The sequence below is a fragment of the Prionailurus bengalensis genome, chromosome B4 (assembly GCF_016509475.1).
Source record: "Prionailurus bengalensis isolate Pbe53 chromosome B4, Fcat_Pben_1.1_paternal_pri, whole genome shotgun sequence".
In the NCBI taxonomy this organism is placed as follows: domain Eukaryota; kingdom Metazoa; phylum Chordata; class Mammalia; order Carnivora; family Felidae; genus Prionailurus; species Prionailurus bengalensis.
In genome coordinates this window covers 126,010,244-126,557,552 of record NC_057358.1, presented here as the reverse complement: position 1 = coordinate 126,557,552, position 547,309 = coordinate 126,010,244, and the positions used below count along the sequence as shown (strand labels likewise).

The 547,309-nt window shown below is 42.2% G+C and overlaps 4 protein-coding genes and 1 long non-coding RNA gene across 12 annotated transcripts; 1 reads left to right on the top strand and 4 right to left on the bottom strand.

Annotated features, from left to right (window-relative positions):
* Window positions 1-61,587: 61,587 nt before the first annotated feature.
* Window positions 61,588-168,895, bottom strand: RIC8B (RIC8 guanine nucleotide exchange factor B). Of its 6 annotated transcripts, XR_006294494.1 has the most exons (13): window positions 168,337-168,894; window positions 159,532-159,579; window positions 125,438-126,046; window positions 114,634-114,728; window positions 103,607-103,835; window positions 102,764-102,859; window positions 97,376-97,520; window positions 86,488-86,632; window positions 79,307-79,426; window positions 76,023-76,106; window positions 71,747-71,885; window positions 70,916-71,092; window positions 64,935-65,045 (listed from the first exon to the last, which is right to left on the bottom strand). XR_006294494.1 is itself a non-coding variant. In XM_043562418.1 (10 exons), exons 1-10 carry the CDS (start codon window positions 168,418-168,420, stop codon window positions 64,934-64,936), a joined length of 1,683 nt encoding a protein of 560 aa, XP_043418353.1. In that variant the 5' UTR covers window positions 168,421-168,893; the 3' UTR covers window positions 61,588-64,933. The 6 variants fall into 6 exon arrangements, 3 of the variants coding, with proteins under 3 accessions (XP_043418353.1, XP_043418355.1, XP_043418354.1); XR_006294495.1 differs by lacking the exon at window positions 76,023-76,106; XR_006294493.1 differs by lacking the exons at window positions 64,935-65,045; window positions 70,916-71,092 and adding an exon at window positions 77,421-77,576 and having other exon boundaries at window positions 71,285-76,106; window positions 168,337-168,895.
* A 10,747-nt stretch (window positions 168,896-179,642) lies between these two features.
* RFX4 (regulatory factor X4) lies at window positions 179,643-344,264 on the bottom strand. 3 transcript variants are annotated; one of them, XM_043562415.1, is made up of 18 exons: window positions 343,817-344,264; window positions 316,916-317,002; window positions 295,477-295,537; window positions 281,922-282,045; window positions 263,204-263,265; window positions 258,274-258,487; window positions 256,860-256,937; window positions 250,433-250,596; window positions 227,659-227,759; window positions 225,469-225,527; window positions 221,442-221,586; window positions 217,172-217,266; window positions 216,626-216,743; window positions 205,108-205,227; window positions 204,605-204,766; window positions 191,700-191,862; window positions 189,620-189,758; window positions 179,643-181,232 (listed from the first exon to the last, which is right to left on the bottom strand). In XM_043562415.1, exons 1-18 carry the CDS (start codon window positions 343,857-343,859, stop codon window positions 180,960-180,962), a joined length of 2,208 nt encoding a protein of 735 aa, XP_043418350.1. In that variant the 5' UTR covers window positions 343,860-344,264; the 3' UTR covers window positions 179,643-180,959. The 3 variants fall into 3 exon arrangements, with proteins under 3 accessions (XP_043418350.1, XP_043418351.1, XP_043418352.1); XM_043562416.1 differs by having other exon boundaries at window positions 204,605-204,763; XM_043562417.1 differs by lacking the exons at window positions 263,204-263,265; window positions 281,922-282,045; window positions 295,477-295,537; window positions 316,916-317,002; window positions 343,817-344,264 and adding an exon at window positions 260,607-260,783.
* A 45,018-nt stretch (window positions 344,265-389,282) lies between these two features.
* On the bottom strand, window positions 389,283-493,383 carry POLR3B (RNA polymerase III subunit B). The gene is made up of 28 exons (XM_043562413.1): window positions 493,094-493,383; window positions 490,256-490,288; window positions 487,629-487,685; window positions 487,373-487,437; window positions 484,545-484,620; window positions 481,576-481,676; window positions 479,125-479,216; window positions 477,874-477,991; window positions 475,685-475,793; window positions 467,540-467,662; window positions 462,701-462,820; window positions 459,991-460,125; window positions 450,747-450,908; window positions 447,858-448,058; window positions 445,912-446,074; window positions 444,605-444,758; window positions 440,979-441,053; window positions 440,313-440,411; window positions 435,793-435,920; window positions 427,376-427,585; window positions 424,899-425,057; window positions 423,128-423,245; window positions 421,109-421,251; window positions 402,863-402,966; window positions 402,113-402,279; window positions 398,486-398,599; window positions 395,401-395,574; window positions 389,283-390,048 (listed from the first exon to the last, which is right to left on the bottom strand). The coding sequence occupies exons 1-28, from the start codon at window positions 493,163-493,165 to the stop codon at window positions 389,919-389,921; spliced, it is 3,402 nt and encodes a 1,133-aa protein (XP_043418348.1). The 5' UTR covers window positions 493,166-493,383; the 3' UTR covers window positions 389,283-389,918.
* Window positions 493,135-497,910, top strand: LOC122472654. Its single transcript, XR_006294492.1, has 2 exons — window positions 493,135-493,247; window positions 496,393-497,910. It is a non-coding gene; the product is annotated as an uncharacterized LOC122472654 (long non-coding RNA).
* A 3,050-nt stretch (window positions 497,911-500,960) lies between these two features.
* On the bottom strand, window positions 500,961-542,422 carry TCP11L2 (t-complex 11 like 2). Its single transcript, XM_043562412.1, has 10 exons — window positions 542,205-542,422; window positions 533,594-533,778; window positions 530,853-530,988; window positions 526,858-526,978; window positions 525,353-525,573; window positions 523,075-523,211; window positions 512,101-512,285; window positions 511,724-511,905; window positions 509,129-509,301; window positions 500,961-503,422 (listed from the first exon to the last, which is right to left on the bottom strand). Exons 2-10 carry the CDS (start codon window positions 533,748-533,750, stop codon window positions 503,181-503,183), a joined length of 1,554 nt encoding a protein of 517 aa, XP_043418347.1. The 5' UTR covers window positions 533,751-533,778; window positions 542,205-542,422; the 3' UTR covers window positions 500,961-503,180.
* Between the last annotated feature and the right edge of the window lie 4,887 nt (window positions 542,423-547,309).

The window sequence follows — 547,309 nt, the reverse complement described above, 5'->3', positions numbered from 1 at the left end:
CTATACAAGTGTGAGATCCTCCCTGAGTCTAGTCAGCGAGACAAAACACACGCGAAGCAACCAGCAAATAACCTCACCCAGTGTTTGTGTTGGCTTTTCCCTCCCCGCCCCGCCCCGAATGCAAAGCAATCCGAGTGATGCAACTGAATGGTAACCGTTGACCAGGCTCAGAAAAAGGACACTCGAACCAAGGAAAGAATCCTGGAAGAAGATGACTTTGATCCAGATCATAAATGTAGCAGACTACATATAGTTTGTGGTTTCAGCCTACCCATTGATTTATCAAAGCATAGAATCACATCCACTTAGACCATTGTTCTGAGACTGTCAAGATATTTTAGTTTTCCAGAACTTAAAAGGGGAAATTAAATAATTTCACTTTAAAATACGATTTGGACGATTAGCAAGCTCTGTGGATTGTGGTGTTTACCCAACATGCGAAGAGTTGGATACCTACTCTATTTTCTTACTGTCACAGAAACCTCAGTCCTTAACACCTGACTTTTCCAGAGTGAAAGCTAGGCAGAATTACGAATTGCACACTTACACTGTTCTTCCCTTGACTTCTTTCTCTCTGCAAGAGAATTTAATCATTATTAAAGTATAAATGATTAATAAAACCGATTAATAAAAACAATCTCCTGGGAGATGGTACATTTTTAGAGTTATTAAAGCCATAAGCCACATCAGTGGTTTAAAACCATCTCATAAGCCAACCAAGATGTAGGGGAGCTCTTTGGGAGGTTGTGAGATGACAGAACCTTATAAAACGGCCCGTATAGGTAGTTGTGTATTTCTTGTAAGGCTGACACTAATCATTTCTTATTTCCTCAGTTTTCAAACCTGTAAAAATGAATAGCACCACTCAGTGCCCACCCACCCCTAGCTCTAAAATGAAAATAAAGATTATCTTGTTAGAATGGCTTTTATAGAAGGATGCTATCTTGGTTTGGGGTGCCTTGGTGCAGCAGAAAGGAGCCTCAAGAAAGTCCGGCCCTCTTCATTTTATAGACTGAATCCATTCAGATCTTGATTCCCATTCTATGAAATCCCACTCTCAGATTATTAAAATGAAACTATTTCCAGATGTTATTTTGAAAGATTGTATGTCTTAAGATGATGAATCCTTAGAGCCTTCAGGCAATAACTTTTAATGAAACAAATTCTTAATGCAGCCTATATCAATTATCCAGTCTCTTAAATGGTTAAGTTTTCCTCTAGTTGGTTACATACAGAGAGCCTTCTGCATTACTGAAAAACTACAAATTAGATGTGACATTGCATGCTTACCAAGATGTGGTGTTCAAAAAGTAAGTGCCAGTAAGGAGCAAGCTGTACATCAGAAATATGAAAGGAAGAAGTAAATTATTTATAAGCATTGAAGTTGAAAGGGATCCCAATCCAACTTTCTATCCATCACATGAATCTATCTCCTACTATATGCACATAATAGGTTTCATTGTTATCAACCACTCAGTGTTTCTATATGAACTCATTTAAATGGCAAATCATTTGGTATAAGATCTACATATTTTCCTATCTTCCATGTTTTTATGAATGTTTTTGTTTTTTTAATGCTTTTATGAATGTTTTTATTAATGTATTATCCTGGCATTTTGAAATGAGCTGGACAGTTTATAGCTTTTTATAGATTGTCATCCAGTGTAAATTATTTTGCTTTTCTAGTCTCACTTTCTTACTGCTCTTTGGCTTTCTGGCACAATTACCTGGACTATTCTTGGTTTTCCTTTTTATGTTCCAGTAGCCTTCTTAACCTTTTCTGTGATACAATAATAATAACCAAGATTTGTTTGACAAGTTTTTCTTGTCATATCTCATCTTTCCTAACAGTCCAATAAGGCAATCAAGCACTGTGATTATTCTTATATTCATATGAGGAAACGGAGCCATAAAGGAGTTAGCTAATTTACCCAAGGGCCCACAGCCAATAAAGAGCAGATCAAACGTGGGTTTTTGTTTTGTTTTGTTTTGTTTTGTTTGTTTGTTTTCTGAATCTATGGCCTAAGTTCTCAACAACTTTGACCAGTCTTTGATATTAAGTGGCTGACCTGGTGCTATCAGCCAGGTCTTAGTGTTGCTGGGAGCTGGCCTGCCATAGGTAAGCCTTCCTTGATATATCCTGTGGAACAGTTTCAGAGAATATCAACATCAGAAAAGGCTACTCCCATGATCATGATGGATCAGGACAAAAATAAGACTACTCCATAACCATGTCTGAACATAGACAAAAACATGAACTTTATCCACACCACCAAATGGAATACAAAAACTGAAGATATCAAACTAATGTGAGTGGCTGTTAACTTCTTTACCAGTGACAGCTTTAGCCTTGTGCTAATCTTCCCTCTTTCTACATAAGATTTATTAAGATACCCTATCATAGAATTACCCCTGCTTCCTCACAGCATCCAATTTAAAGCAAAGTCCCCCAAATCACCTAACACAAACCCAAACCTTAATGTAAGTCCTTTCTATTACCCTCTTACTGAGATGCCTCACTGTTCCCCATTTTGTGCTTTCCCTTGCTGGGATGAATAATAAGCTCAACTGATTCAACCACTGGTGTGTTTCTGATGATCTCTGGCTACAGAGTATTGACAGTTCTTTATGGACTGTCCTATACTATGCATATCTATTGAGCAGGAAGCTCATTACTTATGCATTTCATGCCAAAGAAAGTGGAAACTGTCCTCCCATCTCCCACCATAGGATTGTCACACCAAAGCTAGAGGATTTCCTTCCTTTCTGTAGATTATATATAGAGAGAGTTGTCTGCTAAATGGAAACTTAGCAAAAGATAGTGAAAAGAACAAAATGCTGGAATAATTGGACATTATTTTTCAAGAAAAAAAGAGAACTTCAAACTGTCAACTTATACCTTGCACCATATACAAAATAACTCAAAATAGATCATAAATCTAAATGTAAAATTATAAAACTTTTAGAAGAAGACAAAATCTTTGTGGTCCTGGGTTAGGCAAAAAATTTCTTAGCTACAACACTCAAAGCATAATCCATTAAAAATTTAATTTATAAAAACTCTGATCTTTGTACTATGATGTTTAGAAAGTGAAAAGTAACAGACTGAAAATGTTTGCAAAACACATATCTTATAAGTGACTGTATCCAGAATATATGAAGAACTCCTAGAACTCAATAAAAAGTAAACCAGTTTTTAAAACATTGGCATAGTTGAACAATCACTGTTGGACATATATGGATGACACAAGAAATGATACTCAACATCATTAGTCATTAGGGAAATGCAAATCAAAACCACAATGAAATGTCACTACTTGGTCAAAATAAAAATAATTCCAAATGCTGTTGAAGATGTGGAACAATTAGAACTCCCAGACATTGTTGGTGGCACTGCAGAATAATAGACACTTGAATAAATAGTTTGGCATTTTCTTGTAAAGTTAAACATAAGATTACCATATGACCTAGCAATCCCATTCCTAGATATTTACCCAAGAGAAATGGAAAACATGCTTACACAAAAACCTGGACACACATTTTATAATAGACAAAGACTAGAAACTACCTTTTAATTGGTAAATGGGTGAACAAATAGTGATACACACACACACATATACATACATATATATACATACATATACATACGTACATACACATACCATGGAATCTGCTTATCAATGAAGGAACAAACCACTGATACAACAACATAAATTAATCTCAAATGTATTATTCTAAGTGATAGATGCAAACTCAAAAATCTACATACTGATCTTACATTTATATGACATTCCATAAAAGCCAAAACTATAATAGATCAGTGGTTGCTTGGGAGTTGGGAAGTATTGACTACAAAGAGGCTCAAGGGGCTTTTGGGATGATGGAACTGTTCTTTATCTTGAGTGTTGTGTGGGTGTCATGTTGCATCTTTCTTTTTTTTTTTTTTTTTAATTTTTTTTTTCAACATTTATTTATTTTTGGGACAGAGAGAGACAGAGCATGAACAGGGGAGGGGCAGAGAGAGAGGGAGACACAGAATCGGAAACAGGCTCCAGGCTCTGAGCCATCAGCCCAGAGCCCGACGCGGGGCTCGAACTCACAGACCGCGAGATCATGACCTGGCTGAAGTCGGACGCTTAACCGACTGCGCCACCCAGGCGCCCCATGTTGCATCTTTCAAAATTCATAGAGCTGTACACTAATAATAGCAATTTTATTGTGTGTAAATTATATCTCAATAAGCGTGATTTTCAAAAGATGTCTTTTGAAATGGGAAAAAAAAGTTGAGATGAGGTAGGGCCAAAGGGCACCATGAATATGAAGACAGTAACTGTAGGTTGCCTGATAATTAAATTCTAAATCTTAAAAAAATGATAACTCATTAGTGTGTAATCCACATTTTGAAAGAACTTGTACTTTCTTTCTTGTAGAGTAAGTTCAGAGTACATTGTAATGTTTTCGTACAAATGAGGAACTACTTGGTTTATAGTGGATAACTTAAAACTGGAAAGTTATTGCCAACTAATGATCAATCACTAAGATAAAACATCTCTGAAACTAAGAACTTTGGGAAAATATAATTGTATTTCAAAACCTTTGATTTATAGCTTTGCAGGAACATATTTATTGCACAAATGAGGTTCCTAATGCTGTACTGTAGAGGTAAAGGCTTTTGAGAGCAGAAAGTAGCCAACACTGGTCAAGTGTTGTGAGCAAGTAGGCAAAAAACACAGAAGCAAATTGAGCATCTTTGAACCTAGGTTGTGTTACTAAAGGGCTGCCCATGAAGTGGGAATGCCATGAAGTACTACCCTTTAGGATCATAAGTGACTGCTCTCCTCTGGACCTAGGGAAGGGGAGTGAAGTTGAGAATATTTGCTTACCTATTCACCAGTTAAAAGGCACTTCGATTGTTTCCAGTTTTTGGATATTATAAAATGTATGTCTAGGTTTTTGTGTAAACATGTTTTCATTTCTCTCAGGTAGATATCTAGTTTAAGAATGATTTAAAATGTGCTAAGACTTTTGTAAACTCTATTATATGATGTAAAGATCTAGCAGAGATACAGGTGGATTAATTTGAGATTAATTTCATAGTTTATGCTAATGGCCCATCCTGGACCTCACCCAATTGAGCTCAGAAGGCCTCTTTTTGATGAGCTTTCTCATTTTCCATTTCTACAGTGACAGTAGTGGCCAGAATCTTCATTCTGCTTTAAGTGCTCCAGACTCCTTTTAAGAGGCACTTGCAGAAGACTGCACAGTACCTGGAAACCTTCCAGTTTCACTTGTAGAATTCAGCCTCACTTATAATTCCCTGGGTGAATATGAAACTTTATCAGACTGCCATAGAGCTGTCTGTTTAAAGGGTCTTAGTGAGCCAGGTTAGTTTATCTACCAACTCTTCCAATATCAGTAGCAACTGTTGTCTTTGTTTTCCTGAAGTTTCTAGACAAGAATTCTTTGGCAGAATCCATAAGTCAAGAAACTTTTTCCTGAAGGAGAAAAATTTGGGAGTCAAGCATTTCATATCTGGTAGGTCCTTGGAGTCAACCAGTTGTACTTTCATATCTTTCATAAAGTCATCTTTAATTTATGTATTCCTAGTTAGGAACTCCACATCATCAAATTTCCCCTAGCATCTCTTCTTCCTGCTCAGCTATAATGAACTGTAAAGAAGAATCTCCATCCCATTTTTTAGCCCTGAATTCAAGTTCCTTCTTGACATTTGCCAGTTCTGTTTTCAGTTCTGCAATTCTCTCCAAGTCTGCTACCCTAGACCTGGGACAGAGAGTCTATATTGTTTATAGATTCTCTCTTATTTCTTTTGTCAGTTGCCAAATTTGATCTTTTCCTCTTCCAGCCACTGAAGGTTTGTCTCTCTATGACTTAGAATTTTCCCAAACCCAGTGTAGTCTGCATTTTTTGCAATCTCTCCCCTAATCCCTCCATGGTCAGAAGAGACAGCACAGGCTACAATTTGTACATGTAAATTATGTTCTCTCTTCCCAATAGTTCCAAAAAGGAGTGACATCAATTATTGAAAAGTAAACAACCAACGTTAATAAAATTTGTGGTAAGGTTTAAATAATGTGGGTGCTTTAATAGATTATTGCTGTATTGTAATCTTAGTGAGGAACCACATCATCTTAGGAAATTGGTTTCTGGAAAGGGATCATTTTGTTATGAGAAAGAGAAACCCACTTAAGCTAGAGTCCAAAAAAAAAAAAAAAAAAGGATGTAGAATTGGGAAGATAACTGTATAGACAGCTCATGGAAGGCAAGGCCAGTAAGAGTAACCAGACCTCATGAGGGTCTGTAACCATGAACTGGTAGGCTCTCTATGGTTGAGGAAGCTATTCACTGTTTTTTTCACTCTCATTTCTAGCCTTTTTTTTTTTTTAGAATTCTCTCTCATTCCCACTCTCATTATCTTTCCATACCCCTTACCAGATTAGCTTCAAACTAGCTTACCTACTAGAATTATTGGAACTTAAGTCTATATACCCATGAAAAATAACCTAAGTATTTCAGTTTGAATCTGGTTTCTACTCCTGGTTCTACCCTGTAAAGTGGTAGAATGCTAAGTATCCAAAGCCTGATTCTGCTTCAGGCCCTGCTCTTCCTATGGGCTGTTTGGCTTTGGTTTCTCTTTTGATAGTCTCTCTGATTACTTGGAACTGTACCCTTTGTCTCTTGTAGCCAGAATCTACCAAAACATTGGGCATTTCTTACATACCATCATGTGTCTAACACTAGAGGACAGGTGACATAAATCTTATCCCTATGTAGTTTACACTCTTAAGGCAAGACATAGTAGGAACATTAAGCATTTATGAAACATTAAAAAATAATACAAATAAATGCCAAAATGAGGGTCAGAAAATGAGGACTAAACAAATGCAGAAAAGATAGGTATGGATATGGCCTGCAGAAAGTTTCTAGGATAGGAAGGGGGAGGAAGCTATCTTTAATAAGATTTTATTTATATTTATATTTATATTTAATATAAATATATTTATATTTAATAAGATATTAAGTGCCTACTTTTATAAGGGCTTGAGCTGGATACTTATAAATAGGCAGAGTGGAATGATTACTATTTTCCACCCACATCCAGTATGGATGTTAGACCCATGAAGTGAACTAGTATTGAAATACTTCACCTTGGAGCAAGCACCCAAAATGTTAGCAGAATTCACCTGGCAAAAGTTTTTTCAATGATAAAGAGTTAAGTGGCAATTGGTGAAGATGGGCAAGGTGGAGCTTAAAAACAAACAAACAAACAAACAAACAAAAAACACAGTAAAGCAATCCAAAGTTGAACCATGGGTCTTTGTTGTCATCTGCAGTAGTCAGGTTGAAAGAGCATGTATGTTTGCCATGAGATGGGAGATTTACGGAGTTAACATTTTACATGTGACCCCAGAACACAGTATGGTTTGTCTGGGATTTGTGTGAACTACAGTAAGAGAGCCTCTCAGTTTGGCCTGTGTTTGGGAACAACTTTCCACCTATGATTTAGGCAATACTGTATGCATTATAAAGGGTATGGTCCCTCTTTTGTAGGTGAGGAAAAATCTGAGGATATCTAGCATCTTAAATCAAGTCCTCTGTAACCAGGGAAGATGGGTTTCTCCTAACATGAAATAGTAATATCAAACAATATGCAAAGGCAAATGAGTGCCAGGAGGGGGAAACCCTGTTTTAGGGCAGCTTTTGAAATCTGTCATGTATATGCACATAGAATTTGAGGGAAGTAACCACAAATCCTTCACCAAAGTGTGAAGGAGCCAACATTAATCTCTCCCTAGATCTAAAACTGCCAAGCTAAAATTTGTTATCTGACTCCTTGACCTACTTTCTTTCCTTGCTTTGAGGGCACATCCTTACATGGGGTCTAGTCATTTATTTGCCAAGAGATTAATTAGCTTTTCAGAGCCTCTGTGCTAGTTAATAGTCCCAAAATAGACCACTAGTCCCACAGCCCATTGCTTCTTAGGAAGATGGATTATAGAAGTGACAAAATTTGAGGAAGATATATCTGTCAGTGCCTCTACGCTTATAAAAGATATGACTCCCAACCCCCTTGGCTCAGTTGGTCTCTGTTAGGTTGCCTTAATTATGCCCCACCCCACTTCCCTCAAGATTCCTGGAGCCTTGAGTAGATTAAACATAAGTTTCAAGGTGATGTGACTAGGCAGTATGATACGGTGAATCAAAGTCCAGGTACTGTAATTAGACTTGGATTTTAATCATGATTCTACCACTTTGGTCAGGTTACTTGCCTGGGCTTCTTTTCCCTAATCTCTAAAATGTAGACTGATAGTCCTCATCTCCTAATATTATAATGATCAAGTAGCAATGTATTAAACTGCTCACCTACAAAGTACTCAGTATATAGTAGCCATTTGTATTGTGGTGGACAGTTGAAGGCACAACATCTTCTCCCTTCAGGCTATTGAGGCCTGGGAGTAAATTGGATCTACTGGGGCTGTCAGAACTTTTGAGGGGCTGAGGAACATAGATGTCTTTGGTTGAATTGTTAGTCAATATAGCAGAATTTAAAATTTTCATACTATAGCCAAATATGTAAAACATATAGCACTCCATCCCTATAACTTGCCTTGATGCTTTGATACCCTTTAATGGCAGGCAAAAAAATCACAAATTGCCAGTTATTATATGTAAATCAGTCTCTTTCCATAGAAAGGGTTGATTTAGCTTCTTTAGTGATAAATGCTTAGTCTTTCAGGGTGATCTTCCCCACCATTCTGCTTCCCAAGAGGCTGTTTGTTGTACATGACCTCATGGCAATGTAGAAGAGTTGGCTGATCTGTGAGTGGGTTCTTAGGCTCGCTACTAGGTCTTCACTGGTGTTTCGGGCTCCAGATGAATCTTGTGTTTTAGTGCCTTCTCATTCTGACTTCTAAACATTGAGTCCCAGGGCTCAAGCTTCAGATATCTTAATCAAAAGTGACCCCCTAGATTGAGTCACTTCAATTACTCATCTAGTTCTAGTATTATGGCTTTAAATATTATATAAATGCTGATTACTCCTAAATTAATATCTCTAGTCCATACTTCTTCCTTGAACTCCAGGCTTGTATGTACAAGCAATTGTCTGCTAGAAGTCCCCAGTGAAGATGTATAACAGGAATTTCAAAGTTAATGTCCAAACCCTAATTCCTGAACTTGCCTCTCAAACCCCATCTTCCATCAGTCTTTTCCAACTTCGTTGATGACAACTGCATCCTTCTAGTTGTTCAGTTCAAAAACCTTGGAGTCATCTTGAGTGCTCACTTTTGTTCATAGCTCATATCCAGTCTTTGGGGAAATTGTTATCTCTACCTTCAAAATGTATTCTGAGTCCCATCATTTCTCACCATTTCCATTGCTACCACTGTGGTCCAGATCTCCATCATTTGTCTCCTGAATTATTGCAGTAGCCTCCTAACTAGTCTCCTTATTCTCACCCTTGCACCCATATAGTCATTTCTTAACAAAGTATTCAGAGTTACCCTTTTCAGATTTCAATCAGATCATGTCAGCTCCTCACTCAAAATCTTCCAATGACTTCCCTTCTTATTCAGAGTAAATGCCAAAATCCTTTCAGTTCCTTCAAAGGCCTTGTGGGAACTGTATGTACCCTTTCCCCCTATCCTGCACCTTGACTTTATCTTCTATTCTTGCCTCCTCAAACACTCTACTCCAGCCAGATTGGCATCCCCTATTTTCTAAACATGTTAAGTATTATTCTCCCTCAGGGACTTCATACTTGCTATTCTCTCTCTTAGAATGCTTGGGATTTCTGGCTTCCACCTCACTTCCTTCAGGTCTGCTCTAATGTTACTTTAAGAGGAAGGTGTTTTTTTTGTGACAAACCTATTTTGTAGTGAAAAACCTAGAAGTTACCCTCCTCTAACCTCCTTAGGAGTATATAACTAATAATTCAAATACAATTTAAAAAAAGACATTCTTACAATGATACTATAAGAAAATGATGAAAAAGAGCAGCAAAATTCCCTTGAAGACAAACTTAACAGAAAAATGTTGATCCAAAGCAAAAGAAAATGATTACCCAACATCTCCACATGAATATTCAGAAACTCAATGCTTTAAGTGAATATAAGAAGGGAAAACACACAGCAAAAGTAGAAGAGCTCAGGAAAGAAACGGCCAGATAACAGGAGGTGATAGCTAGATGATAGGAGGGGGTGAAGCATTAAGTGATAGGTATCAGGGGTGCCTGGGTGGGTCAGTTGATTAAGCATCTGACTCTTGAATTTTGGCTCAGGTCATGATCTCACAGTTCTTGGGTTCCAGCCCCATGTTGGACTCTGCACTAACAGTATGGAGCCTACTTAGGATTCTGCCTCTCCCTTTCTCTCTGCCCGACCCACTAAATAAGTAGGTAGATAGATAGATAGATAATCAAAGAAGAAACAAGAGAAAAAAAATTACAAAAAATAAAGACTAAATTATAAGAAGCACAAGGAAGACTAAGCATGACTGAAAGCCGAAGTAAGGGGTACAGAGATTAGAAGTGAAAAAAGAACAGATGAAACAGAATAAAAGAAAGATATACAAAAGACTATGGAGCAAATGGCAGATAATAGAAGACAGGCAACATACTTAATTAGCCCCTAAGAAGAAAAGCAAAACATTGGAACATACAAATATTTATAAGCAAAATTTTAAAATATATTTTTTTCTGAAAAAAATTAAAATCTCCATTTTGACTGATACATAATTATTTAGAGAAAATTTGCTCAATAAAGTCATTGGAGTTTAAAAGATAAAAAATGTAATTTCTAGAAGAAAACATAAGATCCTTACGATCTTGGGTTAGATAAAGTACAATACCAAAATCACTTAGATATAACACCAAAATCATTTCCAGAAAAGATAAAATTGATAAACTAGACTTAATCAAAAGTTAAAACTTTTGCACTTCATGAAACACCACTGAAATAAAAAGACAAACCAGAGAAAATATTTGCAAATCATATATCTGATATAGGACTTGTAACCAAAATATAGAAATATCTTAATAACTTTAATAACAAAAATAAAAATGCCCCAATTTAAAAATAAGCAAAATATTTTAATCAGCATTTCACCACAAAATATATATGAATGACTAATAAGTACATGAAAAGATGCACAAAATCATTGGTCATTAGGGAAATGTAAATCAAACCTATAATGAGATACCACTTCACACACGCTAAAATGTCTATAATCGAAAGATAAGCTATCACCTATGGCTATTTTGCTATAGCCATAAAGAAACTGGAACCCTCAGACATTGCTGGTGGGGGTATAAAATGGTGCAACCACTTTGGAAAACAGTTTGGCAGTCTCTTAAAAAAGGTAAACAAATGTACCATATGACCTAGCAATTCAACTTCTAGGTATTCGTCCAAGAGAAATAAAAGCAAATATTTTCACAAAGACTTGTGCGCAAATGTTCATAGCAACATTATTCATAATAGCCTAAATGTAGAAATAATCAACTGTTCATCAACTGGTGAATAGATCAACAAAATATAGTGGTCAATTCTTATTATTCATGGATTCTTCATTTGCAAATTTGGTACTTGCTAAAACTTCTTTGTAACCCCAAAATCAACAGGAATTTCCCAGCCGTTCTTGGATATGCACATGTGCAGAGCTGCAGAAAATTTGAGTCACCCAACAAATGCGTTCCCAGCTGAGATCAGGAAAGGGAACCTCTGCCTCCTTGTTTCAACTCTCTTCCTGTACACAATTGTTCTTTTACAGTCTATTTAGTGCCCCATTTTTCACATTTTTTTGTGCTTTTTGTTGATGATTCCCAAGCACAAAAAGATTGTGATGTACCTTGTGGAAAAAATACATTTGTTAGATAAGCTTCATTCAGGCATGAGTTACAGTGCTTGTTTGCCATGAGTTCAATGTTAATGAATCAACAATATATATTAAATATGGTGTCTTTAAACAGAAACGCAAACCAAGGTTATATATTATTAGTTGATGAAATGACATGTTGCAGGAACCTAACCCTGCATTTCCCCTAGGGTCAATAATTCTGTATTCACTAAATTTAGTGTTTGAAGCTATTTTATAGAAAATAACTATGAGGGATAATAAGACTAGACTGCATATTCATACAATGGAGTACTGTTCAGCAGTAAAAAGGAGCAAACTACCGATAGCTGCCGCAACACACATGAACCTCAAAAACATGCCATGGATGTAGGAGAAATGAGAAATTGAGACCTAAAGGAACATGCCAGTTCATAAATGTACAATTAGATAATTGTATTATGGAGCAAAAAAATGCCAGAATGCATACAAGTTACACACAAATGACTACAAAGCTATAGTGGGTTTCGAGTTCTATTTATCTAGAATTAAAGCTACAGTTGTTATACATCATCACTTTTAATAAACAAAAACAGTTTTTCAATTTCCGTTAGGTTAATTGAGCTTTCTCTGACATCATCTTTTTCATAATTCTTTATCAGGCTTACTGTGAAGTCCAGATTTTCATAATTTATCAGGCTTACTTTCATATTCTATTTTTCATAATTTTTATCACTACCTCCTATGGTTGCCTCTGCCAGTGAATCTAACACATATGATTAGTTACATGCTTCAACATTCCTCAGTAATGTTTTCCACTTGTAAAAGAATCCAGATACAAAAGACCGCATATTGTATGATCTCATTGATGTAAAATTTCCAGAAAAGGCAAATCCCTATTTAAAACTGAGATATAACTGACATGTAATGTTGTATTCATTTTAGGTATACAACATAATATTCAATATACATATATATGGTAAAATGATTACCACAGTAAGTTTAGTAAACATCCATCACCACACATACTTTTTTTTTCTTGTGAGGAGAACTTTTTAAGATCTACGTTTTCAGCAACTTTTGAGTATGCAATACAGTATTGTTAGCTATAGTCACTATGCCATACATTACATCCCAGGACTTACTTATCTTATAACTGGAAGTTTGTACCTTTTGACCACCTTTACCCATTTGTCTGCCCCTCACCTCCCACCCCCACCTCTGGCAACCGCCAATCTGTTCTCTATGAGTTGCTTTTTGTTTGTTTTATGTTTGTTTCTTCAGATTCCACATGTGAAATCATGATACTTGTCTTTTTCTTTGTGACTTATTTCCCTTATCATAATGCCCTCAAGTTCCATATGACAGAATTTCCTTTTTTATGGGTGAATAGTATTCCATTGTACATATATACCACATTTTCTTTATCCATTGATGGACACAAAGATTGTTTCCTTGTCTTGGCTATTGTAAATAATGCTGTACTGAATATGGAGGTGCAGATATCTTTTTGAGATGGTGATTTTATTTTCTTTAATAAATATCCATAGTGGAATTGCTGAATCACATGGTAGTTCTATTAATTTTTTGAGGAAGCTCTATACTGTTTTCCATAGTGACTGCACCAATTTATATTCCCACCAGCAGTGTCCAGGGGTTCCTATTTTCCATATCTCTGGCAACACTTGTTAGTTCTTGTCTTTTTGGTAATAGCCATTCTAATAGGTGTGAGGTCATTATCTCATTGTAGTTTTGATTTGCATTTCCCTGATAATTAGTGACGTTGAGCATTTTTCATGTACCTGTTGGCCATCTACATGCCTTTTTTGGAAAAATGTCTCTTCAGATTCTCTGCCCATTTAAAAAATCAGATTGTTTGTTTTTCTATTGAGTTGTATGAATTCTTTATATTTTTATTATTAATTCCTTATCAGACATATGATTTGTAAATATTTTCTCCCAATCCATAGGTTGCCTTTACATTTTGTTGATGGTTTCCTTTGCTATACAGAAGATTTTTAGTTTTTTGTAGTCCCACTTGTTTATTTTTGCTTTTATTGCCCTACTTCTGGTGTCAAATCTAATAAATCATTGCTAAGACCAATGTCTAGGAGCTTACTTCCTGTGTTTTCTTCTATAAATTTTATGCTTTCAGGTCTTATATATTCGAGTCTTTGATCCATTTTGAGTTAATTTTTGTGTATGGTATAAGATAGTGATCCAATTTCATTTTTTTGCATGTGGCTGTCTAGTTTTCCCAGCACCATGCATTAGAGAGACCATCCTTTCCTCATTATATATTTTTGGCTCATTTGTTGTAAATTAATTGAACATATATGCATGAATTTATATCTGGGCTCTATTCTGTTCCACTGATCCATGTGTCTGTTTTTATGCCAATACCATATTATTTTCATTACTATTGCTTTGTAAAATAATTTAAAATCAGGAAATGTAATACCTCCAGCTTTTTTTCTTTTTTCTCAAGATTGCTTTGGCTATTCAGGGTCGTTTGTGGTTCCATACAAATTTTAGGGTTGTTTGTTCTATTTCTGTGAAAAATACCATGGGAATTTTGATAAGGACTGCACTGAATCTGCATATTGTTTTGGGTGGTATGGACATTTTAATATTATTAATTCTTCCCCCAAGAAACAATCTTAATTCTTATAATTCATGAGTGTGGAATATCTTTCCACTTATTTGCATCTTTTTCAATTTCTTTCACCAGTGTCTTATAGTTTCCAGTGTATAGGTCTTTCACCTCTTTGATTAATTTTATTCCTAGGTATTTTATTTTATTTTATTTTATTTTATTTTATTTTATTTAAAAATTTTTAAAAATTAAAAAAAAAATTCTTAGTAATCTCTACACCCAACGTGGGGCTCTAACTCATGACCCTGAGATCAAGATGTATGTATGCTCTCCCAACTGAGCCAGCCAGGCACCCCTTTTCCTAGGCATTTTAGTCATTGTGATTCAACTGTAAATGGGATTGTTTTCTTAATTTCTCTTTGTGATAGTTCATTATTCAGTTATAGAAACACAACTGATTTTTGTGTATTGATATTATATTCTTCAACTTTACTGTATTTATTAGTTCTAATAGCTTTTTGGTGAAGTTTTTAGAATTTTCTATATATAATATGTTATCTGAAAATAGAAATAGTTTTACTTCTTCCTTTCTGATTTGAATGCCTTTTATTATTATTTTTCTTTTCTAATTCATCTGGCTAGGACCTCCAACACTATGTTGAATAAGAGAAAAGGAAAATCTTATAAAAATAGAAAGCAAATCTGTGGTTGCCAGGGACTGGGGATTGTGAATAGGGATTGATTGCAAATGGGCACAAGGGATCTTTTTGGGATGATGAAAATGTTCTAATACTGGATTGTGGAAATGGTTGCAGAACTATGTAAATTTACTAAAATTTATTATATTATACACTTTAAATGGGAAATTTTTATGGTATGTAAATTATTCCAGAGAAAGAAATAAAGAATTATTTCAGCAGCCAGGTAAAAACATCAAGTCACTTTTTTTTTCCAAGTCACTTTTAAGGGAAAGAAAGTAGGTTCTCTTCAGAAACATGCAATGACTTCTCATAGAAATATCCAACACCAGAAGACAATGAGGCAATGCCTACAAAACATACAAGGAAAGAAAGTGTAGGCAAAATTATTGTACTGAGCCAGTCTTTCTCCCATCTCCCATGATCTTCTGCAATATGACTTTGCCACACTCCCATTAAGAAGTGGGGTCTAATTTTTCTCCCTTTGAACTTGGGTGGGCCATAAGGACTTTCTTATAACTAATAGAATACAGTGAAGTGATGCTAGTGACTTCCAAGTCTAGGTTAAAAGAAATCTTGCAGCTTCTGTGTAAGTCCCTGCAATACTCACTCCCTACAATCTCAGAATGCTCAAGAACCCAGGTACCAGGCTGTGAAAGCCAAACCACATGGAGAGCCACATGGAGATGCTCTGGTTGACAGCCCCAGCTGAGCCCAGATTTCAAATCATCCCAGCCCAGGTGCCAAACTGAATAAAGAAAACTCCAGATGATTCCAGCCCCCAGCTGTTTCAGGCAATCCCAGAAGTCATAGTATTGTCCCCAGCTGAGGCCCCAAACATCAAAGAACAGAGACAATTCATCTATGTTGCACCTCATGCAAATCCTGACCCATAGAATCTGTGAACATGTAATATGGTTTTGTTTCCCACCACTGAGCTTGGGATGCTTTGTTAACTCACAAGAGATAACCAGAACAGCAGGAGTATGGTAGAAGTGAGACTGTGTTCTTCTCATTTCCAATAATCATTTGGCTCATGATTTTGATCTGTCTCATTATTCATGATGTTCATTTTGATCACTTGCTTAAGGAGGTATCTACTCATGTTCATTTTGATCACTTGTTCAATGTGGTAACATTACTCTTCCCTTTGTAATTAATAAACATTTTAATGTGCAGGAATATTGTAAATATTGTAAATAAGTATTGTGCCCCATACTTGTCACCCTTTTGATGCTCAAATTGGCCTAGATTTGGCTAGCGGGACCCCCTTTTAAGTTCCCTTCCATGTCCTTTTGACATGTCCCCATAACTCTTGAGCAATTTCTAATTTTTCTGCTACAAATTGTTCCAACTTTATCAATGGTATGTGGAAAACAAGATCTGGCACTAGGTAGGCTCATTGCTGTTAGTTTTTACAAATACACACTTACTGATATATTAATAAAATCTATATTTCTATATGTCCGTATACTGATAGCCATAAGTTTACACCAGTACCTCTGATTTGAAATTAATGCCACAGGGTTCATTTTTTGCCTTCTCCCTTTCCATATTTATTTGTCCTTGCTCTGACAATGAGACACCTGGTTCCCATTATCTTTAATGTATTTACTTATTTGGTTAATCCCACTCTATGTAATCAATCTCTCATCAACAGTATGGCCCCATCTTCCATGTTGGGGCCCTCTTCTTCCACTTAAGCTCCTGCACCACAGGGGCAGCCACCCTCCTACACTAACATCTTCTCAAGACCACATGGGCTGTAAAATTCCATACCACTCCTACCCATATGGACATCTTCCCCCAACCCTGCGTCCTCACCTTGCTATGGAAGTCCACCTTGCCAGTTCCTTCTAATAACCTCGGACTGAATTGTCATAAATGGAAGGAAAAGAAAAAGAATAGGGAGAAGGGGAAGAGAAAGAGATAAAGAAAGGGGGAGCTTACTTAACTTTTTTTTAAGTTATTAAAATACATTTTTAAAAAGTTTTTAAGAGGAAATAAGAATATCTTTAAAAATCAAGTACCACATGTTCAATTATAATTACATCTTAGAGCAACATTTGTCTTTGTTTACAAATACAACAGCAGGTGATAAAACCTAACATCTCAAACAGATTGCTTACTGTTTATAATACAAACAAATAGATATGTCTCAATTCATATTTTAGGCATTTTAATTTAAAATGTATAGAGAATCAAGGCCCCTACGTGGCTCAGTTAGTTAAGCATCCAACTTCAGCTCAGGTCATGATCTCACAGTTCGGTTTGTGAGTTTGAGCCCCTGTCGGGCTCTGTGCTGACAGCTCAGAGCCTAAAGTATGCTTCAGATTCTGTGTCTCCCTCTCTCTCTGGCCCTCCCTTACTCACACTCTGTCTCTCTTTCTCAAAAATAAATAAACATTAAAAAAAAATTTAATGTATAGAAAATCACAAACATTAAATTTGTCATTTTAATTAAATTCACAATTTTAAGAGAAATCAGAGACTTTATAGATTCATTAGAAGTCAAGTTCCACTTGTAAGAAATTGATTTTTTTCAGAAGTATCTTTATCACTGAAACTATATTAGTATAAAAACTAATGAGATGTTTTCCTTTCGTTTTTTTCCTGGATGAAGCTACTGTCACTGCCTGTCACTGAAGAGCAGATAATGATTTGTTTCCAGTAAGTAAACTTGATACAACAACATTACATATTGCATCAAGGCAGAGTTGACAACTTATCCCAATGTAGGACAACCATGATTTACATATGTATTGGCCTGGATTTTTTTTAAATGTAGTTTCCATAAATAGTAGGCTTTAGAGCTGTGTGACCCATTTGGCTAAAAACAAAACAAATCAGGGAGAACTCAAAAAAGTCTACTAACTCATAAAAAGTTTACTAATAAAAGCTCAAGAATAAAAATAAACACTGGCTAATGAACTCAATACCTGACAACAGTTACTGACAATTTCAAATAGTTACTGATAAATACTCCAAGACATAGCCTCAAGAGGACCACATTTATTTTTCTATACATAGAGCAATCATTTATTTAAATTATGTAATGTGATTGTTATCAAAAGTGTATTTAGGGAAATAGTGATTATAGAAAAATGCTTGAATTAATTTGCCAATGAAGTTGCGCATTCTTTTTTTTAAATTTTTTAATGTTTATTTTTTAGAGAGAGAGTGCAATTGAGGAAGGGGCAGAGAAAGAGGGAGACAAAATCTGAAGCAGGCTCTAGGCTCTGAGCTGTTAGCACAAAGCTGTGGGTTGTGGGGCTTGAACCCACAAACTGCGAGATCAGGGCTGAAGTCAGATGCTTAACCGACTGACCCACCCAGGCACCACTGAAGTTGCACATTCTAACAATAATCCACATCATCTTAGATTTTAAGTATGTGGTTTCATAAAGTAGACAAATTCGATCAAAGAGCAATTCAATATAATTAATTAAAATAATTTATTTAAGTTTCCATTAAAATCAAATAAATACCACATTTGAATGATTTATATTTACATTTTTTAAATCTGGCCAGTGTTGAAGAGGTTGACCCGGTTTTATATTGCTCACAGCAGAGGTAATGGGCAGTGGAACGTTCAGGTAGAGCATTTGCCACCGAAAATTCATCAGACATTTTCTTAGCAAGAGCTTAACTCCTCTTCATACTTGAGTGTGTGCTTGGCTTCCAAAGAGTAGGGTATGTAAGGGGGAGGAAAAATGTAAGTTTACTGCAGAGAAACCTTGCAAACTCTACTTCAGCCAGATAATCAAGGTTAACATCATCAATGATAAATCATGTTGATATCCTATACTCTTAATATGATGTGATGAGAATGACACTCTACTTCTGTGGTCTTCCAGTAGCTCCAAACTCCAATCTACAATGAGAAAAACACCAGATAAGCCCCAATGGAGGGATATTCTATACAATACCTGAGCAGTACTTCTGTAATCAAGGTCATCAAAAACAAGGAAAGTCTGAGAAACTGTCACAATCTGGAAGTACCTAAAGAGGCACAACAAGTAAGTGGTGTGTTATCCTGCATGAGATCCTGGAACAGAAGAGGAAACATTAGAAGGAATCTAATGAAATCCAAATAGAGTGTGAAGTTGAGTTAATAGCACTGTATCAACATTGGTTCCTTAGTTTTGTCAAATATATTATGGTAATATAAGATGGTAACAGCAGGGTAAACTGGATGAGGGGTATACAAGAATGCTTTCTGCTATCTTTAACTTTTCTGTACACCTAAAACTTCTAAAATGAAATCGTTATGGGGGAAATGAAATGATGCAAATATTAGGGAAAAAGTGAGGGTGAATTTCTCTGTTGGGAGTGGGAGACATTTGCTAACTATGCCTCAAAACTTAGACACAGTAAAGAAAAAGACATACATCTGGCAAGGTTTTTAAAAACTTTGGTGTATTAATTTGCTAGGGCTGCCATAACAAAGTTCAACTTGGTGGTTTAAACAACAGAAACTTATTTTCTCACAATTCTGCAGGTTAGAGGTATGAGATCCAGATGTCTGCAGGGTTGGTTTCTTCTGAGATCTTCCTCCTTAGTTTGTAGATTGCCATCTTCTCTTTGTCTTCGGATATTCCTCCCTGGTGTCTGTATAAAGACATCCCTCTTTATAAAGACATCAGTCATATTGAATTAGGGCCCATCAATATGATCTCATTTTACCTTAATAACCTCTTTTTAAAATGTCCTATCTCTAAAAACAGTCACATTCTGGGGGTACTGGGGGTTAGGACCTAACATTAGAATTTGGGGGAAAAAATTAAGCCCATAATAAATTGCATGACAAAAAACACTGTAAGTAAAAATACAAATGGCACACTGAGAAAAAAATTTGCAGCTTACATCACAAAGGGCTAATGTCCTGGGGTGCCTGGATGGCACAGCTGGTTAAGTGTCCGACTCTTGATCTTGGCTAGAGTCATGATCTCATAGTTTGTGTGTTCCAGCCCCAAGTTGAGTTCTGTGCAGATGGCATGGAGCCTGCTTGGGATTCTGTCCTTCTCTGCCCCTACCCTGCTTGTATGCACTCTCTCTCTCTCTCAAAGTAAATAAATAAACAAAAAAAAATTTTTTTAATTAAAAAAACACACACAAAAAAACAAAGGGCTACTGTCCTTAATATATAAATAATTTCTACAAGTAAAAAAGATAAAGATTAAGAATCATACAGAAAAATGAACAAGAGATATTGAATAGATCGTTTACAGAAAAAAATACAAAGGCATTGGAAAATATATCACCCTGACTAATAATAAAATCTCATTTTCCTATCAGATTGGCAAAACTCCAATTTTTAGATAGTGTTGTGACAACTGGGTAATCATTTGCGGGAAGAATGGATCCTTTCTTCACAGAAGTACTAAAGGGAAACATGAGTGAAAATTTTTTTTATCATCTTGGATTTAAGGAGGTCTTTCTAACATCTAAATTCAGATGCCATTTAAAATTTTATAAGTATGGCTATATAAAAATCTAAAACCTCTTCAAGTAAAAAAGTCATAATCAAGGATAAATAGTAAATGGAAAAATATTTGCAGTCTATATTATAGACAAATGGGGTTAATCGCTCTATTTATAAACCTACTATGTAAAGAGCTGCTGGAAATTATGATGAAATGAAACATCAACACAATACGAATGGGAAAAAATGGGTAAAATGTAAGAAAAGAGTTCGAAAGAAAGACACAAGAAAGGAAGAAGATGTGAAGTTTTAAGAGTGTGGGAGAAGGAAACCAATAACAGTTTTAAATGTTATTGAAATACCTAAACTGACACAGCTGTCAGCTTACTTTGCATACTGATAGCTTAAAACAAAACAAAACAAACAAACAAACAAACAAAAATCCCAGAGACCCAGGCACTGGCCCTGGACCACTTAAATCAGTCTCTGGGGCTGAGGACCAAAACTCAGGTGATTTTAATGTGTGGTTAGGATTGAGAGTCAGTGGTGCAATTGTTAAGTTGGCCTTTTCCTGTCACCTAGGAAGTGACACTAGGACCTCAGCTGAAAACTGTAAACTCTAGCTCTCTCCCAAGCGAGGCACTAACAATTGGGGCTAGATCCTAGATTCCTTCAGTGGTGAAAGTGGAAATGCGGTGTTTGTGGGGAGAAGCTTTCCTCTCTCTGAAGCCAAGAGAGAGGAGGCCCCCAAAAATGACTTGTAAATATCGGGGTGCCTAGAGTAAGAGAATAATATCTTATTCCCACTCTTTCATCTGCCTAGAGAAGAGCTTATCCATTGTCTGTCCCTGAGCCTACTTGAGCAGTAAGAAGAGAATGGACAGGGAAAGTTTCCCCCTCTGTGAAGCCAAGAATTGCTTGGAAAGTTGGTTGTGGGACTATGTGTGTATATGGGGAGAAGAGGGGAGTATCAAGAAGTACATGAATTGCACATATCTTTTTTATATTGTTTATTTATTTATTTTGAGAGAGAGAGCATGAGCAGCGTAGGGAAAGAGAATCCCAATCATGCGCCACACAGAGCAGAGCCCAATGCAGGGCTCGAACCCCCGAAACTGTGAGATCATGATCTGACCTGAAATAAAGTCAGACAGTTATCTGACTGAGCCACCCAGGTGCCCCTGTCCAGATCTTTCAGAACATCACCTCCTCAAGAAAGCTTTCTGTAGTCTCCCAGTGTAGACTAGCTTTCCTTATCACCTGTTGTCCTGGAATAATTTCAGAACAGAATACTTTGGAGTATTTATTTTATTGTGATTATTTGTCCCCTTCTTCAAGACTGTCAGCTTTACAAGTGTGGTGATCATATTTTTGTTTTTGTTTTTTTAATTTTTTTTCAACGTTTTTATTTATTTGTGGGACAGAGAGAGACAGAGCATGAACGGGGGAGGGGCAGAGAGAGAGGGAGACACAGAATCGGAAACAGGCTCCAGGCTCCGAGCCATCAGCCCAGAGCCTGACGTGGGGCTCGAACTCACGGACCGCGAGATCGTGACCTGGCTGAAGTCGGACGCTTAACCGACTGTGCCACCCAGGCACCCCTTGTTTTTGTTTTTAAATCTCCTCCATTGTATCTCTCCCTGGCACAAAGTAACCATTTGCTAAATTTAATTGGATAAAGGAATGAATTTTTAAAAGTAAAAGGAGATCTTTTGACAAAAATTATATATTAAAGTACAACTATATATGCAAGAGAAGCATTAAAACTACTAGATAGATGCACCTGGCTGGTTCAGTCAGGAGAGCATGTGACTCTTAATCTTGGAGTCATGAGTTCTAGCTGCACACTGGGTGTAGAGATTACTTTAAAATAAATAAATAACCTTTAAAAATTACTGGATAGATATACACAAAATGTTAACATTGATCTCATTTTACTCATAGGATTTCAAGTTATTTTCATTTTCTTTGTGATTTATAAAATGTCTACAAAGATGTTAAGTACTTTTTTAATCAGAAGCAAGGAAGTCAATACTATAAAATACACCTGCTAGGGGCATATGTTAATGTTGGGCCCTGGGCTCAGTCAGGAAGGACGGGGCTTGAGCTCTGTCTCTGCTATTTACCACCCTTGTAACCTGGGGCAAGTTATTAGCCATTGACTGTCTCTTTCATCATCTGTAAAGCGGGGATAATCAAAGAATCTCTGCATAAAGGTGGCTATGAGGATTTAAGTGGGCGAATACATGTAGCATTTGGTACTGGATGGTTTTTAAGAGTTGACTATTATTATTATTACTTGGGGAGTGATGTCTCTTTCCCTTGGCACTGTAATGAGTTTATACTGTAGATATGTGTGTGAATTCATTAGGTTGTAGTTAATAATATTTAAATACTAAACTTCATCTTTGGCAAAAAATTAAAAGAAATTTAATGCATCACCAACAGGTGGCAGCATATCACAGTTTTCCCACAACATTGGGCCTGCTGTGGTGTTCTTGGGGGACAACTGTTGTCTGTTACAATCTGTTTTAAAAGGAAGAGACTTTAGAACTTACCTAATTCATCTCCTTCAATTTGTATATATGGAAATCTGGAAATGAAGTAAAAATAAAGAGCACAACCTATTCATTTGCTAGGAAATAGATTGAGAGAAGAGGTGGGAAGAACTGTATTCCACTTTGAGTTTGGGATGTTTCCACAATATCCTTTAAGCTAATCAGTAAAATTTAGAATACACAGCAGAAAAAAATTTCTAGTTCTCAAATAGAAATATCACTTTGGGGAGTAAATATATTTCTTAGTTATGCAAAGTAAATTATTAGTGAGCCTTAAAATATAGAGAGATTTCCATAGCCCACCTCCTTTTTTTTTTTTTTTTTTTTTTTTTTTTTTTAGTGTTTTCCAGTTGACAGAGGCATCACCCTTTGTTATATCAATAGATCCTCATAATCAGGGGTAAGGATTATCAGTTCTATTTTACAGATTACGAATTATGAAAAAGAGGTTCAGAAAAGAAAATACCCTCTTAAGCTGGGAACCATGAATTCAAATCCAGGCCATTCATTCATTTTCTTTGTTCAGTCACTGAAAGCAAGAATTTATGAAGTTCCTGGTATGTGCCCGTTCAATGCTACCTGTTGGAGATGCATAGGCTAACCAGGAATATAATTCCAAAAGATCTTCATCCTATTAGGGCTATGGTGTCTAAACTGCATAAAACCAAATTCCTGCCTTTTCCCACCACATTTTCACAGTGGTCTACACACATAGCAGGTACTCAACGAATATCTGTTACATTGAACAGCGGGGAACATCCCCAAAGGCCCTTGAGGCCCCTGAATTGCAATGGGGTTTTATTGTTGCCAAAAATTAACAGGCTCAGAATTATTTTTAAAAAGTTTTATTCAGTTTATTTAGACCTAAAAAACAACAGTTCACCCATTTCTCCCATCTCCTACCTTCCACCTCTGGTAACCACCAATCTGTATCTATGAGCTTGGTGTTTTGTTTTGTTTTGTAGATTCTACATGTAAGAGAAATCATACAGTATTTGTTCTTTCTCTGACTTACTTCACTTAGCATAATGCCCTCAAGGTCTATCCATGTTGTCACAAATGGCAAGATTTCGTTCCTTTTTATGGCCGAATAATATTCCTTTGTATACATATCACAATTTCCTTATCCATTCATCCATCTGTGGAGTTGGGTTGTTGTAACACATATCTTGGTTATTGTAAATAATGCTGCAGTGAATGTAAGGGTGCATATATCTTTTCAAATTAGTGTTTTCATTTTCTTTGGATAAATACCCAGAAGCTGAATCATATGGTAGTTCTGGTTCTAATTTTTGAGTTACCTCTATACTGTTTCACATAGTGAGTGCACCAATCTATATTCCCACCATCAGTGCATGAGGGTTCTCTTTTCTTCATATCCTTGCCAACACTTGTTACTTCTTGTCTTCCTGATTACAGCCATACTAACAGATGAGAGGTGGTATCTTATTGTGGTTTTGATTTGCATTTCCCTGATGATTAATGATGTTGAGTATCTTTTCATGTTGGCCATCTCTATGTCTTCTTTGGATGAATGTCTGTTCAGATCTTCTGTCCATTTTTTAATCAGATTGGGGTTTTTTGCTGTGAGTTGTATGAATTCTTTATATATTTTGGATATTAGCCCCTTATCAGCATATGATTAGCAATTATTTTCTCCCATTTAGTAGGTTGCCTTTTCATTTTGTTGATAGTTTCCTTGGCTACACGGTAGTTTTTTAGTTTTATGTAGTCCCACTTGTTTATTCTTGCTTTTGTTGCCTTTGCTTTTGGAGTCAAATTTTATTTTTAAAATTTTTTTTTAAAAAGTTTTTGTTTCTTTTGAGAAAGAGAGTGTGAGCAGGGGAGGGGCAAAGACGTGGGTGGGGAGAGAATCCCAAACAGGTTCCGTGTTTGTTAGCAGCATGCTAATAGCACAGAGCCCACTGTGGGGCTTCATCTCACGAACAATGAGATAATGACCTGAGCCAAAATCAAGAGTCAGACCCTTAACGGACTAAGCCAACCGGATTCCCCTGGAGTCAAATTTTAAAAGTCATCATCAAGACCTAGGTCAAGGAGCTTACCACCTGTGTTTTCTTCTAGGGATTTTATGGTTTCAGATCTTATATTCAAGTCTTTAACCCAATTTGAGTTAATTTTTGTGTATGGTGTGAGATAGTGATCCAATTTCATTTTTTTGCATGTGTCCAATTTTCCCCAACACCATCTATTGAAGATACTATCCTTTCCCCATTGTATATTCTTGGCTCTTTTGTAGTAAATTAACTGACTGTATATGCATGGATTTATTTCTGGACTCTATTCTGTTCCACTGATCTATGTGGCTGCTTTTATGCCAATACCATACTGTTTTATTTACTATAGCTTTGTAGTATAGTTTAAAAACAAGGAGTATGAGGCCTCCGGTTTTGTTCTTTTTTCTCAAGATTGTTTTGGCTATTTGGGTCTTTTGTGGTTCCATCCAAATTTTAAGATTGTTGGGGCACCTAGGTGGCTCAGTCGGTTAAGTGCCTGACTTCGGCTCAGGTCATGATCTTGCGATTTGTGGGTTCAACCCCTGCATTGGGCTTTGTGCTGACAGCTCAGAGCCTGGAGCCTACTTCAGATTCTGTTTCTCCCTCTCTCTCAGCCCCTCCCTCACTCATGCTATCTCTCTCTCTCTCTCTCTCTCTCCCCCCCTTCTCTCTCTCAAAGATAAATAAACATTAAAAATAATTTTCTTTAAGAAATTTTAGGATTATTTGTTCTATTTCTGTGAAAAACACCATTGGAGTTTTGATAAGAATTGCACTGAATCTGTAGATTGCTTTGTGTAGTATGGACATTTTTAACAATATTAGTTTTTCCAGTTCATGAGCATGGAATAGCTTTTCATTTATTTACATCTTTTTCAATTTCTTTCACCAGTGTCTTATAGTTTTTAGTGTACAGGTCTTTCACCTCCTTGGTTAAATATATTCCTAGGTATTTTATTCTTTTTGATTCACAAATAAATGAGATTGTTTTCTAATTTATTTTTCTGATAGTTTGTTATTAGTGTACAGAAACACAACAGATTTTTGTGTACTATCTTACAATTTTACTGAATTCATTTATTAGTTCTAATAGTTTTTTTTTTGATGGAGAACTATTTCTTAAATGTGTAAGGATTTGTTTATATATTTATACTCTCTCATGCTCCAGAAAGCACTTAGGGGCTGCAAGATGTCTGCATATCCAATGAAGTCTTTGTGTTTTGAATAATAGCCCACAGACCTCTTTTTAAATGCTGAAGAAAAGCTGGACCCACATGGTCCCAGTTGGATTGCTAGATGGCAGTAGCAGCACACACTGTTTTTAGATTCTGGTTAATAAATCTCACAAGAGAGAAAGAGGCCTTCGGGAGTAGCTGGTCCATTTTCTTCCATTGTATAAATAGGAGAGCTGAGGCCCCAAAGAGAAAGATACCTACAAGGCTAGGTAGGTAGTTAACCAAATAATCAAAATTGTATTGAGATTGCTGACTTCTGTGTATTTGCAGGGAAAATGTCCTTCTAGATTCATTGGAAAACTATTTTAAATGTTTGGTATAAAAATGTTTTGGGGGGAAAAAGCAGTAGTACATAAGAATAGGAATGAGGTGGGGCGCCTGAGTGGCTTAGTCCGTTAAGTGTCTGACATCAGGTTAGGTCATGATCTCGAGGTTTGTGGGTTTGAGTCCCGCACAGGGCTCTGTGCTGACAGCTCAGAGCCTGGAGCCTGCTTCGGATTCTGTGTCTCCCTCTCTCTCTGCCCCTCCCCCAATCACACTCTGTCTCTCTCTCCTTCAAAAATAAATAAACATTAAAAAAAAAAAAAAGAATAGGAATGCGGTTAAAAGTAAGTATACCTGTTACTCCAACCCCCTATTCCTCCCCCCCAGGTGTCCTCCCTGGAAGCCCCACTGCTGCCAAGTTCTTGAATAACTATCCAGAGATATATTTAATTAAACACATCTACACATGCACACACACATGCATACACGCTTGCATGTACCGCACACGGCTGTCATGTATTTATAACATCTAAATTTCTGTGTGTGTGTGTGTGTGTGTGTGTGTGTTCAGATGAATATAAGGTGTGCATGGAGTATAAAATAATGTGAACAAAAGTGGGAAAGCTGTGGACTTCAGGAAAATGTCTCCTTCACCCTCCCAACCTCCCCTAAAAAAAAGGCAGGGGAGGTGGGAGTCCATGAAGTGGTTTCCAAACTCTGGAGTGGCTTTATTTTTACCATTTCTCTGTTGATTTAACAGATTAAAACTCTGCCGGGGACACCTATGGTACAGATCTTGGTAAACCCTGTCTTCTGAAGCTCTCCCTGCTGTAATTAAATTATTGTAAATACAATTAGAAGGCCCCTCTAGGTGGTCTGCATGACACCAGCCCAGAAGGAATTGTCTTGAGATATTTGAACCAAGAGTAAAGAGCAAAGTGGCGGAATCCCCTTAATCTTTAGGGGCCCATCCTTTGAGGATTTGTGGCCATGATGTAACAGGCAGTCGGTTTTATTGCAAGCGGCACTTTTAGCAGTTGTTTTCCTCAACCATCACTGGCCTTCAGGGTCAGTGTGGGGGCTCCAGCCTCTGCTGCCAACTTCCTCCCCCCCTTCCCAAAACCCTCCCCCAGTCTCCACCGTGATTTGAAAATTTGCTTCAATCTAGAAGTGGAGAGTCTGGGTAGTTAGTACTTTGCATCCTACACCTTTTTGCATAGGGTTGGGAGCTGTTGCTATGTGGTCCACGTGTGTCTCCCAACAAGCTTAAACTTTGCATAGCCCGTGCTAAACTAATTTGCGTCAATTTGTCTACATCATGCCAACAATCGTTCTGAGAGTCTTGAATAGAACATACAAGGCTGCTGATAAAGGCGCTAGGAGCAGATGCCACTGGCCATTCTGTGGGGCCTCGCTGTCGCTAGTTCTTCACCATGGTTTCTTCATATCCTAGTGACAATGTTAGTTTTTCCACCCTGGGGTTAAAACTTTTTTTTTTTTTTTTTGAACAATGGACAGCCCTATACAACTGGCACTCCAACTGACTTTTTTTTTTTTTTTTTAAGAAAGACATGGCTGTGACTGAATTCTGGCCCCAGTGTTTCCTAACCGTTTTTCCTCCCTCCCAAGTTTCAGAGAAAACAAGTGGAGTTAAGTTTTTTGGAAAGGGTTTGTGCAACTGTGACACAGTGTTTTTCTAATCTGTCATTGTGTTGGGCTAAAATTTTAAGCCTGAAATCCAATCATTTTTTATGGAAAGATATATTTCTGGTAAATAAGAAATTAACATTCAGACTAAGGACTGTAGAAACAAATACAAGACAACCAAAGTATTTGTGCCATATGAACACTAGGAAATAATTTCACATTTAGGAGAAACTTTTGTTTTTTGTTTTTTGTTTTTCAAAGCCAGACCTGGAAATATATTGATTTGGTCAGTTTGGGGAAGGCACCAGAGACCCTGGGAGCTAATTGAATCTCTATAGGAAATCCACTCTGTTCATGGTTTATTCGCCTATTTGTGGATTTTGTCATTCTATAATGGCTCTTCCTACATTAACCCATTAAATATGATCTAAAAACTACCCTGAGAAAACTGATAAATGTACAAATGTTTCCACTTAAATATCATATCGGGAGGACATAGTGTAGAAGCAAGTAGTAAGAATTTATTCAATTCAGTAAGTGATCACCTAGTGCCTACTAACCTGGGATATAGCAGTGACATGGTCTTTACTACTGAGGCACCTAGGAAACAGATACTATATAAACAGACCAGTAAATATGTACCATAACAGGCAATCGGAATGCCAGGTGGTGGAATGCCAGGAAGGTGGAAGAAAACTTGAGTGGCGGGGGGCGGAGTGAGGGGCGTGCCTGGTTGGTCCAGTTGGAAGAGCACAGGACTCTTGATCTGAGAGTCTTGAGTTCAAGTCCCACGTTGGGTGTAGAGATTACTTAAAATAAATGAACTTTAAAAAAAAAAAAAAAAAGAAAAACAACTTCGGGGGAGTAAAGTATTCAAAGAGCTACTTTAGATACAAAGAACAGAGAAGATGTCATCGATGAGCTGACATTTGAACAGAAACTCACAGGAGGGAGGGGAACAAGCCTTGAGAATGTCAGTGATCCAGGCAGAGGAAACAGTGGGAGCAAAAGTCCCTTATATGGGAATGGCTTTGCATGTTCATGGTCAGTGAAGCTGGAGACCAGGGAGCCAGGAGAGCAGGAAAGTAGATGAAGTCCCCAAGAGTTGAAAATAAACAGGAATGGCAAATGCTATAGCATCATGGGCATATCTATTATTTAGTGTCTCAGTGAATCTGGACATCAGCAGACTGATTTCTGACCTCTCAAACTATTTTTGCAGAGAATGATAGAGAAAGGTGGCTGGCTGATAGGTCAGTGGGAGAATTTGGAGCTGATTGAAGCTAATAGGCACATGATGAGCTGCTCAAAATCATTAGTAATTGTTATGGACTGAAATATGTCCCTTCAAAATTCCTATGTTAAAATCCTAATTTCCAATGTGATGATATTCAAAGAGGCGGGGCCTTTGGGAGGTAATTCGATCATGAGGGTAAAGCCTTCATGAATTGGATTAGTGCCCTTATAAAATGGACCCTAGAGAGCTTTTTTGCTATCTCTGCCATGTGAGGACACAATGAGAAAATGGCCACTTGCAATCTAGAAGGGGGGCCTCACAAGAACCCCACCATGCTGGCACCCTGATCTCAGACTTGCAATCTCCAAAATTGTGAGAAATTCCTGTTGTTTATAAGCACCCAGTCTATGGTATTCTGTTATGGCAGCCCAAACAGAACAAGACAAAAATGTTTTTAATTTGTAGATTAGAGCAACAGTGAGATATTACTTTTCTCCCAATGATCTGGCAAAACCTAGAAAGCTGAATAATGCCAAGTTGGCAGAGACACAGAGACAGTAGAACCCTCATGTACAGCTGGCTGATAGTAGCAGGTTCAGCCATTCTAAGAACAGTCTGGAAATGCTTAAGCAAATTAAATATCTGAGATATCTTATAACCTAGCAGCCCTCTTCCTACTATTCACATGCTCCATGGAAATTCTATTGTGAGAAAAACACCACTACCTAGGAATTTAGAGACAGGACTTTGTGAGAACTGTACTACAGGAAGAAAGGGAGGAAGTGCTCACCAAACAAGGCCAGGGGACACCACATTCCAGATCACTTCCACAGCCTGTAATCCCTCCAAGAATTGCCAGTGCAGATCTTATACCTACTGAAGGTCTGGGGCACTTACCTTCTAACAGCAAAGTTGACCACTACTCCTTCAGGAATCAGCTCTGTTCCCCAACATGTACAGGGACAACACAAGGGTACAAATGGAGGCCTACATACCATGTAAATATTTAAAATTTATAAATCAAACCATTTAATATGTTCTATCCTTCTACCTTGACATATATACCTTTGAGACAATCTAGAAGGCAATATTTGAAATTCAAATTCTTAGATTCCCCAGAGCACAGAGGAGCCAGGTTCTGGCCTAGAACCTATTCCTCTGCTCTTCCCACTCTGGACTCCAGCCTGTACAAGGAGGAGACTTGAATGTACATGTGTGGATGCTCAACCTGCATTTCCAAGCCTTAATGGGCAGCTGCTGTGGGGCCATCTCTGAGACCAGCAACACTTTTTTTTTTTCCCCAGAAAGACCTAAAGAACTTGGGCTATCTGAGGTCCAGAGAACCCAGGTGATCATGTCTCCTTGACTCCATGGACTCTGTTCCATGATGTGTGACACAGTCAGAAAAAAAGCTGGAGTGGAGCCCTCTAAAGTGAGGGGACCAGGACATAGGCCCCTCTTGGTTGGGTATGAAGGTAGTACTTTTAGAGAGGTGAGCAGGGCCAAGTTGTGATGGGGCCTTGAATTACATGCTATGGAAAACAGACTTTATTTCTTGAGCAGTAGGAAACAAAAATAAGTTTAAAGCAGAGTTTGTGATAATAAAACTAGACATGATACAAGTAGAACCATTCTGACACAATTAAAAGTTAAGCCACCCATGGTACTAAAATACCACTTACTTGCTGTGGAGCCTTCGTGGTTCTGTTCAACCTTTCGTGAGCCTCAGTTTCCCCATCGTAAAACTGGTGGATTAGACAAGATTAACAATCTCAAAAAATCCCACTGTCAGGGCCTCAGTTTTTCTTATGTGTATAACAAGTGGGTTGAGCCAGATCAGGATTCTCAACATTCTCAGGGCTCCACTGAGGGGACCTCTCCCTACCCCCACCGCAAACCATCTAAGTCAGGATCTCATTTTTTTAAAGTTCCCCAGGCGATTCTAACTGCAGACAGGGTTGAGAATGCTTGGACTTGATGATACTCTCCAAGGTCCTTCTCCTGCCTCAATTTGAATTGCTCCATCTGGAAAAGAGCACTTTGGGCAATGTTATCCATCTCCCAGCCTCTCTTATTTCCTGCTGGGACTTGAGACCTTGGTGAGACCCAGTGATTCAAACAAACAGGGCTTCATCAGAGGAGGAACCACTGCTCTGAGGGAGGCCTTGGTTATGGAGTCACCTGTGTTTGTGTGAAGCAGCAAGCAGGAGCTGGAGTTTGAGGCCTAGGCAGACAGGTGCTGCTCATGAGAACAGGCCCTGCAGACAGGGCTGCCAAGGTTGGAACTTGGCAGAGAGGAGGCCACTTCTCAACCAGCATGAATGGCCTGATGCCTCCTGGCAGCTCCTCAGTCCCACCAGGCACCTGCAGGCCAGGGCTTCTTGGCAGGTGAGGAAGAGCGAGGAGAATAGGGCTTTTCTCAAGCTGTTCCCCAGAACAACATCTCTTGACATCTGGGGAGATGAGGAGTGGAAAAGACAAGCCACTGCGTGTTCCTCTTGGCCTGTGAAAGCCTTGCGGGTGGGGAGGCAGGAAAGGGCATTTGTGCTGAAGTGCCACTTTCCAGCCCTACGTCCGGAGCTTAGCATGTTCCAGGCACCATGAATGAGACCGGCTGACGCTTTGTATCAAATGTAAAGTGGCTTCTTTTCACACGGCTGGCACTGGAGGCCGATGACCACTCGGGTAGGATCCAGCGCTCTCCGGGAGCTTGGCAGGGCTAAGTGTGGGGCCTGAATTGCTGCTCTGTGGGGCAGCAAGGACAATGCCGTCACTGTTGACCAGGATTCCCAAGCTTCGAAGGAATAACGTTCTTCTGTTAGGGACCAGCAAGTTGCCTCTGCCACTGTCTACGCCTCCTGGAGCCCAGGTCTCAAGTGCAAAGACCACAAATTCCATCTGAGGTGGGAGGTCTCAGATCTGGAGATTGGCTACCAAAATATCAGAATGTCCACGATAATCCAACAGTTTACGTGAACAACAGGAGAGAATCTTGTAATAAGGATTATCTCTGAAAATTTGAGGTTCAAGTTAAAGTAAGACTTACCACTTTTAAAAAAACAAATTAAGCAGAAATTTTACTTCCAAGCTCTTCAAAAATTGTTACAGGGACGTCTGGGTGGCCCAGTCAGATAAGCCTCCCACTTCAGCTCAGGTCGTGATCTCATGGTTCGTAAGTTCGAGCCCCATGTCAGGCTCTGTGCGGACAGCTCAGAGCCTGGAGCCTGCTTCAGGATTCTGTGTCTCCCTCCTTCTGCCCCTCCCCTGCTCGTGCTCTGTCTCTGTTTCTCTCTCAAAAATAAACATTTAAAAAAATGGTTACAAACACAAAGTATCCTTTTCAGAATGACCCAAATTAAATCAAAGACACATCATCAAAGTAAAATATTGTGACATTAAGAATTCTTTTAGGTTGGGACACCTGGGTAGCTCAGTTGGTTAAGCATTTGCCTTTGGCTCAGGTCATGATCTCACGGCTCACAGGGCTTGTGAGTTCAAGCCCCACGTCAGGCTCTGTGCTGACAGTTCAGAGCTTGGAGCCTGCTTCAGATTGTAACACCTTCTCTCTCTTCCCCTCCCCCACTCACGCACTGTCTCTCTCTCTCAAATATAAATAAACATTTAAAAAGTTATATAAAAAAAGAATTCTTTTAGATTGTAATATTTTCACATTATTCTGTTTTTAGCCATTTGCAATGTTCTGTAGGTCGTATTTTAAGTATGTTTTATTATTTATTTATTTTTTTAAGTTTATTTTGAAAGAGGCAGAGATGGCAGAGAGAGAGAGAGAGAGAGAGAGAGAATTCCAATCAGGTTCTGCATCATCAGCTCAGAGCCCAATGCAGGACTCGAACTCATGAAACCATGAGATCAAGACCTGAGTCAAAACCAACTGAGCTACCCAGGCACCCCTAAGCATTTTTTAAAGACATGAAATGATTATTATTTTTTTTAAAGTACAACCACAGCTATAAAAGAGAGGAACTTAAGACAAAGATCACATCTGTTTCATATACTGTATGAGGTAATCTAATACACATCACAGCATTAATCTTCCCAAACAAGTTTGCTAAGAAACAGCTCCCATGTTTAGTGTTTAAAAATAAAATAATCTCATTTAGAAAAACCAAGATATAATTTGATTAGTAAAGCATATTCTTCCTCCAATTTTATACTAGTCTCCACTTATAAATCCATGAGAAAAGAACAAATTTTGTTATAGTATAAAAATCTTAGGAACAGCAAATTGCAAATATTCAATTAAAAAAAATAAAAATGTTTTCCTTCCTAAAATGTAAACGTCCAGTAAATAAAACATACATATATTCCAGGCGTAGAAACACCACTAATTGACTTATAAAAGAAATATATTTTCATATGTTTAATGATAAGGCTTTTATTTGTTGAGTATAAAGCACTTCACTGGGGGTGCCTGGGTGGCTCAGTTGGTTAATCATCTGACTTCAGCTCGGGTCATGATCTCACAGTTTGAGAGTTTGAGCCCCGCATCAGGCTCTGTGCTAATAGCTCAGAGCCTGGAGCCTGCTTCAGATTCTCTCTCTCTCTCTCTCTCTCTCTCTCTCTTTCTCTTTCTCTCTCTCTGCTCCTCCCCCACTCACTCTCTCTCTCTCAAAAATAAACAATTAAAAAAAAAAAGATTTAAAGCACTTCACTAAAAGAACCAGACCATTTTTATTTAAAAGTTTACTCCTGGGACCCCTGGGTGGCTCAGTCGGTTAAGCATCCAACTTCAGCTTCAGGTCATAATCTCACAGTTTGTGGGTTTGAGCCCCACATCAGGCTCTGTGCTGACAGCTCAGAACCTGCTTTGGATTCTGTATCTCCCTCTCTCTCTACTCCTCCCCTGCTCATGCTTTGTCTCTGTCTCTCAAAAATAAATAAATGTTAAAAAAAAATTTTTTTTTAAAGTTTACTCCTTTGCCCAGTTTCCATCTTTGAATGACTCACCAATTTCTGTAGAATTTTGGCTATCATACCAGACCATGGGAAACGTCTGAAATATCTTAAAGTCATTTGGCAAGAGAAAAGTGTTTTCTTGAGTCATGGAGGCAGTCATTCATCACTTTGTGCTAGAGTATTTCTTAGTGAACTTCTTCACTGACCTCAAAACAAAGCCCAAGACCTAAGCTCCTAGAAGGTGTTGCTTCTGGGTGGAGCTCTGACCAACAGGGCACCCTTCACGGCAATCTGCATGCAGTACTGTTGTGGCTCTGCAGCAGCTGAGACCTTGAACCTATCCACACTGGTCTCCAGTTTGAGCTGCTCCACCAGGTGGTTGCTGGTCTCCCAAGGTGGGTGAGCAAGGCTGGACTGAGCCTTGAAGGCTTCACCCTTTATACCTTTTCTGTGCTGGTTCATCTTCTAAGATCCTTAAAAAAAATAGCCTGCAACAGTGTTACGGGTTGAATTGTGTGCGCTCTCAATTTTTAACCCCAACACCTCAGGATGTGACTATATTTGGAAATAGGGCCTTTCAAGAGGTAATGAAGTAAAAATGAGGTCATTAGAGTGGGCCCTAATCCAATACAACTGGTGTCCTTGTAAGAAGACAAGATTAGGACACGGACAATACAGACAGAGAGAGAACCGTGTGGAGACACAGGGAGAAGATGACCATCTCTACAAGCCAAGGAGAGAGGCCTCAGGAGAAATCAACTCTGCCAACACCTTGCTCTTGGACTTCTAGCCTCCAGAACTATGAGAAAATAAATTTCTGTTGTGAAAGCTGCACAGTCTGTGGTGTTTATTACAACAGCCCTAACAAATTAAGATATTATTTCCATTTGGTAGTGGAGGAAATGCTGAGGTTTGGGTATGTGAAGCTGCCTGCTCAAGTGTAGAGAGCCATGATTCAAACTCTGCTCTAACACTAAAACCCAAGATTCCCCCACTAAGCTGTGCCTCCTGTAAATTCCAGCTATAAATGTGGGAGAAGGTGTGGTGTGTGCACAGAGAGCTTGTTACTAGAGGAAGACAAGGGTAGGAGAACTTGTTTTGGCTTCTCAAATTGACCAGCTATGGTGACATTTTTGGTGTCTGAGACTTTGTAAATATTGCCGAGGCTTACCGGAAAGTTTTGGAAAAGTAAGAGAAATTGATTTATTTCTGTCTTAATCAGGATGCATGTGATTGCCAGAAACAAAAACTTATTCTCCCAGTTTCATCAAAAAAGGTCAATGTGGGGCGCCTGGGTGGCGCAGTCGGTTAAGCGTCCGACTTCAGCCAGGTCGCGATCTCGCGGTCCGTGAGTTCGAGCCCCGCATCAGGCTCTGGGCTGATGGCTCGGAGCCTGGAGCCTGTTTCCAATTCTGTGTCTCCCTCTCTCTCTGCCCCTCCCCCGTTCATGCTCTGTCTCTCTCTGTCCCAAAAATAAATAAAAAACGTTGAAAAAAAAAATTAAAAAAAAAAAAAAAGGTCAATGTATGGGAAGGAGGTTGGTGCATCTCGTGGTTTCTAAGGGCAAGAAATGTAGTCTAGCCTCAGAAAGAACCAGAACTAGAAACTGTGTAAGCCCCTCCCCTTCCCTGCATTGGATAGATGCATAGGGCTTTCATGGGAAGATTCTCCAATTCACCATTGACTGAGGACTTTGTGAACTTTCCTTTGTAGAGACTCCTGGTCTGGCAGGACAGAATCAAGAAAGTGTAGTTCCAACACACAGCTAGAGAGGAAGGCCTATGGCTTTTGGAGCCAGACCAGACTTAGGTTTGCCAGCAGACTCTGCAGCCTACTTACTGGCTAAGTTATCTTGGGAAAACTTTGTTGCTCTGAGACTCACTCTGAGACTCACTTTCCCCCATTGGAAAATAAGGATAATAAAGCTTGTTTCAAAGGTGCCAAAGAGGCACAGTGCCCAGCTTAGTATTGAGTGTGCTTTGCTTCCTCCCCCTATCACTTAACCAAGATAGAGGTGGTATCTGCTAGAGAACTCCTGTGGGGTCATCATCACATAGGAGTGTGGCACTGCAGGGGTGACACTGCAGGGATGACCCACCAGCTGAAACTAGGGAATGCAAACTGTTAGGTGGAATTGGTGATGTGAACCACTTTTCTTTGGGTATCAACACTTGCTCAGGGTAGGAATCTACATTATCTTCTCTTCACCAAAATGGCTTTCTTGCTATGCTTGAAGCCCTAGAGTCTCTGGCTGGACTCTTGGGAGAACTACAAAGTAAAACACCCATCATACAATTTTTAGACATAGGAGGAAAAAAGGAGAAGAGGTGGTTTTGTATATTACTCTAATCAGCAAAATCAAGAAGTAATGAAAACCGTAATCTTTTCTAGTGGCCTTCTTCTCTATCATTTTGTGATGCCCAGAAGTGTCCTTATCTGAGCCAAGTGTTACTGGGGTTTTTTTCCCCAGAGGAAGAAATGGGTGCACGGAGAGGCTAACAGGTATGCCCCAAAATAGAGCTAATCAACGGCCATGCAGAGAGAGGGTACATAGGTCCTAAATGCTGCTCCAGTTTCCTGAGTCTACCAATTCTACTTTCTGCTGCCCTCACTCCCTGTACAAGTGGGTTAGCCCGAGCTCTCCAGACTGCTCCCTTCACTCTCAGTCTTCAGGAAGGGGCTGATGCTAGTCAGGAAGCAGGGTTACAGAGCTCACAGCCCTGTGAGCACTAAAGGAGCTATCAGGAGCTCAGGGATTTGGTCCAAGAGCTGCCACCCAGGACTTTGCTTTCTGCATCATCTGAAATGAAGTCCGGGTACCTCAATGACCAAAACTGGAAGCTCTGGAAAACAGATGAAGGAGAGGGAATGTGAACAACAAGAACTTGCAAACACTGCTATAAAGAGTATAAGTTGATAGATCCACTTTGGAAAACCATTTGCTGTTATGTACACTGTTGAAAATATTCATATGCTATGGTTCAGCATTTCCACTCACAGGTATATAGCCTACAAAAGTGAGCCCCAAAGTATCAGGAGACCAGTACAAGTATGTTCATAGGAGCATTATTTGTAATACTCCCAATCTGGAAAGAATCTAAATGTCCATCAACTGTGGAAAGGATAAGTTGTTGTAGTCTTGGACTGGAATACTACATGGTGATGAAAATGAACACCCCACAGATACATGCAACACCAAGGATAAATCACACACACACAACATTAAAGGAAAGAAGCAAGACCCAAAAGAATTCCTACTTATATAAAGTTCAAAAATAAGCAAAAGTAAATCAGTCTGCTTAGGGATGTACACTGGGATAGCAAAATTATAAAGAAAAGGCTGGAGATGATTATGGTCAAAGTCAGTGATTACCCTTAGGTAAGGGGTGAAAGGTTTACAATTGGAAAAGGTATGAAGGAGGTGTCTGGAGTGTGGGTAATATTCTCACCTTTTGATTTGCAGTTTCACAGGCATGCACTTAATGATAATTCATTGAGCTGTACCTTTGGGTTTTATGACTGTATGCTGTTATGCCTCCATCCCTGCCTTGCTGCCCCCACTCTCGCCTCCCCAGCACACAGATTCTTGTACATGACTATTACCAGGACTGGAATTTGAATTTGATTCTTCCACCACACCAGATCTGTTTCTTCCATGGTCCTGGAACCCTCTGTCCAGCCTTCTTGGCCTAAATTTCCTGGCCCCTAGTCTAGGGGTTCTTAACCTGAGGTTCATGATCCATTTCAGGAGTCTGCAACTCCCCTGAGGCTGTTTGTCAAATTGTGTGTACATGCGCCTTTTCCTGGGGAGTGGTTCTTTTTTTTTTTTTTTTTTTTTAACATTTCTTTATTTATTTGAGAGAGACAAAGCACGAGTTGGGGAGGGGCAAAGAGAGAGGAAGACACAGAATCCAAAGCAGGCTCCAGGTGCTGAGCTGTCAGCAGAAAGCCCAGTGCAGGGTTTGAACTCATGAACAGTGAGATCATGACCTGAGCCGAAGTCTGACACTCAACCGAGACACCCAGGTGCCTGTCTGGGGAGTGGTTCTAATGTCTTCTTTGGATTCCTAGAGTGATCTGTGACCCACAAAAGGTTAAAAACCATTGCTAGAGCCTACTCATTGGGCTTAAACAAACAAATGGATAGAAGTACACCAGGCCTTGAACAAAGTCCTGAAAAGTCCAGGGTTTTGCAGTGGCTCCCTGGGACACTCCAGAGCCACGGGATCTTTGCTCTCCATCCCATACTGTGTCTGTGCTTCCTCTCTGTGCCACCTGGTGGGGACCAGGGCTGGCAGGCACAGGTGTAAGAGGAAAGGCTCTGAGGTGGGGGGGCGGGGGGGGGGAGCAGCAGCTCCCCAAGAAGCCAGCATGGGCTAGGCAGGTGCCCGAAAAGTGTCAGCTGCAGCTGCAAGTGGGAGGAAGAATGAAGAGCCCCAAAAGCCTGGGATTTAAGGAGATTGTCCTTTGACCTGGGGTTTTCCCAGCCAATCCCGAGGTTTCCGTCTCAGCTCAATTCCAGTTTTGTAATGAGTCAAATGAGGATCCAGAAGCCCAGGGTGACCAGTGTAGACCTCGAAAGCTTGAACCTTGAACTCTCAGGCCATTCCCACGTGCTCGCTCTCCTTTGGCTTGGCACTCATTTGCATATGGTTTTGGCAGCAACTTTCCTTTGTTCCACCTCACTGAGGGCTGGAGAGCTGCTTTCCCAACACACAGAGCCCACGCTTCCACTGCACTCTCCCCAGTCCTTCAACTTAAAAATGGCTTTCTGGTTTGTTTACACTCACTCTCCTGAGACCCTCATAATTAGGAGAGCCTGAACTAGAGATTCAGAAATGGAGTTTTTACTAGCTAGTTTCCCAACATGAGCTCATCAGGTAGAACCAGAGCTGTGGCACAGGTCGCTGGGCATTGATTGCATCATGTTTGATGATTTTTTCCTAACTGGCTATGTGCAGATCACTTCTCTGTCACAGGTTCAGTTTGATTCTGTTTTTAATGTTTTGCTGGAACTCAGTACATTGTAGTTTGGCTATGTTATGTACTATTCCCTCAGAGAATATCCTCAGCCCAGGATTTTATAGGTTCACAGTAACTGTGGGAAACCAGTCCAGCTGGACGTCAGAACCACGCAGAACCATGGACCTCTGCTCATCAACACACTTTCTCCATCCCTGCCTCTCTTTGTTGGTCTCATTTTCTCAGATCAGCTTTCTCTACCAGACTGGAAATATGGCTGTTAGCAATTTGCGTGGCTCCCATCTTTTCTGCCAGAGAAAGATTGAGTCTCTCTTCTTCTCACGTCCACTCAAGAAGTTTTAGGAGTGTATCAGTAGGGCCAAACTAGGATATGCTACAAAAACAAACATCCTCCACAATTTCAGTGCCTTAAAACAACAAGGTTTATCGCCACACATATCGCGTGTTCCATGTCTTTTGTGATACTTATGGTCACGTGGCAGAGTTGGATCAGTGAGCCTGCTCTTACACTGCAGCCTGCCTGGGGCTGATCCGATGGAGATAAGCACAAGATACACTATGGGGAAAAAGACACCTGCCTTGAAGAGTGAGAAGAGAGTGACAAGGATGCTTTCTTAGGGGAGCTGATGCTTGTTTTGAGCTTTATAAGACAGAAGGAATGAGCAAGGTGGAGGTGGGAGGGTGGGTTCTGGCTCAGGTAAATGAAAAGGCACCTGGAAAGGTTTGTATGCATGACAGATATAGAACATCTTGGAGAGAGAAAATTCATTCAGGCTTCCCCAGGCCCTCTGCTGAGGAGATGTGTTATTTTGGACAAGCCTCAGTTTCCCATTCTAGAAATTAGGGACAGTAATAGTACCTATCTCCCCAGGTTGTTATGAGATTTAATAGTAATGTCTGTATGTCTCTAGCACTATTACTCATAAGCTCTTGAGATATGGTACAGATATGACCAATATTGAGAGGCAGTCAAGTGCCATGGTTAGGACCATGGATGTTGGAACCTGTTCTTAGTTCCTCGGGGTAGTAGTTCCTCGGAGTACAGATAGTACCCAGCTGAAAGGGTTTGTGTGGAGATTCCTTGAGATAACCTATGTGCACCACTGGGTTTGTCTGTGTGGTTGGAGAACAAGTGAGTGATGGATAGAAGATGTCAGCAGGGGCCAATCATGTCATTCATGGAGACAGATCCAAGTCTGTGAGCCCTTATGCTTAGACAGTTCTTGTTACTCACTCTAAGAAAAGGATGTAAAATTATGAATACAAAGTTAGACATGAAAAGAAATGCTTGGTCAGAAGGATGAAAGGAATCACAACAAATATAAAATTTTAGCAGCTGTCCAGTACTGCAAATATCACAAAATTCAGAAAAATACACTATTTTTTGTATTAGTTACTTGCTATCCTCTATTTATAATCATTTTCCTACATTGGCTGCATGCTCTTTAATCACCTCTTCATATTCACAATGCTTTTGTTATATTTTCTATAGACAGAATAGGCAGAGAGATAATCTAGCCCTCTTGTAGTGTGGTTGATCAAAATTTGTTGTTTTTTTTTATATGGATAGTATGGAAATATTTATTTCAACCCCACAACAAATGTCGTATACCAGCAATGTTATATAAGTTTTTTAGGATTGTTGTCACATTTGAGGAAATATCAAATTCCTGTCATGAAGGAAATATAAGATTTCAGGGCACTTATTCCTGTGGGAGTGTACATCATTTTATCTTCATGGTTGTCTGTATTTCTTGACAAATTAGTAAGAAATTCAGATCTATTTCCAGTAGATCTCTGTGATTCACTTTTCTTCATTAATTACATCAGTAATCTAAAAGCCTAATTGTTATTTCTACTTGAAATGTGTCTCTTCTTCTCATTAAACAAGGGTATTTCAGATTTTATCTGAAATTGATTTTTTTATTCTTCTCGGTGTCAGAATAATTTCCTTTGATTTCATTGCTCATCTTTATTTTTGTTTCACATATCATTTTTATATGACTTTTCTCTAGAGGATTTCATAAATATATTTAAATACATTTAAGGATGCATGCGCCTGGGTGGCTCAGTCAGTTAAGCGTCCGACTTCGGTTCAGGTCATGATCTCGCGGTTGGTGAGTTCAAGCCCCGCGTCGGGTTCTGTGCTGACGGCTCAGAGCCTGGAGCCTGTTTCGGATTCTGTGTCTCCCTCTCTCTGACCCTCCCCTGTTCATGCTCTGTCTCTCTCTGTCTCAAAAATAAATAAACGTTAAAAAAAATTAAAAAAATAAAGATGCATCTACCTCGGGAGTCTGGAAATTTCTCATTTTTTTTTTAAGTTCTCAAAGCATCTTTCCAAATTGTGGTTAGACAGAGTATTCCCAAATCAATCTCCTCTTAGGAAGACCCCAGAATGCCCTCAGCCAGGACAATGCCACCCGATAGAAGAGAAGTATGATGAAAGATGGAGTGAAAAGAAACAGTGATCTTAACAAATGGCCATTAAAAATATCTTAATTTTTAAATTTGTTAAAAATATATGATCATGTGACCCGTTGCTAGGGTTTTTCCCAGGGCCTTAAAGGGGCTCACAAGCTTAATCTTGATTGAGTTCAAAGTAAGCCGGCCTCTCTCGGGTATCTGCTACATCTCCACTTCCTCCAAGAAGCCCTCTCTGAATGGTCTGGTGAACTCACTGTCATAAATATAGGAGTTGCTTTTATGTTAATGTTTAAATATTTTTAGAAAATACTACAAGGCAATAATAAGTTGATTTGAAATAACACTGAATAAAGGTGCTTCTAATCTTGCATTTATGATTCGGATTTTACTCTGAAGGCAAGAAAGAGCCACTACAACGGTTAGAATGTACATTTTTGAACGCTCTGCGTCCCTATGGTGGAAGATGGCCCAGTTAAGGACCTGTCGCATGGACTGTTCGCCACCCGCCACCCGCAGTGTCTTAGCCCCTCATTGAATCTCTGGGCGGAGTACTGGGAGGAGACACCTGCCCACACCTGCACCTCACTAGGCCCCGCCTGCTTTCCATGGCCCCGCCCTCTTGCCATCAGGCCCCGCCCAGTCCTCTGCTGGGCCAGGCGCTCCTCTGTTCCTCTGTTAATCTGGGCCCACCAGATTTGGCGGATTTGTGGAAAGCACCAAGACCTGGTAGTTAAGAAAGCCGTGAGCTCTGTCGTCTCCGCTCCTTAATCTCTGTCGGCAACTCTGGAGGGCGGTCATCAAACAGAAGGCTGCCTTCCCGCCCTTGCTGTCTGACGGACCCTTTTGCTTGGAAGCTGCTTAGGTGGTGGCTGTTGCCTCGTTTTGGCCGGGATTGGGTTTCTTTCTCTTCGCTGAAAGGGGATGAGCCCAGGGGAGCCACCTGGGGCCAGAAGAGGTTTGCAGAGTTGACCAAGATCCCCGGGCGGCCATAGCGGACCTCCAGTTCTTCCCAGACCGCAGGCGCCAAGACTGGCCCCTCCATGGCCAGCAGGTGGCAGAAGGGGGCCGGCCTGGGACAGGTACGGCGACGGCGAGAGGTCTGGGGCAGCCTGGCCCAGGTGGCTGGGCCTTGTGCGCTCTGGGTTCCCGCACCTGCAGTTCCACTAAGGCAAGCTGGGGGCGGGCCTGGTGGGGCGGGGCGGGGCCTTCCGGTGGGTGGGCGGGGCTCACGTGCAGGACTCTGGAAACTGAACAGTAAACCTTTGCTGAACCCTTCCTGAGAGCCAAGTCCTAAGAATACAGTGGTGAGTAAAAACGCTGACAGCCAGGGAGACAGACAGTAAACATACTCACAAGCATATAATCATGTAATTACAAGCTGTGAGAAGAGTTGTGAAAGGAAAAAACAGGGAGCTTTGTCTCTTGGGGGCTTGGGTAGACTTCCTTCCAGAAGCTTCTTGGATATAGACCCAAATTCTGGCTTTTCCACTTAAAAGCTGGGTGGGCCAGCTGGGCCATGGACTCTTGGGTCAGAAATGAGGCTTGACTCTAAAGCCTTGTGTAAACTGCTCTCAAAGAGTAGTCCAGAAAGCCTGGGAACCTTGGCAATTTCTGGGAATATGTGTTTATTTATATCGCTCCATTCTGTGCCCCCTATGCTATGGTCTGAATGTGTCCCCCACCAAATTCATAGATTGAAATCCCAGTGTACAGTGTGATGGTCTCGGGAGGTGGGGCCTTTGGGAAGTGATTAGGTCACGAGGATAGAACTCTCATGAATGAGGTTAGTGCCCTTATAAAGGAGGCCTGAGGGAGCTCCCTTGCCCCTTCTACCAGGTGAGGATACAAGGAGAAGTCTGCAACCCAGAAGCGGGCCCTCCCCTGCGCATGCTGCCATCCTGACTTTAGACACTCAGCCTCCACAACTGTGAGAAATAAATGGCTGTTGTTTATAAGCCGCCCAGTGTGTGGCATTTTGTTATAGCAGCCTGAACAGACTAAGACTTCCTCCTTGGAGGTGTTTTTTAACCTCTCTTAGAAGCTGAACTGGATTGGTATGCTGTCTCGGTGACTGCACAGTGCTGTGCATTAGTACAAAGTATTTGTTGCACTGTCTCATAACTTCTTGTGGGCCTTTCTCAGAAACTCTAGGCTTCTTGAGTCATGGATTGCGGTGTCATCATCTCTGACATCCAGCAGCAGTGGCGTCTTTTCCATCATCATTGTCATCATCACAGGGAACACTGGGACAGTGCTTTCAGTGTGCTCTGCTCCGTTCTAACCTCTTTACGTACAGTCATTCATTTCTGGCCCATTGTAACCACTGTATAAACAAGTATCAAGTGAATAAATAAGCACAATGGAAGGAGAAAAATCACTGATTTTTTTCCCTAAGAGTTCTTGGAAAGCTTCACAGAGGAGGTGACTTTGGGGTGGATTTTGAAAGCCGAGTTCACCAAGCAGAGAAGTGGGGAGTCATCATTCTAGGGTGGCTTGGGCAAGTATGAAGGCACACATCAGGCATTCAAGGAATGGTAATTAGGTAAGTGTGGCTGGATGTTGAGCATAGGGGGTGAGGACGAGGATAGAGCAATATTAGGATTGGAACACTTACTTGGATATAAGACGTACTTGTTAAGAAGGCAGTTTTTGGCTTTGTTTTTTGCTTTTGCCTTTTTAATCCACTATATACATCAGACATCTAGAGCAGTAATTTCTAATGAAGGGGGTGGTTTGCATGACTCCCAGGGATGTGCTAGGTGATCTCAGGAGGTGTGGGAAGAAAAATATTGGAATTTCTATTTTAGTTTTTTATCTTACCCTTTAAACATTTCTATTTTGGTATAAAGTTTAGAACAGCACTATCCAGTAGAACTTTTTGTGATGATGGAAATATTTTATATCAGCACTTGAAATGTAGTTAATACAATTGAGGAACTGAATTTTTAATTTTTTTCATCTAAATTAATTTAAGTGTAAATAGCCACATGTGGCTAATGACTTCTCTATTGAATAGCACAGCTTTATAGTGTGCATTAATACTATAGTTTATGTGCACAAATTAATACATAAATGAGAAAACACATATGTGCAGCTCAGGTTGTTACTGATGGCATATGCAATCCAAAATGTTTACAGACCACTGGTCCAGAGACCAAAATTAAAGTATGGAGCTGGAGCAGAAGTACTGAAAAATTGCAAAGATGGGATAGCCCTAAGGGATTAGTCAGAGATGTCTTAGAATTTAAACATCTGAAAATTGAAAGGGACCTTACAGCTCCTTAGTTTTCCTGAAGACAGTAAGCCTTGGGCCAAGAGGGGAGGGACTCAAACTCACAGTTTCAATCCTACTTCTGCCTGTGACAGGCCGTCTCATAAAACCTTTCTAGGTCCACTGCTACCCCTTCGCCCGATTCTTCTCTCTCTCTAGCACTTTTCTAATTTGTGACAACACAATTGTTAACTTATCATTTGTTTATCGTCTATCTCCTTCCAACAACTAGACTGTAAGTTCCATGGAGACAGTGCCGCGTCTCCTGTTTCCCACTGTATGCCCAGGACCTGTCATACGATAAGCGCTCAAAATGCATTTGCTCAATAAATGGTTGGGGAGGTGGGTGGAGGGAGACCCACCCTGGGAATGAGAGATCAGGCTAAACAGATATTGGGAGATGGGGACAGAGATTGATGAAGGGCCTTGAAGCCTCTCTGAGCAGTTAGTGCCACTGGCCCAGCCTGGCAGCCCCCACATGTGGCTGGTAACTGTTGCCTAGTGGTGGAAAGTCAATTTGCTTTGAATCCAAGGGACCTGGGTTTGAATTCCAGTTCTATCATGGTAGTATGACATTAGATGATTTACTCTACTTCTCTAAATATTTAGTTTCTTCAGCTATAAAATGAGGAAAATGGCAATACTATTTCTTAGCAGTTATTAGTTGGATTAAAGGATGTAATGTGCATATATATATTATATGTATGTTATATATATATATATATATATATATATAAGCAATAGTACATAGACTGTATGTACATAGACTATCTACTGCATACTACAGATACTATAGAGAGCTTTGTCCAATGTTTTTTTTAATTTTTTTTAATGTTTATTCATTTTTGAGAGACAGAAAGAGACAGAGCATGAGCAGGGAAGGGGCAGAGAGAGAGGGAGACACCGAATCTGAAGCAGGCTCCAGGCTCTAAGCTGTCAGCATTGAGCCCAATGCAGGGCTCGAACTCACAAACTGCGAGATCATGACCTGAGCCAAAGTTGGATGCTCAACTGATTGAGCCACCCAGGCGCCCCAGCTTTTGTTGAATGTTAACTGAATGAATGAATGACCTAAATGATACCGTGTATAGACACAGAGTGGGAAAACAGACATGGAATCAAAGGATTGCTATTCTTTGATGAAACAAATTGTCAGAGCCTCAAATGTAACTAGTCACAGAGAAATGTGATGCACTGCACTGTCCCTTGAAAATATAGGGTTCCTTACTGGAAAGCAGTTGGCTGGATGTAACAAAAGCCTTAAGAATGTTTATTCCTTGTTTAGAGTAACTCCATCTCTAGGAATCTACACTAAGCAAGTAATAAGAGATACAAAGATTTTCTTACAGAGCCATTCACTGATGCCATTCCAGGAAGGCCCAAATAATAAAAACTTAAATAGTAAGCAACCTAATCAGCCAGTAATGGAAGAATGCTTATGGACAGTATAGCCCTGTGAAGCAATACCATGTAAGTGACTAAAAACCAAGTGTTTTCGGAATACAATGTTACTGGGAAGATGTTCATGCTATTTTTTTTTTTAACATTTATTCCTTTTTTAAGAGAGAAAATGTGAGCGGGGAAAGGACAGAGAGAAAGGGAGACACAGAATCCGAAGCAGGCTCCAGTCTCCGAGCTGTCAGCACAGAGCCCGATGCGGGGCTCAAGCTCACAAACCATGAAATCATGACCTGAGTGTCGGACGCCTAACCGACTGAGCCACCAGGTGCCCCAGATGTTCATGTTATGAATAATAAGTGAAAAGGAGTATATAAAATTCTATACAATATGATCACAATTGTAAAATATGTTAAAAAAAAAAAAGATGAGAAAGACACAGTAAACTCTTAGCTGTGATTATCTCTCGTTGCTAGGTTAGTGGCACTCAGGTCAGCCCACTGATGTTCCCATCACTGGTCTTGGCTCCTTGGTGGGGTTCAGTCACCAACGGCTTCAAAGGTCACTTCCTCCATGAGCTCCATGAGGATATCCCGAGTGTCAGCTCTTGGATGCACTCTTGAGACTAGAAGGGACTTCTGCCAAACCTCAGTGTGATTCTTTGAGAAGGCTCATGCTGAGGATGGTAGCCTGGGGGAGAAGGCACAGCACTTGGCAGTTAGAGAATCTAAGTTTAACTCCTGGCTTGGCCACAAAATAGCAGTGGACTTTGGGCAACTTCCTGTGGCTCTCTGCACCTTGGTTTCATCATCTGTAAAATAAGGGAAGTGGACTGAGGTGATCTCCGAGGTACCTCTGGGCTTCAGTAGTCTGCTCTCCTTTCACTTACCAAGTATTTGTTGAACACTTTCTCTGTGCCAAAAACTATTCCATATACTGGGGATAAATAGGGAACAAGGCGAAGGTCTGTCCTCTTTCTAGTAAACTGTGTAGACCATAATAGAGTTTTAGCAGTATTTTCTGACTCATCATTTCCTAAAATGAGTTTTTAAGTGCCCCTGCCTTCCTGTTAGCTCTTTTCTCCTGGCTTCCACTTTTCAAACTTTTATTTTTATATTGTCGAGACTGGTACATGTACATTATGCTGGGGGGTGATACTTATGTCTTCTGTACTTTATTTGTTGATTCTAAAAATTTTTAATCACTAACTGTTCTTCACCAAAGTCAAGTCATTGCCTGTGATTACATTTCCTTTTGTGCACAGCTTAAAAAAAAATGTTCATTTATTTTTGAGAGAGAGAGAGAGAGAGACAGCATGAGCAGGGGAGGGGCAGAGAGAGAGAGGGAGACACAGAATCCGAAGCAGGCTCCAGGCTCTGAGCTGTCAGCACAGAGCCTGAGGCAGGGTTCGAACTCATAAGCCATGAGATCATGACCTGAGTCAAAGTCAGACGCCTGAGACACCACGGCTCCCCTTTTGTGCATACCTTTTCATTTCCTGAAGTTTCTAATTGCCTTTCTTTTTTTCCTTATACAATTTGCCTGTCTCGTGTATTCAATTTCAAAAGAAAGGGAAAACAAAAGCAAAACACTTCCTCATGGCAGGTATGGCAGTTAGGGTTGAATGAGGGAGCAGAAGCACTGGGTGTGTCATGTGAGATAGGATTTATCATGTAAGCTGCACCACACTAGATCTCCAGATCTCTCCCCACCACATGTGGGAAAACTACCTGCCTCACACACCCCCCCAACTTCTCTCAAATTCCTTCAACTCCTGCATTCTCCAAGACCGAGAGCCTTGCTACTCAAAGTGTGTGCAGACGAGCATTGTCGGCTTCACCGGGGACTTTGTTAGAAATGCAGAATAGTAGCCCACCCAGTCCCACTAAATCAGAATCTGCATTTTAGCCAGATTCCCAAGGCATTTGTGTGTCTGGTAAAGTTTGAGAAGCACTGGTCTGGGTGACTTTGTGGAGCCTGCCATTTTCCTCTCAGTCTGCTCCAGTTCCTTGCAATGAAGTCTCCTGTCATCAATGGCCTTACAGCTGTTAACCTTACTGCTGAGGCCTGTCAGAGCTAATATCCTCAGTGCCTGAGAAGACCCTGCCATTGTGGTTATCGATGATGATAATAATACTAGATGCTATCTATTGATTACTATGTGCCTGGTATTGAGCTATGTATTATACATGCAGTGTCTCTTTTCATGCTCAAAAAGCTACTATTGCATCAGTATTATAATTATCCCCATATACTAGATGGAAAAATGAAGTTTAAGAGGTGAAGTCACTTGCCCAAAGTCACACTGCAAATAACTGATGCACCAAGGACTCGATTCAAAGCTTATATGACTCTAGAGTCTGTATTTCTTTAAACATTTTTTCTTTTTCTTTCTTTCCTTTCTTTTTTTATTTAGAGAGAGAACATGAGAATGCGTGAACACGTGTGAGCAGAGGTGGGGCAGAGGGAGAGAGAGAATCTCAAGCAGACTCACACTTAGTGTGGAGCTCCATGTGGGGCTTGATCCCACAGCCCTGGGAACATGACCAGAGCTGAAATCAAGAGTCAGATGTTCAGCTGACTGAAACACCCAGCACCCCTAGGGTCTGTATTTTTTTTTTTAACATTTATTCATTTTTGAGAGACAGAGACAAAGTGTGAGTAGGGGAGGGGCAGAGAGAGAGAGGGAGACGCAGAATCTGAAGCAGGCTCCAGGCTCTGAGCTGTCAGCACAGAGCTGGATGTGGGGCTCAAATCCTTGGACCACAAGATCACGACCTGAGCTGAAGTCAAATGCTTAACCGACTGAGCCACCCGGGTGCCCCTTGGGTCTGTATTTTTAAACCATCAGGATACAACGTACACACAGGCAAGTGCACATCTCACAAACATACAGCTGCCCCTCCAGCCCTTTTCATGCTCCCTTCCAGGCACTCGCCTTTCAAGGGTAATTTATACCCTGACTTCAACATGTCTACATGCCTAGGTTAGTTGCCTGGTTTTGTACTTTATATAAATGGAACAACACAGGATATTCTCTTTTGTCATACTGGAACTGCTGAATCAAGCCCCTTGGACTTCCAATTTTTGTGAGATGCTGCATTCCCTGGCTTCTTTTGTTCCATGTTATGTTTGTGAGACTCATACATATTGTTGCATGTGGTGTAGATTGTCTGTTCTCACTGCTGGGTGAATATACCACAGTTACTTACCGGAACTACTGTTTATGGGCATTTGGGTGCCTTCCCGGTTTCGGGCGCTTATGAATACACAAACATTCCAGTGCATGTGTTACGGTGAACATATGGGTGTAGTCCTAGGAGCAGAACTGGTTATACACACCTGGTATACAGAACATGTATATTGTAGTAAATACTGGAGCGAATGTACCACTTAAACTCACATCAACTGTGTATGAGAGAGCTGGTTCATTCACTCCTTTGCCAACTTACTTGGTTTTTTGGCACATTTTTTCTTTTTCATATTAGCCATCCTGGTGGCTGTGTAGTCAAAGCCCATGTATTTCTTAACACCTCTTTCGTGGATGCATTTGCTTAGTGGTCGCTCCTGGTTGCCTACCCAGAATTCATTTTCATCCCCTTCTTTCCCGCAGAATCCGATCTTTTCCTCATGTCTGCACTCCTTACCATGGAGTCAGAGGAAGCTGATCTTAGCCCTGGTTCCATGTCATGGCTTTATTTAACGAAAGGTAATTCCTCTCCCCTTAATAATAGTCAACTCCGGAAGGGGCAGGTGATCCAATTCTGTCCAAAGAATCTTCAGGAGGTTTACTGGGAGGATTTGGGAAAAGTCTCCTTACTCTTAAGAGGAGGCACAGGGAAAGATGAGCTTAGATGTTGTCATGTCTGGGTGTGATGTCTGGGACTTCTGCCATCTTGCTCCTAACTTTGAGGTGAAGCGATGTTCTATTTAGCATCATGGAGCTGCGGAATCAAACACTTTGGACTTGCAGTTTGGGTGCGATAATACACCCCATTTGTGAAAATAAAGGAAACCTCATTTACAATTGAGTCAGAGCCCTGAAGGGGGCACTCTAGGGCAGGTACTCTCCACGCAGCCTGAGTTACCAGCTGGAAGAAGGGCTATCAGAATTATTTTGACAAGGGAGGACATTTTTCTCATAGGTAGCTCATCTTCTGCTTTTAAGAAAAAGAAGGATGATTCCTCCCCACCCTACAACAACACACTACCCACCTCTGGCAGCCAGTGAGAAACCACCACAACCTCCAACTCTTCCCCAACAGACTTTTATTCAAAATACCCACCCAAGTTTCCTCCTACAACCTAATAAAAGCTGACCTTCTCTTCATCTCTCCAGAATAGCCTATGGTTCACCATAGCTTGCTTGTCCCAAATGCAATTCCTCTGCTATTCTTGAATAAACTCATTTGCTAGAAAAATAACCAATTTATTTTTAAGGTTGGTACCTTCTTAAGCCAGAATGAATACAAGTTTCTGTACCTTGAATCCTAATTGATACGACTCATTTTAAAGTTAGTGCCCACCAACATCACCCTGCAGAGCTCTGAAAACTCAGCTCCTTCCTCCCAGAAGCTTTCCCTATGGGCTTCCGGGGAGGGAAATCTCTCTCCAGTCACTGGGGCAAACTGCTTCCCAGGAGTGATAGGAAATAAGAGGAAGAACATGAGCTCCAGAGGCAGGCGCTCCTGGAGGTGAATCCTGCCTCTCCCACCTGTTAGAGCAGGACCCTGGGCACGTGCTTCACCTTAGTTTTCTTGTCTGTAAATTGGGGGCTAAGAATCCCAGCGTGCCTCAGGGGGTGTCTGTGAGGCTCCAAGGAGACAATAGAAGGGAAGGTTGTCCTCAGCAATCAAGGGCTGCAGACTGCAGGCCGCAGGACCTGACCCCTCACTAAATTTAGCCAGCTGTGCCAGAGCTGGGAGAAGGTCTTCTGACCCCCCAGTGCAATGTTTTCTTTATCCTAACATGACTCAGCATCTCCTTTTTTTCTGCCTCTTCCCCAAATGCAAGGCCTAAATGGGCCCTGAAGGAGGATTGGGGCAGAATGTCAGAGTTTCCTGGGGCATTTCTCTCAACTAGACCCCTGCCCCGGCGGGGGTGGGCTCCCTTGAGCCCAGCTCTGCCAGACCAGGACTAGTGCCGCGGGGGCCGCATGGGCCTTTGTTGTCTCTGGCGGCACAGCCTCCTCCTCTGGCCACTTTTGCTCATTTCTCTGGGAGCTGCCTAGCTGCAGAGAAAGGCTTTTGGAACCCTTCTCTTTTCAGCCAGGCTTTATTGAATTTCACCTCCATTTTGTTTCCTTTCCAAACAGGAACATCATTTATCTTGGACTTCACGTTGGAATGGTCTCCAAGAGCTTTCTCTTTCCCAGCGGCGATTGTTGACACACAGTCAATCTGTTTCTCGCTTCCCCTCCCCTCCCCCCAAGGCCGCCATAAAGTGTCCACAGCTGTGCCCTTGATTACCCCGCCCTCTCTGTGCCCACAAGGGGGTGGGGGTGGGGGTGGGGACGAGCTGAAATGCAGCGCGGCCGTTACCGCCGACAAAAAGGGACAATTTTCAAACATTTTTGCTTTTCATCAGGGAAGCTGATGGCACAGAGAAAGTGCATCATTTTATTCTAAATGCTTTTTAAGTATGGGTCCCTTGGCCAGAATCAGCCCCGAAGGATGGGAGAAGTTCAAAAACCTGAAACAATCACACAGATTTGCAGGTTTCTTTCCCGGTGCGTTTTAAGTTATGTGACCTGACACTCGGGAAAACGGGGCGGGAGGGAGGGTGTCTCTCACCGACCGACGCCCCCACCTGCATCGCCCTCCTCTCCTCACAGTGAGTGGGGAGCGTGGAAATGTTTGCCGGGCAGGAATGGCGGCCTGCGGGCCACGAGCGCCTTTTCACTTATCGCTCTTGTTTCAGGCAGTATCACGATCAGGGGGCCCGTGGGCCGGTGCCTCGGGATGCGGCGACTTCCCCAGCCCCGGCGGAGAGGAACTCCTCGCTGTGTTCGCCGAGGACCCGCAAAGGCGTGAGCCCGCAGGGTTGCGTCCGGCCAGGGAGGCGCGTGCAGGGGCGCGGCCGGGCGGCGCAGGTGTCCCTCGGAGGCGCGCCCCTGCTGGCCGGGCGGCTGGGGCCGCGGCGGCGCAGGACGAGACGGAGGACCGCCGGCGGCCGTGCCCGCGCGCACCCGGCGCAGGGAGGAGGGCTGGGCGAGAGGGCCGGGCCCCGAGCCGTGGCGGGGACCCCAGGGCGCCGGGCGCAGCGAGGACGGGGCTGTGCAGCGGCGCGAACCACCCCGACCGGGCGTGGGGCAAAACCCGCCACCCGGCGGCGTCGCGGGGTGGGGGCGTGGGAGGCGGCGAGGGAGCTCCCAGGCCGGGGCTCACCGCCAGGGAGCGGTTCCCGGAACTGACCCCGAACCAGGAGGCGGGCCCCGGGAGGGTATCTGGGCCACTTGACGACTGGACAAAAGTTTCCCAAGACATTCAGACTCCAAACTAGAGATGGTGTCAAGCGATGCTCAGAAAGCCTCCCTGGGTGAGATAAATGAAGAAGAGGCCGCTCCCTTTGATGGGTTGGGGGGCATGCTGCCCGTATGCCTTTGAGCCAGCTAGCTCCGCTGCCAGCTAGCTCAGTAACTAATTTTTGGCCCCCATTCCCTGTCTGTAAGTTGGGAATAATAACAGTGACTATGGCTTAAGGTTGTGAGGACCGCAATGAGATTGATTGAAGCCATCTTGTCAATTCGGATGAAGGAATGGACACACTGGACCTCGTATCTGCCGCAGACCCGCTGGACCAACCGAGGAACCTGTAAGGAATGCAACCCCACTAGTTTGCAAGGAAAGATCTGTTTCAGATTCCAACTCTCTTGAGATGGAAAAGACTTCTGGAGGGACCAGACCAAGGGTCACCAGAGCACCTGCTAGCATAACCTCATGTTCGTCCAATCAACTGCAAACACCTTCTCAGGAGACCCCTGCCCCCAATTTTGCCCTTAAAAACCCTCACTTGCAAGCCATTGGGGCAGTGGGGACTTGTGAGCATTAGCTCCCGGTTCTCCTGGGTGGTGCCAAACCAATAAATAGCTCATCTTTGCTGCAAAAGCTACGTGTCAGTTTTTATTGGCTTGTTGCACAAAGGGTGGACAAATTCTCCTTTGGTTGGTTTACATAATCCTACAAAGCCCTTAGTGTCATGGAGTGAGTACTTAACCATACTTAGTCTAATGACTCTTGAGAATTTAGAGGCAGGAAATGGAGGCTGGTAAATGATGGCTTGCCTTCCCTCTCTTTCCTTCCTTCCTGGACTCCCAGATACAGGGAAGAGAGCCAATGTTGAAGGCAGGTTTAGGAATCAACTGTAAATCAGTTCGTTAGTGTGGTATACTAATGTAAAACACTATTTGGGGGTCATACAGATAGACTCCGATTCCCTGCTCTGCCAATTCCAGCTTGGTGACACTGGGCACATTATCTTTCTGAGCCTCTGGTTTTCTCATCAGTTAAAAGGTGTACAGATCCTTACCTGATGTATTGAGTGTGGTAATGTGTGTAATACTTCTATCTTCCTTCCTGGGAGTCTTCCTACCTTGAGTTTCATACTGGAGAAAGTAACAGTGTACAATATAATAGGATACCAACATGGTTGCGGGGGTAGTAAAAGAGAAGTGTGGAATGAAATAAAATACAGATGAGGACCTCGGTTTAACTGTGGGAGAATTTCCAGGGGAGCGAGTTATTGCTAAAGACCTTGTAACGCTGTGCAAGTTTGACCTTTACCGTCGTTCTCACAATCTGGCTCCTACTGTTATCACTTTGCTTGATGATGAGGATGATGATAAGAGCAAGCTGTGATATTATAATTTATAATAAACATATATTTGGTCTTTCTCCACTGCCTGGCTCACAGCTCCTAAAACCCTTGGAATTTCCTTACAAATCAAAACCACAATGAGATACCACCTCACACCTGTCAGAATGGCTAAATTGAACAGTTCAGGAAACAACAGATGTGGCGAGGATGCGGAGAAAGGGGAACACTTCTGCATTGTTGGTGGGAATGCAAGCTGGTGCAGCCACTCTGGAAAACAGTATGGAGGTTCCTCAAGAAATTAAAAATAGAACTACCCTATGACTCAGCAATAGCACTGCTAGGAATTTATCCAAAAGATACAAAACTGCTGATTCGAAGGGGCACATGCACCCCAATGTTTATAGCCACACTATCAACAATAACCAAGTTATGGAAAGAGCCCAAATATCCATTGACTGATGAATGGATAAAGAAGATGTGGTATGTATATACAATGGAATATTACTTGGTGATTAAAAAGAATGAAATCTTACCATTTGCAACAATGTGGATGAAACTAGAGTGTATTATGCTAAGTGAAATAATTCAGAGAAAGACAAATATATGATTTCACTCATGTGGAATTTAAGAAAAATAACAGATGAACATAGGGGAAGGGAAAGAAAAATAAGATAAAAACAGAGGCAAACCATAAGAGACTTTTAACTTTCTTTTTTTTTTTTTTTTGAGAGAGGGAGAGAGCAAGCACAAGCAAGGGAGGGGCAGAGGGAGGAAGAGGAGGAGAGAGGATCTGAATTAGGCTCTGTGCTGACAGCAGAGAGCCAGATGAAGGGCTTGAACTCACGAACCTGCAAGATCATGAGCCGGGCTGAAGTTGGATGCTTAACCAATTGAGCTACCCGGGTGCCCCAAGAGACTCTTAAATACAGAGAACAAACTGAGGCTTGCTAGAGGAGAGGTGAGTGGGAGGATGTGCTAGATGGGTATGGGCACTAAGGAGGGCACCTGTTGGGATGAGCACTGTGTGTTATATGTAAGTGATGAATCACTGAATTCTCCTGAAACCATTATTACATTATATATTAACTAACTTAGATTTAATTAAAATAAAACTTAAAAAAAAGAAAAACCCTTGGAATTTCCCAAGTGATGAGAGCTAGGGGTGTCTTTTGTTATGTTAATGAGGTGACTAGGGGGCCACACCTAAGGGTGGGGGCTGGTTGCGGGAATCCGGCAGGTGATTAGAAGGTGGGAACTTTCAGACCCACCTCCCTGACCTCCAGGGAGGAGGCTCAGGTTGAATCAATCCCTAACTGGCGATGATTTTAATCAATTGAGCCTGTGTCCTGAAGCCTCCATTAAACCCCACAAGGAGAGCTTCCAGATGGTGAGTGTGTCTCAGTTCAGGGAGAGTGGTGCCCTCGGGAGCTCCACTCCCGTTCCTGGCTGTTGGTGACTTATATCCTCTTCCAGCAGGGCCGGTGGACTAACAGGTAAAATGTTTCTCTCGGTTCCGTGAGCTGCTACAGGAACTTTGTGGCACCCAAGGAGGGGGTGGTGATCTTTGGAAAGTCTCACGCATAGCAGATTGGTAGGTCAGAGGCACAGGTGACAGACAGCCCAGCGTGGTGACGGAAGTCGGGGAGGGGCAGTCTGCGGACCGAGCCCTTCTCCTGTGGGGCCTGCCAGCTGTCTCCACCGCCGGTAGATGGTGGCTGAGTTGAGCCTTAGGGCACCCCGCTGGTTGCAGAGAATTACTTGCTGTGGGGAAAGGGCCGCAGGAGTACTGTGGGTGTGTGGCAGTGCTGTGAGTAAAGGGGATTCGCAGGAGGAGAGCTAGGTTTGCACAAGCTTCAGACACCCCCACCCCCTTCCTTAGTTCTCCTAAGTACAGTTAAGCCTGGTGAGAACTTACCACCTATGGAAAAACCAGGGAAACAATGTGGAAACAAACACAGGAAGCTGAGAAGCCTGAAACGCGAAGGCTTCAGTTTTCCAACCCTCTGCAGCTGGCTTGCTCCCAGCTCTATTTCCTGCAATATTTGCAATCTTTATACCCCGGGCTGAGGACCAGCATGTCATCGGTTTTGAGTAACTGAAGTACATATACTTCAAAACAAAGCATCACCCTACCGAGCTTACTGCTTATCAGATTCTACCTTATTGTTCAGCTCTAGACTTACTTATTTCTGGTTCTTGCTACTCTCTTCTGCTGTTGGAGTTGAAGCCTGTAATTATAATTCATAGTTTTGTAGGAATTTTCTTTGGCTCCCTGCTTTTCTGTTTGTTTTGGTCAGTGTTTTTTATGTGAGGGTTTCCTCAAATGTCTGTTGACCCTTGATTATCCCTTCATATCGAGGGAGTCCATGACCACCCACCTGTAAGCCCTGTGTGCACTTATCACGTATCCTGTAAGGCCGACCTCCCACCCGCTACTCCCTCCAGCCACACTGAACTTCAGTTCGCAGGCAGATCAGGTTTATTGTTGCCTCAGGGCCTTTGCCCTTGCCATTCCCACAGCCTGAGAGCATAGCCCCTGGATGTTCTCTTGGCTTATTTCACCTTTTTCAGGTTTCTGCTCAAATAACTCTTTACCACCAAGGCCTCCCCCTGATGCCCTTTATAAAACTTCTACCTGGGCCTGCCTCTGCTTTAGTTTCCATAGGCCTTAGGGTCATGTGACATGGCATCACGTGTGGCATGCTATGTTAGGTTTACCATTATGCCGTATTTGTTTGTTGTCTGTTTTTATCCAGAAGAGTCACAGTGCCATGAGGTCTGTCAGGATCTTTATTTTGTTCATTAATGTGCTTAAATGTGTGCTTGAGGAAGGAGTGAGCGAGTGGTGGCCTCACTGAGCGTGAAAGAGCCAGGATTGGGCCATTTCGTTGGAAGATCCTTAAACTCCAGTCTCTTTAGATCCTTCTTTTGGGTTAGTTTTCTCAACCCCAGGAGTCCAAACTGCCAGTGTTCTTGGAGTTGATTGGGAGAAGGTCTCTTATCTGATCCCCCTGTTTATAGCAAAGTACCCCTGTCTTCTGTGCCTGAGCCCTTTGAATTAACCTCTTCTGAGCCAGATCCCTGGCTTCTCCTGGGAAGCGGAATAGGAATCGCTTGCTCATATACAGTAGGAGCAGGTGGGGGAGAGGAGATGGGCAGCAGGTTTCAAACTCACCCACACCTTTATTCTCAGAAGTGCCCTAAGCCACTCTGGGGTGCTGCAAGATTTATCCCAGTGATGTGCTGGTAAAGTTTAATTGGCTGGCCAGGGAGAAAAGCCCTGATGTGGTGTTGGCGGCTCACTCCCATGGTGTAAATCCTCCCGCCATAGCTGAACTCCGCTGTCTCTGTCGTCACGATGTCGCCGAACACAGACTTGAGAAGAAATGCTCTAGTAGGACCCCCAGTTTTCCACCTTCCAGACACAACAGACGTGAATGACTCTAAGAGCATAGGTAACAGTAAAACCTAGAAACATAATTAGGAAGTGAAGAATTTTGAACAGTTATTACCTTTGTTTTATTAAATATGATTGAAATTTACATAATTTAATTTTTCATAATGGTTTTTTACCAGCTTGTAAATTTCCTAAACATTTGACAACCGGCTCTCATGAGCTGCTGTAAGCTGGTTCTAGCACATGTCCTTTTGCTTTTGGATTCCCTTGCCGGCTTTAATTTTTTTGATACCTGGTATCTTTTTTCTATGTCAGTTTTCCCTGGTTCATCTAATTTCCAGTCTCCAAAATTTTGTCAATAGCGCTTTTCTGCTTATCGTCTTCTTGACTTCATTCTCATGGTCCTATTGTGCATAAATAAGCCTTCCTGAAAACGGCCACGTACTGCCATTTTAATCTGTTTCCCTAAGCCGGTCAAGGGAAATGCATGCGTTCAATGTGCTTTTTTAACCAGAATTGTTTGCAGTTAGAATCACTTTTCACTTATTGCACATACATGGTTAAAAATATACTTTTAAAAAATACTTTTTTATTCTTTGGCTTACATGGATTATCTTTTTTGTTAACTGTTGATCAGTTGGTAACCTTGTATGGGTCACATAAATGTTTAGTATGAAATTTACTTCATTAATTTCCGTTGCCTAATGTGCTTTTGGTGTGCAAATGGTTTTAACACTATGGAAGTAACTCTTTTAACCACCTAGAAATCAGACATTAACCATGGTCAGTTTTTAGTTTCAAGTTTTTGGGTAACATGAGGTAGTGGTGTTTAAGTAGGTTCCACGCCCAGCATGAAGCCCAACGTGGGGCCTGAACTCAGGACCTTGAGACCAAGACCTGAGCCGAGGTAGAGAGTCAGATGCTTAACTGACTGAACCACTCAGAGGTAGTGGTTTTTAAAATCTATCAATATGTACAGAATTTTTCTTTCCGGAGTTTGACTTTATTCCCAGTGAGCTTCTCTATGGTGAGGTAGAGGGTAGAGGAGAAGGGAATTAGAATTGTTACAGCAGGAAAGAAAAAAATTCGTGTTTAGGTTTTTTTTTTTTTTCACTTTGAAGACAAAATAATAGGCTTAAAAGTCACTTACCGTGAAAAAAGGATTTTATAAATTCCTTTCTCCTCCTGCACTGTAACAGGACTCGGATTTCAGTTGTAACTGAGACCCCACGACACCTCTGTTCTTTCCACAGTTTGGTTGTTCACGTCCTCCCTCCTTTGCGGAAAAATACCCCCGTGTTCTTTCACTACTAAGCTAGTTTATTTTGAGTTTCTGTTACTTGTCACTAAGAGGCCTAAGTCTTTCCAGTTTTGAGAATTTTTTTTTTTTTAAAGCTTGAATTTTGTGGATCTCCATTCCACATGATAGCTGTTCATTATTAGCATTATTTTGATTGAGAAAATATAGCCAAGACAGATGGGTGCAAGGATACAATGAATTCAGTAATGTTTACGAGTGAACTTTTATTCGTCACATCAACATGTGTACGTACAGTGTCTGCAAAATAGGAGTCCCTGTCTGTCCAAGACCTTGCTTACTCCGCGTGGAGATGATGCCTGGGGGGACCATACAAATTGGCAGATTCCTTGATAAATAACTGGCAGCTCCACCCGCCTATTCCCAGACCCAAAGATACTTCGTTCACTTGCTGGCAGCCACTGCCTTAGCGACCTTCTCCCCAAAGTCCTTCTCATTGGAGTTGAAATGAGCTCTTCTCTCTTGTCTTTCTCAGGTACCAGAGTGTATTTATTCCAGCTCCTAAGTGCCTCCTGACTTCACCCGTCTTCTGTACCTACGGCCACTGCTCTGGTCCAGGCCCCGCTTGCCCTCACAGGCACTGATGTGACACCTGTCTGTCTGGTCTCTTTTCCTACTGTCTGTTCCTCTTCACTCTGCTCTCTGTACTGTAGACTTTTCTCACTGTGTCCTTTCCTTGCCTGAAATGTCACTACTCCTGTGTCCTGTCATGAGAGCTAGGATACCTTTGTTTCAGTCCTACTTAACTGCTAGTGTTCTGCAAACAGATCCTGGGCCTTTTTCTATGAGCTTTTGTTTGAACCAGTTCTTTTGGCTAGAACAGTCTTTCTCCTATGCATGGCAAGCTCAAACTCCACTCGGACGTCGCCTATGAGATTTTGTTAACCCCCACAATCCTCCTGGCCAGTGACAGCCACACTTTACCTGGCGTCCTATAAGCACTGGGGTGCAGGCTTTGGTGATGGACTTCTCACACGGTGGGGAGAGGAACAGTTAGTAACGTTTGTATATCCAAGTACCTGAGACAGTGCCTGGTACATAGTAGGTTCCCAGTAAATATTTACTGAACAAGTTGATGTGGATTGGTATGCTTATGAGTACAGGTCCCTTGGAGACTAGCTCCTGAATGGGATCCAATGTATTTTATTGTAGAGCTATGGAAGTGGAATGAGAAAAACATGTTAAAATTATTTTCCCAATTCTGTTTTTTTCATTTAATTCTCCTTTGACACTTTTTCTCCCAAATAATACTTTATTTCATCTATGATTGTAAAAGCAACACATAACCTAGCATTTACATGGACATCAGACAGGCTTGAGTTCAAATTTTGCTACTTAATGACTGTGTGTTTGTACACAAGTAATCGATCTCTCTATGCCTTGGTTTTCTCATCTGAATGGTTATTATAATAGTTTTTTCATAAGATTGTTATGGCGGTGAAATTAGAAAGTGTATGTAAAGTGCTTAGCACGGTATCTGGCACAGTGATTGCTCAGTACGTAAATATACACAGCTGAAATCATGTTCAATGTAGAAAAGATAAAAGTCTGTGAGACCAGGATATGCTGGAGTCTTTTGTCCCGGATCTTCACGGCGTTGCATTAAAAGAAAACCTACATCTGACTCCAGAAGCTTGGATAATCTTTTCTTTCGGATAGCCTTTCTCAACCATGGTTCACGTGAACCACAGAGCGCACAAAATGACCAGAATCTCTTTTTTCTCCCCTGAGGATGCTACCTAACTAGGCCCATTCTAGACGCGCGGGAGAGCTCACGGTGCAGTAATTGCTTCAGGGCACCGAGGCTTGGTCCTCTCCCCACACCCTTCCCCTTTAAGGAAACCTGCTCTGGTGCTTCTAGAAGACCTGGTGCAGGGCTCAGCATAGTGCTGCCGATCCCCCCTGGAGACGTTCTCATTTTCTCCAGCCTTCTATTGACAGCTGAAATCTTTCCCCCCCTCGCCCATGTGATTTGTTCCCAGAACACCATTCATTTGTTCCTACTCCATATTGTGCTCGACACATACCCCGTGGTTCTGACAGGTATCCTCTTTTCTTGAAAGAACAGTCGCGTGTCCGGTCCTTGTGCGCTCCCTCTCCTCTTGGATTGCTATGAAGCACATCACCAAGAAAACGCATGCCCGTATCTGGACTATACAGCAGTAAACGCTGACACTTCACATGCAGACTTCTAAGAGCCATCTGGATACCTTGCTGCTGCTAAATGCCTCTCCTTGACTAAAGCTGTAGAATGATCTGGGCATTAATCTAAGTGGGCCGTGATTTGTGCTGCTAAGGCTTTTGCGGGACTGGTGCTGTATGGTGGAGTACATTTCCTCTTCCTGGAGCCGTTTCTATTTCCAGTTGCTCTTCAGCGCTGGCAAGGCTCATGCTGCCTCCCAGTATGGGAGAAGGCACCAGTACCTTTTTTGGGGGACAGAGCCATGACGTCTTCTGTGTTAGTAAGGAAGAATAATATTAGGTAGGCAGTTAGCAGTGTCTACCACAACTCATAGAATCGAGTATCATCTAGTCATTACTTTTTGAAGAATATTTATTGACGTAGGAAAATGCTCACAATATGTTAAAGAAAGCAGGGCACACATCTGCAAATACAGTATGATCCCAATCTTGTAATAAAATGAATTATATACGCATAGAAAAAATACAGGACAGACATACACTAAAACATTAACAGGTGATTATCTCGGTGGTGGGATTTGGGTGGATTAACTTTAATTTTCTGCATTTTCCAAACTTTAACCAATGAACCTCTATATTGCCTTTACAATGGTGGGGTAGGGTGGGGAGAAGCCCATACAAGGGACACCTGACACCTAGTACTGGGAGGCGGCCAGACTGATGTGATAAAGGGATACTCAGTACTTGCACTGCCTCAGGCAGTGTCTCCATTTATAAAGGAGGGAGAAGAACCCCTGTCTGTCCACCTCCCAGGACCACTGGGTGAGTGAAAGGGCCCTACGCGCCGATGGGTTGCTACTCCAAAGCAATGGCTCGAGTGCCTTACTTCAGGACACACACTTCCTTACCATGTCGAAAGTCAGGAGGGCTGTGGGCACTCAGACCATAGAGTGCGGGTGGCCAGCGTGCTCTCACCATCCCCACTGCGGGCCACCGTGGCGAGCATCTGTCTGGGGAAAGCTGGCAGCCCACGTCTCTAACCCAAAAGATTCCAGGCCCTTGTTTGAAATCCAGTCCTAAGCAAGTTTCCCTGCTCACAGTTCAACTCCAGGTCCCCTCCCTGCTTAGAAAGTTCCTTAAACTGTTCTGCTGAAATGGTTATTGCTTAAAGTGGCCTGAGAATGCCCTCTGTCCAGCATTCCAGAGCCCTAGGAGGCAGAGCGAGGACCTGGGTGGTCAGGGTGGGGAGGCGCAGGAGGTGCCGGGAGTCGGGCCCGCCAGACTCAGACTCCTATTGCTGTGACACTGGGAAACTGAGGCCTTCCAGAGATGGTCTCCCACATGAGATGCGATGAGGTTACATGTGAGAAGAGACACAAAAAACCCAGCCCATAGTAAGCACTCTGCAGATGTTCGTTCTCTTTCCGTGAGCAAAATGAGGTCCCTCGTCTCCCCCTGCAAACACTCTCTTCAAAAACAGAGCTTAGTGCCTGGCGTGGGGAACCTCAGAGAGAACCCAAACTCCTTGAAAGAACAGGAGCACAGCTACTTACACAGGACCATTCGGACTCTCTGCATAAGCTGGCAAGATGCTAGTTCAGGAGACACGTCTTCAGGCCAAAGCTATTTGATTGTAGAAATTATAAAAATACTCTAAAAATGCATTTGTAGAATGAAGTAACAAAAGTACTTTTTTCTAAACCTTTCCCACATAATCTTAACTTATGAATTACCGAGTTTCATTTCATTTGCTGTTAAAACGTGGGTTACCCACCACTTCTCTAACCATCGGGATGAAAATCGTGAAGTGGGTTGTATTCTTCCTAGCCTTTTATTCTGGAGTATTCTGGATTTACTCAGTTTTTAAAAATAAACTCTGGGTCATCTCTATGCGAACTTGTCTATGGGCTGTACTGTTTGTACAGATCTTTCTGGGTCAACCAGACTGTCCTTTGGGAAACAGACTGTCCCAGACTGGTGATGCCTGGAGTGTGTTCCTCCTTCTCTCCGCCTTCCTGTCCAGTTTTCTGTTGACCTTCGGTGGCTTTCGGTAGACCTGTCTTCCATCTGTCGGCCTCCTTTGCCACTTTTTATGGGCTTGAAAGCCAGAGAACTAAACCTGTTATAAATGTATGCAGATTTTAGTAAATAAAGATTCTTGAGGATCTCTCCTATGAGTAAATTGCAAGAAACTCTAGTGACCTCTTTTGGTAGCTCAAAGGCCTTTTAAAATTCCATTCTTGAACTGTTGTTTTGCCAGAGAAGAGACTTCTGGCTAAATGACATCTTTCACTAATACTCCGTGTACTTTACCTATCCTTAAAAAGGCTCTTGTGGTAGGTGAGATAAGGGATGTGAAAGCACTTCAGAGAAGCACAAATTCTGGGATATTGTTTACCCCAGGTAATCTATAAAGAAACACACAGAGATGGCTACATTGAATCAACCCCAATGTTTTATTTAATTTAAAGTTTTAAAAGGCAGTGGTTAAGCACATCATCTATGTGTATATATGTATGTATGTGTGTGCTATCTACATACATACACATATAAAAGGAAACCGACCCCTTTAGGCTTTAGCCACTGACTGACTAGGCCCGCTGTCTACTGCAGGATCCATTTTCTACTTCCTTCTATGACCAATTCTAGAAGTAAAAATAAACAGCTTTAATCAGTTTAACAGTAACTACTTGTGTTTCTTTCTCTTTTTTTAAATAAATAAAGTTACCATTAAACTGATCACCTAGGGTAGAAAGGCTGAACACACACACAGGCACACACACAGTCCCCAATTTAAAACCTGTGACATATGAATGACCTGTATGTACAGATGGGTGCCGCTGACTCCCTCTACCCCCGGCAGAGGCCACACAAGAACCCCCAGGACTCGGGGAGTCCCCATCCCCTCTGCTGGATCGGAGGATGTGTGTTCCTGGCACCCTGGGTCAGAGCTCAGAATGCACGCTCCCATGCAGTGATACAGACGGGGCAGGGGCGGGGGGGTTCAGTTCTATGGGTCTAGTGTTAAGGTACATAAGGGAATAAATAGGCATTTGTAGCTGCCTCAGAATTAAACCATCATTTATAACCCTTTATGGGGAGAAATGTATTCTGAAGTTCTAGATAAGCGACATACAAACTTTCAGAATGTAATCAGTTTGCAAGTCTGGGGCTGTGTGTGTGCGTGTTTGTGTGTGCACTTCCACATCTTTATACAAAATTGAAATGAAGAGTGGGGCTAGGTTTATGGAGCAGCTGCTCGGCTTCCACGTGGTCAGTCCTGATCTAAGAAGTCGCTTGCCTCAGCCCTTGTTTATTAGCAGCTCGTTCTGCTTCTCACGTGCCGCTGTCTGCTGGAGAGATTCAGGAGGGCAGCTTTCACCGGTGAGAGGAAGGACGCGACTCTATCTTCTAAGAACCTTGGCAAACAGAATGGCCAGATTCAACCAGGGCTGCTTTGCAGAACGAAGTCCTTTCAGTTCCATCCTGATGAAATGGAATTACTCTTTCTCTGTGTCTTTAGCCCCTGCAACTCCATCTAACTGCAGCTCTGTACGAATGCCTCGGTATCGCAAAAACACAGGATCACCTCTTAAATATGCTGGATTCTCAATGAGTAAACCAGTTAATGTGTTTCTAGCCAAAGCAAGGGCATAAATGTTTTAGAGAAAAGACTCCCCTGGAGCTACAGAGAAAAGATGCTGATAAAAGCAATATTGAGAGTTGGGCAGGTGACGCTTTTAGTCTGTGTCAGAGCTGGTCTCTTCGATGACAGAGTACTGGTTGAGTGCTTCCTCCAAAGGCGTTATTGTCCCATCAGGTTTTAGTCCCATTGGTTTAAGCAACTCCTCTCTGGAAAAAGAGATAAAAGAGAGAAAAAAAAAGTATTCACCAGCATCACACACACACCCCTCCCCCCGCCCAAATCCACATCCTTTTAGAAAGAAAAGTCTTTAAAAACCAAAGTATTTTTCCTCAAGCTCTCTGTGTGTTTGTAACAGGAAAGATGAAAGGGGCATGGAAAGAAAAAGAGGGAGATCAAAGACTTCATTCACACAGGCCAAACCTACTAAGCCAATTAAAAGTATGAAAAGTCAAGGTCTAAATGGGCTCAGGACAAGGAGCAGGTCTCTTCTGTTTTTAATAATTAACTTTTTTTTTTTTTTTCCTTTTGTGGATTCGTTGTTTTAGTGAAGTTGAAGCTGCCAAAATTTCACGGGTCCCAGTGGGCCAGGCATACGATCAAGTGGCTGACTTGATATGTATGGATTTCATTCAGTGGAATAAATCGGTCAGATTTGATTCTGCCTCTCCAATCTACAGCAATACATAAGTACTTCTCAATCCAATCCAAGTCAGCTGGCCTTCCCCACCCTTCTCCCTTCTCCCTCCCCCTTATTTTCTTCTCTCTCTCTTTCCTCCTCCTCCTTTTTTTTTTTTTTTTAAACACCATTGCTTTTGTTTGTGGCAGTTTAATTATGGGATTGACAGCCATTTTAATCTCTTCAAAGCTCCCCAACTGCCTCTTTTCAGCTAATCCAATTATATCTACTCCACGAGTTACAGCCTCATCTAAAGATGATTAATTATTGATTAAGTCAATCAAAAAGCATTAGGAAAGATTTATTTAATCTCTTCATAGGCTCTTATTTATTACATGGAGATTATGGCAAATGTACCTGTTGAGTTGCTAACTCTAGGCCTCCTCCTGCCCCCAAAATGTCAGACTTTACAAGTAGCCTTGAAGAGGCACATGAGCTGCTTCAAATTTATTTCTCAAGGAAATGGGCATCACCCCCTGAAAACATATATATAACCAAGAACCCACATGGCAGCAGCTTAATGTTGGTGGGATCTGGAGTAAAGGGAAACAGTAAAACCTGCCTTCCCTCTGCCTCCTTGCTGTTGGCCCTTAGGCTGGCACAGAGAAGGGTTCCTGCCTGGGGAGGGTCAGCCACACAACAGTGTGAAGTGTTGGAGGTGCAGTGACACTCCCGGAGAGGGGGGAGAACAGCCCAGTGGTCCCTGGATAAGCCAACAGGAGCCTGAGCAAGCAGCTCTGGCTAGTACCACAGACTACTTCTGAGAGTCTGAAAATCCACTTGAGTAATGGGGACGGCTGCCTGGCTATGTTGAGGCTCCTGAGTTAAAAGGGAGGAAATGCAGTTCCTGGTTCAAGAAATGGGGTCAAAATCATAGAACTTAAAGTTGAAGGGGCCTCAGAGATCATTTAGTCCAACACCCTTGTTTGCTAAATGAGACTGAGTGACTTACCCAAGGTCACACACCTAGGGCCAAGTTGGACCTGGGACCTAGGGCTCCTGTGCTCTTTGCAGGGCATCACATCTGGATTAACTGCTCTAACTGCATTACAGGAGCACACTGAGTTCAGCTGCTCAATGTCCGTTCAATACCTACAGGCCAGGAGCTAGGTCATACACCAGGCAGGGAAAGGAAGACTGGGCACAACTGTCCTTGAGGAGTGGGTGAAACATGTATGAAAAATAACTTAGAACGTAATGGGGTAAATGCTGTCAGAGGATCACGAACAAAGAACTGGCAGCTCCTGAGATGAAGCGTAGACCACACTGCCCGGGAAAGGGAGGGACAGCAGTACAAATCAGGTACAGGTATCCAATGCTGGGCAAAGAAGTCACAGGGCCTTAGAGGCAAAGGAGACGGTGTTCAGGGCTCGGTAGGGTCCCGTCTACTGGTGTGTTTTGTGTACTTTTTTGGATTGTGTCAATTTCTTCTCTATGTGCTCTCATGAAGCTGCAGAAGGGCCCAGTGTTTGGAAAGTGGTGAGGTTTGATGAAGAGGTGGCCGGAGGCAAGGCTGCAAGGGCAGTCTGGGGTCTAGTGGTTAAGTGTCTTCAATGCCAAGAGGCTCAGGTTTGTCTGTAAGGGATGTCACCTCTGTTTTATAGGGCAGTGTCTCTGGCAGCAGTGTGAAAGGCACACCGGACCAGGGGGAATCTGGTGGCAGAGAGACCAGTCATTAGGATGTCACTGTACAGTGTATGTGACAGGACACAGGACACTGGACTCGGGCTGTGACCCACTGGAAGGGCTGAAGGCTGGTGAAGAAAGACTAGGAAGTGGAGTATCCCTGTGGCTTCCAGCTCAGGGATGGAGGATACAATCCACTGGAGCAAGAACACTACAGATGAAGTAGATTTTGGTGGGGAGATGCTGACCTCTTCTAGGACGTGAAGAGCTTGAGGCCCTTGCGTGACAACCAGGTAGAAATGTTTACTGGAAAGCTAGAAAAACAATCTGTTTCCATGAAAACTTCTCTCTGGCACTAATATACACCACACACATATCTACATTTTTACAACATAGCTCCCTAGTTCTAAGTGATTGTGCTAAAGGATTTTGTGATATTGGACACTACTAATGACGTAAAAGGACAAGGGGACAGCCTGCTGGGAATATAACACTGAGAGATAAAGTTCAAAGGTCTAAAGGGGCTTGTGGAAGAGGGTACAGTAAGGGGTAGGGAGTGAAGGGCTGGGGTAGGCGGAAGCAGGACCCTGGATGGGCCTAGAGGAATTCTGGAGAGATCGCAATGGGACGCTGGGTGGATACACCCCCGCCCCCAAACCACTACCAACACGACTCCACTTCTGTGACAGCAGGATGATGCTGGGCTAGCTACCAGCTTGTCCAAACCTAGGAGGAATATTTTCATCTGTTTCATCCCTACTCCAATTTTACGATGGAAGTAATTAAGAACAATCCAAATGTCTCATGGCCAAATTATAGGAACTTGTCTGTGGGATAAAGGGCCTCATATTTTAATTCTCACTTATGAACTATTCTTCTCAAGCATTTGTTTTTTGGGTCCTTTGTATCACCCCTCCAATAACATGAAAACTCCTCTGAGGGTTCCGTTTGATGCTTGACTTCTAGACACCTCTGTAGGAGAGGTGTCTGTGATTAACTGGCCACACAGTCATGCATTTGTGCAAATGAATTAAGGCAGCAATGTGATATAGTGTGAAAAAACAAAAACATCTGGGGTCTGGAAGTCTGTTTGAAGGCCTGGCTCTTCCACTTACCAGTTGTGTGATCTTGGGTAAGTCTGAGTCTCAGTTTCCCCATCTGTGAAATGGGGATAATGATAATACTAGTTCTACCTCCTTGCCAGCAATGATGTAAGAAGTAACCGTAACAGAACTAGTAGGGCTAGCAATAACAAGGGTGTAGATCGAAGAGTTCTGTGAGCTGCAAAGATGTCCTACATATTAGTTGTTATGATTGTGGTAGAGTGAAAGGTACATACAGGTTTTGACGGTGGACAGACCTAGGTTCTAATCCTGAGTCCACCAGTCACTAGCAATAAGACCTTGAACTCTCTTCAATTTCCTTATCTGTAGAACTGGGATAGAAATACCCACCTCACTGAGTTGCTCTGAAGGCAAAAGGTCACTATATGTGTAAACTGTAGTGTAATGGCTTGGAATGTGGTTGGAACCGCCAGTTGATTTTCCTGTCTTTCTGTGCTTATTGGAGATTTCCCCAAGCTTGTTAGGGGGCTCTGGGAATAAGTGGGGGCTGAATATGCAGAAGCAAATAAAAGACATGGTCCCTGTCCTCAAGAAGCTTTTAGTCAGTTCAGAAGATAAAACACACACACATTAAACAATATTAAAAGAATTACAGAACAGCAGATCAACAAGCTTGAGATGATTAACAGGCAGAGCCCTGCTTTCCCTAGCTTGACAGTTCATCAATTCCCCCCCTATTGTAACTGAAATGTGTTTAAAGGAAATTTCTTGTCCTACCTGGGAGTGAAAGGAGAGAGGATCTCTCACAGATATGGGACTTTTTTTTCTGCTGGACTCCAGGCTTACTTATCAAACTCCCATCTCAACGTTTCTGATCTTCTTCTCTGTCCTACAACTAACAGCCCACAAATACCCAAATGAAATCTTTGATATAGAGACTCACTCCTAAAAGGTCTGATGAATGATCTGGTTATATACTAGACTGTTTCATTTTGTAAGATGTTATATCTAGATCAGCAAGATGTGGATGGAGAATGGGAAGCATTAATGAATGCCACAGAAATGTTGTTCCACCATCAACCGGGCTATGTATGTGTGGGAAGGACACAGAAGGAGATGGGGCCTGATCACAGGCTCCTCGCAGGAGATGGACTCAGGGCCAGACTGTGATGGCAGCGATGGACATAGATTGATGGGGATAAAGCCATCCTAGGAGCAGAAGAATTAGTCAAGCAAAGGCACAGAAGCAAGAGTTAGTTGTGTGCAGAGATTGGCAAGCAGGCTGGTTTGGCTGAGGTAAAGGAAAAAGAAAGCTCAAAACAGATATGGGATACAAAGGAGGATCTGAATGGAGACTGGAATCCTAGGCTGACAAGTCTGGATGATGGTACAAAGGTATTTTTGTCTTCGATTTCAAGGGCCCTACATCTAAGAATATTAAAAAAAAATAATCCTCATTACAAAGTTTGAAAGCTATTAAACGGTATTGCCCTGACATTTAAAAGGAAAATGTTCTATGCTCTAATTATTCAATTTTCATATCCCTATGTGTCTAGCACAGTGCCTTGCCAACAGCAGGTCCTCAGTAAGTGTTTATGCACTAAATTTAGTTGTAATTGATATTATCTTGCACTTTCACAGAAAGAAAAGGTATAGTGTCTTATGGGACTCCTAATAAAAGAACCATGATCAAGAGAAAAGCTAGATCTCTGCACAGAAGACTCATTTTCATCATCATTTACAGAGTTAGGAAAGGCATTAGAATTCTACAGGAAATTCTGCAAAATGCTTTCCAGGGATTTCTTGTTTTCTGCTAGACGGTGAGCAACTTGAGGGCAGGGTCCATGTCTTATCTAGCTGCAATTTGTAGTATCTAGTATAGGCTGGGGGCACACAGTAAGTGCTCAGTAAATGCTTATTAAAAGGATATAATGCATGGGTCATGTTATAAATGAAGAACAGTAGAGAACCATTTATTAAGAATCCTTCTCATTATTTTAACTATTTTTATTATTTTCTTGCATCAATGTCACTAGGCATTCTGACTGTGCAAAAGTCAGGCCCCCTTTGTATCATATAGCCTGGAAACTGAACTACTGATTGGTGTAGACGCAGCTTCTTATATATGGGGCAGCGAGAGGTCTAGATTCTAGTCTCAGATATTCCTCTAACTTGCTGGGTGTCCTTGGGCAAGTCATTTCCTTCTCTGGGCTTGAGTCTCCCCATCTATAAAATGAAGGGGTTGGACAAGATGATCCCCAAGATTCTATTCTAAGAGTCTCAATATTAGGCTACTAAATAATCTTGATCTATTTAAAAAGCTGCAAGGTTTTTAAGACACTAAAACTCAATGCTGTTAAACCTTTGTTTCTAATCAAGATATTCTAAGCCTAAGAGTCAAACACGGCATCCTACCTATAATTGACCTACATCAAGAACAGAAATCCTTCCTGCGAAACCACTGGCAGATGATTAGAATGATTACAAAAGTAAATCACAGCAATGGCAAATGTTAACAAGGGAGGATCTAAATTCAGTCATGGCCCTCAAACAGGCCATGAAGAGTTACTGGCACTAAAAATGAAGGTCACATCTAAAAGGAATGGCTAGGTGTCAGATATATGTACATTATGGTTAAACGGAGATACTGTATATTGAAATGTGCATCAGGATTAAGATATTCACATAGCAACAACTCCTTCATACTTACCTTCAATGCTATACACAGGCCTTAACATAAGTTAAGACTGCCCTCGTTATCATCAAAAAGTACAGTGATGTCTACTGGATAAAGAGCCCATTCTAGGCACTGTGACAGTATCATGGCGGGCTTCTCATCTGATCAGGCATCTGGCCAGGGAAGAGATAAGCCTCCAAGAATGTTCAACTGGAACGAAACATCATTTAGAAATTTGATCTTACTAAACGATAAGGAACCATAATCTATAAGGGCTTGGCCAGGCACAAGGACATAGATAAAGCAGGTCCAAGAAAGGAAACCCTACTTTGCCCCAGCCTAACCCTTGGAACTGCTAATGGAAACCAAAAAATACTTTCTTAAAGATTTAGGGGTGGGAGATTATGGGATTTATACCATATTTAAAAATTTCTGGTCTGTTTTTTTTTTTTTTCCCCCAGATATATTTTAACATTTTCCTGAGCCACCATTTCCCTGTAAGGATGGTCCTCTGGGATGCCTGGGTTTCTGTAACTTCTCAGAACCTTAGACAAGGTTCTACTTTTTAGGGCTTCTGGTTCCTATGTAAGACTTTCCCCCAGAAATGACAGTGCAAAATTGGGGCTCAGACACTAACATACCCAATCGCACATTACAGAATAGGCCAGATGTATATGTGTATAAAACACCTTCCTTGACCTGGAAGCAAGAGAATACTCTTGCCCACAGCACATGTTTTTGTGCAATACAAACAAAGCATTCAATTCAAGTGTACTTGTTGAAAAACAGGACATAATTAAGCAGTTGGTAAAATGCATTCTTGTTTCCCACTTGCAGATCTCCCAAGAGTCCCTTCGAATTTACCTATACGAGTTTCAGCTTCCCGCTTGCCACTTAGCTTGATAACGACTCAAAAATCATTCCCTTGTTTTCAAGGGCTCTTCTTTCTTGTCTGCTCTGTGTACTACAGGGCAGTATTGACACATGGAATTAATGACAGGGTCTGTAATGAAACAACAGTCATGCAAACACCAGTCTGCTCTTTTGATAAAACAGCATGTTAGAGACCTATTCACCTCCCTCTAATTGAGTACTGCATAATAGTTCCGATCCTTTTATGTCATATATTTTGTTCTATGATTAGAAAAGAAGAAAAGGGGGAAACCTGTGAGGCACTGCTTCCTTCAATCGCCCTCTGATTAATTCCCTGTTTCTAATGAGGGTGGCTGCTATTTAGGCAGGTTCTGTTACATACTCGTTTTGTTGACTTCTGTACAATGTATAACAAAACCCAAGATGGGATAATTGGGAACCATTTCTTTGGCACAGGGATTCCTGCTCTTAATGTAAGGTTTGCTTGGAAAAAAAGAACCCTGACTTTTTAAATTAGCCATTTCATATTTAATTCCTTTTCACATTTGAAAGGGTGAGAAACTGATAAATACATAAAACATTTTTAATGAACACAGAGCTTTTCAAGAGATGCCTGCTAGTGTGGAGCCTGTGCTAGCTGGGAGAAAGCAGCTCTGTGATCTGTGCTCTAATCCCAAGTCTGAGAGTGCATCTTATTTCAAGATTTCAGCATCACTGCAATGGTCCATGGTCCACCAAAGTTCAACGGACTGCCTAGTAACTTGTTGATATGCTTACAAGTGTTTATAACCCCTTTTTCTCATAGGAATAATATTATAACCTTGGCCATTGCTTAACATGTTCAGTTACATACTGGGAAAAAGTGTCCTTTGGGCTTGGACCCTGATCCTTCATCTTTCATGGTCTTTCATCTAATGACTTCCTAGTCCTGACTGGGTACACTGATTTTTCACTAAGCTGCTACCCCAGGATTTTTGGAGGGGTATGGTGGCTTTTCCACAGCAAATTCAAAGTCTTCAGGCTGTATCTTTTAAAACAATTCTGGGATCTTCCCTGAGACCTCACCATTGTGCTTTGGGACTGGGTACAATTAGGAAGGTGAATATGTAGCATAAAAAATATCATTTCCATGACAAATGGACACAGCATATCATCTATTTTGGATTTCTTTCTGTTTGTAAAGGTAATTGGGAGTTGCCTAAACTGTCCCATTGGGAAGCCTTTCAAAAGTTAGATTTTCTTAATGTGGTTGCATTAAATATAAGAATTTGTTAGAATACCTATAATCATTCTCTTTTTAAAATAAAAAACTTCTATTAACAAAGAGTCATAGCAGTTTCACTGGTTTCCTTCTTATAAAGGTGTGTGTGTGTGTGTGTGTGTTTGATATAAACTATTTACTTTAGCACCTCACTTGATCTTCGAGAAGATCTCATCTACAGAATGAAAGAGCAGGAATGTGGGTCTTCCAAATCTTAATTCTCAGGTAAATATGCTTACAATCTTTGCACTTTGCATTTTTTTAAAATTTAGGACATCTTATTTAAAATCAGATGGACACATTTTTGAGAGCTGTTGGTCATTTTTCAAAATGACATAAGATCTGGAGTGTTAAGACTGAGAATCGAGTCCTGGCCATGTCATCAACCAGATGCCTGATCTTGGGTCAGTCTCCTAATCATTGGTTCTGTTTGTTCTTCAGTCAAACACCACTTGCCCTAATAATTCACAGGGATGCTTTAATGATCAGTGGAGATAATATAAATGGAAACACTCTTTAAACTTTAAAGCACTATATAAATATTAGTCTTTTACTATTCTCATTTCTGTTAGAAAATCACATGCAAAGCTTCTAAAAATTTGTTACCTACCTCACATTAAACAGCATGGTTAAAAAAATATGGAGAAAGAGGTTAGGGACAGTGCTAAAGAATCAAATTCAGTTTTATCCTTAAGTGAAGGCATTCTTATTTCTTGGTAATTTCTCCACAGGAGTTTTCTATCCTGTTGTCCAAATTAGTAAAATAAATAAGAGGTCAGCGTGCCAACTGACACTGTTGAATATAGCAGCAGAAGTTGAAATTCTTACATGCTGTCCCCAATCAGAAAGACTTAAAAGTTGAAGGAGGGTAGCTAACAGCACAAACAGCCAGGGGACATTATTCTTATTTGAGGTTTCTCTATTAGAAGCCATTTCAGCTAGTGCTTAAACTAAGAGCTCAAAGTAGTCATTCCTTCTACAGAGCTTAAAGGACAGTGACTACCAACAAGCAATACAAAGGGAGCATGACATCCTACTCAGAGGTGTCTAGCCAGTGAAGGCCCTCTATAACCTAAAGATACACAATACTAACTTTCTCAAATTAATCCTCCCTTGCCACTTTAAGGGCATATTAACTTAACTGGATCCAAGTTCCCTTAATTGAACTTCCAGGCAACCTTACAGTGTATTTTAATGATATCAGAATAGTGTTGCCATATGTAAATATAACATAAGCCATATATGGAATCTTAAAATATTCTAGTAACCACACTGAAAAAGATAAGTAAAACTGACTTTGACTTTAATATATTTTGTTAACCCAGTATATAAAAAATATTTCAACATAAAATCCATATTAAACAATTGAGATATTTTACATTTCTCTTTTTATACTGAGTTTTTGAAAGTCTGAGTATTTAACCCTTATAGGACATCCCAATTCAGATTAACCACACTTCAAGCTCTCAGTAGTATATGGCTGGTGGTTACCGTATTGGACAGCACAGATCTAAAAGATTTTCCGATATAAACAATTACAATCTTTACACTTTTGAACCTACAGTAGATCTCAAAACACTTTAAAAACTGCAACATGTTTCTGAACCATACCTGAAAAGCACGTCCTTGACTAACTTATCATAAAGGTGGATGTGATCACAGGCTTTTTTTTTTTATATGAGTAGAGTAACTTATTCATAAGGAATAAAGTTATGTATTGCTTTTCAGTCATTGATTGCTCGTCCCAGCTTTAGTAAGTCTAAACAGAATCCCATATTTGGAACCTGCATTAATTAAGAAAGCCATGTCCCAAATACTACACAATGGCTGTAAAAAATATATATATGATATGGAATAGGTAAGAAATGGGAAAATTATTTAAATGTACATTTTAGATTTGGATAAAATATATAAGCAAAAAAGCAATCAATGTACATTGTTAAATGTTGTTAAATGTGACCGGGTAAGGGTGGGGTAGAAGACTATCAGTGCCTGATTCCAATTAAGGAACTAAAGGGGATTAGAAAATCAAAACAAAACTGAAACTTGAAATATTATTTCCTTTGGTTCGTTTACGCTTAAGCCAATCAATCCTCTCTCCCTTCTTCTGGAGGAGGCGTTATTATTACACACGAGCTGTGTGCTGTAGCTAAGGTGGACGCAATTGTATTAGCCACACTGGACTTGCGTATACACACACAGTTCCCATTCTAATCCCCCACTTAAGTTGTGGGGGCTTATTTTTTTTTTCCAATTCAAAGAAGGAAAGAGCAGGTGGAGAGGAAGGCAAATTTCATTCCCTTTTTCAGCTCTGCTCTCACATTATAGACAGCTTCATTTGACATTTTTAATCTCCTGCCTCAGGCCTTAATGCTTATGTTTGTTTGCTACATATTACAATGATTATTTTAGAGAAATTATGTACCCCAAGATTCAAATTAGTCATTATATCTGGCCAAGAAATGGAACTGACAAAGGTAAAGTTTAAAGTCTTAAACCACATAGGGTATTTTATAGAGCCAAAAGCTGCCCAACAGATTTGGGGATCAGCTGTGTTCATTATTTCCTCATCACACACTAGGGAAACCACAGGGTACAAGGCACTGTACTAGCTAGACATGATGGGATTTACAGGGTTCAGATTATTTTCAAACTCTTAAGACCTCCAGGTCTACTGCCAATCCCCTTACCTACATCTGTCACAAATACAATCCACACACACACACACACACACACACACACACACAAAATCACTAGGAATATTACTAAGTCAGCTGGTATTCAACGGGAAGAAAATGTTGGAACACGAATCTCTCCAGTGTCCTTGGAAATGTAGCTGTGATAAAGCTGCCAAGGTGGTAAGCTCCTTGTGGCAGTCACTATGTCCAGCATGGAGGCAAAATGGAAATGTGACTTTAATTTTTGAATCGGTGGTTTTACAGTTTTGGTAGTAGATGACATCTACACCCTACACCAGGCTCAGTAACAGTACTTGGCATAACCAACCTTAATCATCACTTTGGTAAGTGCTTTGGCACGGGCCACTGTTGCTAACCACCATCCTGGTGCGGGTCCTTCACATCTGCTCTCCTATGGACGGAAAAAAGGAAGTGTCTAGTGTCCATTCCTTGGCCACGTCACCTCCAACCCTATCCTTTACTCACATGCCTTTTACTTCAGGCCCAGGAGAAAATGATTCATTTTGGAGAAGGAAAGTTAATTAGACAAAGCTACAGTACACTCTTAGCACAATGAAGACTTGGTGGGATGCAGAACATCCTCAGAGTGACGGTTGAGGGAACTGACCAGCAGCGCAATGCTGAAGAGGATGATTAGGAAGTGTTCGGGCAAACACCAACTCTAACAGACAGACACAGTAGCACAGTGGACAGAGCAAAGGTCTTGAGTTCTGGAAAACGAAGTTCCTAATCTCACTTTGTTATGAAGCTACAAAGAGAAGGTATGTGAAAGTGTTTTGTAAACTGTTAAAGGAAATGTATCATCCTGTCATTAGCTTAGATATATTCAGGGGTAATTTCTTTGAGCCTCACTTCCTCCCCAATTATAAATCTGATAATAGATTTCTGATAATTAAATAATGATAAAACACCCTGAGTCTTTTGGAAGAAAGATGTAGTATGTGAATACCAAAGGTTTATCTTATTGACAAGAGTAAATGTCCCTCTACCTGGAATGAATGGTCATTTCTCCACTTATCTATTAAATAAATACCTTTTAAACCTCAAGAATCAGCAAAAATGCTATATCTTCCCTGTGAAACAGTCCCTGATTCATCCAAACAGAATGAACTGCTCCTTTTCCTGGGTATTTACAGTTCAATATAGACCTTATTTTATCATTATTTCCATCTACCTTGTATTTTAGAATATCATAGCCATTTCCTTCACTAGAAGTGTGCGTTTTCCAGAGTCTGTCATGTTCTCTGAATCTCCCTCATCTTCCTAGCACAGTGCCTTGCACAGAGTAGCTGCTTAATAAATGTTCCCTGAATTGTACTGAACTTAGTCTACTTTGGCTTTATGCCATCTCTTCTACCTCAAAAAAACCAAAACCCCAAAATCAACAGTGAAAAGAGAGCAGAAACTTAAGACAAACATGTAAGATGCATAAAGAATGGCTTCATTCTTTGCATTCCTGCTTTGGAATGCCCACTGCTGATCTCCATACAATTTTCTCACTGATCATTAGTAAGAGCAAATGTTAGGAAGCACACACACAAAGGCAGACAATGTAAAAAACCCACCACACGTCATGCAAAAAGTCTGTGGTTTAGAACTGTTTTTAAAGTTGCCTTTAACTTCAATTTTAATGGCAGAATCGGTACCATCAAAACCAACACAAGACATATTTGCTTTGCTTTATACATGCAAAAAGGAGTATCACCTTCAGATTGAGTTGGGTATCTGCTGGGTGATTCTGGGTGAGTATGCATCTTCTTTGAGGCATAGTTTAAATCAAGTGGAAGAAGCTTGGCAATTTCAGACTTGACATAGCTTCAGGCTATTTATTTGTTGGCAGCTTCTAGAAATGTGGATTCCCCTGGGATTAAAAGGAGAAGGACCTAGCACCGTTTTCTGTCCCTTGCATAGGGATGCCTTATGGAATGGTCTTATCTCTTTCAGTAAGTCAAATACCTGGAATATACTGGAGTATTTTAGGCAGTCCTTTCCCCATCTCCCACTTTCCTAGCTTGGAGTTTACTCATCTAGGGTATATAGGCCAGTTGAACAGCATCTGTGTTATATTTTAAGAATTCATATTCAGCAAAATTTATGAAATTTGTTTATTGCTCTAACACACGGATATGCTCCACATAGGTCCTTATTAACATTTTCCTCTCCAGCTTCTACTAGATGGACTCTGTTAGTTCTCATCCTAACTTCTATACTTAAACCACAGTTTCATTAGCTACGTTCGATCCTTTTGGAAGTAGCCAAGCACAAATCTTATGTTTCTGATTTCATTCACACCTTGTTATTCTGTTTCCTATAGGTTTGCCTATAAGTGTCTTCTCTTTGCTTATAATTCTTTCAGTAAAGGAACATGTCAATTCTATATAAAGGTATGGAGAATGTCATTTGCAAACAAAGGTCACTTGAAGATTGTGTGCATAGTTAGTTAGCTGTAGATTCTACCCTCTTTAGGAAAGGATGAAAACTTAAAAGGACTATCTGGAAGTCACTAAGTTCTAGTCCTATTAGCTTTGCAGATGATGAAGCTATTTTTATATAGCTTCTACCACATCACCAGCATCATTTGCAAAAAGCTCAGACTCTGCAGTGTCTACCCATACTTGTCACACTCCCTAAGTCTGAAGTCCGTCAGCCTCCTGCTATGCTTTTAGCCTCTACTTGTTTCTCTGTTACACCTTTTCCTATAGTGGCTGGCTTTCTGGCTTTCCCATTCCAGTTGCTACTTCTCCTGACTGAGGGATACTAGCCTTTACATAGTTGCTGTGAAAACGAAAATGATCAGAAGAAATACACCTTTAAGTGGTAGCTGCCACCAACACACAGAAGCACTCATTCAAGATGGCTTAAAGGAGACAGTGACTCAATGTATGACTAGAAAATAGAGCAATTCAGGCAAGTGTGAAAGGAATTAATATTTTCTAATAACTCCTCCAAGATGACTCGTTGCCGATTAGTACATATTTGACTTAATTATTTTCAAAACTGGCTATTTTTGGAAGGGAAGGTGGTATGAAGCAAGAAGGGAAGGGGAGATTGTCTTTAGAACCCCTAATTAATACAAGCACTTGCTTTCAGAAAACCCTTAATTTGAGCTATTCCTTTTCACTTTTTCCTGTTGGGTGCATGGCAGTTTAGAATTCTTGGTTTCAGGAGCAACCCAAAAAGACAGAAATTGCCAGCTTGCACATCAAAAATGGAAAAAAAAAAAAAAAAGCATAATGATTTGGAACAAGAACCAAAACAGACTAAAACAAAAATACAAGAAGCAGCAAAATCATTGAACCTAACTCACAGCATCTTTTTGAAGACAGGGAGGTTAGTTGGTTAAATACCACAGTGATCTAGTAGTTCCTACCCTAGCTTTGAGAGTTTAAATGTTTAGAATGCACATCCAGAAGCGGCACACGTAGAAAAACCATGGTAGCCGAGAGAGGTCTGAACTACTGCTGCCCGGGCCACCCTGTTCCAATTCACATGGATTTCCAGAGTTGCTGTTCCATGGTAACTCTCAGTAAGAGAGACAAAGAAATAGAACATTTTTAGAAACCAAGCAGAAAATGGATGGGAATACAATACCTGGAGAGTTTATCAAGCATGTTGACAAGTTTCATGGCTTCATATTCTTTTTGTTCTTCTGTCATTTCATCTATGGGGTTTGGCATTGGTTCCTCTAAATGACCAGTGATAAGATTAATGCTACAAAAAGAAAAAGAAGTTATGCTGTATGTTTTAAAATTATGCTCTTTCTATACTCTCTGGTCCAAGTTGTAAGTTATAATAAGAAAGAGTATAATAGCCAAAAATGGGCAATAATAGCAATTTTATAGTATGGAACTGCTATAGGAATTTAAAAAAAATTACTTTTTCTACTAATTTGCTTTGGGAAATGGGTGAGAGTTTTACTCTTTTAAAAAAACAATAGCTAACTTGCCAACTTTGTTTTTTTTAACGCCTGGCTGCTTTTTAAAAATATGAAATTTGATTGGTGCCGTTAGGATAAATATCCTTGGATGCATAGTTTATTAATTTAAAGAAAAAATGATTTCTGAGTAGGAGAATCCATTTTGTGATACAGCATAAAACAAATGTATGTCAAAAAAACTGGAAAAATGATGACAGAGAGGCTGAAATCTGAAAATGAAAGCATGCCGATTTATAATCTCAGGAAATTAGTCCATTAGTGAGACCACAGAAGGCAATGAGTGTTTAAATAATAAAAGATAAAGCAGAAGAACAATTGAAATTAGATTTGATCTGACCTGGATTAAAAAAAAATCTAGCCTACCAAGAGACAGGTATACCATCTGGCTTTCTGGAAATAATTTAATAAAGTACTTAAAATGAATATGTTCCATAAAGTTTGTACAAAGTTGTAATACCACACAAGCTATCCTCTTAACTGAAAGCTACACTATTTTTTTTTTTTTTTGAGATGAAAGAAAATTCTTTCAATGGCTGCTAAATATCTATAACCTAAACATGTTTCTGGAAAAGCAGACAAGAGGTTATGGCATTTTGTTTGAGCCAAGTATATAGACAGTTTGCAGCGATATTTCATTTGATCATTAAAAACATAGCAAGCTGTTAATTGTTTTCTAGGGTCTATAAACACAAATACTTTCAGTGGCCAGGCCTTCAGGATAAGCAAATGAGTGAACTGGTCAAGTATAAATAATGTGGAGTGTTGAGGACTGGGGTAAACTTGAGAACAGTGCCTGTCTAAAGGTGGCAGGAGGTAGAATCCTATGGGCCAAAACGAAGACTGTGATCAACTGGGTCCTCTGGGGGCTAGCTTGCAAGCTGTGCTTTAGACTTTGACTTGGGCAGTTTAACTTTCTTTACCAATCAGGGATTTCTCATTTGGAGAAATTCATTACTATTCATTACTACTACTACTATTCATTACTAAAAGATCTTCTCTTTTTCTACATTCCTTGGAGGCTACATGATATTCAGATTCTTGTGGAAGGACTCAGTGCTCAGCATTCTCAACAAACATATCTAAAACCTCTGTTTGTCATTCTTGCATAAGACCGAAGGCTGTAGCCATGATTAAAAAACTTTTTTTCATTCAAAGCGGTGGACGGACCACCAACCTCCCCCTGCCTTTTTTTAAACAAATGAAATCTACACAGAAAGCCCACATATAAAACAGACAAAGTGGAACCTCTCTGGCAGAAGAGGGGATGGGTGACCAAGCAGAGTGGAGGCCTAAAGCCCCTTCTGTTGGTCTGTACTTACTTGCTTCCTCTTAAGGTAGCCCCTGAGGCACTTTTAGGAACTCTAAGGAAACAGTCTGAAAACTCATAGGCTTGTCAGTGATTCTTAGCTTTGGCTGCACATTAGAATCACTTGGTAAACTTTAAAGAAAAGGCTTAGGCCTCACCTGAGACCAAGTAAATCTATATATTTTATTTTCCTGGTGGTTCTGATACACAATGAGGTTAAAGAACCACAGGGCTAGAGCACCTACTTCAGACACTCATTGTGTGCTACTATTCCCTCCCCCCCTTTTTTTTTTTATTCCCCCAGGTGCTATAATAGGAGAGAAAAAGGCCTCTAGTTAGTGGCCATTAACAAAAACATTGAATGCGGTCAACATACTTCCCAAAAGGCAAGAACAAGGGGAGCCCAGACAAGGCTTCTAAGAACTATAGCATTTTAAAGATGAATCCAGATGCATACTAAAAATGTAATTCTACCATCCATCAATTATTTCCCTGGGCATATAGCAACAGCACATGTTTTCACAGTTCCTTTTCTGCCACCTGCTAAATTAGAAAAACAACTAGTCTTATAAATAAATTAGTAAAGGTACTTATTAGAGGTGTATACCACTTCCCAAGCAAAGGAAATCAGGCCTTAGAAAAAAGTACAAGGAAAGGTAGATGTACTAACTATGTAGAATATGTTCGATTTGTCTCTTGAAAGAAGGCTCTTCTCCTCAAGTTCAATGGAGGGGTGATTTAAGAAATGACATCCACAGACTGTTTTGGAATATAATGACATTAGGACAAGCCATCACGTGCCTCAGGGGAAAATGTGTCAAGAGGATACACTGGTAAGCTCTGTGGTATCCACACTATAAGGCCAGAACATGAATTCCTGAATCAGGGTACATTTGATTCTTTTCTTGGTTAAGGTTTTAGTACAAGTGATGTCCGCTTTTAATAAGCTGACCTCAAGCCCTTTGCTGCTAAAATGATTTAATAGCTTGCTCTGAAATTAGCTACTAACGTCACAAAATCTTTGCTCACTGAGTATAAAAGCAGTAGCCAGAGATTCACTTACAGAGTAAGGATTTATCATCTTTTACTCATGTAATACCCCACCCCCAATATGTAGAAGAATGTACCCAGTGCCACAGCAAACACAAGTTGGGGCACTGAACTGTGCCACTGTTTTACGGGAAAAATGCCAATGTGCTGGGGACACTGCCGCCCCTCCTGCTCCCCACATCAAACCAGCCTCCTGTGGTTTCCTTACCAAGAGAGGAAAACAGTCACCATAACAACAATGATGTGAAATTTCATAAAATGGATTATTTTCAGTTGAACAATCACTACAACCTCAAATAGTATAGTCTAAGACTTAACTTTCTAGGTTTTCGGATCTTAACACTGAAATTCTGAGGGTAGTTTTCTCTTGTTCTAAGACTGAATCTTAAGATGCTTTAAGTACACTAATTGTGGTAGATATTGTATTGGGTAATTTTATGGTACGATGTTGTCCTACCTTGCCTTCGTTCCCCTTCCCCATCTTCCCAGCCCTCCAATTCTATGATTGTATATGTCTTTCAGTTAGGTGACAAGAATTATTTAAATACCTATGTAAAGCATCATCGAGCATTTTGTATTATATAAGGCTACTATCTATGAACTGACTGCAATTATGGGCTTGGAGATGAAGGGATTAAGACATAAAAAGGTATGAGCAAATGAATATATACATAAAAGCTGAAATATATTTCAAAACTTTTGCTTTTCGAGTTGTTGCTACATTTGGTCAACATCAACAGTACTAGGTCACTTTACAAAAAAGAGCCATTAAAATTTCCATGAGCTATATGAAAATTAACTTCAATCTCCTAAGAAGTGTAGATTAAATTTCACTCAAAGCATTTTGGTTAAAGAAGGGGCTATAAAGGCAAATTCCTACAGGGGCTAGGCAGGTAAGGTAAATGACAAGGATATATTGTTAAACCAGAGGAGCTCATGCCTGGTATGGTGGGCACCACAGACCCTCCACTCCATCAGCCAGTTGCCACGTGAAAATGCAGGCTTAATGTTATTAGAACTTATTTAAAAAAAGTTCAAAATCCAAATTTCCATCTGAAATATCTGAATTCTAAATGTCGGCAAAATATTATGTAAAACAGAAAATGAAAACACAAAACTAAACCAATGAATGCAACATCAGGTAAGCCAAGCAGAACTTACTTGTGGGCTGAATCTAGTCTATGAGTGGACAATTTGCAACCTCCAGGAAAGGGATCAGGGTTAATAGGAAAAGACTTTTGTGAGCTCAGAGCAGGAAAGAAGAGGTTAAGTGCAAATAAGGCTAGAAATATCTTTCCAGGAAAAACTCCCCAGAGTACGTGCCCCCGCAAAACAATAAAGAGTCTTCTGTATAGTCTCAATATATGGTGACAATTACAATGGGACTTAAAGCAACAAAACAAAATCTTGACAAAGAATAAAAGTCTCTTGTCTCATTCTGAAGAAATTACACAGCTGCTGCCACAGCTACTGCTGACAGAAATATAGTCAAGAAGGAAACACCCCTGAGTTGCTTAGTACAATGATTTTAAGCTTCTGGGTGTGAGTATGAACTAGTGTAGGGTATTAAGAGTATAAGGAGTTATCCTAGAGTTCTGCCCACTTTGGTCACCCCCTCCTTTTGCCCTCCATCTAGCAGCCCTTTAAAGATACCTCTTTGGACCCCTAGGCTCCTATATACCCATCTTGAAGGCCACTGGTCTAAAATGAGCCAAATGTCATCAGGTACACATCTTTCAATTGATGTCTGGAATGATGTACAAACCACATTAGTCACTTATACCACCTGTATGGTCAAGGGGCCTCCATGCTCTGAGGCATAAAAGAAACAGGTAGGTATATAAGTTAGAATTTGGAAATTTTTCTCTTTGATTCAAGACCAAAGTTTATCTGAAAACTTTTAACAAACATGGCTAGACTTACAACACAGTGTGTGTGGCATGTAACTTGATTCTTTGACTATATTTCTGCTAATTGCAGAAAGCCATTTCCAGTCCATTAAATACACTTATTTTGACACAAAAAAGATTGTTGTGAAATTAACTGTCTCCTATAGCCTAAATGTAAGCTCCACACAATTATTGGTTTCAGATTCCACTAAAGGATTACAGGTTACCTTGGTGCATCAATCAGAATCCACTTACATTTTTGACAACGGGACTAGGGCCAAGTGGATAAAGGGTAATTTCTCTGCTTCTGCCCAAACTAGCAACTGTTGTGAATAAATGCATCATAAGAAAAGCATACTGTGATCTTGGTGAAGGGTAATCAGATGGTAGCAGGGAAAGCAATCCTTTCAGGTGCTGACTTCATAAGCCTGACTAGATTGGTAAAAAGTTTTCATGATTTTTGGGGAAAAAGTTCTTTCAGTTCTGTAGATCACTCCCCAGAGCACAAGGAGTTGTCTTGCTTGCAAAGTATTTTGTTCACCACCACTGCCACAAGGACCATTTGAATAAATATTTTAAATTAACAAACATCCCACTACAGTGTTTTATCGGAAAGAGGGAAGATGTAAGAAAAAAACAGATGCAAATCTATCTGAAGGGGAAAGATGTAATGCTTGCTAGAAATATATACTTGTAATGACCAATGTTTAAGAAACACAACAAGATTTCACAATGGTGACTATTCTGACCACACTAACACACCATTCCTATGAACCCTACAGGCCAGGTCCAAAGGCTGAAGAAGATTCTAACAAAGTATGCAGGCCTAAGTATGGACTCTTCCAAGCCAAAACAGTAACAATACCAAACATCATGGTCTTTGATTTAAACAAAAGGTGCTCTCCTGAAATCTAACATCACTTTCACAATCTAACACATTTCTATTTCCCATGCTATTAGAAGAGACCCAGTGTTCTTGTATTTCCTCCAATTTCTTGTTATAGTAGTGTTCTGGTGCTTGTGAGATATGTGATCATTACTATAATAGAGTCATTCACCAAACAAAATCAACAATACACATTGATATAATGACATCATTCATCCATGAGTATTCCAAGAGTTTCTATCTTAGTTGACTTGTCTGCATAACTTGGGACACAATGAATGCCTAATGTAATTTCTACCTTTGTTTAAAAATATGAGACTTAAGTGGTATATTTAATGTCTCAAATGAAGAGAGAGAAAAAAACTGATATGGAAGTATAGTTTATGGAATGGAAAAATCAAGAGCTAGCTAGCAAGACTAATTTAGAATGATGACTTCTATGATTAGGAAAAGATTAAAGTATAATTCCTCTATCTAAGCTTCAGTTACTTGATAGAGATGCCCAATTTATAGCATCTAAATGGTAGCAGTCTTAAGAATGTATTGGTTAGAGTCACTGCTAGTTTTATTTTCCCTGAAGCCTTTTCTTTCTAGGATATACTCTACAAGATCCTGCCGCTGAGACTGAAAGCACTAGAAATATTAAAAGTAATAATGCTACCTACTCAGGCCTGATTTGCCAAGGAATATAGGCCATATATGTCTTGTCTGATTAGGAAATGATCTTTGCTGTTACCTTCTGATAACCTACTACTTTCATGTTAACAGGGCACAGTCTATCCTTTAAAAAAAAAAAAGCCTAATTTTGCAGATAATGATTTTCTATCCTTTATCAACTACCACATGATCCCCATTACACTCTAGAAACCATCAGCAGGAAACCTAACATGTCAACATCATCGATAATGCCAAAAGGGATGGATACACCCTTTTAATATTCATTAATGGAAACCAGAAAATTGAGCTCAAGTAACTCCTAATAAGTGGAACTAAGAAATTTACCTGGGATGGGGCTAAATGGGGGAAAAAAAGGATGCGGAGGAAACAGAAGGAAGTAGAGGTGGTTTGTTTTGGGATAAGAGAATTAGTGTCTTTGATTTCTAAGCACTGATTCAGGAAAGACATGATAGTCTCTGGTTTGCCTATTCAAAGCAATAATACATCTGTTAAAAGATGATTAAGTGTTTGATAAAACTTTACTGTGGAGCTACACTTCCTTCCTTTTGTTAGTGATGTACCATTTTATTGATTCATAATGGCTTTTTTGCAAGAGGGAAGATCAGAATTTATGAAACCTATGTTTAGATTTCTGAGAAAGACTGAACCATCAAATAACCAGCTTAAATCCTTGGTCTTGGTTGTACCTTATACAATCCCAACCTACGGAAAGGAAAGCAAAAAGTAGCCAATAATACTTTTTAAGTATATGATGGTAAATGTCTAAAAATACCATCTCTCCAAATTCTTAGGAGAGGATAATGAGCATGCAGCAGAACATTTCTTGCAATATTATCTTTCCTTAATCATTTGAAGTCACTCTCTAAGCTACTAGCTATGAAATTGTCTCTAAAAACACTATTAAATGGAAAGCTTCCAAATCCACAAAAGAAAGGAAACACTTGCAAAATGAAAGACAAAGGAAGTGAAAGGTAAATAACCAAATCAAAGGCACAGGCATAGGTGAAAAGAAACTTGATACTATACTTTGGTTTTGCATTTTTGTATTCTTCAGTGTCTGTGTCCTCGTCCTCTGAGTACCAATTATCTCCTCTTCCTCCAGCCAAGAGGCCCCTGGCCGCCAACAGTCCTGCAGCATTCCCATAGCCAGTGTATTTCAGCAGGCTATCCACTGCAAAAACAGAACAGGTTTTTAGACAGGAATCCTTGGGTCTTGGGTGCTCACTGTCATTACTGACTATTTACCAGTACAAGGAAGTTGGAGATCTATACGGCAGTAAATCTTAAAATTGAGAGATTTTCAAAGTGTGTTAGTGGTTATACTAAACTACCCATAAATTCTCTTGCATGCTCTGAGGACCAAAAGTCTTTTTTCAGGTATCAGAAATTCAAGTGGAGCTGTTTGGAATATACTTTGTGGCAGGAGTGGGGCTTCTGTGACGACAGGGCCATTAGCAAGAGTGGTGTTTTAATTTTCTGGTCACAAATCTTACGTCTTTATCCGGTTTTGGAGAAACGATGACTAGAAACTGGAGTTAATGAAACCCAGATTGGAATTTTACCAATTCAGTCATTATCTAAAATCTTTCTTACACCCTTTATAGGAATTGTCAGCAATAACGAAACTTAGGGATATTTGCAAATAGGATAGGCTAAGTTACTACTTTTTCAAAAAAGTCAGCAATAATACATAAGCACATGAGACCCACCAAGAAGGTAGGCCCAGGAGTTAGACTGGCTGGATTTTAGTAATGGCTCTACCACTTACTAGTTGGTTGACTTGGGTAAGTTATTTTACAGCTCTGTATCCCACTTCTTCTAATCTCAAGAATTGGAATAATATCTACTTCACAGGTTAATACATGCAAAGTGCTTAGAAAAGTATCTGGCACAAAGTAAATGCTCTTTTTTTTTCCCTGGGAATATTAGGTAAAATGAGAATTTTAGACTTATCTTAGTCAACAACAACAACAGCAGCAACAGCTCAGTGAACCATCTGATGCAGGGCAGTATTACCCTGTTATCAGTGCAAGGTGATATCTCTAAGACAAGCAGACACATAAAACTTTTGCAGGGGAACCCTGAACTGTAGGATTTTTTTTTTTCTTGGAAACTAAGCAATCATTAGCAGCTTTATTGAAGAGTACTTTCCTTTCATCAGGTACAGTTTCAAGGTGAGCACCAAAATATTTAATCTATCAGTCTAAAAATAAAAATTTTATTTAAGGCTTTCAATAAAATGTCATTCTAAAGACAACTGTAGGAAACAAACCAAACACTATCTTATTCATGTATAAGGCTTTAGTGAAACCTACATCTGAAATACTATTATAATTCAGACCAGTTACTCAAAAAAGACAAAATAAAGCTGAGAAGATTCAGAGGGCAATTAAAATGACTTTGGGACCTGAAAGGGGCAGTAGATAGGCAAAAAGGTGGGTAAGGAAAGGGGACATATATGATCAGAGATGAAATCATTAAAGGCATGGATAGGATGAATAATCCAGGGTAGAGTGGTTCATTAACTTTTCAAATACTTGAACTAGAGGGTACCTTTCTTGACACTGAAAATAGGCAGTCTGGGGACAAATAAAAGGAAGTCCTACATTCAAAGGATATAGCAAACTGGTGAAATTTGTGTGAAAGGAGACATGGATTAATAATATAAGTAGATTAAAGTTTGCATGATTCTCTTTCAACCATTTTCTACCTTAAAACCTATTGGTAACTATTGTCTCCTTGGTAATAATTCTCAATGGGTGCTAGATAGAATCATATTGGAATTCAGTGAGGGATCACGGTGGTTTAATTTGAAAGCCCTTGGAATAAATCTGAATATGCTCCCTTTGCTGACAGGGCCTCTGCAAGACTGGAATGGTTTGGATAAATTAATGAATTCTTAATGGACTTTTAGAGATGTATACAGGTGTTCTTAATATTCACAGAGGTCAGACATTAATGACAGGGTCAGACACAAAGTCAGAGAGGCGAAGAATCATATATCTGAATCCACATGGCACTGATACTCTCATTGTGTTTTTGATAAGCCTTACTTTTTAACCAATAAAGGTGTTTGGTAGTTCCAGAAAAAATACTGACTGAAATTGTGGAAGTCTAAATTGAGAAATGAATATAATTAAAAAATTAACAATAAAAAAGACATAAAATGTAAGTAACCACCTACAATGGCTAAACATTAAAATAGTTTAAGAATGCAGAGTTTATGAAAAGCCAAAATAGGTTAAAAAGTAACCTGAACACTAAATAATCTGCTATCTTAAGCAGAAAATCTTCCTGGAAGTTAGTTAATAGCAAGAAATCCCTAGCACTTTTATGAAAATAATGCTTACTGTTCATTCACTGGAACAAACATGTATCAACTCTGTGACAGTTTGGGTTACAAAGGCTATTTAAAGACTTGCTTTGCCTTTAAAACAGATGAGGCTAGGGGCGCCTGGGTGGCGCAGTCGGTTAAGCGTCCGACTTCAGCCAGGTCATGATCTCGCGGTCCGGGAGTTCGAGCCCCGCGTCGGGCTCTGGGCTGATGGCTCAGAGCCTGGAGCCTGTTTCCGATTCTGTGTCTCCCTCTCTCTCTGCCCCTCCCCCGTTCATGCTCTGTCTCTCTCTGTCCCAAAAATAACGTTGAAAAAAAAAATTTTTAAATAAAAAAAAAATAAAACAGATAAGGCTATAGCCAATAGTTTCAGAATCAAATGAACTTTTGTTAATAGGATAAAATATTTTAAAAATAGGGGTTGGGGAAGGGAGATGACAAATGGCCTACAAAATTTTCACAGTGAGAAATATTTTCTTTGTGAAGTTCTGATTGACATCATTTCATGGAATGTTTTATAACTACTTTTTAGCTATTTTCAAATAACACTGTAAAATATCCTATTCAATACTGGGAAAGTAGTAAAAAGAAAACAGACTGAACTTGGATGTTAAAGTGAGCTGTGGAGCACCTGGGTGGCTCAGTTGGTTAAGCAACTGGTTCTTGACTTTGGCTCAGGTCAATCTGATTTCACAGTTCAGTTCATGAGTTCGAGCCCTGCATTGGACTCTCTGCTATCAGAGCAGAGCCAGCTTCACGTCCTATGTCTCCCCCTCCTTTTGTCCCTTCCCTGCTTGCACTCTGGCTCTCAAAAATAAACATTTTAAAAAATAAAGTGAGCTGCTAAGGCAAAGAAAAGGTTTTCTGGGTGGCCCTTAAATAAAAAAAAAAAAAAAAGAAAGAAACAACATAAAAATTTATTTAGGGGTACCTGGGTGGCTTTGTCAGTTGAGCGTCTGACTCTTGATTTCAGCTCAGGTCATGATCTCATGGTTCATAAATTTAATCCCTGAGTTGGACTCTGTGCTGACAGTGTGGAGCCTGCTTGGGATTCTCTCTCGGCCTCTCTCTCTGCCCCTGCCCCACTCGTACCTTGTCTGTCTGTCTCTCTCTCTCTCAAAATAAACAAACGGTGCACCTGGGTGGCTCAGTCGGTTGAGCGTCTGACTTCGGCTTAGGTCATGATCTCACAGTTCGTGAGTTCAAGCCCTGCGTTGGGCTCTGTGCTGACAGCTCAGAGCCTGGAGCCTGCTTTGGATTCTGTGTCTCCCTCTCTCTACCCCTTCTCTGCTCATGCTCTGTCTCTCTCTCTGTCTCTCAAAGATGAATAAATGTTAAAAAAAAAAATTATAAAACTGCTGCAGAAATGGGACAAATCAACAGTCAGAAAGTTGTAAAAAATATTTCACCACTATTTTATCAAGATGCTAGAGGTACTATGAACAGAGGAAAGCAACCATAGTAGCATACTGCAGTCAGAACTGCACTGGTGGTAATGGTATTGCAGCTTACGCAAACGTGGGTTTTATCACACTCTGTCATGAAAACAAAAAGAGGTTTTGCTCTTTACCAAGGAGAAAGAATGGCAGAGCCAGATTCTACCTAGAGACAATCCCCTTTCTCTGTTATATAGAGAAGGCTTTATAATCCTTTTCCTTCCAAATACTGCAACTTTTAGAAATCTTATACTAATAGCTTCCTCTAACTAGTCTCCCTATTTTCAATCTCATGTCCCTCTAATTCCTTGTTCCATACAGCTGCCTCATAGATCTGTGTAAAGCAAAAATTTGTTATCACCTTCCTGTATAAAACCTCTAAGATCTGCTTCATTTTCTGGCCCCTGCCTTCTTTTCCCAAATTCATCTCCTATTATTCCTGCACATCATGGATTCTTCACATCTTGAACTAGTCTCTTTCCTATACATACCAAGGCTGTTTCCCATTTCTCTGCAAAGACTTTCTCTGACCATCTCCACATAACCAATCATTCCCTTTTTCAGGCTGCCACAGTACCGGGCACATTCCTCTCTTATAGTATACTGAAATTATTCCTTTACATGAAGAAATCCATAAGATTGTATATTCACTACACTACATTCAGAGAGCAGAAATGTTTGCTCTTTTATTATTATCTCTAAGGTACTTTGTTAAAACTGGAGATCCAAAAATGAAGACAACATGATCTCTGACCTAAGGAAACTCAATGGCTAGAATGCAAGTTCAACAAATTAAGAGTTAGAATATAGCAGATGTCAAAAGTACTAAAAATGGGTGTAAGTAAAAATGGTACAAGGAGGACAATGATTAACTCTGCCTCCATGATCAGACAAGTCTTCACAGAGATGATACTTAAGCTGATCTTCAAGGATAAATAAAGCTTGCCATGCAAATGAAGACATTGCATGTAAAAGGAAAAGCATTTGCCAAGTCATGGAGATAATGCCAAGAAATGGTACAGTATGATCAGGCGAGAACAAAAAATACAGCATGAGTAAGCAAAAAGTATAAAGTAGTAGTAAATTTATAATTAGTAGTAAATTTAGAACTTAGAAGCACAAAAGGCAGGCCATGGAGGCATCTAAGAAAATTTGGATTTTACCAGGTGACAGGGAGTCACTGAAAGTTTTACAAGGTGGTAGTGATGAGATTATATTTGTATTTTAGAAGAATCTTTTTGCTAACCACATGGAAGACAGACTGAAGAAAACCTGACCAGAAAGGAGGGATATGACTTATTAATAGTTTATATTAAGAGATACACTGAATTGGGAATCCCCAGCAAACTGGCTGAAGCAGAAGCCAAGTAGAGGATAAGATCACTCAGGGGACAATGTAAAATGAGAACAGGGGTCAGGAGAGAAGTCTAGGGAACACTGGCAGTTCAATGTGGGCAAAGACAGTTGTTAACTATGATTGAAAATAAAGGTCAGAGGAAATCTAGGAATGTATGGTAGCACAGAGATAGAGTGGCCAATAGTGTCAATTACAATGATAGATGCAGTAAAATGAAGGCTAAAAAATATCCACTACTTTTGAAAATTAGTTACCTGGTGAGCTTACTAAGAGCACTTTCAGAGCAATCTGGGAGGTAGGGAAAGGCAGTGGAAAGCCTAATTTGCAGCAAGTTGAAGCCTGAGTGGTAGTTTGGATACTAAGAGGAAAAACAGATTAGTCACTCAAGAGGCTAAGATATAAAGGACTGTGATGTCGAGATGTGTACAGGTTGAGGAAAATACATAGAGACAGTTAAAAACAACAACAACAACAGCAACAACAACAGCAACAACAAGACAGGAAGAGAAAAGATCAGAAAAGGGAGACTTCAGCTACCAGCTAAACAGACACCTACCTATTCCTCAGAGACTCAAATAAAGGAGATGAAAGTTTCCAGTTGTGAGGCTATGTGCTGAGGGTGTTTAAGCCTTATTTATCTTTGTAATTCAGCCCCTACCACAGTGCCTAGCACACACTGGTAATTAATGAATGTGTTAACAGGGGGAGGATTGTATTACAAATTGTTTTCTTTAATTAAAACGCATAAGGCCTCTCTTTAGGCCCCCTGGACAAAGTACACAATTGCCAGAGCTGGTAACGTAAGTTTAGATTTGGCTCAACAAGTTGGTGGGCACGAGCACAAGTTAACCTGTGGGCCACTGTCAGTTGGGGATATAGTTTAGCCTGGCACAGATGGGTATTGATGACCCTTGGATGACTCTTTCTGTGCCAAGGCTGCCATGAAATTTTGCCCTTTGTATCTTGTCCCATTTCAATCTTCCTTCTTAATTTAGTTTCTGTGTTCCTAACCCAATTTGCTGCCTGCTGTTTCCACTTAGTGGTCTGACTTTTAAGACTTCATCATGATACCTTCACTTCAAACTTAGCTGAATGTCCTTAAGAGGAAAGTTCAACACTGATGAATTATCTGAAATTTATCTCATTTTAGTATAGTTTGCATCCAAACCCAATCCAAATTCCAAAATCTGATGACTTACAAGTTGGATGTGGACTACAAACTTTTTCTTTTGGCTAGATAGTTTAAAAAAAAATTTTTTTTTAACATTTATAGTAATTATTTTTGAGATAGAGACAGAGCATGAGTGGGGGAAGGGCAGAGAGAGAGGGAGACACAGAATCCAAAGCAGGGTCCAGGCTCCGAGCTGTCAGCATAGAGCCTGATGTGGGGCTCAAACTCATGAACTGTGAGGTCATGACCTGAGCCGAAGTCAGACGCTTAACCGACTGAGCCACCCAGGAGCCCCTAGATGGTTTTAAATTATAATTAGTTGATAGCATTTAAAAACTGGGAGATTTTATCTAAAAATCCAGAATCCTGGCTTCTCCTGAAAAATCTAGAAGACTGGGTAACATTGCCATATGTTCCTTCATGATAACAACCAGTTGGAGCTAAGTAGCAGCAATATCTTCTCTCCAATCTTGCACAATCTTCTTGTTCCCCTACTCCCAACCCACCATCTTCCCACCAATGAGTTAAGTGTCAGTTTTCATTCACCTTCTTATGTCCAGTCCATTTTTATTACCAGCCTGGCACTTGAAGGCATGTGAGTTTGTAACCCTTGATAAGAAAGTAAGTGATATGAGAACAGAAACCTTGTTTATCTTTATACTTCTGCATTCCCTGGCTATAGCTCAAAAATTATGAGTAAATGGTTAAATGGGTAAAGTTTTATTCCAAAAGAATGTATCTACTAAACTTAAAATCAGATTGGAAGGAAAAGCAGATGAACATACATAGAATTGCTAAAGGTCAAGTGAAACTGATACAATACTTTTGCTACTATGGGTTGGCTTTGGGCTCAAAGTTAGGACTATAAAACCTCAAATGTAGGGTTCAAGAGGGAACAAAGCTAATACTTTCAAATGAAAAACACTGAACAAATTCATATATAAATGCATATGCCATATTTGCTATGACACTAACTCTTAGTAAGGTGATTATATTTAGATATGTAATATAATTTATGAAGAGCTGTAATTATAGAAGAAATAAGCTTTAGTTTTCCTCTTTAAAATTAAAAAAATTTTTTTTAAGGTTTATTCATTTTTCAGAGAGTGAGAGAGAGAGAGAGAGAGAGAGAGAGAGAGAGAGAGAGAGACAGAGCATGAGCTGGGGAGGGGCAGAGAGAGAGGGAGACACAAAATCTGAAATAGGCTCCAGGCTCCAAGCTGTCAGCACAGAGCCTGACGTGGGGCCCGAACTCATGGACGGCGAGATCATGACCTGAGCTGAAGTTGGAGGCCTAACTGACTGAGCCACCCAGGCACCCTAAATTTTTTTAAAAAATACAAGAAATGCATGCTCACTGTAGAAAAATTACAAAATACACAGAACTAAAAAAAGTCACCAGCCATCCTACTACTCAAAGGTAACAATGGATAAGATGTTAGTATGTATTTTGATAAACCTCTTTTGATGGATAGGTACATAGGTATGATTTAGACTTATGTATACATACATAATTATACTTTACAAAAACAGCTCATTTCTTATCTTGGAAAAATTGATTCAATTCAGCTTACATGTGCAAGGCACTATACAAGTCACTTAATCCTAAAATGCTTTATCAATCTTTTCTCAAAGTCATGAAAGAACTGAATTATTTAAAAGAGCATTTGTGATAACAGCTGAAGATAATTACTCTAAGTAAAGAAATGTGGCAGAATGGAAAGAAAGGACTCAAATTTGGGCTTTAGCCCTTAGCAACTGTACAACCTTGAGTAAATTACTGAAACACTCTCAAGTTTCAGGTTAATTCATTTATGATACTGGAATAATAATATTTAAATTATAGGGTCCTTATGAGAATTAAATGAGATTATGGCCTAGGATGTTTGGAACATGATACCCCAACATATAATAGCTGTTTATTATTATTGTTATATTGATAAAATTATGTTGCTAATATGCCATCTTAACAGGAACTGAAGTGGCTGAATCAGTTAGAAATAAAGTTTAAGAATTCAGTGGGTACAACTCAGTAGCAAAATCTCTAAATAATTTTATTTTAAAAATGGGCAAAGGGGCCCTGGGTGGCTCAGTCAGTTAAGCATCTGATTCTTGGTTTTGGCTCAGGTCATGATCTCATGGTCTGTGGGATCAAGCCCTGTATTGGGCTCTGTGCCAACAGCATGGAGCCTGCTTGGCATTCTCTCTCTCCCTTGCTCTGTCCTTCTCCCACTTGCACCCTGTCTCTATCTCTTTCATAATAAAAATAAACCTAAAAATAAATCCTGCTTAAACAAAAATGGGCAAAAAACCTGAAAAATGTCATATGAATGGCCAACAGGTCTTTTTGTGAAAAGATGCTCAACTTAACTAATCATTAGGAAAATGCAAATCAAAACCACGAGAGATCACTGCACACCTATTAGGATGACTTTTATCAAAAGAATAAGAGATGAAAAAAAAAAGAGATGATAAATGTTGGCAAGGATGTGGCAAAAAGGGAACCCTTGCACACCATTGGTGGGAATATAAATTGGTGCAGCTACTAAGGAAAACAGTAGGGAGTTTACTCAAAAAATTAAAAACAGCAGTTTTTATGATCCAGCAGTCCAACTCTTTGGTATATATCAGAAGCAAACAAAATTACTATCCCCAAGAGCTGTCTACACTCCCATGTTCACTGCAGCATTATTCACAACAGCCAAGATACAAAAACAAGCCAAATGTCCAATGACAGATGAATGGATAAGGGAGAGGTGGTACACACACACACACACACACACACACACACACACACGTAAATATATATATTTCAGCCATGACAAAGAATAAAATCCTGCTATATGTGACAACAAGGATGAACCTAGAGAGCATTATGCTAAGTGAATAAGCCAGAGAAAGACAAATACCATATGATTTCGCTTACACGTAGAATCTTAAAAAAAGAAAAAAAAAATAAAACTCCTAGAAGGAAAGAGTAGAATGGTGGTTAGGGACAGGAGAAATGAAATTAACTATAGTTAATAGTATTGTGTTGTACACTTGAAATTTGCTAAAAGAATAAGTCTTAAACATTCTCACCACACACACACAAAGGAACCATGCAGGCAGCAGACATACATAAGTAATTAATTGTGTTAATCACATCACAACACACACACACACACACACACACACACACACACACACCCCAAATCATGGTGTATAATATACTTTAAATATATACAATTTCACTTGTCAATTATACCTCAATATAGCTGGGTAAAAAAACAAAAGAGAATTGAACTTAATATTTTGGGAGAAGTGAGTGAAGTTTTCTACCTTCAAATTATGTTTCACAAAACTGAGGTACTTTAAAAAAGTGGAATATAAAATCTGCTTAGATAGAATTTTTATACTACTACATTTTTAAATCTTAATTAAAAAAAATTTTTTTAAATTCTTATTTTAAGTAGGCTCCACACCCAATGTGGGGCTTGAACTCATGATCTTAAGAACAAGAGTCTCATGTTATACCTACTGAGCCAGCCAGGTGCCCCAATATACATATAAAACTAGGAGCTGAAGAAAGAAATAGGTAAAAATATCTGGATAACTTAAAGTTCCTTGTTTGAAGAACTTGATTTTGCAGGGCAAATAACCCATATAATTTTAGGAAATACTTAAAATTGTTAGATGTATCTCAGAAGACAATCACTTTATATATGCTTATAAAATGGTGTTTATTACATTGTAGTATAGTTACTTTCAAGTTTCTCTCTACTGGGGCACCTGGCTGGCTCAGTCCATTGAGTGACTCTTGATTTTGGCTCAGGTCATGATCCCTGTGTCGTGGGATCAAGCCCTGCGTTGGGCTACGTGCTAAGCTTGGAGCCTGCTTGGGATTTTCTCCATTCCTCTCCCCCTTCCTCCTGCTCGCTCGCTTAAAAAATAAAAAAATTAAAATTAAAAAAATTAAAATTTCTCTCTATCTCTATCTTATCCTTATCTCAAGTGTAAGGGGTATATCTTAGGCATTTTTGTACTTTCTATCTTCCATTTTATAATTCCATAGTATATGTAGCTCACATTGAATAATTATTTATTAAATAACCTAGGGAAGAAACCAAGACTCCAACAGTTTTAATTCCAAGAGGAATTACAAAAGGGAACTAACCCAGGGCTTTGCCTGGTTATCCAAACAGTAGCACCCTGGCTCAGTTGGTAGAGCATGCAACTCTTGGTCTCTCAGGGTTGTGAGTTCAAGCCCCATGTTGGGTGAGGAGATTACTTAAAAAAATAAAATCTAAAAAAAAACCCCAAAATAGTAGCACCTGAATTACTTAAGCAGATTTTCCATAATGGCTCCAGGTCCTCACTCATCAAGATTAAGAAGTCTGGGTTAAGAATACAGAAGGCAAAGTTTAATGTGAGTGTGTTTGTACATCTTAATGACTTCAGAAGCATACAGAAAATTTTTTAAATTATTAATTTTTAATATCTCCTCAGGCCCTCTAATAGAACAGATAGGAGTAAGCTCTGAAAAGAGTGGAATGAGACGGCCACTACTAACAGAAAGATTTCTTAAGTTCCCTCGGAAAAATAAAAATGTAGAGAGCAAAGAGAGTTTAACCTACCTCTCTCTTTGCAAAGGACAAAAAGGAATTCAGCAGCAATCTGCTTGACTCCAAGGTCAACATGTGTCATGAGGCGCACCAGCTTATTTCTCACAGTTGAGCCAACTTCAGGACGATTTGTCACATCCCTCAATGGTGGTAAAACCTAATGGCAGAAATGCAAAACCATCATCAGTTGTGGGTACTAGAGTAAGTGAGGATGGCACCATGCAACTGGTCAGTCTTATAATGTCTATGAGCTCAGTTCTCTATGAGTGGAAAAAGCTTTTTAAAAATACATAGGTTTGCTTTCAAATAAAACTAAACAACAACAACAAAAATCCCACCTCAAATGATTTCAAGTTTGTAATTAAATTTCATTTGAAGAGAAACACCTCTTCACTGTACCACCATGATATACTCAAATTCATTGCTGGGTTTTTATTTATTTTAGCGTCTGGAATGCCTTTGCCTGCTTCCATCAAAATCCATTTTAAAGTGAGGGTCAATCTATCTTCTCTATCGTCCACGGGGCCTTTCTTAATACTCTCATTCCTATTGATTTTTCCCTTTTTGTAATTCCTGCAGCATTTTCAGTATTTGCTAAAAAAATCTGTATTTATGTTTTCTTGTTGTTTTATAATAAAAATGGCTACTAATTATTGAATACTTTAAAGGTGCTAGTTCCTATAAGAGAGGATATACATATATATTCTCTATACTTGATCTCTACAGTAACCTTGCAAAGGAGGCAGTAACATCACCATCACCCTATTTTATCAATTGACCTGCAGATGGCTTGCTTGGTTTGTTTGCTTGCTCACTCACTTCACCCATCCATCCACCCAGCCCCCTCCCTCTTCAGGTTCTCCTATCTCACTGGCTGCTTCATCTCAGCCTCTTCTGCCAATTCTCTTTTCTCCTCTTGTTTTCTAAGTGTTGGAAAATTCAAGGGTTGTGCTCTTGGGTGACATTCTTCACTTAATCTATTGGTGATCTCAACCAGTTTTTATGGCTTTATACAGTCTCTATATAGTGATAACTCCCTGAATTATATTTCTATCTTAATTTCTTTACTGACTTCCAGACTTTTAAAGCTTTCTCAAATTTAGCATGTCCTAAACAGAAGTCTTGATGCTCCCACCAAAGCTGTTCCTTAGTTTTCCATCTCATTAAATGGTAAATCTATTCTTCCAACTGTTTAGTACAAACACCTTAGAAACAGCCTCTTCTCATCCAAGCCACCAGCAAATTATATTGTTTCTACCTCTGAAATATATCCATAATTCAACCAATTCTCACTACTCCCTCTAGTATTACCAAATCCAAGTTACTGATATGTCTCGCCTGAACTGGTTATTACCACAACCTCCTAGTGGTCTCTGCTTCAAACCTTGCCCTTCTGTGATTTATTCTCTACAAAGCAGCTAGGGATCCTTTGAAAGTCAGATCATGTCATTCCTGGTCTCAGTTCTCCAGCTTCCAGGGCTTCTCATCTTACTCCTAGTGAAAACAATGTCCTTACAACTCCCTTAGGTTTCACATAATCCAGCTTCCTGCTATTTTTCTAACTCCAATTTGACTACACTTCTGACCTATGCTGCTACAGCTGCACAGGCCTCCATGGAACTTCTTAAAACACACCATGGTCTTTGCATTTGCTGCTCCCTCTGCCCAGAAACACTTTCTCTAGAAAATTGTGTGGCTCATTCCCTTCACTTTAGGTCTATGTTAAAATGTTGCTTACAGGAAGGCATTTCCTGACCACCCTATATGACTAACCTTGAGCATTCTTTTCTGTGCACCCCCACCCCCAACCGCCACTTTAATCTTCCTCACAGCACTCATCACCACCTGATACAGTGTATATTTTTCTTTACTGTTGGCCTTCTTCCACAAGAGTCAGTGCCATGGGGGCAGGGACTTCTTTCTGTTTTGTTTACTGCTCTCAGTGCATGGCATATTACAATGTTCCATAAGTATTTGCTGATTGAAGGAAGAATGAATGAATTCAAAGGTCTTCTTTTTAAAGATTTTATTTTTAAATAATCTCTACACCCAACATGGGGCTCGAATTTACAAAAGAGTTGCATGTTCTACTGACTGAGCCAGACACTCCTCAAATACCTTTTTAAAAGTGCCTTCCATAAGCTAGGCACTAAGGTAGTAAATGACAATAAAAACAAAGTCAAATAATAATTTACTGTGCTGGACCCTTAATGTGTATATTATTTTATTTAATCCATTCAACTGACCTTCTTCTTTTCTCTCCTTCTACACTGAATGCCTATCCTGAATCAGGAGGTATTGGAGACACTGGAGATACAGCTGTGAACACAAACAGAAACTAAATCCCAGAAAATTGAATAAGCTACCAAAGTGTTTACAGAACCCATATTCAGTTATTTCTCATAGGGTAGAGCACCATGATTTCTGTGCTCTATAGGCACAAAGTCACTGCACAATAAATCCTTATTTGATTCAGCTAACCATATTGAGTTCTATATGGTCTCTATACACTGAATGTAGAGAAGAATGAGACATCTAACAAGTGATTTCATGTAGTATGCGCCTACTGTTCCAGAGTAAAGAATCTATTAACAAAGGTTATCACCCCAAAATTTTGTTACCAATGTTTTGGGTTTCTTAAAACAAAAATTTTTTAAACATAAGTTTGTTGCTTTCATTGTTACATACCACTCCCAAACTGCATTTGTATAGACTCATTCTATTTCCTCCCAAATACTACCCTCCAACAAATTTTTTATTTTGACAAATCTTGCCCATCTCTTCTCTCAAATCCACAGATTCCTCATCTCTTCTGTAAACCTCTCCACAGACTAACCCAACCTGGGTTGGTACTTTCTACCATCTGTTCTCTTTCTACCTGCCTCAATACTTAAGACCAATTTCCTTTGGGTAGGCATGTGTTGGGTTCAATCAGGTAATAATGAAATAGGGTGTAATAATTAACTAGCCGTCATTCCATTTACACTATAACCAAAACTAACCACCTGTTACTTTATGTTCTGCCTTTCTTAATCATCATAGTTGAGAGTGCATCTTTCTCAGGAAGAAAGTGCATTTTTGTGTGTGTCTTGTATCTTTAGTTATCTTTACTTGTCATGTCTTATCTCTTTATACAGTAGTGCCTCTTTAAGGACAAAAAGAGGGTCTCATAATCTTTGTTTCTACATAATATGTGGCTCAAGAGCTTCACATAGAGAAGTTGTTTAACAAACAGGTTTTTTTTTTTTTTTTTTTTTTTGGCTCTTCTGGCCAGAGATCTAAACTCTAAACAGTTCAGTTGAACCTGGATCTCCTATGTGAAAAAGCTAAAATATAGAAAACTTAAAATAATTTTCATTTATTATTCACCAACTCCTCCTAGTCACAGAATATCTTAAAATAATCAACTTGGAAAATGACTTCAATTCATTAATCAACTAGTTTACTTGGCTTAAATGATTATTCATGCTTTCAGGGTACTACTCTCTTCTTCCAATAGACTGTAAATTCCTCAAAGATAGAGTCTCTACTTTCTAATTTCTCCTTAGCAGCAGTATCTATTAATGTACTTCACGTATGGTAAGGTGCTTACTAAATCTTGATCATAAACATAAAGGGGGGGAAATGAAGCTGGTTCATTTAACAAGGGAAATTCTGTATGGCAAAAAATGAGCAGTGGAGTGAATGGTTGTACCATGCACCGAAATGTGGAAAGAAGGAAAGAAACAGGGTGAAGGGATGGGAATCAAGAGCTTAGTCGGGTATGTGTTAAAACTTAAGATACCTACTATACATCTAAGGGGAGGAGATGAGTAGGCAGCCTGTTATATCAGTCTGGAGCAGAGGGGACAAGTCAGGGCCAGAGACATAAATTTGGGAGTCATCAGCATACAGATGATTTTCAAAACCATGACTGCTGAATGAGATCACCAAGGGAGTGGAAATGGAGACCAAGGCAATATTGCCTCGGGGCACTCAAACATTGTAAAAAGGTTCCCTATTGTGTCCTAGAAACCAAGTGAAGAAAGCATTTCAAGAAGGAGAGAATACCGCATTACATTAAAATGCACTGGGGAATTAAAGAAAAAAGGTTTGAGAACTATTAGATTTGGCATTACTGGGTTGATGATTTTTGATGAGTGCCTCTGCAGTGGGGTGGAAAGCCTAATTACAGCAGGTGCAGGAGAGAATTAAAGAGTAAAAAGAATAGAGGTGAGTACAGAAAAGTGTTTTGAGGAAAACTGCATTAAGAAGAACAGAGTAATGGGGAGGCAGCTTGAGAAGTGGAATTAAGAGAAGGTTTTTTTATTTTTAAGATGAAAGATGTGTTTGGATGAAGACAGAAATGACCCAGTACATAAAAAAAAAAAAAAAGGATTAACATAAGAGAGGAAATAAATGCAAAAGCAAAGTTCTTGAGAAGGTGAGAAGGAAAGGGATCTAGGACACAAGCGAAGAGGCTGGCCACAGAAGAAAGCAGGGACAATTCACTCATGATAGAAGGGAGACAAAGGTTATATGACACAAGCAGATGAACAGAAAACACAGTGGTAGAAAGAATCCTTATCATCAACTCTACTATCACCCTACTCCAAACATTCACCATCAGCTCTCTTTCCAGCTGGCCTCCTTGCATCTACTCACATTCCCCTAGTCTATCCTACATATAGTAGCCAGAGTATTTCAAAATATAAACAAGTACCCTTCATTCAACTCCCCTTCTCAAAATGGTCCAATGCTTGCCCATCTCACTTAAAAGAGAACCAAAAGTCCTATACAACCTCAGGCTATTTGGTTCTTGCTTACCTTTTTTTACTTCATCTACCACTCTCCTTGTCAACTTGGTCTAACCTCCTTGCTCTTCCATAAGCACACCAAGGCATCCTCTCACCTGAGGAACTCTGAAGATGTTCTCTCTATAGTCCTCTTCCAGATATTCTCAGAGATCCTTTTCTTATTTATCCAAGTTTCCACTCAAATGTTATTTTCTCAGAGAGGCCCTGCTGATTCTCCTAAATCTCCCCTTCCCCTGCTGTCTTTCTTCAGAACACATCACAACTTGCCATTATAACATATTCATTTACTTTTTGTTCTCCGACTATAAGGTAAACTCCACAAGGCAAAGACTTCATCTGTCTTTCAGTGGTTAGAACAATGCTTAGAACACAGCACAAAGTAGATCTCCACTATTAGTTGAATAAATGAATCAATGACTCAGAAAAATACACACGATCACTTTTTTCCCGGATTAGGAAGATTTCAAAGATTAAAACTAACTTTTCTGAGTTTCTGATTTTATGAAAGTAAACCATTATGAAAGAATGCAACTCATTAATTCTATTTTTAGAAACTGCATATAAGAAGATTAACCATGAGATGTAATATGCATTAAGCAGTTACCTGATCTTTGAGAAATTTTCTGATGTTTCGATGGGCTCGGGAACATTCTGTTAATAAGCTGAGAACCGGAGTTAGACCTTCTCTATAGCTGCTTCCCTATAAAGAAAACCAGACATACTATATTAGTTCTAACAGTATTACTTTCCTCTATATAACTGAGTATATTAATACTCCTTTTTTGGTGGGGGAGACATTTTATGTTACCAAAGCTTTACAAACTATTTAAGAAATTATTTTCCTAACCATGTCTTCATTCTACCAGTTATCTTCATTTTTATTAATGCCCATTTTTATCCTCCCTGGATTTTCCTACATTTTGTGGGGTCCTCACTGGCTCAACCAATGGGCTTAAATAAGGCAAAGGTTTTGACAACCTACCCATACTACCCTGCTGCCTTTTAGTATAGCTACCAGACAAAGCAAATGACAGACAAGAGAAAATAAGCAGCTCACAACTAATGAAAACTCGATTTTTTTTAAAGATAGCTTTTAGGTATTATGGAAAGTATTTATCTTCAGGTTTTGTGGGCAGATAATTTTTACTTCTAGGTCTTAAAAAATACCTACATGGAAAAGTCATTAATTTTTCCTTCACTTGCAGGCACTAGTCACAGTTTTGGTGTTGCATTAACAAATTTTTTGTCTTTAAACAAGTAAATTGACTTGTTTTAGCAATTAATCGTATATTGTAATAAAATGATTTCCAGGGCATAATTATGCAGTATGTCAGCTATAAAAAAAAAAAGATTAAATTTAAAAATCATGTCCTGTGATGTCTGTATATATGGCACATTTGCATTCTTTAGAAACATCTTCCCAAGGCCTCCATTTTATCAGCCTTACCTTGTCTATTCTCTTCTCCATAAAATTGAGTAAAACATGAATGGCTTCCATATTCATACCATTGTATACCATGGTATTGTTTTTCAAAACAGTTTCTTTCTCAGCTGTTTTATCATTGGGCAGTTCATCTAGAGTCGTTGCCTCTTGGGCTGTTTCTTCATGGGTTAATGGACAAATGAGAACATCCAAACAAGAGACCGGAACATTGCTTAAAAGGTTGACTGCATTGCTGAAAAGCAATTTAAAAATACAATATTTTAATTTCATTGAATAGTCCTTTAAGATGCAAACATAATAAGAAGTTCAGAAATGACTTTTAGGAGTCAATTAAAATTTTTCTATTTCAAAACAAGCCTTTAATATTACTTGGCATTTACTGACTAAGAGACAGAAAATAAAGAGAACAGTTTTAAATACACATATGAGAAATTAGAAAGAACAGATGTTAAATGGACACACACAATCACATGATGTCCTGTCACTTTCTGAAATGCTAAAATAGGAATTAGTGAGCTTTAACACCATCTCTTTAATTTTATTATGACACAATGCTAGCTTTTTTTTTTTCCTTGGGGTTTTAAATCCTTTTGTGGAGCCACTGGTGTTTTATTATTCCTTAGATTACAACATAAAGCATTTGAGAAGCTGTATATAAGCAGCTTATCACAGAGGCAACAACATTAAAAAACCAAATATTATGGGATTAAGTTTTATTCTTTCTAGATGTAAAAAATACAATTTTTGGATCATCTAATTTTTAAAATAGTTTTAGAGGTTTTCATTATTTATTTATTTTTTATTTGTAATTTTTTTCAGTTTATTTTATTTTTTTTAATTTACATCCAACTTAGTTAGCATATATATCATCTAATTTTTTTAAAAGACATTATCAGAAAATAGGTAACGGTGTTTTTTTTCTCCTTTTCTCATCACCAGATCTCTTTAAAAGAGGTCCACGTAGCCATTTCAAATCTCTAATCCCCTAGGCCTTTTCACTAAGGAACACATGCACCTGGGATGCATACCAGTAGGGGGAACCCAAACCTTGTGTTTTTGATGTTCCCTAAAAATCTTGTTCTGTTGCTCAGCGTGTAAGAGATTAAAGTGACACTAATAATTTAAAAAAATTAGACATGTTCTCAATTAACAGATTTTCCTTCAAGGATTATTTCATATTCTTTCATCTAAAAGGAGAGGCAGTGTTCTCTGCTAACTGGATATAATAAGCCTGTGCCTTAGAACTTCCTGATAAACAACAATGGAAAGACAGGCATTACATTTCCTAGTGACAGAGAAGCAGATCTAAAAATAACCACATCCTGACTAAAAATAAACTCTTGCAAATGCAATTGAAAAGTCTAACCACTTGGAAACCAAACTCAGGGCTGATTCTATCTGATGCTGCCTTAATTTAGACCACAGTAGTTCATTTTAATTTAGATTATAGTGACACCCTCAAAAATAAACAAACTAAACACCAACAAAACAGAAATAAAATATAAAATTTTTTCTTTCCTTACTCTGAAGTGTGGCTCTCACTTCCCCAAGAATGAGTATTTCCTTCCTTTTTTTTTTTTTTTATATTACGGAAAAAATATTAAAAAAATCAAAGTTTAAAAATTAGACAATGTAGAACAATGAGTAGTGATGTAAATGGTATCAAAAAAATCTGAACCAAGAACAAAAATAACAAGTCCTACCAATGAATGGTTCTTCGTAAAATACAAGTTACTTGGAAGTCCCCATTAAAAATCTGTCACTGCTTCTGTGATTACTACTGCTACTGTTAAATAAAGGCCCTCGTTTTGATTATTTGTAAATGATCACAATTGGTTGAAATACAATGCTTTTCCCACAAACTTTCATTTAAAAATTTTTGCAAACATCTGTAGTTCCTTATCTTGAGTTAAAAATGTTTCCCTTCTGACTTAAGCATTTGGAAACTGTTACTAAATATCACAGATTCACTGGGGATGAAAACAAACAAAAGAACTCTACCATAGAATTACTTTCTTAAAACCATATAAGTATTGTGAAATGTTAGGATTTTTTTTCGACACATAGGGCAACAGGCACAGGAGTCCACTGATAGGATGATTTTCTAAATCTACCATAGAGAACACACTGAAAAGTTTAAGACAGTGCATTTCATTACAAAGGAATGTTATCCTTTAAATTCATTTAAAATAAGTAGTTTCCAGGAATCCAGTAAATTTAAGAAACCAAATGCTGAGTTTGATTCAACAAATATTTGGAGCTTTTAGGCTTTTCAAGAAAAGTTCTCATTTTCTCATTTCTTATTAAACAACTGGGTTTCCAAACAACTACAAAATTAATTTTCTGGCTCACTGTGTTTGAGCTATTCTTTTTAAGTAAGGAAGGCCAGCTTTTTGAGCTCTGTCACTTCTCTGACAGTTTTATTTGTGGTAGAAGAGTGTATGAAATTCTCCAGCTACCAGGAAGTCAGTGACTATGCACAGATCTGCACAATGGTGTTTGCATTCCTACTCCAGGGGGTAGAAATACTGTGTATATTACTCTCCCCTTTTCAGCTTCCTAGAGATCATTAATCACTGGGACATGACATCCTCCCACTCATGCTCCCAGCCCCCTCCTGATATGCAGATTCAAAAGCAAAGCCTATTTAGAGCTCCTTAATGCCCTGATTAAAGCCTTGTTAGTTGTGAGAGTGGGAAGGCAATCTAAAATCCAGTCCTGTATCAATCACTGGACTAAACATAATTTAATACCAAATGACAACAAGAAGCATGATAACGGTACATGCAGACCTACAACCATTAACAAATCTTTCCTGGTTCAAACGTATCTTCTTTATACTTGGGGCTCACATATCTTTTCTTCATGGCTACAGAATTTACTTAAATGAAACTTAAGATCTCCAAAAGACTTTCAGATGTAAATTCCTACCTTTACTCTAGCTCAATTCAGTAATTATTAATTACTTGTGTCAGGCATTGTTTTATGAAGAAAAAGACAAATCCATGTCTTAATGGAGCTTATTTTCCAGCATGGAGAAAACTGTCAGTAAAAAGTAAACAAAACAAATAAGATGAATGAATAGAAGGCACATAGAAGCTCATAAGTGGCCTGGGGTGGGTGTGTGTGTGTGGGGGGGGGGGACCAGGAGGGTAAGATAGACAAATGTAGGTTATAATTTTGAATAGAGTGGTTAGGGTAGTCCTCACTAAAATGGTGTCATTTAAGCAAAGACTTAAAGGAAGTGAGGAAGTGAGCCATGTAACTATGTGGGGAAAGAGCATTTCAGAAAGAAAAGCAAGAGCAAAGGCCCCAAGTCATGCAGCAGCATGACTGAAGAACTGTAAGAAGGATGGTTTCGCTGAACTACGATATAAAGGAAAAGGAGTAGGACAGGAGATCAGATAGGTATAGGAGGCCAGATAGGTCTTGCAGGCTATTATAACTTAATTTTATTCTGGAGTGAAAAAGGAACCACTATAGGGTTTTGCATGGTGATATACTCTAATTTATCTTAAAAGGGTCACTCTGACTATTGCATTGAGAACAGATGGTAGGACATCAAAGGTGAGAAGAATCAGGATGTTACTATAATAATTTAGATGACTGAACATGATGATAACAATGAAGTGGCTACATCTGGATACATTTTAAAGGGCATTTCTTGTGAATTGTGAACTGTAAGAATTCAAGGTTCTAGCCTTAGCAAGTGGAAAGCTAGAGTTGCCATAAACTGAAATGGGAAGTGCTGCAGGAGAAGCAGCTTTTTAGGGGAACATTAAGAGTTTAATTTTGGATATGTTAAGTTTGGGTTATCTATTCGACTTCCAAGTGGAGATGTTGATAGGAAGTTAGCTATAGGAGTCTGGAGTCCATGGAGGGAGATCTGGATTAGAGATAGAAAGTGAGGAGTTTTAGCATGTGGATGATGTTTAAAGATAAAAGATGGGATCAGATCAGTGCGGGAATGAGTGTGGACTGAAAGACTGTGAGGGCTGAACCTGGGCCACTCTGTTGTCTGAGGCTGAGTTGAGGAAATTACAATTAGTGAGGTAGGAGGAAAACCAAGATAGTTTGGTGTCCTGGAAGAAAGTATATAAGCAAGAATGGAGCAACCACCCTGTCAAATGATGTGGACAAACAAGCAAGATGACAAATGACAAATGTCCATTGGATTAGCACCACAGAAGTCACTAAGAGCCATTCCAGTTGAGCAGTGGAACTAAAGCATAAGTTGACCAAATTCAAGAAAGAACAGTAGAGGAACCAGAGAGTCCACGACTGGAGGAGTTTTGCTGTAAAGAGCAAGAGAAGACTGGAGTAGCAGCGGGTGAGAAGTGTCAAGAAAACATTGAATAAGATATGGATGGAAAGACCCCTGTGTGCTGCTCTCCGCAAAGCGTATCTTTTTAACACACAGCAACCTAGTCACTGTTCTCTAAATGTGCCATAGAGACATACTCATTTCTGTATTTGACCATGTTTTCTCTTGCCTAGAATGTTCTCATTCTTTAAGACTAGCTCAAACTTCCCTTCATTCTCAACAAATATTTACTATGCCTACTATGCTAGGTGCTAAGTATCAGTATAAAGCAAAGGATAATGCCTCTAAAGGAGGGGCCTTAATAGGCAATGAAACCAGAAAAGTACATGTATGTGTGCATGGAGTGGGGTAGGAGTGTCATAAAGGGGATTGCCATGAGATGCATGTTATGGCCAGATGGGTTACTGGTGACCTTAAACCGGAGTTATTCTGGCAAAGAGGAAGGTGCAGAAGCCAGGGAAACAGATTTCCCTGATAAGGCTACAGATCATTAATAAATGCAAAATAACAATAGAAGTTTGCTCTGAAACATAAAGACAGAGGGGAACCCTGAGGGGATTCTAAACAGAGATTTGCTTTTCAAGAAACAACTCTTGCATGCAGTAGACAGGACGGACCAATCTGTTGGGTTAGTAAAACTGTCCCACAAGACTGAGCAGCCTGAGTTTAGAAGTGGAGAAGGTGGGTGGTCTGACAGATCTGGGGTTGGGTGCTTCAAGACTGGCAGGACATGAAAATGAAGGTGTACAGACAGGTTGAAATGATGAACCAATGCTTCAGAATAGAGAGAGAAGAAAGTAAGCCTCTGGGGGCTTATAGGTAGAAGAAAAAGGAATAACCAGGAGACCAGAGGTCTGGATGAGGATGGAGAATAGGTACAGTATAAGTAAGAAAGACTTTCTTCATCATGCTAGACCACAGTGAGCTTGTCTTTAAACTCTATTAGCAGTTATTATTTGGATAATTAATTCACTGGAATACTACTCAAAATCTTGTGATAGCTCTTCTATTATGGTCTTGAATTGTTATTTAAATTTTCCTAATATTTATGTCTTGTCACCTCATTTAGACTCTATGTTCCTCCAGAGTATGCACTGTGGAGATCTTCAAGCACCTAGCATGGTGCTCGGTGATAGTTCAGAAAATATCTGTTCACCTACATAAGTGTTATTCACAGTAAGAAGTTAAAGAGCTAGGAGGTTTAATAACAAAAAATAAAATAAAATAAGACCCCCTTTCCCTGATCTCTCCAAAGTAAACTCTCTTGTTTTCTGCATTCCTACATAAGCTTGCTCGTGTCTGATGCAGCACTCATCAAAATAACTGCACTTATTTACTTACATGTCTGTTTTACCCCTAGTTGGTGAAGCCCTGGAGAACACAGATTGTACTGTATTCATCTTTGCTGTCCAGGAGTTCAACATAGTGCCTATCATATAGTAAGGGCTCAGTTAAAAAATATAAGCCAAAATGAAATCCAATTTTCAAACTTCTAAAAACAATCTTTATTGAAGTATAATTGAAATACAATGTTACATTAGTTTCAGGTATACAACAGTGATTCAACAATTCTGTTACTCAGTGCTCACCAGGATAAGTGTAGTTAGCACCTGTCACTAAACAACATTATTACAGTATTATTGACTATATTCCCTATGTTGTACTTTTCATCACTGTGACTTATTTATTTTATAACCGGAAGTCTGTACCTCTTAATCTCCTTCACCTATTTTACCCATTCCCCCATCTTCTCTCCCCTCAGTTTTCAAACATTTATTGAAAGTCAGCCACGGGTAAGGCATTATGCCTAGCTAATGCTGTGGTGGTAATCATTTTGTAATATAAGTGTATCAAAGCAACACCACTGTGCACCTTCAACAATGTTATATGTCAAATATAGTTCAATAAAGCTGGAAAAAAAGGCATATGCTTAGCATTGTAATAAGATATCATTAGGTACTTCAATATGTGAGATAAAATAAATTGGTCTAAACAAAGAAACAACAACATGGGGCACCTGGGTGGCTCAGTCAGTTAAGCGTCTGACTTGATTTCAACTCAGGTCATCATCTCATTGTTCATGAGATCAAGTCCCACATTGGGCTCTGTGCTGACAGTGTGCAGCCTGCTTGAGATTCTCCCTCTCCCTCTCTCCGCCCCTCCCTCACTCAGCTCATTCTCTCTCATAATAAATAAATAAACTTTAAAATAAAGAAACAAAAAAGGCAGGGAGGTAATCACTACTTTTAAAAGACACACCATGGAATACTACATGGCAATGAGAAAGAATGAAATATGGCCTTTTGTAGCAACGTGGATGGAACTGGAGAGTGTTATGCTAAGTGAAATAAGTCATACAGAGAAAGACAGATACCATATGTTTTCACTCTTATGTGGATCCTGAGAAACTTAACAGAAGTTCATGGGGGAGGGGAAGAAAAAAAAAAGAGATTAGAGAGGGAGGGAGCCAAAGTATAAGAGACTCTTAAAAACTGATAACAAACTGAGGGTTGATGGGGGGGTGGGAGGGAGGGGTGGGTGGGTGATGGGTATTGAGGAGGGCACCTTTTGGGATGAGCACTGGGTGTTGTATGGAAACCAATTTGACAATAAATTTAATATTATAAAAAAACAAAACAAATAACAGATCAAAGTTTAATTGCTTGTTTGAAATGTACAAGTAGAACTGATAGTATATTTCACACCAATAAAATAACATAACAATAAATTGAAAAAAAAAATAAAAAACACACCAGCTCTTTGGGTTCAAAAAAAAAAGAGAGAGAGAAAGCATTTTGTAGATGCCAGCGTGCTAACTGAAAGAAATTAGACGGAGAGGTTAAAAGAAATTAAATCAGATCTGGTCCTTCCCTCCCCTCTCCTCAACTATCCAGCATTTAGGCCAGCCCCATCTTCCCCCTTCTAAAATAAAATGAAACCACAACCACATCCACATGCAACTGTTTTTGGCTGTTTATGTATAAGCTTGCTGATTATGGACAAGAGGGCTGAAAATACGTTCAGGAAGATAGCAGAGAAGAACAGAATTAGGATGTGTTCTTTAAAGTAGCAAAAAAGATGGCTCAAACCAACAATTTACTTGTTACTTTAAGTATAGACAAGAGGAAATGAAATAGAATAAATAGATTTTTAAAGCTATCTCACACGCTGATTAGTGGAAATAAAGGTTAAGGTCAGCTGTCCGTGTGAGCTAACTCATTTTATCTCAATGTCCCTGTCCTCTTCATTGCTCTGGGGGTGGGGAAAAAAAGGGCACTGTGTTACAGAGACAGCACATCAGAAAAAGCTGTTGCCAAGGTATTTTTTTACTCACTCGTTTCCTGGAGGAGCCTAGTAGGCTCATGACACGTATGTATGATAGACAGAAAAGCTTAGATGATTGGAAAATAGATTTCTCTACATGATCACAGGATATACACAGAAATAAGTTCCTAAACAAAATATCAAAATCAAAAACCAACTTTTAAAAGTTGGAAGAGATCTGGAACTAAATATTGGTTCTAAAAGCCAGTATGCTTATTACAATAATAGTTACAGAAGTGGCAGTGGCAGCCTTCCCACCTGCCAAGTGCTTCCTCAGTGCCAGGGACAATAGCTCTTTATTAATTTCTTATTGAATCATTACTACAACTCTTTGAGTTTGATGATAATGCATAATCACATACTATTCAGGTTTACCTATTTCATCATATTTGTCCTTAAATCGAAGTGTCAAAAAGAAAAAAACAAACTTAGAAAATAACTTAAAAACTGAAACAAAATATTACTTTGAAAAGCATTCTGATTTTTTTGTTTTAACTTTGCCTTAAACACACACACGATTTTCATGGCCACTACAAATAAGCAGAATTTAGTAGGTATTACAATTCTAGTCAGTTTCCTAAAATAGCTCTTTGAGGTTAAAGCAATTTTCTCTGTATTTAAATGGCTTAGCCTAGAGTCATTATTCTCCAACGATACTAATCACTTTAATTCTGATTAAAGGGACATGCAGGGCCTTTCCAGATAAACTGTCAAGTCAGCCACAACCTCAATCTCCTAGGAAAGCCTCTGAGAAACTCCTATATCCTGTTTGTGGCTCTAGGGATATCCCTTCTTATTTACAGTGTACCTAATAGAAATTTATCAAAGCAACTTTTAAGATAAAATCAAATTTAAAGAAAAGTATCTTCAAAATTTATTTAAGAATAAATTTTTAAAGCAAATACTATCATTAGGAAAATAAAGAAATCTAATTACTTTTTAAAAAATCTGATTTTTAAAACTTCTCTTCTTGCTCTCTTTTGACAAATACTGGGGTGCTGTGTTAAAATATTAAATTTATCAGGGGAAGAGGGGTGGCTCAGTCAGTTAAACGTCTAACTCTTGATCACATGGTCATGGGATAGAGCCCCGAGTTAGTCTCTGTGTCGCCAGCGTGGAGCCTGCTTGGGATTCTCTCTCTCCTCCTCTTTCTCTGCCCCTCCCCCACTTATGCACATGTGTGCTCTCACATCTAAAAACAAATAAATAAACATTTAAAAAAATATATTAAATTTATCAGAGAAATCTTTGGCAATGTTTTTGTAACTAGTGTAACAATTCCCCACTTTCTCCTCACATTCTTTTCCCTTTAAGTTTATTTATTTTGAGAGTGAGACAGAGAGGAAGGGGCAGAGAGAGAGAGGGAGAGAGAGAATCCTAAGCAGGCCCATTGCTGTCACCACAGAGCCCTATGCAGGGCTCATTCTTATGAAATGTGAGATCATGACCTCAGCTGAAATCAGAGTTAGCCACTAAACTGACTGTGCCACCCAGGCACCCCTCTCTTCACATTCTTGTATGAATACCATTTAACTTATAATATGTGATTTCAAAAAAAAAAAGCCACCAATTTACTCCTGGGCTTTCTATAAATCCATTTTTTTTAAGTTTTAGTATCTACAGTGTCTCTTGATTATGAAAAAAATTATAGTAAGTCAAAAACGCTTAATAAAATCTTTTTAGTGGTTATGATTTTTGCACTTAATCTCATTATTTTTTTAATGTTTTTATTTTATTTTTGAGAGAGAGAGAGAGAGAGAGAGAGAGAGAGACAGAGTGTGAGTGGGGGAGGGGCAGAAAGAGAGGGAGACACAGAATCCAAAGCAGGCTCCAGGCTCCGAGCTGTCAGCACACAGCCTGATGCGGGACTTGAACCCACAAACCGTGAGATCATGACCTAAGCCGAAGTTGGACGCTCAACTGACTGAGCCACCCAGGTGCCCTAATCTGATTATTTTTTAAAGGCACTGACTCAAAAAAATTAAAGGAACTTTTGATCTCTAGGTGAAGGAAAAAAATCACACTTTTTAACTGTGAAGAAAATAATCTTTTGAGGTTTGCAGGGTGGGGTACATAAAGATAACCTACCAACAAACTCAGCATAATATCAAACAATAAATTGCTGATCATAACTAAAATAATATGAATTTGATTAAAAAATAACAAGGTTACGTTTCATTTTTACACTCTGGTTGTGTTTCTATTAAGTTTTACTTAAGCCATATTTTGGAAAAAAGAATACTGTAAATGCTCAAAAGCTATGAAGAACCCCATTTTAAGTTTATTTGTAAAAGAGAGTTAACGCCAAAGTTATTTGTTTGCAGATTTGAATTTATTCGAGTTGTTTAAAATGCCATTTATATTCTTAAAGAATAAAGCACCCTAAGCAGTCTTATGTTAAAATTGTAAGTGTTGTTAATACAAATCTGATCTAGAATAGAAAGTAAAAGAAGGAGAAAAATGTATTAACTCAGTTCTCAGAGAATGATACATTTTAGTAGCTGTTCATTAATAGTTCCAACAGGCAAGACACAAAACTTGAACTATTTTTTATATATTAATACTTGAGACTATGACCCAATTCTTATAATAGGTTTTTAAAATTTAATTAATCCATACTGCTTAAGATACACTTTTTGGTAAATACTCTTACAATGAAATTAGTGGAAACATTAGTTTGAGTGTAGTAATTAAAAGCAGGGTTCAAATACAAGCTCTGTCACTTAATAGAGCTGTGTGATCGCAGAGAAATTGCTTAATCTTTCTATGCCCCAATTTCATCATCTATTGAAAGGGAAAAATAGTACCCACTTGATAAGGCTGGTGTGCTGATTAAAAGAAGTTAATCTTTATAAAGCACTTAGCATAATGTCACATATAGTATTCAATAACTTAAAAAATTTTTTTTTAATGTTTATTTTTTTTTGAGAGAGAGAGAGAGAGAAAGAGAGAGCGTGAACAAGGAAGGGGCAGAGGTAGGAGGGAGACACAGAATCTGAAGCAGGCTCCAGGCTCCAAGCTGTCAGCACAGAGCCCGACATGGGGCTTGAACTCATGAACCGTGAGATCATGAGCTGAGCTGAGGCGGGCACTTAACTGACTGAGCCACACAGGAGCCCCATTATTCAATAACTATTGAACTGTGCTATTATTACTGTTGTTTTGGGTTTTATTGTTGAATGCAACAAATGCCAAACTGTCTCCAAAGGGGACAGAATGAAAATTTGTCATCAGGGCATGGTAGTGATTTCTGACTTACCGGTTACTTGATTCACTAGAATATTTTCACTTTCCTGTGCTCATAACAACTAAAATTAGAAGCATAAAAACATCGAGAATTGATGATGTCCTTTACTGAGATATCAACACAGAAGTTACCTACCTGTGCAGCTCTTCTGTTTTGTCTTCAGTTGGACCTACGATTAGTAAACAATGGCGAAGGACAGCTGCCATGACACGGAACTGATGAGAATCACTCTACAGCAAATCAAAAAGACAAGAGGAAAAATTGGGGATTGAATGCTTTAGTGAAGGAGTCTGGTGTATTCCTGCATCCCTGGGAGCCATCTTATGGACCATTTGTCCCCCTAAACAGTCATTCTTATACCATAAATAATAGAAGTCAGGACACTGTAGACAAAATTCTCAATACTAAGTTAATAGTTACTGTCTTATATGAACAGCCACCTCCAGAAGTGGCTGAAAACCAGAAGATGCTGACCTAGCCACTCCCTTTATGGCATGTCAGGCAAAGAGAGACAAGATCAACAGCCATGCATTTCCTATTCTCTTTTACCTTAAGACTCAATTCACCTGAGGATCTTTTCCATTTTCAGAAAGTCTATAGATTCTTTTGATAGTATACTGTTAGAGTTTACTAGTGGTTATAAAAGTTCAAACAGATGTAATGCTATCAGATATTTTAACAGTGGGCTGTACATACTTAACTGCCTAATTTCTTATTTCAAAAGCAATAAATTAAAAGGTATAATCTGTCAACTTCATTAATGAGTCTTCTTAATCTCCTAGTTCCCCCAAATCTTGCTAGTTCCCCCAGAATTACCAGCAAGTGATGAAAAACAAGTGATCTGAGTTTAATCTCCTATTTTTCCAACGTTTACTCATTGTTATTAAAGACACAGAAAGAGTCAGAGGGAAGAAGGCAAGCAGTAGGAAATAAGCTAAGTTTTGAATAATCACTTAGTTTACCTCCTCTTCTTTTAGAGATTTTGGGCCTCTTCTTGAGATTTGGGGCCATTATAATTTCTTTAATTACCTGCATCAAGGTCATATCTCTCTGCTTCCAGATTTTTAGTAACTAAGAAGACATGTAAAATAAATGATAATTATAATAGAGATCCTGCATATGCTATACTTCAGGAAGTCTCCGATTACTTCAAAAACTATTTAAAATTTTAAAAACTTTATTAAAAATGTTTTAAATCTAAAAACTTCAGTTTTACATATAATCTCAAGTCTATATAAAGTGAAATATACTCAAATATTATACATATATTCATATATATAACTCAGCCCTCTGAGATGATGTCTCCTATAAGATCTAACAAACAATAGAGCACAAACTCATAATGCAGATGACAGTATTTTAAGCCAAACACCATCATATGTTCATTTGGAAGAGATGAAGGCCTCAGTAGCATAATGGTAAAAAAGCACTTCACTTGGAGTCTGGAGTCTAGGCTGTGACCTTAGACAAGTCATACAGATTCTCTGAGCCAAAGTTTCCCCACACATATCTCCACAAATATGAGACTGGTAGGGTTATAAAAGGATTAAAGAGGATGATACACATGGAAGTGCTTAGTACTTGGAATGAAACATTTGAAGGTGAGTGGAAAGGATGAGGGAAGAAGGAAACAAAAGGTAAGTAAGACTGATAGAGCTGAAATGAGTGAGAGTAAAAATAATCATGTGTTGGGGAAGCAATAGAGAAAAGGGGAGGGGGGTTGGTAGAATGTCAGAGACACTAGGACTGGTAGGGTTGAAACGAACGCTGTCCCATTCACTGTCCGTTTTCAAATGCCTGGATCAAAATTCTCTAATATGTAAATACACTTTTGCTTACCCCAAATTACATGAAGCACAGGAAACACATGTAAAATTCTTCCATTTCTTAATTCTTAATAAGATCATATTTTCCTCGGTTTTGAAAATTAACTAGGAATGCACTTCCTTTCAAACAAGATTTTCCTTTATTCTAGATATCACAATCATTTCTTCTCATGCTGATGTTGACAAGCCTCTTGCAAAACTATCCATTGTGGTCTATTTGCAACTGTAAACCAAAATCCTACTTCTTTCCATCCCATTTCCTCCTGTCCCAACTTTTATAACGCCAATTCCTAAGTTGTACCTATATCCTCAATGTCCTCTTTTACTATAAATCCACTAAATTCCCTTTCTCTACTCAAAACAACTATCAAATCCCTGGATTCTTGTTTCCAATCTCAGCATCACTGATTCCTTTTCATATTCCAGGTCTCAGCTAAAATATTTCATTAGAAAAGACCATTAGAAAGACCATTTCATTAGAAAAGACCTACTTAGACCATATCTAAGTAGGTTTCTTCTTTCATTATTTTCTATCACTGTATCTTATGATTCCTTTCATAAAATCATTAATTTGTAATGCCACATTTATTTACATACTGGCACTATCCATTGTTTTCTCCAGTACTCTATTACCTTTACAAGTTTAGAGTACATGTGTTTAGTAGATGTTCAGTAATTTTTAATGTAAATGGTAAGTAAAACAAAAAAAAGTCCCAGTCATAAGTGGGCAGCCAGATAAATTTTCATAAAATGAGCACATCCATATAACCAGCACAAAAATGATCCAACACTAAGATTAAGAACTCCAGAATTGGCCTCTTCAAATGACAATCTCCTGATCCTCAAGGGTAATCTGAATGTCTAACATTGCAGGTTAGTGATTTTTTGTTTTCACTGAATTTTACTTGAATGATATCATAAAATATAGACCCTTTGTGTACGGTTGTGAGATTCTTTCAGGTTGTCATGTGTATTTAGGCGCAGTGTGTTCATTTTCATCACTTGAGAGCAGTAATATTTGAGATGTAGTCTGTGGATCACTGCTGGTCCGCACCCTGTTTGCCACTGATCTGCAGTGTCATGAGTGCAGAAGGTGTGAGCATTTAGGAACTTTTCCAGTTTGACATTGTGTGTAATATTGCACTATACAAGAATTTCATTCTGAAAGCAAGGGCAAAAAATCTGATCCTTCACCAATTTGGTTAAGAAAGCACTGATAGGGGCGCCTGGGTGGCGCAGTCGGTTAAGCGTCCGACTTCAGCCAGGTCACGATCTCGCGGTCCGTGAGTTCGAGCCCCGCGTCGGGCTCTGGGCTGATGGCTCAGAGCCTGGAGCCTGTTTCCAATTCTGTGTCTCCCTCTCTCTCTCTGCCCCTCCCCCGTTCATGCTCTGTCTCTCTCTGTCCCAAAAATAAATAAAACGTTGAAAAAAAAAATTAAAAAAAAAAAAAAAAAAAAGAAAGCACTGCTAAATACAATGAATATATCACAATTTACTTATCCATCCTATTCTTGATGGGCACTTGGATTGTTTCCAGTTTGGGACTACATTGAAGAGTACTGCTGTGAATGTACTTTCTTACATTTCATTTGCTGCATCACAGGTCATATACATATGTCAAACTTCAGAATATACTGCCAAATAGTGTTTCAAAGTGTTTATACCAATTTATACTCTCACTAGTTGTTCTACAGTTGTGTCAACACTTGGTATTGTCAGTCTTTTAAAATTCAGTCATTCTTGTGGGTGTGCAGTGGTCTCATAGTTTTATTATGCATTTCCCTGATAACTAAGGAGTTTTCATGTAACTACTGGTCATTTGGATAGCTCTTTTGTGAAGTGCCTGTTCAAGCCTTTTGGCTATTTTCCTACTGGGTTGACTGACTTTATTTGTATGGATTTGTATGGATTTTAATGTATTTGGGATACAATCCTTTATTTATAGATGTGTTACAAATATCTTCTCCCATTTGGTGGCCTGCTTTTTTTACTTTCTTCTCTTGATGAGTTCATTTTAATGAAGACCAATTTGTCAACTTTTGCTTTAAGATTTGGTTTTTATTTTGTCCTATTTTAGAAATCTTTGCTACTTAAGAAATGTTTGACTTGTTTAGGATAAAGTCGTGAATATAATCTGTTTTCTCCTAAAAGCTTTATTATTTTACCTTTTTTAATATTAAGATCCTTATCCATCTCAAATTAATGTTCTATGTATGGTATAAGGTAGGGACTTAAATTTGTTTTTCCGGATGCCTGGGTGGCACAGTCAGTTAAGCGTCCGACTTCAGCTCACGTCATAATCTCACAGTCTGTGAGTTCAAGCCCCGCATTAGGCTCTGTGCTGACAGTGCAGAGTCTGGAGCCTGCTTCAGATTCTGTCTCCCTCTCTCTCTGCCCCTCCCCCACTCATGCTCTGTCTCTCTCAAAAATAAATAAACATTAAAAATAAAATAAAATAAATTCGTTTTTCTTCCATACAGCCTTTCAATTGATCCAGGGCAACTTATTAAAAAGCCCACTTTTCCCCCACTGCACTTCAGTGTTACCTGTATCATAAACCAGTTGACTATATATGTGTAGGTTTATTTCGAGACTCTTTATTCTATTCCATTAGTCTATGTCTCAATAAATATTGGTTAAATGAGTGTTATCATTAAGAAGTCTTATTTAACAAAGGTTAGAATGGATACTATACTATTAGTCTGCTATGTGACTTTCCGTAAGTAATTTAAACACTCTGATCTTTCGTGTCTCCATGTGTTAAATGTAGTTAATGCTGCTGTATCACAAGGATGCTGGAAAGATTAAATATAACTGTTCTTTATAAAACATTATACAAATACAGTTTATATAACTATAATTTACTTGCTTCATCTTAATTTTGGTATCTTTAAGACATCAATATTCTCTGCTCTGAAATCATATTATCTCCAAAGATTGAGAAGAAAAAAGTCACCAAGGACAAAGGGAGGAGGAAGAGAGAGAAAGCAAATAGGCTTGTTGTGATAGTGGAAATCAAAATGAGATAACAACACTCAATTAAAAGGTAGATAAAAACTCAGAAAATTCTTTGGGATCTCTATACAGGCTTCACTTCTTAATTACAGATTCTACTACGGTCCTGTTGCTTTTTCCTTCTGTGCAAACTGTGGAAGATCTCACTTTTATTTGGTAAAGGTGTCAGTTTCCTCACATCTTTTCATTCAAAGTGTCAACTGATGTAAACAATGGCTGAGAAAGTCTGAAGGGAGAACACTGCTCACCAACCAGTCCTGATCTGGTATTGTTACCCCAGGATAGTTCTAATTTCTTCAAGAAGGCTTAGGAAACCTGTCCTGTGAAAATTTAATTTCAATCCTATAAAAAGTGAAACAGACACTCAGACACAGACACACACATACACACATGCACACATACAAATGTATGCATGCTTACCTAGAAATACAGCTGTATCTCAGGTAGCATTTTACCCTATGTTTTACCCTATTCCTTTTGCTTACCTCTACCATGGTTATTTGTCCTACTAAACTGTGTATATTTAAAAATCTCTATCTCTTTACAGGTAAAGATTTATGTATTTTACCTCTGCATCTTTTGCATCTAACATGGTGACGGGCATAAAATAATCAATGCTTTTTTGAATTAATTTGCAAGGGGAGATATAAATGTTATAAAATAGATAGTGTTAACTCTAAAAAGGCTAGAAATTACTGCTGTAAATAATGTTATTAAATGTTTTAGGCTCCTAGAGAATTTTCTAAAAGCTTTGAAAATTTAAAAGGTACCATATATTTTTCCTCCCTCCCTGCTAACTTTGGGCTTTTTCTCCTATGTATTTCTGTATACCACATTTTATTTTTCATTAAACAAAAATTTGCTGAAAGTCTACTCTGTACTGGGTATGTTGCTAGCAGAAAGACTATCCCAGGGAGGTCAGACATACCCTCAAAGATCTAGAACATATAGCATTTGAAACATCTCTGCATTACTGAGGTGATTCTTTCCTGTTTTTAAACATATAGAAAATATAGAGAAGAATAGTATGTAACAAACAGTCGTATATTTATCTGTGTTTATGTGTCTGATTTTCCTGTTAATCTTTTAGTTCTTTGAAGGCAGTGATGATTTCTTCATCTTGCATCTTGTATACCCAACATAGAATTTGGCACATACTGGGCACTCAATGTCTACTCAAAAATGATTCAGCAAACAAAACAAAACAAAACAAACAAACAAACAAGCATGACACAGCTTGAAGCTTTTTAAATTAATATTATGTCCTTTTCCCATATTTCCTTTAAAGTCTCTTAAATAATCATGGAACTAACCTCTTCTATGACAGTGTGACATTCCCAATTAACTTCTATGGACATTCACTGTTTTCTGTCACTCTAATACATCCTTTGACTACACAGATAGTGGTACTACTTCCCTGCTTGCACTTGGGTGTCTGGCTCTAACATGTTTGTTGGTCCTTATGTTTTCTCATTACATTGCACTGATGACCTGGGAAGCAGTGCAGAGGGAAAGTGTGCTAAGTAAGGGATTTCCAGAATAACATGCTTTCCTCCAACAAAGAGATTTAGCAAAAGTGTTAAAACAGGAGGAAGACAAGACCATTTCATTTAACTTTTCGAGAACTGACTTCAGGTCCTGCTAAAGGAGTCTTTTGACCTCTTAAACATACTATCTTTAGGAAAGGGAGAGAATGAGAAAGGGAGGGAAAGAGGAAGGAAGTGAGGAAGACAGATGGACACCGTGTGGAAATAAGGCCAACTACTGAATAGAAAGGAATCTTCAGATTCCTGATGGTATCAGCAGGCAGGCAGGCAGGCAGGCAGGCAGGAATTTAACACATGAACCTAAAATGAACAAATGGCACTAATCTGCTAAACCTCAAGAAAAACCTAGTCATTAATTTTCTGTTTTTAATGAATTGTAAGTGAACAGTGATAGAAATACCTACTAAAACAGTTAAAACCAAAACCAAACATCTGTATTTTCTCTAACGGTTGAGCTGTGGTCATAAAGATCTTTAAAGGTGCAATCCCCAGGGTTTGGAAAGGTATTAACTAGCACTAATCTTCTGAAGGTCAATTTGACAATACATATTAACAACCCTTAGGGTTTAAAAAAAAAAATCCTTTGACCCAACAATTTTAGGAATTTATCTACAAAATTTTACAATAAGAAAATTCACTGTGTTACTATTTACAATAGTAAACAACTGCAAACAATCTAAATGCCTACACATAGGGAATTTGTTAAAGGCTGATAAATCCTTATGAAGGAATACTCAAGTATAAATATACCTATTAAATATAAAATTACTTATGAAGGGTATTCCTTCATAAGGATTTATCAATCTTTAACAGGAAAATAAACTGGTACATTATTTTTTGGTTGCAGAACTCTTTTTATCCCCAAATGATATCCAGTTATAACCTAAATTTATTTTAAAAAATTGTTTTTAATTGTTTTCATTTTATTTAGAGAGAGAGAGACAGCACGAGTGGGGAAGAGGAGCAGAGGGAAGGAGAGAGAGGGAGAAAGAGAGAAAGAGAGAGAGAGAGAATCCTAAGCAGGCTCCACTCTGAGTGCGGGGCTTGATCTCACAACCCTGGGATCATGACCTGAGTGCTCAACCAACTATGCCACCCAGGTGCCCTTCAACCTAAATTTAAATAGAAAAAAACAACAGCAACAATCAAAGATACTCTTTTTTTTTTTTTTTTTTTCAACGTTTATTTATTTTTGGGACAGAGAGAGACAGAGCATGAGCGGGGGAGGGGCAGAGAGAGAGGGAGACACAGAATCGGAAACAGGCTCCAGGCTCTGAGCCATCAGCCCAGAGCCCGACGCGGGGCTCGAACTCCGGGACCACAAGATCGTGACCTGGCTGAAGTCGGACGCTTAACCGACTGTGCCACCCAGGCGCCCCAAAGATACTCTTTTGAAAGTGAGGGTGGGGAACCTGGAACACTGTCCACTCATCACCAGAGGCTACCCCTAGGAACTTTATGGCTTCAGGGAACATTTTGAAAACTACTACTCTTCAAGAACATTTACTGAGGAAAAAAAGATTATAAAATTACTGCATTTTTGTAAAAAGAAATTATACATGTTTATATTTATATATTCTACAATGAAGAATAGTTAGAAAGATATACGTTAAAACACAAACAATGCTTATCTTTGAGTGGTAAGCTTATAGGTGATTTGTACTTATTGCTCATATGCAATTTTCCTCTAGATCTACTACAATGAGCATGCATTTTGATTAAAAGAAAATAATATTAGTTATTTTTAACACTGTATTTTAAAATTGGATTCTTCTGTAAGAAGTAAGTTTTTATTATCCCTTTATTTCAGTTGGTATTTAAAGTACTAACAATTCTTTAGGTGCTTGCTCAATTGGAGAAAGATGCCATGCATCTGACAATCAAGGAATTATTAAAATGCAAGTAAATGGGGGCACCTGGGTTGCTCAGTCGGTTAAGTGTCCAACTCTTGATCTCAGCTCAGGTCACGACCTCACAGATCAAGCCTCGTGTCAGGCTCTGTGCTGACAGTGCAGAGTCTGCTTGGGATTCTCTCTCTGTCCCTCCCCCACATATCTCTCAAAATAAATAAATAAACTTAAAAAAAAATCTAAGTAAATGGACTCTTATTGGCAAGTTTCTCTGCAACTTTATTATAGACTTTCTTTATGCTAAGTTGTGGGTACCTCCCTAAAAGGTACTCTATGTTCTGATTTCAGGGAAACATCCATCTCCCCAATCTTCAAACAGCTCCAGGGGCGCGTGGGTGGCGCAGTCGGTTAAGCGTCCGACTTCAGCCAGGTCACGATCTCGGGGTCCGTGAGTTCGAGCCCCGCGTCAGGCTCTGGGCTGATGGCTCGGAGCCTGGAGCCTGTTTCCGATTCCGTGTCTCCCTCTCTCTCTGGCCCTCCCCCGTTCATGCTCTGTCTCTCTCTGTCCCAAAAATAAAAATTAAAAAAAAAAAAATCTTCAAATAGCTTTATCATTCTCAGTCTTCCTATCTCAGGAGACACCTTCATGGTCTTCTCTGTGCTAAGTATTTTCAATCATGAATGCACTGTTTCTCTCCTAGCACTTAACACAATTTGAATTATATATTTGTTTACTTACTACCTGTCTCACCAACAAAACTGAAGGCAGAGACTAGGTCTATTATTTGCCAACATATTACACAAGCCAGCATGATACCCTGTAACTGGCCATAAATATTTGTTGACTAACTGAATGATTGACTAAATGTTTGCTACAATTTGAATTTGGAGACCCACAGAGATTCAACTGGTTTAAAAATAACCTTTCCCACACTCCTGCCTAAATGGGTTGGCAAGATCCTACTTTCACTACTGTTTAAATTTCTGATAACTTCAGTAATAGCCCAGACTAACATTAACTGGGCACATTTTATAACGGCTTCATCTACTGAACCACAACTCACAAGAAGCCCTTCATCTGCTGAGAAGCCTGCTTCAGGACTACTGATCCTTTCTCATGTATCTTTCGGAAAATAAACTTTCTATGCCACAGAATGAGTATTTGCTGCTTCAAAATCTTCTAAGGCTTCTTCCAGCCCCACTATTGCTTCTAACTGAAGCACACTCATGAGGGCTAATCTCAATTTACTGATACATGTTACATGTCATTCCATACATATACTGATAAACAGTCATTGACTTATACACCCTTTTGTTGGGAATCTGAACAGTGTGAACTACTATTTTGGGCACAATTTAAATAACAGGGCCTCCCAACAATGAAAAACCAACAGTCTCAGAAGAGCTCTTGCAACTAAATGGAGAACTTAAAAACACCAAAACAAACAGTGTAAGAAAAATAACCATAGAAGGTACCAAATAAGCATAGAGACATAATATTTTAAATACTTCCAAATATTTGGTTTCAAAGCATAAATGGAGCATGTGGGCTTTCCACATGTTTTCCTGCCAAGTCTCAGGAAAAACTGACCATACTACAGTCATCTAAAACAGCTGTTAGGACTGATCTTCAAATATTTGGTTTCAAAATATAGACCTATTTGCACTTTAAAACTCAGATGCCTGCATTCTCCCACTATAGCACTGCACTGAGATAATCTTCTCAAAGTAGGTTGCTGGCAAAAACAGATCGGTATTCATGGTGAGAAGTGTTTCAAATGGACACAGCAAAATGTTAGCCCTAGGTCCTAAAGTCAATTGTCAGAAAAGATAATTTGCTCTGGCACCAACATACTGCATTTCTTTCTTCTTTTCTTTTCTTTCTTTTTAAAGCAGGGGCTCAATTTCACTCATTATTTAAGGTTAAATAGGGTAAACGTGAAATGTTGAGATTCTAGAAGCAAGGAAAAAAGTTTGTCTACTTCATTTACAATTGTCTTCTTCCTTAAACTAACTTTCTTGTTTAGCATATTGTTCTTGTGGGTACTTAGATATAAACTATCAAATCTGCCTCACTTTTGGGCTGCTGTATGGTCCAAGCCACAGAAAAGGATCTTAGTCTAGAAAAAAACCTTTCTCACACATTAGTGTAATTACATTTGTTTTCTAGGACTGTGTACCAGCCTGGATATCTAGTTGTAGTCCTACATTTCTGATAGTTATCTAATACTATAACACTCTAGGAGACTGGGATGATAGGTGAAACAGCATCTTTTACTCTACTGAGCAGACATCAACTCTGATTGATCAGTTTTAACTGGCCTGATTATCTTATCTTTTCTTTAAGATGGCAGTCATCATAAATGCCTGTAACTTTATGAACCACATTGTTTTATTTCCCTTCAAATATTATCATTTAAACCTTATTCCTCAAAAAGGCATTTAAAAAAAAGACATGTGATGGTACAACTCAGAAAAGGAACTATATTTGGCATCTTACAAAATAATAATCCATATTAACTATATTGGAATTAAATTTTTTTAAATCTATAAAAAACAAATAAAATATTTGTTTTTTCATCTTCATCCTATTTTTCTAGTAAGTGTTACACAAATGTCAACTAAAACCTTACAGGCAGCTCTAGGGATGCCCCGGACCAATTAAATAATAGGTAGATAAGAATATTCTTCTCAACCTTACCTCTTTATGTGCCTTCCAACTGTCTACTGTCACATTGAAGAGAGCTTTGAGGGCCTCGATGGCACAGTCTGTCTCCTGAGGTGAGAGAGGAGGTCCATTACGGTCTATGGCCGATTCATACTCATCGGTCCACTTGATGCTAAAGGCACTTTCCAAGATCTGGGTTAGCAGCGCTAGTCCCTGAAGCTCATAGCGCAATTGTGACCTGATGTCGGTGTGCAAAAGTGACAGGAGGAAGAGCAAGCGCAAGTCAAAGCATTTAATGTCACTGATAAACTTTCGGTCCTTGCACTTTCTCAGGAGGTTACAGAGCTTTGCAGCAAGGTTAAGTTCCAGGCTGAGCTGCTGTGCCATCTGACTGTTGAACACTATGTTACACAGACATTTTAATGACTCCACAATAACTGGGAACTCGGACACCTTCTCCAAAGAATCATCCGACTCATTTAGCTTGGCTAGTCGCAGCAGTATCTGCATATTTTCCTTGGTTGTTACAGGAACTAAAACCTTTTTGTCTCTGGAGAGAATGCGGAGAACTTCCAGGCAAGACACTTGACATGTTGTTGGGATGTCCTTTACAAGGACTTTAAATATACCTTCACAGAGTTTCTGAAAAACAAGAATGAGTATGAAAAGTCATTATTTGGCTTAAATGATTTAAAACAGAATACTTCTCTACCAATGTATGTAATAGCAGTCAGGTTCTGGCTAGAAAAGATTTTTACTTTAAAAAACTTTTTTTTTTTTACATTTATTTATTTTTGAGAGACAGAGAGACAGAGCACAAGTGGGGGAGGGGCAGAAAGAGAAGGAGACACAGAATCCGAAGCAGGCTCCAGGCTCTGAGCCGTCAGCACAGAGCCCGACACGGGGCTCGAACTCACCAGCTGTTGAGATCATGACCTGAGCCGAAGTCGGACGCTCAACCGACTGAGCCACCAGGCGCCTCGATTTTTAATTTTTTAAGTCACAGAATGTTAGAAGTGAAAGAGACCTTAGGGGCGCCTGGGTGGCTTCAGCTAGGTCATGATCTCAATGGCTGGTGAGTTCGAGCCCCGCGTCAGGCTCTGTGCTGACAGCTCAGAGCCTGGAGCCTGCTTCGGATTCTGTGTCTCCTTCTCTCTCTGTCCCTCCCCCACTTGTGCTCTGTCTCTGTCTCTCTCTCCCCCTCTCAAAAATAAACATTCAAAAAAAAATTTAAAAAAAAAAAAGAAAGAGACCTTATATTTGCTGCACTTCTTTCACTTACAGATATGGAAATTGAAGGCTAGAGAGACTGAATTAGCTATACAGGGCCAGAGTGAATCGGTCAAGTTTTATATAGCTTTGTTCTCAACAGATTTTTAACATCAGACTACATATAATACCAGGATAGAAGGCAATTAGTCTGAATCATAGCTGATGGACCCAAAGTACATATTATCTATCTTGCATTTTTTGAAAAATAATTATTCCTGTCATTGCTAAATTTAAGAACCACTGTTCATCTCTCAAAATTCAATGTCTAGCTTTCTTCTCCATAAACTGCAGGTCTGGGTCTCTCAAGCTCATGTCTTATATGTGGAACAAGTAGGTATAACTATTTTGCTACTGACCATTTCTGTACCTGTTGCATTTTATAAAAACAACAGCACCAACTAGGGACTGATGTAAGATTTTACAAAGTTTGTATTAACCTAGCATCAGACTTTAACTCTTTAAAAAGAGGCTATTCATGGGTCAAGCATTATGATCTTGGCAGGAATCCCAAGCTGTGTGTACCTTCTCAGGTACATCCTAGTAGTACAGCTATGGCAACGTCAACTTTAAATGTACAGTTGACCCTTGAACAACATGGATCTGAACTGCACAGGTCCACTTATACATGGATCTTTTTCAATAAATACAGTATAGTACATAAATGTATTTTCTCTTCCTTGTGATTTTAACACTTTTCTCTGGCTTACTTTATTGTAAAAGTATAAATCCAATAATATATAACATACAAAATATGCGTTAATCGACTGTTGATGTTATTTGTAAGGCTTCTGGTCAACAGTAGGCTCTTAGTAAGTTAAATTTCTGGAGAGTCAGAAATTATACACAGAATTAAAAAAAAAGGTTTTTTTTTTAACATTTATTTATTTTTGAGAGACAGAACACAAACAGGGAGGGGCAGAGAGAGAGGGAGACACAGAATCCAAAGCAGGCTCTAGGCTCTGAGCTGTCAGCACAAAGTCCGACGTGGGGCTCAAACCCACAAGCCGTGAGATCATGACCCCGAACTGAGCTCGGACGCTTCACCAACTGAGCCACCCAGGTGCCCCATATACACAGAATTTTTTTTGACTGTGCAGGGGGTTGGCGCCCATAACCCCCACGTTGTTCAAGGGTCAACTGTACTATTTTCTCTAGATGGAGGTGGGAAGGAAATTAACTTGACAAGCTGAAAAAAATTTGATAATAATGTCAATTCTACCTGCCATCCCTGATGACTAGAAAGGACTTTCATTTAATGTCTTACTATCATCATTAAAGCACTTAAAAAACTTTTTGAAGTTTATTTATTTATTTTGAGAGAGTGAGTGAGCAGGGGAGGGGCAGAGAGAGAGGGAGAGAAAGAATCCCAAGCAGGCTCTGTGCTGTCAGCACAGAGCCTGATGTAGGGCTCAAATTTATGAACCATGAGATCATGATCTGAGCCGAAACCAAGAATCAGATGCTTAGCCAATGGACTGAGACATCCAGGCACCCCAAAGCATTTTGTTTTAAAAATGAACATAAGTTTGGGCAGTGGGGATAAGTGTAATGTGCCCATTATAAAAATACAAAAAACAAGGCAATTTTTCTCTAATTTCTGATCTTTCATATCCAAGATAAAAAACAAAACAAAAAAAACAAAACAAAACCAATTCTACATACGGTTTCCTATGTGGTATATTTCTGGGGGTGAAGTCAGATAATCTTTGCACCCACATAACTTTATTCAAGAGAGAACTCATCTACATTCCTGTTTAAGAAACACGTAATAGGGGCGCCTGGGTGGCGCAGTCGGTTAAGCGTTCGACTTCAGCCAGGTCACGATCTCGCGGTCCGTGAGTTTGAGCCACGCGTCAGGCTCTGGGCTGATGGCTCAGAGCCTGGAGCCTGTTTCCCATTCTGTGTCTCCCTCTCTCTCTGCCCCTCCCCCGCTCATGCTCTGTCTCCCTCTGTCCCAAAAATAAATAAACGTTGAAAAAAAAATTAAAAAAAAAAGAAACACGTAATAAATAAGGTATTATAAAATATTATATATGTGAATTTGGAGTTCTACATATCTAGTAAAATAGACATCTTTACCTCCTAACTTTCTAAACCAAAAATAACAACAGCAACAAAAAAATCCCCCCCAAATCTATAGACAATATGATTCCTTTCTTGCTCTACCTTCAGACTCAAGAAAGAAAAAGAACAAAGTATGAATACAAATAGGAAGAGACAAGGCTATAGACCAAATGGACTAAAACACTGGGACATAAAAAGGCTACATGAAAGAAATTAGAAAGCCTACAAAATTTATAGTTAAAAACTACTTCTGGGGCACCTGAGTAGCTCAGTCAGTCTGACTGAGTCAGTCTGACTTCAGCTCAGCTCATGATCTCATGGTTTGTGAATCTGAGCCCTGCATCAGGCTCTCTGCAGTCAGCAGAGCCCTCTTTGAATCCTGTCACCCTCTCTCCTTGCCCCTCTCCCGTTCATGCTCTTTCAAAAATAAACAAACATTAAAAAAAAAAACAAAAATGACTTCATTTACAGGTTTCCTGGAGATCAACTGGCAACCAAAGACAAGAGTTCTAATTTTAAAGCACAGTTTTTGGTTATACTTGTTCTTAAATATGCCATTTCTCATTATAGACATGCCTCACATAATGACTGTTAGGTGGCTTTTTATTATAATCATAATGTATCTTGAAAATCAAGCCACTTTTTTGGATCATGACTCTTCTCTGCCTTTTTTTTTTTTTACTATAATTCAAAAAATAAAATCAAAGACCTACCCAAAATACAACAAAAGTGATATTTTTATAAACACACCTATTGCTGTACTCAATATAATCATTTCTATTCAGAGAATATTATGAAGACCAAATTAATAAATCAGGTATATTTGGATGAATCAGAAAAGTTTTGCTTTGGGGGCACATGGATGGCTCAGTTGGTTAAGCATCTGACTTTGGCTCAGGTCATGATCTCTCAGCCTGTGAGTTAGGAGCCCCATGTCGGGCTCTGTGCTGACAGCTCAGAGCCTGGAGCCTGCTTCCGATTTTGTGTCTCCCTCTCTCTCTCCACCCTTCCCCACTCATGCTCTCTCTCTCTCTCAAAATAAATAAACATTAAAAAAAAAGAAAAAAAAAAAAAGAAAAATTTTGCTTTGCATTTGTACACCAAGCTAGAGAATTGAAGAGGGAGCATTCTTTACACTTTCTCCATCTGTTGAGTGCATGCACTCCTTCTGTGTTTCAAAGATGCTCTTGTATTTCACCTTTATTTTGCCCGAACAGTATTTTTCTATGCTGTGACTATTTTTTTTCAGTTGATTTTATGCTTCCTAAAACATGCTCTGCTCTCTTCAAACACTTTATATAGCCCCTTGATGCCCACGGGACATATCTGGAATGAGCCTAGTGATCCTTTTCCTACTGCTCTGTCACAGACACTCCCCGCTTTTTCTCAAGTGCTCCAAAATGACTCCCAGTCCCTTGACATCTGTCTTGAGCTCCTTCCCTGCTGTTCCTTCTGTGGCATGAAAGGACATGCTACCATGCCCTCTAGTCAGGAGCCCCCTCTTTTTCTCAGCTTTAGTTTGAAGACTGAGGGGTCTATAAACTTCCCTAGTCACTCCCTCTTTTGATATTTGTGCTTCCAACAAGATCTTAGTTTTTGCTTTTGTATAGAGTAAGTTATTGGAACATCTCACTCCTTCTCTAGGCTCCTAGAGAATAGGCCATGTTTTCTGTAGCCCTGTGGCTGGATCAGGTGTGCTATACCTATTTTTAAGTGCAAGATAACCACAAATTTCTAACCTTAAAACTACTACCACCTGACTCTCCAGCATCTTCCAAAGAATGACTCCTTTGTATTCCTCCTCCACCAGCCACCACTTACTATCAAGTCTTCTCTTCTTCTTTTTGCAGGTACAGTAAACTGTCATTACATTAGAGGTTAGGTGTAGACTATTTTTATTTACTATTTTATTTACTTTCAAAATTGTTTTCATTGTTCAACTGATATATATTTTTCAATCTCAAATTATTTTGGTACCTTAGATAATTACAAAACACATTTTTTTTCTATCAAAATTAATGGAAATATTTTCTGATTTAACAACTTTCACTTAGAGTTTGGGTTCTCTGTAATGAAAGAAAGTCAGAAAGCAAAGTTGAGGTATGCTTACAAAATATTACTAAGAATCAAAGAGTCTGAGAAAAAGCCCTTTTAAAATGCTTACTAGCTTAGCAAGCCATGGCTATTTCTATAAAGTTACACTGTGGACTCAGGAGCAGACACTCAAGAGTAAGATCCCAAATAGTTCCCCAATGTTACTATCAGTACAGCCAAAAAATTTTAGTAATTTTCTCCTGAACTGAAATCCCAGAGTCTACTACAGCAATGGTTGTCAAACTTCATCATGGATCATAATCAGCTAAAGGGATTGTTAAAATACACTGTTATACTTCACCCTCAGAGCTTCTGATTCAGTTGGTCTTGAGTGAGGTTCCAAAATTGGGACTTTTAACAAGTTCCTAGTTGCTGCTGCCAATTCAGAAGCTACACTCTGTGAACCACTGAACTATGGTTAACAATGGACTGACACAACTTGGATGTTAGAGGACTAGGGTTAAGTGAGAGCAATGGACCAGATAAGCTTAGAAAAGTAGGCTGAGTTGAAAGCCATTAATACAAATAACCTTAACTTCTCTTTGATTATCCTCAAGATGAACAGGGTGTCACTGTCTGGTCACATTACCTTTCTTATCTTAAATATTAAAAACTACTCTTAAAAAACTGAGAACTGAGGGTTGATGGGGGGTGGGAGGGAGGGGAGGATGGGTGATGGGTATTGAGGAGGGCACCTTTTGGGATGAGCACTGGATGTTGTATGGAAACAAATTTGACAATAAACCTCATATATTGAAAAAATAAATAAATTAATTAAATTAAAAAAAAAAAAACACTACTCCACGTGTGAAATATATTACTTGTTTAAGGTCAATGGTCCTGGGCTTGAAACTTGTTCAACTTACCATGGACTCTAGAACCACAGCAGTACTGTGATGAAGGCAAAGGTTCTGGATTTAAACTCCTTGTATTCAAACCTTGGCTCATCCACCATCTTCTAACAGTGTGACTGTGGCAACTTACTCGGCCTCTCTGGGCCTCATTTACTGTAAGAGCTAAATGATACCCCACATGTATAGCTCTTAGAATAGTGCCTAGAATGTGTAAGTGTTCAGTATAGGTTTATATATTATTATAAAATAAAATCTCAGAGTCCTCAGTTTAGCATTTAAGATCTCCAACCTACTTTTTCAGGCTTCTCTTTCATACTGTGCTTCTATCAAACCCTCCTCTTTAGCTATATTCCTATTCAAATTATCTCACACTGAGCTCTTCTGCTTTCTTACTGCTTCCCCTCTACATGCATCAGTTCTTCTTCCTCTTTGACTATTCAAGTTTTAACCATTCTTCAAAGCTAACCTCAGAATTCACTTTTAAGAAAAATATTTATTTTGAGTGAGTGAGTGAGAGAGAGAGAGAGAGAGAGAGAGCGCGCGCACACACATGAGCAGGGAGAGAGGCAGAGAGAGAGAGGGAAAGAATACGGAGCAGGCTCCACACTGTCAGCACCGAGCCCACCCTGGGGCTTGATCTCACAAACCGAACTGTCAGATCATGACCGAAGCAGAAATAAAGAATTCACGCTTAACTGACAGAGCCACCCAGGTGCCCCTAATATTCACTTTTGATATAAAATTTCTCCTAACCACTTCAGCTCCCAACATTCTTTCTCTCCAAGGAATACCCAAACCATAACTTATAGCTATCATTTGGTGCTCTGTACATTCTTCCTGTTACTACTAAAAGCTCTCTGATGGCAGAAAGGACACTTTTTTTTTTTTTTCAAGACAGAAGAAAATATAAATTGTAGTGGTTTCTGAATTAGAGTTGGGTATATTACTAGGCTTTGCTGCTGTGTAATTCAGACATGCTGTTTAACTTCTTTGAGCCTCACTGTCCCATGTGTAAAAAGGGAATAGTATCATCTATATCTCATAGGGCTAATGTGAAACAGACTCTGGGACATAACAAGTACTCTGTAAATGGTGATTATTATTATTCATATTCTTCATAATCCTTGTAGCCCTCAGTAGAGCAACTAGCACACAAGTTAGCCCCCAAAATATAAACTGACTAGATAAAGTTCTTCAAATCTAAAGGATTAGTAGAAGTCTATTAATGTTGTCTGGACACTTCTCCTTTCTAAGAAGGAAAGAGAAGTAGTAAAGGCTATTCGTGTGATTGGACTAGTAAGATGGTTTGTCTCATTGGGTAAAAATGTCTCTTTATATGAGCAGAACTTAGATGTCTTCATATGAAGTTCTTTTTTCTGAAGAGGTTAAATAACTTAAATATATATGTTCTTTAAAATGTAAAATGCACCAGGGAGCCTGGATGGCTCAGTTGGTTAAGTGTCTAACTTCAGCTCAGATTATGATCTCATGGTTCATGGGTTCAAACCCTACATCGGGCTCTGTGCTGACAGCTCAGAGCCTGGAGCCTGCTTTGGATTCTGTGTCTCTCTCTCTGCTCCTCTCCTGGTCATGCTCTGTCTCTCAAAAATAAATAAATGTTAAAAAAAAAAAAAAGGGAAAAAAAAGAAAATGTAAAACGCACCAAACTATTAAAGAAAATAGAAAAACAGTCATAATTACACCAGCTAATGTGTGTGTGTATAATTTTTTAATTTCTTTTTGAGAAAGTGAGCGAGCACAAGCTGGGTAGGGGCCATGCCCAGCATGGAGCCCGATGCAGGACTCACAACTGTGTGATGATGACCTGAGCTGAAATTAAGACTTGGACATTTAACTGACTGAGCCACCCAGGCACCCCTAGTGGGTATATTTTATAATGCAGGAGACAGAAGTATTTATTCTTAGTCAATCTACTTGATTATCAGTAACATATGCATATTACTTTAACACAGAATTACAATCATAACGTGTATATATTTTGTGTCCTGACTTTTTAATTTAATTATTAGCATTTTTCCACATTGCTACAGAATCCTTATATAAATAATTTTAAATAGATGCAGTTATATTAAATGACTTCTGTTCTCAGTAAGCCTCTACCATGAAATATAGCAGAATCAGAAAGAGCAGTGGACTTATTAGCATCAAAAGGAGTGGTTTCATAATGGGTGGTTTTGTAAGTGTACAAAAACTTCTTATATATGTTCTTCAATGTAAGAAATGATCACTGGGGCGCCTGGGTGGCGCAGTCAGTTAAGGGTCCGACTTCAGCCAGGTCACGATCTCGCGGTCCGTGAGTTCGAGCCCCGCGTCAGGCTCTGGGCTGATGGCTCAGAGCCTGGAGCCTGTTTCGGATTCTGTGTCTCCCTCTCTCTCTGCCCCTCCCCCGTTCATGCTCTGTCTCTCTCTGTCCCAAAAATAAACAAACGTTGAAAAAAAAAAAATAAAATAAAATAAAAAGAAATGATCACTAAACACTTACCTAAACTATTGTCTAAGGACACTTAACTAAGAAATAGAAGGCCAGGACTTAATCCAGATTATCTGACTCCAATGTGATTTCCACTTCATGTCAATGATTGTACCACAGCGTTCTCTCATTTATTAAAAATATGATCTTGAGTATGTCACTCTATTTGGCCTCTTTCTTCATCTATATCATGCATTAAGAGTTTCTAAGGCAACCTTCTTCCAGCTCCAGGATGGTAAGCTCTTCACAATGAATCTGTAAAACTAAGATCATGGGGCGCCTGGGTGGCGCAGTCGGTTAAGCGTCCGACTTCAGCCAGGTCACGATCTTGCGGTCCGTGAGTTCGAGCCCCGCGTCAGGCTCTGGGCTGATGGCTTGGAGCCTGGAGCCTGTTTCCGATTCTGTGTCTCCCTCTCTCTCTGCCCCTCCCCCGTTCATGCTCTGTCTCTCACTGTCCCAAAAATAAATAAACATTGAAAAAAAAACAAAAAAAAAAACCCTAAGATCAGCTTTGGCTTTTGCTATGAAGTAAGCAGAACATGCTATAAAGCATAGATGAACATTCAAATGATCTATCATGATTTATATACTGTTTTAAAAGGTGATTTCTAAAAATATTAAGAAATTAAAAGTCAAATTTTATACATAAAAAAGAGTCTTTGCTTAAAATACAGACATAATAGGGGGTACCTGAGTGGCTCAGTCAGTCAAGCATCCAACTTCAGCTCAGGTCATGATCTCACAGTTTGTGAGTTTGAGCCCCACATTGGGCTCTGTGCTGACAGCTCAGAGCCCGGAGCCCACTTTGGATTGTCTCCTCTCTTTGCCCCTTCCAACTCACACTCTGTCTCTCTCTCTCTCTCAAGAATAAATAAACATTTAAAAAATTAAAAAAAACATACAGACATAATAGTTTCCTATACTCTGGCAACCCGACATATAAGTGCTACTCAAACGTGTCTACAGATTGGTGCCAGTTCACAAACTGTTACTGGACTGCATTGAGATAGGTACACAAACTGAAAATAGGTATAAAAAAATTGAGTTTGCATTTAGAAACATTTATAGTAATCCGACTTTGCTGTGACTATTAAAGAATGTGGTTATCTCTTTTAATGTTTCATTTTTATTGTATTTTATGGAAGCACTGGTCTACTGCAAATTAGGGAAAAATTAACAAACAAACAAAAACCTTGGCCCTTCACCATAAGTAATTTAAGGAGCACTGTTCTAGAGAATGCATTTTATACTGTATAAATTTTCTTGAACTATATAATGAAAGTAGTAAAACTAACTCAGATCCCATGGTAATGAGGGACTGTCTCATAAACATGCTTATCTAAGATTTAGTTTAATTCCTGAACACTATATTGAAAAACTATTATCAGTGTCCACCAAAATCCATTCTCCCCTTCAGATATAGTAACAGAAGTGTGGCAAGACCCACGAGTGCCTACCTATGACACATTCCTCACCTGCTCTGAGGCCATATGACCATATGACTCAGCTCTTGCCAATGGAATGTATGTGAACACGTTGCAAGCCATTTCTGGGTTTGGGTCTTTAAGACAGTGAGCATTCTTTCTCTACTTTCTTGTCCTATTCTGTAGCCCAGAACTTGGAAGTGGCAGCCCAGTATACGCTAGGACAATGCTGAGATAGTGAAGCATGACTTGCAAACTCAGAAGGAAAACAGGGCAACTGAATAAATTTACAGAGCAGAGTTATTCACCTACCTAGCCAAATCGGATCACCTCAGAACTATCACTTGAAAAGGTAATAAAACACCAATATTCCTCAAACCACTTCTATCTTGGGGTCCCTTTGTTGCATCAGGTTAGCTTTAAATTTAAATAAAATGCACCTTTGAAATACAATGTCTCATCAAGATCTCATACAGAACCTCTTATGCCAGCATGCCATAAGTAACAAAAGTTATATTTCACCTAAATGACGAAGCAACTATTCTCTATAACTAATACTAAAAGTTAGTCCAAGTTAGCCTAGTTGTGCTATGGCTGGTTTATATATTCATTTGTTTACCTATTCATTCATTCATTCATTCATTCATTCATTCAAGAAGACACCAAGTATCTAATAAATCCAAGGCAAAATCCTTGGTACTGGATAGCCAATAGCAAGCTTCTAAGGAAATTAAAATTGAATGGGGGAGCATTTACAAAGAAATACAAGCCATGGATTAGTGTGATAAGTGCTCTGATAGGTCTAAGCCAGAAGTTTTCAGCCTTAGCACTACTGACCTTTTGGACTACATAATTCTCTCAGGATATGTATAAGAAATTTAATAGCATCATTGGCCCCCACCCACTAGATACCAGTAACAGCCCCTCACTACCACTACCTAATACAGCAATCAAAAGTGTCTCCACGACTACAGATGTTGGCAAGGATGTGGAGAAACAGGAACCCTCTTGCACTGTTGGTGGGAATGCAAACTGGTGCAGCCACTCTGGAAAACAGTGTGGAGGTTCCTCAAAAAATTAAAAATAGATCTACCCTATGACCCAGCAATAGCACTGCTAGAAATTTACCCAAGGGACACAGGAGTGCTGATGCATAGGGGTACTTGTACCCCAGTGTTTATAGCGGTGCTTTCAACAATAGCCAAAATATGGAAAGAGCCTAAATGTCCATCAACTGATGAATGGATAAAGAAGATGTGGTTTATATATACAATGGAATACTACTTGGCAATGAGAAAGAATGAAATCCTGCCATTTGCAGCAACATGGACAGAACTGGAGGGTATTATGCTGAGTGAAATAAGTCAGGCAGAGAAAGACAGATACCATACGTTTTCACTCATATGTGGATCTTGAGAAACTTAACAGAAGACCATGGGGGAAGGGAAGGGAGAAAAAGAAAAGTTATAAACAGAGAGGGAGGGAGGCAAACCATAAAAGACTCTTAAATACAGAGAACAAACTAAGGGTTGATGGGGAATAGGGGAGAGGGGAAAGTGGGTGATGGGCAATGAGGAGGACACTTGTTGGGATGAGCATTGGGTGTTGTATGGAAGCCAATTTGACAATTTTATATATATATATATACACACACATACATATGTGTATATATATATACACATACATATGTGTGTATATATATACATATGTATATATATACACACACATACACACATATATGTATATATATGTATATATATATATGTATATACACACACACACACACACACACACACACACACATATAAAGTGTCTCCAGAAACTGCCAAATGTCTCTTGAAGAATAAAATCACTTCCCAGTGAGAATCACTGATTTAAGTGTAAAAAACTATGGTAATACAAATCTAAGGCACCTAATCCAACTTATGGGAGGGATACAGACCAACTCAGGGAAAGAGTTCTTAAGGAAGTGACATCTAAGGTGAGATGTGAAATGTACACATTCAATTTCCACTCAATCATTTAACAATACTTGAATGCCTACTATATTCAAGGTACTGTGTAATGTGAGAGGTGTACGGTGGTGATCAAAACAAACATTATTCTGTTATGTGTTATGGGGATGACAGTCTAATGGGGAAGACAAACAAAAAATTAAAGTGTTATAAGAGAAATGAACAGGATGGTATGATAGAAAATCACTGGAGAAAGGATCCATTTTAAAGTGATATTTAAGCCAACTTCTGATGGTGAGAAGGTGCTAAATGTGCAAAGAAAGAGCACTGCAGACAGAGTCTGGTGTGTTTAAGGTCTTGAAAGCCAGGGTGTGTGATGTTAGTGGCAGAGTGCTCTGAGATGTAACTGGAGAATAACCTGGCACCAGACCACGTGGAGGTTTACAGTCCATGATAAGGAGATTAGACTTTAAATGCTATGAAAAGTCACTAAAGGAGTTTAAGCAGAGACATACAACCCAATTAAAACTTTTTAGAAAATCACACTGCCTGGGGCATCTGGGGGGCTCAGTCAGTTAGGTGTCAGACTTTGGCTCCGGTCATGATCTCACTGTTCGAGGGTTCGAGCCCCACATCAGGTCTCTCTGCTGTCAGCGCCGAGCCTGCTTGGGATCCTCTGTCCCCCTCTCTCCCTGCCCCTCCCCAGCTCGTTCTCTCTTTCAAAAATAAACGTAAGAAGAAAAAACAAAAGAAAACCACACTGGCTGCTGTGTGGAAAATGGATTGGAAGGGAATACAGCTTCAACTAGAATGGAAGCAGCAGAGAGAGAGAAAGGTAGATGGATTTGATATGTATTTTTGACAAACAGGTTTTGGGGAAAATTATGTATAGACACATTAAGTTTGCAATGCCCACAGAGATGTCAAGTACAAAGTTGAATATGTGGCTGAAGCCCTAAGCAGCCATCAGGGCTACATCTTCTCTATGAGTAAAGGTGCTTGGAGCTATAGGAATAGATTGCCTACAGTAAAATACATAGAAAATAGAAGGAAGATGATAGAGCCATGAAAAATGCCACCACTTAGAGGCTGGGAGGAGGAGAACTTGATAAAAGAGATTAAGAGTTACAGCTAGAAGCAAGAGGAAATTTAGGAGTGTGGTGCTCTGGAAGACAATACAGGAAAGAAAATATTTTATAGAGGGAGTAGTCAACTGTTTCCAATGCTGATGAAAAATCAAGTAGTGTAAGGATTTGGCAATGCTAGATGACCAGTGACCTTGATAAAAGCAGTTTCTACATAGTATTTGGGAAATGAAAATGTGCAGACAGACGTACATACCTTTTAAGATGTGACTATAAAGAAACAGAAATTGAATGGTAATAAGAGCAACTATAAGATAAAGAGAGGTCGTTTATTTTTCTTTTCCTTTTTTTTTTAAAGAGAGGATATACTAGTCCATGTCTGTATGATGAAGAGAATAAAGAGTTGGAATTAATCCAGAAGGAAATGGGGAACTTATTACAAGGTATTAAGCAGGGGGATGACATTAAATTGTGCTTTGAAATTATCATTCTGCTATAAACATTGGGGTACAAGGGCCCCTATGCATCAGCACTCCTATATCCCTTGGGTAAATTCCTAGCAGTGCTATTGCTGGGTCATAGGGTAGATCTATTTTTAATTTTTTGAGGAACCTCCACACTGTTTTCCAGAGTGGCTGCACCAGTTTGCATTCCCACCAACAGTGCAAGAGGGTTCCCATTTCTCCACATCCTCTCCAGCATCTATAGTCTCCCGATTTGTTCATTTTAGCCACTCTGACTGGGGTGAGGTGATACCTGAGTGTGGTTTTGATTTGTATTTCCCTGATGAGGAGTGATGTTGAGCATCTTTTCATGTGCCTGTTGGCCATCTGGATGTCTACTTTAGAGAAGTGTCTATTCATGTTTTCTGCCCATTTCTTCACTGGATTATTTGTTTTTCGGGTGTGGAGTTTGGTGAGCACTTTATAGATTTTGGATACTAGCCCTTTGTCTGATATGTCATTTGCAAATATCTTTTCCCATTCTATTGGTTGCCTTTTAGTTTTGTTGATTGTTTCCTTTGCTGTGCAGAAGCTTTGTACCCCAATGTTTATAGCAGCACTCTCAACAATAGCCAAATTATGGAAAGAGCCTCAATGTCCATCAACTGATGAATGGATAAAGAAAGTGTGGTTTATATACACAATGGAATACTACATGGCAATGAGAAAGAATGAAATATGGCCTTTTGTAGCAACGTGGATGGAACTGGAGAGTGTTATGCTAAGTGAAATAAGTCATACAGAGAAAGACAGATACCATATGTTTTCACTCTTATGTGGATCCTGAGAAACTTAACAGAAGTCCATGGGGGAGGGGAAGAAAAAAAAAGAGGTTAATAAGAGACTCTTAAAAACTGAGAACAAACTGAGGGTTGATGGGAGGTGGGAGGGAGGGGAGGGTGGGTGATAGGTATTGAGGAGGGCACCTTTTGGGATGAGCACTGGGTGTTGTATGGAAACCAATTTGACAATAAATTTCATATTAAAAAAAAGAAATTATCATTCTGATGGTAATATGGAGAATGCACAAGAAATGGGACAGAACCAGAAAAAGTTAATGAGATGAGAAATGATGGTTATGTGAACTAAGCAGAGAAGTAGAAAGCTAAGAGACTGTGAGGGGCATCTGGCTGGCTCAGTTGGTACAGCATGTGACTCCTGATCTTGAGGTCATGAGTTCAAGCCCCACATTGGACATTGAGCCGACTTAAAAAAAAAAAAAAAAAAAAAAGGAAAGCTAAGAGATTTTAAGGAAGTAGAACTGACTGGATGATTGGTGGAGTGGTCATCAGGGTGGAGAAGAAAGAGGAGACAAGGAATGTCTCAGATTTCTAACTTGGACAACTTGGTTGACAGAGGTCTTAATCATTCAGGAGATAGGGAACCCATTTTCTAAAGCTGGCAGCAAAAAGAGAATGATATTGCTTGGTAGACATTTCTCTTTAATTGCCCCACAGTGGACGACACCTCAAATAAAATACATCTAAACTCATTATCTAAGAAGGGGTCAGATCCTCCTCCAACATATATCCACCTTTCTAAAACTCACACTCAATTTACTGTCACATTATCCTTGATCTGGGCTGAGAAACCTACTCTCTACTATCTATGTGAACATATGTGCCTTTTCTCATGTTACTTCCTGTACATAGCATGTCTTCTTAAACCCTGACCTTCTGAAATAATTTGTTTCTTCAAGGCAAATGTCATCTTTGTAAGCTTAGAAGTAACCTCTTCTATCTCTACCACTTTTATAGCACTTAACACCTCTGACCTTGAATTATATTTATGGAGACTTCTTATCTCTTTCATCAGTTTTGGGTGGGCAGGATTTGTCTGATATATTTCTTTTTCTTCCACAGGTACAAAGATGCTGTCAAATATGTTGAATATGTACTTACAAACATATATACGAAGTGCAACATCTTCAAAGCACTATATGCTAAACACAGAGTTTTATGCCCACATAGGCCATTAAAGTTCTGGGCTTAATTCCTAGGTACCACTTATTTGTGTGATTTTTAATAAATTGGTCATGTTTTTAAATTTCCTTATCTGTAACATGGGTATGATGGTACCTACTCATAGGGTTGTTGGGGGAATTAAATGAGATAGTGTGCATGTGCTGTTCTCAGATAAAATAAATACCCAATAAATGTTATTTAACATCATAACTACAATGCATTACCATATACTTTAGTAAAAGGCTACATGCTATAATAAAGAATATGACTTCCAGAGTCAGTCTTCACTTTGCTGTATTTTTTACCTGCGAGATCTAGGAAGTTACTTGATTTTTCTGAGCTTTAGTTTCATTATGTTTAAAATGGGGATTGGGGCGCCTGGGTGGCGCAGTCGGTTGAGCGTCCGACTTCAGCCAGGTCATGATCTCGTGGTCCGTGAGTTCGAGCCCCGCGTCGGGCTCTGGGCTGGTGGCTCAGAGCCTGGAGCCTGTTTCTGATTCTGTGTCTCCCTCTCTCTCTGCCCCTCCCCCGTTCATGCTCTGACTCTCTCTGTCCCAAAAATAAATAAACGTTGAAAAAAAAATTAAAAAAATAAATAAATAAATAAAATGGGGATAATATGTATTATGGTGTTGTTTTAGTAAATAAGATGTTGGTACATAGTAAGAGCTAAAATTGTACACTTCCAAGAACAAGACCTATAATTAAAGATCTCAGCCAACAGTACTATCTTGAAGGAGGCTTATTTTTATGATTAAAATAATATGCCTATATGTAGGTTTGACATCTAGTTTTCTCTTCAACATCAGGGTTTATCAAAAGGATGTAATGAGCTGAGACTTTTAAAAGTCTTTACTATTATTTGGGAAATTCAAGTAAAGATTTATATATTAATTTAGAATAAAAATGGGGCAATAATTGAATAATTAAATCAAAATGAAACAATAGTGAACAGAGAAAGTGAACATTGCCAAAGACATGCACGAATGTCTGTTTTATTTATAAGAAACAGGAAAATGCAATAACTTTCCAGTTTGAGTTGGAAAGAGGGGCAGGGTACACACACAGCACAGGCACAGAGTTCAACTTGGCAGTAATCCAATGATAACTACAGGCCAGAAAACAGCTGAAGAGCCAAACAAAATGAGTGTAATTTACAGAATCAGAATATTAAGAGTTAGAAAGGGCTATAGTGACTATTTAATAATAACAAGCACTAGCAGTTGCAAAAGGTGCTATAAAAAAGTAGATATTGGGGAGAGTAAGTCTGAGAAACTTATAAAGCTTATTAAAGTATTAAAGATTCTCAGATGTACTATGGAAAATAAACCTGTTTAATTTTTTAAAACTGCTATTTCCTTTATTTGTTTGACCACAGAATCCTTTTAAAAAATAATACCTCGGGGCTCCTGGGTGGCGCAGTCGGTTAAGCGCCCGACTTCAGCCAGGTCACGATCTCGCGGTCCGTGAGTTCGAGCCCCGCGTCAGGCTCTGGGCTGATGGCTCAGAGCCTGGAGCCTGTTTCCGATTCTGTGTCTCCCTCTCTCTCTGCCCCTCCCCCGTTTATGCTCTGTCTCTCTCTGTCCCAAAAAAATAAATAAAAATGTTGAAAAAAAAATTAAAAAAAAAAAAAAATAATACCTAACAGGGGCACCTGGGTGGCTCAGTCAGTTAAGTGTCCGACCTCAGTTCGGGTCATGATCTCACAGTTCATGAGTTCGAGCCCCACATCTGGCTCTGTGCTGACAGCTCAGGGCCTGGAGCCTGCTTCGGATTTTGTATCTCCCTCTCTCTCTGTTCCTCCACTGCTCACACTCTGTCTCTGTCTCAAAAATAAATAAAGATTAAAAAAAAATTAAAAAAAAACCCAAACCTAATAATATACTCAGGACTTGGGAATATTTCTTTTATTTTACAGACATGAAAACTGACTCCCAGGGAGGCTAAATTATTTGCCTAAGATAGCACAGAATGCTAGAACGGGAAACTCAGATTCTTACCTGTCAGTCCTACTCTCTTTTCATTCTACTGGCATCTGGTGATGTGCAAGAAATAAAGCAAAAATGGGTATTCCAACTTTGAAAGCAATTCAGGGTTAAGCTAGGCCTGTGAAAGGAATTATTGAGGACTGATTTTTTTTTCTCCTTAAATGAACAGACTTAAGTCCTTAAACATGGTTCTACTTATTATCACTTTTTTATTATTATTTAATGTTTCTGTTCTTCTATTTTCACAGAACTGAATACCTATTCTCAGAGTCTACTACTTTCTCTTTAATAAGAATGGACTCCTGCCCACCACACTTTTTGTCCATTATGTCCACAACATTAGCCACATGTTTGATTTATGCTCTTGCTCCAACCAGTGCTCCTATAGTGATGGGATAGGACTCTGCTCTTAAAATAGACTATGCACATTCATCTGGGAGATGTGGCACAGTGCCAGGGATACTTAAAGTCACAGGGCAATCCTAGTACATCCTCTTTAACCACTGGTTTACTAAAAGATTTAGTGGGGGCAGGGTGGGGAAGAATTTCTACATGAAAGTAAATACATTAAAACTCACAATACAAAAAGTCACATGAATTTTTGAGATTAAAAAATAAGATATAAAAGGAATATTGTAGCTAAGGCAGGATCCATTGAATGATACTTCCCTGGCCTCTCAAGGTTGTGCCTACTCTCTCCTCTGATGGATGTCACTAGATATATATTCCACAGGGATCTAATTTTAGTTCATAACTGGACTTGAAGGTCAGCCACCTAAATCTGATAGTTCTAAACTTTTGCCCTCTGTACAGCACATGTGTGTGTGTGTGTGTGTGTGTGCGCGCGCACATGCACGCAAGACAGAGAAAGACAGAGAGGTATTAAATTCTAAAATAAGCTTACTATAATTAACAGAACAATGTTGTCAGTTCTACAAGACAGACCTATTAAAAATTTGTATTTTACAAAAATGTTAAACAATCACTGACTCACTGCCAGAATTCTAACCTGGGTTTTTAGTAAAGGTTGGAGAAAGGATTCTGAAGGTCAAATTTAGAATTTCTTTATAAAAAGATAAAGATTAAATTTTCTAAATGAATACTCATGCAGCTGGGTCTATATGATATTTAACTTACTATTATTTCTATATACTTGTGGGTTTCTTTTCCCTGCTTGTAGTATGGGAAGTGATGGTACTTCTCACTTTTTATGTAATGGATACTGTCCTTGTGAATAAGGTTTATCTCACTTCCTAAATTTCACCTCTAGTTTACCTTACTCCACATGTACATTTTTCAGTAAGACAATCCTTCTGGCTATGTTCTATACCATGGTAATCTTGCCAAAAATATTAAAGAGAAAGTGCAGACGAACAACAATTATGTAAGTTTGGCTCAAGTTTGTTTGCTAATTAGCAGTCCTGAGAAAGACATGTTGCATCATCAGGAGTTCATTAAGGGATAGCAAAGACTGCTTAGGTGCAAATGAAAACTCACAAAATCTGCTGCCCATCCTTTCTCAACTGAGGGCAGAAATGGGCATGTCAAAACTTTTTATTTCTCTTCAAATACAGTACCAGCCAACTCTGCTTCTCTTACTATTTAAGAGTCTTTTTTTTTCAGAAAGCCTTTTTCTCCTATTAAAATATAGTTTAGTATTTTAAGTTAATATATCAGCAAATACAGAAGTATCATCATTTGTTGTTTATTATAATTTACCAAAGAAGGGCTCATTATCTTATTAATCTTTAGTGAATTCTTAACATAAGCTATAGTTTGATCACGCAGTATACTAACAAGGCTGGAAGATGGACACTATTACAACACATACCTGGTATCTTAGTGGCTAATACAGATCAAGGTCCTACAGATCTCTATAGCTCCTTTGCCTTTTTGCCTAAAAGTTTATCCAAGTCTTTCCTATATAGTCTCTTTAGGATTTCCCTGCTTTGTCTCCAATGCCATCTACCCCACAACACTCAACTATTCAGTCTGTACTAACTAGTTACTCTATCTCTGAATCTAGTTCCCAGCTCTAATGTCCCAGGTGACAGAAGATAGTCAGGGGCTCTGATGGTAAGCTGATGTTTACCATGATGTTTGTGTCCCCATTAAATTCAGATGTTGAATCTCTAACCACCAATATGTTGGTATTTGGAAATGGGCCTTTGGGGAGGTAATTAGGGTTAGATGAGGTCATTAGGGAGGGGCGCTAGTCCAATGGGATTAGTGCCTTTGAAAGAAGAGACCCTGGAGAGCTAGCTCACTCACACTTTCCCTCTACCCCTCTCTGCACAAAGAGATCATGTGAGCACACAGTGAGATGACAGCCATTTACAAGCAAGAGAAAAGGCCTCAGGATGAAATCTGCTGGCATCCTGATCTTGGACTTCTTAGCCTCTAAAACTGTGAGAAATAAATTTTGCTGATTAAGCCACCAGTCTATGGCATTCTGTTAACAGCAGCCAGAGCAGAATAATACAGCTGAGAACAGGGACAAGAGGGAAGTTAAGTTGTCCCAATGAGACAGTTGTGAGATTTTAGGGATCCTCAAAGGCACAAGAAGACACTAGTGATACAGCAAGAAAAGCACAGAACAGACTATTTAGATTCCCTCTAGTCCCTAGCTCTACTATTTTCTGAATTTGGATCTGGAGCAATTTTCTTAATCTATCTGAGGCTAAATTTCCTCACATGTAAGCTAGAAATATACCTGTGTCACAGGGTTATTTTAATTATTTAATATAGAGAGCATCTGAAAAAAACATATTGTAAGATGTAATTCACTTTATATGTTACTTATTGAGGACTGTACAATTGAAGTGAGAAAAGCACCTGGCTTTAAGCACTAGCTTTGCCCCTTGTGGTTATGTGATCTTGGGCAAATTTCTTGAAATCACTTGTGTCTCATTTCCTCATCTCTAAAAATAGGAATAACATTTAGGGCTTATAAATATTAAGTGAGATTATATATTTAAAAATCTTTAGCTTGGGATAGAGTAGAGGCTAATGCATCTTACATCATAAAGATGGCCAGATGGACAAACAGATCAAGAAACATTAACAGGCATACTCTACGTAGGCACAATACGGCTAGGAAATTTTTATTTGTATGTGTTTTAATGGCAAAGCCACTTGAAAAAGGAAAATGCTGATGCTATAAAAATATCATTGCAATTATGTATTAATTTTATCAATTCTATGATGTTCACTTGGAATCTATAGTGCCCATTACTTAGCACTTGGGTGCTCAGCCCCCATAAAGGCACACAACTCAAAATGTTCCCAACTTAAAATTCAAGTACATGCAAATTATTCAAGAGAAATAAATTCTAAGTGACAAGAAGTCTATTTTGGGTTGGGGAGTTAAAAAGCACATGACTCAAGTTATTTATAATATTAGGAAGACTGAACATGTAAAATGAATGAATAAGGAATGTAAGTGTATTTCAATGTATAGCAATTTAAAGTTACATTAAGAGACTGAAGAAATAAACTACAGAGAATTCAGCCAGAGAAAGCTTTTTGATAAATATGAGTGTTAGACAATAAAGGGGGGGGGGGGGAGGAAATGATAGAGATGGAGTGGCAGAAAGGGTAGGAAGACAAGCAAAACAGTGGACAAAGGTAGAGACAGAGAGGGATATGGGTAAGGTAAGAGGATCAACCAAAGCCGACTTAAAGGAGTTCATACACGTAAAAGCTTTCTAATTAAAGCTATCTGACAACAGAGTGGCTGCTGTGAGCTTCCCATTACTGAAAGTATTTCAGAGTGTGATGTCCCTTTGTGCAAGATATGTTAGAAGGAATCACTATACTGGAAGATACTTGGTGCCCTTTACTACACTGTGAGTTCCCTGTGAATTTCCTGCAAATATGATCCCTGAAGGCAGAGAAAGAGACAGAGGCCCTGGGTTGAGTCCTAGCTCTTCCATTCATTAATTGTGACTTTGGGCAAGTCAACTTCTCAGTTTTTCATCTATAAATGGGGAAGTTGGGAACATTAGAGATGTCTGTACAGTCAGTAACTCTTCCATGTCCCTGAGAGTTTAATTAGTCAAAGATATACATACATGTTCTCCCTTTTCCTTAGTACATGATCAAACTTTGTAAGGAAGAGCTAAATGCTGAGAAAAAGAAACCATACATTTTTGGCAAAAAATAATCATAATAATCATAGGAATCCCCCCCCAAAAAATCTGCAACATGCCTAACTAACTCCTATGGTCAAGTACTGCACTGCTTATGGAGAGCTGACACTACATATCCTCACTGGCTATCCTATGTAGTCACACTGCAAAGCATGCTCTTCTGTTTACTGTCCATGCTGATAATTAGCTCAGTGTCAAAGCTTTGTTTATGCTCTGCATCAAATCTCAAACTTTAGATGCCTAAAATCATAAACTGATTACAATCAATTCATAAGCTGTACAACAGGTTGATTCAATTATTAATAAATGGCAGTATGGTGAACAGGGGTTTGGAGCCAGACTGCAATGGGCTTGAATCATAGCCTTAGACTTCACTAGTTTAGGCAAGTTATTTCCTGTATGCCTTAGTATCCTCATCTGTAAAGCAAAACCACAGTACCTACTATATAGACTTGTTGTGAGGATTAAATGTGTTAATATTTCATACACTGCTTGGAATGATGACGGACACGTAGTGTATGTTACCTATTGTATTTACTAACAAGCTTTACTGAGATATATTCATGTATCATAAAGTTCACCCTGTTAAAAGCGTATACTCATTAGTTTTTAGTATAGTCACACTGTCTAATTTTAGAACATTCTCATTACCCACCCCCAAAAAATCCAATACTCATTAGTAGCAACTCCCCATTCCCCTCTCCCACTAGCCCCTAGGTAACAACTAATCTACTCTCTGTTTCTTCGGATCTATTTTAGACATTTCATACAAATGGAATCATATGTTATGTGGCCTTTGTGTCTGGCTTCTTTCACTTAGCGTAATGGGTTCAAGGTTTATCCATGTTGTAGCACTTATCAATTTCTTTATTCTTTAATTTTCGGCAGAATAATATTTCATTGTATAGTTAACACGTTTTGTTTATTCATTCATAAATCGATAGATATTTGAGTTGTTTATACCTTTTGGCTATTATGAATAATGCTACCGTAAACATTCACATACGAGTTTTTGGGTAGACATATATCTTCATTTCTTTAGTGTAGATACCTAGGAGTACAATTGCTGAGTTCAACCTTTTGAGGAACTGCCAGACTGTTTTCCAAAATGGTTGCACAATTTTACATTCCCACCAGTAAGGTATGAGCATTCTGATTTTTCCACATCCTTGCCAATACTTGTTATTATCTGTTTTTTTTATTCTAGCCATACCAGTGAGTGTGAACTTTAATCTCACTATGGCTTTAATTTGCATTTCCCTAATGATTCATGTGTTTACTGGCAATTGCATATCTTTGGGAAAATGTGTATTTAGATCCTTTGCCCATTATGAATTGGGTTGTCTTTTTATTATTGAGTTCTTTATATAGTCTAGATAGAAGTCTTTTACCGGAAATATGATTTGAAAATATTATCTCCCATCCTGTAGGTTGTCTTTTCACTTCTTTTTTTTCTTTTTTTTAACATTTATGTATTTATTTTGAGAGAGAGAAAAAGGGAGGGACAGAGAGAGGGGAGGAGAGAGAATCCCAAGTAGGCTCCACGCCCAGTGCTGGGACCGACATAGAGCTCAATCGCACAACTATGAGATCATGACCTGAACAGAAATCAAGAGTTGGAGGCTCAACCAATTGAGTCACCCAGGCACCTCTAATGAGTTAACTTTTGTATACAGTGTGAGGCAAAGGTTTAACTACATTCTTTTTTTTTATTTTTTTTTTTATTTTTTTTTTTAAATTTTTTTTTTAACATTTATTTATTTTTGAGACAGAGAGAGACAGAGTATGAACGGGGGAGGGGCAGAGAGAGAGGGAGACACAGAATCGGAAGCAGGCTCCAGGCTCTGAGCCATCAGCCCAGAGCCTGACGCGGGGCTCGAACTCACAGACCGCGAGATCGTGACCTGGCTGAAGTCGGACACTCAACCGACTGAGCCACCCAGGCGCCCCTAACTACATTCTTTTATATGGGACTAACTAGCTGTCACAGCATCATTTGTTAAATGACTGTTCTTTCCTCACTGAATGGTCTTGGCACCTTTGGCAAAAATTAGACCCTTTTTGACAAGGATCTTGGCACCGTTGTCAAAAATACACCTCTATATACATATATTTATATTTAATCTATCCTCATGCCAGTACTACAGTGTCTTGAATACTGTTGCTTGGTAGTATATTTTGAAATCAGGAATTGTAAGCCAAGTTTGTTCAAGATTATTCTGGCTATTCTGAATCCCTTTCAATTCCATATGAATTTTAGAATTGGCTTGTCAATTTCTACAAAGAAGCTACCTGGGATTCTAAAGGTAATGCATTAAATCTGTAGATCAATATGGGAAGTACTGCCATTTTAGCAAAAGTCAGTCTTCCATTCCATGGGCATGAGATGTCTTCTCATTTATTTAGATTTTATTCAACTTCTTTGAACAATCCTTTGTGGTTTTCCTAAAAACTGAGTTATTTGAGTCAGAATTTCCTTAGTTGTTCTCAAGGGCTTAGTTAGCATACACATCTTGTCAGAATCAGCTCCGGATTAACTTAATTCCAATGAGATACAGAAACATTATTTCTATATGATGCTATTCCTTTCCCCTTTTTGTGGCATTATTGTTATATATATGAATGAATGTTGCAAACCCAACAATATGTTAAGATAACTATTACTACTTTATATAATCTTGTCTCTTAAACACTCTGGGGAGAAAGGAAAACGAGCATATACTTATAGCTTTTGTTACATTAGCTTTATTACTTATAATTTGTGCTTCTCTTGATTTGTTCTTAAGGATCTGAATTACTATCTAGAGTCATTTCCTTAGTCTAATATAGCTTTGTTCTCATCCACCTTTGTGCTTTTTTGGCAAATGTGTTACATTTCTCTATTTTATTGGCTCAACAATACATCATATGTGTATATATACACATATATACATATACACACACACATTTTTTATATAAATGCTTTTAAAATCAGTTAAGAAAGGAGAATTATATGCACTTATATTGTCTTTTACAATTACATAATTACCTTCACCAGTGCTTTTTGTAAATTCAAATTGCAGTTTGGGATCACCTGTTTTCAATCTAAAGCACTTTTGGTATTCTTGTAAGGTAGGTCTGGAACAAATTCTTTCAGTTTTTCATTTATCTGGAAATGTCTTTATCTCCCTTGCATTATTAAAAGAAAGCTCTGTTGGTAATAGAATTCTTGGTTGAGTTTCTAATTTGAGCTATTTGAATAAGTTATCCCACTGCCTCTGGCCTACAGGTTTTTGAGAAGTCAGCTATATGTTTTGTAGAGGTTCCCTTGTAAATGAGGAGTCCTTTTTCTCTTGTTGCTTGCAAGATTTTCTCCTTGTCTTTGGCTTTTAGCATTTTTAGTATGATGTACCTGTTTGTGGATCTCTTTAACTTTATCCTGCTCAGAATTATTAAGCTTCCTGGATGTGTAGGTTGTTTTCCAATAAATTTGCGAAGTTTTCAGCCATCATTTCTTTTAACATTTTTTCTTCATTCTCTTCTCTCCTCTCCTCTCCTGGTACTTCCATCATATATCTGTTGGTACATTCATGGTGTCCCATATTTCCCTGAATCTTGCTTTACTTTTCCTTACTATTTTTTTCTCTGTTCTTTACCTTGTGTACTCTCTATTGATATAATCACCAAATTATTCTTTCTTCTGACAGTCTCACTCAAATGTTGAGCCCCATTAGTGAATTTTTATTGCAGTTATTGTATTTTATTGTACCTTTCAACTCCAAAATTTCCATTTGGTTCTTCTTTTTCCTTTTAACAATTTCTATCTTTCTACTCATATTCTTCATTTGATGGGACATTGTTATAAACCCTTGCATTATTTTTAAATCATGGCTTCCTTTAGTTCTCTGAATATAATGGCTACTTTTAAGTCTTTGTCTATTAAACTCAACAACTGGTCATTCTCACAGTTTCTGTCACCTGCTTTTTCCCCAGTGTGTAGGTCATTCTTTCCTGTTTCTTCACGTCTCATATTTTTCTTGGAAATGACATTTTATATAATATATAGTAGCAACCCTGGATACTGCCCATACCCTCCAAAACTTGCTATTGCTATTTGCTTATTTACTCCATGACTGGATGAATTACTTTAGTTCAGTATATTCTTCCCCTCCTTCTCTACAGATGTTCCTCTTCAGGGGGCTCACCCTTGGTTATGCCACAGTCATCCTAAAATGACAGTGGCTTTGGCTGGCCTCTCTTTGACCTTCTTTTTCCTGACCACACCCAGCTGGCTAAGTTCCACTAACTACCAGCTGATTGATATACTGTCTTCAACAATGTCCTGGGCATAAATTGTTCCACAAACTGAACCAATCTATTAGGGCTCCTTTGAAGGGATAGTCTCTGAGGTCAGTATTTAAGGTTTGTTCTAACCACAGGAGGGTTCCTCCCAGCTGTTTCTTTCTCCTTTTCTCTCTAGAAAACTAGCCCATCTTCTGGCTAGCCTATATGTCCAATGAATCTATCAATCTCCCTCCAATTCCTCCTTTCTCCACAACCCGCACCCTTAGGCATGAACTTCACACTCTGTTGCAAATGATGTTGGTTCCTTTGGGGAGAGATTCAGAGATCTCTGTTATAAGATCTGCTTGTTCCTCTGGGTAAAATTTTGGAGTCCTGGTTCTGATGCCGGGACAAAGACAATGTCATGCTTTTCCCTGGGTGACACCTCCTTGGGAGCTGATTTGAGGGGATAGGGGAGCAGCAACCCCAGATATCCTCAGCTTGCCTCTCCCAGAGTAGAATCTACATCCCACAAGCCAAGGCCAAGGGCAAATGGGGCTCCTCTATTTTCAGTGGTGCCATATCCATTGTATAGACTCTGTCCCATGAGTGTGGGCCGGGTTAAAGGAGGGGGGACCCTACCTCTCAGCTGCCCTCACCTAGAATTTAGTCTCAGCAACAGGTAGCAGGGGCAGGATGAGAAATGTTAATCGTACATCTCTACTGGGAAAACAGCCTTCTACCTGAAAAAAGAGGAAAGAGGGAGCTCTATATTCTTGAATGCATCAGTTTAGAGGACAGTTTCCATCTTGCTCAGCTAATAGGAGGAAGGGAGGGAGCAGGTCTCAGTTTAAATACCACAGACTTTCACTTTTCTTACTAAGTTTTAGTAAATTTTCTTGAATACTTCTTCAATGACTATGCTCTGTGGACTATTTCCAGGGACTTTAAATGGTTGTTTTTTAAAAATAATAGTCACCCATTTTAGTGGGAAACAGGTCTGTAGAACTCCTCACACTGTCATCACTGGAAGTGGAACTTCTGGATGAGTTTTTCTGGTAAGAGAAAATGAATCTGAAACTCTTAAGTACAAATTGGAGATATTATTATTATTCTGAGAAATAAATCTCAAAAAATGATCCAAAGATCATGTATGGGCTGCCACATCTATGGCTTGCTAAATCAGAAGAGCTGTTTTGTTCTTTCTCCCTACATTTAGTCTTTCAATGCCTTGGCAAACATCTAAAATAAAAAAAGGAGTCTGAAAAGAAGTTTAAATTATTTTGAACTACTATGAGGCATTCACCCTGGTCTATGATACAATTCAGCCCTTCTAGTAAAGTTTTATGCCAGATTCCAGCTGGACAGGAACTTTGAAAAGTAAAAGGTTTAGGATGCTTTTGGTTGTGTGTGTGAGAGAGTTTTAAAGAAATCAAGATGTTGAAAATGATTATCTTTAAAGTTACTGTCTTCTAAATAAGAACTGTGCTTGCATCATGTATCAAAGTATTCCCTAAGGTGAGACATCAAAATTTGAGTCAAATTTACAGGGCATACAAAGCTCATTCTGCTTTAGTGAAAACTGGGGAGTTTAACAATTTCAAGTAACTAAAATAAGTGTAAAGGGCTTTCAGAACAAGCATCCATGTCTTGAGCTATTCCTAAGCAGGGATTCACAGTATAGAACTGCTGGTTCTATCTTGGTACATTTTCCTTAGGGGACTCTAATATGGAAATTTACCTGCTCATCTTCTAGAGTCTACAATGGCAATCTTCACTATGCATCTGTAGCTGAGAAAGTGCCAAACCACACACCATAGGCAAATAGCCAATTTAGCAACCAAAGTCTAACACAGGACTTGGCACACAGGAATTACTGAAAAATTATTTGTAGACTACAGAGATCTCTACTAATATGCCAAGTACATCCAAGTCTGGGGTGGGTGAAGTAAAAAGAAGAAAATCTCAAATGATGGAATGAACTTTCATGTTCATATAAATTTATTTCATACCATAAACTGGCTCCACAAGCAATATTATTTCCAAACCAGTAACATTTTTTTATGTTCCCCTCCAAAGGAATATATAAGATAATCAAGAATGCTCAATTTTATAGAAAATAAATGATTTCGAAAAAAGTATCTATTGGTCTTTGCTTATGCCACTAATCACATTACTATAGAAAGATACATGTTATATAATTATAACATATTTTATATTTTATTTTTTATTTATATTTAATAACATCTATTTTTTTAAATGTTTGTTTATTTTTGAAAGAGAGACAGAGTGTGAGCAGGTGAGGGGCAGAGAGAGAGGGAGACACAGAATCTGAAGCAGGCTCCAGGCTCTGAGCTGTCAGCAAAGAGTCTGACACGGGGCTTGAACCCACAGACTGCAAGATCATGACAAGAAACGAAGTCAGATGGGGCGCCTGGGTGGCGCAGTCGGTTAAGCGTCCGACTTCAGCCAGGTCACGATCTCGCGGTCCGTGCTCAGAGCCTGGAGCCTGTTTCCGATTCTGTGTCTCCCTCTCTCTCTGCCCCTCCCCCGTTCATGCTCTGTCTCTCTCTGTCCCAAAAATAAATAAAAAACGTTGAAAAAAAAAAATTAAAAAAAAAAAAAGAAACGAAGTCAGATACTTAACTTAACCAACTGAGCCACTCAGACGCTCCTATAATTATCATGTTATTAAATCATTATAATCTATAATAGAAAAGTTTAAAATACAGAATAGGGAAAGAAAAATGTCATTTACAAGAAAAAAGTTTAAAATACAGAATAGGGAAAGAAAAATCAGATAGCCACCATTTAGCAAATTTCTTTATAGTCATTTTTCTTTGAACAGTTTTTATTACTTTTGCATGACTGTGATCATCCTGTATAAATACTTTTATATCCATTTTTTTTCACGTTAAACATTACATTGAGATTCTGCTGTATAATTAGGAGAATACCAAATTCAAAGTCAAACAATATTGTACAAGTAACGGGAATTCTGGCCTCCACTCAATCTCCAAGTTCCCTCCATTTATTTAACAGGTGTTTACTATAGGTGCCTATTTTATGCCACATGCAGTGTTGGGGGCTGAAAATATAAACAAAACTAAGCCAGAGTTCTTGTTCTCAAAGAGTTCTCAACTCAGCAATTATCCTCTGCCATTATAGAAAATGGGCTTATCTGTGTGAATTTAAAGCTAATGACATAAATGCTTGAAATTTGGCTATTTTCAACTTCCCTCTTTTAAGGAAAATCACTATATACACAAAGATTTATCTCAAACAACAACTGAGGTTTTCCATATTTGATATAGCTATATTCTTATCTTTCAGGTAAAAGAGCTGCAATTCTTTTACTCATTTTATGACATGTATTTTTCAACATTTAGTGCAATTAGCACTCTATTGGACTTGAGATCAGTTGTGTTTTAGAAGCCAGTATAAGAGCTTTCATTTCCTCTGATGTAAATTTCAGATTATTCATCATACTTCCCCCATCCTACCTATTTGCATGATTGATACATTTGTTTATGTGCAAATAAACAACCACAGCCTAGAGGTAGAGGAAGGAATGCAAATACTTCAATAAGTACAGATGCTTATAATCAAATATACAATGACCCACATGCACCTGGAACTATTTACATTCTATGTAAAATATAACAGTTGTATCTGACTTTACTTCTCTGGAAAATCTTAAGCACTCCTTTTTGCTAGTTTTCTTTGCTACTTTCCAATTTAAGTCTAGTTGCCTAAATGGTGTCTCAAAGAATTAAATAAGAGATAAAACAAGGTATTGAGTCATAATTTCAAACCTTCTGAAATATACAGTCAGAAAATCTATTCTCTATTTGAGGATCCACTACTTACTAGTCACGGGAGTGTTAGCAAGGTGTCATTAATGTAAGCCCCAGTTTTCTTATCCATAAAATAGGGATGGTGATACTCACACCATACTTACAGCATTAGTGCATTCCTGTTGCAAAGCAAATCTTTGTAAAAATGCAAACACTACATAAGTGTTAGCAATTAGGTCTAAGGATCATTAATATATAACCATTTCTTAAAAAGCTCATTATAACCAAGTTTTATTTTTTGAGAGGCTCTGTCTGTTCCCTTACATTTACTTCTAAGTTGTCATAAAAGTTTTCAGACGAAAGGTATTGCGTTTTTCAGGAAGACAGCACCTGTAGTTTACCGAAAGGCATGCTGCTATTACCAAAAAGCTGTTGGCAGAAGGCTCCAGAGACATGCTTAGGAAAGAGGAAAAGAGAACTAGGGCAGCAAAACAAACTGGACAGTAACTTGAGTTCCTCCAGGGTTAATGTGGAGGCATGCCTACTAGTCAATGTCTCTCTACACTGAGAACCTAAAAAGCTGTTAGGATGTGGATCCTTTAGAGCATTTCAAGTTTTTAGGGCCTTAGACATGAAAAAGTCACTAATGATTTTAACGCTTGGAGACTAAAATGATTTTCTTTACCTACGCTCTGCCATAGCTAGCTAGGTCCCTAATTTGATTAAAAAAAATTTTTTTTAATGCTTATTTATTTTTGAGAGAGAGAGAGAAAGAGAGAGCGAGCACATGTGTGGGGGAGGGGCAGAGAGAGAGAGGGAGACACAGAATCTGAAGCAGGCTCCAGGCTCTGAGCTGTCAGCACAGAGCCCTAAACGGGGACCCACCTCGCCACTGCAAAATCATGACCCGAACTGAAGGCGGACGCCCAACCGACTGAGCCACCCGGGGGGCCCCCTGGATTTGTTTATTATCAGACCTCCCAGGAAGCAGAAATCTACACACTATCACTGCAAATAACAGGAGTATAGGAGTTACTGTCTCCAAAGACCTAGCAGGCAGTAAAAGACAATACTTTGAATGTTAGGTTTTGCTACATCTTACAGAAAATACACATGCTTTATTAACAACTGAGTGGGAAATTATTCTCCCTCAACTGAAACTTATATGAAATGGGGGGAATCCCTGTCTTAATGTACTTACTTACTTACTTATTTTTAAAGTTTATTTATTTTGAGAGAGTTCCCCACACCCCTCCCCTTGATGTGCACAGGAAGGGGAGGGGCTGAGAGACAGGGAGAGAGAGAATCCCAAGCAGGCTCCACACTGTCAGCACAGAGCCTGACTAGGGGCTCAATCTCACAGACCATGAGATCATAACCTGAGCTGAAATCAAGAGTTGGATGCTTAGGGGTGCCTGGGTGGCGCAGTCGGTTAAGCGTCCGACTTCAGCCAGGTCACGATCTCGCGGTCCGGGAGTTCGAGCCCCGCGTCGGGCTCTGGGCTGATGGCTCAGAGCTTGGAGCCTGTTTCCGATTCTGTGTCTCCCTCTCTCTCTGCCCCTCCCCCGTTCATGCTCTGTCTCTCTCTGTCCCAAAAGTAATTAAACGTTGAAAAAAAAAAATTAAAAAAAAAAAAAAAAGAGTTGGATGCTTAATGACTGAGCCACCCAAGCACCACCTAATGTACTTATTTAAACCAGTAAAAGTACTATCAAAGATTCTAGTGTCAGAGCCCCAAGACACAATGAATCAACAGATATAGTATGGATTCTCTCAAATAAAATCAAAATAGTAGCTGCCTCCCTCACCTGAATACCTATCATGAGTGTGTAAAAAAAACAGGTTAACACCTTGCTTTTTTCCCCCACTTAACTCTCTGTCCCATTAACACATACCTGTCTCTCTCCTTCTCCCCCTCCCCTTCTTCCTCTCTTTCCTACATCATAATATTCCATTATGCAGATGCACCCAAGTTCTTCAAATACTCCCTGATTTCTGGAGACTTGTTTGCTTCTAATTATTTGCTATTATGTATAGTGCTTCAATGAAGCTTTGCTTACCTGGTTCTACCTATCCACAAAATAGATTTCTAAAAGTGACATTGCTTGGCCAAAGGGCAAAATGCATCTATAATTTTGGTAGATAGTGCCATTTCTGTTCCATACGGATTGTGGCCATTTTGCACTGCCACCAAATGTGAGTACTTATTTCCTGAAGATCATTTATAAAAATACACATGCCTGGATTCCACCTCCCAAATTCTGACTTAGGAGATAAGGAGTCAGGCCTGAGTAGGCCTATCTTGAAAACGCTCTCCAAACAGCATATCTCTAGTTGAGAATCCATTCTACAATGCACTCTAGTCTTGTTTACATTGTTCAAATCCAAAAGAAAATGTTTAACCTCCAAAGTTTATACCCCGTGTCACTCATTCAATAAATACTTTTTGAGTACCTATTATGTGCTGGGCACTCTAGATGTCAAGGATATAAAGATATATAACAGTATCTATCATTAGAGTTTGCAGGGTGTAACAATGAGAAATGTCAATACATAATTAAGAGACAATATATAAGTATAGTGTTAGAGATATACATAGAATTTTATGGGAACACTGGAGAGGTACTTCGCCCTGACAGAATGCTAGAGGAGGCTTCCTGAAGGAGGTGCTCCTAGAGCTGAGTAAGAATTAACCAGGTAAAAAGAGGAAGAGGTATACAAGAAGGAGAGGGCATTCTAGGTAGAAAACAACATATACAAAGTTAGGAAGTAAGAAACAGAAGGGATGTGTATGTATATACAGCTGAAGCATATTGCTAAAGCACAAAATACAACAGAGAATAGTAAGCAATAGGCTGCAAAAGTGGGCAGAGATCAGATCACTGCACATGTAGTATACCATGTTAAGATACTTGACCTTATTCTCTAGGCAAAGGAAGTCACTCAAGAGTTTTAAGGATGGGAATGACAAGATCATGTTGTTTTAGAATTATGGACAATGGACTGAAAGGGCATATAACTGGAAAAAGAACGATTAGGAAACTAGCAGAACTCAGATGAAGGCTTGCATTAGGGCGGGGATGAAGGAGAGAGTGTACTAAAGGAATCTTAAGAGGTAAAATGAGCAAAATGCAGACATTAGGTAGGGGTGGAGGTAAATAAAGGGATGATTTCAAGGTATTATCAAACCACTTCCAACAAAGTACTGGATTTAAGCTATTTTTTCAGCAGCAGTGATAGGTTTACACTCAATCATGCCCTCTCACTTGGGTCTTGACATTTGTAAGGTCAGGGATAGATGTATGGGGCTGAGCAAAATGCTCGTGGGGAATTGGTAGCCTTCTCCTTTAGCATCATGCTCTAATCAGCTAAGTAAAGCAACCACAGGCAACCCCAACCAGCAAACATAACATTATATGACCATATCTCAGATGCACCCTTTCTTTTTTTTTTTTTTATTTAAAAAAAAAAATTTTTTTTTTCAGCGTTTATTTATTTTTGGGACAGAGAGAGACAGAGCATGAACGGGGGAGGGGCAGAGAGAGAGGGAGACTCAGAATCGGAAACAGGCTCCAGGCTCCGAGCCATCAGCCCAGAGCCCGACGCGGGGCTCGAACTCACGGACCGCGAGATCGTGACCTGGCTGAAGTCGGACGCTTAACCGACTGCGCCACCCAGGCGCCCCATAGATGCACCCTTTCTTATAATAACTCATCTACTGGCAAGTCTCTTGACTCCCATTTTTCTCTATGCCTGTTAAGTCAGTGACCGAGACAATTGCTGACAACACAAATAACTGCCAGTACAGGGAACAATGTGTAGTTGAGGGGCAGCAGCATCAACAGCTGCTTTCCCAAAACTTAAGCCAAAGCCAAGTTTCACAACATCAACAACACGTTTTGGGCAATCTATAGGTCTATTACCAAATAAAGTCAAGCTCTGGAGGTGAGAAGATATGGAGAGAGTCCCCTTTGAACTGTTCCCATTCCCCTGATTTACGCAAGCATAATGGTCCTGTGGAGATGGAACAGGAGAAAAGTTGTGTGTAATCCATACTAACCTTGGTACTTGTCTTTTTCTCAGTTCCTAAAAACAAACTGAAAGGAACCCAAAAACTAAACAATCATCAGATAAAAACAAGTTCACTGTTTAGAAAGTCCATGAATGAAACACACACATACCCGCCCCCCCCACACACACACACGGTAACACCAAGGCTTACCTTTCTTTTATCTTCATCTGTTGACTCAAATTTGAAAGTAGCCCTATGCTGAGGGGGGGAAAAAAGGGAAACAATGTCATTTTAAATACACGGAGTTTTAATTGCAGCTATATTTAAAAGGTATCTTTGTAAAAATCTTGCCTTTCCATATCGTATTTCAACACTCGTACTGAAGCAAGAGAGATAGGCATGTAAGCAAATAATTATAAAGCAGTGTGAAAAACTACAGCAGAAAAACAGACAAAAAGAACATAGAGTACCAAGCCACTAACTCTACCCAGGAAGATCTGGAATGCTTTGCATAGAGTACAGAGCATCTGAACTGGACCTTGGGGGATGAATAGGAGTTTTCCAGGAGGCAAATGGAAAGCACTCTACAGACAGAAACAAAGACTCAGATATGGTGAAATGGTATGATATATTTGTGAAATAAACAGCTCTGCCAGAGTGAAATATAGGACATGTGAGGGGATGGGAGAGTAGAGAAAGAAGAGAATGGAAAAAGTAAACTGGACAGAAATTTGGAAGGGTCTTCCAATGTTGCTGAGTTTGTACTTTCTTTTTCATATGTACTAAGAAATGATCAGGGAATTGTAGACAGGGAAGAGATTTGATAGACTGGTATTTCAGAAAAGTAATTCTGTAAGAATTAAGGTTTAAATTATGGCTCTACCACTAATTAGCAGAGCAAGTAACAAAATCTCTATCAATGGATTTCTCATGTGAATAGAGGGGATACCTAGTTCTCTGAGCTGCTGTTAGGGTTAAAACAGCAAAGGCATATATATATACCATCTCAGTGCCTGGCACATAGTAAACACTCAGTAAATATTAGGATTATAATGATTATGACGCCAATAATATTGAGGAAAAAAATAACCAGAAGCGAACAAAGTGTCATGACTCTCCTGAGATGATTGGCAACACTATATTTTCCACTCTGTAGCTTAAACAGAGGATGGAGTAAGTTGACTTGCCCACAGCCACAGAAACAGTGATAGGACCCAAAAATTGAGCACAAAACTTCTCATTCTTTTCTCAAGTTTTATTCAGGGGAACCTAGTGCTCTTATGAATCTTGAGTTTTCCTTTAAAAGCAATCTCCACTGAACATCTTTGTTTTGTCTGTTTGTTTTTGTATTTTTCTCATTGGTCACACTGACATTTATTAGCAACTCATCAGGAGTTGAGTACACAAAGTACTAAAGATATCATCATTACAGGTGGTTCTGTGTCGTCAGCTTTGCAGAAGAAGCAATTTTTGAAATTAAGTGAGATGGAGAAATGCTGACAGAGAAGTGGTTCTGAATGTAAGAAATGGTCAGAGGGAAGACTGAGGTAAGAAAGAAGGGTTGTTTGAAGAAACTGAAGAGAGGCTGCTTCACATATGGTTTGCAAAACAATTAAAATAGATGATGTTAGGTGGTTAGATGGCTTGGATTTAAAAATTTATACCTAAACTGGCAGACAGGTGATAGGCAACCAAGAAAGACAGAGTTAGGTGTGAACAGTACAGCATTCTGGGAGAATATTTTGGGCTGTTGCTTTCAGGCCAGATCAAAGGAGAGAGCAAGACTGAGGACATAAAGCCTTCTAAGAAATGGGCATCAATAATCCAGGTGCAAAATTGCTGGCAGCAGTATAAATTGACATAAACTTTAAAAGGGAAAGTAATTTGGCAACACATACAAGAAAACATGAAGATATTCACATCCTTTCACTCAGAACTTCTACTTGTAGGAATTTATCTTAATGAAATCATCCAGAAGGAGAGTAAAGTCATATATGTAAGCATATTCACTGCAGTGTTATCTAATATTATGGAAGAAAGAGACAACTGAATATCTAACAACAGGAGACTGATGAAATAAACTGCTGTGCATCCACCTGATAAAATATTATATTGCAATAAAAAAAAAGATGGCTAAAAATCTCTGTTAACAACATGGAAAATTACTTATAATGGCATCAGTGGAAAAATAGTAAAACACCAAGCTAGATGTCTACAATGACAGTACCTACATATGTATACGGATGCATTAAAGGCTTGAGTGTTGAAATGCAAAAATAAAAGCAACTGGGGGCACTTGAGTGGCTCAGTCAGTGAAGCGTCTGACTCTGGATTTCAGCTCAGGTCATGATCTCACAGTGAGATCAAGTCGTACATTGGGCTCCTCGCTGACAGCACGCAGCCTGCTTCAGATTCCCTCTCTCCTTCTCTCTCTGTCTCTCCCCTGCTCATGCACACTCATGCGTGCTCTCTCTCTCAAAATAAATAAACCTTAAAAAAATAATAAAAGCAACTGTACAGTGAAATATCTGGTGATTTTTTTTTTGACAAAATCATTGTTGGTGCAGTATTTTTATAATTAAAAGGGAAATATTAAAAATAAAAGATAAACCAATGAATGAACAAGGAAAGAAAGAAAAAAGGAAGAACAAGTTGTAAATCTGAAGGTTATAACTGGGGAATTTATAGACATGAGGTTTAGTAAAAACTAACTCTAGATAAAAGATAAAGAAACAACAGACATCAGGCTAAGGTTGTAAACTGAAGCTTAGTAAAAGTCCAATACAAATGAAAATAAATTGCACTTAGAAACCAAAAAAGCTATGGCTTTTTTGCCATTATATGTGAAATATTAATTCCATAAATTATCTGCAATAAATGAACCTAGTCGCCAATACAGTGGTTCTCCTCAACTTTTTCTGGCATCTATGATAAAGGCATAGAGAAATAAATCATCTTTTGGAAAGATCTTCATTAAGTTATAAAAATATCTTTTAAACAGTTTCCATGTAGAATTAATCTTTCATGGTGAAAAAAAAATTTTTTTTAAAGATTTAAATGTTTATTTATTTTTGAGACAGAGAGAGACAGAGCATGAACAGGGGAGGGTCAGAGAGAGAGGGAGACACAGAATCAGAAACACGCTCCAGGCTCTGAGCTGTCAGCAGAGAGCCCGACGCGAGGCTCGAACTCACGGACCGTGAGATCATGACCTGAGCCGAAGTCGGACACTTAACCAACTGAGCCACCCAGGCACCCCTCATGGTGAAAATTTTGAATAGTACCAAGGACTAAATTTTCTGTTGCTTTTAAATGTAAGGCTGATCCTCTCATAAAACCACAACGTTACCAAAAAAAAAAAAAAAAAAAAAAAAAAAAAAAAGAAAGCAAGAAAGAAAGAAAGAAAGAAAGAAGCTTTCAAAAGCCCTAACTAGCATGAGGGCTTAATTTAATTAGAAAATATACTGGCATGTGAGGCAATACAAATTGAATTTTGAATGTGCCAATCTATTCAGAAGCTCAACCCCCCAAGATTGTTTGGATCCAAAGATGTTGGCTTCTCTAAGGCTGGTTTCTTTTATACAACTTAGATCATACCTAACCTATTCAGTACTTCTAACCCTTACTCTCTCCTTTCTAAGGCTGAAAGAGAAGGGAAGGGGAACTAGCATTTCTGGCTATAAATACCTTTATAGAACTGCTAGCCAACAGTCAACCACCTCACCTTCTTTATGTGCTTAATTTCCAGATGAACAGGAGCAACAAGTCAAATATAAACTAAAGAGTAAAACCATTGTTCAATTTAGAGACCAAGTAAACTAGGAACAGCTCTGTGACACGCCAGACTCACAAGGACTCCTCCCCATAGGTTTTTATATCCTATGAGTAGGCTCTAAAAAGCTCAGGCTCAGGAGGCAGACAGCAATGGGTTTGAGTCCAGTCCAGCTGCTTACTAAAAGTGTGACCTTGGTCAAGTTATTCAACTTTACTACCTGTCAGAGTTTCCTTATCTTTTATGTATGGCACCTTGCACATAGCAGGTGTTCAGTAAGTGGCCACTATTGTTATTATAGCATGGCCTATGATGTGGCATCTGGCCAAATACCTATTAGAGAACTAGGAGTTATTTCATATTTCAGAAGATACACTCAAAAGTACTGATACAAGCGAATTAGCTTAACCGGGGTGGTCTGTGTGTACATGTTGTGCTGTATTTCACAAATAGAGGTTACTTCTAGAACTAAACACCAGTAACTGAGGTTATAGAATTTCAATCTGGAAACAAGAACAAGGTATAACAAAGGAACAGCTCACTAAACATGCTCCTCTGCAAAAATGTGTGGAATGAGCTCAGAGTCGGAACTCAACCCCAAAGTGGAAAGCAAAAAGTCTTCTTACATGGTCCAGTATATTTACATACCCTATTCAAATGTGTAGACTGTATTTCTAGAACTGTCTCAATATTAGGTCCCGATCAATCAGGTTCTTCTAGCACATAAATGAAGACCTCACTGCTATCAGTGTTATCTTCCTCTCTTATGAGGACTACTCTTGGAGACCTACCTGATTGTATCTGAAATAACTTTTGCCTTTAATTTGGCCATAAATTTGCCACATTTCCAAAACGAAATCCTGTTGGAGCTTGTTATAAGGTAATTATATGCCCAGGTGGCTTTTATGGCTATCAAGCCATCTCTCTGGCTATCATTATAGTTGATGACTCTAGGCCTCAGTTTCTTCACCTATTAACTGAAGGGGATAGATCCAATTACCTTTGAGAGTCCTTCTAGTCTAAATAACTTGTGATTCAAGGAACTAAGATATTGTACACCTCAGAGCCCTTGATCACTGTTTGTTGTGATAATCATAATGATGGTAACCAATCTCTCTATTAAATCTGTATCAGAGCAGGCCCTGAAGGAGGAGGAGGAGCTTGGACAGCCTAGACTAGAACAATACATACCTCCCATAATTAACAGCTCATTCTATAACTAGAATGGAGGTGATTAGGACCCAACAGTAACCAAAGAAAGTAACGTACTGGTCCTGAACACCTTTTGCTCTTCTGTGCTCAAAAACGCAGAATAGACAGCGTAAAGGCAACATGAACCTACTTCTAGCTATGTGCCCTTGAGCTCATAGTCACCTTGTCTTTATGAACCTCAATTTCCTATTCCCCTTGCAAAAGAGAATACTTCTATCTCCCTCGTAAGTTTTGATATAAGAGGATTAGATGTGATGATATGTGAAAGTGCTTAGGACAGATAATACATAGTACATAGCAAGCACTCAATAAAGGTTAACAGGTGAATTGAGACAAATGGAAAAGATCAACCACTCTTCCTATTTGTTTTTTAATACTTTCCTATGTTGGGTCAACTTGTATTATGCCCTCGAGAAACAGACAAGTTTAATTTTTCCTGGGATAGTAGATCTTCCCTCTCCCCAGGATAACAAGAGTCAGTGAATGAAGCAAGAAGGCTCGAAAATTACAGTCTCTTTAACACAGAAATTAGATGTTGTTACCTGGAGCCAGATAGGTAACTGTGGCTCTAAACATGGTACAAGGTATTTTGCTGCCCGTTAGAAAATGTAAGGGTCAAGGAAAATGAGAAGTTATGGAGTATACTCCCCAATTATTTTTATCAGGCTAAATCAACTCAGTGCTACATGTTTAATTCGGCCTTTGTTGTTCTAAAGTTAGGGGTTCTTCTTCGGTGCCAGGCACTGTTTCAAGGGCTTTAGACATATAACTCATTTAATCCTGACAACAAATCTATGATGTAGGTACTATTATTGTCCCTGTTTGACAGGTAAGGAAATTGAGGCACAGCAAAGTTAAGTTAACTTGTCTGAGGCTACATGGATGGTTAAGTTGAAGATCAGAGTCAGGCAGTCTGGCTCCAGAGCCTGTGCTATGGCCACAAGACGTCTTGAGTACCCTGATCTATTAGAACTATAATTCACTGAGTAAACGCCTTCTAGGTGCCCTGTGCTCAGTGTGCAGCATTAAACTTCAGTTAATTAAAGGTGCATAATAAGTTAGGTAATATTATCCCTATTTTACAGATAAGGAAGCCATGACCCAGGCTTAAAATAACAAATCCACAGTCATAAAGCCAATAAAAGGCAGATTTGAACCAAGATTTATCTGACTCTAAATTCTACCTTCTTTCCACTATCTTGAGCCATTAAACATGCTCCTCTGCAAAAATCTGTGGAACGAACTCAAAGAGTCAGAACTCAACCTCCAAGTGGAAAGCAAAAAGTCCTCTTACATGGTCCAAGATATTGACATATCCTATTCAAATGTGTATACCTTATTTCTAGAACTGTCTCAAATTCTGGCTTTATTAGAGAAATAAAGTAGCATAAAGAACCTCCTCCCCTAAACAATGACCCAATCACTTTCTCTGTACATGATTCATTCCTGTTCTTGGTTGGACTCCTCAATGCCCCACAATCACCTCTCATTCTAAACATTTCTCAAATCCATTTTTTCCAGGTAAGAAAAACGAAGCGCACAGTGTTCAGCTACTTTTTCAGGATCTCAGACTCCATATCCCATAGAGCTGGGCAATTTAATTCCACCTCCCCATTCTTATTGCCAGACCACCGCAATCATACTTTCCCTTCCTATTCATCTGCCTCCAAGGTCTCTCTCGCCTTGAGGAGCAAAGCCCCACCAACAACATGAACCTCAGCTATTTTCTTGGTATGCTAGTCCTACCATAATCAGCATTAAACAGGAGCGCTCTTTTCTGAAGGAGCTGACTGACCCGGTTCGCATCAAGTCAGAGCATTCTGAGGCTTGGCCCAAAAACTACTTCAGGAATAGCATCTTAAATAATATACACTGGGCATTACAACTCTAAAAACATTCCCAGTGTGAAAGGGGAGCTGGAGATGTCCAGAACTTAAGCTCTGATAGCAGTTGGCCAGGAGTGGTGTGCGGAAAGCAACCTGGAGGGAGATCAAGGAGGGGAAGAGGTAGACTCAAGGAAGCAAATCTGGAGTTCTAATCAGTTTAGTCTTGGAGGGAAGGAGAAATATTGAAGAAGGTGGTAAGATCCAGTTAGAGGTTTCTCCTCCTCCTGTCCCTAAAGAAGAAAGTTCCTACTGATTGCTAGATATCTGGCATATAGTAACTGCAAAATAAATACTAGTTGAATCAACACTATTTCTTTCTTTTGAGCATTAGTTTGTAGCTGCCTCTGATCTTTTTTTAAATCAAGTTAAATGAATATCATCTCCGTAATATGAACACCCATGTATCAAGTGAATTTCTCCCAAATTAGGCAGATATGCAACAATAAAGCATATTAGAAAGTGAAGGAGATGGGGCGCCTGGGTGGCTCAGTCGGTTAAGCGTCCGACTTCGGCTCAGGTCATGATCTCACGGTCTGTGAGTTCGAGCCCCGAGTCGGGCTCTGGGCTGATGGCTCAGAGCCTGGAGCCCATTTCAGATTCTGTGTCTCCCTCTCTCTCTGCCCCTCCCCTTTTCATGCTCTGTCTCTCTCTGTCTCAAAAATAAATAAACATTTAAAAAAAAAATTTTTTAATAAAAAAAAAAAAGGAAGTGAAGGAGCTAAGATACGAACAGAACTGAATCCATCCATCCATACTCCCAAAGAAAGTAGCATAGTACTGTAGAAAGAGCAATTAGAAAACCGAGATTGGAATCTTAGCCCCATCTCTCAACGGCAACATTATCCTAAATGTCATTTGTGAAATGGGGAATACCACCACTTCCTCACAGGGTTGTTGGGGAAGGTTCGATGGGAATGAAGGTATCTTATTTTGGGATCTTCTCCACCCAGAGCAGAACTGGCACCCTGGCAGGTCAATCGTACAAAGTGTAATAAAGCGCAGTGGTGGGCACACAGCAAACACAGAAGGGGAAATTAGGAGTACAAGTCAGTCAAAGGAAGAAAGGCGCTGTCTCTAGGGTACGACTTGGTGTTGAGTGTGTTTTCACAGAAGTGAGTGGTCACTCATCCCTATAAAGTAGTCTTCTAAATGGAAGAATAAAGGTGTGGCGTGCTACCTTTTGAAGTGACCACGTAACATTCCTGCAAGAAAAAGTAATGGAGAGCTAACGGTTCCTGGAGGAACATTCAGAGAAGTGGCTGGGATTTACAACAAGATACCTTTTTACTGCAGAGCTGTAAAGTGGAAAGAACAATGAATGGTTTGAAGACCTAGGCTGGAGTCCCAGCTCCCAAGTATGACCTTGGGCAAGTTACTTAACTGATACAGAATCTCAATTGCAAAAGGAGATAAAACCTCACAGGACTGCTGTCAAAATTAAATGAGATACTGGATGGGAAAGCTGTTAACCCGATACAAAGAATAGCTATTGCTACCCGATACAAAGAATAGCTATTGCTAGGAGTCTGAATCTCCCCCCACTTACAACATAGTATGCCCATGACCTTGGCGTGATTTCAGTTCTTAGCACCTCGGTTTTCTCATCTATAAAATGGGGAGGATGACACCCTCTACCCCGTAAACACTCTGAGAATCAAGTTAGACCATATATGAGACCTCAAGCTTTGAAAACTATATAGTGCTATAGGTATAGAAAGAACTGTCACCGTGGCTGATGCGTTTTATGCTTAATCAAGAGCCGTGTTTAAGCACGGAAACACAGATTTTCATGCCATACAGGTGAGGAAGCCTCGCGTGCATTCATGCATTCAAGAGTGGGACACAGGGCACAGACGCACACCTACGGATTCTGGGGGTGTGACTTGCATGCTTGGGGGGGGAGAACCGTGGGACAGTCGGCTGGGCCGGAATCAGAGGAGTGGGCGCCAGAGTGGGGGCAGGGGGATGCAGGATGCACGCACGGGAAAGGCTGGGGGCACAAACACGCATGCCCAAGCCGGAAACGTTTTCTGGGGGGAGCAGCGCGCATCCCCGGAATGAGGGGGGTTGGGAGGGATGCGATGTGCAAGCCCCGAGGGCGGCCCGGGGGTGCTCTACCGCACGCCCGGGGCCAGGGCGCTTTACCTTATCGCTGTAATCCCTCAGGACCCGCTCGATAGCCCCCGCCTCGCCGGCCCGGACGATGTAGAGGGCGCGCTCCTCATCCATGGCCGCAGGTGCGGGGGAGCCGCGGCCGCTCAGCGCGCCCAAGCCGCTGCCTCCAGGTAAACGCCTCGCGCCCCCGCTCGCTCGCTCGTTCCCAGCTTCCTTCCTTCCCTCCTTCCCTCCCTCCCTCCTGCCTCCAACCCGCCAGCCTCCGCCCGGGCAGGGCCGACGTCACCGCCCCTCAACTTTCACCCCGCGACGTCACCGGTCCCCCAGCAACCGGCGCCTCGCGGCCGCCCCCGACAAGGCCCAGGACTCGATGGAGGCCTGACGAGCGGCCTGAGGCGAGGTCAGGCCCGAGGCCTCGCTTACTCTCCTGCCTCTCCCTCCCTCGCGGAAGAGTCCGGCCTTTTAAGTGGGCTTTCGCAGCCAGAACTGTTCTCTCCTGACCCTCCTCTATGAATCATTCTCCTCAGCTGACGAGAGCGACCCGGCTCTTCCCCGCCCCTCTAAAAGCCAGCAGCTAAATGGACTACAATTCCCTGCGCTCATTGGGGTCATTCCACTCTTCCATCTAATTTACTGGAGTACCGAATGGCATGCCGGGATTAGTAGTCATCCAGCGGGAAAAGACTTCCCGCCAAAGGCATGCTGGGAGCTGTGGTCCGGTCAGGGCCGGAAACGGGAGTCCCGCGGCAGCCAGAGGCCAGCGGCTAGCGACCCAGAGACCGTTAGGGGGAGGGTGTAAGCGTCTGCTCTGCCTCCTTTTTGTTCCTATCAGAGCTGGTTGTCCTGCTCGAGCCTTGGCCGGTCGGACAGGTTGACAGTCGGGGAAACTAGCACCCCTTGGTGGGAACTGTCAAACACCGGTTTAATTCCCTCTTTTTCTTGATTAGCGGTTTCGGTCTCTTTGACATTCTTTCCTTCCTCCCCTTGTTTGCGGTCATGTTACGTATTCAGCTACAGTAATGTGGGAAATTGCAGGCAGTTATCTGGAGAAAAGGGGATTTTTTTTTTCCCTTAGTAATAGTTGCTGCCACGTATCGCGTGCCGCGAGGGCTCCAGATTCAGCGTTAGGTCGTTGCCATATAGCATCTGATTCTCACGACGTGGAGATTTTTCTGGAACCAAAGGAACCAGCATAGGTTAAGTGATATGTCCTGTGTCACAAAACTGGTAAATGGGGAATTAGATTAGATTTGAATCCGGGTCTTTCTCCAAAGGTGACTGCTCTCCATCTGCCAGTCACATAATACCGATGTGCTAGTAATGGTAGTGATGGGGATGGTGAAGATGGAAGAGGTTCACGTTTGCTGAGTGTTTACTACGTGCAAACATTTTGTTACATACTGTGCCTGTGTCCTCTCCGTCAGTTTCTCACAACGTCAGGCAACAAGTATTTGAGAACCTCTGCTGTGTCTGGCACTGTTCGATATAGTTCAGTACTGTCCGGTGTAGATGCAGTGGGCCTCAAAGTCCTTGCCCGTATGGAGCTCCCATTCTAGTGCTTAACTCTATGAGGTGGGTACTATTCTCAGTTTGAGAGGAGCAAACCGTCTCGGTGGGGTTAATAGATTAATTTACCAAGATGGCACAATTTGGAAACTGAACTTGACGGAACTCAAGGGTCTGTGCTGCTTTTTTGCTTTCCCAAGCTATTAGAGAGTGGGTGAATTTTCCAAATAACTTCCAGTTCCACTCCAAATCGTCTTTGGTGCCTCTTCTGCCCATGTCTACCTCTTGAGCTGTGTTGAAGAGGAACTAGAGGGGTAACAATTTTTCATCTGATAATTATTGTCTTCTATCTGTCAGATGCTCTGTTAGCTCTGGGAATTTGCAGAGAAAAAGAAATATGGAATCTAAGCTCATGGAGCTCTTGATTTTTCTGCGGATTATACTCTTCACGCAGCAGACACTCATTGAGCATATCTGTTGAGCCAGGCACTGGAGTAGGTGCTGTGTCCATGATAAACTAATGCAGAAAGATTTTAATCTGTCTCTTAAAAAAATACCCTTAGAGCGGTCTGCATTCCTTAGGTAATAGTAATACCTTGCAATTGTTTTTAACAGTTTATAAAACATTTTTTTTTTATTTTTTAGAGAGAGCATGAGTGGAGGAGAGGGGCAGAAGGAAAGAGGGAGAGAGAGAATCCCAAACAGGCTCCACGCTCAGTGCAGAGCCCAACACGGGGCTCAATCCCATGACCCTGGGATCATGACCTGAGCCAAAATCAAGACCTGGATGCTGAATCAACTGAGCCACTTAGGCACCCGCTTTTCTCTGCATTTTAATATACACTATCTCAGTGTATCATTGAAGAAGGTACTATTTTCCCATTTATAAATACAAAAACAGGCTCAGAGAAGCTAAGTAATAAGAGCTAGGACTCCTACGGCAAGCTATAAAGTAACAGTATTTGGGTACCTACTCTGTGTCCAGTAGTGTATTATATGCCTTTTGGGTAACCATATACTTATTTGTGGAGCAAGGGCATCAGGACAGGACACTAACAAGCATGAAGTATCTGAGTAGAGATGTTGCTTTTAACAAGGGTCTTACACATGTGTTCAAAATGTCTATTTACCAGAAATAGGCTTATGTTTTTAGGCTCCAACCCTGAACTTCTAAAAAGAGATTTAAAAAATGGGAAACCACATCAATTAACGGCTTGGGAAATTGCACTTTAGTAATTTTAATTAAGCACTAATATTCTGATTTTATAAATCAAAAGGATCTTTGACTCTAATTCAAGTCATCTTTTGACCACTGACGAGACTCTGGTCCCAGAAAAATTAAGTGATTTGTCCAAAGTCAATAGTTAAAAGCAGACTCTGGGACTAGAGCCTAGACTAGCTGAATCCTGGGTCACTACATCACTTTACCTCCCTGAATATTTAGTTACGGGGTACTTTCAGTGACTAGAGTCTCTAGTCCAGCACTAACTCCAGTTCCTGTTGATTCTTGGGTGGCATGGTACCAAGGAATTAGGGTTTAGAGCCTGGGTAATCAAAGTAACACGTTTATTCACAAGTCATTGCTCTGAAAGATAGCAACATAGTAATTCTATACAGATATATACACGGTGCCTTACTATTCTCAAGACCTCAGGACATCCATACGTAGATCATCTGATTTAATCCTTATAATAGCTGAAAAATGCAAGGTCAATAGGACAGGCACTGTCTTCCTTTTTATAGAGAAAAGGGAAGTTCAGGGTGTTGATCAGCTTGCTCATAAGCAGTAAATCTGCTAATAAGTGGTATAGTTAAGGGCTAGAAGTGCTCTGGGCTCTGATAGCATAAAATGTTATGGATTGGGGCCAATGAAAAAGCCTGCAAATATATACTAGTCATTTATTTTGGACTTTGATATATCCCACTGTGACATTTCCTCTGCCATGACAACGGGCTAGATGGAATGTGCCAAATTGGTCTTTAAGTAGTACCTGGTGCTAACAGCTTTTAAAATCCAAATCTTACATGCACGCACATACACACAATGTTTTTTGTGTGGAGTTCAGAGAATTCCACTAATTCAGGATATGACCGGTCACTCAGCAATCATCTCACCACTGTATCAGGCTACTCAAACTCTCTTAAGCCACAGAGTCTTCAGCTGCAAAATAAAGGGGTTGGTCCAGATATTATCTTAGTTCTTTCTCAGTTCTAAAATTTTGTGATTCTAAGAACAACAACAAAACCATATTTGTTCATGCTCATTCTTTAGAAAAATCTATTCATAAGAGTGAGGTTGTATAAATCAATATGTGCAAATCAAATACCAATATGGCATATGCAAATCATTGCTTGGGCATACCTGCAAAGATTCTGATTCAGTTGATCTGTGGTGAGGCCTGGGTAGTGGTAGTTTTAAAAGCTTCCAAGTTGATTTGAATGAGCAGCCAGGGTTCAGAACCACTGGACTAATATTTTGATACACTATCAACCACCAAACTAGTTGGTTTTTTTTTGTTTTTTTTTTTGTTTTTTTAGTTTATTTATTTTGAGAGAGAGAGAGAATGCTAGCAGGGGAGGGGCAGAGAGAGAGAGAGAGGGAGAGAGAATCCCAAGCAGGCTCTGTGCCCTCAGGGCTCGATCCCACAAACTACAAGATCATGACCTGAGCTGAAATCAGGAGTCAGACGCTTAACCTACTGAGCCACCCAGGCGCCCCTGACCTAGTTTTTTGATAGACTATCAAATTCATGTGCATGTGACTCGTTAGTCTTTGAGAATTCAGAATAACCTAGCAGAAGAAAGTGATTTTAATTTCATTTTCTACCAATAACGAGGTCTCCCTTTTGTAGCAAAGTCAGTCAACATGATTTGTTCCTTAAACAACTATTTGGTGGTTTTTTGGAGCACAGCATTGTCTTAGGCACCATAAAAAAAAAAAAAAAAAAAAAAAAGTAGAAACAATTGATCCTGTCCTTTGGGGATATAGGAAACACCCAGGCAATAAGTGAATGTTTTTTAATAGGAAGAAAGGAATTGAACATAAGTACTGTGGAAATTGCAAGATGAACATTGATGGGAAGACAAGGAAGCAGAGAAGCCTTCTCAGGGAAGGCAAATTATAAAGAAAGAATGGTGGAGGGAGTTTGGAGGGCCAGCAGGTAGGGGGGAATGCCATGAAAGAAGTTCAGGAGAACAAAATTAATGAGACACTTATTGAGAAATATTGACTTGGTTGAACTTGAAAGCCAGCAATGGGGATTTCTTAGAGGTCAATTGGTCAGTGGGATAAGTAAAAGTTAAATATGAAGGACATTTCATAATCAATGATGACTCCATAGGCAGCCAATCCAACTTCAGTTTATGGCATGTTACATTCCTGAAAACATTCTCTTACTATGCCATATGCCAAAAAGTTAAATAGCACTGGGAGACAGGAGAGGGTCAGTTGCCAGCCAGTGTCAGATCCTTGTACACATTATTTTAATTTCTCAGGGTCTCATTTATAAAATTAGAGTTGGACTGGATGACTTCAAAGTTGTTGTTTTTTTTAACTCCTATAAATCTATGATTACTCGATCCAGCCTTCCAGCACCTTTATTAGGATCCTCAGTCATATTCCCAGTATTTTAATTGCTAAAATTGAACCCATGCTGTTAGTCCTTGGCAAATGTACCTATTCTTGTTTAATATTGACTGTCCACAGTGGGACTCTCAAATTAAGCACACAAAATGGGCTCTGCCCTTTAGGAGTTTTTATTTATCCAAGAGCTGGAATGTAGGTCAGACCTATTTGCATCTTGCTGGCTTGGAATCCCATCCAAACACCTCTTGGGAAAACCCAGCGCTTTGGGTGGCAATGCTGTAATGTGGCAAAAGACCCAGGGCTGGTGATTGGAAAACCTGGGTTTGAGTCCCGACTCTCTGTGTGCCTCTCAGAAGCCTATCATTTGTCAAATTCCTTAAAATCCTCTGGAAACCAGGTTTTTGTATCCAATAGGAAAACTTGAAGGCCAAAAGACTAGTTTGAATTTTACCTCTGTCCCTGGGTGTTCAGGGATAAGTCACTCTTCCTCTTTGAACATTGATTTTCTCAACTGTAATAAGCATTATACCACTTACTTTGGAGGAGGCTGTAAGGGTTAAAAGAGATGGCTGTCAAAGTGGCCAGCACAGCACACCTGGTGTGGAGTAGCCACTCAATTGTTAGCTGAACCGGAATGAGAAATGCAGCCTCCTGCACAATGATGTGAAGATTTGGGGATAAAGGTCATGTTATTCCTATTGATGCACAAACACATGAGTTTTGTTGTTGCTGATGTTTAACAACAGAAAAGCATTTCCAGCACACTGCTTTGGTTTTTAAACCTTGAAGTCTTAAGGTCTTTAAACCTTAATGTCTTTACACTGATAGCCTTTAATATAAGACAGTTTGTGAATACTGTCTTATGTGTGCATGTGTAAATAAGGGGACTAAAACACCCAAAACACACACACATACACACACACACACACACACACACACACACACACACGCCCCGTATCAGTGCCTTTGCAATTAAGTATTTGAGATTCACATGTCAGAAAAAATATATTCTCACAGCCCTTCTTCCCACCACTTCCTTTTTAACTCTATGCAGTAAAGCATTAATTTACTTACCAACATTTGATTAAACTCTTAAGGTTCAACCCTAGGAGGAGGCAGAAGTGGACAAAGGATTATTGTCATTCATCATCAACACATTTTAGTCTTCCCCTCCAGTTGCCTATGAAGGATTAGCATTTCCCTGAAAGGAGGAGGACAGAATAAATTGCATCTACCGCCAAAGAACTGCCAGCTCCTTTCAGCTGGGGGCACATACCGGGAGCTTTTCCCATATTAGTCAGCTTTATCTCAACTTTTGGGCAGTGCCTACATCTGAATTTCATGGGTTTCAGGGTCAGTCAAAACAGAATTGTAGGGTTGTTGAGGTCAGAGGCCACCGCTGTCAAAGGGTAGTGACCTGAACAGCAAGAGGTAGCCAGTCCCCCCTCACCTCGCCTCCCCCCTTCAAATGACTTCATTCTGGTGAATACTTGGCTCATTGCGCCTCCCCTGCAGAGCCTTTTTTCAACCTGGTAATAAAAATCCTCCCGTGACCTGGTATTTTTTTTTTGTTTTGTTTTACATTATTACTGATTTTCTTTTGTTCCTGTTTCTGTATAGAATGACCAAATCTTGGTCCCTGATAATGTATTGGTTTGTATGTGCCCTGGGAAAGGACAAGAGGGAAAGCTAGTCTGCTGTTAACTTAGAGTGAGTGGAATGCCACTCCGAGTGTGGGGGAAGATCTGGTGCCCGGCCTAGAAACTGCCTTCATTTAGCACACACAAGAATTTCCCAGAACTTCTGAAACTCTTTTCAACCCCAGTAGGTTCTATTACCATGGTCAAGGTTGATTTAAAATCTGCACCGGCCAAAGGCGCTTAGGAGAGAGGCATGGGGGTGGGGTGGAGTGGAGACAAAAGGAGGAAGGAGGAAGAAGGCAGTGTATTGTAGGAAGAACACAGACTGGGGAGCAGGGCAGTTCTGTCCTCAAATCCCAGCCCTGCCACTTACTGTGTGTGACTTGGGGCGAGGCTCAGCGCCTCCGTTTCTTCACCTCTAAATAGAAATGGTTGTACCACTGACACTGCCAGGAGGTTGTGAGGAACGGAGAGGAGGCCTCTGCTGTGCCTGGCACAGAGCAGACCCCAAGAAATGGGAAGTTCCACGAATGGAGGCAGAGCTCTTTCAGAAATGTGCCGCCCAGCGTGCCGCAGGCCCCTCATTTAGACGGTCACTCTGCCTTGACTACATGTCGGTTCCTGCAGCTGACCACGTCTGAGAGGTGGAGCGCAGGCCAGAACATGTTGGATACCAGCCCTGGTGGGGTCACAGTTTGGCACTTCCCGGAGAATTCACTCCTTCTCAACTCTTCTCCGCAGCTCTTCCCTTCTCTCAGGAGACTATTATAAATACCAAGCGGCAGCACTGCAGCTGTTCCTGAGGTTGGTCCCCTCACCCTGCTGTCATGGTCAGACCTCATTACTTTTCATCATAGTTCCCAAACAACTGGTTTTAGCTCTTGAGGCATGTATGATGGCAGAGAGTAGAATACAACCGGGGAGCCCTATTTCTCCCACCCACCACCTCTCTTCACCCACACTCCTTTCCTAGCAACAGCTCCTTTCTCAACTCTTGGGGCCCACGTCTTCCGTCTCACCTACACTAGCAGCAGCAAAATATGGGGGTGAGAAGGCTGGGGGGGTGAGGTGCAGAGGGAGGGATGGGGGGGAAGAGCTTCAGGGAGGAGGCTGACGAAGCACAAAAGGTTCTGACCTCCTTGGAAGAAGAGGAAACCACAGGAGCTGTGTCCAAGCTGGCTCAGCTTGGGAGACTGCCAAGGAACTGAAGCAGAGAAGGTCCAGGTTAGGAGGGCAGGCAGCAGAGTGGTAGGGAGGTGGGCTGGGCTGAAGGGCAAACAAAACAGTGCCCTTAGGGAAAGCTTTGTCAGCTGCGGTGGAGGGGGAAACCAAATAGTGTAGACTGGGGTGGGGAGGGGGGAGTGGCACTCTTCTCCACTCTGGACAGACTGGAACCCTGGGCAAAAGCTACTCAGGGAATAGCAGCCCCTGGATCTTAGAACTTGAAGGTGTAAGGGGTTGTGTTTCTCAACCTTGGCTACATATTAGAATCACCTGGGGAGCTTGAAAGCTACTGATGCTGGAGGCAGGTCACATGCCAGGCCCATTGTGTACTGTGGTGGGCCCCGTGCATCAGTATTTTTTTTTTTTAAGTTGACAGGGTAACACTCATGGGCAGCCAGAGTTGAGAACCACTGAAATCCAATCCTACTGAGAGCAGGAATGTCCCTTCCACAACATCTTTGGTGGAACCAAGATTTAATCCCAGTGCTACCTCACTTTGAAGCCAATGAGTATCTCCATCTTTTTCTCTTAAGCTCCCCAGTGGTGATGATTTGCATACTTTTGGCCCTTGTCTAAGTCTGAACTCTGTGCCTCAGGAAACCTACATCAACCCACTCCCCACTCTCTTTCTTTTCCCTGTATAAAAAAGGAGTATTTGTACCATTCCTTCCCAGCATTTAATTTTTCTAAATCTTGTGATTTGGCCTTTCAGAGATGTAAGTAATTGGGACATACAGCCTGTTTGTTTTTGCTCTTTCCATGGCCCGAGTCACTTCGGACATTGTGATTGATGTCACTTTAAAGCAAACGTGAAGGACAAAGCTGGAGGCAAGGAAAACAGCAGAAGACCACTATCGTGAGAGAGTGGGGCTGGCTCTGAGGAAGGGGGTACGGCTTGCTCGGTGGCGGGGGGCAGGTATACGGGCCGCACTCGTGGGCACAAACCTCGGGCTGTTTTTGAGCACCAGCTGGTGGAGCCGTCGTCCTCTCTCCTGTGGCTGCCTCTGAATCACTGCCCAGCTGCCAGTCCATTCTTTGTTTCCCCTAAGCTGTCCGCCCTCCTCACCCAGATCTGCCGGCCCCGCTCCAGCAGCAGCACACAGGCCACGATTTGGGATGTCATAGTTCTAGAACATCGCCGCCTGAGGTCCTCACTCTGGACTCCTCCAAGGTCACATGGTTGTGAAGCCAAGACTCCCTCTCAGTTCTCTTTCCACGATTTCAGTCCCTCTCCCCATCTGGGTTGGGCTTACCTAATGCCACACGTTTGATTGGTCTCTGACTGGGCTGCAGTCTCAGAGGGGCCACAGATTCCCTTTCTTCCCAGACCTGGGGTGTACTAGTGGCCTGACAAAAGGACACAGCAGGATGGATGCCTAGGACGCCACAGGCTTGCAACGTGGGTGAGCCATCCCGGCTGCTGTTCACAACTTCAGCCAGTTTCAAGCTGGCAGAGTCCTTTTCAGAAAGAGTCCTAAGGAGGGGAGTGTCCCTTTATTGCCAAGACTCCTCTGTTCTTCCTCTGACAAGTGACTGGCCCTACTCCCAGCTGCCAACCTTGCCCATTCCCATTCTGGTGACTGGCAAGGAACCATCAGAGGCAGAGAAGGTGCATTTGAGTCCTGAGTTCACAGCAGCTGTTGTCTTTTCCTAATCAGATCCTTCTCCATTCTGAAATGGAAGGTTTAGAACAATTGGGAACACAAGTAACACACTCGACTCCCAAGACATGGGCACCTTGTGTTCTGGAGAGTGTGCCCGGGGACCACTTGTCCTCATCAAAAGCTTCCCTCTTCCTACAGTGCTGACCCCCAGTTCTCTGCTGTGCTGCGAGCAGGAGGCACACATTCCCTCCCCTGCAAAGTTGTTGGAATGTCCACTCTATTCTCTGGGACTCAGCCCTTGTTGACTGTGACTATTTTTGCCTAAAGATCTGTACATTTAATGACCTTGTGGCTGTTGTTTGCACAGGAGTGTTGTTTATTATGTGCTGCTGCTACCTGGCTAGACAATTGGGCAATTGCTTCTTCTTTTGTGTGTCTGGTAAGTCAAAAGTCAGACTTACTACATCCTTTCCTTTATGAAGCACTAGCTTTGAACTGTACGAGAGCAACAGGTATGGTTCATGTTATGCAGTGACTGAATCTGACATTTTCTTCTTCTTCCTTCTGCCCCCCTCCCCCTGCACCCCCCCCCCTCCCACTTTCCTCATTCAGGGCCAACTAATGCACTGTGGCCAAGAGATCAAACTAATTTATCTTCCGGGAGTGAAATCCAACATCTACTTTCTTTTTGTTGAACAACACAGTGAAATTTTTTTAATTTTTTTAAATGTTTTATTTTGAGAGAGAGAGAGAGTGTGCCCGAGAGGGGAGGGTTAGAGAAAGAGGGATACAGAATCTGCAGCAGGCTCCAGGTCTGAGCTATCAGCACAGAGCCCGATGTGGGGCTTGAACCCATGGACCACGAGATCGTGACCTGAGCCGAAGTTGCATGCCTAACCAACTGAGCCGTTCAGGTGCCCCAACATAGTGAAATATTTTTAAGGGGATGCTGTGTAAAATATATCATTTTAATCCTAAAATCATTCTTAGGTATAAATATGTTATGTAATAGCAAGTAAGAGCTTGGCTTTAAAAAGAAATCTTTCAACATGCAAATCGAGTTGTCAAATTCTCTTGCCTTTTAGTTAAAATAGTCACTGCTGCCATTTCTGGAAATCTGTGGCTCTGAATTTCTCATAGATCCTACTCTTTAACGTTTGGACAAAACAGTCATCTTGCCTCTATGTCCTCGCTCCTCAATCCTAGAATCAAAATGCAGTGCTGGAGAAGGACTTTTTGATACTTAATATTCAGTAATGTTACTGTTCTGTTCCAGAAGTTTACTAATATTTAAAGCACTGCACTTCAAGTATCTTTACACCCACAGATCATTAAAGCATAATGAACTAAGGACCAGGGGACCTCTTGATGCTGGTATTGAAGAATAATATTCCCTGTAAGAGCTAAAAGGTTCCTGTCCTTTGCTGACGCTAGCTAGCCATTGTGCAAACTTAAGACAAATCCTTGTATGTAGAACTGGTCCCTTACAGACCTCAACTAGGCTGTAGATACTAAATCTTCAAGGACCGGATGTGTGGCCTATCCAAATTTTAATGATTGCTTTATGACAAGACGATGGGAGAAGTGGATAAGAACAACCAGATAAGACCACTTAGTTTTGTTTTGCCTGTTTACACCCTGAGTATTCAGAATGCTATCTCTCTCTCTCTGTCTCTCTCTCTCTGTCTCTCTCTCTCTGTCTCTCTCTCTCTCACACACACACACACACACACACAGAAGTCATGTCAAATGCAGAATGAAAATGAAGAAAGCAGGTCATTTCAATACTTTTTATTTGAGTGTGAAACCATTCATATCTTGCACAACTGTACAGAAAAAACTATTTCCATTTTAGCTGTAGACATGATTATCACACTGAGTGGTGTGATCAAAGATTTTATTTACAGAACAACTGCTGAAACATCCGATGTCATATCTCCATTTATTTCTTACCCATAGGGTAATAGGTCCACCATAATTGCTTGGTGCATTTTATAATACAGAAAGAAAACCTATGTTAATCTCTAACAAACCTCACAAATTGCTACCAACCTGACAGAAAAATGCCTACGAAAAAAGTTTCCGAAAGTACAATACATTTTTATTTCCACACATACACAGTATAGTATAGGCTCAAAGGCACAGCTTTGAAAAAATTTTTTTCTATCAAAGTGTCGGAAATTATTACGGTCTTATGAAGGAACCACGAAAGTCATTTTCACGCTTGGTGCTTGGTAAGTTAATGTTTGGTCCATCTGGTTTCACAAAGTTAATACAGCAGAGCTGAGTGTGATACTCAATACCATACATCCACATTCTCACAGAATTTTAAAAGCCCCTCTCCTGCCTTTTGCTGACACTAGCCATTGTGCAAACTTAGGACAAATACTTGTATGTAGAAGAACCGGTCCCCTACAAACCTCAATCAACTTAAGGCATACAGAACAGGCCTCTTCCTTCCCTCTAGACAGTGCTTACATTCCAAGACAATGCAGGTACTGTGAATAACATGAGTGTAATAACAGGGGATCTAGAGTCTTCCAGACACCAGCATTTAGCCCCGGTGTTCCAGGAAGCAGTGACGGCACCACCAGGAAGAAGGGATGCGTAGAACATACCTGAGGGCTGTTCGTTGTATAGTAAGATGACAGATGGCAAGGTGAATGCTCTTGGTAAATTATGTGCCCATCCAAGAACACAAACCAGACTCTGTCTCTAGTATCCATCAAGACTAATGAGCTTTTGTCAACAGGAAAATAAGTAGCTTACAGGGAGTGTTTGCCAACACAAAGCAAAGTCGTGGAACAGAGGGAAAAGGCACAGATTGGCCTGCCCAAAATAGTGCTCTATAGAAACAGTCAAGTCTGGCTTGGCTACAGGAACCCAATCTCACTGACTTTTAGTGAGTCCTGTTTCTGAACTAAAGTTTATTCATCCCACACTGAATCCCAGACTCACATTCATTAGGAAAATGGACACTTAGGAATAGTCCACGAGTTATGATGTGTAGAGATAACGTCTTCTGGGGGTGGGTTGTTGGGTTTATTATTAATAATTATTATTAATATTAAATATGGATTCCTGTGATAGCAGTCATTTAGCCCATCCTGTGGAGGCCTCTCCGTTGATGTAAGCAAAGCCAGGAAAGTGTTGCATGTGCTCGTACTCAGAATTCCTGCGCGTGGTCAGGGGTGTATACATGTCACTAGAGTTTCCGTACCTTGTGGAATGCACAGACGGGCTTGTGTAGCACGTGTTGGCTGTGGGCACCTCTGGCCATCGGGGGGTGACTGGGGTAGGATGCAGTCTGGGAGTACTGCTCATCAAACAGGGTTCCATCCGGGAAGTGGGGCTATTGAAAGGGTACTTGTTGAGGGGAAAGAAATTCCACAAAGTTAAAATTAGCTTGGAAGTTGCACATACACAATATGGGTCATATTTACAAGTTAAGTTAAATTTCTTAAGATGCTATTAATGCAAGTTGATAGGAAGTAATCAGTGAACTCCTGAAAGATGGAACCTTGGTCTAGGAAGTAACCAACAGGAAAAAGGCAAAGGACTTCAAATCAAGAGTAGGGCTGGTGTTCCCTCAAGTAGTAATATTGATTTTGTGCTCTTAATGTGGAATATTTGGGGAAGTCAAATCCAAAAGAAGGAACAGCCCCACTGGGAATACAGGGGGGGAGGGAGAGAGGGAGGGAGGAAGGGGGAGAGAGGGAGAGGGGGAGAGAGAGAGAGAGAGAGAGAGAGAGAGAGAGAGAAACAAGTAACAGCATGTCCAAATTGATATAGATATATGGATGTATGGTTGTGAATTTTACCATTAGTTATGGAGATGTGCTAGGTCCCACTCCATCAACCCAAGAGAACAACACTACCAAGTAAACCACAGTGACATTATTAAAAATAGCATTTTACAGTTGAATTCAATTATGAACTGCAGCCTAAAAGCAGGCATTTGAAGAGGAAGCAAGCCAACAGCTTCAAAGGTTATTATTAGTGCCTATCATTTAGAGAACATCTCCCTTTTGGGTTCACATTCACTGAAGTTCTGAAAGATGCACAAGTAGGAAATGGTAAATTGTCGGGCTTGGTGTGAATGTGGAGGAAGGAGTCCAGATAAGCCAATTGAGAGGGGATGGGAGGGGTGCTTTTGTATAGGACAGAGGAGGGGAAGCAGTTCTAGAAAGAATTAGGAATAAGAGAAGTGCCTCTGAAGTGCTGCTTCTTCTACATTCTTCTCTGTTTCCAAGACAGCTATGCAAATAAGCCCCTTTTAGTGCAATCACAGGGGAGGAAGGGGAGGAGCTCTGGGCTCTCTTTGAGAGCTCCCGGTTTGCCGGCCAGGCCAGTCGACACAAAGATTTCCTCGCTGGGCTACGTTAGGGCCACCCCAACCAGGACAGGAGCCAGTCAACAAGGATGGCAAGGGCAGCGAGTAGGGGAGAGAGTGTGTGTGAATGTATGAATTCTTCTGCTCCCCATCTGTCTTCCCTGACAGTTGGAGAGTGGAGCCCCGAGGGATTAGGTGGGAGGCTGCCTCCTGTGAGGGAGACAGACAGGCTGAAGCCTAGACAGCTGAGAGAAGGGGTGATGACAACAATGGCTGTTCCCCATAGTCGAGGGGGCCAAAGGGAACCATTCTGCCTTTGACTAGGCGCCCGAAGGAAGCAGGGGAAGGCTGTTAGGCCCAAAGCAGGCAAAGAGAAACAGGTATTCATAGGTCAAGAAAGAGGGCTCCAACTTCTAGTAGCTAGGACTCTCTCTTACACGGGACGGCATGCCTTACACAGAAACGGCAGCCACTTCACAGTGAAAAGAACAGGTAGGAAGGAGGGAGAGAAGCGTGCAGGTGGTGTCTGGGAACTCAAGGGAGAAGGTACCCAGGGTGGTTGCCAAGGAGACTGTGGACAGCATACCAAGGCTTTCATATCCTCAAATCCGATCAAAGATGCTTAAGTGCATCCATGTGCCCATTATGGGAATCTACAGAATGCTGTTCGTATGGCAGCCATGGTGAACCCTCAGGCCTGAGACCATCGTAGGATTTGGCCCTGTCCAAGAAAACAAGATCCCAGGTATCAAACAGCTAACATTGAGAAATGTTATTATAAGACAGTCCCTAATGTTTTTCCAAAAGATTGCTCCCCCTCCTGATATACTCTCAAGTAAGCCCTGCACACGTCCCCTCACCTCATGGTGCTCTCCCTGGCACAGAGGCCTCCTCTCCCATCCTATGGCGGGCCAAGATGGTTCCCCTCTCAGAGAATTTGTCCTACCTGTTCCCTCTGCCTAGAATACTTGTTTCCCACCCCTACCCCCACGCTCCTTGCACGCCTGCCTTTTCATCCTTCTTCAGGTCTCCGCTCAAATGTCACCTCCTCAGAGACTTTTCTGGACATCCTGTCTCAAGAAGCTAAATGCTTCACCCTCTGCCTCTCCGGTCAGGAGCTCACCATCCTGCTTGTTAGCTGTCCGTTTCCACTGGCTTCTATTCATAAGCTCCTGGCATGGCTTTGTCATGTTCACTACCATATTCCCCGATATCTGGAATGATGCCTGGCATGCCAGTCACTCTCTGGTGACTGAACACCAGGGTGTCACCCCTAGACAGAAGCTTAGCGATCATATAATTCAACCTTGTGAATCTACATGAGAAAACCAGGACTCGTGAGGTGAAGCATCCTCACTGCCCACAGTCACTGCAGGCTAGCACGAGGGCTGGCATAAAACCCAGTGCTGGGGTAGCATTTTCCCCCACATCGCTCTGGTGCAAACTGGGCATAACCTGCCACGGCGGAATCACACAAGAGAGGAAGACACCCTATTATACTTTAATGTCTTTGTTTCTCTTTCTTTAAGCTCCCTCCTCCCCTACACAGCACAGGGTCTTACAGGCCCTGACCAGGCCTCATCTCGCTGGTGTGGACAGAGCCTCACTTGCCTTGGCCAGTGTAGGTAAAATGTCACAGCAGGGACTTGGAGCCTCTTTCTCATAGAACCCCAGAGAGTGTGGCTTTTGTGCCTAATCGAGGACCCTAGATGCAGCTGTGCCCAGGGGTTGTGTCACAGACTCAAAAGAGTAATTGCCTGGAAATGAGACTGGCTCAAAATATCCCTAATGGGACAATAAAATCCTGTTACCACAGAATCCAGCATGGAAAAATCTGTCCCGTTAGGTCAGCTAATTGCAAATGAGTCAGTGACTCGTTTTCCCTGTGGTGAAGAGACCATTGAAAGACGAGAGGCTGAAATGCCCGCTGCCTCAGCCTAGTGATTAACGCCACCAATGAAGCTTCTATTTAGCATGGTGGGAGCGGCTGAGGCTGGCCTGTGGCACCAGCCTCACCTTTCACACTTTACATCCGGTTTCATGCAGGGTGCTTAAGCATGCTGGGCACAAACTCTGGGGTCCAGGGAGCTCTGCGCAGAATAAAGGCGCTTTTTGTTGAGGGCCCATAACAGGAAGTTACCATTTTCTGGGTTAAATCACATGCTGTTGCTACTGATGTTAAACTGGAGATAAGTCCCCAGTTCCCACCCTTCAAAGAGGTGTGTGAGGGGGTACTTGTGGGCACACGTGTGTATGTGTCTGTGTGTGTCTGTGTGTGTGCGCGTGCGCATGAGTAGTCAAAGGTTCTGTCAGATGGCCATCTCAGCTGTGATGGACTCTGGGCCTCTCTAGAATCATGAGGAAGTTCTATTTTGAGAAACAACTCCCCACACCAAGGCTGACTCTCCTGCACTTGGAGAGGGGAAGAATAAGCCCTTTATCCCTGACCCTCACCAAACGGACTGCTACTTGAGCAAGGGGTGAAAGGTGGCCCAGTCAGGAGCGCAAACTGTTTTCCTATGAAAGGCCGCTCTCACACCGCACCAAAGTTCTGCCAGTGGGCCTGCCCCCAGGCAGGCTTCCTCTTAGCCTCTTCTATAAGAGGATATAGCTCCCCCCAAATATTCGCCGGACAGTTCACATCCATTGAGCTTTTAGGGGTTGGACTGAGTTAATGCACATGAAACTCTTAGAATTCCCACATATAGTAAGTTTTCAAAATGTGTTAGCTATTACTAATATTCTTCTTTGCCTCATAGGATCATGGTCCATTAATAGCAGGAAGAGCCTTAGCGGCCGACCAGCTCGTCCTACCTCTCATTTCACAGATGAGAAAACTGAAGTCAAGAGAGGGGGAAATGATCTGCTTGAGGGCACACAGCAGCTTAGTACCAGAGCAAGGATCCATTCATTCATTCATTTCATTAACAAGTATTTAACTGAGTACCTACTAGCTAGTATAGCAAGAGACATAGATACCATGCAAAACATAACAACTGTGGTGTTATGAAAGATGATAATAATAGTAATAAACACAAATAGTGTTGACTATGAGCCAGGCCCTGTCCTAACCTTTATCAACTTACTTAACCCTCACAACCCTAAGAAATATGTACTATAATTCTCCCCATTTTTTAGATAAGGAAATTGAAGCACAGAGCTAATTAGAGGCAAAGCGGGGATTTGAACCCAGGAAGCTTGGCTCTGTAGTCACAGATCTTATACCACTACGGTTGATTGATTTTTGTCCCCTTTGGCTCAAGATGCTATCCCAAAGTGGAACACCCTAAGCAAACTGGCCCTGGGCTGTGCTGGGCCACCAGAGATTCGGTGAGAGTTACATGACCGGCTGGCAAGGTCGGGCCTTGGCCATACAGATGAGGAACAAAGAAAAGCTTTCTAGTCTCCTGTACATGGGTTTCTAGCCATCGTTGACGAAATGGCTTTTGAGCTCAGGGACCCAATTCACATTCACGGCTGCTGACAGGGTAGAAGTTGCACAAACGCATGTTGAATGAGGCCCAGAAATATTTTGTAGCCGTGTATTTGGTCTGGCTTGTTTTCTCTTTTTGGTCGAGCATAAGAAGGGGCACCTGGGAAGGGGCAGCTGAGACCATCCCTTCCTTGTTCACTTAGTTTGATATGAGCAAGTGTAGCGTAGTTGCAAGAAGGGTGTTTTTCTGAAATAATTCAAGCCTTACACCTCCTTCACCTGGACTCACTAATGCAGAAATTACTAGAATTCAAGCAGGACTGGAGGTTTACCTTTGTTGTTACCCAAGAGGAAAGCATGTGCTGTGCAAATAAATAGTATAAATAAGAGCACACACATCCTCTGTTTCAACAACCAAAGGACTTCAGATTATTTTGAGCTTATAAATGCTGGGGCGCATGGAATCACTGCACTTCACAGATGTGTTGTATCCGTCTTTAAGACAGGTATTTATTCGCAGAAGTTAGTTTCAGTTACTCTTGTGCTGATGACCGCTTGGGATTCCTTAACCAATATTCTGTAACTGTGGTTTTCCTTCAATTCAGACTCATCTTTTTCCCCAGTGAGTCTGACACAATGAAGTGTGATATTCACTACTCAGGACTGGAACAGCCTGAACTCTGCTCTGGAAAGCTAAAGAAACTAATTAGCCCTGCAGTGGATTTTTCCCCTCTCTGTTCAACATTAAACCAAAGTACCACAAGAGGGGAGAAAGTGAGTCTAGGGTATGTGATTCTTCTTTTGGGTAGCTTGAAACTGACTGAGAACAGTTAGAGTAACTTCTTGAATTTGCGTCCTACCCTCCAAACCATACTGGGTGGAGTGTTCATTGCCCCGGGCTTGGGGTTCAAAGCTGGAGAATTTGCATGGGAGTCTGCTTTGCTACTTACTGGATACATAGGCTGGGGCAAATTACGTTATGAGACTGTTTCCTCCTTTTTAAAAACTGGAGGAAAAATGCCTTCTTCCTGAGGTTGCTATGAGAATTGAGTCCGTGTATTTGAAAGTGCCTAAAACAGAGCTTGATGCATAAATGTTAGTGAAAAACAAAGCAAAGGATTCTTTGTCTTTAGACACCCTACCTTCTCCAGCAGCACTATCCCCCACCCCCATCAACCTGGGTAGAGAGGTGATGTAAATAACTTCTCACCCTGCTGTATAAATGGAGGCCAAGGCACAACCCTTTAAGCATAGAGTGTGAATGCATGGTGGGGTCAGCAGTTGTCAAAAGACCTTGTTGAAAGGCCACTGTGTGTGTGTGGGGGGGGGAAGGGACGCTGAAAAGGCTGATTGACCCTGTCACCTCTTCTTCCATGGACTTTCAATTAGTCCTTGGCCCTTCGATTAAGAATTGCTATCAAATGATAGTGCTCCATTCGGGGACTGTTGTGGCTTCCAGAGCGGAGGCTGCAAGACCTATCTTTGATCACCAGGGATCACAAGGGCCTTTAGGAGACCCTGGTTTCTTTTCATGGCAATGTCTTTAAAAATAGCACCTCAGGGACACCTGGGTAGCTCTGTCAGTTAAACGTCTGACTCTTGATTTTGGCTCAGGTCATGATCTCATGATTCATGAGATCGAGCCCCACATTGGGCTCTGCACTGACAGCACAGAGCCTGTTTGGGATTCATTCTCTCTCTCTCTCTTTCTCTCTCTCTCTCACTCTCGCTCTCTCTCTCCCCCCCTTTCTCTGTCCCTCCCCTGCTCACATACTTTCCCTTTCAAAATAGATAAACATTAAAACAAATAAAAATAAAAATATCACCCCAGAAATTTCATGAGGATGGACAAGGGAGGGAAGAAAGAGGGAACACAATGCCTGTGGCTTGGAACTTCAGCTTGATCTCGCCACTGCTGCTTAGATGACGGTCTCCTACTGGAACATAAGTTCTCCAAGAGCAGGCCTACTTCTGTCCCCTTTTCCGCTATTATCAGAGGCTAGAGTGTGCTTGCCACACAGTCAGCACCCAAGCATCATTCAAGAGTAAATGAATGAATGAGTGAACGTACGAATGAATGCATGCATGATCTGCTTACACTGCTGTTAAGTGTGACCCAGGCTCTGGCAGCAGCTCTGAGTCATTTTGCAGATCACAGTGAGGAGCACAGACTCTGCTCCCGAGGGAAGCAGTACCTAAGGATCTGGCTTCTCTGTGTGACGCAGTTGGAGACCTATAATGAATGCCCCAGGTGATGGTTTAGTGGAATCAACTTCTCGGCTTGTTTGGGGATTATACCGGGGCTCCCCTTGGTACTGCAGATGGAAATCAAAACAGACGCTTGTTTGCCCCGAGTGCCACGTATTGTGGATACACTCTCCTCAGTGCCTGCCCTGAGAGGCCCATCCGTGTGCTGACAGCTGATGCAATCGTGGCCTCCACCCTCTCTCAAGTCCTGCTATCTCTATTCTAGACGTCTGCAAGTGCTTTGCAGCAGAGCTCCCTGCCTCCATTGGGCACCTTTCCAGTTTATCCTGAGTGCCCTCCTCAAGCAGAACTCTCGGCTTACCTCCCAGGCTCCCACCCCACCAGCGGGATGGAGTGAATGTCCTCTGCACTCCTTTGTGTTGCCTCACTTCCTGTCTCCTCATCTGTTCAAGACACCCTTAGTGAATGCCGACACAGGAGACGTGGCAGAGAGCCATGTGCAAGAGCTTGGACACACAGGGGTCACACTGCCTGGGTTCAAATCCTCAGGCAGGTGACACTCACTTCCTTTCTGCAAGGATTACCATGATGATGTGTGAAGTGCTCAGCACAGAGCCTGGGGTGTGAGGAGGGTTACCAACAGAGGCGCTGTGCGAGTCTAGAGCAGTGGTATGTCATAAGGTGCTGGAAGAAGGAAGGGTTGGTGTCCTGAACAACAAGCAGAAGGTTGGAGAAGAAAGTCCCAGCCTGAGAGAACAATATCTGCGAATTGCACATGGGTTGGCAAGGCTGGAGCAAATGGTGGTGGGGTGGTTGGTAGGCCACAGAGGCAGGCAGAAGCCAGATGGTTACAAGTCATAGGAGGCATGCCAAGGAATTGAACTTGACTCTGAATGCGATGACATGAAAAGAAGGAGAGTGTTAATGGCCAGTCAAGTTTTTTTTCCAAAAGACCCCTCCAGCTACAGCATAGAGGATGGACCAGAAATGGTGCAAGTTTAGTGATACAGAAACCGATGGGAAGAATTTTGCCACAGTCTAGGTGAGACCTGAGCTAAGGCAAGGACAGTGGGGGCATTCAGAGACCTTGAGGATGTAGAATTGAATAGAACTGGTGACCGGCTGCCTTTGAGGCCAGAGCAACAGGAAGTGCCCGAGACAAGTAGAGGACCCAACGCTGACATTATAGGTACAACCACAATTTCCATTCACCACAGGCTGCAGGGAGTTGATATGGTTTGTTAGACAAGGGAAGAGCCAAAGGAAATGTGTGGCCTGAGAACAATCTGATAAAGGGCCCATTTTAGGAGGATTCTTCTGGTGAGGTTGTACATGTGGACTAGACTGGAAAGGAACAGACGTGAGACCCGGGGACTAGTTACAATGACACTGAGGTAATAGTCCTGACAGGACTCGATGAGGGCCAGCACCGGGAGGATGGGAGACAAAAGATCCCATGTGAGGGGGCTGCCTGAGAAAGGGCAGCAGACATCGCGGCTGACCGGATTCTGGGATTAGAGAGGCCAAAGTGAGGGTGGAACCAAAGACCACTGGTGTGCACCCACGTGCGTGAGAGAGAGTGGAGATGACTGCTGGCTGAGCACCCACTGTGGGCAGTTGCTGAAGGATGGGGGTGCCCCTTAGGAGAAGACCATCCTCTCCTTGGTGACACCCAGGCTGCACACAGTATCCAGAAGGTACTAATTAACTATGTTAAGTTGACTAGACTGGCCACCAAGCATACCAAGGCCTGGACAAAGAAGCAGGCCGCCCACTCACCTGTGCAGAGCTCCTGTGGTAAGGGGAGTAGTGCAGCGGTCCAGAGATGGCTGTGTCGTGGGGGAGGGCCGGGTACTGGCTCTGCATTGGGGGAGGATGCTGGTTGCCATAGCTCCCATAGTTATAGCTCCCCGTGTACCTAAACCGCAGTAAGCACATTGAATATTGTGAGTCACGGAAGGGACAACAAGTCACTTTGACACCTTTAAAAATCAACCACATCTTTTCTTTCTCTTTTAGTTCTTCTTTCTCATTTTCCATTTTACTCCTCCTTTTGGTTCTTACCATCTCCAACCCTGCTGTGGTGCGTTTAAACTCCCAAGTTGATTTTCCTTCTCTCCCTCCCAGCATACCTCCCTTACCACCCAGAGAGCGCTTAGGGAATGAAAAGCCAGCTCTGAGCAAAACATAATTAGTGATGGAAACCTCTACTCCTGCTCTGTGGAAAAGCCCGAAGTCAACCAGGAAAGAAAGAAGACATTACTTTGGGATTTATGCTTTGTATTGTTCAGGCCTTTGCTTGCCTGTGAGGGGGAAGGATGTTGTGTGTTATGAGGAGCTCTCTCCAGCGGGGAAACACCGTGGCACGGTCAGCCAGCTCTCAAAGACTCCCGTGCTGATCCTGGCTCCATCACTTTCCAGCTGTAGGAACATAGGCTACCCACAGCCTTGTTTCTCACATTTGTAAAAACGCTTCCCCTCGTTATTCTGGGGGTTCATGTATGTGAAGACAATCTATACAATAGAAATTCCTGTAAAACATGGGATATTCTTATCACTGTTCTCAATAACATCTTTACAGCAAAAATGCTGACAATGATCGTGTGGGTGTCTATTCTGCCATTGCTCCAGAATCAGAAAGCTTCCTGAAACAGTTTTCAAAGTCTATTCTAAATGTGTGGGAAAATACTCTAAGAGAAGTAAACTCTGAGAAAATAACAGCTGCCCTATTCACTGGTCAAGGGCACCTGAACCCAGGCCAACAGCCAGGCCCGTGTCCAGCCTCGGGGTTGTCACCTGGCTGCGTGATGCTGGGCCACTGTGTGGAGGAAACCTGAGAGGGCCTCTTCCTGTGGTCTGCTGGTCAGCACCCACATGGCAGAGTCTTACCTTCTTCAGCATAAGGGCCCTTTTTTTAACGTCATAAGTAGTTTTCAGATTGCTGCACGTTAGATGTTATGAGATTAGTGTCTTTTAATGAAGACAATGCATGATGGCAAGAAGCTACTATGATTCAGGTAACACTTTTAATTTTTTTTTTTTAACGTTTATTTATTTTTGAGACAGAGAGAGACAGAGCATGAGTGGGGAGGGTCAGAGAGAGAGAAAGACACAGAATCCGAAACAGGCTCCAGGCTCTGAGCTGTCAGCCCAGAGCCCGACGTGGGGCTCGAACTCACGGACCGCGAGATCATGACCTGAGCTGAAGTCAGACGCCCAACCGACTGAGCCACCCAGGCGCCCCCAGGTAACACTTTTAAATGGATTTGCAGTTTATTCTTCACAGCAACACCACCACATGGATTTGAGAGAAAATGGGCAAAACAAAGGATTTCTTTCTTTGTGGCACAAAGCACCGTTGGAACCCACAGGGATTCCTGAACCCTGTTAATAAGTGCTACCCTCCAGGGACCTTCAGCCCTCAGGTGGGGAAGTCCTCCTCTAATCCAGTCCTAGGAGACCTGGACCCCACCGTGAAACTTTCCCACCCGGGGGAACTGCTGGAAGGGAGTTCTCTGCTGAGGCTCTAAAGCAGAAAAGAAGGAAGAACACAGGCTCTCGAGTCAGACAGATGCTCAGCCTGGGCCCTGCATTTACCAGCTGTGTGACCCTATGCAACAGAACTTGAACAAGTCTCAGTTTCCTCATTTGTGAAATGGGCTCCCTAGTGCCCACCTCTCTGGCCTTGTGGGGACCGCAAGAGACGGTTCTCCGCAGTACCCTACAGTGCCGAGCGCACTGCCATCTTTGCAACGGGCACCATTCTTCCTGCCCTTTGAGAAAACAGCTGCAAGTGAACCCTGCCGTTTAAAACCAAATGTAAAAGTATGGTGGCATGCATTCCAGGAAGGTCACCTACCCGTGCTCCTCTCTGTGCGGATAAACTGGTATCCGGTGTGTGACGGAGGAAGAAGGCACATGAGTACTCCTCATGCAGGGCAGCTGCTGGGAGTTTTCAGCTGGGGACCCTGCTGCCGTTGTCACCGTATAGGTCAGAGACCATGTGTATGACTGCATTGCTCCTGCAGAGACCAAGTAAGATGCATAAATCACTAACACAGTTCTTCCATGCCCCATTCTTAGAACACTTTAGTGGCCTCCCACGCTCTTTAAGCTGAATGTCAAAATCTTTACAAAGCGTGTGTCTCAGTCCTTGCTGACCTCACAAGAAGCATCCCCCACCTCTGTTTTTGTTCTCTGATCCAGACACAAGATCTTTCTTTCATTTTTTTCCAGAGAACCACGATTCCCAGCACCCCGGGGCCTTTGCACATGCTGTTACTGCTGTCTGAAACCTCATTCTTCCCTTAGTACCCCCTGTGTCTTAATCCCAGACTAAGTCAGATCCCCTACTGCACTATAGTCCTTCATGGTGCCTACCACAATTTGTAATCTTACACCCATTAATGAAAGTGATTGATTTAATGCCATCCTCCCTCCTCCAGACTAGAAGCCCTATGAGGGTAGGTGCCTTGTCTGCTTTGTCCACTATTGGATTCCCAGTGCTTACTAGTGCAGAGCCTGGTGACCAAAAATTTTTCAATAAAAACTTTAAAGAAAAGGGAAAGGAAAGGTAGAAAGAGAAAGAGGGAGGGAAGGAGAGAGGACAAAAGCTCAGGGAGGCACAGCTGAGTAACTTCTCAACGCTCAACTAAACAGGTGCTGGGGAGCCAACAAACCACTCTAAGCAGCCCTAAGTAGATTACTGGGCTCTGCCTACCCAGGTCTTTTTGAAGATTACTAGACAGTGACCCGAGCGGTGACCTATTCCATACATATTGCTAATTCCATTAATTTACTTTTTAATTGGATACCTTGAAAATGCTGGGGATTGGGAAGAGAAACTGACAAAATGCAAAACCCTCAAGGTGCTTAAGAATTTTATGAGATGGTTAGAATATAAAGATGGTAATTTAAGAAATCACTAAGTGATATACTCATTGATTTCTGATAAATTTGAGAATGTTGATATAGTGGAAATAATTAAGCCTATTTTAGGAGGTGGAGGGAAGACCATTCAACACCCCGTTGCAGACGCAGGAAAACTGAAGAATTGGTTAAGGGAAACCATTCTTAAGTGAAGTAAAACATGGTGCTCCGTTTCTGTGTTTTCTGCAGCAGATCTTTTCTACCTCAGCATTCCTGGGGGAAGATAGAAGAGCGGTTCTTGTTAAAAACTGCAGTCCCTTCCATCCCAAGGACTTTGCAGATGGCACATGAGTAGCTGCACTGGCATGGAGCAGGTGGAAGAAAGAGTTGGTGGACCACACTATGCCAATTACATGGCAGAAATTCAGTGAGCGATGCTCTGAAAGGTGTGTGAAAATGCAATCCTACTTTGAACACAGCTGTTTATTATTAAAAGAACTCTGTATTGAACTCTTTCGTAAATTGGGAGAATCCTTTGGAATGCAAGTAATGCCCTTTTTTTTTAACGAAGTGACAAAGGTTCATTCCAAGAACATGAAAAAGGGACACGACTTATTGAGCATTTAATAAAGCCCAGGCACTGTGCTTAGTGCTTTACCGATAACCTTGAGATAAAGATCGTGCCTACTTCACAGATGAGGAAACTGAAGGTTAAATCTGAAAGAACTTAAGGGAGTGCGTAAGAATATAGAAGATTCAAGAAGATAATGTGAACGGGGGAGTCAAGGAAGAAATTAAAATTGCAGCAAAAAGTGCAACAAGGAACAAGGCTAAACATGCATACCCTTCCTAGAGGCGGGCCTTAGACTTGGTGCAGAGACTTTCCAGGAAACAATGCCACAAGGGAAACCTGACAGGTCAGGAGCCATAAGATAGTAGACAAACTGCTCAGGAGTAAACTGTGCTTAGAATTATGATCAAACAAGAATTTCTTTCAGATGCCCCCATAAAAGGCAACTGTGAACTCCCTAATGGTGTCCTCAGCAACACCCATACAGTGGGCTCCAACCTTGATTCTCAGGACCCTTCCTTATGTCAACACTCCAGGCTAGTGGCATCTCACTCAAGTCCAGTTCAGAGAAATTTCAAATGTTAACTTGCACGAGGTCCCAGTGGGTGGGGCCGGTGGGGCTCTGAACTCCAGTCTGCCCCATGCTTTTATTCTCTCTACCATACTGCTTCTTCACTCTGGCTCCGAGTCCTGCTGAGCCTCTTATGCTTTAGGAGGCTTTCTCTCATCAACTGCAAAGCAAGCATGAGAATACGTATCTTGCAGAAGTGTTTTGAGGGTTAAGTGAGATGAGTCTGGGGCGTGGGAGGCTCTTAACGGTATTCATGCACTCCTCACCGTGAATCCAGGTATTCTTATATGAGACTTTCTTAGAGCAAACATTTCTATATGTCCCATTTCAGATGCCAGGGAAGAAACACAAGTTTCTTGGGTCAGATTCTGTCACCAGGGATGAAAGGCTTGAATAGCAACAGAAATTCAGCTAATTACAGCAAACTTCTAAGTGTGTTTTTCCATAAAATCATAGGTGTTCTTATTCATCAGTATGGCTAAAAGTACCCCTTTTCCTGGTTTGCACATGTACATCATATACAAAAAGATAATGACTTCAGCAGGCTGTTAGGCATCATTTATGGTAACTGCAAGGAGACTGGAAAGAAAAAATTCCAAAATGATCATGCCCCAGATGATTGGATTATGCATGACTGCACTCCTCTATATTTTGCACTTCATATGAAGTTATATTACTGTTATAATTTTTTAAAGGAGCCTTTCTATTAAAACAGGTTATCTCTGGTGGTGGGGTTGAGGAGGGCTTTCTTCACTTTGCTTATCTGTATTTTTCTATAACGAATGTGTATTGTCTCCATGAAAAGAAAAACATTATTAAAATATATTAAACAAGCTTGATAATTGGAGATGGAATCGGAGGGAGGTGGGAAGTATGGGAGAACAATGAACCAGCCACAGCAAGCAAGTAATTAACCCTTCAAGCCCCTGGGACCTCAGGAGAGCACCGCAAGGTCAGTGGGTATTTAAAGGAGGCAGCTCAGGAAGCCAAATGATTTTCTCTTTTTCCCCAAGCAGTAGGAAGACAGAGTGATAATAGCCATCACCTGAGAGAATGGAGTAGAAGTTACTTTTGTATGAGCTCCTGGAGCACAGCAACTGTTCCTTATTCATCTCTGTATCCCCAACAGAGGCTCTGCCAAAAAGTAGGTGTTCAGTAAATTTTTGTTTCATTGAATTTGTTGTTGGAGGAGTAAATGCTGCTAGAAATAGACGTTATCAAACAAAAAGCTAGTGGAACTCTTGGAAAAATGGGCTCCCGTGGTCTGGGAAACAAAACCCCTAAATGGCCGTGTGCCAGCAATCTAACAGACCCACTCAGGCAGGCTTAAGCAGATTAACACCTACTGGCTTGGGTGAGAAACCCTTTTTGCCTGGGGACCAGAAAAGAACACCCCTTGCATTCCCTTTGCTATCAGTGGGACCTCCAGTGAGAATTGCTGCTGCTGCTGCTGCTGCTTTTTTAAGGAAACTAATAAAAGGAAATGTGTGCAGTTCACAGTTTTGCTTAATTTTTAAGACAACGCTAATGCTTTTTATTTATTGGTAAAACAATAACCTTCCCTAGTTGCCTGATTCCCCTTTCTCTTTTTCTCCATGACCTGTATGCCCACTCTTATTTCAAAGTCTGAGAATAGTGGAGAAAGCCCCCTGATCTCTAAGAATACGATAAAGATCCCCAAACACCTTATCCTATAAAGGTAAGTGTTGTCTGTGTTCTAGTCTTAAAACTGCAGGAGAAGAAGATTTTCTTTCCTTTCCATCCCCAACAAAAAGTTTTTCATTCCTGAGTTTTTGTTGTTGTTGTTTTCTTGGAGGGGGTTTTCAACTCAGGACAGGAAGGGTGCTTGAAACATAACAGGCAGTCAGTAATGACTTGTTGAATAAATGAAAGAATGAATGATAAACCATCCAACATAAACCAGACCTCAGGCTATTTTCTTTTTATACACCGACTCACTGAATCTTCACAATAACCTCTTGAGATGGGAGGTATTACCTCTTTCTTTCAGGTGAGAAAACTGAGGCCTAAGTCTTGCTCAGGTGAGTGGCAGAGTTGGGATTTGAACCCAGATGTGCCCAACTCCAGAGCCTTTCCAAAAACAACAGTCGCCTCTCACACTTGAACGTGTATTTGAATCATAGGAGATCTTGTTAAAATGCAGATTCTGATTCAGTAGGCTGGGAGCTGAGCCAGCAATTCTGCATTTATAACAAATTTCTAAACGATGATAATGCTGTTGGTCTGTGGACCACACTTTGAGCAGCAAGGGTCTATAAACCACCCACTGCTTCCGGTCACGCATGCTCCATGTTAAGGGCCATTAAAGATCAGAAGTTGTAAGGTTCTAGTACAGACTTGTGAAAATTCAGGCTACTTTCCAGTCTACCTGGCCATACCCTTCCTTCAGATCTTGAACTAAACCACTTGATCCTTTTCTCCACTAGGATTCTATGAACCATCACAGATGTTCAGGGTTTGATCTAACCTAAGCCTTTTGGTAGTACCTTCCTGAGAAATAAGCTCCTTTAAGTATGTCTGGATTCTGGAACTGCCTATACAGTAGCCACTAGACGTAGATGGCTATTTAAATTTAAATTAATTAAAACAAGGGGCCCCTGGGTGGTTCAGTTGATTAAGCTCTTCGTCTCAGAGCATGATCTCGTGGTTTGTGGGTTTGAACCCCTGCATCGGGCTCTGTGCTGACAGCTCAGAGCCTGGAACCTACTTCAGATTCTGTGTCTCCCTCTCTCTCAGCCCCTCCCCTGCTCGCTCTCGCTCTCTCTCTCTCTCTCTCTCTCTCTCTCAAAAATAAATAAACATTAAAAGAATTAAAACAAAATACAATTAAGAATTCAGTTCCTTCATTGCACTAGCTACACTGCAAGTGCTCAGTAGCCCCATGTGGTTAGTGTCTACTATTCTGAATAGCTCAGATTAAAAAAAAACAAAGTTGCCATCATCACAGAAAAGTCTACTTGAACCTTTGGCTATCCACGGCTCTATCCCCCATTGGCTACCATCCATCCCTAAGGCAGTAGTGCTTAAGGAGAATACTTGCTGGAGTTGAAAACCTCATCTGTTTGCGTTACACTTTATCAGTAGCTCCATGACCAGGAGCAGCAAATGGATCCGTTCCCAGAGACAGATGGGGATTCAAGATCTGGCTGCCACCTACCTCTGCAACTGCCCCCACTTCCACTCTCCCCTTATGTGTGTCCGTTAGTCTATCCTCTCTACGCTAGGCTCTTCTCTGCCTCAGGCATGTGCCCGTGCTGTTCCCCACTACCTGAAATGTTCTTTTCCTCTCCCCAAACTTTATGCGCTGACTCTTTCTCATACTCCAGGTCTTGGATAAATGTCACCTCCTCAGGTGGGCCTTCTCTGACCATTTCGCAGTACACTATTATTCTCTTTATGACCACTTGAAATGGTTTATTTAGCTGGTTGTTTACTTCTGTATCGACTCTCCTACCCACCAGAATATAGATATCACAGGGGCAGTGACAATGCCTGTTCTTTTCACTTCTGTACCCCCAGGACATGGCCCAGATTAGACACGGAATACATGGAGTGGACCAAAGATTGAATGAGCAAATCCAAAGGCCCCCAACACCAAGCCGTGACCTTGATGATGCGAGGTCAAGAAGAGATTAAGCAATCTATTTTCAATCCCAGCTTATATTTCCTAATTCCACTCCTTTACAGAAAAGGAAGCAGCAGGGATGGAGGAGGAGGTTCTGTAAATGAGTCACCGTGGGCTCTGGGGCAGGGCTGCTGTGTCCACCCTGTCCCACTCATTTTAGCTGCCCTCAGAATAACTGAGCTTTTGTTATTTGGAAAGAGTAGGGGCCAGTTATCTTTGTTACATCCTCAAGTGATGTAGAGAAAATGCAGCTGGGCAGGCCAGATGTTCTACAGTTAGGGCCATTTATAAGGAATTTGCCTTTATTTCTTTAGGCATCCTAGCATCTCAATGATTTAATTTGCTGGTTTTGTGTTGCAGGGAACCCATGGTGGGAAGGTGAAAACATGAGTTTAATAGTTAACTTTTATTGTCATTGCTAAAGGAGGGAATACTTCAAATGACATCATAAACCAGGTCTTAGAGCCCTTCCGAGGCCTCACCAGGACAGAGCGGGAGCTTTACAGTTTGCATTAAATGACAGTAAAGAATTGCAGCCCAATGTCATGGTAAGTGGGCCCGTCAGTTTGGCACCACCTGCCACGCTCCTAAAGAGGAAAAGAGGCACTTTACCTTAATGGAAATTAAAGTTTCTGAACTTTGCTGGGCCAGGAGTGAGGGGGCAAGCTCACAAAGTTAGGGAAGAAAATGGATAAATGGGCTAGATTTTACCTTGTGGAAATCTGTTGAAATGGAATCCTTTGCTAGTCTCGTTTCATGGCCTTGCCGTAGACTTGAACATGCCCCGTCAAAATCAGCCACGTATCACAGTGTTAGGTGCCTGATATTCCTTTCCTTTCACTTTCTTCCACTACCCCCCCCCCACCCCGGCTTTTAAAAACAATTAATGAAAACAGTCCTAAGAAAACATACTTAGAAACACATGTAAGTATGGACACAGAACAAGGTAGATGAGCAGAGTGGCTGTTTCCCTAGTGAGTCATAACTCACTATCTATAATATACCACTTTGTATCCACTAGTCCTTGTACCAAAGGATGCCAAAAGATTATGTGCAATGAATTAATTTTCTCTTTGTGCTCACCAAGCAGACATAATACTGTTCTCTTTTTCATAGCTGAAAAATGGGGAAGTGTCCATCAAAAGTGAGACACTGATAATGTGGAAGGGCTGCAGACACCTGATTGGCCTTGACTCTAAATCAAACTGGATGATATGTACATCATCTGAGCAATGATATTCAGAGTATGCTAGAGACCCAACAAAATTAACCAAGTCACATAAAATTTCATTTAACGTGTTAATGAACTGTTTTAGCCAGGAGTTGTTTTGTTTTGTTTAATATTCCCCACTTCTTCTTTATTTCTTGCTTCCTGATTTCCTTTTTAAAAATTGCTTTTTAAAAAAAAAATTGTTAACCACTTCAGATACTTTTTGGAAAGTAATGGTATATAAATCAACCAGTAATTTAAAGATGGAAATAAAATGGGACACCTGGGTGGCTCAGTCAGTTAAGCTTCCAACTTTGGCTCAGGTCACGATCTCACAGTTCCCTGAGTTCGAGCCCCGCATACGGGGCTCTGTGCTGACAGTTCGGAGCCTGGAGCCGGCTTCAGATTCTGTGTCTCCCTCTCTTTCTGCCCCACCCCCATTTGCGCTCTATCTCTGTCTCTCAAAAATGAATAAAAGTTAAAAATAAGTAAATAAATAAAAATGAAAATAAAAATTAACTGGGCATAAAGACCATATGTTAACTTAAAAAAAAAGAAACATGACAAATGCATTTTATAAGATACACAATAATTGTTTTCGAATTTACAGTATTGGTCAATGAAATATTTGCACAAATCCTCAAATTTAAGAAACCTCCTATATTTCTTAATACCTAGATGTATATCATGGCTAAATGTGCTTTATAATGCAATGTCTATAAAACCATACATGTTGTTAGGAAATTATGTTTATGTCTCCTTCAAGACTATGACCCACATGCATGCCAAGATCCAGTCTAATTTCACAAGGGAATATTTCAAAAGTGGTACTTGAGAAAAATATTACACATAGTTTTATCTAGGATGACATTTTTAATGCCCCCTGGAGATATCTGAGAACAAAGCAGGAATGTGCCAAAATCTTCAAAGGTTACGATCATCTGAAAAGAACCTGTTTTACATTTGTATTTCTAAGAAGCTACTTTTATGACTCGTGAACACATTGCGCAGAAATCTCTGAACACATTTATGGTATTCCTGTGGCTTTGACTATCACACCTGCCACACCTTGGGGCCTCCAAAGTGCTGTGAAAAAAGCCAGGCAGACTCACTAGCTGGATGAGAATTATGAAGAGATCCTAGAAATCTTGCCTTCACACCTTCCCTATCCCCTTATTCCCTTAGAGTCTCCTCGCTGGATATGCTGCTGCACTGCAGGAAAGCTCCCCCTTGAACCCTTTCTGCTTCACAATGCAGAACTGCTTCATTTGCATAATTTCCCTGTTTATTTTAGAAGTAAGGATGTTATCACTAACTGGCTCACGTGGGTGCTTCCCAGAAGGGTAAGGGGTGGGGGGTGAGGGCGGGCAGGACTGTTCAGATGACCGGCTGTTCTTACTGGCCTGTTCTTACTGCCCTGGTTTCTTCCTGAGGCAGGAGACTGGGGGTTGCTGCCCCATTTTCCGGCCTTGGATGGACCCCTGAGCAGCTGAGCAGCTGGAGAGCTGTGGACAGTGCTTAAGTTCTCTTCCCTTTTCATTTTCAGGGACTAAGGCTGTTCTTTTCTCTGTGGCTCTTCTTCTCAAGCCTCCTAAGCAGGAACTACAATACCCAGTAGAGAGAGAAAAGGGGAGGGACAAGGGAGGGGGGTGTGTTCTTCCCCCTCAAAGTGGACACAAAACATGATTCAGGTGCATCCATGTAAACAAATGTGATGCCAAAATCTAAATTTCCACAAAAGAGGAGGCCTTTTTCCAGCTGCGTACCCAAAGTGAAATCAAAGCTCCGTCTAGGGCCAGTTACTGACAACCCTACTTTTAAATACTCTGAAGATGGTCTAGTTTCAACCTTCTGCATGTTGCTGTCCAGTTCTCCCAGCACCATTTGTTAAAGAGGCTGTCTTTTTTCCATTGGATGTTCTTTCCTGCTTTGTCAAAGATGAGTTGGCCATACGTTTGTGGGTCTAGTTCTGGGGTTTCTATTCTATTCCATTGGTCTGTGTGTCTGTTTTTGTGCCAATACCATGCTGTCTTGATGATGACAGCTTTGTAGTAGAGGCTAAAGTCTGGGATTGTGATGCCTCCTGCTTTGGTCTTCTTCTTCAAAATTCCTTTGGCTATTCGGGGCCTTTTGTGGTTCCATATGAATTTTAGGACTGCTAAGCCTAAATGTCCATCAACTGATGAATAGATAAAGAAATTGTGGTTTATATACACAATGGAATATTACGTGGCAATGAGAAAAAATGAAATATGGCCTTTTGTAGCAACGTGGATGGAACTGGAGAGTGTGATGCTAAGTGAAATAAGCCATACAGAGAAAGACAGATACCATATGGTTTCACTCTTATGTGGATCCTGAGAAACTTATCAGGAACCCATGGGGGAGGGGAAGAAAAAAAAAAAAAAGAGGTTAGAATGGGAGAGAGCCAAAGCATAAGAGACTGTTAAAAACTGAGAACAAACTGAGGGTTGATGGGGGGTGGGAGGGAGGAGAGGGTGGGTGATGGGTATTGAGGAGGGCACCTTTTGGGATGAGCACTGGGTGTTGTATGGAAACCAATTTGTCAATACATTTCATATAAATACATACATACATACATACATACATACATACATACATACTCTGAAGAATCCAGTCTCCTTAACAGTCCCTGACAAAGGACCACTGCGTCTGTCCTGTCGGTAAGTTTCTGCCCCTGGCAAAGTACAGAAGAGGAAAGGCCTTATAGGCTCTTAAGTACCTGCTCATTTCCTCTCTGAGTAGTGCTAGTTCTGGAGAGAAAGGAAACTTGAGGGAAGGAATTAACCGAAGATTCTTAGCATACGTACTTTATGTTCTCTGAAAATGACATGCTGTCTCCTGCCTCCAGGCCTTTGTACCGCTTACTTCCTCTGCCAGACTACCTTCTCTCGCATTATTCAGCCTTCCCAGACCCTGCAGATACCAACCATGACCTCCTTTTGTGCTCCTCTACCCTCTTCTCCCAACTTAGCCCAACTTTGCACTCATCACATTGTTTGTGACTGCCAGCTTGCCCATCAGAACCCTAACCTCTAAATCATAAACTGCCAGGGGATGGGAACCTGAAGTGTTTGGTACACAGAAGTCACTCGAGAAATATTTATTGGATAAATGGATAGATAAATGGATGGACATGTGAGTGAATGAATGGATAAAAGACAACATCCTAAATAGGGTAATCTCACCCTGTTTATTTGGTCTTCAAAAATATCCAGTTTCAGTCCCCAGTCTATTCTGAAAATTATTCTAAGTAGAACTAGGATATAAGTAGGACCATGCTGTGAGCGTCTGGAGGAAGACTTTTTTTTTTTTTTTTTTTGAAAAAGAGAGCGCACGCGGGAGAGGGGCAGAGGGAGAGAGAATCTGAAGCAGGCTCCACACGCTCACTGTGGAGCTGGACACAGGGCTTGATCCCACAACCCTGGGATCATGACCTGAGCTAAAATCAAGAGTCAGGTGCTCAACTGCCTGAGCCACCCACTCAGGCGCCCCTGGAGGAAGATTCTAACCTAGAGGGTGAGGGCAGTGAAGATGAGTAGGATTTCATCAGGTGGAGGTAGGAGGAGGAGACCCCAGAGGTGGGGCAGTGTGAGATATGATCTGGAGAATGAGAGTGCCCTCGGTCTTGGGGAATAAGCCTAGTGGGCAGCAAGAAAGTGGACAGACCAGATTGGAGGTGGGTAAGCAGTTTGAGAGTCGCTGGATGTCCGAGACGTGGGGAAGGCCTGAACAGATAGCAGTGGTGCCATGGGAAGGAATGGGCCCATCAAGATTTGGATTAGAACGACTGGCTTGGGAGGCATGGTAGAGAAGGCTGTCTCCCCAAATCTATTCACCCCCTTCCCTATCTGGGGACGTGCTACCCTACATCTCCCAGCCTCTCTGTGCATGGCCTCACCATGAGGCCATGGACTAAGCCCTCACTGGTGAAATGGAACTGGAAGTGACATGTGCTACTTCAGGCCAGGGCCTTTGAGGGACTGGGCTTTCCTCTCTATACCCACCTTCTACTTCTGTCAGCTGGTTGCAGACTTGGCAAAGCCCAGGGCAGTGGGCCTGAAGCTAGTGTGCATCAGAATCAATGGGAGGCTTGTTGAGCAAATCTCTGGGCCTTGCCGCTAGAGTTTCTGATTCAGTAGGTCTGTGATGGGACCTGATGATGAGCATTCCTAACAGGTTCCCAGGGGGTGCTGATACCGCTGGTCCATGGACCACACTTTGAGAACCACTGCCCTGGAGTATGGTGCAACCTAATATGGAAAGAGCAAGTGTTTCCAAACGGTTGCATTGAAGAGAGCCTCCTCTCAGACCTAAGCACCCTGCCAGGACTGTCTGCGAGCACAGAATAGATTTCTCTTGTGTCAACTCCATACATTTTGGATCTATTGTTAACAGTAGCTTAGCCTATTCTAACTAATACAGGAGCCAAGGGAGAGGAAAGATGAAGTCGACTCCCACATTTGGAGTTGGGTAATTGGGAGAATAGTTTAAGCAGGTTTGGAAAAAAGGTAATGAATTAATGATCACTGTCTCATGAGCCCTCTGCTCCACAAACACCCGTCTGTTCAGCTGGCCCAACCCCACCAAGGCCCATATAGGAAAAGGTTGTTTCTGCCTTTGGTTCCTCTCCTATGCATTCTTCCTCATCTTTTAAGGCTGCCTTTGAGTCTCCCCTCTCTCCTGCAGGCTTCTCTCCTGCCTGCCAGAGTTCAGGTGGGAAGGAAGGAGATTGCTTCTCCCTCTGATCCCCTATAGCATTCAGCGGTAGCCCTCATCTTAATCAATGGGACCCCTTCTATCTGATAGCACCTCACTATGAGCAAAGCACTTGGCCTTTCTTACGTCATCTCATGCCCACAGCAACCATGTGAGTTGCTCTAGAGGTGTGCGCGCGCACACACATACTCACACACTGTCATCACAGATTAGCTAACGCTTACTGAATATTCTGTATACACTTCACCATTTTCACAAGTCTTATGAGTAAGGACATTTGTTGAATGGCTGAGTGACTGTGGTGCCCAGAACAAGGAATTGATGCTTTCTCACCCTTTACTTTTCCTTCACAACCTTGAGGCGTTATTGTGAGATAATTACGTGAAGTGATAATGGACATCGGCAACTAGCTATTATTATCCTTGTATTACCTCTTCTTTTTCATTTCTAAACCATATCTTGACATTCAAGATCCGCCAGGATGTGACTGCAATTTGTGGTGTCTAGCCTCATAAGACCCTTCATGGACCTCCTACATTTTAATTTTAGCCCAAGTTTCACATGGCCTGAGAAGGCCCCACATGTCCCTACCCCTATGCATCTGTTCATACTGTCCTCTTCCCAGAAGTCCCTTCTGCTCCACCTTGCTCAGTTAAAATGAAGTTCCAGCTCAGGCCCATTCCTTTGCCAGGTCTTCTTGGTGCCTCCAACCAGAGGGAGTCTCCCCTTGCTTGGAGACCCCACAGCATTAGTCTTACCTTGCTTATCACCCCCACCTCGATATGATCGCCATGTGTTAGCAAATGGCTTCCCAGATGCCCCACTTTCCAGAGATGCCTCTCAATCTCTGGTTCACAGAGAGTTCCTTTTCTCATTTTCAAGAAAGAATGGCTGTGTATCAATTTATGTCTTATATCAGTTTAATCATTTCAGTGTCTTAGTTGGGGGGAAGGTGGAGATTTTATCATGTACTTAATTGGCCAACTTGAAAACAGAAGCATGTGGAGTATATACATGTGAGTAATGAATAACTGCAAGGCATCTGTAAATCCAGGCAAACACTACGGTCTTGGCATTGATTGGGTTAGAATGCTTTTCCAGAAAGCTCTTGCTGTAAGCCAACTCCCCACTCAAAGCCTTTAGGGGCCTTTCATTACCTGTAGTGCTGAGGCCGGTGTACTCAGGGGATGGATTGCTGACGGGGGAGGACGGAGGTGGCACTTCGACGGACGTGGCGGATTTGGCTGGCGAAAACGATGGCACTGGTGAAGGGGTTGGCGGGGCAGCCTCTGTCAAGATAATTTCTTCTCGGACTTCTGCTATGGGTAGAGAAAGGGTAGATTCTCAGAGCCAAAGGTCAAGGCAAGTTGTCTTCAAAGGACTTTAAAAATTGAAATATTCTTTCTGATCTGTGTGTCATGTCACCCCTCTGCTTAAAGCCCTTTGATGGTTTCGAATCACCATCAAGGCATGCAAGCAGTTCCCATACACAGCCATGCCCACTCCAAAGAAGAAAAGGACATCACTGCTTTCACACCACTTGGCCTGCCCACTACAACTAAATTCTTCGGAATAAAGAGCTAAAGAAACACAGAGCATAGAAGCAAGGATGCAAATCAAACTGCCAAGTAGGGCAATTCCCAGTGAAAAGCTGGCTCACCAGTGCTTCCTTCTCCCTTCATGGCTCGCATGAGCTCATTGGCCCGCTCCTGACAGTGCAGGGATTCTAATAGGTAGAGCACGTAGTCGTCAAACATCAAGTGAATTAAGTGAAAAGACCCTGGTGGGAGAAGATCCAAACAGAAAGGTAAGTCATGGCAGCACACGTACGCCCCTCCACCTGGTTAACAGCCCGTCTAATGCTCTGTTCAAGACTCTCACTCCCTACTCCATTATCATCTCCACATGGTCAAAAGTTGCTCTTCTTTGCTGTGTCCTCAGCCTAGCCTAGTGCTCGACATAAGGTAAATGGCACTAACGCTTTGTAGCAAGTGCGTCTTTTTCCTTGCTCAAACTAGCTCATCAAAAATGGTGCCCACTGAGCCATCTGTCCAAATGTTTCTGAGCCCTCACATACCCACTGGCCTCGTCCTCATTTGAGCACCACTTACTGTGTTCAGTGTGTGTTGACATGGTGTCTTTCATTTTTATCTCTTCTACAAGTATGTCCTATTTCCCTGATTGGACTTTAAGGATATCCATGGCAGAGATTTTGCCTTCTAGTTCACTATACCAATGTTACCTGACAGGATTCCAGAAGCAGAACTGAAGATTGAAATAACAACTGAATTATTTCCTTAAATGTTTCTGAGACCTTTGTTTAACACACGGTTCTCAGAAAAGGTATTAGATTGGGGCGCCTGGGTGGCTCAGTCAGTTGAGCGTCTGACTCTGGCTCAGGTCACGATCTCGCGGTCCGTTGAGTTCGAGCCCCGCATCGGGCCCTGTGCTGACAGCTCAGAGCCTGGAGCCTGCTTCGGATTCTGTCTCCCTCTCTCTCTGCCCCTCCCCCGCTCACGCCCTGTCTCTCTCTCTCTCAAAAATGAATAAATGTTAGAAAAGGTATTAGATTGGAAATATGGTATTCTCAAATAAGACTCTTCATTCTTAATTTAGAGTAGACTGTTTCATAAAAAGGGATGTGATCATCTTAAGACATTTTTCCAATGTGCCAGTCTCTGTGTTCAAAGTCTTATATTCTCTAACTTAATCTCTTACCACCCTGTAAGATAGGTACTTTCATTCTTACTATAATACATTATTTCAAAACCATCTTTTCTGGCATGTCATGCTGCCACCATGGACAGTGGAATGATCCACATATGGAAGGGGCTCAGTTAATGTCTGCTGTAATCAAGCCTCAGGAATGCCAGGGTCAGAGGGGCCAAACCTTCATCTCTGGTCTCACGTTTCCAACTCCCAAGGGAACATCTCCATGTGGATATTCTACTTCCCATGAAATGTCCAAAACTTCTCACCCACCTATCCTACAAGCTGACCTCCTCTTCCCATTTCCCTCCAGTCTGCTTTTTTAGAGGACCTCTGAGACTCTCTGGTATTACTTATACTGTGATTCCATCAGCACCACCACCACTATTATTATCCTCGTCATCATTGTCATTATCTGCTGAATGCTTACTGTGTGCCAAAACTCTGCTAAGCAATTAACACAGGTCTCCTCCTTACTACAAACAGTGGGGTAGGTGGTACTGTCCTCCCTTATTGAGCAGGAAAGGAGTGTCTCCATTAGGAGTATGTAGGGATTTGCCTCAGTTTGATCTGGCTCCAAAATCTGTTCCCATTCCCTTACAGATCATCCAGTCCAGTCTGCTCACAGCCCAGATGGGGGAAAAAGGCATTGGTCCTAGCAGGGCCCTTTGAGTTGGGAGTTATGCCTTTTCAAGTCTCAGTTAGAAGGTGATGGGGCTATAGCTCAAGTTGCACAACTGGTTAGTGTGTAATACTTGTAAGAAATAAGGTGTTAGGGGTCTTCTGGGAGTGATGGGACAGCACCTTTTTGGTGGAATTTACTACCAATTTTCTTTTTAATTCTATCTTCTTGGTGGAACTTATCAATTTTCCTTTGAATTGTACCTGACTTAGACAGACACACACACACACACGCACACACACACCACTTTCCATCCACTTCCCCCAAATGGGTCCTGTGAACCACTGAGGAGGTAGCACTGTGGGCAACTGTGTGGGCACTGGATCACTCTGCCCAGGTTGAGATCCACCTCTGCCACTGCATCACTAAGACCCTGGATGAGTTACCCTTAGTAAATGTTACAAAATCAGCCATTTCTTGAGCCCTTGCTCTGTGGCAAATTCATTATCTGTGTAGATCTGTGTAAATGTGCAGACTTATTATAACACTTAACCCTCATCACAACTGTAAGAGATAAGGGATACTCTCCTTTTGCAAAGGAGGACATTGAGACTTACAGAGGGAAAGTAAGTGTCCAATGTCACATAATTATTAACTGGAGGAACTGGGACTTGAACCCAAGACTGTCTGATTCCGGAGTTCTTTGATCATTGTACAACACAGCTCTCTAAAAGGGGGGTGGTAAAACCCCTTGTTTTGGTTACAGAAGTACTAACCATAATGAGGAAAGGGACACACTAGATGTTTAATGAATGGTAACTGCTTGTTATTATTATCTGTAAAGTCCCTTTTGCTACTAATGTCCTAAGATCTCATAGGATATCATATCATAATATGATTGCTTTGTCCATATAGTCAAAGAATTCAGAAGAGAACATCAAATACTTCAAAGGAAAGGGTCTCCAAAAATGAAGAAATATTTGCTCCAATGTTGCTCTAGGTCAATAAGGATAGAAAGATAGAAACATGCTGTGAAACAATGAATTAAAATGGAAAACCCTAGATAATGAAAATGGCATTAGTAGTTGTATCACAGGCAAGCACCTTGGAAATCATCCATACACCCTCCTCTTTTATAGACAAGGAAACAAAGATCTGATACGGTGAAGAAATTTGCCTAAAACCACACTGTTAAAAACAGCAGATTGGGGCTTGGAGGCCAGTAATGTTCGGGCTACAGGCTCTCTTCCTTAATGGCTCCAATCAGTTACCCAACTGGTCTGATAATTTTCAATCACTTTTGAACACAGAGTTTGTAGAGCTACTGCTATGTGCCTACTACTGTGCTAAGTGCTCCAAGTACAAAAGAAACCTGAAGCTCAGTTCCTGACTCCACAAAAGCTACAGGGTCCTTTGCAGCAGAAGTCAATCATTAAGACAACTGGGAAACAAACAGTTCAGTACTGGTGGCGGGGGGGGGGGGGAAGGGGGAAGAGAGGAGGACGGAGACAGGGTGGGGGGTGTCATGGCCACCGGAGTAGTGCCAGGAGAAGAGGAGGGCAAAGTAAAAAAGGGGATACAGAAAGACACAGAGAGGGTGGGGTGGGGGGAGAGGGGAGAAAGGGAGAAATATCGAAGACAGGCAAGAGGCAGTTGCAGCTAACATCCCCTGCTTTATTTCTCTCCCTAGCACTTATCACCATTACATATACTATATAACCTATTTATCTTTATCATGTGCCTCCCTACACCAGACCGTAAGCTCCATCAATGCAGATGTTTGGGTGTTTTCACTGTTCCCTATACCCAGTGTCTACAACAGTGCCAGGCACAGAGCAGAGGCTCAGTGACTGTCGGTTAGATCAACCAGTCAAATGCCCAAGCACTGTTTACCATATGCACTGTACTAAGTCCCCTTTCCAACACTGTGAGGAGGTATTACTATTGTCTTCAACTAATACATGGGGAAATGAAGGCTCAGAGGATTTGAACAACTTGCCTAAAGTCACAGAGTTAACATCAGAGCCTGTCATGGAAAAAGGTATTAGGATACAGACAAAGGAGACTTTTGTTGTTGTTGCTACAGGTTAATATAGTTGATCACATTGCATAGAACCAAAGCATTTCTCTTTTCTTATGAAAAATTTCAAACATACAAAAAAGTACACAGAATTTTTAAATGAACACCAGTGTATTCAAGTCCTCGCTTTACAATATCTTAATATTTTTACTATATTTGAATCAGATTTGGGTGTTTTTGTTTGTTTGTTTTTTTAAGTAGGCTCCAAACCCAGGGCAGAGCCCGATGCTGGGCTTGAACTCATGACCCTGAGCTCAAGATCTGAACTGAGGTCAAGAGTCAGATACTTAACTGACAGAGCCACTCAGATGCCCCAGATTTGTTTTTTAATTGAAGATAAAGACGAAGCCTCTGTGTTCTCTTCCTTAATTGTATTTCTCTGCTTTCTCGTGTTCAATCCCTGAGGTAATCACTGACTTGAATCTGGTATTTATTTGTTCACATGCATTTTTCTACTCTTACTATATGTATTTATGTATCCATAAATAACATATGGTATTGTTTTCTGTTTTCAAACTTGATATAAATGGTATCATACTTTACAGAGCATTCTACAACTTTCTTTGGGCAATCTATCCACATGGATGCATATAGCCTAATTTGATGGCCACTGTTTGAATATGCCACAATTTATTCATCCATTCTCCTGTTGATGGAATTTTGGTTGTTTATAATTTTCCACTATTGGAAAATGGCCCTAATGAATATTTTCTGTACCTGTTTCTTGGGTCTGCTGTGTCCAAGAGCTGCCTGCATATTCACTCTTATGAGACAGTGTCAGATAGCTCACCAAAATTTTTTACATTCCTACTGGTAGTATATGAAATATAGTATTTGCCAGTCTGAAGGGTGTGAAATGTTATCTTATTGTGTTTATAGTTTGTATTACTCTAGTTACTAGAAAGGTGTACGTCTCTTCATATGATTATCGTCCATTTGAATTTCCCCTTCTGTGAATTACCTATTCATATTCTCATTTTTCTAGTGGAATATCTGAATAATATTGGGGCATGTGAATTTCTTTGTGGGTATTTAAATAATTTAGAGGGGTTTATTATATATTCTGGATAGTAACCCTTTGTTATATGCACTGCAAAATATGTTCTCCTTCTCTGTGACTTTTACCTTTTAACTTTGTTAATGGTGTGCTTATTAATCACAAGTGAAATCCAGATGTGGTTCATTTTTGCAATCTTTTCTTTATGACTGGTCCTTTTTTGTACCTTTTTAAAGAAATAAATTACTATGTCAAGGTCATAAAAATATCATTCCTTATTTTCGTCCAAAGGGTTTAAGGTCTTCCCACCTCCCCCATTTAGATGTTTCTTTTCAGATGTTGTAGAGGAGGGGTCTAATATTTATGTACCCCAAAGTGCTTGTCCAGAAGAAATTTGCCTAATCCACTGACTTTTAATGCCATTTCTGTCATATATACAATCCTCTTGTTTAACAGACAAGGGGAAAAGCATCTGATGAGGCGAAGGCAAGTTTCGTGTCCATCTGTCTTGGGCACCTCTGTTCTGTTTCATTGCTCTATTGGTCTAACTATGTTACAAGCCCATGCTGTCTTACTCCATAACAAACCTGAATATCAGGTAAGTGAGTCCCTATGTCTCGTTCTTCTTTCCCTTCAAAATGTCTTTACGACTCTTGGCCTTTTGAATTTTTACATCAGATTGTCAAAGGGAAAAAGGGACTGGATTGGAATTCTGTTGAATTTATGTATTAATTAGTAAGATCTCCTTGATGTTGACTCTTTGCAAACACGAGCACGGTATATTTCAATAATAGTTTAAAAAATTCTCCTTGAAGATCTTCAGGCAATTTTTGTCAGAATTATTTTATAGATATCCTTAATTTCTGTTGCTATTTTGAATGGTATATTCCTGCGTATACTTAATATATATTAGTATATACTTAACACCTACTTTATACACACACACACACACACACACAATTATATTTTCTAATTAGGTTCTGGGTAGTGCTAAGAATGCCAGTGATTTTTAAAAAACTGAATTGAGTAATCCAGTTGAATTCTTATTTGTTCTATTAGTTTGTAGATTGTCTTTTGTCAACCATCATGACATCTGTAACTAAAGGCAATTTTGTGCTTTCTTTTCCAATTCTTACATTTCATTCCCTTTAGTTATTATATTGGCTAGGACTTCCAGTCAATAGTTATTAGAAACAGTGTTAAAGGCATTCTGGTCTTCATGATTTGAGTAAGAAAATTTCTAAAGTTGGAGCACTTGGGTGGCTCAGTTGGTTAAGCATCCAACTTCGGCTCAGGTCATGATCTCATGGTTTGTGAGTTAAAGCCCTGTGTCAGGCTCTCCGCAGTCAGCAAGGAGCCTGCTTTGGATCTTCTGTCCCCTTCCTGCTTTGCTCCTCCCCACCCCCCCACTCTCTCCCTCCCTCTCTTCTCAAAAATAAACAAACATTAAAAAAGAAAACTTCTAAAGTTTTACCAGTTATGTCATGTTCACTGCAGATTTTTGGTTGCCCTTTAACATTTAAAAAAAATTCCCCTGTATTCCCAGTTTGCTAAGAGGTTTTTTTTTTTTTTTTTTTAATAATACTTGGGGAGCTGAATTATATCAAATGCTTTTTTCCCTCTATATCTATAGAGAAGATTATATGATTTTTCTCTTTTCATCTGTTAATACTGTATGTTAGTTTCTTTTCTGACTTTGAATCATACTTGAGTTGTCATAAACCTTATTAATCATGATTTAAAAATGTTTGCTGCTGGATTTGATCTGCTAGTATTTTACTTAGAATGTTTCATCTATATTTATGTGTGGTTGGGTAGGAATTATTTTTCCCCTACCATTCTTCCAAAGTTTTGAAATTGAGGTTGTATTAGCTTCATAATTGAGATGAGATTAGCTTCATGAGTTGTATAGGTTTCCTTTTGTTTTTATTGCCTGAAACATCAATTTTCATAATCATTTTCATTAACTAAGGATTTTATGTTTCTTATAAGTTTAGTAAAAGTTGCCTGTAAAAACACTTACGTCAGATGTTTTTTTGAAGGAAGAGGCTTTTTCATCTACTGTGATGATTATTTGATCTTATTTCTAGCAATCTAATTTTATGTTTTTGTTTACCGTCTTTTATCTATGCTTCTTTTATCTTGCCATCTCTTTTCATAATTTTCCACTTTCCTTGGCAAATTTTAATTACTTAGTGATGATTCTTAATCTATTAACATATATCCCATACATTTTTAAAGTCCAAACTACTTTTTTTTCAGCGAAGTCTAAAGTTATTTACTATTCCGAGACAAAAACCTTTATGCTTTAACTGGTCTTTGGAGAGTCTCTTCTCACCATCTCATGTTACATTGTAGCCTAAAACTTGCTTTGACAATTTTTAAACACACAAAAATTATTTTTTAAATTATAATCAGTAATTAAATGTGCTTACAAATTTAAGAATTTCTCTCATCTTAAAATAAGGCCTCCAAATTGTTTGACCTTCCTTCCCTGGAGGAGGGGGGGTGTCTATGTGACCCGCTTCCATCTTGGTAGGTTTGTGACTCCTTTGACCAACACTGTGTGGGGGGGAAGGGACACTTTAACTTTGGGGACTGGGTCATAAAAGGCGATGTGGTTCCCCCCTGGAACAGTGAGCTGCGATGTGAGAAGTTTTAACTGTTCAGGGGCCACCATGTGGTGTGGACACTGAGCCACATGAAGTGGCCATCAAAGGCATCCTGATCGCAGTCCTATCTTGAAGTCATCCAAACCCAAGCACAGACATGTATGTGAGGGAAGAAGCCTCCAGATGATTCTAGCCTCTAGCTGTTGATGCCCTACTGTCTTTGAGTGTTCCCATCTGAGGTGCAGAGTAGAGATGAGGTCAGAGGTCATAAAGCAGAGACAAGCCATCCTTGCTGTGCTGTGTCCAAATTCCTGACCCACCAGAATCCGTAAGCATAACAAAAGGACTGTTTTAAGCCACTATGCTTCGGGGTAATTTGTCACACAACAACAATAACTAAAACATGGTTGTTTCTGTTGCCCAGACCTTAGCTATGGCTTTATTTTTCTTCTTGCTGAAATGCATCCTTTCAGTGCTTTTTAAAGTGATGTTCTATGGGGCCAGATTTTCTTAGTCTTTGTAGAACTGACTAGGTCTTTACTTTGCCCTCACTCTTGAATAATGGTTGACAGTTCTTTATTCTCCACAGTTGAAAGATATTATTTCTGAAGTCCCTTCTTACTCATGATAGACTAATTATTGTTCTGTTCTCTCATAGCTTCAAAAAATATTTTAAATCTTATCAATATGGATTTTTAAAAGTCCACCAGGGAGGATTAAACAAATTTGTCCAGACTTCTGGTGCAATGCGTCTGAGCCCAAGGCGTTTGTGTGAGTTGTGGTAACTGAAGAAGTGTGGGTTTTGTGGCCAGGCAGATCTGATTTTGAAGCAGAGCTCTGGCCCCTTGCTCCCTTGCCATACTGATCTCGGGCGAGAAAATTCTCCAAGCTTCCTTTCCACCTCTTATTATCTGCCTTGCAGAGTTAATGGGAGAAGCCAACAGTGGCATGTGCCTCCTAGATGTCTGTTTCAACGAGCGTCATTATCCTGCCTTTGCTCTATGCTCTACCTCAGGCCTCACAGGTTGTTGCAAGAATTAAATGAAAACATGCCCAATATTATGTCTGGTGCATACTAGGCCCTCGATAAATGTTACCTTGTTTTTATGAGTACTATTCAACAGAAGAAAGTTAGATGAGGTGGTGGCTTAGCAGAAAGAACAGGAGCTCTAGCATGGAAAAGCTTCGGGGTGGGGCGGTGCCCAGCAGAGTCTGTGGTGCGTGCGTGGGCAAGTCCCGTGTCCTCTCTGGTCTGCTTCCCCCGAATACAGGAAAAGTAATTCCTGCCTCCTAGTGCTTGGTGGGGGCCTGGCTGACATGTACAACATTTGGCAGGTTCTGGGTAAGAAAGCCGGGCCCGGCCCTCTAAGCCTGGAGAAGCAGCCTGGAAGGCTCGGTCGTGGCCACCTGGCGTGAGAGCCAATCTCTGACAGGGCTGCTCCTATATGACCTTCCCAAGCGGGTGAGCTGTGACGCTAAGCCAGCAGACAAGTGCACAAGCAGGTGAACGAACACTTGGGCAGTCTACAGTCCTGCCCCCTTGGCTGGCAAACACAGGGCCACTTTCAAACCGTTTGATGCCCCAGTCCTTCCAGGAACTACTGTTCTTCCAGATGTTCCTAACAGTGAAATCAGAGGCATTTGGTGAAAACCCAGAGCGAGACGGTAAAGGCACCTGCACTGGCTTGGGGTCCAGGTGTCCTATGAACTGAAATCACAGCAGCAAATGGAAAACACGGGGCATGTGTGTGTTTTAAAAGTAGAAACCCTATTTTCCTCAGCTCCATTAGGATTCAAAGTTCATTGCCTGCCGGTCTACCTTTGCGGTCTAATTTTGCTAGAAACTGCTGCTTACAGCAAAGAAAGAACGTCTGGCTACTTTGGTTCACAGCATAGGCTCTTTCAGCGAGAAGGAATTAGGAAGAAAAGAGTGAAAAGGAATTAAGGAGAAGAAAGGAGTCAACTACCTTTGAAAGAGGCCGTTCTGGGAAGAGGTGGTAGAGACCCGCCGGGGTCATGGTGACAATCCCCACCGTCACGTAGTGGTCAGCCCGCGCCATTCATGGCGGCAAGGATCGTGTGGGAGTTATAAGATAGATGGAGCTGGCCCCTGTGGTTGGGGGAGGGGGCCCGTGAACAGAGGGCTCTTTTTCCTAATTAGCTGTTTTTATACAGGGAACACATGACCCAAACACAACCACCAACTGTGTCTTTGACATATACAGGCAGAAAGGGGGAGCTGGGCTTTTGTCTGCCGCAAATTCTTTCAACTTGTCCGTCACCCAAGCTGCAAAACCCAACAATGAGTCGGATGAGCAGGACCGTTGCAGACAGTTTGCTAAATGGACTTGGAAACAGGTATTATTTCAACCCACTTAGGCTTGGAAAATACTGTAAAAGTGAAATTGGGTTACTATCTCCGTCTTTTCTTTCCTAAGAGATCTGTGACCATTTCTGCCATTTGTCTGAGTTTCCGGTGTGTCCCCAAATAGCACATGGTTCAAAGAGAAATAAACACACTTCAAGTTTTTCTTAGTGATAAATGCAACCCTTTCGTAGAACCCTAACTGTTCTACTGCCCCAACTTCCTTTGTCACATTAACTTAATATGAACCAATGAATTTCAAAGAATACTGCCAAGTGAATTACTTTCCCTGTTGAATGAAGGGTACTCAGTAATATACATAATCAGTTTAAGACCCAGCAAACTGAAGAATAAGGGACAAAGCGAAAAGGGAAGCTGGCTTTGTGGATGTGTGTTATGTATGTATATCGACAGGTGTGATCCTGTTGATTCTTTGATTTTGAAGCAATGAAAAAAATCTCAAATATTTTTCAAACATTCGCCTAACTGAAAGCAGTTACGCACAAGTGATTTTCCCAGAACCAGAGGTAACATGTGCTAACACTAAGTAGGCCGAGCTGGAAGTCATCAAAACGCCATGCTTGAGGGCACTGCCCAGGTAGCAGCCACCAGAGCACTTCCATCCGTGGCTCAGAGAGGACGACCCCCATCTGTAGCCATGGCGCAGGCCAGCGCAGAGAACTTCCCAGTGCGGAGATTAAAGAAATCTACAACAAAACACTTCTCCAACTGGGGAAACACAGTCTTTCATGGACAGAGCTGTTTAGAAAAAATAGTGCCGCCTTTGTTTCACTACATACTCGCTCCGTTGTATAGCACAACTGGAAAATGGTGACAAGACCATAAAAAGCTGGATGGAAAAGTGTCAAATTAAACCCAGAGTGAAACCCAGAGCTGATTGGCTTAATTGGAGATAATGAGAAATGAAACCACATCTCTGCTTGCAAAGTAAAATAGTGAGCAAGACGCAATTACCCAGAAAACGTACCAACAGCCCTTTGCCGAAATGCCTAGAAATGTGAGGCCAAAGCACTTTGAGATTTCAAATGTCTGGATGATGCCTTAAAGTTTCCCTTCACTTTGCTAATGATGACCTGGACCCAATGCATCATCCATTCTTTCCAGTGACAAGTAGAAAACCACGTCCCACAATGCAGCATAGCAATCGCCCCAAGTTGGTGTTAGGTTCCTGCCTGCGGACCATGATAAGCGTCCCTGGGCAGAGATTTCCAGGCCCGTTTATAATGGAAGCAGCAGGTGTGTACTTGGGTAGGGAGGTGAGGAGGACCCAAGGGAAAAAGAACGTAAAAGTCCTCTTCTAGGGATCCGACTGGCGCACACTGTTAAAGAAGCTTTAGCCACTCTCCCCACTGCTGGAGCGTCAATCGAGCCATGTGCAAATGTTCAAACTCAGAGGCTTCTTGTGCTTCCCAGTCTTGGGAAGTGCACACAGTGGAATTCTGCAAAATAGTCCCCGGAAGCAGGATTCCCTGGGGACACCCGGCAACAGGGGTGCACAAACAGTGCTATCTACTCCTCTTTAAGCTCAGATAGTACTCTCTGTGTGAGAAACTGCATTTTCCAATTTGCATGCTTTTTAGCACGCAATGCCATCTTTCTCCCCGGAAGTCCTGATGATGATGTGTCCTTCCAGAACACACACATTTCAGGGTGATGTCCTTGTGGGCCCAGGGACAGGAAGTGAGATCACGGCTGGGTCTGGAGAGGTGGACTTCACGTGTGAAACCCAGAGAAACAGGGTTTGGATATGAGGAGGGCTAGGGCGGCCTTACCAAAGCTGGGGGCACTATGCAAGGTCATGTCCCGGATCACCCTGGTGCCGAAACAGGACCACATCAGGAGGAACTGCTGGGCCACTTTCTTCAGGGACCCTTGTCTCTTGGCAGCCACCTACAAGAAAGTGAACGGCTTAAACAGGGGTCAACTCAACCTTTCCTTTATGACTGTCTGTCTGAAAAATGATAGGAAGGCTTATGGATCTCCAAGTTCAATGCTATGGAACAATGGCTTTTTGACTTTCTGTTTCTACCAGCAAAAATTCACTTTAGAAAATGAAAGCTGATGTCGGGACCCAGTTTACACCGCAGACGAAAGAGAGACGCTGACCTGGCTGAATCAGGGGAAGGAGACTCAGGGTCCTGCCTCCTGCAACCCCCGCCTCCGGAGGGGGCCCAGGCCTCTGCTCAGAACCCCAGGGCTCCGTGGCTGCTGAGGAATGCTCAGACAGCTCAGTGCGGGGCTCTGCATCTCCCAAGTGCCACGAAGGTGAGTGTTGGGGGGCAGTGCCGGGGCTGCTCCTCCCGCTCCAGCTTACCAACCTTCACAACACACCGGTCCACCATGGTGTCTAGCCACTCGATGTAGGACTCGATGGGAGACTGCTCCTCCAGGAGGTGGTCAAACTCCTGGTACACTGTCAAACAAAGGAGAGCCCCCACACGTCACTGCAGCTGTGTCTACACAGAGCCACAGCTTAAAAGATCAAAGGAATAAAACTGAATAAAAACAAAACTCCAGCCTCAACGGAGCACTCAGGCTTCAGAAAGCACACCCCGACTTACCTTTCCAGGCTCATCTTCGTAGCCTGTGAACACCGGAAAGCCCGGCTACCACGGATAGCTTGCATTCCCCCCAACAAACCCTGCTTTTCTCAGGCAGTTCCCTTCGCTCGGACCGTCTGGTTCCTCAGGGCCCAGCCCAGCCGAAATGGCCCTTCTTGTGACATCCTTTTTCCCCTCCCCGGGCCCCTCGCCAGCAGAACTGATCGCTCATCCTCTGTGCTTCCACGGCATTTTATTATCCGTATTCCACCTTTACTGCATCACTGATGCTGTGTTACGGTTGTGAGGGCGGGGGTGTCTCCCATGCCAGCTCTCTGTCCAACCTTTTTCTTAGCTGAGGCTGTCCCTAGCCTCACACAGCCGTTATCCAGGACGTGCTTCCTTGCACGAACGGGCACAGACATCGCAGCTCCCTTGCTCTCTGCCTCATGGTAGGGCTTCTGAACCACAGCTACGTTGGGCAAATAGCTCTAACCAGCCTCTCGGAGCTTGGCATGTAGCAGATGCTTACTCATTGTTCACAGCGTAAAGGAGACAATCTCCACGCCCTTAGTTTCTGCACTAGTAACAGGAGGACCATTGTACCACTGATAGCCTGTCTTCAGCTGCATGTCAGGTAACTGAGTCTGGAAGGGCTGTGTGATTGGTGAAGTCAGCAGAAAACAGAAACACTGCTGTGGTTTGGAACATCTCTTCTGATTGCCGTTTCTGTGGTTTGGTTTTTCTTTTTTTTTTTTTTTACATGTGGAGCTCAGTAAACCAAACCATGCATTCAGACCCACATGTTTCTAGAGTTTTAAATTTGCCTGGGAGGTTTCCGTCGTCCCATTCTGTGGGCCTGGCCAATGCATTCCGTTTTCCTGAGCTGAGGACTGCCACGGAGGTCAGCTGCTGGGGCCAGGAGATCCAGACAGTTTAGAATGAGAAGGGGCTGAATGAGAAGTCTGTGTCCTCTTATGGACGAGGAAGCTATGTCCCAACGAGATTAAGTGACCCCTCAAAGGCAAAGGATAAGTGAGGGCGGCCAGAGCAGGGACTGGAGCCCATGCCTCTGACTTCCCTGATGTTCCCATTCTCCTGATAGCACTATCACCTCGCAGGTGGTGAGGCAAATGCTTGCGGCTGACATTTACGGGGTTCTTGCTGTGTGCCAGGCACTTCCCTAATGACACGGACACTCTCACCCCACCTACAGCAACCTCGAGAATGTGATACAGCAGTTGCTCAAATGTTTGTTGAATGAACGGATGAACAACCTGAGAAGGCAGGTATGATTTCTACTTCCCATTTTACAGATGAGGAAGTGGAGGCACTCGGAGGTGAGTGACTTTCTGAAGGTCTCACAGCTAGTGAATAGGAGAGGCAGGTTTCAAACACAGCCTGACTTGACGCTCTCCTCCTAACCCTGGCACTGTACCGGCTCCACACTGTGTGCCAGGCACCCACACGGTGCGCATGCTGCCCCATTTAATCCCTCCACATTGTCCCCGTGTCAGAGACTTGGAAGCCAGGGTCACAGTACACTGGAGCCAGGGTTTGAATCAAGGTCTGCTGGGCACCCCGACTGTCTGCTCTTACCACAGTTATTCTCATCAGTCTGCCCAAGTCCTGATGTGCACTTGTGAATTAAGGGGAGCCTTCCCAGGCACGGCCTGATTCACAGAGGTGATGGAACCCCCCCTGAAGCAGGAACGTGTAGGTTTGACAACTAGCTGTAAGGAAAGGTCGATGCACACACACCATTGGTGCAGCACACAGCTGTGTTCAGGAACTTACTTCTCAGCTGTCTGGTGGGAGCTGCAGGATGACGCTTGTGTGCCAGGCCACCTGCCTTGAGGGCTGGTGCCCTTGCTCAATCCCCCCTGTTCCAGGCACTGCATCATATGGCATGTCCTCTTTGGAAACGTTCAACCATTCGTAAATTACTTGTTTGATTTCTGATTGGCCATTAGCTCTAAGCTCTACATGGGAAGGGCAGTATCCATATTATTCACTGCTTTTTGTCCCGCTTCTAACACAGTGCCTGGCCCAGGACAGGCATTCAGCAAGAACGAGCTAGGTGGACTGAACCTCATCACCCCCTTCCATTAGAAGAAGAGTATGATCATGGGTCTAAAAGGTACTGTTCGATCCCAGGTCTAAGAGAACTTGAAGAGAAAACTCCCCAAAGTTCCTTCTTGGAGACGCTGCAGTAACATCCGAGGGGCTCCAGCAAAGGCTCAGAACCTGGTCCCCAAAGCAAGTGATGGTGACTTTCCCCTGTGCATTTCCCCTTTGTTTTCCTCCACAAAAGGTGCTGAGTGGGGAAGACAGCGGGGTCTCATGCTGTTGGGAGTCGTATCATTCTGGGTTTCTGCTCATCTGTTAGGCCCTGCATAGACATTACTGGCACCTGTCCATGGCTGGCCTGGGACGAGACCCTGGGGACACAACCATCAGGGGTACGGCTAGTGCTGTTAGGGGGCAGACACCAGTGCTTTCCATTGGCCTTGTAGCGGGCAATAGGGACAAACAGAACAGGAGGCATGATCGCAAGAACTTGGAAAGACCCTGCAGCTTCTGGGACTTGCCCATATCTCATCATTTTGTCTCCTCTGCTCTTCCCAGTGGGCAACACCAGTACGTGGTGGTGACACGCAGGTTTGAGCGCAGCCCTGTCACCTGGGGTGAGGCTGACCACTCTCTGGGACTGAGTCTGGTCCTCTGTAAAACGGGGGTGGTGGGTATCTTCCCCATGGGCTGATGTAGAGAATTAATGAGATCCCGAGTGTGGTAGGTCTGACACAGACTAGGCAGTCTGTGAGCTCAGTCATTATTTTCGGGAGCATCTCTAAAGCTCTTACCAGGGGAAAGCAGGCTGGGGGCTGCTGTGGAAGATGGGACAGTGTCCATGGAGCTCTGGGGAAGAAGCCCTAGGGAAGGTCCAAGGGGTTCAGGTTACAGCTGTTCCAGGTGCTTTTGGAAAGGGCTCAGTGGGAAAGAGGCCCCTAAGAGGAACTTCCTTGTTTATAAACGCCACATGCTTAGGCTGGCTGAAGAAGGTTCCCTCAAGAGGACATACAGAAGGCATATACAGGAAATCTGAGGGGCCTGGGGCTCTTGGGAGAACAGACCCCTCTTCTCGGGATACAGCCACTGTGCAGCTTCCTGAATAATGTACTGTCAGGATCTGGGGCCTCACCCCACTCGGAAGGTAAGAGCACCCCAGCTGTCACATCCCCCCCACCTCCAGCCATACTCAGCACCCACCTTCCTGAGAGCTGGTGGGAGGAGTGTGGACTCACCGTTCCATACTCCTCTCCTCCAGAGGCATGAGAAAGGAAGGCTGAGCACTGAGGAAGTTGCCAGTAGACCCCCATCTGGGGCGGCCGGGTGCAGGATGCCCTGGGCAGCAGGCTGTGGGGGCGTTTGAGGAACAGCAGAGATGTGCTCACAGCGGTCATGGTCTCTGGCCTCCTCAAGTCCTCCACTACTAAGAACAACCAACCTGACCTTATCCAGAGAACACGAGGAGCAGTATTCCTCCAGTCTTGGTCCACAGGGACGTGAACATATATGCACAGAGGTAAACCACCATCCATTCCTTCTCCAACATTTACTGTGATTGAAAGGTTCACCTGCCAATAGGTGGGCTGACTGACCCTCTGCTGAAAAACAGGCAGCCCGTCTGCCTCCAGGCTGACATACACTCAGACAGACAACAAGCTTTTGTTCTCATTTTTGTATGCCACCTATGGAACTATTTCTGGCACCGAAGGGTCACATCCGGAGCCTTTTGCATAACACTGTGTGCTGCCCAACTGGACCAGGCCCCCTTTTCCCCAGCAATGTTGACACACGTCCTTTTAAATCAATTAGCCCTCCCACCTGGGCTGACCCATTTAACAGGAACAATAAGAGGGAAGGGATCCTAGGGGGAAGGACAGGGTGGGACTCTCACTTAAGTATTTACCAAGATACATTTTCTTTCTTTCTTTCTTTTAAAAACAAAACCAGAAAAGACACAATCCTTGGTGGAACATCTTACACTGGATGATGAGTTTCCGGTGCTCGTCGCGGGAGTCTTCCATGGTGTAGAGGGTTTGCTTGGTGATGCTGTTGAGATCCACGTTCCTCCAGTCTTCCAGCATTTGGAATGTGATGTCTGCACTGTGGATTACTGTCCGAGATGCCTATAATCCAATCCAATCAACTCATTAGCTCATGGGTTGTTAGGTTAAAACCCCTGCATGTTATTTTCTTTTTAATGAATCTGAATATGGTATTTTGCAAACTACTTTGAAATTAACTAAGGAAAACTCAATTTCAGGAAATCAGCAGATAAGCCCATAACTCAGAAGACCCATACACTCTTTTCCCTTGTGGCTCTCTTTTCTCATCTTTATAAAACATTACTCCAGGGTGGCCTAGGCTAGACCAAACCCTGCTGTTCCCAGTCCCTTTGGTCTTGACCCCTGGGGAACAATGGGATGAAGCCCAGAGATCTGTCAGCCTTCTGATGTAAGCCTGTGGGATGGGAGCTCTGTGCTTAATGATGTGTCTCTAGTGCCTGAGAAGCAACGGGCTCAGACCTGGGAATGGACCTGCTACCCGTGGGCCTATGGTAGCTTTAATCCCCCAAATTTTACAACGTGTGTTTTTCATATGAATGCATTCTGAAGCAGTTTATGGTCTGGCTTTCTATTTTTGCTTTTTGGTTTTTAGGTAACTATAGTGATGAAAACAAGTATGAATAACTGAGAGGGAAGGAAAGGGAGACAACACCTTAAGACTCAGTTGCTTATTAATATGTCTGTGGTGTATATATGTGTGTGTGTGTGTGTGTGTGTGTGTGTGTATGTGCACGCACATGTGCATGCATGCACATGCTCCAGCACAGGCTTAACCTGTGGTTTCCTCAGCAAACCCTCATGACTGGAAAACTTAAATTTGCAAGTTGGAACAATATTTGGAACCACCGAGTTGGAACAATACTGATAAAAGTAAAGAAACATTTCCAGAATCATCTCCTTCACCTGCATATTTAAAAAAATGTCTTTATAAAATGGAAAACAAAAGATTTCCAATACACAATGGACATTAAAAGTCTCTTAATGCTTGTGAATTTCCAGACAAAGGTAAATACTGATAACCCCTTTTACCCACAAACTGTCCAAGGACAAGTAAACTCCTGCTTAAATCACTACAGAACTCTTTGAAGGTCAGAGGCCTAAACTATATGAATATATGAATATATGAGTTGGGTTAGTCTCTAATGATAATCAAAACAACTAAATGTAACGGTCTGGTATTCTGGACTAAAATATACTTAGTTCAAATCCTGGCCTTGCTGCTAACCAACTGACTGATTTGGGGCAGGCTAACAGATTCATCTCCGTTTCCTGATCTATAAAATGGAGATGTCCTAGTGTCTGCCTCTTAAGGAGGGCTGCCGTTTGAGGACTCCTTAAGATAACGTTTGAGAGAGCATCAAATCCTAACCACTAGACCACCAGGGAACCTTCCCTGAGATAATGTTTGCAAAGGGCACAGTTTAGGGGGTAAGAACTCAATAAAGGAGCTGCTGTTATTTGGATCTGTTCTCTTTGTGGTGAGGCAGGGACACATCAGGGCCGTGGCACATGGCATCCCTGCCAGCTAGAGGTTTCTTCTCTCACCCTGCCATCACGTCACAACTGAAATGTCACACCCACGGACAGGCCTTCTCTAAGCACTCTATCTAAATTGGACTTACATGCTCCATTACTCTCTATTTCCACTTTGTTTCCTTCATAACACTTATCACTTTTAATTGGTTTTTGTTTAAATGTTTTTGTTTTTGTTTTTCTGCTGAGGGCAAGTATCACTAAACACAGTGTCTGGCATACAGTAGGCACTCAAAAGACTTTGTGGAATGCACCGTTGAGCTAGGAATGCCAAGTTGCTTGCTTAGTGTATCTGAAAGGGCCTGGGTATTTAGAGCCTGGGTTTAAGTGTTACTTGTATGTGTTTAGGAAAGCTCGCTGGCATATTAGTTAAGATGTTCGATGGTGTTTCATTCCTATCACCAGCCCCAGTTCCTTTGGGCGATCCAGAAATGTGTCTGAGCGCTGTCCTGTGAAGACGGAAAGGTAGCATTTATACGAATTAAAATATGCACTGTCTGTGTGGGAAGTGGAGAGAGTGCACAGGTGTGTGCAGATGGCTGTAGGTACAGATATGGATATTTTTACCCATGCGTGCATTAAAGGGTCAAAGGCTTTCCTAAACTGTCTGAGCTGAGGAGGGAGGCACCAAAGCCAAGCCTAGTTCTCTGATACATCCCAAGCCCAGCTCTTCCGAGCTGGGGAAAGAACCAGAAGGCATACACCCTTGGACATATGGCAGTGTTTTTCTATTTTGCCAATATTTGTTTTCTCTCCCAAATCCCACTAATCTGTCAGCCTCTGCCCCATCCTGAACAGTGCCCAGGTATGGCCTCTCTCCCAGGCAGCAGAAACACAGAAGCGTTTCCCTCTGGTTTTCAAACCACCCACTGTGCCATTGACACCAGGGGCAGGGCAGGAAGAGTGAGTGCTTGTGGGTGTAGTTTTGTATTTTCGCGGTCCCGGCTGGGAGGCTTCCTTCAGGCCACTCTAAGCAGAAACCCCTTCCTTCAACCTTGACCTTGAATAACTGGCACCAACCCAGAACAAGCAGTATAAGGGAGAGGAGGCAAACCCAACACAGAGAGGGCAGGCAAGTGACAATGTGAGTGAGGTGGGCCAGCCAAGTATGACACGAAGTGGGGCTGACAGGGAGCACAGTGCCTGCTGGGGAGCTCAGCCCATCCACTTGATCCCTGACCTCAGAAATGTGGTGCTAGGGCTGTTTTGCTATCATCTTCCAGTTTCAACTTTTAATAAGGAAGTAAAAACAAGTTTGGAACACATGCAAACCACCCACCTGAGGGCCCATCTGCAGCCACCAGTTTGCCCCTTCTCCTTTAAGATCATTGATATTTCTTTTTAAATGTAATGTTTGCTTATTTTTGAGAGAGAGAGAGAGAGAGAGAGAGCGAGCATGAGCAGGGGAGGGGCAGAGTGAGGTCGGGGGATGAGGGCAGGCAGAGGATCCCAAGCAAGCTCCATGCTGACAGCAGAGAGCCTGGATGCGGGGCTTGAACCCATGGAATTGTGAGATCATGACCTGAACCCAGTCGGAAGCTTAACTGGCTGAGCCACCCAGGTGCCCCTGAGATCACTGATATTTTAATGAATGTTTACAGGCTGCCTTAATAGACTAAGATTCCCTTCCTTAAGGTACAAACGCAAGGTTTTATACCATCAAGTTACAACTAAGGAGTTAAGAGTGGGCTCTTCCACATTTCATTGTACACATTTTTGTTATTTTTGAATTTTTTATAGTAAGCATATGTCACTTCTGTGCTAAAAAGAACAAAAATCTGGAAAAAATAAATAAAAGTGGGCAAATACTTAACATACTGTGTACAGGCTTTGAACTCTTCTGAATGACACATACGTAACAAACCATGCTCTTTATCTGTTTGCATCATTTCTCTCTGTGGCTCACAACTGGGGGGGATGCAGTCTCTGGAGACATTCCTGACTGTCACAACCAGGGTGGTACCTGGGGGTGGGTGGTGCTTTTGGCATCTGGGCACTCGCGTGCGGGTAGAGGCCAGGGATGCTACTAAATTATCTCCAGTGCACAAAACGACTCCCCACAGCAAAGAATTATCCAGTCTCAGATGTCAACGGTGGCTGAGAAATCCCGATTTACTGAAGGGAAACGCAAGCTTGGGCACCAGAGAATATGTCTGAAGGGTTAAGGGGCAACTGACATCAGAAATTATTTTGTGTATTAGTCCCAACTATTTAGTGATTGCCTAATGTTTTTATTCTTTATCAGTAGAAATTAAAGGTAACAGTAGGACTGTATCAAGCACCTACTGTACTGTATTAAACTATTAAACAGCCATACCCTGACAGATCCTCTCAGGAGTTGTTTTCATGATTTGTCTCCCATTTGCAATGACTTCGTGGTCATTAGAACACATGACACAGGACACATACCTGGCAGAGATGATTTAGTGATGTCTGCCGTCTCAGAATTTGGGAAAACCTTCTCGACACTGCAAGAGAAAAGCATTAGCTTAAAATATTGGCATGCTGTATGGTCCCACCCGGATTTTCCAGGGACAGAATTCAAAAAGTAGCTTATTTCCCTAAATTTGTCTCACCGTCCAACCCCATTTTATGTACCCACTGGCAAAACTCTGCATTTGATTCTTTGTTCTCCCATGCGGACAACTATTCCCTAAAATGGCGATATTTGGGGTACATATTTCAAAGTCACCAGCCTGCCACACTGGCAGGTGTGAGAAATAGTGGTGTCAATCAACCGTGAGTAAAAGCAATTATTTACTTGTCTTTCATTTCGCTAATTGCAAGCTCCATCACTTCTCCCCATAAATAATTGCTGGAATCGAGTGGAAGCTTTGAAGAGGGCCCTGTAAAAGTAGTATATCTAATAGGGAAACCTGATTGAGCCTCAGTGGTGTGTGGCACTAGGGGCCGCTTTTAGGATGAAATCCTGGGCTGCACCTTGAACGTGGCTTTGCATTCATAATCGGCCGTTTTTATCAAATCATCTCCATGATCTATTTGCATGTTTTGATGATCCTGTTTACTATAGTGATATAGTGTGTGTGTGTGTGTGTGTATATATATATATATATATATATATATATATATATATATTATATACATAGAGAGAGAGAGAAAGAGAGAGAGAGTATATAGCTGATGGTTTGAAGTGGGGTGATCTTAAATCTGCAGATTTCAGGACAGCAGGCAAGCCACGTCCCAGTCCCAGGTCTTCATTCCTGCAGAGCTGTCTGGAATGGCGTGTGTTTCCCCTCCTTGCACATTCTCCAAGTGCACCCGAGGTTCCCTGGGCAGAGCGGGTTCCTGCAGGCACCCACAGGTGGAGGACCCAACAGAACTCCAGGCTGCCAACTTTCAACAGGTTTGTTTGGTCAGCACAATTAAAACGGGTGCAGGGCACTCTTCTCATTAATTTCTGAACTGGTCAAGAAACAGAAATTTCCCTGGGATTATTCTAATTTGTACTCAGAGCCAGCTTGGTTTGAAAAATAGGGCGTGGGGTGGAGGAATGGACTGGGGGGGGGGGCTCGGGGCACAGATGAACTTCTAATTTTCCAGACCGATCAATCGTTAATCCTTCTCCTTAATTACTTTTTCTTTAACTTTGTGATGTGGAATTTAGTGCTCACGAAGAGAAAAGAACTGAGGGCTGCGAAATAAAGCAGGCTTTATCAATAGGTGATGGGCACTGCAGGAGGCCTCAAAGCATGTCTCAAAGGGCTCCCTTTGCCTGCAGAGAGAGGGTAATTTGATCGCCTTCATTTTCCTTGCTGGCACTTATTCCGGGCAAGAATGGCAAGCTGTATTCAAATGGTGCTTGAAGAAACATATCTTAAAACTTTGTTTTGCTTAAAATCATATCATCTTTGTTTAATAGCACATGAGTCTTCCCACAAGTACAGAAACATTGAGAAAACGAAATAGGACCAGTTTTCTCAGGCAAAACTAATGATACAGAATGGCTGGTGATGCTTAGCAGAAAAAAAAAAAAATCACAGTCCTAATCCCCGTAGGAGAAATATTAATTTGGCTTTCTCATTAGGCAGAGAATTGAATATGTGAAGCCCTGAAGCGGTTTTCTGTCCCCTCTTACCACCATTTTGGGGGCAGGGGATTCTGGGAAATCTCCAAATTTTGGAGTCGGACAGACCTGAGTTTGACTTCTGGACCCTTCTTACCAGCTGCATGGCCGTGTGGCTTTGGGGAGGTTTCTTTGCCTCTCGGAGCCTCATCTGCAGGATAGGGATACTGTTCCCTACATCCCAGAGGAGGCATGAGGATTAATGAGAGGAGATGGCAGTGATGAGCAGAAACTTTGGTGTCAACAGACAGACCCGGGAGCAAATCCTGCCTTTGCTACTTACCGCCTCTCTAAGCCTGTTCTATTTTCCACAAAAGGAGAAAGGTGCCACCTGTAATAAACCTCCTGTGAGGATCGAGTGAGTTAATGCAGGAAAAGCGCTAGGCTTAATACTTGGTGCTTTGTAAACAGTAAATGATAGCTGTTGTTGTTATTATCTTGTTAACAACCTATGTAAAACGTTTGGCACTAAAATGTTGTTCTCCCTTCCCTCAGCTCCCAAAGTCAGTACTTACATTCAAACTTAATGTTTCTCAAATTTTCTGGAAGGTCATGGAGAGCCACTTTTAGCCACTCATCCAGCTGCTTGGCAAACTTTCGGATCACCTGAGTTAAGCTAGAAAGAGAAATGATCCATTTTAAGTGCCGCAGTGTGTTGCCTAGTCCTCCCAATAGGCCCGGACAGGGTTTGGTTTCCCCTGGTGGTGTTCTGGCTGCACCAGTGTCACTGGGAGCAGTAACCTCAGGGGCAGGACGGGTGGCCCAAGCCCCACCGAGCACTGGTGGGTCTGAGCAGGGCCTGCATAGTGCCCACGGTGGCCACCAGGGGACATGGTGCCTGGACTCTGAGCAAGATGGTGCAGACAGGGGGCCATGAGCCTGGGAACACTGTTTTGCAGACAGTCTTGCCCGAGCGTTGGCCCACCCAGCCCAGCTCTGGCTGCCCCAGCCTCTGGCCACTCGGCAGGAACTGGGAAGCAACAGCCTGTCTTTGCACTGACAAATATCCCTGACCTTGAAACCATATCTGATGTGGAGAGCCCACGGCTATTTGGGGGAAGGGGGTGAAGGGTGAGGGGACAGCAGGTTGCAGCACGAGATGAGAATCTGGGAGACCTTGTGCACCACTTTCAGGCTCTCACTGTGAACACAATGGGCTGGGTCACGCGTTGTCCATGGACTCCTCCTCTGGCATGGCCACCATGGGGACCTCAGAGCCCGTGTTGAGCGTCCACACCATCCTCGCCCCCCGGCAACACTGCCTACCTTGCTCTCTCGGTGTCCCATGGACTCTCCTGTCAGACCCTGATCACCAACTTCCTCCCAAGGCAGTCCCCCCAGGCTTCTCACTCTTTAACTCTGCACTTCTTCACCAACCTTCTCCAAGACCCTCCCACCCACCTGCACACCCTCCACCAGCTGTGGGCACCACTCCCATGTTGCAGGGAACACAGCGGCAAAGGGAGAACTTTCCAGCATTCCACCACAACACAGCTCTCCTCCCCGGCCACTCTGACAGAATCAAGGGCCAACTCCGTGTCATCCCCTCCTGCCTCCTCAGGAACCCCACGTCACTAACCGCCCCTTCTCCAGGATATCCCACCTCTTCCTTTCACCACGCATGTCCCTCCTTAAAAATAAACCCTCTTAGAAATGGAAGGAAAACTTCCAAACTCTTTCTGTGAAGATTACCTTGATCCCAAAACCAGACAGAGGCCCCACTAAAGAGAAGAACTATAGACCAATTTCCCTGATGAACATGGATGCAAAAATCCTCAACAACATATTAGCCAACCAGATCCAACAATACATTAACAAAATTATTCACCGCGACCAAGTGGGATTTATCCCTGGGATACAGGGCTGGTTCAATATCTGCAAAACAATCAATGTGATTCATCACATCAATAAAAGAAGACAAGAACCACACGATCCTCTCAGTAGATGCAGAGAAAGCATCTGACAAAATACAGCATCCTTTCTTGATAAAAACCCTCAAGAAAGTAGGGATAGAAGGATCATACCTCGAGATCACAAAAGCCATATGTGAAACACCCAACACTAATTTCATCCTCAATGGGGAAAAACTGAGAGCTTTCCCCCTAAGGTCAGGAAAAAGACTGGGATGTCCGCTCTCGCCACTGTTATTCAACATAGTATTGGAAATCTTAGCCCCTGCAATCAGACAACACAAAGAAATGAAAGGCATCCAAATCGGCCAGGAGGAGGTCAAACTTCCACTCTTTACAGATGACATGATACTCTATATGGAAAACCCAAAAGATTCCACCAAAAAACTGCTAAAACTTATCATGAATTCAGCAAAGTTGCAGGATATAAAATCAATGCACAGAAATCTGTTGCATTCCTATACACCAATAATGAAGCAACAGAAAGAGAAATCAAGGAATTGATCACATTTACAATTGCACCAAAAACCATAAAATACCTAGCAATAAATCTAACCAAAGAGGTGAATAATCTATACACTGAAAACTATAGAAAGCTTATGAAATAAATTGAAGAAGACACAAAATGGAAAAAGATTCCATGCTCCTGGATAGGAAGAACAAATATTGTTAAAATGTCAATACTACCCAAAGCAATCTACATATTCAATGCAATGCCTATCAAAATAACACCAGCATTCTTCACAGAGCTAGAGCAAACAATCCTAAAATGTGTATGGAACCAGAAAAGACCCCGAATAGCCGAGGCAATCTTGAAAAAGAAAACCAAGGCAGGAGGCATCTCCATCCTGGACTTCAAGCTGTATTGCAAAGCTGTAATCATCAAGACAGTATGGTACTGGTACAAAAACAGACACTCGGATCAATGGAACAGAATAGAGAACCCAGAAATGGACCCACAAACGTGTGGCCAACTAATCTTTGACAAAGCAGGAAAGAATATCCAATGGAATAAAGACAATCTCTTCAGCAAGTGGTGCTGGGAAAACTGGACAGCGACACGCAGAAAAATGAACCTGGACCACTTTCTTAACACCATTCACAAAAATAAACTCAAAATGGATGAAAGACCTAAATGTAAGACAAGAAGCCATCAAAATCCTGGAGGAGAAAGCAGGCAAAAACCTCTTTGACCTTGGCTGCAGCAAGTTCTTACTCAACACATCTCTGGAGGCAAGGGAAACAAAAGCAAAAATGAACTATTGGGACCTCATCAAAATAAAAAGCTTCTGCATAGCGAAGGAAACAATCAGCAAAACTCAAAGGCAACTGACAGAATGGGAGAAGATATTTGCAAATTACCTATCAGATAAAGGGTTAGTATCCAAAATCTACAAAGAACTTATCAAACTCAACATCCAAAAAACAAATAATCCAGTGAAGAAATAGGCAAAAGACATGAGTAGACACTTCTCCAAAGAAGACATCCAGATGGCCAACCAATACGTGAAACATCAGGGAAATACAAATCAAAACCACACTGAGATACCACCTTACACCTGTCAAAATGGCTAACATTAACAACTCAGGCAACAACAGATGTTGACGAGGATGAGGAGAAAGAGGATCTCTTTTGCATCGTTGGTGGGAATGCAAGCTGGTGCAGCCACTCTGGAAAACAGCATGGAGGTTCCTCAAAAAACTAAAAATAGAACTACCCTACGACCCAGCAATTGCACTACTAGGCATTTATCCAAGGGATACAGGGGTGCTGTTTCAAAGGGACACATGCACCCCCATGTTTATAGCAGCACTATCAACAAGAGCCAAAGTATGGAAAGAGCCCAAATGTCCATCGATGGATGAATGGATAAAGAAGAAGTGGTATATATATACACTGCAGTATTACTCGACAATCAAAAAGAATGAAATCTTGCCATTTGCAACTATGTGGATGGAACTGGAGGGTATTATGCTAAGTGAAATTAGTCAGTCAGAGAAAGACAAAAATCATATGACTTCACTCATATGAGGACTTTAAGAGACAAAACAGATGAACATAAGGGAAGGGAAACAAAAATAATATAAAAACAGGGAGGGGGACAAAACAAAAAGAGACTCATAAATATGGAGAACAAACTGAGGGTTGCTGGAGGGGGTGTGGGAGGGGGAATGGGCTAAGTGGGGAAGAGGCATTAAGAAATCTACTCCTGAAATCGTTGTTGCACTATATGCTAACTAACTTGGGTGTAAATTATAAACAAACAAACAAACCCTCTTATTTCTCTGCACTCTTTCTTCAAGGTACCACCCTCTATCCTCCACTTCACACGCATCCTTCTTCAGGAAGCCCATGGCTTCAGTCACCATCTATACTCACTCTCGCAGTTCCAGAGCAGAGGTCTCCAGAACTCCAGACCAGCCACACACAGGTCCCCTCCATTTAGCATCCCCAAGGCACATCGACCTCAACACGTCCAAACTGAACTCCTCACTCCTCTGTCAGACTGGTTTCTTTTCTTACGTTCTCTATTTCATTGGGAACTCCACTTCTCATGAAGTTTTTGTTTGACTTTTTTATGATGAAAACATTTTAAATATACCCCAAGATAGAAGAGTATAATAAACCTCCAAGAACCTGTGACCCAGCTTCCATAACTAGCAACGTTTTTCCAGTTCAATTTATCACATGCCATGCTTGCTTGTCTGGAATGCTTTGAGCAAATTCAAGATGTATGATTTCAAAAAGTTCGTGTGTGTTTCTAACATGCCCTTATATATGTATGTATGTATGCACTGCCACATTTAAAACCACCATGCCATTAGTGTACCTGACACGATGAACAGCAATTCCTATTAGCTAAAGCCCAGTTGGTACGCAAATTTCTCTATTTCTCTCAGAGATATCTTTTAGTCTCTTTGAAGCAGGATCCAAATACGGTCTACACACTGCACAAAAACATTGCCTTGTTCTATTTCCAAAGACTTTTTAAAAATTCTGTTTCATGGCATTGGTTTGTTAGCAACATCATGCTGTTTGTTCCCTGTCATGTCCCACACTCTGATTTGGTTCATGTCTTCCTTATAGTGCCATTTAACACGTTCATCTATCCTGCATACTTATAGACTGGCAGTTAGGTCTAAAGAGGTGATCAAATTAAGTTACATTTTTTTTTAAGACACGAAAACTTTGTAGGTGGCTCTGTGCCACCCGCTGCATTACACCATGAGACTTAAAATGGCTGGTTGTTCCTCTTTTAGTGTATTTAGTTTTGAGACTTAGTCTCTCTTCCTATCACCACATACTACAGGTTTCATCTCCAAGTTGCCTCTCAACCTCATCCAGTTTTCCCCTTTTCTCTCTACTTCCAGCTATCCTCCTCTCTCACCTGGGCCACTACAGCAGCTTCTACAAGTAAGTACAAGAGCCTACCCTGCTCTGCTCACCTTCCCACCTCAACCCCACATTGTGAGAGGGATTCCTCTAAAACACTTGCAATTTTGATCTGTTTCACCTTCTGGTTAAACACCCCTCCCCTGCCCCCCAGTGCTTTCACATTCTTTGTTTGTTTGTTTGTTTGTTTGTTTAAGAGTGTGAGCAGGGGAGGGGCACAGAGAGAGGAGGAGAGGAGGAGAGGAGGAGAGGGGGAGAGAGAGAATCCCAAGCAGGGTCTGCACCAGCAGTGGAGAGTCCCATGTGGGGCTCAAACTCATGACCTGAGCTGAAATCAAGAGTCCAACACTTAACCGATTGAGCCACCCAGGTGTCCCTCACATTATTCTTAGGATAAAAACCAAAATCCTCACCATGATCCCCAAAGACCAGCCTCATCTTAAATTTTCTCTCTTCATCTACATTTCGGCCCCACTTGCCTCCACCCTGTTCTTTCCCATCTCAGAGCTTTTGACCTGGGCATCTTTCCATCCAAGAGCATCCAACCCTTCCTTGCCTACTCAACTCCTCCTCAGGTATCACATCCACAGGAAAACCTTCTCTGAAGCCCCCTAGACTAAACTGGAATCTCTGGTTTTTCCCCTTGAAGGACCTTGTAGTTGTGATATTTGGTAACTATGCACTAATTTGTGTGATAATCTGGTTAATATCCATCTTTCCCACTAGACTGCATGCTCCAATACAGACGGCAGGGACTGTGCCTATTTTGCTTATCACTGTATGTTCAGCCATTAGCGTAGCACCTGACACCAAGTGGGCATATAAGGAATGTTTGTTAAATGAAATGAATGAGTGAATAGCCCCCAATCCCTAGCTGGGCAGATCTTCGACATATTCCCCACAGGACCCTATCCACACTGTCCCCACCTTTATTTCTCTGACTTCAGCTCCTCCCACTCCATCACACCCCACCTCACCAGCTTACTCAGTTCCTACAGCACCAGTGCCCTTTCTGTTTCCTCAGGTCCTTGACAACCTCACCAGGGCCTTTGCATCTGCTGTTCCCTCAACCTGGAAATCTCCTGCCCCAGATTGCAGCCTGTTCCCTCCCTCCCCTAACAACTTCACAGGTTGGTTCAGTATTGACCACAGGATTTGAAACTGCCAGTCTCCCCACACTCCCAGCTCTACCAACTATTTCAACACTCTTGAGCCTGCCATGTGTTTTGATAAGAGTAGTTGGCTTCTGGGATGAACATTGAGTATAGAAAGGCAAGGACAGAGCAGGGGGAGATCTGCTTGAAGGTTATTGCAATAATCCAGGCAAGAGACTGGCCTGGATGAGGGGTGGTAACCATGGAAATAATGCAATATAGTCAGATTAAAATATTTTGAAGGCAGAGCCAACCAGGATGCCCTGGTGAGTGGATGCGGGTGTATGAGGAAAGACTGTTGCCAAGGATGTCTTCATGAAAGAAAAATGGTCTATGCACCGCCTGTGCCTAGCAGAGTGCCTGATACCCAGGAGGCACTTAATAAATGCTGAATACTGAGTGAACCAAAAGTACTGCACATGTAATAAAGCCAAAGTTCAAAACCACCATCCGTGATGAGCACACTGGATCCAACTTCTACGTGAGAAGACTTCCCAGAACATTTGGCCACTCTTGACAGAGGTCAAACTTTAGCTAAGTGTCTGGAGTGATCATCCTATCACTGCCGGACCATCAAGGAGGGTGGCTTACCATTCCCTGCCCACGGCACCTTTCCCAGGAGACATCACCTGCGGCTGGAGAAGAGGAGCCGCCCTTTGTGCGGTGCCGACTTCCCGTGTCCCCTTCTTCCATCTCGCTCCCCAGGCTGGCACTCCCAGGGTCGCCCTGCTCCTCTAGTGTCACACCTTCTCCTCCTCCCTTTTGTGCAGGTGGCTCCCACATCTATAACTCCAGCTTTGGCCCTGCTCCTGCATCTTAATTCCATACTTGTAACTCTCTGAATGACCCCCAGCCATGATGCTGGCACAACAGCAACAGTGTTAATGGCGGCCGCTTTGTAATGAGTGCAGTGTGCCAAGTGCTAAACCTTTCGCACATATTTCTTATTTAATCCTCACATCCACCCTACGAAGCAGGTACTATTGTTAGTCCCAGCAGAGAGGTGAGAAATCAAGGCTCAGAGAAGTTATTTTATTTGTCCAAGGAGATGCACCAAGTATGTGGACAAGCCAAGACTGAAGCCCAGATGTGTCTGGCTCCAAAGCTCTAGTATCTCAGTCTTCTCTCGGCTTCTCTGATATCTCATCTTCCCTGCCCGGTCCACCACCCCTAAACACACACACACACACACACACACACACGCACGCACACACACACACACACGCACGTGCGCTTCCTTACTTCTGCTAAACCAACCATTACCAACAACCACTATGCCGAGGTCACAATAGGTGAAAAGTCCAAGTTTGAGAATGATCTACATTTCTTATAAATAAGAACATATCGGGGTATCTGGGTGGCTCAGCAGGTTAAGCATCCAACTTTCGCTCAGGTCATGACCTCACAGCTCGTGAGTTCAAGCCCCACATCGGGCTCTGTGCCGACAGCTCAGAGCCTGGAGCCTGCTTCTGATTCTGTATCTCCCTCTCTCTGCCCCTTCCCTGCTTGCTTGCACACGCGCTTTCTCTCAAAAATAAATATACATTTTAAAAGCTGTAAAAAAAAAAAAGAGCATATGGTTCATGGTTATCTCTATATTACCACTCGTCCACCTGAATTTCAATATGCTTTACTGATAGAAGGTAAGAGGTGGGTCTGAGCTCATCAGCTCGTGAGAACCTCTAGAGTCAATTCTCGTTTCTACCCTGGCCAAGCACAGGACTGGGCATATAGAACACACTCAAACAGGCTTCAGGGATGAATGCATTCATAAAATTGTGAAAAATCGGCTGTCTGATGAAGTCTGGTCTTTTGAGTAAGTTTTTTCTTCTTGATTTAATGGGAAAGGCACTGGATTTATAAGTCAAAGGTCACTTTGGCAAGTTAACAACGTCCTTTTTTAAAAACTGGTCTCTCGTGGGAGACTGGAAGCTCAGTCAGGGCAGGGAGTTTGTTTCTCTCTTTTAATGCAATGCTCCAGGACTCAGCAGAGTGTCCAGCATGTTGTAGTAATCAACAGACATTGTTTAATGAAGAATGAATAGTTGACTCATGGCTGTTTCATTTATTTGCAGGTGACTAACGCCATTTCAGTCACTAAAGTGACTAAAGTGATTTCAACTCTTAAACTCCAATTTTTACATCTATAAAAATAAGCCAATTACAGGGAAGGAGGCAAGGGTTAGCATTTCATTAGCACACCACAAAATGTCTATAACAAACTACAGATGCCCTTCATGTATGTAACACCTATTAAACAGTGCCAGAAGTATGTGAAGCTCTCATATAACGGTGCATATACTTTTACTGACCCCCCCAGGAGGTACCTTCTCATGATAAAACGAAGGTACACATTTGGTCACTATCTAGTTCACTTGAACAACGCACAAGAAAGAACAACTCAACGCTTATAGGGGTCTCCCTCCCTCCCTCTCTCTCTTTCCATATATATAATTTTTATAATCCTATCCATATTTTAAATTCAGATATATATGTGTATATCTGTGTATACACATGATTATAAAAATAATCCCAGTCTTAATTAAAACAGAACAAAAATGCAGAAAAGCACAAGACTAAAATTTGACTATAATCCCATTGGGAGGTAATCTTTGCTCCTATCTAGGTATGTGTCTGTTCCACCTAGAATGTGGAAAACTGGAAAAAGCAACACTCCCACCATAATAAGAGAAAGCCAGAGAATCCACAAAATCCTAACTTTTCTTGAACCCACCAGACAACTGAGGTCACAACCACCTAGCCTGGAAGGCACAGAAAGACAGGCACCTCCAAAGAGAGAAGGACTTAGGAACTGGTTCATCTGTTCTGAGGGAGGAAAGCAGGATCTCTAGGTAAAAAGAATTCAATTCAGTTTTTAAGACAAATTGCTAAGGGCCAAGTGTGAACTAGCATGACAGTAAAGAACTCTGGGAGCCACAGATGCAAAGGAAGTTTACACCTATTCACAAGATCTTCCTCACAGGCCTCACCAGGTGCTCGTGAGGAATCCTGGAGAATGAAGGAAGCGTATCTCCAAGATGCCTGCTTGGAGGAGGGGAGCAACCATGGCTGCAGGGAGAGCGTGAAGTCCTAGCCAGCCAGCAGTCTCTCCCCTAAGGAACAAAAGCTTCAAGTGGCCAGCGGGAGGATGGAAACACTGTTGACTGTGGGCATAGAAAGAGACCCAATGCAGGTGGGGGAAGTAAAAAGAAAAAGCTCTCTAACCTTGGTAGAAACCATCATGGGCTCAGACTATATAAGAGATTCATATCTGGGGCAGGATAGGATCACGGAGAATGCCTGACTCAGAGCCAGCAACACAGAGCCTGCTGGGGACTAAACCAGGACAGCAGGGAAACCCCCACACCTCCATACCAGCCCCAAACAGGCCAATAAGTGTAAGAGAGGTACACAGGGAGGGCCTAAAGCTGAGGATGAGAACCCACCCCACCAACAAACTTTCAACCTAAGCACAGGGTACCGCAGAAGAATCTGGTAGTCCACTGAAGGTAACCCATAGCAACAACAAAACCCAGACCCAATCAACGCCTAAATAAGCTGACTCAACTCCCTACATCAAGAGCTAGGAGAGGAAGAGGCGTATCTATTTCCAGACATAAATACTATTTACTTCAGTCTTTACTCTTCTAACTACTGTTTGGAAGTCAATAAAAAATTATAGGACACACAGAAAATTAAGAAAAAGAATCGACTATGACTGAATGGATTTAAAAAAAAAAAAAGACCCATCCATACATTGCCTATAAGAGACTCACTTCAGACCTAAAGATACACACAGACTGAAAGCGAAGGGATACAAAAAGATACTCCATGCAAATGAGAGTGAAAAAAAAGAAAAAATAAAACAAAGTAGCAATACTTTTTTTTTTTTTAATTTTTTTTTCAACGTTTATTTATTTTTGGGACAGAGAGAGACAGAGCATGAACGGGGGAGGGGCAGAGAGAGAGGGAGACACAGAATCGGAAACAGGCTCCAGGCTCTGAGCCATCAGCCCAGAGCCCCACGCGGGGCTCGAACTCACGGACCGCGAGATCGTGACCTGGCTGAAGTCGGACGCTTAACCGACTGCGCCACCCAGGCGCCCCCAAAGTAGCAATACTTATATCAGACAAAGAAGGAGATTGTAACAGGAGAAATAAAGATTGTAACAGGAGAAAAGTGCATTACATAATGATAAAGGTATCAATCCAAAAAGAAGATAAAACAATTGTAAATATCTATGCACTCAACACAGGAGCACCTAAATACATAAAGCAAATATTAACTGACATAAAAGGAGAAATTGACAGTAGTAGGGGACTTCAACATCCCACTTTCATCAATGGGTAGATCATCCAGGCAGAAAATCAACAAGGATACAGTGGCTTTGAACAATACATTAGACAAGATGGACTTAACAGATATCTTCAAAACATTTCATCTAAACACAGCAGAACAAACCAATTTGACAATAAATTTCATATTAAAAAATGCAAAAAAATAAAAATAAAAACAGCAGAACACACATTCTTTTCGAGTGCACATGGAACTTTCTCCAGGACAGATCACATGTTAGGCCACAAAACAAGTCTCAATAAATTTAATATTTAAATCATATTAAGCATATTTTCTGATCATAAAAGTATGAAACTAGAAATCAATTACAAGGAAAAAAACTGGAAAGAAGACAAACACATGGAGGCTAAACAAAATGCTACCAAACAACCAATAGGTCAATGAAGAAATCAAAGAGGGAATTAGAAAAAAAACATGGAGACAAATGAAACTGAAAATACAATGGTCCAAAATCTGTGGGATGCAGCAAAAGCAGTTCTAAGAGGGAAGTTTATGGTGATATAGGCCTACCTCAAGAAACATCAACAAAAAAATCTCAGACAATGTAACTTTATGCCTAAAGGAACTAGAAAAAGAACAGACAAAGCCCAAAGTGAGTAGAAGGAAGGAAGGAATAAAGGTCAGAGTTGAAATAAATGAAACAGAAACTTACAACACAATAGATCAATAAAACAAAGAGGTGCTTTTTTAAAAAGATAAACAAAAATGAGACACCTTTAGCCAGAGTCAGCAAGAAAAAAGATAGAGGACTCAAGAAAATCAAAAATGAAAGAAGAAAAATAACAACTGACATCACAGAAAAACAAACGATTATGAGAAACTATTAAAAAAATTATACAACAACGAACTGGACAACCTAGAAGAAATGGATAAATTCCTAGAAACATACGATCGTCCCAAACTGGATCAGGAAAAAACAGAAAATCTGAACAGACTGATTACTAGTAATGAAGTTGATCAGTAATAAAACAGAAGTCCAAAGTCAGACAGCTTCACAGGTGAATTCTACCAGCGATTTAAAGAAAAATTAATACTTATTATTCTCAAACTATTCCAAAACATAGAAAAGAAAGGAGAGCTTCCAAATTTATTCTACAAGGCATTACCCTGATACCAAAACCAAACAGACACTACCAAAAAAGAAAACTACAGGCCAGCATCCCCGATGAATACAGATGCAAAAATCCTTAACAAAATATTAGCAAACTACATTCAACAATACATTAACAATCGTTCACCATGATCAAGTGGGATTTATTGCCAAGATGCAAAGGTGGTTCCGTATACACAAATCAATCAAAGTGACACATCACATTAACAAAAGGAAGGATAAAAGCGATATGAACATCTGAATAGATGCAGAAAAAGCATTTGAAAAATTCAATATCCATTCATGATAAAAAAAAAACCTCTCAACAAAGTGCGGTTTGGAGGAAACATACATCAACATAATAAAGGCCATAAATGACCAATCCACAGCTAACATCATACTCAATAGTGAAAAACTGAAAGCTTTTCCTCTAAGATCAAGAATAAGACAAGGATGTTCACTCTCACTTTTATTCAACAAAGTACAGGAAATCCTAGCCATAGCAATCAGATGAGAGAAAGAAATAAAAGGCATCCAAATTGTGAAGTAGAAGTTAAACTGTCCCTATTTGCAGATGACATGATACTATGTATAGAAAACCCTAAAGATTCCACCATAAAACTATTAAAATAAATGAATTCAGTAAGTTATAGGACACAAAATCAATATACAGAAATCTGTTGCATTTCTATACACTAATAATGAAGTAGCAGAAAAACAAACTAAGAAAACAATTCCATTTACAATTGCACAAAACAGAATAAAATACCTAGGAATAAACTTGACCAAGGAAGTGAAAGACCTGTACTTTGAAAACTATAAAACAATAATGGAAGAAGCAGAACACAATATAAACAAATATAAAGAAACACATGCTCATGGGCTGGAAGAATTAATATTGTTAAAATGTCCACACTACCCAAAGCAATCTATAGATTGAATGCAATCTCTATCAAAATGCCAATAGTATTTTTCAGAGAACTTGAACAAATAATCCTAAAATTTGTGTGGAAACACAGAAGATCCCAAACAGCCAAAGCAATCTTGAGAAAGAAGAACGAAGCTGGAGGTACCACAATCCCGGATGTTAAAGTATACTACACAAAGCTAAAGTAATCAAAACAGTAAGGTACCGGCACAAAACAGACATATAGATCAATGGAACAGGAAGGAGAGTCAGAAATAAGCCCACGCTCATATGGTCAATTTATCTATGACAAAGGAGGCCAGAATATACGATGGGCAAAAGACAGTTTTTTCAACAAATGGTGTTGGGAAAACAAGACAGCTACATGCAAAAGAATGAAACTGGACCACTTTCTTACCACATACACAAAAATAAACTCAAAATGGATTAAAGACCTAAATATGAGACCTGAATTACTACTAAAAGAAAACCTAGGTAGTAAGCTCTTGGACATTCACCTTAGCAATACATTTATGGATATGTCTCCTCAGACAAGGGAAACAAAAGCAAAAATAAACTTTTGCACAACAAAGGAAACCATCGACAAAACAAAAGGCAACTTACTTAATGGAGGAAGACATTTGCAAATGACATACCCAATAAGGGATCAATATCCAAAATATATGAAGAACATACACAACTCAACACCAAAAACCAGACAATCCGATTAAAAATAAGCAGACCTGAATAGACATTTTTTCAAAGGAAATATACAGGTGGCAACAGATACAGGAAAAGATGTTCAACATCACTAATCATCAAGGAAACGTGAATCAAAACCACAATGAAATATTACCTCATACCAGTCACAATGGCTAGTATCAAAAAAGTAAAAACTAAAAAGTGCTGGTGAAGATATGTAGCAAAGGGAACCCTCTGCACTGTTGGTGGGAGTATAAATTAATGCAACCACTGTGGAAAACAGTATGGAGATTCCACAGAAAATTACAAATTGAAATACCATACAATTCAGTAAAAAATTCCACTGCTGGGTGTTTACCCAAAATGAAAACACTAACTCTGTGTTCACTGCAGCATATTTACAATAGCCAAGGTATGGACGCAACCCAAGTGTCCATCAATAAATAAACAAATAAAGAAGATGTGGCATATATACACGACGCAGTATTACTTAGCCATAAAAAAGAGTAAGATTTTGCCATTTGCAACAAAATGCATGACCCTAGAGAGTATTATGTTAAGTGAAATAAGACAGACAGTAAAAGACAAATACCATAGGATTTCACTCATACGTGGAATCTGAAAAAGAAAACAGACAAATAAAAAACCAGAAACAGAGTCATAAATACAGAGAACACACTGGTGGTCGCCAGAGGGGAGGGGCATGGGAAGGATAGGCAAAATAGGTGAAGGGAATTAACATGTACAAACTTCCAGTTACAAAGCAAGTAAGTCACAGGGGTGAAAAGTACAGCATTGGGAATATAGTCAATAATATCTTAAGAACATTGTATAGTGACAGGTGGTAACTACACTTACTGGGGTGAGTGCTGCATAATGTACAGAACTGCCCAGTCACTATGTCGGATGCCTGAAACTAATATAACATTGTATGTCAACCATAATCCAATAAATTGGAGTAATACATATTTTTAAATAAAATAATACAAATAAATGATAAAAATAATACAAATTTTAAAAAGAAAAAGAATCCACTCTCAAGAGATAAAGGCATGAAGAGAACCTATCAAACAGGCAATTTATTTATTTATTTTTTATTTTTTAAATGGAACCGTAGTTGCCTTTTATTAAAACCATATGGTGTGTTGTTTTTAAGAGACTGGTTTTGCAGATCAGTTGGTTGTATACAACTATGCTGTCATTTCTCTTTCTGTACTGTAACTCATGTTTTAAATGAATTTGATGAATGAAATAATACCACTATTCTTGAAAAATATATTTCTTATTCTGTGTATAATTTTTCTAATGAAACTTTAAACCTTTGAAATGTGGTAGTATGTTTTCTGTAAGTGGAATTGTCTTTGTTACCAAATGAATAAGGACTGACCTAAGATCAGACTCTTGTTTTGGTCTGTGATGCATTTTAGTAGCCATTCTGAGCTTTTCATTGGCTCAGATTATATGTAAAATAAGGTTATATTACACACATTAAAGACTCAGTTTGAAGATAAGGACTGAAAATAGATATAGGGTTGAGATCCTAAAAAGCCTGCTGAATTTAACTTGTTCAACCTTCAAACAGGCAATTTAAAATAACTATCATTGGGGCACCTGGGTGGCTCAGACAGCTGAGCGTCTGACTTCAGCTCAGGTCATGATCTCACGGTTCATGAGTTTGAGCCCCACGTCAGGCTCTCTGCTGTCAGCACAGAGCCCACCTCAGATCCGCTGTGCCCCCTCTCTCTGCCCCTCCCCTGCTCTCTCTCTCTCTCTCTCTCTCTCAAAAATAAACACTAAAAAATTTTTTTAAGTAAATACGATTAATATGTTAAAGGTTCCCATGGAAAGGATAAACAATAAGTATGAACAGATGAGGAATTTCAGCAGAAACACAGAAATAATAAAAAGCCATCAAATGAAATGTTAGAAAATGAAAACAAAATATGGCAACAGAGGTGAAGAATGCCTTCAGCAATCTCATTAGCAAAGTCGACATATGCTAGAAAAAAATCAGTAAGCCTGAAGATAGGCCAATAAAAATGAATCTAACCAAAACACAAAACGAGTGAAAAAAGTTAAACAGAGCATCCAAGACAGTTGTGGGACAGTGTCAAATGGTCTGACATGCATGTAAACTTAATCACATAAGGAGAAAAGGGAGAAAACACAGAGCAGAAGATAATGGCAGGGAGTTTTCCAACAATAATGAAACACATCAAAGCAAACAGATCCAAGAAGTTCAGAAAATCTCAAGCAGGGTTAACTAGACACATCATATTCAAACAGCTAAAACCAAAGGTAGAGAAAATCCCAAAGGCAGCCAGAGGAAAAAAGGCACATTGTATGCAAAGCAGAAAAGATGTACAAAGATAAACATGCAAGCCGGAAAATGAACGGTTGAAATCTTGAAAGTGCTGAACATAAAACCAAACAGAAAACTTTGAATCCAGGACACCATACCCACTGAAAGCATCTTTCAAAAATGAAAGAGAAATAATGACTTTTTCAGACCAACAAAAGCTGAGATGATTCATTAGCACCAGACCTGCAATACTAGAAATGTTTTAGACAACTCTTCAGGCAGGGGGATATTATAATCTCATCAAACACAGAAACCAGGATTTTATACAAAGAAATGAGGCTCAGAAATCACTAGGATGACAGTAAATTTAAAAGACTGCCTTCTGAATCTTTAATCACTCCAAAGGTGAATTATCTAAAGCAAAAACAGTAACACCTGTGAGTGTAGAGCATCTACAAGACCAAAATGTGTGAAAGCAACAGCATAAAAAATGAGAGAATGAACTGGAGGTAGACTGCTGTGAGGTCCCTGCAGTCCATGAGGCGCAGTATGATACTACCTGAAGGTAGGCTGTGAATAACGAAGATCTACAAACCCAGAGGCATCCACTAAAACAATTTTTAAAAGAGATCTAAGAAACAGTCTGATTATGGAGATAAAACAGAATGATTTTTAAAAAATTAACCTAAAACTAGGCACAAAAACAGGGGAAAAAAGGATAAAAACGGAAGGAACCACTAGAAAACAACTAGCGAGGTGGAAAATTTTAATCAACCTTGTCATTAATAACATTAAATGCAATTCACATTAAATATGAAGGCCTAGACATAGCAACTAAAACTGGGAATTGTCAGACCAGGTGAAGAAGCAGGAGCTCACACTATACGTTGGCTACGTGAGATCTACTCTAACTATGAAGACACAGAGTAACAGAGTGGGAAAAAGGCATGCCATGCAAACACCGAATGATAAGTGGTTATCAGGCGATGGCAGTGGGAATAAGAGGGGCATGAGAAAAGTTTTTAAAGTGATGAAACTGTTCTGTGTTTCAATCGTACAATTGACCCTTGAACTTGTGAACTAAGTGAACATACCTGCATATGAATTGATTTTCAATAAATACAGTAAATTTATTTTCTCTTCCTTATGATTTTCCTTTTTTTTTTGAAGTTTATTTATTTGAGAGACATAGAGATAGCACAAGTAGGGGGGAGGGGCAGAGAGAGAGACAGAGACAGGGAGAGACAGGGAGAGACAGTGAGAGAGAGAGAGAGAGAGAGAGAGAGAGAGAGAGAGAGAGAGAGAGAGAATCCCAAGCAGGCTCCATGCTGCCAGCACAGGCCCAATGCAGGGCTAAAACCCACAAAGCTGTGAGATCATGACCTGAGCCGAAACCAAGAGTTGGACACTTAGCCAACTGAGCCACCCAGGTGCCCATTCCTTGTAATTTTCTTAACAGCATTTTCTTCTCTCTTACTCTAGTGTAAGAATACAGTATGTAATACACAGAGCAGACAAAAATATGTTTAATCGCCTGTTTGTATTACTGGTAAGGCTTCTGGTCAACAGTAGACTATTAGTACTTGGGCTTTGGAGGAGTCAAAAGTTATATGCAAATTTTTGATTGCACAGGGGTTTGGCACCTCTAGTCCCTGTGTTGTTCAAAGGTCAGCTGTGTACACTAAAAATGGTGAATGTTACTATATATAAAGTATACTCCAAATAAACCTGAATTTCAAAAATAAAATGAAATAAACAGCTATAAACATATACATAACAATATAAAATGAAATGATAGAACTAAGAACAAAAGTATCTATTGTATCAGCAAATGTAATTGGGCTAGACCTTTTTAGTAAGAGAAAAAAATCTGATTGAACTATAAAATTCTAAATGGTTCTGCATATAAGCAAGTTATAAAGGTTAAATATAAAAAGATGGGCAAATGCATTTGGGACAGATGAAAACAAAGAGAAAATAGAGGTAATGATCTTAGTATCAGACAAGCTAAATTGTTGGCCAAAAAAAATTTCAATTAGACTTTATAATGCCAAGAGTACAATTTACAATGAAGATGTTACAATTCATAATGAAGCTGTTGCTCACATTGAAGATAAAGCAGCTAGAAATATCAAGGCATCATATAACATAGCATCAATATTCAAAAATAAAAATTATAGGAGATCCAAGGTGAAATAGGTTAGCACACATTAGTAGTAAGTCTTAAAACTTATTTACCTATCTTGATCCATAACAGTCTAAGTGGACAGCACTAAGACAAAGGAGAACTTAGTAACAACGTTGACCCAAATACATACATGTCAAAGTCTGTACTTTGAACGCAGACAGTGTTTCTTCTTTCCAAGTGGCACAAAAGTGACCATATATTAAACAACAAATAAAACCTCAAAAGAAGAAACAGTTCAGAAAACAATCCCTACTCAATAAAGGCTAAAATGAATAGCATAAGTAGAAGGTAATAGCTCCTAACAATTGGAAGTTTTAAAGTCCTCTTTTAAAGTTCTTAGGACATAGAGGAACTCCAATCCAAAGTTGCAAAATATCTAGAAAATAATGATGTTAAAATATTACATCTCGAAAACTATGGGATACAGGTAGAACAGTGCTCAAAGAAAGACCCAACCCTGAAATATCTATGTTATTAAACAAGAATGAAAGAAAGTAAGTAAATCAGCATCTGTTTTTTTGTCAGTTATTTTTGGTCACTGATAAAACAACAAACTATGTAGTGGGCATTCAATAAAATATTTGTTGAATACACGAAGAACAGAGTAAACTTAGGAAAGTAAAAGAAATGAGTTAAATAAAAGAAATCGATGTATTGGAAAAAAAGAAAGAGTAATAGCACCAATAAATATATCCAAGGGTATGTTCCTTGAAAAAAATAAGACAAAACAGGTAACTTAATCACAAAATAGCAGCAGAAAGCACAACTCTACAACCTAAAACATAGTAATGCAGAAATAATCACAGACACAGAGGAAACTCAATGAGTCTATAGACTCACTTTGCTCAACCCCAAGCAAATAAATTTAAAGATCTAGAAGTGGACATTTTCTAGGAAGATATAATTTAACAAAACTTACCTCAGAGAAGATAGAAAATTGAAACTAACCAATTGCTATAGAAAAAAAAAAAAGAAAAACTCAAAGATTTACTCCCACAAAACACTACACCCAGATGCCTTCAAAGGGGAATTAATTATGTGTGTCTCCAAGAGCAAATCATTTCAATGCTATTTAAAGTGTGTCAGAGCTTAGAGAAAAAAGGGGGTGGAGAGAAGCTTCCACATTTCTTTCACAAAGCAAGAAAAACATTGATACCAACAACTAATGAAGATCAAACACAAAAAGAAAATTGCAGACCAATCTCACTTTATGATTTTGATGCAGAGACTCTACGTAAAACATTAGCAAATAAAATCCTGTAGCACATTAAAGAGTATATACAGTGAGTAAGCAGGGTTTATTCTAGGAATGCAAGAATGGTTCAATATTAGGAGATGAGTAAAATAATAACTTCCATAGATGATGAAAACCATTGGATAATATTCAACAACGCTTCTTGATAAAATATTTAATGAATTTAAAAAAGATAGACATTCCTTAATAAGATAAAATATGTCAGTCTTAATCCAAAATCCCACATGATGTTTAATGAAGAAACATTACATGCATTTTCATTAAAGCTGAGAACTTCAACATGTTCTTGAGGTATAAGCCAATGTAACTAGACAAGAGAAATAAATGAGAGGTATAAAAATTAGAAAAACAGTGGTAAAGTTGTCTGTATTTGTAGATGATAGGATTCTAAACATGGAAAGTCTAAGAGAACCTCAAAAAATAAATACAACAAGATAAGCTTGACATGGCCAGCTCAAAATAGAACACACAGATACCAGTAGCTTTCATATACACAACCCACCACCCATCAAGAGCTATGGAGGAAAAGAACACGTTCACACTAGCATCAAAAAGATAAATATCTAAGAATAAATTTTTAAAATGTGTAAAATTTATATGAAAAAACATCTGCAATACTCCTGCAGTCACAACATTAAAGAGCAGGATAAATGTCAAGGCAAACTAGTTTACCATTAGGAATTCTCAATATCATTAATATACACTTTTCCCTAAATTGATTTCTAAATGTAATGTAATCTCAATAAGAATACATGTATAAGTGTTATATATGTCTATATATTGAAATAGACAAACTGATGGCAAAGTAGTTCATACGGGAAAATAAGTGATAATAATAGGAAAATGGTTTTAAAAAGGAAAGTAAGTATGAGGAGCTAGTCCTACTAAATATTAAAGATGTTTAAAAAGCACAAAACTAGGGGTGCCTGGGTGGCTCAGTCGGTTGGGCGTCCGACTTCGGCTCAGGTCATGATCTCGTGGTCCATGAGTTCGAGCCCCGCATCGGGCTCTTGGCTGACAGCTCAGAGCCCGGAGCCTGTTTCGGATTCTGTGTCTCCCTCTTTCTCTGACCCTCCCCTGCTCATGCTCTGTCTCTGTCTCAAAAATAAATAAATGTTAAAAAAAATTTTTTTTAATTTAAAAAATAAAATAAAAGCACAAAACTTAAAACAGAGTGACCCTGGAACATGAATGTATAGAAATATCAATGGCATAGGATAGGAAGTACAGAAATAGCCCTTAATACATACAGAATTTATTATATAAAAAAAGAGACATCTCAAATCTATGAAGAAAAGATGGAATAATTAACATATGGTGTTGGGAGAACAGGATAGCTGCTGAGGAGAAAATAAAGCCACATTTCACATCCTAGACCAGGATGAATTCCAAACTGAACAAAAATTCAAAAGTACAAAATTAAACAATAAAGTTAGTGGGATAAACCATGGGAAAATTAGTTAATCATTGGAGTGGGGAGGACTTTAAAAACTATGACACAAAATCCAGAAGCCATAAAAACAAGGGTTGATACATATAACTACATTTCTGTGAGGCAAAGACCAAAGAATGACAACAAAATGAGAAAAAAATTGCAAGAGAAATGGTTACTACATCTAATAAATAAACAGCTCCTAAAAATCAATGAGAAAAAACATCAACCACCAAATAGAAAAATAATCAAAGGATAAGAACTGAGTTCAAATTGGTGCAGCCACTCTGGAAAACAGTATGGAGGTACCTCAAAAAATTAAAAATAGAACTACTCTACAGCCCAGCAACTATACTACTAGGAACTTATCCAAAGGATACAAAAATGCAGATTCGAAGGGGCATATGCACCCCAATGTTTATAGCAGTGCTATCAACAATAGCCAAATTATGGAAAGAGCCCAAGTGTCCATAGACTGAAGAAAGGATAAAAAAGATGTGGGATACTGCTTGGCAACGAAAAAGAATGGAATCTTGCCATTTGCAACAATGTAGATGGAACTAGAGGGTATTACGCTAAGTGAAATAAGCCAGAGAAAGATATCACATGATTACATTCATATGTGGAATTTAAAAAACTCAACAGATGAACATAAGGGAAGGGAAGGAAAAAAAAAGATAAAAACAGAGAGGGAGGCAAACCGTAAGAGACTCTTAAATAAAGACAACAAACTGAGGGTTGCTGGGGGGGGGGGGGGTTAAATGGGTGACAGGCATTAAGGAGGGCACTTTTGGGGATGAGCATGGGGTGTCATATGTAAGAAATGAATCACTGGGTTCTACTCCTGAAGCTAAGACTACACTGTATGCTAACTAACTTGAATATAAAAATAAAAATTAAAAAACTGAGAGTTCATAGGAAAGAAAATAGAAATTGCTCTTAAAATACAAAGAGATACTCAATTTCACTCATAACAAGAGAAACACACATTGCAACTTCACTGAGAAAAGTTTTAAGTCACATACCCTTTGAGCTAGAAATTCAGCCCTGTGGGAATTTATTCCTCACACACAGTTCACGTATTGGGATAAGTGGTGCCCTCCCCACCAAATGTGCACCCGGAACCTGTGAAGATGACATTTTTTTGCAGATGTGATTATTAGGGATCTTGAGATGAGCTCCTGGATTAACTGGGTGGGCCTTAAATATGATGACAAGTATCCTTACAAGAGGCACAGAGACAGACAGAGTGGGAGTCAATGTGAAGACAGAGGCTGAGAATGGAGGGATGCATCTATAAGCCAAGGAACACCCAAGACTTCCAGCCACCACTAGAGGCTAGGAGAGAGGCATGGAGTAGATCTTTGCTCACAGTCCCTGGAAGGAACCACTCCTGCCTTGATTTCAGACTCCTGGCCTCCAAAACTGTGAGAGAATTCCTTACCGCTGTTTTAAGCCACCCAGTGTATGCTACTTTGCTGCCGCAGCCCCGGGGAAGCTAACGCACTCCACCCAGAAAAAGAATGTCCTTCAAACATCATTCATCACGGTGTTAATCTGTAGTGAAACAAGACTGGAAACATGAAGACAACTCACTGAATTCAGTACAGTGGAACAGTACGCAGGCATAAAAAAGAATAAAACCTCTTTACAGACTGATTTGAAATGTTCTCGAACAGTCCCAACAAGAAAGAGATGCCATTCAAAATCGGAGAGTTTATTTACAACGGACAAGTCAAGCAGGTGTTGACAGGCATGTAGGAGCCCAGAAGGGAGACAGTTGCCATTGGAGACAGCAGCAAGCTCTCACCCACCCCATGTCTAAAGGAAAAACTTCCAACCTAAGCGCAAGGCACTCCAGAAGAATTTGAATCTCATGGTATGCTGGAAGGCCCCAGAGGCCTATGGATGGACACGGCCAGCCCGAGGTGACCTCATGGGGATGGAGACAGAATCTGTCTCCCTCCCTCTACTCTCCCCACTGGCTGAGCCCAGCTGGAAGCCACAGGAAAGGAGCCCTTCCAGAGGCGCTGCATTTGGTCCAGCCCCAGGGCAGGAGGCAGCATGGGGCACAGTAGGGAGTGATCTGGAGGGGCCTGGAAGCCCCAGTATAAGCTCCAAGACTGTTTTTACTGTTCTGTATTTTACTCCAAGACTATGTTATATTGCTCTATATTATACAGAACATTGTAATATAGTATATTTCTGTTTCAGTGAAAAAGAGAAAAAGAGCATGCTGGATGCATTGGTTGTATGTGCACAGCAGATCCGGACGGACCCCATTCTGCAAGAAAATGACTATATTTGATGCTATATAGAGGGGCCCGGGGTGTCCTGGGGAACAGGAGTCTATGGAGGAAGACTTTTCACTATATACTCTACTACACTTTTTGAATTTTGAACCATACAAATGGTTCAAAATATTAAAAATTTTATTTGCATTAAAAATTATAAATAAAACTGAAATCTTAAGACCCCAGTGTTAATGGTCTTTAAAGGGAGACCCCCAGACAGCGAGGGATCATGTTCAGTGAAAGAGAGGCAGGAAAGGTGAGTCTGTGGACCAGTCAGAGGGGAGACAGGAAGAAGCGTGCCCACCTGTCAGGTAATGCCTGCAGCACGGTGGGCATCAGCACCCCCGAGATAGCTTTGTAGAGGATGGAGTCACACACGCCGACGATGTTCACCACTGTGGAGGAGCCCAGCACGGGAAGCATGTGGGGCGGCATTCCTTGCCAAAAGTGCAGGAGGAAACTTTGAACCTGTATCAGTCCACAGAAAAAAATCATGAGGTTACAGAAGGTTCTCACGACAGGGCCTGGGACCCCACTAGTCTGCAGTGGGGTCCTCTGCGTCCCCTGCTGTGGCACAGAAGGCCCTGTCCAGAGTCTCCCCCCACTCCCACCCCCGGCCTAGTCCCCCTGTGTCCCGTGCCCACTGCTGCAGAACCACCTGGCCTGGCAGTCTGGGGGCTACTCTGCCCTGGGAGAGGAACAGTACATTAACCCATCAACCCTTCATGCTCACCGTGGTCTAGGAAAAGTTAAAGGGATATTGCTCTTAATGAGCTCAGAGCACTGTACTCACTATTCTTTGGGCCAGTTGGTGACCTCTGGGGGTTCTCACCAAAGAAGGAGATGATGTGGGATTGCTGGTAAAAGGAATGTATCTGGGAGGGAGGAAAATGGGTGCCACAAACAAGACTCCCGATTCAAATGTGTGCACTAAAAATGGAATAAAATGCTGGAGCCTCTTCCTCTCCAAATTCCTCCACTTCCCCAAAGAGCCCTGGCCAGTTGCTGCCACTATGGGATGCTAGATGGTGGTACGTGAGCAGTAAGCTACGTGGGCACCCAACCCCAAACACTAGTACAGAATGGAAATACAGTAGGCACTCAAGAGTGCATTATTAACTTGATGACAGCAGGAGCTGCAGCTGTGCTGTTGGGTGAGCAAGCAGCAGAGTCAATGTCTAAGGCAGAGAACTCTTCGGTGGCCTGTATACGTCTGTCTTTTACTATGTGAGATGGACAGGGAGAGAGCAGGGCAGGGGGGCCTGAGGTGTGGGACAAGAGAAGGGAAGTGAAGGGAAAACAGCAAAGATAGTTAACTGCTGTATATGGTAACATTAAAAATACCTGGAGTTTAACTAACACTGGGGAGTGGATCGTCTTGAAGACAGGGGACAAATTACTGAATTTTTGTGAATTCTCATAGGCTCGACTTGGTTCCTGGACCACGTGTCCTTCTTTCTCCCATGGATGGGGACTCTCGAACCCCCACATGTAGCATTTATCCACATTCCTGGTTCCCTATCCACCCCTGATTCAATGCAAAAGACAATTTAGTCTAACACTTTGGAGGTGGTGTTATGCCAGGCATTAGCTTTATTTGTGACTACTATATGCCTGGTACTTTGCATTGGTTCTCTCACTTAGTACTTGTAATTCTACCACGGCTGAGAATCCTTACTTCCATTTGGCAGAGATATTAACTTATTTGTCCGAATCCAGACAGCAAGGGAGGGAATGGATGAGGTGGAGCCTCCATCTGCCTCAGTCTTTCCGCCAATCTGTCTCGTGGCTAGTTTGTTCCTCTCATGGTTACTGGCCTTCTTCTCCACTCCTGAGACCCATCTCTATCCTTGGAATGCTGCTCACCCCCCAGCTTCCTGCCCTGGCCCTGGTGGCTTGCGGTGTCCTTCAGGCCCCTCTCAGGACTGGGGTCTTGCTTTCCTCTGATCAGGCGACCTCAGACTCCAGCCTGGTGACCTGAGCTCCATCTCGTCTGGGCAGGCCTTCCCTGACATTCACAGCCTGCGCTGGATGGTGGGAGGCTTGGGGGATAAGGATTGGGGTGACTCCCTAGGGGGCAAATGGTGGTTGATGATCAAAACCATGATCAAAGTGGTGAATGAAGTTCAGGTTTGTAAACTGTGCAACTTAAGTCACAGTTCCATTTATTCTGCAACAGTGAAAATAGTGCAAAGTATTCAGCCAGATCAAAAATTAAAACAGAAAATCCAGATGAGTGAAGACTATCTTCCAGAGTTCCAACTCTGGCTCCACTACCAACCAGGGGTATAGTAATATCTCCAAGTTCAGAGATAGCTAAGCTTCCTTACCTGTGAGATGACAATAAAAGTAATATTTACTGCATAGGTTTTGGTAAAGATTCCCCCAAAAGTACTTATTTTAGTGCTTGGCACACAGCAGATACTTAATAAAGGGTAGTGGTGGTGGTTGTTATTGCATCATGGAGACACTACCACTACCAGGCCCAAGAAATCCATGGACTGCCTGAAGCAGTTATGACCCCTTGTCTAAGTGTCTAAGTGTTACCCAGCCAGGATTCCCACTGTGGCTCTGCTCATCTATCGTTGGGACACCTGGTGGTTGACTCCTCTTTTGGCCTTGGCTAGGAGGTGGCCAGGCCTCTCGGAAAAGGTGCTTTCTCTCTCCAGCATTACTGTTCCCTGATCCCAGCTTGTCCCTGAGCATCATCCTCAGGCCGAGTTCTGGACCTTCCTGCCTGCCCTTCCAACACTACCTAAGAAGCTCTGCCCAGTTGATTCCTACGATTTGGTAGATTCTGAATTCATTTGTCTTTCTTAGCTCTCTGTGCATGCAGCCCAACTCCTTTTTTATATGTGAGCAGTCAATTTCAAACAGAAATTCTGGAAAAGATCAGCAGCTGTGTAGGTTAAAACAAACCTGTGGAAAATCAGTCTTTAGCAGGCATCTATCTGTTTCAAGCCTGCTCAAGTTGCATAGGGACCCCTGATCGGTCCTCAGTCTCCTGAGCAGCCTTTTGAGAGGGGCAGGGGGTGTTAGCCAGTTTTGACCTCCCTTTCTACTCTCCACATTTCAGGCTATTTAACGTCCAAAGGTATTGGTTCCTTGGAGTAGGAAGGAAAAGGAAGGAGGGAGAAGAGTGGAAAGCTCAAGAGCAGGGACTTGGAAGTTGGGTGTGAAATGGACAGACATGGCGTTCTAGCAGGAGGTGGGGCTGGTGGGACCTCCCAAGGGACCGGATATGAAGGGCAAGGGAAAGAGAAGCATCAAGCCTCATGACTTGAGCAATTAGATGGGTGGTGGTGGCAATCTGAGATGGGAAAAACAAACTCAGGTGGAAAATCAGAGCTCTGATTTGACCATGTTAGGTTGGATGTCAAGTCAACTGAATCTGGAGCTCAGGCCTAAATATATAAATGTGAGAGCTACCAGCTGTTATGAAACAGAGACAATGATGTCTACCCGGTACTAGGATGCAAAAAAGTCGCTGAGGAAAAATGCATGGCAGTTGGGGAGGCATCTAACAAATGGAAACTCATTATCAGCCAAAAGGGAGAGGGTTTTCTTACTCCTGGTAAGCCTAAGTGGTGACATCATCAGAGGCAAATGATGGAATAGCATTATCTAAAGTTTCCTGGATTATCTGCCTCAGCCCCCCCCGAATTCAGCCCTTTCTCTCTTGTCTCAGTGACACATCAGGAGATGATTTCCTTAAGGTATTCTTAAGAATAGCCATGTAAATTTTCTATTTCTTTTCCATATCCATATTTACTTCATTATGAATATATTGGAACCTCGTGGAAACACATCTGATAGCTTCCGATCGGGGGCACTTAATTGCTACAGCATTGAAAGGATCTCAACAAAACACTAGCCACCAAAATACCTACTATTTATTATGCTCTGATTTTAAGATCAGACCCTTACATGAATTCTTACATAGCTATAATTATTATCTCGATTTTATAGCAAAAGAAATTGAGGCTCAGAAGGGTTAAGTACCTTGCTCAAGGTCACAGGCTGGTAAGTGGTGGATTTGGGACTCAAACACAAGACTGACTTTACAGCTCTTCTTGCAATGCAGTCTGGAAAACGCTTTGCAGGGAGTCCCCTACATGCAGACTGGGGCTCTCTGTACTCTCTTGACAATGCTACAAGTCTATGATATCTTTACATCCATCCATCCATCCACCCACCCCAACCTTCCATACACTCATCCACCCAATAAATATTTACTGGGACTTTAAGAGTATGGCTTACATGGATAGTGTAGTAAACAAGCCAGACAAGGTCCCTGCCCTCAAGGGCTTACACTATGATGGTAGGAGACAATGCACCAGCAAATAAGGAAGGTAATTTAAGAATGGGATACCAGCATTAGTTATAATCTCAACCCTTAAAGATCATGAAGACTGGAAACAAACTACAATGCCAAGGTCTACCAGATGCACCCACCATGCATCCATTTACTCATGACTTTTCTCAGCTGTGGGAGAAAGCCATGCCCCTCAAAGGGAAAATATCCCCCTTCATTCTTTTGTGGTTGGGTAGAATGAACCGCATCTTGATTAGCCATCTTAAAAACAGCCACCAAATATCCCTGCCAAGGGAGTGGGAAGAATATTAGACTACTGATGTCAGGTGACACAAGTTGCAGCCATGACTTTGGCTGTAACCAACTGTGTGACCTTGAGCAGGTCTTTTAACTCTCTGGTTGACATACACGATAACAGCAAGCATTTGTAGGACTTTTATAGTTTACAAAGGGCTTTTGCTAGGCATTGTCTCATCTCCTCCTCCTCCTAGTAATCCTATGAATTAGACAGGCAGGGATGATATTTTTATCTTTATCTCTAGAACAAACAATATAGGGTTTGATGGCAAAGCCTGCACTCTGAGTCTGGCACTTTCCCCACAGGAGTGCTCAGCCCTCACCATATATTCTGCATCTTAACTCCTGGTGTGCATTCCTCCCACCACCACCACCACCACCCCCAGGCTGTGTCTTACTTCTCACCCCATTCTTGAGACCTATGGCAGTGGGTGGTACCATTAGATACCTGATGTGTTGGGATTCATGAATGGAATTAAGTATAATGAGATGATGAGAGTGAATTGTGAGATGGATAAAGTGCATATGAATGTAAGGGAGGACTGTCACTAGTTCTGTGCTTAATATTTGTGGCGGAGAGGGACAGCTGGCCACGAGAGCTCAGAGCTCCTCTTCTGTGGTAGTAAACTGCTACCTGGTGAGGGAGCAGATACCCTTGCATCAAGGTGGGGCCATGCGACCAGCTCTTGCCAATGGAATATGGGCAAAGTGATATGTTTTATTTCTGGGCTGGCAAGGTTAAGAAGGGGGTAGTCTTCCCGGTATTCCTCTTCCCCATCTGTCAGCTGAACAAAGAGGACACCAAGGCTCTAGGGCAGGGTATGGCCACAAGATGGAAGGAGCCTGGGTCTCTGAACAACCCCCAGCAACCAGCCTTCCCCCTGTGAGCACCCACAATGGGTTGTGACATCAACGAGAAATAAACTTCTAATGTATTAAGACTTGGGGATATTTGTTACAGAAGCCAGCGTTGTCTTCACTGAGCATGAACCTTCATTTGGCCTCATGTCAATGATCTCTGGGATTATAAGACATAGCCAAACCACAACATGAGGGAAAGCAGTGATATTTCTTTCTTTAGAAAAAAAAAAATCTACTTAAATGGTTGCTGAAGGAATTGGGAGATTTGAACAATCTTGGGAATAAAAGCCACGAGCAGGAAGGATGGCACTTCTCCACCAGCACACTGCTATCTCTTCTGGAGCTCTGTGTGGGGGCCGAGTGCCGGCACGCAGGAGACCGGACCACCACGGCCCAGGTGACTGAGGGAACAGCCCGTGAGTCAACTCAAGTAAGCGGGGTGCTCGATAAACGTTCGCTGCTGTGAGACACAGAGGCGAAAAGGCAGAGGAAGATGGGGGAGAGAGCATTTTGTGCTTACGTCATTTCTTACCCTTCCGTCTCCCACAGCGCACACCCCCGAAACACACACTGGGGAACCTCTGGGATTTTTTCCACCAATAGCTACTGGTTTTTTATAGCCCCTCTGTAGCCTGCACTGTCCTCTCTCAAAGTCAATGTCACAACCTATGCCAGGATGTGGTTTTGGTTTTTTTGTTTTGTTTTGTTTTGTTTGGCCTGAAAGCATTTTCTGTAAACAGAAAGGCCTCAGGTTTATGGGGTGAAGCGTGTGGCTTCTTGCCAGCCCTCAGGAAGACTCTTTTGGATGGCATTTTAGGCAAGAAGATTTTACTGTCTCTCTGGTGACGTAACTGGTACTTCATCCCTTCTTGTTTCCCCTCTCCGTTCTTTAACTGTAATATTTTAATATAAAAATCAAACGGGGCCCCAGGAAAAGACCAAATCCAAAATACAGGAAAAGGCTTCCCTCAGTTTCTCTAAATCTCCAACATGTGGCGTATGCTATCCCTGCAAACTGTCTTCCTCGTTGGCCAGCGGGACAGGATGCAGTTCGCTGGCTTGATCAAGGACAACTGCCTGTTCTCGTAGCAGGTCTGCAAAATGGGCTAACAACAGAGCCTGCTTCCTAGGATCACTGTAAAGATTACGGGTGCTCACGCACATCAGGGGTTTTCCCAAGGTCTGGCACCTAGTAGGAGCTACGGCTCCTATAATATTTTAATGCAGAGTATCCACAGCTCAACGCTTGTTGACCTACCTCATCAAAGTTGGCTCTTATTACAGTGTCCAGTATTCTCTGACAGTGCGTTCTGTACATCATAATAAAGGTAGAAACCTGTGGGGAGTGGGGGAGGGAGGGAGAGGATCAACAACAAAAGCATAATTAATACACATTACTGTGCCTTTGGAATTTCAGTTTTCAAGTCACTTATTCCCTGTTGAGGAGATGAAATTCACTTCACACCCACTCATCCTGGAAGACCCAGGTAAGTCTCGCTGTCACCAGTGGTGCTCTCTGACCCTGGGCTCCCTCCTCTGTGCTCCCATGGCACCTGCACGTCATTCCTCCATTGGAGCACCTGCCCTTTGGTATGGTGGAAAGCACGGGTTTCTCTCTCCCCCATTCTTCACCTCTGAGACTATGGGCTCTGGGAAAATTAGAAATGGCATGTTGTTCAGCCTCCTGTATCCAGCACTTTGCACAGCGCCTGGCACGTAGTAGAGTTCAGCGGGGCATATTAATGAAATTCTCCTCATCAGCTAAGACACGGAAAAGTTAAAACCCAGTGTGTACTTGTAGGAAGAGGTGTTTGCCAAAAATCACAAAAAGACATTCAGAAATTTCCTGGAGTCTGTCCAGCAAAAGAACTTCATCTCCAGCTCCATTTATCCAAGAATTTTAAAGCTATAGTATAGCAAGTTTGTTGACGGGGGCAGGGGGGGGGGGGGAGGAGAAAGCAACTTTGAGAAAAAAAAGTATTTACTGGTTCTTAGATTTAAAGCATTATTTACAGATAATCTTTTTGCTTCAGAACACAGACATGCATTCATTTTTGTATAAACTTAGTTTGCTTAGGACATAAGCATCCGTCTCCCCACTTGGCTGTGAGATTGCTGGGAGCAGGACACCTCTCTCTGTTCCCGCTGCCTCCCAGCTCCCAGCTCCCAGGGTGATATGCAGACAGTGGGAGCTCAACACCTCCTGCTGCACTGGGCTACATCTAGATAGGTGCCTTAGAGATGCAGATCAGAATTTCCTGCAAATACCCTTTGACCCAAACTATCTGATTCCCTGCACCTATAAAGACTTCTTCGTCTATCGCACTAAGGTTTCACCACATCCTCTGTAGCACATGGGAAAATAAACTTTATCCTATAAAATAACAATCAGGGTGCCTGGGTGGCTCAATGGGTTAAGCATCTGACTTTGGCTCAGGCCATGAGCTCACGGTTTGGGAGTTTGAGCCCCATATCGGGCTTACTGGTGTCAGCGTGGAGCCGGCTTGTCGTTAACTAAAGTCCACATTTTATTCGGATTTCTATCTTTACATTTTTAAACTCACCATTTTGCACTGAGAGAGAAAAAGAGAGGGAGAGGGGTTGTGTGCGTTGTGCGAGAGAAGAGAGAAAGGGGGGCCACCCACTCCCAGCAACACCTCAGACGTGGTCACCTTCTCCTCAGGCAGACTGGCTGGCAGATTTAGATCTTTGACATTTGGAAACTCTGGCAGCAACGTTCCAAGTTTGGACCGGGGTGAATATGCCACCGTCTGTTTGCTCACTTCTTTCTTGCCCGTCTCGCTCACCCAAGCGGCTCCTTTCTTGGAATACATCACATCATAATACTGGGAGCTTTCCTTCACCGCGATGCCATAGTAATGGTACCTGGGCCAGAGAGAGAGAGAGAGAGAGAGAGAGAGAGAGAGAGAGAGAGAGAATGAGAGAGACCCACATGTACTGTTACCAGGTGGAGTTTCCTGGGCAGGGGTACCCAAGACCAGAATGGCTGGGCCTATCCTCCCTGGGCTAGAAGAGTTAATTCTCCTGTGAGACTTGACATCTCAGAAATCTAGAATTAAACCAAAGTTCCATGTTGCAGCCATCAATCAGGCAGGTAAAAATAACCAAAATTGCCTCCTACAGAGAATGTTAAGTCAAATACTTTGCAAAGCAGAAAGGGGGGTTAAAAAATTTCCATTTGTATTTAATCTCTTATATCTAGCCCCAAATGTGATCCCAGAAGTTCAGAACCTGAGTGTCCTTTTCTGTGGAGACCCAGGAAAACGGGAGTGTTTGCAACTGTACCACCAACAAAAATTCATTTGGCCCATGTTTTCTTAATCAATAAATGGTAGCCTCAAAGAACCGTCTCTTTAAAAAGATAGACTCAGTATCTTAGTTGACACTGAATGTAAAAGACTGAAACTTTTTATTAACTCAAATGGGCTTAATAACAGCAACGGTTTCAATAGAGACTGATGAGGGATGGAAGGCACATTTTGTTTGGATGTTAGCTACAAGCTACTGAGCACTTGCTACATACTAGGCACTTTGCAAACTACTTTACCTACTTTAATTTGTAACATAATACTCTGCAATAGGGATTACTACAGTCTTTCTACAGATGAGAAAATGGAGAGCAAGAAAGCCTGAGAGTAATTTGCTCTCCGTCATCCAGCTGTTGGGAAGAGGTTCTTCTTTAAAAATTTTTTTTTCAACGTTTATTTATTTTTGGGACAGAGAGAGACAGAGCATGAACGGGGGAGGGGCAGAGAGAGAGGGAGACACAGAATCGGAAACAGGCTCCAGGCTCCGAGCCATCAGCCCAGAGCCTGACGCGGGGCTCGAACTCACGTACCGCGAGATCGTGACCTGGCTGAAGTCGGACGCTTAACTGACTGCGCCACCCAGGCGCCCGGGAAGAGGTTCTTCAAGACGGGTCTGTCTGGGGCGCCTGGGTGGCTTAGCTGGTTGAGCATCCAACTTCAGCTCAGGCCATGATCTCACGGTTTGTGAGTTCGAGCCCCACGTTGGGCTCTGTGCTGACAGCTCAGAGCCTGGAGCCTGCTTCGGATTCTGTCTCCTTCTCTCTCTGCCCCTCCCCACTTGTGCTCTCTGTCTCTCAAAAATAAATAAATGTAAATAAAAATTAAAAAAAAAAAAAAGACGGGTCTGACCACAAAGCCACTCTGCTGCCCTAACAGAAAACACTGCAGGACTGCTGTTACAGACTTGGGAGGTAATCAGAGTCACTTATGGAGCATAATAAAAATACAGATTCCTAGGCCCTCCCTTCCTACACCTGCTGATTCAGAAGGTGGGAGTGGGGCCCAAGAATCAGCACCGACACAAGCACCACAAGCTAACGCAGATGCACATCAGTTTAAGACTGATAAGCCCATTAGGCCGAGCGTCTGCATACATTGTGGCTCTATGATCCCCAGTCGGTGTCATTATCTACTCTTGTAAATCAATGCTCTTCATAGCAACTAACATGGTGCAAAGTGCTTTACACATATTACCTAATTCAATCCCACAAAGCCCCTGTAAAGCTGGAATTAAGTATTATCCCCATTTTGCAGAGTAGGAAACTAAGGACCAGGGAATTTAAGTCACACGCCCATGATCACGCAGTGAGTGGACATAGGATTTGAACCTCTAAAGTGAGCTAACCACTAAGCCAGTGATTCTCAAACTTCACTACTAACAAGAATCACCAACAAAACATTAAAAGACAGACTCCTGGGCTCCACCCCCGAAGATTCTGATTTAGTATATCTAGATTTCTAGACATAGATTTCTAGTCTAGATTTCTGCACCGCAATGCTAATGTAAGTAACTCATGGTCCTCGCTTTCAGAAACTCTGTACAACACATCAGTTACTCATTTCTGCTTGTGGAGATGTGGTTGCTGGTGCATTCTGAGTTATGGAAGAGGCTTCCCGGGGAGGGGAGATGAGCACACATAACCTCCCCTTCTCCCCACCCCCCTTACTCCTGATACCATTCTGTGATATTTCTGCTTAGTGGGCATCTCGCCTCCATCTGAATGCCTCCTGGGACGAAGAACTCAGGCCCTCCGAAGGCAGCCCTGTTCATTTTGGGTCGGGACCGTGATCAGAAAGTTCTTCTTTGTGTTGAGCTGCTCTCTGTCTTCTGCACCTTCTACTTCCCAACTGTCATAACTGCCTCCCAGAGAGCCACCGTCTGGGCGGGGGAGGGGAAGGTTCCGGGCTCTCCAGGGGGCCGGGCAGTTAGGACACGCCTCCCTAACCTTAACAAAGTTCCCCCTTTACAATCTCTTAAGATCAAGGTAGTGACAACACACTCAGATCATACCACTTCTTGATTTTCCCCAGCGTGTGTTGCTGAAATCAGCAACTGCAGCGAAGCTATTGCTCTGATCACTTCTCGGTTTTTCTATTTCAGTTCTATAGACATGTCAACACACTCCATGGTCACCCTGATTGATTCTGTCAAGGTAAAAGTGCCGAGGGATTTTCTCCAGAAGGCCAAGTTGGACACTAAACCTTCTTGTTACCTTTGCACTGGTTCCTTACTGAGCTATCAATTTGACACCACCAAATTGTTAAGGAAGATACCGCCCAATTCGTTAACTTCTGGGTTAAAGAAGACAAAAACAAAAACAACAAAAAGTAAATAAAAACAGGCTCTCAGATGTTGACAGAGGGAAACTTTCTCCAAGTTTCTGTAGGATAGGAAGCCCTTCTATCTTTATTATCTTTCTTCACTGTCTCTACTATGTATCTATTTCTACAGTCTATTTCTACTCTCCTTAGAGATGGGCAACAACGTATCTCTTCAAAGACTTGCTCCATTCTTCCAACCACCCACTTAATCTCTGGACTGAACTGCCCCTTGCGTAGCAGCCACATGCTTACCAGCAAATAAGTAAGGGGGCATCTGGTTTTGTACTCTATACTCTTCACAAGACTGACACCTCATTTTTAAGTTTTAAATTTTAGAAACTGGAATTTTTCTTTCTGGACGAGATTTATTCTTCAGAGCAGTAAGTCGCCTTGGAAAATTATTAGAAATTTATTCCAAAATGTCCCCTGCTCAAATTTTCTGTAAATCTCTTTGAAAATTGCCCCCAGAGCTTCTGAGACACACACACACACACACACACACACACACACACACACACACAGTCCTATTTTCAGAGCTTTACCAAAAAGGGTTTCTCCCAGTATGATCACCCACTTTCTTTACCTAACTTGACTCCAAAGTTAAATCCACCCTCGGAGGATAAGAATGCTGCCCAGGGTGGGCACCGGGTTGGCTCTACCAGTCGAGCATCTGACTTGATTTCACCTCAGGTCACTATCTCACAGTTCATAATGGAGCCCTATGTCAGGCTCTGTGCTGACAACTCAAGCCAGCTTGATTCTCTCTCTCCCTCTCTGTCCATCCCTCCCCCCATTCAAAATAAATAAATAAACAAACAAACAAAAAGAATGCTGCCCAGAGATGGCAGCAGCAGAGGGGAGTGAGGTGACAGTATGGAACACACTGCTTTTGAAGTACCCTCAGTTTCAAGTGTTACTAGTTCTATATGGTTGTTTGTTTAAGTGTCAGTGTTTTTTTAAGTCAGTATGTGCCGATCTGCTACTCAACATGGTCAAAATGTTTAGAAATGCTGCATGATAAGGCACCCTCTAGTGGAGTCACCAAGTAATCAACATAATAAAGGTTCTGAAAAGTCCTGCACGAAGGAACCTGTTGAACTCAGTGTTTCCCAAACTTACGTGGCCAACAGACCTTTTCCATGGAACACCTGTTAACGTCCAGCAACTTTTGAAATATCCCTTGAGGCAAGTCTTATAAGTCCTGTGCAGTGAAGGCAGAGATTCCCTTCCCACCAACTCACACCTAAGAGAAGGGGTCCACGCATCCTTCTCACTTTTCAGGACTCCTCCAGGAAGGACTTCCCAGGCTACCCTCTCTAAACTAGGCTACCCTCCTGTTACTCTACAACAAGCCTCTTTGACACAATCTGATTATCTCTTTTTGATCTGTCTTCCCCACCAGAGCATATGCTCCGTGAGGGCAGGTGACCTACACCTCATGCCGCCCATCCGACACACAAAATGTGAAGCAAGGACGGGTTGGTCGGTTCCCAGAACTGATGGCTGGGAGGCACTGCGCCCTGTGTACCAGGGCATGGCTGGACCTCTCTGTCCCATCTCCTCTGCGGGGACTGGTACAGGTTGCTTCTCTGCCGAATGGATACTATCAGAGCAGAGAATTCGTTCAGTGAGACAATCCAAGTAACCTGGAAATTGTCCAAGAAGCCACAAAGTGCTCTTTTAAGTGATGCCCTGGACCATTTGACAAACACATCTAAAGGCAGGGTGGCACTAAGTTGGATTCCTTAAAACAGCTGGGCCAGATGGCTCTGGGTTCCGGGCAGCCTCTCTCTTGGGCGTCCTGGGAGAGGAGGGCCTGTTGTCTAAAGCTCTTCGTGCCAGGCACAGACTTCCCGCCGGGCCTGTGAACTGAGCTCAGGATCAAAGGCCTGGGGCCCGAGCCTGACTCAGAGACGTGCGTTCTGCAGGCGCAATGGCTCTTGGTGCTTACTTGGACTGTCCTCGGGTCCCGAGTCTTCTGGTGGTCAACTGAGGAAACTGCTGCCTTATGATCTGTAAGTCAACACAAGAACCGGTTACCCGTGGGGAAAGCGGGGAGCACAGCGACTGATTTTACAAACAGCAATCCAAAGGGGGAACGCATGTGTCCTTGATTGCAATAACCTATCAAGAGCCCATCGGGACCCTGGAGAGGATACGGGCGTTGGGGAGCTGGGAGGGGAGCACTGGAGTAACTGTGAGGCCCTGTACTCTGAAAGGGTCTCACTTGGCTGCCCCCCCACCCCCACTCACAATGTAGGGGGAGTACTGGCTGATCCAGAACGTGTCACCGCCCTGCTTAGAGCCTTCCAATGGACTCCATCGCGCCTGGGACAAAGACCCACTCTCAGTCTCTTTAACGAGTCCCTGCTCTTACCTCCTGGCCTTCCTCTCCTATGACTCACCCTTACTCACCAGACTCCAGCCACGCTGGTTTTTTTTTTTTCTTTTTCTTTTTCACTATTCCTGAGACACACTAGACTCACTGCCCACTGGGGCCTTTGTAGGGCAGCTCCCTCTGCCAGGAGTGCAACTTCATCACATCCTCACGGGACGGGCTCCTTTTCTTACAACATCCAGGCCTCTGCCCAGAGGCCTCCTCTAACGAGCCAGCAGGAGTAGCACAAGCGATCCTTTATCATCCCGTGGCCCTGCTTTGCATGGTCTTCTTCTCACTCCACACTCTCTGAAATTACCTTGTTCACTTACTCTCTGCGTGCCTATTTTATGTCTCCCCCTACCTCAGCATAAGCTCCTTGGGAACAGGCACCTGGCCCAGGGCTTGGCCCAGGCGAGGAGCTCAAACCATGCTGCTGAGTGGAGGAATGAAGCCCGACCTCTGCCCCAAGGGTATATCCTTGACTCTTCTGCAGTGTTGCCCAGGATATTCATATGGATTTGCAAGGAACCTGGGAGGAGAGGCCGTCTGCCAAATAAAGACACAACCAACAGGCCTCATCCTTGGTGTTTGCAGAGATGATGTTTGTGGATAGGCAGGATAATGCAGGGGCTCCGTGTGAGGGCTTTGGAACTAAGCTCCCTGGATTAGACAGATCCAAACTTAGCCATTTGTTAGCTGGGGACCCTTATTTAGGCATTCAAATGGCTCAGTTTCTTCATTTGTAAAATAGGTATGATAAGCCCTACCTTAGAGAATTCTTGTAAAATCTATAAGTAAACATATGTGGATAATTTGCAACAATGCCTTGCACTTAGTAAGGGCTCAATAAACGTTACCCATTATTACCACTGACTGTCCTGATCATTCATTCCTTTTTACTTCCACGGACTACTTCTGAAGTCCCAGCAAATTCTTCCAGCTTCCCTCCCCTTTTAGAACAGCACCACGCGGCACGTAGGCATGGTCAGGGAGACCCCACGCGCAAGCTGCCCTTGGTGAGTTGAGACACGCCTGCCGACTTCCCTGGCGAGGCATGAACATACAGTGCCTTCTCAGAGACAGGGATGAGTCTCTCCTGACCCAGCACACCCTCTCCCATCCACACTGGTATTCTCAGTGACTGACCTCTCAGTCATTCAACTGACATTTACTGTGACCCTGTTAGTTATTCGAACATGGAGGTGCTGTTTAACCTCTCTGATGTCTGGGGACTCAGGGGTTTATATATTCATCCCCAGGGGCACCCGGGTAGCTCAGTAGGTTATACGTCTGACTTCGGCTCAGGTCATGATCTCACAGTTTGTGAATTCAAGCCCTGTGTTGGGCTCTGTGCTGACAGTTGGAGCCTGGAGCCTGGAGCCTGCTTTGGATCCTGTGTCTCCTTCTCTCTCTCTGCCCCTCCCTCTCTCTCTCAAAAAATGAATAGACAGTTTTTAAAAATTACATACTCATCCCCAGATCAGAGGGATAGGTGCTGGTGGCCTCAACTAAATTGGCATCGGTGGCATGGAAGGAAGTGGACAGAGAATCTGGAATGGGGAAGTAAGGATCGACCATTTCTGTACATTGGGAAGCTACCTCCGGTGTGAATAATGGGGCAGCATTTCCTCATCTGAAAATGGGTGTAAAAGATGCATTCCTTAAAAGGATGGTTAGAAAATCTAATAAGATAACATGACGATACTACTTTGGGAAATAAAAAAGGCCTTCTAAAATGTTCGCTCACAGCGATGATACTGTTTCAGAATTCTCTGAAATTTTTCTGTATTGACAGAGACAGCCCTGGTTTCTCTCACCCTCACTCCCATAAGCTGAGGATATGGGTCCTCACTTGGACTACGTCCCTCTCAAAATGCTGTGACCTGAGGGAAATGCAGTATTCGGGGTGGGGTCTCAGCGACAGCACTCTGCCCCAAGGTGCGCACCACGGTTTTAGTGGCCTCACCACCTCCGGCCACGTACACCCTCCAGACTTTCATCACAGAACTGATTTCAGAGCCAAGATATGAAGTAGCTGTTCACAACGGTACAAACCTGAACGGCTACAGATATGCCGACACAGGTCGAGGGAAAATAACACAAAGCGTGAGGACAAAGTCCGGGTTAAAAGTGGGTTATGATTTGGGTTCAGAGTTTGCTACCTGACCAATACAGTAAAGTCACAGGAGTCCCAGTACCCATCAGATAAACACACGCTAGCTGCCTAGGAAGAGCAGAGATCTTTTTTGCATGTTGGTCTAGGACATTTCCCCCATACTGCAGGCACGACAGTGAGGTACCATGTTTAATGCTCTGATGTTAGCAGGCATTTGGAAAATGGTACTACCGGGTGCAGTCAAAGGTGTGGCAAAACTGAAACTCTCAAAGATTGCTCATGACATCATTTATTATCGTACTACCACTCCCCAAACATTATTACGATACATCTCACGAACCACAAAATATTCATACTTTTTGATCTATGAATTCCAAGGAAGTAATCTGAAACATGAAGAAGCTACGTGCAGGGTTACTAATAAGAGACAAAAATTGGAAGCAGCATGAAGGGTCCAATGACAGGGAGCTGGCTAAATAAATGATCATATATACATTCAACAGACCGTTATGCAGGTGTTAAAAACGACGGTAACAAAAATGATGTCACGGCACAGAAAACGTATGTATGACATGATGTTAAATAAAAATAGTATACCTCAAAACTACATTTATACTATGCTTATAGTTTGTTTTTACAAATATAGGAAATGGAAAAGGAACGCGGAAAAGTAAAAATGGGTATCTATTAAGGTGGTAGGATTGTTATGAGAACAAAAAGATTTTTGTATAGCATTTGTGTACAAGGTCAACATTTTTTCCAGATAGAAAAGGATTTTCTCATTAGAAATATTTCTAGGGGCACCTGGGTGGCTCAGTTGGCTAAGTGTCCAACTTCAGCTCAGATCATGATCTCACAGTTTGTGAGTTCAAGCCCCGCGTCAGGCTCTGTGCTGACAGCTTGCTCAGAGCCTGAAGGCTGCTCCGGATTCTGTCTCCCTTTCTCTCTGCCCCTCCCCCACTCACACTCTGTCTCTGTCTCTCTCAAGAATAAACATTAAAAAAAAAAAAGAAATATTTCTAATTCACAAAAGACATTCACGATAACCTTGAAGGAAGCACCAAAAATCTTCCAGAATGTTATAGTGGCTGTTTTTCTTTTTCTTTTCTTTAAAAATATAAATAAATCATTCCCTATTCCCTGCAAACAATATGTAGATAATTTTGAAAAGCAGCATTTGGGGGGGGGGGGGATGCTAAGCTTTATCATTATGTGATTTAAGAGAATGAGTATAAAATTCTGAATCTCTCTAAGTATTTATCCAAATGGCATCCTACATAATATCCTGGCCCCAGGCTAGGTACTAGGCACTAGGGCCACAGACTCTGGTCTAGAGATGTTCTAAAAAGCCCCCAGGGAAACAAAGCCTTCAGAAGCTGTCTGTTCTACCTCAAGAGGCAATAAAACATACAATCAGTGTGTTTGCAATTCTCTGTGCTATGATCTTGAGGAATTATCAAGTTGTGGAATAGGGCCTTCAAATGCACAGATCCATTCATCCTAGGATTTCCTCCATAGCTCAAGGGTTTTACTTACTCCTTTTGAATAATGTGCGGATCTATATGTGCAGTTTTACTATCTTGTGGCCAGCACCACACTCCACTGAGTCGCCCAAGACATAAGAGGAGAGACTGTGCTCTCTCTTCCCGACCCCGCACAACCCCATGTCGCACTGATTCTGACGAAGACGCCTGCTGAGCCTGGCCACTTCTCTCTGTCCCCGCGCGGCGCCCCTAGCCCACCCTGGCCTCACCCGGACCACAGACACACCCTCCTAACTTGGCTGCCCTGAACATGACCGTTTCACTTCCTCATTGGAAACACTAGGTGCCTGCTCACTGCCTACACTGAGCTGCGGCCCCAAGAGCCACAATAGGTTGCCTGACAGTACAGTTTGGATTCACTCAACAATGACTATTTACTAAGCTCCTCCTATATGCCAGACACTTTGCTAGGCACTGAGGGACACAACACTGAGCTGAACAGAAACAGCCTTTGGTGAGGAAGCTTACATCTAGTGGGAGAAGACCAAAAATAAATAAATTAAAATGTCAATATATCTTGTATCAGGTTAAGTGCTACAGAGAGGAACAAAAGGAACAGTGTGAGTGGAATGGAGAAAGTAGGGGTGGGGGGAGGGTTTTTTTTGTTGTTTTTTTACGGTGATAAGGGCTAAGTGGTAATGTGGCATTAGAGTGGTGACCTGAAGGAAATGCGAGAATGAGCCTCATGGATATGGTGGGGGGGGGGGGCGGGTTTCAAGCCCAGAGAACAGCCAGTGCAAAGACCCTGGGGTAGGAGCTTGTTTGATGCGTGTCAGGAAGAGCAAGGAGGCCAAGTGGCTGGAGCACAGTAAGTGCTCAGGAGAGCAGGAGAACAGGAGGTCGGGAGTGGCTGATGGAGCATGGTTCACGTGGGGCCTTGTAGGTCTTTATGAACACTTCTGCTTTTACCCACAATGAGATGGGGAAACCGTAGAGGGCTCCAAGCAGGAACGTGGGGAATAAGTCTGACTTACCTTTCCAAAGGATGGCCCTGGCTGCTGGATGGAAAAGTGACATCAGGGGGCAAGGGTAGAAACAGGGAGACCATGAAAAAGCCACTGTGTAGTCCAGGCAGGAGACATTATGGCTCAGTACCTTAATCCATTGATTCAATAAATCAAAGAATAAATGAAGCCCCTCTCTTTGGCTGGCCATGGAAGTTGTTTCTAATATTGTATTAACGTAAATAATGCTATAAGCAGTACCTTTGGGATAATGATTTTTCTTTTTATTTATTTATTTTGAGAGAGAGAGAGAGAGAGGGCAGAGGACAGGCAGAGAGAGGGAAAGAGAGAGAGTCCCAAGCAAGCTCTGCACTGTCAGCACACAGCCTGACACAGGGCTTGATCTCACGACCCGTGAGATCATGACCTGAGTCAAAACCAAGAGTCGGACACTTAACTGACTGAGCCACCTACGTGCCCCGATTTTTATTTTTATTGGCCCGTATGTTGGTTTTTTTCCCACTTTACAATAGTTTCTCAAATATGGAGCTGCCTGATTAAAGGGGAGAAATATTTCAAGGTTTGGGAGAGGTACCATCAGTTGCTTCCTATGAAGTGCAGAAGGCTATTACCACTTTTAAAAAATGTGCGAAATTGAAGGGCCAAAAGAGACCTTCCATTTGAGCATCAGGTTTCTTGTCTATCAAACAGAGATAAAACACTGGCTCAGCTAATCTCACAGGCTTGCAGGGGTACCAAAGGAGTTAGGGAATGGATGCCCAGCCCTGCCTCCTGGGCCACATCAGCCTGGGATGGGAGCAGGAAGGAGGGTAAGGGCTCTGCCTCGGCGCGCTTTCAAAACTGCACAGGACAGTGACCTGCTTCCAGGCAGGGTGCTGGAGCAGAGGGGTCCACGTGTGTTAACACCCCGCTCTGTCTCCACGGTCCTCATCCCCTTCTAGCCTGTTCTCTTCATTGGCACCCTCTAGTAAGATCCTTTGACGGATTTTCGGAGGATCCTCACTGAACTTTTTTTCCAGACTTCTGTGGTATATCCTGGTCTCCCAAGCAATATTACTCGTGCGGTTAGAATATTTAGTTCTTTTTGTGACAACACATTTTATCTAGAAATCCTGGAAGACAAATCCTCTCCTCCTCCTCCTCCTCGAAAAGAGAGAAAGATGATTTCAAACCGGGAACTAAGAGGAAGGGAGGTTTCCTGGGTGGGGGGTGGGGGACGCCGTACAGCATCACGTTCTTCCCAAACGGAGGTCAAGACTTTTCCCACTCTGAGCAAAGAAAGGGCTGTTACAGATTGCACCCCTCCTTCCAGCCGCAACAAAAACCTGTGGGAAGGGGGTTTGCTGCCTTTTTTTTTTTTTAAGTGTTTCTTACGGGCTGCAAATTACAAATTATTCTCTTCTCTTGTCACCAAATAATCGGCTGGTCCCAGAATCTGAAAGCCCAGCACAATTTAGTTTGAGTCTCAAAATGCAGGGTCGGTTCAGCCCCACTAAGGCTGTTCAGCTTTTAATTTCTGCAGCAAGACTCAGCAAACAGTCAAACACTTTTGTGGAGCTGTGAAAGCTGAGTTTCGCTGTTTGATAAATGAGCAGGCGGCAGGCAGCCCCTCTTTCTCTTTTTGTATGGATTCAATGAAGCCTGCCTAAAGAACACCACATGCTGTTCTAGCTACTGATCTAACATTCCGCAACATCCCAGCCTTCCAAATTCCCTTTAATTACTCGGGAATCCCACCCTTCTCCCTTTGAGCCGAGGCAGCCAGGGCCGGGGGCTCCATGGGGCTAGGGGTGGGAAGCAGAGCAGCCCTGCAGAACTCCCCTCCCCGGAGCTGCCAGATCTCTTCTAGGTGGTGGTGGCCAGGCTATCCATCTCTCCTGCCCACTCGTCTCCCCGGTCAACCACGTGTGGCTCTAGGCTGAAGGCAATTCCACACGTGGGCTCTCCTGACATGATTTCGTGGGCACAGCCTTTCAAGAAATGTGAGTTTTAGGCACATGTTTCTGAAATGACATATTCAAACCACCCCCCCTCCCTTTAAGAGAAGGAAGGGAAGGAGGGAAAGAGGAGCAGCCTCCACCCTGAGCATCAGCAAGAACCAGGCACTGGATGAGGTGTTTGACATGCAACGTTGATTTCATCCTAAAGACGATGCTGGAGGGAAAAATATGGTGATCCCCATTTCACAGATGAGATACAAGGATCTACGTCTGTTCAAGCCTCCTCAGATTCACAGACTCCAGTTCGACTGTCTCTCCTGTTCTTCAATATGGCTGGTACCCATGGGAGCCAGCAAGGGGTCCACTAACTGTGTGTGAAAACCCTGATGTCCTGTCTAGATGCCGCCTCGGGACACCTTTACAGCCACTCCAGAAAGCCACTCTGTCTTGTTACTCTTACAGACAGGCTTTGTTTGATTTTGATCTCAACGTGTATGATCTTGATCCAGCTTGATCTCCAAACTTAAGTCATGAGGGACAGGCTTTGAAAAAAGGCTGTGGTTGTTTCCAAAAATTCAATCCACCCTCAGGAGGCAACGATTTGCCACCAACAAGGATTGATCGAAAAGGAGCTCCAAGGTAATGGGATAAGTGCACATCCTCCCACACTTTGAAGGAGACAAACTCATGTGTATAAGGAGTCAAGTACGCTCAGAACAGTTCAAAAATAAGAGCTGTGGGTCTGAGTTGAGAGGTTTTTTGGGTGTGGGAAAAGTAGAGGGGCTTTTCAAATAGCAAGAGGTGAGAAATTCAGTATAAGGGCAAGTTGTTTTGTAACTATGTATTGCAAAAGTCCTGTGCCTTCTCTTAAAAACATACACGCACAATTGTTTTGAACACGAGAAAGAGATGATTAAGAAAAGAGGTTGTTCCAAGGGATTCTGATTGTCACAACTTCAAGTGTGAAAGCGAGAAACGTACTCACTTTCTTTGTTGACGAGAGACCTCACCCCTTTAGCGGAGAAGAAAATATAATTAAGTTAGTGGTATCAATAAGGATTTTGAAACAGCCTGCCTCCATGCTTTCACTTTGAAATGGGTGTTTGCCAGAGCGATTGCACTATCCTGATGCACCTCTGGCCATTCAAGAGTTTTCTGGGAACACCTACTAGGCGCCAGGTGCTGGGCGGGGGGGTGGCTGCAGGAAATTCCCCCGAGAGAAATTTCACATATTTACGAGAAACTCCTATCTAGTGCGATGAGACAGAAATGGATTTTCAAATCCCATGCATGGGTTGATGAAAGATTCTGTGAAAACTCCCAGAGCTACAAGCGTAACAGCGAACGTGTTGTCCCTCGAGAGGTAGGTACCGTGGATGACAATTCTGAGAAGCCCCCAACCCATACGTGAGCCCAGTCTCATCCTGAGGCTGCCTGGATGGTGTGTCACGTGTTTAAGTACAAGAAGAGACAGTCCTCACACACGGGCTTAGCTAGAATGAGGTGAGTTACATAAGCTACAGGTTAAGTCAAGACCGGAATAACTCCGAAGGCGACAACAGGAGCGGGTGAGGGTGGTAATGGCAGCATGCGCGCCAGGCAGGACATTTTTAGAACAATTGTTCTCAAAATTGTTCAGAAGGAAGAGCAGCGGCAAGAGCCAAAACATCGATGTTAGCGGTGATATATTAAAAACACGATGTATCAAAGTCATGGAATGCTGCCATGGTGAACTGAAATCATAATCATAGCTGACATGCACGGAGTGTTTATATTTACCAGGCACTGAGCTGAGGAAGCCCCCTCCCCCAATAGCCATTATGACAACAACTCTCCACGCGGTTGCTGCCATGTTCCCATTTTCTGCATGAAGAAACTGAGAGAGGCCCAGAGTGGTTTGGAAATCGTCTGAGCTCACCCAGCTGGTAACTGGTGGGGACGGGACTCGAGCCCAGACAGTCTGACTTCTGAGCTTGGGCACTGGGTGACACATAGAGACACCTGAAATCACACACTGTGGGGTCGGGTATGAAAGCAGACCTTCTGACGTGGACACCCCACAGCAGATACTCAAGGTGAAGAAAAACACACGCAGGAATTTACAGTTGCAGGGAACTCCATCAATGGAATTAGTGTTTTCCTTTGAAAACTGGCAACAGAGCATTCCTGAAGGATCCTGATGCCTCAAGAGCACCTTCATCTTCCTGCGCCCCCGCAGGGCCCTGCACGTGACTTGAGGTCAGTGAGGGGAATGGAAGGACTCTCGAGGAAGAGGGCAGGCACGTCAAGCAAGAAGGATCTTTGGCTCCTACCGCAGGTATACGCAGCTGCCCCAAGCACGGGTCCCCAGAACACACTTGGCATATTCTGGCATCGCTTGAGCACGGCCGGCAGTGAGGAAGGAGCCAAGCATTCAAGGAGGAGCCACCCACAGCCCAAACTGCCAATTACCGCAAGTCCTCATGAGGAAAAGGCAGCATATAAATACATTCAATTCATACATCTGTCGCCCCACCTTCCCCTTCTCTGGTCTCCTTGCTGCTTCCTGGTCTCCCTGCCCCGCAGCGGGCGTCCCGTGTTCTCCCACCCCTTAGATCCAGCCCCGCCACTCCACGTGTGACCTGGGGAAAACCACTCAATTCCTCTCAATTCCCTCAGCTAAAAAATGATGGGGTCTCACCAACCAATCTCCAAGTCCCTGAAATAGATTAAACTCTTTTATATTGATATGTCAGTAACCGATATATATTAATGACTCATCCCGCTCTGTTCTAATTGCATTTTTACAGACTTAATCAAAGGAACGGAGGGTTCCAGAAATCAATAAAGCCTTCAGGGGACACACAGTTTTGAGGCTAAATGGCCTCTCCACGTATTCAAATGGCACTATCTCCTAGCTGTCTAGTGCCCATCCACGAGAGCCTCTTGCTGACGAGCTGACTATAAATCACGTTACCTGCCCACTGTCTTTAAGTGATCACTCTGTGCCACCTGTGTCCTTCTCCTGGGCTCCTAACCTGACAGTATTCCATACATGTTTTCAGGATCCTGGGTTCCATTTCATCGTTGTGACACTTATAAAAGGACACACAGGGACAATGTGGGGGAAATGGGTCAAAAGGTCCAAACTTCCAGTTGTGAGATAAAAAAATGTCCTGAGGACATCACCTGTCAGCATGGTGACCATAGTTCATACTGTGCTGTACATTTGAAAGCTGCTGAGAGGGGCGCCTGGGTGGCTCACTCGGTTGAGCTTCCGACTTCGGCTCAGGTCATGATCTCACGGTCTGTGAGTTCGAGCCCCGCGTCGGGCTCTGTGCTGACAGCTCAGAGCCTGGAGCCTGCTTCTGATTCTGTGTCTCCCTCTCTCTCTGACCCTCCCCCGTTCATGCTCTGTCTCTCTCTGTCTCAAAAATAAATAAACATTTTTAAAAAAAAGAAAGAAAGAAAGCTGCTGAGAGAGTAGATCTTAAAAGTTCTCATCACAAGAAAGAAAAAATTATAACTCTGGGTAGTGACAGATGTTCACTGAACTTATCTGGTGATTGTTGCACATTATACACATATATCAAACCATTATGCCATACACTTAGAACTAATGCAATGTTATATGTTAATTATAGCTCAATGTTTAAAAAAAATGAATACACGTATTTCTAAAATGCTCATATGTGGATAAAATGGTTCATTGTTTACCCCTTTCTCCTTGCTAACCAAACTCTAATTTTTTATTCCAGGAGGCGATGGTCTACATTTTCCTGCTTCCCTGACAACCAAGGGCAGCCAGTGAGATGTAGGGGAGATCACTGGGCAGGGCTCTGGGAAGGCTCTTGAAGATAGCCGATTTGGCTGGAGTTCTGACCTGTCTCTTCTTACCCCTTTACCCCTTCTGGCCTGGAATATAAGCCTTTGTTGTCCTGCAGCCACTTTGGACCATGAGGTGATACAGAAGTTGGAAGCCATCTGCTACAAATGGCAGGGCATAGAAAGAGGAGGAGCCCAGGTCCCCGATGCTCTTAAAGGGCTGTTATGCCGGTGTTGGGTTATCATCTTTTATATTTAATGTGAAGAAAAGGAAAACCACTCATTTATTTAAGTCACTGTTTGGGGATGGAGAGGGGCATTTTTCACCCACAGCCCCACAATACAATTCCCAACTGATCCACCTTCTGATTTCCACCCAGAATTAACTTCCCAGAGAAGGTTCCAGTAGCCGTGGAGTCAGCCAAGCCATCTTTGTCCAAAGGGAACAAAACGAGCATCCAGTTCACAGGGCTGAGTGAGGACTACACGAGATAGTGTGTGCAGAGGGCTTGGCACAGAATCGGCGTCACTGCCCATCCCAGTTTCTAACTGAAAAGTATTTCCAACTAATGCAGTAAAGATCCCCGTATGTTTGTAGACTGACTTCCCTATTCCCTATTACCTCTTTGATAGATGGAGGGACTGAGGTTCAGAGAGGGAAAGGGACCTGTCCATGGTCACAGAGAGAGTAAGGGCAACGGATCCTCAAGTTGAGGACTCAAAACCTGGCATTATTGGAAACTCCTGGCCAATGCCCATGGTGGGGCCTCAGTAAAGGTCTGCTGAGGGAGACAAGTTTTTGCCTCATAACCTCTCTGCAATGCATGTGACAGATAAGTGGAAAGCAATCTGCTTATAAGTCAGAGATGTGCTCTTGGCTCAGAAATCTGAGGCCCGGTTTTTCTTTCTGAAAAAGCTTCGCTTGCTGCTAAACATAGAGATGCTCCACCTTTGTGAAGGCAGAGCTTTTGCTTAGAGATCCCCCAAAAAACCAAGTGGAGATGCAGGAGAGAGAAGTATTTGGTGAAATCAAAACACCTTCCTCAGCTTCCGTGGATCCCACAAGGCTGCAGGTCGGGAGAGGGCAGTAGTGCAACCCTGGGGCTCTTCCCAGATTGACCTCATTCTCAGGCCACCAGTCACCCCCCACGCTTGAGGAGGCAGAAGTCTCCTCCCTTTGTCCCCCGAGTCATGGGTGTTCCAGCTCAGGGGCACATCTGCCATCTTGTTCTGTGGTTTCTCATGGGCACGTGTCCCTTCTGCAGCCCACTCCCCTCGAGGACAGACTATCTTCTTCACCCTACTTCCCATCTGCCAGCACAGAGCTGGGGCCACAAGGGATCAAGATAAATGAGTATCTAATAAGTGGGGGAACACAAGTGTCGAGGGGGAACCAGCATGGGAAATACTGGCTGCAGGGTTCACAGTGCCCAGAACACCTGGGTGGGGAAAGATTTGAGGGGGCATTTCTCAACTGTGATACCAGCACTCATGCCTCTGAGAGACAGGCTGAGATTTCAGTCCCAAATTCCATCATCTAACAGGTGCCAGGTGGTTGCTAATGACCGCACCAAGGTCAAAAGGCCCAGTATTTTGTTCTCCACATACACCTACCTCCAGCCGCGCCCCCCCCCCACATACATACCCTACCCCCAAAATAACTTGCCCTGGGTAAACTGAGATAAGTTGAAGTGCATGCACTCTTAGAGCCAGACTTTCCAGGTTCACATCCATTTACTGTCTGTGTGGCCTTGGGCAAATTACCTTATCTCTCTGGGACTCGGTTCACCCATCTACAAAATGAGGATAACAAAAGTTCCTACCTCATAGAGTAGTTTGGAGGAGGCAGATATATGTAAAATGCTTAGAACAGTGCCAGGTCATAGAAAGCCCTAGGTGTTTGCTATTTTTATTAATTTTATAAAAAGCTCTCTAACATCTGTTAAAAAGAATGGTCTATTAATAAGCTTGGGCAATCTAGGGGTCCCTGGGTGGTTCAGGCAGTTACGTGTCAGGTCATGATCTCGCAGTTCGTGAGTTCAAGCCCCACTCTGTGCTGACAGCTCAGAGCCTGGAGCCTGCTTCAGATTCTGTCTCCCTCTCTCTCTCTCAAAAATAAACAAACATTAGGGGCGCCTGGGTGGCGCAGTCGGTTAAGCGTCCGACTTCAGCCAGGTCACGATCTCACGGTCCGTGAGTTCGAGCCCCGCGTCAGGCTCTGGGCTGATGGCTCGGAGCCTGGAGCCTGTTTCCGATTCTGTGTCTCCCTCTCTCTCTGCCCCTCCCCCGTTCATGCTCTCTCTCTGTCCCAAAAATAAATAAATGTTGAAAAAAAAATTAAAAAAAAATAAACAAACATTAAAAAAATAAGCTTGGACAATTTAGCTGGGTATGATGTCACATGTAGGCCAATTCTGATCCCCATGATTTTGTTTCAATTTACAGTTCCACTCACTGTTCTCTAAAAATTTACTTTACTGCTTTTTACTAGAGAACTGGGGTTACCATTTTGGAAGTATTTTTTTTCTCAACCTGGCAAGCCTGTAAGCAGCAGCAGCAGGAGAAAAAGGTCAGGGACGAGCAGGAGGTCAGACCACTTGCCCCACTTCCCCTCTGCAGGTCCTCAGGCCACACGTGGTCAGGGCTGAGCTGCGAGTCTGGGAGGAGTTTCCAAGTGGATGTGAGGCTGCAGGTTTTGATTGGAGCCCTGGACCAGACTTCAATGTCTAACAGAGAGCCTAAATTATTGAAAAGAGGCTTGTTTTTATAATCAAGAATCAAACAGCAATTAAGCCTGCCATGAAGCCACCGGGGGTCAGGGAAGGAAGCTGGGCCATAGCGTGAGCAAAATCACTTTCTGTGTGTACACTGCTGAGTCTGTCCCGTTCCACACACAGGTTACATCTGTGGGGGCTCATCTGGGCATCTCTAAGAATCAGGGTGTAAGAGCAGGTATGCAGTGAGCTGCTTAAAACCCTCCAACACTAGAACGGAGCCGGATGGGGGATCCTCAGCGGAGGAGCAAGAGCAGCCTGGGGGTGGGTGGTGGAAAGTCAGCTGGAGAGCACATCTCTTCAGCCATTGTGGATGGAGATCCACGGGGTTCCCCCCAACCCATGATTGGACTCATTGCTGTAGCTGGATGGATGGCCATTCCAGCAGAGGGCGCTGGCGGGAAGAGCCCACAAAATGAGTCCCGCTGACTTTCCTTCTTTCACCCTCCTCTGATGCCCCTCTGCTCCAGCCCTGGAGAAGCCAGAAGACACAGGGAGGAAGGAAGCACCCATCCTGCCCCTCTTTGACAGAGCAAATTCTGAGCCCCAGGAAGGGAGAGGCTCTGCCTTGCATGTGAGATGCATGTTTTAAACTGGACCGAGTGGGACTTTTTCATAGCTGAAAATGAGTTAATCTTCTAACCAACACCAATACGATGGCTGAACATGGTTGGGATGCTGTGGGGTTTCCCTGTGATGTCATCGGAGGGCAGAGCAGGACAGCTGAGCAGAGGACTTTGAAGGTAGCCCTTCAAAGTAAGTGAAAATACAACCAGTTTCCATTGGTACCTGGACAAGTTCATCCGTGCCCAGCAAATGGGTAAGGGAAAATTGATACAATGTCTGTTTCATATGGGCGTCATACAGGCTAAACACATTCACGTGTATCAAATGATTTCAGCGTCCTTGGCAAATAGCAATAACACAAGTCATTCAATCTTCAATAAATATCTGAGGGTCTATTATGTGCCAGGCGCTATTCTGGGAGTTAGGGATGCATAGTGAACAAAAAAAAAGGCCTCATGGAGCTTCCATTCTAGAAAAGGAGGCAAATAAAACACAAGCAACTAACAGATATATATATATATATATATATATATATATACACACACACATACATACACACACACATATATATACATACATATATGATTAACATATATATGTACATATATATTATGTCATATGAATATTATCTGTAATATACTGATGTAGAATAACAGGCAATGATGCCATACAGATAATTATACATATAACATGTAATATATTAGTTATATCACATATGTAACAGTTCAGACAGTTATAAGTGCTATAAAGAAAAAGCATGGTAGGAAACAGAGGAAACAGGATGGAGTGAGGCCAGTTTTAGATAACGGTGGCTTCTTCCATTGGTAGAATGCCTTACAATGTTAAAAATGCTCTCCTAAGCAGCGTCTCATTTTATCCCTAGAGTCATTTGTGAGGGATTATTCCCGTCTAGAGGTAAGGAAATGGGAGCTCAGGAAAGTGAAGTGACTCCAAGCCGGGTGACCTTTCGTTACCCTAGCCAACGGAAAGGCAGGCACAAGCTTCAGCATTCTCTGTGATGCCTCAATCAATTCTGGGACCCAAAGTCAATACGGGCTTACTGGAAGCCAGTGCTTATGGGGCTTGGCCGCAGTGCTGGAAAGAGGATCTCTTTCAGTTCTGCCCTGCAGCAAAACCATTGCTGCCGTCCACTCGCTTTATCAAGGACAGTATCCCCACCAGGCCACACGGGAGGGGGGGCGGAGAGCCTCACCGCTGATGCTGTTTCACCTCAGCCCATTTGCAAGCTGGGGAGGAGAGTGGGGGGTTGCCGGGATGGCGGGGGGGCGGGGGCGGCGGGGTGGTGGAAGACTATCACCAAATTTTTCTCTAAAAATGAAGCTGAAATATTGAACCTTGCCTACGCAGAGTTAAAAGTTCATAGATGAATAGCAGCAAGTTTGGATGGATCTGCTCAAAGGAAGGCTGCCCACAATTACACCCCAGGCTTCACAGAACAACCAGTCCCTTTCTCTCCGGGGGGATGGCAGCTGCAGCTGGGAGCCCTTAGGAAGGGCGAGCATGGCCGGGATTTCAGTTCAACAAGCTCAGTGTAGAAACCCTCAGCGGGCTCCTTCTGTCCTCTGTGGCTGGAAGGACAGCCCGAATTTCCAGTGCATTTGAAATCAATGGCAAGGTACCTGCAAAGCACTTTTGCATTTGTGCTTTTAATACCATTAGAGTATGTCATTGCTTTTGGACTGAGTTTGGATGTCTTTTTTTAATGACTATTTTGGAAGCAGCTGGCACTGTAATTCTTAGAAAGAAAAGTTATTATTTGGAAACAATATTTTGAAAGTAAGACCTGTGGACATAGATGTCAGTAGGACCAAGGATTAGAGAACAGAGGTGATCTGGTGGAGGTTGTCCCGAGGAGGAAGGGGGGCTGAGCAGTGGGAGGTGGCAGAAGGGGAAAGGGGGGGTGGCAGAGCAGAGGGGGCTGGGACTGGCTGTGGGGAACTGGCAGGGGGAGGCCCAGGGAGCCTCCAGTGTGTATGGAGGTGGGAGAGCATTCTGGAATGGGGATGTCTGTTCCATTAGATGTTGTCCGGGATGTAAATCCCTCCTTCAAACTTCAGTCTACTGGGGTCACAAATGCTTTCTGCGGGCTGTCTTGTGCAAATCAAAGAGGACTCTGAGTTTCATCCTTGGCTCATGGTGGTTCAGAACGGGGCCGTCCAAGAATACTTTCTGTGATGATGGAAATGTTCTATGTGCACTGTCCAATACGACAGCCTCTAGTGACATGTGGCCAGTGAGCATCTGAAATATGGCTCATGGTACTGAGGAACTGAATTTTTAATTCTGTTTAAGTTGAACAACCATATGTGGCTCACAGCTACCGTCTTGAACAGCACAGGTAGAGAGAAGTGGTGTAGACAGAAGAAAGAGTCCAGGTCAAGGTGGGTCTGAGAAAGCTAACACCCAGGGAGTGGAGAGGAGGGGCTGAGTTAAATCGATTTTACCTAGATCACAAAGTCAAGGAATCCCTGAGCTGACAACAGTGTTACAGAAGTGAGAAAAAGGAAAGAAAAGGTCCTTATTTGGGCAAAATAGAGTTTCTAGATATGGCGAGGATTTGCGTTTTTATGGTCTTTCCCTCACCCCAGAATCTGTGCACAAACAGCTCATGGGGAAATTCATAACAACAACTGCAATGGCATGTGTGGGTGTCACTGTACCTGACCTATCAGATGACTGAGGGGAATAGTACCTGAAGATTCATTTCCTGGTTTCTCCAAGGCTTTTGCATTACCAAGCCAAGCCACTTGCCTGCCCCGGACAGGGACATACATATACCACACATCATCCACTGACAATCATCTCCCTTGAATCCTGCAGCATCCCCATGACGAAGGGAGAGGTTGATTCCCAGTTCACAGCAGAGAGGGCTGAGGCTCAGAGAGGTTAAGTGATTAGTCCAGGAGAGTTAGATTGTTGATCTCTTGGTTCACCCCACCTGTCCCTCCATCTGAGGCCCTATCCTGGACTCTCCACTGTGGCCGCCATGAGGAAGTGTGGATGCGAGTGAATGTCCCAGGCCCCCAGACGTGTGACAAAGCTCCAGGATCCCCTGGATTCCGGGTGTGCTCTTCCGTCTCCCACCTGCTGAGGAGCTCACCGACTCCCTCCCTAGACCGTGAGCCTCTCCACAAGCGGGACCCATACTGGATTCCCTTCTCGTTTTCCCCGGAACACAGTGCCGCCCACGCAGCCCATCTCAGCCAACACTGATGGACTGAAGACACAAACGGAAGAAACAGCAAAGGTGGTATCTCCACTGACTTAAAAAAAAAATTATTATCACGTATGAAAAACAGGGTTAATGCATCACAAAAACATATGCCCTTCCCTAAGTCACCACGGAGCATCTTCCCATTTATTGAGTGGAGCCAATTCCCAGCCACTCAGTTTTAAACCCTCCAGGGGGGTGGGCTCAGACCTGACACTACTCTCTTTTCTCTTTTTCCTGCTGATGATTTTATCTGTTGGGAAAACGGAATTCCCGAAACATAAACAGTGACTTGTTTTTGCCAGTTCAGTCCATGTTATGCCCGCACTCAGAAAACTGGTGAGGAACAGTGGTGCCAAATCAGCCTGCCTATGTTTTTGTTAGTGGATGCAGTAAAAAACTATACATAGGAAAAAGAAGCTAAGGAGAAACAGTTCGGATGTACTGTCTCAAATTAAATTGGGTATTATGCAGGTGTAAAAATCCATATTTTTATCTATCAAACAGACAAATGATCAGTCTTTAAAAGTACTCTGGGTGGCTCACTTGGTTAAGCGTCCGACTTTGGCTTGGTCATGATCTCACGGTTTGTGAATTCAAACCCCGCATCGGGCTCTGTGCTGACAGCTCAGAGCCTGGAGCCTCCTTCAGATTCTATGTCTCCCTCTCTCTGCCCCTCCCCTGCTCTCTCTCTCTCTCAAAAATAAACATTAGAAAAAAGAAAGAGTGCTCCAACAGCTTTCCTTGGCCTGGTAAATGTGAATGATCAGTGACAATGAGTTTTTGTGGACAGAGTCCTAAGTGTGGAAAATGTTTTTGTCATGAGACAGACAGCAGCCAAGCCTGCGGTAATGCAAATAAGACCACTCCCAGCAGAGGATTCTCAGATCTCTAAGCTAATGACGTAAGGCCATCTTCCAGCTTCTCCAAGGCTTTCACATTACAGACGCAAGCAGTTTGCCTGCCCCAGACTCACTGACAGACATGGAACACACTTGGGAGTCTAATATTTGTCCCTCGGAAGGAAAGAAGGCACTTCCTGCAAATTGAGTACTGAGGAAAGTCCAGTTAGGTGTTCCCTTTTTACTCTATGACTTGTCTGAATCGTGTGGAAGTTTTCATACTTCGGTATTACTTTGTTTTGGTATTGGGCTTGGTATTACCTTGCTAATAAGCCTTTGAACTTTTTACAGCAAAGTATTATAGCAAAGTTACCAAAGTATTTAAGTTACCAAAGCAACTTTAAAAAAAAAAAAACAATTAAGATGTTCAAAATGATTAAGAACAGTGCAAAAATTACTGGGAAGAGGGGAAGGATAGGAATAAGCCCGGGGAGGCTGGACTCACCTTTCCAAAGCTGGCCGCGTTGACAGGCTGAGTGTCATTCTTCTCGCAGAAGTCCAGGTAATGCATGTAGAGGGCGCTGCGAGGGATGCAGACCCCCTCCGCGATCTCATAGTTCTCCTCCAGCCTGTGGAATGAATGCCCAATGAGCAAGCCTCAAGCAAGAAGGGCATGGTCTTTCTAGCTCTCCTCCAGAGGAGGACTTGAAGAGAAGTGTTCCTACAGATGGGGAAACTGAAGCCCAGGAGGACAAAGCCACATGGTCACGCGTGAAGTTGGTAGGTCGGCAGGATCGGACTTCTAGCCCCCGTGGCTGTGTGACCTCGAATCACTTTCAGCTCAAATTCCCAGTCCCTCTCTTCCATGCTGCCATTGGTGTGGGTGGATCAGGTTCCCCCAAACTCCCAAAGTGATATACAGGATCCTGTAGGTGCCCCAGTCAGCCGAGCTTCGAACCACACACTCACTCGTGTAGCCATTTCTAACAGGTGTCCCAGTGTCGGGAGCGTCTTTGCTAACAAGAGCAGTGTGGTGGGATAGCCGTGGGAAAACAAACGCCCAAGGAGAAACCAGACAGCGGGACAGCCAGTAATTCACTGACTGAAGGAAGGTTTTAGGATCACAGCGGGAGCCGAACCCTCTGGTTTCTTCAGGATCGCCTCTGCTGTGCTGGAATTACGATTCTATACCCATCACCTTCGTAATGACCCTAGTTTAAGGGTCTAGGGTAGGGACTTTCCATGGGGATTCAAACCCCAGTGTTGTCACTTGCTGGCTTGGTAACCTTGAGCAAGTTATTTACCCTTAGGTAGGGTTTCCTTTTGGAGGTGCTGGCTGTGATCGCCTCATAAGCTGTTGTGACAGTCGAACGTGTGACATGTGCAGGCATGGTGCCTGGCACACGATAAACACTTAGTAGGTGTTAGACCTCACCATCATACACCTATCCTCTCCTTAAAACATCTTTGGGTGCCCATATGTCCTGAATGGGTGCTAGATCTTGGGATATAAAAATAAACTAGATACAGGTTATCCTATTTTCCCCTCTTTCACCTAAACACCAGAGTGTAGGCATCAAAAAGAATCCTGCCCCCTTTTTCATAGACACATTGAAAGGTTTAAGAACACTTCTTCCAGCAGAACTGCCAGGGCACATGACAACTTGGGGACGTCTCTTTGGGCCTGCTGCTTTCAGAGCCTGGGGCACACACTGTTCAATTAACTCACGAACAGAAGATATTTCTCTTTGGATCACAAACTGGATTTTTGGAAACGACCCAAAGTCATTTGGAACCAAGTTTGAGGAATAAAGTGACTGGAATAGCCCTTTCATCTCAAACATTTGTTGTGGGGTGGGGAGTGGGGGCAGAGACAAAAATAAGGCAAGATTCTAGAGCAGTGAAATAAATATCCTCAGATGGCTTCTAACTTCTCAGGGGCACTTGCCAAAGAAGTGGTCCAGTCCTGCCGTGACTGTGAAGCAGAATGAGGACACGGCCTCCTGAGGTGGCCACTTGAAAGGGCAGTGCTCACTGTGCCCATTCCAGCATGTGGCTGAAAGAAAATCAATTCAATCATTTCACATCCAAACCCTACCAATGAATATAACCCTAGGCACGCCCAGATAAATGAAGAAGCCTGGTGCTGAGTGGTCTCATCACCTCACCTAGTCCCCCTTCTTCTGGGAAGGGGAGCACTGAGTAACTCCTGATCATTTTTAGAAGTGTTCCGGGAAACCGTTTATGCAATCCTTTCTGGGTGACCTAATTCCTTGAGGTTGGCATGGTGTCTGAGTCACTCCTGCATCCTTGAAGGCCAACATATTCCTTGGCACACAGCAGGTGCTCAATTAAGTGTCTGGTGGATGGATCGTTGCAGTTATATATTCATTCAACAAATACTTATTGATCTCCTACCACCTGCCAAGTGCTGGGGAGCACTTGGTGAGCAAGATAGTCCTTGTTTGCATGTAGGGAATAGATTAAATGGTGGGCAGATGGATAGAGATACAGGTAATCTTTAAAATTCAACAAATATTTATTGAGTTCCAGGCACTGCTCTCGACATTAAGGAAACAGCAGAGAGCAAAACAAAGGCCCTGGCCTGAAAGGGCTTACATTCTAGTATGCATGTCCCTGACATCGGAAATTAGAACAAACACTAGATGTGGCTCCCCGTGGGAAAATGCTTTCACATAGAGATGAGATTTCTTGGGACTGTCCTAAGCTTCAGGTCTGGTATGAATGGGAATCAGCCTTCTAGCTTAGCCTGGCCCCCTAACTGCCATTCACAGCACTGTTTCTCTATAAAAGTGAGTTCAGAGGTCCACATGACCAGTTTACATACAAACTGGTATGGACCATCCAAATACGGCAGCTTTCACAAACTGGGGTCTCACAGACATGCTTTGCTTGGCCTCAATATTGTTGGCCTGGCTTTTAAAATTCAGGACATTTCCCCTAAGGATCTGGCTTCTTGTGAAAAGGCTGAGATCTGGCAATGCTGGACCCATATTCCCACATGACAATAATTGGCCAGAGGTAGGTGTGCCCTCGAGTTGGCCAGAGTCCTCACTCCTCCCTACTTTTCTGACACCCATCTATTTTCTGTTCCTTGTCTGGCTCCTGTAGCCTCTTGCGTTGACATAAGGCATGACCTATGCCCTGGTTCACTTTGCAGTCTATCTGGGAAGAATAATGCATCAAAATATGAAAAATTAACTACTATAAGAGCAGTCAAAGGTGGGAGAACAGAGAGATTCCTGTGTAGATGAGAAGAGGTAATTAAGGTTTCATGGATGAACTGGGATTTGAATTTTGGGACAGCTAGCATCAGTTGCTCTTTTCCCAGGTCCCAGGCACTGGGTATCTGGTATCTCTTTCCATCCTCACAATAACCATATAAGGTAGGTTTTATACCCATGTGTCCAATGAGGAAACTGGATACATGGGTATAAAGCCTACCTTATGTGGTAGGTTTATATGGCTCAGAGAGTGGAACTCATGTGCCCATGGTCGCGCAGGCAGTAAATGGGAGAGTCTTCCTCTAACCCACTACAGTGTCCTGCTGTGGTAGATGGAGGGGATTCTAGGCAATGGAGAACAGCAAGGGTGAGAGACAATGTGCTTTGGATGATGGAGACAATGGTCTGAGTGGAGAAAGAGCTTGCAAAGGGGCCTTTAAAAAAAAACAAAGGGGGAGGGGGTATGGAGAATCTTCCAATGTCCCCAAGAGAATATGGCCTGGAATAGAAGTTTGGCAACCCTCGGAGTTCAAGAATTACTGCAGAAACGTCATTTACGGGAGGCGATGGAGCAGTACTCAGTGAACTGAAAAAATAAAGACTCAGAGGCAGGAAGACCAGAGTGTTTCTGGGATGCTGTAGAAATAATAATAATGTCATCAATAACAACAGTCACTAATATGAATTTAAAGCTTACTATGTTCTATTAGCCAACAACGGATTGATTGTAAACGAATATAACAATAAAAACAAAAAACATCCAAGTTTCCTTGGTTTCATCTAGACTACTGAGAGTCCCATTAAGCAATTTCCTCTCAGGGGCACCTGGGTGGCTCAGTCGGTTAAGCATCCGACTCCTGACTTCCGCTCAGGTCATGATCTCACAGTTCGTGGGTTCGAGCCCCACACTGGGCTCCACGCTGACAGTGTGGAGCCTGCTTGGGATTCTCTGTCTTCCTTTCTCCGCCCCTCCCTGCTCCAATAAATGAATAAATAAACTTTAAAAAAAAAAAGCAATTTCTTTTCAAAGCTTTGATTTCAACTCTGTAGACTATGGTAGAACATTTTCCAGTCTAACACACACACACACACCTTGGATGGCTGCAACTTTGTGCAGGACAAGCTGTAGGGAGGAGAAAGTATTCCTTTTTGCTTATCCTTGCTAATCATTTCCTAAAATTAACTTTGGCCAGAAAAATCCATAGGTACATTCAATATACATGCATTTCAAGCCATTCAGAGTTCATCTTACAAAAGGCATATGACCCTTTAACATGATAGAGGGCCATTTTTTTTTTTTGAGTTTATTTCTGTATTTTGAGAGACAGACAGAGACAGACAGTGGGGGAAGGGCAGAGAGAGAGGGAGAGAGAGAATCCCAAGCAGGCTCCTCACTGTCAGCACGGGGCTGGAACCCATGAACCATGAGACCATGACCTGAACCGAAACCAAGAGTGGGACACTTAACCGACTGAGCCACTCAGGCACCCCTAGGGGGCCAGTTAAGTTTTCTTAGGCATGGTTGCAGCATGATCAGATTCACTCTTTGGCAGGTCATCCTGGCACCTCTACTGTAGGAGGACAAGGCTGACTAGTGAGGCCTGGCACATGGCGACTAACTCGTAACTGTTGAACAAATGAATGAAGAAACGAGACCAGTTAGGGGCTACTACAAGAGTTCAGGCAAAAAGTGATGGGGTGTAAATTGGAGGGGTGGCCGTGGGGGCAGGGATAACACTCAGTGCGTGTGGTTCTTATGCTGCCAGATGTGAGATGGATGGCACCAACCAAGGCAAGCTCTCAGGTTCCTCACTGGACTGAAGGATGACCGGAGGCGCCATTCCTCACGGTTCAGAACTGCAAGGGAGTAATGGAGGGCGGTGATAATGTGGTGTCAGAGAGCACAGTCTCCCGGGTGGGTTCCTGGCTCCCCCTTGCCACTAGCTATTTTGCTTAAGCCCCCCACCCCCCGTGCCTGAGTTTATATTTGATATTCTTGTGGCTTGCTCGCTCACTAAGTACGGCCAAGGGATCAGCATTAAAATAGAAGACCAGGGTTAAAATACATCCCATTAAATGAACCCATAGCAGCAACAAACTATCTGAATCCAGAGGAGTGTAAGTCACAGTTCACACAGGCTGAATTAATTAAGCAGTTACCTGCCAAAGGCCAGAGCCTTCTAAATAACTACAATTCTACCCACATTTTGTTCCTCTTCCCAGAGCTTCTTCGCCTCAAGGTATCTAGGTGGCTTATGACTATGAAGCATTTTAATAAGCTCTACAAATGAATAGATGTAACTGGCATTAAGGGCAACTTTGATGCTTGATGAGTTTCCGCAGAAAGAGCGTCATGATACCTTTCCCCAAACCTCCTTACAAAATCCAGAGGGTCCGTGCGTGTACTGAAGTTGCTAATTGGAATGTCTGCTTCGCTGACCAAGGCATGGCAGAAAGAAAGGCAGTTAATTATTTCTCTTCATATCTGATGAAATTTCCCCTTCTCCTCACTTGTAGAGGACATCATTAGTCTGACATGGTGAACAATACTCCATTATACCTGGATATTTTTAATGATCACCAAAAAATTCCCCACTTCTTCCACTTTTCTGATCTTCTATTTAATAACTTGATCATATTTGAATTGAACCTATCCTATTATGGGGAGATAATGAACTCAGTCTACTAGCCAACAGGAGTCATTATCTGCGGTATACATTTTGAAAAAGATCTCCTCATGAGGCTTTGGCCGCAGCAACCCAGGGCAGGGGAGGAAGCTCCGTATCAGCACTTGACAATGAAGACCAAATGTTTCAGCACCCAGCATAATTGTTCCTGCTGCTCTCCTTTGAAACCTGTTCTCTTCTCTGTACGTGTGAGATTTCAGTTCAGAGTCTCCACTACCCGGGTCGTTGCGGACATGTCTACAACAGAAACTTTCTCTTCTATTTTACCAGAAGATCAGACAGCAGGACTTTTAAAAGCCTTGCAGGACATAGTAACTTATTACTCAGGTTGACCCAGAGACTGAAAAATACGTGAAAACAAACTTGCTAAGCAGAGGCCAGACAGTAATCTAAACCCATCAGTTACTCCCCTCTGCCTCTGTGGAGAAGTTCTAATTCCCTCCCTTGGCATGTACGGCCCCCACCATATGACCCCTGACTACTTCTCCAGGCTTCTCTCGACCCACTGCTCTGCACATACACTTCTCCCCAGCCAAAGGACTGTTGATCTTGCACATGCTCCCCACCCCATATGTTCCAGGGCATTCCACCACGAGAGGTGAGCCCCTCTAGGCTCAGCTCAAATTTCTCTCCCTGACACTATGTTTAATTCCCACCCAGCCCCATCTGCTCATGGCCTCTTAGTTGGTTCCTCATCCTTGCCAGAGTCATGGATTCATTCACCCGACAACATGCAGAGTGTTGCGATGGGCATCCGCCAGGCACGGAGTTGCATCTGTGGAGGAGAAAGTCTTGACAGGAAGCGCAGCCTCTGCCCCCAAAGCTCTCATCACTTCCTGGGAGTTTCCACAGCCCTTCATATCTGTCTGCGGCTCCAACTGCCCTCACTGAGAAGCAGCACTGGGTTCAGAGGCAGGGGACGCTGAGGTTAAATCCTGCCCACACCACTTGCAAGGCACCACAGGCTCGGGTGTGTTGCTTGAACCCTCAGATCCTTGTCTCTTTCATCAGTAACATGATGCAAAGGATACTAATACCCATCTCCCAAGGCCGCTGAGGGGATTAACAAGAATCCACGCACAACCCACAGCCCTCTAGGTGGCAGAGGGGGACGCTGGATAAGGGGCACCTGTCAGTATTATTCTAGGTTACTGTGGAATATTCTGGTAACACTTTACATCTTAGACTGAGAGTCCTTTGAAGGCAGGGACCAAACAGCATCCCTATTTATGTTAGCACAGTTCCTACTACTGTGCCCTGAACACAGTCAGTCAACCCTGCAGAAGGAAGACAGAAGGAGGTGGGAAGGAAGGAAAGCGGACTTTTACACAGACGTTTGCACAGATCAGAAAAGCACTTTTTTTTTAACCTTAAGACCTGGGTGATTAAGGAAAAACCCCCAATTAATATGACATATTTGCTTTATATTTTCTGTGCCAAGGATATTCACATTTGCTATCACTACTCACACAAGATGAGTAACATCATCTCCATGACATGAAGGAAGAAAGGGAGGGCCAGGCAAAGTGACTGCCCAAAGCCACTCTCCTGGGAAAAGCCAGGTATGGAGTATGAACTCAGGTATGAGGCTCCTAAAGCTCTCACTGTGTGCTATGGACTGACATTCCTCAGTGAGCCGGCACACATTTACTGAGCACCTACTGTGTGCCAGGCACTATAGAATACAGCAGTGAGCAACAACACGCAATCCCTGCCATTGCCTTTAGGAAGCTGACAATTGATCAGAAGAAAATGGGAACCAAGGAGAGGACTTCACTGGACAAGAAACATGAACAAAATGGTGGGCATTGGCTCTGGCTAGGTCTGAGGCTGAATCTATAAAAAGCCAAAACAAGCAAAGAAACAAAACCGATCCATTTTTCTTTAAACAGCACTTAAGCCTACAACTTGCTGCTAGGCAGACAAACCAACCAGAAACACGTGTTCAGATGGATCTGGTATTTCTCCCAGGGCCTCGGCTGGCTCTCCCTCCCCTTTGAGGGCCTTCTTGGGAATCAGGCAATCCCCCCCTCGGGTGGAGTGAGACTGTGACCCTCTGTTGTGTTCAGTTGCCTGCCTTGGTTTCTTCTTCTTTAAATAGGGGTAACAGTCCTGCCAACTCAACAGGGTTTTCATGAGCAGCAGAAGAGCTTGGTTGGTGAAGTCTCCAGCCAGGCACAAGCCTGGTTTGCCACTGGCATCTGGTTAACCTGTAGGTTTGGCTGATGCAGAGTGATGGGCTGAATCGGGGATTTAGTGCTGCCACTGTAATGATGGAATCATCATCCAATCCAGAACCTGGAGTCCTCTAATCCATATCCTGTGTTTGGCCCACGAGCTACTGGGTTGGTATTCCAGAAAGGCCTGGAATTAGCCAGGTTCAAGAATCCCTATGCTCAGTGTTTGGTTAAAGTTGCCCCCCCACCCCGCTTTTTTTTTTTGACAAAAACTAGGCACTATATAATAGCACAGTGTCACAAGTTCAACTGTTGCCAATGCTTCTTTCTGTCAGGGCTGGGCCAGGGGTAGGCAGCCCAGAGGTCCGGTGGCCACCAATGACAGCCGAGGTGATTTGGGTACCATTCTTTATCATAAACCATCCCCCTCAACATTCTCTTTCCATCCCTTCCCCGTCTCTACTCAGTTCTACTTCACCATTACAAAGAAGGCTGCAAAGAACATCTTCATAAGCTCCCCTTGCACACCTGTGGGAGTGTTCTCCATAATGGTGTGAAGAAGTTCTGGGTGTTCACGGCGAAATGTTAGTGGGACTACAAAACTGCCCATTCAAGCGGCTTTACCGTTAGACCTTAGAATTACACCTTAACCACGGCACAAGATACTTTAAAAAAAAAAAAAAAAGGATCATAGCTCCACACCCTAGCATCTCCTTGTCTGAGACATGCCCTTCACACTGTCCTGCTTAGTTACCTTTCTGCCTCTGCGGTAGAGGGTTTCTAGCAGGGCACCGGTCACACCTACAGGCATTATCGGACATCTCCGGCTGTTTTCAGTGCTAAAAATGTTCGGCCTCCCTTTCTGGAACAAGATGGCCTAACTAATATTATGGAAGCGAATAATGTTCTGTCACTGTTGAATAAAGGATCAAGTCAGAGATGGGTACCGAACATCGGGTACTGGTTACTCTGTGACTCTGGTCTAGGAGCGGTGAGCTGGTCCGAAACTTCAACAAACTTCTTTGGAACAGTACCCAGTCCAGCTTTCTACCTGCGGCCTCCAAGAACATTCTAAAGAGAAACGTGAAATTTCTTTTGTTTTATATTAATTTGAAGGATTGAAAGGCCATCAATCACCCAAGACCTCTTTTTAATTTTTTTGAAAGAAAGAAAAAAAACACCCCCCCAATAAAGAGATGATTTGGTCTTCTACCCTCTTCCTTTGGGGAAGGGCCTCCCCCTGCACCCCATAAACTGCTGAAAGGGGAGATGCCTCTGCCCTGACTGGCGCACAGGGAGCCAGAAGTGACACAGGCGACAAGGGAGGTGTGTGAGAGGGTAGGGCTCTGGAGGGGGACATGGGCTGGCAGCAAGCAGGCCAGGATGGTGGAACAGGCCGCTTACCATTCCAAAATCCTCTGCGTGAATAGAGGTTATTGTGTGGCCAGGATTCCAGCAGCGCTCCCCGTCCCCAGCGGCTTGGGCTTTACTAACCCTCGTGACCGAGGATGCTGGAAAGTGTTTGGCAGAAGGCATTTGACAATATTTGCCTGTTTTCTGCTGGGAACTGCCTCCAGATCACGTGGCCCCAATTATTTTAGGCTGCTTGGGCACTGTATTGTTTGTTCTTGGAGTGGAGATGGTCTCCGGGGCGATGGGGAGGGTGCTCGTGGCGAGGAAGGAGCAGGTGGAGGAGCAAATAGCCCCTAACCCAATTCCCAAAACAAACCAAGTGTCCCAGGAGAGCTCGGCATTGTCGGGAGACCAATGTCCTTTCCTGGGCCTACACACCTCGGTCCTGGGGGCCTGCACGCTGCCGTTGCAGAGAGCGGACAGCACGAAGGATGCACATGTCTCAGAGAATGAGATGCCATGGTGTGGAGCTAGGTTCCTTTTTTTTTTTTTTTTAAGTATCTTATACTGTGGGTGAAGATACAAAATGGCAAAGCCATTTGAGGGGGCAAATATTAGTCCCATTAATATTTTCCGGGTACCCAGCTCTCCTTCTCGACACCAACACAGAGAACACTCCAACAGGTGTGCAAGGGGACATATGAAGATGCTCTCTGCAGCCCTGGCTGTAAGGGCGGAGATGAGATTTGGACACAATGTAAACGGCCAGCAGGAGGAAAGTGGTGAAATCGATCTGCCATTGTCATATGTGGAATCGTGCGCAGCAGCTAAAATGCGGCTGTGCTCTATGGACTAACGTGGGTATGGCTTCGGGACATTCCAGTGAGGAAAGGGCAAGTTGTGGGTCAACGCAGTGCAGCAGGTTGTAGGACAGTATTCTTAGTGTGATAATGTCTGCATTCCTCTTGGAAAGGAGAAAATCCGAAATTAAAAAATCCACAAGTCAGAAACTTCTGTTGACACACATGCTTGTAAAAGCATAGGCAAGACACTGTAAACACACACACACACACACACACACACACACACACACACACACACACTTCCCACTGGCCAGAGGGTCGCTCTGGATGAGCCCCGAACAACAACAAAGAACGGACGATAGCCTTATCTAGGATGTTTCAGTTTTCAAGTGAGGAAACCTATCACTTGTATTAATAAAATAAAATAAAAACAAAGTAAGGGCTTATTGAATGTATTCATATCTTGCCTTTTTCTAAAAAGCTAACAAAGGAAAAAGAAGACATTCAAACAAAAGAGATGGAAAAGTGCATAAACATCTGAACTCACTGGCGACCAGAGCACAAGGGGAACATGGTATAACTGACCTCACTTACCCTTGAAAAATGGTTGGGGGGGGGGGACGTGGGGGGCCGTGTTCCTTTTGAGAGACAAAGTATTTACACTGAAACTACATTCTAAAAACTTTACTCGTGTGGAAGTTTATATAGGAGGTCACATGTCCTCCACCATGAAATTAAGCGTGATTGTTCGACTTAAGAGAAATGTCCTCCTCCTTCTTCCCTGCTGTTTACAGACCCTCTCCCCTGCCTCCCTCTCCCACCTCATCGGTATCCTTCTCCTCTCACTTGCTGTGCCCCACCCTGGCCACCTTCTGTAATTCCTCCAACAAGTTCAGCCTGCCTCCCACCCTGGAGGGAGCGGCGGACGCTGTGGGATGTGCCCAAGTTACCCCTGAGGACCGAGGTGTCCTTCTCCTCTGCTGGGGGGCTGCTTGCTGAGGCCGAATCCTTCCTGAGGAGTTGTCCTCAGCAGAATGTGAAGGGAACTGCCTTGCCCAAAGCTTCACCCCCCTTCAGGGGGTAGCTGATATTCCATGATGGGCAAGGTGGGGGATAAAGGCCTGGACCCAGTGCCTGGACTCTGGTCTCTCTGAAGGGCCAGCCCAGCCTCAGAACTCCCCATAGGATTGCTGAGGACTCTATTGCAGCCTCCTGTCAGCCTGACACCCCCTCTGCCTCTCCCAGTGTCCCTCACACCCCCATGTGTCAATATTGGATGCATGCCCGAATAAACCACCTGCACACCCATCTCTGCTCAGTCTGCCTCTGGGAAAGCCCAACCTACACTAGTACAGCCTTTTAAGAAACTGTTCCCTCTGCCTAGAATGTTTCCTGCCCCTGATTTTCACATTGTCATGTTGTGGACTTCTTGTCATAGAAATGTGTACTTAAATGTCACCTCCTCCAGGAAGCTTTCCCACACCACTCAACCTAAAAAATCCTCTCAGACACTACCCTGTCAGCCAGTTCTAACTCTAGGCACAGCACTTGTCAGTATCTAATGCATTCCTTGTTTATTTATTTATCATTAATATGATACTTTTATATCACAAAACTTTCCCCCTCATCATTCCTGGTCTATATTACTCACCGTTGCACTCTCAGAGCCTAGAACAGGGTGTAGCAATAGTAGGTGCATAGCCAACATTTCTTCAATTAGTGACTGAAATTCTATCTCATACATATAAAGGGAATTGGAGGACCATCTGATGTTCTTTGAACAACTTGATGTCTTTTGATAATAATAAAACAAAAATTTATAAATTCTTGAATCTGATTTGGCCTTGAAAGCAAATTTATTTAAAAAAAAAAATCCCCTGCCTGACTTTGTGAATTGGAAAATGAAATGTCTTTTGGAATGGTCTATGTGACACTATGTAGAAAAGGACATTCTGTACAGACTTAGGTACAGTAGGGGTGAACTGACTGCATACATCAGGAAGGAGGGAAGGCCTGCTCCAGGATGCCCTGGGGAACTCAGAAGGGAGGGTGTGCTGAGCGCTGGCTCTGCGTCAGATGCTTCAAGCGCTTTCTTTGTACTAACTCAGTTTCCTCTTGGCGACTACCCCTAGGAGTTTGATACCACTGCTATTCCCATTTTACAGGTGAGGAGACTGAGGCACAGAGAGGTTAAGGACTGCACCCAAGGCTACCCAGCTGGGAGTTAATTTCTGGCAGTCTGATTTAAGACGCTGCACTGTCCACAGACTCACTGTTGCCAGGCAGATATCAGAGAATCAGAAAATTAGGAATGAACAAGGTGATTTTCTTCCACTCACTCTCAAATTTTTTATTCTGAAATGTGCAACGTGCTCAGGTTTTTAAAGTCAGTGTGTCTGCCAATTCCTTGCATTTCTAGGAATTCTCATGCCCAAAGTCCTTTATATTGATACCTCATTAGATGTCCTGGCATTATGGGAATTTGTGTGGCCATGATTTGGGGGAGGAAGGGTGCAGGCACAGGTTTGACCAGGGAAATAGAGTAGAATTTTAAAGAAAACGAAAAGCAGCAAATGCAATGAGAAAAAGAAGACAGGGAAAAAACGATGGAAACAAGCCAAAGTCTGGAAATCAAGCTCTTGAAAATAACCTTTGCTGTCCTTGCAGCCAAGCAAGCTGACTGTGGAGACTCTCGTTAGAAAAGATTGAGTTACGCTCCTGAATGCTTTCTCCCGATGCAGTCTTCCTCTCACCTGTGCATGGATTAGTCAGGAGAATCTAATGTGATTTGCTCCTTAAAGCCCATCTGCTCTCTTTTCTCATTTGTCCTCTCTTCTCCACCCCATCCTTTCTTCCAAAGCAGGGGCTTTGCAGTTAAAGAGACCCAGCCTGTGCCCCTTCGTGGCCCTGTGTATATTCAGGCAAATGATTTAACTGTCTAAGCTTTATTTTCCTCATCTGTGAAATGGGCATAAATGATACCAACTTCAGAGAATTGTGAGAATTCAGGGCACCTACAGGAAGTGCCTGGCATGGAGGAGGCTGGCACATAATAGCTCTTAGTGCCTACACCTCCCCACTTCTCCTTCCTCCCTCCCCTTCCTTCCTTAATCCCCTCAGGTTAGCTGGGCTGTGCTGCCAGGGGAATCATAGCCCTAACTGACATGGAGTTTTGAGGAATAAATCTCAGGTGTAGACAGCTCTTGTGCTCAAAGCTACAAAACAACTTCTAAGTAAAGCTCTTAGAGGAGAATGTACCTATAAACCTCAAACATGAAAGCAACCACTTACAACATCATCCATCAAATATTTCACCAAGTCCAGGAATTCCAAATAATAAAGTAAAGCCACTAAAGGAGATAATGCTTGTTAATATTACTAATGTTAAAATAACTGTAGTATAGTTGCAATTAAGGATTAATTCATTAAGGGATCATTGATAGGGGGGAACAGACCACCATTTCTATAATTTGTTGCATCCTTATTAACTATAACAATGGATTCCATTAAATCAGTTAACAACACCCACATGGCAGCCAGTCCTTGCCAGGGTCTTGGTGACGGAAAACAAAATCTACACCCAAATAAAATAAATACGAAAATCCCAATCTCCAGGCTGGACCTAAGTTGAGTAGTTTACACAGAGCTGCAAATTAAATTGACTGCATGTTAGGCTCCTGGATGTCAAGTTCTCATGCTGATGTCAAACTTTTCAGCGATACACTATTGTATCAGCAGGAAGCTGAAGTTACACGAGCACCGCATCAAGAGAGAACTTGCTGAAAATGAACTTACCATTGCAGAGTAGCAGGAGTGGAGTGGGGCTTGGATGCTCTATTGTTTTCTTTTTCCTCATCTGTTAAAGGAAAGAAAAAGGAGCTACCTTCAGTAGGAAAAGTAAAAGGCTTCTCAGCCCTCCCAAAGTTCCCTCAAATATTGATGATTTGAAAGCAACCGTACTTTGGCTTTTCCGACATGTTAGACTTCTTCTCGAGTGAGAAAAAAAGGGGAAACTGACTTACACAGAAAACTCTTTTACATCACTTTGCATTTTGATCTGATGTAACTAACCCGTGAAGAGTTGAGGAACTGTCTCTCTTTATCACTGAGCAGCATGACTGCGTTCACCCGGCTTGCTATTTTCCCACCTGCAGCTGGACACCTGACTCTAGATTCTGACCTAAGAACTTCTAGACCTCACTGACCATTTGCTCCTGGTAACGCCTATGGAATAGACAGCGGTGTCAGGTAAGGGAAGAAGAGTGTAAGGGTTCGGGAGAATTAGGATAGCAGTACAACAGAGCAGAGATTGGCAATTCTTTTTCTATAAGGGGCCAGAGAGCAAATATTTTAGGGACTGGGGGCCAAGAGGCAAAATCAAAACTATTATATAGTATTTATATAACAAAAGAAAAAACAAATTTCCACAAAACTTTAATTGACAATATTCAAAATGTAATAATAGTAATTGAGTACAGTTTTTGTAACATAGGTCTATTAATAAGGATAATGGAACTGTTTGGGGGGAAGAAGCAACATTTTTCTTAACCGGAATTCAAAGTTCACATCTCTACCACTGAACAGATTATAAATATTCACCTGTAAAAACCATTCTTAATTTATAGCCCTATAAAAACAGGCATCAGGCAAGATTTGGACTGTGAGGTCCTGGTTTGCTGATTGCTACAACACAGCAATCTGAACAATAGATCAATCTTTGTGTCTATGAAGAACTACTCACAATTTCATCGTGGATTAACTGAGAAATACATAGTAATTAGCCTCAACCAATTCCTAATAAAGATTATTAATAGAAACAGTCAACATAAAATTTCTTGATCCACAAAATTTGACCCAAGAAGACCAGTATGAGTAACAATCTCAAGAGAAAATTAATAACATTAAAACCTACAAATATAATCAACAAAATTTACTAAGAACATGTAAAATGGTCAAAGAAATAAGTCTGTGGTGTAAAATTTATATGGAAAAGAATCTGTATATCCACAAAAAATATTTTAAGTAAAACAAAAATGAAAGTGGAAGAAAATGAAATATGGTATAGGGAAAAACATTAAAAAAAAATAAATTAGCTTAGGGGCACATGGTTGGCTCAGTTGGTTGAGCATCTGACTCTTGATTTCAGCTCAGGTCATGATCTCACGGATTGGGGGTTCGAGCCCTGCATCAGGCTCTGCACTGACAGTGTGGAGCCTGCGTCATGTTCTCTATCTCCCTCTCTTTTGCCCCTCCCCCACTCATGCTCTCCCACTCTCTCAAAATAAATATTAAAAAAATAAATAAATAAATTAGCTTAATAAAGTTGAGTTCAGAAAACATTTTCTTGATGGAAATGTATAAAGACTGGTATAATTCTAATTAAAATGTGTATTCATAAACACCGTAAGACACTGCTGTTGCTTATACAACAAGTGTACATATTCAGCTTCTTCCTTACTAAACAGAACTGCAATTTAGAGGGGACCATGTGTCCAGGGAGGGTGATTCCCTCTCAAACCCTAGAGAGGTGAATGTTGATTAATTTAAATCTAACACAGTAGTTTTACCTACCATCAAACCACTGATGGGGTAGGTGTGACATGATGGGGGGCGGGTGACACGATGCTGGCCTTTAGGACTTACAGAGAAGCTCTCTGGGGGCCTCTGGGAAAGATATTTTTCCCCTGATAAGAAGAGATGGAAGGGCTTGATTTTGAACTTCGCCCTCCAAAACTGTGAAAACACAAGTATGTATTGTTTTATGCAAAAGCAAGCAAGCAAACAAATAGGTGAGAGAGTCTGGCCTGTCCTGGTTTTGAACATGGCTGAGCGGACACGAGAGTGAGGCAGCAAGCTTTCAACTGGGAAAAGAGCAGCCTGGGGATGAAGTCCACACTGAGGCAGCAGAGACGAAAGGTGGAAAGACTGGGGGTTCCAAATGTCATGTTGTGCCTCATCAGCCGACCCCCCAAACAGCTGCCTCTTTGTTTGGTCAGATGATAAAATTTTCTTAGTCAATAAAACCTCTTTTCATTGGGTATTCTCTTCCCTACCACCAAAACCATCCTAACCAATACAAACACTCACACGAAATGTTCTCAGGGACAAAGTGTCCCAGTCCATCATGGGCTCGACACCTGCTCACGGTGCTTTGTCAACCTAGAGCTCCTTCTAAATGCTTCTCATCCTTTCCAACTAGAATAAACGACACCACTTCCTTGAAGCCTTCCCTGATACTCTCCAAGTCAGGCATCATTGATCCTAACTCTTCTTCTACAACCTATTATTACTTGTCTCTTGGTTGGACAGTTTAGCCACCTGGATCATTATTTCTGTACACAGCCACATCCATCTCTCCAACTTCAGTATCCTACTTAAGAAACTCCTACTTAAGAAAGGGATGATATCTTAGTAATTTTTGTGTTTCCTCTTGCTAGTGCCTCCCACCTGGCACTTAACAGTTGAGTCTGCCTTCCACAAACGTCTTCAACAATCTTAAAAGAAATAAAAAGCACAATAAGGAGCATGAACACGTGGGTCTCACAACAATATAGACACACACAAAAAATACTAACCTCAGTTGTGCACAAAGAAACAAATAGGAAATAATAAGGAGGCACAATTTTACATCTCTGAGAGTTAACACTGAAAATTTTAAATAATGATAATCCCTAATGCTGGGGTGTAAATGGTAAAACTGACAGTCACATATTTTTCTGAAGGTAGTGTTAACTCGTACAAAGTTCTGGCAAGCAAACTGGCTGTAATAGTGACAGCCATCTAAAATGTCCAGTCACTTGACCTCACAACCCAACTCCTAGAAATGATACTAAGAAAATAATCCAAAATAAATAAAAGACTATGTTAAGAAACACATGATTGATTTTCTTCTCAAACAAGGAAAAGTACATAAATGACCTAAATATACCTCCTGGCGTATGCTGGAACACGATTAACATTTGCATTCCCACTAGAACTGGCAGACTATCTCCCCCACCCTCTGCTTCTTTACGTTTTAGCATTTCGGCCAAGCTGGACTAGATATCAAAAGACCTGTGTTCTAGAATCAATGCCAAAACTTACTGGCCATGACTGAGCAAACCCCTCAACCTTTGAGCTTCATGTTCCTTCATTTGTAAATGGTCATTTTATAGGGCCAGTGAAAGGATTATATTAATTAATTCAAAAAATATTCACTGAATAGCTAATTTATGCCAGCTAGACACCGAGGATAAAGAAATTAAACTCCTGTCCTTCTGTCTGGTTGGAGAGCGAGAAACACAAACAACGGAGAGAAAGGCCAAGTTCAGTGAGAAGTGATAAACGCTATGACACGGGTAGGCAAGGAGGAGCCTGCTGACACAGACTGGGTGAAAAAGCAGAGCCCATCGCGGAAGGCTTACTGGAAGAAGCAGTGATAAGTGAGCTAAGTCTCTGAGTGTGCCAGAGATGGGAACCAGATGGCAAGGAAGGGGGGACCAAGTCAGGGGAAAAGAAGGTGGAGAAGGTGAGGAACAGACCGAGACAGGGGACCCAGAAGCTCATGACCCCCCCTCCCAGGAGGAAGATGGCTACAACGCGCGTTGGGCGTGGCGCAGGGAGCTGGAGAGGGGCTCTTCTGACAACGTAATAACTCTGTTTAAGCTTCAAGACAGTTACTTAAACTGAGGATAATAAGCACACCTGCCTTGAAAGGCTGCCGGCGGAATTAGTGGAATGAACTCAACACAGGCTAAGAGCTCCCAAATCTCATTTTCAGGGCTGCGTGGCAAAGACCGCCCTCGGCTGCTCTGGCGGCCAGGAGCCCCCGGAGCACTTCTGCTCAGCCGTGGCTGCTGTGGGAAGCAGGCCAGGGAGGCCGCGCTTCTGCTCACTTCTGCTCGGAAAGACTTCCAGGGACAAAGACAAATGCGTGGATGGAGACCCCGCCAGGCAAACACACACTGGGCGACATCACAGCTCCAAACAGGAGGTGGCATTTGAGCTGCGCCCTGAAGAGACAGTCAGGGTTTTTAAAATAACTTTGTTTTCTGTTCGCAAAAGTAATCCATGTCCATTTTTTGACTTTGGGAAAATAGACAGAAAATAGAAATCTCTGGAAATCTAAGCCCCTCTCAACACAGAGAACTATTGTTTTCATCTTATTTACCTCCAGTCTGCTTGCAACGTTCTCTTTCACACCCAAGGGCACACATACCCCGAACTTAAAATAAGTGGAGGCCACACAGTCACCCTGGCTTGTCGCCTGTCCCCTTCGCCTTTACAAGGACAGGTCAGACTTTGGGAGGAGGACGCTGAGGGAGGGGGTGTTCCAGGGGAGGAAGCAGCACGCGAAAAGTCTTAGAGGACAAAAGCTGCGGCCCAAGGGAGAATGCACACCGTCTACTTGGCTGGAGCCACAAAAGTCCCTTGTTCTGGGACTCTGTCTCAGTGCCCGCCCCGCCTCAGGTCACACCTGTCTCTACTGTGTCAGATGTCTCTCCCCAGTGAAGCTCTGCGATGGCCCATTTCTGGTACCAGCGAATGCAAAGAGACCTGGCTTTGAGGGCAAGGTAGGCCTGGGTGCGAGTCCCAGCTCTGCCCTCAACTCTGGTTGGAACCCTGGGCAGCTACTCCACTAAAGGCCCGGGGGGTCCTTTACCTAAAACATGAGAATCATAACTTATACCACAAGCACAGTTTGAAAATTAAGTGTGTTCAGAACTAGACACCTTAAAAAAGAATACCATCACAACAATAATAGCATTTATTGGCCAAGTACTTAAGCCAGGCATTGTGCGTGCCTAGGTTTTCGTGCACTCTCTCACTGTATTCCTCCCAAGGGTGCCATGAAGAAGTTTTATATCTGATTTCATAAAGAAGGAGATCGAACTTTGGAGAGTCTGAATCACTTGCACCAGGCCCTGCAGCCAACGAATGGAGACTGGACTTCACTCTGTGCTCAGCACATGGTGGCTACTGACGGTGCTTGGACAAGAACTGGTCGATGCCAGAGCCAGTGCAGACTCTCCAGCTTGGTCACCAAAGAGGTGCCTTCCACCCCTGCAGGCCCCTTTCTAGACCCCTAGTGACTCTGTGCCCAGGGTCTCAAAGCCCAGCCTCTCTCTCCCAAAAAGGGGTGTGTGTGTCACAGCCAGGCCCCTCCTATTTGATGGCTGTCAAGCCTGATTCGCCAGAAGTGCTGGTTACTCACTTATTCATCAAATACCGATTGTCTGCTAGGTTCCAGCCCTAGGCCAGGGGCTAAAGGGTGAGACCAGACAGACATTGTCACTGCTCTTTAAAAACAAATTTTTTTTTAATATTTCTCTATTTTTGACAGAGAGGAGTAGGGAAGGGGTAGAGAGACAAGGAGACACAGAATCAGAAGCAGGCTCCAGACTCTGAGCTGTCAGCACAGAGCCCGATGCAGGGCTTGAACTCACGAACTGCAAGATCATGACCTGAGCTGAAGTTGAATGTTTAACTGACTGAGTCACCCAGGCACCCCGTCTCTGCTCTTTTAAGATCAGAGTCAAATTATCAGCAAATAAAATGCAAGGGCAAGTCCAGGATGTTACAGCAGCACCAAATGTGGGGTGTGACTTGCGTCTTGGTATCTGAAGGAGGAGAAGGAACCACCTGGGTGACGAGCACAGGAGAGCACATTTTAGGTACAAGGAAATAGCCACAGTTGATAAAAACTTTACTCTGCCAAATGCCTTTTCTTTTTAACAGGCAAAAATGCCGCAAACGAAATGAGATTCGTGCCATAAGGCAGAATTTCCAGCCAGCAAGGCTCCTGGAGGCACTCACAGCACACGCTGGGCCACCCATTCTCAAGGCCCACCCTGCTCATCCTACCAAAGCCAGAGAGCGGCCGTTTGCTTAAAACCTCCCAGCGAGATGCAGCCCACTGCCTGGCCTTCCAGCCACTCTGTCCTGCTCTCACTTTGCAGTCATGTCTCCAAACACGCTCCAGGGAATCTCAGCCAATTTCCCAGTGGAAATTCTCTGCTCCCCTCTCTGGATCTACGTCCTGATAGAAAGTCTGAGGCCAAATTTCCAGGCTCAAACACTGGCTCCGCCACCTGCCAGCTGTGCGACTTTGAACAACCTTTTGGTGCCTTAGTTTCCTTATCTGAAAATCAGGGGTAACAATAGCATCAAGCACATACTGTGAGGATTAGTTAACCACTCCTGGCACAAGATACATGCTACCTATGTATTCACTGTTACTATAATAGTTGTCACTCTTCTGCAGGGGCCATGCACCTGGATCCCCATCCTGTCCCTGGGGCTGTGTTTGGCAAGCCCAGCCCCTGGGACATGGCTATTTGCTCCTCCCCTGTGCTCCTGCAGCACCCCAACTAGCCCCTAGCAAAGACCTCATCACAGGGTATGGTCACTGCCTGCCCACCAGTGTGTCTGCCTTGCTAGTCTGTAAGCTTTGTAGGGCACAGACTGCCTCACCACTGTGGCTCCAGTACCCACACAGGGTAGGGGCTCAAGAAGTATTTGTGGAGGGGCGCCTGGGTGGCTCAGTAGGTTGAGCATCTGACTCTTGATTTCAGCTCAGTCATGATCCCAGGGTCATGGGATTGAGCCCCATGTCAGGCTTAGAGCCTGCTTAAGATTCTCTCTCTCTCTCTCTCTCTCTCTCTCTCTCTCTCTCCCTCTGCCCCTCTTCCCTGCTCTCTCTAATAATTTTTTTTAAAAAGAAGAATTTGTGGAATGAATGGATGAATGGCTAAGATAATACCACAATTAAATTCTGAGACTACCCATCTTCATAAACATACAAATAATAATTCTATCAGAGAACCTTTACTGAGGACTTGTAATGTGCCAGGCACTTTTCACTGCATTTACTTTTCACAGCTGCCCAAGACAGTGAATGATTTAAAATATGTGAAACACCAAATATAGTGCTTAATGTATACTTAGTGCTTAATCAATTTTAGGTCTAATTACTAGTATTATCCCCCTTTACAGAGAAAGACAATGAGGCTCAGAGAAGTGGGAAGCAAGCTGTCTGAGGTCACACAGCTAGTGGGGGAGCCAGGAGAGGACCCACTGTGGTTGACATGAAAACTTCCCGAGCCCAAACATTTTGAGCCTCAGTCTCTCTTGCAACCTCTAGTACTGCACTAAATATGGTACAGAACATAGTCTCTGCCTAATATCTGTTGATTGAATTCACAATATTTGGGAACCTATTTTAGAATATTTCCTGCCTGGAGCCGGTGTGGCAGAGTTTAATATTAAGGGAGAACGTTTCTAAATTAATTACTTCTGTTCAGATCCCAGGAAAGGTTCAAGTTTATGCAAGTCTCGAGTTTCACTTCAAAGTCCTAATTCTATTTCCTTTCATTATGTTAACCTGGCTGCACCTGGCCAGACCTCACCTGTTGGGAACATGCGCCGGCCAAACATTTCATTTCCCCTTATCCAACCTCTTCCCAGCCACTGCAAAGGACGCCAGCAGATGATCAGGGTGCCTGGACCCAGGCCTTTGGCAGTGGGCATCAGCCCCTGGCAGCAAACCCTTCTCCCCGTGGGAACAGGGCTGAGCCCCAAACAAAACTGTGATGTTGGCAGGCATTGCTCTGAGGGGGCCCCACACCTGCCTCCTTTTACCTCCTCTGGGTGAATTCCTTCCTAACCTTGGAGTTAGAAAAGGCCTTTCTAATTTTCATACAAAACCCAAAAGCCATAAAAGGAAATGTAGATAAATTTCCTACATAAGAAATCCAAAGCTTCTATGTGGGGGTGTGGGGGAACCACACCTTAAGTAGAAAGATAATACCGTGCTTGGGAAAACTTCAGTCATACCACAGACAACAATCTCATCTCCCCACCACAGACAGAGCGCCAATAGAACCGAAAGGAAAAGGACTGAGAACCAAGAGGAAAAAAAAGACAAAACAAAAAACAAAACAAAACCAAACCAAGCAAGGCACATGACACACGGTTGATGGAAAAAAAATACAAATGTTCTTGAAATGTGAAGAGATGATTAATTTCAATTAGTGAGAAGGAAAACTACACTGAAGTACCATTTCTCAATCAGATTGGCAAAAATCCAAACCGCGACCACACAACTGTGCGTGAGGTTGTGGGAAAGAGGTGCCCTCCCACCTTGCGGGGGTAGCATGACAGGGTGCCTCCGCATGTGGAAGGTCATCTGGCCCAATGTACTGAAGTCCCACATGCTCTTTAGCCAGCGGTCCCGTGTCTGGGGACAGATCCTACAGCTATGGGTGGGCCACATGGGAGGTGACCATACGCATCGCAACTTGTCTGGAATGGTAAACGTTCAGAAACGGCTCAGTGCTCACCTGTTTGGCTAAACTATGCTACATCCTCACAGAATGCCACACAACTGTGAAAAAAAAAAAAGACTGAAAACAAGAAAAGAACGAGGATGTTCTCTGTTCTTACTGATAGGGAGCATTCTGGGGTTTAGTATTAAGTGAAAAGAGCAAGTCACAACAAAATGCATTGAGGCTGCTGCCTTTTTGTCTTAGAAAGTGGCATAAAAGGGGGTGCCCGGGTGGCTCAGCTGGTGGAGCACGCGACTCCTGGTCTTGGGTTGTGGGTTCGAGCCCCATGTTGGGTGTAGCGATCACTTAAAGATAAAATCTTCAAAAAAAGAAGTGGCAAAAAAGAACATATACTTGAATTTTTATTTGCATAAGGAAATAAAATACTGGCAGAATGCACAAAAAGTACCAGAAATACTGGAAAAATACACAATAAACAAATAAATGCACGTACCACTAGGGAGTTGAGGTGGGACTGAGACTTCTCAATGAGTACCTATAAGGAATTCTGATTTTTGAACCATACGAACACCTTATCTATTCCAAAATACTCTGAGTTTGAACAAATTAAAAACTCCTCTGTTCGGGAGGGAGCAACTGAAGGAAGAATCTATTCATACTTGGTTAAGTGATACTGGGATGCCAAAAACCGAAAGCAAATTACTAATACTGATAACCTGACGGCTTTACAGTGTTTTGCTTTCCTAATATCCATTTACCTAATAAACACATACTGTGCACCTACTAGGCACCAGGCCCTATCAAATTAAATGACACACAATCAGAAGACATTCTCTCTTCCCCTCAGGGAGTTATGGCCCACGGAGGGACTGAGTGGAGGTGTCGAGGGGCCCTGGCAGTGAGCTCCAAGCACAGAGGACAGACTAGCGCCTTCTCCACAAGAGGAGAGGACAGACAGACACTCAGAGGGACACAAGAAGGGCAGCCTGAGATGGAAGAGTGGGTGGGTGAGGAAGGGGAGGAGTCTGGGGGGTTGTCTTTAACCATGGCCTCATCAGCCAGCCAGCGGTCTCGCGCTGTGGTTCCCAGCTAGGACTAAACTGCCCCACACGGGCAGTCCGACTGTTACAAGCCATCATGCGAAGACTCTGGGAACTTCCCACTCCAAGTCCTTACCCTTGTTCTGGGAGCTGTCTCACACCTTCCTGCTATCAGCAGGAGGCTTTCATCCACCACTCGGTGGACATGAGAAAAAGTTTAGCTACATTTCCTTTTCTCTGGAACCCACCGTAGGAGGTCACAAGATCCCAAACTGGAGACACCTGCCCAGTGAGTGGATTAGGGTGAGGGAGATATGTGGCTTTCACACACACAGCCCTGAGATGCAATGAGATCTTAAAATGATAATGATGTGTCACATGAAGCTGGGACCCACTGAGACCCCAGTTCTATGCCATCATGCCACTGAACTCCGACTTTCCTCTTCCTTGTGCTGTAAAAATTCTCCGTCACCACCCAACAGTGGGGAACAGCCATGACAAGTGGGGGAGGTGTCGGGGAGGGTAACAGAAGAAGGACTGAATTCAGAGAGAGGCAAACACGACAGAGCGGCCACTGGTAGCAATGGCCAAGAGAGGGTAGGGACACAATGTGGGCTGTCTCAGGAGAAACAGCAGCCCTTCCTATATTTCCAACCCCCCCCCCCCCCCCCCCCGCCAGCACACACAATCTGGTAACCCTTGGAGATATAGGGCAGACTCTGGACTCCCACCTAAGATATAGGATGGAGGCTGGAGTCACTGACTTAGATGTGCCCTGAGGGCTAGAGCACTTGGGCACATCTGGGTCACACTGAACTTATACTCTTTCCCAAGGAGGGCAACAGGAATCCCAAGGAATCTCACTGGGTTCCTACTGTGTGGACCCATCCTACGGCCCTCATCTCCCAACTCTCTCCATCCCACTAACACTGTCCTAGACTGCAGCCTCATTCCCTCAAACCTGGACTAGGTGGAAACCCCCAAAGTGTCCTCCACGCTCGAATGCACCTGCACAGACTCTCCACATTAATCTTCTGAAAATGCTGCTTTGACTTGTCACTCCTCCACCCAGCTCCTTCAGAGGCACCTTAGCTATCAGACTCCAAACCCCTTGTCTGGAATTCAAGTTGCTCAGTGATACGGACCAAACTCACCTTCCCAGCCCATGATCCTTCAACTTCTGCTTAAGCCAATCTGGAAAACTCTCCAAGCTCAAAACCTTCCTTGTGGCTTTCTGTCCCCCAACCCTTTACCATCACCACTTAAAGGACCCACATGGAGGTTTCAGCACAGAGGCCGCCTCCTCTAAGATTCCTTCCCTAGTCACCTTCCAGCCTGTGACCTTTCCCAAACGGTAGCATGCATTCTAATTACCTGGGGGTTGTGTTTAGATGCAGAGCATGCTTCAGTGGGTCTGGAGGAGGCCTGAGACTCTGCATTTCTAACAAGCTTCCAATGAGGTTGTGCCGGAGCCCAGGAGCATGCCCGGTATGGCGAGGGACCCTGCATCATTCAAATGGCATGGATCACATACGACCTCGTATTCTTCTTCAGGGCCTGAGCTCCCATTCTAGATTAAAAATTCCACGAGAGCACAGAGCCACAGAAGGATGCTCATGTGATAGGAAGAGAGACAGCTGTAAAATCAGACAGCACTAAGTTCAAGTCTTAACTCTGCCACTTATTTGCCATGACAAGTGAATAAGTCCCACAACCTCTGAATCTCAGTTTCCTCATCTGTAAAATGGGGATTAAAAAAATACCTCCCTCCCAGGAAATTAAAGAAAACTGTGGCTGTGATTATGCCTAGCACACTGCCTGATGCTAAATATACTTGGTATTGAATATGATAATATTCAATATGTTAGGAAATACTAAATAATATTTCATATATTTTATATTTTAATGCCCAGTTCTCTGCTCTTTCCTTCCTCATATAACTTTGAGTTTTCTATACAGTCCTGTATGTAGTAGGTGCTCAGGGAATCTTCTGAAGGAACTTCTATTCTACCTGTACAATTCTGCTCAATCCACACCGCTGGGCTCTCCTCCCTGGACGTGATGTGCCAACAAGTTCTGACTTGATAATGCTTTCCATTCAACGTCTTCCTTTTGGTTGGTGACTATGCCATCAGAAACATGAAAATCTACTGACATCTGCCTGAGAGAACATGCAATTTTTTCTGGTTGGAAATGAGAATTTATGAAACCTGAATTATGGTAAATAACCCACCCACTCCCGCTCAGACTCTCACTCATCAGACATTTAAGGCTTGACCTCACTGATCCAGGGTTTTCTTCCCAACTGCATTCCATCAAAATGTCTCATGTCCCATCTCCTCATGCTCATAGAACCTCTTGTTAATCAATTAAATCCCTGTCTTCTGAGCTGATAAAAGGGGTGTAATAGGAAGAGCACTGCATAGAAATCAGAAGATGTGCACAGTAGTTCTGATTCTAACACTACCCAAGTGTGATTCTGAGCAAATAACTTCGCTTTTCTGAGGCTTAGCTTTCTTATTCTAGGCTAATAAATTGATTATTCTCCCACTCCATTTCATTTTAACCAGGACTCCCAGTACTAATGCCGAGCTCTCACTCAGGCCAGAGGAAAACAATCTTTTGTCAGCAGGTGGAATGTTAACTTCTCCTCACATGACCCTGGGAAGGCATTTTTACCTACTTGGACTGATTCACAGGCAAACTCTACGGCAGACCCTTTAGCTAGCCACTCAATAGCCAATCTTTCATTTTTTCCCCTGCTTGCTAATAAAAACCCTGGTTTATTCAGGGCAGTGATGTGACAGCCCAGAGGAAAATCCTAATTTGTCTAAGCCAGGGGATGGCAAACTTTTTCTATAAAGAGCTAGACAGTAAACATTTTAGGCTTTTGGAGGCCGTAGATGATGTTTGTCACATATTCTTCTTCACTTTTCCCCACTCTTCAAAATTAAAAACAAAAATAAAAACATCTTAGACCCTGGGTTGTATAAAAACAGGAGCCAAGCTGAGCTTGGCCTGGGGTGGTCCAACCATTAAGAGTAATTATATTTTTTCTATTCTTCTGACAAATATTCACTTGCCTATCTTCCCTTTCAGCTACAGACGGTAGAATTCTTAACATAAATGACATAAGGAAAGTCTACTGGGGGCTCTTGGGAAAGATACTGCTGTTTTCTAACAAGAGTGAGACATATGAGAGGAAAACTCACTGGTGTCTCCTCTTTCTCCATCTACTTGTCTTGAATGTGGACTGGATGCCTATTATCTAAAACAGCTCAGGGCATCTGGGTGGCTCATTTGGTGAAGTGTCCAACTTTGGCTCAGGCCGTGATCTCATGGTTTTTGAGTTCGAGCCCTGCATTGGGCTCTGTGCTAATAGCTCGAAGCCTGGAGCCTGCTTTGGATTCTGTGTCTCCCTCTCTCTCTGCCCCTCCCCTGCTCCGCTCTGTCTCTCTCTCTCTCTCAAAACTAAATAAACATTTAGAAAATTCTTTTTTAAACAGCTTGTGACCATGAGATATTAACAGGAGGACAAAAGCTAACAATTCAGGAGGATTTTATAGTAAGACACACAGAGTCTGGGTCCGGGATGATATTGAGCTGTTAAATAAACCCTGAAACCTCCTACCTCCCATCTTTTAGTTAAATAAGATAATAAATACCTACATTGTTTAAACCACGGTCAGATTTCTCACAATCCAGAGCATTCTTAAAATAGTAAATCGGAGAGGATTTTTTTTTTTATAACTTCAACCACCTCCTAAGCCCTCCTCTATGTACCAGGCCCTGGGGATACAACAGTGAACCCCACAACTTCTCTCAGGATCCTCCAGTCTAGTAGAAGATGTGACAAGACACAGACAAGTACCGACATACCCATCAGCCACTGAGAGCACTCTTAGCTCTGGTCCTGGTATTCCTGTGGACAAGTTATGAAATCCGTGATGCAAGACTTCAAAGCACTGCCTTCTGAGATGCAGAAGGGTGCTAGACGAAATGGCCAACGTTCAAAGGCAGACATGCAGACCTGGGTTCAAATCCTAGCTCTACCACTCACCAGCTATGTAATGTGGAGCGAATTACTTAACTCCTTTGAGCCTTAGTTTTCAAATGTGCAAGATGAAGCTCATTATAAGCTACCTCCTAAGACTGTTGTGAGATGTGAATGAGGTAATGGAATTAGAGCACTTGTCATTGCTCAGTGGATGACAGGCATATATCCCTGAAACTATGAGCATATACATATAGAGATGTGTGCTTAACAATATATGCTTGGGAAGAAAGACTAGAAGGATATCAGGAGTGGTTGCCTCTGGGCAGTGAGATTAGAGGCGGTTATTTTTCTTCCTCATATATTTTTTCTTAGACTTTCCAAATATATACACACATGCCTCAAAGCCAGGGGATCTATCTTTTAATGTAATTTTTGTATTTTGAAAATAAAAACATGTGAACTGTAACTTTTTTGTTCTTTTATCCAGGTAGAGTCAGGTGGCCCCTATTCTAGACTGAGCCCTGGCATGGACTTGCTGTGCAATCTTAGAAAGTCACTTCACCAGTTTAAGTCTCAATTTCCCTATCTAAAGTAGACGATAACCAGACTTCCAATCTCTCCATGATGAGACAGCTCACTCATTGACTGAAACAACTGTAAAAGCTAGAACAACTGTTTGAAGACATTGGAGAGCAATCAACGCAGACAGGACTAGAGGAGCCATAGGCTTTGAGAGAAAGGAAACACAGGATGTGCCCTCCACATTCACACTGGGTTTCCCTGGGGATGCTTCTCAACTGCTGCACCAGGAAACAGAACCCAAGCAAGGAGTGTGGTCTGTTAGGCTCGAGTCAGAGCTGGGGATGACAAAGGCTCAGATCTAAGCAACGATGTTCCAGAGAGAAGACCCACAGAGGAGGAAACACACACGCTTGCATTCAAATTCCCCTCAAATTTTTAGCCCACTCACTCATACAGTGAGAAACCAAAAAACTGAGAAGACATCAGCTTAGAGACTGAAGAACTGATCACTGATTAGCGGGGGAGTCAGAGGATGAAATTCAAGCTAGGTCAGGTAGAAGGAACTTGGTAAACACCCAGAGATTTTAGCTATGACCCAGAAAGGCTCTGAGCTAGGAGCAGAGACCACATCCTAATAGCACAGACAAGACTAAAACATACCAGACTTAACCAAAGCTTGACAGGATCGAGGAGACCTGCTGGTGTTCCACCTGCCTGTTACAACAAAATTTAACACCCTCCGGGGTAAGTTAATGTAGTTCACCCAAAGCCTCTCCATCTTTGCATCCATGATGTCCAACATCAAATCAAAAACTATAAGGCATCCTGAAAAACAGGACCAAAAATTTGAAATCCATAGAAAAATCCCAATCATAGAAGTTAATACAGAGATGACTCAAAAATCAGAGTTACCAGACAGAAACTTTAAAATAACAATGGTTAATATGGCTAAGGAGAGAGGAAAAGATGGTCACGATAGAGGAAATGATGGATACAACAGATAAAAAAAGGAAAATATCAACTGAGATTTGGGGGGGGGAAAAAAAGAAGAATCAAAAGGACATCTACCATAGAAAAAAAGAATACACTATCTTAAATTAAGGTCACTTGGATAGGCTTACCACCAGGTGGGACAGAACAGAAAATGAGATTTGAGAACTGAAAGGGAAGTCAACAGCAAATACCAAACTGAGGTACAAAGAGTGAAAAATGGACAAATCAGAGCAGAGCATAAGAAACGTATGAGGTACTGTCAAAAGGTTTAGTATTCATCTAACTGGAGTCCCAGAAGAAGGTAAGAGAGAATGGGGCAGAAAAAATATTTGAACAGACAGCAGCCAAGAATTTTACCAATTTTACCAACAACAATTCACAGGTTCAAGAAGTTCAGTGAACCCCAAGAAGAAAAAATATAAGAAAACCGTACCTGCACCTTGTAGTCAAAGTGCTGGAAACTAAAGAGCAAAAAAAAAAAAAAAAAAAAAAAAAAGAAAAATCTTAAAGGCAGCCAGAGACAAAAAGACATATTGTATTTAAAGGGGTAAAAATAAGTCTGATGACTAATTTTTGGAACCCAGAAGACCATCAAATGACAATTTTAAAGTAGTGAAAGGGGGTTAAAAAAACAACAACAAAAAACCCACTTCCCAACCTAGAATTCTATATCCAGCAAAAATGTCCTTTAAAAATACAGGTGAGGGGCACCTGGGTGGCTGAGTAAGTTAATGGTTTTGGCTCACTCAGGTCATGATCTCACGGTTGTAGGCCTGAGCCCAATATTAGGCTCCACACACAGTGGAGATTCTGCTTGGGATTCTCTTTCTCCCTCTCTCTCTGCCCCTCCCCTGCTCTCCCTTGCTTGCTCTCTCTCAAAATAAATAAATAAACTTAACAAAACACAGGTGAAGGGGTGCCTGGGTGGCTCAGTCAATTAAGCGTCTGACTTTGGCTCAGGTCATGATCTCATGGTTCGTGGGTTTGAGCCCTGCATTGGGCTCTGAGCTGACAGCTCAGAACCTGAAGCCTGCTTCACATTCTGTGTCTGCCCCTCTCTTTGCCCCTCTCCCACTCATACTCTGTCTCTCTCTGTCTCTCAAAAATGAATGAACATTTTAAAAAAATGTTTAAAAACACAGGTGAAATAAAGATATTTTTCATGCTCTATACTACACTATACTGCACTACCCAAAATATGAAAGGAGTTTTTTTGGCTTGAAGTAAAAATGATCCCCAGTGGAAGCACAGACTTTCTGATAGGAATCAAGAGCCATGGAAAGGGTCACTATGTGAATAAATAAAAATAAATATTGACTACTTAAAACAATAATAGCAATGTCTTATGGGGCTTAAAACGTAGAAGTAAAATACATTAAGGCAACAGTACAGAGGGCAGGAGAGAGGTAAATGGGGTTCAAGTGTGTGTGTTTGTGCACTGGGCTTGAAACTGGAGAAGGAGTGACGTGAGGCAGACGTGAGAGGAGGGGTGCATGTCGTAACCCCAAAGATAGCCACTAGTAAAGACTATGTCATTGGAAAGTCAGCAGAGGAAAACATCAAAGGAAACATTTTAAACTGCACCATCCCTCTCAAAAAAGGCACAAAAAAAAAAGACAGATGTGACAAATCAAAATTAAATACTACATTTGTTGATTTAAGCCCAAAAGTGTAATTTAACTTAAGTGCATTACATTAAATGATCTAAATATTCCAATTTAGATATAGATTATCATATGGGATTTTTTCAAACACATATTAAAAACCTTAATATTGAATTCATAAAGGTTGGAAATAGGAAGATTAAAAAAAGATATACCATTAAGAACTTGATCTGACTTCATCCATATCTTGAATACACATTCTTTATGAGTATACGTGGACATTTGCCAAAATAAACCATCTGTCAGGACAAAAAGCAAGTCTTGACAATTTCAAATATTGAAATTGGGCAGAATATGTTCTCTGACCACAGTGGAATTACAACAGAAACCAATAACAGAAAGATAACTAGGAAATAGCCAATGTTTAGAAAATTAAGCAATAGATTTCTAAATAAACCAAGAGTAAAAAGAAGAAATCACAATAAATATGAGAACATGAGTTTTTTTTTTTCAACGTTTATTTATTTTTGGGACAGAGAGAGACAGAGCATGAACGGGGGAGGGGCAGAGAGAGAGGGAGACACAGAATCGGAAACAGGCTCCAGGCTCTGAGCCACCAGCCCAGAGCCCGACGCGGGGCTCGAACTCACGGACCGCGAGATCGTGACCTGGCCGAAGTCGGATGCCCAACCGACTGCGCCACCCAGGCGCCCCGAGAACATGAGTTTAAATGAATGATAATGGAAGTATGACAAATTATGGGATGCATTTAAGCAGTGCTTAGAGGAAAATTTGTAACTTTAAGCGCCTATCTCAGAAAAGTTGAAATTAATGATCTAAGAGTCTGTCTCAAAAGCTAGAAAAAGACAAAACATTAAACTCAAAGAAAATAGAAGAAAGAAAAACAATATACAGGAGAGAAGCAGAAATAAAAGAAATAGAAAAAAGATGTCAGTTGAGAAAAACAAGGCTAAAAGTTGGATCTTTGAAAAGATCAATTTTATTAAAAATTGATAACATGAAAAATATCTTAATGACCCAGGGGTAGGCAAAGATTTCTTAATACAAAACAAAAAGCACTAACAACGAAAGAAAGACACTGATAAACTGGATGTTGTTCGAACAAAGAACTTCTGTTCACCAAAAGATACCACTAAGAGAAAGAAAGGCAGACTACAAACTGAGAGATGTTTGCAATACTTTTGACAAACATCTCCTACTAAGAATATAAAAACAACTCTTACAAATCATTAAGGAAAAGACAAACAGCACAACTTAAAAAGAAACCAGCAGGCAAACGATGTGAACAGGCAGATCACAAAAGAGGATATCTGCAAGAATGTTTATCAGTCCTTCTAAAGCTCTCCCAAAAAATGGAAGAGGAGGGAACACTTCCAAACTCATTCTATGAGGCCTGCATTACCCTCATACCAAGGCCAGGCAAAGACACTACAAGAAAAGAAAACTTTGGATCCACAGCCCTCATGAATATTAATGCAAAAACCCTCAACAAAATACTAGCAAACAGAATTCGACAGTGTGTTAAAGCATTGTACACCATGACCAGCTGCAGTTTTTTCTTCCTAGAATGCAAGGATGGTTCAACATAGAAAAATCAATCAGTGGAGTACACTGTACTAACAGGATAGCCACACGATCATCTCAATGGATGCAAAACAAGCATTTGGCAGAATTTAACACCCTATCGTGATAAAAACACTCAACAATAATAGGAATAGAAGAAAGCTATTTCAACACACTAAAAGCCTATATGAACAATTAATTCATGGTAAACATCATACTCAATGGTGAAAGCCTGAAAACTTTTCCTCTAAGATCAGGAACAAACAAAGATGCTCACTTTTGCCACTTTTATTTAACACAGTCCTGGAAGGCCTAGTCAGAGCAATTAGGCAAGAAGATCACACACACACACACACACACACACACACGCAACTTAATACAAAGCTACAGTTTCAAAATAGTGTGGTGTTGGCATAAAGATAGGCATACAGACCAATAGAATAGAATAGAATAGAATAGAATAGAATAGAATAGAATAGAGAGACTAGGAATAGACCCTCACATACATGGTTAAATGATTTTTAGCAAAGATGTCAAGACCACTTAATGAAGAAGAGTTTTCAACAAATGGTGCTGGGAAAACTAGATATCCACATGCAAAAAAAAAAAAAAAAGAATTTGGACTCTTACCTTATGCCATATAAAAAATTAACTCAAAGAAGATCAAAGACCTAAACATAAGAGATAAAACTATACAACTCTCATACAGGAAAATCTTCCTGGTGTTAGATTTGGCAATGATTTCTTGGGTCTGACACCAACAGTACAGACAACAAAAGAAAATTGGATAAGCTAGGCTACATCAAAACTAAAAACTTTTGTGCATCAATGTTACACAGGTAACAGAGTAAAAGGCAACCCATGGAATGGAAGAAAATGTTTGTAAATCACATATCTGATAAGGGGTTAATATGCAAAATATATAAAGAACTCCAACAATTCAGTAACAAGAAAAAAACAATTCAAATAAAAAATGGATAAAAGACTGAACAGACATTTCTCCAAAGACAATATACAAATGATTAATAAGTAAATGAAAAGATGCTCAACATCACTAATCATTAGGGAAATAAAATACAAATCAAAATCATGAGATGCCATTTTGCATGCATTAGGATGATTAAAAAAAAACACAGAAAATCACAAGTATTGGCAAGAATGTGGAAACACTGGAATGTTTATGCATTTCTAACAGTAATACAAAATGGTGCAGCTGCTGGGGAAAGCAGTATGGTGATAACTCAAGATATTAAAAATAGAATTACCATATGTCCAGCAATTCCACTCCTGGGTATATACTCAAAAGACAGAAAGCAGGAACTTGAACAGACATTTGTACATCCATGTTCATAGCAGTATCATTTGCAATAGCCAAAAAGTGGAAACAACCCAAATGTCTATCAATGGATGAATGGATAAACCAAACGGGGAATATACATAAAATGGAATGTTATCCAGCCTTTAAAAGGAAGGAAATTCCTGATACATGCTGCAGTATGGACGAAGCCTGAAATAAGTGAAATAAGCCAGTTACATAAAAACAAATACTATGTGATTCTATTTTTTAATTTTTTTAAATGTTTATTTCTTTTTGAGAGATAGAGAGACTGCAGGCAAGGTAGGGGCAGAAAGAGAGGGAGACAGAATCTGAAGCAGGTTCCAGGCTCTGAGCTGTGAGCACAGAGCCCAACGTGGGACTCAAACTCAGCAACAGTGAGATCATGAGCCAAAGTTGGACGCTTACCTGACTGAGCCACCCAGGCGTCCCTCTATTTTATATAGTCAAATTCATAGAGTCAGAAAGTAGAATAGTAATTGCCAGGGACTAGAGGGAGAAGGAATGGGAGTTATTGTTAAAGCTTCAGTTTGGGAAGATGAAAAAGGTTTTGGAGATGGATGGTAGCAATGGCTGCACAAGGTGAATGTACTTAATGCCACCAAGTGTATGTTTAAAATGGTTAAAAGGGTCAATTTTACGTTACACATATATTAGCACAGTAAAACAAAGAATGTTCAAAGATGTTAAGAATAAAAAAAGAGAGAGACAATTTAAATACCATCAACATTTAAATGGATGTGTAAACCGTGGTATATGCATACGATGGAATACTACATGACAATGAAAAAGTACTACATACACCAGCATGGCTACATGACACAGACATTGAGCGAAAAGAGCCACAGACAAAAGAATACAGACTCTGTAAGTCCATTTACATAATGTTTCAGAAACAGGCAAAAGCAAACCATAGTGATAAAATTCAGGACAGTACTTATTCATAGGGATGAAACATGAAGGAACTTCCCAGGGTGCTATAAATGTTCTATCTCTTTTCTGGCTGATGGTTACATAGGTAGAGACAAAGTGGGGGCAAAAGGATATTCATCAGACCATTCACATAAGATTTATGTATTTTATGTTCAATTTATCTCAGCTTTATAAAATGAAGCAAAATCGTGATGACAGAATGCTAATATCAGAAGGGACTCCAGAAGAAGGCTGTTCAGAGTATCTAGCAAACACCATTGGGGCTTATGGAGCAGGTGCTCCCTGGCCATGCTTTGAGAAACCTGCACTAAGGAGATGCACGTTACCAGCCAAGGGAGAAGGACACCTGTCCCTGCTGGAAATTACATTTACAATGAGCTGTCCCCTTTTTTAGTGTTTAGGGAGCAAATACAAGTCCCACTTAGTCTTCTCTCTTAATATGAGGCACCCAGAAGACCCAATCTAACATAACCCAAGGAAAGGTGTAAACATAGCAGATTATATCTGCCCATTAACTCCAATTCTCTAGTCCAAGACCCCGGAAAAATCTGTACTTTCAAAGAGCAAGGGCATTCATGACTCTGAAACAACGGTGCCATGACACCCTACTTTAATCCCACATCTACAGTGACACCGAGAATGGCCTTTCCCATTTCCCATCCAGGGTCCCCATTTGCCCAAATGGGGCATCACTGTAATCGGGTCTCTCTGAGGACTTAGACAATATGAACATGTAAACAGCAAGTGTCTGCTGTGTCCCCATTTCTGTGGCTACCTGACTACATTACACTCCCCACCACAGAATATACCAGGGAGGGCCTAACGTATTCCATAAATGGCTTCAGAGTCTCTTGTTCCAGGTGACATGCCCCAGCCTAGCATTTAAGAAGCACTATCCCTCCCACGAGGACACTGGCCATGTCTAGGATATTGTGGAAGAATGAGTTTCAAGCACTTACTTTCATCATTAGAAACATTCCCCAGAGATGTGTGGCTGGAATAACGTTTGTTTTCACTTTCATTGAGACATCTTTCAATCCAGCTCTCTAAAAAAAAAAAAAACAAAAAACAAAAAAAGAAACAAAAACAGAAAGAAAGAGAGAAAGAGGAAAAGAAAATCACAGAATTGCAGAAATGCTGTTGGTGTTTGTGAAGAGACAAGAACATCATAAACACATTAGATTCAATTGCCCATCAGCTTTCATCTGAGACTGGCCCCGACTGGAATTTGACTTTCCATGAAGCCCCACAGCAGCCACCATTGCTGATGAGCCTTTGCGGAGTAGTTGGAGACAAAATGGTGATTGAAGCCCACTTGAGTATTTCCTGGTCAGATTCTACTACTTCTGGAGTATTCACAGCCCAACAGTACCAATTGAGAATTATCTGTCTTTGCAAAGAAGATACGTTCCTGAGAAGTTGTTTGTAAAACAAAGTTTGGTCAACTAAATGACTGGTGGTGGTTTGCAGATGGTAAGTTAGCAGCAGAACCCTTTATTTAAACAAAAACAAAAAGGAAAGCAGATAAAACCCTGAGGGCTCTGGCTGAAGTGGAGAAAGAGGGCAGGGAACCTTATAGCTCACTACCCTTTGGCCGGGGACCCCCGAAGGGGCACTTCCAAGCACAGGCCGAAAAGCCACTGCGGGAGGACATATTAAAAACTCTACAATAGATACATAGGACTTTTAAAATTCAAAAGACTATGTTCTTTTAATCCAATTCCAAAGTCTACAAAAGTACTTTCCACACTGTGGCGTAATGCTTATTCCATTGTCTGGACCAGCTACATGCATGCATGCATGCATGCATGGATGCATGGATGCATTCATTCATTCAACATCAGCTAAGTACAGTCAGTTCTGCTAGAATGCTTGTTTTGAAAATAAGAATGTGTTCCAGTGCAAGTAATACATTGGGGAATGATTTGAGCAGAGAGCAAACTTCGTGCTTGCTTATGCTCAATTTCTTGCCTAGGAGGCATCAGGGGAATGCAGAAAAGCACACATAGCTGCACTGAAGCCCACAGGAATATGCAGAATCCACACGTGCTCACACCTCGGCCATCTACCAGTTACTTTAGTTCACCACATGTGTTATGAGCCACACCTGCCTGGGTAACCCATGTTTTATCACTTCATAGTAACTCACAAGCTGCAGCCTTTCTGACATCTGCTTCCAAAAGCAGGGCTTTTGGGGCTTTCAAGGCTTTCAGGGCTTTTCCAAGGTGAAGTGTCATATTCATTGTATTTGTGTACCTCTTAACCATTAACATGTGCAAAACTGTGCTATCGTCTTCATTACGTTCCAATTTTTTAAATGTGTCACTGACAAAGGTTTTGAGTGTTATGCCCCTAGTTTATTTTTCTAATCAACGCTGTGGTTTTTATTGTGCAGTTTTGCAGGGCACCGAGCTCAGTTAGGAGTTTTAGGAATGCATATGTGGTGTTAGAGCAGAGCTGAGTAGACCTATGGCCATGTGCTTCTGAACAGTGCAGTCTCCCATTGCCGGCTTTTTAATATAGGAGCTGGCATTTACTGAACACCTGTTCTAATATGCCAGGCCCTTTACATATGTTATCCTGTTGAAGTCGGGCAACAACTTCCAGAAGAAAAGATTTTCACTCCCATTTTTTTCCTAGAAAGCAACTGAAGTTTAGATTAAGTAATGTGACTCCACGTAGCTCAAAAGGCCAAGGCCAAGATCATTAGTTAACATCTTGGGAAACATACTCTCAAAAGAAGCCATGCTGATGCTGACGAGTGAGCTATGGGGTGGGGGGGGGGGGGAAACGCAGGGAGACATGTTGGGTTTTTTGTTTTATATCCCAACAAACTGCTCTTTTAAAAGCTGCTCCCTAAATGACAAATAAGTAAGGGGAAATATCCAAGGGGAGGAACAGGAGGCAGCTTGTTCAGAGGAAATGGAAATCTGGTATTTCTGAGGAAACACTGAGCAACAGAGAAATTCAAAACATGAAAACACCGCCCCTTCCAGACATCAGCCGCGCAACGTAGAAACAAATGGCTTGTGATGTTTTCAAAGTTGGGACGGCGCAAGGTGGGGTGTTTGTCATCACGTCGCCTCCAAAGATGCATCTGGATACAAATCTCCAGAATTCTTTTCAGGAGTCTCCAGAATATCTCCACTCGGATCTTCTAATCCCTTGGAGTTCTGGCACAATTTCCTTGGCAACAGCCGTGGCTGCTTTTGGATGGCAGCTACTGAAATCTGCAGCCCCTTCCTCCGCCAAACCACACCACCAAAAGCAATTGCTATTGTTCTGGACCAGCCCTGGTCTTCCTAGTGAGATATTCACATCTAGTTACTCTCATATGCGTGTGGGCATGCACACGCTCGCACATGCACACACGCACACACAAATACACACACTCTTTTCAGCAGACACAGGGAACTAAGAGAAACACTCTCCCTCTCACCCATTTGCCTGCGCCAGATGAGGCCTGTTAAATTTGGAGTCCTCGGAAGGGCCTATTCCTGCAGGTGAGAACCCCCAGTGGTTGGTGTGACAGTCTCTGAAGAATTCATGGTAACATTCCGGAGGGGAGCTGGCTCTGAACACCAAGGGCCAAGACAGTGCAACACCAGCCCACAAGAGCCCAAGTCGAGGAAGAACTTTCCAGATGATGTGCCTCTCCCCCATGTTGCCCAACACTGGAGAGAGATGAGAGCAGGGTTATGAGAAGAGAGAGAGGGCCGGAAGCACCAGGAAAGAAACAGAATGTCACCAAATAACCCTCTCCTCCATCCCCTGCTCCTTCTCAGGTCTGACATCGTCACTTGTGCCTGTGGCCACTCTGCTACCCTGTCCTTCTCCCCGGGGCAACACAGAGTAAGTGTGGTCTGTCCTGCACATGGCAGATATGAGCAGATAGCCACCATGGCTCCATTTTTCTGGTCAAAGTACCTCACTTGTTTTGGCTCTTGCTCAGAAGGAATTGTTCCCACATCTCTGCCATCCAGTTCACCTGCATCTGGCTGTCTTCTAGTTAATCAATATCTATTTGAACATGTGCCATCCAGGATGAACTCTGAGGGTCCAGACCATGGTCTGAGCAGTGCCAAAGATAATATGGCAGAACCATCACCTCTGCTGCTCTGGACATGTGGAGTTTTCAGAGCATTCAAAGGTCTTACATTCCAGACTGCACATATGAAAGTGAGACATCTAAACAGGCCACAGGCCTTGGATCCACAGGTGCTCTTTGACCTTTGTCCTCTTCCCAAATGGGGCTCTCAGCAGCAGCATCTCTAACTCATGTCCCCTAAGTCAGGCTGCTCCATATGATTAGAAGGCTTCTTTTTAGGTAAAAAGAGGTAGTACAAAGTAAAATGTATATACTTTAAAACTACTAACAGTGTATTTTGGTCTTGCAAAGATCAAGAGTTACTCAACCAGAATGACAGGTGTATTGAATTTTTAATAAGGTGCATTGTTCATCTAACTATTTGTAGATTATGTGATTTAAAAATAATAATAAAGGCTGCCATACCTTGGGTCTTTATGGGCTAAGCATTATGCATGTATACCATCATACTTAATCCTCATAACAACCTTGAAGTAGGTGGTATTAAGAAAATTAAGGTTCAGTGACATTAGGTGACTTGTCCAACGTCACCCAGCTGGTAAGAGGCAGGTGGGCATTCAGACTTAGTCCATAACCAGTAAGCTCTCTCCCAGTGTGGGCTGAGCTCCCCGCTCCTACATTCCACGCGGGCTCTAGCACCCGGTGCCAATACTGTATCACTGATCACAGTCTGCCTTGCATTCGAACTTCTGCTAACGTCCTACGTACATATTACAATTTTTGCTAAATTCATTCACATATCTCTTTGCCAGCCTTTGTTATACATAACAGGCCCTTCTGTTTAGGTCCTAAATATCTTAAGAATGAAGTCCATGTTACTCTATTTCTTTTGACTCTCACTTCACCTGTATGAAGTTTTTCCTATAGGATGGTCTCAATAAATGTTACATTATTGACACACATGACATCAAAGAATGCACAGCTTATAAGCAGACACATCCACTATCTATAGAATTTCCTAATTTTTTTTCTACCACATAAAGCATGAAATAGTACAACACATCAAAGGTGATCTTCCAAATACAGAAAGCAATTTTCAACCAATGTCTGTGTTGTACCTTCTAGATAGAAAAAGCTACAATAAAAAGCTGTGAGTGAAACAGACATGAAGACTGGCTTCTGCCCTGCAGCTGCCATCTAGAAAGCGAGGCAGATGCTACTCCCCAAACTCATGAGTGCAAGGACCCTGGCCTTTCTGCCCACCTTGTACCCAGAGGCTGGCACTGTGACTGTCCCTGTAGATATTGCCCAATAATATGTGTCATTGAATGCCTTGCTTTTTTTTTTTTTTGAAAAATAACATTAAGTTCCTACTGTATTCCAGGTCTTCTGCAAGGCATTTTCACATACGTGGTTTAAATTAAAGGGATCTCAGAACAATAGGATGTGGTATGTATTAATATCTCTGTTTATAGACATGAAAACTGAGGCTTGAACCAGAGGTGCTAACCCAAGGCAGACTGTGATCACACTGCTGTACGGGCACTGGGTCCTGGGACACAGGAGGAGAGCTCCGTTCACACTTGGCTAATCTCCCTGCTCCCAACTGCCTCTTTCTTGATCCACAAAAATCATCTGATCTTTTAGTAAGAACCAAACTTGCTCTAAGTTCCCAACAGGATGTACTGACGGCTGTGAGTGTCGGCTCCTGGGCTGAGAAGCATCACTACATCTGACTCATCTGGGATCACGGGCAGGAAGGAGGATACCAATCAGGACTTGTGGATTTTCACTTTCCAAGGAGTTTACCCCGCACTCCTTAAAGGCAGATCTTCATGACTCCCCACTTTAGACTGGATTTCATAGAAGGTTTGGTTCCGTTTGCAGCAGCAAAGAACAACTACGAAGTATCTGCATCAGGGACCCAGCACGCCCCAGGCTCAGAGCAATATTGGTCTGGCAGGAGAATCTGGGCAAGATGGTAGTCCAAAGCCAGGTAATCCTTGAAGTTTACAGAGTGCACTGACATGGGAAAACGATCTGAACTTCACAGTCCACCTCATGAGACAGAAATTCACCCCCCTTTACACATCAGGAAACTGGAGTCCAGACCAGGACAGTGGTTTGGCTGAGGTCACACACAGTCAGAGGGATCAAAGTCAGAATTCAAACCCAGATCTTCAATCTCAAGGCCCATGCTTATTCTACTTGCTAATTCATACTGGGCACAGACAAGTCACTCTAGCTTAGGCTACCCATCCACCCATTCATTCATTTTGCAAATAATTATCAAGTGCCTTCATGTAAAGTTGTAACAGAAGATGACAAACACATTTTAACAGGGAGCCAATATATCACAGCAAGATATCTCTGGTGGACCAAGGTCTCTGGACATGAGAATACCTTGTTCATGTATTCTTGTTTTATTCTTTATTTTCCCTACCTTAAAAATATAAGTTCTAACAACCATGTCTGTCTTTTCCATGCTTAGTCCCCCAGAGCCTGGCACAGTGTCAGGCTCACAGCTGGTGGTGATGGGTTGTGACGAAGTAAAGTAGGATGAGAGAACAGGATGAAGGAAAGCACCCTCATCCCAGGAAGGCCTCTGAGAAGCAGCAGCATTTGAGCACAGACTGAGTACAGTGAGGGAGGCTCACAGGGAGGGGACCACAGAGGCCAAGGCCCTGAGGGGAGATCATGGGTGACCCACGATCATGGGACAAGGGACGGCAAGAAGGCCCAGTGGTTGACAGAGTGACCAAGGGAGAGACAGTACCAGATGAAAAAGAGGACAGAAGCAGGCTGGGAAGAGTGTGGAGTTCACAGTTACGACAACTGGATTTCAAATCCCAGCCTTGCCACTTCCTAGCTATGTAACATCGGAATGATTCCTGAGCTTTCCAAAAAGCCCTACCTTCCAAGTTTCCAAAGATTAACTGAAATACTACAGGTGAAGCACTTCGCATGGTTGGCTTTGTGGGCCATGGGAAGGTGAGGAAAGCATGGTCTCCGTCCACCAGGAGCTCACGCCGAGTAATGAGGACAGACAGTTCAGCATTTATGTCGGGCATTTCCCCCACATCAGTCCCCCTGCTTCATATGCCTCCTCTCTACTCCCCACGGCAACCCTAAAGCAGAGACTTGACAAATTCCAATCCCTGAGGAGGAACAGAGACTCAGAGAAGCTGGGTAAAGCCAGCCAGTGAGGTGGTGGCCGAGCTGGGTCAGGTCTGTCTGCCTCTGAGGCTGGCTTGTTCTCACTGGGACATACTGCCTCGAGGAGCCAGCAGTAACCAGGGGGGCAGGTCTCTTATTCTAATAAGGCGCAACGGAATCACAGAGAAGGGAGCTTCCATCTTGGCCTTCACATAGGAGGTGGCATTTCAGCTGGTCCTTAAAGGATTAGGCACCTACCAGACCAAAGAGGGCAGGAGGGCCACGTCATGGTCAAAAGCCCAAAGTGGGTTCTGGGACAGGGGACGAGTCCACTGACTGGTGACTGGAGGAGGAGGGGCAGGGGGCAGGTGGGAGAGTCTGTGAGGAGCAGATTGCCAAGGCCTTGCCCACCAGGCCAAGAAGCCAGCAGGCAGCTGGGAGCCAGCCGTCATTTTGAAGCAGTGGGGGAGTGAACACGACGAGCTTTGTTTCTGAGGAACTAGATGGGAACAGGGAGTTCTTGACTTATGCAATACCTGAAGAAAATGCCGCCTGACTTAGAAAGTGTCACCAGGTTTTAATAGAAGGCGTTATTCATATTCTTTGTATCAACAGTCTTTCAGGGCACTGTGCTGGGGCCTATTTTAGGAACTCACAGCTTTAGAAATGCTACATCAAAAAGTTGACACGTCACACTCACTAGCAGCTGCCAAGGGAGGACCAGGCCCCAGGTCCTGGAGGTACCAGCACGCCCCCTAGTCCCCCCTCCCCTCCCCTCCCTTCCCCTCCCCCCAGGGCCCTGGCCATTACCAGTGGAACCATGCCAACAAGGCCCGCTCCTGTCTCCCCAGGCACCAGGGTGTGATTTCCTCTTCATCATTCTCTGTCTCTCAGCCCCGTTTTCCCTCTGTCCTGGGCTCCCCACAGTGGTGACACACAGGAACACGTGGAAAGTCTGGGCCCAGGAAGTGGGCAGCTGTGTGGCCTCTCCAGGGGGTGGGGGGGTGGGCCTCAGGTCAGTGGGTTGCCATGGCAACACCACAGGCCCTGCCCCAGGGGCCACTGGGTTCCAGGAAGGGACCCCTGCCCTGCCTCCAGGGGGCCATCCCACCCTGCCCCTTCATTCATTCCTTCCCTCGTTCACCAAATACTGGTTTAGCACCAACCATTTGCCAGGCTCTGAGGTTCTAGTGACAGACATCGCAGACAAGGTCCCTGCTCTCAGGGAGCTTGTATTCTGTGGTGGAGATGGGACAAAAACAAATAAGGTGCCTCCAGGGCACAATGAGTGTCAGGAGGAAAATGAAGCTACTGAATGGGAGATGGGGGTGCTGTCTTAGGCAGCGGGACACTGAGGGCCTGCTGGAGGAGGTGATGTTGGAGCAAGGGCAGAGGTCTGAGAAGGAAGGGGCTTGAAAACCAGTATGTGGGAGAGCGTGAGGATGAGTGAGAGCAGCAGGAAATGGAGGCAGAGGTAGGAAGGGCCAAAAGCGTGTAGGTACTTGCCAGAGATAGTAAGAACTGCACACTTACCCCAAATGTGCTAAGAAGCAAGTGGCCTGAACCGCACTGGCTCAGAAAGCGTAGCCTACTAGGGGATGCACATTCATTCATCCCACTCACTACCGCTTTCTCAACTATTTGTGGAGTACCATGCACCAGGCACTGTGCTACACAACAGGGGCATAGCAGGAAACTAGACAGCGTCTGTCACAGGGAAGGTTAGAGTTTAGTGTGAGAGTCAGCTGTTAAATAATAGACATGTAATTCCCAAGAGAGCCAAGGGACGGGGGGAGAGGGAGACAGAGAAAGAGAGAGAGAGAGGGAGAGTCTGGTCTAATCCGTGAGTCAAGGAAGCTTCTCAGAGGAAGTAGGATTAAACTGACAGCTGAAGATTAAGAAGGCATCATGTTACTCCCCCAGGTAAACAGGGAGGGAGGAGTATTCCTGGCAGAAGGAACATCACGTGCAAAGGCCCTGAAGCTGGCTGAAGAATTATGCGTTCAAAAAATTGACAAGCAGGGGCGCCTGGGTGGCTCCGTTGGTTAAGCTTCAACTCTTGATTTCAGCTCAGGTCATGATGTCACGGTCCCTGAGTTTGAGCCCTGCGTCAGCCCCTGTGCTGCTGGCTGGTACGGAGCATGCTTGGGATTCTGTCTCCCTTTCTCTCTGTCCCTCCCCCTCTTGCTCTCTCTCTCTCCCGCTCTCTCAAATAAAAATAAACTTTAGAGGGGCGCCTGGGTGGCTTGGTCAGTTAAGCGTCCGACTTTGGCTCAGGTCATGATCTCACACTCCGTGAGTTCGAGCCCCGCGTTGGGCTCTGTGCTGACAGCTCAGAGCCTGGAGCCTGCTTTGGATTCTGTGTCTCCCTCTCCCTCTGACCCTCCCCCGTTCATGCCCTGTCTCTCCCTGTCTCAAAAATAAATAAACGTTAAAAAAAAATAAAAATAAACTTTAGAAAAATGAAACATTAAAAACAAGAGAGAGAGAAAGAAAAGAAATTGACAAGCAACCTGAGCCTGAATGCCCACGCTCATTCAGGGATTAAGCCAAAGTGTATTTGTTGAGACTATCCTGTTTGACTAGCACCCCGCAAGGTGCTACTTCGAGTGTGCACGGAAAAGCCCCGCCCCCTGTCCTTAGGACTGAGTTAAGGAGCCTGGACTTTATTCAATAGGTGGCTGGGAACCTCTTTACTGAAAGTTTTTGTGTGGAGTGTGACATAAGCAAAACCGTTCCATGGGCAGCTCCATCTGGCATTGCTAAACACAATCTCAGAGGGGAGAGAAAGGGAAGTGGGAAACCACATCACATATCATCCAAACTTCTGAGACTGAGAAGCCGCATCATTAATAATTTTGCCAGGACCACAAGCATACATCAGGACTGTCCCAGGCAAACCCGGACTTCACAGCACCCCTGGGTGGAGGCCACTGCAAGAGTGTAATTAAGTCTGAGAAGCTTAGGACAGAGGCGGTGAGATGACAAAAGATAGGAACTCTGCCTTCTTTCTACCTAACTGTACTCACAACTCTAGCCAATCCATGTACCCAGTGTCCCCAGGTCCCCACATCTCTTCCTCATCTGCTGGGGCCTCAGTCACAGCAAGAGGAGGTGAGTCAGAGGTGACGGTAATGACACTTCCTACCGTCTTCATCCACATCACATCAGAGCCCAGTCTTTGAGCATCAGCACTATACTCCAGCAATAGTTATTTACATGGATTATCTCATTTAATTACAGCAATACAGATGGGGAAGGTATGCTTTACACAGATGTGTGGCCAGGACAAAGATGAGTGTGAATGGCTTTGTGCACAGTTAACCCCCCACCCCGGGCCTAAGGATGTGCCTTCTGGGTTGTCTTTGTCCCTGTAGCTGATTGGTGCCCACTGCATACAGAGGCCAGGATGTTCAGATGCTACGGACACAGAAACATCAGCCTACTTATTGTCTGCTCAACGCCGTATGGCCCGGGCCTGTCTCTTTGCAAAGATCGGGACAGGATTCGCTTTCTCTTTCAATTGAACACTTGACCCTCAGGGACGAGATTCCAACCCATAACCCCACTGACTCCTCACGGTACTTGCTAAAAACCACCCTCACCAGTTTGCCTTTTTACTTTTCTTCTTTTCCTTAAAAATCCGAGTATTTTCATCTCTTTCCCAATTCTAATATATTCCTTTAAAAAATAATCCTCCCCAAACTCCCACCGTATGTATGCCTCAGTTTCCACATCACTCCGATACGAAATCCTGCTTCAGAAGATTCAGCCTCAGGTGGTGATGGTGATGTACGAAGAAGTCTCAGAGGCTAACGTGCTACCGTGACACAAGGCGATCTTACTTCTCCTACATTCAGCACCGCTCTTCCTTAACACCCTACAGCCTCAGTGCTCTCTCATCTGCCCAAACTACTCACTCTTTTTGTTTCTAGCTGCCTCTCCAGACCCCTGAGGTGCGCCTGCTGCCTGTGCCAGCTCCTGCTTCGTACCCTGGGGAATCTCTCCCGCAGGTCTGGAAACCAGCAAGTGTCGGTGCCTGAACCAACGAGCTCATCACCACAGTGAGGAAGCCCCTTCCTGTGGGCCAGGGGAACCCAATACAGAGAAAAGGATGAGAAGGCCTGACTGCTAAGCCTCGCTGTCTCACTAGTTTAAGAACCTGACCAAGTACTTTCACCTTTTGAGCCCCAGTTTCTCTATCTGTTAGGGTTACAATAACCACCACTGTCTAAGTTCCCATTTGTACCACTGTGCTAAACTGTTCACTTACCTCTTCATATACAGGAATCATTATCCCATTTTATAGATGGGGGAAGTAAGGCCCAGAGAGAAAGGCCTGGATGAGAAAAGATAAGCACTCTGCTTACCGTTTGGCTAACTAGATTCACTCTCCCAGCCGGGCCATGTGGCCACTGTCCCTGTGTGTCTTCCTCATCAGCTGGGGTCTCAACCACGGTGTAATGCAGGTGAGTCCACCTGTCGTCTCCTGGAATGTGGCCGCCAGCGCGAGCACCACCACCTTCATGAACATCGTAGCAGCTGAGCCGGGATCTGAACCTGACTCTAACCTAACCATGAACTTATTCTTTCCTAAGTTAGTCATTCAGAAATCATTTATTGGGCAACTACTATCAGACACTATTCTGGGCTCTGAAGATACAACAGCAAACAAAAAACATGAAGTCACGATTCACACGCAAACAACAAAAATAGAATTTAAAAGCGCCCCCAGGTGAAAGAATATACTTAAAGTATGACAATTCGACTAAAAACAAGTCAGCGGTTACACCTAACTATTAACTTATATTATAATACTCATAGTTATATATGCCTTGAAGTCTCACCGTGAGTACTGAGCTGCGTCTAACATAATACCAAATACACAACAGGTACTAGGTAACGTTACTGCCTTTTCTCACTTTTAGGAAAACCCAAAACATAAAACTCTGAAGCGGTCAAAGAGATTCACGAAAGGGTCATTATTTGCAATATACGAAAATTAATGAGGACACCCCGAAGGTATACCAGTGCCGTTAGCTCAACAGATCATCAACTCACAGTCCCGGAGCCTAGAAAAAGTGAAAGTTAAGGTGTTCGGTGCCACCTCCTGTCGAAGATAGGTTCCATGTAAAAGCAGATCTCTGCTCTAAAAACATCCCTGGGAATGCCAGAATTCATGCGTGTAACTGCATAAGCAGGCTGTAAAAATTTCACCTCCCCTCAATGTTTATGGGGGACCATACCGACTACTACCTAATGTCGGCAGGCCTTCACTTTGTTTCTATTTCTATCATTACAATTTTATTAAAACGTGTAAAAGTCTGTTAAAAAAAGGTTATTGGGGCCAAGGCTGCTCCCTGTGCACAGCATCTGATGGTATTTGATCCCTGACATCACTGCCTTTTCTAGTTTCTTTGTGTATTTTGCCTCTTCTGCATTTCTTTTCACACCCTCTGTTGGGGATGTAGGTTTCCCCCAAAACCTCAGGAGCCAGGCACTCCTGACCGCAGGCCCCAAACAGACTTCAAACTAGCCCGAACTTTTGAGATGAATCACCAAAACATCCTTCTCTTAGGCAAAATGCTTTTTTCTTTCCTGTGTTCATCTATTGTAGAAGTTGTATTTTTAAGTGTTGAAAGGAAAGACATACTCATCCACAATCCCACCCCTCTCACATGTGAGCTATCTGTCCTTTATCTGTGTTGCTGCCTGGTCTCATGTCCACATGTGCATATGTATGAACTATATCCCCAGTGAATGAACACACCCTTCCTCATTTTTCCCTTAACATTCTATCATGCAGAGTTGTCTCATTTTGCTACAGCCCTCATACCTATCATTGATAGATGCCCAGTGTTCCCCTGAGCTAATATTCCTATTTTTATAGCGTCTTGATGAACAATTTGGTACATATTTTTTCTCTCTTTCAAATCATTTCTGGCGAGTCACTAGGAGAAGGAAAAGCAAGCATGTGGGCTTAGTAACCAGCTACATGAGAATGGCCTGAATTCCAGCCTTAGCACTTACTAGTTGAATGGCTTTAGGCAAAGTCTCTAAACCTCCATGTCCCCTTGTGTCAAATGTGGAGAATGATAATCTGCCCACCCCATCTTAATGGTGCGAGATGTGGAAAGCATTTAGCATAGCGCCCAGCACAGGGTGAGTTCCAGAACCATTGTGATTCCCAAGTACCTGTCTGTGTCAGAGGCACTTCGTGTGTCTTAATGACAGTGTAGGTGTTAAGCACACAGACAGTGGAGCTCAACTGCCAGGTTCAAGTCTGATTTCCTTGCTGTATGACCTTGGGTGAGTGACTCAACCTCTTTGAGCCTCAGGATTGTTTTTTTTTTAACCTGCAAAGTGGGGGTGCGAATAACAGCACCTCACTCAGTTTGCATGAGGTTTAAGTGAACAAGGCACAGAGAGTGTTTGCATGATAAGCACTATGCAAATCTTAGCTATTATAATTTTTACATCATGCCCACCCCCAAAGCCTGACACTCTAGTCTCTTCTGTTATCATTCCTTCGGTTTGACTCTTAGATGTTTTGGTACAGTGAAAAGCCTTGGAAGCCAGATGGACACTAATTCTGCTGCTCCCCTTACAAGTGACCAAACTCTGCAACCTCAGACAAATTACTTAACCTCATGATCCTCAATTTCCTTCACACACACACACATATATATATATATATATATATATACACACACACATATATATACATACATATGTACATACATATATATTAAAACAAACAAACAAAAAACTACCCCCTGAAGTTACTATGAGGATTAGGACAAATAATATAAGCTCCTTAAGAGTTGACTGTACCTTATTCACCCCACTGTTCCCTGCAATTAGAGCCTGGCACAGAACTGCAGATCTATGAGGAGAGGGCAGAAAGGAAGGAATTAATAACACCAGCACCATGCCTGGCACCTAGTAGGGGCTCAGAAGAGGGTCACCTCATCTGTAGTTAATCAAGGACTTGTTTGCATGGAGCCATGAGCCAAGTTTCCTAGAAAGCAAGCAAAAAGAGGCAGCGTTCTTCACACTATAATATCTTAAGTAAACATTTATTGAGCACTGACTTGTGCAAGGCATCCTAGTGAATGCTTTGCACTGTGCTAAGAGCAGATAATGACAACACCGGAAAATCGTGAGAAATGAAGAAGTGTCAAACACATAAAATGAGGATGGAAAATATGTGCACTTTAGACACATGCGGTAGGTGAGTGCACGATGAAGCAAAGTTAAGACCGTCAGCTCTATGCAGGGGGGGGGGGGGGGCGTGAGGGAGAACCACCAGCCCCTTCATTACAGCCCTATGTTTTTAACTAGTTTGGAGACAGACTGGTTTAAAGACATAACTGACCTCAGTGAGGATACTCTCTCACGATAGGAGCCAATGCATGTGACTGAGCCCCCGGAGGGGCAGTTTCGCTAAGAATGAACTGGGAAAGATCCCACCTAGCTCACAGGTTTACGGGATCATGTACTGAAAAAAACTGAACACAGTGCAGTGTGCATAAAGTTTTGTTTTCTCCCCCCGTATGGGCCTTGTATCGGGGGAGAAGGCGAATCTTGGAAGCTACTAGGGCATCTTAAGAAGCGTGTGGCGCTCAAAGCACCTCTTGTTTATTGAGCTTTTGTGCCATGCCAAGGCCCTGTGCCTAACCTTTTACATGCGTTACTTCGTTTAATCCTCACAATGCCGGGGTGCCTGGGTGGCTCAGTCAGCTGAGGGTCCAACTTTGGCTGAGGTCATGATCTCACGGTCTGTGAGTTCAAGCCCCGCGTCGGGCTCTGTGCTGACAGCTCAGAGCCTGGAGCTTATTTCGGATTCTGTGTCTCCCTCTCTCTCTGCCCCTCCCCTGCTCATGCTCCATCTCTCTCTCTCTCTCTCTCTCTCTCTGTCAAAAATAAACAAACATTAAAAAAAAATTTAATCCTCACAATGCCATGGTCCCACTTTGCTGGCAAGCAAACTGAGACTCGGAGAGGTCACCTCCCTTGTTGAGTCTGTACATCCAGCTTATGGCAAAGGGAATTCTCACCAAGCCTTTGGGATTCCAGAGCCATTAATGATTGTATCAGTGATTGTAAATTGTAACATGCTATGCAAATGCAAGGTGCTGTTATTTTAACACCACGGTTTTTATGCTGAACCTATTATGAGAAAGTCATGTCTGTAAGTAAATAGACACTAAGCACCGATGATGTGCCTAAGATGTCAAATGTGCCAAAGTAACTGGCAGGCGGGGGACACCTACCCAGTGGTGGTGCCAGGATGAATTTAGAAGCTTGGAAAATGATTTGAGATGAAAGGCACACGTTGCACCCAGGTGCTCCCACAGGAAGGAGCACCCGTGGGCGTCCTCAGTCAGCAGCCTGCTGCCAAAGTCACATTGAAGTCCCCAGAGCATCCAGACACCCACTGCCACCCCGTGACAGTGTGCTCCAAAGAACTGCAGTGTGAACTGCTGTCCCCCCACCCCCACCCCCCCGGCCAGGATCAGGGATGACTGGACCTCCTGAACTTCTTTATGTAGAAGAGGAGTTGAGTTAGCATGGACATCTCTAAGGTTTTCCTTCTAACTCCAGGTGTTGGGAGGCGAGGAGGCAGCCTGGCTTCAAAATCAGAATAATCTGTGTTCAAAACCTGGCTTGACACTAGCTGTTTGGCCTGGACATGTTAACTAGGCTGAGTCTCAGTTTCCTCACCCGTAAATTGGGGATAACAATATCAAATGGTCGATATAAGAATTAAATGAAGGGGCGCCTGGGTGGTTCAATCGGTTAAGTGACCGACTTCGGCTCAGGTCATGATCTCACAGCTCGTGGGTTCGAGCCCCGCGTTGGACTCTGTGCTGACAGCTCAGAGCCTGGAGCCTGCTTCGGATTCTGTGTCTCTCTATCTCTCTGCCCCTAACCCACTTGCATTCTGTCTCTGTCTCTCTCAAAAATAAATAAACATTTAGAAAAAAAAAAAAAGAATTAAATGAAGTAACAAGCCTGAGCATTTAGCACTGTGCCTGGAAAACATTATAAATTTTTGTCAATCTGCTACTCAGTTTCAAAAAGGGGGTCCCTTGGGGCGCCTGGGTGGCTCAGTGGGTTAAGTGTCTGACTACAGCTCAGGTCGTGATCTCACAGCTCGTGAGTTCAAGCCCCATGTCGGGCTCTGCTCTGTGCTGACAGCTCAGAGCCCGGAGTCTGCTTCCGATTCTGTGTCTTCCTCTCTCCCTGCCCCTCTCCCACTCGTTCTCACTCTCTCTCAAAAATAAATAAACATTAAAGAAAAAATTGCTACAAAAGGGAGTCCCTTTAGTAAAAAAAAAAAAAAAAAAAGTAACTAACAATTTTGAAAATAACTCATTAAGTGAGCCTGACATCAATCACCAAAATGATTTCAACGTAGTTTCTTCCTTTCCACCCATCTTCCCTCCATCTCTTCCTGCCTCCCTCTCCCCCGCCCCCACCCCGGTGCTTCCTTCATTCTTTCCTTCTCAAAAGTGATCTATATATCAATATACAGTCACCAGGTACTATCTACAACCGTACAGCTTTGCTGGAGCTTTTTATTTGTTTGTGTTTTAGTCTCTCAATACCACGAAAACCTTTGAACAAAACACAGACCCATAGGGAATCCCGTTTTTTTAGGCTCCTCATCTCTGGGATCCCTCTGCATCCCTCCAGAACCTCCCCCACCCCCACCCCCGCATGCACTTTCCCAGCTCTGCTCTGGATGAGGCTCCCTGGTGCCCGGTGCCTTCCTGCCAAGTAGGTCTCCCCGCTCCCAACACACCTCTTCAGCTGTGAACCCTGAGGTAGCTCAGGCAGAGAATGCCCCGAAGCCCAGGCACCCAGAAGAAACTCCAAAGAAGCAGAGAAATAATTCATTCTTCTAATCACAGCAAAGTTTTCAAACTTTAAAACAGGGCCTTGATTAGAAGAAAAGCTGCGTTTTTGTTTTGTTTTTTTTCTAAAAGCCTGGCATTTCTGAAAAGGTCCCCTACCCCAAGCACAGCAACCTAAAGACCCTGCCCACTGAGTTGAAAATAAAAGTTCATAGAGACCAAAGGCCCTCGCATAACAACCGCTCAACACTTTAGAAATCTTTCCAATGCTTGGAAGTTTCAACGTTTTAACTGAGGGTCTCCAGCCCTCTGGAATCTTCCTTCCGTGTAAACTCCCAGGCTAACGTTATTTTATTTTCTATGACGTCAAAGTTTTTATAGAGAATCTACATCACTTTTGTAAAAGGAGTCATCCAGTAGAAGAAATTAAGCTCCTAGAAACAGAGATAATATAGCCTTTTTAGTAGCTATATAAAGATGACACAGAACTAGTTAGTCTTCTTTTGGGTGGAACAAAAAACTATTGTAGAGGCATCCTAATCCCCCTCCCACTCCAGATTTATTATCAGCAGTGGAACTGAACCCCACAAAGAAAATTTGGCAAAATGTTTAAAGTAATCAATACGACCTCATAAATAAGTTTGAGTGTATGCCAATGGGCCCAATTCTGGAACTCTATAAAATCATAATCACTTCAGTAAGAACCTGGGCCTACCCGTGAGCATTTAGAATCAGTACTCAATTTAGAAATACATTATGCCCCATGTGAACATCCTACATATAGACTAATCATTCTGAAGAAGATGATGTGGGACTCAAAAAACCACTCATGCTCATGTTTTTTAAATGATAAATTCATTAACTGTAACATTCAAAGAAACACCTCTGTCTTCTAAAGTCTAGTATTAGCTTGAAATGAGCTCACAGCAATCACAAGATTCAAAACAAACATGTTGCCATAATTTCCTTCACGAAATGCAGCTATGCCCCAAAATTTAGCTGCTGCTAGTGTAATTAGCAATCGCTAATCACTCTTCAGATTATTCAAATGGCAGTTCAAAATCTAGTTCAAGAGTAAGTTCGCTTGTGTTGACTGAGTGCACTTTCTCCAACAAGATGGATTCAGGGGATCAATGCTTATGAAGTGGTAATTCTCCATTCCGATTAAATAAAAATCTGCCATACTCATCAATCTCATTTAGGCTGCGTCTAAACAACACTGACCTTTAGCACAATTGGATAGTCAGAAAACACACAGGACACAAAGTGCTAACTAACCTTCACTGGGCTACAGCCTTTTCAAAGGCTTTCTTATTATCCCTTTAAATTAAAACAAGACAATCACGACAATCCAAATTCATCATGTCCAAGCTCACCTGTTTACTAATAATTATTGATTGCTCAGAAGCAGATTAAGCATAATTTTATGTTTTATGGGGGATTAACCAACCACAAAAGTGGAAACTACATACATATTTTGAAGTAATTCTGCTCTGAGGATGAGATCTAACACAACAAAACCCAGATAATCTACTGGTACAGGTCAATCCAGTCTAGTCGCCTATATCTGGACCATATTTAGCTGAAAACATGATGGCTCAATTTCATTTCATTCTTTTCTGCTTTTTATAATACCCCTCTCTCTTTCTCTCAAAGAAAGTGGCTTAAAATTTCAAAAATTTTAACTTAAAAATCACAACGTAGGTAAAGATCACATTATAAAGACAGGAAGAGAACAAATGAACGTTTTTTTTCTCTCCTTGCATTAAAAAATAGGCAAGGAAGGCAAAAGAACTAAAGTCTTTCTGTGTGTCTCACTCAACCGAGTTTCAGAGAGTGGTTCATCTGAAACAGAATTTTCCGCTTCCTGAAAATCAAGTGCAAAATGGTTGTCTTTAAAACAGCAATGCCTAGAAGCAGAAGGGGGCGGGGGCGGGGGGGGGCAGGAACGGAGAACATAGGCCTTCATATTCCAGAACCAAAGGGTGTCAGGACCTGTGGAGGGGCCTCAGTCAAGGGTACAGAACATATGTCTTCTCTGAGTGCTCCTTCCAGGATTCAAGTTCCAGCTACCAGGTTTTGTCTCTACAAAGACACATTTTCTACTCCCTTTAACAAACTGGACAACACAAAGATAAAAGCATCATACGGGCACATGAGATGCCTTCTTCATGGGAAATGTCAGGGAATGAGAATGAACTTAATTCTTCGGTCTAAACTTTAGAAAAAAAGAAAAAAGATTTACCTTGACATTAGCACTGAGGCTGTCTACACAGTACAGACATCTAAGCATGCCGAAACGGTTTACATTTGTTTCAGGATTCTTATCCCCCTTTCCCAACTAGACACACAGAACTAGGCATAGGAAGACTAGGTAATTATTTTTAATAATAAAATGTGCCGTTACTGAGCATGCATTCTTCATGTGCATGATCTCATTCTATTCTCCTAACCCTGGAGAGTACTGCGTAGACGCTTTCACAAAGAAGAAAACTGAGAGCCTGGGGAAGTTGGGTCATTTGCCCTGGGTCACACAGCTAGCAAGCAGCTGAGCTGGGACTTAAACTTTGGTCTATATTGATGGCAAACCTCATGTTCTTTTCATTAAGTCAGACCACATTCACCTCCAGTCACATGTTAACACATGTCTGTGGATGACTTCTACCTGCAATATACTGTTTGTTCAGTCACCTAAAGGCTATGTATATTCACCCATGACCTAATGGCTTCTATCTTATTAGTTTAATCTTGCAGAGGTATGTCTGTGTGCAATGAAGCAAGCTTTGACATTCTTAGGGACAAAGCAAATGTCCCAAATGAATCCCAAAGAAAACTAAAATACATTTCACACCTGTAGTAAAGATGTGAATGCTTTATCTCCTGATTTTTGCCAACAGTTAAAAATTTTGTCTCCACAGTTTAACGGACTATCCTGCCACTCTCATTTGTGGAGAAAATAGCAAGTCCTTTGCTTTCACTAAAATCATATATGCTTGCGACACCTGGGTCACTCAGTCAGTTAGGCGTCCATCCCCTGCCCTGATTTCTGCCCAGGTCATGAGCTCATGGTTCATGGGACTGAGCCCCTCACTGGGCTCTGCGCTGACAGCAGGGAGCCTGACTGGGATTCTCTCTCCCTCTCTCTCTTTCTTTCCCCCTCCTCTCAAAAGATATAAACTTTAAAAATAAAATAAAATGATACAGGCTTTATTGGACACCCTTTCCAACACAACACTCTCCTTCACTAAAGATGAAGGAGAAAGAGAAGAAGGATAAAGAGAAGAAAAAGTAGAATAAGGAGTAGGAGAAGGGGGGAGGAGGGGGAGGAGGGGGAGGATGGGGAGGAGGGGGAGGACGGAGAGGAGGGGGAGGAGGGGGAGGAGGGGGAGGAGGAGGAGGGGGGAGGAGGGGGAGGAGGGGGAGGATGGGGAGGAGGGGGAGGAGGGGGAGGAGGGGGAGGAGGGGGATGAGGGGGAGGAGGAGGAGGGGGGAGGAGGGGGAGGAGAAAGAGGAGTAGGAGGAGAATTCATCAGTATAGCCTTGCAACTAAGAGTGTGGACACTCGTAGATGAGGCCGCCTGCTCCCTTCATGGGTACCCTTCCACTGCATATAATGGGGTAGATCATAACAGTACCCATGTTTTAAAATACAACTAATAATGCATTTAAAGCACTTAGCTCATACCTGGCATGTGAAAGGCACTTAATAAACTTTTAAAAACATAAATAAAAAGCTAGATTTAGCACTGGGATTCTGCACCAGGGAAGTCAGGTGCTCACAGTGAAGATCGATAACGCTCTCCGTGCAGCCCAGCTTCTAAAGCTCAGAAACTCACTGAACACTTTAGCTTCTAGCTTTAATTTTTGTCTTTAGCCTATTGGTTTCCCCACTTAAAATGTGAATAATAACCGTTCCTTCTTTATAGGGTTGTTGTGAGCATTACGTAGACAATGCACTTAAATAAAAATGCTTAGTGGCAAAGTGGAGACATGTATTGACTATATGTTACCTATGGCCATCTTCACATTTCATACAAGAGCCCTCTCAGATGCTTAGATCAGTTCCATAAGAAAACTGGGGCTCAGCAATAGTAAGCTTCCAGATCAAGGGCATCCAGCTTTATGGGGCACCCAGAAGGCAGCAACCTTCCTACCACCATGCTCTACCTTCTTCCCCCCAATAATGCTTTCTTCTTCATTGTGCTTATCACTCACTGAAATTAACTATTTTTTGTGTGTTTACTTGTTTGTCTATAATTTATACTCCATAGGAGCACTGCTGGCGCTTTTGTTAAACCCAGCATCCAGCAGAGTGTCTGGCACAAAGGAGGCATGTAGTTTTCTTGAATGAAGGAAACAAGCTAAAATGTGTCCCAAATCATCATTCAACCACTATGATACACTGCCTCCCATCACTGCCATCAGTTAAAACCCTCTCCAAATGCAGAATCACATGACTCCTTCAGAGAGGTTTTCTCTGGGGTCCAAGACTGAAACTTTCCATGACTCTCCACTTCCGTCCATACGTTTCCCTTCTCACCAAGTGAGATTCAAATCCATCTCAAGGCCAGAGGCGTAACCAAGCCCTGCCAGGCTAGTAGTCAATCAGGGTCCACAAGAAGTGGGCTGCATGGGGCGAGGGAACAGGCTTTCCCAGTCTGGTGTCATACAAGCTGTAGCCCCACACAAGTTCCAGACCCTCTTTCATCCCACAAAGGGACAACAGAGAATTACGCTAAGACTTAAATGGCTAGTGCGTGAAAAAGTGCTGGGCTGACTCATGGTAGGTATTGACAAGGGAGCCCATCCTTTCCTTCCCGCTCCAAGAGGAATCTATTTCTGTGTCCCTTAGCACCCTGACCACTCTCAACCTGCCCATGCCTTCCCTTGTCAAACACATTGCAAAGTCCTTGAAGGCAGAGACTGTGTGTCCTTATCCATTCTGCCACCCAGCAGGTGCTCAGTGAATGAGACTGCATAAAAATCCCCCGATAAATTCACACAAACTATTTTCTTTTACTTTTACCTGACACTTCCAAATCACCTGTGTCTGAGTTCATTCTCTCTCCCCTCACCTTCATAAAATTCCAAAGATATCTCAAATAGAGTAGAAGGGGCAAAAACATCAGACATTTCCTGCAACCTTTCCATTCTGCGGAGCTCTGGAGGGGCAGCCTGAAGAGTGTCCCAAATGACCTGCAGAACACCTAGGGTGGACTCTCAGGGGCCTGTGCAAGTGGAGACCTGTCTGGCAGTCCATGTTGTGATGTCACCATTCTGTGCCTTCTCGGTCTTTTTCACGCAGACACCAAGGCTAACAAACACACCAACCTGAATTAGAATCACCACCTCACACTGCTAGAAATGGAAGAGAAACCCTGTGTTTGATGCGGGTCACATTTACACCTCTCTCATGGAGTGCTTGTGAGGACCAGTGTCCGTAAAACTACTTTACAAAGTACCTGGCTTTGTACTCCGATTCCACAGACGCAGTACAGGCGTGTAATTGTATGGAAAAAGTTTAGGTGGACCATAGCAATCTTTACATCCAATTCATTCAACTATAGATGAGGCAACGGAGTATCAGAGAAGGGCTCCTCTGCTCAAATTATCACCAGGAGGGGTGGCTAGGCGTGAGAAGACCCTCACTTCTTTCTAAAAGCTTGAGCAAGGGAGGTCAGAGTCTGGTTTCCTTTGATGGCAACATTTCTCTAAGCTGGCCAGCGTGCATACCTCTCCCAGGTATGTGAAGGTCTGTGATGCTGGTCTCATCATCTAGAGGCATTTCAGTGCTTCCTAAACGGACGCTGGGTACAGCCCCCCCCCCAATTCAGTGTCTTAAGGAATGCACCTTAGGTGTAATTAAGAAAGGAAATTACAGGCCTTTAAAAAGTGGTTATCCATTTTCCAAGGTTCTTCTTGACTCCCAAAATCCTAATAGATGATTCATCAAAATATTTTAGGTTATTATTAGTGTGGGGAGAGATGCACTAATTGTACAGTGGGTCACAGTTCAGATAGTGGTAACCAGCTCACATGTGCTTCCTGGATTCTATCGTAAAGAGGTTTACGAGTAATTATCAGAAAATCCCAGACTGTAAGCTGCCTAAGCCTTCATTTTACAGACAATGAAAATTAATCTAAGAGAGGCTATAAGATTCACCTAAAGTAACATTAAAAGCGGCTGAGTCAGAATTGTAACTCGGAGCTTTTTCCCACTGTACAAAGGGGGTTTAAAATGGATAGGAACTCCCTGCTCCTCTGTCCTCAGATTTCTGAGCAGGCAACTCCTTCTCTTCTCTTTCCGGCCTAATCCTATCCCCTCAACCTTTTAAGATTCGATTTGAGAAGGGAGGATGAGAAATGCATCCCGGGTGACCCATGTGTGGTGAGGAAGAAAAGCCAGGACCTTTCACGTTGGTGAGAGTGTGGCTCATGGGGGGAGGTGGGCGCCCTGCCCAGCTGGCGCCTAACCCTCGGGATGGGGAGTCAGGCTGCAGGACAACCAGGTGAGGAGGAGTGGGAAGAAGGGCACACAGGTGAGCCGAGAAAAGGTGTAGCTGCTGGAGAGAAATTAGAGACCTCAGTGCCTCTGGGGAGCAGGTCAGTCTAGCGCTCACAGAGGGGCAGGGAGGCCCGAGCAAACTCTCTCCAACTCGCACCAGGTCCTTTGTTGTCGGTCTGTGCCTCTGGCTCCCGCTCATGCCCTCCGGTCCCCCGCCCCCCCATGAAGTCACCCCAACTGCACTCATAATATTTTGCTTTGCGCCGGGTCTGTTTTCCACCACCAACTTCCAGCGGTCACCATGGCGACGCGCCGGGGAGGGGGGGCGGGCGCGGCTAAGGAAATCCTCCGGCCTAGCCGCCCGGCGGCCCCTACCAACTTTTCCAGGTCTCTGGGTCCTGGAGGCCGGGTGGGAAAGCGCGCTGTCACGGCCGCCTGGCGGAGTCGCTTGCGGAGCTCCCCGGACCCGGCCTGAGTGCCTCGTCCGCGCGGGCGAGGGCTGCAGCCACCGGCCTGGGGACCCCAAGACCACGCAGCTCTCACTTGACCCTACTTCCAAACTCACGGACGCCGGCGCTCTGGCAGGTGGCGAGGCTGGGGACGCGCATGCCCCCTCGCCGGCCACACACACACACACACACACACACGAACATACACACGCCCGGGGAGGGAGAGACCGTCTGATTTGGGTCCAAGAGCAAAGGGCGGACCTCCGGCCCTTTGCTCCCTCGAGCCCGCAGACGTGGTTCCCGGGCGGGAGTAGGTAGCTCCTAACCGAGCGCCGCAGCTGGGAGCGGGAGGAGGAGGCCCAGGTTCTGTTCCGACCAGGGCGCTCTCTGCCCCAGGGGCCCCAAGCCAGGGCGACTGAACGTCCCCACCTGGGGGCCAAGGAGCCAGATCGGGGCCTTGTGCTGAGCCGGGGCCCGTAGACGAGCGTGCCTTCCCGCCGTTGTGGCCCGTGGTGCTCAAATCCGACTCCAGGGGTACTTCGGCCGCCCCAACTCTGGATACTGGATTTCGGGGCAGAAAGTGGTAGAGACGGAAGTTTCTAATTCGGGCTGGGCGGTGCCCCTCTCTAAGGCGCCATCCCGTTTAACAAGAAACAACCCTTCTGTTGCGTAGCCGACCGACCCCGCCCCGGGCCACCTGGCACAAGTTCTCGGTGGCCTAAAATTCTACCTACTTTTCTCCCTCGTTCTCGAATTCCCGGGTACCTTGAGGAACCGAGCAACGCTCGCTTGGGCAGGGCAGCCGGGTCCGGACCCACTGGGCCGGGCACGCGTGGCGGCCGCGCTTGGCTCACGAGTGGAGGGTGGGCCCCGCGCTGGGTGCTCGCTGGTGCGCGGCGTGCGGCGGCGGCGGCGGCGCCGTCCGGGAGGGGCGTGCGCCCGCCCCAACCGCAAGCAGCGCACGGGCCGGACGGCGCGTCGACGGCCTCACGCGCGCGCCTGCGGCCTTCGCCGTCCGCCCGAGCCCCGCTGCGCCGCCAGTCTCCCGGGAGAGGGGCTCCGCTTTGTCGCGCTCCGCCGCGAGCGCGCGGAAGGCCCAGGAGGCGCGCGCCGGCGCGCCGGCCTCCCCCGACGGGGCCATTGTCTTAGCCCCGCACTTGAGGAGTATTTGGGGAAAACTGGAGGAATATATTACCGACTCGGTGCGCGGAACAAAGGGGCGCGTTTCCGCAGGTCACGCTGAAGTGGCCCCGAGGCAGACCACTAGAGCCCCAGCCCCTGCAAAACTGTTCTCCCGGGCCGAAGGCACTTTGCGGGGATTTTCCTTTTAAGAGCAGGGGACGGAGGCCTGGCTCCCCGGCCTCACTGATCTGGACGCTCCCGACTTCGCCCCAGCACTTGCTGCGAATCGGTTGTTGGAGCCCTTTCAGAATGAAATATTAAGTAATAACACCCGTGGTTCCAGTCGCACGCAATCTGCTGGAAAGGGAGCAGAATCGAACTGCTCCCGGGAGCGCTAGGCTCCGCTAGCGGGGAGAAAGGACCTTTACATAACAAGGGAAACGCTGAAGAAAAGCTAATTGGATTAAGTTCTCTGGAAGGGAGGTGAGGGGAGGCTCCTGGACCGGACCGCGCGACGCTGCATTTCCCTCGTCGTCGGTTTTGCAACTCCGAGTGAAATGTCACCTGGTGCGCCGCGTGTCATTTCCTTCACGCTGCCAGCTCCCAGAACTTTTTATTTTGATTTCAGGACGGCGATCTGGGGAGGCCTCCGATTTTCGAAAACAGGGAGGGGAGCGGATGTGGAAAAGATTGCTGTTTCAGAACCAGTTTGGGGTGTCTGCAGTTGGAGTAAAAGTGACCAGGTGCCTCCGCGACCACCAGCTACATCGAAGACAGAAAACAGAACGTTTCCACAACCCCACAGCTCTACCCCAGAACGCACAAGAAGTTCCAGTCGTGTGGACAGGGCAGTTAAAACCCCCCAACTGGGTCTTGGCGGGTGTGGGGTGCCGGGAGACCCCAAGTCCCTACGTGAGCCCCTTGTGAATAGTTGACCACAAACAATGCAGACATAGGTTTAATTTTGTTCAAAGATGTTCGCCTCTCAATTTGGGGTGGCCGGGAGGTGAGTAGTGGCGCAAACCCTTGACATAAAAATAGAGAGGGAGGGGCTCTTTTCCTTCTGTGGTGCCTTCTTTACCGACAGCAGAGAGTACGCAGCAGGGCCCGCCACTACCCGCAGCCGGGCTCGTGCGGCAGGAGACGCCTCTCCTTGCCTAGGTTATCTTCTGTGGGAGGGAAGACCGCGGGGCTCAGCCTTTCCCCACTCCCAGGGGGCCTACACCCACTCAGCGAGAGAGGGACTTGGCTCTTGGGATCAAAGATAAGCCCTGGAAAAACCGAAGATCCCCCTGACCCGAGGGGGTGGGTATCCTGGCCAGCAGGGCCTCTGGCAGAAGCCTGGAGGGGCTGGAAATCGCTGCGTGGACCGAAGAAAGACCATCTGGGTCGAGGCCCGGATGACCCCTACCCCCACCCAACATGCATTTCCAGCCTGCTTCGGAGGGAGGTGGGGAAACATTCTGGTCGTGTTTATTTGCTCCAAGGAAGGGACGCGTGTGTGTTAAGGGATGCAGAGGCTGGAAGGCACTTGTTGCTCCGCGCTGCAAAGCCCAGCCACAGATGCTCCGAGGCACGGTCCCCAGCATCTCGTTAAGCTGCCGCCTCGGCCCAGGCTGCGCTCACCGCCCTGCCTCTGCCTCTCCCCAGGCTTACCTCCCCCCAGAATCCCCAAGGCCGCATACGGCTGGTGTGGACTGGTTGGGGACTGCAGTTGGGAATTCGGGGGGGGGGGGCTTCCAGAGAACTTCTTCCACCTGGAAGGGGCGTAGGGAGCATTGCTTAGATCTACAAGTTTGGCGGCTCGTCCAAGGTGCTAGAAGTGGAAGGTGGAGAAAGTTCTACTGGAGAACGGAGACGCTGGGCTTTTTCGTTGTAAGAGACTCCTTGGTTTCCCTCCTCAGTTGTCACGGATTGCCGCGACCCCAAAACCTGACGCCCACAGCCCCCAAAGTACCTAGCGGTTTGCAGACCCGGACGCCAGGCCTCGCCGGCCGCACTGCGTCCTGCCCCCCTTGCAGCAGAGTTACAGCCGCGCAGCGGAGCGCGTGGTCGGATGCCCCTTCCGGGCAAGGAGGCTACACCCCGCCTCGGACGGCCCGGGGCTCCCACCTCCCGACCCCGCGCGGATTCCCTAGGACCACCGTGTTCGCCGCCGCCACTCCCTCCAGCTGCGCGTCTCCACCAGTCGGAGCCTCCGTCCCCACCTCCCAGGCGCTGTGCGAAGCCTTCGCCCCCCCCCCCCCCCCCCCCCCCCCCCCGCCTCTGGGGAGTTCCGCTCGGCTTCCTGGCCCTAGCCACCAGCCTCAGAGCGCACCGCTATTCCGGGGCCCCCAAACCCGGGGGAGGAGCCGGGCCCGGGAGGGGGCGGTCGGCCCGCAAAGTTTCTGCGAGCGGCACCTCCAGCTCGCCGCGAGCCAGAGAATCTTTACGTAACTTTGTGTTCAGGGCAAGCAAAAGCGCGCTCCTCAGCGCGCGCGCGCACACACACTCACACGTTTACACAATCACACGCTTACACACACACACGCACTTCCACGTATCCACTTACATCGCACATCGCGACGGATTGAAAACTTGTGCACGCTCTCCGTTATTTCCTAGGGTTCCACTGTCAAGTCGAGCCTTCTGAAGTTTTTGCAACTCTTTCTGAAGTTCCCCTTCTCCCTTTTCTTCCCCCCCCATGTCTCCCCCCAACCCCCACCAGTAGGACTGACCTGTGGAATCCATGTCGGGTTCCTCCAGTAACCCACAATGCATGCTCTTCCCATGGACAGCACGGGCGCCCCCCAAAAGTCCTGAGGTTTGGGGATCCCCTGTGCTAGAGATGCCCAGGGAGGAAGGGAGTGAGGAGAGAAAGAGACGTAGAGAGAGAGTGCAAGGGCGAAAGGATAGAGGAGGAAAGGAAAAGGAAGAGAAAGAAGAAAGAAAAGAGAAGAAAGAGGAGAGAGAGAGAGAGAGAGAGAGAAGGGAGAGAGCGCAGAGAAGGGGGAGAGAGAAAGAGCGAGCGAGTGAGGACACACTCAGTAATCCAGCCGGGCAAAGCCAAACCCGTCAAAATGTTTGCGGATGTTTCATGGGAAAAAGCATCATTTTATAGGAGCCCCGATGGGAGCAATGTCATTGATAGGCCAGCCGGCCTGATGAATGGCCGCTCGTCAGATGGGGCCGTGGCGAGGCGCACTGTGAAGCCCATTGTGGGCCTGTTTTGAATAAGAAAAGCCGCCTCCGAAAAGGGGGGCTCAGAGCGACGCAATCCCAGCCCTCCGACTTCCCCCTTCTATTATAGCATTAGCAACGTTTTTCTTATTTAAAGTTCCAGAGGCCTTCTCCAGCCTTCGCCCGGCACTCATTATAGGCGAAATCAAAATTGGCTTAGATGTGGCCCCCTCCTCCCTCCCCACCCCTCCCCCATCGGGCCGGGCGGAGCGGTGGGGGGGGGGGGGGCGGCAGGGGACTTCGGGGAGCCTGGGGAGTCGCCTAAGCGGCCACGAGTGGGCCCCACTCCTCTTCCTCTCCTCTTGTGCCCCCCCCTCCCGGTTCGGTCCCGGGTCAGATTTTGAGTGGGGGCTCTGGGAATGCGGGAGGAGGTATGCCTCGACTTCCTTCCACGCGGATCCGCGGACACGCGTGGGGGAGTGGAGCGAGCTGAGGGTGAAAGGTGTGTGTGTGGGGGGGGAGACTTAAGACCCCAGCCCCTGGTGAGGAGGCCGCCAGGCAGGGAGGATGTGAGGGGCTGACTCGTCTCCTCCAGAACTTTCTGTCTTCCTCTGGATTTATCCATCTCCTTCACTGGGTCTCTCCCCTTTCCCTGCATCTCTCTCCTTCTCTGCTTCTCTCCCCGTCTCTGTCTCTCACTCTGTCCTTCTCCCGGCCTCTGTGTCCCTCTATTTCTCCTGTTTTGGCTGCCTATCTTTCTGTCCAGCCCCTGCCCCCACGTCTCTTTGTCTCTCCCTAGGACTCTGCCCCTCTGTCTCTATCCCCCTTGGTCTCTCTGACACCCCCCTCCCCGCCTCTTCCCGTAACTCTGTCAGTCTGTCTGTGTCCCAGACCCTCCCTCCCCGCCTCCCTCCCTCCTCCCGCCCTCGCCTCCGCCCCCCAGCCGGCCGCGAAGTTTGTGAGAAGACCGGCGTCCAAGTGGGGACGCGGTTTTCCCAGGGACCCCCTCCCCGGCTGAGTTTAAAGTGCAGAAAGAGGGGGGCGAGGAGCTGGGGGGCTGGAAGTGGAAGTGGGGGGGCAGGCTGCGTCTCCGCGGGCCCCGATAAAGTGGCCGTTCGCGGGCCGGCAGCGCTGTGATTAGAATATGAATGGGGCTCGGCAGGCGGAAGAGAAAGGCGGATTACCCCGGGTGCTTTGACCATGGACAGAGGCAGCGCCGGCCCGGCCGCGGAAGGGGCGGGGCGGCCGGGCGGGGTCCCTAACGCCGGGCGAGGCGGGGGGGGGGGGGGGGGGGGGTGGTCTCTAACCCAGGCCCCCAAGCTGGGTGAGGTACCCGCGGCCCCTTGCAAAGGCCCCCAGTCTGCCCTCCCCAAGAAGGACTAAGTGGGACAATGAGGGGGGGGGGGCACAAGGGGCCAGCACGTGCCGAGTTAAGGTCACGGCGCGGGAGGAAGGAGGCGGCGCAAGATGCGGGCTGGACAGAGCCCGGGTTGGGCATATTTCAGAGTCCTGGGTTCCAATTCTGCCTCGGTAAATTCCTTAAGCCTTCTGGGCCTCGGCTTCCTTGTCTGTAAAACGGGGCAAAGATGCCCCCCCCCCCCCCAAGTTAGGGGGAAGAGTAAACGACGCAGTGGGTGTGGAAGGAGTCCAACACCTGCTGTTCCCTCTGCTTGCAGCTCTCTTCACCATCTACCCCTCCCAGCACGTCGCCGCGTGGCCAGCTCCTTCCCACCACCCTGGTCTCACCCTGGTCTCGGCTAAGCGTTGCCTCCTCAGAGTGGCTGTGCCTGAGCACTCTGTGCGGGTCCCTTCTTGCTCCGGCCGCTGCCCCATTCATTACCCGTTTGTTTCTGCAGGAACCGTATTCACTGCCACAAGCCCCGGAGCCCAGAACAGAGCCTGGCATTCATTCCAGCTGCGACGGCTGGTGACGGGAAAGCGGACGATGAAAACCTGTGGTGACCGAAGGCGACAGTGGCGATCACCACACGTTATCGTGGTGTGCATGGCGGTGAAGACAGGAGGATTCTCTCGCATCCTCGATTTCTCCCTGGGAGATAAAAGCGGAAGCTTGACCAGTGCCCACAGGTGCCGCCACCTGGAGTGTTGGGTGTCCCTGGGAGTTCTTGGGGGATGCTGGGGGACCAAGGCGGTCTGTTATTGCAGCCGTTGTTATTATTCTTATTTTAATTATACATGAAAAATGCAGGTGGGGTGAGGTGGGGTGGGCTGGCGAGGAAAGTGAGGAGAAAGAACTGGCAGGTGGGCAGCGGGGGCTGGTGCATGCCGTCCCCGCCCTGTGCTGTCTAACCTGGGATGGCACTAGCTGTCCACCCTGACAGTGCTGCAGCACCTGGGAGCTTAAAGAAATGAAAATAAGCAGGTATTCATTCATTCCTTAGCAAATTTTTATTGTGCACCTACTATGTGCCCAGCACTAGTCTAGGAGTTGGGGACACAGCTGTGAACAAAGTAGACTTTTAAAAAATCCCTACCTTCCTGGAACTTATACTGGAATGAAGGGAGGCAGATGATAGATAAAATATGTAACTAGATTCTATAGGTTGTCCAGCGATGAGGGCTATGTAGCAGGGGGGACCGGGGAGGACCTCTGTGAGGTGGTAACACACTTGGGTTTACAAACAGTGCTGTCTAGGGGCTGGTAACAAGAACGTGTTCATTTATGGAAATTCACTGAGCTACATACACTTATGATTTTATGCATTTTTCTGAATGTATTTCGAACTTCAATAAAATGCTTGTTCAGTTTCAGTGCGAACATCGTAATAGTAATAGCTACCATTTATGTATGGACTGTGCCTCCACTGTGATAGGCATTTCCATGCACTATCTCATTTAATCCACACAATACAACTGACATAAGATTGTTGTCTGCACTTTTCAGAGGAGGACCACTGGGGTTCAGTGTGGCTCTCTTGCCCCTGGACACAATAGTGAATGATGCAGTTTTTATTCTCCAGAGCTCAAAATCTAAAGCAAATATAGCAAGGCCTGCCTGCCGTGGGGGAGAGTGTGGGTATGGCGGGGACCAAGAGAGGAGATAGGAAACTGAGCCTAGGAGGCTGGTTCCCCCAGAGGAAGTGATGATTAAGCCAAGAGCCGAATTCGTAAGGCAGTTGAGGGGGTTAAGAGGTGTTACAGACAGCAGTAAGGACACGAAAGAGGGCATATGCAGTATGTTTGAGGACTGGAGCCTGGCATGGCCACACATGCCCACGGGAATGAGAGGTATTGGGCAATTTCTTGGGGAGGTAGGTGAGGATCAGATTGGGAGGGTCATGCTAAGAAATTTATCCCAGAAGGGTTCTGAGCATACAGGACTTGATTTGTGGTCAAGTGGTGCCCGCAGGTTGTTACTAGAGGCAGAGGTCATTGGAAAAGAGATCACAATGGTCTGAAATAGAGTCTTTGTAGTGGGGGAAGGGAGAGGTGACTCATCCACCACTCTTGGTGGTGACTGGATGTGGCCAGTGAGGGGCACAGAAGGGTGATGTCCAGTTTTCTGACTTGGCTTATTTATGCCATTCTCAGAAATCATCCAGTGAGGAGGGGGTGATGGGAGGGGCAGGATTAGGGATTTGGCAGTAAGACAGAGGTGACTTATGCTCATAACGCTTCCCGAGTAGCCCTCTAGCAGGCATTCCCACAAAGGCGTGGAGTTGGCGCTGCTTGTACAGACCTGGGAGGCTGCTAGAGCCCTCGGAGTGGATGCGTGAGCAGCCCAGAAGGGGACAGTGCAGGACTTATCACTTTCAGATCACCTGGCATGCCCTCTGCCTCCACTGTTGCAGCCTCCGTGTGCCCTGTCCTTCCCGAGCCTAACATTTTATTGTAATTGCTTGCCTGGTGTTTTATTTTCTCTACCCAGCTCACCACTGTCTAAAATTGTTTGTTTCCTTGTTCATTGTATGCCTCTCCACATCAGAATGCAAGCCTCAGGAGGGCTGGGTCCTTGTCCTTCTTGCTCGCTGCTGTCACCTCTGTCTCTGGACAGCATTTATGGACCACCACAAACAGCCCATCCATTGGCTTGACTGGAAGCAGGTGACACAGATCCACAAGAGCACAGGATGGTGGGTTTCCTTGAGCACTGAAGCCACCAGACGTGAGATTTACACTTTGCATGGTACTGAAAGGCTCAGAGGTGAACAAGGTAGACAAGTGTCCTCCTCTCCCCTCCACCTCCTGGAGTTTACATTCTATTGAGAGACACAATAAACAAAGAAACTAAAACAAACAATATTCCTACCTTCGTGGATCTTATATAGTAAAGATTATATTATTATAGTAAAGACATGAGCCCCAACCTTATGTTTGTTAATGATTCATTTGCTAATCAGGTAAATAATAATTTCAATAAGCATTGACTGAGCACCTTCTATGTACCTCTGCGAGGTGTGGGGATAAATAGTTTGGTATGACCGTGTTTGTCGTAAGTTGTCTTGGTTTGGTGAAGGAGAAAGTTGAGAACTATAAAACAGCTGGATAAGTGCTCTACAAGAGAGGTGCCTGGGGCTGCTATGGGAGGAAGGGACGCCCCCCACCCCAGGTCACTCTAGAAGCACCTGAAGGCTAAATTAATTTCTGCCCACAACTGTCTTTTATAGTCAGAAAATGCAAATGGACGTATGCAGACTTTGAAAAGGTTGGCAGTTTGGTTTCTTGCCTTCTGAGTCATTGAACACTGTTTCTTAAATGTTGGTGTGCAGCAGAATCAGCTGGAGAACTTGTTAACAATACACACTGGTGAGCCCTGTCCTCAGGGATTCTGATTCAGAAGGTCTGCAGTGGGCTCAGTAACATGTACTTAAAATATTTTTATTATTATTACAAAATTTCAAACAAATGTAAAAGAAGAGGGAATAGTACCATGAACCTCCAAAATGATAAGGTAACTTCAATTATAATCCAAATGTGGTCACTGCTGTTTCATCTGTAATTCATCCAATGGCCCTCCCACCCACACCCACGAATAGGTTAATTTTGATGCAAATTCAAGACATCATATACTTTCATCCATTAATACTCTTAACATGTACCTCTAAAATAGAAGACTTTTACAAAATCACTATCATATTACTGTTGTCACACCTAAAATATCAACAACAATTCCATAACCATCAAAAACTCATGGTTCAGGGGCACCTGGATGGCTCAGTCGGTTAAAGTGTCCGACTTCAGCTCATGATCTCATGGTTCATGGGTTCGAGCCCTACATTGGGCTCTACGCTGAATGCTTGCTCAGAGCCTGGAGACTGCTTCTCTCTCAGCCCCTCCCCTGCTTGTGCTCTGTCTCTCAAAAATAAATAAATGTAAAAAAATTTTTTTTTAATTCACTGTTCAAACTTGCCTGATTGCCTGATATTTTTCAAAAGTGGGTTTGCTTGAATCAAACCAGATCCACACAACGCATTTGACTGCTATGTCTCTTAAGTCTCTTTAAGTCTGGAGATTTCCCTCCCTATTTTATTCCTTCTAATTTATTTGTTGACAAAAGCCAAGTTGTCTGTCCTGTTGCGTGCCCAGCATTCTGCAATATGTTCATTGCATCCCTGCTGTGTCATTTAACATGCTCTTCCATCCCCTATAGTTCCTGTAAATTGTTAGTTGGGTCTAGAGAATTGATCAGGTTCAGATCAAGTTTATGGCAAAAAATAGCACACAGGTGATGAATGTGTACTTCCTATTGTATCACATAGGGATTCACATGGTGTCCCTCTGGGTTGTTAAGAAGATGAGAGGTTCAGGTGGTATCAGGCTCTAGGTTCTTTCCACTTACACTCAGTGTCCTGCTCTTCTTGTCTTCTGCTATTAGGACACGATCACAAGTTCATTCATTCTTCATGATCACAAGGTGGCTGTAATTGCTCAAGTACCACAGCCTCCCTCACACACTTCTCAAAGACTGGAAAAAGAAAAGAGATTATGTCCTTTTTCCCTCCTTTCTTAAGGCTTCTCTGAAGCCACTTGGATTTTTTCTCCTGTCCCATTGGACAATTAATTTCCCTATCCATCCCTTAACCGATACCTTCTAGTCTTTTTCTTTTATCTGTTTGCCTTTTCCTCATGCCTGGATCCAGGCACTGGATCGAGTGCCTGTTGCCACTCGATTTTTATCACTATGCCCCTGCCACACTTCTTTGCATCTGGTAAGCAAGGTCTCCCTTCCATTCTTTTCCAAATCGATTTAGCTATTCATGGAACTAGTTTTTTCTCATATATATTTTAGAATAAATTTGTCAGATTTACTAAAAATTCTTGAGATATTTTAACGAGACCTGAATTAAAATTAAAGTTGTTTTAAGTTGAACCAGCAGGTTTACATGTTATTCATTCCATATATGAACATAGCATAATCTCACACTGCAAAATTGTCACACTGGAAAAATTGTGCTCTTTAATTGAGTTTCTTGTTAAAAAGTCTTTGCTTCGGGGACACCTGATGGCTCAGTCAGTTAAGCGTCTGACTTCAGCTCAGGTCATGATCTCACAGCTCGTGAGTTTGAGCCCTGCATCCAGCTCTCTGCTGTCAGCGCAGAGCCTGCTTCAGATCCTCTGTCTCCCTCTCTCTATGCCCCTACATGGCTTTCACATGCTCTCTTTCTCTCTCAAAAATAAACATTTGAAAAGAAAAAAGTCTTTGCTTTGGTTTGATTTATTCCAGAAGGCTTTATGGTTGGGTTGCTGCTGTGTATGATATCTTGTTTGCTATATTTTATATGTACTTACTGCTGGTGTAGAGGAACATGGTTGCATTATTTTCTCGTAATTTTATTTAGGCATGTGCCAGTCATGGAGAGGTGCCACTCAGGTCTCCTTCGAGAGAACCTGCTGCAGGCAGCACGGTTGACTGGCATTCCCTGCTGCTACCACTCTAAATTCACCCTCACATTCTTGCCTCCTGAGGCCACACTTCACTGACTGGGCACAGCAGGGTGATCGGGCTCGTTCACTCTTACAGGATGCAGACTTTGCTTGAGGTCTCCCTCTTTGCCTAACGGAAACATTCTTAGAACCACGGGGACATCTGAGGGAAATTCCTATCCAATCTGCCTTCCTCCTTTCCTTTCACAGGTATCAAACATGCACTGCAGGGAAGATTCTCCCCATCTTTTTCTGTTCTATTCCCTAGTAATTACTCTTTATGGGCATTTCTCCTCAATACATTTCTCGCATGTCTCATCTTGTTTTGGCTCCTGCTTCTTGGAAGATGTGTACTGAAACAAGGAATAAGTTACATACAATAAAATGCACAGATCTTGCTTACTGTTTCATGAGTACGACAAATGCTTACACCTGTATATCTTATTCTACCAACTATACTTGCTCACTTAATTATTTCTTTCAATGGTTATTAAAAAATATATATTATATATATTTCAGAGAATCCTTAGGCGATTATATGTATATGATCTCTTTATCTATTGAAATATGTTTTTTTAAGTTTTCTTAATGTTTAATTATTCTTGAGACAGAGACAGAGCATGAGTGGGGGAGGGGCAGAGTGAGAGAGGGAGACACAGAATCCAAAGCAGGCTCCAGGCTCCGAGCTGTCAGCACAGAGCCAGAGGCAGCACTTGAACTCAGGGATGGTGAGATCATGACCTGAGCCAAAGTTGGACACTTACTGACTGAGCTACTCAGGTGCTCATATTGAATTATGTTTTTATAAAAGTATAGCATCCTTTTTGTTGTATCTATTTGTTCTGATAATAACATTGCTACAGTCTTAAAAATTTCATATTTCTCTGGTTTGTCTTTCTCCATCCATATATTTTTAATCTTTTTACAATCTTTTGCTTTAAGATTTTCTCTTATAGATAATATTACACATTAATTCTGAGTCTTTATATTTTTGTACTGAGTTTGATCTACTGAGTTTCTACTAAGTACTGAGTTTCTACTTATTCCCATTATTCTTATATTTAAATTCTTTTTTTTTTTTCAACGTTTATTTATTTTTGGGACAGAGAGAGACAGAGCATGAACGGGGGAGGGGCAGAGAGAGAGGGAGACACAGAATCGGAAACAGGCTCCAGGCTCTGAGCCATCAGCCCAGAGCCCGACGCGGGGCTCGAACTCACGCACGGCGAGATCGTGACCTGGCTGAAGTCGGACGCTTAACCGACTGCGCCACCCAGGCGCCCCTCTTATATTTAAATTCTTAAAAAAATCATATCAGCATTTTTTCATGTATTCTATTCATCACACTTTTTTTCTGTTTCCTTTTTTTTTTCTTTTCTTCCTTGTTACTCGCCATTACAAGGGGAAAATTAAACATCAAGTTTGGGTTTAGTAGTTAGGAGCAACTACCAGGAGAATAAAACTGAATGTAAAATTTCAAGCAAAAGAAATTTCAGTTTATCTGATCAATTATAGTTACTGATTGCTGTGTATGTAAAATTTTGTTTGCTTATTTTGCTATAAGTTTTACCACAGTGACACTTACTGAGTTATTTTTTTATACCTCCATTTTTAGTCACAACCTCCTGGTGTTTTTTTCTTCTTACTGGAGCACTACTTCTAAGAAGGTTTTAAAAGAGGGTCTTTGTATGGTAAACAGTAATTATGTTGACATCACATTTAAATGAGAGTTTAGCTGCATATAGAATTTTAAGCCCCAAGGTTTTTGGTGTTGTTGTTGTTGTTTTTACTGAAAATATTGCTATTTAGTCTCCCTGCAAATGTTGCTGTTGAGAAATAACATTGGTCTAATTCTTTTTCCTTCGTAGACAATTTGCTTTGCATCTAGAAGAGTTTAAGTTTTTCTCTGTCCTTGATGCTATTAAGTGATACAAAATTGTACCTAGGTATGTTTTTCCTCATTTAAATTTCTCTAAGTACTTGCATTTGTACTTTGAGGTTTTAAAACTTTCTTTAATCTGAGAATTCCTCTGTAACTAATTACTTAAATATTCCACTCTATATTTTCCCTCTTCTTCTGAGATTTCCATTATTTGAATGTTGTTGCTTCCATTTCTATTTTCCATGTCTCTTAACTTTTCTTTTTTATATTTCAGCTGTATGACCCATCCTGATACTTTCTGGAACCAATCCTCCACTTCTTTGATTTATTCTATATTTACTCTGCTATTCAACCTACCAAGTCTTTTGTTTCCATTTTCTTTTTCATACTCAGAAATTCCTCTCAGAGCTTCTTCATGCCTTTGCCTTTACAACACCATTTCTTTTTTATTTAATATACTGATTTTTATTTCTTGTTGTCTTTGGTCTGTTAAATTTACTTCATCTGCATTTTTTCCAGGTGCTTTTTTTTTCATATCCCAGTGGCCCTCTCAATAAGCTAATTATTATTTTTCCTATGAGTTACACTACAACACAGGGGACTTATACCCATCCTTCCAGAATAGAGATTCTCAACTAGAGGTGATTTTGCCCCAAAAGGAGACATTTAGAAATTTCCAGAGACATTTTGGGTTGCTACAATCTGGGCTGCAGGAAAAGGGAAGCAGTATTAGAGCATTGCTACTGGCTTCTAGTGGGTAACAGCCAGGGATCTCTTAAAAACCCAACAATGTACTAGAAATCCTCTCACAACAATAATTTATCTTCCCAAAACCTCACTACAGCCAAGGTTGAGAAATCCTATCCTAGAAGTATTAGATGCCTGAGCTGATGAGAGGGGCCAAAGCATAAACCATAGCTTCTGTCTGTCCTGATAAGTTTGACATGGGTTTTGCAGGGAGAGTGAGAACACATCTCAGGATATTATGATTCAGACTTCCATCCTGGATCCGCTCTTTTTCAAGAATTACCCATGAAGCAGGAGTCACCATAAAGCAGAGTAGGACCAGCAGGGAATACTATGGGGATGGCCAGTCAGCTTGTACACACTGTTAACTGGTTCTTAACCACCCAGCTTGGCTAGAGTGCCCACTCTGATGTTACACTGGCAGTCCTGACAATACAGGGATGGCCACTGTCTTTTCTGCCTCACTGTGGTACTAGACTAGGCAAAATCTTCCCAGGACAATGTTAAAGAGCACAAGGTGCATCTCAAAGGCTCTGCAACCCAAGTGCCCCAGTCTCCATCCTGGAGACTATCCATCCATGATCTCCATCCATCTATCCATCCATGATCTCCATCCATCCATCCATCCATCCTTCCGTCATGTGTGGCTGTGAGCTTCCACTTCTCCCTCACCAAGACCTAAACACCTCCTGTTGTTCCAGAGACTCTTCTCATATTTACACTAGTTTCACACAACTTTCTTCTGTATTTCGTGGCATTTATGAGGTGGGGCTTGAAGGAAGGAATCAGGGAGGCTAAGCTGATCCCTCATCTTATCAGAAACTGGAACTCACAAATTATTTAGATTTCAAAACTGTATATACATATCTCTTTGATAAAACAAAAAATAATTTTAAAATCAAAAGAAGAACAAGAAACTGAAGAAACAGAGAATGTGCAAAAGTTACCATTTGAGTGGTGCCTGAGAGTGAGTCAGTATAGGTTCAACTTGAGTAAGAGACCCAAAACAACAGTGGCTTATTCAAGATCAAAATTTCTTTCTTTTAGGTATGGGTATGTGTGTGTATATGTATGCATATGTATATATGTTTTTATATATATAGTTTTTTCTCTTGCATGACCTACATTCTTAGGATTAACTCATAGTCTAAGATAGTTGCTTTGACTCTATGTGTTATGTATATATTCCAGCCAACAGGAAGGAAAAAGGGGGAAAGAAGACCAAAGAACATAGGATAACTATATTTTAAGGAATGTGTTTCTGTTTTCTAGTTCAGTATAACAAACCACCCCAAAACTAAGTGGCTTAACACAACAGTGATTTATTATAAATCATGATCCTGTGAGCAGGATGCATAGTTCTGATTACATGGTGTTGACCAGCATTCTGGGACAGTTGATAGGTCCAAAATGATCTCAACCACATGGTTGGCAAGTTGGCACTGGTTATTAGCTAGGAGCTTAGATGGGGCCATTGCCTGAAGCCTCAGTTCTCCTTTCTGAGCGTTCTTCTTCACAGCTGCTTGAGCTCCCTCACAACATGGAATCTGCATTCAAAAAAGGATCATTCCAGGGGCACCTGGGTGGCTCAGTCAGTTGAATGTTGGGCTTTGGCTCAGGTCATGATCTCACATTTCATGGGTTTGAGCCCCACACTGGGCTCTGTGCTAACAGCTCAGAGCCTAAAGTCTACTTCAGATTCTGTGTCTCCCTCTCTCTCTGCCTATTCCCTGCTCGCACTCTGTCTCTCTCTCTCTCTCTCAAAAATAAACATTAAAAAACTTTTTAAAAAGGATCATTCCAAGCATGAGAGTCCCAAGAGGAAGGAAATTAAAGCTCTAATCCTCTTTTTTTTAATTTTAAAATCTTTATTTTGGCATAAGTTTAGAAATTTAGAAATTAGAAAACTTGCAAAGGTAAGATAGAGAATTTTTGTATACACTTTACTCAGCTTCCCCCAATGATAACATCTTATATAACCATGGTACATTTATCAAAACAAAGAAATTAATATTGGTACAGTACTATTACATAACTACACACTTTTATTTCGATTTCACCAGTTTTTCACAAATGTCAATTTTTTTCCTGGTTCTGGGTCCAATCCAAGATACAACAATGCATTTTAAATCACCCCATTCTGATCATTATATTGTACATTGTACACTGTAATGAATATATTCCTGAAAACTTAAGTGCCAACTGGATTTCTGTACATCGAATAATTCACATCATAAATGGTAAACATAACATCTGTGCTGTGTTTTATAACTGCAGAGTTTATTTATATGCACTTTTTCACTTTATAGTCCTAAGTTATTGAACATTAGCACAGGAAGGATATTTAACAGTCATCTACATGTACAACCTCATTGTTTTACTAAGGATGACTCAAAACGGTTACATGTCTTGAATCAATTCACATAATTGGAGGTGAAAAGCCAAGACTAGGACCCAATTTTATTTCTCATTGAGTATTTTCCTAATATAGTATGTTGAGATTCCCAAAACTGGAACACTTGTTTCATGATCATCAAAAAGAATAGGAAGTACTGAGTCCTTCGTGAACATAGTTGGAAAGCAGCCAATCTCCTGAAAGCTCTAATCCTCTTAAGGCCTGAGTTTGGAAGTCCTTGAACGTCTCTCCTGCTGCATTCTATTGGTCAAAGCAGTCCCAGGACCAGCCCAAGGAAGGGGTGGTGGTGGACAGACTCTACTTCTTGATGTGAAGATTGGCATGCACATCCCGGAGGGGAGGAATCGTTGCAAGATATCTTTGGAGGCTAGCGACCATAGACATTTCCTGGAAGTTGTCATGGGACACCTCTGCTCACCTCCTGGCATCCAGAACTAAGCTGAAGTCATATGACCATAATTAGCTACAACGGAGGTTGGAAAATCTACTTTTTAAGCTGACATCCATGTACCTGGATCAAAACTGAGGGTTCAACCTCTATGGAAGAATGAGGAATCTCTAACAGAGAGTTGAAATGAGTCATCAAAACATAAATAGCCTGAAGTGGTTACGGGGAACCAGGATACAAAACCGAGGGGCAGAAGAGCCAGAGACCAGCAAAAAGAATGGCAAGCATAATGGAAAGACAAAATAGCTCATTGTGAGAATGCAGTTTAGCAATCTGATGACAAAACATACTCTTAGAAATTACATTTTATTCATCAGTTTACCATTGATTATCAAACACTTATCAATTCCCCTCTACAGACCAGGCCCTGGGCTAAGTTCCAGGAATATAACAATAATAAGACATTGTTCCTATACTTGGGGATAGATGTAAGGCAAAGGCAAAAACAAAAGACAAGGCTTTGTGCCTCTTCCTCTGCCACTTCCCAATGTAGGAGACCCTTCACTAATGTCACAGAAAGACAGAAGCAATAAAAGGCACCAAGAATCTTTGTTCAGAAGAGTGGTAAATATTTGCATATTTGGGAGAATTTTCTAAATCTTCATATTAAATTCCACTTTGCAAAGTAGCCACTCCTGGGTTTCCAGGCTAGGTTAAGCTCCAATTGTAGACATCTGTAGGTTTTGTGTGCTCAGCATCTATCTCTTCACACTCATTTTATTAAAAACAGGTCTGTTTTTCTTCCATCTACTTCAGTCTATGTGGCTGAACTATATGGAATTAACTGCATTCCCATTCCAGGGGGTGGGCATGTGACCCAAACATACCCTGGGCTCCTATTAGAATTCTTGCAAATGAGGGTTTAAACAGGAAGGATAAATTGCTGGATCTGCTGGAGGCAGCCGAAGAGGAGAGCTTGCTCGATTGAGGTTGAGTCCTGTTAGGATGGAAGCAGAACCAAAACATGGAGGGGCAGGCCCAATGACTGGATCCAACCATGCCTGAAGTACAGACTTTTCATGTGTGAGCCAATAAATTGGCCTTTTTGTTTAAGGCAGTTTGGGTTTTGTTTTTGCTACTTGCAAACAAGTGTCCCAATAAATAATCTCTTTTGTCAGAGACTTTTATCATACCTGTTCTTCTCCTTTGAGACCCCTTGTCAATGTCTTTTAATTACTATTTCAGTGTTGATCTCTTCCATGGATCCATCTCCTTTGACCATGTGTTCATTGAGTGGAATGGTGAATAGGACTTTCCACACTATTTACTGCTTGCCTTCCCTCTTCCTGCTTGCCTCCCTCTTCCTGAACACAGGGCTGAATTCTCCAAGGTAAATATAAGTGTGTACTGCCTCCATCGCACTGACCTCCCCCCTGGTGGTGGTAGATGAATGCTATGCCACTTATCAACATTCCATCGGTGTAAAACTATCTCATCCATGTTCTGCCACATAGAAAAGCATCTGTCTCATAATAAATGTTCCATAAATACTAGTGATATTAATGATAATAACTAAAAGTAATAATTTAAAAGCATAATTTAAATTATTGTTCTCGTGGGGCACCTGGGTTGCTCAGTTGGTTGAGCATCTGACTCTTGGTTTTGGCTCAGGTCATGATCCCAGGGTCATGGGATCAAGCTCGCATAGGGCTTCATGCTTCTCTCTCTCTCTGCCCTTCTCCCTTTGTACTCTCTCTCTCTCTAAAATTAAAAAAATTAAAAAAATAAATTATTCTTTTTATTTTATTTTTATATTAAATATAATTTATTGTCAAATTGGTTTTCATACTACACCCAGTGCTCATCCCAACAGGTGCCCTCCTCAATGTCCATCACCCACTTTCCCCTCTCCCCCAGCTCCCATCAACCCTCAGTTGTACTCTGTATTTAAGAGTCTCTTATGGTTTGCCTCCCTCCCTCTCTGCAACTTTGTTTTCCCCTTCCCCTCCCCCATGGTCTTCTGTTAAGCTTCTTAGGATCCACATATGAATGAAAACATATGGTATCTGTCTTTCTCTGCCTGACTTATTTCACTTAGCATAATACCCTCTAGTTCCATCCACGTTGCTGCAAATGGCAGGATTTCATTCTTTCTCATTGCCAAGTAGTATTCCACTGTATATATAAACCACATCTTCTTTATCCATTTGTCAGTTGATGCACATTTAGGCTCTTTCCATAATTTGGCTATTGTTGAAAGCACTGCTATAAACATTGGGATACAAGTGCCCCTATGCATCAGTACTCCTGTATCCCTTGGGTAAATTCCTAGCAGTGCTATTCCTGGGTCACAGGGTAGATCTATTTTTAATTTTTTGAGGAACCTCCACACTGTTTTCCAGAGTGGCTGTATATTCTGCTCTTTTTCACTTAACAATGTATGTGGGAGTTCATAATATATATGCACATGGAGCTGGATTGGTCTTTAAAAATATTTTTATGGTATTTCTTTGTATGGATGTTCCATAATTTATTTAATCAGTTCCATCTTTGTTGATATTAAGTTGTTTCCAATCTTTTTTTTTTCTGGTATAAACAATGCTACAGTGAATTTCTTTGTACATTCACTTTGCCTACATGTGCAAGTATATGTAGAATATATTTTACTGGAAACAGAATTGCTGGATCAAAGAGAACATGTATTTTAGAATCAGCTTACCAAGTTCCATGAACATCTTGCTGGGATTGTGATTGTAATTTTATTGAGTCTATAAATCATTTTGGGGAGAACTGGCATCTTTATGTTATTATCCTATTCATAAAAATAATAGATTTCTTTATTTAGATCTTTATTGTCTCTTAATTTATATAGAAGAGTGATAAGCCCAAATAAGTCAATATCTTCTAGAGACACAAAGTACGGAGGAGAGACTTGTCCTATCAACAATTGGGACTTATTATGCAGCTATAGTTATCAAGATAACATGGTATAGGGGCGGGATAAAAAATTTGAACACTGGATAGAATAGAGATTCCAGAAACAGATTCACTTATCTGTCATGGCAGATCAGTGGTGAAAAGGATTATTCCAGAAATGGATCCGAAAAAAAAAATGTTGTTCATATTGGGAAAAAAAATGGAACTCATCCCTACCTCATACCACAGATAATTAACCCAGATGGATCCCAGACTTACAGGTCAAGAGAAAAACTTTATAAGTTTTGATATAAAATATAGGTAAATATTATTCTGATTTTGGGAGATAAAAGAATATCTTAAACAAAAAGTGTTAACTAGAAAGAAAATATTGATACATTTACCTCTATAAAATTAAGAACTGTTCATCAAAGACACTGGAGAAAAAAGTGAAAATGCAAGTTATAAGTTGTCTGTATTGATATTGCTATATCAACTTTTTTATTAGCATTTCCTCAGTGTGTGTGTATGTGTGTGTGTGTATGTATGTGTGTGTGTGTGTGTGTGTGTGTGTGTGTATATATATATATATATATATTCCCCTTCCTTTTCAGTCATTATAGGTGATTTATTTATCTTTAGGTATATCATTTGTAATTGGTGTGTAGCTGGATTTTAAAAATCCAATTTGATAGTCTCTTTTTGTATAGTAGGTAAGTTAACCTGTGTAGTGGGCTGAATGGTGACCCCTAAAAAGACATGTTCATTTCCTGACCTCAGAGCCTGTGAATGTGACCACATTTGGAAAAAGGATCTTTGTGGATGTAAGCTAAGGGTTTTGAGATGAGATCATCCTGGATTATCCAGATGGACCCTAAACCCAATGACACGTGTCCTTATAAGAGACACACAAGGGACAAAGAAAGAAGGCCATGAGAAGGAGGCAGGATTAGAATTATGTAGCCACAGGGTGCCTGGGTGGCTCAGTCCATTGAGTATCTGACTCTTGATTTTGGGTCAGGTCACGATCTCACGGTTTGTGAGTTCAAGCCTCACATTGGGCTCTGCACTGGCAGCGCAGAGCCTGCTTGTGGTCCTCTCTCTCTGCCCCTTCCCTGTTTGCTTGTGCACTCTCTCTTTCTCTCAAAATGAATAAAATAAATATGAAAAAAAAAGAAGAAGAATTATGTACCCACAAGTCAAAGGTGGAAGCTGCAAAGGAAGGGTTCTCTCTTAGAGCCTTCAGGGACCATGACCTTGCTGAGACCTTGATTTTGGACTTCTGGCTTCCAGCACACTGAAAGAGTAAATTTTAGTTGTTTTAGGCTATCAAGTTTGTGGTAATTTGTTATAGCAGACCTGGAAAACTAATATAACCTATTTACATATATTGTGATAAATAGGACAGTTGGATTTATATTTAACATCTGTTTTGTGTTTTGTTTACCGTCTTTTTTTCTGCTTCATTTTCTTTCCTGCTTTCTGTTGAATTGATAAGGTTTTCTGCATTCTTTTACTTCCTTTTGTGCTGATTGTATTTCTGTTTTTCTAATGGTTGGCCTTCAAGTTTTAGCAGAAATAATTAATCTTATAAAAAGCCTAGTCACAAAACAAGAATCTTAACATGATTTAACTGCCCAGTTAACATAAAGCCCACCTAATACTGATTCCTATAATTTGTTTCACTTTTTTGTACATAAAAAGTTAACGGTTTTATCGTGTCTTGAACCCCACGGCTTTCCTCATTTTTCTTGCTAAAGAACACATTTAATGTATAATAATCTCTTTTAGTCTTGGTGTCATAGAAACTATTTTGTCATCACTCCCCTCCCTGCCCCCCTTTCTTCACTCTCCTACCAGCCAGCCCAGTGGATCCACCCAGGTCTTAGTCCTCAACAGGTCTTATCTGGCAGTTCCTGCCCCATGGTGATATTGAAGCGATGGCAAATATGCTGTCAGGCTGTCAGTGGATAGCTTGATTTAATTCCCGGTCATGAACCATGCTGTGTTCTTTGCCTCCCTAGGACCACAGCTTCATGCAAGCCTTGTACCAGGCACAGTTGGCAATGGTTTTTCAGCCTTCCTGTCACAGATGTAGGAGCCCTGGTGCAGCCTCTGTTTTCCGGTGATGACCCTGGCTGCATAGGGTCCTGCTTAGACTCGGTGACCCTACAAAAGAGAAAATCCCAGCTGCCCTGGCAGGCCCCGAACCCAGTTTGCCAGCTTCTGTAGCTGAGGTTTACACCTTGTGTTCCCACTGCATGGAGATATTTGTTTTTGAAATTGGCCATGCTTGTTAAATTTTCCATTCGTGGATCCATTATGGATTTTGTCCATTATTGCTGTTTGGAAAAAAGGGAGAACCTCAATGCGTGAACTTTCAGAACCATATTCTTTAATTTTCCAGAAAAAAAATGCAAAGCATTAGAGTTCCTTAACATTTTGGTTCAATTCTACCTGGGAAAACATGTCAGCCTTTTTGGTGGAAGACAGCTGATTAAGTCTTTAAAACTTAATGTTTTCTAACTAATGTTCTGTTTAGATATTTCTCTCTTTTCTAAGGTTAGTATTAGGCATTCATGTTTTCCTGGAAAGTCATCTTATGTCATTTTGAAACTGAACAAATAAGACATATAATTATTTTAGTTTTCTCTAAGTCAGAGATTATTCTCATCACTCCTCTTTGTGTTTTTTATGCTTTCTCATTTTTTTCTTTCTTTTTTTTTTTTTTTTCAACGTTTATTTATTTTTCGGACAGAGAGAGACAGAGCATGAACGGGGGAGGGGCAGAGAGAGAGGGAGACACAGGATCGGAAACAGGCTCCGGGCTCTGAGCCATCAGCCCAGAGCCTGACGCGGGGCTCGAACACACGGACCGCGAGATCGTGACCTGGCTGAAGTCGGACGCTTAACCGACTGCGCCACCCAGGCGCCCCTCATTTTTTTTCTTGATTAGGTTGTTTTTCATCCTAAATAACCCTGCTTACTTCTTATATTTTTTTTCCTTTCTGATACATCAAAATCTATATTAGTTTTTCTTTCTGCCCTCCTTGTGTTTATTCTATTATTTTCTTTTTAAAAAAATTTTTTAATGTTTTTATTTATTTTTGAGACAGAGACAGACAGAGCATGAGCATGGGAGGGGCAGAGACAGAGGGAGACACAGAATCTGAAGCAGGCTCCAGGCTCTGAGCTGTCAGCACAGAGCCCGACGTGGGGCTCGAACTCACAGAGTGTGAGATCATGACCTGAGCTGATGTCAGACGCCCAACCAAATGAGCCACCCAGGCACCCCTATTCTATTATTTTCTAATTTCTTGAATTAGATTAATTTTCATTTTTTAGTATTTATATTTTTAAGTAATCTCTACACCCAACGTGGGGCTTAAACTTACACACCTGAGATCAAAAGCCAGTCAGGTGCCCCTAGTATTTATAAATATTCATGTCTTTAGCTATGAATTTTTCTCTCTACACTATTTTATTCATATCTCATAAGTCTGAATATGAAGTGTTTCATTATGGTTATTTTCTAAATACTCTATGATTTTTGTTTTGATTTCCTGTTTGATTTAACAGTTGTGATGGTTGCTTGTTTTCCTTTGCTTTCTAGTTTTGTCATTTGTTGTTAGTTTCCATGTACTGCTACTGGAGAATGTTATATCTTGTGCGGTTCTTGAGAAGATACTGACTATCCGTTCTGTGAGCTCAATGCATTAAATGTGTCTTAAATATTTTATGTAGGTCTTCTCTCAGCTTATTTATTATTTTATGAACTTTATCTGTCGTAGGTTGAGATAAAGTCTCCTATTTCTACCTCTTTTATTTCTTTATATTTTTTGCTTTGTGAATTTGAATGGTATTGTAATTGGTATATAAATATATATAAGGCTTTCCTTGGATAGTTTTCTCCTTACTATAAATTGCCTTTATTTACCCCCATTTAATGTGTTTTTTGCCCTGAATTCTATTAAGTGATAATTTTTTCTTTCTTTTTATTTATATAGCCCAGAATTTTACCCCATATCTCAATTTTAAACTTCCTTGGTTATCACGTTTTGTGTCTGCTCATTCCTGCAAATGGCTGAGTTTTGCTTTGTGATCTTGTCTGAGTATTTTCATTTTAATAAGTTTATCCATTTGAATTTATCCAAAACAACTGATTCACTTGATGTTTTTAATAGCCTTTTATGTTACAATATGTGTTGTTCATTCCTTTAAAAATCTTATTATTATGTGATTTGTGTTTTCTGTATTTCATTTTGTCACACATCTCCTGATGATTTGAAAGGTTTTTTAGTTGACTTTTAGTTATTTTAATGACTAGTGTTTTCAAAGTCATAGTGGTTTAATTTTATATAAATAATCTTCTTTTTCTTCAGATAGCAATGATCAATTCTTGATTATGTACAATCAAAAAGTTAGTATGTGTCTACCTCTTCCCAGCTTGCCTATCAAGTTTCTCCCTTCTATCACCAATTTTTCGTTAATTGTATTGTACTGTGGTTGTTAGCTCTTCTAGCATGTATGTCTAAATATCCTTTAAATATCCTTTACCTGTCCTTATATAACTTTATACCCTTAAAACCCGTTTACATCTGGTAGTTGACTTATCAGTTTTAATATCATTTGAACTCAGGTTATAAAAGACGAGCTACTCAGTACAGCTAAACTAGTCCATGCCTTCTGTCCTCTTCTCCAGGCACTTATTACATTATTTCTAAGTTATCATGGCTAATAAAATGTACATGATTTCTAAAGTTGTTACAGGAGTGAGTCTACCTTAAAAAAAATTCAGTCCTCACCCCTAGTCTTTTTTTCCTGTTCATCTTGCATTTGACTGGGATTGCCTACAGCTTCTTTAATAAGGCTTCTGGGCCTTAGGTTCCCTGTATGTTCAAAATTATTTGTTTGCTTTTATTTTTGAAAGAAGAATTGGAAGGGTACAGATTTTTTACTTCACTGAGGAATTTGTAGGCATTGCCCAGCTGTTACCCAGGGTTGATGCTGCAGTGGAGAACCATGTGGCCAGCCCTAATTTCTCCCATCATGGTGATTTTTTTTTTACATGGAAGGCCTCAAATATTTCTTATTTCTCTTTGGTGCTCAGTAGACCTTCTAATTTCAGTGTTGATTCTTCCACATCAAATATTCCTGGGATATGAAGGGTCTGTCAGGCTGTGGTTTGAGGCTTTTAGTTTTTTTAAAAAGGACTTCTGGAATTGTATTTTTAAAGTTTTTTTTTTTTTCTCAATTTCTTTGGTCTTCTTTTTGGGATGCCAGTTTTGAATAAGCTTAATTCCATCATCTTCCAACTTGTCATCTACTCCTTTTTTAAAAATCAACTCCATTACAAAATAATTTATATACAATAAAAGGTATACATTTTAAGTTTACAGTTGGATGAGTGTCAATAAACATGTACACCTGTATAACCACAATAGTCAATATGGAATATTTTCATTATTCTAACAAGTCCCCTTTTGCCCCATCTCAATTTCCACCTCCCATCTTCGGCCCCAAGTAACCATTGCTCTGCTTTCTATCACCATAGATTAGATTTGTCTTTCCTTGAGTTTCATAAAAATGGAATCGCATAGTATGTACTTTTCTGGCTGGCTTCTTCCACTCAGTATAATATTTTTGATATTGATCTACTTTGTTGCATGTTTCAGTAGGTTTGTTCCCTTTTAATCCTGAGTAGTATTCCAGTGTATAAAAACACCAACCACAATGTGTTTAGTCATCCACCTAATTGGGCGGTTACCAGCCTGGGGCTATTATGAGTAAAACTTGTATGAGCATTCATGAACAAGTCTTTGTGTGTATGTAGGCTTTCAGATTTCTTGTGGAAACACCTAGAAGTTAAACTGTTGGATCATGTTTAACTTACAAAAAAACCGTCAAACAGTTTTCCAAAGAGGTATCATTTTTACATTTTCATCAGCACTGTATGAGAGTTCCAGTGTCTCCACATCATCACCAACATCATCTCTCATGTCAAATTAAGAAATGTTATCCTAATGGGTGCAGTGGTATCTCATTATAATTTTCTCCAATCCTTTCTTCAAAATTTTAGCATTCACTATTATTGTTTCACTTATTATTTTACCAGAATACATAGATGAAATATAAACTTAAATCATTCTAATTACAGTTCAAAGGAACTCTCTATAATTTTTTTTAAATGTAAACTTTTATTTTAGGACAACTTAAATTTACAGAACTATTGCAAAGATCATACAGAGAGTTTACATACACTCCACATTTCCTTATTATTAACAGCTAACACTAATATAGTATACTCAGTTAACCGACCAAAATTGATTCATGATTAACTAAAGTTGGTACTTCATCCAGATTTCCTTAGCGTTGACCTAATGTCCTTTTCTGATTTCAGAATCCCATTCAAGATACATATTACATTTAGTAGTCCTGTCTCTTTAGGGTTCCCTTGGCCCTCCCTCTTGCCCTTCCCACTCAAATAGTGAGGATCCTGACCCCCACCATAAACTACCATTTACTTATTGTTCAAATCCAGTGTATATGTATAGTGGCACCAGAATTGTTATCCCATACCCCCATAGGGAACAACTTTATCAACTAGAGTACAGGGCTTATGTACACTTTCTTATGCCTATAATCATAAAACTACTAATTTCCAAAGTTACTTAGGTCAGCACCTTTTCCTTCCACCCCCTTCAATGAAGTTGCTTCATACATGTGTAAAACAGTTAGGCTTCTTTTGTCACATTCTACATTCTATCCTGGGATCCCCCTTAAATGATTTTTTAAAAATTTTACATACGTTAAAGCTCACTCTTTGTGCTATAAAGTTCTGTGGGTTTTGACAATTGCATGGTATCATTCATTCACTATTACAGTATCATATACAATAATTTCTTCACCCTAAAGAAGTCTCCAGTGTCACTTCCTCCATTTCCCCCAAACCTCTCACAACCACCAATGTCTTTACCACCTCTTTTTGATCAAAGTGTTTTGCCTTTTGTAGACTCTTCCACTTAGTAATATATAATTAAGATTCATCCATGTCTTTTATGGCTTGGATTGTTCATTTCTTTTGATTGCTGAATAATGTCCCACTGTATGTATGTGCCATGGTTTGATTATCCATTCACCTATTGAAGGACATCGTGGTGGCTTCCCTTTTCTGGTAATTCTGAATAAAGGTGCTATAAACATTCCTATGCAGATTTTTGTGTGTGCACAAGTTTTCGAATACAGTGGATGAATCTCTAGCAGCACAGTTGCTGGATAGAATGGTAGGACTATGCTTAGTTTTGTAAGAAACTGCCAGACTGTCTTCCAAAGTAGCTGTACCATTTTGCATTTCCACTAGCAATGAATGAGAAGTCCCGTTGCTTCATACCCTCACCAGTGATTTATATTGTCAGCTAGGAGTCTTGCCATTCTAAAGGTGTGTACTAGCATCTCATTGTTGTTTTATTTTGCAACTTACTAATGACAAATGATGTTGAGCATCTTTTCATATGCTTATTTGACATCTATGTGTCTTTGTTGAGGTGTCTGCTCAGATCTTCTGCTCATTTTATTTTATTTTAATTTTTTTTCAACGTTTTTATTTTTATTTTTGGGACAGAGAGAGACAGAGCATGAACGGGGGAGGGGCAGAGAGAGAGGGAGACACAGAATTGGAAACAGGCTCCAGGCTCTGAGCCATCAGCCCAGAGCCTGATGCGGGGCTCGAACTCCCGGACCGCGAGATCGTGACCTGGCTGAAGTCGGACGCTTAACCGACTGCATCACCCAGGCGCCCCTCTTCTGCTCATTTTAAATTGAGTTGTTTTCTTATGATGGAGCTTATGAATTCCTTGCATATGCTGAACACAAGCCTTTTATCAGATGTGTGTTTTGCAAATATTTTCTTCCAGTCTGTGGTTTGTCTTTCACAAAGCAGATTTTTCAATTTTAATAAATTTTCTTTCATGGCTCAGGAGTTTAGTGTTGTGTCTGGAAACTCATTGCCAAACGTAGATTTTCTCCTGTTTTCTTCTAGATGTTTTTGGTTTTGAATTTTACATTTAGGTCTGTAATTCAGTTTGAGTTACATTTTGTGAAAAGTGTAAATCTGGGTCTAGGTTCATTTTTGTTTGCATGTGGACATCCTGTTGTCCCAGCGCCATTTGTTAAAAAGATTGTTTTTGCTCTACTGGATCTCCTTTCCTTTTTTGTCAAAGATAAGTTGACTCTATCTGTGTAAGCCTATTTCTGGGTTTCCTAATTTGTTCCATGAATTAACGTGTCTATTCTTTCACCAATACCACACTCTCTTGATTACTGAGATTTATAGTATGTCTTGAAATTGGGTAGGTGAGTTCCCCAATTTTGTTCTTCTTTTTTAAGATTGTTTTGGATACTCTAGATGTTTTGCCTTTCCACTATAAATGTTAGAATGAATTTTGGTTATATCTACAAAATAACTTCCTAGGATTTGGATTAGGATTGCATTGCATCTATAAATTAAGCTGGGAAAATGGACATCTTAACGATACTGAGTTTCTAATCCATGAGCATGGAATATCTCTTCATTTATCTAGATCTTCTTTGCTTTCTTTTATCAGAGTATTGCAGTTTCTTCATGAAGATACCACACCTATTTTGTTAAGTTATGTGTTATGGTCCAGAATGTGGTCTTGGGTGAATGTTCCACATAAGTTTGAGAAGAATGCATATTCCGCTCTTGTTGGATGGAGTACTCTAGAAATGTCAAATAGATTGAGGTGATTGATAATGCTGTTCAAGCCACATGTCCTTATGATTTTCTGTCTGCTTTATTTATCAGTTACCAGAAACAGAGGTACTGCTCAAACTGTAACAGTGAATTTGTCCATTTCCCACTCAGTCCTATCAGTTTTTGATTTATGTATTTTGATGCTTTCTTGTTAGGTGCCTTCACATTAAGGATTGTTTTGTATTCTTAGACAACAGACTCCTGTATTATTATATGTCTCATATTATTCCTGGTAATTTTCCTTGTCCTGAAACCTGTTTTGTTTGAAATTAATATAGCTACTATATCTTTCTTTTCTTTCTTTTTGAGACAGAGAGAGCACACAAGTGGGGGAGAGAGGTAGAGGGAGAGAATCTTGAGCAGGCTCCATTCCATGACCCTGGGATCATGACCTGAGCCAAAATCAAGAGTCAGAAGTTCAATGGACTGAGCCACCCAGGTGCCTACATCTTTCTTTTGGATACTGTTAGAATAGCATATCTTTTCCATCCCATTATTTTCCCCTCCCTGGTAGCTATGCTAAAAACATGGCAACCTTTATGCTTTCTTCTGTCTTATTTCTCAGGTGCTCCAAATAATCAGATGAAACCTTCCACACTATGCTTTTTTTGTTTTAGCTAGTCATGTTACACACTTCATAGGATATACAATTTTTATAGGAAGGTATATGTACTCCCAAGCTGACTCAATGCTCTTTGCAGAGACAATTTCCTTCCTTCCTTCTTTCTCTCATTTCCTCCTTCATTTCCTTCCTCCTTCCTTCCTTCCTCCCTTTCTTTCTTCAAGTATAATTAACATACAGTGTTAGTTTCATTGTTTTTGTCTTTATGATGTGTGTAAACATTTTCTTGTCTTTGCAGATTGCATTCTTCTGTAGAGTAGTGGTTTGCAAGATAGCTTAAGAAAAAAATAGGAAACTTATTTTAAAGATATTAGGTATATTTAGGGAGCCTGGGTGGTTCAGTCAATTGAGCATCCGACTTTGGCTCAGGTCATGATCTCACAGTTTGTGAGTTCGAGCCCCACGTTGGGCTCTGTGCTGACAGCTCAAAGCCTGGAGCCTGCTTCGGATTCTGTGTCTCCCTCTCTCTCTGCCCCTAACCCACTCGCATTCTGTCTCTGTCTCTTTCAAAAATAAAAAACATTATGGGGCGCCTGGGTGGCTCAGTCGGTTGAGCGTCCGACTTCAGCTCAGGTCATGATCTCACGGTTTGTGGGTTCGAGCCCCACGTTGGGCTCTGTGCTGACAGCTCAGAGCCTGGAGCCTGCTTCCGATTCTGTGTCTCCCTCTCTCTCTGCCCCTTCCCTGCTCATACTCTGTCTCTCTCTGTCTCTCAAAAATGAATAAACATTAAATAAATAAATAAATAAATAAATAAAATTTAAAAACATTAAAAAAAAAAAGATACTAGGTATATTTAAGAACACAGAGCTAGACAGTGACAATATCAGGACCAGATCATTTATTTTTAATCTATCTGAATCTTTACATTTAAGGCAAGTTTCTTACAACATACAGTTGGGTCTTTTTTTTTTTTTTTGATCTACTCTGACAATTTCTCTCTTAATTGGTATATTTAGACAATTCATATTAAAAGTGATTATTGGCAGAGCTAGATTAATAACACATTTATAACTGTAGTCTGTTCATTGCATTTGTTCTGTTTCTTTTTCTTCTGCCTTATCTGGTTTTAACTGAGCATTTTATAAGGTTTCATTTTATCTCCTCTATTATAATATTAATTATATTTCTTTTTAAACTTTTTACAGTTGCCCTAGTGTTTCCAAAACACATTTTAACCAAGTGCAGTCCACATTCAAGTCACACTGTGTAGCTCCTGTACAGGGAAGGCACATTCTAACTGAGTACTCTGAATTCATCTCACTCACCCCAAGGATAGTGCTGCCATTTACTTCACTCATTCATATGTTATAACCACCCAATATATCATTATTACTTTAAACAGTAATTCTTAAGATGAAGAAAAATAAAAATAGGAGATTTTCTTTTACCTTCATTTATTCTTCCTTCTTTGTATGGATGCAAGTTTCTGTCCTGTACAGTTTTCTTCTGCTGGAAGAACATATTTTTTAAATGTTTATTTATTTTTTCTTTTGAGAGAGAGAGCACGAGTTGGGGAGATATATATATAGAGAGAGACAGAGGATCTGAAGTGGGCTCCTTGATGATAGCAGAGAGCCTGGTGTGGGGCTCAAACTCACAAACTGTGAGATCATGACCTGAGCTGAAGTCAGATGTTCAACTGACTGAGCCACGCAGGCACTGCTGGAAGAAAATAGTTTAATATTTCATATAGGGCTGGTCTGGCAAGCCACATATTCCCTCAATTTTTATTTGTTTGAGAAAGCCTATTTCTTCTTCACTATTGAGGGATAATTTTGCAGAATATAGAATTCTAGGTTGGTGGCTTTTGTCTTTCAACATCTTTGATATTTCATTCTGCTTTCCTCCTGCTTGCTTGGTTTCTGGTGAGAAGTTGACTGTAGTTCTTATCCTCTGTGAGTAAGGTCTTTTTTTTCCATTCTGGATTCTTTCCAGATTCACTCTTTAGTTTTCTGTAATTTGAGTATGATAGGCCCAGGTGTCATTTTTTGGGTATTCATTCTGCTTGTTCCCCAAGATTTTTGGATCTGTGATTTGGTGTCTGTCATTAATTGTGGAAAGTTCTTGGCATTATTTCAAATATTTCTTTAGCTCTGTTCTTTCTTCTTCTGATATTCCAATTACACGTCTGGTACACATTTCAAAATTGTGAGATTGTTTCATAGTTCTTAGATGTTCTGTTCTGGTTCTTTGTTTTGTCTTTGCATTTCTATTTGGGAAGTCTCTGTTGACCCATTTTCAAGCTTACTGATTCTTTCCTTGGCCATGTTGAGTCCACTTATGAGCCCATCAAAAGCAATCTTAATTGATGTTAGAGTGTTTTTTATCTCTAGCATTTCCTCCTGATTCTTTCTTAGAATTTCTATCTCTCTTATATTTCCCATCTCTTCTTGCATGTTGCCTACTTTTCCCATTAGAGCCTCTTTTATTTTTAAGTTGAGTTGTTATTTTGTGAGAGAGATAGAGAGCAAGTAAGGAAGGGAGACAGAGAGAGAGGGAGAGAGAGATGGAGGGAGACAGAGAGAGGGAGAGAGAGAGAGAGAGAGAGAGAGAGAGAGAGAGAATCCCAAGCAGGCTCTGCGCCATCAGCACAGAGCCGGATTCAGGGCTCGAACTCAAACTGTAAGATCATGACCTGAGCCTAAATCAAGAGTCAGAAGCTTAACTGACTGAGTCACCCAGGCAGCCCTCCCATTAGAGCTTTTAACATGAATCATGGTTATCTTAAAATCTCTGCCTGATAATTCCAACATCTGTGTCATATCAGAGTCTGGTTCTGATGCTTGATCTCTTCAGACTTTTTTCTTGCCTTTGGTGTGCCTTGGAATTTTTGGTTGAAATCCAGACATATTGTATTAAGTAACAGGGACTGAGCCTTTAGTGTGAGGATTATGTATTTCTGGCTAGGAGGTGGACTCTGTTTAGTGTTTCCTGTAGCTACAGGTGCCATTTATCTTCTCTCTTGACTTTGGGCTTCCCTAAGTACTCCTCATCTGTGAAGTGAAAGTTGGTATGTATCTTGCAGCTCTTTCTAATAATTCCAGTTACTCTACTGGAGCCCTGTTGAAGAGGTGGTAAAATGTGAGGGAAGAACATACTGTGACCTCATTGAGAGCTCAGCATTCATGTGAGTTATGCCTCTGGCCTATGACCTTCACAAGTGATTCTCTACTGGCATAGATTTTCCTCCCTAAGTGAGACTGGAGGTTAGAGGGGGCTGTAGGGGGAGGAATGCCTTTCCCCCAGGTGGGATGAGGCTCTGATGTAGGCTTTTTCCCTGGAGCATAGTCTTTGTTATGGGCAACGCTCTGGGTTGAGTAACAATGGTTACTCTTCCCCTGCCCCTGCCAGAGTCATTAGGAGATTTTTATAACATCTTCATCTGATAACCTGATAGGGTTATGGAAGGTAAAGCCCACAAAAGTGTGAAGCCCCCCTAAAACTGAAGGCCCCCAAAGTTTCTCACTTTCAGGTTAGTCTACACTCACTCTCTAGAAATTCATCAAAATTACCTTTAAATTTTCCTATTGGTTTATGGCTCCAGCAGCTTCTGCTCCAGGTAAGCAGATCTTAGATGTGTCTCCGGATTTTCCTGTTTCTCTAGATTTCAAGGTGGCAGTTTGCTCTGCTGTTATAGACTGAATATTTGCATTGATCTCCCCCCCCCCCCCAATTATATGTTAAAACTCTAACATCCAATGTGTTGATGTTAGGAGGTAGGCCTTTGGGAGTCTATTAGGTTGTGAAGGTGGAAGTTTCGTGAATGAGATTAGCGCCCTTATAGAAGGGACTCAGACAGCTCACTTGCCCTCTTTCCACCCCATGTGAGGACCCAGTGAGAAGTGGCAGTCTGCAACCTGGAAGAGGGCTCTCACCAGAACCTGCCCACACTGGCACTGATCTCAGACTTTCAGCCTCCAGAACTGCGAGATAAATTTCTGGTGTTTACAACCATCTTTGTTACAGCAGTCTGCCTGCAGACTTCATTCTCTGCTGGGTTCAAAAAAAAAGTAGATTTTCAGGTGACTCAGTTTTTGCTTAATGTAAGAATGGGAATGACAGACTCCAAGCTCTTTACATGTGGGAGCTGAACCTGAAGTCCCCTAATCCTTCCTACCACTCTGATCACATGTTTTTCATGTGAAGGGTCCTAGATAAGCTCTCACAAATGTAACCATTATATAGAAGGGACTGGGCTCTCATGAGTACAATTAAAAAACAACTCTTTCTCCCATTGTCCCTTCAGGTATGACCGTGCACTAGTTCTTGCCCCAGCTCCAGGTGAAATCTCAGGCAGGATTAATAACTTTCTCACTGGTATTAGATTAAAATTTTTAAAAACTTGAGATACAATTCAAATACCACAAAACTTACACTTTTAAGGTGTGTGATTCAGTGGTTTTTGGTATATTCACGAGTTTTAGCAACAATCACCACTATCTAACCCCAAAACATTTTCATCATCTCAGAAAGAAAATCCATACTCATTAGAAGTCACTCCCCAGTTACTTGCCAATGTCCCCAATCCCTGGCAACCACTAATCAATTGTCTCTGCGCTCTGCCTATTGGACATCTCATATAAATGGATTTATACAATATGTGACCTTTGTGTTTGGCTTTTTTTCACTTAGCACAATATTTTCAAGTTTTCTCAGTACTTCATTCCTTTTATGGCTGAATAATATTCCATTGTATGGATATACCATGATTTGCATATCCATTCATTAGTTGATAGACATTTGGGTTGTTTCCACTTCTTGGCTATTATGAATAATGCTGCTGGGAACATTCATAGACAGTTTTTTTGTGTGGACACCTGTTTTCAATTCTTTTGTGTACACACATAGCTAGGAGCAAAATTACTGGGTTATATGGTAACTCTATGTTCAAATTTTTGAGGAACTGCCACTGTTAGATTTTTTTAAAAGTCTTCCAGGCATCTATAAGAACAGCAAGTCTTGGGGTGCCTGGGTGGCTCGGTCAGTTAAGCGTCCAACTTCAGCTCAGGTCATGATCTTGTGATTCATGAGTTCCAGCCCCGTGGTGGGTTCTGTGCTGACAGCTTGGAGCCTGGAGTCTGCTTCAGATTCTGTGTCTCCGTCTCTCTCTGTCCTTCCCTTATTTGTAGTCTGTCTCTCTCTCTCTCAAAAAAAAAATAAACATTAAAAAAAAAAAAAATAACAGCAAGTCTTGTTTTAGTGATTTAAAAGTACAGAATAGGAGCACCTGAGTGGTTCAATTGGTTAAGCATCAGGCTCTTGGTTTCAGCTCAGGTCCTGATCTCATGGTTCGTGAGCTCAAGCCCCATCCTGGGCTCTGCACTGGCTGTGCGGAGCCTGCTTGGGATTCTTTTTCCCTCTCTCTCTGCCCCTCCTCTGCTGCCTCTCTCTCAAAAATAAATAAACTTAAATTTTTAATAAATAAATAAGTAAAAGTGCAGGGTAATAATTTAAAAATCCAAGCTCTTACCTAATTTACTAATTACAGTTCTTTCCCTTCTTCACTTTGGTCTGGACCCAAGCCTGGAGTAGAGCAAAGGGGGCTTTTATTGTCTCTACTTTACTGGTTCCACTGCCACTTATGGATCATGAATTCTGACTTGAGGTCTGCTGGGAGAGACAATTTGGTGAAAAGGAGGCACAGCCCTACATGGTGAGTTTAATTATCATCTGCACTGCTGCTGATTCTGTCTGTCACACGGCACTATGAGAATGTGTTTGGTAATGCCCTTGCGGGGAACTTCCTGTAATTCCTTTTGACCCGGGTAATGTCTCTCATATGCCCAGCCTTTTACAACTCAGTTCTCAATTGTGGGCAGTCTACCAATGTGACAGGGACTACTAATTACTCCCCAATATCAGTTTTACCCCCCTTCCTCAGAAATAGAGTCCCCAACTAGCTGAACACATGACAACTTAGAGTAATGAAATTTCCCAGCCTTGTAGCTGGACGTGGCCTATAACCACGTTCTCACCAATAGTATGTTAGTGAGAGTCATGTGTGCAATTCCTGGGACTTGTCCTCAGATTTGGGGAGATTGCTTTTCTCCTTCCTCACAGCTGGCTGCAATGCAGAGGGAATGGATGGAGCTAGAACAATCATGTTGGGCCGTCTGGTAGAAGCTATATGTTGAGTACAGCAGAACGAGACCAAAGGATCCTGGATCCCTAATGACTTGAACCACCATACCAACCCTGGCCTGCTTACATTTGCCTGAGAGAAATTAACTCCTTTCTCTTTTAAGTCTTAAGAGAAATTTTCTCTCACTTGTAGCAAACTAAATCCTAATACAATCCTTCCCTAGCTCTCTTGGATTTGCACAAGCAATTCTCTTGCCTCGTGTCCCCATTACAATAGCATGAGGCAGCCTCCTTCTGTGAGTCCCCTTGGTCCTTGGGGAAACTCACGCATCCCTGTCCCTGTCATCGGTAAACATGCACAGCCCTGTCCCTCTCCACTTTCTCAGTCCAATGACCTCAGCCTCTCTTTTGTTTTCTTAGGCCTGTGTCATGCTTCAGATTTGACCCCTGTTGGGCACCCTTGAAGTTCCTCTCTTTTGGGTTGAAGGGAGGAAAGAATTTCCCTCCCCCAGTATCCCTTATAGGTGAGGGGAAGGGAAAATGCCAAAACAACCCAATTCTTCTCTCCAAAGAAATCCTTCCCCTGTGACCTCTCCACCTTCCTTTGTGAACAGAGGTGGGTGATTCCTGAAGTTGACAGAACAGGCTTCATCATCTCAGCATGCCCTGCATAGAGGGTCTAGCACTTTGACTTAGGAAGTGAAGATACTCTATTTTCCTCACCTTGGGGCTTTAGTCAAAAAGAAAAAAAAAAAAAAAGATAGAGGACCCCAAAGCATCTGATTTTAACTTCCTTTTACATCACAGATTATAATCTCTGGTATATCCTCTTTCAGGAACCCTCTACAAGGTTGCCAATTCAGAATGGTTAACGAAGGTGTGCTTTCTTTACATCAATAGTTCAAAATTCTTATGGTCGCAAATATCTTTAAGAAGTTTGTGAAAGTTGGACCTTATCCTCACTCCTGCCCCCCAAACCCCAAGCTACTCAAGGACTCTTTTTTTTCTTGACGTATATTTACTTTTGAGAGAGAGAGAGAGACAGAGAGAGAGAGAGAGAGAGAGAGGCAGAGAGGAGACAGAGGATCTGAAGTGGGCCCTCTACTGACAGCACAGAGCCCGACGTAGGTCTCAAACTTATGAGCCATGAGATCAGGACCTGAGCCGAAGTCGGATGCTTAACCGACTGAACCAACCAGGTTTTCCCCCTATTCCAAGGATTCTTATACCAAGTCATGCAGAGGCAGGAGTTCTCAGAATATGATCCATGACTGGTTGACTCTGGTCATCTATCCAATGGTCCATGCCTGTAGTAACAAGTGGCAGAGCTGGGATTCAAACCTGGGCACTCTCTCCCCAAAGCTTCACTCCTAACTTCCCATAAAGGCATGTGAGTGGGGCCTTCTTGGGCCATCTAGCCCAGACCAGCCACCAGCTGGACACACATGGCATGGAGCTGCAGAACCGCCTGGCCAAGCCCGCACAGGTTCCTGACCCACAGAGTCATGAGAAATAAATTACTGTCTTAAGCTGCTAAGTTTTGAAGTGGTTCAAGGCAGTAATAGAAACACTTTCCACAATGAGCATCCAGAACGATCAGAACTACTGAATACACGTGAATTTAAGATTTTCTGAGTGAAAAGTAATAGTTGAGAAAAAACAAGACAAGACTGATGGAGACTCTCACTTTGATCTCCAGCCATTCATCATCAAGCTGCATATAAATCCTGGGTTAAAAAATGACAAATATCATCCCTTTCACAGATTTAAAACAAGTGGGAATAGTTTAAAATATTGTTTTTTTTTGTTTACAAAACTTGTTAACACTCTGTGTTATTTGACCTAAAATTGGTGGACCATGTATGTGTAGTCTTTCACTGATGGATGAAACCAAAAGCCTGAGAAGTATTGCCATGAGGACTTACCCATAAAGCTAGTGGGCATCTGATCATATTTCTAAGACATTTGGGGGATGGGGAAAAGCAGCTCCTGGAGAACTAGGTGATAAAAGGCAAGCTACAAAATACTATGGAATATCTGGTCCCACTAACAGACCCATTTGCTCCATATACTATGGAGGGGTCGCATGGATATAACATTAGGTCAAAGAATCAAGTTGGAAAAGTATATGTAGTATGTTTCTCTTTCTGGAGGATATATGTCTACATCTTAAAAACAATGAAAATACAAACATATAAAATTTAAATTGTTATAGAGAACAGGAAAAGAATCAAGACTTAATATAAAATGAAATGAAATTAAAAATTCCTAAAAGCTAAAATGAAATAATTGAGCCTAACTTTGTATGTTATCAGCAGAAACCTCACGGAAAACAATTCTAAATTACTGTTCAACTAGTAATTTGACTATATATCCCTAGTGACATGTACTGTATAAAGATTAAAACCACAAGAATATTAAATTCTCTTCAGTAGTCGTATTGTTGTTGGTATTGCTAGTCAGAGACTGTAGTGCAGGCATTCTGGGATACTAATTATGGTGTTGTTAGGAACTGGGAATTAGGGAGTTGGGTGTGGAAATAGATGTATTGTTGATGAAATTAAGAAACCTTGTAGTCCTGAATTGAAAGTAATAGCATGAACTCATGATATACTCTCCCTTCCTTTCTTCCTCTCTCCCCTTCTCTCTCTCTCCTTCCCCTTCTCGCTTATCTTTAACCAGCAAAAAGACCTAGAAACAATTACCTACTCAGTAGTAATCAGCATTCTTGGACTGTGGTCTTGAAATATCATTTCTCACAAAAAGAAGATGGTGCTCCTTGGAGAAATCGTTGAAGTTCAGTCCTGGGATAGGAAATGTACAATAGGAGACTGGAACATCATGGCATACCTCAAAGCAAAGTTTTCAAGGGCTCCTGGGTTTCTATCCAAAGGACTCAGAGCAAACTTGAATAGTTTCTTTTGGCCAAAGATGGGACAGTTTGAGCCTCAGAAAGACAATAATTGCAATGGATCAGGACACATGAAATAGGCTTAATTTATGGGTTCATAATAATACCCTTCAAAAGCTCACTGGTCCCCTCACTGGTATCTCATTGGTCTCACTGAAAGGATGCTAGGGAAACAACTCATAATTTTGAGAACTGGTGGGTAAAGGAAAAGAAGCAAGCACTTACCCAGCCTTCACTAAATGAAAATATATCTCTGGGTAGTGAAACAGCTGATGAAGGGGAGTTCCTCTAAACAGGTGTATCCTAGTTAATAAATGAAGAAGTGATAGAATCAGCATATCACCATTTTGCAACCTCTGCTGAAGAAATGGAGAATGGGGCATCAGTGGCTGCTGACATCCCAGAAAGAGAGACAAGATGTATGTGCCTCCAACTGGATGACCACAGCCACTTATGAGTAAATCTTGTTACAAAAATCAAACTTGAATCCAATCAAGCCTTTAGATCTAACTGCAAAGTTACAGAAGATGCAGAGTACAGAGAAGCATGTTAAACTATACTAGGGAGATACAATCGGCCAAGTCCACATTATGGGAAACTAGAGAGCAAATGTCCTGGCTCTTAAATGAATTGTGAATGAAAAAAGAGATAGGGACATGGGACAGATTATAAGAGACTTAAAAAACATTGACTAATATGAACTATTTGGATTCCAATTAAAATACCTGGGAAAAATATTTATGAGACAATTGGGAAATCTGAACACTAACTGGATATTTAAGGATAAAAAGAGATTATTGTCACTTGTTATTTAGCATGACAATGATACCCTGATTATGGTTTTTAAAGAGAGTCCTTTTAGTGGTACACTTTGAAACATTTGTGGGTGAAATGATATTTGTAAATCCATGATTTCCTTCCCAACAACCTAGGAGGGGAAAGTGGATGGTTACAGATACAAAATCAGTAATGAATTAATAACTGTTGAAACTGAGTGATGGGTACATGGAGGTCCACTATGCTCTTTTCTCCAGTCTTGTAGATATGTGGAATTTTCCATGATTCAAGTTCAAACAATAGATTGTGCATGCATGTGTGTGTGTGTGCGCATTTGTGTAACTATATATAGAAAAAAATCTAGAATACTAATTTGTATTAAGACATCCTTCCCATCACATCTGGTTAGAGGGGAATAAAATGGGGGAGAATAATGCCTACCTAACAGGGTTGGGTGGTGGGATGTTATACAAAGGGGCTAGTCCATAGCGCAATCTAAATTTCCTCCTCTAGCAAGATTGATCAAGTTGGTCAGACTCAAAACCATGGGACTTGTGGGGAGGACACCATGTTCTCATTATCTCCCTCCCTGCTCCCTTGATCCTGAATCCAAGAGCCCCTGCTCTAGGAGTGGAGGCGGGGTGGGTGGGAAGGAGACCCCTAGCAGAGTCTGCCTGCTTTGTTCCTCAATTAGTGCCCTCACCTCTTCCTCCTGATCTCTGTGAATCCCCTTAGGGACTTGAGAAGACAAGTTAGCTAATCTCATCAGTCATGACATTGATCAGGGTGTTCATTCGTTAATTAGTTAAAGCATTCTCCCAGGAGACCTGCCTGCAGGAGTCTGACGGTGGGGACTTGAGGCTGACTGATGGAGAGAAAACTCTTGGAAAGGGTGCTAAAACATTCATATCAGAGGCTCTTTAGAGGTCAGGGGTGTTCTCTTGGTGTTGGCCTCTGTGGACCACTGAGTAGGAGGGAGACCAGGGGCTCCATGGCACCCTATTAAACTGCCACCTTCCACTCACCCTCCACCTCTGCACATGCTCAGCCCCTTTGTGGATGCCTTCAGACTTCCTCTTTCTGTCTCCCTGGTGCCCCACTCTGGATCCCCACTCCTCCTTCAAAACCCTTCTTTGGGTTGCTGAACACTGTTGTTTTTGGCTTTCGTTTGCTGCTCCTACTTCTCTCCATGCCCATCCATGCTTGTTGGTGTCTCTGAAGTTCCATCTCTGGCCCTCTTCCTTCTGTGCATCTCTGGGGGGTGGTGTCACACTCATTCCAATGGCTTCTATCACTGGCGACTTCCCACTCTGCCATGGAAGCCCCTGCCTCTCATCTCCAGTCACATGGCTGACTCTGGTGTCTCACAGGCACCCAACTCAGTGTGCTCCAAATGGCACACATCATTCCTCCATCATCACTGGTTTTCTGCCTGTTGCTCATCTTGGTGGTTCACTACCCACTCGGGTGTCCAAGCCAGGACTTCAGAGCTCCTCCTTGATTCCTTTCTTTCTCTGACTTCCAAAGTCCTGTCAGTTCTAGTTTCTTGCTGTCTCCAACCATAGTCATCATTGTCGTCATCCTCCTTCTCCTCCCCACCAGTCCCACCCCAGACTTTCCATTCATTGTTTAATGTCCACTCACTCTTCCAAAGCCAGCTCTAGCAGTTGCTTCCTCTGGGAAAGCTGTCCTGACTGCTCAGAAGCGCCCATTTTATGATGTCACAGACTGGCTTCCCTTCGGCTGTTAAGATAGAGGAATCTAGTCTCACTGAGGCATTAGCTTCTACGAAAAGCATTTAAAGTGAAAACCCCATAAGTTAAAATTACTCTTGAAGACAACTTAAGCCACTCAGCACTGGACGACTTGGCTATTTCTTTGGCTGAGCACCCAATAAGGCAGTATCTTAAATTTAGGAACCAAAACGTACAAAATACAAGACCAGTACCCACAGTTGTCTGAACTCTAGAGACTCACATTACAGCAGAGATTTTCACACTGTGAGAGGCAGGACTATCTAGACTCAAAAGGAGAGTGGAGGTGAGAGCAGAGTTGCCAGCCTTGTTTAAATACTACCCTTCCTCTTCTTTTCCGGTGCTGAACATGTAGTTGAACTTGCCAAAGTTACATATGTGAATGGCAGCCTCTCCCCCACCTCCACCTCTTGCACTGTAGCTTCTGTCTTCCCTCCCAATTTTGAGCATTTGATTCATGACTTCATTCTCAGGACTTAGAATGGCTTCCTCCTAGAAGAAACAGAGAATGTTCGTTGAATGGATTAATGGTTTAACTCCATGGACCTCTCTAGAGATGGAGAATTCCACAGATAATGAAACAGCACATTATGCCATCTGAACAAATGAAGTGAACCCACAGGGTCAAGATCTCTATTGGCTTATCAGGATTGTAACTGGAATTAATGCTCTAAAGCAGGGTTCCCAAAGGAAAGCAGGTCTGAAAGACTTAGATGACTCCAGATCAGCTGATCAGCAGATAATAATATTTCTTTGAAGCCTCTCCTGTGGCTGGACCAACTCATGGACGGGCTCTGGCCGGGTTCCGACTGCTGGTCTGCTTGCCTCTTTTCTCTAATCCAGGTTTAACGAGATGAGCATCATTAAGAAAGGCAGGGTGGTTATCCTTTAAGTGAACAAAGTGACTCTTCACAGAAGGACTGATTTTAATAACCCAGTGCAAGACCCTCTTTAAGGTACAGAATGATTCTGGCACATCAGTTAAGTGTTACACAAAACAGACGTGAGTATTCAAAATCAAAGGCGTTTTTCATTCATGTGAAAAAGGGATCAGTAAGCTGCATGAAAACTGGGGTGCATAAAAGTCCCTGGGGCCTCCGTCCACAGCAGGAAAAGCTCAGAGCATATTGGGCCCAGGGGGAGGCAACCTTGGCCGCCCATAACTCAGAGATAGAAGGCGGCGATCTTCAGGCGCTGCCTCTGTTTCATGTGCGGGCTCCTGTCTCTGATCTTTCAGCGGCTGCCTAATTGCCAGTGACTGTTTCTGTGGACACAAAGGTCTGCGAAATGTGTAAGGCCTGCATTTTTCCAAGGGAGACTTTTTCCTTTGCACATAAGCCAAAGATTCCTTCATACACAAATTCTTTCTTACGCAGGTCATCGGATTCTTATGCGGGAGATGTTAACGTGGGGTTCAATGCACACTGCCGAATGTAAATGTATATACACAATCTGGTAACTCGAGAGAGCAGGGATGCCGGACGGGAAGGCCAGCGATGCCATATGCATGCTCTGAATTTCCTTCACACGTAGAGACTGTACTCCTAACTCAGTACTGAGTGAATCAGTTGTTCATTTTCCAAGACTGGCCGTGGCTTTACCTCGAGTCGACCACACCCTTCAACCCAGTCTCCAATGTGACCAAAGGCACACACATGATAGCGGATATATATTGAACACTTACTGTGGGGGTCACATGAACAGACTAAATCAGCCCTATGAGTAGGTACTATTATCACCTCATTTTTCACAGATGAGGAAACTGAAGCTAAATAAGACGTCCAAGATCTTCTAGCCAGTAGATCGTAGGGCCAGGATTTGAAGGTAGGCAGGATTTGAAGGACTGCAGTCCTTGCTTTCGACCATGGTACACACTTGCCTCCTGGTTGGTGGGTTATGGCTGGCTGAGCTTGGCGTTCAAGGGTCTGAGGCCAAATTCAGGTTTAGCAGAGTCGCCTGCCATGAATGATTAGGGAACTGCCTAAGGGGATCCAGACACAGAATAGAAGCACATGTATGTGTATTTACATCCCTGACTACTTAAAAAGTCCTACAACATCTGTACTCTCAGAACTGTGCCTGTCTCAACCTCTATAAATATTTACTCCTAGATTTCTGTAACATCTGACATGGAGCACGGTAATTAGAGTAACTCTCCCTGCAGGCAGAGCAGGTAATGAATCACAAACAGCCTTCTGTTTCATTTTCTGGACCAGCGTTGATATATTTCAGGTCCTGATGGATTGTAGCCCTACTTGGGGTATGCAGGACCCAGAGGAATGATGAAGGAAATTGTCCAGTAACTCAGAAAGACGGTTGCTGCTGCTGAGATTGCTGTTCGGGGGACCCTACTGCTGTCACCTTAAAGTGTGGGCGGCAGGTCAGCTTGCTGGGAGGGGGCTTTTCACCCCACTGACTTCTAGGGCCTTAGCACCCCATTCAAAGGATGGCAGAGTCTTTGGCTTTGGGGTGGACTGAGGACAGAACAGTCCCTGCCATCTTTGTAGGCAGGCAGATGCGAAGTTGGTTTGATGGGGTAAATGGTGAAAATCAGGGTGCGTCTTTGACAAAAAAAAAAAAATAGGTTAGATCTCAAACAACATCAGGCAAACATGGGTAAAAATGGAAATGACAACTACCTTATTTGTTAGTAATTTTAACATTATCATCAAATGTATAAAAGCACATTTTATTTATTTATTTATTTATTTTAATTTTTTTTTTCAATGTTTATTTATTTTTGCACAGAGAGAGACAGAGCATGAACGGGGGAGGGGCAGAGAGAGAGGGAGACACAGAATCGGAAACAGGCTCCAGGCTCTGAGCCATCAGCCCAGAGCCCGACGCGGGGCTCAAACTCACGGACCGCGAGATCGTGACCTGGCTGAAGTCGGACGCTTAACCAACTGCGCCACCCAGGTGCCCCTAAAAGCACATTTTAAAACAGGGATGAAACTTATTTAACATGATGGCCAATATGATGGCCATCAGTTTTATCTTACGCCACTTACAACTGGTACATTGAAGAAAAAACAAGGGCTGTGTCATGCTAACATTTGTTCGTAGAATGCCTCGGTTATCCAAAAGCACAGCAGCTATCCATTTACTGAGAACCAGTCCAGGAACTAAACCTGAAATTGAAGCTGGAATTGTTCTCCTTGACTTTGCAATTTAAACCACTCTCATTAGCATTGTCTGGTTCCAGGGTTCTCAACTGTAGGAGACATTTGGCAACGTCTGGAGACATTCGGATTGTCATGACTAGGGGGTGTTACTAGCACCTAGTGGGTGGAGGCCAGAGGCACTGCTCGACCTCCACGGGACAGTGGCTGACACAAAAATATTACTTGGCCCAGAATGTTAATAGTGCCAAGGTTGAGAAACTCTGGTTTAGTTTGGTGTTTACAAATATAAGTAGAGGAAAGGTAACCTTTACTGAGGGTTTTTTTACCTTTGGGGCTGTGCTCTCCGTTCTAAGGCCCTGTTCACCTGAACTAACTCATTACTTGCCACAGCAAACCTATGGGGTAGGTACTGTTCTTACCCAGGCTTGCGTGAGGTGGATGAGGCAGATAGGGAGGTTACACCCTACTGAGTGCCTAAGAAGACTGAGACCCAGTATTAGAGAAGACTTGGGCCTCCCAGCTCTAGCCCAAGGCATGGCAGTGCCTCTGTTGCATTCACATGTGCACAACACAGGGCAGAGTGGCTTCTGTCTCTGTTGATAACACCCCCACCCGTTCATTTTCAGGGTAGCAGATAAGTTGCTCTTGGGGCTCCCCACTCTTGCAGGCACAGCATCTGCAAAGAGTTGGAAAATCACAGCACCGGACTACCCCTGCAGACCCTAAGGAAGCCTTGCGGCACCAAGGGCATCTCTGCTGACTCTTTTGCTTTCGAACAGGCAAGGACCAGCCGGGACAGAGACAGATGTTGCAGCTTTCCGAGGAGTGATTTCAGAAAGACCACTTTTGATGTGAGCTATCTTTGTGGGACTGGTCGGCAGCTCTGCGGGAGAGCTACAGAAGGGATAACGGAAAGCTCCAAGCTACAGCCTGTAGGAGGAACAGTCCAGTACAACATACCGTGTAAAGAGGAGTGGACCACCAGCAAGAAAGACAGGGAAGCGGGCAGCTAGTTCCCAAGAGGGGGGTTCTTTGGTACCCCTAAACATCCAAAGGCTGGCTCCAAGGATGGGATGGATGCAAAACTCATCATGTAGCTTGCTTACGACAGGAAGCCTCTGTTGCAACCACCTTGAGGACTTGTTAAAGAGATTGCTGGGTTGCACCCAAATTTCTAGCAAATTCCCAGGTGATGCTGATGCTGCCAGTCCAGGACCACTGTTTGAGAGCCACTGGCCTAGAACCTCCCAGTAGTTGTTAGGCTACCTGACTCTCTGAGGTCTGTCATCATTACTTAACTGCAAAGGACATTCTTACCCCACTTTCTTCAAATACAGTATTCATAGGAGCCACTGTTTCAAGCACAGCAAATGCACCAAACCTCCACTCAAGTTGTATTAAGAACGTGAACGTAAGCTTCACCCCAGCATCCAAAACAAAAGAACCTGGATCTATCATCTGTTTTAATTTGTTCAAATGGTTCCTTGCCCCCATTAACGTGAACGATTGGGAGTCAACCAGACTTAAAATTTATTGCGCATGGAATGAGAGCTATCACCTTGACTTGAGAACCCTTGAACTCTTTTGACCACGGTCTGAGTGGGACTTGGGAGTGAAAATGTGAGTTTCAGGTTGTTCTGAAATTCTCTGCCATGATACCTTGATCACAATAAATCTGATGTGCATGAAGCAAATCTTGTAATTGCTTCTGGAGCCTACATCTGAAATCCAGATTGGTGGCTTGGTTTCGGCAACACACAGAATATACTTCTGGATTGCCACCATTTGTTTGTTTTTCCCATTCAAAAACTGTCTCTTTAAAGCTTGACTTTAATTTCCCATCAACCTTGGCCCTATGGGACTGATGTAGTAAAAACCTAACTTTTGGTCAGCAAATGAAATAAACTGTTTTCAAGACACATCTGGAGTAAATATGGATGGTAAAGAGGTGCTACTTTTACCATCACTTTTCTGACCATCCGTTTCACAAATTATTTACAGGTCTCTCAGAAACCGGCTTCTCTGTTACTCAGTCGGCCGAGAAGCGGCCAGGCCCAGCCACCGGCCCTGATGTGCTCGTTCTCATGTGACTCATTACTGCAAATGGAGGTGTTGGCCCCAAATGCTCTGGAGCAGCTGAAAACTATCTCATTATGTAGCACCCAATCAAGGCCTTTTTCTTCTTTCTTTTTTTAAATCCTTTTCTTGACTCTCACCACATGGAAGCGTTTTGAGAACTGGTTCTGAGGGCTTCGGGAAGCGATTCCGGGACTCCCCGCGCCGACGACAGGCCTCACTTTGATGTCTGTGCTAAATGGCTGTTCCGGGGAAGTGCGCGTTCTCTGATCCCCCACCCTCCTTCCTTCCTATCGCCACCAAACATGGAGGCTTTCTCAAATAGGTTTTGCAAAACCGAAAAGTTTCTGAACTTATTCCTAGTTTCCAAACTCTCTCTTCCAAAGCGGACCCAGTGTTTGCCTGTCCTCATTCCTGACGAAGCCGTACAGAAGGGCGGTCCCAGCAGTGCTGTGAAGGGAGTATGGTCAATGATAACATAACAAACGTCTGTGAACACCTGTCGTGGGCCAGGCCCTGTGCTGAGCCCTTTAGATGTACTATCTCATGTAATCTTAAAAATGACCCTAGGTCTCAGCACTGCTATCGTTCCCACTTTGAAGATGAGAGAATTAAAAGAATACAGTATGTTCTATCTGGGACGACAAAGCCATTAAGTCTTATACAGCTATTACGCTGTATAAGAGACAAACACAGGTTTAGAATGTGTGTCCTTTTTTAAAACTTAAAAGTGTAACATATTTAGAAAAATGAAAAACCCGGAATGTATATAGCTCAATGAATTTTCATAAACAGTCATGTAAAGAACACTCGAGCCAAAAAAAAAAAAATACATTACCAGCACCCAGAAGCCCCTTTCCTGCACCAGTCACTAGCCACCCACTCTGCACAGGAACTGTTATCATGATTTCTTAGATCTTAGATTAGTTTTGTCAATTTTTGAACTTAAATGGAACCAATATGTATTGTTTTGTGTTCAACCTTTTTTTAATCCAATATTACAGTTGTGAGATGTATCTGTGATAGTGTAACAGTTTTTTCATTGCTGGCTAGTGTTCCATGGTGCGAACATACCAAAATTTATTCTGTTGTCAATGGGCCAGGGTTATTTATAAACTTGGGCCATCACAAATGATGCTATGAGGAACATTTTGGAACATCGTGCCTACTGATGACATATATGGATACATTTCTGCTGAGCGTATATCCATCTGGGAGTGGAAGTTCTGGGCACATTCAGCTTGAACACATACTGCTAGCATTTCAACCTGTGCATTATGAGTTGGCAAATGACTTGAGGGGTATTACAGACTGAACCGTGTCCCCCACCCCCACCCCTGCAAATTCATATGTGGAAGCCCCAAATTCCCATGTAACTGTTTGGAGATAGAGCCTTTAGGGTGGCAATTAATGTTAAATGAGGTCACAAGAGCCCTAATTTGACAGGATGGGCATTCTTTCAAGGAGTGGAAGAGACATCAGGGCTCACTTGTTCTCTTAGCACATCCCAGAGGACACAGTGGGAAAGTGACCGTCTGTAGCCAGGAAAGAACAGAGTCCTCACCAGAAACCCAACCTATCAGCACCTTGATCTTGGACTTAAGCCTCCAGAACTGCGAGAAAATAGATGTGTAAGCCACCCAGTCTGTGGTGTTCTGTTGTGACAGTCTAAATAGACTAATACAAGGGGAAAAGTGGTACAGAAGTTTGGGCTCACCTCAATGAGCTTGCTTTCTATTTAGGATCTTGGCCTTTCTTGTTCTGGTGTCCTGGCAACTCTGAGCTCACAGCTTCATCTCTCCAGCTCTTGGACTCTGCGAAAGCTCAGGTCAGGGCTGCGGCCTCTTAGTGGCTCTCATGTGGTTTTCAGCCCCTCATCCTTGTGCCCCTTCCAACATGGCAAAGCCTCGAGGGAAAACAGGCTTTGAGGGTGGCCTGTCAAAGTTTACTCTGTCATTACTGGAAATAGAAATCTAATTGGTAGTTGTTAAAACAAGGAACTTACGAATAGCTGTAAGAAACAGAACTCCAGCAGGACTAACTCAGCAATTCTGACCACTTTCAATTACAGTATTTCTCAGAGTCAAACACCTATTCAAGGGTAGAATCTGCTGGTTTTTGAAATATCAACCTGACACAATTTTTTCCTCTAAGGAGGTCTCTGTTTGGAACCCACACTTTCTAGATCTTTGTTAGAGAACAGAGAATTTCCTAAAAGGATAGGCGATTGCCCTCAGAATGATCAGAATTGCCTGGAATTGTTTTGGGGGAAAAAAGATGTTTAAGAAATACAACCATTCAGTGGCACTTGAATAAAATGTCCCATTTGGTGACTGAAAATCAGAATCACAGATGAATCCCAAACAATGCGCTCAGAGTCAGGAAGCCTGGTCCCAAGGCCCATCCTATTCCCCCATTAGAGGTGGGGCGCTGGGGGACTCAGCCACTTGGTGCCTCAGTTTCTTTGGCTGTATAAAGGGAATACTCACATTTGTCAAGTGTTTTCAAGTCTCCAAAGCACAGGTGATCATCTTGCCTCAGGAACACCCTCAGCACTGCTGGGGTTAACTCCCAGCACTGACTGCAGGGCTGAAGTCTCCGCCTCCTTCACTGGTTTCTGAGCACCAGGTGGAGGCCGTCGCCTGCCCTCTTTTTATCCTCAGTACCTTGCCTCACACATGGCGGGCACAGAATGATAAATGGCGTGCTCGGGCCTGTACCAAGCACACAAGGGCTCTTCCCACACCGGCCCCGAGTGTTCCCCAAAATGGTGTGCCACACACTGGAGGGCAACAGTGCTCCCGGTGAAGTCGGTAAGTGGAGTTGTCCATCATGGGAAATGGTCAAAATCACTCTAGAAAACCCCTTAAACAGCCCACAAGGTACAATTTGGGTTTCGTACCGCGGCGCATAACAGCATCTAGTACAGCAATCTTTAAGCAGTGTCAATTTTAAGAACTAGAAAGGAAACCAACGACCCAGCATTCAAAGCTCTCTGCCCCTGTAACACCTGTGGAGCCCCTGAAATGACTGGAGACATGTGGTGAGGGCTGAGAAGGCCCACTCACCTACTGTGTGTCCTCATCCATTCTGCTTTGACCGTAAAGCCTCTAGGACTTTTACACCAGAATTAGAGCTTTTCACTGTGAAGCAGACAAAGTGCTGTTCAGGCTGGGTTCTCAAGTCAGTGACTAGCCTGGCTCCTGGCACATCCCTCCTTTGGAGAGTCCGAGAGCTTGGTAAAGGCTCTGAAAAAGTTCCGGATACGTTTAACTTACATCCAGTTTCCCAACCTTATCTGACACTTGTTTCTTATTGGCACATGGTACCTACTAACATTCTATGAAACATCTTCAGTGTGACATGCCACGGATGGAGCCCTAGACCATTACTGAAAGCTTTTCTGACTTACTTTATAAACAATCCTTGTTTACCTGCCTTCAGGGCAGAGAGACTCAGAACAGATTGGAAGGAAATAAGGGTGAAGAAGGTTGTCAGATTAAAAAGAAAATGGACGGCTAACATCCTGGCAGGAATGGAAGGCACAAATGAATCACAAAGCACCCACAGGCTTATTTTCAGGGGTTCAACAAATATTGTTGCATAGTATGATCACGGAGGTTCAAAAGAAGAGCATTTGGGTCCATAAGAGAAGGGGACCTCCTTGGTAAGTTTAAGATGGTAGGAATACATTTATTACATTTCACCAAGATGAAAATGTGTGGGCATCTAAAGGCAAGACTCAACAGTTGGGGAGATGCCCACAACAGTAGCAGGTAAGAGAGCCATCCCTTCATCCGCTGCTCTCGACCTTCCCCCCTTCACACTTGTCCTCTCCCTTCACACACTGTTCCTAATCAGCCCTCTCGACAGAGGCCATGCCAACTGTTCCAACAGACTTCAGATCCTACAGGTGTCATAGAGTCTTGAGTTCTGTTAGCCGGGAAGGCACTGTGGGGAATATTAACCCAAAATGTTCTTTTTAAGGAGGAAAGTCTAATGAGTTGATTGCAAGATACCAGAACATAAATAAAAGTTTATCTTTTAGGTCACGTCCACTTGTGAATCAAATTCAGTACAGGAACGAAGAGACTGCATCCCAGTCCATACTGATGGTGTCCTTCCCAGGGCCCAAGGCCACGGAGTCAGTCTTCAGTGTAAGAAAGCCTGTCCATCTGTTTTTGTTTTTTTTGAGGGAGAACATTCAAAGGAATTGTTCACAGGAGCAGGATCCTCAATCCCCTCTGCTTTCCACTGTGTCAGACATAGCGATTGTTCTCTTTAAATAATCACCGTTTCCATCCTCACTCGTTATATTTGGACAGTTTCAGCCGGGGGATGATGTTCATGGACTGCAGCTCCTGGAAGAGCAGCTTGCAGGCATACGGGATGCGGAGGGAGGACACGTGGCACGAGGACTTGCAGTAATGGCACCTGAAACCCAAGTCCGCATGTGTTAGAGGGACGGGGACTCAGAAACCAAGGCCTGCATGTAGAAGTGCAAAGTTTCTCTACAAAAGTCTACCACCATCCCATCAGTTCTATTCTGTTTGTCAGGGTTCAGTCTTGCTATCAAATATGTGCAGATATGTGCCCCCCGACCCCACCTCCCAAAAAGCAGCATCCAAGGAAGCAAAAGAAAAAAACCAAAACAAGTATCACTCCTGCAGTTTTAAAAGCATGCAATTTTAATCAGTTACTACTATGCTTCTAGACCATTCTCTTTAAAATGCAAAACATCTGCCTATTTACTTATTTTGAATGAGGCCCAGAAATCTGAGCCATCTCGAAGTTATTCAGATTTAGACTTTGGCATTGTGGAAAGCTTTTTAAATCGATTCAATCTCCATGTATTTGATAAAAATCTATTACTGTACTATTCACGGCAAGATGCTCAACAATTACAATTTGATCTGTCCCTGAGACACTTGGAAGTGTGATGGGGAAGATAAGACTTTCATATGGAATGTGGTGTCCAATCCAATGCGATTTATTTTTCCAGTGCTCTTCAAGTTTGGTTCTATCAGTAGAAGAAGCTACTGTACTTACAACGTTCTCTCCCTGTGTGCACGTATTCCCAATGATCCCTACAACAGCCCGTGCTCCTAATCAACATGCCTGCGATGCCAAGGAGGGCTGTCTTTTCTCTTCCTTCAGGAAGAGCTAGTTCACTAAACGTAGGTTTTAAATCAATGGCTACAAATGATGAAGAGTCCCCAGGAAGAAAGTGAACTATCTTCTGAGGTTTCAGATGAACACAGGACTTCATCCTGTACCCCAAGGGTCTGGGGCAGTCAACAGAGTGGGTAAATGAGTGCAAGAGATGAACATGGACTGAGGCTTAGAGGATTCAGTGCTGACTAGGAACTGGAGGGGACTCCATCGTGAGCAGGAAGGGCCATAGTGGAAGGCAGTAAGGCAATATGAGTACAAGTGTAAACGTGCATATTATTTGATTCATCGCCAAGTGGCAAAGATGAGCGCGTGAGAACGTTCACGGTTTATAACAGCACAAAGCAGGAGACTGTCCAAGAGGGACTGGTTTGTAGTTACAGGACATTTACACAGAAGAATACTGGGCAGTCATTAATCGTGATGATGTACACTCATATTTGTTGAAATATAAAGGTGTTCAGGACACACTCTGGAGTCAAAAAAAGTTTGCTCAACAGCCTGGTCCCAAGGAGGTCATCGGATGGGTTTTAGGAAATATATGAAGCCCCCAAAGTCATATGTAACAACATTTTTTTTTTCTAAAGACCTCCTTAATACATTTTTTTTTTAAGTTTATTTACTTTGAGACAGAAACAGCACAAGTTGGGGCGGGGCAAAGAGAGAGGGAGAGAGAGAAAACCCCAAGCAGGCTCTGCGTTGCCCCTCATGTGGGGCTTGAACTCACAAAGCCGCGAAATCATGACCTGAGCTGAAACCAAGAGTCGAACACTTAACTGAGCCACCCAGGCGCCCCAATACATTATTGTTTAAGAACTATGTTTTTAATGTGCCTGGCTGACCTCATTTATTCAGGCATCATGTGGATGCTTTAATTAAATTGGAGAAATGGATTTAACTGCAGCAACTTCTTGCTGATTCTAGGTCACTCTATGACTTCAACCCAGGCTTATCTGTTCAGAACTTCCATACTTGCTGGTTCATAACCCAGAAAGCCCACTAATCTTTTCTATTATTAAATATTTCTCCATCACTTAAAATGCTCCTATGCATGTATGTATGTGCATATATAAATGCATATATTTATACACATATATAAATTAAAAGCTATTATATTACCTTACCCTGTGTCTGAACAATTTCAAAAGGAAGAAACTTGACACAAACAACAGTTACGTAAACTCACTTCTTAGGGCAAAGGCGGCAAAAGGGGGAGGTGGTTGTGGCTTCACAGGAGAAATCGCTGTCCAGTAAAATGTCCTCTATGAGCTAATTATCTTAATAGGGATTTTCTTTTTTCTGTTTTCCTTCCAGACCTCTCTTTTGTGACTTATGCCCTTCGTGTCTTCTGCAGAACAACAGTCTTGCTGTAAACATCCCCATAGCAATGCCTTACTAATGTGCAAATCACTGACAAAAGGCCAGTTTCGAGGTTCTGAACTGCTCTAATTACTCAGCCTTCATTGTGCCGTTCATTAAAGAACGACTGCCTCCCACACACGCCGTGCCCCCTCCCGCACAGCCCGCACGCACGGGCAGGTAATGATGGCAAAGCCACGGCATCATTATGCTCCTCTGCCAGAGCGCGGCACACGCGGAGGCTGCTAGACGACCACACTGGGGTAGGATTTTTTTCTGTTGGCAACAAGGGGACAAGCAGGCCACTCAAAATCAGACACACAGCATATCCAGGTCTGTTTAATTACAGGAAAGACCTTAAGGAGTGTAACCTGATTTAGCCCCTTTTCAAAGGATTGCTATTAAGATACACAAGGAACACCTGAGCTTCGAAATTAGGCACTGCCATCACATGATGTCTGGATGAGACAGAAATGAAGCAGGAAAGAAGAATTAAACAGAATAATATTGAGATCAATAATTGCTTTCATTAGTTTCCCTGAATATTCAGTGAAAGAGACGGGAAGGTTTTCAAAGTCTGTGAGTGAATCTGGTCTACTGCTCTCTTTCTCTCTTAGGTGGTGGGCACAGGAAAAAAAGCAGAGAGGATGGAAAAGGAAAGGAAAAATTTTTTTTAAGTTTACTTTGAGAGATCAAATGAGTGAGCGGGGGAGGGGAAGAGGGAGAGGGAGAAAGAAAATCCCAAGCAGGCCACACACTGTCACTGCAGAGCCCGACACAGGGCTTGATCCTATGAACCACAAGATCATGATCTGAGCCGAAATCAAGAGTTGGATGCCTAACCGACTGAGCCACCCAGGCGCCCTGGAAATTCTTTTTGAAGTTTCATGATCCCTATTGTTAATAAAGTGACTCTTCTGTACCATTTTTTCAAAGTAAATTACATAAAAATCCTTGTGCCAAATTGGAAGATTTCAGCATAGTGGAATTGGTCCCAGGGAGCTTCCTACTACATTTGTGTGGCTGTTGTTACACAGCCAGGACAATAAAAAGCAAATTCAATATGCATTTCAGAAGATGAACAGACGTCTCAGAATTGAGACAACCCCCCCGCCCCACCCCGAGTCACCAATATAAGAAAGAGCCAGGCTTATGCTTAGATTAATAATGTCACCCATTTCTGCACCCTCAGGAAGGGAAAGAGCTGCAAACGGCCACCTCCTGTGTCTGTTTTTAAATGAAGTGATTTCTTCACAGACAAGTCTCATCAACTTCTCTACACCAAAAACCATAAAATAACTGGCTAAAAGGTTTTGTCATTAACCTAGCAAGGTATATACACTACGTCCTAAGATGCCCCTCACTCTGACTCTTGATTGGCTTTATTCAGAATAACAAAGAGACTGGAAGCTTAGGATAGCAAGAAGTCCCTGCTTTTAGGGGAGACTCAGTGGGGCAAAGGTGGCCCAGGTATCCCCGGAACTCACTTGGGACCAATTCTATCTCCCAGGGGATGGCGCCTCCCTAGGGAAAAGGGGCTCTGGGAGTGCAGGTGAGGGGTGACAAGGAGTAAAGACTGTCCCTGGGGCGCCTGGGTGGCTCAGTCGGTTACGTGTCCGACTTCGGCTCAGGTCACGATCTCGCGGTCCGTGAGTTCGAGCCCCGCGTCGGGCTCTGGGCTGATGGCTCAGAGCCTGGAGCCTGCTTCAGATTCTGTGTCTCCCTCTCTCTGACCCTCCCCCATTCATGCTCTGTCTCTCTCTGTCTCAAAAATAAACGTTAAAAAAAAAAAAAAAAAAAGGGAGTAAAGACTGTCTCCTGTTCCTGCAGCACGTGCTTTGGACCTCGTGAGACCTCGTCTCTGACAGAAAAGCAAGCCAAGACCGGCAAGCTACGGGCTCTCCTGCCTACAAGGTAAGTCGGGGCTCCGGGTCGGGACTGGCCCGAAGCAGACCAGTTGTTCCTTGGCAGGAGAGTGGAACATTTATGAAGAGGAAAGACCAAAAAATACATAGTTTCATCTTTTAAGCTGGACTTTGTGTCCTCAACTCTGCACAGAAATGACATATTTCATGATTCACATACTTTATCTATTCGCTACCCTCCATATGCAGGGTTAGTTATCATTTAGCAATTGTTTTTTCACTAAGCAAACACCAGACCCCAGGCTGCAGGAGGTATAAACAAGAGAGAATGCAGTTAGAAGGAACTAGGAGATAAGTTCCCTGTGAGCAGCCATTCACTGGTCTTATTCACCCCCATATTCTGGGGCCCAGAGAGTATCTGGCACTTAGCAGCCTCAAGCTGTTAAATGAATGACTGAGACAGACCTCGTTGCTACCATCACGGGATTCAGTCCCAAGTGTGTAGCAGTTTGCTACTCAGAGAGCACACAAACAGGTGTCAGGGTACCAGGTCCTGGTCCTGCCTGTCCCCAATTTGCCATAGAACGTGGAACAACACACACGGCTCTTTGGGCCTGAGGTTGAATAAGGCTGTTCAACACACGTTCTCTAAAGTTTCTAGTTACAGGGGCACCGGGGTGGCTCGGTCGGCTGAGCATCTGACTTTGGCTCAGGTCCTGACCTCATGGCTCACGAGTTCAAGTCCCACGTGGAGCTCGCTGCTGTCAGTACGGAGCTCGCTTCGAATCTTCTGTCCTCCCCTCCTCTCTCTGTCCCTTCCCAGCTTGCGCTCTCTCAAAAATAAATAAATCTTAAGAAAATAAAAAAAAGTTTCTAGTTATAAAATGCTATAATTCTCATAACTAACAGTGAATCTACTAGGATTTTTTAGAGGTGAATAGTGTTATAAAAGGTGTTTGAGGGGTACCTGAGTAGCAACCGACTCTTGATTTCAGCTCAGGTCACGATCTCACAGTTTGTGAGTTTGAGCGCCACATTGGCTCTGCACTGACAGTGTGGAGCCTGCATGGGATTCTCTCTCTCCCTCTGTGTGCCCCCCACCCCCAACTCTCTCTCTCTCTCTGAAAAAAAATAATAAGCAAACTTAAAAAAAAAGTGTTTGAGATAACATTAAGAAGAAAACAAAGTCTATACTCCTTGGGTCCTTAACCTCTAGTGGCGTAGAAAGCAGAACATGAGGTAGACAAACTGAACAGGTACATATAAAATCCCCAATTCTAGGAATGCATGGATGGGGAAGGTTGGAGAATATGTGGGTGTGCTCCAGGGTCAATTCTTGAGCTGTGATTTAAGAGGCAAGGGGTGTGAGAGACATATGGTATCCACTTACCAGCCAGAATACCCCAGAAGTCCACACTGCCCACAGACATCCACCTCAAAGGCATCACTTGAAATCATTAGTCTCTCTAGTAAAAGCATACTGGCTCCATAACCGATTAAACAGTCACGTTCCATCTCTCCAAGACGCAAACCGCCGTCACGAGATCGACCTTCGGTGGGCTGCCTTTGAAACAAGTTAGACAAACGTGTCATTTTTACATTAGACAAACAGAGGGGCCGCATCACACGCTGGCGGAGAGCACAAGGCTTCAGAGGAGGGTTCGCCTGGGTCCAAATCACTTACTCGACAGTGACCTGGAGTTGGGGGCTTAGCTCGCCTCTCAGCCGCATTGGCAAAATGTAAAATTTAAGGCTCCCAAAGAGCCTTAAATGAGAGGAGATGTAATACTAGTAATTGCTACTGTTATTATAACTGAGTGATAATAAAAAATAATTGTGTAATATTATATGATATAGTAAGTTAATATATAATCATATAAAGCAGCAGAGCTACCATTGCTACTACCATCGCGATATCATTATTGTTAGGATAGCACAGTCCTCAAGTCAGGAAGATGGTCTTTTGAGTATTTTCAGGGATATTTCAGTTCTGTTATTTCAAAGTGGAGAAACTAAGCAGAACAGACTGTGGAAGAAACCTGGGTCCCCAGTAGTTCCTGCCAGGGTTCCAGGGAGAAGCAGCTCCAGGTTATTAAGAAACGAACATGGAAAGAAGCAAATGGAGTTTTATAAAATTTGGACTAGATGAGGAATCATCTGGGAGGACAGAGTGCCTGAGCCAGAAGGGAAGTTCCCCAGAGACAGGGAAAGTCCTGTGTGTCCCCTTTAGGTATGAAAACACTCTATTCCTCCTTAGAGGGGGCACTTCAGCTGGGAGCTAGGAGTCCCCTGAATGGATTCCCTGGGGCTGATGTATCTGCCGTGCTTGAGAATACTTTGAAAAAGTTAAGAATCTAGGACTCAGAGATACAACTGGGGGATTCTGAAACCACATAGGCAACCCCACCCAGGTAGTGACGCCACAATGTCTAAAAAAGAAAAAGTGAGCTATCTCCCTGGCTGGCTGATTTCGGGGTGACACTCCTTAAGCAGGAGTGGACCACAAACCTTGTTTGCTCTATCCCACAGCATCTTTTACTTTTTACTGTTGCCACCCATTTTCCAAAGAGAAAGGTAAACAGAGCAGGGCCAACATGTGCTCAAATTTTACCTTATGTTGTTGCTAAAGGTTACATTAGGAACTAGACTTGAGTTGTAGATTATTTGTTCAAAGACAATTTACATATAAAAAACTGACAAACAGTAAGTCTAAATGAAACAAATAGTCTACATGAACACACCATTAGTAGAAACTTCCTTACTGAGCACAACTTACATACGTCTTTACCTGCTGACAGAACACCTGGGGTAGGAGGGTCCCTCTCTCCCTGACCACTGAACAAGTGAAGGTGGCCGGATCATACATGAGCAGAACCCAGACTTGAAATAAACCAAGTGAGATAAGGGACTAGGAATGGGTAAATGCACTCTTGGCAGTCTTCCCACGGAATGCACTGAAGTACTAAAGTAGTAAGTTTTTTACACAACGAAGCAAAAACCGTTTTGACACTTGTTACTCTGGAATCGATCTTAGATGTTATAACTGAAATGAAGGCTCTGGAGGGACCGCACTCAGGGGAGAGATACACCCAACCCAAGCAGGGTCTCACTGCTGGGATCATTGGTGTCCTCAGAATCTCAACTTCTCTTCCCTCTTCTGCAATTTTGAGCACACATGTCTATCATTTCAACAGCCATATGCATCTGCATCATGGGATTTAGCCCTCCACCCCCCTCCCTTGGTCTAAAAAAGTAAATTCACATACTAGTTGTTTCATCGCCGGTCCTGTCCCTATTGTAACATCTATGCCGTGATCAGTGAAGGCAGGCAGGGAACTGGGTATTTCCTGAGCATCCCCCATCGATGGGCACTATACGTATATTCTATATTCAAACCTCTGACATTCACCAGCATGCCGTGAAATGGGCATTAGTGTCGCCACTTCACGTAGGAGAAAAACTGAAGCTGCGAGAAGCTAAGTGATGTGTCTGAGGCTTGTGGCAGAGCCACAAGGTGGAGTTGAGTTTACGTCCATGTCTCTCTGGCTTCAAGGCCTGTGTTCCCTCTCCTGGCCCAGGATTCCTCGATGTTGGCATGAGAACCATGCTGAACTGGGTAATTCTTTGTGGTGGGAGCTGCCCTGTGCATTGCTAGGTATGTAGCATCATTCCTGGCCTCCACCCACTGGATGCCAGTAGTTTCCCCCCTGTCCCATCTGGTTGTGACATTCCAAGATGTCTTCAGACATTGTCAAATCTCCCCGGGAGGTAAACTTGCTTGTGGTTGAGAACTACTGCCCTGGACTATGCTTCTCCAACTAGTACTAAGTACACATGATATAGTACAAGCAATGTAATACTAAGAACTAAGCACTAAGAACACGTGAAACAGTACCTGCAATTTCTTCCCAACAATTATACCCATTCATCAACACGCAGACACTGTGCTTGGAACTGAGGATGCACTGGCGAATGGGGCACAGGTGGACCTTCTGGAGCTTATTCGAATGAGCAGGCAAGTACAGGTGCCTTATGCTCCAATAACAGAAATTTTAAGAAATGAGTTGTGGCTTGGGCTCCCAAACAAAGTACGTATATGTTTTCTGTGTACACATGGCAGCCCACAGGAGTATCCACGTGTGTATCTATGATGTGTAAGTGTGTCTACGTTCTTATATATGAACCTTTTTGAATGAGACCACGTTCGCAAACAGGTACAAGGTCAATGAGCATGTTAGGCGACTACTGGCAAGACCTACAATGGGTCTGCTCTTATGCCTATAAAACGATTTTCAATCGGCTGCTATTTTTTCATGCTAACCAGACATATATGACTTTTGCTGATGCCCAACACTCCAAATTTTGACATCTCAGGGAAAGAGAAACTTCACCGAGTCAGCTTATTGCTGTATCTGGGCAATGCAAGGTAGACTCGACTGCATTAGAAATTCTTTTTGTGAATGCTTTTCTCTTACCTGGTAAGAACAGCTCGTGGGCCCCGCGCCCGGGCATGCATCTTATCCAGCACCATGTGCTTCAGTTTCTGATAGTACACGGGGCCAAAATAGATGTATGCTTCTAAGGGCTCGCTGAAAGAAAAGGTCAGAGTTTTGGGCTAAGAAACCAAGTTTGGGCTAACAACAGACAGCCTTTTCCAGGACCCCTCAATGGCAGGGCCTTGCTTCAGACCAGGTTTATGAATGAGTGGGAGAGAATGATTTTCATTGTGCACTGAATGAAAAGGCAAGATCTGGAAATATAAAAATACCCTGGATACGTCAGAAGACACACTGTTTAATTAAGAAATAAAACCTTAAACAGACTATGAAAAAGTATGTAGAGGAAGGTCCCTCCTTCACTGTCCTCGCCCTCATCAGGCTACTACCTTTTCTTGCCTGGACTCTTGCACACAGGCCCTGCTTCTGCTCATATCCCTTAACGATCTTCTTTTCACAGACAAACCAGAGTGATTCCTTCTAAAGTGTACATCTCAGCACTAATCTGTATCATCCAAATTGTGTAACACAGCAATAAGGTCTAACATAATCTGGTTCTTGCCCACCTCTGACTCATTTCCTGTTGCCTTTCCCCATTGCCTCTTCATTGCTCCTCAAATGTAGGAAGCCTGTCTGCCTCGGGGCCTTCGCATTTACTCTTTCCTCTGCCTAAAACATTCTTCCACCAGGTATTCACATGGCTGTCAAGCATCTCACCTCCTCAAAGACTTTCCTTTCCCTCACCACCTTATCTAAAGAGGAGTCCTGCTCCCACCCCATCACCGTGCCCCTATGCTATCTCAACGCTTACCTTGGCTTTGCTTCTTCAGAGCACGGATTACCACTTGGTATTATAATCCACGTTTAGTATTTCCCTGATTATTGCCTGTCTTCCCCACCTGAAGTAAACTCCTCAGGATAAGCACTTGGTCTCCTCTGCCACTGTGGCTCCAGCACTACTAACCCTGTCTGGCACATAACTGGCGCTCAGTAAACGTCTGTTAAAATACAGCTGACTCGATGCATCCTTGGAAAAACTATAGTGAAAGCTGTAAAGGACAGTGAATATTTCAGTGCTTTGACAAGAGAAACCTTTTTTCTGTAGTTTGGAGCAATAGCAGGCAGGGGATTAAAGCCTCTGAACAATGTGAACTGCCCCAGAACGTCCTCAGAAGAAAGGGGGCTTATTTTTAAAATGAAGAAACAGGCACAGAGGGTCTGAGAGGTTTATCAGAGCTGCGGAACGGGCTGAGGCAGATCCAGGGCGCTCCCCGCCACTCTGGCCCGTCTTGAACCCCGTACGTTGGGCCACGGCACGATGTGCGAGTGGGAAGAGCAAAGGCAGCGAGCTGTGTGGCAGAGGTTCCATCAAAGCCATTGGTCCCTCCTGCTTGGCTTGTCTTCCACCACTTTCAGCGCCATAGGCTTTTCTAGCTGTCTGGCCACCGCACTGGCTTAAGGACAGCCAGGTAAGTGGGCTGCAGGACACAATGGACGGGGTGTCCGGAGACACCACTCCTGTCCCAGCTCTGTCACCCAGTAATTACATGACCTCTTTACCTCAGTCTTCCTAGTTGTCCAACAAGGGGGTCAGACCAAGGTTCTTTCCAGCTCTGAGAGTCAAGGTTCCAATCCTCCACATCATGGTTGCTCGTGGCAGAATTTATGGAACTCTGTCACCTAATGCCACCCCATCCCCAAATGAAGAGAGCCGTGCACAATTTTCCCTCCTGGTTATCTCAAGGATGTGGCAAGGGGTGAAGCTGGTGGGTGAATGTATTTGCAAGCTCTTTGGAGAACTTTCAACTAATAAGCTAAACTAATGTTTCTCAAACTCTGCCTCTTGAGATGAATGGCAAACACATGAAAACACTAGCTAGGGCATAGGGGAAGATGGTGTAGACAGAACCTGAAGTAATCTATCAGAAGCAGAGCATAACCCATCCAAATCTGTTAGTAAAATGATGTTTAGAAGGCCCATCAAATCCATTCATTGGATCTGCACAGTTTCTGGTCAACTCCATTATTTATGGACGAGGAACAAAGACCAAGACCATCAGTTTCGCCCTGACAACTGTAATTTTTGAAGTGGACGTCAGCTACCTTCAGTGCATCACTTTGGAAATGGACCATTATTCTCTTCCTGTAATGCGATTTTCTAGAACATCTCGGGCACGATACACCTAGGGAAATCTATGTTATCACAGTTCGGATAGATCATTTTAGAAAGCACTCAATATTTTCAAAAGATACACATTCCAGCCATTGTAATCCTATCTGGCCGATCTACATGCAGCACAAATCAAGCCCTGGGTCCTTACGCACGCCTCCACACCCAGTTTCACTTGTGTTCAAGCAGGGTGAAGCCTCAGAAAAACAGTATAAACACCATGTCCCAGAGTTTTATCTGGCGTAAAATACAATGTGTGTCTTAACTTAAGCAGCTAATTTGATCCTTTAAAAGGATGTGTGAGTCAAGCTTCAAGAGGCTGTTTGCCCCAGGGTAACAGGAGGAGCCAGAGCTCAGCCCAGGAGAAGGCGCTTTCTCTTCCGCAAACTCACCTCAGGTGAGCGGAGGTCTGTCCCTTGGAAGATGTCAAACCCACTTCTCCTCTGCAGGAAACACACTCTTCACATGGTCTTCCCTTCTCATCCTCTGTATCACCCACCCCCCCAGAGACATCTCTTAACCCATTCTTTCCCTTCATTTTGGTGAGAGCTATTTGTACTGATTTGTTCTCGGTTCCTTTACTGACAAAATCTTTATGGAGCACCTGCTGCGTGCAGGCATTGGAAATAAAACAGTCAACAAAACAGAGAAGCCCTGCTCTCACGGAGGAGACAGGTAACAGTATTAGGCAGCATTATTACATGGGGTGTCTGATAATGATGAACGCGACAGAGAAATTTCAAGTAGAAAATGGGCAGTACAGTGAGGTGCAAGTTTTAAATTGGGAAGTCAAGGTAGGTCCTGCTGAGAAGTTACCTTTTGTCATATTTTGGCAGTAAGTCTAGTAACAAATTTTAGTGGTCGGCTCCCTAGTTCAAGGACCGTGTTTATTTTGTTTCCCATTATATACCTAGTACCTAGCACACATCGTGAACGAATACACAAATGCTAGGACTCAGAGCACTAATTATCAGAGCACTGTCAGAGCACTAATTATCTGATATTCATCCTGTTAATGCAGAGAAAGTTCAGTGGTTATGGGATTTTACATTATATACAATTAAAAGTTGTATCGATATCCTATTTTGGTAAATGAACTCTCTTCTACTTTTAAAATGATAGCCTCACCAGTAAGAACAGCACTCCTTGTCAGTTTTCTGATTTGGATTTCCTCCCCCCAGCACTGTTTTACTGAGATATAACTGACTTCTACTGTGAGCAAGTTTAAAATGAGCAGCATGTTGATCTGATCCACTCATATATTGCAAGACGATTACCACTGTGGCTTTAAGCTAACCCCTCCATCACAAATTCAGATTTTCTTGTGTCCGATTTCTTAAAAGAGTAAAACTTATCCTAAGGTGTACCACAAGGGCTCTTACCTCTTACTCTAATAAAATCACGCTTTTCTTTAAAACGTCTAAAAACACACTTACCCTGTGATGCCAGATGTAACATAGTCTTTCCCCAAGTAGTTATAACCATGGCGGACGAGGTCTTCACACACGTCCTTCACTTTACTGCCTCCAAACGCAGTGCCGTAGTGGAACCTGCCGTCCAGCACCCCGGCCTTGCCGGCCAGCAGCTCGATCAGCTTTCCCACCTGTGGGGTCGAACAGCCTTAGTGGGCAGCTTCCTGGGGTATAAGAATTCTGTCTGTTTAGCTGTGGCCTACTTCCCCAAACAGCTGTGAGACGGCAGTGAATAGTTACCACTCTCCCACGTGTGACGCTTGGAAAAGCCTGACGCGTGGGATCCAAGTTTATGCCCCTAAAAGCCCCACGAGATCGGCACTGTTCTTTCCCTCAATGTACAGATGAGGGAACTGAAGCACAGAGAGGCTGAGCAGCTTTCCCAAGCTGCACAGCCGGTAAGTGGTGGAGCCAGGATTGCAAAACAATAACCATGGAAGGGAGATACAGTAAGGTTAACACAAGAGGTTCTTTTTGCTGAGGGGCACGTGCATCCCCCAGAAGACTGCTCTTGAAGGAAGGGCCAGCATGCTTTGCACTCCCTCTCTAGAGGAGGGTAACCTAGCACTGTCAGGAGCTAGGAACCTCTTCATTTGGCAAAAGGGTCAAAGGGCCCTTTCTAAAAATAACTTCCAGGCTCTCACGGCCAACACTCCCTACGAACCCACTCCTGCCTTCTTCCTAAAGAGCAGTACCTCTGAAAAACGTACTGACCGTCATTCGCGATGGGAAGCCATGTGGGTTCATGATGATGTCCGGACAAATGCCAGAATCACAAAACGGCATGTCTTCCTGAGGGACGATCAAGCCACAAACACCTGGGGGAGAGAAGATCCCATGCCATGTAAAGCACATCAGCAGAAAAGAAGACTGCAGTGCTTAACTGGCAGCTCCCCATCGCTATCTCTACAGCCTTCTGCATGGTCTCCATCAAGAGTCACAAGAGCCATTTCCAACCATCTTGCCAGATGATACAATTTGAAAACGGCCGTCCTCGCAGAGAGCATCGCAGCCTGTGGACTGGCCTGCTGGCACGACACCCGCTGGTGCTGTCAGGCTGCTCGCCCAACCTCTCCCGCCACGGAGACCCAAGTGCGACAACTCCGCTGGGCCCCGGCCCCGCCTCCGCCCCTGAAGCTTCAAGTCAACAGCGATTTCGCTCCTGGTCAGCTAGTCTGCGATCTGCTACCTCCCACCACCAAATCACAGGAATCCGACTCCTCCGCCTAACACAGAACTACCTGTCTGACAGGTGTGTTCACGTTGTGGTTTTAAAAAACTGTGATAAGGAGGATCCGTGTGAGGCCGACTTGCTAATAGGGCACCCAGAGCACTGGCTGATGGGCTAGTTTTTGCCAGGGCTTCCCTGGCTGAGCCTAAACTGCCCTAAGGAATTTTAATTCCTACCACTTACAACACATTAGGAAAATGATCTTTGATTGAAGCTGTAAAGTTGAACAAGAAAATTAAATGCCAGATTATTCTTGGAAGAAAAGACTGGAATTAGAAACGTAATTCTAAGAATGAAAACAGAACAAAAACCTACCAGTTCTATGCACACTACTGATGGTCTCTTACATTATTTTATTACTCTCTTCATATTATTCCAACCTGTAGGGGATTTTGTTGCTTAATTCCTCTGATTTCATTTTCTTGGTAGGAGGGATGGGGCATCTTTTAGATTGTTAACCGCAACCTACACGATTTGAAATTGGAAAACTAGTGTACAATGGCATTGGATGGAGAAATAAAGTCCTTTCACACTAAGATAAAATTCCCTTTCCCTTGTATATAAAGTTATCAAGTAAGTGCACCTACTGCACAGAAACTGCCCTCCAAGAAATTCTTCATTCCTGTTTGATTTCTACATAATTACTCCAACTATTTTGAAATAAAATTTTTGTGATGTGTCCTAATCACCAAAAGCTAAAGTCTAAAGAAAAAGAAAGCCATGTGCTTTCAGTATTGGTTATTAATACCCCGATTTCCAGCGGCTGCCTACAATATGGTAATTAGGTTTGTGGTATTGAATTCTAGAGCACATAGGTACCATAATTGGCTTTTTGGTTGAAACTGTACTGTTTATTATAAAGAACGTAAGCTTTCCTACATGAAGAACAGGAACAATCATTCAGTTCAGTTTATTTCAAATTCAACTACGAGGTCTTAGAATTTAAATCAAGCAGAGTGTGTGACCCCTTCTTCCTTCCCTTCAAAAATCCATCTTGTCCACACTGAAATTATCCGACAAACACCTGGGCTACTGGGAAATCTACTCTGAAAGAGATCAAATTGTAAATCTAGGTACACCGACAACAACATTGTGTAGCAGCGAACAAAATGTTAAAAATGGCAGTTCCTGCAGAGGCCGGTCCTGGGATGTGCTCGGGAGAGAATGTCACTTTGGCTGGTGAGGAGGTGGAGGGTTTGGCTATCTCCCTTCAAAACAAAACCAAAGGAAGACCTCAGCACCCTTCAGTAGCAGTTCACAGGGGGGAGCCGGAGTCCACTGCCCCCCCCCCCCCCACCCCCAGCAACATGAGGAGGTGGGAGTGAGGGGCAGGAGGTAGAGCAGCTCTGGAGGAAGCAGGGAATACTTATAATGGGGGGGAGGGTGAGGAGAGAGGTGATTTGCATTTTGGTATTTTTAGTTTTAGTTGACGCGGTTAATCAAGCCAACTTAACTTAGCTATGAAAACAAAAGCAATGCTCCTTCCCCTGAAATCTGAATCTCTAATAACTTTGCTTGAAACCTGATTAAAATGTAGTGCCGGTTTTCCTTTTTGGGAAGTAATTATATCAGCCCCTTTCTGACCCTGCATTTAAAAATACATGTAAGTAACTTTGGGTTTTTTTTTTTCCATCCCATTATAGGAAATGCTTTGGCCACATCCAAATCAAGGGCACCTGTAAGCCAAAAATTAAATCTTAGCTAACTTAAAATTACTTTAGGCTCTGAAAACCCTTTTATATGCCAAGATGGTTCCCATAGCAGACAGCCCTGTGTTGTTTGTTTTGTGTGAAAGTGAATGATAAAAGATCCATGAAATCGACACAGAAAGCCAGAACAGCAGAAAGAACTGAGGGCTCTCCATCACTGGGGCTTCTACCCTCTGCTGACTCGTGGAACAATGGAAGCTACACATCCAACTGCAGATCTAACACAGCTGTGCATTTCATTAGATGAAGAGCACTAGTGACACAAGTAAATAATTAACTTATTCTGGTCCGCTGACTGTGCTTATGAGACCAGTCATAGCTGACAGATTTTAATACAAGTTAACACAAAGAAACCATAATGAGCTTAGAAGTTAAAACAAAATATTTAGACAGAATTTGATGATCTTGAATCTCAAATGAGACAGATGATTTTTAAAAGTTTGTATTTTACGGAATTCATTAGGGGCGGGGAGAAGAGAGCTCGCAGGCTTAGAACCAGACTTTTCTTTTTTTTAAAAAGGTACTTCTCAGTTTCAGAATTATTCCAATCCTTCATCAAAGCAAAGGAAGGTTTCTTGTCTTATTTTCAAATGAAACATTAAAACTATTTTCTCTGAGGATGGAGGCATAGAATTTCTCCCAACATTTAGAACTCTTAAGAAGTTATGGGCACTTTCCCTTAATGCTAGTTTAAAAATGTAAATGATATGCAGTCCGCTCCAGTGTGTTAACACTCCCCCGGATCCTTGAAAAGACGATGGACTACAAATAAACCATATCTAATGGAAGCTGTTGTTGAAACAATTACCGATTCCTACCTTAAATGCTTACACAGCATTTCAGATTTTAAAATAAAATTTCATCCCCTGGCTCACGCTGGTGTCTTAACCCCATTGTTTATAGCACAACCTCCTGGCAGAGAAATGCAAATGCACCAGTTTAACAGGGCCCGGAATGTGTAATGGACTTACAGGGGCCAACTGGGAAGTAGACCCCAGCCTACACTCCAGACCTTTTAGGAGCTGAAAATAGGTAACAGGGAGAAACTAGAACACAATGTCAGAGCACAATGGTTGCACAGATACCCCATCGGCGATGTATTATTCCATCAACATCAATATTACTTTCAAATGTAAAGGTGAAGAAGTTAGGGAGTCTAAACCCACAAGTCTGACCCCCAAGCCACGCAGGAAAGGCAAACCTGGGGACCCACTGTCACAGTTGTCTGTGTGCCACCCCCTAAACACTGGAGGATCTTATGCCAATTTGTTATTTCTATTTCCGTAGCCTTGCAGAACAACATATGTATAAATCATTTTAAGAATAGGTTTGCCCCACGAAAGTTGAGTTAATCCAATGAATCATTATTAGAAAGTATTTCTAATTATAAACAGCAAATGACTTGTTCACAAGTCATTTTTGGCTTCTTTTTTTAAAAACTAGTTTTAGTGTAATGGACCATTCTTAATTCAAATAGAAAAAAATAAAAGATAAAACAAAAGATAAGGAAAAACAAAAGCATTCTAGTACCATGTCAAGACAGGAAAGGGAATAGAGCTGGCAGGAGAAAAGTGTAATGACATTTTTAATTCAAGAGCTGCTTTTTTTTTTTTTTTTAATTTTATTTATTTTGAGAGAGAGAATCACAGACTCCGAACCATCAGCACAGAGCCCAATGTGGGGCTTGAACTCACAAACTGAGATCATGGCTTGAGCCGAAATTGAGAATCGGACACTTAACCCACTGAGTGACTCAGGAGCCCTGAGGGCTCTTTTTGATGTGACTTCAGTGTGTTGAGAACGGATTAACAAATCATTTTCTATTTTGTTGATAACCAGGTCTCACTTGAACATCACGCTCTGCTTCACTGTTTTAATTAAAAAAAAAATTTTTTTTGATTTGACGGGGGGGGGGGGGGGCAGCATGTGCATGGAAGCGGGGCTCGATCCCACAACCCTGGCACCATGACCTGAGGCAAAATGAAGAGTCAGACACTCAACTGAGCCACCCAGGTCCCCCTTGCTTTAACTTTTATTAGTAAGTCTACTGTCTCGTGTAAGCACTTTTGGATGATGTAGGCCACTCTGAGGCTGGTATCTTAGGACCCTTCCTTTCCTGAGGGAGGAAAGAGGATCCTCAGTTACCAAGCATATGTTCCGGATGAGGGCTGTGTCAGAGGTGGCAGGAGGGGGCTCAGGACTCAACCCCACCGACAGGTGTCCTGTACAGATTTCAGTGGCTGAATTTATACAATTCAGCTGGAGACATTCTCATGTTCTAAATGATGCAGAGTACATCGGGCAGTGGGTTCTGCTGAAATAATACTAATCAGAGGCTAAAATGATCTACTTTGACCTTCTGTGCGTACTCACCTCTTAGATAAGCTGTTTATTCTGCAGAGTTTAACGCTCTCAGCACTAAGGCGGGGTGAAGTGCTGCTGTGATTTTTCTTTATCTGTCCCAGTGTAAGAAAAGTGTTGGTGTTTTGTAGAGAAGTAATGGTATTACTTGGTATTAATGAGGTTCGCAGACTTGGGGAGGCGGGGAGGAGAGGGTTCCATCCGCAAAGGGCTCATCACCCCGTGGACTCTCAGATCAAGGCAGAATATCAAGGAATCAGGGGACCTTCCTTTGACTCCCTGAGGTTCAAGCAATACAGTGTTCCTGTGGGAGGGAAAGCACCACTTTCTGGTGAGCCTTGGTTGTTTGGTCTTTGTAATGGGAATAATTAGCACCTATCTCATGAGGCAATTGTGTTAGAAGACCAGATGAACTAATGTCTGAGAGGTACTTTAAGGTCCTTAGAGGAAGGCAGCATCTAAACACAAGGAATTATTATTATATAAGAAACCTAATTACTCTCAGCAGGAAGCAAACTAGCAAAGCAGAGGAGACCAGCCTAATGAATAGAAGGAGCAGTAGCTGTGGCACTAACTGGATGAAGGGGCCGAAAAGGAGAGCACTCGGCTGGGCTGTTGAGATCATCTGACATCATCAGGATGGTGTCCCCTACCAACTTTACAACTCACAGGCCCCGGGCTACAGACTTCCAGAGCGAAATGGTTTACTAAGTGATGAAAGTGGGGGTGAGCAGCGGGGATGCTTTCCAGTTTGACCATTTGTATCAAGTAAAACGCGTTTTTGCTTTGAATAAACTCATCTCGATAAGCCTTTGTATATTCAGAAATGTGAATCTTTAAATCGAAACATAAAGGCTAACACAGGTGGTTCCTCCTTTCTTCCTTCCCTCCTTTCCAGTTACTGAATTAACCTTCTTTTATTTTTCACACCACCACCTTAAATAATCCCCAGGGGGAGGGGAGGAGACAAAAACTGTTGAATCATATTAGCTTTGTTTTGCCGTTGAATCACTTCCAGATCTATCACATCTCCTGCCATATCCCAGTTGACATAATTTTAATTTGGCTCTTCCTTACATCTTAACAGATAAATAATGCATAAGAAAACTTGATTAGCTTTCTTATTAAAACATCACTCTAAATGAGAGGAGGCGCTAGAAGACAATACAGTTTTTACACGGCTTTCCCATGAGCAGTTGAATGGTTTGATGTGATAAATTTGCATAGTCTGAAGCACACAAAGGGCTGATTAATTGAAACCCTTACAATGCTTCTGGAAGCAGCTATTGTAAAACAATAACCATAGGAACTTTACAAAATACACACGGCTCAATGTGTCAAGAGCTTAATAAAATGTGTTGAGGCTACACTATTTGGAAACAGAATTGGAGATTTTTATTCTGGGCCATAAAACACTAAACACCCTAATTTCAAAGCTTTAGTTGGATATTTACTGAAAGGTCAGAGGGTTACTAGCTAGCGACCCAAGACCAAAATTTGTTCTTAAGAAAGTAAATGAAATAAAATCTTACAATTAAGGGGTCCATGTGGATAAAATAATCCTGATTTCTAGCATTAAACTAAGAGTTCCCAGAATTTGTTTTCAGACCAAAATTCTGAAGGGTCACTTGGCATCTTACACCTCGTTCTGGGGCTCACACTGTTAGCTCCTTCGGCCTCCTTCTCCCCTCCCACTTAGAATCTTTCATTCAAGCAGGATCAAGCAAAGTAGGGAGCCAAAGACATCCAGACTTTGAAGCTTCAGTCTGGCAGAGAGGATTTTAGGCGGCCTCAAGTGCTACATGTGTACAAGGTACTATTATTATTATTTTCAATCAGAGTGTTTTCATTCTCTCGGTATTAGAAAACAGAATCCAGAAAAAGGAAATAAATTAAGACCCGGAAAAAGCAAAGTTTTTAACCAAAGCTTGTTTAACCAACGAACTTTCCTCTCAGCTTTTCTGCCACTCAAGAATTGACATGTTCTTACTTCCCACAGCCTCTTTCTCCCAACCGTACAAGGATTCTGTAATGTGTTGGGAAGTCAGGGTAGTTTTTTTCTTCTTCTAATACACATTCAACCAAAATCTTAATACGTTAATTCAGCAAGTTGATGAGTAACTTTTATTAACGCAAAATAGAGAAGCGAGTGGCTTTGTAACAGAACTGCTGCTGACAGGCGAGGGTCACAGAGGACTCTTGCAAACCATTTTATCTGTAAATATGTGATCCTTATGAACCAAAGATACTCTGAACCAGTCCATGAAAACACTGTATTTTGATAAGACTATACTTCTATTTTAAAACAAAGGTTGGCTTTGCTCTGTTTAAACTGGCTGTCTGAGGATTTAGGGGGAGATTCCGAGGAGCGCAGGCCATTATCTCAGATTTGCAGTTATTAAAAAGCTTCTGTTTGCCAGGACAAACACTCTTGCTCAAATACAGTTTTTCCTCTCCTCAGGAATACTATTTGGTATTGCTGCCCAATTCTGTGATCTACAGGACCTTTGTTGGAGGTGCTAATCCTTTTTCACATGAGAGACTGAGAAATGTTCTTTCAGGGAAGTGATATATTGCTTTCTCCCCCCCCCCCCCCACATCAAAGGAGTCCACTTTTCCTCCCTCGTTGTGAACGGCAGCAAAAGGAGGAGGAAATCTGGAAATATAATAATTTGGTTTGCCTGTACGCTGAAAGGATACTCAACTTGGGAACTCCCTAGGCTAACATAATTTCTGTTAATTTTTTTTTAAAAAGGGGGAAATCTGCTTGCCCTTTCTTTTTTTAAAAAATTTTTTAAATGTTTATTTTTGAGAGAGAGAGAGAGAGAGAGAGAGAGAGAGAGAGACAGCAACAGCACATGAGCAGGGGAGGGGCAGAGAGAAAGGGAGACACAGAATCTGAAGCAGGCTCCAGGCTGTGAGCTGTCAGCACAGAGCCCGATGCAGGGCTCGAACCCATGAACCACGAGATCAAGACCGAAGCTGAAGTCAGACACTCAACCGAGCCACCCAGGTGCCCGTGTCCTTCTAATAAATGCAGTAACCATCAGAAAACACAAAGCTCAAGATAAAAATGTCTGCCTTGGATGAGTTCCCTTCATATAGAACTTATACATACCAAAGTTCAAGAGACTTAAATACGTAATTTTGATTTTAATAAAAACTCGTTTTAAACATGACTCCAATCACATTATATGTGAATGTCTTTTTCTATCTTCAACTCTACTGATGAAGACTATGATGAGAAAACATAAAGAACATTCCAGAACCACGTTCTACTCTCTTTTGCCCCATGCAGCATCACTCTGCCAAGTCCTTCTAAGGCATCTACAAATCTAGAATACTTGGAAAAGAGAACAAAACTTCAGGGTTTTAAAACTTCTCCCCAACTGAGATTAAAACAGACTAAATAAAACTGTCCTTCTTTTGTAAACAAGTACAACAAATTCGTATTTTGCAATTTTAGTAAAGAATGCACTGCTCTAGAGCTTCTTGATTCAAGACCCAGCTCTTGGCCGGGGGTGGGGGGGTGGTGGCGGGGAGGGGGCGCTGACTCAGTGGCATTTAGTGAGGAGACATATAACAGGCTTCCCAAAGACCCAAAGGAAGGCTGTACTTCATTAACATTCTTTGAATTTCTCATTAGAAGACTATTGGAATTCCCTTATCTAAAGAGTGTGCTGTGAGCGAATCCTGCCTCCTCTGCCTTCGTGAAATACTTCTCCTTCCCCACATGTGGCTCTCGGCTTAGTACTCCTCCACTCCGGGGGTCACAGAAGGCAACACCGTTTGCTGAGGCTGTCGCATTTCTAACAGCTCCTGCTCCAACACTGATTCTTCGTGGGCCTTCGCGTATCAGCTACCTCACTGTCCGCTTATCGCACGGCACTGGTGCGGATTCCCAACTGACTACTCGGTGCTGACACTCCTGCCGCAGCTCACCGCCCGCTCTGTCCTCTTCAATCTTCTCCGTGAGCTCGGTTACAACACACAGCATGCTACTACGGTACAGCCTCCACCACACATTTGTTTCATTTAGCTACTCATTACCCCACCACCTTAAAACTGATCAGGCTCGAGCAGGATAGACACTCAGGTTCTGTGAAACTAGATTTTGAAGGCTCCTCTAATTGTCAGAGAGGAAATTATGGGAAGCAACAGGGGTAGAAATACGATCGACACACTACACGCGTACTGAAAGAATCCTTGCTGAAATAACAACAGCTCTGTAAAAGTTAACTACTAACAAAGGACACAAATCAGGCCATCTGCAGGGTTACATTTTGCTCTCTGAACACCAAAGATAACAAATAAAATGCTCTAAATGCAGGAGGAAAACAGAAATGGGCATAAAGGTACATTAAATCAAACGATCTTTACATTTTCTCATACAGAATACACATGTGTCAGCTTCCTTCCTACAAAGGAAAAGATACAATTTCCAAACGATCCTGCCTAAAAATAGTGAAAAGGAAGCCCAGCTAACACTGCTCTTACTCTGGCATGTGTCTGGGCCAAAAGGCAAACAAATCAATGCAGGGATCCTGGTGCGACACATGTCCTGAAGATTCACATACTACTGAACCTCCATCAGCTCCTTTCATGACAATGACAGACGACCACAGCTGAGGCTGTGGACTGCCTTCTCCATCCTGTTCATGACGTCTCACTCGCCAACATCCAGCTGTTCTAGACCTCCTGCTGTTCCTCCCTGGACCCCACACTAAGGGCTGGGTCATATGGCTCCTCACAGACGCCACCAGCTGTGCCTGCTGTACGTGAATGTTCCAAACCAGCCCACTGTCCTCACTGTCCCTCGGCTTCCCTCTTTGCTGGCTCTGTCACAGCTAGCCAGAGGAATCAGGAGAATGCTCAAAGTTGAGGGCTCAATACTTCCTTTCATATCTGCTCAAATTCTTGACAGAATTTTAACCAAGGCCATGAGAGCCTGGCCAGAGGACTGATTAAAGAAAGAAATGGGGACAGTGTTTTATAATAAGTTGATCCTGGATAGGAAGGGATTCCTGAAAAATACAGCTTTACGCTAGGAGTATGTCTTAAGATGGGGGTTTGGCAGACATTTCTGGAATAAAGTATGTGGGGACAGTATTTACTCCAAATTGGTGGTAGAGGCGAGCCCTGTAAAACTGCTTATCCAAGAATGGGAGTTTTGAGAAAATGACCACCTTAAGGAGGAGATACACAAAAGCTGTAAGAAATATTAGATTTCAGTTTCTTTTTTTTTTTTTTTAATTTTTTTTTTTTCAACGTTTATTTATTTTTGGGACAGAGAGAGACAGAGCATGAACGGGGGAGGGGCAGAGAGAGAGGGAGTCACAGAATCGGAAACAGGCTCCAGGCTCTGAGCCATCAGCCCAGAGCCCGACGCGGGGCTCGAACTCACGGACCGCGAGATCGTGACCTGGCTGAAGTCGGACGCTTAACCGACTGCGCCACCCAGGCGCCCCTAGATTTCAGTTTCAAGAAAAGGTTGTCTCTCCCAAGGGGGGATTCCTAGAGACTATGGCAATCTTGGGAGCAGAGTGGTAGTGGGATATCAGAAGAGACAGGAGCCACCTTTAACAGAATGGGAAATGTACTCAGATCAAAAACCCGGATTCAAATCCTGGCTCTGCCAGCACTGAGCTGAAGTAGGCAAACTACTCGCCTGAGTCTCCACGTTCTGGTTCTATAGAGTAGAAGTAACAACATGAACTAGATCTGTAAAGGTTAAAGGGGGGGAATGAAAATGCTTACAAATTATTAATAGGCAGAAGATAAAAAGTGCTATAAATTTACATGCAAATGACTCCCAAATTTTATGTCTTGCCTTAACCTATCCCAAGTACCCACCTACCATCTTCACTTAGAGTCTCCTAAACATTTCAGACCTGAAGCCCAAACTCTCAACCCCCGCCTAACTCTGAACACCTCGTCCCTAGTCTTCCTTGCTTGGTAAACATCAGCAGTTGTGCAGACCTCATCCTCTCCCTCAGTTTCTGCCCTTCCTCCCCCAAAACCTTGGCCACCAGCAAGTCCTGCTGGCTGGACCTTCGGAGCACACCCGGAGTCTATCACTTCCCTCCGTCTGGTGCTCCTCCTGAGCACACACAGCCATCCTCTCTGCCTGGACCACCGACCACCTGCTTCCCTCCTCCCCCTCCTCAATCTGCTCTCCATGGGAATCCAAGGTGACCTCTAGGACTGGCAGTTAGATCTCCTCATGCCTCTCTTCTGCTCACCACCCAACAGCCCAACCGGCTCCCGGTCCACGGTCTACGTGGAACAAGTTCCTGTGGGGCGTGGGCGTGCCCCCCCCCCCCCCCCCCCCCGCTTCCTCCTCCTCAAGCTTCACTGGCCAGAACAGTCTTCATTCTGTCTCCTGAAGGTACTGAGCTTGCTCATGCCTCAGGGCTTTTGGACTACAGTTAATAACCCAGGCAAAAGATAAGCTATTCTCAGATAATTAAGAGTTGAGAGAATGCAATTAGTATCCCCTCTAACGACTGTTACATTTATGCCATAATTCTGAGTGTGTGAGCTTTGAACATTTTTAAGTCAGTTTTCAATCTTTGGAATGATTAAAATAGCCAATCAAAACAAGAAGCTCTGGACACCAGATACAAGGTTGGTGCTCTAAATATCCTTCTCACTGGGTGTTAAAGTAAGTTAGACACAATTTTTACTTCTGTTCTAAGGTACATGTGCTGCCGAAGCGAGCCCTTAACTTCAGTTCTGTCAAGTGCAGGGAAGAAAACCGAGGACACCAGGCACTCCCGTGTTGAGCTTTCCCAGATAACAGACACAGGGGTTTCCAGTCAACATGGCAGCTGGGACACATCTGTTTATCTCCACGTCCTCTCTAAGCCTAATATGAAAGTTGACAAAAATTAAGGTCCAGACCTTTAAGAAAAACAACAGGCAAGAGATAAGAATTCTGTTGTGAGAACTGACGAGTGAAGAGCAGTAAATGGTGAACACAAGGAGCAAGGTAAACCCAAGTGCCTGCAGAAGAGGGTGGAGCGGAGAACTGGCTCAGCCCTCACCCCCACTCCTTGGAAGGCTCTGGAAACAGAGACACAAAGTACTGTGAAGAGCGGGAGGAGGTGTGAGGCTCAGTCACCGCACCCAGCAACAATTCCAGTGGGTGCTGGAATCTAAAAGGTGCCTCAACTGACCCCTCCTCACTGTTTCCCCATCACCACGCTTTCCCCACTCACCACTAACCCCGCCTGTGCTACTGTAATAGCATTCGGCTGGTACCACGCCTTCCCTTGTCCCCTACAGCTTTGTGTTTTCATCACTGGAGCCAGAGTAAGTCAGATCATAGTTCTCATCTGCTCAGACTCCTCCAGCAGCTGTCCACCTTGCTCGGAGGAAAAGCCAAAGTTCACGGCATGGCTTTGACTGCTCTGGGCTCACTAGTTCTGCTCCAGCCATGCCGGCCTCTAGCCTCAGGCCTTCCTCTTGCCTACAATGCTCTTTGGCCAGGGAGGGTGTGCTCCCTTACTTTCCCACTGCCATCTTTTCAATAAGGTGCAGCACCCCAGCCATTTTACCTAAGATTCCAACTCTTAACCTCATGCCTTCCCCCCACATGCTTCCTATTGTCCCCTTTTGTTTTATCTCAATACGTATCCTTACCTCTCTTGCCCACAAGAATGGAAGCCCCACAAGGTTGCAATTTTGTCTTTTGTTCACTTCTTGTTACCAGGGCTTAGAATAGCACCACTTAGAAGATACTTAATAAATACTTGTAAAAATAAATGTCTATGTAAGACATCATCAGCTCTTTACTTTCTTCTTCTTTTTTTTTTTTTTTTCAACGTTTATTTATTTTTGGGACAGAGAGAGACAGAGCATGAACGGGGGAGGGGCAGAGAGAGAGGGAGACACAGAATCAGAAACAGGCTCCAGGCTCTGAGCCATCAGCCCAGAGTCCGACGCGGGGCTCGAACTCACGGACCGCGAGATCGTGACCTGGCTGAAGTCGGACGCTTAACCGACTGCGCCACCCAGGCGCCCCTTTACTTTCTTCTTTAATTAATTAATTAATTAATTAATTGAGAGAGAGAGAGAGAGAGAGAGAGAGAGAGAGAGAGAGAAAGCAGGGAAGGGGCAGAGAGAGAGGGAGACACAGAATCCAAAGCAGACTCCAGGCTGTGAGCGTCAGCACAGAGCTCGACGCAGAGCTTGAACCCACGAACTGTGAGAACATGACCTGGGCCAAAGTCAGATGCTTAACCTACTGAGTCACCCAGGCGCCCCTGACTTTTTACTCCCTACCCTGAATAGCCAGAAACCACAATTCTCCCCCAACCCTTCCTTAAGAATTGAACCACAATGACCTGACACCCCAGGGCAGCAAGCCCAGCAGATGGTAGGGTAAGGTACCAACCAGCCTGATACAGAGGAATTAAATCAAAGTCTGTGCACTAAATAGTGGGTCCCAGCCCCCTGCCCCTACCTGGCTCCCTGAAGGGCAGCTGATGGTCTTAAGTACTGTCGCGACCCTCATTCCCAGCTCCAACCTTCTAGCAAAAGTTAGAAAGATCCTAATAGAAACTGACACCAGCAATAATCATGGCTCACTGCCTGATTCCCCTATAGTGATGTCCACCAGTCAACAAATTCTATTCCTGGGCCATAAAGCTTCCAATTGCTTTTTAGGGTTCATGGACATTTCGGGTATTAGAGAAAATTTCCCAACAACAAATGCGAAGGGGGAAGAAACCCCTCAAGGAGTACAGACAATTAGGAACAGAACACAGTTGAGAAGGAAAACAAACAACTAAAACTAAAAATGAATATAATACTAAAAATATATACTCATGGTTATAAGAAAGACTATAAATTAATATTTTTGATTAGAAATTAAAATACAATAGGTTTTAAAAAATCTGGAAATTGGGGTGCCTGGGTGGTTTAGTCAGTTGGGCATCTGACTTTGGCTCAGATCGTGATCTGACAGTTCGTAGGTTCCAGCCCCATGTCGGGCTCTGTGCTGACAGGTCAGAGACTGGAGTCTGCTTTGGATTCTGTGTCTCCCTCTCTCTCTCTGCCTCTCCCCTGCTCACGCTCTGTCTCTCAAAAATAAACAAACATGAAAAAAAATATATGGAAAATAAAGCCAATCAAATCCTAGAAAGAAAAACAAGAGAAGGAAATGGACAATGAGAGTACAAGGAAAATGATGAAGGAAGATTATCAACAAAATAAGAAAATATCTGAAAATTGAAGGAACTTGAACTTCCAGAATAAGAAGGTACCTGACTTCCTAGGACAAGGAATGAAAATTTTAGAATTCCAAGAACAGAAGATAGTAAAAACTTCAGGGGAAGGGGATGGGAGGAAGGGGAACAGAGAGAGAAACAGCACACTTGTGCACGCACGCGCACGCACACACACACACACAGATCAGGAAAAATAATGTAACGTGGAATCTAGATAATAATACAGCAATGTTGTCAGGATCCTTAGAGAAAAGAATTTTTCAATCGAGAATTCTATAACCAACCAGGGTATAAATCAGCTAGGAGGATAGAACATGTTCAGATATACATGATCTTACAAAAGTTACTTCTTGCCATCCTTTCTCAGCAATTTAACACAGACTATTCCACTGTGGTGGGGGCAGGTGGTGGCGGGATGACATGGGATGAGCCAAGAGACAGGGGGCTCAGATGGGAATTTCACAAATGACTGCCACTAGAGTGTGTTATGGACTGTGTCCCCCATGCCTAGATCACCCAAGATACCTCAGAATGTGATCCTGTTTAGAGCCAGGGTCTTTACAGAGGTAATTAAGGCTAAATAAGGTCATGGGGTGGACCCTCATCCAATATGGCTGGTGTCCTTTTAAGAAGAGAGAGAGACATGAGGAGGTAGTTGAACAGAGAAAAGGCCGTGTGAGGACACAGGACAAAGTGGCCACCTGCAAGCCACGGAAAGGGGTCTCAGGAGAAACCAAACCTGCCAATACACTGACCTTGGACTTCAGCTTCCAGAACTGTGAGGCAATACGTTTTCTGTTGTGTAAGTCCTTGGTCTGTGATATGGGATTAAAGCAAACCAGCATAGAGTGCTTCCTACCCTTTCTTGAAAACATTTCTGGGGCACAGAAGATGAGGCTGCTCACGGCCCTGAGCCAGGTTCTGCCCAGAACTCCTGAGACCTGTGGCGATCAGTTCTTAAGACACTGGCTAGAAAGCTGGGGCTCAGAGGAAAACCACCACAGATTGGAGCAGGAAGAATGGGGGTGCTACAGAGAAGGTCTTCTGGGGAGAGAAATGGTCCTAACAGACAACTGATCATGTGGAAAATTGTGTTGAGAGACTATTGATAGTATAGAAGAATGGAAACAGAAATCAGAAAATCAGGCAAAGTAGAAAAAGATTGTTAATTTCTGAAAAAATAAAGTTAGACCATAAAGAAAATGCCCTCAACTACTTGGTTTGTGGGTGAACAACATTTATATAGTTGTAATAATACAATTGAAATAAGTAACCTAACATTACGATAAACCTGTGCAGGGAATGGAGGTGGGGAGTGAGAAGGAAAGACAGCCAAGTTCCAGCTCCTCCTATCCATCGTAACAGAAAATCAATGGGTAATAGCAAACATGGATGAATAACATAAATAGCTGTTTAAAAATGTTATTTCGAGGAGCGCCTGGGTGGCTCAGTTGGTTAAGCATCCAATTTCAGCTCAGGTCATGATCTCATGATTCGTGGGTTTGAGCCCCGTACTGGGGCTGGATTGGGATTCTCTCTCTCTCTCTCTCTCTCTCTCTCTCTCTCTCTCTCTTTCTGTGCCACCCCCACTCTCTCTCTCTCAAAATAAATAAATAAAAAATATTTAAAAATATGATTTCAAAATAGAAGAATAAAAATGAGAAGAAATCTCTTCTGGGAAGAATTGGAGAAAAGGCAGGGACAGATGTTTTTCAGTTCAAAACCCCCTTTTTTGTACTATTTGATCTTTTAAACCACGTGCATTTATTACTTGATTAAAAAACTACACTTAAAAGAAACAAAAATTATGTTAAGCGTTCTACATCATTCCCTCCACTACTCTCTTAAGGCTTAAACTACCTATGTTTTGTTTGTCCATTTCCCCCCAATCTTTTCAATAAATCTGATGAAGCTGTAAGACAAGGGAGTATCAAGGGAATCTAGGCTAATCAGAAGGTTTTCATCCTTGGATTAAAAGCCATCTGGAAAAGAATACTAGCAAGATAAACTCCTCACTGCAAGTGAAAGGTCACCTAACCCCAGGAGGGCTTCTTCCCATTTCATAGAGATGTACAAGTCAAGCCCCAGTAAGGTTCAACCGATCTCCAAAATCTGCAGTTTCACATCACTTCAGGCTGGAAACCACTTCTGTCAATGAACATTATCCCTATCATATTATTAGTTTGAAAAAATGTTACAGCAGAAAGACTCACTGCCATTACTTGCACCTGTAGAGGTCTGTATTTATAGGAGCTTACTAATCAAGTGTGTTTCTCATTTTCAAAAGTACTGCTTTGACTATACTATACACACACATACTCACATACTATGTATAGATTAAAAACTGAGTAAAATCAATCCATCAAGAGTGCAGAATCTGTCCCTTTTCATTTCCCGATTTCAATTCATTCACATATTTAACCATTACCACACACCTATCAGGTACCCTCCATGAGAGTAGCTCTATCAGGCTGTATAAGAATTTAAGAATGTGATCCCTGTCCTCAAGAAGTTTAGTGGAGTTAGAACACAGTGGATAATAACTGAAATGTTTGCCAGCCTTCCTCTCTTTGCACAACACTCTGGTGGAATAAAACATGAGGATTTGGGATATTTGAAGTTTGTAAACTGATTCAGAAAATGGAGACCTTCTCTTACAGTGTGCATTCTTATAAAGTGTCCAGTGCCAATATTTTATAAGAAGAGTTTCAAGCTTTGTCCCAGTCCAGGGAACAGGTTAAGAAAAATAGAGGCTACAAATAAGATTATGGTTACTCCAGAATGACTTAGTAGTGTATCTCAGCAATTGCCTAAACCAAGAGAGAGGGAGAAATAGTTTCAATACAGAGAAGTTGATTTTCACTGCTAATTACTGGAAAACACTAGAATCTCAAGAAGTGTTTACAAACACTCAAAAGGTATTAAGAGTTAGCATTTTAGGGAACCGTATGAATTAGAAGTGTCAAATTCACATGGATAAAGTCTTTTTTTTTTTTTTTTTTTTTAAACAAAACACTGACAGCCTAAAACAATCTCGTGTCTGTCAACTGAAAAACAGTGTTAGTCTGGAACAGTTTCACTGATGGAAGGAATGACAACTATGGCTGGATTCATTTGAGTAAATGAATTGTAATATTTTATATACTTGTGTGGCAAATAAAAGTTGAAATCAGCGAGAATATGCCATTATCTTTAAGCCCATCAGTTAAAACCATGAGGACATGGCACTAGGAATTTAGGAGTAAAGAGGAGACACAAAGCTGGAGAGCAGAATGCAAAAGAGCCAATGTCAGTGGTCACTGCCGTCTCTTCCTGAGCACCCACCGTGTGCCAGGCACTATGCCAAGTGCTTAACGCTCAGGACAGCAGGGATGTCAGTCAGGAGCACGGACTCCGGAGCCAGACTGCCAGGGTTCAAAAACCAACTCCGCCACCAACTGGGGACACTGGGCAAGCTACTCAGGTCACTGTGCCTCTGTTTCCTCATCTACAAAAACAGCAGCGGCCTCTCAGGACTGTGCGAGAGAGAAGCCAGCGAGTCAGTGTGTGTGAAGTGCTGAGAACGCTGCTGGGCACACAGTTAGTGCCACAAAAGTGTTAGCTGCTGCTGCTGCTCTTCAACTAGTTAAGTGGCAGACGCGGCCCAAATTCGACCCCCAGGGCAAACATTCCCCTTTGAACCGCCAAGGGTATGCGGGTATGCGTCCCTAAGAGGGAGCCTACAGAAAGCAAGTTAATCAGTAGTGACACAGTGCTCTGTTTCTTGAAGATACGAAAACAAGACACCGCGGAGCCACAACCGCGTGAAGACTCAGCAGTAACCTCCCAGGAAGAGCAGGGCTCACCAGCGGGACCACATGGAGAAACATATCTAGGCGAGGGGCCACCTGCAGCAGACGGGGAGGGCGCCGCGCTGGGATCCGGACACCCGCGTTCTAATTCAGCTCCACAGCCCCCCAGCTGGGAACCTCACACAGGCTGCTCACCGTTAAACACAGGCGCAGACCATTCTGAGCGGTCTGCTCGTGCTGACGCCCTACGGTACTAGGACCCGACAGACAGCGGAACACATACGCACCTTCCACAAAAAAGAGGTGCTGCTATTTATTTTCTGAACGTCTACCTGTATCTTAGGAGGTACGTCGTCTAGAGTGTATTCGTAATTATAATTTTGGGTGGAGCAGCTGCAAAAAAATGAAATAAATGGCAAAGAGAAGCAACCTTATGGTACATTTTTCAATGCTATTAAAGTAAAAACAGCAAAGTCTAAGAAATAAAACCAGCATAAATCTGGCTAACAATGTAATGATTTTTCCAACACACTGTATATTTTTTTTAACAGGGGAAAGTTACACATTTCTTATATACGTGGTTAACAAATACTATTTTCAGTTTTGTAAACAAATCGGGGAGTGACACAATTTACCTTTTTGCCCGTGGCGGCTGCTGAACTTGTCTCCAATCTCCGGACGCCTCGTCTGCCTCAGCAGCATTTTGATCAGAAAAGCATCTTCAGCATTTGAAGAGATCATCACTTTTTCGATATATGAATCCGTAGCCCCTTTGTAGCTAATATTAACAGCAAGTCACTAAAACAGAGTTTTCAAACTGCCCTTTGTGAACCTATCACCCACAGACCATACTTTACTTAAGATCAACCACAGAATGTTTTGACCCTGCCATTTTGGACTCTGAAACGTGCCTTTCATTTTTCAACATTAAGTCCAAAGGTTACCGTTTCCCTTTTCCAGTCTTTGTCTGAGATGGCTAACCTTTAGGAAACACTGTGAGAGGCAGGCGTAAGGCAACTTAACCCACACCGCACACACCATTCCCACGCTACTCCCTCATGGCAGACAAAGAAACAGGATGCTTGGCAGCCTGGAAGGATCGCAGAGCCCTGAGGAAGGTTTCGTTTTCTTTTCAAGATAAGAAATATGGGAGCTCACTTTCTAGCCTGTGGGGAAGGAATCGACAGAAAGCTGGCTGAAGACATGGAAGGACAGAAGAGAAAATGAGAGAGTCAGGTCCCTAAAAGACTAGATTAAATGCAGAACCCAGGAGGAGGGGACGCGAGTTCTGAAGAAGAAAAAAGATCTCCTCCTCCAGGACAGGATGAAAACCAGCTAGCATAACCACCTTTCTCACCCTAAAACAGCTTTTTGTTTTGTAGTATTCGGGGCAAGGGCCCTCACCCCTCCCCTAAGTGGAGAGCCCAGTTTCTCCTCTGCACTCCCACTCACCCCACAGACAAATCCACGGCACACACAGCACTGCAGCATTTAGCACAGAGGGCAGGAGTTGGGCTCTGAAGCCAAACTGTGGGAGTTCAAATGTTGACTCTGCTGCTTGCAGCTGTGTGACCTAGGTAAATTACTTTACCTCTCTGTGCCTCAGTTTCTGTGTCTTTTGAACAAGGCTATTAGGAGCACTTGGTTCATGGAGTGGTGGCCAGAACAAGTGAACTAACACAGGTAAACTGCCCACAACCATAACCGGTACAGAGAAAGCTCTCAATGAAGTCACTATGATCAGGATATTCACTGGACTTCTTTTTTTGTGCAGGCCTCCGCTAACTATGTGTGGTTCCTTTCAGGGAAGGGTCGTGGTTCACTTCAGCTGTGTTTCCAATACAAGTGGCACAGTGACTGGCCGGGAGCAGGGCTCAGCTGTGGGTCAGAACGGGTCTGCTGAACTACCTTCCAGGCCCCAGGAACCCAGCTCTCCCGTGTGACCCCAGACCCCCACCTCAAGAGTTCAGTTAACTCCAAACACCCCGGCTAGACTAAGCATCTTGTTACTTCTTCCGGTTTTGTTTTCATGTCAGAGTGTGGTTGCTATCACTGGCCCATGGCTCATCTCATGAAGTCTCCAATTTCACTGTATTTGAGACATCTGGAGATTAATGAGTGTAACTCTTTCATTGCACAGATGAAAAACCTGAGGCCAAGGTGTGAGTGCTTCATCCACATAAGGTAACATACCACATGACCAGTACTGAACCCAGCTATAGTCCCGTGCAGTAGTGATGCCACACTGTGGCCAGTGTGTTTAATTTACTTATTTAACACACATCTGATCCTATCACTCTCTACCGAAGGAATTCCCAAGTACTGTACAACCTAGCCCCAGCAGGCTACACTGGTCCTCTAAATCTGGGTGCTTTTTTGCCCAAGGGGCCTTCACCTCACTGTTCCCTCTACCTGGAAGTCCTGCCTATTTGGCCCACAACTCAAACCCAGGGTGGGAGGCCTACATGATTCCACAGCTTGGTTTTATCTTCCATGCCACGCTGTCTTCATGACAACGATTATTACCCCCAATTGTAATTTCTATTCTCCAACCCTCCAAGAGCTAACTTCTAATTTCCCCTAGCCTTTCTCTTTTTTTTTTTTTTTTTTTTTTGAATATTTCTAGGTATTTCCAAGGTGAAACCAATACATACGTGATGGGCACATCCTTATACTGTGGCTGCTGTGGAACATTACTTCCTTCCAGAGGAATCTGAGTTACTGTGGGCATGGACTTATTGACAAGCACTTGTTTGTTTTCTACCTTCTCACCTAAGAAAAAGACAAGGGTGTTACAGTCCAATCGCTACCACCTCTGTGGAATGCACACATTATTGGGGCATGGAACTAGGTGATTAGATTGGTCCATGAAATGCAGACAAGGAAGGAAAAGGTCGATATGGTATGAGCCAGAGTTCAACAGGGCTCGTCAGTAATTGTGGCAGCCCATTTGAAAAATCAGTGTGTAAAAAAATCAAGAAACTGGTTTAGAGAACCAAACTAACAGGAGAAACTTCATGTCACTAAATGGCAATTTTATATATCTTGGGGTGTCAGAACAAGTCTGGGCCACTTACTTTCATTAAGTTATTTCACCTAGTACTCACTCATTGCCAACTCAACTTGGACGACGAGGCAATCAAAATACTTCTTTGATTTTCCTGCTATTCTCACCTTTCTTTGCATCTTTTCCTGGTAAGCTCCAAGGCCGACTACTCTATAGTATTGTCATGGTGCTAGCTCTCTGCCACAAAACCCAGGTTAACAGTGAGCAAAATTCTCCGAGAAAGAAACGCAGCCAGGAGGAGAGGAAGCCGTGCGCCACGCGGCTGTGGGCACCACAGCAGATGCAAGTACCCACCACCCAGGCACCATCGTGACAAATCACGTGGCTCTGCCCTCCCAGCAATGTCCCCACCACAGCCCATCTTTCCGCCTCACTGTGGCCCCACTCTCCTGCTCTGCTGCCAGAGCTCTCGCTGGGTCTCCTTCTGTTTTGGCCCTTTTCTATTCTTCTCTCCATGCTGTGGTCACAACGATCATTTCAAAATGCGTACCTGACTGTAGTGTTGCTTTTAGGATTCTGATGAAAACAGCATCATGATGCAAGGCCTGTGTCTGGGCCCTGCCCCACCTCCTGCTCTTCCTCTCTCTAGATTGTTTACTGCCCTCCCCTGTCCTCTCCCTGTTTGAGCCGCACCGGCCTTTCAGAACCTTTAACCATCTATAGCTACAGGACACCACAGCTCAGGACACACTCCGCTCCCCTACTTACTAGTTAACTGCACACATCCTCCAGATCTCAGCGCCCTTCGTTAGGGAAGGCGAGCCTGCGCTTCCTGCCTAGGTCAGATCCTCTTGCTATTAAATGCCCTCACAGATCTTTATAGGGTTCCTTAGCCTGGCTATGATGTGACATATGTTTACATGTGATCCTCTGGTCACTGTCAGCCTCCCACGCTGGACTGTAAGACTCAAGGGCAGGGGCTGTGGTGGCATCAACAAAATTCACTGCGAGTTTGTAATTATCACGGAGTCACACTTTTGGGGGAAGAAGAGTCTCAAGTCAGTCTGCATGTTAGATGCACAAATGATGAAAAACGCCAGTGTAGATGCAGGGAAATGGCATTTACACTCTTAAAGCATTTTGTTTTAAACATTTCCTTAAAGTGGCTTTTCTGTGCTTCAAAATTTTAAGTAGAAAAGTATAATTGGAATAGAACTACTACTATGTAAAAATATATGCGTAGAAAAATAGACTAGAAGGGAAATTCATCAAAAATGACCACACTGTTTGAGTTAGGAAAGTGGTTTTGTAAGTTGTTATTTTTTTCTTCCCTGTTACCAAATGTTCAGAAATACTGATGCATAACTTTCATGTTGCAAAGAGTATACATTTAAATTGTTTTTAAAAAGGGCTCTTACCTGGAGAACAGATACCATCCGCATCTAAAATTTCGTGTCGCCAGATGGGTTTCCTCGTAGCAGCGTCCAACATCGGCCCCATCACTTTATCAAAAGTCTGATTGGTATAGCGCTTCAATGTACATTTAGCATTTTTATATACAAGGCAGCGCCCAAAGCCTAAAATGAAACCAAACTGGGGGTCAGAACCACCAACACGACTATGAGAAAACATGTATTTGTGTTACTGAACGACCCACAACTTGCTCTACATTTGGGTCATCTGGGATGGCCAAATAGCAACCTGATAATCCAAAGAACTGGCTCAGAAACTCTCCAACACCTACTATCCACATGAACACTGGAATCTCTACAACCATGTTCCAGCATGGAATACATCCTGTCATGATGGAGAAAGGTGAGAGAAACCTGAACATCACTGTGATTCTTTCAGGGCACAGAGCCACAGAATATGGGAACCGGAAAGGGCCCCAGAGACCACCTAGCTTAGCTGCTCTAGGTACAGTGTTACAAGTGCTACAAAATGAGGTCCAGGGAAGTCACGTGGCCTAGGTCGCCCAGCCAGCTGGGTGGCAGTGTGGAAACACACCATGTCTACTGATCAACCAAGATTCTTCCCACACACCCTTCTGGTGCATAACTTCTGCTAACCTTCTCTGAAAAGTTTTCCTTTTTCCAATTTTGGCACTCAGAGGAAGTCCCAAACAAGGGCACAAAAAGATTAATTTTTCTCCAGAGAGGAGAGAAAATGAAAAGAAGCCGCAGTCAAATAATTTTAACAGGAGAAATCATTTGTCTGTGCCCCGAAGATGAGAGTTTACTCTGATTATACTTTTGGATCACATTTATCTAGTGAATGAGGGAAAAGTCCTGACACCAACCAACAATCTAAATAAGCATTATGAAAGATAAGCAAAAGGAACAGAAGGAAACCTTTAGGTGGAGGAAAACCTTCCCGCACTGAATCCCTCAAGAAGACCCATCTGCTGTAGAGTCACCCAAGATTCTGTGACTGCATTTCTTTTCTTTTCTCCCTTTGGCCAAGCAGTTATTCTAAACTGCATTCTTTCTCTAATCGCCCTAGCATATACTGAGCCATGTCAGAGTTTACTTAAATAGGGAGACACCTCAGGATTAAATGTCAGCTATTACTGATGAAATAAATGCATGGCTGTAAAATCCTTCACTTACGATTCTCCACCAAAGGCAGAACTCTTAATAAGAAATCTAAGAACGTGGGTTTAGAAAATCAGGAAAAAGTGGGTTTCTAAATAAAGCCTCCCTGCTCGAATGTAACTTTTAAAATATGAAGGTGACCGTGCGATGAAGTAACAAATTTCGACATCTGGACAGGAGATGAGGATGTTAGTATGTCTCCGAGAAAGGTCTCAGTCATTATGGCTCCTGGTAAATTGTGTGTGGCCATAATAAACTCCGCTCAGCGAGCCAGCTGCTTTGGAAACATTACATGATCTTGAAATTCCGTACACTGGCCATTAACTGCAACGTGTTAGAGTGCAGTGGGAATCTGAGCTGCCTGAAATCAAGAAGCGTTTTCCTCCAAGTGTGAATGGACATTTTATTTACAGGTGATAGCTTAAAAGCTAGAGGACAGTAAACTCAGATCATTAAATGGTGTTGCAGAGTTTCTGACAGATATCACAAAGTCTTCAGATTTCCACATAAACGTTACCAGTTAATCAGAAAGGAAAACATCTAGTTTTAAAGCATGGCTGTTGTCATCTGGAGGAAAAAAAAGAGGCATAAATTAAGTGCAGCCAACATTAATGCCAAAGACACATGTCTAGGAGTGCTATTACGGCTGCCTAGCAACTACAGAGAGTAAAGGGGAAGGCAGAGTGAGTATGCCAGGGAGGAAAAAGAGAGAGATTATGAAGAGAGGAGTCAGACTTCAGGTCAGGTGACAGCTAACAAACCATGAGCAGTGACTTGCAAAAGTAAACTGTCAGAAAACTGACAAAAAGATTGCACAGGAACTGGTAGGTCGGGGGTCTGTGCATGGGTATTTTTAACTTTTAGCATTTTCCTAACTAAAAGGTCTAACATTATGGGGTTGAGACATACAATTAAAAAACCCTTTAACACAGAAATATTGCTATGGCCTTCTCAATTTGTTGTTGACTAACTAGATATATCCAAAAACCGTTTTTCATTTATTGTAATTCCTGCTAGGAAATAAACAAATTCTTGCATGTTTTCTGTTGAGGAACTCTCTCAAGTCCCCAATAAAGTAAAATAACAACAACAAAGATACACTTAATAATACATTTAACAAATTACCTCTATGTAATATTCATTAAAAAAGTCAACACTGAAACCTAACCACCTCCTGTTTGTATGTTACAAAATTCAAATCACTTGAAACTGACATTAACATTTTGACACCAGGTGACTTTTAGCTGATTATCCTTATTATACCCAGTTCTGCACATCATGAGCTCTGTAGACCCACTTACCTCTGTCCAAGGAAGCCTTGTTTAAAACAAGGGCATCTTCAATATCATAACCGCTGTAACTCATCACGGCAACTGTTGCATTCTGTCCAGCTGGCAGTTTCTCAAATTCTATCAACTCAATGGTCTTTGTTTTAACCATGGGTTTTTGTGGATATGCTAGCAGATACATGAGAGTATCGATTCTGTTCCGCTGGTTGTATCCAATGGTACCTTCATTGATATTGGACAAAACAAAGTGCACATTCTATTATGTAAAATAATTACGGGGCGCCTGGGTGGCGCAGTCGGTTAAGCGTCCGACTTCAGCCAGGTCACGATCTCGCGGTCCGTGAGTTCGAGCCCCACGTCGGGCTCTGGGCTGATGGCTCGGAGCCTGGAGCCTGTTTCCAATTCTGTGTCTCCCTCTCTCTCTGCCCCTCCCCCGTTCATGCTCTGTCTCTCTCTGTCCCAAAAATAAATAAAAACGTGGAAAAAAAAATTTAAAAAAAAAAAAAAAAAAAAAAAAAAAAAATTAGGTAGCCATGTGTACCGAGATTAAAAAAAGGTATTAAATTTCACTAAAATGAAGAAAACCTTCAGGTTAAACGTTTCAAAAGCAATAATACCCTCATAGTGGCTAACGACTTTTAAAAGCAATTTTTCTCCATAAGGTTAAAAGTCCTATAAAAGAGGAAACATTTGCACGGGTGCCTGGGTGGCTCAGTTTACTGAACATCTGACTTCAGCCCGGGTCGTGATCTTATGGTTCGTGGGTTCGAGCCCTCCATCCGGCTCACTGCTGTTAGTGGGGAGCCCACTTCAGATCTTCTGTTCTCCGCCCCCACTCCCCCCAACTGCCACTTCAAAAATAAACAAATCTTAAAAAAAAAAAAAAAAAAGTCCTACAAAGAGGAAAAATCACACCCAAAGTATACCAACCTAACCCCATTGAGGAACCAGTCTCTACTGGTTTCATAGGTAATCCACATTTCATAATTGCATAGGTAAATCCACATTTCTTAAACTCAGTTCTAGCATGTTATGGACACAGTTCCAGCTACTGGGATGAGAAGGTAATTAGAAACCACTGCCGAGTGCTGACAGGTAAGGATACGTTTCATAAAAATTAATCAACCATTGGAAAAGTTCTAAATGAAAAAGAAAAGAGAAAACGGAGGAAAAGAAAGGAACGAAAAGGAGGAAAGTGAAAGCAGAGAAGAGTGGATTTACCCATTTGTTTAACTCTTCATTTACTAAGCAATGAACACACAACTACTCTATACCCAACAGGGGAGATAAAACGGGGAAAGGCATGGTGGCCCCTTCCTCTAAGAAATCCAAGGTCCTGTCCAATCAGGTACAGGCTTTTCTGTCCTTAGCAATCAGACTTTCCACCTGTTGGGACCTTGGAAGTTGTTCCTGTCAACTGGAAGTGAAATTAGGATGTTATTCTTTGTCCCTTTCCCCCGTAGGGGCTCACTAAGGTTCAGAGACTTGCACCAAAAAAGCGTTTCACTCTCATGGTCTTGTGAATACATAGTTGCTCCTACTCAGAGACCTTAAAATGGGGACTCACACTTGCCCTACTCCTGAACTTATGTGTGGGTTACTGAGCCTCTTTAACTTCTCCCAGGCGTCTCTTCTTTTCCCTTGAGTGGCTAAGAAGGTAGCTTAAGTCACTTTTTCTCTTTCACATGCTTGCATAGGGACACATCCTCAATACCCACATGTCCCAAGATGCCCATGTGCCATTTAATGGAGTTAAGCTCTAAGGTGAGCAGATATCAAAACTCATTATTTCCTTCACCTTTTCCTCTGTACTCATGTCATGAAATCAATGGTGATTTCAATTCAGGGATGAAAATAACATATTCACGCAGCAAAAATGATATGGGACTCCTTGAAAATTACTATTGAAAGAAATCATGAAACCTTCAGGGCTCACTATAGAGGCTCAGTAAGTGTCAGTAAACAAAACTGAATTGCATATTTTTATAATAAATATTTGCACTTAAATCTCAAGAAAACTTATCAAGATTCAGCTGAAAAAAATAGTTAAACTGAATCTCATGAACTTTTTGTTGAGTTTCCACTAAACTGCCAATTAATTTATGTTATTTTAGTGCCAACTAATAAACTGGGCAGGATACCTGGTAATGGATCACTGTTTCAGAAATAAAATCACTGTTGCCTGGATCGTGGTAAAGTTCACTGACAATAAGTTTGTCCTTTTACATGAAATCGTTTAAAATTTATGTTGAGATTTCAGCTCCAATTGTATCCTCCACCCAGCTTGAGACAAGGGTTCAGGCAATGTCCCACCAGGCTGCCAAACCCGTCTTCTGAAACCTGAGACAAGCATTATTATGCAGCAGGGAAGGCATTGATGGCTGCACCCCCAAACAATGGTGAAAGAGATGAGATCCTGCTATAAATTGTGCTACCAGGCCCAGAACATAATTCTCAGGCATTACAACTGACCTGACCACTGAATGGATGAACAGCAAAATGGTTTAGCAAATGTCTGGTGCTTATGATCTCATTAGAAATTCTCCTTAAAGGCTTTTTGAAGAATTTGTAGGAGCACATGTGTATATACATTTTTAACAGCACTGATGGGTGTGTTGGTTAAAACAGGATTTATAAACTATGACTTCTCTATCATAAAACTTCAAAATGCCATCACACTCGATAATTTTTATAAAAAGCCTGATGACTATTTTGCCAATAAGTAAGCTTTTTGAGAAAATGTCATGCAGAAATTAAAAGACTGGTCTGGTGAAGCACAGGCTCAAAATAGGATGCCTCTTACTGTTTTCAGCTTCCTTAAAAAGGGCATTGCGTCTACGTAGTAACTAATGCAAGGAGACCAGAATCTGGGTTCTCCCTCCCACTGCTCCATTTTGCCCTAACTACAGTCTCATTTCCTCATTACCCAGGACATAATCTTTCTTACAAAATCACATTTTCTTGACCATAACTTTCCTAAGTTGCAGGTTGGCACAGCAAAGTATGTAGATGTAGGTTAAAACAGTGAGGACATGTTTTAAGGTAGGATGAAAAAAGGTTGGTAAAGATACATGTAGCTTAGGAGAATATAAGGAAACGCATACTGAAAAACATAAAATAAAGTTTAATGAATTTATGTTTTCTGTCTTCCTTTGTCCAGTTTCTTTTTATTTGAGAACATTATTAAAACCAACAAACTTTATCATTTAAAGTGTAAGTATTGAGGAGTTCTGACAGATTTATGCCTCTGTAAAATCACCACAACAATCAGGATCCAGAACACTTCCGACACTCCCAAAAAAGATCCCTCCCTATCCATGACCCCAGGCAACCACTGCTGTTTATCATTATAGCTCGCACTTTCTAGAATTTTATATAAAGGGAATCATGCAGCAGGGACACTCTTTTGCTGCTGCTTTCACTTAGCATAATGACTCCAAGGTCCATCCATGTGGCTGTATCATATTCACTCTTCATTATTGCTGAGAAGTATTCTGCTGCACGTATAAACAGTTTATTTACCCATTCACCTGCTGATGGACACTGGCCTTGTTTCCAGTTTGGGGTACTTGTGAATAAAGCTGCTATTAACATTCATGCACAAGACTTTGTTCACTTCTCTTGGGTAAATACAGAGCAGTGGGATTTGGTAAGGGTAACCTAAAAACTACTTAATAATTTCCCAAAGTGTTATACCATTTATGTTCACACCAACACTGTATGTGCTTCTTAGCTGCTCTGCATCCTGACACTTAATATGTCTTTCCCATGTTAGTTGTGCTAATAAGCATGTTGTGGTGTCTCAGTTTTAATTTACATTTATCTGATGACTAGTAACAACGAATATACTTTCATGAACTTACTGGTCATTCCTATTACTATTACCCTTTGTGAAGTGTCTGGTTTTTGTTTTTGCCATCTTTTAACTGAGCTGTCTTGTCACTGAAGAGTTCTTTATATATACTGGATACAAATCCTTTATCTGATGTTATACATCTATATTGCAAATACTTGCTCCCATTCTGTGGATTAAGATCTTTCATAGAGCAGAAGTTTAATTTTGAGAAAGTCCAAATGATTCATTTTTTTCTTCTTCACAGCCTGCACTTTTTGAATTCTAAGAAATCTTAGGTCATTCAAAGTCATGAAGACTTTTGGGACGTCTGGGTGGCTCAGTCAGTTAAGTGTCCAGCTTTGGCTCAGGTCATGATCTCAGGGCTTGTGTGTTTGAGCCCCACGTTGGGCTCTACGCTGACAGCTCAGACCCTGGAGCCTGCCTCAGATTGTGTATCTTACTATACCTACTGAGCTGGCACTATGCTAGGCACCAAGGATACAGTAATAAATAACACAGACATAATCTTTTCTCGAAGGCGCTTATATCCTACAGTCTAGCAGCGAAGCCACCTTGATCGTGGTCTGCAGTGAAGAGGAAAAAGTGAGGAAATAAGTTTCAGTTGAGAAGAATTTTAGTTAAGTTTTATAGATAACATTGCACAGAAGATATAACGTAACCTTTTAGAAGTTACTCAACCAAAGTGGGAGTCTGTTTCCTTGTCAGAAACACAAAAGGTACGTATTAGATCTGACAGGATTATTATGATTAAAAGAAGAAATGCATATAAATCATCTGAGTAGTCAGTAAGCGGCATCATTCATTAACAATACTACTAATATTAGCAGTAACACAAACATACATCCCTTGACCTCTGCATTGTCACCTGTTCCGCCTCCAAAGCTAACCCTACAAACCGGACGACAGTTTAATTTTATCTCCATTAAGTATTCATTATTAGCATTCTAGTCTCAGGAAACATCATACAATCTTACATCTGAAATACTGACAAGGATTTAAATAAAATTTTTTTTGAACAAACAGTGAAATTCTAAATACAATTGTCAGGGATAATTTGGTCAAGACGTCTTTTCATTCTGTACCCACCAAATTGATAAAGAATAAATATTCTAAAAAAAGAAAATCAAACCGAAAGTTGAATGAAATGTAGAGGAAGATGTAGAATGAAACAAAATTTTATGAGGATCTTTGTATATTATGTATTTCTAAGATCTCAAAATCTTCTAGGCTACTTTTAGGACAACCCACTCTAACTCTACTGTGAAGTGGGGAATACAAGAGAGGGAGCTATCTGCTCTGGAACAGCATCTACTGAAAACAAAAACTAAAACAGAAGCTACGTTACTTCCTGAGCTAATAAATAAATAAATAGATAAAAAGTCTGAGCAATTTGGAGGTGAAGGAGGGCTGGGAAGAGACTGGGCCTAGGGGAGGTGTGTGATGCATATTCATGAACCGAGCTGATAGTGACTGAAAGATCCCTTTAACTAGGAGAAAGTGTTCCACTAGCGGATTGCCAATTAATAAAACAGGCAGGATATGAAAGCGTGACTCGTGGACTGGCGTCTGGTTCCAGGGAGTACGTACAATGCAACTCCGACACACAGCCTTCACTTGGAGCGCTGAGTGACCCAGGTCACCCTCGCCAATTCCACACACGTCTACCTGGCTTCTTGCTCGGAACCTTGTCACAACAGAGGTTAGGTCTTTCTTAGTAGCACAATAAGATGGTGTGTGGAAACCTGTACTTTATTAACAACTTAAAGAACCTTAGATTTAAGAAACACCTCTGCTGGGGTTTCATGACTAAAGTGAGCTTTCTCTTATGTACAAGGTGAGGCTTTCAGTCTGTGCTTTGTGCTCATCTTGGTCTCCTTGGTAGTGACAGAAAAATGACTTTCTCTCATTTTCTCACTCTGTTCACTCGGGGCAGACGGTTGGTAGTGAAAAGTAGACAGCAAATCTTCCAGGTTGGCTAGAATATGTAGTGTGTTAATTCTGGGCTACTGTCTTCCACTATCCATATGGACTAACGGATGAACGGCACTAAAATAATACTTTAGAACATTCACACAGAATCCCTGAGATGTATACAGTCTTCAGCAATGGCTCCTACTTAAAATGGGATAGCACGACTTTTAGTTACCAGCAGCCGAGACTGCATGGAATTAAAATGACTCCGAGAAGTCCAACTCAAAGTGCTAGGTCTGCTTTACAGACCTGGGTCTCTGCTGTGGGTCTTCTCCCTCTGCTGGCCTTGTTCCTTTTGGGAGTTTTCATCTAGACCTAGCTTGGTACTTCTACAGCTATTTCAGCGTCCGAAGAGAAACGTGGCCATGTAATGTGCCAACTCTGAATGTACTTTTATCTTGATGCTTTTCTTCCCAGTCAGGTGTTTTATAATAACAAACAGTAACAAAGGCTTTTTTTTTTTTATTATTACTTAAGATATTCAGTGGCTTTTGTCTTCCTAGCGTCAGCAGTAACGTCAGAGGATTGTATCCAAGGAGCTAAATGTGCAGGACCCAGGGTCAGAGCAGCTGAATACACCAACCTCAGAAAACACAGACAATGAATTGCAAATGACACTCAAAACAAAACGAGAAAAAAAACCTTCACACAGAAAACTACAAAAGAACTCTACAGACACTGAATTGGCTTTCTGTACACACTGATCCTGCTTAACTGTGTGTGGTAACTAACCAAACGTTGCAGATACTCATGGCCACAAAATAAAGGCTTTTTTTTTTTTTTTCCTGGTAGGGAGACGAGTTACAAAAATAAAAATATTATTTCTTCCCTTCAAGTCTCTTCTTTATTAAAAAAAAAAAAAAAGATTCACCAAGTGGAGATAGATTCGTAGCCCTTTCTGTTTCAATGTTCAAACACAAGCAAAGAGTGGCATTAGCGATGAAGTGATTAGTCTTCCGTTAATTCTGCTGAAGGTTCTACACAAAAGGTGTATTGTTTCAGCCAGGATTCACATCATGAAACAAAATGGTTTGGTAAACCCAATAGAAGTGATAGCCCTTTCATGACACACAAGGTTCAGTACTGTATATTTCAACTTGTTAGCAAGTCACAAGCACAAGCGGGAAATCAGCCTACACTGCTGCTGAGGATGAATGGGAAAGGCGAAATTGATGAGCCTCGGCTTAGATTTTCCCACTGGGAATTATTCTGAACTGTCCAGGCATTACGTCATTCAGGTAAATGGTTGCAGAACAACATGTTTTGCCAACCAAAGCGCAATATAAAAACTCGAAAAGAAACATACGTTATCTGGGATGAGAGGTAGGATTCCTTAATTGTCAAGCTACGGTCAGTTGCAGCTGATTGCTGGCAACTGGGAAGCTAAATGCTTTCTGGTGGTTACTCAAAGACAATGCAAAAATCTTTCGGTTTCTTTACGAAGCTCGTTGTATCATACTTTAAACCAGAAATGACATACCATATTGATGTCACAGACATAAATGAAAATAGAACTTATTAAACTCACTAGGATTTAGAAAACATTTTTAAATGATTTTTAAGAAACATTTCAGAAAAAGTTTATAAGCAAAACTTTTTCTTGTTTTGGCCTGGTATCTTTGCCATATCACCTTCAAGATAAAACCAAAAATCGTTAATATGTGGTGCCCCTCCCAGTATGCCACCATACCCATATTGGGCTAAACACCCATACCAAAGCACCAAGATGCCCCATGCAACGCTTGCTTCTATTTTCATGCCTGTGAAAAATACTCAGGGTCTTTCAAGACCCGGTTCAGTTCTATTCTTCGGAAACAACCTACTCTCTAACCTCTAGTGACCTTTCAGCTCTCATTCCCTAAGATACCAGCTGTTGGTCAACTCCAGCACCTATCACATATCTTGAATTATAGTTGTTCTTGTTGGGCTCTCCTACTAGACTGTGAACCCTTTGAGGACAGGGCTCTGTCTCACCTCTCCATGTTCAGGTCCCAGACTCACTGTCTGGTCTACACATGATGTTCAACAAGTGTTATGGATGGAGAGCAGATAAATTAATAGATACATGGAGGAGAGAGGAAAGAAAATGGAAGAAAAACGAATTCAGAAATTTGTATGACATGAACTGGTGTTTCAGAAGCTATGGGAGCAAGGATGAGGATGTAATGGGTGCAATGACTGTCACCCTGACCATCACTAGCACATTCTAATATATACCATGCATCTTCGGCTCTCTTCCTCCCTCTCTTCCCTCCACCTTGTGTTTTTCTGCTCTTTCTTCCATTTCTTCTGGTTCACAACTGACATTTTATAGAGCTTTTCTCTTCATGTTTACCGCCTTGTCATTCTGTGACATCTATTATATATCTCCTTGTTTGGTCAAAGGAACAAGTTCAGAGAGGTTTTCTCTATTTCTGTTTATGCTTCAAACATGGCGGGGCACCTGTAAGCCCTGCGGAGTTCACAGGCAACCCTCTGAGGTCAGTAACACTCAGGAATTAGCAATGTCTGACTTAACCAAACATTTCATACTACTGAGTAAGGATAAAGATTTAAGCCTTTTTCCAAGTATTTGCAACCAAGTTCAAGAAGGAAATCTTACCCATGGCTTGTTTCCCCATGGCACATTGGTATGTGTTTCTTGGGGACTGGTTATGATGAGGGTATGGGATGAGGCCAGCACAAACGCCAAGAAGAGTGAAGGGCTCAATCTCCAAGTGGGTGGTATCTCTGTTAATTAAAAATTAGACATCTAAGACACCAAGAACTAGAACAAATAGCTCTTAAAGAGTATAAAAATATTACTATCAAGGTCCCAATGGGGGTGGCTGGGTGGCTTAGTTCAGCGTCTGACTCTTGATTTCAGCTTAGGTCATGATTCTGGGGTCGAGCCCCACATTGGGCTCTACACTGAGCATGGGGCTTGCTTGAGATTCTCTCTCTCCCTCTGCCCTACTCCCCTGCTTGTTCATTCTCTCTCAAATAAAAACAAAAGTCCCCCAAGGACCTAGATAATAAAATTTATAAGTCTATATGAATATAAAAATTTATACATAAATACATGTAATTTATATAAAACCTCAATGTTTGCTGCTAGTAAAACTGATAAAAATAAAATATAATAAAATGAATTATTTTTTTCAGTAATAGAAACTTACTACTTATAGAAATGTAAGAGAAGGGAGATAGTACAAAATACCCCTGTAAGAAAATAAAACATTATTACATACTAATAACAATAACCCTTATAAAGAAATCACTATATTGGGCATATCAAAATGCAATACCAAAAATATCCACATGGCTGAGTGCGTTGCTCTTCTGCCCTTTTCCAACTTGTATCAATGACAAAGTTGTATGACCATTTTCAAGAGGAATAGATCCTGCTGAAGAAGTTACTATAAGATGTAAGGGGACCAACACTACAACCACCAGGTAAGTGTGGCTGTTCAGCACTTGTTCAGTTAGATTAGTATAACTAAGGAATGGGATTTTTCATTTTACTTAATTTCAATTACTTTAAATTTTAAAAACTCAAATTTAAATAACTCAGTTCAGTTGTTCAAAACCTCTGAGTTATGTTTGTAACAACTTACACTTGTGAGTCTACTTTTTCAAATGTAAATGTTATGAAACCAGATCAGGTATTTCCAATGAACATCTAGCCTTCAAACTGAGATGTGCGTTAAATGCACACCAGATTTTGAAGACTTATAATAAGGAAAAAAATACATAAAATCTCAATATTTTTATATTGATTACATGTTGATATGACAACATTTTAGATATACTGGGTCAAATACAGTTACTAAGATTAACTTCATCTGTTTCTTTTTCAGAGTGGCTACTGGAAAATGTAGATATCTGGGCTTGCATGACATTTTTTTATTGGACAGCTGAGCTGTAGGTACTGGACACAAAGGAAGACTTTATCTAGTAGGTGTTAGAATCTTCGTTACTTTTGTAACACATTTTTGCAAAAATACCAGTTTTGGCTAAATGATACAGCAGTTCAGGTATTTTAAAAGGAAAGGGTAGCCAGATTGTTTCTGGGTCTTGCTGAAAGTAACAGACATCACATCCAGTGTCTGTGGTCTCTGCTGATCCTCTATTCCTTCCTCAAGCATTTCTAAGACATAATTTTAGTCATTTCAGTGGCTGGGGCACCTGGGTGGCTCAGTGGGTTAAGCATCTGCCTCTTGATTTCAGCTCGGGTCATGATCTCCTGGTTCCTGAGTGTGAGCCCCACATCGTGCTCTGCACTGACAGCGTGGAGCCTGCTTGGGATACTCTCTCCTTCTCTCTCTGCCCCTCCCCTGCTCTCTCTCTCAAAAAATAAATAAACTAAGAAAAAAAAATAATGTCAATGGTTTATAGTACCTGTGAAGTGATTTCCAAGATAGGCCAACCCATTGTGGAAAATTAGTTGCAATGCACATGGCAAAAGATTTCCCACTTATCCAGTCATCCATCATGGGTTTTTTTTTTTTTTTTCCTCCAGTACACATATGAATTATGTTCCTAGCTTGGTTGGAGAGAATGCTTTCCATGTGGCTCTTGGTTTGAAGAACACAGTTTTGACCTTATGACCTGGCAGAACCCCAACTCTCTCAGATATGTTAGGCCTTTGTCGGCAGAGACGGAAAAGGCTCTAGGTTTTGTTTTGTTTTGTTTTATTTAAAAGAGAAACTGCTTATAATGACATTTTATGGCTTACAATAACAGTTCGTTTTAAATGTACAGTTTTGTTTAAATATTGGCCAATTTGAAATATGGGCCAATTTCTTCATGTAAATAAAAACTATGCAGATTGAAGCTGAAAATGAAGAAGGTAAAGACCTTTTCATAACAATACATCTAAGATCATGTATCTTCTGATAATTATTCAAAGTCCAAATGCTCTGATTTTGACTTCTATAAAACAAAAAGGAATACTATTATTTGAAATTAAAACCACCACAATCTTCTGTCCTGAACAGGAAATAGGAGACTTTCTAGTCAATGTGCATAAGAGCCTTAAATTTAGCTCAAATCAAGATTCTGTAACCTGTTGTTTGCAACAGCAGAAAAGTCAGAAAACAGCCTAAATATTCAACAACAGGTTAAATAAACTACTCATGTGTAGTCAATGTAATATAAAGAAACTAAAGTAATATATTTATATAGGTATATATACATATGCTAATATAAAAAATGTTCAGAATGATGAAGTTGGTAATGATGGTAGGTTTAAATCAAGTTTAAACATAAACTATGCTGCCTTGGTCCCATACACTGTGAGTGACCATGTAGGTATGTTTGTATTCCCTTCGAAAAAAATCTGAAAGAGTACATTAAACCATTAGCACTGATTACATCTGGAGGCTGGAGTTTGGTGGGATGGGAAAGCAAGGAGATTCATTCTTTTTACTTTATGCTTGTCTACACTTAAAAAAAAGATCACATGTATGAATTACAGGGTGTCAATTTTTTTCTATTTTTAAAATAAAATGAATTTGATGTATGGGTCAGCTTGGTGATTGGGTAGTACTGATTCTAATGGCTGTATTCCCTTATCACAGCAAGCAAGACAGAGAAAAATCCCTGCCTTTGTGAAGCTTCTAGTGGAAAGATAAATACACAGATAAATCAATAAAATACACATTTCACAGATTTTATTGTAAGGTAATAAGCACTAGAAAAATAAAGCAGTGAAGAGGGGTGTGCACAGAGGAGAGGTTTCTATTCTAAATGGGGTCATCAGGAAAAAGCACGGAGAAGGTGACACCCGAGTGAAGACCTGGGGGAGCTGAAAGAGTGAGCCATGCAGGGTATGAGTGTTCCAGGCGAGGGAACGGCCAGCGCAAAGGTACTGAGGCAGAAGCATGCCTGAGGTGTGAAGAGCCCAGTGTGGTTAAACAGAGTGAGGGAGGAGGGGGAGGAGAGGATGCTGCAGGCACCAGGTGGGGCAGGCAGATGGTGCAGGAACTTGAAGCCTCTGCAAGGACTTCCAAGGGAGAGGGAAAGCTGCTGGGGGTTTGAGAAGAGTCGGGAAAAGACCACTTTCATCTATTAAGAACAGACTGTGTGGGAAGTAGTGCCAAAGAGTCAGGAGCCTTTTGCGAGGCCCCGGGCAGGTAATGGCAGCAGCCTGGACTGGCATGGTAGGTGCAGGTGGGGAAAAGAGGTCAGACTGCAGGGATATGGCAGAGGTCGACATGACGAGCTACAGCGCTGGATGTGGGTGTTGAGGAGAGCAGCAGAGGCTGAGCGACAAGGACGCGCTGCTATTCACAGGGTTACTACAGCACAGTTCTCTACAGGGGTTACTACAGAACGGTTCTCCTCTATGTCCACTCCGTCTTCACATGATACTATAAAAACAGTACTTTGAGACAGTCACGCCTTTAAGGAATAAAGATTCCGACTGAAAAGCATTATTTACTAAATCACAATAAGACAAAAAGGGAGTGGTACATTTCATCTCGTGGCAGAAAACAGAAAAGTACTTTCTTGACTGAAGACGTAAATAGTTATCAGGTGCCAGTAATAAACTCCTACCTATTAAACAATATAACTGAGAAAATTCCAGTTTCAGGTAAGCAGTATCATCAGTCCTGGGCATCAGACAGGAAGTTCTAGGAATGTCCTCTAATGTCCTCTAAAGAGAACAGATGCTTCTAAAAATATCACTATTTTTGAAACATTGTGAACATAGTACCATTTTTTTGTTAATATTGCACATAAGTTTAGAGACATCCTTAGAACATATAACGTCTGGAATTCCTGCACTGACAAGAATTCAGGTGTCCTCTCTAGAAGAGAGAAATACATCTTTAACGTAGCCTGACCTCTTAGTTCAATTTTGACAGTAATCAAATATCAAAATCAGAGAAGCAATTCCTTTCAAAAAATACACACTAAGTGTAAAATGAATGGAAAAGATAATGAAATCTAAGGACTGTTAGCAGTTGGTGTGATATTCTTACAGTGGAATAAAGGATGGGTAAGGCTTTATTATAAGACAGTATACTTCTAACAGTTCCTACTAAGAGGGAACACAACAGAAAAGATGAAATGAAAAGAAAGCTCTTTCTATAATCAGAACAGGTTTTAATTATGGCTGTTATGGATCCTACTTACTTATTAATTGTATGTTCATAGAGTGCGATGTTACAATCATTTTCTTCATTCACATCTAAATATTCAACCAGACTCTCGTGTAAGAAATCTTCAAAATTCCTGGGAAAATATTGGTGACATGTACATGACTGAACAGCATTTCACTGCAGTGTTTTACATGCGATAATGGAGGATGCTGGCTTTCATTTACACCCAAGGCATCTTTCTCTCCCAGAAAGTGTCACTATGTTGGGATGCCTGAAACATGTTATTCTTGGATCATACAGTGATCACAAATCACTGAAATAAAAACAGTAAAACATCTATGACACTTGTCAATCTGGCCCCCACTTCTGAAAATATCTCCTAGGACTTTAAAAAGCTCCTGTGATGAGAGACCCACCATGTGTAAATCAACATATCCCTGTTACTTCACAGTGTGCTAATTTACACCAACACCCTGTGGTCCTCACAATATAAACTGCTAATATTTTACAAAGTCTAAGCAAATTCACATAGAGAGGAATAGGTTTTTAAAAGGCTGAAACATTTAGTAGAGAGGAATTAAGGGACTATAAATGAAAACATACTTTTCTGAAAAGCTCAGATCAAAAAATGCCACCGCTGATTAAATCATATATACATGAGTATCAAGGAGATTGAGAAGTTTTGCTTTTGGCCATTTACCTGTACCCCTGAGCCAGCTCTTCCATATGTTTATTTGTGACTGCAGGCTTCTGTTTCTTAACAATTATGTAGGGTCTGGAATGGAAAAAAAATAACAAATTCACAGTAGTTCAAGAGGAGAATTAAGTCAGCAAGGAAATTTACTACAGTAAAATGAAGGAAGCTAGAGATATAATCAACCTGATTTCTGGACTGCCTGAGGACACCGGGTAGTCTTTGCACGTGTGAAGTGCACAGAGGCCTATTTTCTCTCCCACGTATACACAAAAAAACACACACACCAGCCCATGTGTGTATATGTGCATGTGCACACATATATATACACACAGTATTTCCCCCAAGTGTCTTAGGAAATACTTAGTTTTAAATGAAAAGACAAGGCAAAAACAATACTCAGTAAGATTGAAAGAGGAAACAAATCTTTAATGTCTTGGTTTTAAAAACCATGTAGATGCATCAGACCAAAGGCATTTCCTAAGATTTCACATAGGAATATGTGATCTACCACCCAAGAGGTCGGCAGCAGAGAACTGTCACTGAGGACAACAATGGCATCCTGTAGCAAAGGTCTGATGAACATCAGCTGTTCAGAGTGGCTCCATTTTGGACAGACACTGCTGGGCTACGCTGGCAGGTCACGTAAAGCTACACACGAACCGAAAGAGGGGCTACACGTTTAAAGAAAACAGAGCTTCTTAACGAGAGAATGGATGTAAGGTAGAGAAAGCTTTTGGCTTCCACGTTCTGGTAGATTAACCTGTAACTGTCAGGGGTGATTTGCCTCCGAGGGCTTCGCCACCACGAGGAGACGCCGACACAAAGGATGGCACGCGGCACCGAAACGTCAAGGGCTGTCGCTATTTGGATAAGCAGCTCTTACAGCGGGGAGTGAGCCACCCCCAGACACTTGTGCGCCCTACCCGAAAGTCCAAATAGCTACTGGAGGACTAATGAGCACTTTTAAACAGTTAAGAAGAAGAGCTACACAATTACAAAAGGGGAACACAAGTCGCTGAGCAATGAACTGAGTGAACTTTTCATGGAAATCAACATTACCTCGAAATCCTGGCTTCCGGGGAGGGAAGCTGAGACGCTGCCACCTCATTCGAGGGCTGCATGGAGCTCAGGCGGAGAGACGCCCAAGTGAGGACGGACACGGGTGCAGGGCAAGGGTCACACTCCGCTCCCTCACTTTCTTTTTGTTTTAATTTTATTAAAAAAAACACTTTTTTAAAAAAATGTTTATTTATTTTTGACAGAGAGAGAGAGAGAGACAGAGCATGAACAGGGTTGGGGCAGAGAAAGAGGGAGACACAGAATCCGAAGCAGGCTCCGGGCTCTGAGCTGTCAGCACAGAGCCCGACGCAGGGCTCGAACTCGCAGGGCGTGAGATCGTGACCTGAGCTGAAGTTGGACGCTTCACCGACTGAGCCCCCCAGGCGCCCCTCCCTCACTTTCTACTCACTCGATAAACTCTACACGTTCATCCTGCCAGCTCTACGTCATGCCATTATAAAATGACTATTAAAAAAAATTCATTTCTTTCAGACTATTTCATAATACACTGGATGTAAGGAAAGAGAAAACTCCTCAAACAGAATGACCTAAGAAAATGTCATGGTTTTCCCTACCCCTGATTGAATATGTTAATAGCTACAAATAAGCATCTAATGTGAGCCTGGCACCTACAAGGCACTTACCATACCTTCCATCAGTCAGCTCTTGGGATAATCCTAGGGAGGCATTATTATTATTTACATTTTTTCAGCCACGGAAAGTAATAAAGTCAGAGCCACCAAGTCAGTAAGTAGGAAGTCAGGATTCAAACTCAGGTACGTCCATCACCTCAGGTTCTTTGGTTGCAAAGAAGAGAAACCAATTCTGGCTCATTTACACAAAAATGGAACTTACTAAAACAAAACAAAAAATTTAAAGGAATTTACTGGAAGTGTAAGAATTTACTAGAAGGATTAAGAATCCCCATAAAAGGGGAGCGTGGGTGGTGGGTGGCTCAGTTGTTTGAGTGTCCGACTCTGGATTTTGACTCAGGTAGTGATCCCAGGGTCATGGGATTGAGCCCCATGTCAGGCTCCACACTGAGCATGGAGCCTGCTTAAGATATATACTCTCTCTTTCTCTTTCCCCTTCTCCCCTTCTCTCCCTCACTCATGCTCTAAAATTAGGGGGAAAAATGGTGAAATGCCCAGCCTCACGATGGACCCTGAGGATCCAGGACGGAAGGAGTAACAGGCAGTCTCTTGCATGTGTTGCCATCAGGATGAATCAGTTCCAACCACTTCTTCCTTGAGCTATTCTATCTGAGATCCAAATCCTCTGAGGAGAGAGTGTGACTGGTCTACCTGGGTCATGTGCCTGACCTGTGGCTGAGCAGGAGAGGGTACCTGACAGACCATCCCAAGAAGAGGGAAGAGCAGTCTCCAAAGGAAAATGAGGAGGGTAACTGGAAGAAGCTGGATGCTGGACAGACAATGGCAGCCCAGTCTCAGCTGTGACAGACTTCAAAGCCCAAGCCCTTCTCACCACTCCAACCATTGCTGGCTCGCTAACTTGTGCCCTAACACTACCTGAGGTCCACAATGAAGGGCCACAGTAAAACACAGAGGCTTATGAATAAGGTAACATCCTCAGCTGATGTCCCCGAATATCCCCCAAAGACCAGATACCCTGTCATAGTCGTCTTTGTGCCCCCACCTCCTGGCCAGTACCCGTGAAGAACAGGCCCTTAAGATGTACTGAATGGCTTAAGGCACCTACTTTCTACTGGGCCTAATGCTACTTCCTCATGCCTCCACGTTTTTTATTCTTGCCATTCCTCAGCATTTCTCCTTTCCTCCTTCATCCAAGGAACACAATCCCACTCATCCTTTAAAGTTCAGTTCATAGCAACAGAATACAGTGGGTAAAAATCATGATTGTTGGAGTCAAATGAATTGTGAGGACTTTCAAGTGAAAAACAGACCCCGCCACCATCTAGCTTTGGGTAAGTTATCTACTCTCCCTAAAACTCAGTTCCTCATTGGTTAAATGAAAACAATAATTGGGGCGCCTGGGTGGCTCAGTCGGTTGAGCGGCCGACTTCGGCTCAGGTCATGATCTCGCGGTCCATGAGTTCGAGCCCTGCATCGGGCTCTGTGCTGACAGCTCAGAGCCTGGAGCCTGTTTCGGATTCTGTGTCTCCCTTTCTCTGACCCTCCCTCCTTCATGCTCTGTCTCTCTCTGTCTCAAAAATAAATAAACGTTAAAAAAAAAAAAATTAAAAAAAAAAAGAAAACAATAATCCAACCCACAGGGCGGAATGTAGTTAAAGCCTTACACATAGCGTATCTAATAAAATGCTAAGTAACAGCGAGCTACCATTATTATTAGCGTGGTTGGTTGTTATTAGTATTTATTTCTGCCTTTGCCCACAGACTGAGCTCGCTGAGGGCAGAGACAGATTCCTGTTAATCTTTGAATCCTCAGTACCCAGATGCATATTCATGAGGGGTCTGCTAACTGAATTAAGTTTATCTCGACAATGAAACAGGTTGAAGTGGATTCAAAAACAAAAACAAGTGTATTTCTTTCAGAAGTAAACTTAAAAAACTCTTTTTAGCAACTTATACCTGCACAGCCTTCCCCCATCAGAGGAAATATAGACACATCGATCCGTGAGATTTGTCGAGATGGAAACAAATTCATTGACATATCCTGCTCTTCGCATCAGTCGAAACGTGTTCACTAGCTTCTTGTGGTCCCGAATGACACCCAGGATGTTACCTAAGCAGAAAGAGAAAAATTTACAACAGGCAGAAAAACAGATCTATACTGATTTGAAATATCTATCTGATAAAGACGATAAACAGCACTGAGTAGTCATTTGCAAATTCAGTTACTGACTCAGGCAGCCGGTCCATAGGCTGTAGGAAAGCAGCACAGCGGAGCAGCTCAGGGCAGCCCTGCCCTGTGCCTGCTGAAGTAGCAAAAGTTAGCCTCCTTTTCCTCACTGGTCAGCACCACGCTGAGGGCATGAATTCGAGGTCCAGACTCCCTGGGTTTGAACACTGGCTCTATCCCTTCCAAAGGGTTGATGTGAGGATTAAGTAATGTGAACCTGATCCTACGTAAAGCGCTTCGAGCTCTGCCCGGCTCCTACTAACCACTCTTCCATCATCGTCATCTGTGCAATGAGGAGGATGGACTCTGCACCCCGGAGTCAGCGTGAGGATGCAGAGAGGTCCCGGGCGACACTGCAGAGGAAGAGCTCTCTCGGCGTCGGTCACTGGGATGTACTGAACAGCCCTGTTTTGCTTCTCACCTGCCCACACAGTGAAGGACTAATGCCCCCTGAACGGAAGGAAAGGGGAGAAGAGCACGGGAGCTAGGTGGTCAGGACGAGCCTGCAGGATGTGTGGCAGGACAGGTACCCAGGCCACCAAATCACAAGGATGAGGCACGCTTGCTGCCAAGGCTCTGGAGGACTCAGAGGGGATGAAAGAAGCAAATGGAACACGAGCAGAAAAAAGGGGACCTCTCGCGACAGGCTGCTGACAATCCATCACCGAGTGGCTGAATAGAAGTCAACGTGCTGTCAGGGCTGATCTGTTTCTGCAGAACGTCTCACATATTTAACTTGAACTTAAAGAGGCCATGTTGAGCCTTTTCCACTTTGGCCTAGCGGTTATCTGTGGAAGGGCAGGACGCAGCCAGTGTCTGCAACGTTACCTTTAGCTCTGGCCTGGGATCCTCAGCACCTGATGCCCCAGCCAGTGGGTTAGACTGCTTCTGTTACCATTTTTCTACCTTTAAATTAAGGCCCCTGGGCCCAGAATTGAAGTACCTTTGTCCTTTAAATACCTGGATAATAATGGCTTCCCTCCTACTCCCCACCCAGAGACTGATCAGGATCAACAGGTCTCTGTGATACACTCACCATTGAGGAAGACAAGAAACACATTTGGGTAAGAGAGCTCTTCCCCACATAATAAATTCACGTCTTCTACTCCCAGGTTACTGGCTAATTTAACAATGGGTCCATCTTCCATGTCAGTTGTGATGTGTGTCATAAGGGCCAAGTTTTTAACCAAACCACATGCCTAAAAAGCAAAGGACAGTCATTTCTAAGAATGACCATTAGTAATACAAAGTACCGTTTGTGTCTGAAAATAGCTCACCGCTTTGCTGGCAGCAACATAAAGCAGTACAGCCTTGTAGGGGACACTTTGGGGATGATACAAAAGACTTAAAAACGTATATCCAGAGGAATTTACCCTGAAGTAATAAGCAAGGATATAAACCTAGATTTAGCCACAGAAGTGCTCAGCGAAGTACTATTTAAAATGGCAAATAATGATGGCATTGTTTAATGCATCCTCAAAAAAAGCTGACTACATAAGTTGTTATTCCCAGACAGCAGAATGTCACAGTCATTAAGAGGACACTGTCTAAAAACAGTAAAGGATGGGGGCACCCGGGTGACTTAGTGGGCTAAGCATCGAACTCTTGGTTTTGGCTCAGGTCATGATCTCATGGTTCATGAGAAGCTTCTTGGTCATAAAAGGCAAAGACAAGACCGAAGAAATGCTCCAGAGTAGAGATTAAGGAGACATGGCAACCGAAAGCAGTGGGTGATCCTGGGTCAGCAAAAAGACATTGGTGGGATAAGTGGCAAGATTTGAATAAGGTATAGATTCTATAATCTGTAATGTATTCTGTAATCTATAGATTACAATACTGTTATCAATTTTAATATCATCAGGCTGATAACTGAACAATCTAGGTGAGGGGTTATGGAAATTCTTTGTACCAATTTTGCAACTTTTGTGTACATCTGAAGTTTCTTCAAAATGAAAAGTAAATAAAATATTTTTGAATTTTTACACAACCCCCCAAAAATCTAAGATGACATATGAACAAGGACATAACACAGCAAGTGAGAAAAAAAAAACAGTTGAGACATGGGACATGTAAAGATTGTCTTCCATTCTTCAAAACCATCTGCTACAGTGATGCACAAGTTAGCTGAAGCCATCTCCGGGAAATTCAGTGCTCCAAAGCTCAAGAAGTAGAAGTTATGCAAATGTGACAAGCTGCATAATTGTAGTGTGCATTTCCATAGGGTTTAAGATAAATTAGGAGACGGATGATAATTTTCTAAAAAATTGTAACTCTGCCTGGCCTTCTATTTTCACCTCTCCCAAGTCATAACAAATTCCTACTCTTTGGAACTTACATCTTTTACATGTAATAACTAATGTATTTATTCATTCAGCATATATCTAAGGGGCCTCTACTGTGGACGAGGCTCTGTGCTAGGAACTCGTGGTAGAATGTGAACCTGACGAGGTTCTTTCCTCCGGAAACTCACAGTTCACAACGAACAGAATCGGGTAAAACCAACAATGGTCAGCATTAAGGAGAAAGGGCCGTGATGCAGAAATGGTGATGCTGGGGGAGCAAACCTATTTAAGCTGCTTGGTTCTGTGCTCCCTGTTGGCTGCCCTGGCAAAAACCTGACGCCCGCCAAGCACACCTAAGGAAAATAAGGAGTTGTTTATAAAAAGAGATCCTCGTGAATAAAGATGATTTTCCCTCACATTCTCATCCCCTCTTCATTGCATGGTTTGATTCTTGGGATAAGCTAAAACAAGAAAATTGGGATCATATTTCTATTTAGGTGAGGTACTAAATCGAATGCCTCTGTAGGTACTGGTTTTGGAATGACACTGATGCCATCCTGACAGCCTGCATCAATTTTTTCTCTGCCAGAGAGTGACTGACCCAAAAAAAGGATATGGCCTGGGGGGGAACAGGGGCAGAATTAGAACACCACCAACAGATATTACCTCTGACACAGCAGAGACTCGTTAGATCCCTTACCTCTCCTTCAGGAGTGTCCGAAGGACACAGCATTCCCCACTGAGATGGCTGGAGGGATCGAGGACCACTCACTTTTCTTGTTTTTTCAAACTGAGAAGAGATTCTTGTCATCATGCCCAGTGCGGATATATACGACAGGCGAGACAGCACTTGAGTCACACCCTGGCGGTCCATTTTAAATCTCTTTAGGGACCAATTTCCCTGTAGAAGAAAATAAATATATAAAAAGACCTAAGGCCACCCCTGATCCGTTTGTATGTTGCCTGACACTTTCCAGCCCCTCTAAGAAGTTCATCACAGGAACTATTTGTGAAATGAGAGCCACAGTGCATATTCAGGAATCAAAATATCACAACTGAAATGAAAATTTAGCCTGGTCACGCCCTAGGATTTCTCTAGGGATTTAATGAATATCACCTATGTCTAGCAACCAGGCCAGAATGCTGTGATGTATCAGCCTTACCATGTCATAGCAGTTATTGTCTGAAGAACTAATTATATCCTGGCAAGCCAGTTCAACCAGAGACTTCCACTGGAAGCAATAAGCTAATTAACAGAACACTAGCAATTTCTACACATATTTTAAGGTAAAAGTAGCTGGAAGCTCAAAGAGATAATTTCATGTTGGAATGTGTCATTATTTGGATGTCTTCCAAAATCTGTCTTAATTAGAGGAGAATATACTAATAGAAAAGGACCAGAAAAATGACTCCAATAGCAGTTATCAGGGATAATGAATAAACTGTAAGCTTCTTAATCAAGGCTAAAAACTGCATATATATTCATATGAAGAAATATTATGTATCCTCTGTGGCTGTCATGTCAATTTTAAAATAGATTCACAGGAAATAAGTCGTCAACATTAAATTTAGTTTATCTCCTTTGCATTCAATATACTGAATCATATTAAATCTATCACCTTACAGTTGTAGCAAATAAACATATACATTAAATATTCTGAAAGATAATTTAAAGATGAAGGTTAGCAATAATTAAATTTTCAATTCATGGTAACATGAACTAGCAGTAGAAAAGAGTATGCGTAGGAAAGTAAAGTAGAAAATGTCAAAAAATCACTGATTCAATAATCTGAGTCAAAAGAAAGGACTACATCTGCTAAACGGTGAGTCTTCATTTTTCTTTGGAGACTCTGATGAAAGCTGTGTCTTTTCTCTTGGGAAAAATGCATGTAGGACCATGAACACAAAATTTTAAAACACTTCACTTACAGGGGAGCTCACAGATCCCAAGCTAAAAACTCTAACGGAGAAAAACTGCTAGAGTTTCAGAAGGAGATAAGGTGATCTGTTTGAATTAAAATGTGTGACTCTGGGGCAGTTCCCTCACGAACTAACGTTTAATCATCATTACAGTAAAGATCTATCACTGCAGAAACTTTGAGTTCTTGGTAACATGGAAAAGAGTTAAATTCTAGGAAGAAGCTCTGTACATTTTACAAAGCAAAGAAACAGAGCAAACACATTTATTCCACAAGTTTTTGCATTGCTTCATCAGTGAACTCCTTTTCTGCTCTGAATGAGGGTAAACTAGCAAATGGACTGATGCCCAGAGAGTAGGTGTGAGGAAGGTAAATAAATATTCCACACAGAGCTAAAATAAGGCAGCAGCTGCTGGCAAATGGGAAGTAGATGGGAAGTGAAGCCAAGGTGTCCAACAAGAGGATTTGTTCTAGTCTTCTGCGTGAGTATTACAAGAAGGGAGAGGAGAGAAACAGACAAGGAGATAAAAATTGCTCTCCTGAGAGCAACGTATTTGTTGCAAATATTCTACTTACAGTAACACAGAATTTAGGAAGAGAACACAAGTTTTTCTGGCTGCCTACAGACTGAGGTACACCTACAACAAGGCTTTTTCAAATAAGCAGGCTATCTCTGGGAGGTAGAGCCGTGTCCCTAAGGGGTAAAAGAACTACTCCATAAAGCTATCAGGACCTGAAAATCATGGGTCAGAAAGCGAGGAAAAGTAATTCTAACTGATGTGCGTTCAAGTGCTCTTTGGAGGCTTCTCTTCAAATGTCCAGGGAGCTACTTTCACACAAGTTCAGGCCACAAGAGTTTAATGTGCCTAAATAGGCACAAAGGCCCAGTTCGTGTCAAGTTAGAGGTAGCTGTCACGGCAAGGACGGTTCACACAGACCCGCCTGCTAGTTTCTAAAGACAAGAACTGAAGCAAGTCTGCCACTAATTCTGTCATTGTTAAGGGAATCGACGTGTTCTAGCACATTATCCTTTTGTCGGGGCAAACTCCCATCTATAAAACTAATTTTATGTCTGGCATACAAAACACAACTAGACTTCATCAGATAGACCTATAGTTGTTATGCTTTAAGAAAGGGAGCAAAAACCTATCTGATAACCCTTTATGAACAGCCAGGGGCCCTGAATACACAGCAGCTGCCGAGGCCTGAATTCATCACTCACGTGAGGAACAGCTGATAGCCCTACGAGGAACATAAACCTACAATGAAATGAAACATTTTGTATTGTTTTGGACAAAAACTGTCATTAATAAACCTACTTGCAATATATCAGTTTTATTACAGAAAACAAGGGGAAGAAGTATCCTTTAAAAGAAGGGCTATTCTCAGTTAAACTAAAAGATTTTTCCTCTATGTAAGAGTCTATTTTCTTACGGCCTTATAGAACATAGACTATAATTTGGCAATAAAGCTACACAGTAACAAGATTCCTAGTGATAACATTTAAACTATGGACTGTCTTTCAAGGTCAAAAATGTGTGATTTGTAAACATCCTCCAAATATAAACGTTATTTTTTCACCTACATTCCCGAAGTACTTTCAGTTTCCATTCCACTGAACAGAGGTATAAATAAGTTACAAAAGCCTCAACAAATGCGTGGAGACTTACAGTGGAAATGGCATTCACCATGCCATTGGTGATCTGGTCCTGACGCATGTGTTTCACAACATCGAACTGGGCAGCTCTTTGCTTAGGAATCACCTGGTCTGCAATCTTCTTCATTTCAGAATTAAATTTTTTGAACAAATCTTCAAAAAGAAGTGATAAAAGCTAAAAAAAAAAAAAAAAGAAAAAAAAGTATACAGTGAACTTTCAAAATGCATTACTAGTCTGTATGATAAACTTTAGGTCCTTATTAAACTTTTTTAAAAAGAGACAGAGAAACTGCTGAACAATGAAAAAATATTTTAAAATTCAACTGGATAAATATGTACTTTTCTATGCGCTTATCACTATGCTAGGCACTGGGAGTAAAGCAAAAATGATGACAAAATTTCTGTACTCAAATATATTTCATTTAGACCAGTCACTTCCAGACTTTTAGATTTCACTGACCAGTGACCTAAGTTTCAATTTTACAGATAAAGATAATTAAAACCCAAAAGGGGAGTGGCAGAGAAGAATTACCATTAAAAAGTCTCACAACACCAAAAATGTGGTGCCTTTTGGACCTCTCCTATATCCCTGGTAAAAATGTAAATTGCTACAACTACTTGGAGGACAGTTTTCCATTCATTAATCTAGTCTTCCCTAAGCCCCCTCAGTTCCTCCCCAGGTACACCCCCACAGCAGTGCTTCTCAAACTTCTGCATGCATGGTAATCACGCTCAAGGATTGTTAAAACACAAATTGCTGGCCCCACCCCTACAGTTTCTAATTCAATAGGTCCAAGAATTTGCATTTCTAACAAGTTCCCAGGAGATGCCGGGAGCTGCTGGTGGGGGAAGGGCACCTTGAGAACCACAGCCCTACAGAAATGTGCATCAGTACAGGAGATATTCACAGCATTATTTGTATGAGCTATAAACTTGAAGTCACACAAGTAATAATTTATTTGGACACATTGCAGCATACTCGAAATAATGGAACACTATAGAGCAATGAAAATGAACAAAAAATAACCACAAAGTCACTGCTGGATCCTAAAAGCATAGTATTGAGTGAAAGAAGCCACATATATATATAGTATGATTCCATTAAAGTTCAAAACCAGCAAAAATTGAACTAGAATTTGATGGCCAAACTCTACAGAAAAGCAAGGATGTGAATACCATAAAAATCAGGCTAAGGGTCTTACCTTGGAGGGGGAGGATTTCAATCAAGTAGGGATATGTTGGGGGTGGGGACCTTCTAAAGTGTTGAAATTTTATTTTTCAATCTGAGTGTTATTTACAAAGCTATTTGTTTTATAACAATTTATTAAGCTGGAATTTATGTTTTATGCATTTTTCTGTCTGTAATGTTTCTCAATAAAAAGGTTATAAAATAAAAAACACCCATGTACTGACATCATCTCATTTTCAAAAACACATTTTAACATCAAAAATGGCAGAGCAAATAATCTCAAGAGAAAAACACAAAAAAGTAAATACAATTTGTTTGATAAAACTCACATCATCCATCTTTACTCATTCCTCTCCAGACCAGTGAAAACTGGACCACAGACTCACACCAATCATCAGACCAATGGTCTGGGCATAAGTCTACATAAGCAGAGAAGGATGTAAAGGCAATAGAGACCAAAGTAAAGTCCAAAACGACACAGTTCAGCCAATGCTAGAAAAAAAAAAAAAGTGTTTAATCCCTTATGTAAGATTATTGGAAAACAGGATTAATGAATGATTTCATGGAAGAGATGAATAGCAGAGGTGGAAGGAAAGCTAGGATTTGGAGGGAGTAGAGAGCTTAAGAAAGTTTGCAAATTCCACATCCAGTAGGATGCAGAAAGTCACACGACAACATACTTTTCCACTCTAATAACAAAAACAGATAAATCAACTACAAAGTCATACATTTCTGGGGTTCAACAGAGAGGTAAGGCTGCAAGGCACCCAGGTGAGCTGAATACAAAGAGTAACAGTCTCTCCCAAGGGAGATGGGACACATAACAGAGATGAAGTCTGCCACAGAAGAAGAAATCAGTCAAAATTTTAAGGACTTCTTACAAGCCAAATGTGGGCTACCATGGAAGCTTAGATGCCTTCTGAGCCTCAGACCTACAAGAGGATCCATACACCCAAGTTCTTTGCTGTGGAGTGCTCATGGAAGACTGAAGTAAAGCAAAAGACCGGAGAAAGATTCCTTCACTGGAACAAGCAATAAAACCTGATTTCCCTGGACTTTCTCTCACATGAAGCAAAATCTTTAAGTCACTGGAGAAGTCAGGAAACCCTCCTGCCAATAGTTCCGGGCAAAGGTGACCTGCACTGACAGAAGGACAGAAGCAAAAGTCATCTGTCCCTAAGGGTGGAGAGGAAAGCCCCCCTGCTCCCACCCTAAGTCTTACATCTAGTAACAAGCAACAGCATTCTACCGCTGGAGGGAGGCCAGCAAACCCTCTGGTCACCAATTCCAGGAAAAGGTACAAGGCCAGAGGAAAGAGGAGGAAGCCAAACCATCCTTCCCTGGGAGAGGAGCAGGAAACATGCCTGGGTCAAGGATTCTGCACTCGTACATGGCAGGGGCCAGATACCACTGGGAAGAGCAGGAAACTGAAAGCTTTGCTTTATGAAATTGGGGAAGAGGACAGAATACCCATTCTTACCACTCCTACTCAACACTGTATTGGCGGTACCATTCAGTACACTAGGGCAAGAAAAAAAATATGTAAGTGTTGGAAAGGAAAACTGTTATTACTTGCAGATACCATGTATGTCCATATAAAAAAAAATCCCAAACAGTCTTAAAAAAAAAAAACCTACTAGAACCAATGAGTTTAGCAAGCTTGTAAGATACAAGGTTAGTATACAAAAAGCTGAGAGACATTAAGAGAATCTCAATAGCAGAGATATACTATGTTCATGGATTAGAAGACTCCGTATTTAGATGTCAATTCTCCCCCAAATCTATAAATTCAAATGCAATCTCTATCAAAAACTAGCAGGCTTTTTATTATTATTTTTTAATGGAGACAGTAATTCTAACACTTAAGTTGAAATGTTAAAATTCCTAAGTTTATGATGATAGAAAGAAAAAAAAAAAACAACCCTTCATCTGTGGAGGTAACTAGAGAGTTAAATTAATACTCTGTAAACTGGCTAAAAAAAAAAATCCAGCAAGCATTTATTCTGCTTTTCCATATAAATTATGTCTCAGGGAAACCAAAGAGATGATACTGAAAAGTATTCTTTATTGAAAAATTCTAACTAAAATAAGCAGAAAAAGTATCACTATTTTCCATGCCCTAATTAAACAATGGATAATGGAATAATCATCATCAGCTGTTAAATAAAACCATCAGGAGAAAAGTTGATGGGGAACTTCACAGATGAATCAGGGTCCCAAATACTGGATATTTCCCTGGAATTTCTCTCTCTCACATGAGAGAAAGATCCCAATGATCAATTCTCATGGCACCATGGGATCAAATTCCCATGGCACCAAATATAGATACAACTAGTCATATTCTTCCTGATAGGATATAACAGCAAAGTGTACAATGGCATTCTAGCCAAAAAAAAAAAAAAAAAAAAAAAAAAAAAAGAACTTGAATTTGATCTAGCCTCTCAATTTAATTCCTGGTTTAAAAGAAATTTAGAGAGAAATAGAGAGGAATATATAGTTGAAAGTCACCATGAGGAAACCACCAGCAAAACCTAGAATTACAAAAAATAAATAAATAAATTCTAAATCAATAAGGAAAATGCAAACAACCCAAAAAGCATTTCAAAGAGGGAAAAACAGGAATGGTCAATAAGCATATGTAAAAGAGGCTCAACCTTATTAGTAATAAAGGAAATGCAAATTAATACCACAAAAATTTTAAAGTTTGATACTAAGGCATAGAATGGAGATGATCAGGAACTCATATACGGTATAATGTACAAATACTTGGGAAACTAGTTTGACATTCTCCAGTTAAACTGAAGATTTAACTTGACTCTAGGATTTGGCAATCCTATTTGTAGAAACTCTTGCATATGGGCACCTGAAAAAATAAGTATGAATGTTAATATTTTTTAAAAAGGGAAATCAGGGGCGCCTGGGTGGCGCAGTCGGTTAAGCGTCGACTTCATTCAGCCAGGTCACGATCTCGCGGTCCGTGAGTTTGAGCCCCGCGTCCGGCTCTGGGCTGATGGCTCAGAGCCTGGAGCCTGTTTCCAATTCTGTGTCTCCCTCTCTCTCTGCCCCTCCCCCGTTCATGCTCTGTCTCTCTCTGTCCCAAAAATAAATAAAAAACGTTGGAAAAAAAAAAAATTTAAAAAAATAAAAAGGGAAATCATACAAAGGCCTTGACTGGTAGAATAGATAAAGTGTTATTTATCATCTATATCATATCATATTCCACATATACAATGGAATATAATACAAAACTGGAAGTACAGTGACACCCAACAATACAGATCTTAAGAACAATGTTGAATGAAGAAAATGTTCCAGAAAAAAGTACATGGTATGAATCTATTTTTACAAAACTCAAAAATAAGCAAAACTTATACTTTAATAATATATATTACATTTTTTAAATTAAAAATTCAGATGATATAATAAAAAAAAGTGCAAAAATTCAGGATAAGGGGAAAAGAGAAACAGAGTAAGGAAGAAATACACCGGTTAACGGAATGGTATTAACGGTTGATTATTAAGAATTATTAAGTCAGAGAGTGGCTCTGAGGGTGTTGATTTTACTTGTACCCTTCAAAACTTTATGTAACATTTTTATTTTCATGTTAAAAATTACATAATAAAGTATTAAATGATATTAAGCCATGGTAACTATCTGAAATAGTATAACCACAGAAACCAAGTCAATGGGATGTAATAGGAAGTCATAAGAACAGACAAGAACAGTTCTGTTTCCAGAATTGGTAGAGAAGCTCCTATCAGATGGGCTCATCTGCTAATAGTTATAAACTCCAGACAAAATATCAAAACTATCTGAGGCCACTGAAGAGCGTCTAAAAGCAGGCAGAAACTGGAGGAAAGCCAACATGTCTCAAAAGTGAATGGCACTGGGTGCATTTCCCGTTGTTAAGGCTTTTCAATTAAGGGGAGGCCACATTGGTAAGAAGGGTCAAAGCTACGTTGAGAAGCTAAAACTCAGAGAGAGACCCAAAGTCTTACTGGATTGAAGACCCAGAGGAAAAAGATCTGTGCTACCACAACAGCTGGAAAGGGGAAAATGACAGAACCACAGGGAGGAAACCCCAATTATGTATGTAAACTTACAAATCTCTGGGTGACCCCTGAACTACACATTGAGAAGTGTGGCCCAAATCTTCCCACTGCCCCAAATCTGGGTGGAGGTTGTAACCGATTTTTCCCAATCGGGTAGAAGTAAACGAAGCTTAAGACTAGGTCATTAAGGCTGTACTGGTTGTGTCTTGTTCACAGGAAACATTCGTTTGGAGCCCTGAGCCACTCCATTGCCACAACACTGGAAAGGTCAGGCCCTAGCCAAGACCAGCCTTCCACCCTTCCCACATCCTATAGCGGAGTACCACCAACTGACCTCCATCAACACCATGTAAAACAAAAGAATCACACAGCCAAATCCTGCCTGAATTCCTGACCCACAAAACTGTGAGGTATAATGAAATGGTTGTTAATTTAAGCCACAGTTTTGGGATAGCATGCAACACAGCAACAGATAACCAGAATACCATCTATAAAAAGTTCCCAAAACTAAACTGGTGGCTCACTACAAACAAACAGCAGGTACGCTTCTTCAACAATCAAATATAATAGATACTACAAACACTTCAGTGCCTCTGTACAATTGAGTTAGTTTCTTTTTCTCCCTTTTGTAGGCATTTTTTTTTCCTTTACAGAGAAAGAAAAAAGCTTGATGTCTTTGTAATCTAAGTCACCTAAAAAAACATTAAAGTAATATCATGGGGGCATCATATATACACTATTTACTGAAGTGGGAATTCTGAACTCAGCGAAACCATGTAAGCTAAAGATTATCCAAGTTCCATACTGACTATATTCTTGAATGTTTATAACCCATAGGTAGCTTCTGGACTCATAATGAAGAAGATATTCAAAGCAAATGAGTTTTCTCCTCGAGCTAACTGCTGAAGAATTTCCAAAGTGGAATGTGATTTTATGCTTTTCCCCCTTAAGTTAGGACATGTCCTTCCACTTTTCTGCTAAAATCAACTTTGCAGAGAGGAAAGCCAGGACCTTGGACTTGAATGTACCATGTCAGAAGTGTTCTAAAAAGAAAACTTCCTCCTCTGAGAGCTTAATCCTTTCTTCAACTCAGACCCAGCAGCTTCACTCATGGAAAGAATATGGGAATGGAAGCAGGTGCAGAGGGGTGAGCAGGATGAAGAGGCCCATTGCAGCAACTTCCTGTGGAAACTGGCAAAAGGAACTTGAATAAGCCTCCTGAACAGAAGCAAATGCCCTTAACCTAAACCACAAAGGCTGAGCTCTATTTTAATTAGTCCTTTACACTTAGACTTTTGTGTCTCAAATTATGACAAAGTTTCTTGGATCCCAGCTGAATTCGCCATAGCCCCCCGATTCAAACGCAAGGAAACGCCTCTTGTCCTAAACAAGTAAAACATTAAGAGCACACTCCACAGAACTACTGCCTCATTAAATTTCTCCCCCTCTAGATTTTTGGTTTAAGAGAAATTACGTTCTCCAGTTCACAGGGCAGTAGGAAACTACAAGGCCAAATCACACAATAAGCCACATTATCTAGGTCAAGAGTAAAATGATTAAAAGAGATGAAACGCTGGTGATAATATTCAACACCTTTCATTGCTAGTATTAGGCCTTCCAGCCAGCTTGCGACAGGAACACTAAAGAGCAAATTATATTTAAGGAAAAAATGCTGACAGCTCATCAATTGATTTTCAATGAAAATGCTAAAAAAAATTAATAAAGAAGTTAAGCTGCTGAAATACAGTTTCACCAATTAGCTTAATGTCAGAGAATTCTAATTAGGCGTCTTGAGATTGCTATTTAGTGTTAAGCCTTCAGAGTGCCAAATTCTCCTTTTCACACAAACTGGTTGCAAAATTAAAGACATTAGGCAGCCTTAATTACATTATCAGAACAGCTGGGATTAGGCAATCTCTGAAGTCAAGACGGCATTCTTTTGTCACAGGGTGGAAATCCCTGGCTTTCCAGGGTGCCGGATTTTTGGTGCCGTTCCATATCTCACCCATACAAAGCGAGCTGCATTAGAAACAAAAAATTTGCAGACAAAGAATAGAGTAATGCTCAGCAAATAATGAACACATTACCGAAAAAGAAAAGGTAGGTGAAAAGATTAAGCCTGAAATCGGTAGGTTTTGCTAACACCTCTACTGGCGGCTGGCCTGCCAGCCCTCTGGTGGCAGAGAGACGGAGGGAAAGCTCTGTGAACCCACTTGGCCAGTGGATCCAGCTCTGTTATCTAAAGCTGAAGCACATTTATACTCCCTCATCCCATGGGGTGTGAAATTAGCAGCTATTGTTTTTACACATTTTTGCCAACACAATGCCTTTTATGTCTTTACATTGTTTATAAAGCAATGTTTTCTTGCACACGGGAACTCTCTTTTTAATTCTAATTTTTTAAGCAACAGGATAGTCTCTCCTCTCCTGACTCCATTACTTATGCTTCTAAACAATCAACATTTTTTTAATGAACTCATTTAACAGCATGATTTTTGCCAATTAAATAACTAAAAATTGGGACTGATGGTGGTGGGGATACCCATGATACCCTGAACAGAGGTCAATCTGAAGGTGGCGGAAAACCCACCTGCTAGCATCAACCATTAACCACACAGAACTTCCCCAGCAGTCCAGACACTAACCTTCTTCCAAAACCTAAAACTGCTATCACTTTTTAATCCTACTTTTAAAGTTTTAGTTGTAGTATCTGTTATCCTAGCCACCAACATCTGTCACATGCAATACTGTCACAGCCTCTTAACTGGCTCATTCCTGGCCTGTTCGTTTCCATATCAGCACTTTCTAAAATAAAAATCAGATCATGTCACTTCCGTGATTATAATTCTCCAGTGGTTTCCCACTACAAGGAAAAACAAAATCCAAAACCCCTTCCATGGGTTCTAGTTCTCCAATGTCCTCTGCACCCTCCCTGCGCCACCCCCCCCCCCCCAGTCCCACTGCCTCATGCACTCCAGCTGCCCTGATCCTCCTCCAGCCCCCTGGTGCTGGAACTGTGCAGGGCTGTGCACATGTGCAAAGGGCTATTGCTGGAATGCAGTTCCCAAGGTTGCCTGAGACTGGTTTCTTCTCATTCAATTCTCAGAGGCATGTCTGAGGGCTCAGCTTAAGATACAGCACTTTTTTCAAAGAGATCTTTCCTAATCATGCTGACTAAAGTAACATGCCTTTCCTCCACCAACACCCCAACTCTCTAACATTAGCCTATTTGGGGTTTTCTTTAAACACATATGACTGTTTAATATCATCTCATTTCTTTGCTGTTTACTTGTTCACTGTCTCCCCTACCAAAATGCACTCTTGAGAGCAGGTGCCTCAGAGAGTGTCACTCACCAATGCATCTCTGGTGCTTAGCACTTTACAGGGGGATTAGAAAGATGAATATAAAGTATTCTTGTCCCCAGTGAGCTTACTGTCTAGGGCGGGGGGAAGAAGCTTGCAGGTAAAGAATTATGTAGACTTTAGCATATAAATAAAGACTTGAACAAAGTGTCTTTGGTATTTGCAAGACAGAGCAACTAACTTCTCCTGGGGTTCACAGAAGGTTTCAAAGAGGGTGACTCCAAGAATGAAGAATGGATAGCAGCTCCTCAGTTGGGGGAGGGTAAAGGGACACGGGAGAGGGGCAACTTAGGCAGAAGGCAGAACTCAAAGGTGTGGAAGGATGAAAGAGCATCATGGAGTGTTTGGGAAGATGTAAGTGGCCTGCCTTGGCATGAGACAGGGCTAGAAAGGTACACTGGGGCAAGATCATCAGAGACCCCGCTAGAGTCTACACTTTGTGCTACAGAGCAAACTTCTACGAATCCCCCAGAGGAGAGGCGGGGAAAGAGACAGCAGGTAGAGAAATAAGCCCTTATACCTCACCTCGGCCAGAGAGGCTCCGTTTTTATTTAATACTTGGATTCTGAGTCAGCACTAATGCTTTGAAAAACCTTGAACCCCACACCTACACCTGAAGCTCAGGCCCGCTGACATAAAGTAATTAAATCACCTGTCCTGCCAACTCCAATCGCTTGTTACCATAATAGTCTCTGTCGTCCACTTTGTTATCTCCTTGGGCCAGAATCACTCTTCGCACCATCACTGCAGTGTAGATACATTTTGCTCGGAAATTGAATTCTTTAACCTGTAATTTAGGAGTTAGAGAAAATTTCTGAGACAATGCACTTTAGCCACTATCAACTCCTTCCTTCCTTCCCCGTACATTTCATGCCATTCCCTCAAGGAGGTGGAGCCCACCACCCTCCCTGGGCTGGCCCATGGACTCGCAGTTACCACTTCCTTTCTCTGGGTCCTGAGGCACTGAGGCAGTCCAAGAGACTGTCTCTGTCTCTGCTGGAGACAGACAGGCTGCCTGGAAAAGCAGTGGGGAGCCAGAGCCACTCACTGTAGCTGTCCTGACTTTTAAATGGTCATCCAGAATTTAAAATTCTATTGAGACCTAGTTTTGATATTAAGAATTTTCTAATTCTTTGAATTAGTCAAAACATATACAAATGGCAGAATCAGAGATCTGTATATTATTTAGCCAACAAGGTGTTTTAAAATAAGAATTTCCAATCTGAATGTATTTCGGGGGTCACTGTCCACTTCCACAGATCCCTTGACTTTCCTTTATGATCAGTTCCTGAAGGGAGAGTATGTAACCCTAGAATTAGATCATTTGTGAATAATACACATGAACAATACACTCATTATAAGCCAGACTACAATATTTGGTTAGTAAGAATGTCTAATAAATAATTCTATCACTTAGAAAGGGTAACGTTATAGTAAATGGAGAGGAATGATTACTCCCTCATGGCCCACATCCCTCATGGCCAATCTCTGTTTAATGGTAAATTAATAAAAAGTAAATACAACTGGCCTTTAAACAACATAGGCATGTGGGGCATCGACTCCTTGCACAGTTGAAAGTCCATGTACAAATTTTACCTCCCCAAAACTTAACTACTAATAGCCTACTGTTTACCAGAAGCCTTATTGATAACATAAACAGTCAACACATATTTTGATTGTTACATACTGTATTCTTACAATAAAATAAGAGGGAAAAAAATGTGACTAAGAAGATCTTAAGGAAGAGAAAATATATTTATGGTACTGCACTGTACTTAGTGAAAGAAAAAAACAACACATATAAGGGGACCCATGCAGTTTATTTTATTTTTTATTTTATTTTTTAAATATATGAAATTTATTATCAAATTGGTTTCCACATAACACCCAGTGCTCATCCCAAAAGATGTGCTGTTCAATACCCATCACCCACCCTTCCCTCCCTCCCACCCCCCATCAGCCCTCAGTTTGTTCTCATTTTTTAAGAGTCTCTTATGCTTTGGCTCTCTCCCACTCTAACCTTTTTTTTTTTTTTCCTTCCCTTCCCCTCCCCCATGGGTTCCTGTTAAGTTTCTCAGGACCCACATAAGAGTAAAAACATATGGTATCTGTCTTTCTCTGTAGACCCATACAGTTTAAACCCCGTCTTATTCAAGGGTCAACTGCATTAAGCACAGGTTCCAAGGCCAAAAGATGGATTCTAGCTCTCTACTAACCAGCTGGGTGGCAAGACAAACCATCCAGCTTGTCTGGACTGGAGAATCTGTACTGTAAGTAAAGGTGGCTGGACAATGTGAACTCTAAAATTCATGGTCTATGGGGCACCTGGCTGGCTCAATCAGTTAAGTGTCCAACTCTTGATTTCAGCTCGGGTCATGATCTCACGGTTTGTGAGTTTGAGCCCCATATCACTATTAGCGCAAAGCCTACTTGCATGCTCTCTCTCAAGATAAATAAACTTAAAATCAAATCAAATTAAATTAAATTCAAGGTATAGGAGATAAACCATCTAGTATTTTAAAAAAGTATCTATGATGGTAATGGTAGCACAACGGTGAGAATGTACTTAATGCCACAGAACTGTATACTTAAAGATGGTAAATTTTGATATGTATTTTACAATAAAAAGAATAAGTGAGCAAGGCCCTATAAGCTTGTTTCATTTGAAAACATCAAATACCATCAGGGCTCCTGGGTGGCTCAGTTGGTCAAGCGTCCAACTTCAGCTCAGGTTATGATTTCATGGGTCGTAAGTTCAAGCCCCACGTCAGGCTCTGTGCTGACAGCTCAGAGCCTGGAGCCTGCTTCGGATTCTGTGTCTCCTCCTCTGTTTTCCCCTTCCCCGTTCACATTCTGTCTCTCTCTCTCAAAAATAAATAAAAACATATATATATATATATGTATGTATGTATGTATCATATATATACACACACATATGTGTATATATATGTATGAAATATATACACACACATGTGTGTGTATATATATGTTTGAAATATATATATACGAAATATATGTGAAAATTAAAAAAAAACAAAACATCTAACACCATCTCTGCCCTTCAAAACCATGAAATCTAGTAGCAGCACTAATATAGGTATGAATATAAAAAACTGTAATTTTAGATCAAAAGAACCACAAGAGAGTAAACAGGATGATAATGATGGAATACAGCTAACATTCCCAAAGTACAAATAAACCACTGATAATGGGAGATTATTTCCACAGGGGCAGTCCAGTCTTTTTCAGAGTCTCTCTTTTCTTACAGAACCAGATTTTAATTAATGTAAACTTGTATTCAAAATTCTTCAACACAAGGACCCCACAATGACCACAGCTTAGACTTGTTCAGTGCTACTCACTGGGACGTGCGTCAGGATGGTAGAAGCCAGGAGTTCTCTTGCCTCCTCTATTTTGGTCTTCTTTGGTCCACCTCCCCACATCCTTTGCCTCCTTACTTTGTTCCCTATATATTTTAACGCCTATAAAAACAGAATATAATGATGTTTGAATGACACCACTAGAGGAAATTTATTAAACACCAACCCATACATAACACTATAAGCAAAAAGACAAGGATTCTGGTTATAGAGAATGCTGCATGAGGTTTAGTCAAAAATCAACATTTGTCATGGATCAATGACAAAAAGCATTATATGCTGTCCAATACACTGGTTCCCTTATTTTATAGTTTTCTTATTACAAAATTGATACATGATCACTGTAGGAAATTTAGAATATACAAATGAACAGATTATGCGTATATACACACATGCATTACGTATATGAAGCAGCCACCAATCCTCCTCCCAGAGAGAACCACTGTCCACAGTTAACATTCTGGAGCTGTGCCTCTTTTCCCTCAAAAAGGAAGCACATCATGTTAAGACCTCCATCCTGAAAGCTACAAAGCATTGCTGGGAGAAAACAAAGCCTAAGTAAATGGAGGGTTATGTCACTTTCATGGACTAGGAAGGTTTAATAGTGTTAAGATGGCTTACTGTTACAATTCTCTCCAAACTGACCAAAAATCTATTGATTCTACAATTTACTGGGAAATGCAAAAGACCTAGAATAGCTAAAGTGCTCTCGAAAAAGGAAAGTTGGAAGATTTACATTACCTACTTTTGATTAGAAAGCTATGGTACTCAAGGCAGTGTGATACTGGCATAAGGACAAATAGATCAATGGAAGAAAATACATCCAGAAATAAACCCATGCTTTCATGGTCAGATGATTTTTGACAAAAGTACCAAAGCAATTCAATCCGCAAGGGAAAATCTTTTCCACAAATGGTGTTGAAACAATTAAGCAGCTACAAAGTAAAAAATTAACTCTGACCTCTACCTCACAACAAATAAAAAAATTATTAGTTTAAGTGGATTTTAGACATAAGCATAAATACTAGAACCATATTCTTGCCCTTGGAGTAAGAGAAATTTCTTTACACAGGACAGAAATCAATAACTGTAAGTAAAACCAAAAAAAAAAAAAAAAAGTTATGATACATAAATCTGTCAAGGGATTTATATCCAGAATGTTTTTTAAAGGACTTTTAAGTTCAATACTAAAAAGACAACTCAACGAGGAAAACGAGCAAAATATTTGGACATACTTCACCAAGAAAGTCAGTAAGTCCATGAAAAAGTGTTAAACATCAGTAGTCATCAGGGAAACACATACTAAAACCACAATGGTACAGACACCACTAAACGCCTAGTAGAATGGCTAAAATTAAAAGGACTGACAAGACCAAATGTTGGTGAGGACGCAGAGCAATCGGAACTCTCACACAGGGGGGTGGGACTGCAAAATGGTACAACTGCTTGGGAAAAAGGTGTGGCAGTTCCAACTTCATAAAAAGTTATATTCACAATGGCTCTTTGATCCAACAATCCTATGTGTAGGTACTTATCCAAGAGAAATGCTGAAGTGTCCAGGCAAAGGCTTGTACAGGAATGCATACAGCAGCTTTATTCATCCTGAGTGAAACAACCAAGTGCCCATCAACAGGAAAAAATAAACTGTGGTATATTCATACAATGGAATGCTATTCAGTAATAAAATGGAACTGCGTGGATAAATGACATAAAAGCAACTTGGATGAATATCAGCCAGTACGCTCAGCAAAAGAAACTGGCCACAGAAAAGTACATACTGCATAATTCCACCTATAAAGTTCTAGAACAGGCAAAATTAATCTGTGGTGAAAAATCAGAACAGTGGGGAAGAAAATCAGAGGACAGAGGTAAAAAGTAGCTAAGAAGGGGCATGAAGGAACTTTCCAGGGTAATGGAAAAATAGTCTACATCTGATAAAAATTATGCACAATTGTGCAATTAAGACTTAGAATTTATGTATGCTGAAATGTACATATAAAAATGAAGTATTAAAAACTAATCAAATAACTGGTGAGGAGTAGGTAGACATTTACATGAAACAAGAATGTCAAAGCGTTTTGTAATTATCAAAGCTGTGTGGTGGGCACATGAGGATTCATAATACTAATCTGTATACTTTGTATGTGTTGAGGTTTTCCCATAATGAAAAGTTCTTTTTTGTTTGTTTGTTTTTTTAAATTGGCTTTCCGTTAGAAGAGAGGGCTAGGATTCCTGATTCTTTACCTTGAAATTCCTATCCCCAGTTGAATGTCTGGGAAATTTCTTTTCTGTGCTTCAAAACTTAGCTCAGGTATCACTTCCTCTCTGAAGCCTTCCTAACCCCACTCCTTTTTCTCTACTTGAATTCCTTATGGATAAAGAACTAAGTGCTTTCTTTCCACTTCAGACCACACCGTAATTTGATTGTCTATTTATGGGTATGTCTCTCCAACTAGACGTTGTGTCATCTTTTTCTTTGATTCTCACTGACTGGTTCAGGCCCAGGAACTGAACAGAACTCCTCCGTGGTGAGATTGGGACATCAGACCCAGGATCTTCTCAGTTAAACATCCGTTAGAGCAGATGATAAACTAAGACTGTGCCAAGCCTTGCTGCAGGGACCTAGCAGCAAGTGGGGACCGAGTAACTAATGAAAGCAAGCCCACGGTCAGTGGGAACTGCCAAGAGACAGGCAGTTCAGTCTTCCCTAAACTAAGCTGTCCTCATTAAATTTTGGTCTTCCAGTTCCCTTGGGAAAGAGGCTAAAGATCCTTCACTTTGAGGGAAAAACAGAGGAACACAGGGGAGCCCAGTATCCCTTCTATATAGCAAAAGTCAGCTCTTCCCTAAAATAATTAATAATGTTGCCAAGGGTTCATAGTGTGAGGGTTGGGGTAAGAGCCCAGTCTGGTCACGAACAGGCCAAGATGACACCCCCAAGTGCATCCTATCCTCCAAAAGGCTAATAATTTCTTCTCTCTATACCACAGCCCTTGACAAGGATGATAGAAAACATCCGTGACCAAGGCCCAGCAAAAGGCTCTGTGGGCAGAAGGAATGGAGGAGAGACTGAGAAGGGAGGCATTAAACACAAACACAACGCAGGTAGTTTAGCAATCCACTAAGTGCCATGTTGTCAAAAGTTCTATTATAGAAGAATACACTGCAGATCTGCTCCATGTTCACTTAGAATAACAAATAGCCACACTGCCCGAACTCGTGTTCAACTTACCAACCATTTCGGAGTATGCATTTCTCTATAGCCTCTTATTAGCTGCGAATAATTATTCAATGTTCTAATCCAGCACACAGAGTACAAACCATGTCAACCTTACACCCCCTGTTTGTATATTCCCCTCACCTTTAACTGAACTTCTCTCATTCAGTTAGCTAACTTTCTGTCAGCACCTATTTAAAAAAAATAAATGATTTTGCAACCCACTATTTAGCCTTTTCACACAAGCCACACCATGGTGTTACAGGGTTATCTGAGCAATAATGATGCTATCTGTTATAAAATGAATATTCACAGATCTCACTGAATCCGCTGAACTACCATTAAGGTAAACTGCTCTTCCTCAGTATTTCGTAGCTTTGAAGGAGAGAGCGTGTCTCCCCACATTGAGCCAACTCCTGGCTGTTTCTTAACGTTTCCTCTTCATGTTCTTGGAACCCTTGTACAGTACAATTCCAGTTGGAAACAAAGATTCATGAACACTAAATATTTCGTTTTCAATAAAGACCACAGATAGAACGTCCTAGATCCAAACAGCTTCTCCTGATGCCACCTGCCCAATAACTGGAGCTATTACTCAACTGCATAAAAAGAGGAAGGCAGTAATAATAATCCCTACTGGTTTGTGCCTTGGGTTTATATATACACTGACGTACAACGATCAACCTTCTTGAATGTTTTTCTGGCTCTAAGAAAACATCAACACACACTAACAGATAGATGTAAGTGGGAAAATGCTACCTCTACAAGCATCCTGGGTAACAAGGAAAAAGCAGCCTGGAATTTACACCTTGTTGAAAGTAACCCACAGAACAGACAATGTACGTATGGATACGTAAGAACAGTCTGTTGTGCTTCGATAGCAGGGAATCCCTGCCTCCCAGGGCTATGAGTAAGGCCACCACTTTACATGGAGCAAAGTACTTTACAAATGTGGGACTAAACATTCTAAATGTGGGCATTAGGGCTCCCTGTCACCAGGGCAGGAAGTACAATTCATTTTATTATGTTTAGCATATATATCTCCCTGTCTTCATCTTTGAGTGTTGTGTCCTAAAATCCCCAGGTTCCAGCTAGGAATTCCTTAGCAGGTCGATGAAGGCTCTACCGAGCTCTACCCTGGTAAAGGGTTTCTGCTCTTGAATTTTCTTGCTGATGACACTGGGAATTCAGAAAAAGGGATTCAGACCACACTGGACACTGAAAGCAACTGGAAGTAGGGAATAAAAGGGAAACTGAGGAGAACTGAGGGGAAAAAAAGTCTTCTACACTGGAGTTGTTGTAGTTCAAAATCATAAATCATTTAGGCAAATAAATGAAAAAAGCACACTTGCTATTGTATCAGAACAAAAGCCTCTTGGCCACATATCTCCCTTCCAAGTTAGACACCACAGGCTGATAATCTGTCAAGGCAAATTCCTTCTTCCAATTCCTAAAGCACAAGTCAAAGAAGCTTCTCTACTGGTCCTCCCCAACACCCTCCCACACCTACACCCCAAGAAGTGACTGCATCCGATGCTTTATCCATGGGCAGCATTAAATCTCCAATTCCCTTTCATAGCAAAGGACGACATGAAAAGACACACCTGCATCTGTGTGAAAATCTGAGCTTTCTGGCACTCTTCCAGACTGGGCCCAAATGCAGCCATCACGTGCTCCTCTGTTCCAATCATCTGTACAATTTCCTGGTCACTCTCCACACCCATGGCCTAGGAAGGAAAGAAAAGATAGAAAGAGTGTTGGCTTTGTGTTAACTCACTGACATTTGCTTATGCTAATTCGGCATTGTTTGTGGGTATTACTTCTAAGCAAAAGCTAGCTCTTTTCTCAGAAACGGTGCCATCTGGCATTGGCAGCCATAGCACAAGCTGCAGAAGAACCTGAAAACAGAAATTTTGATTCGGAAGACGAAAACAAACATTCTCAAGCACTTTTTGCATGTGTGTCATCTTCTAAAATGTTTAAATAGCCTAGGAGTTTCATCATGAAAAAAGGAGGTAGGAAGGTATAGTGGAGACACTGGTCACAATTACAAAAACAAACTGAAAACAAAAACAAAAACCAAAAAACAAAAACCCCAAAACAGCCAAAGGGCACTAATCAGAAAATACACATCGCTGAAAACAAACAGAACCCCAATTAATTTTGTCACAAGACTAATTTTTCTGAGAACTGTCAAATCGTTCACATTTAGGCTAAAGGGATTTTTCTTAAAGGATGTTTTACCTCACTAGTCTGGAGATATCAAGCTATCCTTTACGCAAGTTTAAAAAGAGGTTTTTTAAAACACTAAAAACACACTCAAGAGGTTTAGGAAACCCGCTTCTCTTAAGTGTTTCAAGGTGGCAGCCGGCAGCACAGGTCTTTGTAGATTCCATATGGCACGAAGGCTCACTCCTTCACACACTTGCCTGGAATTCTGCCACATCAAGAAATAGAGCATAATCTCACTACACCTCTCTTGGCGGAGAAAGAATCTGCTTCTTAGAAGTTAGGGGAAAAGTTATGTTTGCATTAAAATTCTTCCTTTAGCTATGCAGAGAAAACAGAACCAGGAATAACTATCTAGTGAGGATTCGATGCTCTGGTTCCTAGTTCTCCACACACGAGGGAGAAAGGGAAAACTGAATCTCAAGTTCCAGTAAGGAACATCGAGAACACGCGCCGGAGTACAACAGAGAGGGCACCTCTCTAGGTCAAGGGATCTCAGGTGTCCATCCTAAAGCAAGGTCAAAGACAGACCTCACAACCACTACCGTCGCGTCACCTTGTCCACCTCAGTTTTCTTCATTTCTGTAACAAGAAGATTCAAAATTCTACAGTCCTCCGCTTGACTCTGAGTAATCTCTCATCCAGAAATTCCATCTGGATGCTTTAGAATCAGATGTCAACTTACTGAAAGTTCGAAGCTTTCGGGGGGCGGGAAGCTAAATATATGCTATGTCCCCCCTCTGAGGCAAACCGTAGCGGTTTAGAAAAGGTTCGCCAATTCTTTGACCCTCTCTACGAAAGGTAAAAAATTAATTCTCCTCTTCGAGTGTGGGCTAAACTTAATGACTCGCTTCTACAGAAAAAAAGGTGGAAGCCACAGAGTACAACTTCGGAGCCTGGTTAGAAACAGCACTGCAGGCAGCCTCTGGCTTGCTCTTTCTCTTAGAGTGTTCCTCTGGGGTGGGCGTGGGGGGGTGGGTAGAGAAGCTAGCCGCGGGTAGTGTCATGAAGACACCGGAGCTGTCTATGGAAAGGTCTGATGTGGAGGAGCCACCATGAAGGCAGACCTTCCCACGCCCCAGCCCAGCCTTTGATGACTTCAGCCCTGGCTGACATCTTGACTCATGAAAGACCCTGAGCCTGAGCCACCCAGGCAAGCAATTGCCAAATCTCTGACGACAGAAACTATGCTGAATTTGCACAAAAACTAACAGACCAACTTTTGGCATTAGATTCACTACTGAGACTTACCAAAAAAACCTTTTTAAACATGTAACTTGTTTCATCCAAACATTTTTTTGTTTAGTGAACAATAAAGATGCTCTCAGGACACAAATCTCTTTTGTATATTTGATTTTCATGTCCTTTTATCTCTAATTAAAATGATGCATTTGTTCACGTCGATGCTAGGCATAAACTCCACTGTTTAAAAATTACATAAATTCGTTAAGACACTCAGCACTTCATGGATTAAAGGACAGCAATCCTCGAAAATGATCACTTCTAATTTTTAAACAAATGAAACAAAAACAAGACCCTAGATTATCCTTTGAACAAGCACTGAGTGCATGTGCTCTGACAGCATCTATGGCCCGTACGGACAGCTTGTATACGTTTCCTCCTTGGTCTGCAAGAAGCCAGCCAGAGATACCAGAAGAGACTATTTCTCTGTGAAAAGCTAATCAGAACATAAATTAACTTCCACTTGTCAATCTCAAAATAATATTATCGGGTTCTGGGGCACCCAGGTGGCTCAGTAGCCTGAGCATCAACTCTTGGTTTTGGCTCAGGTCACGATCTCACAGTTCAGGAGATAAAGCCTTGCATCAGGCTCCACACTGACAGCATGGAGTTTGCTTGGGATTGTCTCTCTCTCTCTCTCTCTCTCTCTCTCTCTCTCTCTCTCTGCTCCTCCCCTGTGCTCACACGTGCACGCTCTAAAATAAATAAATAAAACAATTTTTTAAAAAAAGAATGTTATGTGGATTTCAATGGAATAAAAATATAAGAAAAACAATACTAGGGCAACTAATTTGCAGTAGAATCCAATCACCCTTCTCTAAAATCTTTGATAATAAAACTTTGTAACTAATACACTACCCTCTCAGAGGAAAGTGCAAACACTAAAAGAGAGCTATATGGGCAGATGCTAAACCTAGTATGTCCAGATAATACAGCAGGACAAGGTCTCACTGGGACAGAAAAAGAATCTTGGAGCTGAACTGGCAGTAGCTTTCTGGATCCACCCACCCCCTTTCTTTAGGCATGTCAACATCTATATCTTCTGAACTAAGGCCACCTGGATTATTTTAATAATTAATTTTTAGTTTAGAAATCTCCAAATGGGAGAGACTATATACTTCATCACCCATTTTGGTGTTTAATAATAATGAAAAAGTCCTTCCTCATTTGACATTATTATGAATTTTTGCTTCAAGTTGTCCCAAGGCTGAATCTAAGCGGTAATTTGATAACCGCATAAAATTTTCAAGTGTTCTAACATGGATCTAAACAGACTGCTTAGGCCCTCCAAATATTTCTAAGCCATGAAGTGAAGATATGCCAAGCACATGGTAAATGACACCATATGTGCAGAAAGAATCATCAGTGGCAAAGCTTTGCTCTACAAGGACTAAACTCTTCCTATACTGGGTCTCTGAACCACAGGGTGATAACTCAGGTCATCATCAAAAGCGCTCTAGCTCCAAAGACCAAACTGATTTTGTGACTGTTTAGCCTTGGGATGTCACAGCTACAAATAAATGGCATATTGCTATGGAAACGATAGCAAAATGCCCAACCATTTTGCTTCACAGACATAATTTAGACATCTGAAAACTAGCTTTTATATATGGAACTCTTTGTACTCCAGATATCTGAAATCATTTCACCTGATTAAGTCAGAAATAAATGCTACATAATGACCTTATGAACAATTAGCAGAGACAATACGTTTCAGCAGGTCACCCAGTCTGGCCATCAGCAATAAGATGAACAAAAGTAAGAGAAGATGCTCTTTAAAAAGCGGCATGAAATCTCCTTGGATGGCCGCGAAGTGTGACTACAAGTGTGACGTTTAAAGACAGACGCTAATGAGAAGAGAAAAACCTGCCCACTGATGGGGATATGCTGAAATATATCATGTGAAAGATGGGAAGGGATTAAGTCCTTCAAATACCTAATATTCAGAAGTCTCTAATCTTTCTTTAGACAGAAATCAATCTATTATTACTCAAAGTGGTCTTAGCAGATAAAAGAACTGTAATAGCCCTCTTTCACTCTGCCGTTTTTTCTCTTCAAAGATCAACAATTTTAATGTAAGTTGGTTTCCAAGAAACAATGCCCAGCTCCCTTGAAATCTGATCTTTTCTGTAAAAACTTTCAGACTACAGATGCCATCACAGTGCAACTGCTGAATACTTGGGAATACAAAATGTAAAGGGGGAAAAGATTCATGGGCAGGAGAACCTTTGTAGTGATTCAAGTCCATAAATAAGGCTGATCTAGGTCTTAAAAGCTTTAGCCATCATATTCAGACCCAGCATGAAACCTGGAAACCCTGCTGCTTCTGTCACTTTTAGCCAATTGTTGGTTACAATCAACAACCATCAAGTCCTAATGACTGTCAAGGTCTGTGTTAGGGCCACACAACACAAAAAGAGAAATGATGTGACTTTCCTGGTCGCCCAGTTTATTTTGCTCCTGCATAAGGAGAGCGAAGGCAAGAGAAACAGTATCTTCTTTCTAGGCCATCCACTTTTCAAAATATGCGTGATTTCCTTTGCTCTTCACAACAACCCTCTCAGGTGAAATTTTCACTTTATAGGGGAGTTATCCAAGATTCAGGGAGACTGGGAAATCTGTCTGGAGGTCACACAGCTAACAAGTGGAGAAGTGGGAATTAGGCCTATGTCTGTCTGGTGCTAAGCTCTCCCAAATCCCGTGCTGCTCCCCAGATGGAAAAGTCTTAGAAGTTATCAAACAAGGTTCCATCAGGCTTTTAAAACATCCCTCTAGCGGGAGACCACAAAATGTGACTACCTGCGACCAATGTATTTAGTTTATTCAAACAGAAAAATTTTAATTGGTTGTTTCAATTCTCACACATGGCTGATTAGAATATAAGGTTACATTTCAGGAAGAAAGTTTGGCAACATGCACCGAGTTTTTTAAAAACACATATAATTTCATTCCCAGGAGTTCAGTCTCACAAAATATTCAGCAACATGCACAAACACGTATGTGGAAGAATACTCAGGGCTGTGCATAAGATGGAAAACTTGGAAAAAATGGCACCTGAATGTTGTCCTACAAGAAATTGGTTAAATAGATTATACCACCCACACTTCTGTACAATGCCTACCAGAAATAATGATGTAGCTCTGTATTTACAGATACAGAAAGCTATTCACAATTCACTGGTAAGTGAAGCAGAAAAAATAAAATAAAACCCATGTATATATTACAAAAGCAAAGGAAAAAGGGTCTGAAAAAAAGTGTAGCTGAAAATGGAATTCTGCTTCTCAGTGGCTTTCTAAATTTGTACAATTCAAGAACTGTTGTATAATCTCAACTACACATTACCTAAAAATGCATATTGCTAACTTATAGGCCCATTTTAAAAAGGATTTAAGTTGGCTCTAAATACACACACACATTTGCAACATAATAAACAAATTTGAAAGAAACGGTCTTATCAAAATTTTGTTACCTAGCCAAAAAAGCATTTAATAAAGGTTTTCTGATTTTAATGTGTCCATGTGTCTAGTGATGTATTTTCCATGCGAATGATAAAAGACTATGAGCATTAGAATTAATTTGTAATTTCTGGTCTAAGGAATGCAGTCCTATGCATCTTTAAGCCTCTAAAACATCCATAAAAGTCCTTTGATGCATAGGAACACACTGCCCTCTGCTGGAGATGTAATTCTACACAGTCAGATGAAATTTTCTTTACCCACTAACCACCGCTATGGACACAAGACACTGCAGGGTACTAGGGGATCCTTACGAGAAATGCCAAAATTACTTCCATGCTTTAAAAATATAAACCTTGAAGAAATATAATGAAAAGCACATTTAAGACTTCTCTTTGCCCCCCCCCCCCCAATATAATGGTACTGCTACTGTGATCATCATCGTCAATCATCACTGTCCTAAAAGGAAAATAAATGCCAGCATCTCAGAGAACTTATAAGCACATTAAGTTGCACTAAACATTAAAAAAATCTCCTACGGTCCTCTCCATGTAATTGCATTCAGAATGCAGTTATTTCCTGAGTTAGAGAACCCAGCTGATCAATACCCAGGAACAGCCCGGGGCATCCCTCCCAGCGACCAACTAGAGCCTGACAGGAAGGGGCCCGTCTCCCCACCTCCTGGGCCCTGGCCGGGTCACAAGTCCAACAAGACAAGTTCAAGTCCTTCTCTCTTACTCCTCTGAGGTGTATACCCAAATGCTTTTTTCCTTTTAAACCAGCTTAGTTACCTCCATCTCAGAAGCTCTCTATTTTCTCCCCTTGCAGCCCCCAAAAGGTTTCAGATATCGTTAACAACTGCTGAGCAGGAACATTTAACTCCAAAGTGAGTTAACTCTAAATGAGAAACAAGTGTTATCAACCCCTAAAATCACCCCACGTCCCCACTCTCAAGATCTCTTCAGTACTGACTCAAACTGAACTCTTCATTTCGATCAGCCCTAGTCAGGATTCACTTCTGGCCCCATACACAGTTGGGCACGGGTCTCCTGGGCTGCTGTGCTCTCCGGAGGCACTGCAAACCCTGAATGAGAGAACACTGAAGCACTGCACCAATGGGAAATGCACTTGTGTCCTGCGGGCCTCTGGTTAGGTTTTCCTCCACCCATCAATACAGAACCTTGTTTGACGTGGCTTTCTCCTTAAGGACACCTTATTCAATGTATGTTGTTGACTCATTAGCACTGAACTCACAGCCAACAGCACTTAACTCATGCCTGAACGCAGCTTATCTGACACATGTGTTTTCTCCATAAGGCACATCATGGCCTTCTTGTGCTTTGAAAAGATAGACATCACTTCAGCCCCTGGCTTGGGGGCCACTTTAAACAGCAAAATCCCCCCTCCCCCCAAAACACAAAAATGTGAAAAAACATGGCACTAAAGAGACCATGGTAAGGGCTCCTGTTTACAGCTTGAGAGTGGAAACAAGAAGGCAGAATGTCACCTTCTTTGACCTCAGCTGGGAACATAGAGCTTGGGGACTCAAATTTGTCACTGCTCTGAGCCTGTGCATGTCTGTGAATAACTGTAAAACCACCACCAGTGATGATTTCAGGGTCACAAATAAATTGCAGCACGTATAACTGACAAGTGCAAAATTCACAAATGCTGAGGGTCAACTGTATCACATGATGGTATTTTTAAATTTCGCTTAGTGACTAATACTACAAGTGTTCATAAAATGTGGGGAACATTTAGGTCCCAGAGCAGGTTAAACGGGCTGCTGTGCGGTCACAAGTATATACAATTTTAACATAATTTCTGTGTGAAAATATCTTTTGGATTCTATGTCACCAGTTCATAAACAAGCTGAAAAAAATCAATTTTAAAATTCATATTTATGTAGAAACACACCAGACTCCCGGGTCCACAAAAAAACAAACTTGGGGGGCGTCTGGGTGGCTCAGTTGGTTAAATGTCTGACTTCGGTTCAGGCTGTGATCTCACGGTTTGTGGGTTCCAGCCCCACCATCCAACTCTTTGCTGTCAGTGAGAAGTGGAGCCGGCTTCAGATCCTCTGTTCCCTTTCCCTCTCTCTCTGCCTTTCCCACATGCACATTCTTTCTCTCTCCAAAATAAACACTAAAAACAAAAAACAAAAAAAACTTAAACTCTTTGACCTAGAAAAGTCTACTGCTAGGAATTCAGCCTACAGATACCCCTGCCCCTGTATAACATGATACTACAGCATTTCTATAACAGCAAGAGATGTGTGTATCCACCGATGGAGGGATGATTAAACTGTGGTACAGCCATGATAGAATAGTTTGTCAAACAGAATGTGGTAGCTCTGTACCAACTAATAACACAATCTCCAAGACAGAAGTTACAAAAAAGAAAACAAGCTAAATGAAAAATGGTGTGCAATGCATGCAAGTAAAAAACAGAACAAAACTCTACCATGTACTCATGTGCTAGTACAGGCATAGACTGTCTTTAGAAAGATGCACAAGAAACCAGTAACAGTGGTGTTCCTGGGTAGAACAACTAGGTGGTTAGGTATGGGTGGGTGGAAGGTTTACTTCTCACTTTACCCCCTTAAAATTTTTAATTGTGTAGCTACTAAAAAATAGTATTTTTTAATATCTGAATCCTGATCTTAGTAGCTTTCCATTTAAAATATATTACACACCTGACAATTTATCTATGCCACAAATCTTTCTATTCCTAGAACTCTTTATCCTCCAAATTTCTAATTACGTATGAAAACAAACCAGAAAAAGACTCCTTACAATTTCCAGTAGGTACCTGCAGCCTTACCTTAAATATGATTACAATGGGAATATCCTCTGACAAAGTATTGTGCCGCAAATAAAATCGACCTTGCTTTACAGCCATATTGGTTCTGCTTTTTTTCTCATGGGTAGAGCTACAGGGAAACAAAAGTTGGTTAAACTGTGTCCCTGCCTGGTTTCAAGCTAGTCACATGCAACAGCAATGATCAATAAGGTTCACCAATCAATAACCATCTGTAAGGTCCTTCCTAACAGATACCTTTTAACAATGCACAACTCGCCACTTCCACGAATATTTAAAATCTACTACGATGTTTCTTTAGCTTTGAGATTATGGTGAAAGTGTTGTGGGTCAACGAGTGACACTCACCAATTCATTCTGATTTACTTCACTTTGATTCCACCTGAATTGCTTTCAGTGTGGGGTACATTCATGAGCAATTTTATACATTTCCAAAGATAAACCTCAAAATGAGCCCCTATGTACTAGGAGTGTTTAAATCAACAATTCAATAAAATATATTTACACTCTTATTATATACATTGAAGCCAAAAGAAGCTAAGAAATCCCTTTTTATTGGTATCTATTAACTACAAAATTACTAATGGATCTAAAAACATTTCTGGCACACCTGGGTGGCTCAGTCGGTTAAGCATCCGACTCTTGGTTTCGGCTCAGGTCATGATCTCATGGTTCATGGGTTTGAGCCCTGTGCTAGGTTCTGTGCTGACAATACAAGGCTTGTTGGGATTCTCGCTCTCTTCCTCCCTCCCTCCCTTTTTGTCCTTCACTCACTCACATGCGTGCATGCGCTCTCTCTCTCAAAGAAAATAAGCTTAAAAACAATTAAAAATTTTTTTTTAAAAACCCAAACCAGGGACGCCTGGGTGGCTCAGTCGACGTTAAGCGTCCGACTTCAGCTTAGATCATGATCTTGCAGTTTGCAGGCTTGAGCCCCACACTGGGCTCTGTGCTGACAGCTTGGAGCCTAGAGCCTGCTTCAGCTTCTGTGTCTCCCTCTCCCTCTGCCTCTCCCAGCTTGCACTCTCTCTCTCTCTCTCTCTCAAAAATAAACATTAAAAAAACCAATAACAGCTCCAAGCTTAATAGTCACAAAAGTAACTCCTACTGATCACCTGCTACATACATGTGATGCTACATACCCACCCCACTTATACTGGCTCTCATATCCTACATACTAATACTTACTTTGAAGTAGTGTCTCCAAATCATGTATGAGAAAACAAAGGTTTAGAGAGAAGATGTGTAACTGCCCACCCAAGTGCCTCATAGCTACTGAACAACTTTGGGATTCAAATCCCAAATCCCCGGTTCCAAAAAGTAGTAAAATAGAAAGACATGGGTTGCAGAATTATTAGATCTGGGTTCAAATGCTGGCTACCTCTTCTGATCAGTAGGACCCTGAGCCCAAGGCCTGTTACTCAGCAGTAAAATGGAGATAAGCTCACTTATCTTGGAGGGCTGAGGGGACAAATAATGTAGAGCACCATTACTCTGCCTGGCTCCTACTGACTGCTCAATAAACGGCCACTTATTGTCAGCTGCCTCTCCATCAGAAAGGGGGCACAAAGTCTGAGTTAAGCAATTCATTACAGGTCATCAGAAGACAAACTATTGTATACGGACATCATAACTATGCTATGATATTTTTTGTTCCCATAACTCATTAATTTGCAAATTTCAAGTTACCAGTGATAATAAATTAGTGAAAAGAATTACAGGACACAAGAGATGCTGCTGTAGGAAAAGGAGTATGCTGTAAAAGAGGCTGGTTAAGAACACTAACAATAAGATGTTAAGTCCATGACAGAATCCAAAAAATATTAAATATAAAGTAATCTCTGATTGTATTCCATGTAGGAATATACATGTAGAATGATCAAAGAGTAAAAACAACATGGAAAACTGAAGAGTGGTTTTATATTTCTTTTTTCAAAGTTCCTTTAATGCAACAAAATTCAACTAGAATAAAATAACTAGTGGCCTTTTCGACCACGGTCTTACACACTTTTCATTGCTAAAAATTTTAAATCAATACTCCATGCTTACAGCCTCACACAATAAACTGAACAGTTAGATAAGTATTTTGCTGCCTGTTACCAGACATAACCGGCTACCTCTGTCCTGAAAGACAATCATCTGATGTTAAGAAATACTGATAATTCCATTAATACCATCCCTGCTTTCCGTACCTGGTAACTGAAGCACCAACAGCCCCTTTCCTGTCAGCCTCCACAATGATCCTGTTCTTAGATAGCTGCTCTTGGATTAGAATCACTTTTTCTACTCCTTTAACGATGAAGTAGCCACCTGCCAAAAGGAAACAAGAAAAGTTTCACCACCTGTTCTGACAGTGTGATTTAGTAACAACTGTCACCTTCTGCTCCATGGCACTGACCAACACTCAATTAGAAGGGGTTTGCTGATACCGTTTTATGAACTGATGACCATATCAGCAAATGATTTTATAAAAATGTGCTACAAGAAAATAAACTTGAAGACAGGGAACAGATCTTACTGGCATACATATTATCAGCATCTGACAGACACAAGAGGTGAATGAAAAAAATGTGTTAAATAGTCTTCAGATTTCTTAAGCACAGAAATAAGCAACAATCTTCAATATAAGTTCAAAATTGCCCTACCTTTTCTAACAAATCAGTGACAACAGTAGACTAAGATTATGTTTCCTAAAATTTCTATACTCAATAAAACCCATAAAACATTATCATAGCTTTTTTTTGCATACAATTCAGAATAAAATAAAGTGGACTTCATTTTAATTTCAGAACATAAACAAAAAAAGCAATATATTGACTTATGCACCATTTTGTTATAGTCTAGGAAAGTCATGATCTTTGTTAACCTCTTTCAAAATCTTCTATGATTCTACACCAGTGTAACTTTAAAGGAATAGACTAAAGCAACTATAAATTAAATCAACGTGAATTGAGGAATTAAATATTTTTCTGGTAAGTGCTAAGCTTGAAACTTTACAAAATAAACTGCCTAGAAATGAGTACAAACATGTAATTTTTTAAAATTTTAACAAAAGACTTTTGGTTTTTGCCCCTTTATTGCATTTAAAATAGGCTGAACTTTTTTCCACCTAGCTAAACAAGTAACTTCATAAGATTATTCTTAAATTTCTATGCATACCAAAAGAAATCATGGGGCAGAGACAAAAGTCTGACAAACCGTAACAATAAAACACATGTTGGAGTGTTAAAGTTTCAAACCTGCAATCAAAGAGGAAACAGTACTCCTTTTAGAAATGTTGACCTCAGAATAAAGTTGGGGCCAAATTTCCAGACGTTCTGTGAACACAGTTTTGTCCAAGTTCAGGTGGGTATTGTTTTTCAGAAAAAATGTTAAAGCCAACAGCAAAAGCAAGCCCAAAAAAGGGTGGGAGAGCAGGAGCCAATCCAAGGAATCACACATACCTGGATCTAAAGGACATTCATTCAGTTTGGCAAATTCTGCTGGCGTCTTCCCTGTAAGAACACAGTTTGAACTACGCAGCATTATGGGCATTCTGTTGAAAGTAAAAGAAAATATCACATAAAGACTGTCACTGGCAAAATGTCACCAACGGGTCTGCTTTCGTCTTTCACATTTTAGAAAAGGCAGAGGAGGGGTAGTTACATCAAGAGCCAAGTGAAATGAAGTATTTCCTCAGATCATTGCTCTTCTAGTTCAGATAACAAAAACTCCAATGTTGGCTTTTCTTAAACTTTGCAGACAGACTTTGGTCTTCAGAAACGGCAGCAACTCTTCACTCACGGTCAACAAAGGGACCCTCATTTGTTACGCAGAAATACCACAATGAAGCAAAGTAAGAAACGAGAGACTATCAGGACTTACCAGGCAATCTTAAGAAAGAACTAAACAAGACTTCTACGTGAAAAATATTAATTCAAAAATCTATGAATAGGCTGAATAATAGATCTGCCACTGCTGCAGACAGAATTATTGAATTAAAAGAGAGCTGAAGAAATTATTGCGAACATATTTCAGAAAGACAGAGCTAAGAAATGTATCACAGAGCTTAAGAGGGAAGGACAGAGTGAAGAGGTCTCACAGGCATCTAATCAGATTCTAGATGGAGAAAACACACACAATGAGCAAGATGTCCTATTCAAAGAGAGCATAGTGGCTACGGACTTTCAAAAATGTATGAAAGCCATAAACTCACACAATCCTGTCTACTCAGAATACATAAAAGGAAAGCCACATCAAAACACACAGCAGTCAAGATACAATCATCAAAGACAAAGATTTAAAAGCCAGAGAGAAGAAAAGGCCGCTTGCCAACAAGGGAAGATGACTGGTCAGATAGCTGCACACCTGCAATTTACAGAGGACAGCGGAGGGGCATGTGCAAAGTGTCGAAAGTGCCCATCAAGCTAATTTGTGCGTTCTGTGAAGTCACCATTCAGAAAGAGGTCCACTTAAGGATATTTTCAGGCTAAAACAGAGAAATTCAGAATTTGTAATAAATAGTGTCTAAAGTTGACGTACCAAGAAATAAAGGTATAAACACAGCGTTTAAAGATCTGGCTGGGATGACCACCAGAATAAGAGAAATGGTCACGAGGTTGGGAATGAGACTGGGGGAGGAGGAATGGGGGGGGTTGCTTTGTGGCAAATGTTCTCATGTGCTATTTGATGTACTTGGATTAAATGGAAATCTTTTTAGCTCAAACAAACCCCACACAACACTTACACAAGGTAATGTCTGTAATGCAGACAGTGCATGGAACATATGAGCACTCTAATTCACAAAGGTCACTTTAAGGAATGCAAAAAATGCTATCTTCTACCCCGGAGTCCGGCACATGGCAGGTGTCCACCAAACACTAGTTACATGCATGCCCTTCCTTGCCTCCTCTTAACTGTGATTTAAATCCTAAATCATACTAGTTATGCTTTGCTCCTGTCTCTCTAGTCTTCCCTTCACCATATTCAATCTGGGTAATAATTTATTAATGATCCAAGATTTAACTGGACACACTATGGTCTGTATATGAGAAAGAGGAAAGGTCTTAACACTGATAAACAGTCCTGCTAAAACAAAGATTAATATTCTAATATCCCAACTTATTTCCCTAACTGAAGAGTGAGGACAGAAGCAACACAAAGAGCCCCTTCCTTTAGGGCACTATGGGGAAGGATTTGTTAAACCTGTGTGTTTCCATTACTCTGGACCTACCACAGCACATACCAAATGGTACCACAGCTATTCAAGCCTGCCTTCCTGGGCAGCTGGGAATGAAGACAGCCAATAGGAGTTGTATCTAAGTATCTTCTATTTACTGGACTACCCAGCAGAGTGTATCACAAGTGACCAACAAATGGTGCATATTCACTGAACCTGTGGATATTTATCATGCCTTTAGCACTTCCGAAGGGTGAAAAAAACACTTGGCCGGGAAGGGTTTGCACGAAGTTTAAAGTCCGACACCATTATCAAATTCCCAATATTGTGGGTTTTGCCCATTTCTACAGATGAGTCAGTATATTTCCCTAGTTATAGGGAAATGCTATCTTATCTAATGGTTCCCTAACAGCCTGGTTCACTGAAATGCTATCTTATCTAATGGTTCCCTAACAGCCTGGATTTCAGAAGGAAATGAAAGCATTTTCCTTAGCTTTACAGAAAAGACCTCACAATTAAAAACAACAACAACCACAGCATTGCACTGGACACTGCTTGAGTGCTCTGCTTGGGCTGACTCACTGGATCCCCAGAAAAGACTCTCATGGAGCAGACACCATTTCCCGCATTTTTCACATGAGGAAATGGGGCAAAGGGAACTGTAGTACTTGCTCAAGGTCACCCCATAGGGCTAGAATGCAGGCAGTGTGGCTCTAACTCAGATGTCATTTCTCACCTGCCAATGGGTAAGGCATTACGGATGATTCTTTGGCTGCCTCGGGTATATTCAATATCCACTGTGATGGGGGCAGAGTACGTCATGTCCCGCAGACGGCACTGAAAGAGAATCAGACAGTCAGTGCTCCTTCTCCCTGGAAATCAAAGAGTCCTGAAGCTTCCAAGAACTCCATCTCTGGTAGCAGTATGGCCTATGCTGAACTGGGTCTGTTCCATGTGTTGCCTTAAGGGCACTGGGAGTGAGGAGCCTACCTTCTCCATGAGGAACGATGTTGGCCACTGATCTAGACATCCCCACAGCATCTCTGCCCTAACAGCCCAAAAATGGAACAATAAATCTGGTACTGACTTTCTTCTCACTATCTGATGCCATCATCAGTCTGCTCCCCATCTGTGAAGCAGTTAGACTGTTCCTTGACAACTGGGTCCATGGAAATTAATCAATGTAGTTACCAATGTGGTTAACAACCAGTATGATACCTAAAGTATACACATACAGAAACTAACTGTATCACGAAATTCTTTTGTTTTTAAATTTTTTTTAGTATTTATTTATTTTTGAGAGAGAGAGACAGAGCTTGAGCGAGGGAGGGGCAGAGAGAGAGGGAGACACAGAATCTGAAGCATGCTCCAGGCTCTGAGCTGTCAGCACAGAGCCCAATGCAGGGCTCACACCCACCGACGGTGAGATCATGACCTGAGCCAAAGTCGGACACCCAACCAACTGAGCCACCCAGGCACCCCTGTTCACAAAATTCCTTAACAAGTGGTATCTTATAGCACAAATCGTTCATCACATCATATTACAATTTCTGAATCATTTGGGGAACTCTGGAGATTACTGGTGTGTGCCTTAGTTTGACAAGGTGATGACTCACTAAATGCCCTGACATGGCACACCCCACCAAATCCAGCCCTTCTCTGAGCCGTGACCACATAGTCAGACACGGCACACTCCACCAAATCTTCAACGACTTCCCTGTTTTACTGATGGTGATCAGGTGGCTTGTACTCTCAAAAAGAGAATCTCTCTGAACGTCAACCATACAATTCATGGTACTGAATCCTCCCTCTGGCTTCAAGTGAACCAAAGACAGTTAGGTTTAAACTTTTTTTGCCTTTCTTTCCCAATGCCTGAGATCCAAAAATATTAGATACCCTTATTACTGATGAGTATTTTATATTTAATTAGATTGAGCTGTCTCCTTCAGGCCACTCCAAAGGCGGTGTGGCCTAGAGGCTCAGAGTGTGCACCCTGCCGTCTATGCCCAAACACTGGCTGTACCACTTCAGTTCTGCACCTTGGTCTCCTCCTACGTACAAAGGGAATGAGAATTATTTTAATTCCCAAGGTTATAAATACATATTTTTAGAATAGTTCCTGGAACAGGCTACCTTACAGACAGAATCTCATTTTTATTAAAAATCTGATGTAACACCCATGATAGGTAAACATGTGTGTGTTTTAACAAACTCCTCTCCTTCAAATGGAAATGAAATTCAACAGATGTGGTAAACACAGGGACCTTCTCCACAGGCCCCAAACTACTCCCGTGAGCTCCCTCTGCCGCCCTCAGCCTCTCTGTTATCACAGGACTGGGCTGTGCTGGGGGCTCTGCAGCAGCGCCCCCCCCCCCACTCCTGCTGTGGGTGCCCTGGCTACCCACCCACCTGCTCTCTGACTCTCCCCATCTCTCCAAGGATCAAAATCCCTCCGAGAATCTTCATGCCCTTTCTCTCTTACTGCAATAATGCCCATATGTTTTCTCCAACATCAGGAAGAAAAATTATGACAACTGCAGCCTCAGGCTTCTCGAACTACTTCAAACTACTTTGCCTTCTCTCTTCTCACGCTCAGTGATGTAGTTCAGAAAAGGACGTGGAATTTGCTAATTGGCTGCCTAGTTCTAAAATAATTAGAAAACTCCAGCAAATGGAGAAGGAATGGGGAAGCGGGGAAAGCCATACTGGTGCACACATTTTCCAACATTCCAAACCTCAACACAACTTCACTTACTGTACCTATCTTACCCTTCCAGGCAGTCAAGTGTGCAAGCCCTGGTGTCTGTTTCAAGTATTTTGTTAGTTTATGCTCTCCACAAGTGTATGCGCTCCTTGAGGAAGGAGAGGGTCTCATTTCTTTTGTATATCTCTCAATGCTGAGGCACAAGACAAATGTTCAACTGACACTCAAAACTCGGTGATTAAGTAACAAAATTTACCTGTGTGAAATATCTGGTTACTTGATCGTACTTCCTGTTTAACAATGCTCAGACAACAACCCTAACTTTCTAACTTACTTGTTTAATGAAGATTACTCTGCTACTTTCCCTAGTTGCTTTACATTTTAGTTCTACATCAACACAAACTAGATAAATCTACAAAAATCATTTTCTTTCCTGAATCAATTCCCAATTATGGACACCAAGTAGAAGAATTTCAAGAAGAATGTAGAATGTGTTAAAAGCCAACAGACCTGTTCCACAACCCTTTGTTTGTAGCTCTGCTAAAATCCTGGTAATTAAATGTTCTTCCTACCCACCTATCTCTTCTAATGGTCTGTGAGCCCCTGTCCTTGGTCTCCTCTGCCTAACACAATGCTTGCTGACCCTCAAAACATGTGCTCAGTCACCTGTGCAGATGGACAGCACATGGTACCAGGCACAAGTGGCTGGCTGGGGCAGGGAACAAGTGCGGGCAGGGGGAAGGCTGCCCAAAAGCTCAGAATAGGACACGAACAGGAGACATACCTATATGACAGCACAGATTAACTAGGATTAAATGAAAAACTAAACACTGCAGAATTGTTTCCTAATATAGTATTATACAAGTGCTAATTTATTTTGGTTAGCTTTGTCTCATAAGAGATATTTTCCCCTATTCTAAAGTCATTTCAAGAACATATGTTAAGGGCACAGACTCTGAGTTAAGGCAAACAAATTCAATCATGGTAAGGTAGATAATTACCTCATGGGGGGATACCGGTCTAGTTACATTGAAGCTTTCTTCAACATCAGGGAGCCCGACATAGATATTAAGATATCTGAAAAGCAAATTATTCCATTACCAGTTACAGCTTTTCAACGAACATATAAACAAGCTATTTTCCTCCCAAATGCAAAGATTACACTTTGACAAATACTTATCTTGCTAAGAACAACAAATTAAAAATTATAATCGGGAGATCTTGAAGTGATAGTACGTACAGTTCTACAAAGGAAGGAAAATACTATCAGAGTATTTTTAAAGAAATTACTATAAATCTCTTTTTAAAAAATACTGGAAAGATAGCTCCCTAAAGATGATTATTTAATGAAAAGAGCTATTATTCATATAAGAAAGAAGAGGTTATAAGAGGAAAAAAGATACAGCTCTTCCTTGACTTACAATCAGGCTACAGCCCAATAAACCCAACATAAGTTGAAAAGATTGTTAAGTTGAAAATTCATTTAATATACATAACCTACCAACCATCATAGCTTAGCTTAGCCTATCTTAAACGTGCTCAGAAAAATTACATTAGCTTACATTTGGGCAAAATCATAGAACACAGAGCCTGTTTTAAAATACGATGTTAAATATCTCATGGAATTCATTGAATATGTATAGAAAGTGAAAAACAGAAGGATTGTAACTGTATCGTTGTTGACCCTAGTGACTGCAGGGCCGACTGGGAGCCGTGGCTGTCGCTGCCCAGCATCACAAGACGGGATTGTACTGCATGTTGCTAACCTGGGAAAAGATCAAAATTCAAAATTCAAAGTACAACTTCTATGAATGCGTATAGCTTTCACACTATTGTTAAGTTGAAAAATTCTTACGTTAAAGCACTGTAAGTCAGGGACCATCTGTATATGCTCATTATGGCAAAAGAAACACAGGAAGAAAACAGAAACTAAGGAGATTGGTTACCTACTGGGAGTCTGGCAACAGTGTGGAAAGAACTGGGAAGGGAGTGACAATTCCCCGAAAATACTTTTTTATATAGCTCTCACTCTTACAACCATGTTTCACATACTCCAAAAGTTAAATGCGTAATTAAAACCTACCAGGATGCAGAAGGGGAGCCAAAATGGAAAACAAACCTTCCTGCCTTACAAATGCATAAGTAACTGCCCTGAGAAGGTGAGAAAGGAAATGACAAATCTAAGTAGCTTTGGAAACAGCATGTTGCTTGGATATTGTAAAGATAAAGACAAAAAAGCAATACAGAGATATTGTACTCTAATTAAATTTTATTCTCACAAAGGTATGAGTTAGCTATTCTGAAACTACGCATATTCTAGGATTGAATAAATAAGTAAAAATAGAGTGGTCAGTGAGAGCCAGGTTTCTCATTTTAGACATAAAAGTTACAAATAAGGAAAGAGGTTAGTTAGAATGAGTTCTGCAGAGGTGGACTGAAACAGGAGGTGTTCGTACAGTGGGATTTTAAAAATATATGTAAAAATGAGTAAGACATAGAAATATTGATGTGTGGATGCAGAGGTTAGTATATACACATATATTTCCTTACTCTGCCTACCAAGGCTTTAGTATCCCTATCTTGGTTTTTAAACACTATTATCCAAAAAAAAGAGAGTAGGGCTTCTTGGGAAAATAGTGGATTCCAGGCTAAGACAGGGAAAATACCAGATCAACCACATCTCATGGTGCCAGAAAGTAAAGGAGTGCTTGAAAATGAGCAGCAGTGTGCCAAAAGGACATGGAAATCAACCTGAAGCCTCTCCCTTGGGCAAAGCTGGGACAAGTTAAGCAATAAAATGATACTGCTGGATTATGATCCATAGATTAAAATATACAAGAGTTCACATTAATATAAATAAAGTTAAAAGAGATAAATAAAGGGAAGAAAAAGCTCTTCCTTACAACAGAATTCCAGTATTACTGGATAAGGAACGATAGCAAGAAAGCCTCACCAACAGGCAAATACACAGCAGTAACTTGTAAGACCTGTCCTTGCAGGCTAAAGTTAGTAGGTATTTGCATAGTATCAATCAAAGGATCTCCCCCTAAGGCACTTATTACAAAAAGAAAAATAGTAACTTTATAGTGGACGAACCTGCATATACCATCTTAATCAAGTGAAAAGTTAAAACCACCAATAGTAAAATATACTGACACCTGTACCCTGCTATGATGCAGTGAGAATGGCACGAAACGTTACTTCTGTGCCAAAAATGCACAATCCAATCGAATCATGAGCAAACATCATACAAACTCAGACTGAAGAGCTTCCTACAAAACGATGGATCAAAATTCTTCAAAAGTGACAAGGTGATAAAAGACCGAGGAAGTGTGAGGAACAGTCACAGGCTTGGGGAGACTAAGGAGAGACCTGAGAACTAATCATCACGTAGAGCCCTGGACGGAATCCTGGGCCTGAAAAAAAGACTTGAGCAGGAAAACTGGAAATAAGACATGCAGATTAGTTGACAGTATTATTATCAGTGCTAATTTCCTGGGTTTGCTAATTATGGTATGGTTCGGTATGATGTTAATATCAGCATAGGCTGCACGCAGGATAATATGGAACTCTGTATTACTTCGGTAATTTTTCTTGCAGTTCAATATTGTTCTAAAAAATGTTTAAACCTTAATAGTTTCAGTACTTCTCAACCATAACTCTACTTGTTATAATTAGTTTACTGATTCAAAACTGAGCACTTGATAATTACCTTCTTATTAAACAGATAAGGAGAGTTATTTTCATACAGTTTTGGTAACAACCACATTCACTTTAAAAAATGTTAGATGTAATCAAAGTAGCAAATCAAGAGTAGTTGATTCCTTACTTCAAGTACCACATGGGGTCAGCATCACTTGTAACCTTTTCATTGGCTTTCATTATCTTCTTTATCTGTAGGGAAAAGAACACCATTAGGAATGTCTCTAGCTTAAATCAATTCTCCTCTCTACTTTTTTTTTTTTTAAGTAGGCTCCACATCCAACATGGGGCTCCAACTCATGACCCTGAGATCAGAAGCCGCATGTTCCACCAACTGAGCCAACCAGGCGCCCCTCTCTCTACTTCTAGGCCCTGCTGCTTACCTCCACATTAATGAAATAGTTGAATGAATCTATATGCTGTTTCACGAGGCCTTTCACCTAAACAGACAAAAAATATAAAGTAGGTTAGTGACAAATTAACACCCTATGTTACCGACTCTAACCACAGATGTTCTTCAGATTTTTCTCAAAACCAAAGACAGAAAAAAAAAATCCATGAATTTCACTTAGAACTTAACATGTATGTGTCCTCATTCCATCTCTCCCCCATCCTACTAATACCTCAATTTTCCTCCTTGAGAATCAGCCTGACACTTGGAATTCAAGATAGGAATATCTGAATATACCTAACGACTCTGCATAAGCTAACAAATAAGGCAAGATTTTCTCTGCATACTTTGAATTTGCAGAGATACTACATCTCCTGCTACTGAAAACACTGAAACAATAACAAAGACTCCAAAATGTTAGAATTTAAAAGGACCGTATGTATTCTCTTTTTTCAATATTAATCTTCAAGCACAATTGAGTTCAGCACTGCTAGAACGTTCCTAACACATAATCATAGAGCCTTTGCTTTAATTACACTTCCTTTTTGGGATCTCACTGGTTTACAAAGAAACCATCCCATTCAGAAGCAGTCCTAATTACTGGGGGAAGAAACTGAACCTTATGTTGATCTGAGGTCTGCCTTCCTCCAGTTTCCAGCCCTTGGACTTAACTGTCCTTCTGGAGAGAAAGGCTTGCTCTCGACAGTCTGTTTATTTACTTTATCTCTCCTTCATGATGTCATGTCCAGGCCAAACAGGAACTATTCAACTATGTCTCACATGCACGCTTTCCAGACCCTTCGGTAGCAGATGGCCTGCTCCTGGGCATGCTCCAGTTGGTCAGTGTTCCTCCTAACACGGGCACCCTGAACTCATGGACAATGTTCTCAACAGTATGACCAGCACACCATGGGGCCACTGCCTCCCTCATTCTGGATATTACACCACCACTATAAAAAAATCAAGGCCACCTTACAGACTCATCAACTAAAACTCAAAAGGTAATTTTTATCTTCATAAAGCAATGCTATGAAGTCAAACACACCCAATCCGGTACTTGCACAAAACTAAGCATGTTTGTCCCTCTTCACAGTTGCCATCCCAGCCCAAGAACAGAGCCTTGATTCTGTTGACCAACAGCACTGGCAGCCTCATAAGCTTTGTGTTCCTGTCTCCAGTTATATACTAAAATCATCATACCTTTATTCTTGGACAAATAAATGTCAAGGTGGTGTGAGTAAAGGAGAATCCCAACTTTGAATAAATGGATGAATGAATGAATGAATGAATGAAATAACCAGTCTTATGTCTGTATGGAACCCTCTATCTCTTCTTGGACCTTGTGCCACCAATTGTGTCCCCTTTTTTTGAATGATAAATATCACCCTTTCTCCTCTGCTTATAGTTTCTTTAAAAAAAAAAACAAAAGATTTATAACTAAAAAAAGGTTTCCCTTGACCTTATTACAACTTTATTTCATTCTTGGTCACTCTTCTTAAAACCTCTCAGATAGCTTCCTATTGCTGTTAGAAGAAAAGCCAAAGTCCTTAACATGGCTTTCAAACCTGGTCAGAATTCCAACCCTGACAGCTTCCCCCGCATCCCCTCCCAGCACTCTCCCTTCTGCCTGTAACACAGAACTAAGTCAAATAAGACTCTACTCATTTTTCAAGTCTCCATTCTTTCATTTAACATGCTTTCAACACCCATCCACGCTGTAGTAAACCAGCACTTGATTTATTACGGCCAAATAATAGTCCACCGTATGGATAAACCATATTATTTATCCATCCATCAGTTGATGGTCATTTGGGTTGTGTCCATTTTTTGGCCACTATGAACATTTGTGTACAAGTTTTTGTGTGAAGATGTGTTTTCATTTCTCTTGAGTAAATAAGGAAAATTGCTGGATCACATGGTAACTCTGTTTAGCCATTTGAGGACCTGCCAGGCTGTTGTCCAAAGCAGTTGCAACATTTTACATTCCCACCAGGAAACTTCCAAGTTCCCCACATCCTCATCAACACTTGTTACCTTTCTTTTTGATCACTGCCATCCTAGTGGGTGTCAAATGATCTATCATTGTGGTACCCCTTACTTCTTAGCATAAGCTCTTGAAAATTGAATTAGATCCTAGACTACCTTATATTCAGCAGTCTCTGTGACTATCCACTCATCCATTCCAGCCAAACAGACTGGTCATTGGTCCCAACAGATGCCATGGAGGCTCCACTTGAGCACTTTTATCAAGGCATGCTCTCGGTATTATACCTTTTTTGCTTGCTTAAATCCTGTCCTCCTGAGATGTGGTTTATGTCTCACTTCCTTTGGGAGACCTTCTCTGACCACCTGGAGCATCACCACTTTTGCCAACACCACTGTGCTACTGCATATACTACAGCCTTTCTCTAAAATTAGATTACCACTCATCCAACTAGCGCCTTAGACATAGGTTAAGTCATGGTCTAATTCCTTGTATTTCCAAAATATAGCAAATCACATAGTTGTGCAAAGTCAAAAATTATTAGTTGATGATAAACATTTAATCTTTGAAAAAAGATGAATTTGCCCTTTTTCATCTGAAAAATAACCACTAAGTATTAAATATTACACAATTACCTTTAAAAATGCTGGAAGCAGCCTCCATTTTTCCTGTGAAGCAAAACAAGAATATCAGAACTCTGTGGCTGCAATCACAATATTTTTACAAGTTATTTTAATATACCAAAAATGACTTACTTTATCACAGAAAAAGAAAATAAATCAAAATGAAAAGAACAATTTTAAAATTTTAACCACTTTTATGGGAATCATATATGTGTATGCACATACAAATATATATATACATACATATGTATATGTATGTATATATACACACACACGTATATGTATGTATACACACACACACACACACACACACACACATACACCGCAGGTTTCTTAAACAGAATATACTTTAATCTCTTGATGATCCAAGCATTCTTCACACTTTATTTTATTCTCAGGACACCTCCTGAGCAAAAGACAGGTCCAGCAAAAAGGGGTGGCAGGGAGTGCTCAGGGAGGGAAGCAAACAACCTGGAGAAAGTAAAAAACATTCTTCAAGAAAGAGGAGATGTGGGGGCAGGGGATTTGTGGAGTATATAGATCTGTATCTTCCTCTCAATTTTCCTGTGGCCCTACAACTACTCTAAAAAAAGTTAGTCTACTAACAAAAAGAAGGGAGTCAGGCAAAACTAATCTATGATGACAGAAATCAAAAAGTACACTTGGGGGAGGGGTGCCTGGGTGATTCAGTCAGTTGGGCATCCTACTCTTGATTTCGGCCCAGGTCACGATCCCAGGGTCTTGGGATCAAGCCCTGAGTTGGGCATGGAGCCTGCTTGGGATTCATTCATTCTCTCCCCTTCCCCTTCTCCTTTTCTCTGTCTTAAATAAATAAATAAATAAGTAAAGGTGCTTGGGTTATAAACTCAAAAGGGTTCACAAGGGAACTTTCTAGGGTGATGGAAATGTTCTAGATCTTGTACTGAGTGGTAGTTATTTGGGTATACATAACTGTCAAAACAAATGTAACTGAATACTTGGTATCTGTACATTTTGTTGTATGTAAATCTATAATGAGGAATGAGAGAAAAATCCAAAGTAGAGTAGAAAGATCTCAGGGCAGGATGGAGAAAGTGGTGAGAAAAGAGGCTGGAGAAGTAAATAGTGACCCGACTGAGGACAGCCTTATAAACATGGTCAAGACGTTAGATTTTGCCCTAAGAGCACAGGGCAGAGATTGAAGAATTTTAACCAAGGAAGCAATATGATCATTTAAACTAATTGCTCTGGCTACAGAGCAGAGAACAGGTTGGAGTGAGACAAGCTGGCAGCCTAGGAAGTAGGACAGGAAAGTGGTTCCAGATTGGACAGTAGCAGAAATGAAGCTTCAGACTTGAATGGGTTTACTAGGCAGGAGCCGAAAGATGTGATGGTGGATTGGACACAGGGGGTCAGGAAGAGGAATTTTTATTCCTGAATCAGAAGCCTGGAACTGTGGTTCTGGTCCCTTCACAGCTGTGCGAAGTCAGACAAGATTTACAAATCCTCTAAGCTTATTCCTTCAGGTCTTTGAAAAGGCAGTCTTTTCATCTTAAGGATGAAGACTAAAATCAGACTGGCAGAGTCCAAAATCCAGATCAGCTACTTAACAGCTTTCTGACACTGGATTAATCATGTAACCTCTCTGGGCCTCCAAAGTCTTTCATTGGCAAAATGGGGTGAAAATAGTGCTTATTTCAGAAAATCAATAACACAATGCATATTAGGCTTAAACAGAGCCTGCCACATAGCAAGTGGTCAGTAGATGCTGGCTCTTACTATTAACTCTTAAAGAGTTAAAAATCCAGTATTGCCTGATGATCATCAGTGTGTTGTAGACACTCATGTATTGAATCTGATAGACTAATCATAATTAACCTCATTAATCTGTCAAATAAATATAAAGAAAAGATTACAATCCAATAGATTCACCGATCATGTCACTCTCCGGCTTAATCCCTTCAATAGCATTTCATAGCTCCTTCGGAGGTCTATGAAAAATCAAAACCTTTCATAATCAGGACCCTCGCCGACCTATTTTTCATCTCTCTTCCTCCACTTTTCTTCACTCTAATACTACCGTAGTTCCTCGAAAACATCAGGCGGTCTGACCTACTATGTCACCTACCGATATTCAAGTGTCCCGTTCCTCTACCTGAAAGCTTTCCCTTCACGATTTCTCCATTTCCCCCATTCCATGACGGTAAAGCCTCTGAGGCCCAGAGGGTTTACATGTGGTTTTCCAGAAAATAAGACTACGTCCACAGCTGAACTTCTCTAGACAGCTCACTGGAGGGCAGTTATCCCTAACTTCTGATTAACTCACGAAAGGTACGGGGCTATTCCCCAAAATACACAATTTCCTTTTTCAAAGTGTTGTGAGTAAATTTCCAGGGCGTTTAAAATACTCCTAAAGCCCAAACTTGAATTCCAAGTTAAAAGGATTACTAGCCTGGGATTCAGACGATTTGGTTTCACCACCACCGGCAAATGTGGGACCCCACGAAGGTGGCCTAAGCTCCCTGGACCTCGGTGTCACCTCTAACCCGGGAGCGTGCACTACGTCCCACTAGGTGGGAGCGAGAGCCAATCCTTCCCGGACACACACGAACCCTGAAGGGCCCCCACCCCAGCCGAAGGCCGCGAGCGCGGGGGGCTGTCCCGCTCCTCCGAGCTCTGCCCCTCCACGTGCACTCGGCGGCCCGCTCCGGAAGCGGCCCGCTCCGGAAGCGACCCGCTCCGTCGCGCTGAGCATGCGCAGAAGCCGCCGCCGCCGCCCCTCCCCCCCCCCCTCCGCCACGCGAGCTCTTCGGGCAACGCCTCCTGCGGACGCTCCCGGCCCCTTCCGCTCTCCGCGTGCCCAGCCCTCACCTCTACAGTAGAGATGGGTGCAGCCAGTTGCTCCGGCGTCAGGTTCCCAAACTCTTCCGCAAGCACGTCCATGCTGTGCTGCTCACGAAGAAGGGAGAAGCCAGCAGAGCCGCCACGCCCGCTTTCGGCTGCCCCAAGCAAACCGCAGCGCCGGGTAAGAGCGGTGCGCGAAGGCCTAAATGGTCCCCGCCGCGCAGGTTAATTGGTGGCGTGATAGAAACGTTCCGCCTGCTCCCGGCCCGAACCTGCGGTGGAACCCGGATGTGGCTGAGGCGGAGCTGGGAAACTGCGCCTCCTGGTGTCACTTGGAAGTCTCTGTCGGATAATGTTGACCAGGGGACGGATTCGGTGCCAATTATCCCATAATTCAGACCAGTGAAGCGTATTCGTTCTAATTGTTTAAACAGTTCAGAGAAAAGGGTAAACGGGTAATTTGCACAACTTGAGCCACGGCTGCAGAGATTTTTGTTTAATCCAATCCACAACTACAGGTTGTATGGTATTGGAAAATAGGAAATTTAACAAATGCTTAGTATTAAGAGGTTGGTTAAAAAAATTATGTGCGTGTGATGGGATATTATACAACCATCAAAATGACATAAAGTGAGGAGGATTTAACTCCCTGGAGAGTAGAGCATAACAGGACGGTAATTAAGGCTTTGTTATATTCTCGAAGGACTAGAGAAAAGATCAGGACGCAGAAAAATTTAGTATGAAAATATGACATTTTAAATCAGTAGGCAAAGACAAGTTATCCAATAAATGATGTCGGAATAGCTGATTAGCCATTTAGAAAAAAACATCTGGGGCGCCTGGGTGGCGCAGTCGGTTAAGCGTCCGACTTCAGCCAGGTCACGATCTCGCGGTCCGTGAGTTCGAGCCCCGCCTCGGGCTCTGGGCTGATGGCTCAGAGCCTGGAGCCTGTTTCCGATTCTGTGTCTCCCTCTCTCTCTGCCCCTCCCCCGTTCATGCTCTGTCTCTCTCTGTCCCAAAAATAAATAAACGTTGAAAAAAAAAACAAAAAAACAAAAAAAACCATCTAAGTAAATCCTCTATGGATTAAGTGTATTCATAAGGTTGAGGTTGTGAAAGCCTTCAAGGACAGCAACACAGAAATCCTAAAGGAAAATATTCATAGATTTGATAATATAATTGTAACCACAGTTTTATTATTCCATGAAAATGCAGAATTTTCTGAACATATTTTTAAAATTCACCTTGAAAAGAGCCCTTTAAAAACATCAGTTGGAAGAAGACAAAGGATTGATAGCCGTACTTTAGAATGAACTCAGATCAATAGAAAAAACTCCCATTGGAAGAGAACAAGGCAAAAGATATCAACAATTATATAATTGGTGCACAGTTTCAGTTTGGGAAGATGCAAAAATTATGGAATGGAGCAGTGGTGATGGTAGTACAACATCATGAATGTACTTAAGGACACTGAACTGCACCCTTAAAAATGGTTCTAATGCATCTGGGTGGCACAGTAAGTTAAGCATCTGTCTTGATTTTGGCTCAAGTCATGATCTTGTGGTTCCTGAATTCAAGCCCCACATCGGGCTCTGTGCTGGCAGCTGGCAGCCTGTTTGGGATTCTCTCTCTGCTCCTACCCCACTAGTTTGCTTACTCTCACCTTCTCTCTCAAAAATAAATAAATAAAACCTTTTTTTTTTTAATTTTTTTTTCAACATTTTTTATTTATTTTTGGGACAGAGAGAGACAGAGCATGAACGGGGGAGGGGCAGAGAGAGAGGGAGACACAGAAGTGGAAACAGGCTCCAGGCTCTGAGCTATCAGCCCAGAGCCCGATGCGGGGCTCGAACCCACGGACCGTGAGATCGTGACCTGGCTGAAGTCGGACGCTTAACCGACTGCACCACCCAGGCGCCCCTAAATAAAACTTTTTTAAAAATGGTTAACTTTTCTGTATATTTTGCCACAGTAAATTATGAAAATTTGTAAATACACAAATGCCATTTTCCCATCGTGACTGTATAACCCTTTCACGAGGTTAATTTCCAAATTAGCTGCTTCAAGTAAATTTCAGTGCCTGTATCTCCAAAGTATTGTGCTGAAATCTGAAAGTAGGAGAAGGGAAAGAAAAATTTTAAAGGTTAATTAAAAACCCCATTCTTGAAGATCTTATGCGTTTGCTTAAAAGGACACATATACTTTTGTATCATCCTTGTGAATTACCAGAGAGCAACCTATTTAGAATCTAGGCTGGAAGGGACTGTGAAGTGATTTTTAGATGGCAGAGATCTCAAGGTTGGCTCAGATGTGTTGGCTTACTGCTCCAAAGTCCTCTTGGCTTTTCATTCTCAAAGTGATTTTCCAATTTTAGCATGCATCTGAATCACCTTGTTAAAACAACCTCAGCTTGCATATTAGGTGGGTTTGGGCCAGGGCCTGCAAATTTGCATTTACAGTAAGTTCCCAGGTGATGCTGCTGCTGCTGCTGCTGCTGGCCCAGTGATCACCCTTTGGAAATCACTCTTTAACATAAGACATATCACTTGATACCATATCCTATGTTTATGCATCTAATTCTTTACACCAGGAGCTCCTGGAACAGAAACCATCTTGTCTGTCTTTGCACTCCCAGGTTCTAACTCACTGTTTGCCCCTGAATAAGTTTTTGTTGAATAAATTATTTGAAAGAAAATAATGTAGTGAGTGATAATAAACTTGATATTGTATTTCACATTAAAAAAAAAAAAAACCTTGATTTGTTTGTTTGTTTCTCTTGAAAAGAGGTGAATCAGGTAGCAGTGAACCAGAGTCCGCACTGGCAACAGTTAGCTGACGCTGAGTGGTGTTGGGGCGCTTAGACCACAGCTGCTACAATCCTTGCAATCCTTCCCTTATTACCCCTGCCTCCCCTCTGTCACCCCTACCAGGTATCAGCACTTGCCCCCAGGTCAACCCGTTGACTTCTGATTCCCTAGGGAACTGAATTTTAAAAACCAAAAAGCCAGGAACAGTCTCCTGACTCTTCTGTTTTCTGCTGTCACATTCTTTTCCTGAGATATTAGTACAAAAAGATTCGTGGTTTGAATAGAAGGCTGGGCATTCGGGGAAGGGAAATCGCAGAAAGAAAAATGGCTGACATCTTGGAATATTGTACCATCAATTAAGTATATAGTGTTGCGGTAGCCAGATGAGAAGGTGACTGATGCGGTGGAGAAGTGGGTAAGGAAAAAGGGGCATTAGTTAAAGGACAGCAAAAGAAAGGGGGAAGCAGAGGTGTCCAAGCTGGGCTTCCATTTACTGACTGAGCATTTACTCTTTGCTAGGCATTGGAATAACCACTTCGTGTGCATTCTCTGATTTAATGATCAACCGCAGGGAGGTAAGTATGATTATCTCCACTTGACAGGCGAAGAGACTAAGGTTCACAGGGATTAAGAAATTCGCCAAGCAGAGCTAGAATTTAAATCCATAATTATCTGACATGCTTTCAATTGCTCTATCATAATAGCACCCTGGATGGATGGAGTGGCAGAAGATATTTCAAGCAGAGAAAAACAGCATGACCAATGGCTTGAGGACTTTACATAGGACCACATTCTGGCAATTGAGTGTGATCTCCATAGGGCTTGTCTATAAGGAAGTGTCTGTAGGTGACACTAGAAAGATCCATTGGGACTGGGCCATTGTTAGCCCTTATGCCATGTTAAAGAAATAAGACCTTATTCTGAGAGGCTTCAACATGAAGACACTGTAAACAAAAAAGGATTATCCTGTCTTCAAAACCTTGATGCATCCAGACTGGGAGAAAACATGTGTGATCCTGGTTTCCAAACTTGAGTAAATTCACAATAGAACTAGAAAAGGCTAGAACAATGTTGGAGAAAGAATATGGGCTCTTCAGTCTGAAAAGGCAAGGGCAAAGAGGGCTTCTGTGAAGCCTATCATTTCATAAACAGCAAGGTGAGGGTGAACACGGGCCGAAACCTCTACTGTAATCAGAAAAAACAGCTTACGTTTTGAGCAACGGTGGATGGTCTGAAGCCTTTTGCTGCCTGACATGCCCACAGAGCCCTTCTCTGAAACAGCCTTGCATTGTGTCATGGGACCCAACCATGCTGTAAGAACTGATTGGGTCAGGAACCTGCCAAAGACAGCCATGTAGGGGAGCTGAAGTGGCCCCTACCCAGTGCAGGAGAGTAGGGAAGAGGAGTGTCTGTACTGACTAATGGCAATTAGACCCAATCACTTCTCTCCTGGGACGTTATTAATTAAGAGGTACCAAAAGGGAGGGCGGCGGCATAAAGAAGTAGTGAAGTAAAACACCAAGGAAGCATTTGGTAGCATCACAACAGTGAGAAATACTTTTGATCGGATGACCTAGAGAAACCAATATAGCAAAAGGTTTTAGCGCACACATTCCAGGGTTAGACTCTTTGGTGGGTTTAAAGACACCCACCAGCTCTGTAACCTTGGACAACTTCTGTAGCTAATCTGAGCTTCATTTGCATCTATAGAAATAAAGATAAAGCCTGCCCTACAGGGTGTTGTGCAGTTATAGGAGATCATGTGTATGAAGCGCTTAGGGTATTCCTTGCCATATGGTAAGTGCTCAGTGGCTATTATTATTTTACTTGAAAGAAAAAAGAATTAAGGGCACCTGGGTGGTTCAGTCATTTGAGTGTCCAACTCTTGATTTCAGCTCAGGTCATGATCTCAGGGTCATGGGATTCTCCCTCTTTCTCTCTTTCTCTCTCTTCCCACCCACACTCTGTAAATAATAAAAAATAAAGAATTATATTCAGATCCTCCATCAAGCCTGCAAGTGCAGCTGGTGAGACAGATTCCTGTGTTTTCTTTCTTCTTTTTAAAGCTTTGCAATAAATCCCTCGGTTCCTTCCCTTGAAATCTGAAAGATGCATAAACTTAGAAATGAACAAGATAAAGCTTCACCCCAAAAATAGAGAACAAGAAGACACAAGTCAGTAATAACAAACGTACTTTCTAAAAGGTTAGATTAAATCATGGAGGATAAAGTCATTAGTGATTACCAAGTAAAATAAGAACATGTTGGGTTTGTCACTTTCCTTTGCAGTTGACACTAAGGACAATGACTGCAGCCTTCTACATACCCTTGAGTTTCTCTGCCAATGACAATCTTGGGCTTAATGAACCATGGTTCTGATGAGGTATGACAATTTCTGCTCTTGTGTACTTAAGTACCTGACCATCACATCTCACAATACTAAAACCTCCTGAAGCTTGAAAGAGATTTAGGACTAATAAATTACAGTTATTTTAATGTATTCTGACTACATTATCCTTCAGAGTTTGCAGATGATTTTGAATACATTATCTCATTTGATTCTCACAACATCTCTTGTGAGGTAGGGTAGGAAACAGAGGCTCAAGGAGATTTAAAAAACTGGCTTGAGTTCATAGAGCTATTAAGTAGACGAAATGAATTCAAACTCCAGTCTTGTGATTCTCAGTCCCATGCTACTTTTACTAAGCCATGAGTAGAAAATTTTGGAACTTAACATCCCCAGAGGTGGAACAGGTTGAACTTTAGTCTCGAGAAGGGTTTGAGTTAGAAATAAAAATATGTTGCACAAAGGTGGCGCACTCCACACCCATGGCATACTTTGCCAACCAGGCACAGAACTCTTTACTGCTCACCATGGATCTGGCTTCAAAATCCTCTCAACATGGCGCTCTGGAGAACTACTATTAAAAGATGAGAACGGGCACATGGTTTTAAACCTATTTTCATGAAAAGAAGATTCATGGGGCTTATTTAAGAAAGCTGGAGGGACCAGAGGTAGAGATTGCTAATGCTTACCAACATATCAGCCTCTTCTTCCTTGACCCATAATCTTGCCTCCCTTGCAGTTAGATGAGTCCGCATGATAGAGTTGTGGCCAATGAACCATGAATAAACCTTTTCTTTCCTTATCTTCTGAGGGAATGGAGACTTTGAAGAGCTAGGGGACAGCAGTCACAGGACGGTTGGAAGTTGGGCTTCTTCTACTACTGAATGGAGTAGCACCTCCCCCAGCCCACCACCCTACCCCTGCTTTGAACTATAATTTGAGAAATGTGGGTATATGAGGCCACTGAGATCTGGGAGCTATTTGTTTGGCAGTTCATCTAAACACACACCCCAATAATGGTTGACTTCACATGCCGCTGCCCTTCCTTGAATCATCTTTTAGCATTATTCTCACAGGCAGTGTGGGATTGGGTGGGTGGTCACACACATTTCTCACATCCAAATTTTAAAGCCCTCACAAATGTATATTTTATGGATTTTTTTTCTCTTTCTGCTCCTCAACAACTCTTTTCCATTTGGAAGCAATCTCTAGTTGGGTGACCTTGATGGGACCATGGGAGTCCAAGGGTCAGCTACTCACTCCTTCCATCTCCTGCAAATCAGAGCCTGGGAACTTGGCGTAGATTCTTCTAACAGCTTGTTCATACCTGGGACTTTGAATCTTGAACAAATTAGGCAAAGAAGCAAGGACAGTAGAGAAATAAATCTCTGAAGCCATAGGACTGCATCCAGCTTGGCTAGAGTCCTGCAGCTTGCATTGCCTTGGTTCCTACCCATTTTCCAAGCCTGACTCCCCAGATTAGGACGATTCCATGAGGTCCTTAATACCTATGCAGTAAGCTCCCTTTCTGCTTCAGCAGGCCTGGGTCCATTTCCATTGCTTATACCATGTGTTCACGTGCGAGTGCATATATGTATTCACACTCCACACAGAGGAATATTCCCGCACCAACAGCAAGTGTTCTTTGCCAGGGTAATCTTCCCAAAACATAATTTCCAAATACATAATTTCTAAAACACAACCCTCTCTTATTTCAAAAGATTCTGATTCTTTATCTATTTCAGGACAAACCCCCAAAATTTTAGCATAACATCCCAGAACCTTTTTACCTCTCTTGTTTCACCTCTCCTCACCTCCACTCTTCTACCATATGCTAGTCATTGGCTTGCCATTTCTCCACCCCACTATATTCACCATGCACTTGACTTATTGTGCCTTCCCCTTTCTTAGCCTCCTGGCCATTCCTGACCCATCCTGTTGTAGCTCAAGAATGATCTCCATGGAATAGAATGGGATGGTATTTACCCTAGCACTGTATGTACTTGTTTTCGTCTTTATGATACTTTGTTCACGAGTCTGTCCTTCTTCCTAGATTATAAGCTTCTTGAGGACGGTGTCTATCTAGTCATCTGTGTATCACACAACACTTAGGATACTTCTGGTCATACAGTATATGCTCAGTATGTATTTCCTGACTGACTGAGTGAACATGACCTGATCTCTGTAAGGTTCTGACAATCACCAGAACAATCATTCTAGAAGAACCACAATAAAGACTGTGCAATATTCCAGCCCTGAGCTACCCAAAGGTGGTTTAGAAAACAGGGGCGCCTGGGTGGCGCAGTTGGTTGAGCGTCCGACTTCAGCCAGGTCATGATCTCGCGGTCCGTGAGTTCGAGCCCCGCGTCAGGCTCTGGGCTGATGGCTCGGAGCCTGGAGCCTGTTTCCGATTCTGTGTCTCCCTCTCTCTCTGCCCCTCCCCCGTTCATGCTCTGTCTCTCTCTGTCCCAAAAATAAATAAACGTTGAAAAAAAAATTAAAAAAAAAAAAAAAAAAGGGGCGCCTGGGTGGCGCAGTCGGTTAAGTATCAGACTTCAACTCAGGTCATGATCTCACAGTTTGTGAGTTTGAACTGTGTGTCAGGTTCTCTGCTGTCAGCACAGTGCCCACTTCAGATCCTCTGTCCCCTCGCTCTCTGCCCCTCCCCCACTCATTCTCTCTCGCTCACCGTCGCTCTCTCAAAAAATAAAAAAAAATACAAAAAACAAAGAGACACTGGCTATCTTCAAATAATTTTTAATGTTTTAAAATTTAACTAGTGCACACAATACATGTTTTAGCAGAAGAATGAAAATGTGTATATGGTGTTTAATAAAATTGACATTACAAAACAAGACCATGTTAAGAAAACCTCAAAAGTAGAAGTAAACATTTAAGTAAAACAAAAAAAACAACACAACATGCTAAGGGATATGCTTTTAAAAATCCTAACAAATGTAGTTGCCTAAATCCAGACTTGAGACATTGAGATTTACCTTGGGACTTAAAAAAAGAAAGAAAGAAGAAAAAAAAAACAGCAGCAGAATGCCCTTTATTTTAAATGCATTTTTAAAAATGTCTGCACATTGTTTTCCCGCTGGCAATTGCAGTATAATCAAGTATACAAGAATACCAGCTGGGTTCCAATCTGATAATAAAAAAGTACACCACTCAGTCTTCCTGTTAAGTATGTGGTTTACCTCGGAAAGCAACAAAAAGTCCCACTACACATTACTTTTCCACGTCAGAACCCTCTGCCACCCACGCTCCAAAGTGAACACAATTGAAAACTACCTTGACTTAAGAGAAAATGAAAAAAAAATTTGTTTTCAGCACCTTATGGTTTCTAAGCACAGGAAAACATGGGCAGAAGGGAAATACAGGAAGACGACGGGGGAAATGGGTAAGACCAGTGATGCGCTCTTCAGGAAAATTCTACTCATAACAGCTGCTTAGATGGGTAGAATGGCAGATGTATATATTGGTCATTGTGAGAAAAAAAAAAAAAAGACTTTCAAAATTTCCTCAAGTTTTGGCAGATCCCTCCAACATGTAAAGATTGGAGATAATTTATTCACACAATCATGTCCTAGAACTTTACCAAATGATTAAGTAACAGCATAATGGTGGAGGTCAGAGTGAGGAAAAGGAGGTAAGGTAAAAAAGAGTACTCCCTCCTTTTGACCTCCTACCCACTCTTCCCTACCAGACTACTAAGATTCAGTGGGTCCTTAGAAAACAAAATAATCCAAAGGTGTTTTATGGGAATAAAGTACTTTCTAGATGGAGTCTGCCCAGACTGTAGTGCTTCCCTTAACATTTTAGGAGAAGTATGTAATTCTCGGACAAGCAGATTTCTCCAAAACCCCAATGACAACCAGTGACAGCTTGGCAAAGTTTTGACTTAATGCTCAAGAATGTCAAATGATAGTGATGCTTAGAAGAGCATCTTGGTCATAGCGGGGTAAGAATCTAATCAGCACAGGAGGCATTTGCTAACAAGTTATATGGCTAAAAAAATCCAAACTTCAACTATTTCGTTTTCGCATGTGAACTTCACTGACAATGGGGGATCTCCTGGGGATCTCGTTTACTGTTAACTTCCCTTCTTATTCTAAATAAACCAATTCAAACCACTCCTGCCTTACATAAAAATATTAACATCTTATATAAACCTTACCAATGGCCTGAGAAATGCAAGGACATTCACTAATATATTTGTGCAAAACTTGTTTCTCTCAGAGAGCAGGGTAAGTTACAGGCAGAAACCAACCTCTAGAATAAAATTTTAGAAGGGATTTTTTAAAATATATTTTCACTAAATGAACAATAGAGGTTTTACCTAAAATGTGTACATAGCTTTAAAATGTCTTTAATAAATTTAAATTCTAGACAAATACTGGCAATTGGTAATATAAAATGTGATTTGGTACATTTCTGGGCTTTATAAACTTACTATGTAAGTTTTTGTTACACGTTAATAAAATTTAATCGTACATTTCAAATACAATTATGCTTATGTCACATCATTTATTCAGAACATCAGTCCCCTTGGTTATTCTCATGACTTGCAACCCTTTTAAGAAGTTGTAACAAAATTAAAAATCATTAGATTTGATAGTGACAAGTGAGGAAATACAACTCCTTAAAGGTTGAATGAACAAGCCACATATAAATGCTTACGAAAACATTTACAAGTATTATATAGGTAATATAATTAATTATAAATTGCTTTCTGTCCATTAAAAACATCTCTTTTGAACTTGAAAATGATGCATGAATAGGGTCTCTATGATGTGCATGTCTTCTGCAATGCTAATATTACTGGATTACACAAATTCAGGATAACGCTGCACCACAAGCAGGACTGAGGATGTGCCACATCTGTAATGCCACTGGTGGAAACAGACTGGGTACCAAAGTGCTAGATTTCCAACCTCGCATCCAATGTCAGTTCCTCTTTAGTTAGCAGATGAAGCATCAGCCTTTCCCATGGCTTCCTCACCGAAGAGCAGCTTTCGAAGTATATTTGCATAAAATGGTCCATACACTTGCTTGTTGAGATTCACGATGTTTGCATATTGAGAGCCTAGCACTTCTAGCTCCTGCTGAATAATAGCAAGGCCTCCTGGCACGGGAGGCATGCATTTTTGAGGACTTGGAAGACAAAGTAGGCTTTTCATGTATAGTTGGATTCGTTTATCTGGAGAAAAATAAAATATCTTTATCTGACCCTTTATTAAAGAATATGAGTTTTTAAAAGGAAATGAGAATAGTGATTATGGTAGGTAGATTGCAATTAATATTCCCAATTCTTTGCCCTCCCTGTATCCATGCCCTTTACAAGTTGGTTTTGCAGCTCTTCCATGGAAGGCTGGAGACCGTTTCCCCATGTCTTGAACTGAGGAGGCCTTATAGATTGTTCTGGCTGATAGACAATGCGGTAGAAGTGTTGGTATGCTAGTTCCAGGCAGAGGCTCCAAGAGCCACGGTCCACATCTGTTCTCTCCACCCACCACTGCACGTGAACAAGCCAGGGCTGCATGAGAGACCACATCGAAGGAAGCCCAGCTGTTCCATCCGAGGCCATCCTAGACCAACCTACAGCCAACAACCTGTCACACTTGAGAGAGTCCAGCCAAGACCAGCAGAGCAACCTAGCCAAGCCATAGCTGTCTGAATACGCCTGTGCAAGCCCCCAAGACCAGAATGAACTACTCAGTTGTCCCACAGACCTGTGAGCAACACTAACTATTTGTGTTGTTTTAAAATACAGAGTTTGAAGTGGCTTGTTACACAGCAATGGCTAACTGACAAAAAAAATGCAGGACACTTTTAGAGCAAGACGGGGCCTCTTATACAAAAACTCAATACCTAATGTCCATAATTTTAGTTATGTACACAACAGCTAAGTTTGTAAACTAGCTCTGCCAGCTTGGCCCCACACAGTGTTTTTTTAAAAACAGAAACCATTTAAAATCAGGGGATTTCACATAGAAATCCAAACTTCTGGTTCCTCTAGAAAGATCTAGAAGTCAGGCAAACTTGGGCACCCAAAATACCACATGCCAAGGGGAACCACACTTCCAGGATTTCCCAGAACAGTCAAAGTTTACACCTGTTGTCCTGGCATAATTAACAAGAGTGCTCTAAAAAGCGTCCTGGTTCGGACAATAAATTATACGGTTACCCCACCTATGACCAACCATCTAGAGGCACCGAGGAGTGGCTGCCCCAACTGGCACTCCAGTTGGCCATCTTCTCTGTCCTCCTAATCCACTGCTTCGATGCATCTGCGTGTGAGGTGACTTTACAAAAGGATGCGAATGCATAAATAAATTGGGCTGCAACAGTATCAGGCAAATAATACCAGACCAACCAGATCCGCCACAGGCCACGCTGCCCCGAGGACTTTCCTTGGCCGTGGAAGCAGAAACTTCACAAAGGAAAGTTTGCTAAGGAGAACACAGTCCATCGAATATGGACAATGATGACATGAATGAAATTCTTATCTCCAAACACTTCTCCCAAAAGTCACATACTGCAACCGGATCTGACCTAGAACTCTAAGTCCCAATGTCCCATGTCCTTGTCTTAGCCAGAACTGTTTTCTCTTACTAGACTGCTCTTCCCTCTCTCCTCATCTCTGCCCAAAGGCCAAAGCATCCTTCAACGCCAAGCCTAAAGTTACCTCCTTTCCATGGCTTTCCCTAACATCTGTCAGATAATCATGCTATATTACTGTTACTTGGGAACGTGTGTCTCTCTCCCTTCTTAGATGGGGAGCTCTCTGAGGGTGAGGGATCTTTATATCCCTGGTCTGGCATGTGGCAGGCACATCACAGATGCTGCCTGAGTCGAGGTGAGAATGAAATGAAAAATCTCCGTAAAGGTGAATACACCCAACTGAAAACGACAGAGTCAGGGAGGACCGGGGTGGGCAAAGGCAATCAAAGAGGACTCGGCCTGACCTGTAATTTGTCAACAAGAAGAAACCATTCGTGTATCACTTGCATAATTGAAAATTACTTTAAAAAAACGGAGATGGCTCCAAGCATGCAAATAGTCTCCATGGCAGGTAATCTATAAATAATTTTTATCTGGTTTCCATACGCATTTGAAACAAAGCTGGCTTGAAAGAAAACTTTTTTAATTATCTTTATAAAAGGCTAAGAACACATTGGGAGCTGTATGCCATTGTAAATAAAGAGCGCATCACTCAAGAACAAAAGAGGGCAGACTATGGATATTGGGAACAGGGGAGGAAATCCATGGGTGACTGGTCCTTCTTATGTGCCCAGGATTCCTCTGAGTGCTTAATTTACTCCAGCTCTTCTGCAAGCAGAAAATTAAGGGTCAGTTGGGTAATAAATTTCCCGTTAGACCTAACTCTTAGAAGCCCAGGTCTGTTTTCAACACAGATAGAGTCCGAACACCTTCCTGAAAGATTGCTGAAAGAGTAAGATTCTTTCAAAATTGTTATTATGCTGAGAAGTGGCTCTGTCTCCTCTATGGACGAGTCAGTTTTGAGGCCAAGACGAAAATGACAGAAGCATCTGTCCACTTAGGAGCAGCCAAACCAAGTCCCTGCCAAAGGTGTGCCCTTGGCTTCCAGGATTGAAGGAGAGACCTTGACGTGAGTCAGCTGAGTTGCTAGGCGATGCTACTTTGAGGTTAAAAAATGCTTTCATTTTTTATGAAAAATGCAAAAGAGCACTTGCAAAAGAGCAGGAAAGTTGGACTGGGGATAGCTGAGTGAAAAAACAAAAAGGTGCTTTACTGGATATTAAGAGGCCACCGTGGGGTGGGGCCATCCAGCTGGGGCATCCCAGCTTCCCTCTCCCTTCTGAAACTACAAGTACTTCCCTTATCCAAAGCAAGGGCACAGAGGACACCTGGATGCTTTGGCCATCATGCCAACCAGTAGCAGGGCTCCAGTTCTGACTGGAGTGCCCTCCAGGAGTAGTTAAGAATATGAGCTCCAGAGTAAGACTGGCTCAGGGAGAGTCCCTGGTCTGCAACCAGCTGGTTACATGAGAGACATTCACCCAGTCTCAGTCCCCAGTGCCCTCACCCCTTCCACAAAACAGTTGGATCCTTGAACATGGGGATGAAAGGCACTGACCCTCCCCCACCATGGAGTCAAAACTAGGCATCTAACTTTTGACTCCCCAAAAGCCCAACTACTAATAGCCTACTGTTGACCAGAAACTTTACTGATAACATAGTTGACTAACATGTATTTTGTATATGTATTATACACTTTGTTCTTACAATAAAATAAGCTGGAGAATAGAAAACGTTAAGAAAATCCTAAGGGGGGGTGCCTGAGTGGCTCAGGCGGTTAAGCGTCCGACTTCGGCTCAGGTCATGATCTCACGGTTCGTGAGTTCGAGCCCCGCGTCGGGCTCTGTGCTGACAGCTCAGGGCCTGGAGCCCGCTTCAGATTCTGTGTCTCCCTCTGTCTGCCCCTCCACTGCTTGCACTCTGTCTCTTGCATTGTCTCAAAAATAAATAAACATTTTTTAAAAGTTTATAAAAAAAGAAAATCCTAAGGGAGAGAAAATACGTTTCCAGTGCTGTACTGTATTTATTAAAGAAAATTTGTATGTAAGGGGGCCTGCTCAGTTCGAACGTGTGTTGTTCAAGGGTCAACTGTACTTATGAAATGTCATCTCTGAGTCCAGCCTGGTACAGGGATACAGCAGAGGAGAGACACGCGTCCCACCCTCATGAGGCCTGCACACCAGTGGGGGCTAGCAGCACGTGGAAGAGACTGCAGACAGCCTGCCCCTCTTCCTCCCAGGAACACAACCTCCCAGGTATTGGTTGTTCTGCTGGAGACCACGGGCTGTGAGGACAGACACGAGTCGGCGGGGAAGGGCTCAGCCACAGGTGGCCGCGGCTATGCTGTATCTGTCACTGCCGTCCACAGTCACCTCCCAGTAGCCCACGGGGCTGCTCCCCAGCACTGCTCCTTTCTGGGGAGGGGTTGAAGCCTTGAGCTTTAAGGGGCCTAGATCCCAGCATTCCATGTCCCTAGTGGGTAAGGATGAGAGAAACTATGTGAGAGCCTCAAATAAATAATAACAAGTATTTGTGTGCTTAGGAAAGTCAGTGGTGTACTTTGAAAACTTGCAAATTAGTCCTAGAACGTTAGTATGCTCCAATTCTGTGCTCTTTTCCTCCTTCTGGTCTTTGTTCTTCACTCTCTGTAGCAGACACTTGCTTTGTGCCCCACATCATCCTCTCCCCCCTCCTTATGGCCATAGCACCTGGATTCTGTTTGGGGGAAATCATCTCTTCCCTACTCTCAGACCAGGTGTTACAAGGAAAGTGGACTCACTCTGGTTCTAGGAAATGAACACACGTCTCAGGCTCAAGTTCCTTCCCCTCCGACCACCGTGACGGATTCAAGAACATGACATGACGTACAGTCATGCCAAGTGGAGCTAATGAGACTCATTTCTGGGGTCGTTCTTTGAGTTAACAGGGAAGCGAACACCTTGTTTTTCTCTGGACTCCAAGGTGGAAAGATGCAGGCTAGAGCTGAAGGTGTCTTGCTAGGATGGAAAGAGTCTATCTGTGAAGACAGCCAGCCCAAAGGGGGCAGTGCGGAGGGATGGAGGTGGGGAAACCAATGCCAGTGACACAGTCTGAGCTCCGACTAAGCTGTATAGGTAGCCAGTCCTGCTCTGCTCTTGTTGGTTATATGAGACAATACACTTCCTTCTTGCTCAAGCTAGTTCACTTCTGTCACAGGTCACAGAAAGAGTCCTCACTGATGCGTTCTCCATTTTCCCAACTCACCAACACGATCTGACACTGAAAGTCACTTGCCTGGCAATCAAGTACAAAAAAAAAAAAAAAAAAAAAAAAAGCCCCAAATCATGCCTGCCAGCTCCATAGCCTCTTTACTCATTTACTCGTTGTCTCTTTCAAGCCTGACCCAAAAAAGAGGCCTCAGCTCACTTAGCCTAGCTCACAGAAGAACTGGTACCTGCTTTCTGTGAACATATTGCCAGGTTTGGATTGTTGCACTGACCTAGGATTTTAACACTACTGGTAGCATTATGTTATTTTCTCCATAAAAATCTATTGGCTAGGAATTTACCCAAGGGATACAGGAGTACTGATGCATAGGGGCACTTGTACCCCAATGTTTATAGCAGCACTCTCAACAATAGCCAAATTATGGAAAGAGCCTAAATGTCCATCAACTGATGAATGGATAAAGAAATTGTGGTTTATATACACAATGGAGTACTACGTGGCAATGAGAAAGAATGAAATAAGGCCCTTTGTAGCAACGTGGATGGAACTGGAGAGTGTTATGCTAAGTGAAATAAGCCATACAGAGAAAGACAGATACCATATGGTTTCACTCTTATGTGGATCCTGAGAAACTTAACAGAAACCCATGGGTGGCGGGGCGGGGGGGGGGGGGAATGAAAAAAAAAAAGAGGTTAGAGTGGAAGAGAGCCAAAGCATAAAAGACTCTTAAAAACTGAGAATAAACTGAGGGTTGATGGGGGGTGGGAGGGAGGGGAGGGTGGGTGATGGGTAGTGAGGAGGGCACCTGTTGGGATGAGCACTGGGTGTTGTATGGAAACCAATTTGACAATAAACTTCATATATTGAAAAAAAAATCTATTGGTTGGATAGTAAGATAGAAGGCCCTGGAACAACCCCCCCTCCCCACTCTATTACATATACACGCAGAAGAAGCGGTGAGTCCCAAACCTTTGAAAGTACAAATTCCTTCTTTATATTTTTAATATATATTCTCCCAAAGGAACGGGTAATCTGTTTATGCCTAAAACGTAACGGACACTTGACACTAGTCAAAACCATAAAGTTAAAGCAAATTGGAATCGAAGTAGAAACCAATAAAAACATGAGGACCCACCAATCAAGGACCAGATAGGATTGTCCTCCTCTTCAATGCTTGAAAATTGACCTATAAGATTAGCTTGGACCTCAGCATTTAAAATGGATAAACCTCTCTCCACCAGGGCCTTGTTAACCTCAACACAAGTCTGAACACCGATAGAATTCAGGACTTCCTTCAAGTTAAAGGTCCTAAAAAACAAAACAAAATTGCATCAGTAACACTTTTTCTGTTCATTAGTTTTTATTTATTTTTAATATACCAACTTGTTTCAAATGTCCATCACTTTTCATTTATACAGACAATAAGTACCTACATTAGCACGAACTTAGAATATGGTAACTTCTCCTAAACACCAACCTTTGTATGTAGCAGATTTTTTAAATGGTTAAAGCACTCAATTCTGTAGGTAGTGTTTAGCTGGGAAAGCATTCAGAGAAGTTGCTCCCTGAAAAGAAGTCTGCATCCTCATTTTCATGCAGGACCATCAAAAAGGAAAAGAAATTACCTATTTACTCCTTAGAATAAACCCTTGGGTCTGAGTGGATTTATTCATAGATTTGTTGTTGTTAAATCTATGCTTATACAATGAGGTAAAGTCAATTGCTTTATCCATGCCTGAACAGTGCATCTATAACACCAATCAAAAACAAGAAATGAAGATATTCAGAGATTAGTACCATAATGACAAATTACCTAAAATTCTTGATCTCTCATGATCAAAGATAAGAAGCTCCTTCCTACTGTTACTTTCAAGTAACCAACCAAAAATCCCAAATACATAGAGTCCAGAAAATCATAAACAGTAATTGGTAGGGGGTTACTTAAAAAGTAAAAAAAAAAAAAAAAAAAAAAAAAAAAGTAATGAGAAAGGGCATGTGTTGGGTCCACACTATTGAGGAATGATCATTAAAAATGGTCTCTTGCTGTCCAGAAATGGTCTTTGTTTTTTATTTTTTAAGAGAGAGAGAGAGAGTGCATGAGAGAAGGCAACTCAGGTAAGGGCAGAGGGAGAAGGAGCGAGAGAATCCCAAGCAGGCTCCACACGCAGCATGGAGGCCTGTCGCAGGGCTCAATCTCACAACCATGAGATCATGACCTGAGCTGAAATCAAGGGCTGGATGCTCAAGCAAGCGAGCCACCCAGTCACCCCTAGAAAAGGTCTTTAAGATAACTACGTGCAAACTTGGAATTAAAGGGTGAGAGAACGGAGGTGGAGGTGGGAGATTCAACAAAACAAAGCGATCAGAGAGGCAAAGCATGTATATAGGAGATGCTTTGACAACAGGCCATTAACAGTGAACATTGTCCAAGTACTTGCCATGGGCCAGACACCTGCCCTAAGTACATCACAAGGAATCATCTTAATGTCTCACATTTGTAAGCAGGCACAGTTATCTCTTTTTACAAATGAGAAAACGAGGCTCAGAGTGATTTGGGAACTTGTTCAAGGGCACCTAACAAGTCAGTAGCAGAGCTTGGACTTAAACTCTGGTCTGTCTGACCTGAAGCCTGACTTCTCAGTAACCACTTTGCTATATGCTTTATATTAATACTTGAGCAGCATTGTGGGTTCTCGAATAAATAAAAATTCCTGGAAAGTAAGTTACCCGGTATGGGGAAATGCCAAGGTAAGACCAGCTGCAAGCCCAGAGGAGGTTTCTCTTCATTACAGGTCTTGGGTCCTGGAATGTGAAGTAAATGAGCCTGGATGCTTAGCACAGGAGCAGCAGAAAGGGCAGGGCCTTGGTTTCCCCTTTCCTCACTATGCAGCTAAGGTAAATCTTTCTCTCTCTGAGAACTCTGGATGCTGTAACCACTCGGGCTCCTTTTGGCTCTTGATATTCTGGGATTTTATCAGGTAATTTACATGCTTTCTGAGTAATGGGCAGCAGGATAGGTGCATCTCCCTTCAAAGACAGGAAGGAAGAATGTAAGGCCTTGAAAACACCGGAAAGGGAAACCAGCAGGAGGAGCTGACCCATATCAGACCCATGAAAACATGTGATCATTGACTAAGACTAGGAATTTTCTGACTTGGATAGGATTCCCACCAGGAAGATCTAAATGCAAAATCTAAATGGAATCCTAGTGTTCAATGAAGGTTTGACACTGGGAAATGAATTTAGCGAAAACAAGTCCTTCCCTGGACTTGTGTAGTGTCTCTGAAGGACAGGAGGTCACTACTCCTGAAGACTTGACAGCAGGCTGGATCAGTGAAGTCGGTAACCATTTCACTGCAGAAAGACGACGGAGTCAGAACTGAATAGCAAAGCCTCCCTGACAGGGCCTTCTGAACACTGAGCTCGGAATTCTGGTTTCTGTGGGTTTGGTTCACAGCGCTGTCAAAGAAGAGCTCTTGTCCATGCCCGTCCCAAGTGGAAACGGGACACTCACCCTGGCACTTGTCATGGAAAGGACCTCTCCCTCTCCTATGAAAGGACATCGAAGCCTTCAGAGATATCAAAAGAAATTCTAGAGAAAGAAGTTGTAAGATAAGCTTCCCTAAAGCACAGTCCTGAATATCACACGCAGACGTCCAGGGTTATGCGCCATCTCTGAAACACGTGCAGAGCCTTAAGACGGGGATGAGCAGATAAAATTGGAACTTACTCTTTGTTCATGCCTTCGAGTAGAACAGCTGAAATCCTTTTTAACCTGTTTGCAAGCTCAGGAAGGCCTTCTGTAAGAGCACCCACCATATTGTTGGTAATTAGGGACAGGCAGGCAATAATTTTCAATTGATTCAGCTTTTCTGTCAGTTCCTGAAGACGTGCTCCATCTGTCATGAGTGTCTAGCATATTTATTTTAAATGTAAAAATAGAAAGGGAAGCTCAATACCATGAAAATGTAAAACAAGCAATGTTACATCCAAACTCCCATTTCATCTGATTTCAGGAAAGTCATTAAACCACACGCAACACTAGACAGACTAGCTTAAGAATTAAAATATTGGAAGACTTGAGGGAAGAAAAAAAAAATCACTCACCTCTGGTAATTCTTTCTTCTGATAATCCCACTGCAACAGTTTTAAATAACTGTTATTTAGCACCAGTGTAGGGCTCAGGCTTGGCTTAGCGCTATTTTCAGCCCCAGGAGTTAAAGCCGTCTCAGAAAGAGAAAGAAGTTCATTTACAGATTCTTTTATCCATCCTGTAGTTTGATCAAGAGCACCTGAAAGTGAAGAGGCCACATTATTTGTCCTACAGCTGACAGATCCCTCCATGTGTGCATTCTACATGACAGACGTTACGTTAGGAACTGGCCACGAATGAAAAGACAGGCACAGCCCTTGAGGAACTTAGAGTCCAGATGGGGAGACGGAGCTGTGAACTAACAATTACAGCAGATATAATAAATGCTAGAAGGCACATGGAAGTGGAGAGAGCAGAGGTTGTCCAGGACAGACTCTAAGGAAGAGCTCTGGACTGACGCCTGAAGATACAAGACAGAGGACAGAGCTGTCACTCCAGGACAGGTGAATGGCCCATAGAAAACCCCAGAAAAGTGACAGAATATGGCACATTCTGGATGCTACAGGCAAATCTGATTGCTGGTCCACAGAAAACCAGGGGGAAGAGACTGGTAGCAGGTGGTATTGGATGGGCAGGCAGGAGCCAACTCACATGCAATCTTGAATTTTGTGCAGAGAAGGTATTTAGACTACAGGCATTGATTATTAAACATGTTTGGGTCCTGGACCCCCTGAGTGTCTGATTTAGAGCTATGCCTTTCCCAAAATGCACATGCATGCACTTTACTTTCAACCCAGTTCTAAGGTTTCCCAGTAGAAACAATTGGCTTTTTATACCACATTTCTTATAACACTGTATATTTAGTAGAATTTATAAGGTGGAAACTGCTTTTTAAAAAAATGCAGTATGAACACAGGTGTGGATTTTTTCTTTTAAAGCACCAGAGAATGAAATAAAGAATAATGACCCTGAAATTCTTCCTCAGACCCAGCGCCTGAACAGAGGTAATTTATGAGCAGCTGTGTTTGCCACACTAGAACACCACCACCCCAGAACTTTGCAACTTTGTGTCTCCTCAGTTGGCAAATGTTCTGGGTTTTTCAAATTCTGTTCATAAAGATGTAAAGGACATGCAGTCTTTTATTTAAAAGATATCCAAGGTGGGGGGGGGGGGCGGTTGAGAGAGAGAGAGGAAATCTTCATGGGTATAATTACAATGTGGCATTAATAAGCATTTATACTGCACTCTTAATCATTTACAGCTGACACATTTAAAAGCCCTTTTAGTTATCTCAAACAAAAGCAACAGTGTACCCTAGTGCTTCTCAAATCGTGGCTGATTTTAGAATCACCTGGGGAGCTCTAAAAAAAAAAAAAAAAAAAGATCTTGCACACAGCTCCTGGAGATTCTGATTTAATCAGTCTGAGATGGGGCTCAGGCATCTGTGTTTAAACACCTCAGGTGATCTAGTCCACCGCCAGAATGGAGTATGACTGGTAAAACAGAAAGGACATGAGTTTACAGTGAAGCATCATCAGCTTTCCTCTAAGGGATCTGCTGAGTTATCACTCCCACAAGCTAGTACACAGACCATTCTATGTGGCTCCAAAAGCAAGGTCAACCCCAGGAGACACTTGTACCCTTGGTTTTTCATGTGGGCAGTAATTCTCTCCATTTACTCATTTATTCAATGATAACTGAGCACCTACTATACACTAGGTACCGTACTTAATGTCAGGGATTCACAGATGAGTGAACATGTTCCCTGCACCCAAGAAGCTCTTAGTCTACTAGGAGGGAGGAACATAAGAACAAGCAATGGCTTTACAGGCACATTTGCCTAAGAATTGCCCAGGATTCATGGAGGCCCAGGCACACAGCACCTGACTTTATTTTCCACCAATACACGGTGGGTGCTCAAAAACCTCTGCTCTCTGTGTCTGGCGTGACAGACCCAGTAGGTTTCCAATTTATTTCAGCATCTCTGGAAGTAACCATGGCTTAGGGAATGGCTCAGTCTCCTTCAGACTGACAAGTTGATTAGTCTTCCAGGCCTGCAGCGATCTTTCCTTTCCCACCGTCATCCAGTAAAATGTTTACTAATGCCCACAGTGCAAGGTGTTTCTTGTAAACTCAGAAAGCAGAAAAGGGAATACTTCTCAATTCATTTTATGAGGCCAGCTTTGTCCTGATACCAAAACCAGGCAAAGGCATTACAAGAAAATTACAGAATGATCTCTTTCTAAAAATATAGATGCAACAATCCTTAAGAAAGCACTAGCAAGGTAAAGTATTAGTAAGGCAAAGTAATACACCATAAATAAGGGGTGGGATAAACATCTCAGGATTGCAAACTTGGTTTAACATTAGAAAAATATTGGGGGCGCCTGGGTGGCTCAGTCGGATGAGCATCTGACTGTTGGTTTTGGCTTAGGTCATGATCTCACAGTTTCGTGAGATCTCTGCACTGAGCCTGCTTGGGATTCTCTCTCCCCCCCTCTCTCTCTGCCCCTCCCCAACTCGCACTCTCTCTCTCTCTCAAAATAAATAAATTTTAAAAACAAGAAAAATATCAATCACTGTAATTCAGCACATCATCATAGTAAAGGAGAAAAAATGATCACTTCAGCATACAGAAACAGCATGTGACCAAATTTAACATGTGACCTATTTAGATAAAAGTTCTCAGCAAACTAGAAACAGAGCTTCCTCAATACAGAAAAGGACATCTATGAGAAGCTGCAGCTGACATGGCTTAAGTATGACATATATCATACTTAAGAGTCAAACGATGAACATTCTTCCCCTAGAAAAGCAAAGATGCCCTCTCTCAAGACTACTATTGCACATCTGATTGGATGTCCTAGTCAGTGCAATAAGGCAAGAAAAAGAAATAAAAGGCACACAGGTTTTTAAAAAGAAGTAAAGCTGTCTTTATTTGCAGTCAGTGTGATTATAGATATAGAAAACCCTAAGGAATATTCCAAAAAAACTACTAGAATTAAGAAGTGAATTTAGCAAGTTCTCAGCATGCAAAGTGCATATTCAAAAGCCAATTACATTTCTATATACTAGAAAATAAAAATCTTACAAAATACCATCTATAACACCATCAAAGAACATAAAATAAATGAGATTAAATTTAACAAAGTAAGTACAAGACTGGTACACCAAAACTAAATATATTGCTGAAACAGGGGCACCTGGCTGGCTCAGTCAGTTGGGCGTCCGACTTCGGCTCAGGTCATGATCTCACGGTTCATGAGCTCAAGCCCTGCATAGGGCTCTGTGCTGACAGCTCGGAGCCTGGAGCCTGCTTCCGATTCTATACGTCCCTCTCTCTCTCTCTGCCCCTCCCCCGCTCTCACTCTGTGTCTCTCTCTCTCTCAAAAATAAACATTAAAAAAATTTGTTTTTAAAATAAAAAATAAAATGTATTGCTGAAACAAATTAGATTTGAGATACCTAGTTCACAAACTAGTAGACTCACTATTATTGCCAATTCAACATAATTCCAGTCACCATCCCAGCTGGCAGTTTTGCAGAAACTGATAAACTAGTTAAAAAAGCATATGGAAATTCAAAGGACCTGTAATAGACAAAACAATTTTGAAAAAGAAGAACAAAGATGGAACTCTAACACTGCCTGATTTCAAGACTTAGCCTCAATATCAGGATTGTGTAGTACTGGCTAGGAGAAAACATATAGATCAACAGAATAGGATAGAATCCAATTAAAAAAAAATGAAGTAAAGGGGCGCCTGGATGGCTCAGTTGGTGAAGCATCGACTCTTGATTTCGGCTCAGGTCATGATCTCACCGTTCGTGGGAGAGAGTCCCCATATCAGGCTCTGTACTGATAGAGCAGAACCTGCTTGGGATTTCTCTCTCTCCCTCTTTCTCTGTCCCTCCTGTGTGCACACTCTCTCTCTCAAACAAACATTTAAAAAAGTGATATGTGCTACAACATAGGTAAATCTTGAATATACTATACTAAGTGAGAGAAGTCAGACACAAAAAAGCCACACATTGTATGATGTGATTTATATGAAATGTCCATAATTGGCAAATCCAGAGATTAGAGACAGAAAGTAGTCCAGTGGTTGTCAAAGGCTAAGGGAAGGGAGGAATGGGAAGCTGGTAGTGAGTATGGGGTTTCTTCATAAGGTGATGAAAATCTTTTGGAATTAAACACTGATGATGGTTGTATAACCTTATGCTAAAAACCACTGAATTAAACACTTTAAAAAATTAATGTTATGGTATGCAAATTATACCTCAATTAAAAAAAAGAATAAAGAGTTTAGAAACAGACCCACAAATGTATAGTCAATTGATTTTCAACAAAGTTGCCAAAGCAGTTAAGAGAGAAAAGATAGTCTTTTTCCAGTAAATGGTGCTAGAAGTAGATACACCTATGGAAAAATGTGAACCTTGAAATATATTACCTTGAAATGATTCCTAAGCCTAAAACTATAGACCTTCTAGAAGAAAATATTCAAAAAAATCTTTATGACCTTGGGATACCTAAAGATTTTGTAGACACACCGTTAAATCCACAAATAAAATAAAATGTTGTAATTTGGACTTCATCAAAATTTAAAACTTCTCTTTTCTCAAAGGTTAGTGTTAAGAAGATGAAAAAGGCGAGCCACACACAGATGGGGGAAATTTTCACAACACATACATATATCTGACAAAGGATTTGTTTCCAGAATATATTGAGAGCTCTTCAATTCAATAAGAAGACAACCAAATTTAAAAACGGGGCAAAAGATTTGAATGGACACTTCACATAAAAAGATAAATGGCTATTTGCATATGAAAAGACGCTTAACATCATTCATCATCCTGAAATGTATCTTAGAACCACAATGAGATACTACTTTCACACCCTCTATAAAGGGTCAAATTTAAGAGACTGATAATACCTAGTGTTGGTGAAAATGTAAAGCAGTTGGAACTATCATACATTGATGGCGAGTGTAAAACAGTACAACCACTTTGGAAAATAACTACCAGTTTCTTATAAAGTTAACCACATATTTAACATAATGACCCAGCCATTCAACTCCTAGGTGTTTACACAAGAGAAATGGAAACATGTGCACACACAAAGACTGGTACACAAATGTTCACAGCAGCTTTATTCATAGTAGCCTAGGACCAGAAACAATGCAAATGTCCATCAACAGGTACATGGACAAAGTATGGTATAATCATATAACAGGATACTTCTCAGTAATACAAACTATTGATACATACACAACACGGATGAATCTCAAACATCTTACTAGTTTAGTAAAAGAAGTTGGAGAAGAAAGTGAACACAGAGTGTCGTTCCACTTAATATGAAGTTCTAAAAGAGGCGAAGCTGATCTACAATAATGAAAGTTTTATCAGTGTCTATCTTTATGGGGGAGGTTGACTACAAGGGTCAAGAGGGTTCTTTTTGAATGACAGAAATGTTTTATATTTTGTTTGTAGTTGTAGTTATAGGAGCATATTCTTTTGTCAAAACTCAGAACTACACACTTAAAGTGGGCACATTTTTTATTGCATGAATAGCATACTCCAATGAAGTTTAAAAAAGGGATATAGGTTATGGATTGGCCAACTAAGTCACTGAATCTAACCCTAGTAAATGCAGGTTGAAGTCGCATACAGCTTCATCAACACTAAACACACATACAAATATTTACATTATGTAAGAGCCATTGATTGTGCTATTTAGTACTAGAAATAGTAGTCAGGGGAATGTCCTGTAAAACCTCCCCGTTTAGTATGAATGAGTTTAGTATTTGAGTTTTCCAAGATGAATGTATCGAGCGTAGTCATACATAGATTCTTCAAGGAATACAATTCCTTGAAGTCTGCTGACTTCTAATATGGTAGCTAAGCATGAAATCTGGTACCTAAGATTGAACTCTGAGTGACCCCTAAAAAGGCAACAACTCCACATCCTGGATTTGGGGGGATGGCCTGTACAATTCTGAGCAGGCAGTATTCACATAAACTAAGAGAATGGTGCAGAATATGTGAATGGGAGCCCCCGATGTTGTGCAAAGATCGCTCCCCTTTTCAGTATTCTGGAAAATATTCAGATTAACTACCCCGATTTTCAGTTAGAAGAATATAGTTCCCTTATCCATGACACCTGCTCTTTTATGCCTATCAACACCTCACCTCCCTTCTTTTGGTACTGATTTCTTTCTTTCTTTTTTAAGTAGGCTCCACACCCAACATGGGGCTTGAACTCACAACCTCCAGATCAAAAGTCACATGCTCTGCAGACTGAGACAACCAGGTGTCCCTTGGTACTGATTTCTTTGAGAAATCATTTTCCCTCTTTCCATGCTTTCTTTCGTGAATATCAATTAAGAGGCCCCTGACCAGGAAAGCCCCCTGACCCCCTGGGGTTGGCCTAGCGGAATCACATGCCCATCAGACTTTCCTGGGACCTGAAGGGTGACTACAGCATTCAAGGATGGGCCATTTTATTTTCTTTCTTTCTTTTATTTTTAATTTTTTTAATGTTTATTTATTTTTGACAGACACACACACACACACACACACACACACACACACAGAGTGTGAGTGGGGGAGGGGCAGAGAGGGAGACACGGAATCTAAAGCAGCCTCCAGCCTCAGCACAGAGCCTGACTTGGGGCTCAAACCCACAAACCACGAGATCATGACCAGAGCTGAAATCGGACACCTAACCGACTGAGTCACCCAGGCGCCCCAAGGATAGCCCATTTTAAAGTACACGTTAACGGTTCTGATGATGGAGCTGGGAACTTTCCCTTATTTTTTTCTGCCCAGATTCCTGATGCTCTCCTGGTTTCTGGCCTTGTTCAGGCTCAGGTATTTTAGCTTTTTTTGTGAACTGCCCCCGTCCTTCCATTCGCTTCCTTTTTTGCCAAGTCAGCCAGAGTTAGTTTCTGTTGCTTGCCATACAACCCAATTGATGTAACACAAAAGTGAAAAATCCAAAGAAAGCAGCCAAAGCAGCAGCTTGGTTAAATCTTGGCTTGGATGCGGGAGACTTGGCTTCCAGTCCTCGCTCCACTACTTATTAGGAGCTCTTGTGTTTGGGCAGGCCATCGCTCAGCATCAGTTGGCTCATCTTCAGAATGTTCCATTATTAGTCCTTGACTGCCTTGTGTGCCAGGCAAAGACAATCACAATGCAGTTTCATGGGTTTTTGAAAAATATTTACGTCTCGTAGGATTTTTGAAAGAATCACATGAAATGAAGTTCTATGAGAATATTTTATCAGATATAAGATATTATCTAAATAAATAAAAACCTTTTATTGCTGAGTATCTTAGAAATTACCTGTGGTCTGGCCCCCTCGGGGAAATCTGTTACACTTTCCACGGGTAATTTAGTTGTTGGACCTGATGTGGTCATCTTGTTGATGTTGTACATGTGACCAATCAGTGCCTAAGACTTGTAAATCAGGCAATTACATAAAATCTCTCTGTTGGCAAAATAAAATCTTTTCTGAAATCAGTTCAGAAATCTACAGTCCTCCTCTCTATTAACTTTCCAATAATTATTTTATAAAAATCACATACACACAAAAATCCAACTCTTCTGTCCTTCTGCATGTTCCTGTGAGGCTCTTATTTTGATATTAGGGCACAGTGGCCGACTTTTGGCAAAGTGACTTGAGGATATAATTAACAGCTGACATACACTCTGCTTCCTGGACTCTTGATTTCTCTGGGAACATATTTAGAGCTGGGCAATAATGACCTATATGCACAACCGGATATATTCTATTCTTAAATCTCTGGAAATATCCAAGTCAATGTGAAATGTACAAATGCAGGTCACTAAGCCTGAGTTTTAAGGACAGAAACAAATCATTTAAGATGATCAAAACTGTCATTCAACCCAATATTAAGGAATTCGCTCCAAATGACAAGCTATCTTGATTCGAGACATGGAGACATTTGCACACACATGTACACAGGCATACAAATGAAACCAACCAGTAACGTGCTGGAAAGGAAAACACTGCTATGAACATAGTTACCGTAGTTCAGGTTTCAGATTCAGGTTCTATGCAGGGTTCTGTTTCCACTAATCCCTCTCTCCCTTTAGAGCTAAAACAATACAGCCCTGAAGTCACAGAATTTTTGTTGTGGAAGGATGGTTGGAAGTCATCTAGTCATATCCACCACTCAGTGCTAGCGCTCCCTCTGGAGATCCCCCAAAGGTGGTCAGTGTCTCATTTGAAGAGAGGCAGTGCTGCGTAGAGGTTGAGCGTACAAGCTTTGGGGCAGAGACATGTCTGGGTTATCCAGGCTTCAGCAGTGACCTGGGGTAAGTACCTTAACCTCAATCTCTTCATCTGTAAACAGTGAGTGATAATAGTACCAGTTTCACAGGGCTATTGTGAGGTTTGAATGGGCTAATGAGAGTGTTGGCACATAGTAAGGACTTAGCATATAATAAGTGCTCAACAAAATGATAGCTGGCACTGAGTACTATTAGTACTAGAGAGGCCCATTCCAAATTTAAAACAGCTGTAGCTGCTATAAATGTCAAAACTGGCTGCCTGCTACTCCCCTCCGTGGATCCTAGTCTGCCCTGCAGAACTTAACCGTAAGTCCCTGATTCAATACCAACAGGGAAGGCAATGCTCACCGCCCAGGCACATCCCGTTACCAAGCAGAATACACAGAGCTTCATGGACGGCTCTTCATGTGACCCTTTGTAACCCATGCCCTCTTCCCTGGACATGCTTCAGGCTCTTGGAGTCCCTTTAAAAGTGGCACTTGTTTGGCTTTGTTCACAATTAAGACTACCCTACTGACTATCTTAACAGAAAAGCTCCGTCCAAGAGGGGTGGGATGAGGTGGGTGGGTCACCTAACGGCCTTATATTGTGGTTAATTACAGCCCAAAAGCCAGCGTTAAGAGTCTGCCAATGAAGGAATCAGTCAGCCAGCCTTTTACCAGCTGTGCACCATCTGGCATCTCAGTTTCCTCCCCTGTGAAATAAGGGGTCTAACAGTACCTACTTAACTGAGTAACTGTGAGGATTCATTGAGGTACTACTTTGTCTGCTCCCAGTCTCTCTTGACCCCTCTTGCAGTCCAACTTTAATGCCCACCAGTCCATCGCAACTGCTCCCATCAAGGTTATAAAGGATTCTCATACAGTCATACCCACGGTCAAGCCCTGGCCTCATCTTTCTTGACCACTTAGCAATACATGACATAGCAGATCATGCCTTCACTGTCTGAACACTTTCTTCACTTGTCCTACAGAACATCACCTGCTCCTGGCTTCCTTCACTTCTCTGGCTGCTCTTTCACAGTCACCGTTGCTGGTTCCATCCCTTCCTCTTGAGCTCTACTCATTCCTAGTCTCTTTTGCTGGATCCGTCTGCTCTTGTCGATCTCTAGATGCTCTAGAGTTCCAGGTCAGGCCCCTTCAGTATCTACACTCACTCCCAGGTAATTTCACCCAGTGCAATACTGTGGATAAGAGTATGAACAGTGCACACAGACCACCTGGGTGAGTCCCAGCTCCATAACTTACAAGCTGTGTTATGGAGGCAAGTGATCTAACCTCTCTGTGTCCTCATCTATAAAATGGGGGGTAATTTCCTGAAGTTGTCACAAAGATCAAATTAGTTAATACAGGTAAAGTGCTTGGCATATAGAAAGCATTTTATTCATGCTAACTATTACTCAGTTTGGTGGCTTGATCTATCACAAATATACTGGTGAGTCCTGAATGTATATCCCTAGTACCCACCATTCCCCTGAACTCTAGTCCTTTATATCCAAACACCTACCTGACATGCCCATGTTGATGCCATTAAGATCTCAAGGTTCATATACGTGAACCTGAACCCCGATCCCATACCATCTCCTTACCTGCCTTCCCCTAGTTGCCCACCCCACTAACAACCATCACTGTTCACCCTACTGCTCACGCGAAAACCTTAGCATCATCACCTCCTCTCCTTTCTCCTCATCCAACTTCCAGCAAATCGTCTTGTTCAACTTTCAAAACACATCCAGAATCTGACCCCGTCTAACTACTTCCACCACTGCCAGGTGAACCATTATTTCTTGCACATGCAGCCACAATACCGCCTACATGGTGCCCCTGTTTCCCTCTCTGCTCCGGTGCCATCTATTCTCTCTCTACCCGGGAGCCAGGGCGGTCTTTAAAAATGCAAATCACAGGTTGCTCCCCTGCACAAAACTCTCCAATGACTTCCTGTCAACACTTGGAATAAACTCTAAGCTCTCATTTCCTAGCAAGGTTCTGTATGACCTGCCTTTGTCTACCTCTTGGCCTCGTCTCCGCCCGCTCTCTCCCTGCCTGCTCTACTCCAGCCACACTATCTGTGGTGTGTCTGTCCAACTTCACACACACGCTTCTGTCTCAGCGCCTTCGTACCTGCAGCTCCCTCTGGCTGGAATGTTCTTTTCTCACGTCTTCATATGCCCCTTCCTCTTCCCTTTGCAAACTCTGCTCAAACGTTCCTTCTTAAAGAGGTCTTCTCATCTCAGTCTACCTTGTCTTAAAAAACACCACTTCCCCCACTCCTGCCCCATTGCTATCTGCCCTTTTTCCTACTTTTCTTCATAGCACTTAACACATCTGACAATACATGCTTATTTGTTTGTCTGTCATGCCTACTAGAATGTCAGCTCCCCAGGGGTCACGACATTGTTTTGTTCACTGCGGTATCCACAGCAACTGGGATCCACAGCAATCCTAGTATCTGGGGCACAGCAAGTGCTCAATACATATATATTTTTTAATACATGAAGAAATGAATAGTGCTTGAGACACAGCAAACAGCTATAAATTTGTGATGTCGATTTTAGAAGTTACAAAAATGTTTAACAGAAAAGTCAAAATTCTTTAGTGACACTCCTTAAGATACCAAAATATAACGCATCATATTTCCACTTAGTTTCAACATATACACATTATATTGTACTTACTTGGAGTTTCTTCTAAAATTTCTTGGAACTTGGTTCTCTCATAATCCACCAACTGGCGTTGAAGATGTGGTCTAAGACTCCTAATTGTAAAATTGACCATGTCCATTTTCATGAGGTCCAGGACATGAAATATTTGTCTAAAAATTTTAGAGTGAAAATAGTTAAAGAGGTGATTAAGAAATTAAGCTGAAATTCATTAACTGCAATCTATTTTACAGGCTGGAAAATATAAACATCCCCCAAATGGTTTTGAAATTCCAACTGCCATTGGCAAGGTCACTTTTCATAGAAGGCATTACACATGCATCCCAAATTTATTCTTCACAGATCTCAAGAGTATTTGCTTTAGCAAATACAATACCTCCACCTGATCCATTACACCCAGCAGTGAACTGGTAGACAGTAGAAAGCTTAAGCAATGAGTCTTAACAATGAGACAAAGATTCAAGAAGGAATTTTCACTGGAAAGCCCTAAACTTTTAAGGAGTCTGTACATAGTGTACTTGGTTTTTCCTCCTAAGGGAACGCGGGTGGGGTGGGGAGAAAAGAAGAAAAAGGACAGGGAAGTAAGGCACAGGGGAAAAATACTTCAGTTTCGAATTGGGCACGCCTGGGCTCAAATGCAGCATTGCAAGTGACCAGCTCTGTGGCCAGGCATAAGTTACTCAATCTCTCCGTGCAAGTTTCCTCATCTGTGCAAGAAGAGACAAGATCAGTCTTGGAGGGATGTTGTAGAGAGTGGATGAGGTTATGAACGCATCATGGAGGGAACAGTGGTCCCCAGTAGGTGCTCGATAGATGACCGAGATGAAGACCACAGATGTGATACCACATGTGGGTAATAAGGTAACTCAGAGCATGGATTCTGCAACTGAAGAGTCACTGTATGCCAGAGCTGAACACAACTCTACGGGCACATACAGCCCATTTCACCGATGGAGTAAAGTGTGACTTTGAGAGGTTATCGACTTGCCCCAGTTAGTAATGTAAGTTACCTGCTCTATGCATACCAGTTTCCTCCTCCTACCTTTCCAATACTATTACATAAAACTTAATTTTCAACGTGGCTGTATTCACAAAAAAAAAAAAAAAAAGGTGGGGGTGGGGGGAGTTCCTCTCATTGGTGAAAACTATTATAGACTCGTCTTTCCTCTGGGATCACAAAGAAGTTATTGTTTATACAGCCAGAATTAGACCCTTACAATTTTAAAGTATACCTCATTTCCTCAGGGAAGCAGTGGCAGAAATGGTTAGGTGACCACCAAAGGTCTGTGCTCTTTTTCCACAGTGTATATTTGTGGCTAGGGAAATGTATTTCCAGACAGCAACCACGTTTCCCAGGCCTCCTTCAAACTAGGTGGGACCACAGGACTGGTTACAGTCAGTGGAATCTGTCTCTTCTGGGCTGAAGAGGCTGAACACTGGGCATGCCTTCCCCGATCCCTTTCCCATTCACTAGCTGAATGTACAGGACTCCAAGGGCCTTGGGCAACAGTGGGATCAAGGATAGAAGGAACCTGGGTCACCAAATAACATGTGGAAAGCTGCCTGACCAAGAACCCCTGCTTCAGACTGTGACATGAGAAACTTATACTGGTTAAATCACCAAGAGTTCAGGGGTTATGTGTCATAGCAGCTACCATTACCCTAACTCATAAAGACCTCTTCCTAGATCCTTGACTGGATTAGGTCCCTCTGCTAGAAGCTCTGTTAATCCCCTGTACATCCCCTCCCATAGCACTTACCACAATTGCAATTCCTTGTCTGAGGTCTGTTTTCCATTGGACTGTAAACTCCCTGGTCAGAGACTGTATCTGTCTTTTTCCTCACTGCATCTCCAGGGCCCCCCACACACCAACTAACAACTTTGTTAGGTCATTCTATCTGGAAATTCTATGTTCAGGGCAAATGACTGACTTGCTCCTTGCTTCTCTGGTTTCTTCTAGGGTCAAGGATTCCTTTGGAAGATCAGAAATTATTCTGTGTTCCTCAATTCCCACACTTCCCTTTTGAATGAACTGAAAGGTACTCTCAGAAAATGCAAGCCGTGAGCACCTGTCTGGCTCAATCGGTTAAGCGTCTGACTTAGGCTCAGGACATGATCTCACAGTTTGTGGGTTCAAGCCCTGGGTTGGGCTCTGCGTTGATAGCTCGGAGCCTGGAGTCTGCTTTGGATTCTCTGTCTCCCCCCCTCTCTCCCCGTCTTGTGCTCGCTCTCTCAAAAATAAATAAACAAACAAACAAAAAGAAATAAAATGCAAGCAGGGAAAGTGCTAACCTCAGCACCTCCACGATGTCGTTGGTAGCCTTCAGCTCTCTGATGTCGTCATCTCGCACAGGAGCACAGAGCTTTCCCATGATACTGATGACATAGTTGGCCAGGCCTTGGATGTCAACAGCACTGTGCTCAGCCTGCTGCCTGATTAGGTCTGTGTCTAAAACTTCACATATCTGGTTGCGAAGCCGGTTGCCGCCAGGAGTCAGAAAAGAAAGGAGAATCTACACAGGGAAAGGAAAGAAAAGTTACCGGCATTCTTACGTGAATAAGGGTTGTCATTTTTTATTTCAGTGTCTAGAAGACCAAGCTCCTTGTCCATATTTTAATGCCCTGGGTGCCACAGAAGTCTACACTGACTGGTGGTGGGTCAGAGGAGCACTCCAGTGTCTCAAATCTAAAAAGCAAGTTCTACCTTCTGCATTAAAGCCCCCCTCCAACTTGCCACTACTCATGGGAAGTTACTGAAACTACCAGAATGAGAGCAACTGGCAAGGAAGCAGTATTACTAAAATAACTTCAAAAAGGTTACAAATAAACCACGTAAGGAAGGAATAAGTTGCAGATCATGGCTCCAAAGGACCCTTTAAAAAAGAGCAAATGAGGGGCGCCTGGGTGGCTCACTTGGTTAAGTGTCCAACTTCGGCTCAGGTTATGATCTCACTCTCACGGCTCGTGGGTTCGAGCCCTGCATCAGGCTCTGTGCTGACAGCTCGGAACCTGGAGCCTGGAGTCTGCTTCGGATTCTGTGCCTCCCTCCCTCTCTGCCCCTCTCCTACTCACACTCTGCCTCTCTCTCTCTCAAAAATAAATAAACATTAAAAAAAAATTAAAGAAGAGCAGATGGAAACACCCCATGGGCTACGTTAGTATATTTTACGTATAAGATATTTATTATATATTCCTTAGGCAACCTATCCAGAGTATTCACCACACAGCAGACACTGTGCGTACACACACAGCACACGGTTAGGAGCCCGAGCACTTCAGTTCCAATCCCTCTCCATCCCTCAAAGCTGGGTAACCGTGGGCAAGTGAGGGAACTCAGCTCCCTTTTATTCAGTGAGAGCAACAGTGGTAACTACCTCACAGCATCATGGTAACGATAAATGAATAATCTAGCGTATGGTATAGAGCAAGGGCTTCGTGAATGTTCACTAAAACTCCGCCCTATCATTTAATTCTTACAATTCTCAGAACGCTAAGACTGAAGGATTGGAAAGCTGTTGCTAAACCCATCGCTAAACCAGGTTTCTAGCTCCTGAGTCCGTGCTCTTGACTTGCTGTGACCAACCCCTCTGTGTGCTAAGCGTCACACTGCGCTCGCTCCTTCCACCGCCGGAGTTCCCTTGCCTCCACCCCGCCCCGGGAAGTGCACTTCGGAAAACACCCTTCCAGTGACCGGACTTACTCAGTCTTCCAAAAAGAATCTCCAGCACCCTTTGAAGGACGCAAAAACAGTCTTCGGGGAAAAGAATTACTAATTAATACAGACAACGTCAACTTGCCTCTCTGATTTCTTCAAACAGTTTGATGGCATGTTCATACTCCGGAGGCTCGGCATTCAGTTCTGACTGCAAGACGTCCCAGAAGGCCTGGTGGACAATGTGCTTCACTCGACTGGCCAAGCTACAGGAAGGAAATGAATTGTTTTTAAAAATAAGCACTATTTTTCCTGATTATGAAAGAAATGTGCTCATTGTAGAAATCTTACAAAATTAAGAAAAAAAAAAACCAGAGAATAAAAATGGCCCATAATCTCATTTTAATCTTTTGACATATTTCCCTTGTTCAATGCATGTTTTTATATAGTTGAGAATAATCTATAGGTATAGTATACACTTGTGTCATTTAACATCCTGTCCTAGGAGTTTCCCCTCGACTTTAAAAATGCCTTCTTGCTACAGCTTTCAGTAAGTTCTTAAAATTGTACCTTAAGGAGATGCCATAACTTGCCCAGCTGCTCTTTGGATATTTAGACGTGTTCTAGATTTTTGGTCTGAGATATGGAAAAGTTGCTCTTTCCTCAACAGCTAAAGTTTCATTGCACGGAATAGAACAGGTTGGCCCCAAGGAGACATGCATGGGACAGGCTGCCAACCGCAGCTTAGATGTCCCATTTAAAGTTAGCCAGACCACACTGCTGGAATAGGAACTTTCCCAGGAAGAGCTCACAATAGAATAGGTGGCCACTTTGCCTCACCCCTTATGTCACTGCACTAAAATAGGTGCACATTTAAATACACATCCCTACTGAACTCCTACACCATTTGGCAACAGTTTTAGGAAAATCACATATTTCCCTGCACTGTACTTACTTAGGTGTCTCCATCCTCTACAGGGCACACATCTCTCCCAGGCAGAGGCTGTAACTTCTTCTAAGTACCTGCCACTGTACCTAGCACGGTACCTGGCATACAGTGAGTGTTTGACGAAGGCATGATAAATGAATTAATAACTTCATAGTTATGCACATGTCCTTATTTTTCCTTTTTAGAGTACAAATAGCTAAACATACAATAATGCTAGGAGACATTAAAATCAGCTTTCTGAGCAGTGTGAGTTAAAATTGCTTCCATAACTGCAAATGCTATATTCTACTCAGCAACTTTAAATGTTAAAACTTATTCTAGTTCCCTGACTAGATTTACTCAGCATAAATGCTATTTCTAGTGTTGACCCTCCTGAGCAACTTCAGAACAATGCGAAAGGCAAACACTGCTGGGATGGACTTTCACTCTTGACTTTACCAGCCTTATGTACGTGGCTTGAATGGATCGACCAAGGAAGAGCTATAACTTTATAGCTCCTGCAGGGACATCAGAGTTTAAATGTAAGGTTTCTTAAAGGCTGAAAGATATTTTTTAGCTTTTTAATTTTCTGGAGGATGATGGGGTGGGGGGGGGAGGGGAATGAGATCAATCAAATCATTTACAAGCATTCTTGCTAGGTATCAGAAATCAGACATATTTTGCCAAGTCTTTTCCCCCAAAGACAATATTTAGTAGAATATGAGAGTCAGCCACATTTTAAAAGGTACAAACTTGGCCATTTGTAAAAAGCCATCTGAAAAATCAACAGCTCATAACATGCTATTTTATTTTTAAATAAAGTTACTTGTCCTAAGTTTGCATTTTGCTTTCCTTGCTCACATTTTCCAGCTAAGGCAGAAAAGGAAGGAGAGAGGTATTCCTATTTCCCAGAGTATCAAAATCCTTATGGTCCAGGCGCTCGAATGCCCATGAGCACGCATTTGAAGCGTTTTAGTCCCCATCACGTCCTTGGGGAACGTGAGGCTCAGAAATGGTCTCAGCAGAGCCAGGATTCAAATCCAGAGTCTGCCTGATCCTCAACTGCTTTTGCTATGGCCTGTATTCACAGCTTTTGAATTTAAAGCACAAATACTCCCACACTGCAAACTTCAAGCATTCATTTTTATTAGTCAGTCAATAAATGTTTATATGACATCCAATATGTGCCAGGCCCTGTTTTGGGTGCTGCGGTTACTGTAGTAAAAAAGAAAGTTGTCTGTTCTCAAAAAGCTTATCTGTTAGCAGGGACAGAAAGACAAAAACAAAACACATTAAAAATGAATAAGGCAATTTCAGAACCATGAGGAAGACGGAATAAGACAGTGTGGTACACAGTGATGGAGAGGGTGCTGCCTTCACCGGGAGGTTGAAGAACGCTTCTCTAGCACAGTGACCTTTCAGTTGAGACTTGAATGAGGAGAAAAAAAGCAGCCAGCGCAAATCTAGGGGAACAACATTAAAAAAGAAGGAAGAAGAAGGACAAAGTTCCTGGGACAGGATCAAGCCAGTATACTCCGAGGTCAGCAAGGAAGCCAGTTTGGCAGAAGTGCAGCAGGCAGGAGGGACAGGAGTAAGAGGCGTGGTCCAGAAGTGGAGCCTTGCTGCCATACTTTCTGCCAAACATAGGGGTTTGTAGAAGTTTGGGTTTCTTATTCTAAGTGTAATAGAAAACCACTGAAGGATTTTAAGCAAAGAAATGACCTTCTCTGATTAACCCTTCAGAATGTTGTAACCCTTCAGAATTAACCCTTCAGAACCCTTCTGGCTACCGTGTGAATGGAGAGGATGGACTATGGGGGGCTAAGGACGGAGACAGGGCAACCAATTAGGACTGAAAGAGTAGAGGTCAGACAATGACGGTGGCCTGGCCTAGGGGTGTAGCAGTAGAGTGGTATGAAGGATCGTGGTGAAATGCAATTACCATAGAAAACCAAACAGAGGGGCGCCTGGGTGGCGCAGTCGGTTAAGCATCCGACTTCAGCCAGGTCACAATCTCGCGTTCCGGGAGTTCGAGCCCCGCGTCGGGCTCTGTGCTGATGGCTCAGAGCCTGGAGCCTGTTTCCGATTCTGTGTCTCCCTCTCTCTCTGCCCCTCCCCCGTTCATGCTCTGTCTCTCTCTGTCCCAAAAATAAATAAACGTTGAAAAAAAAAATTAAAAAAAAAAAAAAGAAAACCAAACAGATATACCTATTTTGGCCAGTAATCTTAAAAAAATATTAGTGATTATTATGAATAATGTCCTCAGGAGCAGGAGGACTACAATCTGGATTTTAAAGAAGGAAAGTTATTATGTTTCCTATTTTTCCTGCTTTAAAACAAATAAGCATAAAACCTCTAAATAGAATCAAATATTACATGCTGTCTTAACTGATAGGAATGCCTCTGGATTTATAAATGATACTGTGAGGTTGAAGATTTAATGCCATTATTCACGAGCTAACTTTGCCTCTAAAGATGACTTACCTGTAGTTATGGCCTCAAGCCTTTTCTCTTCTCTGTCCCAGGGGATTTATGAGCCAACAAAGTCAGAGAGGTTGAGGTAGGATATAGGGTGTGGCTCTAACTAAAGGTCCCCGGGTTTTGGGGAGGGGGTGGGGACTGAGGTTAACCAGGGGTGCCCATGTAGTTGTGATTCCTACCACCAGACGCTTCTGGATCATCTGTTCTTAGCACTTCGGCAGCTCAGCTACATTGATTTATCTTTTACAACCTGAATATCAGTTTTTAATAAGTCAATCTGCAAACATTTCTTGAGTACGTACTGTATGTCAGGCATTCTGCTAGGCAATGGGGATAGAGCCCCAAATGATATAGACATAGTCCTTCCATTACAGTGTTTTGGTCACATGGGAGAGACAGACACTGAACATAAAGACTTATTAACAAAGGGAGGCAGAAGGGGCAACAGGAGTCCTTAGGAAGGGGATTTAATGTGGTCTGGTATGCTCAGGAGTGTCAGGAAACGCTTTGCACAGAAAGGGACGTACACACTGAGTTCTAAAATTATGGGTAACATGTACCCTAGAGGAGGGTTTTGAAAACAAGTATAAGACCGTGTTAGAGAACTAACCAATGTTTACTCTCAGTGGATATTTACAAGACTTCTAGGAATCAGTGTGAATGTGTGTGTATGTGTGTGTATGTGTGAGAATCTGCAGCTCAGTTTACACACACAAATGCCTCCGGGTTACCTGTTCTCAGGGAGGGCATCTTGTTTCAATTGAAAGTTCTCATTTACAGCAATTTCATGAGCAAGTGTCATGTTTGATAAGTTCCTTGCTGCAGCCATCACTTCGTCAAATGTTACTACCCTGGGAGGGCTTGTTGCTGAAAGAAAAACAAAATCCAGTTCGTGTCACGGAAAAGTTGTCATCCAGTGAAGCCTCCGAATGCAGACAGAGTGTAAGTTATCCCAACATACACATGCAGGGTTTTACAAGTAAGAAGAATACATACTAAATTGGGTAGATTCCTCTGCTTACTTACTACTTAAGACTTCAAAAATTTAAGAACTCCTTTGATAGTTTCAGTTACTCTATTGATAAAAAAATTCTCAAGTGTTTTAGAGACTATCTTATTAATAGAAGCTATTATAAGTTACTTTTATTAAATCACCTTATATTTTAGTACCTATTGATATCTGCATTTATTACACATACTCTGCAGGAACTTGATAAGACTACTTTTATTCTGTAATTCATAACTCTTTAATTTAAGCACATTCAAAATGAAATAACTGATTTCTTAAAACTATAACTTCTAGGGGCGCCTGGGTGGCTCAGTCGGTTGAGCGTCCGACTTCGGCTCAGGTCACGATCTCACGGTCTGTGAGTTCGAGCCCCGCGTCGGGCTCTGTGCTGACAGCTCAGAGCCTGGAGCCTGCCTCAGAGTCTGTGTCTCCCTCTCTCTCTGACTCTCCCCCGTTCATGCTCTGTCTCTGTCTCAAAAATAAATAAACGTTAAAAAAAAATTAAAAAAAAAACAAAAAACAACTATAACTTCTAAAAGTATAGGTGGTATAGCATAATGCTTGGGTTTGGCTCCAATTTTTACCAATTGGTTGTTATCATTCGACTTCACTAGGTATAACATATCTCCTCATAGGGCTGTCTTGAGGTGATTAGTAAAGAAGAACATAGTAAGAACTTAATGAATGTAGATGATTAAAATAAAATTAATCTGGTAAACTGGATAATCTACTTTTCAGTCAGAAGTAGTAAACAAAGAATTATTCTGATTATTTCTAAAGATTATTCTAGAAAATTGTTCTAATAAGTCATGTCTTTTAAAAATCACTATTGGAACTCTTAGCTTCAATTACTTAAAAATCATTTCCTCAAAAAACAATACTGACTGGCAATATATTGCTACCTAAAATAATTTCTAAAAGAAGAGGAGAAGGAGGAAGAAGAGGAAGACCATGAGGAAGAGGAGGGGGAAGAAGAGGAAAAAATGGTGATATATGGAATTAGCGAAGTCCCTCCTCAAGATGCCTAGATACCCTGTTGGAGGCATCAACCCCATATATATAATATAAAAAATGACCAAAAGCACAGAAAGCTGGGTGACTGCTAGTTAATTCTTTTCCCAATCCTCTGGCTCATTAAGATTCTTCTCAAAAATGTCTGTACTCTGGGGTCCAATAATCCAATTATATCCAAAGGAATTCCTGGAAAGGCTTTATGTACCATAAAGCACTATTTGTAACAGCCAAAAAAAAAAAAAAAAAAAAGGAAATTAACTAAATGTCCAATGATAAATCAATGATTAAATAAACTTATTATATAGTCATTTGATGAAGTAATTTACATTTTTTTAATTAAAAAAATTTTTTTTTATTTTAGAGAGAGACAGTGAGCAGAGGAGAGGGACAGAGGGAGAGAATCTTAAGCAGTCTCCAAGCTCAATGTGGAACCTGACATGGGGCTCAACCCCATGAACTGTGAGATCATGACCTGAGCAGAGATCAAGAGTCAGACACTTAACTAACTGAGCCACCCAGGCACCCCTAAATGTTTTAAAAGTATATCCTCATAGGTAAACGTTTTAATTATAATTCTAAGTGAAAACAGTCTACACCTACATATACACATGTGTCAATGTGAAAAATGAATGTGACAAAGTGCTGCCAGCTGTCGCTTTTGGGTGATATAGGCAAAATCTTCTTTTCTCTACACTCGTGTACTTTCCACATGTTTTAAAAATGAGATTGCACAAATTTAAACACAAATGAACAAACTTTTTGAAGTGGGCATTTGATTATGTTGTTGTTTCTTTCTGCATTTGCTTTGTCTTTTAAGATGTTACATTTCCTATACAAGATGTCATTAAAAAGCTAAAAAAGAGAAAGAAAAAACACTGGCTTTACATACCTTTAGCTGTCACACACAAAAGGGGACAAAGACGTCTCCTGCACTGTGGCCACTTTTTGAACTCTTTCTTACGCCCCTAGTGTAGTAATTCTCCTCGTGGCTACTTTTCTGGGGTGATTTGCACAACAGTTTTTGCAATCAGTAGGAAACCCTTTAGATTATTTCACTTCCTGCCTGACCCTTGAATTGGGGCAAGTTTCCTTTCATTTAAATCAGCAATGATTAGAGAAGACCAATTTGAATTTATCCTTGAATGTGTCCAAGAAGTGATCCCAAGAGGGAGTGGCTTTCCACTGCTTAAGAGAAAAGACAGGTGGGGTTTATGGACCTGATTTATAGTCAAAGCAAAGCATATCGGAGACTGTAATGAAAATAAAAATGGTTAGGTGGTAAACGTTAGTGGCTACTTACTTCTGCCTTTGCAGTGCTATTATGGGACATCTAGAAACCGGGGGAGTCTATACTTTGCTCTCATTCATTTAGGAGTTTTAAAATCCAGCACACGTGTCTAGAACCACCTCCCCTCGGCCACCCCTAGCCCCTGCTCCCCGTCAGCTTACAAGCAGGAGAGCTGGATTTGCTGGAAGAGTCGCTCGTAAAACTCTGCCTGGAGCACTCAGAGTCACTGAGGGAAGCCATGCTTTCGGAAAACCGGGAAGAGTCTGAATCGCTTGGCTGATCTTCACCCACACATTGCTTCTCACCATTGAAGGGCATTTTGTGTCACGCGAGTGTGGGATAACACCTGCATAGACAAACAGACCCTGTGTCAACACTCTGTGGGGCTTCCACTAGCATCACGGATGCTTCTTCCAACATAGACAGCTTTGCCCACACGTGTCACAGTGTTGGAAAGGCCCCAGAAGATAACCTCTCCTTTCCCACAGCAGCCCGGCCAGGCCACCAAGACTGCCTTCCAGAAAAGGGACCCCATAGCCCTGAGTGGGAACTTACTCAGGACATATGCAGTGTGAATGAGGAGCAGCTCTCAGCAATAACAGATCCCTTAAAAGTGTACAGAAGACACACAATCTCTCTCTTCCTGGGTTGCTAAAACATGGCAAGTTAAGAGTATGAGAGGATGGGGCACTGGAGACAGACCACCTAGGTTAGAAGCTGGTGCTGTCTTTTGCCATGTGCCCTTGGGAAAGTCACTTACTTATCCACCTACCTCATGAGTAAAACTGGGCTGAAAGACTGAATTTATAGGGTTCAGTCTTGAAGATTAAACAGGATTAATCTTAATAAAGTACTTAGCACGGCACTCAAATTTTAGCTATTCTTACTGTTCCTTTGGCTTTGTTTTAAATAAAATAGTTTTGAAATCAGCCTCTTTGGTTCCTTATGAGCCCCTTGGGGAAGGGAGAAGACTAATTAAAATCTCTGGCTGGCAAGTCTGCACGTTCTCCATTTTCCCATGGACTGCCATCATATAAAGACTAAAGCCTGACCCTGGGTCTGCATTTGACAGTCAACTAAGGACCCACTACCACCCCATGAACAAACAGGCATCAAAGATCCTGATTCACAGGTCGGTGGAACAGACTTCGGGACAAGGGAACTTACCATGCCATAAAACCAGTCCCTTGACTCTATCTACATCCAGTGCTGTTCTGGAACATCAGATTGCCTCCCAGACAAAGGCAGGGCACTTGGGCCCAGTCACCCTCTAGAAAGGGGATTCTGGGCACATGGGATACCCGGCCTAAGCCCAGGAGGCTCAACTAAAGCCCAGCAGGCACTGGCTCTGATATGTGTGGCGTTAGCTGAAACAGAGAGGAAACTTGGGCCCGAGGAGGAAGGCACCTCAAATCCTGAATAGACAGTAATGATAGTAAGGATTCACTGAGTCTCTTTAAATCTGAACCAGCCCAGGCAATGAGGTATACAGAGCTTTGAAAGCTGCAAGAACTTGAAACCACGGCTGCACACAGTATGTCTGGAAATCCTGAGCAGTTTCTTCAAATGATTCCTTATATATATTGAGTGCGCACTGTGTAGCAGCACAGGGAAAGGTAACAGTGAATGAAAGAGACAGGGTCCTACTCCTCTGTCTCTGAAGTCCAGTCACAGTCACCTACACCTGTGTGTGGCAGAGGCCAGAACATGAGAAAACGGGAAACAAGGCATTGCTGAAGCACAAGGAGAGGCCGCATGGGACTATGGGGGAATCTAGCCTTTGTTGAGAGACATGGTGCCATTTTTTTATCCCGTGTGTGGTAACAGAGACAAGGATGAACCTGAGAGGGACTTATTAAAAGGTCAAATGCCCAAGGGCATTTGCCCCTGGCCTCCCTTAAACAACTTTCTTCAGCCCTGCCAGTTGTAAAAGTGTGCCCTTGCTCGGCCCATCATTTTCACAAACAGAAAAGCGCTAATTGGAGGCTGACTGTGCCAGGAGTTGAGTGAAGCCGCCAGGAAGCTACCATGTAGAGATAGTTGCCTTATCCTAGGGTCCCAACGCCAACTACCACGAACACAGGCTATAAGATAACCTGGACCCTTGCAACTCCGGTGGGGAAATAACCTCCTTTACCACAGGCAAGCTAGATTCTACTTGAGTTTTTTGTTTTTTTAATGTTTATTTTTGACGGAGAGGAGAGAGAGAGAGGGAGAGAGAGAGAGAGAGAGAGAAGGGGCAGAGAGAGAAGGAGAAAGGATCCAAAGCAGGGTCTGTGCTGAGAGTGGAGAACCCAATGCAGGGCTCGAGCTCACAAACTGTGAGACCATAACCTGAGCAGAAGTCGGATGCCTGACCAACCACCCAGGCGCCCCATTTCTATTTGAGCTTTAATTCCCATCTGCTGGGGGGAAGGGAATAGAGGACAGAAGAAAGGGATCTGCCCTAACTCTTCCACTGCCACCAAACCCCAATCCTAAATGGAATACTTGCCCTTCCCTCTAGATTTCTCTCTCTCTCTCTCTGCCAACATTTTATGTCTCACTGATGGCATTTCTTGAAAATGCTACCTTCCTCAGGAAGCCTTTACCCTCTGGCCAGAGTGAATGACAGACACTCTTCTTTGTACATCTGCAACACACGTCCCGTATCTCCACGACAGAGCTGAGTCCCTTGTACAGTTATTTTCCTCCCATGGCTACTTCTGACTCTCCTTAATAAGGCAGGGACTGTGTCTCGTCCATCGCCAGTGTCAAGTACGCGACAAGTATTCACTTGGTGTCAGCTGAATCGGAATCATTGAATCCCATTTGGTACAGCTTCAACCAGCACATTCGCAAACTGATCTCACACACTTGCAGGCCTTGTGCTGTGAAAGTTCAAGCACTGGAGCAGGGAACCTACCACCTAAACTTTCTTTATTAGGTGTAAGACTCAATATTCCCTGGTCCTGGCCACGCTCTTATTTATCTTAAACTTGGTTTCCATCTTATTATTTTTTGCAGCCATTCCACTATAACAACTGTGCTCTGTACGCTCTGCTCTTAATTTTCCTTCACGTTGGCTGTTTTTCCAAGTAAAGGTGAATAAAAGCTTTCATCCATTGGAATTTATGAACTAGGTTAATAGTTATAACTGTCCATTTCATCTTTCTACTCCAGCCGAACAGCACACTTTGTAGGTTCCTTAACTGTGTTTAACAAGGCAGCAAAGTACAAAGGTTCAAAAATAAAAAGATGTAGGCTAGGAGTTGTAAGTCTAGAGTCTGAGGCTTGGGTCTGTCATTAATTTGCTGTGTGACTTTATGCACATCACATCGGCTCTCTTCACCTCATTTTTCTGAGCAGGTTGGGCTGGCTATAAGGTCCCTTTCAACTAGGAATTGCTAAAATGCTATAAACCCAGAGTTCCATGAGGCTTCACCGGAAGTTCTCAGACATTAAATGTGCTTACAGCAGACATACTTAATGTGCAACTATGCTTCCTTCCAACAATTCACTGGAAGTAGAGTTTCTGGCACAGGGGATGCAACAGAAAACATAAAATAAAAGCTTCAAAATGTTTAGAAACTCTTGTTTGGTTGGCAGAAGCCTCCACAGCACAAATGGGCTTTAGTGCATCCAAGGAGAAGCTTTTCTTTGAAGCCCAAATGCCCATTATTATTCTATAAGGAAACTGCTGTTTTCTTAAGGCATACTAATAACACCTAATGCATAGGGCAAGCGTGAGACTTCATTTAGTCAGTATACGTAGAGTGCTTGGAACAGTGGCTGACACAGAGAAAACTGGATACAGATGATGACTATTATTAGTATTATTTGCATTTTTTTCTTGTTACTATCATCATTGTTTCAGGCATTAAAAACTACTCTAGAGGGGAGAACTGTTTTATCCCATGATGATAAAATAACACTGCTAGTTAACCCAGGACAGAACTTTTGCGCTTGTCTGAAATACAAAAGCTAAAAGCAAATGGCCCATCCCAGTGTAAATGGTCTTCTGCAAGTTCCTTCACATCTGTTCTTACTTTTCTTGGTCTCGGGTTTCCATATAAGTCATCTGGGGACAAAGCTACTTGACTCAAAAGGCCTTGAGGGTAATTAGACTGCTTTAAAAACTATTTTGGATTCTTACAACAGTGATAATAAAACCAGTCTATTTCTTTAAGAGAGGTAATGCTTCTCATACCGACAAACTTAGATCTACTTAAACTTCACCACCGGGAATTACAAGCAAACCACACAGCTTTTCAGAAACACCACATCTCATCCTACCTGCAGGATTTACTTACTGGCCAAAGGTAAAGTCAAAGGTGAAAGCAGCGTATAACTCCAAGCACAGCCTCCAATACTACAGTGGGTCACCATCAAGGAGAATAATCACATTTTTCATTGCACTGTTCTTCATTTAATAATAATAAATTCAATATTATGGAATTCCTTCCAAGACCAATGACTGGGATGCAGCAGACACTTAGACATTTATTGTTGAATGAATGGCAATATGACCACTGACATTTTAGAGAGGAGGGAAATGGGTGCAAGAACCTGAAGGGGACAGTCCTTTGTCCCACCACAGATGGAGGCGAAATGGGTTGATTCCTTAGCCTGTGTCCACACTACCAACTTCACTTCTTTATTTCCTTTTTGTAGCAGACTCATCTGCAAATGGTCCTGCATGGGTTCAGGATTATAAAGATCCACCAGTGACAACGCAAATGTCCACGTCCAAGAGGCAAGAACACTGGCTCTGGAGTCAGGTGGTCTGGGTTCTTGATCCTGATGCTTGATATTTACTGACTGGAGAGAGGGAACTCCGGTTTGCCATTTGCAAAGTGGGGATATTAATACATCTGCCTCGTAGAATTGTTGTGAAGATGAACTGAAATAGTCTATGTCAAGTACTTGAGCTCCTAGTAAGTGCTTGACAGCCAACTATTATTTTATTACCACTAGAAGAGATTATGATTTCCAAACATGTCAATGTCATAAAAACAAAGAAAGGCTGAGGACATGTTCCGGATGAAAAGAGACTTGATAATTGAGTGTAACAGATGATCCCAGACTGGATCCTGTACCAGAGGGAAAAAAAATGCTATTACTGGGTCAAATGACAGCAGGTAACAATACCTGAACCTACTGTCTGTGTAACAATGTTAATTTACTGAAGTTGATACATGTACTGTGATTATATATTCAGGAATTAAAGGCCATGATGTTTGCAACTTTCTCTCAACTAATTTAACGAGAGAGAAAAAGAGAAAACAATAAAGCACTGCAGCAACATGTTAACAGGTGATTATGAGCAAAAGGTAGATGATAGGGAGTTCTTTGTACAGTTCTTACAACTTTTTCTGTGAGTCTGAAATTATTTCCAAGCGGAAAATTAAAAGAGAAGTACTAAACCAAAACTTCAAGTCTAATTCAGAACAGTCTGGGCTCCTGCAGTTTTTAGATTTTGATTGTTCCCACTGCTGGGATAGCTTAGATACCACTCTATTACAAAAGCTCTTCTAGACAGACTTGTCCCAATGTCCTTCTTGAACAGTGCCTAGAGAATAAAACAGGAAATAGGCCAGAGCCCTTCAGAAGAGGCAAAATAAATCATCCCTTTTAAGAGCTCATCTCCAGGTGGTTTCCCTTTTCTTAAGAAGTTTCCTGGCAATGGTTTATATTCCTCTGTGATCCGGCTTCTACCCACCTCATCCCCGTATCACTCTCCCCCTAACCCTTCCTGCCACAGACACAACGGCTTTCTTCAGGTTCCTCAGACCTGCCAAACTCCCCATTCTGGAACATTTGCACCTGCTAGAGTCTCTCCGCATCCTGCGCCCCCTTACACCCGCCCCAGCATGTTCTCCCCGATCTCCATGTGATTGGCTCCTTGTTGTCATTCAGATTTGAAATTAAATGTTACAACTTCAAAGTGACCTTCCCTGATATCCCCACTCCATCTAAATCAGCCAACTAGAGCTAGGAACACTTCCTGGGATAGAGGGGGAGCTCAAGGAATATCGTTGATGAACAAATTAGGCCACACTCCTATTCATATTACCACTTAGGTTTTCCTTCTCTCCTGCCTCACTCACATTGCTCATATTCCCATTATGCAGTCACTTAAAGTACTATAGTTGCTGTTTACATAACTGGCTCCCCACTAAATTTTAAGCTGCTTACAGGAAGGGCTGTCTCCCCTTTCCAATTCCAAACACATTTTCCAGGCACCAATAATTCAAACCAGCAGAGACTTACAGTTCCAGAGCTTAAAGCAAGGTTTACATTGTGTTTTTCCATTCTCTTAATGCTCATTGATAACAAATAATAACAATCAGAGCTAATAGCTATTGTGTGCTTATTATGTCCCAGCCCCCATAAGCATTTGAAGTGTTTTATCTCCTTGAATCTTCATTATAACCTTGCTAGCTAAGGTACTGCTATTATCCCTATTTTATATATAAGAACCTGAGGCTCAGAGAAGTTAAATTACTTGCTCTAGGGGTCACAGCAGTGGCAGAGGCACAACTCTAATCGAGGCCATGGATCCCTAAAGCCCATGCTTTCTACCACTCTAGGATGGCTGGACAAAATGTAGTGTGTTGTTCATTCTTTCCATTCTCAGTCTGCCAAATCGATCTACCCAACACCACGTGGACACTTACATATGTGGTAACGAGCTGACCTTACCCCGGGGTGGCTGCTCAAAGTGCTATACCATGAAGGGCATCACTGAAAGAGTCTATTATCCAAAACAATTCTCAACCACCCCACTAGAGTAAAGGAAAATCCTCTATCAGGGAGCCGTTCTTTAAGCACTGCAAAATCCCTAGTTAAAACTCAAATTATCATCAGAAGTCTTAACTGCTTACAACTAGTATCAAAAACATTTTGAGGTGAACTACACAGATTTTCCAACAGCGCCCTGTATGAGGAATGGAGACCATCCAGCTAAGGTTGGGTGGTGTAAATGAGAAATTTCATGAACTATCTAGTGGATGTCATCCTTGAAGACCAGATCAAGGTCAAACGCAAAGACAGGCATTCACATATGTGTAGTAAAGGGCAAGGAGTCAGAGGAATAAGACTGGGCTCTGAAGGAAAAAAAAAATTGTAGATGGTATGGAACATCTCCATCTTTTGCAAAACGCTGCTTTAGAACCAGGCCCAGCCAGCAGTGCTAAAAAGTTATTCATATGCAGCAAGGCATAAACCACAGAGCAGAGAGATAGGTTCCTGCTCCATTCAGCTACAGAATGCTGGTCTTCATCAAATTAGAGCCAACAAAGAGCTAGATAAAAGCCAACAAGCCAGTCATTGTCTAAGAAAACAGATGTTCACGCAACACATAACATTACAGCATCGGGGGAAGGATTTCTAGGCACTGTTCACACTTGGAAACACTTTTCCTCACACCCCTGGCTGGCCTGTTTTAGTACCTGTGCTTCCTCCTCTGGGGGCCCCAACCCCTCACAAAATGGCATTGAAGCTGCTTCCACATGTGACTGGGTATCTTCAGCCCTGGGCCACTGCATGTGAGGCAACCTCCACCGGCTGCCAGAATGATGGATGAAATCCCTGGAGGCAAGAGGAAAAGGCAGGCACGGAGCCTCCTAAAGTGGGAACCACAGCGATAACCTGGTTATGGTAGCAAAGAGCAAGGTCTCTGGCTGGGCTGGAGACCATGGGGCCCATAGGAATCTTGGGGGCTGAGGGGCCCACTGGGGACAAGGACAACTTGTCTGGTTTCTCCAGGTTAATGTAACAGAACAACCACCTAAGATAATTATTTCCCAAACTTCAGTCATTTGGGTACCACTGTTGACGCCTGTTTCCACACCTCTGCCCTAATTTGTCAATCACTGCTATGTTGACTAGATTTTTGCATTTGAATACTTTTATTTTAAAAGGAAACTTTAGATCATTGTGAAATCGCTCCTTTAATGGAACAGCTTTTCCAAATACTAACGAAAACACGTAACCATGCTCGTCCACGTGCCACCTCCAATCTGCGCTGTCCGTCCACCCACCCCGTGGAGCCACCCAGAGGAGCAGTTTGGGGAAGCACAAGCCATCCCCGAGAGGCCAGGGGTTCGAGCCCGGGCCCGACTGGCATCTCCCGCCTCTTCCCCCAACTGACCGTAGAGGGACGCCCCAGGAGTCTGCGCACCCCCAGGCCAATCCTCCAGCCCCCCCTTCCCTCCAGCAGCACGCTTCCTGTCAAAACAAACCCTTGGGGGAGGGGACGGCGGAGGCCGAGCAGAGTGCCTGGGAAACCCCGGCAACAAACCCCAAACACACGCTTCGAGCCGCGCCCAGCCCCCACCGCGGCCCGGTTCGCCCACCCCAGATGGGCAGGGGGTCGCAGGCGAGGCGGGCACCTTGCCCGGGCCCGGATGGTGGAAAGCTGTTCGCAGCGCGGTCGCTGGCACGGATCCAGCAGGTTGTAAACGGCGGCCAAGCGGTCGCGACCCCGCAGCCTCCGGGGCCCGAAGCCCGCGGCCACCCTGACACCCGCCGCGGCCACTCTGACACCCGCCGCGGCCACTCTGTACCCGCTCCCCGCTCCCACGCGGGATGGCGGTTTGAGGTCAAACAAGGAGACGGGGGGGAGCAAGAAGCGGGACTTTAACGCCCCCTGGCACCGGCGTCCCAGGACAGAGTTCCGAGGTGGGTTGGGGGAGGCCCTCGGCTGCCCTGTGGCGAGATGTCCTCGTCCACCGACCCGGGTCCGGCACCTCAGAACCCGCGACCCCCTCCCCCGGGATGGATACGCACCGGGTCTGGCGCGGAGACAGGCGGAGGAGAAAGGCGACTGAGTGAGCCTGGATCAAGGATCTCTGGGTGTCCCCTCACCGAACACCGCTCAAACACCTTGAAAACTCACCAGTCCAACAACCCCCAACCTCCCCGCCCCCCTCCCCCCCACGCGGTATTTAAAGGGCCGGGAGGGACTTCGAAGAGTCAGCCTAGGCGTAGCAGTGTAACCGGCGAGAGGGGGAAGACGGACCACGGGAGAGGGGGAAATCCAAGTCACTTCAGGCTCCGATAGCAGATCTCTGACAGATTTGATTTACTACCGAACATTTTTCCTCACGTTCGCATGAAAGAGGTCGAGAAGAGCTTGGATTGACGGTGTTTTGCATGCCAGAGGAAACGGGCCCCCCCCCACGGGCTTCAAGTGGTGCAGTCCGGGGAACTGCTAGGGGCGGGGAGAAAAGTGTTTACGGAACTGGGGCAGCCGTGCCACTGGGAGCTCCCGGAGATGGAGGCGGAGCTGTCGGGAGCTGGGGGGCGGGGCCTAGGAAGGGGAGTCCGGGGCGGGGCGGAGCGGGATGTTGGGGCGGGGCGAGGCTGCGCGCTGATCTACTCGTGGTTCCTCCCGAGAAGCGCAGGACTGTTTTGGCCCCCGGGCGCACCTGCGTGGATAATGGTACTAGCTACCCTCGCGGGGTGGAACTTCTACTCGAACACCCCTCATCTAGACGGGGCGATCCAGATTGGGTGCCCACCATCACGCCTTCCGCACAGCACAAGCCAATAGACAACAGGGCAAGTGCGCTCCCACGCGCGTCAGCAACCAGCCGTGTCACCTACGTTTGTGTCTGCACCTCCACATAAACACCGGCCCAGATTTGCATATGGCTGGACTGAAAGATTAGCTTTTGGGAGTCACACCCACCCAGGCTCTCTAAAGACGTAAACTTCGTGTGCACGCAAAAGATAAAGCATCTCACTTCCTCTAGAGTGCTTGGCAGCACCTCTCTGTTCGACAAGGGTTAATGTAAATAAACAGTCCCAGGGTGGGCTCTGTTTAGTTCTTGTGGATGTGCTTCAGGATATACAGAAACAACATTCCCCCAACCGCAGCCATAAAAGCCACTGTGTCTTCTGTAAATTGGCATTGCTTGGGATATAGTGTCATGCAGTGAATTTTGCATAGGCTGAAGTATTTCAATTTCGTGCTGAAATCATGTCCGAATTGTGGAGGCAAAACTGAACCAGACAAGCAACATTTTAAAGGAGGATAGAAAGTTATCCTTGGGGCTCCTGGGCTGCTCAGTGGGCTAAGCGGCTAAGCTTCTGACTCTTGATTTTGGCTCAGGTCATGATCTCACCAGATTGAGCCCAGGGACCAGCTCTGTGCTGACAGCAAAGAGCCTGCTGGGGATTCTCTCTCTCTGCCCCTCCTCCCTCTTTCTCCCCCCACTCAAAAACAAACAAACCGATTGGATTCTCTCTCTCTCTCTGTCTGCCCATCCCCCCTCTGTCTGCCCATCCCCCCTCAAAAATAAACAAATAAATGTAAAAAAAAAAAAAGGCCAGTTATCCTAGATGGAATAATTTGGTGTTACAACATGGACTTGTTTTGGGTTCAACCCTGGCTCTGACTTAACTACCCGTGAGATCTTGGTCAACGGATAACAATGATAACTATCTCATCCGGTTATGGTGAGGATGGAACAAGATAAAGCATGTGAAGTGCGTAGAGCTGTACACAGTAAGTCTAGTCAGTGTTAGTTATTGAAACTATTAGACAAATCACTCTGAACAAACTTGGCTGATATCTATAAACTTGTATTTGTGTCTCCTTATGCCACTCTCTCCTCCCTTCTTCTAAATTATATAACTTGATACAAACCAAGAGATTAAGGAGAGAATGCTGTTTCCACCCATAGATTCATTCTTGTGAACATGCTCATTTTTATATTGTTTGTTGGAATCAGCAGTCAGGATGACAGAAGGCTCTGATTTCGATTCTTGCCAAATAGTAACCGCTACTCAACAACCGCCATCACCACCTAAAAACTCCACAATAGATTAGCCAAAAACATTTTCCCAATTTTTGGGCACTGTGACAATGACGCATTGTGGTTTTGCTTCTTTTGTTAGCTTGATAGGTGCTTGATGAGTGTTGTTTTTGTGTTTTTACATAACTTGGAGCAGGTGAGCATGAGTCAGGAAAGTTGTCCAGTCTACCTGGGTGACCAGCTGCCTGACCCTAGGCTTGGCACTTATTTTAAAGCTCAAATACATACTTCTCAAAGCCACAAGGAAGCAATTTTTTGTCAAAGCAGATGAGTCAAGTTTCGGCATGTGCTGGGGTGAGAGCCTTAAGGTAGACAGGGCGGGGTAACATCAGACACCCAAGCTCAGAGAGGAAATATCCTGGAAGTACAATCTACTGCTACTTTGACATTAAATAACTTGCTCTCTGGAAACCTTTTGGTCAATTACCTGGCCAGCTGCCCTCATACGGGCTGGCACATAAAAGACACTTTGAAAAAATATAGTACTATAAAATATTAGGCAGTTCCCTTCAAAATGAGGCTTGTTTCACATTCTTGCTCAGAGAGTTCAGGCAGTCATAGAATAAAATTCTCCTTGCTCAGATTATGTTCACGACCTTCTGGAAAAAAAAGGTCAGAGGCAACCTCTTTAGTAAATTACATTTTTTATTTTCACACCTGATTTTTTCTAACGTTCCTTTTGGAACAACTTAGAAAGTTCATAGTAATGCAGTTGGTTTGTCACCTACAAATTACACAATAGTCTAAATCTGTTCTGTTGCCTTTGGCACATGACTAAGGGCTGATGAAAATTATTGCTGGATGGAGACATAGAAATACTCATTTTCTTTTTACACATCTTAAATCTGAGTTTTAAATTATAGCGAGTCCTTGAAAAAAATCAGAAAATCCCCAAATGTAATTTTAATATGGACTTGCAACGTCTCAACCATTTACCTTGTATTGTGGCTCTGCATCTTGTGCTGACTGAGCATCATGTAAATTCAACTATATGTGCTCAGATAGGACAGGGTGCAGGGCGCAGGACAGAATAATTTGAACACTGGCAGTGATTTTGCCCCTTGTTCTCTCCATGGGAGTCGTGAGGCTTCTCTTCCTGAGTTGATCTCAGTTTCCAAGCTTCACATTAGGTTCCAAGCTTTTTACCCAGGGCTGGCTTCCTGGGTGTCTCAAACTGTGCCTATGCACAAAGCTCTACACTTGAAAGAGCCCTATACTTAGTTTAATGCTCTGCTGCTGCCATCTTGAAATTCTTCACAATTTTTCAATAAAGAGCCCACATTTTCATTTTGCAGTGGACCTTGCAAATTATGTAGCTGGTCCTGATTTCACCCCATGGAACATCAGTCTAGAGTTTAAAGGTACTTACTTCCCATTCACCTGTTCCCAAATGCAAATCAATTATTTTCTCTAGTGCTCAGTTGAAGAAACATATCTGTTTCAATGCCACAGGCAAACAAAACAAAACAAAACAAAACAAAACAAAACAAAACAAAACAAAACTGGCCCACCAAAGGACCACCAAAGGACCTATGGCCCACCAAAGGACCTACGAAAGATAATTTTGACTGCGCCTGATTTTGACCTTAGGTTCTCCCTTTGGAAACTAACCTCCTCACATAAGATATGACTCCACTGTAGTAGAAAAATCGATTACATGGAATCCCATCTCTTTTTCTCTCCCCTGTCCATCTTTCAAAAAAATTTTTTTAATGTTTATTTATTTTTGAGAGACAGTGTGAGTGGGGAAGAAGCAGAGAGAAAGGGAGACATAGAACATGAAGCAGGCTCCAGACTCTGAGCTGTCAGCATAGAGCCCAACGCGGGGCCCGAACCCACAAACTGTGAGATCATGAGCCAAAGTCAGACGCTCATCTGACTGAGCCACCACTCAGTCAGAGCCCTGGTCTCCCCTGTCCATCCTAAGGTGCTAGGAAGGACTAAAAAGCAGTAAGGGTTGGGGGGAAAGACAGTAGAAAGTAGAAAGAAGAAAAAACAATTTGACTGATATAAACTGGTGACTAAATGTTCAACATTTGACCACATCTTCTCATCGACTTTTGTCATTCTTTTTCTTTTGGTCTTAAAGATAAAGGAGATTTAGATCGTTGAGCAGTTTTGATGGTTTATCAAAATGTTGGTGCTTGATTAAGTTTCCAAAGCACCAGAAACAGTTCTCCCCCTGACTTCTCTGAACTGAATCAGTATAAAATTGGAGGTTGCTTCTCACTTCAATTGCTTGCACCCTCACATCTAGATACAGACCCAGACCCTCTCCTCTCACATACTAAAAGGAAAAGCATTTTTAGAAAGCACCTGTCCCTGTTCACCCTCCATGGGCCCCCTTCACTTACCTGGAAAACACTTCTGTCCCCTGGAAAGCAAAGAGAGTGAGGACCAGAACTGAAGACAAGGCTGGGCAGGGAGTGGGAGGGGCCGAGGTGAGGTGAGGCTCTAAGGAGCACCTCTGAGAAACCAAAGAGGTATTGGCACAGAGCCCTGGCCAAGACAGCCACTGTCTTTGCCCCACCTCTGGGCCAGCAGGCTGTCATTCTCTAAGTGCCTGCCTAGTCCATTCAACCACAGATGAACACTCACGCCCCCACCTTAAAAATAAATTGGAATACCAGTGGGGTACAGGAAGAACTTCTAAAGTAAGAGGCAAAACCCAGGAGACTGAAGGAAAGGATTAAGAGATGTGTCTCCTTACACAGACTGTTTAACATAAAGACATGAGTTACAGAACAATGATTGTGGGATTGATACCATTTCTGCTTAAGGGAGAGCTTGTACGTGAGAGAACATGTGTCTATTCTGTATTTATAAAATGCATGGAAATGGACTAAAAAGTTACCCTCCAAACTGTTTAGGAAGTAAGTTGGGAGATGTTCCTGATTTATTCTATATACATACAAATGGCTTATTTCTTTTACACTGAGAATGTATTTATTCACTCTTTGCTCTATAATTCACACAGCTATACGATGATCATTGTATGTCCTCTTAAATATACCTTAGTGGTGGTGAGCTATGAACACTACCCAATACATATTTATCTTATTCCTATTTTTA

What these genes read in the sequence shown, in the direction of transcription:
- RIC8B (XM_043562418.1), bottom strand. Translation starts at nt 168,420, where the DNA reads ATGGATGAGGAGCGCGCCCTCTACATCGTCCGGGCCGGCGAGGCGGGG. An exon ending in TGTCCTTTGCAAAGAGAGAG is followed by an intron (nt 86,633 to 97,375) that starts GTAGGTTAAACT and finishes CTGTTTTTGCAG; the next exon opens with TGGATAGCCTGCTGAAATAC. An exon ending in TACAAAAATGCAAAACCAAA is followed by an intron (nt 79,427 to 86,487) that starts GTATAGTATCAA and finishes TTCTTTTTGTAG; the next exon opens with CATTAATCTTATCACTGGTC.
- RFX4 (XM_043562415.1), bottom strand. Translation starts at nt 343,859, where the DNA reads ATGCATTGTGGGTTACTGGAGGAACCCGACATGGATTCCACAG. An exon ending in GAATGTTTCTAATGATGAAA is followed by an intron (nt 295,538 to 316,915) that starts GTAAGTGCTTGA and finishes TTCCTTTAACAG; the next exon opens with ATGAGGAAAAAGAAAACAAT. An exon ending in TAAGAGCCAACTTTGATGAG is followed by an intron (nt 250,597 to 256,859) that starts GTAGGTCAACAA and finishes GGACTGATACAG; the next exon opens with GTTCAAAGTTTCCTCCTGCA.
- POLR3B (XM_043562413.1), bottom strand. Translation starts at nt 493,165, where the DNA reads ATGGACGTGCTTGCGGAAGAGTTTGGGAACCTGACGCCGGAGCAACTG. An exon ending in CACCCATCTCTACTGTAGAG is followed by an intron (nt 490,289 to 493,093) that starts GTGAGGGCTGGG and finishes TTTGCTTCACAG; the next exon opens with GAAAAATGGAGGCTGCTTCC. An exon ending in CAGCCGCCACGGGCAAAAAG is followed by an intron (nt 402,967 to 421,108) that starts GTAAATTGTGTC and finishes TCTCTCCCCCAG; the next exon opens with GTGTTTGTGGCTTGATCGTC.
- TCP11L2 (XM_043562412.1), bottom strand. Translation starts at nt 533,750, where the DNA reads ATGCCCTTCAATGGTGAGAAGCAATGTGTGGGTGAAGATCAGCCAAGC. An exon ending in TGTTTGAAGAAATCAGAGAG is followed by an intron (nt 525,574 to 526,857) that starts GCAAGTTGACGT and finishes TTCCCTGTGTAG; the next exon opens with ATTCTCCTTTCTTTTCTGAC. An exon ending in AGAAGAAAGAATTACCAGAG is followed by an intron (nt 511,906 to 512,100) that starts GTGAGTGATTTT and finishes TAAATATGCTAG; the next exon opens with ACACTCATGACAGATGGAGC.